This window comes from Artibeus jamaicensis, unplaced genomic scaffold (genome assembly GCF_021234435.1).
Source record: "Artibeus jamaicensis isolate MK-2021 breed Jamaican fruit bat unplaced genomic scaffold, CSHL_Jam_final contig_3243, whole genome shotgun sequence".
Classification (NCBI taxonomy): domain Eukaryota; kingdom Metazoa; phylum Chordata; class Mammalia; order Chiroptera; family Phyllostomidae; genus Artibeus; species Artibeus jamaicensis.
This window is the reverse complement of record NW_026521766.1, coordinates 1,240,739-1,814,520: the sequence shown is the minus strand read 5'-3', so window position 1 is coordinate 1,814,520 and position 573,782 is coordinate 1,240,739. Positions and strand designations below refer to the sequence as shown.

Sequence of the window (573,782 nt, the reverse complement as noted above, 5' to 3'; positions counted from 1 at the left end):
TATTACACAAATGTTTAAAAGAATTTGATGCTGCTTTTTATGCTGTGGCATAAAACTGCAGTCTACTTTTCATTAAACAAATGCAGAGAATAATCAGTCTCTAACAATATTTCTTTTAAATCATGAATTTTAAATAACAAACGCTATATAACTCTCTTTGAGTTATAGCTATCATGTATATTTTTTTTACTTACTTGCATATTTTAAAAAGCTAACAGCCAAATGTACATAGTTCATCTGAATCTTTTAACAAATAAACAGTTTCCTAAGAACTTTATTTAAGGAAGACTATAGGAATCATTAAGTTAATTAAGAGCTAGAAGTCAGTGGAGATAATTATATTGGCTCTTTCATAGTAAACCTTGAGATGAAAAATGACTTGATAAGGCCTTGTCAAATTTTCAACAATAAAATCAAAGACAGGGAATGAGCTACTCACCAAGTTCAGCAAGTGAACAGATATTAGTACACTGCAATTAAGCCTCAGTCCATAAATTGTCTTTGTAAGGAAATTATAATTTGCAAATTGCAGATCAACTTAGCAGTCTTAGCAGTATTTGCTAAGCATTGAAGAATGAGATTAAACCCTTAGAAGAGGTAGAAAAATATCCCTGTGCTTGGAATGTATGCTCCCCTGCCTGACCTGAGCTAGAAGCTGCCAAAGACACAGCCTCGAGATAGAAATATGGTGACGAGACCATCTGCACTAGGTACACAACTAAACTCTACTTAAGGCCTCTGTATAAACTTTAATATTTGGAGGTGGTTGCGGAAATTGTCATACAACCTGTACTTATCTTACTGCCATCTACCAAACTGAAGTGATCTGCCCTTTGGCTGACTTCCAGTTACACCCAGGAAACTCCTAGGCAAGGTTGTGACCCAACAGAGTCTTCAAGGCAATTTGCACCACTTTTATGTAATAGTACTAAGTATCAGATCCTTGCTATGAAATATATACTCTTTCCATGATCAACAACTGGTCCAAAATGACCCACAGAGCAAGTGATGGAGACTGGATTCCAATCCAGTTTGGTCTGTCACAACAATGTTCCAGTTTGCCTAGCCCAGATGCCCAGTCTCACTTTCCTCAGGCCTCACCTTTGATTCTAGCCTGGGCTGTGGCACTCAGTTAAGAGCTCACCTCCCCTCACCTAGTGCTGACAGTGTCTTGCCCAAAGTGGCTGCACAGGGCTCTTGCAATTCTGTGCCCTGCTATTTCTGCAGGATCCCATTTGGCAGACACACAAGGGCGGCTGAGAAGTAATAACACTGGGCGACCCTCAGTCAGTGGAGGATGAGAGCTAAGGGCAAATGCTTCCTCTTGTGCACCCTCAGGTGGACAGTCCTGAGAAACCCTTTATTCTCCTCGAAACGATGGAGCTCTGTGACCTGCAGCAATGACCATTTCAGTAACCTACCTTTGTTTGACTTCTCCTGCCTCCCCCTTTGACTTTCCTCGCTGCTGCTATGGAATCTGCCTCCCAAAAGGTGACTGCACACAAATCCTTTTTCTAGGCTCTGCTTTCCAGAATAATTCGGGTTAAGATTTGGACTAATTTAAGAATTATAGAAGACCAAGTTTCAACTAAATTAGGGACATGATATCAAGCACTAATAAAGGAAAGAGCCTCATTTTAGATGCGTGGATAAAACAAAAAAGACAAATGGTAGGAAGTACTCACAGTCGTGGTCACTGGAGACTGAATTTCACTATCTGGATGTTATTCCTCAGGATAGACAGGATAGTGATAAATATTGTGTTTATGAGCCTCAGGCAAAAACCAGTCCCCAATGGGCTTCCACATTAATAATTTATCTTGTGTTTACAGAAAATAATCCATGGCCACATAAGGAAGGCCTCACGGCACTATTACATCGGGAACCTTTTGACTCACATGGTGCTTTCCCTGCACGTACTCAGATGCCCAGCTCCTGTTAATTACAATAAGTTGATTTGTGATGGATCTTCTCCCTCGGGGTAGACAGAGTAGGAGGGGAGAAAAGGAGCCAGGGTGCAAAAAACTATCATTTCTCTTTGTTCATTTAAGATACAGTTCAGGGACCAAGCAGGTCTAACTATCTAATTACCTAAGTAATCTGTTTGGAGTACTTTTCTTAGGGAAAAAGTTTACTAAGATTTGAAATCGAACTATTTAATTAGGCCATTCTAACTAATACAGAGTTACTCAGGTGCATTATAAGTTTGGGGTCCCTTCTCTGAACTCTGAACACCTCCACATCACTCCCTCTTCTATTTTTCCAAAGGAAAACAACAACGAAACATATTCCGCTCATGCATATATTACCACATTTGCTGGATTCCTGTCCCAGGTTCCAAGATTAAATGATCACCAAGAGAACCATAAGAAATGCCAGCTTACATGAGTTGGTGGCCTGTAAATGTTGGCTGAATTTTGGCACAGAGACCTTTTGTCTGACTTCATGTGTCATCACACAGTACTTGGTCAGTACCAAGATCCATGCCAAATAACAGCAAGGGGAAAAGTTCAAGGTTACAGGCGTATCTCCTTATTACTATGCTTTGCTTTATTGCATTTTGTGGGTACTATGTTTTTCATAGATTTCAGATTTGTGGCAACCTGGCATCAAACAAGTTTATGGGCATCATTTTTTCCATAGCATTTGTTCACTTCCTTCCTCTGTGTCACATTTTGGTAATTCTCACAATATTTCACACTTCATTATTATTATTATTGTTGTTGTTATTATCATCATTATTATTATTATATTTGCTATGGTGATCTATGATCAGTGATCTCTGATGTTATAAAGGCAAAAAAACCCTACACAAACAAAAAGATTATGACTCACTGAAGGCCCAGATGATGGCTAGCATTTTTAAGAAATAAAGCATTTTCAAATGAAGGTCATTACATTTTTTAGACATAATGCTATTGTACACTTAGTAGACCGCAGTACAGTGCAAACATAAATTGTATGTGCACTGGGAAGCCAAAAAGTTCACATGACTCACATAGTTGTGATATGCACTTGAATGTGGTGGTCTGGAACTGAATACACAAAACTGCATTCGAGGTATGCTTGTATTTTAAGGTCTGGAGCGTAATAGACCAAATTTAATCACAGTGTCGCACTTATAATAGTTACATGGCTTTGAAGTAGTAATCCCTCAATTACTCTTTATAATCAAATCTTTAAAAATGAGAGAGAAATATTAAAAGGCACTTTCAGTAATTAGACCAAGGACCCCCATAAAATGACTGCATGTGTTGTAAGTCTAGAATTATCTTGCTCAACCCACTTAGGATGGTGCCCTTCTGCTGTCACAGGCAGGAGCAAGCAGATGATGATTTTGATGACCAAGCAGACACACACAGGAGGAAAAGTCAAATGGAGCAAGATATACTTAAACATAGAGTTTTACAAGAACACCGATTACCTCCAAAACACTGCACTATAAAGCAGGTGCAGAAAACTCATTCTCTTAAACAGCATTATCTTTATTGCACATTGACTTGTAGAATTTAAATAACCAGAAACTCCAGGGAAGCAAAGCAGATTACGGGTCTATATGTGTGAAAAATGCAGTCTGAGTGAGTGCAAAGGAAATGGGGCTAAGAGAGTCCCATTTCCTGCTTGAGTCCCAAACTCAAGCAGACCTCCTGAGTGGCTTCTGTTAAACCACTTAATGTACATGAGTTTCCTCACTTTTACATTGTGGAAAGCAAGTTTTGTCTCTTATATCACCAGAATGTTGTAAGGATGTGGTAATAAAACACACATTGATTTCCTTTGGGGGAGGAAACCTGTAAAACATAAATTTATTAGGTTGCAAACTCCTTTCCTCTAGAAGAGTTGAAGCAGAATATAACCCTGTCTAAGCCCCAGTTCCTAAGAACAGATACAACCAAAGCAGCCACACAAGATGCGTGGTTCTACAGCTTATTGGAAGCCATTTACTGTTTTGATATAGAATTTTTACCACAATAGGGTATAGGTTATATACGATAGGGTAAAGTTTTATGGTTAAAATCTCCTGTAATTTATAGTTAACCATGCTTAATAAACAATGAAACTTTCTTCTATTAATAGATTAGGTAAATTATTCTCTAAAAAGCTTAGAATTGCATCTTTTTATTTAGCTGTTTAAGAGTTGAATCAAAACTGCAGACTAGTTTGTTATGTCCACTAACATATTACAGAAAAGACACATTCTATACATTGATAAAATTAAAAAGTTAATATGCTCTAGGTACCTAGTATAGTGTATAAAGTTAAACACAGGCAATATATTCAATAATTTAAACAGAATATTTTCAAATAAGACGAGAAACAAGTTCATCCTCGAATTCTCATGGCCACCATAGGAGTGATATCATGCTCTTGGCCGGGTCTGCCCTTCAAGCGCCCATGCTGCTAGGGGACATGAGCGACACGAACCTTTCCATTTGTTTGGGATAGCCATTCTAAATCTGAGAATGAAAACGGTGCCCCGTTAGAGCAAGCCTCAGGAAACCGCAGAACAGCTGGCCACTGAGGAGCCCACGCCCAACCCAAGAATGGCATCCCAAAGACTCATGTTCATGAAACCCAGTATTCTCTGAGGGAATTTTGTGCCCTGTTTCTCTTGGAAAGTATTTAATTCAATTTATAAAACCTATCGAATATTTTAAATATCTTCTGCTATAGAATAGAGGGAATAATAAATATACTGATTCTTTAAAAGATAGATACCATCTGAAATGTACTTTTCATAACACAAATGTAAGAAAATAGCACTCCAAATGAATGAATTCCCTGATGTTTTCTGCTACCCAAATATTTCTGTCTTATACATATAATTGAATATATCTAGTAATTTAAGAAAATATTCTCTGCCCATTGACTTAATAGGTTTCTATTAGATAAATCGAAAAAGTACCTGAAATAATATATTTCTAGTTCTTAAGATTGCTAGTTTAGAGTAATTTAAAGCCTTTTAAAATAATTTTTAAAACATTTTTGTACACTCAAGTTGCATTTAGCTTCTTATAGTAAGTATTAAAACTACTTATACCTTGCATGCTATAGTAAATGTTTTCATTAAATCTAGTTCTATTAAATTAATTGAAAGTAATGGGTTGTCAAAGTAATTTAAGAATCCTTTTAGTAATAATGCAAAAAAAAACCCTTTATCCCTCTTAAAGTAGTGTAGGCTTTCTTATAATTACCCACTTGCGTTCCAACATAAACTTCATGTAAATAAATGAAATTTTATCAGGACTTTTAAAAAAGATTTTATTTATTTATTTTTAGAGAGAGGAAGGGAAGGAGAAAGAGTGGGAGAGAAACATCAATGTGTGGTTGCCTCTCATGTGCCCCCCACTGGGAACCTAGCCCCACAACCCAGACATGTGCCCTGACTGGGAATCGAACTGGCAACCCTTTGGTTTAAAGGCCTGGCACTCAATTGAGCCATGCCAGCCAGGGCAGTAAATTGTTTTCTGGGAATAAGTGTGTCTACAATTACCCCACTGTTTATAGAATGCAATTTTAACTTTCTAGCTTTTTATTCAGTTGTTTTTATTTTTATGTGTTGCTACTGTCAGTCCCAGAATACATGAACTTTCAGAAGATACAAGCTATTCCTTGTATTTATCTTTGCATTTGCTGGGCCTAGCAGTGTGCCTGGCATGTGTTAAATTCAGGATTAAAATCTAAATGATAAGTGAAAAGATCATGATCTAGTAAAATCAGAAAGCTACCTAACTTTCCCCCACATATTTATTTTATATACTAACACTGCTACTCACATAAAAATAATTTTTTTAATTTAGAAGCATAGTAGTTTCTTGCTCTCCCAGTATTTTATTCCAACTTATCAGTTTTCCTTTAGAAAGCAAGTTATTTGTTTTAATTTATTCTGTGTCTGAGATTTACCCAAGATTATATAGCCCTTTCTTCCCTTATTCCTTATTCTACTAAGAAAATACTGTGTGGCATAAGAAAGAAATGGTTCTGTGATATGATGAAGGTGTTACCTGATGTTATTGTGGTAATTACTTTGCAATATATAAGTGAATAAATCAGCATATTGTATACCTTAAACTTACATAATATTGTATGCCAATTGTATAATAAAGCTGGAAAATGTTTTTCAGATTCACATAGACAGAAAGTAAATTAGAGGTAACCAGGGACTGGGAGTTAATGTTTAGTGGCTACTGGTTTCAGCTGGAAATGCTTTAAAGTTCTGGGAATGGACAGTGAGGATGACTGCACACCAGTGTGAGTGCACCTAATACTGCACTTGAAAATGGCCAAAATGGCAAATGCCATGTTACATATACTGTGCCATAATAAAAATGCATTTGTGTAATATTTATTTTTAAAAAGGAAAGGAAATATTATGTGCCAAGATTTTATTTATACATCTGAATATTCTTTGGATAATTTTTACCTTAAAACTCAAACTGCCACACAGAAATAAAATTTTAAATAAAATGTGAATGTCTAAATAAAGATAAAAATGGACATGCTACAATTCTTCCAAATCAAATGTAAATTTTATAGGCATTTGTTTCTATATATACACTAGATGGAGCCATTTGCTTAATTTAACTGTAGAAAGTTGGGAGTATTCAAAAAGGGAACCAACTATATGAAAGAACATATTTGGCAGTGATAAATCAAACAAAGGTTTAATCTCCAAAATATATAAAGAACTCATAGGGCTCAACACCAGGAAGACAAACAATCCAATTAAAAATTGGGCAAAGGACCTGAATAGACACTTCTCCAAAGAAGGCATACAGAGGGCCTACGGACATATGAAAGGATGCTCAGCATCTATAGCCATCAGAGATGCAAATTAAACCCCCAATGAGATATCATTTTCTCACATGTTAGGATGGCCATCATTAATAGATCAACAAGTAATGAGTGCTGGCAAGGGTGTGGAGGAAAGAGAAACCTAATACACTGTTGCTGGGAATCCAGACTGGTGCAGCCATGTGGCAAACAGTTTGGAATTTCCTCAAAAAATTAAAAATGGAACTGCCCATTGACCTAATGATTCCATTGCTGGGAATATACTTCAAGAATCCAGAAACACCAGTTCAAAAAAACTTAACTACTACTATTTTCACTGCAGCACTATATACAATAGCTAAGTGTTGGAAACAGCCTAAGTGTCCACGAGTGGATTAAAGAACTGTGGTGCATTTACACAATGGAATACTACACAGCAGAAAGAAAGAAGGAACTCCTATCTTCTGTGACAGCATTAATGGAACTGGAGAGCATTATGGTAAGTGAAATAAGCCAACTGGTAAAAGACAAATACCATATGATCTCACTTACAAAAGGAATCTAATAAACAAAATAAACTAATGAGCAAAATGGTTACTAGAGTCATGGAAACATGGAACACACTGACAGTGGCCAGAGGGGAGGAGGGGGGAGATACTGGTGGAAAGAATGGGAAGAGGCAAGAACATATATGAATGACCATGAACATGGACATTGACGTAGAGATTGGCTATGGGAGCAAGCAGTGGGTTGGGTGGAAAAGGGCAAAGGGGAAAAATTGGGACAACTGTGATAGAATAAGCAAGATAAATACATACATACATACATACATATATACATACAGTCTGATGATAAAAGAAAAAAGAAATGAACAAACTAGTTTTCAAATTAGCTATACAATTTTGCATTCCCTCCAGCAACATGTGAAAGTGTCTTTTGTTCTGTATCTGTATTAGTAGTTGATCACTCTTACTTTAGCCACTCTAGTGCTACCTAGTGGTATCTCATTGTAGTTTCAATTTGCATTTCTTAATGGCTAATGATATCGAGCATATTTCATGTGCTCATTTCTGTATATCTTTGCTAAAATGTCTTTTCACATCTTTTGTCCAATGCTCAGTGGGTTGTTTGCTTTCTTAATGTTGAGTTGTTAGAGTACTTTACATCACCACCCAGCAGCCTCACACCTTTCAATTCATCCAAGACAAATGAAAATGTGTCATCACGAAAGTCGGCATATAGATATTCATAACACCTGTATTTATATTGACCAAAAATGAAAACAACCCTTTAGCTGGTGAATGGATGAATAATCTATGGCACATCAATACAGTGGAAGAGTACTTAGCAGTGAAAAGTAATGAACTACTGATAACATGCAAAAATGTAGATGAATCTTATAAGAAGATGAGTGAGATAATCCAGATGCAAAAAGCTATATTCCATTTATATGATATTCTTGACAGGGAAAAAGTACAAAAACTGAAATTGGATCAGTAATTGCTAAGGTTCAGGAGTGGGGGAAGAGACTAAATACAAAGCAGTATTGGTAAACCTTTTATAGAGAAGGAATTATTTCATATCTGAGTTGTACTAGTAGTTATAATGCTATCAACATTTGTCAAAATTCATTGAATATACACTTAAAATGCTGACATTACTAGTCAAATCCTTTGTTCAAGTATTATTTTTCCTTGATATTGAACATTTTAATATTCAATTAACATGATATATAAAAATATTGCCTATAAGAAAGTAATTATGATTATGAACATGAGGAATTTGGGCAGGTTTTGTAAAAGTCCATTAACACACAAATCTTAACTTTTTTTTTTTTTTTTGCAAATCTTAAGTTTTGCTTCTCTGTCACTACCATATTTTAAGGATGGGAATTGATGCTTTCTTTTTTTTAAATTTTTTAAATTGTTGTTCAAGTGAATTGATGCTTTATAATAAAAAAATATGTTTATTTTAGAGGCTCGGAGATACTAATTTTGTAGAAATGATCTTTGTTTTACAATGAATAGCCCACAAGTAATCTTAGATATAACATAATACAACATCCTGGTGATCTATACAAATCAATTATCACCACATACTATTCTTTCATAATTATATGCTTTCATATATATGTGAAAATTATTTTACTATCAAATATTAGAAATTAAATTAGTATTATTTTATCAGACAGAAGAATATTCTGAGATATATACATACATATACAGATTATATATTTCTTTTAAGTCAGATAAAAGTATCATATTTTTGGGGAGTTACATAATAACTATATTTAGTTTTAAATTTATTATTATAGCCTAATATTTATAAGTAGAATAAATCTCATTTTTAAATATATTTTTTAGAAATCTCCATCTGTATTTCAAATAGAGTAATCGGACTTCAGTTTCCTAGAGAAATGACATCCAGGATATCCGAAAAAAATCATGCTTTTCTGACACTTTAAAAAATATATTCAATAAATCTTATATTTAGCTTATATCAGAGAAAATTTTAAATTTGTAGCCTATGAAGTAGCCAAGAAGAGAGGTTGGCTGAAAACCTTCTAATGTGGGAAGCTTTGGAAAACCTTTGCTTACCTAAGACCCCAGGCGCCATAGGAGAACAATAAGGCTGTCTGAGAAAGCAAATAGCCGGATAGTCAGTAGGACTGGAACTAGCACCCCCGCTGATAGAACCAATTATCACATTCTGCTTCTGTATCCCGCTTTTGTCACATAGACAGGAAGACCCCTAAGCTATATAACCGCCCAAGAATCCTTTGTTCGGGGCTCAGAATTTGGATACTGACTCCTCTGGGCCCATGCACGTTAATAAAACCTCGTACTCCAGAAACCCCCAATGTCTGGTTGCTTCGTTTTTCCTATAACACTTCCACAACATGATAGAATATGAAAATATCTTTGAGTGACTTCGCCCATGGGAATTATAATAGAGTGGTAGCCTTTAGCTTCATAGAGAAATAAAACTGGATTATAAAGTCGGCCCGTAGCTCTAACATAACAATACTAACATGTCTATGAGTTTCTCCGATCATCTGATTAGGCTACTCTGTCTTCCTCTTGGCTCTATATTTTGAGAAGAATGCCTAGAGCATCAAGGACATCAGATTCACATATAAGCCTTCAAAGAAGCCATTACAAATGTGTTCAGAGAACTAAAGGAAAGCATAATTAAAGAAGTAAAGGAAGGTATGATGACAAGTTTTGCTCAAATAGAAAATGTCAATAGGGAGATAAAAATCACTTAAAAAGTACCAAATGGAAATTGTGGGACTGAAAAGTGTACGTGAAATCTGATATCTGGACACTCTCACAGTTTCTGTTGTTTGTGCTTGTCTTTTTCTGGTTTCTATGTATGCCTTGTAAATTTTTTGGAAACTGGAAATTTTAGATAATTTAGTTACCCTCCCTCCAGGGCCTGTTATTGTCATTTTTTAATTTGTTCAATGACTGGATTTTGTTAGTGTGGTCTGTTCCCCTTGCACCCCCTCCCAAACATAACATTAACCTCTGCTGTTGCACTTCAGGAAGTCAGAGTGCAGGGAATGTCCACACTCACCCTGGATGACAGTAGTATCAGTAAGACTCTCTTCCTCTTTCGACCACCACAAGAGCTGTTAAACCCCGTTAATTACCCGCTGACTGCTCTATTGTTTTCAACAATGCTTGGGGGCATATTACCAGCACTATCTTTGAGATATTGCAGGTCAGCTTTCAGACTACCACATAAAGCTGAGTATTGCAATAAAAAGAGTCATAATCTTTTTGCTAGTGGAAGATCTTGTCTTCAGTTTGTAAAAAATGCAATACCTATGAAGCACAATAAAACAGAATATCCCTATATTGTTCTACAAACTGGTCCAATCAAATGGTAGCTCCTCTGAAGAAACAGATTCTGTGGTCAGTGTTTGATAACTGTTCTTTCTAACCCCAGGAAGACTTCCCCCAGTTATCTTATTCTCTAGTTCTCTCATGCAAACTTGTCAACCAACCATCTAAACTACATCTTCATTAAATCCAAGAATCTCTTCCCCGTAGCCCTTCACCACAATCTCCACTATTCCTTAGATTGCTTTGACTTGAACTTCTTGCTGTTGAAAATGAAGTCACTTCTTTTGAGGGGAGATTAGAAGCTGTCTAATGGCCTCATTCTCTCTCTAGAGGAGCTCTGTTCACCAGGGTTCTGGATCTGGGGGTGGTGACAATGGCAAGCTTCTCACTGTATGACCACACCACTCAAAAAGCTGAACAGTCAGTAGAGTACACAGTCTATGTCTTGATCAATGGTTTTATTGATATGACTATGGCTGCTCTAACTGAGTGCATATCTCCTGTCCTTTCCTCTGTAATTTTGGCCAAAGAATAGTACAGGCATTTAAAATTAGCCTTACCCAGCCCCACTAGAGCCCAGACTTGGTGCCCTGCAACTTCTGGCTTTTTCCAAAACTAAAATCACCTTTGAAAGGGGAGCAATTTCAGACTGTCAACCAGATTCAGGAAAATATCACAGGGCAGTTGATGGTGATCGAGAGAATTGAGTGAGGTCCCAAGGTGCCTACCTTGAAGGGGACTGAGGTGTCATTGTCCTATATACAATGTTTTTTGTTTCTTGCATCTTCAATAAATGTTTCTTTTTCATAATACATGGCTGGATACCTTCTAGACAGACTTTGTATGATGCTGATAAAAGGGGAAACTGCTGAATATTACAGGGGGAATTTGTAATATTTTTGCAATTTTTCTGCAAATATAAAATTCTGCTAAAAAATTAAAATAAAAATAAATCAGCCTTAATTGATCCAGACAATATTACACATACTGTTGTATTTAGACACTTGATCTTTGACACAGGTGTCTCATGTGGTAATAATGAGACAGGGCAAGAATAAATGATGGATTTTCTTCATAATATGTACGTATTTGAATACAGGCTGACTGAAATAAGTCAGAACAATGGACAAGAATGATGCAAAGTTTTCATAGCATATTAATTTTATTTTCCTACTGAGATCTCATCGTAGATCATAATTCCCTTGAGATTAAGATACTAAGTCTACATAGTCTTCTTGTCAGAAATAACTAAACAAATGTTAGCCTCTTTTCTAGTCAAGTCTCTCTTTGTCTCTCAGGACTCACAGTGATGCTATTGTGGTAGTATCTTTCTGGAATTATGTCAGAGCCACTGAAATCTTCCAGCAGCAAGTTTTGTAAAAGACAGCATGCTGAATGGTGAGAAATGGAGGTTAGTGTGATTAATTGTCAAAGAAGGGAGGCACAGGAGCATAATCTACCTCCTGACAGATGCTCCAGCAGATGATACAGAGTCAAGCAATAGCATTGTTATAGAAATTTCGCTGGATGCTTCAGGTACCATCTGCTCATTTTCCCCCAGAAGAATACTCCCTTTCAAAGGCCGAAGAAGAAGTTAAAAAGGCTGCTCAGGCACTTTGCAAAATTCCATAGATTTCCAGAATTGTGAATCTCTCAAATTGTAACCCAAAGAAGAGTGAACTTCAAACAGGGTGAGAGCCACGAGAGCTGAACTAGACTAGGAAAAAATTAATTCTAAATGAAATATGTCATCATATTCCTTGTACTTTTTTTCTGAGTGTGGAGAGCAGTCTGAAAAGCAAATTGACTGAATCAACCCGAATCCATATCTTAAACTGAACAATTAACTTACCCAAATGAGCTTTTCTTATATCTCCTCTTAGGACTGAAATATAAAAAGGGAATGGATGGAGCAAATTTGGGAGGGAATGATGGACAGGAAAAGGGGTATTTGCAGATAGTCTATAGGGGATCATCCTACAGAGAACTCAACAGAGATGGCACTGCATTTTTTTCTACAAAACCACTCACAACCAGAAAGACACCTTTTCTCTTTGCTAAGGATTTGAAGCCTGAAAGTAATTGAGGTAGATTAGTACAATGGTTTAGAGCATGAAGTTCTGTTATTGTTGTTGTTGTTATTATTGTTATTTTCTGTTTTTCTAAAATAAAGCCATTTGTTTTTAAAATAACTGGTTTGTCAAGTCACATATATGAGCAACGAAAGAACATGCAGGTTTTTTTTTTTTACGACTTTGCTTAGTTGTTTTTAGAGAGAGGGAAAGCAGAGGGAGAGGGAGAGAAACATTGATGTGAGAGAGAAAGTGGGCCCTGACCAGGAATTAAACCAGCAACTTTTCAATTTGCAGGATGACACCCAGCCAACTGAGCCACAGCAGTCAGGGCAAGAGAATGAGGATTTGATGTCAGGTAGATTAGTGTTTAATTCCCAATGCTACCTTTTACTAGTATTGTGTGTAATCTTGGGGATATCACAGATCTAAACCTCATTTCTTTGTGAGTTACTGAAAGGTGCTTCACAGTGTAACCACATCACATAACTCTAGACGTGATTCATTCAGAGAATTTTATATTACTTGTGCATCCTGCAGTCATTCAGTGTGACTGGTCCTGTGCTTAGCGTATAATGAGCATTAGAAAGGCAGTTGTTAAATATCCAGTATTTAATTCAGTCCTATCTGGTACACAAGAATGAGGAAGCTCTACAAATGTCAGTGGAGCATAATGGATAAAAACATGAACGCTAGCGTCAGACCGTCAGTACTCTAGTATTGGGTTATGCTGTTTAACAGCCAGGTGCCCTTGGGAGGTTTATTTAAATCCTTGGTGCCTCTATGTAAAGGGGGAATTTTTCTTTAATAAAGGGAGAATAATAGTATCTACCTTTTAAGATTACTGTAATAATTAAATAAGTTAATACATATAAAATACTGAGAACAAAATCTGGTACATAGCAAACACTAAATAAACATTAGCTATAATTATTTACATGCTTATGGAAAATTTTCCTATATATGTTGTTAAAAGCATACTGCTGAATTCCTTTAAAAAATAGGGGAATTATACACACGTTTTAACTTATATACATAGTGGGCAAAAGTAGACTTATAGTTGTAATACAAATAATGCAATAATTAACAAATAATAATACAAGAAAAATTGTTTTGGGAACTCACAGCTGTAAACCTCCTTTTGCCTACTTCTGTATGCATAAAATTTCTCTGCAAGAATAGCTGAAAAATTAATAACATTTATTACCTATCTGAATGGGAGTTGTGTAGGAAGAGGAAGAAGAGTTTTCATCATATAGCTTTTTATGCTAATGAATTTTGAACCCTCTGAATATATGAGCCATTGAGAAATTAAAATTTTAAATAGAGTTAATAGTATCACTCCATTATTACTTGCCTTATGACTATTACTATTATCATAATCAAATATTAATTGGTACGATTGTATAATATAATACATTGTGTATTACGCAAAGGAGATATTAACTTTCTCCTCCAAGAGCATTTAATTGGACACATATACAAGCTTACAGCATGAAGAAAAGTACCATAAAAGAAGTGTGCAGACCACACTTGAGGATGAAGGAGAGGTCAAAGGACTGAGACACTGCTTCCTGCATGCACCCTCAGTGAAGCCTTTTGGATATACTGGCTTTTAAAGGCATTGCAGGTAGAAGAAATGGCATGATTTGATGACAATAGATGGTACATGATTGAGAAACACCAAGAACTCTAAGGTGTAAAAGTACATAGAATATGGCTGATGCTGAAATTTGGAAAGGAAACAACTTCATTCACATTTTAACAGAATATTTTCTACCTGGAATAAATGAGAGTGTGGTGTGTCTGTGTGTTTATTTAGGCATATCTAAGTAAAAGACAAAATAACTCAGCAGAAGGGAGAGACCTTGTCAAAAATAACACCAACTAATTGATTGATCAACCTTATAATTATAACTTTCAAACAGGTATGTCAGTGATTTTCAACCTTTTTCATCTTGTGGCACACGTTAATTAATTACTAAAATTCTGCCACACAGCAAAAAAAATATGTTTTGCCTATCTGACAAAAATAGGTATAATTTTGCTTCATTTATACCAGATAACTACTGTTACATTGGGTGTTATCATTTTTTATTTGACAATAAGGAAGAAGAGGTCAATGTTCCTGACTAAACAGTCCGGTGAAACCTGTGTTGAACATTCTCCCAGCACACTGCTGTCTTGCGGTGCACGCTGGTTGAAAACCACTCATCTCTGTAAATAGAATAGCAATTATTGTTATCTTCTCATAAAAGTTTGAGGCCTTTATGAAATGAGTTTGTGATTTCAATCAGATTACAAAGCCTAAATTAATCTAATTGTAAACCATGGATATTTTCCTGAAAATGCTTTTGTTAGGATTTTCTATGGTTTCCTCCAAGTTTATAGAAGCTAAAATCAGCTCTAATTCTTCTTGTTTACACACTATTGCTGAACAATAGTCTTTGAGTTAAACATTACAAAGGATTTGAATTTGATGCTATTGCTAAAAACAATAAATAATGTAACAATAATTAATACATTAATATATTTTGATGCCATTGTGGAAAATCCCCTTTGGTATAGACTGAATGTTCATTCCCTACCCCCAAATTCTTACGTTGCAATTCTAACCCCTAATGTGATGATATTTTGAGGTTGAGCCTTTGGGAGTTTGTCAGGTTTACATTTAATTCTCACTAAAGTAATTTTTAAATTACTTTATTGTTGTTCAATTACAACAAGTTGTGGGCTTTTTCTCCTCACCCCTCCCCCCTCCCCAGCCAAACCCACCTCCCTCCCTTGATGGATTTAATGCCTTTAGAAGAGGAGCAGACAGCAAAGCTTCCTTTCTCTGCCATATGAAGATAAAATGACAAGGCCAGGAAGAAGGTCCTTGCTAAGAATAAAATTTGCTGGCATGTTAATCTTAGATTTCCTACCCTCGAGAGCTGTGAAAAACAAATGTCTATTGTTTAAGCCACACAGTCTATTGTATTTAGTTATAGAAGCCTGAGCTAACACTCCATTCTTAACAAAATGCAATTGGTGACATAGTTACTTAGAAGTACTGTCACTTCTCAGAATGGACCACATTCTCTCATCCCCAGGCCTTTGCATATTCTGGTCTTTTTACCTGAGACACCCATCCCATCAACATCCCCACTCCTTTTCTGCAAAATCACTACTCATCATTCAGATCTCAAACTTGGTATTCTTTTCCTTCAGGAAACCTTCCTTCTGAATGTAGCACACACACACATACAAGGTTGGCTGCACTGGATTTTCCTTTTAAATGCTCCAATCCCCCAGTACATAATAAACCACTTGAGGGCAGGAATATTATCTTGTTGATTACGCCTAACAATAGGAAATCAACAAATATTCTTCAACAGCTTGTATCTTCCCTGAATAAATCTATATCTAGGGCCTCAGCCAACTGTTTTCACATAAAGTTGCTGTTAACAATAAAGAAAGTTAGCAGAGTTCTGAGAAAGGTAATGAAGTGTTTGGGAAAGAGAAGCACTTGTCAAATCACAGCTATGAGTGCTGATCTCAAAAGTTAAATAAAAATTCTCTCAAAGACAATTTTGGATCCTTCACAGATAATCATCTTGAAAGCACTTTCCTTCCTTCTGTGCAGAGGAGGAAAGGAAATTTTACAAATGAGACATCTGACAGAGCCAGACTCTGAGTGTTTACATTTGTGCTAAAATGCTTAAGAGAAAACTGACTTAACATTATCGCCCTTGTAAAACTTTACATTTTCTTGAGCCAATATTTACCTTCCAGCAGCCAAGAATGAGAGATCCAATTTTTAATACTTGTCAATTCTTGAATGATATTGATGTACTGGGAATTTTATGAAAGCCTCATTAAATGTTTTATCTAGAATGTGACATTCCTTTCAAATATTCTAATTTCACTTATCTATTTAATTGTTCCATTATCAGTACAAATTTATCTATTTTGTCAGCTGAGAGGAAGAAGAATTATCACAGGCTTAAAAACATGATGATGAAAATAGCTCATATGGGCCTCTCTGTGTGGGAGAGTTTGTTATTTTGCAATAACAACAAAGGTTATAAAATATGCAAGCAGGAATAAAATGGTGCCCTTTGGAGTGATATTTGAATAGTCTAGAACCAATATAAATGAGTTAATCAAGCCAATTGTTTTCAAAGTGTTCTAAATGGCTGCCAAATTATGAATAAGTATATCAAACTGTGTGGAAGAGGCCCAGAAACTAGTCATCAAATCATTTAAAAATATTTTTCTAAGCCAAACCACAAATACATGGACACAAAAATGTGTTCCATTTCCTCCATTCATAGTTGTTCTAGGAAAAAATACTTTCTCAATATAGAACCATTTACAGCTGGTTTTCAGTATGAGCTGCAGTGTAATTAGCTTCTTCATACTCAACATTATGGCAGCAAAATGAAGGGTAGTTAGAGCTTAACTTTTTAGTTCTTTAGAAGCTAAAAACTGCAAATGAGCGTGTGTAATATGCATAGAAACTAGCCAGTTGTGCACTTACAGTTCAAGAGCCAAACTCTGACGATAGGTTAAAGAACTGGTGTCACCCAACACAAACCTTTCAACCCAGCAGGAGAGGTGATTAGGAAAGCAAGTATCGGTAAGTACACAGCTGCCCGATGCACACCACCTTTTGGCAGGTGCAATTTAGCTGAGAAGTGATTGAGAAAGATAGATATGTAAGTGCGTTCATCCGGTCACCACGTTTCCAGACATTCAAAAATAGATGTATATTAACAATGCAAGAAAATGCAACCCTAAGAAGAAAATGGCATCCATAATTCACATGTGGAACAGTCAAAGCTTCACACTAACATGTCCTAAAAATAGTGTTTTCTAAATTGTACAATTGAGGAGCATCTTGAAAGATTTCAAAGCCTGATGTGATCTAGCTCCTGCTTTTGCCACTTGCCTCACACTGCTCTACCCAGCCCCACTCACCTTTTCCTCTCTCCTTCTTTTTGCTTGGAGACTGGGATGGAATTGTTGTTTCTGGAACACACCTGCTTTGGTGGGCTTTGTGCTGGCTGTTCCATCATCTCACCTCACAGCCCTGGCTTCTTGTCATTTATATTTGACCTTAACTTTCACCTCCTCAACCAGTGTTTACCTTCTAACAAAGTTACTTTGCTGCATCACTTTATTTTATTTTGTTTTGCAGTCCTTATTACCACGGTAAATATCTTATTTGTTCACGTGCTTGCTTACTTGAGTGCTTTTCCTTTTCCATCTCCTGCCAACAGAAAGTGAGCTGCAAAAGAGCAAAAATCTTGTCTCGTTTGTTGCTAACTTCCTAGTATATAAAGCAGTTGCTAACACAGTAGGCACTCAGTAAATCCTAGTAGAATTAATGCATTTTGTTCATGTATGCCTTCATGGGAAAGAATAAAGACTAATGACAAGCTCATTTCTTTCAAAAAGCAGTATTTAACATGCTCATTCCTCCAATCCTTTGGGACATAGATGAAATGTATAGAGATAAATATATTCTAGGAAATTTTTACCTGCAGCAGGCCCACCAGATTATCATAATCAGAACATATGGAAATACATACTTTTAAAGAATTAACTCCATTAAAGGAAAACAATTAGTAATTCACTTATTTATTTTGGGGGGAAATAATTGGCTGCTCCATTGCACATGCAAACATACACATTAGCAATAAAAAAAGAGAAATGGAGCTAAACATTTTAACACGTGAACTAACTAAAAATACCCATGATTTTGGTCATTTAATATAATATTCTAAAAGAGTGTGTATTATGAACTAGGGGCTGGAGGAGTATCTAAAAACACTAAGTAGGCAGAAAATTACCTGCACATCCAATCTGATTTTATCAATCCCATTAATGATTGATTAGAATACATCAACACCAATTGGCCATAATGACTGCTACTGCGGTATGTGAATCGAGCAAAATCTCTATTCTGGAAGCTGAAATTGTGTGTATTTATTGTTACTTGTACCATAGTACCTATGAGAAGCCTGTCTCAAATTGATAATTATTGTATTTTTGAGGAAGGGTCTCGATTATCCATAAATATATTTCTTAGAAAATAATCAGGAAGAAAAGGATTAAAAACTAATTTGTAAAAAATGAAACACTAAGAATATGTTGGAAAGGGAGTTTATAAGAAGGGCTTAAACAGACAAATCTCTTATATACAGGATTTTTATTTAGTATGTACAAGACTGTTGGCTAAAGCATAATAGTTGACTGCTCATAGAGACAAAGAAATATTATCTTTTTTAAGATGTAAGCATGAAAAAGTTATTTAGCCTCTTCAATAAATGGTGCTGGGAAAGCTGGAAAGCCACACGCAAAAGGATGAAACTAGACTATAGTTTGTCCATATGTACAAAATTTACCAAAGACCTTAAATATAAGAATTGAAACAGTAAATTACATAGGAAAAACATAGATACTAAACTTATGGGTTTTGGCCTTAGAGAGGATTTCATGAATTTGACACCAAAGGCAAGGGAAATAAAGGCAAAAATAAATTAATGGGACTATACTAAACTCAAGCTTATGCACAGAGAAAGAAATTGCCAGCAAAACCAAAAGGCAAACAACCCATGAGAGAAGATATTTGCAAACAGAGCTCTGACAAGGAGTTAATATCCAAAATATATAAAGAACTGAACACTAAACAAACAATTCAATGTAAATAATGTGCAGAAGGACCTGAACAGATACTCCTCCCAAGATAACATACAAATGGCCAACAATGTATGAAAAGATGCTCAACTTCACTAGCTATTAGGGAAATGCAAATAAAAACTGCAATGGCATACCACCTCATACCTGTTAGAATGGCCATTATCAACAAAACAGACAACAACCAGTATTGGAGAGGCTGTGGAGAAAAAATGATCCCACGTTCACTGCTGGTGGGAATGTAAACTGGTACAGCAACTATGGAAATAGTATGGAGGTTCCTCAAAAAATTAAGGATAAAGTTACCATATGACCAGGCAACTCCTATCCTGGGCATCTGCTGAAAAAATAATCAAAACCATTTACTCACGAAGCTATATGCACCCCTATGCTTATTGCAGCATTATTTATGGTGTCAAAGACATGGAAACAACTGAAGTGTCCTTTGATACATGATTGAATAAAGACGTGGTACATGTACCCATGAAATACTACTCAGCCATGTGAAAGAATGAAAAACTGCCATTTGAAACAACATGGATGACTCTTGAGAATATTATGATAAATGAAATAAGTTACAGAAAAAGTCAAGAATTATGATTCCACTCATCTGTGGAATATAACACTGAAAGCAACAAATGAAAAAGAAAAATAATCAAACAAAAACCCATAGACACAGACAACAGTGTGGTGGTTACCAGAGGAAAGGGAGCGGGGTATTAAAGAGTAAAGGGGGTCAAATATATGGTAACGAAAGAGTTGATTTCGGATGGTGGGTATACAATGCAATAGACAGATGATATAGAATGGCACACTTGAAACCTATACAGTTTTATTAATCAATATCACCTGAATAAGTTTAACTTAAAAAGACTTTTTAAAATAAATCTATTTTAGATAATGGCACAAGAATACTGAATTATGATATCCTCTTCTGGCCATGATGAAGTAACAGCATGGGCTCCCTAGACCCATTCAAAAAAAGTCTGAAAACAAGCCACAAATGGACCAAATTAAAATGTAATGAGATTAACTACCTATCAAAATATAATTCAACTTTCTTTAAAGGAAGAAAACAATGTAGCATTTAAGATGTCCTGCATCTAGTTAAAAATGACTGGGTATTCCAAGAAGTAAGAAAATGTAACCCAACATAAAATGGAGTAAAGATAGCCTCTTCAGCAAATGGTGTTGGGAGAACTGGACAGCTACGTGCAAAAAAATGAAACTTGAGCACCAACTTACACCATACACCAAAATAAATTCAAGGTGGATAAAAGACTTAAATATAAGCCATGACACCATTAAAGTCCTAGAGGAGAACATTGGCAAGAAAATCTCAGATATTCCACGCAGCAACATTTTTACGGATATGTGCCCTAGAGCAAGGAATATAAAGGAAAGAATAAACAAATGGGATCTCATCAAAATAAAAAGCTTCTGCATGGCTAAAGAAAACAGTATTAAATTAAAAAGACAACCAACTGTATGGGAAAACATATTTGCCAATGATACCTCAGACAAAGGTTTAATCTCCAAAATATACAAAGAACTTACACGACTCCACTCTAGGAAGACATCGAACCCAATTAAAAAATGGGAAAAGGACTTGAACAGACACTTCTCTAAAGAGGACATACAGAATATCCAGAGACACATGAAGAGATGCTCAATATCGTTAGCTATCAGAGAGATGCAAATTAAAACCACAATGAGATACCACTTTACACCAGTCAGGATGGCTATAATAGACAAAGCAACAAACAACAAATGTTGGAGAGGGTGTGGGGAAAAGGGGACCTTAGTTCACTGTTGGTGGGATTGTAGACTGGTACAACCATTATGGAAAACAGTATGGAATTTTCTCAGAAAAATAAAAATTGACCTGCCTTTTGACCCAGCAATTCCACTGCTAGGATTATACCCCAAGAATCCTAAAACATCAATTTCAAAGAACCTATGCACCACAATGTTCATAGCAGCACAATTTACAATAGCCAAGACTTGGAAGCAACCTAGGTGCCCATCAGTAAATGAATGGATCCAAAAATTGTGGTACATATACACCATGGAATTTTATGCAGCAGAGAGAAAGAAGGAGCTACTACCTTTTGCAACAACATGGATGGAACTGGAAAGCATTATGCTGAGTGAAATAGGCCAGGCATTGAAGGACAAATACCATATGATCTCACCTTTGACAGGAAGCTAAAGAATAAAACAAACAAGCAAACAGAATAAAAACAAAGACGCTGAAATAGAGAACAAGTGGGCAGCGACCAGAGGGGAGAGGGAAGGGAACTTAAGGGGAAAAAGGGGGAGGGATTTTGAGGAACAAGTATGAAAGACACAGAGATGAGGACTGGGGGGGGGGGGGGAATGGGAGGGAGGGGGGAGATGGGGGGGGAATGGGAGGGAGGGGGGAGATCCGGCGGGGGGGGGGGGAAGAGAAAAAAAATGTACTTGAAAAGTAACTAAATAAAAAAAAAAAAAGAAAATGTAACCCAATCCAGGAGAAAAAAAATTGTCAATAGAAACAGTTCTACAAATGATAAAATTTGAAGGCAAAGAGGTTGAAGGCCAAAAATACCTGTTATAACTATCTTGAAGTGTTTAAAGATCATCAGTATATGAGACAGAAAACATTTTAAAGAACTAAATAGAATTTTTCAGGTCCAATGTTTAATAAAGGATTAAGAGCAGTTTAGACACTTCAGAATGAAGACAGGTGAAGCAGAATACACAGCAATAGAGACTACCCAAAATGAAGGGGAAAAATACTGGAAGCAAGCAGAGTATCCATGACCTATAGAGCAATAGCAAGCAATCTAACGCACTTATGATTGTAGTCCAAGAAGGAAAGGGAAATTGTTTGAAATAGTGATGACCAAAAATGCACAAAAAATGCACAAATCTATATAGACAAGAAGTTCAACAATCTCCGAAGAGGATGAAACAAGTAAAATAATACCATGACACATCATAATCAAACTCTTGAAACCAGTTACGTAACAAAAACCTTTAGACTATGCTAGACAGATGGCATTAAGTACAGAGAAACAAAGATATGAATAACAAGAAAGGCAACCTGCACTCATCACCTGTCACTGTGATTATAGGCTACAGTACCTATTTTAAAAAATTAATCTCTGTGAAAATCTAAAGTGGTTTAAATGAATTAGTGTAGATTACTTAGATCAGTTAATTTGGCTTGGGTCACTTAGGTCGGTGAACAGAGACAGGCTAGAGAGCCATCAAAATTGTTTCTTCTTTTTTATCAATCACACAGCTAGCCTGTTTGCCTGTGTGACCATACTACCAAAGTTTGGCTGATGGAAGGAACATTGCTGCTGTGATTCCTGCAAAATCCAGACCTGACCCACTGACACTTCCCCTTTGATTCTTCATTCTCTCTCTGGTTCTGTCTCCCAGCTAGCAGACAACTAGGGGGTTGGCAGAGCCCAAAATGTCCCCAACCCAGTGATTATGTCTCTGACAGAAGCAAGAAATAGGTTTGCGTCGTTGAAATTTTAGGATTTTCTATTCATATCAGTCACTCTACCTTAAATAGTATTGCCAGTTTTACAATATACTCATAATCATACATCCTTCATTTATAAACAAATCTTGGTAAGATAATAGGTATTAATGAGCTCTTTTATAATACCTATGAGATTGACCAAATTCACACAGTTGACAGATTTCAGCTTCAAACTGAATCCCAGGCTTTCTGATTCCAAACCCCTGTGTTCTTTTTACTGCCTCACATCACACAATTACCATATTTACTTCAATGAAATAAGAATTGGAAAGTGGGGTAGTACTGATTTGTGTCAAATTAACATAACTACTATATTCTGGGAAAGTAAACAAAACTAAAATTAACACGTGGTCTATAACAGAGATTCAAATCTGAAGATTAAACACACTAATTTTGCTATTCTCTTCACAGTAACGCAATTCGGTATTTATAGTTTTGTATCTAATTTATTTCCTTCATATAGAACCAGGTACTAACCACTGAAAAAGTTTCTTCATTTTCATAGCTCTGAAGTAAACAACAAATATCTTTTTTCAATATATTATGCTTACAATGTTTAGCAGAATTTATTTAATCCATTAAATGGTACTTGTGTACCAACATGAAACAAATCAAGGGGTACTGCTATCTTCTGCTTACAGATGTAATATAATACAAATCTATTTAAATGTGTTTCCTCCCCTTCTACTTCATATAAATTCCTTATAGTCATTAGTGTATCCTCTGAAGCCACTGTATAATCTTCAAAGATATGATTTTTCTCAAAGTGTAATATATTATTAATAATATAAATATAATTTATCTCCTTTAGACTCTATTACTTATCTTTTTATATATTATCCAAGTACAAATAAGTATATCAAAATGCCCACCCTTTGTCTAGGGAAATAGTTATCTCACACAATAAAGAGAAATGATAAAATGACTTAATTTTCAGGTGCACACTTAATCCATATGTATTCATTGATTAAAATATCCTTAATTATGCTTCTTAAATTTAGTATAAAAAATTATTATGAATATGCCCAAAGATTTAGCCTTAACTTTATTTATTGTAGCAATTATATTTTACTGTATGGAACTCTTATCATTCAAAAAATTAATTGAGAACTAAATAATAACTAAAAATATCTACACTTTTTATGTGTAGGAGGAAGAGTGCTATATATAAGTCCTACCTTCTTCATGGGGACAGGACTTGAATTTTGACACAGTCCAGACATTCTAGGGTTACTTAAATGAAACAAGAACTGCTTGATTTTCCTCTGTGTCTTAATACCCTGGTCAATTAAAAATAGCAGAAAAACACATTTTTCAAAGTCACACCCTAAAATGTATTCTAGATTAGAAAAATGTCATCAAGATTATAGATTGTACCTAATTGACTAAATGTATATATACACAGTGAAAATTTGTCAAAGTAATAGTAGTCATAGTTGCTGAAAATTCTTTATAAAATATCAGTTATTCTAAGTAATTTCTTGACTCATAATTACTTTTATTCTAAATGTCATGTTTTAATATTAACTCTTTAAATATGACAATTATTTCACTTCCCCAACTATGTGCCTCATAAATGTGTTAATAGGCCAAAAAGAAAAAAACCTTGAAAGCATCAATACCCTGTAATGAAGTAATTTTAACCTTTTCTTCTAGAAAAACCAATTACATATATTGTTAAAATATTATTATCTTATTATCTTCAATCATAAGATAATTATTATCATAAAACAGGCTTTTAAATATACTATTTGCTAACTGAAATGGCCTTGTCTCTTTTTCTCAAACATAGTTATTTGGATGGATGGGAACCAGAGGAAAAATGGTATGTCTGTAGGGCCCTTATTCAGGTATATCGAAGAATCAGATTTTCCTGAAGATTTTCAAGAGGTACTGAAGTAAAAGAAAACACAGTGCTCAAATCACATGGTTTGGGAGGCCGAGGCCAGCCTGAGGAATTCAGTGTGAAAGAAGAAGGGGGGACAAACTGAGATGAGAGTCCACACCCAGGGCGAGAGCTCTCAGAAGGAGCAGAGCAGAGGGTCTTCGTAGAAGAATGACTGTACATCATACATTTAGAGAGTGAACGAAGTAATATTCCGCTCCTTTCAAGCATGTCAAGTATATTATTCTAAGTTCACTGCTTCAGCAACTAAATGCAGGAGACTGGGCCTTTCACCCAGATTCCAAGTAAGGAGCAGAAATGAAGAGGAATCATGGGTCCTGGCTTGATGCTGAAGAACATGCAAAGGACCACCAATGGGTTTCACAGTGCAAAGGGCCTCAGGTGGAGCCTTCTACTATTTATCACCAAAGAAGTTTTTATATAATTAATTAGAAAACTATATCTCTGTTAAAAGTCGGCATTTCATCAGTATAAGCCTGTAAATTATATCACTATGTTATTAGTTCCTCTGGTTTGGTAGCTCCTTATTTTTAAGAAATGAGGAGTTTCAAAAAATGGACATATCCCAAATATTTCAGGAATTCTCAGTCAACGTGTTTATTATTTTATTTAACAAATCTTGATCATATTTCAGTTTATGTTCTAGATTCCTTTCCCAAAATATTGAGAACTCTACTAGTTCTGAAATTTTAGAGAATTTATCCAGCTCATGACAATCTTCTTATGGTTATTAAAGGCTGACATTAGCATTTAAATAATTGTATATCCTTGAGTTAATTCCCTCTCCATTGCTAAAGAGTTTAGGTAAATAGCTGTCTAGCTGGCATTTTACAGTGATGGTCCCCAAATAGGCCTGCTACTTCTGCAAAATGCTCTAGCACCACCTGGGGGGTGCTTGTTCTGGTATTACATTATTCATATTATATTATATTCAACATTATATTCATGCAGAAAGACATTAAGAGTTCTGTGAGCCTGTCTTGCATGGCTCTGCAGATTTACATTAACAAACAATGCAAGCACACTGAATGAAGAAAGATAGAGATTACAAGATGTTATATAAAAAGCAGTTTGATTGTGGCCGAAGGACAACTGCAGGTTACAGATGACTGAAAGAAATTATTAAATATTTATCTTCTCACTAAGAAGCATGTGGTAGTCTTCAATTAAAATTAGGACAATTTAAGTGTTGTGAAAGATACAGAAACATTGTGGAATGCACTTAATGGTATTTCCTAACTGGCTGGAAAATTGTCACTGTAGGCAAGTGGCTGAGTAATATATTAACTAATAACATATTAATCAATAATATATAAATATATATCGAATGTGTTTCAATTCATTTTTGTGCCTTCTTTGACCAGTGGAAATCTATTCAGATCATCTCTTTAGTTCTTTAGACATGATCAGATTAGTCTTTTATATACTTTTTGGTTTGTAGTAATGGGTAGTTATAAAATCAATTTGTATATTTTCTAATTTAGACTTGGAATCTACCATCTATCCCAGGAATTCTGTTTCATTTCGGTGGAAAATTGTATTTAAAAACCACAATCTGCGTGCTAGAAAAATTTATTGTTATTGAGCTGGCCATTGTTTCCACAAGTTTGTAGTGGACATAGCTAAAAATATTTTTAAAAAAAATCTTAGCATGTTGTACTGATACTTCCAGCTCAAAATTCTAGATTCATTGACTTTAAATCTAGATATACTTTCTCTCATGCCAAAAATCTCAGTACTTAAAACTGTTTTATAGTTATCTTTATTTCATAGAGATAATTTCATAAGCTTATTTATATTTGTTGATATAATCAATGTTTTAGCCTTCTATTACATTACTTTACAGATTCACAGTTACTTATATTTACATTTGCCTTTCAGAGTGTGGTTTATTTATTCTTTCTTTCAGTATGCCTTTGGTGTGTAGGAAGTTTTTAATTTTTTCTAACCATTTATTATTTGGGATTTTTAAATTAGAATTATATTGAATTCATAACTTCATTTGAAGAGTACTGATTTGTTTATAATAATCTTCCAGTCTTTTGATTACCATACACCCATTTATTCATATTTTCTCTTAATACTTTCAACAGTTTTATATTCTCCTAAAGTTCTTAATATGAAACAGCATTTATTATGTTTCTTCTATATCATTTTACTATTGCTGATGCCATTATAATTAGGATATTTCTCTCTTTTATTTTCTAATTGGATATATCTGGGATAGATAAGCTATTGGGTTTTTCTTTGTCAATTTTGTATTTTATCTTACTGAGCTCTTAGCGTTAAATTTAATTAAAATTTTCATTGAGATAATTTTAAATTTACATGCAATTTTAAGAAATAATACTCAATTTCTCAAAATGAAAACACCTAAAATTCTAAAAATAATTTGTTTGCAATGTAATTACAACTTTGTAAAAGTTATTCTTGTAAATCTTTGTCAGTGTGTATATATATATATAATGATCTAAAATAAATCAATGTAATTTATTATTAAATAGTTTTTAGTAAAGTCTCTGTGATCATTGACTAAAAATATAAAATTTTAATTATAAAAAATAAAATATTATAAGAATTATTGCATAATACACATGTAGTTCTTTTAAAATAACAAATTCAAAACAAAGCATTTGACAGTAAGCCAGGACCTATTAATGTCTCAAGTATACAAAATGTGTTATGAGTCTGTTGTTCAATTCTTAAATAAAATACATGGCATGATCCACATGTTATCTATCTAATGAAGGTCACAGTGCAAAGAAATGACTGAAAAAGTGTCCGATGGTGGTTAGATCTCTGTTCATCTATAATGGATGAATACCTTTGTGACCACAAAAGTTCAATAGGAAGCTAAAAATACCGCTTTAATATTCGCTTAGTAAGCTGAGGTATTACGGAGTTTGGGCTCATATTCTATGGAGTTCACTTTTACATCCTAACAGTTACCTTTCTTTTTCAAAAATGACATACTAACGACACCTAGGCTAAGTTCACTGAGATGTGGATGAAATATATAAACTATACAAAATTTGCTATTCTCTCTAGAACCTTGCTTTTACCTTGGAAGGAAAAATATAAATGCATTACTACTCATTTTAGGCACTTATTAGTTCATTTAAATTAAACATAAAAATTAGCCTTAACTGGTGTGGCTCAGTGGGTTGGGCGTCATCCCACAGACCAAAAGGTCACCAGTTCAGTTCCCAGTAGGGATACATGCTTGGGTTATGGACCAGGTCTCTGGTTGTGGGCATTTGAGAGACAACCAATCAATGCTTCTCTCCCCCTCTTTCAAACCCTCTTCCCCTCTCTCTAATAAGTAAGTAAATAGATAAATAAATAAATTTAACACAAATGAAATAATCAAATCAAGAATAATACCATTTGGTTGTAACCCTTAAACAGGTTAATTTTGACTGTCATTCCAAATTTCATGATATCAATTTTGATATGATGATATACCAAATGAAGAGGAAGAAAAATTCTTTTTACTTTACCACCATTAGAGATTTCACAGGATACAACCTTTGAACATAGATACAATAAAAATTTTATTGCAATTATACCTACAATGTTCATGTGTTTGTATATATTTAAACTTACTTGAGTTAAAACATAATAAGATTTTTAAAAAAGAATTCTATACATTGCTTTGGGTAGTATGGATACTTTAATAATGTTAATTCTTCCTATCTATAAATACAGTATATACTTCCACTTATTTGTATCTCCTTCAATTTTTCTTTAGTGTCCTATAATTTTCCAAGTACAGTTCTTTTTAACTGCCTTATGACCCAGCATTTCCACTTCTGAAACATTAATTGAAAGAATACAGACACCGCTATGTTTATTGCAGTGTTATTTACAATCACCAAGATTTGGAAGCAGCCCAAGTGTCCATCAGTGAACGAGTGGATAAAAAAGCTATGGTACATTTATACAGTGGAATACTACCCTGCAGTATAAAGAAGGAAATCTTATCTTTTGTGACAGAATGGATGGAGCTAGAGAGTACAGGTGAAATAAGCCAGTCAGAGAAAGACAAATACCACGTGATTTCATTTATATGTGGAATCTAATGAACAAAATAAAACAAATCATAGATACAGAGAACAGACTGACAGCTGTCAGAGGGGAGGGCATGAGGACAGGTTAAAAAAAAGGTGAGGGAATTAAGCAAAAAAAATAAAATCCTCCTACACAGACAATAGCATGGTGATTACCAGAGGAAAAGAGTGTGGGGGGAGGTAGGAGAAGGTAAAGGGGGTGCGGAAGGAGACTTGACTTGGGTGGTGAATACACAATAAAATATACAAATGATGTATTATATAATTGTACCCCTGAAACCTATATATATATTGTCATTTATCACTGTCACCCCGATAAATTCAATTTAAAAAAATCTAACCAACTTTCTTTGTGTTTTTCTAAGCTCTGCTTAGATTTATAATAACAATGAAGTATGGAGAATAATAAGCTATTAGTATCTAATAGTTAATCCTACACATGCAATAATTCTTTGTGAACTCACATTTTATCAACAAAAATGCAAACTATATATTTGTCCAACAGTATGTGCCTGTTTATAATTTGTATACATTATTCTCTATTCTCCAGATAATAGAAAATAGTAATATAAGGATAGCTTTGCCTATCCCACAAAATAATAGATAAGAGTTTATTTTAATTTTAAGTCATCCTAAGTTTTTCTGTAATTTCTGGGTCAGTATTGTTTACTATAATATGAAACACATGTAAATTTAATTTTTAGTACCCATTTTTTTAAGTTTGAAAGAAATAAGTAAAACATAATTTTAGTACTATATTTTAAAATTCAAGCCCTGGCTGGCATAGCTCAGTGGATTGAGCGCGGGCCTGCGAACCAGAGTATCGCGGTTCGATTCCCAGTCAGGGCACATGCCTGGGTTGCAGGCCAGTTCCCAGCAGGGGACTCATGAGAGGCAACCATACATTGATATTTCTCTCCCACTCTTTCTCCTTCCCTTCCCCTCTCTCGAAAAATAAATAAATAAAATATTTTAAAAAATAAATAAATAAAATAAAATTCATCATATCCAAAATATTATGATTTCATCATTTGATAAGTAGTAAAATACTTATCACTGAGCTATTTTACATTCTTTTTTATAATATTATTTAATTGATATGTCAAGAAGAAGTAGTTAAAATTACTTAATCACAGGGCATTGATGCTTTAAAAGTGTTTTTTAAACATTTTTAAAATTGTTGTTCAAGTACAGTTCTCTGCCTTTTCCCCCCAGCCCTCCCCACCACCTCAGTCCTTCCCACCTCCCTCCCCTGTTTCCAACCCCACTTGTTATTGTCTATGTGTCCCCTATAATAAAAGTTTTTTCTTATAAATTCATTTATGAGCTAAATAATTATTATACTTTAAAAGTTAATATTAAAACATGACATTTAGAATAAAAGTAATTATGAATCTACAAATTAGCCAGAATAATTGACATTTTAGAAAGAATTTTCAGCAGCCATGACTATTATTACTTTGAAAAATTTCCACTGTGTTGAAATGGCTTAGAATTACACAAGCAACCCTCAGTGAGTTCAAGAAAATTGAAGTCATATTAAGCATTTTCTCAGACCACAAAGGCTTGCAACTAGAAACCAACCTCAAGGAAAAAACTCCAAAACACCCAAAATCATGGAGATTGAATAGCATAATATTAAACAATGAATGGGTTAATAATGAGATCTATGAAGAAATTTTTTAAAAGTTTCTGGAAACAAATGAAAATAAATGCACAATAGTCCAAAACTTATGACACACAGCGAAGGCAGTCCTGAGAGGGAAGTTCATAGCGATATAGCCCTACCTAAAAAAGGTAGAAAGATTTTAAATAAACAATCTAGCCCTGCATCTACAAGAACTGGAGGAACAACAACAAACAAAGCCCAAAGTGAGTAGGAGGAAGGAAATAACCAAGATCAGAGCAGAATTAAATGGCATAGAAACTAAAAGAACAATTCAAAGGATCCATAAATCCAGGAGCTGGCTCATTGAAAAAAAAACAAACAAAATTGGCAAGCCTTTAACCTGGCTCATCAAGAAAAAAAGGGAGAGGACCCAAATAAACACAATCAGAAATGAAAGAGGACAGGTTACAAATGATTATAAAAAGTTACTACAAACAATTATATGCTAAGAAGTTTGAAAATCTAGGTGGGATGGACAAATTTCTAGGAAAATATAATAATCCAAAACTGAATGAAGAAGAAGCAGAAATCCTGAACAGACTGATAAAAGCCAGCAAAATCGAAGCAGTAATCTAAAAACTCCCAGCACACAAAAGCCCTGGACTGGACAGTTTCACGGGAGACTTACAAAATATTTTAAGGAAGAGTTAATTCTTATCCTTCACAGACTATCCCAAAAAATCAAGAAGACAGAAAACTCGCAAAACTCTTTTTATGAAGCCAGCATTATCCTAAACCCAAAACCAGATAAAGAGACAACAAAGAAAGAAAACTTCAGGCCAATATTGCTGATGAACATAGACACTAAAATCCTCAAAAAAATATTGGCAAACCGCATCTAACAATGCATTAAAAATATCATACACCATGATCAAGTGGGATTCATCCCAGGGATGCAAGGATGGTACGATATTTGCAAATCAATAAACATAATACATCACACAAACAAAAGCAAAGACAAAAATCACATGATCATATCAAAAGATGAGGAAAAGGCATTTGATAAGGTACAGCATCCATAACACTCAGCAAAGTGGGACTAGAGGAAGCATTCCTCAACATAATAAAGGCCATGTATGAGAGATCTACAGCCAACATCATACTCAATGGGGAAAATCTAAAAACTTTCCCACTAAAATCAGGAACAAGACAAGGATGTTCACTTTCCCCAGTTCTATTCAATATATTATTGGAAGTCCTAGCCACAGTGATCAGCAAGAAAAAGAAATAAAAGGCATCCAAATTGGAAAGGAGGAAGTAAAGCTATCACTGTTTGCAGATGACATGATGATGTACATAGAAAACCCTATAGACTCCACCATAAAACTATTCAATCTAATAAGTAGGGAATTTGGCAACACAGCGGAATACAAAGTCAATATTCAGAAACTGAAGGCGTTTTTGTATACCAACAATTAAATATCAGAAATAGTAATTCGGAAAAAAATCCCATTTGACATAGCAACAAGAAAATTAAAGTACCTGAAAATAAACCTAACCAAGGACATAAAAGACCTGTACTTAGAAAACTACACAACACTGAAGAAAGTAATTAAGGAAGAAACAAATAAAGGGAAGCACATTTCATGTTCATGGATTGGAATAATTAACATCATCAAAATGTCCATATTATCAAGGCAATTTATGGATTGAATACAATCCTTATTAAAATACTGATGAGATATTCCACAGACATGGAAAAAGCATTTCAAAAATCTATATGGAACCATAAATAACCACAAATAGTTGCAGCAATTTTGAGAAAGAAGAACAAAGTAGGAGGGATCACGAAATCTGACATCAAAGTATATTACAAGGCCACTGTAATGAAAATAGTCTGGTACTGAAATAAGAACAGACACATACATCAATGCAACACAACAGAGAGCCCAGAAATAAATCCATGTCTCTATGGTCAATTAATATTCAATAAAGGAGGCAGAAGCATAATATCGAGTATAAATAGCCTCTTCAATAAATGGTGTTGGGAGATCTGGACAGCTACATGGAAAAAATGAAACTTGACCACCAACTTACACTATACACAAAAATAAACTCAAAGTGGATAAAAGGCTTAAATATAAGTTGCAACAGAATAAAGTACTAGAGGAGCATATAGGCAGGAAAATCTCAGATATTTCATGCAGCAATATTATCACCAATATGTCCCCTAGAACAAAGGACATATAGAAAAGAATAAGCAAATTGGACTTCATCAAAATAAAAAGCTTCTGGGTAACAAAAGAGAACATCAGCAAAATAAAAAGGGAAGCAATCATATGAGAAAACATATTCTCCAGTGGTACCTTGGACAAGGGTATGATCTCCAAAATATCACTAGCATGATTCCACTCCAGATGCATGTGCACACACGGGCACATTTGTGTTGGGGCGTACAAGTGAAGTGTAGGAGTGACGAGAGGAAATGAAGGAAGAGATGGGATCATTTTTCCTTTCTACCATTATCTCCCCCTCCCCCTCTCCTCTGGTCATTGTCAGTTTGTTCTGAATTTCAGTGTCTATGGTTATATTTTGCTTGCTGGTTTGTTTTGTTGATTAGGTTCCACTCATAGATGAGGTCATATGGTATTTGTCTTTCACCACCTGGCTTATTTCATTTAGCAAAATACTCTCCAATTCCATTCATGCTGTTACAAAGCATAGAAGCTCCTTTTTTTCTTTCTGCTGCTTAGGTATTCCATCCTGTAAATGTACCACAATTTTTTGATCCACTCATTTATTGATAGGCACTTAAGCTGTTTCCAGCATTTGGCTATTTTAAATAACACTGTTATGAAAATTGGGGTACATAGCTTCTTTTGGATTGGTGTTTCAGGGTTCTTAGGGTATAATCCCAGCAGTGGAATCACTGGATCAAAAGGCAGTTTCATCTTTAGTTTTCTGTGGAAATTCTACAGGTTTTCACAGTGACTGCACCATCTGCAATCCCACCAAAAGTGCACTAGGGTTCCCTTTTCTCCACATCCTAACCAGCACTTGTTTGTTGATTTGTTTATGAGGTCAAGTTCAGGAGCATGAATAAAGGACCCATGGACGAAGACAATGTGAGAGGAGGATTGAATGTGGAAGGTAGGGGTGGGGTATGGCAGGGGAGAGTAGTGTAGGGGAAATGGGGACAACTGTAATTGAATAATAATAAGAAGAATAGGATGAGGAAGAGGAGGAGGACAATGAGGAAGGGGAAAGGAAAGGAAAGAAAAGAAATGAGACCAAATTCTGAATTACCCTGTAAGGAGTTGGACTTGATTATAAAGCCATTGAAAGACATTTAAGCATGAGAGTGATGTTACTGTATAGTTGGATCTGACTACATATATTCCAAACTATTTATTTTTATCTGATGTATAAAGTCTCCATGTTTACTTCCAATTGATCTCAGTCAACTCATTAAAATCTATTACAGTAATAAAGCGATTACAGTACAAATTTTAAAAATTTAGAAATATCATTATTAATGTATTTATTTTCACCACCAGATGGCATTGTTTAGTTTTTTAAAAGTTAAAACCCTTCTAACATACTAGCAGCAAATTATCCAAAATAGTTTAATGTGAGAGTGAACAATCTTTTCTCAAACAAAAGAATCATCCAAGAAATGGATTAATATTTTTCCTTTGTTCCAGGGCCATCTATCTGTACAAGATGTTTTTTCTTTTGAAATTAGCCAAAGATTAAATACAATACATACAAGGGACCCTGGGGGGGGGGCACTGAGAGAGGAGAATTGGGCCACAAGTGCTCAAGTTTGGGAAACAGATGGCTTAAAATGAATAAAGAGAATTAATAATGATGATGTTTTGATTTCGTGGAGCTGTCCTGCTCAGAGATCAAAGAGCTTCTTTCATCAACTCGTTTATCCTCCCTATGTCTAATCATGGCATTAAGAATAGAACGGACACACTTTTTTGTTTTGTTTTCTATTTTGTTTTCTGGGACTTCAGACAGTAATATGTTCTCCTGATGCAACACATCTGTGTTCACAATTGTAATTGCGATATCCGTAAATACCCTTCAGGACTTTTTTAAAAAAAAATTTTATTGTTCTTCTATTAAAATTGTCCCAATTTTCCCTCTTTTTCCCTCCTCCATCCAGCCCATCCCCCACTCCCACAGTCAATCACCACCCTGCTGTCCATGTCCATGGTCATTCATACATATTCTTTGACTAGTCCCTTCCCCTTCTTTCCACCATTATCCACCCCCTCTCCTTCTCTGGCCACTGTCTGTCTGTCCCATGTTTCCATGACTCTGGTTCCATTTTACTCATTAGTTTATTTTGTTCATTAGATGCCTCTTATATGTGAGATCATATGGTATTTGTCTTTTATTTTACTTAGCATAATAGTCTCCAGTTCCATCCATGCTGTTGCAAAACGTAGGAGTTCCTTCTTCCTGCATGCCATTGTGTAAATATACCACAGTTGTTTGATCCACACATTTACTGTTGGGCACTTATGTTGCTTCCAGCACTTGGCTTATTGTAAATTGTGCTGCTATGAACACTGAGGTGCATAACTTCTTTTGAATTGGTGTTTTGGGATTCTTAGGGTCTGTTCCCAGCAGTGGAATCACTGGATCAAAAGGCAGTTCTTTTTTTAATTTTCTGAAGAAATTCCATACTGTTTTCTACAGTGGCTGCACCAGTCCGCATTCCCACCAACAGTGCACTGGGGTTTCCTTTTCTCCACAACCTGGCCAGTACTTATTGTTTGTTGATTTATTATTGATGACAATTCTAACAGGTGTGAGGTAATATCATTGTAGTTTTAAATGAAAAAATGATTTTAAAGATTTTATTTTATTATTTATATATTTGTTTGTTTGAAAGAGGAGAGGAATACTGATCAGCTGCCTCTCATACATGCCCCTACTGGGGACTGAACCAGCTACCAAGGCATATGACCTGACTGAGAACCAGCTACCCTTCACCTTGCAGGATGGTGCTCAACCAACTGAGCCACACTGGTCAGGGTGGGAACAAAAACTTGACTATCACAAACATGTAAAACTACTTGAGCTGGTGGTAAAGGAAGATAGAGGAACTTAGAAACAGTTGTTATATACATTCAGACCTAAGGATACTTTCCTATGAGTCATAGGAAATCACAGGTATCTGATTATTCAATTAGAGAATGTTGGGGTTTTTTTCCCCACTGACTCTATTCCACGCTCTTTCTAGAATTCTAAACCTTGTGAATATTAAAAATAACTAAAGTACACTTGCTTTCTAAGAAACCCTAGAACTTAAAAGCATAATTTGCTAACATGTTAACCTAAGGAGAGATCTAACTTTTGAAAACCTATTTACTGAGAAATTATAATCTAATAAGAGCACGCCACTTTGGAAAGTGGTATTTTTTAAATTAAGTATAAAGTGTAAGTATTTTAGAAGAAATTAGCTATATTTCAAAAAGGCAAAAACTATGAATTTTAGGAGCCTACCAGAAAATAATGGATTAGATTTGAAAACCATTTGTTTATTGATCGAATGATTGATTGATTGAATTATGGGTGGAACCCTTAATCCATATTCTCTTTCTCTTTCACCATCTGGCAGACTGCTTCCAGCACTTCATGTCAGCCCTTTTTCTTTTCCTTTTTCCAAATCAGCCCATCAGGTATGTCTCCAGCTGCAGAGAACAGCCCCCCTCTATGTGTTTTTTTCTCCTTTATTGGATAGAGATCATAAATGCCTCAAAAAGAGAGGAGATAAAATTTTCAGAATCAATATCTAAGAGAAATACCTTCTTCTCTTAGACAAAGTCCTTGATAAAGTTCCCATGAGGGTTTCTTTCAGCATTTTGAAATGTTATCATGATTTCTTTTCCTAGTTCTACAGATCCCTTTGTGTAATGGAATTTCAACAGAAAAATCACGTTATCTATTACTTCCCTTTAACTTTGACACAGCTCCAATTCTGAGGGCATCTCCACAGCATGTACATGGCCTTATAGGCATGGGACTGATGTGCACCATGGACACCTGAAGAGACACTAGCATCATGAAATCAGGGCCAGTTTGACTGAGAATGTCACAGAAACCCAAATTATTACAAGGTCTGCTTCAGATTTGGGCTAGTTTCCAGGCTAATTCCCAGTTTAAGAAATCTTTGTATGACCTAGCAGTCTGGAACCCTCTTATAAATTCTTACCAATTCAGGGACAGTCATGTTGGAACCCACAGTCATGCTTCATTCTTCGTCACTTGGGCAGTTGTGGGCCCTTTCTCTCCATACAATTCCCAATTCTTTACCCTGGCCACACCCAAAATTTTTGTTTTAAAACATTTTATGGAAGTTCTACTATATTCCAGGCACTGTGTTTAATCCACTAAAAAATAATAATAATAATAAAGAATTTAAAAAATCCTCCAGAAGCTTATATTCTAATGACTCTTGGGGAACTGCAAGGTAACAAATGTCAAGTAAGAGAAGTGTCAAGTAACCTGGATATAAGGACAGGAGTCCAGTAGAGCTCCAATCTATTCTTCTTTTTTTTTCCTGGATCTTTAACTTTGTGCTTCAAATTCAAAGTCAATATGTGCTAAAGAAAAGAGTGTATTGTCAGATGAATTCAAATCTCAGGATTTGTACTTACTGTTGGGTAACTTGGGCAAGTTATCTGATTCTTTCAGCTTTCATTTCCTCATCATATTTATGGGGATAGACAATGTCCCCCGCACCAGATGGCTCAGGGACTGAATGAGATGGTATCTGGAAGCACTTAGCACAATGCCTGTCCTCTACCATGTGCTCACTATGAACATGCCAGGATTAACATTTATTGAGCAGCCTTTGGGGGACTAGGATCTTTGCTCATATACCATCTCATTATTTTTCCACAGCAGCCTGGGGAAAATATTATTATTCTCATTTTATGAGGAGATTCAGAAAAGAGACTTGTCAAATTTTGTACAGCTAGCAAGTTTTGGGATTAGATTCAAAATCATGTCTTTTTTTTTCAAGCCCAAAGTTTTTCTTTATATATATTTTAAGGAACACATATTGTCTTGAAAGAGACTTCCCAGAGGACTTTCACAAGGTGCAGTGAGTTATTTCATCCAGTTCTGCAACCCGTGGGTCAAAGCTGTGCTGCAGAAGCACACTCTTGTCAGGCTCGTGAAGGGAAGGGAGAATAAAGCCTCCTCCTGCAGGATGAGACAGAGAGCTTTTATGCTTTTCCCACAGAGGACATGTGGCAGCAGTCTGCAGAATGAGAAGGGAACAATTGAGCAGATTGTTCTTTGTGCAGTAACAAGATGGGTGGATTCCCAAAGTTAGTGGTACCCCAAATGTGATGGAGCAATTGGCAGGGAAAGAGATATGGAAATGTCTCTGTGTCTGCTCCTTAGAAGCAGACACAGACCTTCACACACCTTCAAGGAACCTTCACACACCACAAACCTTCAAAGAAGATAAAAGCTTCGGCATGAAAGGTGAGAGAGTGAGAAGTAAATGCCAGGAGCCTATCAAAGGACTCAGAAGGCTTAGAGATCAGTGCTTGGCTCTCCTTTGTAAGTTGTTTGAATGGCCAAGGTTCTACCTGCATTTGCCTTTGGAGTCATTCAGTGATGAAAGGCAGATGAATTCAGAGTCTGGCGCTTGTATTATTGTTCTTGGGAACTCTTTTAGCAAAGATTTAAAATTTTTAAAATATTTTGTATGCATAGATTGTTTGAAATCAATGTCCTTAAACATTTGCAATTAAACAATGAAATGTTCTACTGTTCTTTAGAATTTTAACTTTAATCCTAATTCTCTTAGTAGAATCTGAAGCATTGATAATTAGTATGTGTGTTTGCATGTATGTGTGTGTGCGTGTGTGTGTGTGTGTGTGTATAACAAAATTCAAAAAGCATGGGATCTCCCAGCTTTTCTAGGATACTGTGTCTTTAATACATGACTTTTTCTTGCCCAGTCCATAGTTTCTTCAGTGCTGTTCTCCAAAGCAACTATTTTTGAGGAAGACATTTTATCTCAGTTGCCTCCCCTGAATACTACTCACCCAGGTCAATCCACACACATTTTGCCTTAATCCTATTTTTTTCTAAACCAGCCCTTGAACTGATACAATTCTCCCTTTGCAGTGCCATTTAAGTGTTGTGAAGAACACGTTCTCTGCGCTTGTCATTATTGAAAGCCTTAATGCCTTCCAAAAGCGTTGCTTTTGTCTATCACCTTCATAAATGTCTGTCAATCATTAATAACTACAATGCTGCCTTCACATAGAACTTCCATAAAATTTCTCTGACCTTTCTAGATAACATGATATTTTGCTCCCATTTTTCCTGCCAACCAATACCCTTCGCAATCATCCTAAGTAACAAATAATGCATGCATGGATTATGGGTCACTTCAAATCACAATATTCTTGCCCTTCCTCACATTGATGGCATGCATCTACCTCTAACTTAGGAAGTTTACATTTTAAGGGAACATTATCAAAAAACACCGCTCTATGACCAAGGAATCCAGGTCACTGCGTTCTTTTTCAACAACAGCCTCCTTCCCAAACATCCCTTGTTCCCTCACCACTCAAAATACCTGATCTCTTTCCTCACTAGCTCTACAGTCATTCAATCCCTTGTACTCTTTCCTGCCTTTGATGCCCTTTTGGGTGTACTCGATCTCTTTGTTTGCTGAATCTCTGAATTAACTTTGTCAGAGATTCTCTTCCATTTCAACTATCTAACAATATGCTAAGATCTATGTGTTGCAGAAGAAACATGATATGTAGTCTCTGTCCATAAATAGTTTATAACCTAATATGAGAGGCAAGAAATTCATTTGTGGATGCTTCTCTTTATTCAGCTCAGAGATGACACAGTCTTCTTTCTAGTCATCTAGCTTCTTAATGTCAAACTCCTTCTTCATATGAGAAAACACCTGTACCTAAAGTGGAAGGACTGGAAAAAGATGACCTCAGTTTTGTCTCTTATATGGAATCTTATAACAATTCCTTGCACTCATTCTGGAGAGTTCTTCTTGCTTTAATTGTTTTTTAATACTGTACTCTCTTTAAATTTTGTTGTTAATTTAGAAATGATTAAGGATGGGTTAAAAACATAACTATATGTGATGGTTAATTTTGTGTGTTAGTTAACTGAACAATGGTGCTACTGTTTGTACACACACCAATCCGGGTGTCGCTATGAAAGTATGTTTTAAATGTGGTTAACATTTAAATTAGTAGGCATTGATTAATGCATATTATTGTTTATAATGTGGGTGCGCCTCATCTGATCAACTGAAGGTCTTAAGAGAAAAAACTGAGGTCTCCTGAGAAAAAAATGTCGACTGCCTTTGGACTGAAGTTATAACATCAACCTTCCCCTGAGTCTCCAGCCTGCCAGACTCCTTGCAGAACTGAGATTTGCCAGCCTCCACAACCATGTGAGCCAATTACTTAAAGTAAATTTCTTTTTATATATGCATACATCCTATTGGTTCTCTTTCTCTGGAGAACTCTGGCTAATGCACCACACTGAATTGTATGAGTAAACCAACATGATAAAATAAAGATGTCTGATGCAGAAATCTCTCTTGTTATGAAATCCTTAAGAAATATCCTGCTGCTTTGTTTACTTCAGATATCGACTGCTAATTACAGCATTAATAATCAAATGTTTAGCAAAATTCAATGTGTTGTTTCATTTAAATAAAGTGAATTGATTGTCATTTCTCTGGGCACTGGAATTATTAAGACAACTAGATAGTTTCAAATGTTGCAGAAAGTAATTTAAATAAAAATAAAACAAAAATTCACATCAATCATTGACCTATATATTCATTCACTAGTAAGTTACTAGCCTGTGATATTTTCATTTTGTTTTTATGGGGGAAAGCATCATAACAGCATTAACACATAAAGTAGAAAAGACATTTTCCACCCTAGTCAATGCCAGTCACTTGCAGAATAAGAAAGGTTTTGCTACTTTTTGGAAAACATGACTCTGGCTCAATATGACTCATTTCTCACTTTAGGAAAGACAGAGGGGCACATTGCTTTTTTTCTTTGTCATGGTGCAATGGTGATTTGATCACAGGCACACTATAAAATCATGTTAGTAAAATGAACTGTGACTGGCAACAAAACAAACCTCATAGAAGTTGGAAGGGCAAGGAATCAAGCCACGATAGTAGAATGGCTGAGAATAAATTAAATTGGGTTCGAGTCTGAAGTGTCTGATTATTTTCATAATGAGGTGTTTATGAAATTAAGAGAGTCATTATGGGCCAACTGGCTGTTGTTTTTAAGAATTCAAGATCATACAGTTTTTGAAAGATAACAATGATTATTTTATTTTAGAAAGGAGAAATTGGATAATTGAAACAAAAACATATCAGCTTAGTTGGAAAGAATACTGAGAAGAAATCAACACCCAAATGATTTGCAAGATTCTGATAGAGGACCCGGCAACGGGTATTAACTTGCTTGTTTTCTTAAATAATTAATTTTTAAAATAATAATTTAACCTATCTTAAGGTAATAGCCTCAGTATGTTAGGGCAGAGCTATAAATTTTAATCTCTTACTAATTCACTTAAGATTATGCAGGATGTCCTCTATCAGTATTACAGGAAACTAAGTCCACACATGACAGCTATAGTACCTACCATTGTATCACAAAAGTGAAGTCTACTATTCTCCCCCCACACAGACTTTCCAGATAAGATTGGGAAGGAGCTGAGGAAGGGACCCAAATGTCCACAGAGACATTGTGGCACAGGGACCTTTGCAGGCTTGTTATTGAAACTCCTTAACTTTACACCTTCATTCTGCTTCTTACAAGTAATGAGATCTTGGAAAATCTACACAATGTCCCCAAGACTCACTCTCTTTATCTGCGAAAGTGGAATAATAATAGTATCATCTAAAGAAAAGTAAATGAGATTAGAAAAGCAAAAGTCTTAGCAGAGAGACTTCAATTAATGATGGCTCAAGGTCATTTAATAATTTATTAACTAATCTGTTTTCCCCACTAAATTGTGAGTTCCTCAAGAACAAGGATTAGCCTAATGCAAAGTATGGTCTTGCTAGAAATTTACTATTTCATACTTAGTATCCATATTTCATACTTGACCATTAACATGGGGCAGACTTCCCGAGTCAGGGTAAAGGAGAGGAAACAGACAGTGCACGCTGGACATGAGCAGGTCTGGAGCAGGTCGGAAGGGAGAGGATGTGCCCCATCTCACTGGAGGGAAGGGCCAATTCGCTGTCCACTGGCCAAGCTGGGAAATCAGACTTTGCAGCAGGTAGATTAATAAAACAGCACCAGAGACGGGAGCATAGCCATGAGTTCAATTCTTGACACAAGTACCTTCTACTTCAGCCTCTTTTATACTTCCTATTGGAATCATAGATGTTTGTAACAAGAAACTGTAACCTGCTGGTAGCTAGAAGCACTATGGTTGTATATGCCTTTTATGCCTAAGGGAAAATAAGGTAGCCGGGATGCATGCGTATTTTACACTTCAAAAAAATTGAAAGCAAAATCTTCCTCAATACTGTGGAATGATTGTTATTTGCAAGGTGCTAACACAGATGTACATACAACACAGTCCTTACTGTCCAACTGTTCATTGAAAAGGGCTGACAGGCAGATGTGTAAACAAAAAAGTACATGTTTTACAGGAGTCATAGAAATACATACAAGCCCCTGCCAGTGCACTGAGAAGGAAGGTCTCAGAGTACACGTGACAGAAATGGCATCCGAGGGTGGATGTACAGGGTGAGCAGGCTACTCAGCGCAAAGAAAAGCAAGCTACTAACCCGAGTCTGCACACAGCACTATGACTTTACACTCCAAGTATTAAAACCATGTGCAGCTTCTAAGTTGGCTGTCCTTTTATTCACTGCTCACAGAGGTTCTTCTGCACTGTCAGGTTTGAGCTGTGTCAGGTAGTGGAGGTTCCCGGGATCCTGCCTTTATTTCATTATATGGGTTAATAAACGGTTGGAGTATCTGAGGGGGTAGTTATCAGCAGGTCGTTACCAACTCCGGAGGAACTATTCAGGAATATTCCACTGTGACTGATACTGTATGCAACAGCCTTGCATTTCCTGACTTGGATAATGAAGACAATTATGCTTACTGAATCCGGGGGTGAAAGAAAGCCCAGAGGACTAAATTAGACCTTTAACAATCATGATGAATTTAATTAGTGATGAGAATAAACTTGACTAGGTAAGTCGTGGCAGATACTACCATACTCGGGGAGAAAATTCAAATTGAGGAAAAGGAAGGTGGACATGAATGTGTATGAAAAAGCATTGTGATAACATGTATTAGAGTCACAGTATATAATGATTATCCTATGAGCTATGAATTTTTAAAAGATTTCTTGACTATGGCCAAAAAATCACATTTGTAAAAGAAATTCAGAAACTGGAAGATGATTAGGACAGTGCCATGAAAACGTGTCATAACATATTGTTTAGCTTTTCCACTACTCAGAGTATCCAGGTCCCACCACAAGAAAAATCTTAAAGTCAATTACTTGTATAAGTTATAAGCATTCTGGTCTATTCATGTCTTGCCAAGTGTTATAAAAACTCAGTGCCCCACTTAGACTAATTACTTCTTAGTTCATTTATGGTAACAAATTGCTTTTTACTTCTAATTCATTAAAGCCTGATGGTCATATACATAAAAATTAATTACTAGGTAAATGAAAGTATACCAGACGTGAAAAACACAAATCCAAATTATTGCTTATCATTACATTCAACAGACATATACCCTGTCAAACTGTTTATAAAAGTTTCTAAATGCTTACTTTCAATTTCTCTACTTATCTCATCATGAGCCAGTGATAGACATTCATGGACCAACACATGTCCATGACCCACACTGAGAGAGACACGACCTTGGACCCTGGTGTACTGATGTGGTATTAGAAGCCAGGGCTGGAGGTCAGGAGCCTTATGTTCTATACTAGCTCTTTTACTAACTAAAACTCTCTAGTTGTCCAGCTTGCTCCCCTGGAATTATGATATATGTCTAGGTTATTTTAGCATTCCTGCCCAGCTCTAAAATCTCATATTTCTATGAGTAAAGATTTTAAAAGGAAGATTTGTGAAGAAGAAATGGGCTAGACTATTTGCCTGGGGAAGAGAATGTGGAAAAATTTGTTACTATGTTGTTAATGTATTTGCATGGATGCAGTTCATCCCCATGACCTACACAAAACTACACGTGGGTGTAGACTTATGATCCTGCCACCCACATGACCACTTTAACCACCTGAAAGTAATTGGGAAGACTGAAATCAGTTTTAGGTACATTTATATCTTCTACTGGTATCTCTGAAAATTGTAGCTCTGGTGCTGGTACCAGTTGTCACGTATATGAAGTTTTATAATACTGAGAACCAGGACCACTAGCCCTGTATCTAGTGAGCATTGAATAAAAGGGCAAAATCTTCTATTTTATTGTCAGATATTTATATATGTAATTTCCTTCTCTGTTTAAAGCATGTGTTACTCAACTTTGGAATAGTTTAATGACAAAGGTTATTTACTTTCCCTTTTTTAAAAGAACTAACCATTAAAACAAAGGGACTTTTTCTTTCCTGAAAAGATTTGGTAATAACCAATAGAAAAGCAAAATAATAACAAGATGGATTCTAGCATTATAATTTGTTATTGTTGTTTAAGGCTGAAATTAAGAAAAAATAGCTGATAATAATATTTTGTTCAGTTCCCTGGAAACAATGGTGTTTCTGTTCTTTAGCTCCACTGCTTTTTTCCTGGTCCACATTAGCTTCTCAAGTTCTCCGTCTGTTTCATTATCTAGGTCCCAGAAGTTTCTCTCTCCCCCTCCACTTCTGATCCTGACTTTAGATTACTTCTTCTTCCATGTGCCTTCTACAGAAATTAGTCCTGAAGGTACAGACAAAGGCATCAATCAGAGCAAGGAACTGCTTTTCTGGGTCACTGAGTATTCTGACCTGTGGAGAAATTATTTCAGCTTGGCCTTTTTAAACAATAGCACGATAGACTTCAAGGTTTAGAGGTGAAAACAGTATAACTCTGCTGTCTTCAATAACCTCTGAAAAATGAACTGGTCCTCAGCTTAATACAGAAAACTGGGAAATTATCACCTGAATATTCATCCTCCCAAGTTCCGCACTTGGTAGGAAAATATCTGCCTCTGTTTGCCCACAGTGATGCTGCTGCAGGGGAAAAACTTGACAGGGGACTCAGTCAGTTCGCCGAGCCTGACAGCCCAGGTTCTTTTCTTTTAAACTTCCATAGCCACTTGGAAGCAGTTTCTAATTACTGACTCTGTACTTGAGCTTAGGGTGTATGAAGTTATTGCTACCTGACTTACATGAAAATGTGTTCCAAAAGTTAGTTCCATTCGAGTCAACAAAATGCATCCTAGCACCTATTGAAAGCAATCCATTCGTGTTGAGTATTGTGAGCCACTACACTCCAGAGCCTCCAGTCTAGGCGAGGAGAAAGACACACATACACACACACACACAGATTAGCAAACGTCAGACTCCGATAAATGGGATGAAAGAGGCTCAGACATCTAAAGGGGTCCAGGGAAAAATTGATTTAATATGAGGAAGGATTCTTAAATGCTACTGTGAGGGTCACTTTCCTTGCAAGTCCCCCCAGCTGCCATGGATGAGAGTAAACATAACTGAGACATGATGTCATCTGCTTGAGGAGGAGAGGGGCCATTTTCCCAGAGGAAAAAGGCCATGAGCAGTAGTCAGTTTCTCCTAGGAGAAAAAGGCCTCGGGCCCCTTCCTCCAGGGCCTTTTATTGGGTTGTAATACACAGGAATACAGGGCGGCAAGGATCAAACAGTAGATAACATTTCAAAGAAATCTGAGGGCTTAGTTTGAGTCAGAGTCTGTCAGGAACAGAGTTTTAGGGTTTCCTGCTCGAACCCTTAACATATGAATGAAAGCACTCTTAGCAGAGCAGATTTCACAGGTTTATCAGGAAGTCTTTGTGATGCCAGATTGTTCCCCAGGACATGCTCTAGCAAGGCAAGGAGCTGCATCCCTCCCCATCAGGTATTCAGGCTTAAGGGGATTAGAGCCAGGAAGCACTTCTCCCAGAGAGCATGGGGACTCGAGCTATGTCAAAGCCTGGGGGCAAGAGTCCATTGCTCTTTGTTGCAGCCCCCAGTCCTTCCATGAAGGCCTCCCAAGTGATCGAGTCTGGCTTAGGTTGCCCCCCTGCTGTGAGGGGTCTTACCCATCATTGACTTCTGACCGATCTCTGGGGACAAGGAGAGGAAACTGAGGCAGCGTGTGCTACCAGAGACAAGCTTTGTCTCCTTCTGCTGGCATTCTGGAGGTCGTCCCTCGCCCTTAGCCACCAGGGGTGGAGATATAATTCCTAGAACCAGGCAGAGCCGTCTACAACATGCTAGGGCTTAAAGAAGCTGAGTAAAAATCTTTTTAATTGTTTTAAAGTAATATTCCCTCACAGCGGGAAATAAAAGTAAGAAGACAAAAATCAAATACAACCCTATCACCTGAAAACAATTTAACATTCGACATTTTTATCTATACATATGTAAGCATGAATACTCTTTAAAGACAATATAATCATCAGGGTATTCTCAATAATCTTCATTTTTTCCCTTAAAAAATACATTATGAACTTTTTTCTATGTCATTAGGCATTCCTCTACAATAGGTATGGCTCACAAATTTCATGTTTTATTTTAGTACTGATCCTGATTATGAGCACTGAGAGCTTGATATTAAGAAGATTCTGAAACCATGTTCTAAGTGGGAAGAAATGCTTCGATCCATTTAAAAATGTCTCCATGAGCCCTGGCTGGTATGGTTCCGTGGTTGAGTGCTGGCCTGTGAATCAAAGGGTCCCAGGTTCCATTCCCAGTCAGAGCACATGCCTGGGTTTCAGGCCAGGTCCCCAGTAGGGGGCACACAAGAGGCAACCACACCTTGATGTTTCTCTCCCTCTCTTTCTCCCTTCCTTCCCTTCTCTAAGTAATAAATAAATAAAACCGTTTGAAAAAATGAAAATGTCTCCATGAATACCTGGAACAGACTGACAGGTCTCAGAGGAGAGGGAGGTGGGGGGGCCTGGAAGAGGTTGGCTGAAGAACATTTATGCCTATATGCATGCCCCATGGATGCAGACAACAGTGTGGTGAAGGCAGGGGTGGGGCTGGGTGGAGAAAGCGGGGAAAATGGGGGGCATCTGTAATAGTGTTAAGAATTTTAAAAAGCATGAAGAGTTGACATTAGAGATAAAATTCTGAGGTTTCACTATTTGCCCAGCCTCACATTTGGTATAAACAGTGTGATTAAAGTTTGACAAAATAAATAAATAAATAAATCTCCACAAGTCCAATTTACAGAAGCTGTGCTATAAATACTAAATATTTGCTGGCTCATTTCCATATCTCTTTTAATATCATATTTTACTCTGTCATATAATTGCATATATGTTTTATTCTAACTAATTCTATATGTTTGGACACTTAGGCTATTTTCAATTTCTCCAGGTTACATATAACACCCTGATATATAACATTCTTATGCATATATACTTGCCCATTTGTGTAACTATATTCTTAACAAAACTTTCTAGAATTGTCATTGCTGAATCAAAATATATGCAAAATACCAAGTATTTTAAAAAGCATTGCCAAATTATAGTGCAGAGAGTTTATAGCAATTTAAAAGCCTTGAATTATGTGTATGAATGTACTAATTTTCTGGCTCTATTCCCCATGCTAGATACTGCATTTTCTTTTTAATCTTTGCTCACAGGTTTGAACTGGTATATGATCAGTTTTATAAATATTTTAGATAGCTCAAAAATGCAGGAAGTGAATGGCTGTTCCAGGTGCCCCAGGCACACCCAGCAATCACAAAAGTGAGCAAGTCAGTATTTTAGCTCACCTGTACTTTGCAGGGCACCCAGAAGTTCTGCTGTGCACCACTGTTAATTTTCAGTCTGTTACATTAGAAGTTGCCCACTTCTCATAAGATCTATTTAAATCTCTCATTATGATTGTGGACCTATCTAGCTGTCTTTCCAGTTCTATTTGTGTTTTATATATCCTGAGGCTATGATGTAATGAAAAAACACTTAATGATTATTATGTCTTCTTGATGGACAGTTCATCATATTATTACTATCTCTGTTCATGCTTTTTGTTTTTAATTATATTTGCATATTGCTACATGGCTTTTTATTTATAAGATGCAATTAGCTGGATTCTAAAAACATCTAGTCTGACCACCCTTCTTTAATAGATGAGCCTCATCCATTATGTTATTGTGACTTGAGATATATTTGGATTTATTTCTGACATCTTTACTTTATGCTGTTTTGTTGCTCTCCTGTCTCTTTTTAATCCTTTGCTTTTGGTTGATTTGATAAAGTATTCTGTCCTACACAAATTTCTGCTTGTTTTTAATCTTAGATCTTAATCTTAAATTTCAACACAGGTAATTAACCATAAGTTGTACTAACAAACACTACAGTTATTCAATATTTTGATTCTGCCCCTGGTAATGACAAGGACCTTGGTGATCTTCCACATCACCACCCTTATCTTATTATTTTGTTAAAAATTTTAGAATCAACAATTTTTAAAACAAAACTGTAGCTATTATTTAAAGTACGTAATTAAATATACCAGCATATATTATCAATATTTGTGCTTTTATTGTTTCTTGCATTTTTTACTTTCAGTTCATTTTTTTGTCTTGCAGAGTTAATTGGAATCTGTGAATCAAAAACTATTTAAGGCTCACAATGACTAAAAATGTCGTATATGTCTTCTGATTTATAAGTTAGTTAGATATAAATTTTAGATTGAAGAGTATTTTCTCTTGATACCTTGAAAATATTCCATTACATTCTGGAATTTATTAGTCTAAATTAACTTCTCATTCCATTGTACAGTAACTCCCCAATAAATTTAAATATTTTTTCTTTGACATTTTGCAGTTTGATTATAATATTTTTAAGTTTAGATACATTACTTTTTATTTTTCTTGTTATCCAGAGTTACTTTGACCTTACAACTCAGTAATTCTTTAGTTTTGGAAAATTCTTAGCAGCTATCTCGCCAAATATTGCTTCTTTGTCATTCACTCAATTCTATGCTTTCTTCAACCTATTCTCTTAACTGCTCTTTCATTTTGTTTATATCTATTTTTTCATGCTATTTCCTGGGTTAATTCCTTAGTACCATTTTCTAATTCACTCTTTGTTATGAAGTTTGTTCAGTACTATTGCAGAAGATTGTGTTTCTGCAGATGTCTAAACACCATCTATCACCCATCCTACATGCTTCTTGCAATGAGATTTTGCTATTCCTGTCAGGAAGAGATTGAGTCTATGTTTCTTCTCTGTGAATCAAGGGTCAACCCTATGACTTGTTTGACCAATAAACTGTAGCAGAAGTGACACTATGCCAGTTTTAGCCCTTTAAGAGGCCTGGCATCTCTGCTTTCATACTCTCTCAAAGAAATCAGCCACCATGTTTTAAAGAAACATGGGCTAGACTAATGAATGATCAGACACCATGTGGGAAAAAAAAAAGCCACATGGTAAAACCCTGGGCTTGTGAATGAAGGCTTTGGGAGCCCTTTAGCCCACTGACTACAGACAAGTAAAGGACCCTTGTGGAAGCTTTTGATTGGGCACTTCCCAAGGTTCTGACCCAGAAAGATGAGAAGACTATTGTTTTAAGCCACTAAGTTTTGGTGTAGTTCCTTACACTGTAATAGAACTAAAGTAAGTACTTTTTTATTTTGATAACTGTATTTTCACTCCTAAGATTTATAATCAAGTATATTTTATAGCTACCTGTTTTTTATTTCATTTTTATGTTGATTAATAATTTTTTTGCCTTTAAAAAATGGAAACCATGCCTCATTCATCTCTTTGAACATGTTAAACATAGTTATATTAAATCGGTTTTAGCTGCAGTAAATGCTTGCTTTGACCATTGATTTTGTTGTCTGTTCTGCCATTACATTTCACCATGCGTATGGGACACAAAGATTGGCAAATTACAAACACATCATAAGAAGCTTTCTGTCTTTTCATTTTTTCAACACCCCCTCTCATATATCCCTGCCAGTCTGCCGAGTTTGCAGCTACCTATGCAGCCCTCCAGAACCCCAGACCAGAAGTGTATCATAGTGATCGGACGTCTTGTTTATGGACATATTCTCACTTCTGTAGATTTGGTCACAGAACAAGGGGTACAGTGGCTTCATTTCAGGTTCCGTGGCTGGCCCTGTTCCCCTCTGCTGTCCTCAGCCCAGAGCCTTCTCCAACACCAAAGCAGAGGTGAGGTACACGGTGTCTGTTTTTAAATGTGAGTGTCCTTTCACAAGTGAGGCAGTCCCCCCACCCCAACCTCTGCCTTTTGATTCTCCTTCCCCCAAAGATCTCAAATCTCAAGTGCAATGATTTAGAGACCAATAATCTGGAGATTCAGACCTGTTCACTGTGCTGTGTTTCTATTGCTTTCTCGATTCATCAAGATGACTACTTTTTTTTTGAAATTGGCTCTTTCCCCTCCTTTTTATATTCTATTGTTGCTACGTGTTCAGGCCACAGGGAGTGAGCAAATCATACATTGACTATGCTACCTGGGCTACAGGTCCAACATGTCATTGAAATGCCTTCCTCACACACTTGGATCTTAGCAAGACTTTCCATTCTATTGACTTTCCATTCTAGCTTTTCAGAGAGCTCACACAATTAGATTGGACTCATTTGGATAATCCGGTATAATCTCCCTGTTTTAAGGTTAATAACTTTAATTACATCTACAAAATTCTTTCCCAGGAATACTTACATAAGTTTTTAACTGAATAACCAGATGACAGAAATTTTGAGGGGACATCTTCAGAACTCTGCCTATAGCATTAACTGATGACCAAAGCATATGTGTTAGGATGAAAAAAATGTCATTTAAAATTAGAAATGAATTAAGAACAAACTGACAGGAACCAGAGAGGAGGTAGGGGGGAGAGAATGGAGAGAAAGGAGAGAAGGATTGTCAAGGAACATGTATAGACACACGGACAAAACCAAAGCTGGCAGGATGAAGGGTGGGAAGTACGGATGGGTGGGGTGAGGGGGAGTAGGGGGAAAATGGAGACAACTGTACCTGGACATCAGTAAAAAAAAGAAAATCAGAAGTGAATGTAGAGATTTCTGTCTCCTATGGTGGGTAGGGATAAGGGAAGAAGAAGAGATGTAATTCATATTAGAAGAAAAATTAATCTCCATACTACCCCAATTCCATTTTAAAACACTGGTAAGAAAAGACTGCTGCTTGGAGGTGCCAAAAGGGATAAAAATCTAAATTATTTAGCATAATATGAGGATAACTGAAGCATGAGAAAAGTTTCTCAAGAAAAGAAGAATCCAGCATCTTTCCAGAACTTAGAGTCTATGTAGAAATTGCCCAAGTCACCCTGGTCATGTGGCTCAATCGGTTGGAGTATCATCCCATACCCCACAGGGCCATGGGTTCAATGACAGTCAGGGCACATGCCTAGGTTGCAGGTTCCATCTCTGGTCAGGGCACATATGAGAGGCAACCAATGTTTCTCTTTCTCATTCATCAATAAACATAGTTTTGGATGAAGATTACATTTTTTTTAATTTAAAAATTTGAAAAACAAACTGCCCGTGTCTACTTGCTTTAGAAACCCTTACACTGACTCCAAATCCATACTGTAGCCCAAATCTCCAGTGATATCTGCCATCATAAGGCCATCCTCAGTGTATGGTTCAGGGAGATGGCAAAGCACAGAGGCTGAGTTCTACGTCTGGACTTGAGTAGAGCAGAGGCAAGAAGGCCAGTTGGTTAAGGAAGTGAGATGCGAGTGTTCAGGAGATTCGAAACTTGGAACAAGAAGGAATTGTGAGAATATCAGCCCTCGGGATTCACAGTTAACTTAAAAACCAGCTGGGCCTTCCCATGGGATGGGAGCTTGAGCCAATTTGGGGTCTCAAAGAAAACAGTAGCCTCCCAGAAATGTGATTTACAGTTTAAGGCAGTTCTCAATTCTCATAGAGTATTAGGATTCCCTGGGGAACTCTTAATAAAAACTCCCAGTGTGCAGGCTGCCGTCCAGGAAGATCACATTAGCACCTCTGGGAGTGGGGTGTGGGCTCCGTTAGAATTTAAGGCTTTCCCTGGTGATTTTACTGTACGGCCAAGGCTGAGAACCACTGGTTTAAGCTTTGGAAGAACCTTGAAGAAACTTTTACTCTGTTTAGAAAAGAAGAGAGTAAATCATGTGTTCTAAAAGATGAAAAACAAACTAAATCGAAAGTGTGAGAAGATGATTCAATTCTGCAGTGAAATTGAGTAAATGACAACATGGAGGAGGCCTTCCAATTGGACGCATTGGGAGGAAGGTTTTTGCTTTGAGAAGTACATTAGTAAAATGGTCGGGACAAAATTTGAATTAGAGATTTAAATGTGAATGTGGAGAGGAAGTAGAAGTAAATGTGGACTAATTTTTCAGGGTTTTAAAAGGGATGATGAGACAAAAACTGAAAACTGTGATGGGGAAAGAGCATCAAAATAACTAGGAAGTACAACTGCCAGGAAGTGGATATTTATAAATCAAAGACAAATTTGAATAGTGAGATTCTGACTATTCCTGACTCCACACATATTTCTTTATAGTCATAAATGAAAGGAGTGGGTCTCATGTTTATACAAGAATGAAAAATGCTCTTTCACTTTTCTCCATAGGAGAAATAGAGAATGAAAATTAATTATGGCACAAAGTATATTTAGCTATAATTTCATTAACCATTATTTATAGGTGTCAATGCTTAACTCTTTTATTCAATCTATCACACATCATGATAGGTTTCATAATGTAGGCTACCAGACAGTAATAACTTATTGAACTCACATAAGTAATTTATGTCCCTATGTGAATGACTTGAGTTTCTAGACCCCCTAGAGAGATTTGCCTTTAACTTTTCCTTTCTTCTCTTTGTTGTTCAATTACAGTTGTCCCTATTTTCTCCCATTATTCTCCCCTGACTTCCCCACCTCCCACCTTCAGTCTTCCTCTCCCTGTTGTCCACGTCCATGGGTCCTTTATACATGGTCCTTGACCCTTCTCCATTTCCCCCCATTGTCCCCCTCCCCCTCCCCTATGGTCACTGTCTGTTTGTTCTTTATTTCCATGTATCCAGTTCTATTTTGCTTGCTTTTTTGTTTTGTTGATTAGGTTCCACTTAAAGGTGAGATCAGATGGTATTTGTCTTTCACTGCCTGGCTTATTTCACTTAACATAATAGTATCCAGTCCCACCTACACTGTCACAAAGGGTAGAAATTCCTTCTTTCTTTCTGTTGCATAGTGCTACATTGTATAAATGTACCATAGTTTTTTTAAATCCACTCATTCACTGATGGGCACTTAGGCTGTTTTTAGCACTTGGCTATTGTAAATGATGCTGCTACTAACATTGTAATGCACAGGTTCTTTTGAATTGGTGTTTCAGGATTCTTAGGATATAATCCCAGCAGTGGAATTGCCAGGTCAAAAGGCAGTTCCATCATTAGTTTTCTGAGGAAATTCCACACTGTTTTCCACAGTGGCTGCCCCAGTCTGCATTCCCACCAACAGTGCACTAGGGTTCCCTTTTCTCCATATCCTCACCAGCCCTTGTTTGTTGGTTTGGTTATGATGGCCATTCTGACAGGTGTGAAGTAGTATCTCATTGTGATTTTAATTTGCATCTCTCTGATGGCTAGTGATGCTGAGCATCCTTTCATATGTCTCTGAGCCTCTGTACGTCCTCCTTGAAGAAGCATCTGTTCAAGTCCTTTGCCCATCTGTCTTCCTGGAGTGGAGTTGTGTAAGTTCTTTATATATTTTGGAGATCAAATCCTTGTCCAAAGTATTATTGGCAAATATATTTTCCAGTATGCTTGGTTCCCCTTTCACTTTACTGATGTTTTCTTTAGCCATGTAGAAGCTTTTTATTTTGATGAAGTCCCATTTGTTTATTCTTTCCTTTATGTCCCTTGCTCTAGGGGACATATCGGTGAAAATATTGCTGTGGGGAATGTCTGAGATTTTCCTGCCTATGTTCTCCTCTAGGACTTTTATGGTATTGTGACTCATATTTAAGTCTTTTATCCATCTTGAGTTTATTTTTGTGTATGGTGTGAGTTGGTGGTTGAATTTCATTTTCTTGCATAGAGCTGTCCAGATCTCCCAACACCATTTATTGAAGAGCCTGAACAAAGTAGGATGGATCACAATTCCTGATATCAAACTGTACTACAAGGCCACTGCAATCAGAACAGTCTGGTGCTGGCATAAGAACAGACACATAGATCAGTGGAACAGAATATAGAGCCCAGAAATAAACCTATGTCTCTGTGGTCAATTAATATTCAACAAAATGGGCAGAAACATAAAATTGAGAGATTTGCCTTTTAAAATACAGAAGCTTATTAATATAAATAAAAATCTATTTGGCAATGCAAATAAGAAATGTGAAGGCCTACAGCCAGCTCTGCCCCCTGACTAGACACGAGACCTTCGTTGAAGTCAAGTTCTATAAACCTGCCCTAGCTCTTCTGTGACTCTACTTCTAAACCATCTCCCCCATGACGGGTTCCAAGGTAGCCCCAAGCCCTGCAGGAGATGTTGGGGGAGGGTAAGAGTGGTAGCAGCTACTCTCATGTGTGAGTGAGTCAGTGGTAATTACAACTGGATTCAGAACATTCATGGGGAATGTTATTGCAGATACTTTGTAGGAAAAAATAATATCCTTATAAACAACATGATGTTTGAATTTCACTATATTCTCATCTACAAACAGTGCTTCAGAAGTCTCTCCACCACCCAGGACCACTTGACTTAAATCTTGCCTAAAGAGAGGATTTTTTGTTTCCTTCTTGAATGCATATGCATCCTTCTGAAGAGGAAGAAGAAAAAACTTGCCATTGGATTATTAGTGTCTCACTGCCCCACTAGCATTTTATAAATAAAATTGGAAGAGCCCTTTGGGAGAACAACTCTTTCTAACAGTCTCTGGAGGAAAAACACACAAGGTCTCCTAGAGGGGTGCGTAGATGGGCTCAGTGAATAGTCTGTCAGCTGCAGCCAGCCTTTGCATGTGGGTCAAGAAAATTCCTCCTCCACCAAATCACAGGTAACCGGAAAACAGAGACTCAAGGGGAGAAGTATGGCAGGTTTCCACCGTATAGGAGAGCCCCTTCAGATACACAGTTTATTAGGAGATCTCATTGGAAAAGAAGCTATAAAAAGTAAAGTGACTTGAGATTTGCTGGGGCCATTCTTGAACAGATTTAAATAGAATTTCAGAATAGAAGTAATGTCCACAATACCAGAGATCATATTTTATAGATAATGACAAGTGTGGACTCCGAGTACCCTCTGTTTCTGATACACTGCTTTTCTCTCTTTCTTTGTTTTGTAATAATGTCCACCATTTCATTGAATACCTTCTTTTTTGCTGGGTAGAATACGTAACTTGTTTTACTTAATCTCCTCACATAACACTACAAGGTAAATATTTATGTCCCTGCTTATAGATGAGTAAATAGACTCAAACGTGTTGAGTAGTTTACTCAAGGCTGTGCAATAAATTAGCAACAGAACTGAAATATTTATCTCAGGTCTATTTGCCTGCAAAGTTTGCCCCTTTTTATTGTATGCATTATACTTTTCTCTAAATGTTTCTAGGGGTTTCATACCTACGTATATAAGAAAGGACATTTTCTATTTTTCATGGCAGCAGAATCTCAACTCAGTGCTACACAAAGCAGTGACTTATCGAAAGGTTAAAGGAAAGCTGAAGGAAGCTGCTGGTAAAAGTAAGGCTACATAAAGGATAAGTAACATAATATCTTAGCCTTAAAGGATGTATTTCTAGAGAGACAGAGATAAAACACCATTATTCTGGTTTAAGAGTAATAGGTTATTCATAACACCCTAGCTTTCACTCAAGAAATAATCTCAGGAATATCAGGCTGAATTTATTAGGTTGACATGGAGAATCAAAATAGTAAGAGCCATCTGACTGGATGACATCAGAAATAAGAAAAGAACTCAGTTCTTTTCTTCTTGTTTCCCTGGGGAGAAATGGGTAGTAGAGGTGTAAGATTTTGAAATTGTTATAAGGGAGGGAGGGATAAGACATTATGAAAACTAAAAAAAAAAGAAAAAGAAATTGCAAAAATTTAATAGGGTAAATGGATTTGAGATCCCCCCAAAGTTTTTTATTTGGCACAGATTATTATTGAATTACTTTTATGCTGTCACCGCTGTACCAGAGGGACAAGATAAGTGAGGTGCAACAGTTCCCCTCCAAGAGCTTAGAATATAATCAGGAAGCAAGGCATAAACACAACAATGGGTAATTTAGTGCTCAAATAAAAGGTAGTGATAGTAAAAGCTATAGACATCAGAGAAGAAGTAAGGAAATGAGAACTAGAGTGTGCATTTACTCAAATAATAAATTTATCAAATACCTCCTGTGGGCCAAGCAATGTAAGATAATTAATACTATGGCTAACCTATAAAAGCTTCGATAGGTGAGAGGTTTGAGCTGAACTTGAAAAGTAGAAAATACTTAGGCAGATAAAAGGGCAGTGACTCTCTAAAGAAGTAAAGATATTTTTAAGTAGCAAACTACTACAATTTAAGCATTTTATATATTTTACATATATTTTATGTATACTTTACATATACATTATATATCTAATATATACTGTATATTATAAAACATATATAAGCTCTTTTAACATACACATATATAGTATATATATAGTGTATACATATATATATATTATATATATGCTCTTTTAATCATCACTCAATGAGATAGGTAGTATCAGTATTTCTATTTTACAGATTAGGAACCTAGGCTCAGAAAAGTTAAACAATTGATTCCCTAAGGTATAAAAGCAGAAAGTGGTTTAGCCACATGCAGATGCAGTGAGTAAGAGGTTTTGTTGCTTTGCTCCACATCTTCTCAGGCCACCATGTTAGAGAGGACCTGCCTCTCTAACAAAGAACAAAAGATTAGCATGCCTCAGCAAGTGTGTCAACAGAAGTTTGGGTAACATTTTGTCTTAGACCTTGGAAGTTGTGATTAATCTCTATGGCAAAGGTTCTGAAATACTATGGTGCATCAGAGCATCTGAAAGACTCATTAAAACCTAGATAGCTGAGCCCCATTCATAGAATTTTTAATACAGTATGTCTGATATGGAACCTACAAATTTGCATTTCCAAACAAGTTTCTAGGTGATGTTGATGCTGCTGGTCTGAAGACCACCTTTTGAGAACCACTGATTTAAAAAGGCAAGTTTTCATACTCCCTGAAAAATCTTGTATCTGGGGTCTTCCATCACTGATCACAGAATTGGATATCTCTTTCCACATTCCAGGAATTTCAAACTCAACATGTCTAGAATTGAAATCACTATCTTTTTACCGAAAATCTGCTCTTGTGGTTTTGTCATTTTTAAGTGATGGCACAAATTAACACTTACTGGTTTAGAAGCATCCCTGATTCTTTTCTCATCTGCTCCATCTAATCAAAGCAACATTTCATATTGATTTTCTCTCTTAAGTACCACTTTTGACAAATATTTATTGAGCATGACTACATGCTAGTCTTGACTACATTAAGACTGAAAGATGTTGAATTCCCAAAAATATCACCACCAGATATCTTTCCTGTAGTAAGGGAGAATATCACCTTGACAGAGTCTTAGCAATGTCACAAAAGATGGAGTATTTATATTGGTTGGGGGGCTAGCCTGAAGTGTTTTAAGAAAGGTCTTTAAAGCAGAAAATGGGTTGGAACTAAGCAATGGTCATGACATATAAGTTTAGGATTGGTCATCATGGTAAGATGAGGGTCAGGACCAGCAAAGTGCTATGTGGTAAGTGAGCTGTTTGCCTGGTGAGCAGACTGCTGTCTCAGATAAATTGATTTGCAGGAACTACCTGACACAAATAATGAAACTATTTATTGGTTTACAGTCTTATCTTTTTTGAACAAATGTTTCCTGGAACAAAATACTAACTCATGTTGACACAGGGGGTCTTTGTTCTTGGTCCTAATAACTATGACTCATTGATATAGGTGATTGAAGTTCTCAAAGACACAGTGCCTTAGATTTAAGAAACCTACAGTCTGGTGAGCAGTCAGACAGGGTATTAACAAAACACCTCTTTGCTCACATTAAGTTACCTATAAGGTAGAAAATATACATATAAGAAGAAATATCTGCATCTTCTTATGGAAGTTTCACAGTGGAGGCAGCACTGACTTTGAATGGATAGAGGAATGAGGACATTAAAGTCCAGGTGGAGTAAGAGGAAGAGAAGCCCCAGAGACATGAGATCTCATGAATCTGTCTCCTTTTTACTCATACTCCCAAGCTCTAATTGAGGCCCTCCTCTTCAAACTACTCCATAAATCTTCCATCTGATTTCACCTCTCCCCCATTCCCAATTTTGTACATGCATATCCCAATTCACTTTGTACCCAGAAACCCAGATGGCTTTGTCTTTAGCCCATGGAGAGGCTCAGGTGAGGGTAGATAGTCATGCAGCAATCTGCCTCCTTCTCTGGTTGTGTGCAATCTATAAGTGGCTCCCTTTGCTGCCTGGTCTCTCACTGAAAAGGTGAAGGTGCCTGCCATTTCACGGGTGGAGGGAGGGTTCTGACCAGTGAACCCAAATGCACAGGACCCCAAAGAAGATCCAAACAGGTCTTTACTTAAAGTTTCAGAAGATAAAATACAATTTGTATAGAGCAATAGGGTGCAGTCAGGGTGGACTTGGATGGCTTTGCCTCCTGTTTTATCTAACCCTCATCCTTGAACATCCCTTGCTAGATCTTCAGCATGTCTCCATATGGATGTTCCCTCCAAAGGCAGTGTCTCCCCATGGATCTCATACGCTCCCTTCCTCATACTACCCTCTTCTCACCTCCCCTGGGCTTAGAGCTTTTACTTCCTTTTTCTCTTCTTGGTCAGTGGACCTTCCCCCAGCAATTCTCAGGCCTCTGACCTCTTGTGAGGTCTTAGAAGTCTTTATGGTCTCCAAGTTGTATGCTGAGGGTTGCTGGGTTTGAGTTAGGAGTTGGTCATAGTCTTTCTCTCCCTGTCTACTTCTACTGATGGTTATGGGGAGAATGGGAATTTCTAGTTCTGAGAAGAGGAGAGAAAAGACAGTGAGATTAACTGGCTACCTTGTGATGCAGTATAATTTCATTTTTCTGTTTTACTTAAGAGGTTCTTTTTTAAAAAAAATAAAATAGCATTCTTATCATGCAGTGGTTATTCTCCAACCAGTAATAGTCCCTAAGTCTAAATGGAACAATCATATCCCCTCTCCTAGAGTAAGGTTTAACCCCATTTTGCTTTTTTTTTTTTTTAACCTTACCGGTCTGAATGACTTTACAATTCTATTAACTTAGCCTTGGATGCTGTCATGTCCAACCTTTTCTCAGTTCCTGACCTCTTCTCCCTCAACTGCAGCAGCAGAGCCAGGGAGAGCCCCATGATAAACCTCACCACATAACCAATCTACTTAATAATACACATGAATAGCTATGTTTTTCTCCTAGTAATTCTAGAACAATTCAGCGTCTCTGACTGAACAAAGTAAAACCTTCCAGAGCTTCCTTATTGCCTGTCAAGAAAATACACAGCTCCGAGGGCAGCAGATTCTACTCAGCTCCACCCAGTTGTTGCCAGGAACAAATGCACATTTACTGCAGCAAATTTCCTAGAGAGTCAGAAAAATATCTGGGTTTTAAGTGAAATATTCTTGTTTTTAAACTTTGGGTGACATGAACAAAATAAAACAAAACTGAAACAGAAAACTCATTAACAAAAAAGAACATCTTCACTCTGACTTAAAATATCAAGTCCAAACTTGTCAGAACACATCAAGTCCAAATTAATCCAGCACAGGCTATGATGAGGAACTGGCCACTCTTCTCTCTAGCCCCACCTCCAATTACTTTCCACAAATAATGAAGGTGACAGGAATCATAAACTTGTATCAATTTTTACAGATCTCACCTTGTATGACTTTGAAATGCTACTTCCTGCACCTGAAGCCCTTTCCCAGTATTGTCTACCTGGCAAAGTCCTATTTATGTATCAAAACAACCCTTTGAAGGCACAACTTTCTCTTTGAAGCATTCCCTGATCACTCCCTCAAAATCATTCTCTGTATTACTTTTGTACCTTACATGTAGTCATCAATATTAGCTCCCATGTGTTGAATACATGTTTTGTTCCAGAGGTGATAAAATAAAGGTTATTTAGGAAAAGTCAATGAGCTTACTTAAAACTACAAAAGTAAAACAAGACTTGGGACTGTAATCAAGGCTTATCTGGTTTCAAAGTCCATACTTGCCTGCTACCACATTCTCCCTCTTATTTCTGCATTTATTATTTTTTATATCAGCTGCTCCATCACTTAACTGGGATACCTGAAAACAGGAACAACATTTTACTCATCTTTTTATAACCAGTACCTGGAATACAACACAACAGTACCTGGAATACAGCATTTAATAAACGTTTGTTGAACTGAACCAAGCTGTGTTTTAAATGCAAGTTGTATCAATTTTATTCAGTACCAATCTATCATCTTTTCTTTGGTTAATTCTTGAAATTTATCTTCTTCATTTTGGATCATTAAAAAGAGGTCCAATGTGATGTTTTTCAAATTCATTACCTTACAAAAAGCTAATGAACCAAAAGGCAGGACTGTCGTCACTTTAATAGCAATGTCCTTGATTCAAGTGATCATTTGTCAGGCATGCTTTAAGAAGCAGAATATTAGTTTTCAATTATTTTGCAGAAAAATCTTGACTTAGGCCTAATTTGGAAAAAATTTTAATCACTGACTCATGCAAATATACTTAAGCTACAGTTGCCATATTCTCTCTGTATCTCGAAAGATGATAAAGTATTAATGATGATATGTGTGTTCTTCATAAGTCTGTTCAGAAAAAGTCCAACTTTAGTTACCATGAGAATGGTTTGCATGACATCAATGTGACTTGGCAGTCAATGGGAGTGGACTGGAATGCACATGAGTGAACAATGACAATTTCACTGTACTAGTCAGTAGGGGCAGAAGATGCCCTTGACTGAGCATGTGTACTGTGTGGCTGTCGCATTCAAAATGACTGAGCAAATAGAGCAATCAATCTGCATCAAATTTTGCATTAAGCTTGAACATTACTCTGCAGAAATTATTCAGATGATTCAGAAGGCCACAGCTTTGGGCAACGAATTATTAGCAGCCTTATCTTGACAACACACCTGTTCATGCATCACATTTCATGCAGAGCTTTTTGTGAAACATCAAATCACCCAGATGAGTCAACCCCCTACAGCCCAGATTTGGTGTCCTGCAACTTCTTGCTTTTCCCCCAAATAAAATCACCTTTGAAAGGGAAGAGATTTCAGATGTCAAGGATAGGAAAATATGAGAGGGTTAGAATATTGAGGTCCCAATTTTGAAGGGAACTAGGCATCATTTCCTATTGTGACATTTTTTGTATTTTGTATCTTCTTTTTAAATTCTCTTTTTTCATTTACATGCTGAGACCTTCTGGACAAGACCTCTGTATGAGAAATGACCCTCTTAATGATGATAAGACTATATAAAGTTACGGAGGAACCATTTAACCATTTCCCCAAGTTCCCAAGAGGAAACTATATGACCTAAAAGAAAGACTTAATGAAACTCTCAGTGGATGGAATCTATAAACATAGTCTTAATACACTAGTCTTAACTTCAGTATTTAATTATCTTTTTAATGTCCCCAAATCTCCAAGGAATCTTACACAATATTATCTATAAGGTTGGCTAGAATTCTCAAGTTGGGAGGAAAGGGAGTTGGAGAAGGAGAAAGACTCTCACCTAAGAAGCCATATCAGACTATCAGAAGAATATGTGGCATTTTCCCCCCATGTGATTCTGATCAACCATCTGCATTATGGGCAAATCCTTGGCATCCTGCTGAGAATATTCCTGTCACAGAGAGAGGTTTTATTTCAGTGGAGGATTTTGGTAGAGGTCCCTTAGGGACACTGGTTTCTCAGATTGAACTGAGATATGTGTGAATAGATTACTACTGAGAGATTTACTTTGAAGTATTCTGAGAGTAACTCTCTTGAGATGCTGAAAACATTTCAGCTTTGATATTTTTGTAAAAAGAATTAAGTATTCCACTTGAGAAATGAAAAATGGGGTTCTTTGTAGATGTTTTAAGTATATCTATTCTCCTTTAAAAATCACAGCCAAATGCCTTTCTTCTTTGCCTTTACTCATAAGGCGTAAGTAAAGTATTCGTCCTCCCATCCCAACCGTTCAGTCACTCACACTGATGAAGAGAGCACCTCATTCAACCTTTTACCTTCTTATGCTTTTTGGGGCATCCCCAAAAGGGAGAGTTGTGCATAGAACACTATATTTTTATGAATTTTATAAACCGAATGTCCGGTGACATTACCTTCTTCTTTGCTATCTGAATAAAATTTGATTTGAACAAAATGCAACATGTCCCCAAGTGTCTGCAGTAATCCTGTGGACTGCTAGAGTATTAATTTTTATTGGGGGTTAGAGTACCCCAGGCTGTCTACAGATTGACTATGTCCCAAAGCCCCTACTCACAGATGCCTTGAACTGCCCATACAGTGTTGGTGACTCTCCCTTTACCTCCATGGTTTTAAGCAGTGGCTCTCAAAGTGTGGTCTTGGGAACAGCACCAGCATGGTCTGGGGACATTTTAGAAATAAATGCAAATTATCAGGCTCCCACCCAGACCTACTGAGTAAGAATCCCTGGGGATGGAGCCCAGTAATATGTGTTTTAACAAACACTAATTGATGCTGATGCTCACAGAAATTTTAGTCACTGCTTTAGAGCAAACCTGCTGAAAGTTTGGTCCATAGATCTGTGGCATGGGATGAACAGGGAGCTTATTAAATTTCATAATCTCTGGCCACATTCTAAACTCTAAACTTGCCAATCAGAATTTCAGAATTCTGTTTTAAGATACTCTTCGGGTGATTCTCATGATAGCTAAAGTGTGGGGAGTATAACTTTAGAAGCATTTTTTTTACTATTTCTCACTCCCATGGCTCCTCATCTGGTCTCTTTGTAGTGCAGGAGCACAGGGGCTGGAGAGCCTATTCACCCAGTTCTTCCACATTCATCCCCTTCTCTCTCCTTCCCTAGGTGTAGAAGTGCTGCTAAGATCCTTGATGTGGTGGGTCACCAGGGCCTGCTGCAAAGTCTAGCCTACCCTGACAGAGCATTTCTGTCAAGAGGCCAATAGCATCCCCAAGGATTATATATGACAGCTAAAAAGGCTTTTCTTGCACAGAGCATCAAGAAAGAAAAAACAAAAATTACCTCTAGCATGGGAGACAGAGTTTGTTGAATCTCACACGAATAGCACCGACGAGTCTCAGAACTGACTTGACCAGAACACCCTTTTACAAACTAAAGGGTAGGAGCTATCATCAGAAAGGAATTATCACATGTGAATATGCTGGGTTTGGTTCGACTTTGTACACGGTATTACTGCATTCTATTTGCTCATGTGGCAGATTTTCTACAGAAAGACAAAATATAAAAACAATAAGATGCAAAGAATTTGCTGTGTCTTCAATTTTTCTTTCCATAAAGGCACAAAGTGATAGCAATGTATTCACAATAACCAGGAGGCCTTGCACACATCAGGAATGTACAATATTGACTTGGAAGGCTGGAAGAGCTGCTTTGAGAGCAGGTATCAGATAATCTTGGAAAAGATGAAGCAAGAAGACAATCTATTCTAAGTAAAGAAAAGGCCACACAAAGACTGGGATTGGGTCAGCATGGAGAATTTCGGTTCTCCTGTGCTGTTAATGGCAAGGTTATGACAAGTCATTTCCTAGTAGTTAACTTTCATTACAGTAACCTCATAGTCAGTATCATAGACAGCTAACAGATATATTCCATCATTTAACTACTATGAATGTTCTAAGATAACTTGCAGGAAATCTGCCACATCAATATTTTGCATATCCAGTCACTGTGACAATACACTGCAAATGTAAATTTGGGCACTGGCTTGAATGTTGCATTACAAATTCTAGCTTTAACTGTGTGTTAAAGCTAGCAGAATTCCAGCAAAACTCTGTGCATATTTTGGGGGTATAATAAATTACCAGATTGTAAACTACTATTATTTGATGTTTATTGAAATGTTTATATATATTCAACTAAAAGAGAGGGGAAAGTGTTCTGTTTATTCCTATTAGGTATCTTACCAAACCTATTTCTTTCATTCCTTGCCCCAGGCTTGTCCATATGCATAATGATTCTCAAAAATTTTTCAGGGCCTATTTCCTTCTTCATGAAAAAAATTATTTATTGTATTTAATCTGATTTAGAAAAGCAAGAGTGTTTTTTTGTAGGGCACGATAGCAGAGTCTGTGGTTTAAGTACATGTACTCTGTTTTTATTAGCACAGTAATTTGATTATTTGGCAGTATAAGAATGACTAAAACTTGCACAATTCAAAGAAATAAGGTCAATTAGGATGCTTGAATTACTTTCCTAGAACTCAAAAGAGACTGCGATTATTAAAACAACCATAACATCTAAATCAACTGCTAATGACTAGATGATGGAATGATAGACCATTAATATGTCTGGGTATTACTACAGGCTTCAAAATATGTCTTCATCCCCCTTTTCTTTCTTTCTTTCTTTCTTTTAGATGGTATATCCAGGTAGGCCTTTACAAATATTTCTTTTAAAATATACATCAGTTAGCTATCAGAGAGATGCAAATTAAAACCACAATGAGATACCACTTTACACCAGTCAGGATGGCTATCATAAATAAAGCAACAAACAACAAATGTTGGAGAGGGTGTGGAGAAAAGGGGTCCTTAGTTCACTGTTGGTGGGATTGTAGACTGGTACAGCCATTATGGAAAACAGTATGGAATTTTCTCAGAAAAATAAAAATCGACCTGCCTTTTGACCCAGCAATTCCACTGCTAGGATTATATCCTAAGAATCCTAAAACATCAATTTCAAAGAACCTATGCACCACAATGTTCATAGCAGCACAATTTACAATAGCCAAGAGCTGGAAGCAACCTAGGTGCCCATCAGTAAATGAATGGATCAAAAAATTGTGGTACATATACACAATGGAATTCTATGCAGCAGAGAGAAAGAAAGAGCTACTACCCTTTGCAAAGACATGGATGGAACTGGAAAGCATTATGCTGAGTGAAATAGGCCAGGTGTTGAAAGACAAATACCATATGATCTCACCTTTAACAGGAAGCTAAACAACAAAATAAACAAGCAAGCAGAATAAAAACAAAGACACTGAAATAGAGAACAAGGGGACAGTGACCAGAGGGGAGAGGGAAGGAAATTTAAGGGGGAAGTGGGGAGGGACTTGGGGGAACAAATGTGAGGGACACAGGGACGAGGGCTGGGGGGCGTGAGGGGGAGGTGGGGAGTGCGGTACCTGGGGGGGGGGGGGGCTTGGATGGGAGAAATAGACAAAAAACTGTACTTAAAAAATAACTAAATTAAAAAATGAGAAAATATATATATATACATCAGTTCTAGTAATTCAGTTTTCCTTGAACCTCAGATTTATTTAATGGGAGCAGTGAGTTCCTGTGCCATTAATAACAGGAAACTGGAAAGAGGAACATCAGAAGAGGGGTTAAGTCAGAAGTATCTTAAAATTTGTCAAGAAATGAGTGTGACTTTTTAATCCTATTAATGCTTTCTAAAAATTACTGCATAAAAGCCTATGATTAACATCTGTCACTATACTCGGGGCTTTATGATCTAATCCAGGGGTGGATAAATGTGGGTTTACAGTTGTGAATACATGAAACAGAGTTTATTCTCATATTATTTACTAATTATTTTATTAGTAGTACAATACAACTGTAAGCCTACTTTTTCCCATCCTATATTTGCAAAGCTCTTATTTGTCAGAGATGGTGAGACATTTATTGTGACATATTAAAGCTCGGAATTCACTGGGAAGCATTTTCCACTTACAGACATATTTCTTGTTGAAGAAAAAAATCCTCCAATGAAAGTTTAAAAGAAAACACAGATGAATATTTGCTCTAGGTGGGCCACAAATAAGCCCTGATTTCAACAGGTCCCATAACCCTCTAGAGCCTGAGAAGCTAAAGACAGTGCTCCCATGTATCTCAAAAACAGCACAAGGCTTAACTGCTAAAATGATAAGGTGGTTTTTATCTCAGAAACATTCCACCGTGAACTGTGAGGCACCACTCGGGGATGTAACTGAGCAGGCTGGCATTGTTGTGAATCGTGAATGCGCTCCTGCCCATGCCACTCCAGTGGACATTTTGGATAGGCCACGAGAAATGTGTAGTAAGAGATCAATAGGAAGTAATTAAAAGTAAAAGGTTCTTAATGACTGTAAATGAGACTGTAAAAGGCTAAGAACACAAACTCGGATCTCAGGAACCTAGAGTTACTACTCTAGGGCACCGGCCTGTTAACATCTGCTTCCTGGGTAGGAATGTTTTTCTTTCAGAATGACAGCGCTACATGAAGGAACAGTCTCCAAAGGAACTATTTCATGCTCTCCGACCTTAGGTCTCAGACTTGAAAAATCTCACTGATCTTGGTGAAATCTCAGTTATATAACCAAGAGGTTATTTTTAAAGGCATACCAGATGTCATAGTTCCTCATTGCTCCCACATGGATATACACTATTTATTCAGAATTGAGCCAAAAGCCCTGAAATGCAAAAGTTAAGTAGGATTCCCCAACAAACCAGAAAATAGATTTGCATGTGATGGATCTGTAAATACTCCTTTTAGCTATATCATTGGCTGCTGGCTTTTGAGTTACCGTACTCACGCACACAAAACCTCCGAGATTTTCCTCAAGAGGAACATGGCTTTCATTCTGGAACCAACAGCAAGATTTCTTCTTCATTTAAATCATTTCCACAATTTCCTTAGTGAGACTAAAACATTAACAGATAAACTACAACCCTACTTCCTTGTTTTGCCAGAAAAAAATGTGAAGTAGTCCATGCTGTCAGAAATAATCTTTGGTAACGTAAGAATGGTAATTAATTTAGCCAAATTGGAATTCAAATTAAAAAAAAATATTATCGTACTGTATTTGTACTTTGAAGGGTTCTTTCCACTATGTGTTTTTCCTGTAATTTAGGGTTAGAATTTCTTTCTTGTAAAGAAAGTTAAAGTTCAATTATTAGTTCTCATTGAGAAAGTCTCTGACTTTATTTGGGGTATGTCAGAGATAAAATGTCACAACCAAATAGACAGCTTATGTTCCTCCAAATAATGTGTTAATTAAGAGTCACATCCCTCGCACCTAGAACAATAGCTAGGAAGTGATCAATAAAGGGATGAGTAAGGCAGCGTACTTCAGATATCAGAGGAATTTCAGTTTTTAAAGCCATAACTTTCTCTGTTTTATTTTCTAATAAGCCAATTGGTAAGCATCCTTACTTGTTGAGTAAGTCATTAGTGCTATTCTATACCATGAAGTTTTGTGTTATCACCCATTACTACCCTAGACATATATTTCATGATGAATAAAACTATACCCTATGCTGGTTACCATCTATTACCATGTAGAACTAAGAATACTAGTATTTACCATATGTCTACGTAGACTTCCATTGTATATTTAAATAAGATTGAATAACTTCTTAAAATTCTCTGATGCCTACATAATGAATAAACCTCAACTTTCTTGCCAAGGCCTATGAAGCCAGGCGTGATTAAGCTTTTGGTTATATTTCCATACTCTTTGGCCTCCATACGCAACTCAGTCCAACTTTAGGAATTCTGGCTTTCAATAATGGTAAAGTAGCTTGTATTGTCCTAGCCTTTCTGGTAGGCCAATAGCCTTTCTTTCTAATTGCTGGTAACAATGAGAAACTCTGGGGAAAAGAATTATGGATTGAAGACATGGAAGAGTGACAAAATCAACATGAACTACAGGAGATTTGATCTTTGAAAGAAGGGAAGCACACTGGTAGAAATCCACATGTATATGCTTTTCATCCCTAATGCTGCTTCCCAGTCAGTATATAGTCCCGAGTAGATAGAACTGAAGTAAAACATTAATCGCTTGAGGCATCAGAGGAAATTGGGGCTGTCTGAATGGCTAGAAATTGAGATGGGGAAGTTCAGGAAAGAAGAGAGTTACAGAAGAAAAAACCCACAAATATATGTGTAAGTTATCCAAATCTTTGGCTCCTAAACTGCAGATTTGTAGGGCTTTGGGAGAAGGCAACAGTTAGTAGAGAATTCAATGGATGCACACGGCAAGGGTCAAATTTTGGAGTTAGAACTTTGCCAACTTAGAGTGGCTTGATTCAGCATTTTCATTAAAAGCCCAGAAAAAAAACATGCTTTAGAATTAAAAACTACCAAACAGGACTAAATGACTTACCAACACTTTTACTGGCTAATAGCAATGAAAAAAGGCCCTTAAGAGCAAGATTATTGAATATGGAGTCTCTGTAGCATATCAGCACAATATCCAGTATGCAATCAATGTGAACAGATATATAAAGAAATTGAAAATTATGACCCATAATCAAGCAGAAAGATTTACTATACAAAGACAAACCAGATGTTAGAATTAATAGACAACTTCAAAATAACCCTAATTAATGTTAAAGAAATTATAGAAAAATGGAGATAATATATGAAGAGGTAGGAAAATTCAGAATAATGTGGAAACTGTTAAGTACATACATGTACACACATTAAAAATTTAAGTGAAAAAATTCAATGGATGAAACTCATAGTAGACTATATATAAGAGAAGAAAGATCAGTGAACTTCAAGAGAGTCAGGAGACATCATCCATACTTAAGCACAGAGGACAGCATGATTGAAAAAATAATGAATAAAGCCTCCATGAAGCTGAGACACATAGTAACTGTAGTCCTAGATGGAGAAAGATGAGGGATAATGGGTTAAACAGACAGAAGGATGAAAAGAGGGATGGGAAGAGAGGAAATAGAAAGAAAGGGAGATACTTTAATTTAGTATTAAACTCAGTGCTATCTGAAAATCTAAGTAGTTTCTATAAGCAGCAATGCTCAATCTTTTCTGGACAAAAATACTCCATTTAACATCCTCCATTTCCCCAGGTTCTTTTCCAAAGGTAATGCCCAAATGCAACTTAGGAGCAATTGGCTGACTTTATGGCAAAGAAGGAGGATCAGGTTCCTCAGGCCCAAGGTCCTCTCCTCTCTGGACGATGTCCCTGTCCCCCTAATGCAGCTGCCCTTCCTGGCCCTCACAACTAAAGCTTCGGTTAGTAGAACTCGGATCTGCCACAGGTGGGACAGAGGCTGACTGGGCCTTGCTCATCTCCCATTCCTACCTGCTCTAAAGTATCTGCCACACTCTTCTTTCAGCCTCTAGTTCCATTGGTTCCACGCCCCAGCTTCTGCTGCTATAGTAGACTTGCTGGCTTAATTCTGCATTAATGCCACATTGGAATCCTGAGCCTTGTGCCTCCTATCTGACCACCGATCAGTCTCACTGAAGTGGCTTAACCTTCAAGATGGTACAGGTACAACTAGAGAGGTGACCACTTTCTGAGCCCTAAATTGGGAACAAGATCCCTGTCCCCAATCTTTTTTCTACCCTCTCTATTCCCAAACCTGCTGGTACCCTCTGACTTATCTCACACCCTCTGGACTTTAGCTCAGAGAGAAGAAATACTTTTTGCTTTGCCTGCAACTTATAACAAAGTCCCCAGGCCATAAAAAAAGGTATCTTTAATCCCTGTAGTCTATATCCTTCTCACTCTGTCATTAAGAATTATCTGGTGGCTTCATTGTCAAAGGCAATGGAGGAACTTCTTTATTCTACAAAGGAATGTTATAAGCCGAGTCCTACAACCTTAATACCCAAGCTGTTCAGAAATCTTGTCTTAAGACAATTGCCTGGCTATTGTGTTACTTTATAATCTTCTTTGGCAAAACAGAAGCTATTTCTTCTGTCTTTGCATTCCTTTTTCCAGCAAACTCTGATCTCTCCCCAGACATCTGGGCTGCTGAACTGGAGAGTGAGGAAGATACAGAAGAGAGAGATGAAGTAATATTTTTCAAACTATGACTATTGCCCAGTAATTTATTTAACTTATGACTCTGCAGTATAGACAAAGCTATAAGATATCAATCCATTTCAGGATAACTTTAATAGTCACATGAATCCTGTAGTCCCTTGCATTTCAGACAGAGTTTGTTAGCACAGGATGCTCAGATTAGGGGATGGTATAGCTCTGATCAAAAGCCTTGGGATAATACTTTATGAAAGTGACTGCTGTTCTCCCCATCCCTCTGAATCTGTCACACTATCAAATTTAAGCTTCTCAGGATGGTAGTAATAGTATGGGGAACATAGTATCTCCATCCAGAAAGTTCCTAGTATACTCTTCCATGCATTGATTATTACCTCTTCTGGGTTATTATAAACTATATCATAAAACATTCATATCAAGCCTTGAATTGTGAGTCAAGTTATGACACATTATTGTTGTTTTTCTAATTCCCAAGAATGTGTTTATTATTTAAGGAAGTCTCACCCTGGTAATTAACAAAGTCTATGGAAGGCTTAGCATAATGATTGATGGCATAGTTATCTAGAGACAGGTTTTCATGGGATTCAATTCAAACAGGAAAGTTTTCAGTCTTCCACGTTTTGATTTTACATCTCTCTCTCTCTCCCAGAGTAAATCCCCTCAGGAGCAGTGAATTTCGGATGTGTTGTCTCTGCTGGTTTATTAATGACACTGTCTGGTGGATATCGATGAGTCACTGAAGGGCTGTAACAGATTCCTATCTTTCCTTAAATGTCTTGTTCTAGTTTATGCCAATATAGCCAGGGTAGAAAGCAATTCCCGCATATAAACCTCAGCTTGGTGTGGCAGCTGAGTTTTATGTGCATAACTAAAATTCTAAATATTTAATGTACAGGGTTCTTTCTAATTTCAGAAGAAATATGATGGTAGTGCCCCTGAAATCCCAGAAGCGACTTTATCATTTGAAATCTAAAAGTGAAGGATTATGGTTCAAATGACTTCACACTGGCATTAGTTGGTTCAGAAGAAATGAAAACATTTCAGGGAAAACCACACTTTCCTCTGAAAGGAAAAGAAAAAAAATTCCTTAACTGCGTGTTTTAATTTTTACATAGTAGCCATGATATTTCTGGTGATCAGAAAAGCATAATATAAATCTAAGTAGCATTATGAAAAAGTTATTCTTCAGAAATGGGTGTCATACCTTCTACTGGACAAATTAGAACTATTAGGAAATACTGGCGATCTTTTCCTATAGTACATGAGTACCGTGGTTCTGCGCAAAGCATCGCAGATTCTCTCTCCCTTAAGCTTTAACACATCACAACGTATAGTCCACTTCCATGTTTGTTTTTATATTAACAGCAAGAAAAAAATAATCGCTGAACAAATCCATAGGTGTAGGTATCAAAACTTTCTACAGAAAAAAAAGAAAGGACAGTTTGAGCTTTACTGGAATAAATACATATATATATATACTTTTTCCTTTGGTCTCTTAACTGTATCTACTTGAAAAACCAAATGTCCCAAAGGTTATATCAAAATGTGTGTGTGTGTGTGTGTGTGTGTGTGTGTGTGTGTGTGTGTGCATTTAAAGCTGGTTAGAAAATTCATGTCTCAAGTTAATAGGAACTGATTAGGCATAAAAAGTGGCCAAGTATCGCCAGCTTTTCTTCTGCCCAGAAGACTGTCAGAGTACAGGACCTGAGGGCTCTTTGATGAAAGCCTGAGAAATGAGGGTTTACTAAGGTAACACCACATCAAGCCTATGGATTTGGATAATGCCAGGATGTTTGGGTAGGACAAGTAGTAACATTCGAGTGCTCTAAAAAAATAAAACAGTCTTTACATTATTAGATGCTTACATCTTTAAAAAAATCTTAAAAAGAAGCAAGAACTAGTTTTCCAGCATTTTTCTTAAATCACATTTAAGGTACTAAATCCTATAAATAAGTCTAATTAGCATAAAAGGAACATATTTTAATAACATTTTTAATATAAAACAGCATTGAAGCCTGATGCCTGGCCAGGCACAAACTTAAAACTGACTAAACTGTTTCAAATGCTATGTCTTTAAATTAATTTATGTTGAACACATTGGGTACCAGAGTCAATTCTGGTTGCTATGACAACAAACACTGAAAATTTAAAAATCCAGTAGCAGGCTCAATTCCCTGCATAGATGGCTATTTTACATTAAAATTATATACCACTGCAACCGTTTTGATGAAACATATTAAACAGACACACATACAAGCCATCTATTATAAGACAATTTAATTAGTGTACGTGAGATGCCATGTTTATCATTTAACTTAAATTTTCTCTTAACTAGATTTAAAGAGTTAATTAGAAAATCTAAATGTCAGAAAGCAAGCAACTAATTATCAAAATGCTACACTAGGGAAAGGAAATATACCTAGCCCATGCAATAAAAATGCCGTAGAGTATCAGTCTATAACATTTGCTTTACAAATGTACACTTGGCTGGTGGGCCATTCTCCTAAGATGGAACATAATAGACCAAAAGAGGGATATACTTTCATCTGAATCATTGAATTTTTTAGTTTGATTAAATGCATTGCATTTTCTCTAAAGAATCTTTGAATTGGTTATAAAATTACTAGATTTGAAAGTGATAGTGTTTGTATCATTCCAATACAGTTTTTATGGGGTCAATACTCATCAGTTCTACCAAACAAACATACCCAGTCTTTTAGCCCGAAACACAGTCATCTTGTGTATACAAACCAAATGGAGGGAAATGAGATGTGAGGGGCTGTCGATCAATCTGTGCGAAAGAGGAGAGTAATATAGCAGCCTCAGGAAAGGATATTTCTCCCTCGGTCCTCTTCCACTGGAGCGCAAAAGGCAGGAGAAGTGACTCCAGGGTTACAGCTAAATGCTCATCATGATAGGCCAGTTTCCCAATCTTTTCTTAAAAGCACACACTTTTTTTTTAGGACAGGCTATTTTCTTGTTGTTTAGTCTGCTGAAGTGTAGTGCTATTCTTGAATTGGCTCATCTTGAAACATTGATTAAAATTGGCTCCTTTCAGGGGTGTCCCTGTTGCCAAGAATATAGTTGAAATAATTTATTTTATAATTTTCAAATTAGATTACTTAATCAAGTTGTATGTTTTCAAATCTTGCTTGAAAAAGCAGGAGATGTTGAAGGTTATAGAATATAAATAATTTTTTTCTTTTCCTTAAGTAGCTCCCTATATTAAAGATTTCCCTAACACACAAGAATTCTAAGTCTATAAAAGATCTCAAGGGTCTAAAGGATATTTATTCAGTTCGATGACCTTATTTTTTACAGTTTAAGGACATGTCTAAAAATTCCATTTTATTTGCCTTCCAAACTTTTTTTTTTTTTGAAAAGAAAGAAAACACCCTTTGGATCCAAAATATGCACTGTTCTTTGAAAAATAGACTGTGGAGACAAAAATCGATGAGAATGTCTACATTTCAAATAAATTTTAAAGAGATGGAAAATCAAACGATTTTAATATGTGAAATCCAATATTGCTTCTCCACTCTGAAATTATAGGATATTAATTATGTTGAAAACAGGTTCATCATCAGAATAAATATTACCCATGATGATTCAAAGGAAGAAATTTTTTCTATTAAAAAGATACATGGGATTAAAAATATTAAAACTGAATCATATTATATACTTTTATTTGTTGCCTTTCAAGTGGTTTGAACATAAAGATCTTCCAATGGGTAGAGAACTACAAACAAGATTTTAATTTTGTACTTTTAAAACCACATGCTGACATAATCTGCATGGGACAGTGTGTACTATTAAAACCATTCTTCTGTCTTCAGCCGTCCTCTTCAGGTATTTATAGGCCTCGAGATAAGCTCCAACTGCTGGAGTTTGCAGTGACTTTTCACACATTCCTGTTTAATTTGTCAGCAACAACACTCATAGATGTGCTGCATGGCAAAGTACATTATTTTTATGCAACTTGTCCCTCTTAAAAATCATCAGTGTTCATGTATAAATAATACAAAGATGTTCAACATTACTGATTTGGTGTAGAGTTAAACAGATGTGTTCCCTCCCTTCCATCACTGGAAACAATAGACGTATTGTGAACGCCTGTCATGAAGAAGGCACGTAAAGGATTCAGTCTAATGGGGGGACACGACTAACACACTGACACTGATCACGCCCATGAGGATGAGACAAGGTAGTAAAAATGAGATTTGCCTGAACATGTCAGGAGAGACTTTCTGACAGAAGATGGCATTTGTGCTAAAGCTTGAATTTGCAGAGCACAGAGGTTTGCAGATGAAAAGGAAAGACTTTCTGGGAAGCAGGGCCAGTATAAATGAAGACGTAATGGGGGAACATGTGGAGTGTTGCCTCTGTGTTTGTAGCTGGTGCTGAGATGTGTTAATACCATATTCCCTCAGCACTCACTTCTCTACACCAGAGGTTGCTCAGTGAAAACACCCACGACTCTCTGGCCGTAAAGGAAAGCTTGGTCCACTCCGGGCAAGCTGGAAGTGCCGATTATCCATCTCAGAGGTAGCCATCAACCAATGACAAAAAAGACTGGTAAACAGAACACCCCAGCTTCCTTGCTCTTTAGGTAGAATAATTGGAGGTGCAGTTATACAGGACTGCCCACAGGTTCCCAGTTCCCCCAGGAAACAAGGCCAATTTAACCTCGGCAATCAGTTACTGGATAACAGACCACTGTTTCATTTCCTTTACCATCTAACTTGCCCACTTTCCTGCTGCTATTTCCTGGGATGACCTTGAATACACCACTTGCACTTGAATGCCTATCTCACAGTATGCTTAAAAGGAAAAACAAACAAAGGCAGCATTTATTCCCACTTTGACCAGGCCTTGCCATCTCTGTCTGCCTCAGATAAATCTCTAAAGCTTGGGAGCCTATATCACATAGGAATTCAAGTCTGAAGAATTTTTATTTTGCCCTTTCAATCCTCAATTAAAACTAGAATTACAAAATTTCCATTAATAAAATACAGTGGGTGATGTTTTTCCCCTGGATGATTCATCCTGCAGTCTAATGTTCCCAGACCATTTTGGAAAGGTCAGGGGAGCTCTGACTCACTCATCCTTCCAGCCTCATACTTTATTTTATTGATTTTTATTGATGTTCAAGTACAGTTGTAGCCTCATGCTTTAAATCAGCAGGTTCTTCTGCCCAAACCTGTTTTATATAGAACAGTAACCTCAACTAAGAAACTAAATATGTACAATATTTAAAGGCCATGGGATTTTAAAAGTGCCAAGCTCCCAAGAGCCATTAGTCCAAATTTCATGTTGGCTTTGCATTTGTACAAAAAGTAATATTACTAAGTTTTTCTTTGGATTAATAAAACACAAATACTCTCTCAAATATGTTTTATTAAGTTTATTTCAACTGAAAATCTCAGCTCTAGTTAAGAAGTCAAGAAGACCTGCATTCAAATCCTGACTGAAACTCTCGCTGGTTATAATAGTAGAAAAATTACTTACCCCCTGGACCTCCTTTTCTTCTGTCCTTAAATTAGAAATAATAAAAGTACCTAGATTTATAATATCCATTAGGCACAGATGAAAGAAAGTTTGTAAAGCCTAACATATAGCAAGTATTCATGTTCATATATTTAAAAAGGGATCTGGTAATGCTTCATCTGTTTATTGCTAGACCCTGTGATGAAAAAAATAAACTCTCCTCCCCTCCAGGAACTTATGATCTATTATTACAGAGATGTCAAACTCATTTCCACCAAGGACCACATCAGCTCCGAGGTTGCCTTCAAAGGGCTGAATGTAATTTTAGGACTGTATAAATGTAACTTCTCCTTAACTAGGGGCAAGGGTCTTGGCACTGCTGCCAGGTAGAAAGAAGGTACCAGAATGGGTATAATAAGGTGGAGGGCTGGATTCAGCCTGCGGGCCTTGTGTTTGCCACCTGTGATCTATTGGGAAGGCAGATATACTTTTTTAAGTGAATAAACAATTAAACCACACAGAATACATTATATCATATTCAATATACTATCATATATTAGCATTGAATTGGATGGTTATAATGGACACTCTATTTTCCTTGGATATAGCAACAGTAAAAATGCTATGCATAATTTCTATGCTTTATAGACCATCACAGTGTGGTACTTGTATTTACTTATCCTCAGCAGGTGAAATTTCATGACTTTGTAATTCTTAATAACTATTCTCCTTCTGTTACCAGAGTGTTAATGTTTGGATGGTTGATACTTAAGAAAGTGAGGGTGAGAGTGCTGTTAAACTCCAGATCATGATAAATGTAAAGAGAAAATCATAACCATGTAGGGCTTTGTTGTGGTCCAAGAGAAGGGTGTTGCTGGTCTGCCTAACTCACCATGTCACTCTACTAAATTTACCAACAGTGTCATAAACTCATATCAATTGGCTAAGTGTTAGGAGTCTGGGAAGTTTAATATTCTCCTGCCTAAAATACCTAGTAATATGTTGTGTTCATCACTATTGCAAAAGCTCACCCCACTTCCTGTTCTCCACATTTACAGCGTGTTGCATTCTTATCTAAGAATGTGTTTTGTGTATGTATTGCCTGCTCTTGACCCAGCATAACCAAAATCTGCTCATTTCCGTAGCTGACACTCACATGCCATTCCTCAAATGGGGAGCTCACAGCATGGGTGCCCTCTCGGACCTCTCTCACACCTCTTGAGGATAAGCAGGGTGTCATTTTCTGGGATTGCTCAGGAGAAGAAGAGTCTGCTGATGAAGTGGCTCAAGATCTGCCTGCAGGCTTAGTGAGGTGTTTAACTGAGCCATAAAGAGCTGTAGCTGACACTCTCAACTCAACCACAGAGTGTTCATCTTATAACACCTGGCTCTCAGACCTAAGTTTTAAACCGTGAGAATATCTTCAATTTTCTTTTTAAAAAAATCACAAAGGGATGTCTCTTAGCACTTGCAAGATGGAGCAAGCCTTCATCTTAACCTTGTCTTCTCATCTTTGCAAAACTGAATGTTTAATTTTGCATGAACCATTTGCCTATAAGACATGCACTTCAATAACTATTTATTTCTACTTTGAAAACAACTACAACCTCCCTAATCTTGAAACCAAGAACTTTTATAGTGACAAACATCACTTTATTTCTGCTCTTGAATAAGCATGACATTTTCTTTTTATGAAGGGAAAAAGCATCGACTCTGCAATTAAACATCAAGCTAATCATCTCATTTTAATTCCTGAAGGAGCATCTCCTGAATTTTTCTTAAATAAAATTCTTATGTTTGGAAAAACCTTAGAAATAAACTTTTCCAGCATATCTGACCCTTTCGTATTATATATGCAATCAATCATTTGTTGGAATAGGGAATAAAAGGAAGATGTGGCAAGAAGTCAAGGAACCAATACCACTGTTTTTCACTTTTAAACCAAAGGGAGTCAGAGAAATAGAGGGCCAGAAGCAAGTAAAGGCCAGGAAGCACTAATACTACTAGTACCAGTGCAAATGCCTGGAGAAGAACCAATGACTAATAAAACTCAGACAAGGACCATATAGGAGCAAAAGTCATGGGATAATCTCATTTCTAATCATGGGTATTAAAAATTAGCAACCAACATAAAAAATACTTGTGACTACATTAAGTTTATCCCATGCATGCCAGCATGATTTGAATTAGAAAACCTAGTATTATAATTGGACATATTAACAGATTAAAGAGGAAAAACGCTATTTTGAGAAAGAAGAACAAAGTAGGAGGAATCACAATACCTGATATCAAACTGTATTACAAGGCCACTGTAATCAAAACAGCCTGGTACTGGCATAAAAACAAGCACATAGACCAATGGAACAGAACAGAGAGCCCAGAAATAAACACAACTCTCTATAGTCAATTAATATTCGACAAAGGGGGCAGTAACATAAAATGGAGTAAAGATAGCCTCTTCAACAAATGATGTTGGGAGAACTGGACAGATATGTGCAAAAAAATGAAACAAACACAAACTTATACCATACACCAAAATAAATTCAAGATGGGTAAAAGACTTAAATATAAGACTTGAAACCATTAAAGTCCTAGAGGAGAACATTGGCAGGAAAATCTCAGATATTTCACGCAGCAACATTTTTACTGATGTGTCCCCTAGAGCAAAGAATATAAAGGAAACAATAAACAAATGGGATCTCATCAAAATAAAAACTTTCTGCATGGCTAAAGAAAACAGTATTAAATCAAAAAGACAACCAACTGTATGGGAAAACATATTTGCCTATGATACCTCAGACAAAGGTTTAATCTCCAAAATATACAAAGACACTCTAAGAAGACATCTAACCCAATTAAAAAATGGGAAAAGGACTTGAACAGACACTTCCCCAAGGAGGACATACAGAAGATCCAGAGACACATGAAGAGATGCTAAATATTGCTAGCTATCAGAGAGATGCAAATTAAAACCACAGTGAGATACCACTTTACACCAGTCAGAATGGCTATCATAAACAAAGCAACCAACAACAAATGTTGGAGAGGTTGTGGGGAAAAAGGGGTCCTTAGGTCACTGTTGGTGGGACTGCAGACTGGTACAACCATTATGGAAAACAGTATGGAATTTTCTCAGAAAAATCAAAATTGACCTGCCTTTTGATCCAGCAATTACACTGCTAGGATTATATCCTAAGAACCCCAAAACATCAATTTCAAAGAACCTATGCACCACAATGTTCATAGCAGCACAATTTACAATAGCCAAGAGCTGGAAGCAACCTAGGTGCCCATCAGTAAATGAATGGATCAAAAAATTGTGGTACATATACACCATGGAATTCTATGCAGCAGAGAGAAAGAAGGAGCTACTACCCTTTGCAACAACATGGATGAAACTGGAAAGCATTATGCTGAGTGAAATAAGCCAGGGGTTGAAAGACAAATACCATATGATCTCACCTTTAACAGGAAGCTAAACAACAAAACAGACAAGCAAGCAAAATAAAAACAAAGACACTGAAATCGAGAACAGGGGGACAGCGACCAGAGGGGAGAAGGGAGGGAATTTAAGGGAAAAAATGGGAGGGATTTAGAGGAACAAGTGTAAAGGACACAGGGACAATAACTAAAGGGGGTGGAAATGGCAGGGAGGTGGGGTGCATGGGGGAGGGGTGGACTGGGATGGGAGAAATAAACAGAAAACTGTACTTGAAAAATAACTAAATAAGAATTTTTTAAAAATAAATTAATTAAAAAATAAAGAGGAAAAACCATATGGTCATTGCAATAAATGGAGAAATGTTTTCTGAAATTCAACACCTGATTATATTTTTGAGCAAATTTGAAATTATACAGGGTTAATAACAAGGGTTTAATCCTAAAAACCTGACTAAATAAATGAGTAGTAACTACATTATTAGGTAAATGTCTATAAGTAATTATGCACTGAGTATTTCTGTAATACTGTAAGCAACCTGTAGAAACCACCACTTTTAAATGAAGTTTTTTTAACTTAATCCCAGTAACTAGATATTAAGAAGGAGGTGAAACGTTTTTACATTTTCAAATCATCTCCCACAGTAAACAAATTGTTAAACACTATCATGGAGTATTCATTACTCTGTGAAGCTACAGAGTCAAAAGAGCTTTACTGCCCATTGTTCAGTTTTAAGGGGTTCCAGGTGAAGGCCAAAGCAATGAGAGGAGGATAACCTGGTAGGTATATAAATACTTATCATCATACTGAATACTCTCAATGGAACAGAGTTGCACAAATTACTTTTTATCACTTCCTACTCATTTTTCCAATAATAACAACAAATCATATAATTTAATCTTTATTTTTCCCTTTGTGTAATAAATTCCAACCTAAAGACCACATCAAAAATTTAAGAAATGTAATCCTGTATAAGAAGAAAGCAAAAAAACCCACCTATTTATAGGTACAAGGTCATACACCTAATTGCTAAAAACAACTTAGGAAGTTGTATGATAGTGTTGATTTAATATGGGAGATGAAATGTTCATTCTAGTTTTATCATTTGGGGGAGTCTTTATGTTGCCTTGTCATATGATTTTTAATAGCCAGTAGTGGCAATATATTTATTCCTGATATAATATAAATTATATATATGAATGAAATAAATTTGTAAATATATATACTTTTATATATAATGGTCTGTCCAGAAAATGTCTGGTAGCCATTGTTTATGTAACAAGAATGGTTTGTGCGACATCAGTGCAACCTGGCAGGCAAGGAGAGTGGACTGGAACGCACATGCATTAGCAATGATGACTTCGCTGTACTAGTCAGTGGAGGTGATAGATGCCTGTTGAGTGAGCATGTGCACTGTGTGGCCCTCACACTCAAAATGACTGAGCAAGTAGAGAAACGAATCTGCATCAAATCAAGTTCGAGCATTCCTCAGCAGAAACTATTTGGATGATTCAGAAGGCTGCAGCTATGGCAGCTGGTGATTGGCAGCTTCATCACCACAACACACCTGTTCATACATTATGTCTTGCACAGAGCTTTTTGGCAAAACATCAAATCACCCAGGTGACTCAGTCCCCCTACAGCCCAGATTTGGCACCCTGCAACTTCTTGCTTTTCCTAAAACTAAAATTACCTTTGAAAGGGAAGAGATTTCAGACCATTGAAGAGATTCAGTAAAATACTATGGGGCAGCTGACAGCAATTGGGAGAACTGTGTGAGGTCCCAAGGTGCCAACTTCGAAAGGGACTGAGGCACTATTGTCCTATGTACAATGTTTCTTGTATTTTGTATCTTCTTCAATAAAAGTCTCTATTTTTCATATTACTGGGTGGATACCTTCTGGACAGGCCAAACATATACATATGTTTATGAGCTTATCTTTTTATATGGGAGAGGGTATTACATGCAGAGACCAGGTATATACAAGGTTAGAGGTAGCAGTATATTTTCAGAATGAATAAAACATTTTGGCTGCAGCAAGAAATTAGTGCATGGAATAGTTAGGAAGTAAATAATGTCAGTGCTATGGACTGAGTGTTTATGTCTCCCCACGATTTATATGTTGAGTCTTAACCCCCGATGTGATGGCAATAGGAAGTGGGTCCTTTGGGAGGTGATTAAGTCATCAGGATGGACCCTTTATGAATGGGATTAGCATGGTATAAAAAGGCACACGAGAACTTTTTCTGTCTTCTCTCTCTCTCCCTCTCTCCTTCTCTCTTTCTCTGACTCTATCTCTCTGTCCCTCTCTCCTCCACCCCATCTGACCCCACCCTGTAAGGATACAAACAGAGAAGGATAGTCATTTTCAAACCAAGAAGGCTCTCACCAAACCCAGAATCATTAGCACCTTGATCTTGGACTTCCCAGCCTCCAGAACTGTAAGGAATAATGTGTGTTAAGTCACCAAGTTTATGGTGTTTGCTTTTGTAAACCAAACTGATTGAGAGGTTCAAGAAGAACTCACTATGCAGCCCAAAAAGAAAATATTTTGAAAAGTTTGCAAATAAAAATGTTACAATATATGTAATTTTAGCTCTTTTGTTTTGCCCTTTTCCAGGAAAGACATTCCCTGTTGTGCAATATAAGGAAGTTTTGCTTCTGCTTCCTACTATTTTGAGGTTCCCTGAAACCAGACAAAATAAAGCTGTTATTGAAAACCTGGGAGCTCTGTAAGGACGTGTGTGGGCAGAGCTTTGGGAGATTCCGGGAACAATTGTACCTGAAAAGACAGAGTCATTTAGGGACTTAGAATCAGGTTGATTTCTGTTGTCTTAGTTTTATGTTACTAGCACTCCCTCTTGCTACCAAAAAATGTCCCAGTTTGGACAATAAATCATATGGCTGTCCTATTTATTGGCTGCCCACAGAGCACCTACAGCTTAGCCCCTGGGCAAGGATGCAATACTAGAACTAGTTCAGGCTCAATTATCTTAAGTACAAATCTATCTAGATTACCCTCTAAATTATTTTGTAGATATATTTTTAAAGAACTGACTAGTATGGCTCAGTGGATTGAGTGTCAGCCTGCAAACCAAAGTGTTGCCAGTTTGTTTCCCAGTGGGGCACATGCCTGGGTTGCAGGCCAGGTCCCCAGTAGGGGGCACACGAAAGGCAAACACACATTGATATTTCTTTCCCTCTCTCTCCCTTTCCCTCTCTCTAAAAAAATTAATAAAATATTTTAAAAATATTTAAAAAAATAAAAGAACAAAAATATCTATGAAGACAGGGCAGGAGCAGTAATCTATAAAAGCATTCATTGAGCCCTGGCTGGTGTGGCTCAGTGGATTGACCATGGGCCTGCTAACCAAAGGACTGCTGGTTCAATTCCCAGTCAGGGCACATGCCTGGGTTGCAGGCCAGGTCCCCTCCACCCCCAGCAGGGGGCACATAAGAGGCAGCCACACATTGATGTTTCTCTTCCTCTCTTTCTCACTCCCTTCCCCTCTGTCTAAAAATAAATAAATAAATAAAATCTTTTTAAAATGTTCTGGATTTTTTAAAAAAGCATTCTTTGAGCTCAAGGCAAAAATGCAAGAAAATCACTCCAATAAAAATATTCTTGGCATGATTTTTAAATTTTCCATTTATGGCCTCCAAAATTCTGTACAGAAAATCTGAGAGAATGAATGAAATAGTATCTCACATTGTCAGGCATTCTTCATGCAACAGGCACCATGTTTAGAAACAACTGTCTTTTATGAAGACCCTTCCTCGTGAAAATCCTGGGACATAGGTATTATTCTGCTCACCTTGCATGTGAGGAACAAGGTACAAAGAGACAAGTTCATCAAGGACTCATAGCTGAAAAGTGATCAAGTAAAAACTCGAGCATTTTAACCTCATAATATATATTTTTAAACTACTATGCTATAGTGACTCATCGTGTGAACACAAGCCAAAAATGCATCCATTTCAAATGCATTAGAACTACTTTTGCTAGAAATAGTCTTTCTTGGTGTCAGATCCAACCTACTATTTTCTGACTCAGAGTGGGTGCTAAACGGGTTCCCTATGCAAACACTGGCCCATACATCTCTGATGTGTATTCTTAGATAGCACTAAGGAAATTTTGTCTCTCAACATATGTCCCTGAGATAGCGATACATCCAAGAAAAGAATTGCCGTCATTCCCTAATAGGTTTCTAATCTGGGACTAAAGATTTCATTTGATATATTTCTTCTTGGACCCACAAGAAACTTGATTCTAATCCCTAAAGATACTGACACTGGGCTTCTGTCTAGTAGTATTGTCCAAGAAGATGTTAGAAATGGCTTTGACATTGTGTCAGGAAGGAGAGCTTTCTGCTACCAGTAACAGAAATCCCAACTGACAATGGCTAACACAAACTGAAGTTATTTTCCCACAGCCAGAGCACCAAGAGTTTTGTGGTTCTGTCATTGCTGCTACAGCTCAAAAATGCTGGCAGGGGTCCAGGCCTTTCCTGTCTTTTTCTGATCCATTAAGCTGTGTTTAAGGGTAGGAAGAAGAGGGAAAGCAGTTCGTACAAACTTCATTTAACCTTTTCATCAGCAGACTTTGAAAGACATCTTTCTGGTCACCTCTAGCCAAAAGAAGTATACAGGTTTGTAGCCTCTGGAAGGTGCATAATAGGGGTGGAGCCTGGGAACATGTATGAGGTAAGCCAACCGAAATGCTGCCGCAGGAACTGACTCCACTCGGGATCTACAGATGGGTGTGAACTCTCCCCTTTCACCCAACACTGAAGGATGGCAATGTAGATGATGGAGAAGTTCTCTTCATTCTCATATTCTTAGAGAAACTTTTCTTACTCTACCCAAAACTGTGTTTGGTTATGAAGAAATATATTCATCAAGTATTTTATTATTTTCTCCAGCTCTGGAGTGATTGTAACACCTTTCTTTTCCTCACTTGCCAATTTGAGAAGTTTTGGACTTGAATGTCATTATTAAAATGAAAAATATTATTAATATATTGATATATTCATGAGGAAACTTATGGATATATATATATATATATGTGCTGGGGGAAAGACAATGATCCTTTACTCTGTGCATATATATTTCTTCTCACTTTAATTTCTTACTATAAGAATATATTGTTCTTTTAAGCAGTAAAAGCAATGAAGATAAAAACAGATAGTTATTAAAGTTCCCACTAGTTTTTTATGCTTCAGGCAGAATAGCCCCAGTTCAATTAATCCTCCTGGGGGTATTATTTTTTCATCAATTCTGTGGTTTGTCCCTGAACCTTCAACAAGTTCTTCAGCTATTCTCTAATAATGACCAAATTTACATGACTTAGACCACTCAAGTCAGTTTACTAAAGTGCTAAAACATTCATAAGACTTCCTTCCTCTTGCAAATGAAACTTGTGCTTTGATGAAGTGCCCATACTGTAGCCCCAGAACATGCTGACCTTGTACATTTTTTGCTTGCCTTCCAGCGGGCAGGTTGCCACACCTGTTGGTTTGTGAAAAGTGACTTTATCAGGCTTCAGTACAAAACTAGTGCCTTCTATAGAAAACATCCTAAACTCTTGCCTCAACTTGGATACATTTCTTTTGATGGATAAGCCTAGTAATTTGCCCTAGAGCTTTTCATTTCAGTGAATTACATAATAGCATGTTCACTAGCCTTTGTCTTAATGTGATAGAAGAAACTGCTAATTTTGTCTAATTTTCTCTTCCTAGAGACATGAAGTGACAAGCTCACAAAGTCTCAGAGTGACTAAAAGGTGAGGATAGGGAAGAGGAATGCTGTCTACCTCAATATTGAGTTGTAGTTTATGTGTTCATCTGTGACTTCAAAAGGTTCCCACAGGCCATGACCAAGAATGATGCCATCATTTTGCTCAGGAGGCTGTTCTCAAATTCTCAGACTTTTTTTCTTGACTACCCATACAAGGATGAGTCTATATTTCCTTGCTTGTATGCCTAAGAGAATTATGGATCAAAATTTACTTACCAATATGGTAAATACAGAAGAAAAGGAATATTGGTAGTAAAGGGGAATATTTCCCTCATTGCCAAGAAAAAGAAATTAAACAATTTCCATTTTCCATTTTCCTTTTCACTCTGTATAAAGATAATAATTTCCTGCCTTTAATAGAGATACTTGTCCTGTGATAGTCTATAGTAATTTTTTGCCTTTTTTGCCCAATATTTGACATTCTGTTTTTACAACATCCATATAAGCAAGGTATATAGATACAAGTATTGCAATAATATATTCCCAGTTATTTTTAACTATCCTAAAGTAGTTGAAATATAGTAATGAGCAAAAAAAAAAAAGCTTTCTGAGTACTCCAAATGGATACTCCAATATTGAAATACCAAGACCCACAAGTTTCTTCTGGACAGTATCTTTGTCTTCACTTAGAGGCACTGTTCTGTCTTGTCACTTAGTTCTAATAACATCAATTAATTAGTAGTGACAATAATGATAAAGAAGATACTGATGATAGCTATATATATTCTAGGCGCTGGCATAGTCATGTTACATTATTTTTAGTTATTCTGGTGACCATTTTAAACATCATAACGGTAGACATTATTTGCTTTCATTTCATAGTTGAGAAACCAAAACTGAGTGATTAAGAAACTCACTGAAACTAGAAGGGGGAAAGCTAGGTTCCAACAGACCTACCTCTTCTATACCATGTGGCCTTCTTGAACAAGATGATCATCCACATTTCTCCATGTTGCATCACTGGTCTTCTGTGTTTCTCATGCACCCTCATAAGAGAAGCGATATCCAAATTTATGGCTGCAACCATCACTAGAAGATAACGGCTCCTAGAATTACCTTTCTGTTTACCTTTCTCTCCTGAGTTCTATATCTGTGTGGCATACTCCCCCTAGGGTATCCTTACTTCAATGTCCAACAGTTACCTCCAACTCAGTATATTCTGAATTCATCTCTCATTATCTCTATCCCTCCCAAATAATTGTCTTCTTCTCGTCCCACTCTTATCTTCCTAATGGGCAATACCTAGTTGCTCAAGCCAGGAGGTATCCTTGACATTATCCTTGACATTATCAGGAGGCTGTTCTCAAATTCTCAGACTTTTTTCTTGACTACCCATACAAGGATGAGTCTATATTTCCTTCAACCCTCATATTCAATTGAAAACTAAAAACTATTGACTCTACTGCTTGAGTGGTCCTGAACCCCCCAATCCATTCTCTCCTTTCCACCTCCACTTCCAGTGCCTTACTAACCTCTTTGTAATCTTTTGCGTGATGTACTGCTGGAGTCCAAGATTCTAATGCCACTCCAGACTCATTCTGTGTTTTATGATAATTTGCCTAACTTCTCATGTAAACATCTCCATTTCTTAAATCCTGAAAAGCAGAGTAAGACTAATCAATTTTGTAACATAATCTTTTAAGCAGGATATAATGAATATAACTATTACTAAATGGCTTCAGGTGTTTCATAACACCCGAATAATTGAAATGTTTCAGTTATTTCCTTTTACCTGTTATTCTTGAACTGCATACATTATATACAGTGCATACATGTATACGATATGGACTTCAAAGTATCTTAATGTTTTATTTCTTACAATATCTGGTTTCTTATCTCACTCCCTAAAAGCCCATGCCCTAATAACCTTTTCTAAATTGTAAATCTGATTCTGTCATGGTTCTGCTTAAAATTTTTAATGGTTTCTCACTTACTACCTCCAAAAAAAATAATCCAAGACTTTATTTGATATAAAAGAAGAAATCTGAGGCCATTTTCTGTGAAGACAACTGACAACTGGCCCTACATAACAGCCCCTGAAGACATTACTAGATTATGTTCAAAATGATGATATAAAATAAAATCATACAGTACAGTTCTATCCATCATACCAAACTTTAGAAGTTAAGATTCCTTTTAAAGAGATTTCCTGAGGAAATGTTTACATGTGAATGCCTAAATGAATATCAATAAGTTAAAATGTTATGTCACTGAACTTTCAAATTTTACAAAAAGGGAAAATTTATGTGAGAAGTTAAATGAATTATTTAAAAATACAGCATTAGTCTGGAGTGGCATGAGAGGTTGAATCTGGGTCATAAGGGAAATTAAACCTTAAAAAATTTCGACCAGGCCTACCCAGTGCAGCAAAAACTGAGAAAATGATAAAATGTAAGAAAGTAAAAGTTCCCGGTCATTACCTACTCCAGAGGTCACAACTACAGGTCAGATTTTTCCTGAAGGTAGATTTTATCTCATCTTTTCATATGTTTAAAATGTCTGAATTTTAATATCCTTAGCCCTCTCTAAATTTCAATCACAAACCAGTGTCAGTCCATGAAATGCTATTGGTCTGCAACTAGTGAACTACAGAAATTTAGCTTCATTTTTAAGACACTGTTATGGCCATTTGGTGAACTAATCATATGTCTATTGAATCCAAGTAGATTTTTTGAGATGGCGGTGTTCTGGTTTACCACAACCCCATCATCTCCTATTCTTATTTTAAACAACCATCTCTCAAATGTCAGGCATTTTACTTGAAGCTTCCTCTCCCACTCAGTTAAATGAGGCTGGGGATCTACAGCAGTTATGGCAAGTGTCTTGCCAAAGTCTCAGCCTCACATACCCTCCACATATTGGATCAACTCAGTGACATTTGCCTGGGGACTTAAAATTGCTAAGTGCCTCAGAAGATCTGCAGCAAAACAGATGTATACATATTTGAAAGCTGTTATTAGTACATCATGCTACACTTACATACACATCATGTGCTACCCTTTTCTCAGTAGACTGTGAGACCAAAATTGATGAAGGGGCAAGAGCATGTAGTGGGTGCAAGAAGCAAGCTCAAACAGTTGAATGATCTGCAGACAGCAAGTGTAAGTTTTAAACCATTCTAATTCTTCTTAATTTTTCCATCTTCAAACCAGTGTGAATATCTTATTCTAGGTGCCAAGGATTTGGTTCCCTGTAACCATTTTCTTAACAATTCCGGCTTACTGAAGTGTATATCTCTGAATGCTACAATGCACAGAGCAATGCCATGATCTTCTGAAGCAATAACCTCACCTATACCCAAGACACATCCAGTTCCTACCTAGAAGGAAAGCTGAGAGCAGAAATCTTCCCTAGTAATATCCAAGTCTTTTCAACTTAATTGTTTGACTTTTTTCCAGTACCTTTCATCATTGTCATTTTTATACACCTTCCCTCGGCCGCACACACACAGACACACACAGTCATCTCTAGCTCACTGCAAGCAATGAGAATGTAGAGTTGAAATTTACGATCATCCTTATGTTAGTTGGAAGAAGAGAATCAAGACTAAGAAAGGGTGGAAGCATAGCTGACAGGCTAATCCTTCAAGCTTAATTCCAGATTTAAATCTATGAGTGTTTTGAAGATGGATTATAAATTTGAATCCAGAACAGTGTTATGGAAAAGGTGGGTTCTCAATTCAGAATGAAGTCACAAAAGGGTGAGTGTTCATACTTAACACTTCTCAAGAGGCTAATACATAGGGGGCACAGAAGAAATATTTATTTGGTGAATAAATGGATGAATGAGTCAATCAATCAATCAATGAACTTCCTGTAAGACTCATTGAAAAATTCCCCCTGCTGTACTTTCCATCCCAAACTATCCCTCTTCTTCCACCCCCAGACCCTGAAATTGCTGCCTCATTTCTACAACATCACCTTTGCTGTCAATCCTCCATCAGTTACTGGAGTGCTCACAAGCCAAGGTAAATGGGACCTGGTTGTGCCTGGCAGAAAGCCCTGCCTGGGAACTGACAACTCTGTGGAATTGACTGACAAGCTACTGTGAGTAGATATAGAGCTAATGAGCCAATATTACACAATCTTGCCAAGGTGGTATAGAGAAGGGACATACGGTCAGTTCAAAAAACAACAAATAAAGAAATATTCCATATCTGGCTGGTTCAAGTCCTTTTATGTTCTTTTCCACACAAAGGTCTTCCTCCAAAAAGCCATTATGTAGGGAAAATTAATTACATTTTCATTGATCATGAAACCCACAACTTGAAGTAATTGTAGGATAAATTTAGGAAGAGTTACCGAAACTAAAATTGGTTAAATCAATCTTGGCCATGAAAGGAGTAACAGATGTGTGGCCAAGCTGCCCTCACATTTTGGCACAAAACTGTCATAATTTTAGACAGATTGCCACATTTTATACAATATTCCAAATGGAGTCATTCTTAGCAACTAACACTGCAGGGTTGCTGGAAAAAAAGAGATTGTTTTACAGATAAAATGTTTTACAGGCTAGGTATCCTGAAAGACTAGGAATTTACTGGTGGACCCAAAGTACAAGACCACCATGTATTCTGAGCCATAGGTGATTTTCACAATATGAATATATGTCTATCGTTTGGTACCAAATAGCCACAGGGAAGAAGGTAAAGTATTTGTTTCTAGCTTGCTACATGGTGTTTTCATTATAAAGTCACTGGTAACTGGTGAGATTTTTACTCAATAATATCATCTGCAACCAGCATGGAATGCCTGATGAAGGCAGGAGGTAGACTCTCCATCTTCCTTCATGCTTCATGCAGTGTCTATGAAATTCTCACCTACACAGGCTACTGCCCTGGGCACTGAGCAACAAAGTGCTTCACATGCTTTGGGGCATCGGCAGCCAGTTACTCCACCCTTCAACCTTGCCCAGAGCTGAGGAGACTTCTATGAATTGAAACAAAGCTTCCACAACTCCCCTTACACAACAGTTGCAAATGTATAAAATCCTAAAACTTGTTATTACATGTATTACATGTAAATTTCAAAATAATCAAGGGTTTTAAGGCATGGTTTACTGCAAAAAACTCTGAAGAAGAAATAAATGGTCTTATCAATTAAAACTCAGTGTTCCTACATTACCAGATTCTTATCTAAAAGTTGATCTTAATGATCTGAGAAGCAGAGACCCTTAGAATGTTAGTCACAAAACTGGATATTAGCCACAAAAAAGAGGAGGCCAAGGCTAACACAATATACCTGCCTTGGATTAGCTGTGTCTCTTTTTAAAGAGAGGGGATATATAGCCAGAATCCCCTTGTCTCAAATCCTGCTGCCATGGGTAGCTGAGAAGTCTGCATAAAAATACTTTAGACAAATTAATTCTTAAATCCCAACTAAGACTATAGCCCCAAACCCCTGATTTATATGTTGGCAAGCTCAGGTAAACTTTGACGTCCCTTTAGATACACAATGCGCTCCAAGCTAACACTCCCTGGTTCTACCAAGGGACCCAATCGGTGGCCTGCCAAGGCTGTGGGAAGGGAAGTCCCAAAGCAGAGTAGCACTGCATCATGAGACTGCACTTCATGGGAAGTAATAGAAAGAATAAGGTCCAAAGAAGTGGTCCTTGAAGAGACCCAGATGAAAAGGGGACCTGCAGAAGAGGGAGTGTTTAACGTCTTTCTTCCTGTTCAATGAATAAATGTACTTGACTCACATTAGGTTGGGAGAATTCTGGTGAGCAGTAGTAAAAGTGGAAAGAATATAGGCTACAGCCTAGATCTCCTAGTAAAGGTCTGAATGCATCAATGACACTTTGCATTTTAACTTGATTATAGATAAGTGCTTAGGAAGTCAGGGGCAGAACTCTGGTTTACTTTTTTCCTTGCTGTTTCAATTTTCTCTTTGCCATTCCACTTATACAGACTTCAAAGCAAACATTCTATACTTGGCTTCACTATTGAACAAAACTAGTGTGTTTTCTTCAATAATAATATTAGACACAGCAGAACTGGTTTAAAACAGGCTAATCATAACATTTGTTAGATTAATCTATTAGTTAATAAAGCAGTACCCAAAGAACTCTAAGCATGGTTTCTTGATCTGTAAAATGAGAATGAGTTGAATATATTCCTAAAAGCACTTTTTCTTCATTCATAATTTATAAACTATCAGCTTATTTAAAAAATTTTAAATTTATAATGATATATAAATTAATTTTAATAACAACTTGATAACCATACATTTATTTTTTATTGAATTTATTGGGGTGACACTGATTTACAAAATTACATAGGTTTTAGATACACATTCAACAACACATCTTCCATATACTGCATTGTGCATTCACCAGCCCAGGTCAAATCTCCTTCCATCACCATTTATCCTTCCTATGCTCTTCTCCACCTCCCTCCCCCTCCTCCCCCCCAGAAATCATCACACTGTCATCCATGTCCATGATTCTTTGTCTTTTTCTTCATTTTTGATCAATTCCTCCACTACCACTTCTGACAACTTAATTTTATAATTCATAGATTTCTTAAGTGTGATTCTGGAGTATCATGCAACTATACTTTAGTTTTGTATTACTTAACCTACACATAAATTTTTACAGGTAGTTCTGTTTTACCTACCTCTCAATTATAACTTGATTAATGTCTCTTTTGTGATTGGATTGCATTAAAAAAAGATCTTCAATAAATGTAAGACTTTTAAAAAATCATGATATATATTTACAAAGTTTTCAATGGATATCTGAACCATTATTTTATAGTTTAAAGTATGGGAAATAGGTAGCAGGTTGAATGAGGAAGACACTGTTTTTCTTTTTCTTATCACATTTTTGATCTCTGAACAGCTGTGAAGTCTTTCTAAATCAGTCTTTGCTATATGATCCTACCACAGAAAGAGCTCTAACAAGAAGAAATTTTACATGAATTATTTCACCAGTGTCCCTTAGAAAGCTGTTTGGAAGAACCAGGAAGAAAAAGGAGCTAACATTCCTACCCTTACATTCGAAGTTTGCTTCTACAAGAATTGTTATGCTGTAAAGTAAGTAATATGTGGGTAGGGGCAAAATGGTAGGGCAAGCAGTAGCTACGTATGTATCGGCCCTCTCCTGAGGCAGGAGCTTAATTCAAATCTACCAACCGTTAACACCAGCCACTCTGCAGATTCCAGGGGCGTGCTCCTACCTAGATATGATAAAGTTTAATTTATGAGTTAGGCACACTAAGAGATTAACAGTAACAACCAACAATAAAACAAAACAAGTATAACAGTGTATTATAATAAAAGTTATGTGATTGTGGCTTCTCTCTTTTGAAATATCTTCTTGTACTCACCTTTTCACTTAAAGGAAGCACTTTATGACCACTCTTTGGCATATCCTAATTGCCAGCATCATATTTACTCTTGGGCGTTGGTGCCATTACTTGGTGAAATAAGAGCTACTTGAACACAGCACTGCGATCCCCTGACAGTGGATCTGATAACCAAGATGGGTGCTAAGTGACATATGAGTGGGCAGCGTATACCATGCGGATATGCTGAACAAAGTGACAGTTCATGTATCAGGCGGGACAGAGCGAGGTGGCACAAGAGTGCATCACACTAGTCAAAACAGCCGGCAATTTAAATTGTATAAAGTGTTTATTTTGGGAATTTTGCATCAATATATTCAAACCACAGGCTACGGAAACCACAGACTATATATTAATAATCTTATTACGGCATGATCCTAACGAACGGGTCAATAGGTAGATGTAAAACCTCTTTAAACTGCACCCTCAAATGAGTTTATGTCTTATGCATTAAAAAACAATACAAAAGATTTTGTGTTGTTGAATTTTTATCATACGTAGCTATTATTAAAAGGGAGGGGTTTTCCATATATTTTTTCCTCTGCTTTTATATCCTTTGGTCAATTTTGCTTTTATTTTCAGTCACTCATCTCTTTCCAGACTTTGCTCTAATGCAGTGTCTGAGCTGCAGAGCTAAGACCACGAAGTAGTGCTTTCCCTCCATGGGGTCCAGGGAGTATGAAAGGGGAGCAGTGCGCAACTGTGCAACTGAATGCTGTACCCATTTGTGATTCAAACTTGAAATCCAAAGCAGGAAGTTTACCCAATACCTTCCACAGCAGCAGCACAATTTCCTATGAGCGCATTCAATCTATCACCATAAATAGCCTCTGATAACAAGGCGTGGGCTCTAAAGGTTGTGCAAGATTTTGGTGATGTCATTATTGAGCATACCACAAGATTTTATTGCTACGAACCACAATCACGCTTTTATTAAATGAGTACTCTCATCAAAAGTACAATGGCTATTATATAAACTGAAAATGTGGCAGTGTGAACAGGCCTTTGTTCTGACTCTCGTTTATTTCATTAGTACTTATTGGGTGCCTAACATGTGCCAGGGACAATGCTAAACATTTAACATGCAATACTTTTTAAAATCCTTACAACCACCATATGAGCTCAGTAGTGTTATCTTATTATATAGATGAGGACACTGAGGCCCAAGGCTGAGCAACAAGACATCAGTGGTGCACAGTCGGCCTCCACCAGCATTCTCTTAATGTTATTACATGCTTCCAGCTTCCAGGTATCCCCTGTTGCTTCCCAAAGAAGAGCTTCGTGTGGTGTCTGGCACTGGGCTTTCAATGGGCCTGTTTAACCCATTTCAGCCCTAAAGAGCTGTAAAAGGATTCATTCAAATTGAACTGTTCCCATTTCTCACAACCTGAGAAAACTGGGATGTTCAGATGCAAACTGCAGATTTCAACTGCTCCAGCAAGAGCCTAAGCCGTCTGTTTTTCCTACAATAGAAAGACAGGAAGATTTTGTGAAGCTACTAAAGATGAACCCCTTCAGAACTCTTCCCTTCTGTGGGCCTGAGAGGTTTTAAAGAGGAATTTGTGTATTTCTTCATATTTGAAAAGTTGCAAAGTTTTTTTTAACTGCAACCAATTAACCAATGTCCCTTTCTACTGCAATTTCCTTTCCATCATACTGTCCTATACATTTGGTGGCACTGAAGTAGCCGTGAGCATTTTGAATCCAGCCAAGGTACATTCGAGATGAATATTCATTTAATATAGGTTCGGTGTGGCTCCCAGTGACTTCTGTATGCACATAGGTTTGTGCATCATTAATCATCGTGACGCAGGAAGCCTTCCAGGAATGGCTGAAGGATTATTCCACTGGCAGAAGGTACAGGGCCAAAGGTTTTGTGATTTAAGTATATGAGTAATGAAGAAGCAAGGTTTGAAAATCCAGAACCAGAAACTAGTCTACAGGAAATTCTTCTAATCATCAGACATATAAAATTCTCATCGATGACTGACCAAAACTGAAGTTTTCTCCTGCCAGAAATATGATCAATCATATACCACATACAATTATAAGTGTACATTCTTATAAAGTGGTCCAAAAAAGAATTTATCAGAATTTCTGAGTTTGTAGGGCACAAACCTGAAGCACCACCACAAAAAAAAACAAGCATAGCTATATGTAAAGTCGCATATTTTATTAATTCCAGTGGACTAGAGCATATCCTAGTATATGGAATGTACTGGTCTGATGAAGAACTGACCAGCAGTTCCAGATGAAATGACAGGTAAAAATACTACCAAGGCAACAAAACACCCTGAGGAAACAAGCATTTCTATTACCAAGTCCCTACATGTATGTTTTCAATACATATTGTACAAGTAATTTGATTACACAGTTATGTAGCCCACTATAACACAGCACCAATTATTAGTGCATTTGACTTGCTCTTGTGTACTCTTCAATTTCAAATCATTTTACTATTTTATTCAGAATCATTGAGCACATCAAAAGTCAAATGTATCAAGAGGAAACTATCCAAGTAGAAGGCAAAATCATAAACCAAAAGAAAATATTTATGATATCTGTTAGCTCTGTTTTATTGTAACTTTTTGTGATTTATTATTCTGAATAAATGTTTGCTTTCATAATTTTCTATTGGATCTTCAGTTTGGGAAGATGGAAAACGTCTTGAAATGGGGGGGTAACGATGGCTCCACAGTAGCCTGAATGTCTTTGATGCCACTGACCTATACACTTAAAATTGGCTAAAATAGTAGATTCTATATTGTGCATTTTTATCACAATAATAGAAAGAAAGAGAACAAATAAATGTAGGCTTGGCCCTCTGTTCTACCTGTCTGTGAAGCCCTCCAACCCTCTGATAATCTACCTCTATTCACTCCTGGGTCATGAGGAGTTTCTCAGGTGTGTTCAAGGATAAGTCTGTTGAGCTGTAGCAGAGTGCACATAAATTATTTCTGTCCTACTCCATCCATTTTTCACTGAGAACCAACAACCCCTATTAGAACCTGAAGTAATAGATCCAAGATATCAAGACAAAATTGGGAAGAAATCATCTCCTTTTGGTTTTGCCGATTATAAAGGGTATATCGAAATTAAAATTATCCTTCCTCAATGCCTCAGAGAGATTTTAGTAAAATATTTCTTTTTGTTTTTGTTTTTTATTCTAATCCCTCAGTCTTTGCCCCAAACCTCTCTATCCTGTATTCAGACATACTGAACTAATCTCTATGCTATAACCAAAATTACTTCTCCCTTCATCCTCTATGTGATGAGTCTTATAAGCCTGATTCTCCCCTCCCTTAGAATGAGATCTGGCTGATATTCAACTAGTATATACCACTGTGGTCATGCAATTAATCAAATTCTGACACAATCTGCATGAGTTGCATATAGCCTCTGTACTGTGTGCCCGAGTGTGGGCTCTCAGCTCTGTAGCCTACCTAGGCCCTCCTGCAGGGTCCCTCAAACCTGATGCTACTCCACCAATGAGGAGTTAGTGTATGGCACAGTCAGGGTTTGCAGAACTTTATTTTCCCTCTTCCAGGCCAAAGTTCTGATTGGTGAATGCACTGTCTTACTAGTTGTTAAATATTTTGAATTTATTCCTGGATGGGATATTCCCCCAGCTGGTTCCTTGGTCCCTTAGTGAATGCCCTGTTAATTCACCAGACATGTCTTGCTTCATTAGTCATCAGGGGGAAGCAAATTAAAACTACAATGAGATATCACCATGAATCCTACAGAAGGACTAAAATGAAAAAGAAAATACCAAAAGCTGACAAGAATATAGAGCTATTGCAATTCTCATAAAGGGCTGGTGAGGTACAACTGTCTTTAGAAAACTGGTTGGTGATATTTACTACTTCTGAACATGTATGCATAGGCATAGCCCATGCCCCAGATTTTCTATTCTAGGTGGTAAACCTATCTGTCTCCCCACACTTCTCTTCCTCACATTTTGATAGGCATTTACCCAGGCTCACTATTTACCTACAAGGAAACTACAGCTGCTGGTTGCCTTCTCTTAGAAGATTGACAGTAAGAAAGTGCTTTGATGTGCACAGTGGTAGCTCAATCCCAGTGCCTCATAAGCATTCCTGTAATGCAGATCTCCTATAGCAAGAGGAATTTTCCACCACCTCCCCTGACTGGTTTTCGGGTTTAATAAACTTTACAAAAATGCAAGCATCCAGTATGGCTTGCTGCCAAGGCTTTTTCTTTCTATACTCCACTTCCCTTTACCAGCCAGGATCCAATGTATAGTCCTGGCTCCTCTGTCTCTTTCTGGAAGAAAAAACAAAACAGGGAAAAGCATTTGAGTGACCTTAACAAGCAGAATTCACATATTAGATGGGTACCTGAACATGTTTTTGGATGATAAAACCAGAATAAATGTGTGACCCCGCTATTTTTTCTCCATCCAGCTCTAGCTTCCTCATATCTGGTAAAAACACATCCCAGATTTTCACATTAACTTTTCTGAAAATCACAGCTTTCAGTAGTAGAATACGGGGAAGCTGCATCAAGTGCTCCAAGCCAGACAGTATTTGAAACCAGAGATCTTTCCTTTTTAAAACTACACTGCCAAAGGTCACAAATTTCCATCTTATAAATTTATATATTCCCTGGTAATGTTTGATCTAGCTATTCTATTTTTGCTTCATTATATTTCATATTGTTAATGCTGAAAATTCTTATGGAATCCCTAGGGTTTTCTAGAATCTGACTCATATTTTCTTCTAGGAAAAAAACCTTTAATTTATTCCATCTGCCTTTATGATATACTAGCATGTATTATTCTTGTTCTTGCTCTTCACACATTTGTGATAAAGCATTTTTCCAGGTGAGGCTCAAAGAGTTCTTTCCCTGCCAACTTTCCCAAAACATATTTGCAAGCTGGCTATCTACTAAAATTTAGCCTACTTTTTGCAAAGAGTTGAGTTATTACTGGGCAATATTTTCCTTTTTCTTCACCTACTGAGGCTGTGTAACTACTTCCTGCCAACAGAATGTGAACAGAAGATGTGAGTATGACTTCTGGGCCAAAGAGCTTAAAATGTAGGTGTACCTTCTCCGTGATATTTTAAAAATCTTCTTTGCTAACTGAGTCAGAAAACTCTGAAGTCCTTACTAGTGATATAGCCATGAGGTAAAAGGAGCCCGAGTCTCTGAATTATTATATTGAGGAAACACTTGCCTACCTGAAACACCAGCATTGGATTATTATGAAAAGGAGAAGTAAAATTCTATTGTGTTAAGCATTGAAATTTTGGGCTTCATTTGTTAGAGTTCCTAACTTGGCTCTAACTAAATTAGGTTTGGAGACTCATTCTACCCTTCACCTTTTGTTCTCGCCCATATCTGGCATGGTCCCATTAGGGTGCTTGTGTCAGAGATACAAGACACAGGTTTCTCAACAGCCTCACATCCAGCACTGGACATTTTCTATCTCTTCTTTTCAAGCCAGCACTCTGATGATCTGACTTGAAGCACTATTTCCAATGTGACATTATTTTCAAAATAGAAGCAACTGGCCCCCCAAAGACTAAATGCTGACCAAATCCTTTCTGATTTAGATTTTTTATTTCCCCATTCTGCCTTCATTGCTCAAGGGATGCCTTCCCTCAACCACAGCAAGCCAGGAGGATAATCTCTTAATCAGATTAAAGCACCTTCAAACCATACTAGCAACTACAGACTTAATTTCCACTGAGAGCCAAATAAGAGTCTCTCCCTTGCCTTTAGTAATTTGAATATTTGGCAGTAACCCAGCTGTTTAGATATTCAGGTGAGCCCTTTGGACTTATGATGGTTAGAAGGAACTATAATTAATGCCCCAAAGGCATTAACACCAAACCAATCCCTTTCTGCAAACAGTCAAACCCAGACACGTCGGGGAGGAGAAATCTGCCTGGACATGTCAGCCATGACAAAAACTACTTTCCATACATAACTTGCAGAGTGAAGTGTGATATTGGCTTCAACTCTCAGGCCTGACTGTGTTCCAATACCTCACTTTGAGAAATCTGATCTCACTCTTTGATATCAGAGTTGGTATGCTGGTAATGCCAATGGAAATTTCCCACCAGCCAACTGTGCCTGTAAAGGACATGGGGGTTCAAATCAAATCTTACAAGCTCTGATTATCACCCTGTGCTTGTCCCCCACCGCTGCCCTCCCCTGCTGGTCAGTCCTCCAAAGAGACACAGTGGCCTCCATTAGGCAAAAGCAACACCACATCAGTATGACAGGAAGGAAGAGACATTCATCATCAGAATAATTTAACAAATGATTCACAGCAGACTGATGGCATAACTCATGTTCTCAGGCCAAGAACAAGAATTGCATGGTTTGTTTTAAGACAGCAGAAGAGTAAAAAACAGATTGAAAAACATATGATACCTCCTCCAGCTCAAAGCTCTGCAAATGGCAATGGCATTTTCGAAGTTCTGCCTGCCTCCTTAAATGTGGTTTCAGTTTTAATGTGTGTTGACATCTTTCTCTGTGTGCAGAATTAATTGGAAGAACAACAAGTTTGTGCTTTTTTTAAAATTTTGCTACAGGATGAGAAGAATAGGAAAAGAACCCAGCAACCTGTATTGATTTTGAACAGCTATACACTGTGAAAGGACGCTAAGATGCGGTTTCTTTCAGTGATTCCAAATTAGCATAATGAAAATATGCTTATCCCCAGAGCCATTAAGTCAGTATAAGGCAGAAGAGGGGCAGTAGCCACAGTGTCTCCTTGTGTTCTACTCTGAAGCACAGGCAAATGAAGTAAACAAATGAGATGTCTGGAAAGAATTTTCTTTTCCCAAACAAACGGTACAAGACCTGATGGAGTGCCAAACTTCACAGAACTGCACAAAGAACTGGAGCTTCAAACTGTAGTCTTCAAAATGGTGGAATAAAAAACTGAGGGGCTCTAACGTGAAACAAGTTTAGGAAGAAAGAGAAAGAAAAGTCATGCCAAAAACTGTACTGATGAGGAAGTGGGCAATTTAATTTCTTCAGGAGAATAAACCTCCAACATGAATTAATTTGCTTCATGCTGAGTCCTGCTGGTTTTTCTTCTTTCCTCAATCACTGTTTATTTCACAAAACTAGCACTCACCTATCTTCTTTGATTATTTAATTTCAGGAGGATTTTCCTTTCACAAAGCAGTTAGCACAGCTAAGCTCTGCTCTGCATGGAATGTGTAAACACATCATAATGGCCTGCCTAGGTGTGAGGATTATTTCATCTTGGAGACATTGTTTAAATGTCCCACTTCCCCTCAAGTGAAATCTCTCTGTGACATTCCTGAATCTACTTCCCACCATGTGCATCTTTCATTGACATTTACCAATGCACAGGTTCTGATATGAAATCAGGACAGCACCATTCAAACTGTGACATACAGATATTCTTATTTCTAAAGGAGCAGTGAGTCACAAAATATAGCTAATGGAACCCGTAAATAACACACCAAATGGCATTTTAAAATGAAAACTGGCTTTGGTTTCTTTGTCACTAGCATCTCTGTGGATATCTAAACCTTTCTGAGCTCCCATTTTATGCACAAAGGTCAGTATAATAGCGAGGCTTATCAGGATTCAAGGCTATGACATTTTTAAAAAACAAGGCTAGTATCTCAATGGATTTTTAGCAGAATATTTAAATAGATATCACTTGAAAATATGGCACAAGTATTTAGAAACAAACAACTGAAGATCCCCTAAGGACTGCCACATAGTTTGTTTTCCACTTTGCTTCAAGGACAAGTGTGACGCATACAGCCGTTCCCTTTTATCTTTATTTCGGCTCCTTTACTGCTCTGATTAGTAACCTCAATTGAGACTCATTGCTCATCATGGAGACTGCTAATGTCGTGAGCCCGAATGTGTTAGGATGGAATATTCCTTCTTCCGAGGCCCAAGGCCAGGGATTTTCCATCCCCTAGTCCATTTCACCCAGAGTCTAGATAATGATGGGCACGTTTTTTGAACTGATCATTGTGTTTTCCATTTTTTAGAATATTCTTTTATTGTGTTCTATATAATGATTATGTAGTTTTAAATTCAATAGCAAGTGATCGAACTGCCTCAATTTGAGCCAAGGCACTTTCTTATCAAAACCCATTATCACGAGAGAGATGGAATCATCAAACCAAAGATTAATATAGATCTTCGCAGTGAACTTTAACCATGAGATAACCTCTCAGATTACTAGTCTATTGTGATTACATTTATATTTTGCACTCACATGCTTTGTCACTTTAGAGACATGAAAATGCTGTTCATTGTTGCTAGGAGATGGGTGACTATGGCAACAGCGTGGGACAAAGCCAGATGGAGTGCTTTAGGCACAGTCAGGTTTAGGCTCTGTTTTGATCTCCAAATGACTCCATGGCAGTCCTGAGCAAGGAAGCCCCAAATCACTGCCTGTTCGCCGTGTTTCAAAAGATATGCCACATGGTTTCTCCTTGCATGTTGGCTCTCAGATTTAACAAGTGTCTTTTTGGTACTTAACTGTACACCATGAGGTTGTCTAAAAAGAAAAAACCTGGATAACAAGGCAGATTATCACTATTTAACTGTGTTTTCATACTGTTATTAATTTAGTTCAGATCCAGTGCCATATGCTTCCCTTCATCATTCCACTGAACTCCTAGTGACTTTCGTGGAAGTTCCATGCAAAGAATGAGGGCACCATATGGTTTTAATAGTGGTTTCTTCATTCCTCAAAGATTTATGGCATTTTAAAGGCATTAATCATTATTGATAAGACACCCTTTAATGTCTTCAGAAGGGAGTACATTCACTGATTTAAAGGAATTTTCAGCAGACAGCTACATCTAGTATAAAAAATGCCTAAAGCATTTTTTTCTTTAAAAACTTGGGAGTAAAGAGAAATGTATTGAAGGCAGCAAGTTACAGCCATTAATGGTCATAGAGATAAAACTACTATTCTAAAAATAATTTGCTTATTGGACCATGAATGTCTTAATTGATTTACCCATCATTTTTGTCATATCACTTCTCCCAGAAAACTATGACTCCCTGTTACCCACCACATCGAATCCAAACTCCTGGGTCTGGACCTCCTCTACTCCACCAGTCCACCCAGCAGAGTTCATCCCCCTACACACATCTTTCTTCTGGTCAGATTAGAGGAATAACATTGCTATTTCTCCTTCTCCACTCCCACACCTGTGACTATTTACACAGATTGTCTGTATTCCTATTTCCACGTCTTTGCTGCTGCCATTTCCTGAAATGTCTTCTCCATCTTGAATATGCATTGTGGTTCCAACATTTATTTGGTGCCTACTATACGTCAGCCCCATGCTAGCTGCTAGCATCTAAAGAAAAGTAGAATGAGAACCCCACACCATCAAAAGAGAGCAACGAATCGTTAAAAACTAACAATAGATGTAATTTTTGAAGTGTTCACTATATGCAGGACTCATTGGGACACCATTCCTTATTTAATGCTCAGAATACTGTTATTACCATTTCCAGCTAACAGATGAAAGGCCTCCGGCTTTGCTCAAATGGTAAAGGGTAAAAGATATGCCCAAAGTCAGAGAGCCAGTTAGCAGTAAAACAGACCATAACCTAGGTCTGCCCCTTTCAAAAATGATACGCACACTATTGTTTTGACGCAATGAGATACTTAAACATATAAATGTGTCTTTTTCAAGGATAGGAACAACTAGGGAAGAGAGAGATCAGCTGCATTAGGGAGGCTCAAATAAGACTTCCTAGGATTCAGGAAGGGGTTAACTTAATAAGAAGTCTGACAGTGAATGTAGGAGGTGAAGAACATTTTTGGAAAGGGGTGGAAATAAAAATTTTAAATCCTTTCAGCTCCTTTTAATATCAATCTACTCAAGTACCCCATTTCCTTTTTTTCACATCTTAACTACTTTGCAATAGTGCCTCCATTTCCATTCTTCAAACTGCATGCCCAATGCCTGTCTTCTCTCAAGTCAGCCTGTACTTTCATCCTCACTCATGTCATTCTCCTTTAAATTCTGATGGTACTTTTGTGGCAGTCCCCTCAGGTCTTGATTTGCTCTGTTGTGCTGCTCTCAATTTTCTGGATCATCCAAAGGTGGAGGGCAGGGGTCACAGCATTTATCTATTTTGTATCTTCCAAAGCACCTAGAGCTGTCAGGACCACAGCAGATGACCTGGCGATAAGTCTATAAACTGTATTGGTTTATAGTCCATGAATTCTTTCATATGCTGTCTTCTTAGATCCTTACAATAACCCAGGAAAGTAGGCTGGCTTGCTGTTTTTAATTCTTATTTTGCAGATTAAAGGAAACTATAATTCAGACTAGTTCATTGTAAAACATGGAATCGCCCTGGTAGTAAATTAATGATAGGTCCAGGAAAAGAATGTAAGAACTCTCTCCTATCCAATTCTTAATTCAGAGAATGGTTGATAAAGTTTCATGCTTAACAGATGTACCAAATCTCACATCCATGTTATCGCTACTAAGCCTATGATATAATTCTGTCTTTATATAAATGTCCAGTTTTATCCCAGAGAGGGGAGCTGCAAAATATTTTATTTAAGCCATTCAACCATTTGATAGTTGAACCAAGAGCAGAGGGATTTTGAAAATGTGCATAAAGAAGCATGGTGGCTACTCCTGTCCACATGAGATTCCTGGAAATACCAGCTTAACAAGCCTCATACTGCTGTCAACAGCAGGTGGGTATTTCCCAGCCATCTGCTGACTTCCCCTGTTGAGAGCCCTTGAGAAAGTCACTAATGTGGTGGTGAACGGGATGAACGGTCTCGCGCATCAATCAAAGACTGCGGGAAAGCAACCCAACTTGACTGTCCCTGCTGATGGCTGGGCACACTGTCAAAGCTCAGAGGGAGAGTAAAATGTCTCCTGTACTCAGTACAAGCTTATTTTCCCTAAAATGGGAAGATCCTCAGCCAGTGGCCCTAGGACTGTGAACACATATCCCAAATGAAGGAGCCCTGAGTAAGAAGTGAGTCCTTGACAGGGTCTCCAGGGCAGAGCAAAGTTTTGTCTCATCAAAAGTCAACCCTAAAAAACTTCTACCCATTTTTAATTCATGTGCCAGCAGGTAAACATGTTACAAAGCATTTACTAAGTCTCAGAAGGCTTCTTGGATCTTCTATGTGGTCTGCTTTCCTGTCCCCTTAGTTAATTCTCCAACAACGACCACTGGGACCAAATTCAAAGGAGGTGTGTGAGCTCCACTCACCAGTGGTTCTATTTAGAACCTTAAGGCTAGCAGCTTCTAAGTGAGTCTGCTTTCAACAGCTCCTGATTCTTTTCCTCCTCTACATTATTCTCCACGTGCTCTTCTTCCTATCGCAGGTCATGGCTTTAAAAGAAGGGGCTTGTCATTTTACAAAAATTTACTCCACCGCCCCCTCCACAGATCATGGCACAGTATTTTACATATAATAGGTGATCAATAAAAGGGAGGTAAATAATATTTATTGAAGACAAAGTACTATGATCAATTGAAGGAAAAAAATAAAATTAGTAAAAAAAAAGTATGGAAATATTAAATCTCACTAGCAAACAAACAAAAAAGCTATACATCACTAACTCCTTTATATCTGACAAAGGTCTTTAAAATATCTTTTCCTTTTTAAAAACATTTCTTTGTATGATGTAAAGATGAACTTCTCAGCAGTACACACAAGAGTGCTGTGACCTGGGGCACCCAGAGTCCCTTTGTAAGTAAATTGCCAGAAGTTATTCAATTCTCATCAAATTCTTAACATGCTGTTCTCTGCTTTATGACCAAATACTCTCCCTGGGGATCTGGATTCTCATTCTTGACTTTGTCACAACAGTTTTCCAACTTCCCCCTGTTCTGATTTCTTACTTTAAAATCTATTTATTTATTTTAATTTACGTTTATTGTTTATGCTACCACAGTTGTCCCAAATTTCCCCCTTTGCCCTGCTCCACTCAGGCCCCCACACACTCCCTCAGACAATCCACATACTGCTGTCCACATCCATGGGTCACCCATGTATATTCGCTGGTTACTATATTCCCTACACTGTCCTTTACAACCCCATGACTATTCTGTAACAACCAATTTGTACCTCTAAATCTCTTCACCTTTCTGCCCCTCCCCTCAATCCCCTGCTATCTGGCAACCATCTAAATGTTCTCTGTATCTATTATTCTGTCTCAGTTCTGCTTGTTTACCTATTTTGGTTTTTTTAGATTCAATTATTGATATATATGTAGTTATTGCCATCTTATTATTTATATTTTTTCTTCTTCTTGAAGAAGTTCCTTTTGAGAAAGTTTCTTTTGAGAAATCATCTGACAATCTTATGAGAGTTCCCTTGTAAGTAACTAGCAGCTTTTCTCTTGCTGCTTTTAAGATTTCCTCTTTGCCTTTAACATTTGGCATCATAATTATGACATGTCTTGGTGTGGGCTTCTTTGGATTCATCTTGTTTGAGACTTTCAGCAATTCCTGGATTTGTGTGTCTATTTTCTTCACCAAGTTAAGGAAGTTACCTGTCATTACTCTTTCAAATAGGTTTTCAATTTCTTACTCCTCTCTCTTTCCTTCTGGCACCCCCATGAAGCAAATGTTGGTATGCTTCAACTTGTCCCTGTGGCTCCCTACACGATCCTCATTTTTTTCCCTTCTTGCTATTCTGCTGGGTGTTTTTTGTTGTTGTTGTTGTTATTTGTTTATTTGCTTGCTTGTTTGCTTCCTTATACTCCAAATCACTGATTTGATTCTTGGCTTCATCTGCTGTACTGTTGTTTCCCTGTAAATTGTTCTTCGTTTCTCTTAGTGTATCATTCATTTCTGACTAGTTCTTTTTTATGGTTCCCATGTCCTTTTTTATGCTGTTGAAGTTCTCTCTGAATTCATCTGTTCCTCCCCTAAGTTCACTGAGCATCCTCATAACTGGTGTTTTGAACTCTGCATCTACTAGATTGCTCATCTCCTTTTTCTTCAGGTTTTTTTCTGGAGTTTTGTTCTGTTCTTATGTTTGGGCCATGTTTCATTGTCTCCTCTGTGTCTGTTTCTATGTATTAGGTAGAAGGCTTAGTAGAGTGGCCTAATGTGATAGGTGTATTGTAGGGTCCTGTGGTACAACCTCCCCTATCAGCCAAGATGGATATTTGAGGTGTGCCCACCATGTGAGCTGTGTATACCCTCCTCCTGTAGTGAGCTTTAATGGCTATTAGCAGGTCAATGCGAGGAATTTACCCAAGCCAATCAACTGCAAGAACTGGTTATGATCGTTGACCACCAACCTCCAACTACCATGGAGGATCAGCTGTGCATGGGCCCAGTTCACAGAGCAGGACTTACTTCAGCAAGGCTTTGATGCCCACTGAGTCCGCCCCTTGAGTGTGTTGCTTGTGGAAGTAGTTGGGCGGTGGTGCTCTAAGATGGTCTGTGGCTGTCCCTGGGGAACACAGGCTCTGGAGCTTCCTGGGAGGTGCCAGCCAAGGTCAGACACTGCCTATGTTCTGTCCAGAATCACCCAGCATAAGCTACAAAGTGATGTGCAGATGGCTGTTCCTTGTGCTCGCTCGAAGGTGCCCAAGCAAGGCTAAGCTGTGAGTCAAGGCCAGCTGTGTTAGTGCCAGGCCTGTGGCCACTTTTAAAGAGGTATAGGGGTTCCCTGAGGCCAGATGTTGGTCATTTGAAAAGGTTTAGGAAAATCTGAAGCATGAGCCAAGACAAGCCTTTATAAGGAAAAAGTCACTGGAAAAAGCTTTGGTGAGTCCAAAAGTTGGGTGGGGACAGAGCCTCAGGGAATCACTAGGGTGGGGCAAACAACAGGGTCCAGGTTGATGGAGTCTCAGATACAGTGCCTGCCTGCCTGCCAGCTCTGTGCAGGGAAGGGATCAGAAAAGGAAAAATGACTTCTGCCAGAGCTTTCATCCAGGAGGAAGCTGTTCCCCAGCTCTTACCCTTCACTCCTCCCTATATGCCTCTGGTGCCTTTCAAGCTGCTACCCCAGTGCTGGAGCTCAGAGGGAGTGGATCTGAGTAAGTCTGTGTGTGGGCCCTTTGAATGGAACTGCCTGTAAATCCAGCCATTTTTGTTTCCCACAGTCTCAGTTTCCACTGATCACAACCAGAAGTTATGGGGACTTATCTTGCTGTCACTGGAATCCGGGGCTGGGAGTACAGGTGTGGGGCTAGGACTCCTCACTCCTGAGCTATCCTTCCTGATTTTTATCCAGCCCGTTCTCTGTCCTACGAGTCTCAGTGTGGCTTCTTCTTTAGTTCAGTAGTTGTGGGACTTCTATTCTGCTTGATTTCTGGTGGTACTGAATGATGGTTGTTCCGTAGTTTAGTTGAAATTTTGATGTGGTGTTGTGAGGAGGCAGGCTATGTTCACCGAGGCCACCATCTTAACTTCTGCTCTGATTCTTTTAATCCTGGTGATGATTTCTTACTCTGTGTTGGATTTCTCTACCATCCAGTCCACACCAACTGCACCACAGCACAAGAGAGTTTAGAGCCAGTCTTTGCCCACACCCTGCTCCATCCTGTTGCAGTTTCTGACCCTCCATCAGCCATCACAGCCATCTCAGTGCTCTCATCACACCCAGCTTTTAGTATGATTGCATACTGATTGACCATCTTGATTTTTGTCTGCTGTACGAAGAAAAAAATTAACTTGGCTATAATTTTTTTAATGTTTTTAAAAAGCCAGAACAATTCTGGGTTTTTTGTGGTTTTGGTTTTGGTTTCTTTTTTTAGTCAGTGTTTCCCAGTTTTTGGAGAAGCTTTGGAGGAGAGACTGAAAATCCATTCTCTATCTGCACATCCGTTATTAGCAGAGATGCATTATCCTGCCTCATGAGCACTTCAGTTAGTTTTCAAAGTACGTCTTTTTCACACTGCCTTCTCTGCATTTCTTTTCCATGAAGAATACATTATTTCTTCCCTGTTAGGCCATGGCAGTAAGAAATGAGATGAAAGAAGCATACACAGTATGCATCTACATTACTTTGCAAATTATTGAACATTCTTCCCCCCGAGTTCTCTTTCTTGGGTTTTCAAGCTGTTATAAATGTTACTTTCCATAGACTACTAGAGATTCTTTTCTTTTTAAAGGGACCTGGACACTTCTAGTTCAGTTGAAGTCTATTTTTTAAAAGATAGCAGAATATTTTGTCATAACATTTTAAAATACACTTTACTGGAACCAATTGTTAGAGTGGCATGAATCAATTTTATAAATTACATTGTCAGAGCCTCAATTTTATCTACACCAAATTGAACATATAAATAATACATATAGGTGAACACTTAGAATACCCAAGAGCACGCACCACCATTATATGCAAAGATGAATTAAGCCCTGAGAAAATTCCTATATATTTTCAATTTTCTGGTCATTGTAGGCAGAGAGAATTCTTCAAGGCAAGTAACCAAGAAGAAAATAGGCAAATACAAAGCAAAGCATCTGTATTATCTTCATGTTAGATAGAATAATTGAGTTAAAATAAACTTCTTACTGTTTTTGTAGATTAGTGTTTCTGAGAAAAAAATTAATCAGTAATGCCCCTATAGCACATCCCCAAAGAAAACATATTTTAAAATTTGCAGTATTATTATTATTATTATTATTATTGATTTAATGGAAATTCTTAAAGAATTTGGAAAGATAAACTTTTTAAACTTTTTTGAAACTGATATAGAAAATAGACTTTCTAACACACAAAAAAATGGAGTTTCAAATAGGCCTGGTTTTATACAGATGACTTGGATTTAAAAAACAGTCAGTATATTAGTTGACCTCAGTGAGATTTGGTTTTTAATTCTCTTTGGCATAGTGCTTAGGCATTCTTACTATTGAGAGTTCCAAAATGATCATTTCCTGAGAAGATGAGCTTGGCGAATAAGCAACTAAGTCAGTTTTTATTCTTCAAATTGATAGTAAAGTAATAGTTTCTATTTACCACATGATTATCTCTTTATTTCTCAATAAAATTTAAAAGTGGACAGATTCATTCAGTAAAGCGTTAAAATGCATTCTCAAATGAAGCTGCAGTTACAGTTAATTGAGAAGAAACACAAAAATAGTTGTTTTAATATAATATTCTAACCCTAATGTTCTAAACATAATGGGACAGCCATAATTTCAAATGGTTGATACTTCTAAATTTTTGGTTCAAGATATATGATTACTACACCCATATGATAGTGTGGGTTGGCTTTGGCTGGCTTACTCTCAATTGTTGCAGGAATACTCATGTGCAGAGGTTAGTTGGAGATAACATATACCAATATGTATGAGGTCATTCTTGAATATCTTTGTAATTTGAGGCTATTCTTTAATAGCCTCACCCTCTGCTTGTTTTGACAGTTTACAAAGATGACTTTGATCTCAGAAATCAATTGAATTTTTTTTCTGAAGGCAATTTATCTTGACTCTGAATACTAAAAACTAGCAAAGTGATATGGTGCAAAGTACACACCATTCTGTGACTAAAGGAGTTTAATTCAAAACATTTGAAGCACATGTTTAATAGAGCAAACTAAATCACACACTGAACTGTTATGCACTATGACAAGATAGTGCATAACACTATCCCCTGAACCAAGATAATGAAATTCAAAGCCAGAGAGACATGGTTTCATCATTTGCTGGCTGCAAGATATTTGTGAAACTGAACCCAGAATTTGTTTCCCCAGTGGTGAGATGGGGTGAAGAGTTTACAGAATTATCAACAGCTTTAAAAGAGCTAAAGAAATGTGAAGGCCCCTGGCACATTGCCTGACATGTTACAGACACCCAATAAATGTTTGTTTCATTTCCCCATCACCAAAATGCTTCAGTAATATGGTCCCTAATTGTAACTGTGGCCTTGCATTTTACATAAATCACTAACTTTGAAATACTCTTACAATTTAGATGCCAATCTTCTCAATAAAGTTGACTGACAGCTCTTCTCTGTGATTTCAACAGCAACAGAAAGTCCCCGTAACTCCCAAAACACTTCTCTTTGCTATGCTCATGCCTAAAAGAGATGAAGGCTTATTCCAGAATTATAGAGAAATACAAAAATATAAATCCCCCAGAGAGAGAGAGAACACCGTGACACCGTGACTTAAATTCATACCAGGTTTTCCATGACTGATAAAAGATACTTTCCTTCAGTGAGGGGTGGGGAGCTGGAGTGAGAGCCTAAGGAAATGCAGTGACCTCGGCTGGGAAGAGGGCCCACAAAGGTTGAAATGATTTTCAAATAAGAGACAAATCAAAGACAAATTGCAGCCACACAACTTTTCCCTCAGACGAGATCCTGCAAAAGGAGATGTGATTTAGTCACAACTTTAATAAAAAGAAAAAACCTTTTTGCCTCATGGTGATAGGGAGGGTATCCAGTTTAAATTATAAACTTATGTGGATCATGGTGATATTCTCTGTTATTTCTGACCACCAGCCCAAAACGTTTATATGATCAGAGATGGTAGAATTAGAAGTATGTCAGTGTTCATGGTGTGATATGTTCTGTCCACAGATGTTGCTGGTAGGTAGAGCTGTGTGTGGCAGTGCCATAAATTAGCATTTTCAGGCCTGGTTTCCCCATGGTTGGAAGAGTGAATAAATGAACTGCTGAATGGAACTTATAGAGAAGACACAAAAAGTATTAGACATCAAGGTCTTTTAAAGCAAGCAGTGTTTCCAGCTCCTTGCCCTCTGGGATAACAAGGGGCCCAACCAGGGCTCTGAAATTATTCTGGACCCACCAGGCAGTCAACCAAAAACAAACAAAAGGAGGGAGTGTTTTGTTTTATTTTAAAGCCAAACATCAAGACCCTTTGTGTCAATACTTCAGCCCAAGACACATAACCCACTGCTTTGGTTAGGAGCAGCAGCCTGGTGGGAAAATACCAGGTAATTCAACAAATTCTGAAAGTGCCAAGCTGTCAGGCTGAGTATTTACAGTCTTTGATTGCAAACTTCCAAAGAACAAAGACCTTGTCATGTATATTCTGAACCAGCACTCTGTAGAACTCAGAGAATATTAAACAATAGCATTTTAGTGCAGAAGGCCTTTAAATGTCCTCCCAGTCAGGTCAGGCTCCTTAAATAGTATCGCATATTCTGTATCATTCTGTAGCCGAGGCCTTCCTTGAAGTAAAATATTCTTCCTCTTACTCCTGCCCTGAAGTGAAGAAAACCCTAATCATTATTATTCTAATATTAATCCCATTCTAATATATTCTTAATCCATGATATACAATTTTTTTTAAATTTTGATTTCTTACTTGAAAATCAGTTGGGTTGTTAAAACCCACAGATCAGCATTTATTTGCCATGTGTGTGTCCCCTGCAAAAAAATTATATGTTGAAGCCCTAACCCCCTCCCTGTGTTACTGCCTGTGGAGATGGGGCCTGTGAGGAGATGATAGAAGTTAAACGAGCTCATAAGGGTGGGGTCCCAACCCAGCGGAGCCGATGCCCTTACTAAAAGAGAAGGGGACACCAGACCACATGTTCTTGTGCTCTCATGCTCGCTCTCCCGCCCCCCCACCAGGAGGACACAGAGCAGGTAGCCTTCTCAAAGCCAGGAAGAGAATCATTACCAGAAAACCACCATGACAGCATGGCTCTGGGACTTCCAGCCTCCAGAACTGAGAGAATAAATTTCTGTGCTTAAACAGCCCATCCATGGTATTTGTAAAAGCGGTTTTCAAACAGACTAATACAATATTAAACCAAAAAAGTAAATAAATGAAAATAAAATAATTTTAAGGAAGCCATATGCAAATCCAATCTATATATATTTGAGAAAGAACTACATTCAAAGCCATTAGAAATAAATTCTTTGGTTTGAGTGTTCAAAGAAAGTCTTCACACAATTCCAGTAGAAAACTTTGTTTTGAATTTCCAGTATGTAATGCTAATTTTAGAAAAAGACCATCAAAAGAACATAAGAAATCCCTTATAAATTTATAAAGGAAAATAGTAAAAATGAACATTTAAAAAACAAAACCACTAATTTTACAGTAATAACAATCACTATATAATATTTATATAACTTAAAAAACTTTATCAAAAATTCCCATAAGAAGTACCTCTCAAATAAAGAAGGAGGAGGAGGAGAAGGAGAAGAAGAACCTGTCAAATATTAACATTATTTTTTTTTTAATCTGATTGTCTTGATGACCCAACAGCTCTCGATTACCAGTAGGGGGCAGCAAGGCACACCATATCCCTCATCTGAAATGAATGAACCTTGCCAAGAGAGCTAAAGCAAGGCAGAGTCAGATGTACCGGAAAAAGAAACCCACCGGTCACAACAAGGATCTAGAAGCAAAGGATGGCAGGAATACACAGGTCAAAATTGTATGCACAACAATGGAAAGTTTTGGATTTGAACTGAGAATGTTTATGCTTCTAGAAATCAGTATGTCATCAATTTCTTATTTCTCCTACCAAAATCACTAAAACAGTGCAAAATGTTTGGCATTATCCTGCCCTCATTCCTCATAGTTAAATCTGAGTATTTTTCCTCTCTCTGTCTCTACTCATGGCCTTTAGTCTGTCTGGAAAGTAGCCCTACAACATCCTGAATAGTTTGGTGGTCTACAGTAGATGGTAGATTGACTGTTTTTCCCCCCAGGAAAAGAAAAGAGGAACTTTCAGTAGTATGTAACTATAGAAAAATTAGTTTGGTCCAAAAGAAGACTAGCCTTTGCCTTTCAGAATATGCCCATAGAGTTAAGCCCTGCCAGAAATTAGGTTAGATCTAAAGAATCTCAAGCAATGAGACAATTTAATATTGTTTAATATTGATACAGTGAGACTAGCAAAGTCTCACTGTATCAACACGGCACTCTTTTGTAGTTACTATGCATTTCATAAATTTAGGAAACATTGATAAATATTTTGCTGGTTTGTCAAAAAGTGGTGAGATGATCATCAGTTTTCTCACTTAGCCACAAAGTAAGAGTTTACAGCTTTCCTAACTTACCAAAGGAAGTTTAAAATGCTTCTGTGCAGAACATTTCAGTGCTGAAAATATTATAAGGATCTAGAAAGAAAAGGATACCGAACTTATTTTCTGATGAATGTAGGTACAATTCTGACTTCCTTGCTGTATTTCCACTGAGCAAAGTCTATGTGTTGATTGCAGAAGGATCAACTTCCATGATACAAAAAGAAAGTTGGGGGGATGAGGAAGAGGAGGAGGAGGAGAGGAGGGGGAGGAGGGAGAAGGAAAGTCAAGCCAACAAACAAAACACTAGTATCTATCACCACATCTGACAGCTTTAAGACTGATACTAAATTTTCAGAAATAGATGTTTATACACATTTTACTTGTTCTGGTTTTCTGAATCATGAGCAAACTCTTCTGTTGAAATTAAGAAAAGAGATTTCCCTTCAAGATTTGTTTTCAGCCTGCAGTGAATGTTTATGACCAAGTGATTAACCCTTGAAAAATAAAACTTATTGTGGAAATACTGATCGATTCTTAATGGTACCTGTGCTAGCAGACATCTGTGAATTCGCCTTAATAGTGTCAAATTGTGAAGGTAATGTGATTGGAAACTTACTGACTTACACATAAGGAATCTCTGCTTCAGTAGATATTTAAAATATTTTATTTGTTTATTTTTAGAGAGAGGGGAAGGGAAGGAGAAAGAGTGGGAGAGAAACATCAATATATGGTTGCCTTTCACGTGTCCTTTAATGGGGACCTGGCCTGCAACCCAGGCATGTGACCTGACTGGGAATGGAACCAGTGACCCTTTGCTTCACAGGCCCATGCTCAGTCCACTGAGCTACACCAGTCAGGGAAGATTTTTTATATCTCCTTCACTGGAGTGATTTTTCAGGCTGTTCTAAATACCTAGTATCTTATTTTTGTGAGAATGAGAGTTACAAGATGATAGGGCTTTGTGAACATCACAAACTTAGAACTGCATATTGATTTCTGAGACTCTCAAGACTCTGTGGTCCTTTTCTCTTTAGGAAATTTACCTGCACAAAAATCTTGAATTCTCCAGCCATAAATTTTACAGCCTGAGATCCTTCTTTTCCTTCCATTTTTTATGCATTTTATTCTTCTCTCTGTTGGCTCATTGAACAGCTGAAGGGGATAACAATGTAATTTCATGAACAGTGACCAAAGAGAAAAAAACATATTCTTGACTTGGTTGGCTAAGCAGACTCTCCACATTGTTAGTAAAATTACAGCTGGATGCCAGACTTTCATAGGCTTGATCTCATTACATAACTGATTCTCTGCAACTGTCTCCTGTTAGGGCCTGTTTTATGCGACCTGACAGCCCGCATACAGATGTAGCAGTAAATACATGCTGCCAATGCTTAAACAAGAATTTTCCCTATCATCATGTTTAGCAGGATGAATGTGTTGCCAGATACACTCTTCTTCCTGAGTTGATTTTAGCAGAGCATGGCAAATGTCATCTCTGCTTCCTCCAAGGGCCCTTCTGACGCTCGTTTGGCATTTAAAAACATTGACCATGGTTGAGTGGATCCAGATGCATTCTCTAACAGAAGTTATAGGAACATGGAGAACAGCTTCATTCCATCAAGTATTATATTATTTCAGCACTACTTGGACATGGAGCAGGAAATGTCAAATATTTTGGTCCCGAACCAGTAATAGCATACAGCACAAGAAGGACAATCAAATCTGTTCTTAGAGAAAATGTTGCAACTCCATAATGCTTAAAAGCTTTCAGTTGTGGGAAGCCATTTCCTATTGTTTGCATATTTCTCAAAAACAATTAGAACAAAATCATGTAAACATCACAGATTGAGAAACCGAATTCTGGCTCTGATTTCAGAGGTATGTGTTTAAATTTCAAACACAGGACACACATAGGAAAGAGGCATAGTGCCAGGGCACAAGCTGTATACCTGTAGTGCTCCATTGCAAGTATTAATCTAGGTGGAATTTGCATGAATGAAATTTTCCCTGAGCCTTTATAAACAAACCTCTAAGAATAGTGCAAGAATTTCGAGTAACCACCCCGCTTTCCATTTTCCGTCACTGAAAGGCTTACTTGCCCTTTGCGTGCAAAGCTCTAGCTGTGGCTGACGGCTGTAAGCCCGTTATATTTCAACCGCCATCTGGCAGCCGAGATTCAATCCATCGCTTCAATCACAGTGGCCTGTCTTCTCTAGCTCTGGGAATTGCACTAAAGTGCATGATTTACATGTCTTCACTGTCTAATTATTGTTGTTTAGTTCATCAAGATAAATTGAAAAAAATAAGTGGGGAAAAATATTCCCTAAAGGGTATTATTTGTTGTGGGGAAGACAAGTATTTGAAAAGCAACAGTTGCTTTAGAGACCTCAAATTAGTTTTGTTCGTAATGCGGGGTTTTCTAAATGTGAGGTATCAGAATAATATTTACCAAATAAGCCCAATGCTTAATGTATGAAAGGCCCAACTCAAATATTTTGGTAGGAAAATGCAGTGTTTTAAGTGATTAGAAGCCTATTAAAACCTTTGTTTTTTTGTTTCAACCCTTCCAAGATCATTTCTCATTCACTTTGCAGTACATTTATTGGGCAGTTGTTCTATACCAGGCACTATGCAAGGCAATGGGCATATAGAAGATAAATAAGATGTAGACCTTGCCTTCTAGACACCAGTTGAAGAGAAGAGCCTTTGATTTATGACATACTACTTCTTTGTCACAGAAAAAACCTCCACAACTGACAGTGGGGAACTGGGAAAAACACGACTGCTAGCTTTGCAAAGTCATGCCCAGTTTCTGGTACACTCCCTCCACACCGCAGCATGCACCAGAGGATGTCCGCAGTAGTTCTCTTCTTTTTATTGACCCAGATGCACCTGAGGGATGTGACGCAACCCCATCAGCGAATATAACTCACTTGGGAAGTAGCCTTCAATAGGGCGAGGGTTGGGAGGTGGGTGAGCAGTTGGAGAGTGTTCACAAAACTGTGTTTGAACAGGCCCAGAGCTGGTTTTGATGGCACCTTTTATCCCTCTTAAGCACTACTGCTCCACCTTGCAGAAATGAACTGTGCAAGGGGAATGAGTTTTCACGTGTGCCCCTTGTGTAATTAAGAAAGACAATCCAGTAGCTAAATCTGAGCTTTACTCCCTATGAGCTTTATGTATAAATCAGCCCACTTTACCCTCTCCCCTCCAGGGAATAGAGCTTTCTGTTTATGAAGAGCAGTTCCTCTTTCTTATCTCCACACATTACTCTCCTAAGTTCTTTGGCTCTAATATCTTTCTTGGCTTTATTGCAAACAATACAGACAATTTTCAGATTTGGGATTTAGGGATTCTTATTCCACTTCTGGGAGAATTCCAACAGACTATTGGTGAAGCCCAGGGCCCCTGTGTTTACATAAGCCAGATCTCCAGGGCTAGTCAGAGAATGAGGCTCACTCAGGTATGACTACAAAATGCAAGTTTGGCTAAATCAGATCAAACACATGGAAGGAGAGTTGAAAAAAGAATAGGCGGGCAGGAGCTATCATAAGTTACTATATTTAGTTATTAAATTCTGATCTCCCCATTGGGTTATAGAAAAAAAGGCAGGGGGAGACAAGAAAGAAAATAACTGATAAGTTAATGAAAGGCTTCTGCAAAGGATATTGGTTGATAAAGGGTATCTGGATGACAAATCCTGTCCCTGTCTCTCTCCATTTTCCACAGTGGAGTAGAGGGAGATCTGAGCATTTCTTTCCTTCCTAGCCCATCCAGAGTTCCTATAGTCTGCTCAGTGAGAGCCAGTTATCCAGAATTTCGGTGTGGAAGCATGAGGCAGTCTGTGCCCTGAGCCCTACCTGCTTGTCTGGCACAGCTCTGACCCACGTCCATCTAAGGTTGCCAAAGCCCGATGGCTTGGAATTCTGTGTACCAACCCCTCCCTTCTCCAGCCCCACAGTAGATTTTACCTCAAATGATCCCTGACTGGGGGGCCCATGAGGCTGAAGCAAAGGTTTTATGGTAGAGACCAATATGGGAAAAAAGAAGGATTAAAAAATCTTAAGGAGGCCAATTTAAGCTGTTTTTATTGCTCATAAACTTATCTCCACTGATACAGACTCTTTTTCTACCAACTTTGAAGTGCCCCAGACTTTTCCACATTATCCTTGGGTTAAGCACTAATGAGTTGAAACACGAAAGAGTGTAAATCTCCCACAATTCAACACTCATTTCATTATGCTCTAAAATGTGGGATCAATTTTGTTCCAAACAAGGCTTTCTTGATCAAACGCAACACATTCCAATGAAGCTAAAGAAAGGGAATATAGCATGGATTTGAGTATTATAAGAATATTAACTGTCTTGAAACTATAAGAGAATCATGAGGGTTTCCTCTGTTAGGTGCAATGGAGCTCGCTTTTTCTTCTCATGAGCCCTTTTATCCTTTTTCTCCCACTCCAGTCCAGATGCAGTCTGCACCTGTGACTGTACTGCCATCCATGAGCAACCAGTGACTCATTCTTTTGCACTTGTCTGTGCTCTGTGAATTCTGAGAAAGATCTACATTTTTCCACTTATCCCACTGCACAAACTAAACTCATATGCCATTAGGAATTGCTGCTAACTTCTTTTCATATGGTCTTCCTTAGAAACTTCAAACTGAATAGATTGAGAGAGAACATTCAACCTTTGCATGTCAGGTCACGGTGCTTGTCTTGCAAGCAGCACTGAGGGTTATGATGAAGCCACTGATTCCAAATATATTATTTTTCATGTGGCTCTCACACAAAGCCTTAACTTAGCCATCAAGAACTGTGTCATAGGCTGTCCGGGCCATGATTACCACAGGCCAGGCTGTAAGAAACAGAATGCTGACCATGTGGTGACTCTGGTTGTGGTACGATTTTACAGTCTTGAAATTATAATAAATAGGATGGTTCCATTTTTATTAAGCACACTTGACTTTGCTCTGAACCACAAGACAGATAAGCAGGAATGTAAGAAACAGTGTAGCCTTTTAGTAAGTGAAACGCCATCAAAATGTACCAGGATTTTGCTTCTGAAAAACATTTAGATGAAGTACTTACAATGACAAAAAAACAATACCCCCAGTATTTTTTTTAAATATCACAGTTCAAAATGCTATAGCAGTCTGTCAATGAAAGACACATCAAGCAGATGTTTCCCTCATTTCCAAATATATTTAGAGTTCTGCGGGGAAAATCTCAAAGGGTATTTTTATTATGCACCTCTTGTGGTCAACATCTGGCACCAGCTCTTGCCAATCTATCAACCCCACAATATTCTGTCCCCTTCCAGCTAAGAGACTGTAAATAAACTCACAATGCAGAGCACAGCTCTTCATCTTTCTTTTTTCTTCTTGCTTTTCTTTTTTGTTTTTGTTTGCTTGTTTTTTATAGCAAGAAGAAAGCAGCACATAAAACAGAAAGTGTCCACTTGTCGCATTTATAAACTGTGTAATAAATATGCTTCCTAAAGAAGAAATTACAAATGCAGTGAGAGGCAGGAGGAGGAGAGAATTCAAATTCTGTTTTAACGGAAAATGAGTATCTGACATCTGCCAGTCTTCCGTTCATTCATTCATTTAAAAAACATTTTTCACCAATTACTCATACATAGTACATAACATAGTGTGTTCGGGCCTATGGTGACACAAATTAAAATACACATTCTTGCTCTCATGCATGACAAGGCATGCACTCAAAGAGCTGTTATGAAAGGCTGTAAGTAAAAGGTCAAGACCTCCTTCACATCTTATTTATGAGACTTTCACTTATGTGAACTAGAAGGAACATTTTCAGTCACCAGCCCAGGAAAAAAAGGAAAAATTTCTACCAATTATTTCACGGAAAGAGAGATAGTTCAAATTCCATCATAAAAAATATAGTTATCTTCCAAATTGTCTTGTTATTTTTAGACATTGGATAAGTGGGTCATTGACTAAAGACAGGAACTCTGTTTTTGTAAGAGAAAAATATTTTGTTATCATATGTCTGACACTGGATTTCCTTACACAACAGATTTTTTTAAGGCACTTTCTTAATTGCTTAAAATATTCTTGAAAATTTTAAGTAGAGACTAGAGCTGCATCAATCAACCATTCTTCATTTGGGAGAACTTAGTTGTATACACACACACTCTCATACCTTTCTCATTAAAAGTTCAGAATGTGTATTATGTCTCTTGATTTCAAGTGAAGAAACTCTTTTTGCATTCACTTGGGCAGAAACAGGGAAATATTAACAAAGGAAAGAACAAGGGCAGCTGACACAAAGGACACACATTTTGGGGACATTTTTTCTCTCTTTCTTATCTTTGTTTTTGTTTTTCCTGTAAGTTAGCCACTGCTTAATTTCTCCTAGAGCGGAAAGATCTTGTCATGCTAAACAATTTAAATATTGGCAGCAAGTTCTGGGGTCAGATCATCCCGGATTCATCATAAAAATTATTTTTCATCCTTCTTGACTCTTTCTCACCCCAATCTTAGTATGAGTCTCTCAGATTGACAATTGAAGTACTGGCCTCAGATTCGTCATGAAAGCCAGAGAGGCAATGTCAGGTAGGGAAAAAGAAAGCTCCAATTCAGCCCTTGGGGTGATAGCTGGGATAAGAGCATGGGAAAGAAGGAGAGAAGTTCCACAAGGAAGAAAGAGCTGGTCCTCCAAAAGGAGGGATGCTAGACAGACAAGTAAGGAATGGCTTAAACTGTGGTTTCACTATCTTAAAATATTTTATGCTATTGTGATTGTTTTTATCAGAGCTTTATAGTTTCTGTGTAGAGTATATGGTCATTGTTACTGATAAGAAGATCTAATTTTCTTTCGTTTTGCTGTTCTAACACAAAATACATTACTTGTGATTGGAAATAATGGAATCTCGTCTGGAGCTCCTATTTAACTCTTTGTATTTTATAACATTTCATTTATACTTATTTAACTTCAATGGCAGTATTAAAATACTTCTTAAATACTTAGCTATTGCAATGATAGTTGTATAATCACTCAAAAATATGTGTTTATAAGGGTAGTAAGTGAAAGCAACATATTAGAGATTTAGCCCATACCTACTACAGCCTATATCTTTAAACATGTATAGAGATTCTATATTTTTTTAAAAAGTGCTTCTAATAAATTTAGACAGACCTCTTTTATAATGAAATTTCTTTCTATATTGATACAATCAAAATGTCTTGCTCTAACTACACTTACTACCATGATTTATGGGGGGAAATGTACTTGCAGATAATTTTAGCTTTCTAAATGGAAATTTCAGTTTAAGTTAATATTGGAATTGACTCAAATGAGTGAAATCAGTTCCATTATTTTCCTTTTCTACAATGTGCTTCAGTCTCATTTTTAATGTCATGAGCTATTCATTCTCTATTTTCTTCATTTTTATTCCAAGTGGATTCTTCTACATTGCTTCTAAATTCCCAAGTCTACGATTTTTAATTTCTTAGGGTCCAGTTAGATTCCTAGTTTTGAACGTTGTAACATAAAACCTAGCCCAAGTCAGCTGAATGTAATTAAGATTGACTGGTCAATTCAACAATAAAAACAAGTCAGATAAAGGATTAATTATTGTTCCAAACAAGTAAGAGGATCAAATTACCTAGTTGTTGGAATGAAACCCTTGAATTTTGAAAGATTGGAGACAATGATATAATAAACTTGCAATTGAGATGTCAATATCTATTAAGATGTATGCAATGCACTCTTTTGGGGCCTAATAAGACATAATGTGCCTGCTAGGAAAATCTGGGGAAACATGTTTCACTAAAAATAATAAACTGGCAGTAGATGAAAATTCAGGTGACAAGAACATATGACTCAATCTGGAAAGCACTGTTCCAGTACGTGTGACACTCACTGTTAATAACCTTGACCCAGGATAATTCCGTTTGGTCCCTGGAATGAGCAATGCCAAGATAGACATATAGAGTTTGTTCCACACCCAAGAGAATATCATTACCTTCTCAAGCATTGGACTAGGTACTGTGAATATAAAACTTAAAACCATACAACACCTAAACTCAAAAAAGTTGACTTGGGAGACAGAACATATATTTAAGGGCTACATAATGAACTCTCAAAGATTATAATTTAAGAATTCTAATAGCATGGTCAGTTATTCATCTCCTGAAATTAGAGGAGGAAGAAGAAAGGTCATCTGGGCACACACTAGCTGGTGAATTGTTTCAAACAACTGATAACAACTGATACACTGTTTCTCTTAAGCTTGAAAAGGCTTCTTGGGTGATTCTAATATTAACTCTTAGGTTGAGAACCTCTCACTATAGTGACAGCACATTGAATTATAGGATATTCTTTTGGGATTTGTGTTGCTCATTTCAGAATTAAAAATTAGTGTACAATTACATCTCACTATGAGCTGCTCAATATAGAAACACTGGGAAGAGAATAGGCAAAGAAAATGAGTTGAGTATAAGACAATGTGACAAGTTGGATAGATAGAGATAGATAATTAGTCCTCTTGGGCTGCCATAACAAGATACCACAGACTGGGTGGCTAAAACAACATTTATTTATTTTTAATTATTTTATTGATTATGCCATTACAGTTGTTCTATTCCCCTCTTCATTTCCTCTCCACCCTGCACACCCCCACCCCCACCATTCCTCCCCTTTAGTTTATGACCACGTGTCTCAAGTTCTTTGAATTCTATATCTCCCCTACTATTCTTGCCCTCCCCCATCTATTTTCTACCTACCGTCTATGCTACTTATTTTCTGTACCTTCTCCCCCCTTCTCCTCCTTTTCACAGTTCTGGGGGCCAGATATATGAGATCAAGGTGTTTTCAGGGCTGGTTTCTGATGAGAGCTCTCTCCCTGTTTTGCATGCGGCTGCTTTCTCACTGTGTCCTCCCATGGCGTCTGATCCGTATGTACACTGAGAGAGAGTGAGAGAGATCTTCTTCTCTTCATAAGGACAGTAGTCGTTCAGATCAGAACCCCACCCTTATCCTTATTTAACCTTCATTACCCTGCCCAAAGTCCCTATCTCCAAACATAGTCATAACGGTGCTTAGAACTTTAACACATAAATTTTCAAGGGACCCAATTTAGCTCATAGCAGTACATATCTATAAACATCTATACATTTATGCCTATAGGCAGCTATTTATAAAAATCTAAATCTATCTATCCATCTACTAAACTGCTGGCTGAAGGTAACCCAGTGGGGGAAAGTGTTTTAATTAATTGTTGCAGCTCTTTTGATAGGCAGCAAGCTTGTCACTTTGAGAGGGAATTGATTTCACTTTGACTTCATTTAATTAACATGGACCCCAAAGAAATAAATCTTTCGCGTGTGTTTGTCCAAGTGCTAATTTGGGGAGAAGAGCTCTGATTCTGAAAGTCTGCCAAGTTATACAGCCTGGGTGTACCTCAGGAGGGCAAGTCAAGCCAAAATCCTCATCTATCTCAGAGCCCTTACCAGCTCTGGAAACATGTGTGGTACCTAACAAATGCACCAGTAGTGATTCTTGGTAGAAGTCAATGTGCCTCTCCTCACCTTCCTCTGGCACGTGATGATGATTTCAGTGACCTCTGTCCTGTTCACCAAACCCTTTTCCTAATCACTGAGTTGTAGGATTGTAAAGTTCATCACATTTTTTTCCAATTTGGGTCTTAGCTCTCACTTTAATTAGCATTGTTACTAGAATGAACTGAACCTGCCACCTGTAAGCTCTCATTTTAAATTGACCTAAACTCTTTTGCATTATACTCACCATCTAGTTTATTTCTTCCAACTGAATCTTACAAACTGAATATCAACTCCATACCTGAAGGAGGAATTTTAATGCCTCTCTACAGTCTTTTTTCTTGTGAATAACAGTGAGTCTAAAATGTGTTCATGATAAATCTTAATTTGAAAGGAATTTAGAGGATTTTAAAATTGAAATGCACATTGAATGTAGAGTGCATGATTCATTTTACAGATGAGGAAACTGGTCGATAGAGATTTCATGACTGTTCAGGATTACTCAATTAATTAATATCAGAAAACATACTAGGACACAGGGAACTTAATGCTATATCAAAAACAACGCTGAGCTAGAAAGAAGATCATACTGAAATGTCTGAAGAGACGATTACCCATTTCTTGGATTAAAAGTCTAGAAGCCAATGTTTTGTCCCCATTAATAGATTACCACTGAGAAATTACTTGTTTTTTGTTATGCCTTCTTTTATCTGAAAAATGAAAGAAATAATCTTTTCAACCACCTTAAAGGAATATACAAATTCACAGTACAAATATCTCAGGCCAATGATAGCTACAAATGGAATTCTGTGGTGTGATAATTTTTGGTATGATCTCCCAAGAACAGAGTGGAGAGGCACAATCTTTATATTATATTTTTTAAGTGAAATACTCTGCAAAACATATAGAAAGTTGTTCAGAAAAATAACAACATAGAAAATGCCAAGAAGTCATATCTGGGCCAAATAAGGCAATTAATAAATCAATGTTTCTAGAAATAAAGTTTCAGAGGGTTTAAGTCTCCAATTACATGATATAATCATTATGAGTAACATGAAAATGATGATGAAGAATAATAAGAAGAATACAGTAACATTTAATACTAATAACAACATGATACAATATGTGAGGTATTATTTCAAGCATTTTACATTTATTTGACCCTCAGAAAAGCCATATAATATGGATATAATTATTATCCTTTTTAAAACATCTTTCATAAAGGCTTGGGCGCAGGGAGAGTAGAATTTTATAAGATTGTATGAGAGAGAGACTGAGAGGAATAGACTTAGAGAGGAAGCCTATCTACGGTGCATGTAAGAGTGGGTACTATTGGCTACATGGGAAGAAAATCTAGCTCAAATAAGCTTAATTAAAATGGAAATTTATTGTCTTGTATACATTGAAATCAAGATCTTAGGGCTCAAGCCGTCCTCAGCATTTGGTCTCTCTCCATCTTTTGGGTCTGCATTCCTCCTGATGGTTTCATTCAGGGTAGTTCTTAGAACTAAAGAGAGTCAACCGCAGCCCCAGGCTTAGATCGCATCACTTTAGCAATCCCATTAAAAAGAGAACTTTCTTCCAGCCAAGATAGAAGCAGAGGCAGAAACACTTTGTCTTCTCATGCAACCGAAAGAAGGATAACAACCAATTAAAAAAAAGAACAACCAGAATTGCCAGAAAAATCATTTGCATGGAAGTCCAACAACCAAGGAGTTCAAGAAACACTCATGCAGATGGTAGGATGGACGAAAACGGGAAGCTGGGTCAGAGAGAATGAGCAGCAAGGCAGCAGCCAGAGGACCAGATGGGCAATCCCACCTCCTCACATAAATACTACAGGGGAAGCAACGGGAGCTAGACACACCAGGAAACCCAGGGTTTGAACACAGGGAAAGAAAGCCTCAAAACCTGTGGCTGTAAAAAATCTGTGGGTGTTGTGGTGGCAGGGAAAACTCCACGTCATACACGAGAGTCCATAGGAGAGGCCCACAAAATCCTAAAATGTACACAAACCCACCTACCTGTGAATCAGCACCTGAAAGGACACAATCCGCTTGTGGGAAGCCAAGGAAGTGATGGAAAGTGGGAAGAGAGCCGAGCAAGTGGCATGGTTCCCTCTTTGACCCTCTTCCACAGGAAGCACCACAAAGTAGCAAAGAGAGTTGCCCCGCCTTGGAAAATACCCAAGGCTCCACCCCTTAACACATAACAGGTGTGCTGAGACAAAGACATGGGGCTCAAATGAAAGAAGAGATCAAAACTCCAGAAAAAGAACTAAGTGATAAGGAAGTAAACAACCTATCTGATGCAGAGTTCAAAACACTGATAGTCAGGGTGTTCACAGAAATGGTTGAGTATCGTCACAAAATGAAGGAAGAAATGAAGGCTATACAAAATGAAATAAAGGAAAATATACAGAGAACCAACAGTGAAGGGAAGGAAACCAGAACTCAAATCAATGATCTGGAACAGAATGTTTAACAAAAATGAACATTCAACCAGCACAGAATGAAGAAACAAGAATTCAAAAAATAGAGGAGAGGCTTAGGAACCTCTGGGATAACTTCAAACACTCCAATATCCAAATCACAGGGGTGTCAGAAGAAGAAGACAAAGAGCAAGAAATTGAAAACTTATTTGAACAAATAATGAAAGAAAATGTTCCCAATCTGGCAAAGGAAATGGACTTCCAGGAAATACAGAAAACCCAGAGAGTCCCAAAGAATGGGCCCACGGAGGAACATAGCAAGACAAATCATAATTAAGTTACCCAAGATTAAACATAAGGAAAAAAATCTCAAAAGCAGCGAGAGAAAAGGAGACAGTTACCTACAGAGGAGTGCTTGTAAGACCATCAGCTGATTCTCAAAAGACACCTTGCAGACAAGAAGGGGCTGGGAAAAAAGTATTTGAAATCATGAAAATTGAGAACCTACATCCAAATTACTCTATCCAGCAAAGCTAGCATTTAGAATGGAAGGGCAGATAAAGTGCTTCCCACATAAGATAAAGTTAAAGGAGTTCATCATCACCAAACCCTTATTATATGAAAAGTTTAAGGGACTTACCTAAGAAATAGAAGAAGATAGAAAAAACTATGAACAGTAAAATGACAACAAACTCAAAATTATCAACAATTGAACCTAAAAACAAAAACAAGCTAAGCAAATAACGAGAACAGGACCAGAATCACAGAAATGGAGATCACATGGAGGGTTATCAGTGGGGTGGGGGAGGAGGGAGAATGGGGAAAAAAGGTACAGGGAATAAGAAGCATAATAGGTAGTCACAAAATAGACAGGGGGAGGTTAAAAATAGTATAGGAAATGGAGAAGCCAAAGAAGTCAATGTACAACTCATGGACATGAACTAATTGCAGGGTAGATGACGGAGGGCAGAGGGTTGCAGGGAGGTAGGGGAGAAAGGAGAGGGAAAAAATGGGGCAACTATAATAGCATAATGAATAAAATATACTTAAAATTTATAAACTAATCCATAAAAATTTTTAAGAGAACTTTCTTATTCCAATCATCAAAGTCATATTACCATGTTGGAGTTTTATTGAACTGGGCCCAAGACTACCACTGTAGCCATGGAGCTAGAATGTGATTCTAGGCCATGTGCCGACTCCCAATGCTAATCATCCTCCTAGAAAAACCAGTTTTTATTACTAGATGAAGGGAGAGTGATACTGGGAAAGCAAAAGTCAAATTTGTTCATGCCAGCATAGAAATAGGTGCATAAATAAGCAGAGAAAAATAGAAATCATAAAATACTGGTGAAGGGAGCTCAGGAAATGCAAAAAGCACGTAGGAGGGGAAAGAAAAAATTAGAGTAGGGTATAAAAGATGTTCTTGTCATTATGCATATAAGAAAATCACAGTGGGGTTTAAGAGAAATGTTGTGATTTTTATTCTGCATTGGGCTTTGCCCTAGTCCTTGGGACCTATGGAAATTCAGACTACACTCTGTTGGATTCTGCATTAAATAAACTAACAGAATGTTGTGTGAGTTCCCAAACTCAACCCAATGCAGCAACCAAGCTATTTGTGAAGCACTGTTAGGCAGTAACTGATTGATGAAAAAAATTCATAAACAAGTACAACTCAAAATAGATCATGATAAACACTCTAATAAGAATGCTGATAAAGTTATTGCGGGAGAATCTGTAGAAGTATTAAAGAGGGCAGAAAGGTCACAGGAAGAGGCATCATGGAAGAAGTGGCACCTGAACTAGACCTTGAAACATGGGAAGTGGCTTGACATGAGGAATCATGGAAACAAGTGCTTATAGTAACAGAAGGAAGGCAAAGACGGTGAAAGTAGTGGCTAGTGGCTTGACACTTGAATGTTTGAAAGAATTGTGACAGAAGATGAGGTTGTAAATGTAGTTTGTGAACAGAGTATGTATGCCACACTGGGGGTTTAAAATTACTGAAGCAAAGAAGGGCAGTTGAAGAAATCTTCAAGTACACAGTTGCTCTCTAGAAAGTACGGTCTGGCAGTAGCTGTGAAAGATAGATTGGAGGAAATAAACCAGACGCAGGGAATCCCACTGGGAGTTTATGGCAAAAAATTTGAGTGTAATAGTAGTGGAAATGAAGGAAGTAATAAAGGAAAAAGATGAGAAATTGAAGCCAAAAATTTTTTGGAGTAGAATCCATAAGACTTGTCAGTAATAACGAGGTGTGAAAATTGAAAGAGAAAGAAATAAAAAACCTTTTCAAAACTGGGCGCTAAGTAAGAATACTGACACTATTAATGGACCACAGGAGGGGAACAGGTTTGTGCTTGTGTACCACTCTGTGTGTCTAAGTGGAGGGTTGGGGGCTTGGACAAAGAGTGAAGAATGAGCTCATAAAGAAAGAAAATAAATGCATGATGGGAAAGTATTGCACAACGAGGTTAAATTGACAACCTTCTGAAAGGTGTGAATGTTAAGATACAATTTACAATATATTTAGATTTTTTAAATGTTACTTTTGTTACTCACAAACTCTGAATCAGACATATAAAATGACAGTTTAGAAAGATACCAACCCTATCTACCTTTATTTTCCTGACTGCACCTTAATAATAATCCTTCTTAATAATCCCTGAACCCGTGCCAACTAGACCTGCTGCTTTTTTGCATTACATGATCCTAAACTTTTAAAAACCAATTCTATAATCTGTACAAAGATTAGTTCATCTTCGGTCATTTCTACAAAACCCATTCTTGTGCCCTCTCACTGTCTTTTTTCTAAAGACATCGGAAAAGTAAACATTTAGTGAATCTGCCCTTATCTTCTGGCACAAGCTCTCTAGTCCGATTTTAAAACACACTGCAATTTCTTTTACCTTAAAACAAGCTATGGGGAGAGGAACAAGTTGGAGGCGATTGTCTGAAATCAAACATTTTTTTGAAAAACTGTCAGAGCACTTGTTTGGAGTGAGGTTCTGATGAGACAGTGAAGAGAGGGAAATGACCAGCCAACGGCATTCTTCGGGGATGCTTCCAAGTGATTATCATGCCCTGGCAAGTCTTTCTTCTTTGGCCTCTATGTTCTCAAATCAGGAACATTCTCTAAAGAATTCATATCAAATTTAACATGATAAACAGCACGCACGAAGATGGAAATGCATGAGGGGGCCAGCAGTGACTCTGGGTTAACTGTCAAAGCTAGAAATGCTCTTTAAGGCTGTAACTTTCTTCCCCTAATTCAAGATGTTGGGGTATTAACTGAAGACTCAGTGAATGGAACTATGGCAATAGCAAAGACAAATCAGTCAGGAAAGGAACAAAGAAGGCTGGAACTAAGTGAGAAAATGAAATAAAGAGTCAAATAAAGATGAACACTGCTCTTAAAGATTCTAAAAAAAAAGATTCCCTGCCCAGGAGTGGTCAGTGAAGGTGGCAAATAATAATTCAGGAGTGAGCTGCTCCCATTCCCATCAGGAAGGCTATACCGCAGAAGGGCTATTACAAACACTGCTATTACCTGTATCTTACTCACTCAGCTACACTTTCCTAATTAGCATACTAAATGTCAGGAAAGATCTTTTAGTGATAAAAATAGCAGCCTGTTGACTAGAGTGATGAATGTTAAAATTGGGCTCTCACTGGTGAAATGAAAGGTATGCAAGCTATGCAGATTAGCTAAAACTATTTTACAGACATGTCCTACTCTTGTGTGAATAGAGAATAGGAATCCAGCAAGGTCAGAGCCTGTATTGCTTGGTACTTTGCCTCAGGCTAAAGTCCTAAACAAGATAGCTGTTCGTCGTGGAATCTAGAATTCTGGTTTTCTTTAACCAGCTGTAAAATGACAGAATCTTGAATCGGAAATTTTGGTAATTACTTTCAGTGACTATTCCACACAAGGTGGTGTGATCTGAAATGTTAAAAGGGGAGGGACTTGGGACTCCCTGAAGCCTAGACCACAGGTTATATGAACTCTTTTTATTCACCTGCTTACTAATAAATGTTCAGTGTGTAAAAATAAGAGTGTTAGTATACTCAGATTATTTTGCAATGCCACCAAAGTTGGGCTGCTTCTTTTGAGACTAATAGATTTTATGTATTGTTTAAGCCAACTGATTCAGGATTTCTAATTACTTGCTGGTGTGTAATTACTTACACATCACAATATCAACACTAGTTCACCAGTTACCTCTGTGATTTTGGTTGTAGTGTGAAAGGTATGTGTTACAAAAAAGGTTTTTTACTAAAAAAAGTGTGATAGCAGATAAATCAGTGAGATAGGAAATTATGAGATGAAGTTTGAGACCCCATCCTGTGATAACCTTGGATATATCACTCGACCTCTTTGAGTTTGAGCAACAGCCAAAGTAGCAAATGAGGAAAACAGTTAGAAGATCTGGGTTTAATCCTGGCTTTGTCACTTACTAGCTGAATGACCTTTCTTTGCCTCAGTTTCCATATCTGTAAGATGGGCTAGCACCTATGTATAGTAGTTGTGAGTAATAGTTGTGAGTAGTTAAATGAGAAATGCCCTTAAACACAATGTGTGACAGGATAAATATCATTACAATTTCTAAAACGAGATAATCAGTTTGGATGGTCCTCTCATTCCTCCTCATCCTAAAATTTTGCAATTTACATTCACTGTTGTATACTCAAAGAGAATACTAGGGCAGAGAGGTAAAATGCATGCATTCTAAATTCAGCATCAATCCCTGTGCTATGCAATGCCCTTCACTCCTTTATTTATACAGTCAAATATCTTTTCCACACCTGCTATAAGTGAGGCACTGTGCTAAACATAAGGAATATATCTGAGGAGCTCTTAGTCTTACAGAGAAACCAAGAATATTTATTTTTCCCCCAACCTGAAATGTCTGCCTGCCCAGACATCCTCAAAATTCATGATAGTCCTTTCGCGAAACAAGTTTTGATACAAATTGTGTTCCATGTCATATAAACTTGTATTCCTACTTTGAGACCCTCACTGAACAGATTTGTCCTTTGCAGGTGATGAGACAACGCTGACTGTGACTAATGAGCAGCCTGCCGCGAATTAGTTAGGAAACAGAGAAATGTTGCAATTAAAAAGGCCTTTGTTGCCATTGTCCACATTCGCAGTTATGTGTGAGCTGACACAGCCACACCAGCTGGCTCACCTATGTGATGAAATAAACTGTCAAAAGTGGGGATCTGGGACAAGCTGCTTCTTTAAAATTAGGAATTCTTTCTTCCTCCGTTCTCCATAGGGCTCAGTTTAAATTCGCACCTTATCCAAGAAAGACAATATTTCCCCCCTCTCATCATAAAACATTGCTTAAAAATTGGTCTCTTTTTATCAGATGCATTCTACTATGTGTGAGAGCACAGTGAGTTTTGGCAACCTCAACAAAGCCTCCATGTGTTTGGAACCCACCGCATTGTACACACTTGAAACACCATCTGCAGGCAGCCTTTTCCTCTCCAATGTGTCAGTGTGAGTGGTAGGAGAGATTCATGAGCTAAGACACTTCGTTAACTGGTGGTAGCGCTGCCAATACAAGGGAAACATCTGTACCAGCCAAACGTGGTGAAAATTAAACAGTTAACTGAGTCTGAACACATACGCAAGTGAGAATCCCAATGTCCTTAAAACAACACCTATGCCTCTAAAACCCCTAATTGTTGTCTCCACAGCTCAGAGTGCACTTCAAGCACTGGAGTCACTTCAGAGTGACAGGTTAAATCTATGGCTGCATCTTGAAGATGATTCTTAGACCTTTAGATTGTTGGTGTCTTCAGGGGTGAGTGGGAGGAAGCTGAGAGTCGGGGAGGCTTGTCCTTGTCCTGATCTTTCTTCACTGTTCTCCGTGGTAAAAAATAAATAAATGATCTCAGTATGGACAGTATTTTTTTAATCTTCCCCTGAAATAATCTCTTTTTAAAAAGTGTTTATGATGGAAGGTTTTGTGAACAGCAAATATTTTTTTAATTGACACTTTCTACTTCTGCACAAACTGAAACAGGTTGATTCTATCAGTGTGTTTCCTGAATTTAGGTTTGTTTACAAGGCTGGCTGAAGAATTCTGAAGAAAATTTGTATGTGTAGCCAGGACAAATTGAACACGTAGAATCGTAAGTAGCCAGACAGTGAATCATGGGGACATGGTTATTGTGGGCTTAGCCAAGGGGCATGCTAAAACTCCAATCAATAATGGCTCTGAGAGGGGACGTCAAGAGGTGAGTGCAGGAAAGACAAGGGCCCATGCCTCAAACAGTGACCAGTGCTCTGAACCATGGTTTCCAAATCGTCAGAGTGAACTCTGGCTTCAACCAGACCAGAACTAGTGTGTATCAGGCAAGTGACGTAGAAGACAGGAGTTTCTAGGCTGTGGGCAGCAATTCCAGTTGAGAGAAGGATCTGAACCGGTAACAAAATATGCAGGAAGCAAGAATATTAGGAGACAATCAAGACATTCAGGCCTCATATAAGGGACCTGGTGTTAGACCTGGATTCCAGTTTGATATTTGTAATGTAAACAGAGCATCTGATGAGCTAAGTATATCATAGTGTAGTTTGAGAAGAAAGCTGCAGTATGGTAATCAGACAGATACCTAATAGTTCATCTTAAGGATCTCCAACGTACAAAAACAAGATAAACTCTAAACTCCCACTTTTGGGAGGCAGAAACATCCTATTTTATACATTGGCAGACTTAGAAAGTATTAGCCCAGAAACTAAGTGGTTTGAAGCTGTCTGCAGGCCTCTATAAATGCAGCTGAACAAGATCCAGAAGGGCGAGACTGGCATCTGGAACAGATTTGTTCTTAGACCTCTCCACACCCACGAGATTGTTTTCCTTGGCCTTGGTCTTTTTTGTCTTCTTGTTCTTGGGTCTTGGCCACCACTCCACAAACTGAAATGTATTATATATTTCAATTTGAGGGTCCTGGCTGTATCTACACACATACTTGAGTAAGACTGTCCTTGTAAAGTTATCTGTCATCTCAATCCCAGCTATTATCCCATAATTATAATGCCCCACTCTCAGCATGAATATAATTATATATCTAGTACACCCACTAAACTGAGACAATTATCAGTAAATAAGAATAAATGAGGGCAAGGCCTTGCTTTAAGATGTCATAATAGGCATTTTCTTAACAAGTAATAGAAGAGTAGAAAAATCTGGAGATAAAAAGAGTGGACTAAATATTTCAATGAGTCATTGACATACCTCTAAAAATGACTTATGATAGTAAGTTTTAAACTCTAGAAATACACATCTATTTAGCAAATGCTGGAAAACATTAGGAACACTATAGAGATGAGGTCAACCCTGTAAGTATGTCATTCCTGCTCCACTTCATCTATTAATGATTGAACATATGTAACAGGGTGAGCTAGTAAGAAAAACTTACTGGTTTTCACTTATAGCTCATTCACAGCGACTCCTGAAAAGGAGAGAAAGGTGCTTCTAAAATCATTTTCAGGAATGATTATGTTGATTAACTCATGAAGAGAGAAAAGCCGGGAGGAAGTTGCAAAAGAGAAAGATGTAGGAGAAATGTTTTGGTGGGCTTAGGGAAATAGCTAAGATTGCACTCGGGTAGTTGGCGGGTCCCTGAAGAATGGTTGAATATCCACCTCAACCCCCAGAGATGCTGCAAACTAGGCTAAAACTGACGACCTCATCACAGATCCCATGTACATGTAGGGCAGGTGAAGAACCAAATACTTGCCATGGAGACATTGATAGTGAGGGTATACACACTGACCACTGGAGAGCAAAGCTGAGAATATCCTCTGTCATCTTGGGGAGTGCTTCAAACCCAATTAAAAATCCAGTTGCCACCAAGTTGGGTTATTGACAATAGTTCTAAGGCCTTCTTTAAGTAGATTAAGAAATTAGAAAATATCCCTGGAAAGTTGAACACTTAAGTCTAGCCAAGTTATGAGAAAATTACTGTGGTTCTAAAAGAAAAACTTCATTTATTATGTTCTTTTAAAATGTTTTACTGTATTTTCTATTATCATTTAACCTCCTTATACCTCCGTCCCTCCTGTAATATTTTTTTGCTTCACCCCTCCAACCCCTAATCTCCCCACTAACAACTGTTAGCCTGCCCTGTATCTATGAGTCTGTCCCTATTTTGCTTGCTAGTTCTTTGTTCATCAGATTCCACATATGAGTGAAATCATATGGCATTTGTCTTTCTCCAACTGACCTATTTTACTTAGCATAATGTTCTCCAGGTCCATCCATGCTGTTACAAAGGGTAAAAATTTTTCCTTTTTATGTCCAAGTAGGGTTCTACTGTGTAATGCCCCATAGTTATTTTATCTGTTCGTCTGCTAATAGGCACTTGGGCTACTACCATACCTTGGCAATTGTAAATGACGCTTCGATGAACATAGGGGTGTCTGTGTTCTTTCCAATTAGTATTTGGGTGTCTTCAGATGTATTCACTGAGTCAAAAGGCAGATTCATTTTTAATTGTTTGATGTACCGCCATACTCCTTTCCACAGTGGTTGTTGCACCAATCTGCATTCCCACTAACAATGCAAAAGGGTTCACAAATCCTCTCCAGTAGGAGAGGATTTATTGATTTATTGATGATGGCTATTCTGACAGGTATGAGGTGATATCTCATTATGGTTTTAATTAGCATTTCTCTGCAGATTAGTGACATTGAGCATCTCTTCATGTGTCTATTTGGCATCTGCATGTCTTTTTTTGGAGAAGTGTCTACTCAGGTCCTTTGTCCATGCTTTAATTGAATTGTTTTGAGAGTTTATTGGTGTTAAGTTTTGTAAGCTCTCTATAAATTTTGGATATTAACCCCTTATTCGATTTATTGGAGAATATGTTCTCCCATTCTGTGGGTTCTTTTTGTTTTGTTGATGGCCTCCTTTACTGTGGAAAAAAACATTTTATAAAATCTAGTACCTGTTTATAATAAAATCTCTCAGCAAAGTGAAAATAAAAGAAATATACCTAAACATAATAAAGGCCAGATATATATGACAAACCCACTGCCAGCATCATTCTCAATGTGCAAAAACTACAAACAAGCATTCCCCTTAAAATCAGGAACAAGACAGGGATGTTCACTTTCACCTCTCTTATTCAACATAGTACTGGAAGTCCTAACCTTAGCAATCAGACAAGAAGGCATCCAAATTGAAAAGGCAGAAGTACAACTATTTTTATTTGCAGGTGACATGATAAAAAAACATAGAAAACTGCAAAAACTCCACCAAGAAAGTACTAGAACTGATAAGTGAATTCAGGGAAGTAGCTGGATGCAAAATTAATATCCAGAAATCAGCTGCATTTTATATGCCAACAATGAACCAACAGAAATGGAAATTAAGAAAGCAACCCCATTCACAATTGCTTAAAAATAATAAAATACCTAGGAATAAATCCAACCAAGGTTGTAAAGGACCTATACTCAGAAAATTACAAGACAGTGAAGAAAGAAATTGAAGAGTATACAAATAACCAAAAGCATGTATCGGGTTTATGGATAGGAAGAATTAACATCATTAAAATGTCCATGCTACCCAAGGTAATCTATAGATTCAGTGCAATTCCTATCAAGATTCCAATGACATATTTCACAGAACTAGAACAAATATTTCAAAAAAGTATATAGAACCACAAAAGGCCCTGCATAGCAACATCAATCCTGAGAAAAAGAACAAAGTTGGAGGAATCATGCTACCTAATATGAAACTATACTATAAGGCCATAGTAATCAAAACAGCATGGTACTGGCATAAAAACAGACACATAGATCAGTGGAACAGAATAGAGAGCCAAGAAATAAACCTACACCTTTATTAGTCTATTAATATGCAACAGAAAAAGCAAGCACATACCATGGGCTAAAGGTTGTTTATTCAATATATGGTGTTGGGAAAATTGGACAGATATGTGCAGAAAAATGAAACTAGACCAATTTATTCCACACACAAGAATAAATTCAAAATGGATAAAGGTTTAAATATTAGACCCCAAACCATAAAAATCCCAGAAGATAACATAGGCAGTAAAATCTTGGACACTGTTTGTACCAAAATTTTGTCTATCTCCCCAAGCAAGGAGAACAAAGGAAAAAAATAAACAAGTGGCACTGCATTTATTATGTTCTCAATGAAATTTCCTCCATCTTCTATTCGTCACTGGGTGGAGGAAAAGTAACTTATTAACTTCATTAGTGAGTCAGCTGGTTACAATACTTAAGCGTTCTCTGATAGGCCAAAGGACATCTGACAAGAACATGACTGCTGTTCCAGATAATTGCCAAGTGTAATAATACTCTAGATTTTATAGGTGAAGAGAATGTACAGTTGTATTATTTATTAATAATGAAAGTGCAACAACACAGTAGCTGTAATTTATTAGCGTTTCTTTATGTGCAAGTTATTATGATACTTTGCTGAGAGTCTGAATCTTGTGTAAACCAAGAAAGGTTTTCCTGACACTACCCAATATATACACAGCGCATTTTTACTAAGAGACTATATTGCTATATCTGTATCTTTCTTGGGATGCATTGGCAACCCTACGAAGATGTATGAGACCAGAATTATCTTACATACAGAATTAAAGAAATATAGGCCTATGATGAGGGAACCTACATATTTGGCAAAAAAAAACATTCAAAATATAAATTATCATCAAACCAATCCATTAGAGCAATAGTTCTCAACTGGGGGTAATTTTACCTTCAGTGTACAACTGGCAATGTCTGGAGACATTTTTGATTACTACAATTGAAATGGTTTTGCTGGTACCCATTGGGTAAAGGCCAAGGATACTGCTAAACATATGCACAAAACATTTCTCCACAGCAAAGAATTATGTGGGCCCAATTGTCAATAGTTCCAGGATTGAGCTATCTGAGTTACATAAATAGCACCATGAATATGGGGAATACCAAGTCTCCACTGATTATGCCAATGCAGGCTGCCATGAGTGTAAGGAGTGTAAGGAAAAGTTATACTCAGAACAATTATTTAATGTTTCCACTACTGAACATGTAAGCATAGCTTTAGTGATCACAAATAGAAAACTTGCAAAAATCCCTTAGAAAAAAAGAAGAAAAGATAGGCTTTATGAGGATATCCCATAGCCTCTCATTTTTATAGTAATATTTAATTATAGGAAACAGAGAGACTTCCAGTGAAGATGAAGGCATAGGTAGATAAGCTTTGCCTGCTTGCACAACCAAAAGAAAAACAACAATACATTTAAAAACAAACAAAAATCAGAATTGCCAGAAATTCGAACTGTATGGAAGTCTGACAACCAAGGAGTTAAACATTCATCTAGACTGGTAGGGGGGACAGAGAAGGGAAGCAGGGTCAGAGAGGACATGCACCAAGATGGTGGACCAAGTGGGCCAGGCGGCAGCTAATAGAGCAGGCAGTCCCACATTCACATGTGGATAAACCAGGAGGAACAGCTGGGAAGAGAGATAGGCCTCACAATCCAGGGTCCCAGCACGGGAAACTAAAGCCTCAAAAACCTCTGGCTTTAAAAACCTGTGGGGGTTGCAGCAGCTGAACAAACTCCCAGCCTCACAGCAGAGTTCATTAGAAAAATCCATAGGGTCCTAGAATGTGTACAAGCCCAACCCTAGGGAATCAGCACTAGAAGGGCACAATCTGCTTGTGGGTGGTGGGGGAAGTGACGGAAATTAGGCCAAGAGCTGATCAAGCAGCATTGTTCCCTCTCTGACTCCTCCCCCTCAGACAGTACCACAATGCAGCGACATGGGTTGCCTGCCATGACAAATACCTGAGGCTCCACCCCTTACAATGTAACAGCTGCACAGAGACAAAGAAATATGACCCAAATGAAAGAACGGATCAAAACTCCAGAGAAAGAACTAAGCAATGAGGAGATAGCCAACCTATCAGATGCAGAGTTCAAAACACTGGTAATCCAAGTTGCTTACAGAAATGATTGAGTACAGACACAAAATAGAGGAAGAAGTGATGGTTATACAAAGTGAAATTAAAAAATATATACAGAGAACCAATGGTGAAGGGAAGGAAACTGGGACTCAAATCAATAATTTGGAACAAAAGGAGGAAATAAACATTCTACCAGCATAGAATGAAGAAACAAGAATTCAAAAAATGGAGGAGAGGCTTAGGAACCTCTGGGATAACTTTCAACATCTGAATCATAGGGGTGCCAGAAGAAGAGGAAGAGCAAGAAATTGAAAACTTATTTGAACAAATAATGAAGGAAAACTTCCCCATTCTGGCAAAGGAAATGGACTTCCAGGAAATACAGGAAGCCCAGAGAGTACCAAAGAATGGGCTCAAGGAGGAACACACCAAGACAAATCATAATTAAGTTACCCAAGATTAAACATAAGGAGAGAATCTTAAAAGCAGCAAGAGGAAAGGAGACAGTTACCTACAGGGGAGTGCTTGTAAGACCATCAGCTGATTCTCAAAAGACCATTGCAGGCAAGAAGGGGCTGAAAAAAAGTATTTGAAATCATGAAAATCAAGAACCTACATCCAAGGTTGCTCTATCCAGCAAAGCTAGCATTTAGAATGGAAGGGCAGATAAAGTGCTTCCCACATAAGATAAAGTTAAAGGAGTTCATCATCACCAAGCCCTTATTATATGAAAAGTTTAAGGGACTTACCTAAGAAATAGAAGAAGATAGAAAAAACTATGAACAGTAAAGTGACAACAAACTCAAAACTATCAACAACTGAACCTAAAAAACAAAAGCAAGCTAAGCAAAAAACAAGAACAGGAACAGAATTACAGAAATGGAGATCACATGGAGGGTTATCAGTGGGGAGGGGGAGGAGCAAGAATGGGGGAAAAGGTACAGGGAATAAGCAGCATAAATGGTAGTCACAAAATAGACAGGGGGAGGTTAAGAATAGTATAGGAAATGGAGAAGTCAAAGAACTTATACGTACAACTCATGGACATGAGCTAGGGGAGAGGAATGCTGGTGAGTGGGGTGGTGCAGAATGGAGGGGAATAAAGGGAACAAAAAAATGAGACAACTGTAATAGCATCATCAATAAAATACACTTTAAAAATAAACAGATTCTATATTTTTATCTTCTGTGCTCATGTCAACTACATCCAAGCTATTTATTGAATGTGCATGATGTACAGAGCACTAGAGAAATATGGCAGAAACCATAACGTTTAACTTCCAAAAGAAAGGGAAACATATTCCTGCCATTGAAGAGCCTTTTGCTATATATAGTGTTCTCTTCTTTAATATACTGTTGTGAAAAAAAGCTCAAATTCTGCCAAATAGCTTCACTGAAAGGTGACATCTGGGCTATCAGTTAATTAGATAATGATTATTGTAAACTCTAAGCAACATAACTATATCATAAGCTTTGGGATTACTAAAGATCTGAGTTATGACACCACCTAATTCCATTTTATTTTTAAGTTTGAATATTCCTTAACAAAATGAAAATAATTTGTTAAGCTATTTGAAAAAAAAGTTAAGAGAGAGCCCACTTTTCTTAGAATATTGGTCTCCTCAACTTGAACAGGTTATATGATTGTTCATGGTAAGTCTCAGAAAGAAAAGTCCAACATGAACTTCAATCCAAGACTTTAATTTGTTTCTGAACTGTAGCCCAGCAATAAAAATGATACAGTGCTAGGTGTCATGTTTGATTTTAGTTCTAGGTCAAGATATTTAATGGAATCTTAGAAATTAAGGTGGACAGGACTTGCTTCATGTATACCAGAAGCTGGAGATGTAGTGACTTATTACAGAAATACAATTGCTTTAATTTTTCTTTCAGACAGATATCACTATAAACAAATTATATAATATTTAATGAAGGTTTAAACAAATATTTAGCCATTATTAACAAATATTTGCTAAAAGGATTGTCATTATTGCTAAATCTGCTAAACAATCCAGCTAACTAAATGGATAAATTCTCAGAATATTTATCATGTCAAGCTGAGTATATAATATATGCAGTACAGTACATTAATTTTCTGAAGTGTCTCTATAGGTCAATGGAATAATAAACCCCAGCCATTCATTATAAAGATGAAATGCTGATGCGATTTTCTTGTTACTCTAAACCATATGATGTCTACACTGAAAATATTGAGTGATTTATACTTAAAAGATAAACACATAGATTATGCTTCTTAGTGTTGATAAATGTGAAACAACAATAAGGCAATGGTCAGAAAACCCTATTTTTTCTCTTTGTGTTATTTTATACACATGAAAATAAACCCTAGGACTTAAAGAGAAATCGAGACAGCTTTCAAGCATTTATATGTCTGCCTCTTCTCTGCTCCGGTGTGTTTGCTTTTCATGAGCTATTCTGAGAGACTTCGCTGCAGACCGCCTTTTGTGCTCTTGATCTAGTGACTTGAAAAGTAGGCGAATACAAAGGCTCTGAGGCGGGGGAGAAGAAATGCCATTCACTCAGGATAATATAAAATTTCTTCCTCTAGCAAATTGCAGAACTAATGATTTTGACACTAATTCCTGAGCTAAAGAAACTCTTTAACATTGATGTAAAAAAAGTTCTTGTCATCATTTATTACAAACCCAAATGTTCTAACCATAGTGAATAGAATTATTTAACTCTATAAAGAGATAAATACTAGCTTAAACTACCTCCAACATATTCCTGCACAAACACCAGAATGAAACAAAGTAATTAAGCCCAACATTAGCCCATCTCACTATCATGGAATTTAAGTAGATTTCCAATTCACTTCACATAATTTTAAGTATATTATATTGTTTTGACATGTATTATTACAGTAGTTACCAGCTTATAAACACTCCTTCCATGGATATATCTTGAACACCTCCTACGTACCAAACATACTGCTAGCCTCAGCAATGTATGGCTTACGTCTAAAATAGTCCTTTTTGCACATTAAAAGAATGATTCTTTCTCCTATATCTGATTTTTTTGGCTAGATTTATATTCCCTGAAAACAAAATCACTGTCAGCAGAGTCCTGGTGAGAAACAATAAAGATGCTTGAATAAAATTTTGAAAAACCACTAATGGTAATTGTAATATTAATAATAATTAGAGTGCTAAGAAAGAAGAGGAAAAGAAAAAGGAGAAACATAGGGATTGCTGATTGCCAGTGTTCTGTGCTTATTTTTCCACTTAATTTTTTTATTGTTGTTCAAGTACAGTTGTCTCCATTTTTCCCCTACAACTCCTCACCCCAAAGCCACCCGTCCCCACCTGCCACCCTTGATCCTTCCCTCCTTTGGTTTGTCCATGGGTCCTTTATACATGTTCCTTGATGAACCTTCGCCTTAATCCCCATTATCTCCCCCACCTCCATTTGGATTACTTTCAGTTTGTTCTTTATTTCAATGTCTCTGATCATATTTTGCTTGCTTGTTTGTTTTGCTGATGAGGTTCTACTTTATAGGTGAGATCATATGGCTCTTGTCATAATTCTATGAGGTAGGTAACAATACAGACCCCATTTCACATATTAGTATATCAAGATGCAAAGATGTGCTAGTGCCGAGGTGCTGATTTGATCAAAGTCATCAGAGAAATAGAAGTGTGTGCAGCGAGATGGAGGAGAGAGAGATGTCTGTGGCCCACCCATTATGAGGTATTTGGATGTGAATATCGAGACCTTGGAAGCCAGGGGTTTGGGTTATAGACATAGATTTAGGAGTATTTGCTTTAATTAGCAGTCAAATGCTTCAACATGTATAAAGGGGACAACAAAGAACATTAAGATGGGCTGAATGGAATAGTTAAAGAATGTAAAAGAGAAATTATCATGAAAACAGCCAAAAACAAAAATGGTGTCAAGAAAAAGGACTGAAATGTTAGATTCTGCAGGAGAGATGAAGAAGGGTGAGAGAGGAAATACACAATCTTTTGAAAACTCGGGGCTATTTTATAAGGTCAGAGATGGGTCAAAGCCAAAGCCCAGAGCTGTGGAAAGAAACAAAGGAGAAACAAATAGAAAATTCTTTTCTTAAGAAATTTGGCTCTAAAGCCCTGGTTGGTGTAGCTCAATGGATTGAGCGTGGGCCATTTGGTTCTCAATGGATTGAGAACCAAAGGGTTGAGGTTTGATTCCCAGTCAGGGCACATGCCTGGGTTGTAGGCCAGTTCTCAGCAAGGGACGCATGAGACGCAACCATACATTGATACTTCTCTCCCTCTCTCCTTCCCTTCTCTTCTAAAGATAAATAAATTAAAAATCTTTTTTTAAAAAAAGAAATTTGGCTCTAAAGAAAAAAGTGTAGAAGTAAGGGCAATGTAAGATAAATGAAACATATAGTATTATTTTTAAGATAGTAGATATATAAATATGTTTATACTGAGGGTAACTCAGTAACTTCCAGTAACAAGGGAGAGATTTGAGGTGGAGAAGCTCGGGGATCAAGGGGTCCAGAGTGTAGGTAGAGAAACTAGCAATAGCTGCAGTCCCTGCAAAGGGTCTCTGAATTAAATGTGAATAAGTTATTTCATTAGCTACATAATTAAACAAACAAAAATACTAGAAAAGAATATTTACACTTCGTGTTACAAATGGCTAGTCTCCCAATATATATGGGGCTTCTGGAACTCCATAAAAACTTGACCGACAATCTATAAAAATAGGCACATGATATTAGTAGACAGTTCACAGGAAAACAAATATAACTGGCTCTTAAACCAACATATAAGAAGATCCTTAACCTCACTCACAATAAGAGATATGCAAATGAGAAGTATACAGAGATATCGTTTTTCACTCATCAGACTGGCAAAAAATGCAAAAGTTTGACAAACTTGAACTCTTATATTACTGTCACAACCCTAAGGAAAGAAATTTTGTAATAATACAAGTGACAAATTTATTTACCCTTTAACCAGAAATCTTACTTTTTTTTTCAGATCCCAAACTTCTTGGACTCAAAATCCTGTATCATTTAAAATGCTTCTTGTTTTCTAATGAGAAGATATTTATATCACTCATACAAAATTATACCCATGCAAGGTTATTGTTGCAGAATTTTTATAATGGCAAAAGATTAAAACTATCTCAAGTGTCCATCAATATCGGACTGATTGAATAGTTCATATATATATATGTATATATATACATATGTATATACATGTCTATAGGGTGATGCAAAGTAAGTTTACAGTTGTTTATATGAGAAATAATATAATAATCAATAAATAAGAATATAGGAATGAACTGTTTCATGTACTCACAACTGTAAACCTACTTTTTGCCCTACCCTGTATATTTTTTGTAGTGATATATTATCACAGCATACGATATAGAGTATGTGAGGTTAGATTGTTAAAGTTTTAAAACCTTATGCAGAACAATATAGTACCTTTCATTTATGAAAGGAAAGGTATAAAGTAAAAAATGTTTATTTGTGAATGTTTGTATGTAAGTGAAGAAGCACAGGTAAGTACCTACCAAAAGGGACAAGAAAGGGAAAGGATTAATGAGAACAAATGAAAGATCAAGACTTCTCGGTGTGTATCCTCTTATATAATTTTGATTTTAAATAGTATAACCATGTGAGCTATTTAGAAAATAGGACCACTAAAGGAAAAAGGAAACAAAATCTATTTTTGCACTCTTAACTTTTTTCATGATCAAATCAAGTGAATGCTGCCCAAAAGCTATTCTCAGCCATAATGCCCTGAAACATTTTGTCTCTATCAGATACAAATTATTCTGTATAATAAAATATCAAAACTTAGGAGTGGTATTTAAAGATAAACTATAGAAGAGCCAATGTTCATGCACTTGATATTCAGTGTGATTTCTTGACTAGGAGAGAATGACAAGAAATCAACCGCCTGTTAGGAATTTGGAGGTGCCGCATTTTGGGGCCTCTGCCAGCTACACAGCAGCCTATAAACTTTGGAAATGTGACTCAAATGCAAAGATTATTGTCCCGTTCATTGCAGGGGGCAAGAGGTTTAGCAAATGCTTCTCTAGGGTTCAAAATGTAAAAAGATGTTCAATCTGCAAGTCTTAAATTGTTTATGTCACACATTTACAATGTGAGAGAAAATTCCTGGGAATCCTACCACCATCCTGGGAAAAGAAGCACAAGGGTTTACCAACACATTACCCGGAACCCAAAAAGAACCCCATCTGCCCAGGTTCCTTTTGCTCAGGTCCTGGACTTCTTGGACCCAAAAGTCAAAGTCCTTGGAAATAGATTTTGATTTTTAGAAAGAAGAAGGATATTTACTTTTGAAACCATAAAGTTCTACAGACCAAATAATTATTTTAGTCTCATGTCCAAATAAATTGAGGGAGAGAGAAAAATATTTTTTCCATAGGGGTTATTTGTACATCAATCCCAAAGAATAAGTGCCCTCAACTCTGCTGCATGGAGCTCTCACCTAGTGAACTTTCTGCAGCCCACATGTCCTCTAAAAAGAGCTAAATAAATAAACAAACCCCACCTCAGTGTGTCTGGTAGCCTGAATTCCAGGTAGTAGTCTTAATTTAGAGTTACAAATTAGGTGGCTGTGTATATTCAAAACCTAAAAGAAACTGTACAGTAAATAAATGAGAATGTACTCCCCTGCCCCATGGAAAAAATATCTATAACCCCACTTCTGATACAAATTCCTAATCTGTAAAATAAAGAATTTGGAGCTAGATTTAGTCTGTAGCTCTCACTTGCATAAACATTCTCTGACTCCTCCTCCTCTTGGTTGGGTTAGGTAACACAGAGATAGTTTCTCCTCGTAAGAGCATCATCTCAACCATGCTATCCACTGCAATAGGCAAGGAAGTTTAAGGCTTACATTGTACTTTCTGACAAAAAGAATTTTGAGAAACAACGTCCTGAACACAGGCAAGCCCTCCACAGTTGCAGAGCTCTGAGAAAGGAGAGTCTTCTTTTTGTTCCAAGTTTTTCTGGAATTCAGACACACTATCATCATTTCATAGCCTCCTTGAACAATATAGAGTTTTATAATCCAAGTTGAAAAATACCATTGTAAGGGGAAAACATCAGAGTAATCTAACAGTGTTCTTTTAAGGTGGTCGGCAACTTTTGCCCTACTGTAATTGAATATTGAAAAATCTGAGAAAACACAGCTGGAGGGAAATAGGTTTTATCTCTTTATTAACTTTAGATGTTTCTCCCAGGAAAGAGAGGGAGATTGTTGGCAAAAAATAATGAAAACACCAGGGCTTGGGCTGCGTGCTGGAAGAATTGCTCCCCAGACGGTGAAGGTAGAATGCAGATAAGGACCGTGAAGATGCAGCCTGTTTGCTTTTTGTTTGATTTAAAGAAAAACTGTTTCTGTTCCATTTTTATCTACCCTGGCTATGAAGTAGCTGTCAACTCAGAGATCTGGAAACCCCAGTAAAATAATGTAGACTTAATTACCATAGTGCCCTTCAGGTGTTCGTGCTTCAGATGGTTGCACTGTCACTCGGTCACTGGGCGGTACAAAATAATAGGTCCATCTGCAAAAGATGCGGTCTTAGCAGGACTAGTATTTTTTAAAGATTGTATTTACTTTATTTTTAGAGAGAAGGGAAGGAGAAAGAGAGGGAGAGAAACATTAAGTGTGGTTGCCTCTCATGCACCCCCTACTGGGGATCTGGTCTGCACCCCAGGCATGTGCCCTGACTGGGAATCGAACTGGTGACCCTTTGGTTCCCAGCCCAAGCTCAATCAACTGAGCTACACCAGCCAGGGCAGGACAAGCATTTTTATTTTTGGTATCCAGAGTACTAGAATAAAGGAAATTGCTACATATAACTTAAGATGGAAATGTGTATACATTTAGTCATTGCAAGCACTAAATCACTTGGGGTGTTTCCTTCAATGCTGCATTTTAACAGAACCAGATTTTCTTACCTGAAATGGGAACTTCGTAATGGTCATATTGTTAATGGGGAAAAAAGGAACTTCTAGGGCCATTTCTGTGGCATATATGTTATGCAATGAAAGCACGATATTGAATGTTTTATCTGTTTTAAGGCACATTTTAACATGTATCAGATCAGAATGCATCTTACATTAGGTGGGGGATCAGTTTACCTGGAAGTGCTCCCTTTTTCATTGGTGCATAAAATAACAGCTTGTCTTGAGGATCCTGAAGAACAGTAGATTGCTGATGCTTTTGTTGCCTCATGTGATAAGAGCCCTTTACAGGAGAGCATTACTTATTCCATGGAATGTGCCAAACAGGTAAAGAATTAAATCCAGCTTGTATTTTTCTGAGTGTTAAAGGATGCTAATAGCAAAACACATGCAAGACCACAAGACAGTATCCTGTAATAAACTAAATAATGGCTTCCTAAAGATGTCCATATCTGATCCCTAGAATCTGTGACTGTGTTGGTTTACTTGACAAAAGGGATTTTGCAGGAGTGATCAGTTAAGGACCTTGGTCCAAATAGGGAAATTATCCTGGATTATCTCCTTGGGGCTAGTGTAATCACAGGGGTCCTTATAACAGGAAGGCAGGAGAATTAGAGGTAGAGGAGATTCGAGGATAGAAGAAAAGGCTGAGTGATGTACTATATTTAGTGGGCAGAGGAAGGGGCCCTGGGCCAAGGAATGAAGTTGTCCTTTTAGAAGATGGAAAAAGCAAGGGAAGCAATTTTCAAGCTTTCATATGGAATGTAGTTCTGCTGACACCTTGATTTTTACCTGTAAGACCTACTTCAGATTTCTGATCTCCAGAACTATAAGGTAAATAAATTCGTGTTGTTTAAACCTGTCGGTTTAGGTAATTTTTTTATAGAAGTAATAGGAAACTAATACAGTCCTCTCTAATATCCTCTGAAAAATACAAAATATTTTTTATGATTCTGCTGGTTGGTCTCAAAATAAATGCACACACTATAATTCTGTCCAATTTTTTATCAAGATGCAGACCTCAAAAAATGGAGTGATGGATGGATAGGTCAAGTATATGAGTAGGTATATAATACAGCAAAAATCATGACGTGTCAATTATAGAATATAGAAAGTAAATATTGGTGTTTACTGGATACTTGTTTCAACTTTCCTATATTTTAAAAAATATTTTATAATAAAATGTTGGGAAATGGAATGACGAATATTTTGACAACGTTAAAATAGAGACAATCTATGCTTTTAACAAATCAGGTTTCAGCCCACTGACTCTCAAAGTACAAGATTCTGCATGAGTATTACTGTGGAATTGGGCTAAATCGTAACTTTTGTGTTAGTCCTAATTTTCAGTTATGATGTTTCCTTGTATATAAAGTAGAAAACCTGAATGAAAAATGATGGGGTTTTTTCCTTCATTAAGTATAATTTTTCTACTAAAGAATGACTTTTAAGATGCAAAAATAAATCACATGAAAAATTTAACAGTGTGTACTGAAAGAAATGCATGCTGACATTCTTAAATCAGCAAAAGAATTTTAAGACAATGTTAATATTTCCCAACCCTAAAAAAAAATGTGAAGAAGAAATTCGCCTTTGATTCTCTTCTACTCCACACCAGCACCCACCTTCCTCTCACTCTCTTTCCCTACAAAGTGCTGGACTCTATGTTGGAGTTGGAAAATGAACATGTAGTTCTTCCTCACACCCAGGATGTTCTTTACCAAGATTTCATTTTAACAAACTTTTCTTAAAATTTTTTGTGCCTTCAGAACCTATAGTGAATGAGTAAATAATGGCAGAGTGTCCAGTCCTACAAAGTGCAACAGGTATCTCTGAATCTCTGATCATCGAAGTCAGGCTTGCTTCCAAAATCTGTCCATAAGGTTAGCACACTGCAGCCTGTGTGTGGTTAACAGCTCCTGCTCTCTGGTTAGCAAGCGGAATCACACAGGAAATACAAAGTAGCTGTTGTTTTCTGATTATTTCTATGTCGTTGTATTCCCAGTTATGCTCACAGTCCACAGCACTGGAAATTTTATGAAAAGTAAAACACATAATAGAAAGTATAAATATAAAACCTTTATCCCACCTTTAAATTTAGTGACTGATTTTAACTATCACACTTATATCTCCGTTGGTTCATTGTGTTTAATTTTCATTCATATTCCTGCTACTTGTTTTATTATATCTATTATCCTCTTAAAATTGCCTACAAGCTACAGTAGAGTATCTTCCAAAATTAGCAAATTAAACAAAGGCACAGATCATTAAATAACTTAATTGCTTGTTCACTGGACTTTGATAGTTTACTTTAGATTATTGTATTTTAAAAACTTAGTTATATGACCCACATGTAAACTCCTCTGCTTGATCTCATCCAGAAACCACACCCTGCTATTATACCCCTTCTACAACATCCTTAATTATTGATAATAGCATCATTTTCCTTTTTTTAGGCTTCAAACTGAGCTCTTCCAGAAAAGCCTCCCTTATATCTTTACCTCCTTTATTAGTAATGTAAATAATAAGAGTTCTCTCTCTCTCTCTCTCATTGCATTGAATTAGATTTTTCAGCTGGGCCCCAGGTGCTACTCGGAAATTCTTTTCTTTAACTCTAATTGATTCCCTATTGCACTTGCCACAGCTGTTTGCAAATGCATCTCAATGTCCCTAACCTGTCATCCTTATTCTCCATATATAACTTTCCAATCCACCTAAATGACAAAGAAGAACAAAGCCCTCTGAAGCAAATACCTATTCTGGTATTTGCCTATCATTTAAAATTTTCTCAGAAACTTATTCTCTTTAATACTTTTGTGAACTTAAAGCAGGAATGTCATTCCCTTCCAAGACTAATTCTTCCACTACGTTGGAAGAAGCACGGCTTCACCTGCAAAATGTATCTTGCACAAACAAGTAGATCCCCCTTTACACCCCATAGCCACACCAGAAACAAGGCTGAAATATTTAAACTTGACTTTATGCAAGGTGAGGGGATAGTAATAGAGAAAATCACATATAATTCTAATGGACTATATGTAATTGGAGGGTCTAATTTGCAATATAGTTGATTCACCTTCAGTTTATGACCCACTACAGTGCTCTGTATCCCTAGCTTTCTACACCACCTACCCAGAGAACAAAAGCATGCAAGAGCACACAGGTGCACAGGTGTCCTCTTCAAGAAGAGGCCAAGGCTATGGGATCCAGAGAGAGATTAAATGTCCCCTCTTACCTTCTCAGGGACCAACTTCTCGGTATTCTTTTCCTTTCTTCTCAGGATTGACACTAAAGATGTCCACTCTACCATGACAATCGCTGTGTGTCCTAGTCATGAGTTTTTTCCCACAAGTTCTATAAATGCCTTCCTTATTCTGATTTATAGTCTTTCCTCCTAGAATACATTTCCTCCACTCCTTCTTCTGTCACTGATCTACCCATTAATTCAGCACATTTTCAACTTTCCTCCACATAACCTTCCTGGGATCTCCCTGTCCTCTAATCGCACCTATTTGTACTTCTCCTAATGCAAGGGGATTATTGGTTTATATGATATTGGTTAGTGGTATATTGGGTTGCCCCTCTCGTTGGATTGAAGTCTTGGAAGGTGAGAACTCTTTCTCAACTCTGACTGGTGTGGCTCAGTGGATTGAGTGCCAACCTGTGAAAGAAAGGATTGCCAGTTTGATTCCCAGTCAGGGCACACACCTGGGTTGTGGGTCAGGACCCCAGTAGGGGGCATGCAAGAGGCAACCACACATGGATGTTTCTCTCCCTCTCTTTCTCCCTCCTTTCCCCCTTCTTTAAAAATAAATAAAATATTTTTAAAAGAACTCACAATAATACTAACAATTCTGTATAACATTATCCTTTACACTTTCTGCTTTAACAAAAATACCATAAGTTGGGTGGGTTGTAAATAAAAAAATATGTTTACAGATCTGGAAGTTAAGAAGTCAAAGACTAAGAAGCCAGCAAATTCAGTGTCTGCCTGGAGAAAGGAGCAATGGAGTTCTCTCTGGGTCTTTTTGTGCGTGTGGTGGGGGGTGTGGTTTACAAGGGCACCAATCCCATTAGTGCCCACGTGACCTAGTCACTTACCAAAGGCCCTTCCAGATAATATTACATTGAGGATTAGATCTCAGCATTTGAATTTTGGGAAGACAGAAACATTTAGTCTATGGCACACTGAACTCCTATGTGCCAAATAGTCTGCTAAACACTTTAAATGCATTATTTCATTTAATCTTTACCATGACCTTGAGCAGGTTCTATTATTAGCTCCGAGAAAATAGTGAAACAAAAAGATTCAATAACTTGCCCAAATTTACACATATAATAAGGATGGAGGCTTTATGTAGACATCTAACTCCAGCACTCTTGCTGTGTTCTCTACATAAGCCCCATTTATAAGAAGTCCATAAATGTTGGTTGATACTGGAGTTGACTTGGCTCTTCCATTTACACCAAGATAAGTTTTATCTTTCAATATATTTCAAAAGGAAGAAAAGTTGTATTTTAAATACAAAGTATATCAAAAACCTCACTATAAATCTGAGACTACAACCAATACAATTTGCAGGAAAAAGCATAATTTTAAATATTTAAGATATTAGGATATGGATTATTGACTCCTGATATTAAAAATGTGTAAAAAATAATTAATGAATAAAAACTTAGAGACCATAAAAGACCATTTACATTTTCATTACACACACAACTAAGTTAGTGTTAATATCTCTCTAATTAAAAAGAGTATGTTACCACAAGTCACCATTATATTTAATGTTATCGGTAAACAATAGTGCTTTTTATAGTACTTTATTTTCAAATTCTTAAGTTAGTTTAGAGCTATGTCTATGAAATTAATCATCTCTTGTGTAGCATTCTTGATGAATACCTCATAATGTTGTCTAATATAAGATAAATTTCGATGCTGTCTAATACAAGGAAAGTAAAAAATTATCTATATTTTTGATGGACAATATGTGAGAAAATTGGACCCAAGCAGGAACGAGCTGCTGATGAAGCTTTCCATGATCTTTGAACACAAAGATTCCAAAGCAATTGATCTTATTGTCTAAATGAAAGCAGTTTTCTTTTCTGAAATAATTAGGGAAGAGATAATATCGAGACAATAGTTATCAATCACTTAAATTGAGATAATGAGATTAGAATCTAAAAATACATATAAACAACAGGCAGAAAGCAATGCATTTTATTGGATAAGCAATTATAATTCAATATAAATGTTTTTAAATATTCCTCATTTCCCAGATTGTTTCAAAAAATTGTGTTTTTTTCCTTTGAATGCATTTTAAAGCAAAACTGGAATTGTGAATACTACCATATTAGCTGCTTCACATGGAAAAAAAAGTGTTCCAATTGTTTTGGTAGATTAAAGAGATGAGAGGTATTGCATCCCTAGCTCATTCCAAAATCACTCAGTTACAAAAGTGCAATAGAATATAAAAATTATAATCTCTGCTTTTGAATTTATACTCTATTGACTTTTTAAAACAATTTGTTTCTCTTCTTAATATTAGTGGTTCAGCACATCAATTTAAGAGGACTATGCCCTGGTGGATAGAGAGTTTGGATCTCAACAGGATTTTCTTCATTAGAACCAATGAAATGTAAGATGAGGCATAAGAATGGGGCAGGGGTTGGGGGCACTGTTGAAAGCCAGAGTGAAGAATAGCCAGAGAAAATATCATGAAAGACTCTTAATCTTGCAAGAATTTAGGGAATAATTTCCATCTTTAAAAGAGACCTTTAAAGATTTTCATGCTCTTGTTGTTGGCGGCAGTGTTTTCTGTTGAAATGACATAATTTCTATAATTGCTTACCTCGGAAAAGCAAGAGAAAACAACAACGACGTTGGTACACTCTCTCTAAGATGACAAACTAAACAGAACGACAGCCTGAGTTAAGGACAGAGACAAGTGGCAAGCTTGCACAAGCCATGGCCTCAGATATCCTGTCATATGTTCACGTTATGTGAGTGATATTTATATGCTTAAAATAAACAAATATCTTTGTGAGACGATGACGTAAAACATGAGAAAGGTGACCAAGTACGTAAAGGAGAAGGATTTTTTTTAAAAAGCAACTTCTGAGTTAAAAGTAATTTGTCAGTTACATGAAGAATGGTGCATTGGTCTAGAAATATTCCAAGTCTTCTTAAGATAAAGAGCGCCTGTCATTTTTGAGGAAACAACAAGGCTGAGGAACCAGGAAACTGAGCATGGACTGATGATGTCGCTAACTAGTTTCATGAAGTAAAAAGCTTACAGCTAAATAAATATAGAAGATGTAGGTATAGATATAGATGATATAGATATCTGTCCAGAAGGTATCCAGCCATGTAATATGAAAAATAGACATTTACTGAAGAAGATACAAGATACAAGAAACATTGCACACAGGACAATGACACCTCAGTCCCCTTCAAAGTAGGCACCTTGGGACCTCACACAGTTCTCCCAGTCACCATTGGCTTCCTCATTATATTTTCCTGAACCTCATTGACAGTCTGAAATTTCTTCCGTTTCAAAGGTGATTTTAATTTGGGGAAAAGCCAGAAATCACAGGGAACCCAATCTGGGCTGTAAGGGAGCTGAGTCACCTGGTGATTTGATGTTTCACCAAAACACTTTGCAGGAAAGGTGATGCATGAGCGGGCGGGGCACATTGTCCTGATGGAGCTACCAATCACTAGTTGCTCATAGATGTGGACTTCTGAATCATCCAAATAGTTTCTGGGGAGGAATGTTCAAGCTTAAATTGCAATGCAAAATTTAATGCAGATTCATTGCTCTACTCGCTCAGGCATTTTGAATGTGATGGCCAAAGAGTACACATGTTCACTCAACACTGTCTACCACCCCCACTGACTAGTATAGTGAAGTTGTCATTGTTCACACATGTGCATTCCAGTCCACTCCCCTTGGCTGCCAGTTTACATAAATGTCATGCAAACTGTTCTCATTATATTAACAATGGCTGGAGATTTTCCAGACAGACTTCATATTTATATATTTCCCATACTTATATATTTATACATATACATATATTTCACAGGTTTCATTATCCAATCTTTCACACATGGTACAATTTCTTCAAAATTATGTTTCTTGTTGAGTTTATTATTCAGATTTATATCTCAATGGTATTTAAGCAAAGAATGAAAAACTTCTATTAATATCAAAATATTGCCCTTCTCACTGAAATGAAAAAACAAAACAAACAAACAGATAATGCATTTCTCATCAAATATTGAAAGAGAGATTATCTAGTAACTGCAGGTTTTTCTAGAGCTTATGGGAAGTGGTTTGTATGTATCTGACATAGATCTGGACATTCTTCATTCTGTGTGTGTGTGTGTGTGTGTGTGTGTGTATAGACTTTCACATATTTTAACAAAAATGTCATCCTGCTTTCAATGCCTTGGACCTCCAAGCAAGCTGACCAGAGCCCCTCCACCAGACATCATTCCGTGGGCCATGTCAGGCCACATAAAAAGTGGCGACTTGCCAAATGAAGGGCAGAGGCACATGACCGCATCTTCTGGTTCCCCACACCCCTGGTATCTTTGGTGTTTTTTTTAATCATTCAAGTGAAAATTATAAGCTTATTCTTCCAGAAATCCCACAGAGTTTAGCCGTGCAACTTTCCAATAGTGTACACCTGCTCACCTACTTCCTTTCATTCAAGAGCCTGCCTTATAGTCCTCTCATGAGCCTGTCACCTTGACAACCTTCTCTGCTCACCCTGTTTCCTTGTAGTTATGTACAAACTCCCAGCTGCTCAATAATGTATAAGACATGAGTGTTTTATGTCTTTTGAATTCCAGGGTAGTCATAGTTAGAATATAAAATTAAGATAAGATAGGTTAAAGCAGCAGTTTTGTTGGTTTTGGTGTCTGCATCCTTTAATAATCTTAAAAATTATTGGGACCCTAAAGAGCTCTTATTTATGTAAATCATATCTATTGATATTTATTTTATTAAAACTGATCATTTTAAAAATATTTATTAAACTCATTTTAAAAAGCATCATAAACTTATTACATGAATTTATGAAAATGCATTTATGAAAAAGATTACCCTGTTTTCTACAGTGAAAGAAATTTAGGGAGAAGAATGTCATTATTTACACATTAGCAAATCTCTTTAATGTCTGACTTAATTGCCAGAATTAAACATAGAGTCTGGCCTTTTTTTTCTTCTTCTACAGTTAATTTCTTGTGATATTATTCATTATAGAGATTCTGGAAAATTCCACTCTACACTTGTGAGTGAGAGTAAGGAGGGCAAATAACTGTGTTTTAATGTTTCATCTCACTGGTGGTAGAGTCTTTTATATTTTGGGTGGTACAGCCCTGAGAGCATCTCAGTATCCCTCAGCCACCCCTGGATTTCATTTAGAGCACCTCTGAAATAAAGGAGTTTGACACAGAAACCACTGAGAGTACAGCGTATTGTCTCCAAAAGAACAGGGTCCTTCTAAAGTAAAAGTGATCTCATGAATTCTCCAATGATCAAATTATATCCAAAATAATGTTAAGTCTAAACTAAAAGCAAGGTGGAAATGCCATTGCATAAGTACCTAGACAACTATTAAATTTAAATTTTAAATTATAAAGTAAAAATGAACACAAAATAAAATTCATATTCTTAATGATTTTTGCTAAGATTAAATCATCCTCTCTAACACGAACACAATACTCATTGCTCTAGTAGCAAGGCTCACCAGCATGCTTGTACTATCACGTGCCACGTGTAACACCTCTCTCTCCCTCACTGCAACTCAGGTGCACCTAGTGGAATAAATCATAATCTTTAGATCAGCACACATTCTCATCATTGATCCATTCATGATCCCCTTTTATTTATTTAGTTAATCTTCATAATGTTATAAACACTAGTAAACCCAACATTCAAAATAAAACTGAGGAGTCTTGGCTGGTGTAGCTCAGTGGATTGAGCGTGGACCTGTGAACTAAAGGATCAGGATTCATTCCCAATCAGGACACACACCTGGAATACAGGCCAGTTCCCAGCAGGGGACGCACGAGAAGCAACCATACATAGATATTTCTCTCCCTCTCTCCTTCCCTTCTCCTCTAAAGATAAATAAATAAAATTAAAAAAAACTTAGGATCTTAACAATAATTTACTATAATACAGCCCTCCAGTTCCCTAGGCTTTTCCCACTGATGGCACTCATTATTTTAAAAAAATTATTGTATTTTTCCATTACCATTTAGTCCCCTTTTACCTCCCTTCTCCCCAATCGCCACACTGTTGTCCATGTCCATGAATCCTTTTGCTTTTTGCTCAATCCCTACACTCTGTCACCTACCCCCCCACCCTGCTGCCAGCCTGCTATATATTATTAGTCTGTTTCTATTTTGCTTATTAGATCACTTTGTTCAATAAAATCAACATATGAATGAAATCATAGAGTACTTGTCTTTCTCTGACTGGTTTATTTCACTTAGTGTAATGTTATCCAGGACCATCCATACTGTGGCAAAAGGTAAAACTTTCTTTTTATGGCCAAGTAGTAGTCCATTGTGTAAATGTTCCATAGTTGTTTCATCCACTCATCTACTGATGGATACTTGGGCTGTTTCCATATCTTGTTGATTATAAATAACACTGGGTCAAAAGGCAGGTCAATTTTTTATTTTTTGAGGTATTTTCATAGTGCTTTCCATAGTGGCTACACCAATCTGCATTTTCACCAACAGTACACAAGAGATTCCCTTTCTCCGCAACCTCACTAGCACTTGTTTGTTGATTTATTGATGATAGCCATTCTGATAGGTGTGAGATGGTGTCTCATTGTAGTTTTAATTTGCATTTCTCTGATTAATGATGTTGCCCATCTTTTCATATGTCTATTGGCCATCTGTCTGTCCTCTTTAGAGAAGTGTCTATTCAGGTCTTTTGCCCATTTTGTAATTGGGTTGTTTATTGTTTTGGTGTTGAGTTTGGTAAACTCTTCAATGCCCAAGATTTTGCTGCCTATGTTTTCTACTACCATTTTTAAGGTTTTTGATCTAACACTTAAATCTTTAATCCATTTTGAATTTATTCTCATGTGTGGTATAAGAAGGTGGTCTAGTTTCATTTTTCTGCATGTACCTGTCCAATTTTCCCAACACCATTTATTGAATAAACTATCTTTAGCTCATTGTATGTGCTTTGCTTCCTCTGTTAAATATTAATTGGCTGTAAGGTATGGATTTATTTCTGGGCTCTCTGTTCTGTTCCATTGATCTGTATGTCTATTGTTATGCCAGTACCATGCTGTTTTGATAACTATGGCCTTATAGTATAGTTTCATATTAGGTAGCATGATCCCTCCAACTTTTTTGTAACCATCACTCTTAAATTCTGTACTTACCATCCCTTTTCCTTTTTAAAATATAGTTTCATTTCATATGCATATTTTTATATATGCCTCAGCAGGTTTACATATTTCTAAAAAGTGGATTTTATATTTTATTGTTAACTTCATAAAAAAGAAATATGATATACAATATTTGGAAACATTTTCCTTTAATGTTACATCACTAATATGCATTCATGTTTTTAAATTATTTTATTGTTGTGCAATTGCAGTTGTCTGCATTTACCCTCCACCACTCCCCCATATTCATTCATATTATATTGCTTCATGGTACAGTACTTAATTTAACTACCATATAATATTCTATTGTGTGAATGTGTCAAACAGCACTGCTTTGAATATTCTTATATGCATCTCCTATTGTGCATGTGTAAAATAAGTCAGTTCTTCTATCATTTTCCTCTAATCAAATCACAGCAAAACATATAGTATATTTGACATTACATACCTTTCACTTGGCTCAAAAATATTTATGTGCCCTGGCTGGCATGGCTCAGTGGATTGAGCTTGGGCTGTGAGCCAGGGGGTCACAGGTTCAATTCTCAGTCAGGACACATACCTGAGTTGTGGGTCAGGTCCCCAGTAGGGGGTGGGGTACGTGGGAGTTAGCTGCACAATATGATGTTTCTCTCCCTCTCTTTCTCCCCCCTCCCCCCTTTCTAAAAATAAATAAAATATCTTTAAAAATATGTATGTAATAAAAAGAAGAGAGCATTATTAATCATTTACTTTATAGCAGACAATTTTCTAAGATCTCAACATGTATCATATTCTTTAATATATGTACCAAACTTATGAGACTGGTACTACCATTTTCTCATTTCACAGGCAAGAACACTGGCGAGCAAAAACTATAATAAGCTAAAGAGATATTTGCAGGATCAAACCCAGGTAGTCAGTTCCCAGATCTTGCTCTCTAATTGCAACAACCATTATTTCTTTCTCTTTAGCTCAACAAAAATGACTTATAACAAAGAAAAGCAATAAAATCACATGGCAGTTTTCAATTCATAAGGGAATCATTCAGACAAACCAGATTATTTTTACATTAATTATTTTAAGTTAGAATTGAAATAAAAATGAATAGTTCAAAATCTATATTTACTCTTCTGGACATTCTGAAAATATGTCTGTAGACCCTAGTTTGAGAAACAGTACTATCATGCAATGACCAATTGGACCTTCTCCACAATCTAGGACTTAAAATCAAATTCATTGTTAAGTAGTGGAAATGCAACTGAAGCTGGCATAAAATAAGATAACTTACTGATTTACAGATGTGGGAATGACATAAAGTAGTCAGAAAAAAATAAATGTTGCAGAAGATATAGATAAAATGACAGGTGGAGACTCCAACACCCCTCTTTCAACAATCACTAGAACAACTAGACAAAAAGAAAATAATGTGAGTGGAAAAAAATTAAACAACATAATTAATCAGGATCTAATCAATATTTATAAAACACTCCATACAACTCTTTACATTAAAATCAACTGATCATTTGTGTATTACAAATGTATCTTTTACTCAGGAACAATCTAGTATCATCGGGAGAGATCATTTGAAAATTATTGTTTCATTGAATTATGCAAATCATTCAAATGATGGCACATTTCATTATACAATATGAAAAAAATCACATTTGTTAATGTCATCATTGATCTTTATAAAAAGTCTTTTGACTATTGGCAAGTATAAGTTTTCCAAAATTCTAATTTTTGTTTCAAATTTTGGTATTTGTCACTGGCAACAAATAGTGTTATTTTCCTTGAAATTACACGTCCACATTGTTCATTTTCTAGAAAAGACCTCCCAAATGTCTGTCCAAGTAACTACATTTTTCTCTGCCAGTAAGTTTTTTCAAGTAAAAACTGCATTGTGTGGGGAAAAGCAGTTGTACCAGCTAACAACTCCAACAATTGCACAAGTGCCATTCCTCATGACAATAGTACTTGAGTTTGCAGAAGAAATACTTCATTTGGTAGAAGTACTTTGTATTTGGTCATAAAGTGTGAACATTAAAAAAAGCTATTCAAGTATCAGTGTAATCAAGTTATTTTCACTGCCAGCCACATCCATGACATTCTTAAGTAAAATTGGCATTACAGGTTTTTTTTTTAAATGTGAGTGTGTCGCTATGAAAAAGACCATGATTATTGAAACAATTTGGTGCCATTGACCTGACTCATGTTCAGGCATCAAAGTAGTTTTGACTTCATGGGCCCCTTGAAAGGGAAGGGAAGACCAAGGGTTTCAGGGACCACATTTTTACCAGTAACTGCTCTGTTAGAACAGAACTTTTTCTTCTTTATTAAACCAGTATTTTAAGGCTACTAGGTTAGTAACTAGCACATAATGGGTTTTCAGTAGATAATTTTTGGATAAAGGTTGAAATGGTTGGGTAAATTAGCCTTGTGAACTAATTGGTTAAAATTTCTTTACCAGTCCAGAAATGTACAAAGACAAAAATTTATCCACAAATTAGTTAATTCACCTTATTTAATAGCAACTAACCCATGAAAAATAGTACTAGTTTAAGATCTAGTAGAGGAAGTTAGATGCCAATAAAGAAATATGCATAATATGGATACAAAATAGATACACTCAGGCACACAAATTGGAAAGGAGAAAGTATAACTGTAATTATTTGCAGATAATGTGATACTACATAGAAAAAAACCCTAAAGATTACACCAAAAACTATTAGAACTGTTCCATAAATTCAGTAAAGTGGCAGGACACCAAATTAATATTTAGAAATTGATTGTACTTTTACATACACTAATAACAAACTATCAGAAAGAGAAATTTTTTAAAAATTCCCTTTACAATTACATCAAAAATATCCAGAAATAACTTTAACCAAGGAGTTAAAACCTTCACTCAGAAAAATATAAGACATAATAAAAAGCTTCTGCATGGCTAAAGAAAACAGTATTAAATTAAAAAGACAACCAACTGTATGGGAAAACATATTTGCCAATGATACCTCAGACAAAGGTTTAATCTCCAAAATATACAAAGAACTTACACGACTCCACTCTAGGAAGACACCGAACCCAATTAAAAAATGGGAAAAGGACTTGAACAGACACTTCTCTAAAGAGGACATACAGAATATCCAGAGACACATGAAGAGATGCTCAATATCGTTAGCTATCAGAGAGATGCAAATTAAAACCACAATGAGATACCACTTTACACCAGTCAGGATGGCTATAATAGACAAAGCAACAAACAACAAATGTTGGAGAGGTTGTGGGGAAAAGGGGACCTTAGTTCACTGTTGGTGGGATTGCAGACTGGTACAACCATTATGGAAAACAGTATGAAATTTTCTCAGAAAAATAAAAATGGACCTGCCTTTTGACCCAGCAATTCCACTGCTAGGATTATACCCCAAGAATCCTAAAACATCAATTTCAAAGAACCTATGCACCACAATGTTCATAGCAGCACAATTTACAATAGCCAAGACTTGGAAGCAACCTAGGTGCCCATCAGTAAATGAATGGGTCAAAAAATTGTGGTACATATACACAATGGAATTCTATGCAGCAGAGAGAAAGAAGGAGCTACTACCTTTTGCAACAACATGGATGGAACTGGAAAGCATTATGCTGAGTGAAATAGGCCAGGCATTGAAGGACAAATACCATATGATCTCACCTTTGACAGGAAGCTAAAGAATAAAACAAACAAGCAAACAGAATAAAAACAAAGACACTGAAATAGAGAACAAGTGGGCAGCGACCAGAGGGGAGAGGGAAGGGAACTTAAGGGGAAAAACGGGGAGGGATTTTGAGGAACAAGTATGAAAGACACAGAGATGAGGACTGGGGGGAGGAAATGGGAGGGAGATGGGGAGACGGGGCGGGGGGGTGCTGGGATAGGAGAAATAGACAAAAAACTATACTTGAAAAATAATTAAATAAAAAAAGGAAAAAAATATAAGACACAGAAGGAAAAAGCAGAAAATTGTACACAAATAAGTGGGAGGGTATATCATTCTTATGGGCAGGATGAATTAAAATTGTTAAAATGTTAATACTACCTACAGTAATCTATAGATTCATTGCAACTCCTATCAAAATACTAATGGCGATTTTCAGAGAACTAGAAAAAAATCATCCTAAAATTTATTTAAGAAACACAAAAACCCAAATAGTTACAATCTTGAGAAAGAAGAACAAGGTGTAGGATACCACACTATACTACAATGCTGTGATAATCAAAACAGCTTAAAAGAAAATTTGTGTATTAAAAAATACTAACATTTGAAAACTAAGATACAATCACATATATAAACATGCTACTTCACCTAAAACACAGGGAAAGACAGTGTTGTAGTTACACAAATTGCTATTAGAATAAATAGCAAGATTCAACACCTCCTTTGAATGGTCCATCAACCATTCACAGGTAGTCAGTAGTGTATATATAGTCAAGAGTTTGGGGTTTGAAGGAACAAAATCATTTTTGGAATTCCAGCTTCCTTCCACTCCAGCTCTGTAAGTCCCTAGATGAGTTTTTGATTTATCTAGCCCTGAATTCCCTCATGTATAAAAGGGAGATCATAAAATTAGTTTTATTTCAACAAAATTTTGTAAGCTTCCAATAAAGTAATGGATGTAAAATTTGCTTATGAATTTTAAAGAAAATCAGCTGGTAGTAATATTAATTACTATTTCCAATTTGACTTGGTTATACCTAAATAATCTTCTTAAGTTGTATCACTATCAAAAAGAAATTCTTAATTATGAATGTTAAACTAATGGAAAATGCCTCCTAATTTTGAGAATAAAGAATATCAGCAATTTGCCCTGGCTGGTGTAGCTCAGTGGATTGAGCGCAGGCTGCAAACCAAAGGGTCACTGTTTCGATTCCCAGTCAGGGCACTGTTTCGATTGCAGGCCAGGTCCCCAGTGGGGGACAAGGGAGAGGCAACCACACATTGCTGTTTCTCTAACTCTCTTTCTCCTTCCCTTCCCCTCTTTCTAAAAATAAATAAATAAATAAAATCTAAAAAAAAAAAGAATATCAGCAATTTAAATAATCATCTTAGACTTCTGCCAAGATGGAGGTGTAGGTGGAAGCACTTCACCTTCTGGCACAACCAAGTTTAAAAACAACAAAGTTTTAGCAACAAAAATGCAGCCAAACCACAGAAAATTGAACTACATGGAAGTCTGACAACAACGAACTCTTCAGCCAATCCGGCAAGAGGGGCAGAGCCAGCAGCAGAGCAGGGTCCAGCAGGAAAGATCTACCAGACCAACCTGGGCCTCCGACCCAGGTGCCAGCAGCCGTGGGCAGATCCCAGGTGTGGAGAAGTGGGCGGACCCACTGAGGACAGACCGTGGTCACACATTCGTGTGCAGATAAACCTGTGGAGCGAGCAGTGAGATGGACCACGCAGGCCCCAGCGGCAGAAGCGGCAGAGGGGCCACCATTGTGTCTCTCTGACCCCACCCCCATACACAGCTTCACAAACCAGGGACCTGGGTGGCCCCACCCTAGTGAACAACTAAGGCTCCTCTCCTCATACGTAACAGGCACAAACAGATCAAAACATGGCTCAAGAACAACTCAGAGCCCCAGAGCCGATAAATCTAAGCAATGAACAAATAGCCAAACTTGCAGATGCACAGTTCAAAACACTGGTGATCAGGATCCTCACAGAACTGGTGGATTTTACTTACAAATTAGAGGAACATATGGAAGCTAAACTAATTAAAATGAATGGAAATGCACAGGAAACCAATAGTAATGGAAAGGAAACTGGGACTCAAATCAAAGGAATGGACCAGAAGAAGGGAAAAATGACCAAACAGAAAAGAATGAAGAAACAAGAATTCAAAAAAATGAGGAGAGGCTTAGGAACCTTCAGGACATCTTTAAACATTCCAACATCTGAATTATAGGGGTACCAGAAGGGGAAGAGGAACAGCCATGAGTGGAAAACTTATTTGAACAAATAATAAAGGAGAACTTCCCCAATCTGGCAAAGGAAATAGACTTCCAGGAAATCCAGGAAGCCCAGAGAGTCCCAAAGAAGTTGGACCCAAGAAGGAACACACCAAGGCACATCATCATTACATTAGCCAAGATTAAAATGAAGGAGAGAATCCTAGAAGCAGCAAGAGATAAGGAGACAGTCACCTACAAAGGAATTCCCATCAGACTGTCAGCAGATTTCTCAAAAGAGACCTTACAGGCAAGAAGGGGCTAGAAAGAGGTATTCCAAGTCATGAAATCCAAAGACCTGCAACCAAGATTGCTCTATCCAGCAAAGCTTTCATTTAGATTGGAAGAGCAGATAAAGTGCTTCTCAGATAAGATCAAATTCAAGGAGTTCATCATCACCAAGCCCTTATTATATGAAATGTTAAAGGGACTTACTTAAGAAAAGGAAGATAAAAAAGATGAACAGTGAAAGGACAGCAAACTCACAGTTATTAACAACCATACCTAAAACAAAAGCAAACTAAGAGGACACCTAAATCAGGAGCAGAACCATAGAAATGAAGATCACATGGAGAGTTAGCAACAGGGGAGTGGGAGAAGGAAAAGTGGGGGAAGGTACAGAAAATAAGTAGCATAGATGGTAGGTAGAAAATAGAGAGGGGGGAGGGCAAGAATAGTATGGGAAATATAGAATCTAAAGAACTTGAGACACATGGTCATAAACTAAAGGGGGGAATGGTGGGGGAGGGGTGTGCAGGGTGGAGGGTGGAGGGGAATGAAGAGGGAAATAGAACAACTGTAATGGCATAATCAATAAAATATATTTTTAAAAAAAGAAAGAAAAAAGAAATAATCATCTTATTTTCAAACTGATGAACTCTAAATTATGCATGTTCTAAGGCTAACCCCCAAAAATAAAACAAGGGGAATAATAATTTTAAGATCTAAGATATTAGATGAAAAAATGATTCATTTCAATATACAAACCACTGAAAGAACACCTATTAGACACTTAATAGCTAGCTACTCTGTGTGACCACATTAAGGTGATAATATTTTGCTGTGCCTTTAAAATATTTTTATTCATAAACTAGGTCTATCTGTCATGTAGTCGATTATTTCCCACAGCATGAGACCATTCCCTACATATGCACATGAGAGTAATAACATAGTATATTGTTTGTTTGAAAGTAATAGGTATACTAATACATTCTACCATTCTGACAGATCTTTAATGGACCAGTGTTGAAAAGTCTCTTTAAGACAGAACAAGCAATGGTGTATGAATGCTCCAGTATGCAGTACTGATTCAATTACTTATTGTAGAATAAATGCATTGGGAAATGTTATTTTATTTTCCTTACCAATGGGGGAGGGGGGCTATAGGAATCCTTTACTGTCTTAATCTGAGCACCCCTGTGGAGAGGATCCAACCATAAAGTTTCTTTTGAAGTGAATGGAATCTCCACACTCAGATCAGCTGAGAATATATGAAGTAGAACAAGAAAGTGGCCACATAAAAAAGACATTCACATTTAAATGAGACTAGACTTAAAAGAAAATTTGTGTGTTAAAAAAAGACTAAGATTTGAAAACAAAAATACAATCTTTTCAGTATTTTAAATCTAACCACCTTAAATCAGAAGCAGATCTTTCTTCAATCTAACACACACACACACACACACACACACACAAGGGCAATAGAAAATGTTCAAAAAGCTTAAAGATTAGGTCAGTATAGGAGTCTTACACAATATTGAAGACATCACATAACATCACAGATGCCAAGTACCCCTACTGTGAATACACATATAAGTCTGGGAACATTAATCAGTTATCTGTGTCCCAAATTCCAATTTCTACCCTGCATTTAATACTAGTTTACCGAACAAGAGGTCCAGGGGGGTCAATATTTGGCCCACCTAGGGATGCCAAAAACTGCTACAGAACAACAGGGGCCCCTCCCAAGGACAGAATACTAATATCTACTGGGCTCTTCTGTCCACCGCCAATAGGAAAGATATCTCTCAATGCCAGAGATTTGTGAAAAGGAAACGAAATGTTTATTTAATGCTATTCAAGCCTAATGCCTCCATTAAAATATCAAGTCCTTTAGGGTATACACCTACGCATACACACACACACACACACACACACACACACACACACACACACCTCTCCCTTCTCCCACTGTCCCAACTTCGGGTACCGTAAATCAGGAAAAGAGCACACGTCTGTGTTTGAGGCCGCTGGCACCGTCAGCTGTGTCGCTGTGCAGCATCTCTAGTTAATCCAAAATCATGTGGCACATTCTCACGGTCCACTGGCAAAAGTTCTTTGTACCAAGTTCCAGTCAAAGTCTCTCCTGTTTCCCAGGCCATGCAACCAAAGGGGGCACCCCAAAGCCACGTGGGCCTCTTCTACCAAAACTGCAGGGGTCAGCACTCTGATCGAAAACGTGTGGCTTTCCTCTTCACCTGGCTGCAGAGGTCCCCGTTCTGGCAAAACTGCATGGTTTTCCCTTTCACCTGGGAAAGAGGGGGTCTGCACTCTGCCAAAACCACATGGCTCCCTCTTCCACCTCGCCAAGAGGGGGTCCTTACTTTGCCCAAAACCACATGGCTCTCCCCACTTCAGGAAGAGGGAATCCTTACTCTGCTGAAACCTCGTGACTCTCCTCAATGGCTGCAGGGGTCTGCACTCTGGCCAAAACCGCATGGTTCTCTCTCAATGGCTGCCGCCTCTGGGTTTAAATCTCTGCACCCATCCTCCTTTGCAGCCCCATTTCCAACTCCTCCTACATCAGTTACACCTGCCAGAACTCCCATATTATTGCAAGTTTACTGGGCTGCCATCATTAGCCTGGGCAGGTATGGCCCCATGGCGTGGAGCCAATCAACTTCGAGCTCTCACGCAGGCACTGTAACTCCGGGGACCCGCCCCCAGGTACATCCTGGGTAGAAGCCACTCCCTTTTTCCTGGCTCAAAGCATGGCCACAGCTATTTAACATATCCATGGAACCAGTTAAAGGTTATAGATATGTTAAATAATCATTCTAGAGGTTAGCTGCAAAACTTGCTATGCAAAACAGCTCTCAATGGCCCTGTTCCATTTGTCCCTTCCCCCTGGGGGTGGGGGTTGAGGACATTTTAATATTTCCTGGACACCCTGGGCTCTGGACCCCATCCCAAATCCTTTTCTGGGGCCCCCCTCTTGGCTGCGCTCTGTTACACTAGTAAAGTGGCAAACAAAACAAAAATAGCCATCACAAAACAATATTCCAGCTAAGAATTCAAGCATAAATCTTGCTATGTAAGTAAACCCAGCATATGAAATACAATCTTTGAATGCAAAATGTGCCTGCCATCTATAAAACCAAAATAGAAACCAGACTCAAAGTTATTTCAGTAGTATCCATCATCTGTCAATCAAGAGCTAGTCTTTGAATAACACCGCTGTTCAAGACACAGTGCTTAGCTGAGTTTAATTCACAGTTCATGATTTGGATGTTTATACATAAAAATAAAGCTAAGTTTATAAGGCAATACATGTGAGTAGCAAGAATTCTTTGAGAGAAGAAGGTCATAGCAAGCCAAGACAGTTTTTGAACAATGGAGGGAGAATTTAGCTCAATAAATAGCCAAGAAATAAATGTAAGTAACCAGGGAAGTTATCATAGAAAAGGAAGACATCAATAGACTGAAGAATGGGTAGCACTTAGGAAACAGAGAGGAAAGAGATAGATTCTGGGCAGGAAAATTTTAGGAGCTAAGCTCAAAGCCAAAAAGAACATGCATTCAGTGGGGCAAGACTATAAAAATCAGCCTATTTAGTACAAAACGTTTTCACTGAGCAATGATAAATATGAAAATCCTTGAGAAGAGGTCAAAAGAGTTTGGATTCGTTGATGTAAATAAGAAGTTGCTATTGTGGGGGGAGAAAATTAACTCTTTCTACCCTTCTAAGTTCTTCTGGTTGATCTAATCATCAAATGGACATGAGATAGATTAACAGGAGACAATAACCAAATTGATTGCATATGTACATATGGAGGTTCTGTAGGAGTGTGGGACCTGAGGACAAATCAGGGAGTTGAGGTACATATACCATTCTGGACTAAGGAGAAGGAGGTAAGTGTCTGAGAATTCAAAGGGAAAGGAGGCAATTCACAGGTAGATGAAAGTAAACATACATTTGGTAAACAAATTATTGCCAGGCCACCAAGAAACAACGGGACACAAAGGGGAGTCTAACAAACAGACTTTGCTGGGTTCCTCCCTGTCTACCACACCTACTTCATATTATGCTGAAGTGATAGCACCATTTTAAGCAGGATTTTCTATTTGAATTCTCTCAGGCAGTTTAGGAAAAAGTAAAAGGTTCTTCTTGAATATTTTGTTTTCTTAAAAATAACCAACTTAGCCCTGGCTGGTGTAGCTCAGTGGATTGAGCACGGGCCTGCAAAACAGAGTATCATGGTTCGATTCCCAGTCAGGGCACATGCCTGGGTTGCAGGCCAGTTCCCAGCAGGAGACTCACGAGAGGCAACCATACATTGATGTTTCTCTCCTTCTCTCCTTCCCTTTCTTTCTAAAAATAAATAAATAAATCTTTTAAAAATAACCAACTTAAAATAATCAATAGCTCCAAAATGGCATATTTTGAAGGGTAAAACTCTCTTCCCCCACAGATAAAATAGATTCTTGAGTAAAAGTAGTGATACAGGGTGCAGACAGGGGGGCCCCCAAAAAAGATTTAGAAAAGTGTCCAGAATTCAAAGTGTATAGAAATATTGGAGAGACATATAAGATGTCCTCACCCCCCCCCCCACAGGGGGAAGAAAGAATGGAGCCAGGCCATTGAGAGCTATTTTGCATAGCAACAGTTTTGCAGCTAACCTCTGGAATGGTTATTTAACATATCTATAACCTTTAACTGGTTTCATAGATATGTTAAATAGCAGTGGCCAAGTGTGGAGCCAAGCAGAAGGGAGACGGGAGTAGCAGGGACGGAGGATGGAACTAGGGGGACTCAGGATGGAACTGGGGGGACTCAAGATGGAACTGGAGGCTGCTCTCTGGAGTGAGAAGGGCTTGGACTCAGAATGTAACTAGGGTCTGGGCTCCGGAGTGAGAAGGCCTGTGTGGGAGCTTGGAAAAGACTGGCTCCAGGACATGAAGGGTCCCCGCTTGGCCAGATGGGGAGAGAGCCACGCGGTTTCAGCAGAGTGAGGACCCCCTGTTGGTGAGGTGATAGAGAGAGCCACGTGGTTTTGGCGGGGTGTGGACCCCCTCTTTCCCAGGTAAAAGGGAAAAACCACGCAGCTTTGCCAGGATGGAGATCCCTGCAGCCAGGTGAAGAAGACAGCCACATGCTTTTGGTGGAGTGCGGACTCCTGCAGCTTTGGTAGAAGAGGCCCACGCGGCTTTGGGGTGCCCCCCTTTGGCCGCGGGGCCTGAAAAGCAACAGAGACTTTGACTGGAACTGGGTACAAAGGACTCTTGCCAGTGGACCATGAGAGGGTACCACAGTACTTTGGATTAACTCGAGATCCTGCACAGTGACCCAGCTGACGGTGCCAGCAGCCTGCAACACAGACGTGTGCTCTTTTCCTGATTTACGGTACCCGGAATTGGGACAGTGGGGGAAGGGAGCGCTGTGTGGGTGTAGGTGTACAACCTAAAGGACTTTGATATTTTAGTGGTGGCATTAGGCCTGAATAGCATTAAATAAACATTTTGTTTCCTTTTCACAAATCTCTGGCATTAAGAGATGTGTTTCCAATTGGCGGCGGACAGAAGGGCCCAGTAGATTTTAGTATTTTGGTTTTTGGGAGGGGCCCCTGTTGTACAGCAGTTTTGGGCATCCCTAGGTGGGCCAAATATTGTATTGCCCCTCCCTCGGACCACCTCCTCTTGTTCGGTAACAGTAGCATTTCAGGAAAACCAGACTAATGGTAGTGGACGGAATAGATTAATTTAGAGAAAAACTGGAGGAAACACCACCTTGGAGTCTTTTTAATTAGAAAAAGTAATAAGGATGAAACTATTGCAACCGTCTTGGAAAACAATGGCGTCGCTTCATAAAGCTCCGCAGGCACCCACTCCATGGCCCAGCAATTCTGCTCCTTCATATAGTCCCTAAAGGAACTCTTTACACAGCATGGGAAACATATATGAATGTTTGCTCAGTATTACTTGTACCAGTAAATCCTGGAAAGCTCTCAAATATTCATTAAGAACCTGATACATTGTAGCATATTCACAGAGCAGTGAAAATGAGCAAACTACAGCCCCACCAACAGGTAGGAACCCCCAAAACATAATGTTGATTAGGAAAAAACCTCACAAGAGAATTTTGTATCTTACCTTGTTATATATACAGACATGCACATTTAAGTATGTTTTATGTGTATACATATATAAATCTGCTTGTGAATTGGTTTGACAAGATGTCATTTACCTCCAGGGAAAGGAGGAGTGACGGCGGCTGAAGAAGGACACACAGCACCTTCCTGAAATTCTACCAGTATTCTACTTCTTCTTTGTTTAGATTTTTGTTTGTTTGTTTGTTTGTTTCTGTTTAGAGAGAGAGAGGGAGGGAGGGAGGAAGAGAAGGAGAGAGACATCAATGTGAAGAAGAAACACTGATGGCTGCCCTTCATAAGTGCCTCCACTGGGGACCTAACCTGCAACCCAGGCATGTGCCCCAACCCAGAATCAAAGTGGCGACCCTTAGCCCGGCAGGACAATGCCCCAGCCATATGGGTCAGGGCAATATTATATTTCTTAAAATGAGTGTGTATGTATGAGATTAATTTGTTATTATTTAACTGTATTGGCACGTTTTTACAGCCTTTGGTAGTTATGATGTATTTCACAAATTGAAAACTTGAAAACAAATAAAAGGACTTGACCTAGGATGATCATAATGGCCATGTAAGAAAATATATGTGTGGTGAGATTCATGATTCATTTGGGTAAGATTACAACAAGAGTTAATCTTGTACTAGCAATACTAGGGTAGAGGGTAAGTTGCGCAAATCAATAGTGCTCTAAAACTATTACTTGGATTTGGAATGCAAGATTAATAACTCTAAAAGTCTATTGCCAAAAGGCTTTTTTACAAAGGGTAGCTTGATAAATGGTACAGGAGGCATGAACTGTTGAGACATGCTAGAATGTTTTCATCCACTTAGAAGTATAATGCAATAGGCTCCCAAACATTAGCTGCAACAGGTTGACCTTCCATTCCACTCCTCTTCCACTGATTCCCTATTTATAAAATTTATCTTTCACCTTTCCAAAAATATGTATGAAGAATAGAGACTATGATGTCTTCCTGTGATACTGTAATCTATAATAAGAAATGTGTATGTGGTTATTCAGATTACCGAAATGTATTTCTCATATATATTGGATCTTTACCCACAGCGCCAAGATTACAGCTCCCCAAACCCTTGGAATTTCCTGAGCAATAAGAACAATGAGAGAATTGTTTGCTATACTATTTGGTCTCCGGCTGTCATTTCCTGAAAACAAATGCTTTGGAACCACAAAGGTGAAATGGGTGTCTTGTCATTCACAACAGGCTCCTTTGTATCACAACAGGGTGTCTGTTATCAAAGTCGATTTGGGGAAAGTACCTAAGGAAAGGGCTGGTTGTCAGGGAAAACAACCATGGGACAGAGTTTGGGACTTTCTGACCCACTCTTTAATTTCTGGGGAAGGGACAAGGGCCAAAAGTTGAATCAATCACCAGTGGTCAATGAGTTAATCGATCATGCCTATGTAATGAAGCCTCCATAAAATCCCAAAAGGAGGGGGTTCAGAGGGCTTCCAGGTTGGGGGACCCAAAAGCCCCCATGTTCGACTTTGCCAGGCCCCAAGCTCCATGAGGAGAGAAGCTCCTTTGTTGGGGACTTCTCGCTGTATATCTCTTTTTCTAAAGATATTTTATTATGTTTTTAATTATTAAATATATTTTACTATTTTACTTTTTTCTATTACAGTTGATGTTTAATATTCTATTAGTTTCAGATATACAGTATAATGATTAGATGTTTATTACAAAAGTGATTCTGTCAATTAGTCTAATACCCACCTGGCACCATACAGAGTTATTACAGTATTATTGACTTTATTCTCTCTGCTGTACTTTACATCCATAGCTATTTTATAACTGCCAATTTGTACTTATTTCCTACACCTTTTTCATCCAGCCTCCCAACATCCCTCCCATCTGTCGACTATCACTTTGTTCTCTATATCTATCAGTCTCTAACGAAGTAAACAAGCCCTATATATGTCTTCATCTTTTTTATTTGTATCCTTTGTAATAAATCAGTAATCTAGTGAGTACGAGGGTTTTCTGAGTTCTGTAAGATGTTCTAACAAACTAATTAAACCCAAGGAAAGGATGATGGGAACCTGTAGTTTAAAGCCAGTCAGTCAGAAGTAGTTGTAACCACCTGAACTTGAACTAGCATCCCGAGTTGGAGGTGGTTGTTGAAACTTCCAATTAGCCAGTTGGCAAGAAGCACAAGTAACAACCTGGACTTTCAATTGGCATCTGTTTAGGACCAAGCACTTTGCTGGTGGTATCTGATACTATCTTTGAGTAGATGGTATCCGAACTGAGCTGAATTTTGCCGAATTTTCAGACACCTTGCTGGTGAATCGCTTGTTGGTCTGGGGAAGATTTTACATAACACACACACACACACACACACTGGAATTGGGATCCAGGAACGTAAAGTAGGAAAGCATTTCCTCTCTCCCTCCTTTCATTTTCATCTTCCTTTCTTCTTTAATGTATATTCAAACTGGATTGATAGGAAAGGCTGCCTTTTATCATGTTCCACTTTCCAGGCAATTCAGAGATTACTATGTGTCCCACAAATCTGTGACTCTCCCTTGCCTCACCCTCAGGTCTGCTGCCGGGGGCTGCTCTGCGGGTCTCAGCATCACTCCTCCACTGCTGCAGAGGTTACAAGTGTCTCTCTCAGCTCTTCCCAAAGCACTGACCCCTCCTTCCCTTATGCCCACAACTCAGCAAAGTCAGTACATGAGGTTGAGAAAGTGGATACAATGCAGATAGGGAAATTTAAACTTATATTTGTTACTGCTGTTCACAGAGTCCATTACTCATATCACTACACAACCATCTTCCTACTGATCCTCTCTCTCTGATTGTTCTGCTGCTGGGACCAATGTGACTGTCACTGACCAGAGCACACTTCGACCAATCCCTCCATTCCTGCTTCAGGTATTCAGGCATTCAATGTCTCACATGTCTTTTCCTGGGGAGGTTCAGGCTTTTATCTCTAGAGAGTGAAAATGCCCACTGGCGCATTCGTCTAGCACAACACCCTCTTGCAAAAGGCCACAGCACAGTGCTTGACTGCTCAAGCATCAAGAAAATGCTGGCATTTTAAAATAGTGTTTTTCCCGTCACCATCAATATTTCAGAAACATTGAAGTCTAATCTCAAAGCACTCCCTTGCATTAATTTTTGCATTTTTTCATAGAATCACCTCACATCATTTTTCAAGGAAATTTTCAGTCCTCTAGGCCGATCCCTCACTGTGTAATGGGAAACCTAAGACCTGGAGAAAGGAAGTGATATGCATGTCACACAATTCATTAACAATAAATGCGTGATAATAAGAATCAAGTATTCTCGCTCCCCCTATGCTACTTTGAAAAGATGTTTTTCTATTCATGATAAAAACAAAAACTTTCAATATCTTTATGTGGATTTCTTTGGCTGCTAAATACTGGAAAATCTATGTCATTTTTTATATATCTCGGGATTTCTCTTATTGAAACCAAATCTCCAATACCACCCCACTAAGAACCTAAAATAGACACTGAAATCTACAGCTGCAAAATGAAAAGAAAATACAAATATGATGAGAAAGAAAACTATCTGTGAGGAAATATACTTCATTTTCTGTTTTCAAGTCACTGAAAAGAAACAGAATGCTGTAACAAAGGATGCAGATTACACCTTTTGAAAATAACATCAATCATTTTTCCAACAGTAATGTATTACATGCTTATTTTGGAAAATCCAAAAGGAATATGTTCAAAGACTTCCAGTGGATTCCTGAGACCCCAGATAGGACTGAACCCTAGACATACTATGTGTTTTCCTGTATATACACACCTATAATGTAGTTTAGTTAAAAACTTAGTCATAGTATTAGATCAACAAGAATAATAATGAAATGAAACAATTCTAGCATTATACTGTGTTAAAGGTTACGTGAATGTGGTCTCTCTTTCCCTCAAAATATCTTAGGGTACTATACTCACCTTTCTTCTTCTTGTGAACCATTGATGACACCATTCCATAAACACAACGGCCATCATTATTGCTTTCTGATTATGTTGCCAGAACATGGGCAGGTAAGTTTTGGGGTCTTTTTTTTAAAGAGCCTCTGGGTTGTTTGCTCTGTACACTCCCTTGGCTTTAGCAAATGTCCTGTGGCTTTGCCACACAGTTCCGGAGTTAATCTGTCCTTCCATGTTTTATACCCTGTTGCCTCCTTTGCATTTTATGCATGTAGGTGCCACTGGGCATCTCATCCCAGAAGAGGCCAGTTTTGTGGCCATTGAAGACTCACTTTGGATGGTATCTTTCATCTTAATCAACTTCTTCTGCTCTGCTGGGAATGTGGCAGTAGCCTCTTCATCAGCAGGTACAGCTCCTCTGGTAATCACCATGTTGTTCGGTTCAAAACTTTTCCTGAGCCTGTGTAACCATCCATTACCCACAGTGAATGGCTTGGTGTCACTCATTTCAGGACCCCTGGCTGAAGTCTCCATATCATCTCAATGCTTTTTAGAGCAAAACATTGTTATCAATGAGAAAATGCTTTCTGTAATTTCTCCCAACCACAAATATAACATCTCCATCTTAACTAAGCCCTCATCACACACTGTGAAAGTAACTTTTGAAGTATGAGTTGTGGCAGTAAAACTAGTAGATACAAATAAACTATGTTTTTTCCCATAATTTCACAAACAGAAAATTCATTCTTCCCATAGATCTTAGCAGCCTCAGCATACAAATTTTCTTTCCTAATCAAGTGGAGAACTTTCAGCTTTTCACTTAAAAGAAGCACTTCACAGCTTTGCTTTGGTACATCTGAATTTTCAGCATCACTATTCTTGTATTTGGGGGCCAATATTATGTAAAGCAAGGGCTGCTTGAACCGAAGCACTGTGGTACCTACACTGGATCTGATCACGAAGATGCCTGCTAGGTGACTAACTGTCAAAATGTGTATAGAGCCTGGATGTGCTGGGTTTCTATCCGGGACAGAACAGCACCAGACATCGCGAGAATTCATCATGCTACTCAGAACAGTATGCAAGTGAAAACTTAGGAGTTTTCATTTCTGAAATGTTCCAAAGGTAACTGAAATCATAAATAATAGGAGGGACTACTGTATAATTTATCTTTTAAAAAATCCAACACAATTGGGGTCATATGCTCAAATATTTTCAGACTGCATCAGTCCTTCTAATGTCATTTACATGTACTGATAAGTCTGTACATTTTTCTTTTAAAAATGTGAGGTTCCCACTATTTATTAGGAAATTAGCCCATTTGGCAAGAAATTCACTGAATTTCTTATTTAAAAAAATAAAGCTTGCGAAGTAGGGTTGGAGACATTGGTTTCCACATTCAGCAGCTACGCCAGCTTTCATCTCTGCCATACCAACTTCTTACACTGCAAGTAACCCTTCAATAAGGTGGAAGGACAGCAATATTGGCTTAGGCTTACTTGACCTTGTAATCTCTACTGTCCAGTCAAATACTATTAAGCTATTCGGCTTCTCCAATATATCCGTTTCCCATCCATCCATTTCCTTCTGACATCCCTCTGTCTCACTCACTGCAGCTCATCATACTACATTGTGCATGGGGGAAGTAACTGTGATACTATATTGAAAAACCATCAGGTATTCTTTCTGGGATTAGATTATTTTCATTCCACCAGCATATTCAGTCTGCCAGCAGCATTTACAACTCCTTTTTCCAGAATCAAATGTTTAGTCCTTCATCAACACTGAATCTACCTAAAATTGATAATCCTGGTTGTCCTTGTAATTATTTTGTTTCTAAGCCTTGGACTTTATAGAATGAATTAATTATAGGATATATCTGTTTTTTAACCATTAAATTGGATAATGGTTTAATAGGTCAAGAGTAATATTTTTGGGATTTTAAGACTTATAAGATTCAATATTCCCCAAGTCTGTTTCTTTTGCAGTGATCTATGGCTTTGATTTTAGTAACAAATTAACCAAAATGAGGGCAGGTCGTGGACTTTCCTTGTGAGCCAGCTTTGCTATCTCAGCCAGAAAGCTAGGTAGAGAAAACATAATTTGGTGTGGAAAACTTACCTTATTAAACCAAATTATAAACTTTCTTGATTAAAAAAAAGTAAAAAACTGTACCTATTAGGTATATCAGTTCACATTAAACAGTGTATTAAAACTTTTTAAAAGATTTTATTTACCTATCTTTAGAGGGAAAGGGAAGGAGAGAGGGAGAGAAATATCAATGTATGGTTGCCTCTCATGCGTCCCCTGCTGGGAACTGGCCTGCAACCCAGGCATGTGCCCTGACTGGGAATCGAACCACGATACTCTGTTTTGCAGGCCCACGCTCAATCCACTGAGCTACACCAGACAGGGCCTAAAACCTTTCTTAAGCTAGGTATTTATACTCTAACAAAGGCTGCCCTGGCTGCACATGAAAACACTTAGGGAATTAAATGAACACCTATCTCCAGGTCCCATGCCCAGAGAGTCTTTTTATTTGGTCCGAGGCAGGATTGAGGCATCAGGATTTTTAAAGCTCCTTGGATTACTCAAATCCTGCCTCCGGGATTGAGAATTGCCATGTCTAGCCACCAGGACTGAAGTGTACTTTTCTCCTCTGAGTAAAGGGATTGTGTGAAATTAGAAGGACCAATTCCTGGGAAATGTGGGATGCATGAATCATAATTAGGCCCTCTAAGTGTCAGCCACAGTCTGGGCAGGGAACACCTGTGGAGCCAAGAATTAAAAATGAATGACGCCCTTTGCACCGTTATGATAATGCATTCTACTCTCTGGGAAGCTATTAAAATATTCCTCTCAAGACTTTTTTCAAGCCCATTTTTAAGTGTCACAAGAGAAAGTAATATGAGGTTTTCAAGAAGGCTCTGTGAACTTAATCTGGCAGAGCTTTCTGGAAAATATTTGGGTATTTTATTTATGTGTGCCGTATGCTGTGAAAGAGAGGAGAAGGGGAGTTTGCCTGAGAAAAGAGAGAGTTTTTGCATTTGCATTACATCAAGGAAGTTTGACTTGGCCTACCTCTTACGGTACTTTCCAGTTCTTGAGGTCTGTTTGATGCATAAGTTTCCTAAGAGTCTAGCCTCATTTAAATGATAATTTGTGTCTTTAGAATGCCATCTCTGGTCTTGTCCTTCTGCATACCTGTGGAGCTGATTAGAGTGCGGTGATCCGTTTGTTTTCAAAGGAAATTTCGTGTTCACATTCCCTTTACAGGGGTCAGTAGAGGAAGACAAGGAAATAGTCCCGTAGTGTTTCTGACCGTTGCTGGGGAAAAATTCCCCTCCCATATTATAAATCATGGTAGGCAATTGAATTAGTACTACAGTAGGAAAGAGTTTGCTATTTCATACTCCTATAGTTTTTTCTTAACACCATGAAATTAAAGATATGCCAGCATGGAGCTGAGTATTTCTGATTACTTTCTAATAAGCAATGTAGTATATTATTTTCTTTATGTGCTTTTATAGCACATGCTGTGCAAGATAATTCGCCCCATGACAGATGTCTATATTCCAGAGGAAAATTTATTTGTGAAAGAACAAACAGATATTAGAATGCACATATAAGGGGCTATTCATTATGTGGCCCACAAGGTGCTTTTTGACGATCTGTAAATTGGAATCAATATTTTCTCGCTCTGCATATGCATAGGCAAATCTGAGTGTCTGATATAACCAATTTGAAACATGTTCAACTATTTGAATGTAATCTATTTTCAATCCACGTTGGGAGCTCTCAGAGCTCACTTGAAGTGGTGAAGAATGAGGAAGGGTGCACTTTTAGTTCTTTTCAGAGAAGCCTATGAGCCTGTTCATTCTGCAAGTTGGCCAGGATAAGCTGTGTCCACCAGGCCCCTCTTCACAAGGAAATGTCCACTAAAATGGTCAAAAAATAAGCATAGGAAAGATTCTCCATGGATCTTCCTTTACTGCTGCTCAATATGTCACTCTTTTCCAAGACAAGCACCAGTAGGCAACAGTATCAGAAGTCCCTAACACTTCTGCGTGAGGCGGCTTGGCTTGGCGAACTGGCAATTGTAGGTGTCCAGGCTGCTGCAAGGCAAACTGAAAAAAAGAGGAGGATGTGGAGAAATGTCCATCTCCACCTACTTTGTAACATGGCCTGGGGCCAATTCTGCTGCCTGTAAGTAAATTCCCCCATTCTTTTTTGGCTATAAGAATTTTTCCCTGGGGGGCGAAAAACAGACCCTCTTTATCTCCATCAGCTGACTGATCAGTTTTCACACTATGATTGTACTATTAACATAAATTTAAAATAACTAATAGATACAGAGAGATTGCCATATCCATAAAGAATTTAACAAGGTTCTGTTTCAGACATGATTTTTCTTTTAATGAGAAGAAAAGGAGACACTTTTTATTCAGGCAGGTCTCTTCCAGCCTCTTGAACTTGTGGTAGCTTTGCCTTTTGTGCACTAGAGGAAATAAGGGAACAAAAGGAGATTTTATAATTAAATTGAAGGTAGCCTTTACAAAGGTAAAACTGGGGCACTGAGGACTGGTTTTGTAATGCCAGTTCTAGAGTGGGGAGCCAACCTCAAGTGAAGTGGAGCCTTGAGGCCAAGAGAAAGGATTCTTCTCCTCCCCCAGGAAGTGGGGGTGGTTGGCTCCATTCCATAAGTACATGCTACGTTTGTGTGCTGAGTGGCTGGACTACACACAGCCTGGAACACCCGGAGGCTGTAAGGTCTGACTTCAGCCTGGCGGTGGCTTTCTCAAACACACTTCTCTCTGTCAGTGCAGATGAAGCTGGGACTGTGCCCATCAGGATCCTGACGGTGTGAGAGAAGGTTGCCATCAGGTAACATGGAAAGCTTTGTCCCAGCCATCCGCCCACAGTTTAAGGTAAACATGTAATCACTCACTGAAAAGAAAAATTATCTTGACATAAATATGCACCAAATAGAGCTGAAAAATAGCAACCACCGCAGTCTTGACACTCCTGTCCCTCTCCATTTCCTTGGCCTCTCATCAAAAGTGCCTTCTTATTTATAGGAGGGTCCCAAGTGTTTGCTTCAGTTGATAACCCAACTTGGTAGGGAGGGATAAATGACTTAGAGGAACAGCCCAGAGAGATGTAAAATCGCCCCAGCAATGTTTTCTTGCATCTTGTCCGTGACCATCACTTTCCAGGATGAACTTCTCACCACTGGCCAAGAGAGCCTGAGGTTGTCAGCTTCTCTTGGAATTTTGGCCGGGAGGTGGGACGAATGAAGACCTGCTCTAGGTCCTGAAGTTTATCACTGTGCACTGTTTGCTGAGAATTTTGTTGGGAGGAGGTCCAGATTTTACAGACCATCCACTGCAAACACGGGTGGTTTCCTTGCAGAGGAGTTTTTCTTTCTGAGAGTTCCTTTATGGCTGGAGGGCTTTGCCTCCTGTGTTACAGCCTGTGCCCTTCGAACTCCTTAGGTTCCACTTTCCTTCCTTGCCTTCAGTCCACTCGCTTCTCCTTCCTCATCTTCTCCAGTGTCCCTCCTCCCAGCCTGCTTTCCAGCCCCATGCCCCAGTTGAAGACGTCTGGGAGGAAGAGGTGCTCAGGCACTTCGCAGGGCACTCTTGCCAGAAGTTGGGATGGGAAAGGTTTGGGGGAGGGAGGACGGGATTTTTGGGACAGGAAATGCAGCTTGACCACACCCAAGTAGAGGGGTACAGGCAGGGACAAACACCTGCCCTCGAATTGAACTGTCTATATCAATTTGTGTGTGGGGTCGGTGACACAGCATTTAGCCACTTGGCTATGAAATCTGCGTAGAAGTCTCCAGACACCTGGCCCCCTGTGTTCTCCTGCTTCGGGGTGAGGCGGAGAAGGGGTTGTCTCCTGGGTTCCTCGTTTGCAGTTTAGGGGCGCAGTGGTTCAGTATGTGCCCTGGGCTTACTACGGATTTAAAAGGGTTTTGACAGAAAGGGCTGTTGCCAACAAAGGTGGGAATGCAAGCTAGGACAGGGAGGGCGCCTCCAGGCCAGGGGTACCAGCTGGGAAGCACTGAGAAGACCTCTGCCAAGTAGCCTGAATCCTGAGACCGGTCGGGGTTGTATATGGGAATAGAAATTGCACCTTTTTCTCGGATCAAAATCCCGGTGCCCCGTCTGCCAGTTCTGCACACGCTCTTTGCCGGAGTCCTCAAAGCCGAGCGGGAGGAGAGGGAAGGGTTCTCTGGTCCTCAAGGGAAATGTCTTTCCAACCCCGCGCTGGGAAGAGGGACAGTCGGCATTTTTCTCAGCCCCTCACAGGCCAGACGGCTTGGCCACCTCGCAGGGCTGCTTTTCGGGACGCGGGGCTGGGGCGGAGCAAAGGAAGACAGACTTTCGAGCCGGCCTTCACCCCCTTCCCCAGGGCTCACAGGACAGAGTTCCAGCTCCTGGCCACCTCCTGCCCGCACGTTGAGTGCAAACAGCCGGGACACGCAGTCCCCGCAGGGACACCCCGGGAAGCTCCAAGCGACTAAGAGGTGGCTCTGCGGGGACCTGGCTCCCAACCCCCCCAGGCCTCCGCGTCCAGGGGCAGGGGCGGGGCCGCCCCGGAGGAGGGCCCGGGAGCTGTCCCGGGAGGCGAGCGCCGGCGGCGGACGGGGTTGGGCCCCGAGCGCGCGCCGGGCGGAGGGAGCGGGGGCCGCGTGCTCACTCTGTCCCCGCCCCGGGAGCCGGAGCCTCCCAACTATCTCCGTCCGCCGCGTCCGCCGAGCCAGCCGCGCCCGCCCGTCGCTCCGCCGCCCGCCCGCAGGCTCGGGCTGCCGCCCCAGGCTGTGCCCGCGGTCGCGCAGGTTGGTGTCGCCGCCTCCGCCGCGGCGGGGCGGGCAGGGGAAGGGCGGGGGTGGGAGTGCGGGAGGGGGCGCAGCAAGTTGGGCAGACGCCGGGCCGGGACGGGGTCCTGCTGCCTCCGCGCTCAGGGTTCCAGGCGCCCGAGGCGGTGGTCGATTTCCTCCGCGGCGGCTCGGGTCCTGGGGAACCGCGCGCCGCGGCCGGGGAGGATCGCGGGACTCAGCCCTCGTCCTGCTCCAGCCGCTCCGCGACGCCCCGCCACCCTCCGCCTTGCCCGGTTTGTGAGCGGCGGCGACCGCTCCCCTCCGTCCTTCTCACCTCTGCTCCTGGCCGGCTCCGTCCTCCCACCTGCCGTGTCCCCAGCCACGGGGCGTAATGCGCCGGCAAAGGCTGCTCGCAGAGGCGGGATGGAAAGTATCCACCACTTGGAGTTAAATCGGGATCTCTGCCCTGTTTCAGTCACCTTGCCATTAAGATGGCCTTTTGGCCCCTCTCTGTTCCCTGATGCAAAATGTGCTCGTACTCTGCCCGTCTCTGAGGATCGTTGTAACCATTCATTGGGATGACTTAGGTGTATCATTACTTGATTTTGTTTTGACCACGATCCCCGGTCTCCTCAGGCTGCTTGATGGCCAGTCCTGTGTTCTAATCATCTGAGTTCAGATCCTTCCCTTAGATAGGATTATGTGTCTAGCTGATTTGGTCAGTAGATGGGTTGGGATAAAAGATTCGTGTTTCTGGAACCGGTCGTGTTGAAATTGTCTGTTCCCCACCTGACCCTATGCAGAAAGCTGGACCTTACATCTTTTTATGGTCACAGGAATGCAAATAGCAGAAGATTAATATTGGCCTCCTGTCTTTGGAAATGAGCAAACTGTATTTGCTTCCGGTGTTTTCCAATCTTTACAATCTCTTACCCATTTTAAGTGCAAGTTTGAATTTGCTTTCACTTTTTAACAACTCAGGAAGCAGACCTTCATTTTAGTAAACTTAAGACATTTAGCTCAAACAACACGTGCCCTATGATTTGTGAATTTTCAGGTTAAAATCACAGGCACAAGCATTGTTAGCACTATCCTGATTATTTTATGAAGAGAGCAAGTTAAGTGGCCTAATAAGACCAGCTTTAGACCTGATATTAAATAGTTAAGTTCTTTCATTCGTGATTTTCTGATTTAATAGAGAGTTCATGAGATTCTGTGTTGTGAGTATATTGTGCTTTGTGCCTTTAAAGATGAATCTAGAATATGTTCTTCGCTCTAAAGAGGTTTCCAATCTAATGTAGAGACTAATATTTTTATTTCACATTTTTATGAAAATTAAAAATATTCTAATGATTACATATGACAAATAGAATATGTCAGGAATACATTACTGAAGGCCCTTTCAGATCAATATTTAGTGAACCTGCTTAATAGAGTGGAAAAATAATAAATTTAGTTAAACTAGTGTTTTTTGAAATAAAATTTCAAATGCTTCTACTTCACCAAATGGGAGACATACTTGGAAATAAAATGAATTCTTTGTTTTTAGAATGAAAGTTCAGAAAAACACTCATATGTGTATGATGTGGCAACAAATTTTAAAAGCTTTAAAAATTTCAATTCTAACTTAATAAGTCAATTTATGGTGCCCATATGCAATTTCTTCTCTACTTCTTGAGAAATGAAGTTTATAATGCCTAGAAGGAAATACAGAGATTGAATATAATGTTTTTAATAAGTGTTTTAAACTCAAACACTTAATGGTCCTCAATTGATTCTAGAAATTTGACTTTAAAAAGTTATGAGATCCTTAGTGAGAGTTTTTTGTTTCATTTTGTTTTTAACCATTAAAAATAAAATCTGGCTTGGCACAAAGGACACGCAAGACTTCCACCTGCAGAAGATCGACCAGATGAGGTTGCATTTGGTATGACTCAGTGACATCTCTAATCCTTTCCCTGCTCCCGGAAAGAATTCATCCATCTGCTACGTAACAATGCATAGAGTTTCTTATTCTTTACGTACCACTACTAGGCTTTGAGAACTTTGATTCAGCTAACACAGTGAGACTGGGCAAGTCGAGGGGCAGCTTGAGGGGTGTGAAGTTAACTTTACACTTGGCCTATTGTTCCCTGTCTTTGTTTTCCTATTTGTGAAGTGAGATTAAAGGTCCTGCCACTGCCCTGGAAAGCATGTGGTTTGGTATAATAGTCCAGAATATTGAGCCAGAAAGCTTTTATGTGTAAGAACTTTCTTCACCCCTATAACTCCTTTAGCCAGTAAAAGCTAATTGTTTAAAGCACATAAAAATAGCTTTTTAAAAAGGGCTCTGAATAAAGTTGGTGGTGGTGTCATGTACTCTGAAGTCTCCGGAGAGAAGTTTCAAGTATCTTTATCTTCTACAAGTTACTGTACTGATTTGAGCATAAGACCTTCCTCTTATCCAAGGTTGAACTTCCAGCTGGTTAGTAGCAGGAAGGCAACTGTAATTTTGATTGCCTGATAGGTAGTTCTATGTTTCTCCTCGTTCAGTATGGTCTCTTATCCAGGGCACATTTAAAATCTCACATTTATAAATGTGTATAGCTAAAAATTTTGGCTTCAGGTTCTGATGGGCCTGGGCTGGAGTCCTGCCCAGGCATTTGCTAGTCATATAGCCTCGGGTAAGTTAAGTCCTCAGTTTTCATAGTTCCAAAGTGGGAATAATGGAAGTACCTACCTCAAAGGACTGTTGTAATGCTTAAATGAGCTAACCGGTATGAAGTACTTAGGTCATTGCTAGTTATTTACTATATATTTACTACTCAAGTATTTTAGTTTCTTAAGGGTGAGGGAATTACATTTTAAAGGTCCGATTTAAAAAATATATATAGATATATAAACATGAACTGACACCCTAAATATTTTGAATTAGCAGTACCTCAATCAACTTTTGTGCCCTTTATTTATTCAAGAAGTGTTTATTGAGCTCCTACTATGTGTTGCTGGGCCTTTTTCTATGAACTTGCAAACAATGGTGTGCAAGACAGTTGTAGTCACTCTCTTCTGACCTACAAGTCTGGGGACGAGTCAGAAAATTTCAATCTTACGTGATTCACACCGTGATAGGGGTGAAGCAGAGAACCACAGAAGACAGCTGGGGTGGGATGGGATGGGAGGCCCCTGGGTGGGTGGCTGTCATCTAGTGCTTCCCCTGAAGAATAAGCAATGGCTCATGAAGAGGTTGGGGACTGAAGAGTGTTCCAGAACAAGGAGAGTGGAGCATGGTGCATTAGGATGGAAGTCAGGTAGATGACGTGAAGGAATAAGTAAATGAGAGCAGGAGCGAGCCACATGGCGCCCTGGAGAGCCCAGGCTTTCTGTAAAGGAACAGGAGATACTCAGTCCCAGCCAAGTGTTGCCAGATGCCGTGATGTTTAAGAGGAGCTTAAGATTTATGTTTAATACATGTGAAATCTCCCCAAATGTGAAATGACTCAAATGCTTTCTAAACGATTATGTGAGCCAAACCAGACACATTTGTAGCTGGAATTCAGCTCAGGGCCACCACTTTATGACCTCTGCCTTTAAAGAAATGAAAAAGGTTTGGTGTGGCTAAAGGAATGCATCCTAGAAGGGGAGGCAAGGGAATGCCCACAGGCGTGGGCAGAGCTGTCTCAGGGCCTGTGGAACTTGCTAAGGAGGGTCGGCTTAACCCTAAAAACAGCAGGTGACCTCAAAGACTGAAACAAGAGTGACGTGATTAGATTTGTGTTTACAGGGTGCCTTCTGGCCACTGTATGGTAAATGCCTGGGAACAGACCGTAGCGATATCTGCTTAGGAAGCTATTGTAATGGCCTCAGCAAGAAATAAATATGGCTAAAAGCTGGGTGTTGGAGCAGCACGGGGAGAGATGGTTAGATTGCAGAGATATATGTGATGCCTTCACTGTTGGAGATAATCCTCCATTATTCACTCAGGTTTCTATGAGCAGAGGCACTGACTGCTTTTATTCAAAACTGTCTATTCAAGGACACTTATATAACAGATAGTCTTGGAAAATAGAGGTAGTCTTTTCCTCAGGAACAAAGGGGAGGAAGATAGGCTTCGTGTCTGGTGTATAAGATGTGGGTACTCTAAGCTTGGGTACTCTAGTGTATAAGATTGGGTACTCTAACCTTCTGTAATGCAAATCAGTTAGTGTATAGGAATTACCTTCCTTTCTTCACTTCATACAGTGGGAATTAGGTTTCAGAGAATTGGCACAACTGAGCGAAATGGCATAACTCTGCTACTGTTTCTGTGAGTATTGTAGACCTTCATCTCTGGCCTCAAAATCTCATGTCTTCTCCCAGAATCCACAGATCTGTGGCATTCTATTTGTTCACTAGCTGGGAGGGTAAAGGCTAATATCTTTTACAATTTTTAAAGCCACTAGCGACAATGTCTAAGTGTAGATTAATTAGAATAAAAAATGTTGATTCCTCAGTCACCCTAATCACACTGCATGTATGTATGACAGCCACATGTGCCTCGTGGCTACTGTAGTGGAAAAGCGAGTGTAGAACATTTCCATAATTGCAGAAACTCCTATCAGATTTTGCTGAACAAAGGTTTAGAATATTTTTGTATGTTCTTGGTAAGTACAGGTGCTGGAAGTTGTTGGTTCTAACACCATAAAAATGATTCTTGTATTCGTGTTAGGTTCACAAGAGTTCTTTTGTATAAAGGAAATATTTCAGTTTGGATAATCAGTATAGTATTTAGTTCAGGCCTGTTGGGGGAAAAAAGTAGAAAATTATCTACAGTGTCAGTTTGGAGACTAAGCAGACAGGGGCCATATGGCAACAGAAGTTCTACATATACATGGCTTTCCTCAAAATCATGTGTGACTGTGAGATTCGGATCTGTGCCCAAACGAGCTTGAACTTCCGAACACTGTCTTCAGCTCATCTACGAGCCAGACTTAACATAAAAGGACAAGAGCGACACATTCACAGCGAGGCCCTGGAACAGGCCCATTCCGGCAGCACCCACACCACCGGGCCTGCTGCAGCCCAGCTGCGCTGCCTGAGCCCACAGAAAGGAGGGAGGACAGGGACAGGATTTCCAAATGGTTTGTTCAGGGCGTTTAAGAGGACAGCCTCCAGAAAAAGCACAATTTTCAATGACACAGCAGAGCTGGGGGACGATGCCAAGGACAATAAAAGCAGTGAATCTGCTCCCCTGTAAGAGGGGGAAGCTCATTTTGAGGAGGGCATTCCCTGCAAGTACCGGGAAGTGAACCTGTGCTGTTGTTACCATGATTTCCGTTGTTTTTTAGGCCCAACCAAAGGCAGCATCAGCCAGAGAACAGTCTTTTCCCCGGCGTTGAATGTGCAGTTGACTGCTTAGTCACATAGTTTTAACATAACAAAGGACAGTAGTAGAGATTTTAAAAAGTGAAGGCGGATACCCTTAGGGAAGAGTTGTAGTACAGCCTGCTATTTCCATAGCTAAAAATACCTTGTTGAAAATTTCAGACGTTAAGAATTTTATTTAAGTATGATGAAGAAATTTGCTTTAACATAGGACTTATTTGTAGTGCAGTAAAAATTTATTTCTGAAGATTATTTAGAAGTTTCAAAAAATCTGACTTTTAGAATATTTTTGAAGTTGAATTTATAATTTTTAAGTGCTAACATACATAACCTGGACCTGGCTAAGGATGTTACCTTTTAGAACTCTGCTGAGAAAAATTTGTAAAGAGATGTGTTAATTTTGAAGTAGCATGATGGTTGTTTGCATGTCACTGGAGTGTTTTAAAAAGAAAACTTGTGTAGGTTAAACATGTACTTCTTATTTGCACTTCTAATTGCATCAACAAAACACTATTTACACAGATACTTTTTAAAGTTCAGTAAATTCTGGGAGAACCAAGCTCATGTGCTGTTAGGGTTTGGACCAACGTAGAGTCCCTTGCATGAATTTCTCAATTAGTGAGGTTTTACTCCATTTAGTGCTTCGACGTTATTTGGCTAAATGTCTTTTTTTTATTTTTTAATTTTTATTTATTTATTAATTTTTAATTATTAATTTTTTAAATTTTATTTATTTATTTTTAGAGAGAGGGGATGGGAAGGAGAAAGACAAGGAGAAAAACATCAATATGGGGTTGCCTCTTGAGTGCCCCCTACTGGAGAAGTGGCCTGCAACCCAGGCATGTGCCCTGACTGGGAATTGAACGGGCAACCCTTTGGTTCACAGGCCCACGCTCAATCCACTGAACTACATCAGGCAGGACAAATGTTTTTTTTTTTTAATTATGGATTTTAAAATCTTGTTTCTGTGGCGATGAAAAAGGTTGGTTAACCCCCTACGTTGTCACCTCCACCCCCCAAAACTGGTAACATCAGTTGTTCAGCCTGCTTTCACTTTTCTCTTTCAATTTTGTGTGGCCCAGTTCTTTTCTTGTGCCTGCCTCCATTCTCGTCGTACAAACAGCATGAAATTGGAAACAATCATTGTCTGTTGTATTTTTGAAGATCCGAATTTTCACCAGTTTCATGCAGCCCTTTCTCAGGCAGCGTGTAGTAAATCATCTTTGGAAAACCATCTCTGGTACAAGAATATGCAGTTGGAATTGTTGGTGTGGCCTTGGAAACAAACCCAGGAGACTCGCTGCTTATTGCTTGAGTCACCAATGGGTTCAAATGAAAGCAAATGATACTCAATTGCTTTTCATGCATGTCAGTGCTCTGTCTTATTTTAAAAGAATCCTGAGATGTGGAAATAAAAATAAACTAATAAGTTCTTCCTCCCAGAGAATTTAGAATCACATGGATTTTAGTGTTAGGTGATTAAAACAATAACAATGAGGGCTGCAAATTACGCCTTGTCCTTTAACACCCGATTTCCTGTGGTGCTCAAAATTTTTCAGTGAGTAGATTTCCTCAAGTTGCACATGAGTGACTTTAATCAGGAGCAAAGCGGGTTCTTTCTATTATACGCCATTTCCTCCATGGCCCTTGCCTCACTTCGCTATTACTGTATGCCTAATTGACCACAGTGAAATGTCTTTAAAACATTTTCCAGGGGACTAAGGACTTTTTGGAGAATTGTTATAAAGTAAAATGCCAAGAAGGAAAGTTTGAATGGTTTCCTTACGTAGATAAATGTTTCTCCAGAGACTGATGAGTCAAGGAGCTGTTAATAGGATATGTAAATGTGACCTTTCACCTAGTTACTGCCAATACCTAACATAATTATATAGTTTTAGTAAATTCTTTGAACTGGTTCTTCTCTAATTCTTTAATGAAACAGACTGTCTTGGTCCCATTCTTTTCCAGTCTATCTTCAGTGCTGTTTCAAGTTTGCATTGCCCTCATCTTCCTCTCTCTCCCTTGGTTTTAATAGCAGCTCATCATCATATTATAGATTTTTCCTAATATCTTTGTCTTAGGCTTTACTTCTGTATTTATGGGAAATTTTTATACCCTGGTATTTGACATTGTCTTCTAGCTCTTTGGTTTCTAACAGGGGGCCTTCTCTTTCACTTACTCAACAAATATTTCTTATTTTTTAAAATATTTTATTTATTTATCTTTGGAAGGAGAGAGGGAGAGAAACATCAATGTATGGTTGCCTTTCGTTCGTCCCCTGCTGGGAACTGGTCTGCAACCCAGGCATGTGCCCTGACTGGGAATCGAACCACGATTGTCTGGTTCGCAGGCCCGTGCTCAATCCACTGAGCTACACCAGCCAGGGCTTTCAACAAATATTTCTTCATTTCCAGCCATGTACTAGGCATTCTTCCTGACACTAGAGATTGAGTAGTGAACAAAAAATTTCATCGTCTGTGCTGTCATATAGGGAGAAGTCCAGGATTAAGGCAATCACTATTTTTTTAAACCCAGCAATTAATAATAACATAATGACAAACAAAAGTAAATGCTCTGGATAGAGCAGTATGGTTTTGGGGGCTTGTGTAACAGGAACCCGAGGGAGCCACACTTGACTGATATCCGAAGGGTAAGCAGGAGGACCTGAGAGAGGGTGGGAAGAGGACTGCTCCAGACAGTAGGGGGCGCTCTCCACAGAGGCCCTGCAACAGAAGGGAACAGAGGGAAATCAGTACTTAAGGGGCTTAAGGGGAGAGGGAGTGAGATGAGGCCGGACACCTAGGCTGGGGCCAGTCCATGTAGGGTTGTACAGACCACATTAAGAATTTGGTCTTTATCCTCAGGGCCATGGAGAATGATTTAAGTAGGAGCTCGTGACTCCAGGAAATGTGTGTTTTGATGGGATCATCTGTAGAGAGAGATGAATTGATGGGTGGGGGCAGGGGGTGGTGGGGGTGGCAGTGGCAAGATGATGAGTGGTTGCTGCTTTAAACCAAATAGACATGACAGAATGTGGGAAGCCTGTTGTACATGCAGAAAGGTGGCAGTGAAGATGGACTGGAAAGTGTTTAGGGCATAACATCAGTTGTACTTGTGAATGAGATGGGAGTTTCTTTTATTCATTCAACCAATATTTTGTGATTAGGAACTTTATGCACAGCTCTGTTCCAGGCTCTGGAAATACAGCCGTGAGCAAGATGTACAAGATCCCTGTGTACGTGGAGCTTACCTAGTAATGAAAGTAACTAATAATTAATGAGTAAAGAAAGAAATATGGGTTCAGATAAAAATAAGTCCTATAAAGAAAAATGAAGCCATAGGAGGGCATGGAGAATGACAAAGGAGTGTCCTTTCATGTACGGTAGTCAAGAAAAACCTTTCTTAAGAGTTGGCGTTTGGGCAAAGACCTAAATGCAGAAGGGGGAGAGGGGACAATACAAGGTCTTGAGGCTGGAACAAGCACACCTCGCCCTCAGAGAATACCAGAATCCATTATGCCTAAAAACATGGAAAGGATGGAGGAAAGACAGGTGTCAAGGATGCCTGGCCAGTAGTTGAAGCTTAAAGCATATAAATAGATTTATTATATTCTTTTAAACTCTAACCAGTTTTTTTAAAGCCACGCTTTGCACCAACCACAATCTCAGGTTGCTCTGCCACTAAACTGTTCCTAACACGGTAACTAGAACAGCTTCCTTCATCACATCACACTCTGCTGACGAGCTGACAGTGGTAACTGCAGGCCGGTCTGAGGACGACGCTTTGATTAGCTCCATGGAAGCGTCCTTCCTTTATTTTAATGACTTTCCCATTGCTGTTCTCACTGGACTTCTCCAATCAGTCAGCTGACGGCTCTCTTCCAATGTTTGTATAGGCCTTCCACATAATTCATTGTTGTTCTCCTTGGTGTTACATTTATTCGCCATGGCACCTCTTTTCCTCCTATTATTCTACTTTCATCTCTTCCTTCAGGGCCAGATTCACAAGTTATGTGTTATCTTGTCTACTAGTGTTTTGATGAGTTACTCCATCTTACCTGGATCACTAATCCTGTCTCACTGGTCCAGTTTGTGGGATGTTATTTTTTTCTTCTTGAGTCTCTTGAAGAGACACTACTTTAAATGTTCACTGTTGTTGCCAGTTAAAATATTTATGATCAGATTCTTTCTTCCTAAGAGATATTTGGCACCCACATTAGGCCTGCCCTCTGTATACATTGGCCCAAACTTCCCACTCTCTGTGGTTCAGATTCCTTGTCAGTAGGATGAATATAAGTTTCCCCTATTTCATTTACGGTGTGGTTGTGAGAAGTAAATGAAGTGAAACACAGAAAACACATCTTCAGCAAATTCAAGACATTGATCGTATTTCATACTTTAGATGGGCATGTGTGATATCTTCATGTAAACTGCAGGTTTTTCACTCTTTTTTATACAGCATGGAATCACATGTGTGCTGCAGGAATTCTGTGCGGCTTCTCGAGCTTTTAGCCCTACCATGTGAGCTTGGGACAACTCCATCCATGGCATGTGTATCATCTCCTGGGGCTGCTGTAACAAAATACCACAACCTGGTGGCTTAAACAACAGAGATTTATTTTTGTCTTAGTTCTGGAGGCTCTGAGATCAAAGCTTCCCTCTGAGGGCTGTGAAGGCCAATTTGTTTCATTCCTTTTTCTTGGCCCCAGCTGTTCCTTGGCTTGTAGATGGCGTGCTTCCGGGATCTTCACATTGCCTTTCCTCTATGCCTCCGTGTCCAAGTTTCCCCTTTTTGTAAGAACACAGTCATTGGATTATGGCCCATCCTAATGGCCTGATCTTAATTTGATCATATGCAAAGATTCCATTTCCAAATAAGGTCACATTCACAGGTACTAGAAGTTAAGCCTTAAAAAAATTGATTATGCTATTATAGTTGCCCAATTTTTCCTCCCTTTGCCACCCCCACCCAGCACCCCCCCACTCCCTCTGGGGTCTCCCCTCCTTTGTTCATGTCCATGAGTCATACATATAAGTTCTTTGGCTTCTCCATTTCCTATACTTACTCTTAAAGTCTCACTGCCTATTCTGCAAATACCGATTTTTACTTCTTAATCCCTTTACCTTTTCCCCCATTTCCCCAGGTCCCATCCCACTGGCCCCCATCCCAGTGATCTCCTTATCTATGATTCTGTTTCTGTTCTGCTTGTTTGCTTAGTTTTTAGATTCAGTTGTTGATGGTTACATATTTATTTCCACTTTAATGTTCATAGTTCTGATCTTTTTTCTTAAATTATTCTCTTTAACATTCATATAATAATGGTTTGGTGATGGTGAACTCCTTTAGCTTTATCTTGTTTGGGAAGCACTTTATCTGCCCTTTGATTCTAAATGATAGCCTTGCTGGAAAGGGTAATCTAGGTTGTGGGGCCTTGCTTTTCATCACTTTGAATACTTCTTGCCAATCCCTTTTAGTCTGTAGAGTTTCTTTTGAGAATCAGCTCATAGTCTTCTACAAACTCCTTTGTGCATAATTATCTGCTTTTCTCTAGCTCCTTTTAAGATTCTCTCTTTATCTTTAACCTTTGGCATTTTATATTATGATGTGTCTTGGGGTGGGCCTCTTTCTGTCCATCTTGTTTGGGACTCTCTCTGCTTCCTGGACTTGCATGTCTATTTCCTACACCAAATTAAGGATGTTTTCTTTTATTATTTTTTTCAAATAGATTTCCAATTTCTTGCTCTTTATTTTCTCCTCTGGCATCTCTATTATGTGAATGTTGGAATGATTGAAATTACATTATTCTCAAATTTGGGGATTCTTTTTTTTACTTCTTGCTGCTCTGGTTGGATGTCTTTTTCTTAGGTCCCAACTCGTTGATTTGGTTCTCAGCTTCATTCACTTCATTGTTGATACCTTGTAAATTGTTCTTTATTTCAATTAGTGTCTCCTTTACTTCTGATTGGATCATTTTATGTTGGTGAAGTACATACTAAGTTCCTTGAGCATCCTTAAAACCAGTGTTTTGAACTCTGCATTTGATAGATTGCTTAGCTCCGTTTTGTTTAGTTCTCTCTCTTGAGTTCTATTCTTTCATTTGGCCGTATTTCCTTTTCTGTTCACTTTGGCAGCCTCCCCGTGTTTGTTTCTATGTATTAGGTAGAGCTGCTTTGACTCCCTGTCTTGGTAGTGTGGACTTATGTAGCAGATGTCCTGTTGGGTCCAGTGGCATAGCCTCCCCATACCCTCAAGCTGCGTACTTGAGGTTTATCCTACATGTAGGCTGAGTACTCCCTCCTCTTGTAGATGAGTCTTGGTTGCTTCAGCAGATCAATGGGAGGGACTTACCCAGGCCAGTCATGTGGTAGGATTGGCTGTTACCCCTGGCCAGCAATCACCACCTCACTCCATGGCTTGTGGAGGTGATTGGGTAGTGCTCCAACATGGTCTGTAACTGCCCACTGGGTGCACAGACTCTGGGGTTTCCTGGGTGGCGCAGGCCAAGGTCAGCCTCCACATGTGTTCTGTCAGGGCCCCTTGGCGTGACCTATAAATAATATGTAGATGGCTGCTGCTGTTAGTGCTGGGCCTGGGGCCACTCAGGGAGAGATACGGGGGCTGGGCTCAGCTGTTGCTTGCTTGAGTGGATTTAGGAAGATCTGAAGCCTGCACCCAGCCCTTCGTATGGAAAAGCCACTGTTACCAACTTGGGGGATCCTGTATGTTGGATGGGGTGGACCCTTAGATAAGCGGGGCTTACCTAAGGGTGGGGCTTACTCTGTGAGGCAGGCAGGTGAAGACTCAGATGTGGTGCATGCGTGGAGGGTTCAGGAAAGGAACAATAGCCACCGTCTGCCTTCTGTCTGGGAGAAAGCTGTCCCCAGTTCTCATCCTGACACCAGACACTTCAGTTCCTCCCCACATGCCACTGGTGCCGTTCCAGGTGCTGCCTCAGTGCTGGAGCCCATAGGGAGTGAGTCCCAGTAAGTCCATGTGCAGGGCCCAGCAAGAAGAAGCACTTGAGAATCCTGTAGTTTTTCTCCTAACCCAGCCCTAGCTGGTTTTTACGTCCAGAAGTTATGGGACTTTTCTTCCTGGCACTGGAACCCTAGGCTGGTGCTGTGGTGGGGGGCTGGGATCCTTTGCTCCCAAAATATCTCTCCATTTTATATCCACCACGTGTGGGTTTGGCGCCAGCCCATTCCGTGGCTCTGTCCTCCCACCCTTCCCTCCTACCTATATGGATGAGCGTGGAGTCTTTCATTCCTTATTCGTTGGACTTCCATACAGCTCAATTTTCTGACAGTTCTGAGTGATATTTGTTCTGTAGTTTAGCTATAATTTTGCTGCGATCATGGGAAGAGGTGAGCCTCATTTATCTATGCCTCCATCTTGACTGGAAGTAGAAGTTAAGACTTTAACATCTTTTTAAAGTACAAAATTCAACCCATATCACTATGATTCAATTCACATACAAGGAAGGATACTCACAAATATGGTGAATTAGTGCTGTATTACTAGAATAGTTCAGAAAGATGAATTGTGATGCAGCCCCTGGCCCATGGGGTCTGTGCATTGTGGCTGTGGTGGACAAATTCACACAGACTGCAGAAGTCCTGTGGAGAAAAGGGACAGCACAGCCACTCTCCAAGTGAGAGAGGGCCCACCCTTGGCTGGACAGGCTTTTACTGCTTTTCTGGGCACATTACATGGAGGATGGTCCTCATTTACTATGCACAGGTTTGCTTTAAATGATTAACTTTTACAGACAACAAAGGAAAGAATGTTGCTAATTACTTCAAAGAAAAGGATATTTGCAAATGCAAGGGGAAAAGTGGTTGAACTGGTTACACTCCATCTTTGGGAGGTTTAGCACAGACTTTAGGAAATTACTTTAAAGATATGCAGTAAATTTTCTGCCTCAATTCAAGGTGAGGGAGTTTTAGCGAAAAGCAAGCCTTATAGCGACCTAGGTACAATGCAGGCCTGGTTCCCTGTGGGAAAACTGATCCATGGGCCCAGTTCCTGTGTGCTGACTCGCTCCCCATTGGTTTTCCGAATCAGGGGCTGGGCTACATTTGCTATGCCACATGGATAAGTTCCCTGAAGAATTGGGTACGTAAGAGTAAGTTTCCTGTATGATACAGGGCAAAATAAGTGAAATACTTTGTAAAAATTTATGCGTGAAATTCTGATTGTTGATACATGTTGTAGAGTTTTGTAAGCCCTGTTCATTTAAAATTGATATACATCAGAGCAGAGAGGGCCAGCCATGATAAGCAACAAAACCCAATGACTTTTCTTCCAAATTTTAATAGTTCGTTCAGTTATTGTACTGACACGAATGGAAAGAATATGCAACTCCTGTGCTTATTCATGTAATTTTACGTGGACTTTTTCTTCTGTGAAAAATTTCCCTGCTTCAGTGGGTTTTTTGGTCCTGCATGCTTCCCTTTGACTTTGTCGAAGGATGCACGTGGTCCTATGACACAGACGGACCCCTCTCTGCCAAACACCCAGAAGGGTCTTATTAGATACCCCAGCCTCGGTTGACCCCAACCCCACTCTTCTCTTAGACTTAAAAATCTCATTGATGTGTTTTTTCCTCATCAGTTTCCTTGTTTATATTTTGTTTCATTACGTTTTGATTGCATAGGGAAGTGTTAGGTACACTTTTACCTATTGATATTAGAGAAGACCTAAGTGTATCTCTTACGGGGTGTTATCAGATTTGCCATTAAAATATTCCATTTTTATCTTGCGAGTGTGTGTTCATCTTCGTATGGCTCTCCTTGTGGTATTTCCGATGTCCTTTGCTTTAGGGACATTGAGGAAGTTGCCTGAAGCTAGTGTGGTGGCATTTTCCTGGGTATTTAGCTGACCAGTTTAAAAGTTGAACCATTTTTTACTTTCAAAGAGTTTGGCACATAGATCACATCTGATAAGCCTGTTGTAGGAAGTCATTCAAATTTTATGAATAGAAATGGAATACTTGACCTTTTCCTAGTAAAGTGGGCATTTTGTTGTTGTGGTTGTTGTTGCTGACTGGAAGAGCTTTCTTAGCACAGCTTCTACTTTCCAAATAGTTATGGGTTAGAGATAGTTTTTGATTGTTACGTTTTGATTAATTTGCTTCATTATTATTGCTGCATCAAGATTTCTACTAAAGGAAAAACATTTATAGATTGTTTATTCCTGCTTATAGATTAAAAAAAACTTCTAAAGGAAAGGACAATCAATGAATTTCAGATTTCACTGTTATTGTACAAATACATTTGTTCTTGGTATTCTGTGAAGTAGATGTTACCTAGGGAAAAAAGGTTTTGGTCTTAATCTTCCACATTGAATAGAATAGCTTCCTTCTGAAACTATAAAAATTGAGATTGAAAATGATAGAATGATAGACAGGAGTTTACATTTTTTTCTACCTTAATCTTCATTATCTGCAAATTTTGATTCTTCTTTTTTTAAGTAAAGTTTTTATGAATATTTCTCTTCTAAAAGTAAATACCAGAAAGTCAAAACAGTTACTGAAGTGATAACATCATCCAACAACTATGTCGTATAGAAGATCTCATGTGCTCAGGGCGGAGCTGTGGGGAAGTGGAGGGGGTGTCGATTAAGCAGGGCGTTAAAGAAGTTATTTGTTACTGAAGTCAGGGAAGACTTGCTTCTGGACGTTTAAAATGTTCTTTTTGCCCTTTTTGTTTCAATCTTCCATTGTTGTTCCAGGTTAAAAGAATATACATACAATTTCTTTTCCTTTCTCCATAAAATAAGACTCTCAGGCCACAGTGGGGACCATCTGGCATTGTACGCATCCAGCATCTCCTCTCAGCATCCAGTCAAGGCATTTGACCCAGGGTTCCAGGGTCACTGGGTTCCAGGACTATCAGAACCTCATTGACACCAGTTGTCTTGTTGGATGCATTCTTCTGAGAGAGAAATGTAAAAATACATAGACTTGAAAACCGCAGGGGCTTTTTTTGAGCTGCTTAATGGAATGGACTTGAGAGTCAGACAGCATTGGGTCAAACCTCAAGTCTGACTTTTACCAGCTGTGTCACTTGAGAGAAATGACTTACCCTCTTTATGCCTTAATTTCCTCATCTCTGAAATCAAACAAAAATAACAACTAATAACAACCGGCCCTTATAGTATTATTATGTATCCGACACTTTTATAAGCATGTCACATACCTTAAACATTTTTAATCTTCAAAACAACCCTGTGAGGTAGTTACTGTTATCTCTGTTTACAAATAAGGAAAATTAGGTCCACAGAAGGTAACGGAATTTGCCCAAAGTCATGTAGGCATTACATGGTGGGCCAGTTTTTGAATCCGCCGAGTTTGGCTTGGGGGCCTGTCCCACACTTGGGGTAGATGAGACGGTCATGTAATGAACTTAGAATAGACACATAGCAAGCCCTCAGTGGGCGGCTTCTCCTCCCCACGACCACTGTTACAACTGCGTGAGGGTGACGTCTACTAGTACTGCTATTAAGGTTGTCTACTCCGATTCATACCCAGCGATATTTAACAGTAGTCAATAATTTTCTGAGAACATTTCTGACCCCTTTGAGAACATTCTCTATAGACTCTGAAAAATGGCTTTAATAGTGTCTCTCTTGTTTATTTTTTCCCAAGGCATTAACATTGCTTTGGTCCTCAAAGGGGTCTATATTGGTTTTTAAGCTTAATATTTTAGCATGTTAAAGTACTTTGTACAGTAGAACAATTTGAAGGTTGCAGTTATGCAGAAAAAATAAATCCACAGGGTTTCTGTTAAGTCTTTTGTAGAGTTATAAACTCCTGGTGGCATTTTACATTCTCTCCAAAAAAGTTAGGGCCTGTAGCAATTAAAAACTTTTATTTTTCAGTACAGTGTATACAATAGTCCCCCCGTTTTCATGGTTTTGCTTCCCATGATATCAGTTAACTACAGTCAACTTCAGTCTGAAATATTGAATGGAAAATTACAGAAATAAGCAATTCATAAGCTGTAAATTACCTGCTGTACTGAGCAGTGCGATGAATCTCGCAATGTCCAGCCCTGGATGTGAATCGACCCTGTGCCAGACACGTCATTCTATATACGCTCCTGACCCTCAGTCACGGGGTCACTGGGCTGTCGGATGGACCCTCGAGGTGTGGCAGTGCTGTGTGCAGGTTACCCTCCTGGTGGCCATCCTTGGGTCGCAGTGCCCACATCTGGTGAGATGTGATGAGATGAGTGTCACTGCATCTCATCACGCGGGCGCTGTGTCTCTCCCATCTCAACAAGAAGGGTGAGTGCAGGACAGTGAGAGACCTTGTGAAAGGGAGAGGGAGACCACAGTCATGTAACTTTCATTACAGTGTATTGTCACAGTTGTTCTATTTCATTATTAGTTACTGTTGTTAAACTCTTACTGTGCCTACTTTAAACTTCATCGTAGGTATGTATGTATAGGACAAAACGAAGTATATGAAGGGTTCATATTTTTCTCAGTTTTATGCATCCACGAGGGCCTTGGAATGTGTCGCCCACAGATAAGAGGGAACGACTGCTAGAATTTTGAAGCCTTTCAAAGATGGAGGCACCGATGCCCCACATTTCACTGACAGGAGCCTGATGCCCATTGAGAAACAGGACTGAGATTACAGGGGCATCAGTTTTGAGGCTGGTTGGGAACTGTGTAACCCAATAATCTTTTTTTCCATTTCTACATATTAGAATTCTGTTATAATGATCATTTAGGATGCTTTTTAAAAATGAAAATAAATCCATTTGCCAGGTGAGAGTGAAATAGAAAATCTTTGCCATTAGTGCTACACAGCAGGGGAAACATAGATGATGGAAAGAAAGTCGTTTTTTCAGAAACATACATTTTCTGGGTTTTAAACTTGCCAGCTTTGTAATGTTAACGAAGCCGTTTTGTCGTCAGTACGACATGCTTGGTGGTGACGATGATCTTGGCTCCTTCCCTTAGGCCCTGGTGTCCGCAGGCCTGGTTTCAACTCAGAAACCCAAAGGGAGGAAAGCCGGGGGGAGGGACCCTGTACCATCCCGAGAAGAAGAGGCGATTGATGTTTACATGGCTGACAGCTAGAATTTTAAAGCCTTTCAAAAATAGGTACCCTGTATGCCCCCCTTCTTACAGAGAGAAGCCTCATGCTCACTGCAAAGTAGAATTCCGGAAGGGCGTGTGACCCACGTGGCTCAGAGGCCCTCGTGGAGGCCGTGGCGCACTGGAAGGTCCGTGGCTGGGTTTAGGGGAAGAAACGGTTGTGTGTCCTCATTCAGGTGAATACGGACATCAGTAGCATAACAACTGCTTCCATTTATTGAGGCAGTTTTGTATAGAGGAGAAGAAAACCAGCTTCCTGGCATTTGACATTTGGCTCAATTCTTGGCTCTGCCTCCTAGTACCTACGGGACCCTGAGCAAATCACTGAACCTCTCAGGGCCTCAGCTTCATCCGCTTTACAACAGGGATGTGCTGGTACCCATTTTGTATGCCGTGGTGGGTGTAATTCTTCTCTGAGGTGTGCATATAAAATGCATACAAAATGCCTGGCACATGGGTAACAGCTTAGTGCCAAGACGTTAGGCATTCTTATATGTTGTATACCTTACCTAGCATATTTCTAATGCTTTTACAGCTCTACAGTGTAAACCATTAGCCCTATTTTACAGAAGGTGGAGGCCCGCAGAAGTGGAGCATTGTGTTTTGAGTGTGAAGGCCTGTAGTGATGCTCCTTCCTTTGCTGTCCTCCTCAGGGTGATGGTGGCATCTGCTGTTGCCCCTCAGTAACCAGGCCGGTGAGACAGAGCAGAAGGGGACTGTGACCGTTGGTTTTCTTCAAATTCATGCATTAGCATTCTTAGGCAACTCACAATTACAGAGAGTGTTCCTAAAGTTGTGAAATTCTTATCGGCCCCTTTCAAAGGAAAATATCCTCACTTCCACTTTGACTATGTAACATTATGTTTGACACATTGGAATATATTTACGTAACATTATGTTTGACATAATGTTACGTAAATATATTTCAATGTGTAGTAAATGTCTTGGTTTATAGCAGTTATGTAGTTACAAATAAGACACATTAACAAATTAAATGCCAACAAAACCAACAAAATTCAAGTCATTACATGAATTCAAGTAATTACATGAATGTGATAGATGTGTTATTTTGCTGAGAGTTAACTTTCAGTTTTGGGTTTATCTGTACTCAGGATGGGTTTTATGTAATCTGTGTCTACCTTTTGATTTCATGATACTAATGTATCATAAACATTTGAGTATCTATAGGTTAATATGGCTCAACCAAAAAGAAGTCTTCTTAAAAAACTGTTACTTGGTAACATTACTACTTGGTACCAATATTAATTGGTAGTAATAATGTCAAGGTGTTGTTTGATAGTTCCAAATAATAGGTCTTCAGGAATAGCAGTTTTAGTGGGTATCACTTGATAAACTTGAAAAGCTGTTTTTCCTTCAGAGTTAATATTTAAGTGCACTCTCAGCCCAGATCTGCCCCTGACCTGCAGTCAGATTTCCTGAGTTCACACTGCCCCCAAAACATGTTCCATATAAACATCTCTGTGAATTTTCACATTTCTTTGCAATAAACTAAACTCACTGGGTGGACACGTACGAAGACATACAATTCCTGCTGTATGTTGCATTTGCCGCTGGCAGTCACAGTGCAGGAGAGAGCCCAGCTCACCACACCCCCCACCGGGAGTCAGCAACCGTTTTCCTTGGAGGGCTGAATGGCGCAAACTGTTTAGGTTCCGCGGGCCTCATGCAGTGTCTGTTGCAACTGTTCGCCTCTGCTGTTACAGCATGAAAACAGCCACAGACGAGACATAAAACTTTATTTAATTTAAACTTAATATAATTTTCACATGACAGTATTCTTTTATTTTTTCCCAACTGTTGACAAATGTAAAAACCATTTACTCTTAGTTTTCAGACCATGCAAAAACCGGGTGGTGGGTGTTTGACCTGGGGGCCTGGTTTGAGGAGGCCCGCCCTACGCCGCAGGATAGTGTAGTGACTAGGACAGTTGCTCTGAAGTGAGACCGCCTACCCTTGGAATATGACCTGTTTGCGACTCAGTTCTCTCATGGGGAAAGTAGGGGAAGACTTTTCTCTGTCTCTCAAATAGTCGTGGGAGATAAAATAAGAGACTGGATGTATAACATGTAGCACTGAGGAGTAGTTTGTGGCTTCAGCTCTTGTTATTTCTTCAATTGTTATTGAGGTTGTACAGTTTATCATGTGATTGGCCATTTTAAATTTTCATTTATTCTTTTGTGACTTTTACACTTACATCTGTTATTTGTTCTTTACAATACCTACTTATTTATTGAGGTTATCAACTCATGGGCAGATGTTTTCCAAATCACTTTTCTCTGTTTGCTTTCTGTGGTTGTTTCTGTGTTTTAAAGGCATATTTTCTTCTATTTTTGTATTTCATTATGGAAGGTAATTAATACATTTATCTTCTCCACTGTTTTTATTTTTGTAAAAATATTCTTAGTCTAAGGTGAGATGATGACTCATGTTTTTATTCTAGCTGTTTTATAATTTCACATTTTATACTTAACTAACTGTTTAACTCTGGAATTTAATTTTATGTATGTCATAAATATCTGAATGTATGTTTTCATATATATTATACAAATGAATTTAGCGTCATTAATTGAATGATTATTTTTTCCCCACTGATATGAATGCTACTTCATCAGACTACATTATTTAGTTGAATGGAATTTGGCCTTAAGAAAATAATTTAAAACAGGGCTGTCATTTGACACTATTTTCTGGTCTTTGGAATTGTTAATTTGGTGTAATATGAGGCACATTGTGTTATTTAAAATTTTTTAATCTATCTTTTAATTTTTGTAAAAATGTCACACAATGTATCATCTTAACTATTTTTAAGTGTACAGGTCAGTAATATTAAGTACATTTATATTGTGCAACAGATCTCCAGAACTTTTTCATCTTGCAAAACCGAAACTCTATACCCATTAGATAACAACTTCCCACTTCCTCATTTCCCCAGTTCTGATATCCACCTTTCTGCCTTGTTTCTTTGAATTTTGTTATGTTAGATGCTTCATAGAATTGGGTTATTTGTCTTTGTTTCGGGCTTATTTCACTTAATATAATGTACTCCTATCCTTAGAACTTTTTAAAAAAGCTTATTTTTCTTTTTCTTTTTTTTTGGATATCTTACTAATCCTGGGTGAAATGGATGTTTTTAAATCTACTGTCTCTGATCAGATAGGATATTAATGTCTTTTATGTGTTTCAGCTTTCAGATTTATCTTAAAAGAGGATGCATACATTTTATAGGAAAAAAATGCTTCAAGAATTCTGTTTTGGACATTCAGATTGTTTATGCTGCTCTTTTTTAAATGTATTTAATTATCGTTTAAGTATAGTTTTCTGTTTTTTACTCCCATCGCAGCCCACTCTCCTGTATCCCCCACTCCCTCCCATTTCCACCGCCCTTAGTTATTGTCCATGTGTCCTTCATACTAGTTCCTGTAATATGCTGCTCTTTTATGATAGGACCTTTGGCTGCTCAGCAGCCCTCCCCTGGCTCACTTACTGAACAGTTACCGAGCCCCCTCTGTGTATCAGGCAGATGCCGAATCTCGTCATCCCCTGGTAGCAAACTTGGGTGATTAAAACAAGGGTTAATATATCCCTTTCATTGAATACTTAATTGTCACAACTTTTGCTATGATTTGACATTTGTCATTGGACATGGTTATTCCAGCTTTATAAAAAATAATTATGATCTGCCAGAGCAGTAGTTTTCAGTAGCTAAAATTAATAAGAAACAGTGTTAGGGAAAAACATTTTTTAAGATGAACAAAACACTTAAAAACACACAAAGAGTTTTAAACTAATTCCATTATGTGCCCAAATTGTTGTCATATGTAAAAAAAAATCAGTGAGCAAATTAGTTAGCTTTGAAAAATAGATATTAAAATTTTTTAATGTGATAGAAATTCATTAATATAACATCAAGAAACTAAACACAAACTAAGAGAAAAAATACCAGTCATAATCACCTACTGTTAATGTTTGATTCTATTTCCTTATAAATATGAATGTGTTGATAAATGTAGAATAAAGTCATACTCTACTTACTATTTTGTAACTTTCATCTGTTTACTCACTGTTTGTATTCTAATTTAGTTTGTGGATCCAGGTCTGTTGCTCCTTTTTTATTCCACTTAAATGACCTGGTAAAAATGACCTAAATTTTCTTTTTCAGTCTTTTTTTTCCAACTGTTTCTTTGTACACGCTCCCTCTTTAGTTTTTAATCCACCTGGTATGTGTGTGTGTGTGTGAAGTGTGAGGCATAATTAAAATCTGATCCTTTCCTCACTTAAAACAATTTAGACAACAGTCTATTTCTTCTCCATTGGTTTGTGATTTTTCTTTTATCATATATGAACCCAGGGCATCAATTCCTGTGACATTTATAAAAGTTTGTTCTTCATTAATGTGTCTGTCTATTCTCCTTCCAGTACCACATTGATCTCATTTTTGTAGCTTGGAAGGAGCTACAATAACCGATAATTGTACACTCCAATCATTTTCTTTTTTCTTTTCCTTAGTTTTCTTTTTCCTTCCTCCCTTCCTTCCTTCCTTCCTTCCTTCCTTCCTTCCTTCCTTCCTTCCTTCCTTCCTTCCTTCCTTCCTTCCTTCCTTCCATCCTCCCTTCCTCCCTCCCTCCCTTCCTTTTTTCTCTCTTTTATCCATGAGCTTTTTCTCTCATTTGTTATTCCAGATCATTGATTCTTAAATAGCATTTTTCATTTGGGAAGTTTTGTCAACATATACATAATTTGTGTGAATTATTTTTGGTAAACCAAGGTGGGACACAGCTATGTATTCTGGGAAAACTCCCTGGCAGATTCTGATAAGCATCATGTTAAGAACCACTGTTCAGAGACATTGGCATTGTTCTGTTTCAGTTCTGTGCTGCCTTGAGATTATTAATGGAATTGCATAAAACTTACCAATTAATTTTGGGAAAAATAGCACCTTTACAGTATTTAGTCTTAAACTGGGTAACAATATGTATTTTCCATTGTTGCATAAAAGCATTAATAGCTCTCAGTAAAATTTTGTTGTTTCTCTTTGTGTGTATCTCACATATATCTTGTTAGGGATATTCATTCTTACATATTTAGGGTTTTTTAAATTGTGAATGGGCACTTTTTGCCTCTTACTCTCATATTTTCTAATTTGTTTGTGTGGGTATGCAGAAAAATCTGGGAGGGGAGGAGTGTATATATTACAGGGCAATTTTCTTACATTGAACTTCATGTTAGTTAAAATGGATCATTTTTCAAATCACCATGTGCCAATTAAAATAGTAATATAGAAATGGGAAAAGTGAAGCAATGTAAGAATTGGCATGATCTAGAGAGAAAAGGGGATTTCTTTTAATGAATTGAAGACTATTCATTCCACTTTCTAATCAAGACCTAACTTCTCTCTTTATATTGCAAATCTTCACCTCTAATTCTTGATCCTTTTGCCCAATTATCTTTTCCCCCATATATAGGATGCTATTATCTAACATCCTATATAATTTGCATAATTTTCCCCCCTTACTGTCTATTTCCATTAGCACTGAAGATTCATTGGGCTGGGCTTTTTAGAATATAAACATAACAGTTTATATCAAGTGTTCTATAAATTTTAATGGAATGAATAATATTTTGTACTTGATTGGAATGAATAAAATTTTATGTAGGGAAAAAATCAAGTTTGTTAAGTGTGGATTTTTAAAAATAGTGACATAATTGAGTAAGGTTGAGAAATCTGATTCTACTAGAAAATTTGAAAACTAACCCAAAGGAGAACTTTTCTTCCTAGAAGGAATCTGTGGGCAAAGTGCACATTATGAAAACCACCTTTCCTCTAAGAGTTAAGTGACTTATACTTGAATATGTGAGGAACAGGGTCTGTTGCCACTCATTCCCAGGGCTCTGTTTTCTATGAGGAGGTCTTTTATTGTTCCTTAGAAATAGAAAGTGTATTGGTTACACCAGTTTTTAAATTTACCTGACAAAACAGAGGTCATTATAGTCCTCTCTCCTTGTTAACAGATACAATTAACAACAGAGAGAAAAGCTGTCTCTCTAGGTTAGAGATTAACGAGGGATAGTTTTGTTCAGTTCTTCAGTGGTGCTGAAAATGGAAGGTCCTCTGCCACATTTCTGTCTGCCTCTTGAGAGAACTGTGGTCATTTCTTCTGCGGACAGATCTGTGTTAATTGCGACTTAAGGCTTGAATGGTATGGTGCCACTTGGGGGTAAGCAGCCTAGACATCCTGAAGCACTTCTTGGACCGTGCCCTCCCCTCCCCCCATATAGAAATAGTTCAAAGAAGGAAGCCTTCATCGCAGGAAATTTAAAAAGGAGACGTGGGAGGACTGCCTTTCATCTGCTCAGCTCCCCACATGTTCTTTGTTTTTTAGGATTTGATTTGTCTTCCCCTTTAATACTTGCATATTGCTCTCTTGCAGTCTCCTTGATTTTGCCCTGTATTTGTGTTTCTATGTTTATATTCTGTCTCCTCTTTTAGGTGGTAAGATAGTGAGAGGCAGACAGTTGGTCTCCTGTCTCATAATTCCCCAGAACATCGTGTTCAGTGTTTTAAACAGGAAGCACTCAATTAATGTTTGCCTCACGGGTAAACAAGAGGGAAAATTAGGGTTTCAGGAAGGAGATTGTAATACTACCCAAAATCATATTAAGGAATCAGGGTAATCAAAACAGGTATTTGGTCTTCCTGGCATTTAGAGTGAAATGAAAACTGGACCCCATATGAATGGACAAAATGAGTTGTGGGACTGGTCAAATAGATTATTGTTATCATTTCCTTCCAAAGCCTGGTCTGTGGCATTATGTTGCACAGGAAATTCTAGACCTCTGGTGATTTAATCTTGCCAAATTAGAAGCCTACAAAATGAGTCATTCTCATTTTCATCCACTTTGTTTATGGAAGATTGCATAGACAACCAAATGAATGAAGCTTAGTATTCTGATGGGTTGGCAGTCTTCTCAGTTTGTCCTTGTCATGGTTCCCATGTAGTATTACATATGTTGATTTTGTACAGATAGGTTTACATTGTGTGTTTGGAGGGAACTCTGTGTGTGAATTTGAATCAGGCATTCCCTAGTCTTCAGAGATCTGCTGGTAGCACAGACCTAAAGTCAAAATAGAAGAGAAAGACCTGTTGTGGAAACTTCTTGGACTTGCCATCTGAGACCCTTGGCTCCCACAAAATGAAGCAGTTGGATGAGGTAATCTGTGTAAAGCACCGATTCTCAACCGTATTGGATCCAATGCCTCTTTTTAAAAAATTTATTGTTCAGTGACAGTTGTCCCCCATTTTCTCCCATTACCCTCCTCTGCCCTGCACATCCCCCATAACAGTGCCTCTTTTTTATAGTATATGTTTTGTGTGCTTTTTTTACTGCCATGCAATGAAATTCATGTGTAATATAACCTGCTTACATGTATAATTTTAAAATATATATATAATCCTTAACTGTAACATAAAAGAGCAATACAAATCAAGTAGTTTATAGTAAAATGATATGTTTGTTAATTTGTAAGTGCTTAGTTATGATCGCTGTGATGAAGTGTATTGAGAAGTGTAAGTGATGTCAGCGAGCGCAGGTGCTGTGCTGTCTGTTCCATTGGCCACTCAGACACTACGAATGGCGTTGTTGTTGGTAGTGTTATTCTTCCAGAATCATGAGTGAATCTTGGCGAAGTTTTGCTCAAAATGAAACAAAATACCATATTCCTTTGGTTTACACAGTTTCATTTTCTAAACATAGAAGTTTTGAAACCATGCAAAAATTTCTTTGTGTGTGAAATGGAATTAGGGTCCAGGCTTAGATCATCGTGAACAGGTTTATGACCTGTGTGGTTCATGGAATGTCTGAATGACTAGAATGTGGTACAGTACGTTAATAAGAAGGATTGGTTGCATTGCACATTGCCTCATGTCTCTGAAACCCTGCCTGCTAATGCCAGTCCAGGGGCCTTCTCCCCACACCAACCCTCATGACCAGTGCCCTGATCACCCTCTAGGGGGCAATACTGCCCCCATAGAAAGCCATTGCTCTAGAGCACGGTTTCTCAACCTCAGCACTTTTAACATTTTGGGTCAGGGAATTGTTTGCTGGGCAGTGCTGTCCTGTGCATTGCAGGATCTTTAACAGCACCTCTGGTTTCTGTCCACTTCATGCAAGTGCACTCCCCTAGTTGCGATGACCTAAAATGACTCCAGACATTGACACATGTGCCCTGGGGAGTAAGTAAAATTGCCCCAGGTTGAGAAGCACTACTTTGAGAAGCACTACTTTGAGAAGCACTAATCTGTCATAACAAAATACTTGTTAATATGGATAAAAACATTGCATACAACTCTAATATGTATTGTTAATTTTTCTGCCAGGTCAGCTAGTAATGGGAGCTTTTACTGTTGGCATTATTTAGTTGTCTGGCTTTGAGAGGTGGGGAGTATATACAGCACAGGAAGACAAATTTTCTAGTATGGGAGCATAGAATATGAGAACTTAAAGAAAAGCTGCCACATGAAGGCCCTTCAGTATGTAGGAGTTCACCGAATTACTTTTTGACAAGTTTGACATGAATGTTAAAGGTTACAAAATCAGAATTTTAGTTCTGCAAGAAATATTAGAAATTCAGTGGGTGCCTGCTTGTTTTACAGATGAGAAAAGAACTAAATGCTAAGGTGCAGTCACAGCTGAGCTGTGAACCAGGGCGGTAATCCACGTCTCGGGTGTCCCCCACATGGCTCTTCGTACGTTCCAGTGCCTGTCAACCAGGCTCTATTTTTAAAATAGTTTTAGCTTTCTGGGAGCTCTGGCTCTTGATAAGAAATAAAAGACAAAAATAACACTTCTCTTTAAAACCTTGTCTCCACTATGCATGCCAGGAAAAATAAGTGAGGTTAACTATTATATATAGGGACTTGCTTTCATGGATTAAACCCAGGAATATTTTAATGCTAATGTCATAACATTTTTATGGTGCTTCTGTGGACTAGGCATTGTTTTAACAACTGTACCTTTTACAACTTACAACAACCCTATAGAATAGGTACTGTTATTATCATTCATACCCCTTATGTAGGCGAGGTACTGAGAACTGAAGAAATTTGCCCCAGGTCATAGGGTTCCTCAATGGCCGAGCTGGGATCGGAAGACAGGCCTTCTGCTGCCTTTGTCCATGCTCTTGCCCACCAGCTACTTGCAGTCTCCCCACTTTGAGACTTTGGATAGATTGAAGTTACACCCTGCTTGTGAAATTGATATTCCTAGGGGCTAGATGTTTGGAGAATTTCAAACCTGCACATTTTCAAAGCACATTATATTTTCTTCAGAGATTAAACAATTCTTTACCCTTCTCCAACATTTACACCAAAGGTGAACTTGCTCTTTACAGAATATAAGTGCTTCTTTCATCTTGTCTGTGTTTGAAGCTAAGTAAAGCAGTACTAAGTAAAGCCTGAAGTTCAGAACAGGAAGGAACCAGGATCTTCGATGAAGGGACTATATAAAGTCATCTTCCTTGTTTGTTTCACCCATTGTTATTCCCCCTGAAGAAGCACAGAAGATTTTGAAATCCTTTATTGCAAAATGAGTTTGAAGTAGACACAAAGTATGTTGGATTGACAGGTACAATAAAGAAGAAAGAGTCCAACCTGTACTTCAGAAAGACACTTGAAGGAAAAACATCCATGTTTATTGAGAAATGTATGCAAACCTTGCAGACATAATATTTTAAAAGTAAAATAGCGTCAAGGTTTAGAAATATTTCCAAAGTCAGTGTTAGGTTTTAAGTTCCAGGTAGTAGAAAAGGCAGAATCAGTTAAGTTCTGTGTTCCCAGCACTCACTCTTTTTCTCTCTCTTATTCCCTCTCATTTTATTTATTACTAGTGATATTGGTACAGGCAACATGTTAGTTTCTTTTTCCGCTTAGTTTTTTTTAAAAGAAATTGTGCTTTTGTGAGAAATTTGTTTTAAGTTTTCTTTCTTGCTGTTATATTCTCTGTATTGTTGGTTGTAATGATTCTCTAGTGGGTGTCAGTTTCCATGTTTTTATTTCCTAATCGGCAGCACCACTTTTACACCTTCTTGTAGCTGGAAACTTGCAGGAAAGTTGGACATCAGGGTGTGTTTATGTGGGGAGTGCGAGGGCAGGAAAGGAAGATGCTGAAGTGCAAAGTAAGAAAGTTTTCATTCATTCCATATGAGCTTAGCTGGTGCTTTAAATTATTCAGTTCATTTGCCTTATGAAATGAATATTTAACTTTGTTTTCATGATCAAAATTGGTTACATATTTATAAGGCCTAGTTTGAAATGAAATGTGGATAAGGTTGCCAAATTTTGCAAATAAAATAAAGAGCATCTGGCTAAATTTGTTGTTTTTGGGGGGGGGACATCTGGCTCAATTTTTTTTGACATCTGGCTAAAATTTTTTTTGCCTTATTGAGTTATAATGACAAATAAAAATGTATATATTTAAGTTGTACAATGTGATGTTTTACTGTATATGTATTGTAAAATGATCACCAAAATCAAGCAAATTAACGTATCCATTCCCTCATATTGTTACCATGTAGAGTGTGTGCGTGGTGAGAACACTTAAGATCGACCTTCTTAGCAACTTTCAAGTATATAATATGCCCACAAATTAGAATAATCTCTAAAAGTAAAAAAAAAAAAAATCAGTGCCTGCATGTAATTGGCTCGGTTCAGCGGAGCGTTTTATAAGCCTGTCCGGGGATCTGTCATGCACTGGTAGAGAAACAAAAGGGTGGTCTCCGGCCCAGCAGCACCAAGAACTGGTAGGAAAGGCAGATGCTTGGGCCCCACCCCAATCCTGCTGATTGGAATGTTGGGGACATCCTCCCAGAAATTGGTGTTTGTATTAACAAGCCCCCTGAGTGAATCTAATGTACTTTACATTTTGGAACCTCTGCTATAAACAACTGGAAACTATTAAAAGCTTTTAAAACTTCGTGTTTCAGAGGAGAACTGGTAGATATGTGAGGGACTGATTAAATAAGGAAGAGACTGGAGATGAAGCAGCCTGTTAGACACTGTTACCTTTACAGGATCTTGAGGGTAAGAAGGTTGGGCAAAGAAGGAGAGCAATGTATATAGGAGTCAAGAGAGAGGACAGATTCGGGAGAGGTTTCTGAAACAATTGGTGGGATTTTGAGTCTGATTGATTGGATTGAAAGGGTTGAAGGAGAGTTGGGTCAAAGAAAATGTGAAATTTCTTTCTGGGTGATTAAAGGATGTCGTCATTCAAGAAGACAGAAATGTCCCTAGAAAGTGTAAGCTTGGGGAAATGACAAAGGTATTAAATATTTGGTACCCTTAAGCATCCAAGAGATGTCTTGCCTGGTTAAGAATTTGGCTCTAGAACTTTGAAAGCAATGGGGCTTGGGGTATAGCACAGGGAGTTCTCATCATGATATTTACATTTAAAAAAATAACTTATTCAAATTATTTATTTTTAAATGTGCATCTTCTTTCATATTAAAATAAAGATGATGAGCTTTAAGCAAATCTGTAATCTTTTTTATTTGGATCATTTACACCAAGTTATTTTTAGTAATTAATAGGATCTATAGAATGTGTTAGCAAAATTGTAGTAGAACAAAAGTTACTTTTTGTAAATGTACTATCCTTTCTTGGGTCAAATGTACGCCAAACACATTCGTTTTCAGAAAAAGAAACTGGGATGAGGAAAACAAGAATAAATTTCTCATTGCAGCTGATCAAAGAGGCAGTTTTGTGCCGTGATCAAATATCCAGCTTCCTGGAGCCAGACGGGGTCCACCCGCTGAAGCAGATGTGACGTTGGACATGCTACTCACAACTCTCTGTGCTTCATTTCCTTGTGTGTGAAATGGCTAAATTGATGTTACCCGTTTTACAGGGTTTTTGTAATAATTAAATGAGTTAATGTGTCAAAGCACTTTGAAAAGTGCTCAGCTTTTAGTTAGCAATTATTAAATGTAAGCTTTTATTAATACAGAAAACCATTTATCTTACTCTCCACTTAGTCTGATTTTCTAAATTGTTGCTATCAACAGTTTCTCAGTCTTTATATTATTTACGTCTATTTATGAACGTTGAAGGGGATGATTATAAACCAGAAAATTTTTAAGAGAAAATGTAGAAATGTACCAAAAACATAGTATAATTTCTGAATATTTAGAAATTAAAACTTACCTTTCAGTGTAGACACATTCACATTTTTAGCTGAAAGTTAGGGGTCAGGAGGAACTAGGCTCCAAATTCTTTACAATTTTGAATCTTATTTCATTAACCCTCATTCTGAGCATAGTTGCTAGCAAATCACAATTTAATCTGAACAGGAATAAGTAAATTACTAGCCTTTCGATCTGTAGTTTAAAGGTCGAGAATATATTATAACAATTTCTAAGTCAAAGGTTATGTAAAAGAACACTACCAAGCAAAGTGTAATTATAATTAGTAATAATAACGATAATCCGCAGCTGTTCGATTTGACCCTCACAGGGCAATGAGAAGGAGGTTGCACCTCTGGAGGCAGAAAATTACCTTATTCTTCCATCTGAGATTTGTAAGTTCAGGCTGTTCATCACCACTCTTCAGTTATTATGATTTGAATGAATTTCATTTGAGGTCTTCCTTTAGTTTGGAAATCATTATGTTGGTGTAAAGGTCAGGGAGAAATGCTTCGTCTTTCACATTTTGCTTATCTTCCTCAAAATAGTTTTACAGTCTACGTTTTTCAGCTGATTTCCGTTGTGGTGGGGCACTGGCAAGTGAGGAATACATGTAACAGTTCTGGGTTCTGCATGTCTAGGGCCTGTGGGACGCACAGCTCTCTTGCAGCTTGGGCTTGTGTCCAGGCAGGTTCCAAACACAGCTAACTCTAGCCTAGCCTGCCTGGAGTTCTTGTGTTCTGGGGATGACCCGTGTTTGGGACAAACTTCCTGGGCTCAGCAAAAGGTATTGGGAATATGCCACTGTCTGGTCTAAGTGCTTAAGCTCAGCCTGCATGCGGCCCCAGCCAGCTTCAGTCCTGGAAGGGAGTGAGGAAATCCGTATTCATGGTACTCCCCCAGGCACAGCGACTCTTTAGAGGGGCATTTGCGGGCGAGTGAATGGAAATCGGGCTTTACAGAGATAGAAACTAAGGTTGGATATTCTCAAGAAATACTGGGTATTTCCAGTATTTATTTTTAGCTCCCTATTTAAAGAACTGGAGTTCTCTAAGGCATGATTTAGCACGGAGAGTGAGTGCCTGAGTTGGGATTCATTAAATGATACATATATTACAGAAATTTCAAGGATGCTGCTGTCATTGTTGACAGATTTGACACAATAGATTAATTAGCTTTAGATTTAAGAAATACAATTCTTTCACATCTGTGAAATATCTTTTGCTCTTCTGCCTTACAAAAAATACTGGAGGAAGGTCATATTTCAGTTAACTTGTACTTCCCCAGCTCTGATTGACTTCAGTAGCAATCACTGGACCCTAGCTAACAGAAATGACATTTGGCCAAGATATGAACAGTTATGAAGTCAGTTTCTTTTATAATTTAATCACATAATTCAGCCTGTTTTGAATTGTTTGTTAACAAAGTGTGCCAATTTATGTATTAAAGATAAAAATTTATAATAAGAGACTGCCCACATACTTTATTTGAAGGGTAATTGCCCTTCATGTACTCTGTAACTCACCAGCTTTGATGAAGGTGGCAGTGAATTATTATGGTCTTTACTTTGTCAGAAAGACTTTAATAACTTCATCATGCCACCCATGTCTCGAAGTTATGGATCGTATGCAAGGCATAATAACTCCGTTTCTCTTTTGATAGAAACTCCATTTCTCTTCTCCAGTGGTCAGTAATTCACAGTTAGCAATTCAAAATGGTGACTTGTTTCTCTAGATTATATTTCTACCGACAACAGCCATGAAATACCTTACTGAAATGTACATAATTTAAAACATTACTCATATCAATATAAGTAGAATCTTCACATACTAATTTTTAAAAATATAGTGGAAGTTTTTGGTAACACCACCGAGTAACGTCATTACAGTAATGGTAATGTCTGTATTATGGGCCAACGGTGTTACAGCTGATTTTTATGGTGGTATGAAATTAAATCTTGTGACGAGGGAGGGTTATAATGTCATTTGAAGCATACTACTTTGTTCTCATTCCATTTGGCTGGAACTCTCCCCATTAAGTCACTATTAAACAGCAGACTCATTGGGTTGTTATTATTAAAGTATGTGTGTGTTATCTAGAAGTGAGAAATAAGAATGTGTTAATAGTTGGAGGGGAACATATCAGTTCCACGAACAGGATGGTTTGGTGGTTAAGTGACCTGATTGTTGACACTCAAGGGCAATAGCTAGGAGGTGTGGGAAAACAGGAAGATTATTTATAGATGATATTACCAAAGAGCCATGCACTTTGCTAGGGGAAAGTTGGCTAACACGGGCATTATTGGGAGACATGCTTTTAAGTCCTAGGTATGAAAAGTACTTTTATTTTAACTTGTTTTTTTAAAGCATACAGTGAAATAAGATTAAAAGTAGCTGTTTTGCTATTAAAAATTATCTGGAGACTGAATTTAGTGATACCGATTTTTAAAATAATCATAAGATATGTTTATTGAAAGTTGGAAGTTTTAAATTTATTGGGGTCTTACATTGCTTAATAAGATTATATAGGTTTCAAGTGCACATTTCTATGACCCATGATCTGTACATTGCACTGTGTGCCCACCACCCACAGTCAGATTATCCATCACCCTGTACTTGACCTCGCATACCCTTCACTACACCCACAACCCCCTTCGCTATGGTAATCACCATGATGCTGTCTGTATCTGAGTTTTGGCTTGTTTGTTTTTCTGTTTCTTCATTTTTTTGCTTTCAGTTTTATATCCCACCTATGAGTAAAATCATATGGTTCTTATCATGGCCCATCCATGTTGTTGCAAATGGCAGTATTTCATTGTTTCTTATGGCTGAGTCGTATTTCATGGTATATATGTACCACATCTTCTTTATCAGGTCACCTGTGAAGGGGTTCTTTGGTTCTTCCTATCTCTTGGCCACCGTGAATAATGCTACAATGAACAGAGGGGTGCATACAACTTTGTAAATGCATGTTTTGTGGTCATTATTAGACTAAATTTTGGGAAAATACAGTTTCCTTTTCTTAACATGACCTTGAGAATTGTTTGCCCATATTTAAGTATATTTTCTTTTAGTACCTGATATAATTCTTAGAACATTGAAGATGCTCAGTAAATACTTGTTTATTGATAATTGTGTATTCAGGAAATTATAGGCATGGTTTCATATACAAAATAATAACCTAAACTGCAACTCATTAAGCCTACTTAAATGCTCAGATAATAGGTAGAAAATAAACCTTTAAAATACAAACAATAAAAATGTAGTGTACAGTATATTAGATTATGGGAACTGATGTATCTTAGTTATTACAAAACATGCCATGAATTTTCATTGCTTATATAGAACAATAATATTATTTTGAGAAATAGTTAGACATTTAATAACTTAGGAAGTGATCACCTTCAGACCTGGCATTGTACATAATTGTTACGGTATTAGTGACTGTATTCCCTAAGGCTGTACTTTATATCCCTGTGACTTTTTTTTATAATGGACAATTTGTTCATTTTAATCCCCCTTTTTTTACCCAGCCCCCCCTACCCCCTCTCATCTGGCTCTGTAACTATGAATTTGTTTCTGTTTTGTTTGTTTATTTTGTTTTTTAGCTTCCACATATAAGTGAAATCACATGGTTTTGTCTTTCTCTGTTTGACTTATTTTACTTAGCAAAATATTCTCTAGGTTTATTGAAGTTGTTCAAAACAGCAATATTTCATTTTTCTGGCTAATATTCCATTGTATGTATGTATGACAGCTTTATCTATTCATCTATCAATATAGACACTTGATTTGCTTCCATATCTTATATATTATAAATAATGCTGCAGTGAGCATAGGGGTACGTATATCTTTTCAAACCAGTGTTTTGGATTTTTTTTAAATAAATGCCCAGGAATGTTTTTTTGGATAAACACCCAGGATTGCTGGGCCATATGGTAGCTCTATTTTTATTGTTTACATCCTCTCTTTTTTCTTGATGAGTCCGGTTAAAGTTTATCAATTTTGTTTATCTTTTCAAAGAAGTAGCTCTTGGTTTCACTGATCTTTCCTACTTTTTTTTAGAATACATTTTTGCTTTGATTTTTATTGTTTCCTTTCTTCTGCTCACTTTTGGCTCTGTGTTTTCTTCTTTTTCTGGTTCCTTTAGGTGTGAGTTGGATTGTTTATTTGATATTGTTCTCATTATTTTAGGTAACCTGTATTATTATGCATTTCCCTCTTAGAACTGATTTGACTGTGTCCCATAGATTTGGGGTTGTTGTATTTTCATTTTTATTTGTCTCAAGGTGTTTTTTGATTTCTTCCTTGATATTTCTTTCAACCCATTTATTGTTTAGTGACATGTTATTTGGCTTTCATGTGCTTGTGTGTTTTTCAGTTTTCCTCTTGTGATTGATTTTTGGCTTCATACCTTTGTGATCGGAGGAGATGCTTGATATGATGTCAGTCTTTTTAAATGTGTAGAAGCTTGTTTTGTGGCCTAACATGTAGTCTGTCCTGGAAAATATTCTATGTACCTAACCCTCTGATTCTCATTAGGGCCATTTGACTATTCTGGGAATGGATCTGAGGGGTGGAGTGGGGAACTTATTAAACTTTGCAATATTAGGGTACAGATTGCTGCTTCTAATGGCTAGTTTTGCCAGGTGGAAAAGTGAAGCCATTCTCTTCATTTCTGTGGGCAAAGAGTCAATTTCAGCCTCTTAAAGGAACACTAGTTCATTATTCTCAGCAATGTTATTTTAGTTACCAGAAACTGAGATCAGCTGTATGAGGAGTTACACACTTTCATTTTTCTGAGTAATTATGTTTTCCCTGCACTGTTTCTTGAATTATATCAGTTCATTATGGAATATTGGCAAATGCTAAAAAAGCATAAAAATGACTATTTTTTAAATTACCCATTATTTTACTACTCAGAGATGAACACTGACATCATTTGTTTGCATGTCAGAAACTGTACTGTTCTTTCTGTCATGTATGCACACACATGAACAAACAGAGACACACAGCTGGGATACCTAAGATTAGGACTGTAATGATTATTTTGTCTTACAGCCTGCGAGTGTTTTCACTGAGCCTTAAATAGTAAGCATTTTCTCATGACACCAAATATTCTTTTTACAGTTGCTTTCTAAGGAGCTGCATTGCAGTTTATTTTGTGCCTATGCCTGTACTGATCTTCCATTACTGGGATTTTAGATTTCTTCTTTTGCTTTTATAAAGGGTTCTATGATGAAAATACTTTTAGATTAATTTCATGCTTGTCTGTATTTTTTTCTTAAAAGAAATCCCCAGAAGTAAAATTAAATAAAAGGGGTATAAATTTTAAAAGCATTTGATACATATGTGCCAAATTGTCCTTCAGAAAGACCGGGCAGGTTCATAATTTTATAACAGTCTGTATGAGAACACCCACTGTCCCTCCTAGAATTAGGCTTCTGTTTTCTTTTCTTTTTTAAAAAAATACATTTATTTATTTTTAGAGAGAAGGGAAGGGAAGGAGAAAGAGAGGGAGAGAAACATCAATGTGTGGTTGCCTCTCATGTGTCCCCTGCTGGGAACTGGCCTGCAACCCAGGCATGTGCCCTGACTGGGAATTGAACCTGAGACCCTTTGCTTCACAGGCCCATGTTCAATCCACTGAGCTATACCAGCCAGGGCTTGTTTTCTTTTAACAGCCAGTTGAGTAAGTGAAGAATCCTAATCATTTATTTTAATTTGTATTGGTGTCTTGAGCATTTTATATAATTGTTGAGCACTTGTATTTCTATATGTCATGGTTATTTATTTATTTATTGTTCATATTATAGGATTTCTATTAGAATTAGAATATGGAACAAGTCAATATCAACATCTACTTAAAAGTGGCCATTTCTGATTCAGTTTTTTATTTTATTTTGTATTTTTTGTTTATGTCATTACAATTGTCCTACATTTTCCTCCTTTACCCACCTCCGCCCAGCCCACCCCTCACTTCCGTAATCAGTCCCCTCACCGTTGTCCACGTCCATGGGTCTTTCATGTATGTTCTTTGATGAATCCCTTCACCTTTCAGTCAGTCCCTGCCTCACCTTCCCCTCATAGACCTGTAGTCTGTTCTGTGATCCCATACCTCTGGTTCTGTTTTGCTTTTTACTCTATTCTGTTTATTAGATGCCTTTTATAGGTGAGATCATATGGTATTTGTCTTTCACCAACTGGCTTATTACATTAAACACAATAATTCAGTTTCAGCTATGCCAATGCAGAAGGTAGGAATTCCTTTTTCATTTTTGCTGCATAGTATTCCATTATGTAGATATATCACAGTTTTTTGTTTTTGTGTTTTTGTCCACTCATCTACTTATGGGCATGAAGGCTGTTCCAGAACTTGGCTATTGTGAATAACACTGCTATGAACATAGGGGTGCATAAATTCTTTTGAATTGGTGTTTCCGTATTCTTCAGATATTTCCCCAGCAGTGGAATCACTGGGTTAAGGTTGATTTGACATGTTCCTCTTTTCTATTTGGAAGACCGAGTTATATGTTAAAGATATTAATCTGGTTGTGTGTTGGGTTTTTTTGCCACTACAGCAAGTCCTTACTTACTGTTGTCGGTAGCCCTTGGACACTGCACCTTTAGGTGAAACATGGGGAAAGCAGCTTTGCCACAGGCTAATTGATATAAAAAAGAGTTAAGCAGGTGGCACATATCTGGTCACAAAAACATCACTAAACTTCTAAATAAAGACCCCAGACCCTTCTGATATTAAACTTTGGAATAATTGTGAGCTATACAGACATTTAAGAAAGGTGAATAAAAATAAGTGAGAGAATTCTTTATCAACCTGTTTGTTCCAGTATAGGGTCACAGTGGCCACAGCTTATCCCAGCTCCTCAGGGCACAAGGAAGGCACCCACCCTGGGCAGGCTGACCCCGTTCCATCGCCGGGCGTTCTCATGCCGTAGCCACACTCCTACTGGGACACTGTGGACACGCCCCTTTACCTAACAGCCACGTCTCTGATGTGGGAGGAGCCCCGACGACCCAGAGAAAACCCGTGCAGACCTGTGCGGAACATGCAAATACCACCAAGACAGCAGTAGCCCCAGCTGGGAATCATTTTTTTCCTATTGATATTGTAACAAAGCAACTTTATTCAAGGACTTACACTTTTTCTCCAATAGATTTTCTGTTTTCAATGTTTTGCCAAATGTTACCAAAGAAAGTAATAAAGAGAATTTAAAAACAAATGAAGAACCATTTGGATAGATTACTTAAATTTATATGGGGTTTGTTTCTGAATACAAGACAGATCTGGTGGTGAATTCCCTTTCTTTAATACTGGCTGAGAAAAACTCACCCTGCTGTTGAGTTGAAAAGCATTCGGCACTCAGCCTTAGGATATACAGGGTCCGTCAGATAATGCCATTGAGTGCGGTTGGTAGCGAACATGAATGTCTCGCATGAGAGGGACAGCAACTTGAACATGTCACCTAAAATGTCATATGGTGTGCTGGAGTGTGATATTGTTATGTTACAGAATTACATGCTTATGATTTTGTAATAAAAGATTTGGTATAGATAACTGGTACATTAAAAAAGGAGTTATTTGTGCCAGACCCTGTATGTATTGAAAATATATATATTCTTTTCTCCAGATAACTTCACATTGCTTGTTTCTAGGGTTTTATTTACAACATGGTAGGAGTTTCTTGAAGGATATTATAGCTATAATGAACACATTCATTTCGGTCTGCTCCAAGTATTTTTAAAACAGTACAGCAATTGACATTTTTACTGGAGCAGTATGCAAGCATTGAGAAGCTGTACCCATGCTAATAAGAAAGACAATAATAAATTGACTGTTGAGTCGAGTTGTGTTTCTTACAGCAGAGTGAGTATTTGAGCAACTCTCCAATCCTTTTTGCCATGAATAGAAATTAGAGCCATTTTGTTTTGAAATTACCATTTATATTTAAACATAGTATGATGAGAATTTAGGAAATTCACTTCAGGCATATGAAACTTAACACTGAGTTAAGTTTCATACACATGTGTGTGTATACATGGTTTTATGTGTATGTTGGAGGGTATGGGAGTGACAAAGATAATGCCAAACTCATAATGCTGAGAAAAATGTTAAAGATGTATAAAATATTTGTTGTTGTAAATTGCTCTCCAATCCAGTGATGATAAAAGACATGTGAAAAGACTATAAGGTTACTTTCAAAACAAATACTTACCAAGCTCCAGGAAATGAATGTATTTCTGTAAGAGACATTTGGCAATTGCACAAGCCTTTTTCTTCATCTGGTTATCAAGCAGTTGGCTGTTGAGGTGTCTTGGGCCACATTAGGGACACTGGGTGTGCAGTTTCCTTAAGTTTTCAAAGACATGCTGTGTGGTCCCCATTTGCCACTAACTGGCTTTGTGAAGAATTGGAGTTTGGGCCGTATACTAATGTGAGAGGTTGATGGTGAATTTAATTCTTGTAATCTGAAATCCCTTCTAAACACAGGGGGTGAGCAAAAGTAGGTTTCCAGTTGGAATACAAATAAGTGATAAGATAATTAATAAGTAATAATATAAGAATAAACTCTGTCTCAGGTCCTCATAACTATAAACATACTTTTGCCCACCCCCTATACATTAAAGGTGCTCCCTATTTAAAGGAACCCTACCAGCCATAACTTCTTATTTAAATGGTTATTTAAACATGAATTACTGTCATTGATTGTCTTCTATTTCTGTCAGGCTGAAGCCAGCGTAATGCAGCACTGGCTGTGAAGACCGGGTCCCCCTCAGAGGATGGAGGGGGGGCAGCACGCTATTCTCAGCAGAGCCCGGGAATGGTCCCTGCCTACAGTAGAGCAAAGCTGTGATTTCAGCAGGTGGAAAGAACTTTCCTGGAATGAATTGGCAGAAGTGTAGAGAAGATATTAGTATTACTCAATTAGCAGATTCTTCCTAATTTGTATGATTTTTTAATATAGCCTTCTAAGACAAATTTCTGGAGAAAACTGAAGACACTTTGGTTAAATATGAAGTTTAGTGAAATTTACACTCCAAAAATTATGGGAATAAATTAAATATTATCAGCTGTAAAAATATGTATCTGTCGAACATGTAAAATGTAACAGAAAATTCTGATATTAACTCTTTGCTTGATAGCTGTGTGCTTCAAAATCATCGTTCAGGAGATTCAAAAGTCCTTTTTCCACTGTGTTAATTTCTAGGTTATGAGGCTTTTCACAAAGTTGGATGAGTGTCAGATGTTTCCTCCAGGCAGTGAGGAGTGAAAGATACAGGAAAGTGACCGAACAGAGAGACAGTTACCCTGTCTCTGGCCAGACACTTTTTTGTTTCCTCTTTCTGCCACTGTCTTTCTCTCTGCATATCTTTAGATAAAACTCAAAACTTATTATGGAGATTTTTGAGGGAACCAAGTGAGACGAGAATAATGCTCTGAAACTGTTGTCTGGCCCCTGACACACTGTACAGATGCTTGGAGTCTGAGGACAGGAACAGTGTGAAAGTGCTTATCGGAGCAACTCTTTATGGCCTTAATTTGTGTGTACAGATTGCCATTAGCGTTGTTGCTGTCTGTTTTGTATCAGACTTGCTAGCTAATTTCCTTGTTTATTAGCTAAGTGATTTTCGTAATGGCTACCATTTTGACAAACAAAGAAATCTTAGCTGCTCTAAGAGGAAAAAACACATTTTAAAAATCGCAGTGAAACAGATAAGGAGCATCTGTAACCGTGCTGCTGCTGTGTTGGTATGGGAGAAAATCTGGCGATTGACCTTGATTCTTCACTGAAATCACACAAATATGCACAATTTGGCCTTTATCCATTAAGCAAATAGCAACAGTCTCCAGTTAAAGCAGGAATTCAATTTCCTTTGTTTTGGGTGTGCAAAAAGGAATCTTTTTCAACCTCATTATCAGATGGTTTTGTGAATTTTTTTCTTGAAATATTCTAGGATCTTTATTTTGACAGGAGCGTTTTGTTTGCATTCATATTTTATGAACCAAGTGTTATTTAGTTTACATTGTACTTGAAGATTTAGAAGCCAGCAAAACTGTTTAAAGGAGAAATGTCTTTTTAAAAATAATCAAAGAAAATCCAAATATCCGTTGGCATCCACACAATCCTCCCGGCCACCCTGCCATGATCTGATGATAGATTTTAGATTAGGGGCCCTGGAAGGGACGCTGAGCATGTATATTGGGGAACCAGTTTGAGGTGTTTTTTTTCTTCCAAACAAGTTTAGATTGGAAAGCTGGAAGCCTATAGCTAACAGTCTGAGAACCTCACTGAGTCCATGAAGTCTGCCTCTCTGGGTGTCCCCCATCTATCTGTGTTGGACCTGGGTTTGTGGGTGAATAGTCTAACAGGGGTGTCTGACCCGTGGCCTAAGGGCAGCATGGGGCCCAGGATGGCCATGAATGTGGCCCAACACAAAATTGTAAATTTACTTAAAATCTCCTTTTTTTTGCTCCCCAGTTTTCATGAGTGTTTGCGTATGTAATGTGTGGTCCAAGACAACTCTTCTTCCACTGTGGCCCAGGGACACCAAAAGGTTGGACATCCCTGCTAGGACTTACATATACCCATTTATGCCTCCGCAGACCATGAATCTGACAGGGCACCCAAATGTGTCTTTATTCATCACTTGTTGTCTCAGCAGCAGGTATTCCACACAGCAGGTATTCATCTTGTTTTATTTTTTTTATTCTCACTTGAGGACATCTTTACATTGCTTTTAGAGAGAGGAAGGGAGAGAGGGAAAGGAAGAGTGAGAGAGAGAGAGAGAGAGAGAGAGAGAGATTGACTGAGGCCACCGTCTTATACATGCCCCAACTGGGGATTAAACCCACAATCTGTGTATGTGCCCCGACCCAGAATCCAGTTCCTGACCCTGGGACAGTGCTGCAACCAGTGGAGCCACTTTGGCCAGGGATTCATCTTTTAAGTAAGGCAAGAAAATGTGAGTTGCCTAGAGTTTAAGTAGGAATCATCTTTGCTCTTGCAAACCTGGCTACTATTGTTACCTTGTTTTGTTTATTTAAGCAGGCCACAGTCAACCAGATGAGAATAGAGAAAATAGTTCAAGAGAAAGCATTTGTCTCTATTTAATCCTTTTATTTGACTCTTTGTACTTTTGCCCTTTTCATTTTCTTCCCTGTGGTTGCCCATCCCATTCTGTAAACTCTAAGTTTCCCTCGTTGAAATGCAGCTACCTGCTTTCTGTATAACTATGAACAAGTTATTTAACATTTTTGTGCCTTGATTTCCTTCCCTGTAAAATGGCAGTGGGCTATTACCCACTTCATAAAGTTGTTATGAGGAATTAAATGCATTAGGACGTGTCAAACACTTAGCTCAGTACCTAGTTGTACAAAGTGCTGAGTGACCAGTTATCTTATAATTACTAATAGAACCTGCTGATGGGAGAGTGAGTGAGAGCCGTATTTATATGCTGCGTTGCCAGATGTCAAAATGGTAACAAGGCCGAATTGTGGATTCACTGGGTTCAATAGCACCGGGGCTGATGTTCTGTTTTTTGTACATGAACGCACTTGTGGAATGTCCTAAAGATACAAAAGCACTGCTGAGTCAGTCCCCAGAAGACTATAGAATGGAAAGAGAGACTGTCCTAAGACTCCTCGGAATCATACTGAATTTGTTACTTTTATTAGAAAAGGAGACAGTATCCATATAGTGTTGAGTGGGTTGGTTCTTTTATGTATTAATTTCACTCATAGTTGACATAGTGCTTTCTTTATCCAGTGTGAATGTTCTTAATTATATGATCATCATTAAATCTTATTTCTAAATTGATTTCTGGCCTAGGGATATACTTCTTTTTGAGGCACCACACTTTTTAAACATTTAGAATATAACCTCGGTCATTTTGAGAATACTACACACAGAGTGAATCTGAAGGACATTTTATTTTCTAGTATGTATTTTCAGCAGGTGGCTAATGGCTTTTGACCTGCCGTACGAGCACACAGAACTGAATGTCAGACCCAGAATATTTTTTAAAAAACTGCATTTTCATCATGTATAATGAAGCACAATAATTCTTTTTGATATTGCCTTGCATATTTTTCCAGGTAGTTATTGATAGAGATGTGTCAGTTTGGTAGAAGGGAAAATTGTAATGTTAAGCATTTAGGTCTTGAGAATTTTTAAATATATTCAGATAGATAAATACAAGTATTTTAACAAATGTTGCATATCTGATAATTTACATGTTAAAAGCCATTTTTAGTACATGGTATCGGTCTTCCATCTTTCCTGTCATTGGGCCATTGTTATGAAAAATCATATATTTTAATCCACTCACTTTTCTTCTAAGTAATTTTCATTTTCTCTTGAAATTTGTACAGTATATTCCATGGCCTATTTTTATATAACCTGTAAGAATTATACATACTAAATGATAGTTGTCAGTTTTTGTGCAAAAATAGAACATGGCATAGAATCTATGAATGATAGAGATTGCTTAGGGGGCCAAGGTCAGCAATTTTGGATCTTTGTCAGTGTTTATATCAAGCGAAGTGTTGGCACAAGCAGTTACACAACTGTAGTCTTTGCAATCACGTGCCGAATAGTTTATATATCTAATAATACTCCGAGTAAGCTTACTTGAGTTTTTGAGGTAAAGATGCGTATGCAGCTTGATTAATTTCCAAGTACCTTAGGGAGTGGGCAACTTTGAAAAAAATGCCAATTTAAAGAGTTATATTTCCTGCACTGAACATATTATTACTGGCATTTTGCCACTGAACTGTGTGGTGAGGGAGAAATATTGTTTGGATACTTTGCATTTAAGGCTTAATTTCTGAGGCTGAGTCTCAGTTTTGTTTATTCCCTCAGGTAATTACTGGTTTTCAAGATGCAAAAGAAGTGTATCATTGGATTTTTTTTAATAGTTAAACTTCTATTGTAGATGTCCTTTCTTTAAATGTGGGCGCTAACACATCTTACACATCAAAGTAGTGTGGGATTCTCATTTGTGGTTAAAGAGTTAATCATCTCTCAGTAATGCTTTGAAGTTAGCTTTTTTCCTCATTTTTTTCTCCCTAACCCAGCATGGGTTCATGAATAAAACTAACCACTCTGATAGATATAGTGTATTATTGCTTTTGCCTATGGCTCTTGCTAATAAAAATTCAAATTCTGGTTAGTTTGCTGGAATCAAATCAATGTAGTGTATGGCATATTTTTTTTCCTGTTACGAAGCCCTCTCACAGAAAACAGGTGGGAAAAAATAACATGGGGATGGGGAGAAAGGACAGGGCCATGCAGGGTTCAGCATCAAGGGGCTTTTTCGCTTGTGCTGTGGTTAGCGTGTAACCTGTACAAGAGTTTTTACTTCTCACTGCCCTAGAATCCTTAAAATTTCTGCCCTGGTCTGTGTGGCTCAGTTGGTTGGAGTGTTGTCCTGTAACCAAAGGGTTGCAGGTTTGATTCTTCTTCAGGGCACATGCCTGGGTTGTGGGTTCGAGTCCCCTTCTGGGTGCTCACCCCTGGTCTGGACACGTAACAAAAACAACCAATTGTTGCTTCTCTCTCATTGATGTTTCTCTCTCTCCCTTCCTCTGTCTCTAAAAGGCAATGAAAAAAAATGGCCTTGGGTGAGGATAAAAACATCCTTAATATTCCTATTCCTTAGGACTAAGTCCCTAAAAATTCCTATTCTTTAGTCAAAGTATATGAATCTTTAGTTTTGTAGATGAACTAACAATAACAACAGTGGCAGTGATTTAACATAATAAAAGTGTATGTGTGTATGTGCGTTTTAAAAGGCAGCTACGTGTGAATTTATCAGCTGAAGAATATGTAGGCAATGACTAAAACAAGGGAATTCGGGCAGTTGCTAAAATTGTCATCTGCTTGCAAGATTACCTGATCACTAAATCAAATAGGAGTTGTCATTTTAAGGACCAGGATATTTTCCACTAATGTCAACACAGAAAAGAATTGAGCTTAGATGCTTTCTTCAGTGAGTTTAGGAACCTGTGAACATGCCAGAATTAGACTGATGGTTGTATATGAAATTCTATTCTAGAACCAGACACTAAACTCATACTTGGTTCAGCTAGAAAGATTCTTGAAGTATAGTTCGGGGGATCAAATAAGGAGTTAACTGAGTTACTTACACATACATATCACATTGGGTAGGATCAGAGTTTCCAGAGTTAGAGACATCCAGATTTTAAGTATTTAAAGGCTGGTCACTTTGACCAAGTAAATTATTCTTTCTGAGCCTCAAATTTTTAAATTATAAAGTAGGGATAGTGATGTTATTTAATTAATATTATTATGAGAAATAATTACCAAATATAAAATAAATAAAACAGTGAACAAAACTGCCAATGCCAAAGCCTTGGAAATCTGTCACCATTTATGTATTTTGCATATAATGCAACACATCATTACGCAGGCTCGTGTTTGGCCCCAGGGTCCTGCTCAACACGGAACACCAGGGTGTTCCCACTATTCTGCCAAGTTGGCAGTCAACGTGAAACATGTCTGTTCTTCCTCAGCTAACCCAGCTCTACCCATCTTCTGTCTGTTATGCTGACAACCTCCCTAGTGCAAATGTCAACTCGGTTACTTGGAAAAATGGGAAGGGAGAGATCGGTTATCAATAATCACAGTGTTCAGGCACCGTGCTGGGTGCTTTACAGAGATTTGTGTTGAGTAGGTGATTCCCAAATTTACATTTTCAAGTTTATCCTCTAACTCCAGGCTCCATTCACACATTCATTTGTTACTTAGCTCCTTCACTTAGTTGTCTGATAGGTGTCTCTACTTGTTGCTCACTCTTCACTATCCTTGGGCCACACTGGGCTTTTTTATGTTTCTTGAGCATTCTGAGTTCATTTCTGTCTTGGACTTCTGTTCTTGCTGATCTCTATGCCTAGAAGGCTGTGTTCTTTTGTTTTGCTTCTTGCTTCTCATTCAAATGTCATTTCTTCTGAGACTGAGATTTCTCTCTGACAACTGTATTAAGTTATTCTGGTGTCTGGACAGTTTCTTATCTCATCATCCTATGATATGTTTCTAAAGATACATGTAAAATTTTATATGTTTCTTTCTTATATATAAAATTGTTACTTAATTGTTTATTGTTTTGTCTCCCAACCCAGAATGCGTGCTCCCTGATTGCAGTGGCCCTGTGTGGCTTGTTCAGCCCTGCACTGCAAACACCTGAAACTGTGTCTGGCTCAGCTACCTTCAGAGGTATGATTATGATTTCCATACTTTAATGGGTGATAAAAGTGAGGCCCAGGAAAGTGTGGGAGCTTGCCCAAGATCACAGGGATTGGAGGTGGCAGAGCTGGGATGCAGACCAAACGCTGGGCTCTGAAAACCCGTGCGACAGTGCAGTCCGGGGTCAGAGACGGTAAAGGACGGAGGGGGCTGCGGTGAGTGCATGGAACTTCCTCTGAGTCCCTGTTTCTCCAGCGTTGTCAGACAGGAGCTGGTCCTGGTCATGTTAGGCTCTAATATACCTGGTTTATCTCTCTTCCCTTTCCTTTTGACTCGGTGCCCAGGAGATGCATGGTTAATGATTTACAAAAATGCGTTCAGTCCCTTACTGCTTGGGAAAAACAAACACTGGATTTTTAAAGAAGCTCCCAAAGGTCTAGAGTGCATGGTTTGGAACCCAGATGGAATTTTCCACCTGGCTTGGGTTCATCCTTTTTGTATCCATGCTGTTTTCTGAGCATTTGTTACCTGACAGTGGCATTTATCATAGCCATATCTTTCTTTTTTTGTGTGAGTTTGTGTTAATAACACAGATGATGCTTTGCTTGTACTTGCCCCCTTTTGACTACAATAGTTCCACTCCATGCCTTTTTGTACCGTCCCCCACTCCCAGTGCCAAATGCGGTGCTGCAGCTGGGCTATCCATATTGTTGTCAGCCCGACATACTGTAGAACAAAGCAAACAGTCTGGTCATGTACGTTATTAAAATGTGTAACTATGTTTTAACTTTTGGGAGAAAAAATGAAAAGAAGAAAACCAGGGCAGTTGATTAAAATGGGATAATCCACCGCATAATAAGTCCTACCCAGTAGATTACAGAGGGAGAAGTTATTGATGCTTTTTACGCTAGGACATTGGGTGTGCTTTGCTGCGTTTGACCTTTTAGAAGCTATTGATATCATTTGGGAACTGCCTGCAAACCTGCCGTAACCAGTTAAACAGAAGGAACCTCAGCATTGTGGAACTGACTTGATTAATTTAAATCCAGACACACACAGCCCTGCCTGGATGCCCTGTGTGAGACCCTCGCACAAAAGGATTTCACTCAGAAGCATTACAGCCCAGATCCTGCTGTGAGCCCCTTTCAGCTCTGCTGGTCCTCCCAGGCTGCAGGCAGCGTCTTTAGCCCCTCCGATGCTTCCTTTTATTTCACGAGTGCAGTGTCTGTGCTGAGATCCAGACAAACGCTCTGCATTTCCCTCCAAGTTCTTTCTTTGTATCCTAGGGAAAAGGTATTTTAAAGTTCCACTAATTGAGGGACTAAAATGGGAACTTATCTAAAACTGGCTTCTTTAGAAAAGTATATTAGAACTTAATCCAGCGCCTCCTCAGGGAATTATAATCAGAATTAGAATCATGAAATGTTGAAATAAGTTTTTGGTATTAGTGTAAGCCATCATCTATAATACCTTTGACTTTTAGAATAAAAACACGGAAGATTTTATAATCTGTGTTCAGTTTTGGGAAAATGTTCAAGTTAATTGACTTGTGGGTGAGTTCAGAGCAGTATAGGTAGGGATCTAGTCCTGGGTTTTTAAATGAAAGCGAAATTACGATTCTTTAAGGGTAAAACTTTGAATAATTTCAGTCTATTATGGTCTGAACTGAGTGAAGTACCCACACATAGGACACTCTGCTGGGCTTAGGCGCAGCAGAAGGCAAATATTTGTGTGGGGACAGTTTAGAAAATTGCTACAGACTGCTTCGGAACACATGGAAATGTCAGACTGGAAAAGACCAACACCCTCATTTTAAGCAGCAAAACACCTACGGTCCCCCGCACTTGATTATTCGAGCTCTTAAAGGCCCCTGCTCGACAACTTCTGCTTCTTCATTACCCAATTACAGCACTCGTCCAGAACACAAATGCAGCCTTTCGAGAAGGTGCTGTCGTCCTGTTCCCCATGGTTTCGTTCATTATCATTAATTTTAATAACTACCATTTTAAGGGCTTGTGATGTGCAAGCACTTTGTGCACTATCTTTGTTTTCATAACTACGATAGCAGGCATAGTTCTCCTTTTGAGAATTAGGAACTGATGTTTAGAAAATACAGGGGTTTGCCAACAGTGCTAGTTACTCTGAATTGGTAAATGGAGCAGAGGAAGCTGCTTCTGTAAGATGTTATTAGCTAATACAGGGAAGAGAAATGGGTAACAGGAGATGTTTCTCCCAGGCCTTGTAAGTGGGCTTGAGAATGTTATGGCGAATGAGTATGAGATGATGGGTCATCGGTGAGAAAGGAAAATTAAGGCCACTTTGGTCTTAATTCCTCAGAAACAGTGGATGTCCTGTCCTGTAAGGGACTAGGACGCCACCCCCTTTCTGGCTGCCATTTGAAGCAGTAGACCTCTGGGTGAGTAATGTATGGGGGAATCAGGGGACCTGGAAGCCATGTGACACAAGAGAAGTGACAGCGTTATTTTGAGCCTCTGTTTATTCTCATTTCAAAAAGGAGAAATTCCAATTTCTCCTTCATCCTACCTCCTTTGGTTGTTTCAGAGATTACGTGACGTAATTTAATCTTAAATACTTTGGAAAATGAAAATAACTAGGGCATAAAATTTTTGCTCATTTATTCAATAAGTGTTTATCAAGTGAATGACAAGTGTAAGGTATGGTGCTATATGGAGCATAAGAAGCAAATAAAAACTTTGTCTCTGCCTCTCAGAAGATTGAGATGAGTAGGAAAACAAGATACATGATAATAACTCAGCAATAGAGTGTTTTGCATGCAGTCTGTAAGGCAGAGAGAGAAGACTGGAATTTCTGAGGAAAAACCCATCTGTGACCGCAGGTGGGCATGTGTGGGGTTACGGGAGGAGGAAGCTGTAAGAGCAGAAGTCTGGAGGAGGGAAAGTGCTGAGAGCTTCTAGTGTGTCAGATAGTCTAACTGCTGTAGCTCAAAACGCCCAGAAGCAGTCTGACAAAGAGGGGCTTATGCTGAAGCTGTGAGACCTGCACTTGATTCCGTGACCCATGGGGGGAGCCGTTTAGGATTGTGGGGTTTTGTGGTAAGGCAATGTTTGTGAAGCCTCATCAAGGACAAAGACACACAGAACAATTCCAGGGGTGAGACACCGAAGTCAAGGGGACCAGAGCGTTCTGGGATGACTGTTAGAGGGGATCCATGCTGGGGGGAAACTGTGAGACTGCCACAAGGAGGAGAAGGATCAGTGAAGTCTGGCCACTGGCAGGACTTAAGGCTGATGGAGAATTAGAACTTTTTTGCCATTGGAAGTTCTGTGGTACCTTTTCGTTAAGTCAGTATGCATTTGTTTTAATTAACAAATTTAAACCCAAATGCTAATCAAAAAATTCTATATACCACTGTTGTTGTTTTCTTATAAGTCAGTCCTTATCATATATTTAACTGGAACTAGGAAAAGTATATAGGGGAGCCAAGAAGGTTGCTCATCTGAGCTAGGAGGAAGTTTGAGATAAAGTATGAGGCGAAGCTAGTCTAAGGTGAAGGGTGTTTGCCTTATCTTCAGAACAGTGATGTGGGCGAGGAGGCAGGCTGGCCACTGCAGCTGCCTGGTCTAAGCTGGGCTTTGAGTAGCCCAGCCAAGTTCCCCTCAGAAGTAGCACTTTAATCCCCATTGCTTCTGAATTGGCCTACCGCTCTGATTTCACTGTAGTTTAGGAAACTGGTTAAGCTCACGGCCTTGTTGACCCCCAGGCTTCAATTGAAGGATTGAGGTGGCTGCGGGGGAGTTGATGAGATTTATAATACTTTGCCAGTCAGGGGGTTACTGCTTTGGGAAATGTGCTATATCTTTTTTCCCCCTCTGCCTTCTGGTCTTTGTTTCCTTTCAGTTTGATAAATTATAAAATTGTTTGGATGTCTCTGAAGCCTTGGGCTCCACTGAGAAATAAGTAGATTTCCTAAAGTTTTGGGCAGATAAAAGGAGGTATACAGTTATCCAGGAAAAAAAGTCAGGGCTTGGTGAAGCTCGTGCTGGTACTGGGTAGATTTTGTGCCTGCCCCCGGCTCTGTGCTGTGAGTGGCCTGATGTGGGTGTGTACCTCACAGGGCCTCTCGGTGCTACACGTGGGGAAGGAGGTGGTGATTTTTGTAGAGTTAGTTATCAACGTAAGAAAGAGTTTGTGATCTCTGAGAAGGTGGTGAGGCTGCGCTGACCAGAACATTTCGTGGAGTGTCTGGAGGAGACAGAACACCGACCTGAGCGTGACACCTGGAGCTGTGTTTGCAGATTCAGAGGAGAAGGAAAACTCAATGAAGCCTGGAGTTAGGAAGTGGGGGTTGGGGAAATGTGGCCCCCTTTGTTTCCTAAAGCAACCGTCTTTAACCGGACGCTTAATCTGGCCCCCTGGGGCCATTTGTCTCACTGATCCTCGGTTGTTATTCCTGTTGGCAATCTTTCACATTCCTTTTAGCCTTGGTAGTGGCCAGAGACCTTTCGGTTTGGTCTTATTTTTGGATAGGCTCTTTTTAAAATGGTATCTTTAAGAGAAAATCTAACAAACTAGTTTTACTGTTGGACTATTTCTTTATGACCATCACACCTCTGGAAAAGTCGATAAACCCGCGCTCTTTTGTGTGTGTGTTGTATAGATAACCTTTATTTCTTTACCCATCTTAATTCTGTTTGGACAGGTGGGTCATCTCCCTAGTAAGTTGTTTGAAACAACCTTGAAATCGTCAGCTAGTACTTTAGGATCTAGTCCTCTGGAACTGTCATTGGTCTTCCCTGAGAGCAGGTACACCAGGATTGCAAGTTCAGAACACATTTAGATGGATTTCTATTTTTCAAATTCAATAGTAATTCATATCCATGGTTAAAAAAACCTTTAAAAATTTAAAAGTATACAACATAAAAATTGGAAGACTCTCCCAATCTGTAATTGAAACTCCCCAGAAGTAAACACTCCTAGCAACTGGGTCTGTATCTTCTTGACAGTTTCAATATATATTTAAATAAACAAATACATTTACTTTAAAATTTAACTTATGTATGATGCATATGTATAGATGTGTGTATATAGATGCTATTTTCACTTAAATCATGGCAAATTTTGCATGTATATTATTTTCACTTATATCATGATAAAATTTGCATATTTGGCTTCGGGAAGATCAGGTGAAAGGACGGAAGTAAGTTGACTTTTGTAGTAAAGCTTCCTCACTTTACCTAAGTTTGGGGAAACCGAATTACTGTGGTTTTTGAGAGGGAAGACTTTATCATTCTTTCAGAATTCTCCCTCTCTTCCGCAGTAGTGAAAAGTTCAAATTGCTCAATAGGTTTAAATTCTGTATAGTTTTCTGAATTGTATAGTATGGCTGTTTTATTCTATTTTACTATTTTTGCAAGCAGTATTATTGCAGTTCATTTGTATGCTTTTTTCCTCACAAGGGAAACATTAAAAGCAGGCTTAGCTTCATCTAAATAGAAGTAGAGATAATAATAGTTTCTTTGAAATAGCTTAGATCTAAGTACACAGTACTGAAGGACAACCTTCATTTTTTATTGTTAGGACTATCTTAAAGAGGACCTGCCGAGTTATTTGCTTATCTTTACAATTACAGTATTTGCAGTAGAAAAATTAGACCATGGTATTGTTTAAAAACATGTCAATCCAATATTCATGGAGAAGAAAACAATAGTTTTTGTAGTACAGATGATAAGTTATATACATATTAAAGCATTGCATCTGATCAAATAAGCATGATATATCATTATGGACTCAGTTTGATGTTGAAACATTGTTATTTTAAGCAATTACTTTAAACGTGATATTTTTAAGAGGGGTTATATTCCTGTGAATGTGGATGACAGATGCAGGGCAGGACAGACACTTCAAAGGGAAGACTGAAATTATCTGTAGCTTTGAGGGCTGTTAGAAGTTAAGTAATTCTGCCTGTGGTGGAAGAGACTTAATCAAGAAGACTGTGTAGCCGTGAGATGGCAGATTTCTTCTGATTTTATCTACGAGTCATAATTAGGCATTTCACTGGAGGTGGTTTCTGGATAAGCGATGTGTTGGCGAGGCTTTGCTGGAGCCTGGAAATAAATGGAATGGACAGCTGCCGCCTCCTGGAGAAGTAAATAGAGAATCAGTTTTCATTGTTATCAGTACGCTGACCTCCGGAGGCACATATGTGAGCTTTCTTTTCAGAGGGAATCAAGTATTCACCCTCAAGGAAAAGGGTGTTTTTGATGCAATAATATTAATGTTTGTTCAGTAAGAAAACCATTTATGAATACTTATACTCTTGCTACCTGTGAGCTTTATTTATTGACCTGTGACTTCGTCAGAACTTCAGCTGTGAGAGGACTGTTGCTAATGGAATCATGTAATGACATTTGTCATTAAAAAGTCACATCGCAATGAATAGATTCAGAATTCATTGAGTCCCCTTGCTCTGTGTCACACTCACCGTGTCTGTGACAACCTTCATTTCCTACTTAGCAAATCCAAACCTGGTAGCTCCAGCCCCAGGAAGTTGTTAAAGCAATTAAAGGCTTCTGTCTCCCAGCACATTGCTTGGTTACCATAGTATCCTCTGCCTCCAAGTCTCTCCTGATGATGTCAGTATGCATACAGGGGTTGTTCAGAGCATCTACGTGGGGATGATTCACTCTGCAATAAAGCCCCTCTCTCGCTTGCTGGGTTTCCAGTGTGATTTCAGACGTCCCTAGAAAAGGAAGGTAAGTGCCTTCTTTTGCATGTCAGAGAATTACTAAATGCCTCTATTATCCTGTTTCAGGTGTGTGAATGGTTCTGTGCTTTCCAAGATACACTACCGACTGAAATCATAATGTATTGGAGTATTTCGAGCCAATTACCTAGAACAGGCACAGTTTGTAGCCAGGGTCTGTGTGTGCCTGAGCACCTGGGGCAGCCTTACAGATGACTGTGAATGCACAGTGCGGTGCCTGCTACTCGCCCTGGTTAGCGGCAACTGCTAACACAGCAGAGCCTTTTATTTCGAACTATTAGAATGACATAAATTTCTTAAAGTTCTTTGACAGCTGTTATAATACAAATGGGGCTATATTTCAAGTGTGCAGATTACATATATTTTGTTGATATTTTATATGTTTTATCCAGCTTAAACATTAACATTTGAATGGTCTAATTAGGATGATACTGAAAGATACTATGAGAAAGAAGGGCTGAGTTAGGTTGTGAATTTTTATTTTAAGGAAATTAAAACATATTGCAGGACAGGGATTTAGTAATGGGGCAATATATTAAGTTTAAAGTATAATGATAATCATTATTGCATATTTATTTCATACTTTTAATGCTCCTCACTATGTTATAGTAAAAATAATGCTCCTGTTTTGCAATAAATGAAATTAGTGCTTCAGAAAAGTTTACCACAGAACATAGGCTTCCTAAGGATAAGCCAGTTGTGTTCAGCTTGATGAAAGAATGTGTAAATCACCGACAACAATCAAATGAACGGGTATTTCCCCTGAAAATTTAGTTTTCAGTTTCCGTATTTTTACTCACAGCACCTCAGGAAGAAACAATGAGTGAGACGCACAAGACTGGTTTCTTCCTACCAGCCCACTTCTGAGTCTCTAGGTTCTGAGAGTCCTGCTCCTAGGAGAGTGCTCGTCATACACTGTTTCTTCTTGATTCCGGAGGAACTATTTTGGCATATTCTGTGGGGACTGTAATGCTGTGTTTACATGGAGGTGGCAGGTAAAGGCAGCTTCTAATTAATTGATGGGTGGGTAGCTTTGCAAGAGGAAAAAGAATGGGAATGGAGTGGATGCGGTGGGGAGCGCCCCCATTCCTTTCTGTAGCTGAACCTCTATTCCGTGTAGGAGGTGGACAGATGGCTCTTTTGAGATGTCGGTGAATGGTTTAGACTGCCCCTTTCTAGAGAGACGCTGACTAACATTGGCATTTGGTTTCGTGTGTTTTCGGAGCCTTCTGGAATGTGCCCTGCTGTCCAGCTCTGCTTTGCTTTGTGTGAGATTGTATTTATCTAGTGGACTGCTGACGTCCTTCACTCACCTCGCTACAGTCAGTGGGAAGTGCAGTTGTGAAAGAGCACACAGGGAAGGTTAACATTTTAAATTTAGCTACTTATATGTGAGGATATCCGTCTTATCTTAAATATCATAAACACTTCTTTTGTAAATTTCTCTCTACCCTGAAAACATGCTAAAATCCTTTGTTTTTAATTTATTTTATATAATCATAGTTAATCCTGTTTTTGTGTTTGAAAACTTGCTAGGTAATTGCTATTAAAAAATTCCTGAAAAGTAGAGATAACTTATGATTCTACCTATTTTACGTTATGGCAGGTTAAATAGTAAAAAAAAAAATGAATCTCTATAAACCGTTTCCACACTTTCCAAAACCCCTTCAGTGAAACACTTTCATAAGGCTTCTGTTGAAAAGAAGACTATATTACATTTCAGAATATGTTATATCAGGGCTTTCTCTTTGTCGTATTAATGTTTTGGGTGATATAATTTAGTCTATTGAGTAGCTAACTCTGCAATAAAAGAAAATACTTATAAAGCTTTGAACCCTTAAGATAACCATGAAAATATTCTCCTGCTGACTTAACCGATACAAGTAGCAGTTTATGTAGAATGTTCTAGAAAGATTACAGTTTCCTTCACGCTTCAGTCAGAAAGTGTTTCCAAGCAGTTTTAGGCAGGGCGATTTTAAAAATTGGTTTAGCAGTGTTTTCATGTCATAGTAAGAATGTCTTAAGTTTTACAGGTATTTAAACTTATTCCTGTTGTTAGATGGGAATGCCAGGTCTGCAGACTTGGTGAAGCATGAGGCGATGAAATATGACAGCAAAGGGATCCCTTTGGCTTACAGCACCCAACAGATTAGAGGAAGTGGTATGGGCAATGTGGACCTGGAAGGAGACACTTTGTCCAGCCATAGGAAAGAACCTCACGCTCCAGGGACCTGGCGATGTGCTTTGCCCAGTGTCCGTGTTCATTTCACGGCAGACCTGGGGCTGGAGCCTGCACTCCCACACTCACCAATGGGTTTCGTTTGCAGGACAGCACACTCTCCAGTCCAGTAATTTTTTTCCTCGGCAACTTTTCTCCCACAAAAGAAGTGGTTAGAACAATATAATAGCTAGGAAAGTGTAATAGTTTTCTTTTGTTGCTATAACAAATTACTTGTGAACTTGGTAGTTGAAGGGATACAAATTTATTATCTTACAGCTCTGTAGGTTAGAAGCCTGACACAGGTCTCAGTGGACTATAAAACCGAGGTATCAGCAGGACTACAGTCCTCTCTGGAGGCCCTTGGGGAGAATCCATTTCCTTGTCTTTTCCCACTTTTATGGGCCACCTGCATTCCTTGGCTCCTGGCCACCCTCCTTAATCTTTACAGTAAGGAAGTGCAGGCTGCATCCTTACACAACCATCTCCCTGACTGCACAGCTGGGGAAGGTTCTCCGCATTAGAGGACTTGGGGGAGTCCACTGGGCCCTTCTGGGTAACCCAGAATAATGTTCCCATTTTAAGGTCTTTAAGGACATCTACAAAGTTCTTTCTGTCATATAAAGTAACATATTCACAGGTTCTGGGTGTTAAGACACAAACATCTTTGGGGACCATTATTCTGCGCACCACAGAAAGATTACAAAATGTATGGCTGATTCCATCAATACTAAATTTGCAAATGGTATATTTTTACTGACAACTATAACTTAAACTGGTGATTGCCAATAGAGACCATGAAATTTTGACCCAGTTGGGTGGATGCAACCTTCCCCATGGATATTAAGATACTTCAAGATAGTTGCTTTGGCTGGTGTAGCTCAGTGGATTGAGTGGGGACCTGAGAACCAAAAGATTGAGGTTTGATTCCCAGTCGGGGAACATGCCTGGGTTGCAGGCCAGTTCCCAAGCGTGGGATGCACGAGAGGCAACCCTACATTGATATTTCTCTCCTTCACTTCCCCTCTAAAGATAAATAAATAAAATCACTTAAAAAAGATAGTTAATGAGGTAAAATCAAATTAGAAAGAAATGTTTCAGCAACTCGAACATTCAGAACTCAGGTACAGATGTGAGCCTTATAAAGTGACACTATTCTCAGTTTAATATTTTTAGTGAGACACGCACATCAGATGAAGTTAATTAAACAAAACTGACTTGGGATTGTGAAAATTCCATTAGTTAACTCCTCTGTGAATGAGCCTGGGCTTCTTTAGAAACTGAAGGGCAATGGCTGGGCCACTGGAGACCCAAATGCAAGCTCCAGTCACCCTGAGTTTTGAATAGCACCGCTGTGCACTGCTCTGGCGTTGAGCCATGTGACTCACAAGACCCAGCAGATGAATGTGGCAGGTATGCCCTACACAATTTCCTAGGGAAGGCACAATATATTATCGTTATAAATAATGTAGACTTGCGGCCAACAGCTGCAAAAATAGTTTCTTTTATTGTTCACATCCTGTGTTTATCATAAATTTGAGCCACTTCATGGCACAGGGGTCCAGCCGTAGGAAGCATGAGATAATTTATGTGTAGTAGTAGTTCTTAAACCTTCTTTGCTAAACACCAGTGGTGAGAGGAGATGCAGAAGAGAAACTGATTTAGCATATTACGTTTGGACAGAAAGCCTAGAATTACATCTTGCTGTGGCTCTCTCAAGGAAAGGAAATGGAAAGAAAACCAGCTGTTTTTCTGCTTGTACTTGTTTTTATTTTTAGAATCGTTTTGCGGAGGACAACTGAACAGTACTGTAGGACCTTTACTTAGAAGACAAGGGCTTGTGGAAGGCTCCTTTCTTTGCAAGAAGTAATTATTTTCATATTGATTTTTTTGGTACTAAAGAAGTGCAACAACCTTAGGATTCTTTACGAAAGCAAAATCTGATTTTATGCCATGATGGGGTTTATTTGTCAGTCAGAATATCATCATTAAAACAAAAGATGTTTTTTGGCAAGTTAAAAATTAAGCAGTTAGTTACACAATTTGACAAATGACGAAATAGCTGTGCATCTATAGAAACTATGTAAGTAAAAATGCATTTAGGTGAAACCTTTTCTTCCTTTATACGTACATTAAACTTACTTTAGCATTTAGTTTCTTGTGTCTATCAATAGTAGATGTTATTTCAAGTGCTAATATAAATTAATAGAACCCAAACACCTTTCACCATTTTTAAAAACGTTCACAGAATTTTCAGTTTAATACTGAATTTCCCCAGTCAAGGTAAATTGGAGTGAATAGAGGTCAAATCTCTGTTTCAAAAAAAGAAAAGAAAAGAGAGAATGAGAAAGAAAAAAAAAAAAGAAACTTCACCAAGCAGCTGCCTTTTCTGTAATAGAAGAGACTCTTTAATCTTTAAATCATTTTGAGCTGGCTCAGTTGCTTTCCTGATCTTTAACTTTGTTAAAAAGTATCTTAAAAGTTTATCTTTGAGAGAATTATAGAGAAAGGAACTAATGGAGAGGGAGCGTTTTGAGGGTCTTAATGGTAGTTTGTCTGTGGTAGTTCATAAGATAGAAAGAGACTTCAAAAATGAAAAACTTCAAAGACTGTTATAATTTCTAATTGACTGTTTTGGACATTAGCTCAGAGATTTTAGGTCGAGAGGGCTTTCCCACAATGGAAGTAAAGGTCATCAGCGAGTCCACGGAGCATCCGGGGCGTAATCCTGACGTCCCGCACCAAAGGCTCTGCAGTCCAGAGAACCACCAAAAAGCTCTACTCATTTTCCTCATGGACCTTGCATTCAGTCGATTTCCTTTAACTTATTGTTGCTTTAATTTGCATCAATAATTGCAAAAAGAGCAATTATTGAAATTATTTATGAATAAAGTGTTGTTATTTTAATTTGTGGAATCCCCCTATTTCTTCAAGTTTCTGATATTAAAGTGAGATTTTTTTTTTAAGTGGACCATTTTTTCCCCACAAATTCACTTAAGAGAGCCTACATGGTTTTGAGGATCAACAGAAATAAAGGGTACCAGTTCTGCGAGCAAAATCTGGGGCCTGGAGCCGTTAGGTAGAGAAAGCTCAAGCAGCCACACCCTGAGGAACAGGAAGGCATGGGTGCAGATGCTTCTCTACTGAGGGGTGTTTGCTATGACTACTGTTCTGGAGGCCGATCCAGGAGATGGGAAGGAGTAGACAGAACTGTGCCCTGTGCCTCTCCTAGATGACTTTGCGAAACATGAAAGCCCACGCTGGGAGCTGGAGGTCGGTTCCTGGCTTTCAGCCATAGCCGTGCTGGAAAATAGATGCTTTTTTCTCCATGACAGGGTACAGGAGAGCGGAGGCAATTAGAGACCATCAGGCAGCTTTCAATATTCTTAAGCAAGTGAATGAGCTCACCAACCAAAAGATTTTTATACATTCAAACCTCCCAATAACCAATACCACTAAATTAAGCTAAAAAATTTCCCAGGAGTTTTAGGAGAGAAAGTGATAGAGAAATGTGACTCACCGGTTGGAGCATTACAGTGTGACGGGAGTCCTGTGGCATTGTTTTCCTTGCTGCCAGAGGTCAGTCTTGTCCTCTTCAATCAAAATGCAATCTCAGTAATTACTATTGAATGCCCTCGTGTGCATGACATACACTAAGCACAATGCAGAATTAATCAAAGGACAGTGTAACCTCAGCTTCTAAAGAGTTTCAGAAGCTAGGAGCAGAAGTACACATGGAGAAGAACTTCCTTATTGTTGGATGACTATTATTTTTTTAATACTTATGGTAATTTTAGCCAAGAGGCAAATTCTAGTTGGAATTTTATAAATCACTTTATTTGCATTCAACCAAAAAGTAAATTTATCCTAAAATTCTAAATGAACTGATATGTTTTCTTCCCCTTCTTATTTTTCTTTGATTAGGTCACTTACCATGTTTTTCTTTCTTTTTTAGAAAATTTTATTTATTTAATTGTTGTTCAAGTACAGTTTTCTGTCTTTTACTCCCATCCCAGCCCCCCCCCCCACCGAGTGCTCCCCACCTCCCTCCCATTTCCACCCCTCTTAGTTGTTGTCCATGTGTCCTTTATACTTGCTCCTGTAAACCTTTCCCCTGAAATTCCCTTCCCTTTCACCTCTGGTCACTATTAGCCTGTTCTCTATTTCAGTGACTTTGGTATATTTTGCTTGCTTGTTTGTTTTGTTGTTTAGGTTCCTCTTAAAGGTGAGATTATATGGTATTTGTCTTTCACTGCCTGGCTTATTTCACTCAGCATAATGCTTTCCAGTTCCATCCATGCTGTTGCAAAGGGTAGTAGCTCCTTCTTTCTTTCTGCTGCACAGAATTCCATTGTGTAAATGTACCATAGTTTTTGGATCTATTCATTTCCTGATGGGCACCTAGGTTGCTTCCAAGTCTTGGCTATTGTAAATTGTACTGCTATGAACATTGGGGTGCATAGGTTCTTTTGGATTGGTCTTTCAGGGTCTTAGGATATAATCCTAGCCGTGGAATTGCTGGGTCAAAGGGCAGATTTATTTTTAGCTTTTAGAAAATTCCATACTGTTTTCCATAGTGGTTGTACCAATCTTCAATCCCACCAACAGTGAACTAGGGCTCCCTTTTCCCCACAACCTCTCCAACACTTGTTTGTTGCTTTGTTTATTATGGCTATTCTGGCCAGTGTAAAATGGTATCTCATTGTGGTTTTAATTTGCATCTCTCTGATAGCTAGCGATATTGAGCATCTTTTCATGTGTCTCTGGATCCTCTGTATGTCCAACATTACATTAAAATGATGTGTTTTCTTGATGGCAGGCCTGCTGTTACCCTGTTACGCTTTTTATCTCCCCACTTCTTAATCCCTTTGGCTTGACTTTGAAATTCACATTTCTTTCTCTTGTGGGTTGTCATAAGTGCCTTTTTCTTTCTCATACACACAAAACTGCAGCACATGCAAGCACATTGACAGAGTTAGAGTTACTTTACAACAAATGATTCCTAGCCTGGTCCTCTTTACTCTTGCTTCCATCTTCCTTTAGACTCCCTGTAACATTTATTTTAAGCAGCCAGCTCCTGTTTATGGAACACCCACTAAGTGTAAAGCATCATGCTACACACTAAGGCCTCTGCCCCTCATTTTCTCCCACTGTAGACCCTCATTTATGCAGTTATCAGTATTTCCTTCTGATGGGTAGAAGGGAGGTCAAATTAAGGGAGTGAGTGGGCAGAGTTTGGAAAGGGCACGGTTGGTTATAGAGAGAAGAAACTGAACTGAACAGTTTGCAAACCAGGAAAAGAGGAATGGAAACTGCACTGAGACTGTGCTGGCAAAGTGGAGTCTCGTTAACTAAACAGGACGAGGTAAAGAAGCAGTGCCAGCTGAATTATTGTATTTTATGTGTTTTATCGGGCATTTTGTAGTGAGCAAAGTGGATTGCCATGTTTAAACATTGAAACTTCCGCACTAAATTAACCAGTGTATAGTTTTCATCTAGTTAATACTCAGGTTTTAAAACTCCAAAACCTTACATTTCTTTAACATCATTGCAACTGTTTCTCCATCCTGCACATTCTCTAGTCACCATTTCTCATTCTTGGCTGTTAAACTTTTAAAGTGAAATCCCTATATTCTGTTTAAAAACAGCTTGTGTTTTATGAGTGGAAATTAAAGAGGAAGGCATTCTTAGGCCAAGAATCAACATATATTAGACTTGATAATTATCCAGAATTACCTCCTGACATGTTAGCTCTATGAGGACTTTTAAATTAGGTTTAACCATTGCTGCAAGCTTGATTGTGCAGAAACAGTAGCTTGAAATTTGTCCAGAGTTAGTAGAATGTTGAAAATTTGAAGAATAATTGATTTTTCTGGTCAGTGTATTTTTTATTGTAACATCTCCTGTATTGATTTGGTTTTCAGTCTGTGGTTTTTAAGGGTTATAGCAGACATCTTGCTGGTTATCTGAGTGAAGACTTTTTATAACTTTGCAGTAGTGTCACAGGAATGCAGGAGTTTTTGGCAAAAAGAAGATCATTCTTGATAAAAGCATTCACTAAGTTATCCAGAAATTTATACTTAAGCTTCCTGACAGCCAGTAATTATCAGATTGCAGTTACTTCTCAGAGGTGTTTACCTTGAGTTGAGGTTTTTTTTCTTATTGATCTGAATCATGAATTAACTCTCATGTTAATCCAGTAGTTTACCACAGAAGTCAGTCTGCCAGCCTGTGTAAAATCACTGTATTGCTGTTAGACACACATTTTTAATTCTTTGCCACAAAAACAATATTGGGCTTAGAGAAGGAAGGCATTCCTTGCTGCAAGGAGCTTACATTACAGTGGGAATGGTGAGATGAGAACTCAAGGAATATGATACCACACTGATACCAACACACCTATGTCTTTGTCCCCCTTTACAGCAAAAAAGGCTCACGTGGTCCATGCATTTGCCTGTGGTGCAATTCCTCCTGGTCTCTCTCGAACCCATTACTTTCAGAACCCACCTGTCCACCAAAACTGCTCCTGTTAGGATCAGGAGTGACCGTTGGGTCATTGCCGTGGTCAATTCTCAGTCCTCCTCAGAGTTGATTTGGAGTATCATTTGAAGCAGCTGATCATTTTCTACCCCTACAAGTACCACGCTCTTGTGCTTTTACTTCAGCTTAACTCGCTCTTCTTCCCCATCTTGTCTGCGAGGTCTTCGTCATCTTCCTGATTCTAAAGGTTGGAAGATCTGAGGACCCAGTCCTTACTCCTGGTTTCTCCTCTGTTGAAACTCACTCTCTTTGTGATCTCATGTAGACTCTTGGCTTTACGTTCCATCTATACACCGACAGTTTCCAAATTCCTATTATTAATCTGATCTCTGTCTTGAAATCTAAGCAACTTGAGATGTATTTGATAGGCATTCTAAACACAGTATGTCCCAAACTCCTGGTCATCCCTCTGTGCCGAACCTCCTCTTTCTACAATCTTTCCCCAATCAGTTATCCCAGAAATAATTCATGAAAAACCTTTTCATATGCGTCCTTCCAGGCTCATGTGGGAATATGTTTATTTTTCACAACCACTCATGATGATAGTTTCCATATATTATTGTCTTTTCTTTCATATACCATATTCTTCCAAAGAATATTTAAGGGTATACATACACATGTTCTAAAGCCCTCCTAGACTTGTTAGTCTCCAGAACTCTTCAAAGTCTTCTTATCTCATTCAGAGTAAAATTCAGGCCCTAAAACAGCTGGTGCCCATCCATCCCTTGGACTTTATGTCTACAATGTCCCTGTGCTAAGCCAAATACATTTCCCACTTTGGGTCCTAATATATGCTCTTCCCCAGCCTGGACTCCCTGCCTCCAGGTGTCTGCAGGGTCGGTGCCTTCAGCTCCTTCAGGTCTTTGGGTCTTTGTGAAACCTGTGCTGTGTATGCTGTTTAGTCATGAGCTTACCCCCCCAGCGGTACCCCAACGATCCAACCCTCTTTCTTGCCTTTTTTCTTCTTCTTAATACTTATCAACATATAACATAATATACATTTTTTTCTGGAAGACTAGCTTGGTTTAGTATTAGAAAAAAATTAGTGCAAGTTGTTACATTAACGAATTAAAGGAGAAAAGTTTGGGATTATTATTTCAAAAGATGGAGAAAAAGCATTTGATTAAATTCAGTGTTCATTTATGATAAAAATTCACAGCCAAGTAGAAATAGAAGGAAACTGTTTTAACCTTGTAATAGATAGCTACAAAATAAAACACAACTGAACAAAAAAAAAACCAAAGCTCTGATGAACAACACACTTAATGAAATTTAATTTTCTTTCTGTGTGTGTGTGTGTACACACACACACACACACACACACAATTGATTGAATTTATTTTGTCTTTCCCTACCAGAATATAAGTTTCATGAAGGCAGGAACCTTTGTTTTAGTCACTACTACATCACCAGCGGAGAACAATGTCAGCACATATTAGGTGATAGGTAACTATTTGTTGAATGGATGAGGAAATGAGTTTATTAGTACCACAAGTGCTCCCTGGATTGAAGAGAATGGCTACAGGTGTTTCCGGAGATAAGAGGATTGCCGCTTCCTCCACTGAAATTAACTAGGAGATAAGACTGGGTGGTCAGGGTGGGGTGTTGTTAGTGAGGGCCTGAAATCCTAGGCTAAGGGCTGTATATTTAATTCAGGGGAAGATAAGGAGCCATGGAAATTCTTTAAGCAGAAGCACAGTGGATCAAGGTTTACTTTAATCGAGTAGCTGAGAGAATAGACAGGTGGAGAGACAGTTGATTATCTCTGCATAAAAGAATAATTGCTCAGATCATGGGGAGACCATAGATAAGAAGAGCAGTTGAATGGATACTAATGTATTCATGCAGTTGAAATCTAAGGACTTGCTAGTTGTGAACGTGGAAGAAGCATGGAAATCATCCTGTGTTAGAACCTGTAGGGTTTGGTAGTTGATTGCATGTGGGTATGGAGGAATAGGTAATTCAACATGAGTTTGCTAATCCTCAGTGACAGAGTTGATAGGGAGATGAAAAGAAAGAAAGAAACCTGAATGAGACAAGTATTAAGGGAAGTTGATGATTTCAGTCTTGGGAAGTGTTTAGCTTGAAGAGAGATGTCCCCTGAATCCTGTAACGTTTCATGTGCACTTCAAGTCTCTTCAATAGTAAGTGCACATTGGACCCAACTTGGGAGTTTGCTGCCTCTGAATTCATGCTGTGAAGGTATCTGGGAAAGGTAATAGAAGGGGGGCACTGCTTTTATTTGCCAGTGGAAATCTAGTGAACTTGACTTTAGATTTGCATACTGCAGAAACATTAATCACCCCAAAGAAGAGCAGGCCTAGCAATAACGTGGCCCACTGCTGAAAGAGCTATGTCTAGTGTAGAGAACTTCCTCGTTGCTAATTGGGAAAGCTGTGATTGGCATGGTTGGAGCAGTCGATAGACTGAATTATTTTAGTCATGTTTGCAAAGAAACACAGAGAATGCTAATATAAGTTATTCTGATTATGAAAGTATACTTTCTAATTCATGCAGTCTTTAAAAACTAAAGTGTGCATGCTGTTGCCCATTCAAAAGCTCTCTGTGCTGGCATCAAGGAGCCTTAAGCGAAGGTGGTTTAAATGCTTGGCCAGTGTTTGTGGGCATCAGGGATAATCTAATCAATTTCTACCAGTGATTCAAGGATAGACTCTAATTATTGACATTACCACTGACTTCATGTCTTATGTTTCATTATTAGTGCCAGTTCTTCATTTAAAGTTATGACTGGTCCTTATAGATAGCTAGTTATGGGATTTTTCACCTAAAACATAAGTTGTAGACAAAACTTGTGAGACTTATACCAGACTAAGTTTTAACCACTGTATAGGAACTAAAGAGTTTTATGGTACTGTTACCAGCCAGCTGTTCCCTGAACTGTCTGATTTGATTCACTCATTAGATGTTTATTGTAAACCAACTTTGTGTCAAGTGCTATTTATCTACAAACAAAAATTCATGTCTTCGTGGAGTTTACATTTTGATGGGAGAAGACTGACACCAAATAAACAAATTAAATACATTGACTATTAGAGAGGATGGTTAGCACGAAGTACAAAAATAAAAGCAGGAAGTAAAAGTTGGGAGGGGTGGGGGTTTGTGTTTGCAGCTTTAGTTGGGGTGGTCAGATGAATCGCTGAAGGTTACAGTTGGACAAAGACCTAAAGGAGGTGACAGATGAAAGAGCGGCCACACTGAGGGCTTCGGGGAGAGTGTTTCAGCCGCAGGGAAGAGCCAGGGAACAGGCCTCGGGCGGGGCAGGTGTGTGTCAGATGTGTCTGAGAAACAACCAGGAGGTCAGTGTGGGGTGAACGAGGGTGAGAGTAGCCAGAGACAGGGTCGACAGGTAACGGGAAGCAGGTTGCGCGGGATCAGGGGTGTCCAACCTTTTGGCATCTCTGGGCCACACATTAAATACATTGTGACACATAATCACAAAAAAAATCTCATAATGTTTTAAGGAAATTTATGATTTTGTGTTGGGCCGCATTTACAGCCACCCTGGACTGCATGCACTTGTGGGCCACAGGTTGGACTCCCCTGGTAGGTCCTGGTAAAAGCAGAAACTGCTGGAAGGTTTGAGCACAGGAGTAATGTGGTCCGATTTGCCTTTCACAAGGCTCTCCTTGTCTGCTTTTTTGAAAGTATACTTTAAGGGGCCAAGGATGGAAGTAGGGAGATCAGCCAGGAGGAACTGATGATCTTGGCTGGAGATGACAGGAACCAGGGAGCAAAGGAGACACAAGATCAGATTCTGAATATGCTTAAAGGTAGAGTGGAGCTCTGCTGAAGGCCCGGGGTACGAGAGAGAGGACTTAGGGTAGATGTGAAGGTTTGGGGTCCGAACGTTGACAGGATAGGGTGTCTGTATAGTAGATTATGAAACCACATGTGAAATGTCTTGACTGCTGTCACTGAAATGCGAGGCAGTTAAACTTGGTTGGCTTCTAATGCCCTTGAGTCACTTTTTCGTTGCCAAGGGTTATAAATGTCAAAGAATTTACTTTCATTCACCTGTCACTCACCTGGATTCTTTTCTTTTTATTCCTAATTTAAAATCCCTCTCTCTCTTATGTAAAGAATCTCTGATTTTCTGAAAGTTTTATCCATTGCTGTAGTGGATTATTTTTTATTTAATTGAATAATTGGCTGCAACTATAAATCTATAGAGTCACCTATATATTACTTGAATGGGGAAATAAACCTTTAATATAACAATATAAAAATACAATGTATTGCATTCTACTCTAGCTTTAACAATTGGGTCTATTAAATTTTTTGTATGGAAAACACATTTTCTTTATAAAAACAATTACAATTTGTTGGCATAGGAAAAAGGAAAAGGGTGTTGTGACTCCTAGTCTTGTAAAAATTTAAAGTAAAAGGCAAAAAAGGAAAAGAAAGCATACCTGCCATTGAGAAGTTTCATTGTCAGTATGAGATTGGTTAGTCACCCTGGTAGCAGGTAACATTTAATTGACTATCAAGATTCTTGTGATTATAAAGTGGTGGTGATTTTAGGGTTATAATTGTGATCTTTGAGACCCATTTCAGAAGTTTTGTGTTTTTATAACATTTTGAAAGTGTTTCTTTAAATACACTCAGTTCTGAATTATCCATGCTGATGGAAGTTTGATACTGAATTGACACCTGAATCCCACAGTGAATCTGAAAATTGACTGAAGGGAAGACAGAGTCTTCACCAGTGTGACAAACAAGGCAACACACACCGACTGTCTTGTCACTACTTGTTCTGGGGATACAAGTGAGAAATAAAACTATGGGGAAGTAGGAAGCGGCACGTGTGGGGGGTAATTTGCATAAGAAAAAAATAAACAGGGTTATTTCAGCTGGAGGTATTTTTTGCATGAATATATAAACTTTATTATTATTCAGTATAAAAAGAAACATAATTCTTACATTAATTGTAAAAATAAACCAAACTTCTACAGCCTCACTAAGAGCTGCCATTTCGGTCACATTTTAACACACTCAGATCTTAAACATCTTTCTGCCCTGTCTTCTCTGTTTTTTAAAGATTTTATTTATTTGTTTTTAGACAGAGGGGAAGGCAGTGAGAGAAACATCAGTGTGTGGTTGCCTCTCATGCACTCCCCACTTGGGACTTGGCCTGAAACTCAGGCATGTGCCCTGACTGGGAATTGAACTGGCGACCCTTCAGTTTGCAGGCTGGCACTCAGTCCATGAGCCACATCAGCCGGGGTCACCCTCTCCCCTCTTGAGGATACTCACCCATCTCCCTCTCCCTCTTCTCCTTCTCTCCCCTGTCTTCTTCTCCCTCTCTCCTCTTTCCTTTCATTGCCAAACTGCTACGTAATTTGGTTCTCATTCATTCAAACTGCCTCCCACTTCTTCACTGCTCATTAATTCATTTCAACCTTCTTTCAATCTGGAACTGATCTGTAAAAGTGACCAAGAGCTATTAAATGGCTAAATGGAATGTGCGCTATTCAGACTGTATTCCGAATAATCTCTTGGTAGCATTTGACCCCGTAGCTCACCATTCCCCAGAGGTAAGTGGGCATGAGGAAACATTACGAGCTGCCAGTGTCCCAGCCTCTCTCGCATGCTGCTTTCAATCAGCTGTGTCCTTCCCCCTCTGTCTTACTTGTTCCAAGGAAAGCCTACTTACCTCTCTGAAAGTTCCCCTGAATCTCAAGGGGAAGATTAATTCTTCCTCCCTCTCTGCCACCAGTCATGTACCTTGTTCACACGCCTCCTTATATGTGTGTCTTTGTTTTGCATTTGGTTATTCATGCCATTGGCCACTTAGCTAGACTCCGAGATCATTCGGGCAAAGGCCATCTTTATTCATGTTCATGTTTCAACTCTCAACACATGATAGGCACTCGCAATGCTTCTTGGATGAATGAATTTACCTTGTTATGGGGTCCGTTAAGAGTTTAAAGTATTTTCACTGTCAAATATACAAAGAACTTACATGACTCCACTCTAGGAAGACATCGAACCCAATTAAAAAATGGGAAAAGGACTTGAACAGACACTTCTCTAAAGAGGACATACAGAATATCCAGAGACACATGAAGAGATGCTCAATATCGTTAGCTATCAGAGAGATGCAAATTAAAACCACAATGAGATACCACTTTACACCAGTCAGGATGGCTATAATAGACAAAGCAACAAACAACAAATGTTGGAGAGGGTGTGGGGAAAAGGGGACCTTAGTTCACTGTTGGTGGGATTGCAGACTGGTACAACCATTATGGAAAACAGTATGGAATTTTCTCAGAAAACTAAAAATTGACCTGCCTTTTGACCCAGCAATTCCACTGCTAGGATTATACCCCAAGAATCCTAAAACATCAATTTCAAAGAACCTATGCACCACAATGTTCATAGCAGCACAATTTACAATAGCCAAGAGTTGGAAGCAACCTAGGTGCCCATCAGTAAATGAATGGATCCAAAAATTGTGGTACATATACACCATGGAATTTTATGCAGCAGAGAGAAAGAAGGAACTACTACCTTTTGCAACAACATGGATGGAACTGGAAAGCATTATGCTGAGTGAAATAGGCCAGGCATTGAAGGACAAATACCATATGATCTCACCTTTGACAGGAAGCTAAAGAATAAAACAAACAAGCAAACAGAATAAAAACAAAGACGCTGAAATAGAGAACAAGTGGGCAGCGACCAGAGGGGGAGAGGGAAGGGAACTTAAGGGGAAAAAGGGGGAGGGATTTTGAGGAACAAGTATGAAAGACACAGAGATGAGGACTGGGGGGGAATGGGAGGGAGGGGGGAGACCGGGCCAGGGGGGGGGGGAAGAGAAAAAAAAAATGTACTTGAAAAGTAACTAAATAAAATTAAAAAAAAAAAAAAGAAAAAAAAAACAAAAAACTAAAAAAAAAAAAAGTATTTTCACTGTCAATATTTATGTGCGCTCATACCCCCTGTCAAATTTCAAAATATAACAGAAACTCCGAGAGTGCTGTGAATCTCTGAGTTTACCCTCTCTGATCCTTGAGGCCAAATATTTAGTGCTTTTGAGGGTCGAAGACAAGACTGGTGGGAGGATACAAGATGGAAAGACAAAGGAAAGCTCTCTCCCTCCCCCCCTTCCATCCCTTCCTGTGTTTGCTTCTGCTTGTTTGCACTTCCCAGCTGTGGAGGCTCCTGAAACCCAGAGTAAAAGTGCCAACTGTGAGGCCTATCAGTGCTCTCACGGTTCCTGTTCACACAGTAATGAGAAAAGGCAAGTCCCAGAGTAAATGCATTTATGAAAATAATTGCAAACAGAAAGCAAAATAGAACAGCAGAGAAACAACCTAGTATCAGTCGGGAGAAAACGAAGTGTGTCATCTGTTAGAAAAGTCCTGAAAGTTCTGGTATTTCTTTTAATAAAATAAAATTTTATAATAATAGCAATATAAGAATGCATTAAAAATGTAGTAATATAAGAATATAAATAGGTTCTTAGTGAATTTCCTCATTTTATTGAATTTTAGTAGGATTGCTCTTAGGTGTTCAAAATATTTGGATAATAATTTGCTTTTCGGGTCTTACCTCTTTACTTTTACATATATAATTCTTTGATATACACTAGAATAACCTTAAACAAAGTGTATAGCACACGGAGCTGCAGTAAAATAGAAATAAATAGGAATATTTTTGAAAGGATATTCGTACTGCCACTGGATTTTGTTCTTAATTGACTGCTATTTTTTAAGCCAGCACTGTATATGGCAACTTTTACTTACATTTATGGAAGTGAGTACATGTTATATCTCTTGTACGCTATGAAAATGTGCAGCTCTGGCAGTTACACTGGGTGGTTTTGCTGTAGTAATTAAAACACAGATGGAGCTCATCTCTTTCCCAAGTGTTTGATTGGCAGATACTCTGTGATCAACACTTCCCTCAGCTGAACACGTCCGCACCATCTGCCTCCAGGCGGCACGGAGGGGATGGTTGCAGTGGAATTTCCTCGTCATTGCGTGAGTCAGTTTAAATGCAGTACATTCCTTTTGCTGAAGCTGTGAAATGACTTATGGAAAATTACATATAACGCACAAGGTTTTTCACGACAGTCAGTTTGCAACCTACTGAAGTATTCATTAATAAGTTTTTGAAATCTACCACTTCTTTTCTTTAATGATGATATTTACAGCATAACAAAATCACTACACCTTAAAAAGTTAAAGTTTCTAAATAAGTTGAGTGGATGGAGCATTTTGTTTTTAGTGGGGTTGTTCGAGATGATTTCAAATCAGGGTCTTGTGTTTTGAATCATGAGTGTCGGCACCAGTTACAAGGTAAAATACTTGAGTTTGCTATCTCCTACATGCAGTACTAAAACACTATAGAACAATATGCCTAATTAAAAAATTTTTATATTTATAACTGTATTGAAATTATGATTATGGTAGATGGTACTCTTTATTTAAAGATTAGGATAGGAAATGGGTAGAAATTTATGTTCATCCAGTTTCAACGCAGATGAGTGAATATGGGTTAATTATTATGTCAAAAAACATATAGTTAAGACATTGGAAGCACAGAAAAAATGACATTTTTTAAAAGCAGGGGGAATTCTCCTAGGACTGTATTTTGAAATGTATACCTGTACAAACATACAGTCCAGGTTGGTAAGGAATACACATGTATTATACACAATCACTTGAATTCTATACTTAATTTAATAATGCAAAACGGATTTGAGTTTCCTTTTTCCTGTCCAAATGGGTAAATAATTATGATCTCTAAGATGAAAAACATGCTAAGTAGTACTTACAAGGAAACTGAATGAATTAGATCATTGCTCACAGAATGTTAGAGCAAAGAATAATGCACTCAGATTGAAAAACATTCTGAAAGACCCTCAAATACATTCATTACTTACAGTTCCTGTGGAATCCCACTTATAGTAAAGGGGCAGGGGTGACTTTGGGACTTGGGCAAGAATTTGAAGTTTAAATTTGTGAAGCTAACCACTTAACGGTTGGAGTGGAAAAGACACTGAGTTTGGGAGGTGAACAATAGAAGAGAAGGAAACTAATTATGGCTTTGTAAAAATGTATCATCTTCAATTACCTGAAGCCTTTAAAGATAAGCATTGAATTAGCCTCTCATTGTGTTTGAATATATAATCACCTCTATTCAAGTGTGGAATTTTTCAGGGTGAGGAGTGGGAGTAGGTAAGAAGAAAAGAGTTAACTTTAGTTATTGAAAAATGCATTTTAGTTTATGTAGCAAACATCTATCCTGAGGAGCCTACATTCTCATAAGGGGGAGGCTGCAAATAATTTCAATGAAACAGACCAGGATGAGTACCATACACAAAGTGCTGTGGAAATTCAGAGGAGGGGGTTCCCCAATATTAAGAGGAGCGCAGACCACATGACCATACGTAGGCTCATTCATTCAGGTTCCTCTAATGTGCGCTGTCTTCTTTCCCAACTTTTCTTTTGTTGTATCAACATTTCCCACATAGTTTACTTTTGCATACACTCATCATATATGCAATCTCCAGAGAACTTTATCCAATGTCGTTTGGTTAATGATAGCCAGTATTTATTGAGTGCCTACTGTATGCTAGACACTTTTTTCACTTTATCCTCACAGCAACCCTATGAGCAAAGTACTATTATTATTACCCTATTTTGCAAATGAGGAAACTGCCTAAAATGAACCAGCTAATCCAGGAGTGGGATTGGGGTTACTCCACGCAGAATGGATCCAGACTCCTGTTTTGTAGCACCGTTGAAGCCCACCCAGCTCTCAGAACTACCTTGAGTGTGAAGAGTAAATGTCCCCTCATCCCCACCCGCACTGGATTAAACCCAAGGGAAGGGCAGCAGAGGAGACTGAGAGGACAGCCTCGCGATGAGAAGTTAAACTAAAAAGAGGGAGGAGGAGCTGGGAAGGGCAGGTACAGCCATGAGAGACCAGGTGGGGAGTGGCTGCTTGCGCACAGGCACCCGCCTGGCACGCAACCTCCTTGCCGTGCTTCCCCGCTCGGGTCCCTCCGCCACATGCCTGACTGTGCGCCCTCACCCACGTCCAGCCTAAAGGCGGATGGGCACCTGAGAGACAATGTGAAGGAAATACTTTCTAACTGAAGGGAAGTTTCATTTTATTAATTGTTTTTTTCCAGTTAAAAGGGACTTTAGAGCACCAGGACTAAGGATTGAATGAGATATGAAAATGCGAATCTCTCACTTAAAACATGATAGAAAGCGTGCAGTCCTGAGGGAGCCTGAGTTTCACGCTAACCTGCTGTGATTCTTTGTTTCCTTCTGAGTAATATGAGGGATCTGAGCTGAAATTTCTAGAGTTCGAGCTCTGAAACCAGTTTGTGGTATAAGGAGCTTACAGTTTATCTGAGCAGGCATGAAAAATGTATGTAAAAGTGTATCTAAAAAGTTAAAGACAGGGAAAACGTATTTAATGAAAGAAATAAGAATAGAGGTTGTCCATGGGGGTGTGGGGATTGATTGGAGGAAGGTGCCTACTGATACAGTGTTTACACAGGTACATAACTTGTTAAAATTCACTGAATTATATATACATTTAAGATGTGCATTTCATTCAAAAGCACAACAAAGGAAAAATTTTAAATAATGTAATGATGCATATAAAAAATGTATCCCAATCAGTGTAGAGTGTTATATTCCAAATAACAAACTCCAAGTAAGGACCGTAGATTCCAGAGAGGTGCGCTACACCGGGCAGGTGGTCTAGGAGAGCCCGATAGCAGACCCTACTTTTTGTGTTTATGATAAACCATTATTTTGCTTCCCTTCACTCTTTCTGCTTCTTGAAATATTTATGAGACTATTCATTTTTTTCTGGTCTTTTAAAAATTGCATTTTATATTTTTGATGTTTTAAAAAATTAGCTGCTACTATTTCTTCAAATGACCCTCCTTAGTTTCTTTTTTAAATCTGGCAGTTACTGTATGAGGCTCACACATCTGGACGGTTCTTGGCACATAGTTAACACTCCATAAATATGAGTTATATAGACTGTTGAGTTTAAGTCACTGTTACGCTACAGGTTTTTCTGTGCAACCAATGAAACACACTTCCATCTACTCCCACCCTTGTTTTTTACAGACAGATGATGTGTCTGTGTAGTTTTGATTGTTCCTTTAAATTTTTTTCTTTGTATTTTTAGTCTAAGTTCTTACATTTGGTTAAAATCTTAAACTATTATTCCACTGCCTCCTTTCACTCTGGTGGTCAACTAACTTTATCCATATGTGACAAAAGTATATTATTACAATAGTGATGTTAAATAAAATTGGTTCTTTTGTTATATCTATTCCAAAGATAAAAAACCAAAAAGTTGTTGGCAGTGCATTACCTGCTGAGTTAGATGATACCAGTGTTGGGTGCTAATATGATTTAAAATGCATTACACTTATATGTCTTCCATTAAACGAAGTGGGAAGATCGAAGGAGGGGGTAGATGAAAGAACCTGGAACGATGCTCAGCTTAAAAAATAAAGCACCAAGCCTGGAAAGAAGCACAGATAAGGGAGGGCAGCAGTGTCTGTCATGCTCGTGCTGTTTCTTATGTTCTGCATTCTCCCGAAGTCATTCACAAAGTCAGGCAACCTAGATTTTTTGCTGGTCTGAATTCTGGGCTATGCGAGTTTAGTATTGGTTATTTTGGGGTCTTCTTTTACCTCAGTTTTCTGAGCTCTTAAAGTCTGTGCTCAATGTTCCTTGTTTCCAGAACCTAAAAGGCAAAACTGACCCTAGAAAGTGAAGGTGACAGCAGAAGGTGGAATAGTGGTGTGGGCATCAGTAATTAGAGTGTGGCAGATACAACTGAGGTGGACAAGAGACGTAAGCCAAGAGTGTGACCAAGGTTGGGTTCAGGGAAGCTGCTCCTCACTCCCCATCCCCAGCGGATAAATGCGTGCTGGACCACATGCTCAGGCAGGTGGGAAGGGGAGAGGATTTGGGCACAGCAACTTACATGACCACAGCCCTGGCTCCCAGGAGAGCTGCCTAGCTCCAAACTGCCCAAGACGTTTACTTTGACTTGGTTTGATGTCTAAAGGTGTCCAATCCAAGAGTTTCCTTAGAGCAAGAATAGGCTATGGGCAGTGGCAGTGTCTGAAGTCACAGGGATATGAGGACAGGATCTAGACAAATGTATGAAGAGATAAACATGTTTCTAAGGTACTTCATACAGATTTCAAATTTTTGATTCTTTATGGTATCTTTATGATTCTTTCAGTGGGGATCTAAACCCTCAAATTAATGAATGCCTGTTTGGGCATGACCAGCAGACAGGGCTTCTCTGAAGTGAGGTCCAGCATCGCTTCCTTTTTTAGGGTTCCTGGATTATTAAAATCTAAATGCCACCCGGGCCAGTGTGACTCACTTGGCTGGGCACTGTCCAGCAAACCAAAAGGTCATGGGTTTGATTCCCAGTCAGGGGACGTGCCTGTGTTGGAGGTTCGGTGCATGGTTGGGGTACACGCAGGAGGCAGTGATTGATGTTTCTCTCTCAGGTCAGTGTTTCTCTCTCTGTTTTTCCCTCTCTTCCCCCCTTCCTAAAATCAATAAAAGAAAAAAATTAAATCTAAATGCCAAAATCAGGGAACAAAACTGTAGCATACTATAAGGGCTTACATTTAATTGGTTGAACTCCTCTTAACATAGTCACAAAAAACAGTGGCTGGATATGCAATGTAATTTGAGGATAACATTAGAAGTTTCAAATTTAAGGTTCTCCTGCGAGCTAAGTCTCTGTTTTCCCACTGCCAGCCTCCCATAATTTTTGAATTATGAATATTTAAACTTTTCCAAATGGATATGACAGAAGTTATATTACAGAATTAATTGTACAATATTTATAAACAAAAAAATTCTCAAAAGTTATTTCTTTGAAATAGAAAATTTGATGGGGAAAAATGATTAGAGAAGCATTAGCTACTTCAGAATTAAATCTCTTAAATTTTTAGATTTAAAACATATATATATTTAGACAAGGGAAAGGGAAGGAGAAAGAGAAGGCATGAAACATCAATACATGGTTGCTTCTCACACGCCCCCTACTGGAGACCTGGCCGGTAACCCAGGCATGTGCCTGACTGGAAATCCAACCAGCAACCCCTTGGTTCACAGGCCAGTGCTCAGTCCACTGAGCCACACCAGCCAGGGCTCTTACATTTATAAATTTTATCACTACAGAATAGAGTTTTAAAAATATCTGAAGTTGTTACAGAATACAATAAAATAACAACGTATATTTTACAACATTGAGTTGAAATAGCCCTAAATTGCTGCAAAATCTTACTAAACTTTAGGGAATAAAGTTACAAAACAATTAAAAATATTTTTTAAAAAAATTTAGGTCAAAACAAAGCAATTTTTTCTCTTAAGAACTTTTAAGTATGTGGCGGGCCTGTAGATCTTGGTGTGGGAAAGAATTAGACTGAAGAACTGAACCAGTGGGGGCGTCAGGCTTTCTCACATTGTGCTTTGATTCCTGGGAGGAGCACTGGAGCAGACGTCAAAGTACTGTGAGCAGTTAAGACCAAGTAATCTAACATACCTAAGAGTTTGGGTCCTCTCTTTTCCCGTGGGCATTTTTCCCCAAGAATGAACATAAAGAAAGAAACTGAAAGAGTCCCCAAATCAAGCCCTAACCTCAGTGGTCCTGAATTTAAATTTACTATAAAATCTTACATCCCATGACTGGGTGAACTTATTCAAAGACCTAATCTCGTGTACACTTTAGAAATCAGAGTCCGAACTCGTGATGATCCAGTCAGAGAAAAAGAACCGAGTATCTCAGATAGACTCTGAAAAAGGTAGCAGTTTTGCCCCTTTCTCTATTTCAAAAACAAAACTTACGCTTCCATTATTTTATCTTTTCTTTGTGTTTTTCTAGTTTACTAAGCAGTAAGTTAACTTAACATTTTGATTTCATTGTTGTCAGGAGCGTTGGAAATAGAAACATTTAAGATGACGTTTGGTTTGTTAAAACCCCACGAAACTAGCAGATGGTTTCGGGAAGCAACATTAAGGATGCTACTCGATCCTTAATTCAAGACCATACTTGATTCTGCATCTGGAAGAAGAACTATGCCAAGAAAAGTGCTGTTGAGTTAGAGAAGATGTTATTCATGAATATGCAGGAGCGTAAGAGACAAGTGTTCCTGAGTGCTATAGTTACATGAAACCAAGCACGCATTCCAGGGCCCCACAAGCCTTGCTAAATCGGCAATGTTTATTCATGTAACATTTTAATAAACCTATGGAGAATAGAATTTTATAATGAACCCAGCCAAAACTTTATGGCTACATTGTTTCATCTTATGTGTTCTCTGTATAAGTGGAAGTTGTCATTTATAATAGTCACTGGGATAGTCATTGTGTATTTCAGCTGACTCACCCCAAATATAGACTCTCCAAATTTTTGACTTTAAATATTTTCCAACACTTACAACACTAAAATCTGAGTATAATTAATCAGTACTGTGAAAAACTGTAAGCTGGCATCTGCTTACTTTCCCTTATTTAGTCTACTGTTTTTGCTATAGCCACTGTCTTTGAGTTTTTGTGCTTTCTGCTTAATACAAGTTATTTTTTTTCCAGTGAAGAAAAGGCTACAAAGCAGTGTTAAATACAGGTGACAGGTTTCCTGATTAGTTTTATGAGAGTAGAAATAAATCACTTAAAAATTCATGAGCTCTATTGACCTCTGTTTTTTTTTAATTAAGAAATGTAAACTCTATGGAATAAAGACTCACTCTAAATCAACATTTGTGTTATAATCCAGGTAGTTAGCATATTGTTGCTAAATCTAGAAGCGTGTGTCCAGGTGCCAAATTAGACTTGTCAGGAAATAAGTAATTATGCACTATTGAGATAGGTACTGATTTGATGAGAGACCTGCGTGGGCTTCGTAGCATCCCAGAGACTCAGCAGCTGGAGAGGAAGTGCCTTTTCCACAGTCCCTCAGCCCTGGTGCTCTGTGAGGGCCCCACAGGGCCTGGCCTGTAACATATCAGCCTGTCGTGTAAGTTAACAAAAAAAGAATGAATCTAATTTAAGCCATTTCCTAATATACAAATTAAATGGCTAATAGTTCTATTTTGAAAATCAAACATTTCTTTAGGGAACTTCTGAGAAGAGACCTTGGATAGCAGATTTCCCTAGATAGAGCTGATTTTAGATTATATAATACTATTATCTTTCAACATTGCAAATTTTAGATCTAAGCTTTGGATGAGAGATTAAATATTACTCAAATCACGTATACTCATAACGGTTCAGGAGGATAGACTCAGAATTCTGAGAATCATGGACAATCTTAACAGGGACCCAGCCATTTACTGTTTGTGTATGAGATCTAATATTGACTGCCAGAGTTCAATGTCAGCATGCTATGCAGCGAAGACTGTGTAATGTGGAGTCATCAGTCTGCGTGGATTTAGCCAAGTCTTGGGGCCTCTCTGAGTCTCAATTTCCCCACAGCTAATAAGAGTATATATGAGAAATATTATTGCTTTGTAGAGTTAGAGTATTGTGAGAAATAAATGAGATTGTTATAAAAATGATTGGTGCATTGGAAAACCTGGGTTTGAATTATGACTCTACCATCTTTTTGGCATTGTAATTTTGGATAAATTACTTAATCCAATAAATTCCTCTCTCTCACAATTTAAAATAAGGACAAGAATACAGTGTTTGCACACTGTTGCAGATTAAGAGCTCAAATATGTTGGTTACAATTAGCACTATTTTTACTAAATGTCTACAAGTATATTGTCATCTGGACATTTAAAATAATGTCATAAAATTTAATTGTGTGTGAATATATTTAGTGCCCATTCCAATATGTATTTATGTTTACTCGAAAACTCGTTACTCCACACACTTTCTTATAAATAAGAAAAACTTGTTAACTCAGTATTTATGTAAAGTGAAGTTTTCTTCCTAAACAGATAATGTCCCTTTATCTGTAATGTTTAGCTTTCTGAAGCCAGGGATTTGAGGAAGAATGAATCTCTGGAATTCTTACATTGTTTAGAGTTTGCTATAATTAATAACAATTCAAATTATTGTTGGATTTGGTATAAAACAAGAGAAGCTGATATGAGTCTATATATCTAGGTGTTTTTTTTTTTTATTCGAGAGGAAAAACATTTGAGCACACTATGATCTGTTGATGTCCTCTCCAGAGAATGCATTTGAGATGCACCAGGAATTTCCTACTTCTTGCAATCCATTTAGAGAGTCAAGATCAAACCTTTTGGGAGGTAATGGGATTAACACCCTGTTGAGACTGCAGTCCTTAAGGATACAAATTTGTTTCTAAATGTCCTAGCTGGTAATACTGTGCTCTTTGACAGGTTTTACAATGTAACTGACACTCTTGGAATGGAAAATACAGACCTCAGACCTCTTTCTGTCTGCTGTATCAGGAAACTCAAAGACTTTAACAGAAAGCAGTCTAAAAGAAAGTAAAGATCAGTTGCTGATCATCTTTGTTCTTCAGTGAGGGCATCATTGAAGGAATGTGTGAGCAATCCTAATTTAGAATATAGTGATACATAGATGCTTTTATAAGCCAGTCAACCATATGTGGACATTTTTCCTTTTAATTTTTATTACTTAAAAAAACTATAATAAGAAATATTTTCAGTTTAAGCATATTGCTTGATAATTAAAAACATTCTGAGTCAGTTTGGTTGGAATTCAATATATAAAAAGAATAAAAGTCAAGCAACTGGTTCTTCCCTTTTCTCTTTCAATGAGCCGTCTGTTACTTTCTTGGAGGAACAACATAGGTATTTGACATATTACGATCCTTGAAAAATGAAACAGGATGAAAATCTTGGTAAATATGGTTTTTGCCGGATTCCTGAGCATATGCTAATATTTTATTCTTTTTAATTTTTAATTACATACTAAATGAATGACTAAATATTATAAACTAATGTTACTTTTAGAGAACGTCTACACATTTGAAATCTGCCAATTCTCTTTTCATGAAGCATATTTTTAATAGCTAGTATTCCGATGGAATGTAAAATATAAATTACAATATCGTTTGAAGATCACTAAGGGTTTAATATAAAAACTACTTCTGCACTACACTGAATAATATAGATGAAAATAAATATTGCATGGTGAAACATGTTTGTTATAATTTTTTCCTTGTGAAACTTTTTGCAATAAAAAAATGTTCTCTTCATTTTTCGTTCTTCTTAGAAGTCTTATATTGTCTGTATATACATTACCTCATCATGATGGCTTCTGGTCAAAACTTTGAAAACTGGTTGTGTCTGGTCTGTGGAAATCATGGAGAACCCTAGGGAACATGGAGCTTCGCTTCAGAGCTCCAATCTACTACTCATTCTCTGACTGTTTAGTGTAAGTTACGTTAGCCTCTCCAAGCTTCATTTTCTCATCTGTAAAATGAGCTAGTAACACACATCTAGGCCAGTGGTGAGGGTTACATGAGATCGAATTGCATCTGACAATGTCTGGCATATAAAAGATGCTCAGTAAATTTAGTTCCCTAGTTCATGTCCGATGGGAATGGAAATGAAAATGTTTGGGTTTGGTTGGAAACTGAATACATGCTGATAGCAGTTATGGCCTTGATCATTTGTTTCATCATTGGTCATTGTTTTTTGTTGAAAAGAAAACAAACAAAAAGGAATAAAGCTATGTAATCTCCAAGGTAGTGGCTCTCTGAGCAATGATATGGCTCTCTGCCAACGCTAAAAATATACCACCTAACCACATTTGCAGATAAGAAATTCCTACCTTAGCCCTGGTTGGTGTGGCCCAGTGGACTGAGCTCTGGCCTGCAGAGCAAAAGGTTGCCAGTTCTGTTCCCAGTGAGGGCACATGCCTGGGCTGCAGGCCAGATCCCCCAGTGGGGGACATGTGAGAGGTGACCAGTCAGTGTCTCTCTCCTTCACTGATGTTTCCCTCTCTCTCTCTCCCTCCCCCTCTTTAAAAATAAATAAATAAAAGTGTGTATCTTTAAAAACAAAAGTTTCTATCTCATAGGATTTTTTTAAAGATATATAACAATTTAAAAATTTAGCACATGCCAAGTGCTCAGTAAAAGTAAGCTAATATAAAGAAAAACCCTTGTGACAGAGGTTGCAAAGTTCTGTGTTTTGCCAAGTATAATGTGCACCCACGTTTTTGGCCCAAACTTCAGGGAAAAAATCTTTCATTTTAATTAATTAATTAATTAATATTTAGCAACAAAACTGATGATCATTTTCCAGGGTATTATTTCACATACAGATATCATTAGTGCTTTCTAGAGTTATACTTTTAACATAATAAATAAAAGAATTAAAAACATTTATATAGATATGGAATTAGTACTCCCCATGTATAATGCTCATCCTTATTTCTGCCTCAAAAATTTAGGCAAAAAAGTACACATTATACATGGCAAAATATGCTAAGTAAGAAGCCAATGCTCTAAATTTGTATTGGATTAGCCAAAAAATCTGTTTAGTTTTTTTCTGTAAAATAAAAGACGCATTTTTCGTTTTCACCAATAACTTGATTGATCTGGATAGTTTGAGTATGTCACCTACCTCCCGCTATTGGCTTCCAGTGGGCGGAGGCCAGGGGTGCTGCTCAGCATCTTCTAGTGTGTGCGGGAGCAGCACAGCAAAGAATCGTGGGGCCAAAATGGCAGTAGTACCAAGGAACTTCGCACACCACTTCTGACACGTTCGATCAGTCACAGCACCTTCTTCATACACTGCACTGATCTCTTTTTGCATTTCACCTGTGTTTTTACTTTTCTTGAAATAATAAAGCATAATATGCTGGAAATGTTGCTAATTTTCTTCCATCTTCAATATTAAAATGGCTGCACAAAAATTCACCAACTTTGATAAGTTTTCTTTAGATGCACACTGACATGACAGCTGTCACAATACAATCTAACAAAATCATTTTGAATGAAGTGAAAAACAACTAAGCACTACTAGCACCATCCTATGGAAAAAACTAGGTGAACTTTTTGACTAACCCAGTAGTTCAGAATACAAAGTTCAGAGAAGTAAAGCTACTAGCTCAGGGATGGATAATATTCAATTTCTGTGTCAGCTCTGGTATGCTGAACTTTTTGCTACTGGAAAGCATATCTTTGACATTTTTTCAAGATCATTAGATCAAGGTCACTCAGCTAGTTTATGGCAGAATCTGGATTAGAACCCAGTTCTTCGCATTTCTAATCTCATTTTCATTTATCCTGGTCACTTGATTATAAACATCATGGAAACATTTTAATTGAATACTTTTTATTTAGAGATTTTATTTATTTATTTTTAGAGAGAGCAGAAAGGAGAGAGTAAGAAAGGGAGAGAAATATTCATTAGTAGCCTCTTGCTTGCCCCCAGCCAGGGACCCAGCTACAACTCGGGCGTGTGCCCCAACCAGGAATCGAACTGGAGACCCCCTGGTTCACAGGCCAGCACTCAATCGCCGGCATTCAATCCACTGAGCCACACCAGCCAGGCTTGAATACTTTTAAAACTCAGTATTCCATTGCCTAAACATGCAAAGTTAAGGTTTTGATGTTTTTATTAATATGCAAAAAAGTGAAAATTACCTTGTTAAAATACCATGCTTATTATTCCAGTTTGAAAATGCAGAAAAGGTGTGTGAAAGAGAAATGTACCTTCCTATGCATATTTTTAAAGTATGACCCTTCATTCCTGAGCTCTTTGTCAAGTGTGCCATCAACCTTTTAAAGGACAAGTTTCAACATGGATTAAACCTTTGGGGAAGTAGCTTGAATTACTTACAGGTAATTGTCAAAACGTGGGTGGAATAGAAACAGATTTATCCATAGCTAAGAGTAATTGTTTTTATTAGGCTGTTATGTGCAATGCAACTATATTTCATACAGATTTTAAGCCCAGCTGGCGTGGTTGGTGTGTTTCCCTGGGTAACCTTGCGGCACACAGTAAACATCTGACAGTGATGATAATCCTTTCCCCGTACAGTACAGTAGTCAGTTTAACCAGGAAAAGCTTAACTGCTGTTACAGCGTGATGCAACTTTTAAAGATAGGTTGAGATGCCAAATGAATTCTGTGGTGCTCTGTTACAGCAGTGTCGTTTTTGTAGGAACACGTCTTCCCTTTTCCCCCCCCTCTCCCTCCAGTCCCCCTCTCCCTCCAGTCCTGTGCCCTAGGGAAACGCGGAGGCCCTGGCTGCTTTGTCCTGGCAGCTCTGCTTCCCCTTGTTTATAAACCTTCTTCCCAGGTTTTCTTTGATGATATTATAAACAGGGATTTGTCCTCATGAAATTGACTACTTATTAATTGAGGATTTCTGTCTTCTGGGAACTCTAAGGTAGGACAATGTGGATATGCAAGAAAGAGTTAAAGTAGCAAACTGGTTACGTAAAGGTTAGCAGTGCTGCAGGGTACTAGGGAAGGGAAGGACCGCCTGGTGGAGATCAAACACTGTGCAGGTGACAACTGCACTCTTCTGTTTTTGACGTGGCCATTGAGATAAAATGACATAAAAGTATGTTTGATACCAGGTCTCAATAACCTTCATCCTGAAACAGCTACTGTAAAAATCATAATTTTGCCAGATCTTGTTTGCAAGATTTTTATTTCTTAGGAAAAATTGTATGTGTGTGTGTGCATGTGTGTTTAAATAGTAGATTCATTTGCCACAAATACTTGAAAAGAAGCTAGAGACTTGGTTTCTTCACATTCCAATACATGGAGCCCAGAACTGCCCAAGTAAAGGAAGCTGGGTCCACCACCCTGTTACCAGGAGCCTACATCTTCTAAGGAAAGATCATACATTGAGCTGTTTGTGATTGTTTGCTAAACTATTAGAGTTCATAAAAACTCTAAAAAAATACAGACTTTATTTTTATGTGTCTGTGGGAGCAAAATGCAGAGGTACTGGAATCTACTATTTGTTTTTGTGGACTCGTGATACCATATAGAGCAGAGTCAAGAGTGTATGTAATTGATTTAATGAATGTGTTTGACATTAAATGGTTCCCATAATTTGTTTTTTAAAGTTTTAGTCAAAGATGGATTTGAAATGTGTTCTTTAATGCTTATTGATATTTGGTTAAACAAAGAGTTCTATGAACATGTGCCCTGGCTGATGTGGCTCAGTTGGTTGGAGCACTGTCCCACAAGCCAAAAACGTTGCTGGGTCAGTTTCTGGTCAGGGCGCATGCCTAGGTGCTGGGCCAGATTCCTGGTTGGGGGCACGCGAGAGACAACCAATGGATGTTTCTCTCCCTTTCTTTCTTCCTCTCTCTAAAAATAAATAAATACAATCTTTTTTAAAAGTTCTGTGAATATGTTGGAACTCTCCTCAATGCATGCCAGTTTATTGATACACCAAGCATAATTCAGATAATTTTGTTTTGTGATAAATTTTAAAAAGAGAAAAAAGCCCTCACTTTTGTTCTTCACTATTTGTGTCATCTTTTTCCCTTCTTTTAGCTTTAACTGAGTTCTACAGAGTTTGTTATAATACAGGGTGGAGCAAAAGTAGGTTTGCAATTGTTCGTATGGAAAATAATATAATTATAAATTAAATACTAATACAAGAATACGCTGTTTTACATACTCACAACTGTAAACCCACTTTCGCGCCACCTTTTGTGGTAGTTTTCAGGTAGCTCACACATGTATATGAAGTGATATCCACTTCTCTGTTAATTTAACAAACATTTACTGATGTTCCGCTGTGCGCCGGGCACTGTACTAGATTACTGGGGGTTACAGTAGGGAGCAAAGCATACCAAAATCCCCACTTTCATGGAGCTCACCGTCAGACATTAAACAAAGTACTAAGAAAAGTAGGTCATACTGCAATGAAACTGTGTATGTTAGAGTAGGAAAAGGGGGTGCCAGGACCATGGGTGGGGTTCCAATTTTAGATTCAACAAAAAAGTGACAGTTGAGCGAAGACATGAAGGTGAGTGAGAGAGGAAACCACATGGGTGAGAATATTCCAGGCAGAGGAAACAGCAGGTGCAAAGACTTGGGATTGGGGTGTCCTGTGTCAAGAAGAGCCAGGGGGCACATGTGCCTGGAGGGCACATCGGCAGGGGAGAGGGCGGGGCGGCGGACCAGGAGCTTGCTTTTGCAAGACCTTCCTTGCATGCCAGTTTAAGAACTCTGGCGTTTATTCTGACAGAGGTGAGAAGTCCAGGAGGGGTGTTAAGCAGAGGAGTGATACGGCCTGCTTTATTTTTAAAGCATATAGGCTCCTTATGATTGCTGTGTACTGAGAGAGGATTGTGAGGCAGTAAGGGCAAAAGCAGGGAGGTGAATTAGGAGGCAGTTCCCACAATCCAGGTGTGAGAAGACGGTGTCTGTCTACTGACTGTGAATTCAGTGCTGTGTAGATTGTAGGTGGAGAACAGTGCAAAGGAGCCGTTTTGGTTTATTTTTAGTCTCTGAACCTTTTCCCCCTTGTGGTTCAGATCTTAGGTGGAAGGGAAAAAGTCATTGCTGGTAATAATGGGAATCTTGCATATTATGTGACTTGCATATATATGACTTTTTATAGTTTTCAGAGCTTTCTTATATGTATCACTGCATCTGACCCTGACACAGCCTGCTTCACAGATGTAGTTTCCAGGTTTACAGGACATGCCCAGAGTCGTGTAGCTGTTCGATTCTCATTTCAGGAGTCTATATATATATGTTGGCTTCACCGCATCTGTACAAACTGAGCAATAACCAATAACCATCTATTCTGGAGAATGGAATTTGGGTTCATTTAAAGAAATATACTCAGTTGCCAGCTCATTAAAGGGCATATCCGTCATTGGTGGTGGCCGGGTTGTCAAGCTGAAAAAAACTTTATTGTTATTGGAATTGAATCTGTAAATTGTTCAGAGGAAATTCTTCATAAGCAAGAACATTTATGTTTTTCTCCTTATAAGTTCATCTTTTCTCTTTGCTGGATTTATATGTCTGAAGATGAAATAGAAGAAAATGTATTAAAACTGGAAGAACTCCCCCTAATGTGGGAGGAATTGTGATGCCAAAACATATTTAATTTTTGTGGAGCAGTAATACTAGGTACAGTGTTGCCTTGTATCTGTCAAAATATTTCAGGCAAAGATGGTTTTCAAATATGAAATTTAAATAATGAGGCTCATGACATTTTGCTTTTAACCTACAAGATGTATTGAAGAAATTAAAATATTCAAGTTATGCCAAAGGAAATAGCATAAATAACTTTTCTGCATGATTTAATTTAAATTTAAAATATGTTTTAAGTGTTTCAGAGAAAGGATGAGGGATTGTAGCGATTGCTGTATGTTACTGTAGTTGAGAAGGCAGACGGTGTACTTCGCATTCATAAATATATCATGGAACAGCTGTTGCAAAATTTAAGTGAAAAAATACCTGAATGGGCATATACACCATTGTAGTCAAAGGGAATAACATATTACTGGGATTTGAATGTGTTCTTGAATTGCCATTTGTCTAGGAGATTGAATTTTTGAACAGAAACAGCAGTAAAATACAAAAAAGGTAGATTAATATAGTGATGTTTGTAAAAAAATTAAGTACTGAGGATAGGAATTTGAACCTATGGCTTACATGGTAATACTCCATTTTTTTCTTACAACTATGATTATTGAATAGATTAATATTATATGTTGAAAAACCTACTTATTTAAATAAACCCTCAATTATAATATCCCCATTAAAAGTGTATCTCTTTTCACTTTTTGGCTGAGATAACAATATGTGTAAAATGCAATTGATGTTCCGCCTTTTAGTCTGACACCTTTTGCAATATGTAGACTATGTGGTAAGCACAGCCTTTTAAAGATGTTCTTTTTGAACTTTTTTGGCAGGGAATGGTTTCTGGGGTGGCCTAGGGACTGGTCCCTGGCTGACCTCTAATTTAAGACAATGCTTTCCTGTCTTTTTTAAAAATATGAACTACTCTTTACATCCTCCTCTCTTTTTCCTTTTTTTTCTTGTTGATTTAATTTCCCCATTGAGCAATATTGTCAAGTGCCTACTATATGCCAGGTATTGTTCTGTGGGCTAGAAATGCACTTCCTCACTCTCTTGAAACTTACCATCTGGGGAGGAAGGTGAACGATAAACAACTTAAAACAAATGAAAACATTCACTATGAATAGGCCAAGGCAAAGAGTAGTGAGAGCCGGTGAAATATTGTGTTGGTGGTTGAAGAAGGCGCTCACCTTGAGGGAAGCTGCAACCTGGATGGTAAGAGGGAGCCCTTTTCCCTTCTCGTGCCCTTTTGCCTTCTGTTTACCCAGAGTTGAAGCCAATGGCACAGCATAGCCTTCTCTGTCCTCAGGGATGTGCCGGACAGCACGTGGACTGACATTCCTTAACGTGCCTTTGCTTTCTTACTTCCAGTTGAGAATTCACTAGTTATTATGTATGTTAGAAGATGTTCTTGAGCCTTTGCTATCTCTTGCTTCATCCTCTTTGTACCCCACAGCATGTGGTACTTGCTTCTCTTATAGGCCTTGTAATATTGCCTTACAATGCTTGTTTTCTACCCCTCTCCAAAACACCACCTCCACCTGCCTCAATAAAAGCCAGGTAATCATCATTTATATTCATCTTTGGTTTTCCAGAGACTAATACAGTGTTGGAAGCAAATAAGTTTCACTAACTCTGCAGTGCTCTTGTGCTAACTTCGATCCACAGATAATACTCTCTTTTCTAATTCCTAAGTGATTACATGAAAGCATGAAATGTAATAGGAAGGGTTAATTTAAGTAACTTAGTGCATTGTCAAATAAAATGTGAAATTATATTAATGATGTTTCTTGTCTTTTACTATTTATATGTTTTTCTCAACCAAAGAAAGCAGGATGCTGAATGACATTTAGACTTAATCAGAAGAAGCCTAGGAGACATGTAGAGAAACAACATAATTATACGTGTGCTTTTAGACTGTAAAGTGAAATTAGATAAGCCATTTGCAGATCTATGTGATTCACTATAACGCATTTTGTGGCTGATCTTAAATTACAGTGTCACACTGGGGACATGCCGTGGCCTGAAAAAACACTTCATGTGGGTGGTGTCATCACACATTTATACAAATCAGTGTATTTCTAATTTTTCATCAGAAAAATTTTTAACATTTTAAAGCAACATTTAAAAACAAAATTACATTTTGAATATTTAGCTACACATGCCTTTAGTTCTTTGCCCACCTCTAGGACAAAAAGAAATTGATTATAGTGAGTCTATTCTCACAGTTTTAAAACAATTTGCCATTTTTTCCCATTTTTTAAAGCAAGTAAGTATTACTGATTCACAGATTAGTGGTCATTGCCTTTACACATCGTGGCATTTTTCACTGTTTCTGGTAAAATCTTTTAAGGGGTACATATGATTTCACTCTTGTTAATTATCCCAGTCTTACACAGTGGCCATTATGTTCTTGGGACATGAATTACTCCCCCCGAAAGGAAAGAGTTATAAACAACACAAATACTTAAGTTTATTTTTTTGTGTGTGAAAAGAGCCACATTTAAGACCACTTTTAATTGTTCCTTCTGAAATGCTAATTACTAGACAGCAAGAAGATAAATTCAGCTGAATATAATAGAAAGAAGGAAGGAGAAGATATGGACATGATTTGATATTTTTTTAAACTTTTGCTTTGTTCACGAGTAGCAGAGAAACTTATTTCAACTCTTAAGGTTTGACTTGAATGATAATTCTTATTATTTTAAAGAGAAATGTAGCATTATTATAATTATACTCTAAAGGTAGCTGTCTGCTTTCATTTTTAGTTTATTGTGAGTTCAAAGGGGTTCTTTCATAATGAGTTTCTGTTCATCATCAGTAAATAAATATAAGGAGAAAATAGTGCAGAGAGGGCAGATTTGCAGCTTCTGTATCATAGTGCAAAAATATCAAATCATGTTTGTATCTTTCCTTCTTTCTATTATATTTTTGTTAGTGATGATACATATATCATGAATGTTCCTTAATTCTTGATTGAAAATCTTGATTAAGATGAGTTTCTGGTTTTTCACCTTGAAAAGTTTTCTAAAATGGAGAGTTGACAGTGATGGATTGACCGACATGTAATCAATATGGAAGCGGAGGTCTGAAATATACCTCCAACCCCTGAATTTCAGGAGAAATACACTGAAGTATTTGAATTCCTATGATCTTTAAAGAAAATTTTATTACATTTTAAACATGATACACAGTCATGCCTTGGTCCCAGATGGTGGGTCTCAGGACCCCTGTGGATACCAAAATTTGTATGTAAGGACTGTATGTAAGGACAAATTTTGGTGTCCATAGGTGTCCGCTTGAATGTTCAAGTCCTTACATCAAATGGAGTGGTACCTGCACATAACCTATATTTGCATACAGGCTACAGCAGGGTGTCCCTGACGTCCTTTCATTCCTGTGGGTGCCGGGTAGTGCTTGGCACATGGCAAAATCAATTTTTGTATTTTGGAGGTTTGAGGGATTTTTTCCCTCCTGACATTTTTTACCTGCAGTTGATTGGATCTGTGGATATGGACAGCTAACTAGGTACCATGTATAAGCATGTCTAGAGCTTAGATGGTTTAAAGAATGGCTATAAACTCCTGTGGAACCCACCACCCAAGTCGAGAGGTAGAACCCTGCTGGAATCCCAGAAGTCCTCTGCGTGGGAAATCGCATTTACTTTTTATGAAAATGAGTTTCAATTATTTTCAAAGTTTATATTCAAGGATTCTGTATAGGATCATTGTTTCTCTTCCCCCAAATTTCAGAGATTTATTATTGGAAAGAGTTAAATTCCATACAAGCCCTCTCTATGTGAGAGGTATTTCCATTCCTGGTACATTCGAAATACATTTAGTGGCTGAAAGTAAAAGTGTATATTTAGGTAGTTGTGCCAGCTGATGCATTTGTTGAATGGGCTGTGGGAAGCATTCTTCTTTCTGCCTTTGAACTGCAGAAGCTTAAGGCGAAAAGTCATGGAGGTTTGGTTGCATGGCCTGGAGAAGAGGTTCTCGGATTAACACCAATTAAATCCACCTTCTGTGATGATGTAGCAGATCCAGCAGAACTTCAGTCAGTTGTTGAGACAGAGTAGAAGGTGGTACTGGGAGGCAACTTTGGATTAACAAGACATCAGACAAATGATTTAACAGTAACATAACCAGATTTTTTCAGAAGAAAAAATGTCCTCTGCCATCCTTCACTAGACACTAGATCTTTACATATACACCCCAGTGCTCTGCCCATTAAAACGCATCACTTTTCTTCATTTTGACAAATACTGCATTGTGTCCAAACTTATTTTTTATCCTGATTTCTTACGTTGGGGCCATTTGTTTGGTTTTGTTTTACTGTACTTTGAGTTATTAACTGCTGAGCAGATAGTTCATTACTGTAAATTATAAACACCACTGAAATGGTGCCGGTGATAAAGGAGCACACGGGTGCTGGTTTCTGCAGTTTTGTTTTCTCCTTCCCCTGGGAGAGCTGTTGGCACAATAGAACAGTCGACAATTAGATTACTGGAACAGAGAGGGAGAAGGAAGGGAAATTAAATTAGCCACGCAGAAGTCAACACACATTTTTTCTATAAGGAAGAGAAAAAAGCCTGTCACCTTTAAATATAGACATTTATTATAATTAAAGAGTGTAATACATATTTCCCCCATCAGATTTAATATTGGCTCTCCCACTTCATTCTGTATTTTCATTCTCCTGCTCCCTCCTCGTTCACTTTTATGCTGTGTAGCAGATCTGCTTAAGAATCACTGCTGCCAGCGCAAAGCTGCCATTAGCAGAGATGTGACAGTTCACAGAGAGAGATGTTGGTTGTTCCAAGGCACAGGGGACATTAAATATGGGATAAGACAGAGCAGGTCTTCTCTACTTTGACCTATAAAACATAGATGCTATTGTAAAAAAATTGCTATATGAAATATTTTCAGCCAGTAGTTTTGGATGATAGCAATCCTAAAGGTTTGCACTGTATTTTTTTTAACCGTATTTGTTTTTGCCTCTTCTTCTTTACATTTTGGAAAGAAAACCAAGGGGATTCACTGCATGACGTACCAATTGTGGAACACCTTACCTGGCTCCAGAGGCATCTCCGAGTGTTCTTTTTTCTTATTGGAGCATATTCTTCAATGTATTAAAGGATCACAGTTTTTATTATCACTACTGGAGTGAAGAACGAGAACTAATCAGTATTTCCTCCATATCTTTTACTGGGTGTTTTAAAACCTCATCTACATGTTTCTTGTCTCTCTTTTACTTTTCCTGGTTGAGATATTTTCTAGTTTAAGTTTCTCACGTCTCATACACAGCCCATTAGGATATTCTATTTTTCTCTACCTTCAAAATACATCTGGGGTCTGACCACAGTAGCCCCTTTCCTCCCCTTATCCATGGTTTCAGTTACCCACTGACAACCCAATCCAAAAATATTAAATGGAGAATTCCAGAAATAAAACATTTTATAGTTTTAAACTGCGTGCCGTTCTGAGTAGCATAGTGAACTGTCGAGCTGTCCTGTCCTGTCCTGTCCCGCCTGGGATGCGCGTCATCTCTTTTCCAGCACATCCACCGTGTATCTGCTGCCTGCCTCCTACTCACCTAGTAGCCATCTGGGTTATCATATCAGTTATTAAACAGAGAGAGACCACATTCACATAACTTTTATTATGATATACTATTACAATTGTTCTATTTCATTGGTAGTTATTGTTGTTAATTTCTTACTTTGCCTAATGTATAAGTTAAACTTTTTGCATAGGAAAAAAACATTATATGTAGGGTTTGGTGCTATTCACAGTTTCAGGCACTCACTGGGGGTCTTTGAATGTGTCCCCTGTGGATGAAGAGTGACTGCCACACTTACTATTTCAATCACCCTGGGCAGAACCATCTGGACTGTAGCAGAAAATAATAATACAATTATTTTGCTTATACACTTGCTGCTCTGTTCTCCTCAGTTCATTCTCAGTAGAAGAGCCCACGTGATCACTTTCAATCCAGACATGTCATTCCTCTCCCTGACTCTTCATTTGACACAGAGCACAGCCACTGTTCTTGCAGTGACCCCTTCGGGCGCACTTTCCACTACCTGCCTGACCTGCTCCCCCAACCTGCTTCTACAACGTTTGCCCCCTGGCGGCCGCTTAGCCCAGCTCCTTCATCCACCCGGAACATCTACAGATACCCACTGTCCTCACTGCCTGACCACTGATGGGTCTTGGGCCAGTGTTTCCTGTATAGTCTTAACGTCTCCCATTTTTTATCTAGATTTGGTATCCTTGGTTTCTGTGTGAATTGAAATGTAATTCAGTTCTTCATTAATTTGTATAATGAGAATAGCAGAATAAATGCAAAATAGTATCAGGTAAGAAAATAGATTATGATCCTCTTGTCTGAGTCCAACTGGGCTGCTGTAACAGAAGACCTGTGATTGGGTAGCTTATCAAGAACAGAACTTTATTTCTCCCAGTTCTGAAAGCAGGGAAATCCAAGATTAAGCACCAGCAGATTTGGTTTCCGGTGAAAACCCACTTCCTGATTCATCTTCACCTTGCACCCTCACGTGGAAAAAGGGTGGGAGAGCGCTCCAGGGTCTCTTCTGTAAAAACACTAATCCTCACATAGCAAAGCCACCTGTCATAGTTCCAAACCCATATTCTTTTCATTATTGGCAAGAAGATTGCAGTTGACTTTAAATATTTTCATGTTGTCATAGCAAAGACTTGATTTTTCTCCAAGAAAAAGAAAAGTCAACCAAATTACAGTGTTGGGAGTAGGTCTTATGGCTCAGCATAAAGAACGTTTAAGTGGTACAGCTGTGAAGACAGAGGGGCTGCCTCATGGTGCAGTGGATTTTTGGACTTTTAGATGTTCTGTACAGGCAGATAATGATGGGTTCTTAAACTGTTTGACCTTCCGTCTCTTAGAGTCTACAGTTTGGATTCCTGCCCTCTAACGCCATTACCAAAAGCTATAGTAATGTAATATTGTAATTATTTTATTTTTTACTTGTGTTTTAGAGTACTTATAATAAGAGTATAATGTCATATAGCCTGTAGACTTTGCAATACACTATCAAACAATTAAATATACTAACCCAAACTCTTTGAGCTAAGGATTCTGATACCTGGTTTATGTATAAATGAACAAGCAGATTCAGAGTATGTGTTGACTTTTCTGGAACAAAATGCCTGGTAAGTGATGGAACTTGGAGTTGAAACAGGCCCTTTAAATTCACTGCTCTTTTTACTATTAGTACATGGAAATAATCAGTAAAACTGTCAAAATGTACAGTATTGGGAAAATATTTCAACTCAAGAAGAACTAGGAAATCAAAAACGTCTATAACCTTTAAAGAGATTCAGTTGGTCATTAGAAACTTATTTACCAAAAATCCAAAAGTCCTGAAGATTTTTTCTAGAATGTTCTATGAACAATTCTAATCTTGTGTAAACTGAATCTAGAGATTAAAACAATGCATGCTTCCCAAGGCATTTTATAAGGCTCAGATAACCTTCATGTCAAAACCAGTGCAGGGAGTATGGTAAGAGAAAGTTAAAGGCAAATTAATTTGCAAAATTTGATGCAAAAGTCCTAAATAAAATAATGAAAACTGAATCTAGTCATGTATTTAAAACATGTGTCATGTCCAGAGAAGTTTTATCCAGCCAGTTAGTTAAAGAGTGGACTCAACATCAGAAACTGTGTAGGGCAGGTCAAAACAAATGAACGGTATCTTCCATACATAAGATAGAAGTTAATTTCTATCACAAATTAAAGAGATTTATTTACTTTGGAGATAAGATGGTTTGGCTTATCCATATATTTGCCAGGGTCCCAGGCTCCTTCCAGCTCAACACTCTTCCATCTTTACAACATAAACCCTGTCCTCGCGGTCCAACAACTGTTAAATCTCCAGCATCGCATGTCACATGCCCCCATGGTGAGCAGGACAGAAGGGGCAGAGAAGGGCCTACAAACGAGGCTTTCCTACACGGCTTTACCTATGTGGCACTAAAGCTGGGTCATATCGCTGTTTAACTGAGCAGCAATATGGCCAGCTAAAAATTATGTTCTTGTTACGAAGGTGAAACAGGAAAAGGGACATTGTAAGGCTAGCGATCTCTGTTACAGGTGGGCATTTTCACTTAATGACTAAGCCAGTTTAATTGTCGGAAGGTTAGAAGAAACATACTCTCTATCTGATTTTACCTTGTTCCTTTCAGTGTAGGAATAGGGTGTCATTAAGCTGTTTTTAAAGGCAGTTTGTCATTGTGGATAGTAAACACCCATAATAAGCTTCATTAAAGTTCAGTTATTTAGAGTAAAATTTCCTAATTCTTTCAGGCAACTCATGCTAACATATTATACTTAGCATAATTGCTGGGTTAATACTATCTCTTTTTCCAGATTAAACTTTGTTTGACTTGCATTTCTGATGGCAGTTGTCCTCTGCCCTTGGAGTAATAGCACACTATTTCTGTATGCTATTTAGATATTCCAGTACCTAGAATATCAAGCCTTGCTTTTTCTACCATCTCTGCCTGCTTCACGCTCAAATCCCTACAAGCATACAAACAGAGAGACTGTTGCTTTTCTACTTTGTAGCATAAGGGCAATTATTTTCTTATTATTTAAAAAAATAATCAGGCTAAGTACACACCAGAGCATGTGCAGTCTGTGGTTTCTCTGTCCTTGAGAGTTGGGGTGGTTTCATTGTGTGTACATAAAGACCTAAAGAGCTTTAAAGGTGAAAAGAGAGAGGTGTGAAATTTAGAGGTGTGACAAAGACACAGAAGGGTACATGCAAAATTCTTAACAGAAGTTAACTTTACTTAAATGTAGTTGATATGGGGCACTGTGTGAGGTGGTATTCTACAATTCATTCTGAGTATTGCTGTGTTGCTTTAAGTCTTAAACAACAAAAAACATAACAAATCAATGCATTTTTATTAAATCAGTATAATTATGAATGCACAAATAGCAAAAAATTAATGTACAGGCTGTTTTGAGTGAGTTTTGTGAGCAGACTTTGAGCCAGACATAACGTCTCCATTGGATATGCAAAATGATATTAGAATCTGGGTAGTTCCAAAATCTAGAAACATTCTTATTATACCATCAGGGGCTATTCTAAGGGAGGAGGAGGCAGGTAAAAACTTCATCAACATACTACCAAGAAGCAAGTCAGTGCAAACACCATGTCAAAACAAAGAGTCTTTCATCTTGGTCAGTGGTATTGTTGAACAGCGTTCTGCCTTCAGGCCTGGTGTTTTAAAGCAACCACGACATCTCAGGGGCTTGCTCATCTGTGAGTGGATGCATCACCAGGTGTGAAATGGTACATGGTAAAACATTTCAGTGTTTCTAGAAATTTGGTTTCTTACAGTTAATATTTACATTTAGTGTAATAACTCTTGATATTTTTTCTCCTTGCAAAATTCTAATAAGTTGAGGATGTGGGTCAAAATGGATGCCACAAGGAAATGAACATTCAAAGGTAAAACAAAGAACTTCAATGTAAAACCTCACAGTTTATGCAAAAGTCTACCTCAAAATATACCGCAGAGTTAAATGTAAAACAAAAGATTATGAAACTTTTAGAAAAAAAGCACAGGAGAAAATCTTCACCACCCATGGCTAGGTGAAACGTTCTTAGACTTGATACTAAAAGCACAATCTATAACAGAAAAATTGATAAATTGCACCTCATTAAAACGAAACACTTTTGCTCCACAAAAGACCCTGTGAAGAGGATATAAAGACAACCAATGAATTGAAAAAATATTTTCAAGTCACATATCTGACAATGGCTTTGTATCTAGACTGTATAACACTCAAAATTCAACAGTGGACAAAGAGATAATGGACAAAAGACACAAATAGACATTTCACTGTAAAAGATATATGGATGGCAAAAAAGCACATGAAAAGATGCTTAGCATCATTACCTACTAGGGAAATTCAAATTAAAGCACAGTGAGATTTCACTACATATCTATTGTAAAATCAAAAGTTATAAAATAGCGACAGCCTATGCATTCCTTATTTGCTTGTTCTCAGGTTGGAGAACATGGTTTTGATCTGATAGATATTAACAACCAGTGATATAAAGAATCTGGAGAACCCCATTGCTCATACATTGCTAGTGGGAATCTCAATGGCAGCCCACTCTGGAAAAGAGCGTGACAGTCTCACAAAATGACCATAACCCAGAAATTGAGTTCTTGAGCATTTATCCCATAGAACTAAGAATTTATGTTTGCACAGAATCTTGTATATGCCTGTTCATAGCAGCGTTATTTGTAGAAGCCAAATACTGGAAATAACCTAAATGTCCTTCAAAAGGTGGACAGTTGAGCTGTGATACATCCCTACCAAGAAATGGGACCCAACAGTGAAAAGGAATGAACCGTTGATACATGCAGCAACTTGGATGGATCTCAAGGGAATTATGCTGAGTGAAAAAGCCAATCTCAGAAGAATGCCGACTGCATAATTCTGCTTATATGACATTCTTGAAATGACACTCTTGTAAGAGATGAAGAATGGATTTCCTCCTTGTGCTATTGTACTAGTGCAAGGTGTTACCATGGAGGGAAACTAATGGAAGGGTATGTGGGATCTCTCTGTATTATTTCTTCTAACTGTATCTGAGTCTACAGTGATCTAAAAAAAACCTAAATAAGAACAAACACACCAAAAAACTAATGGTTTCTTCAACTCAAGGGAAAAGGGACTAAAGTCTCTACAGTGTGGTGAAGTAGTTCACCCGGAGTACCACCGCATATGAGTAGCAGTGCTCAGATTTGAACTTCGATCGCTCTGGCTTCAAGGTGTGTGTGCATCTGCACAGCACATGTCATCTTCCTGGGAAGTCCCACTCAAGTAAATAGCAGTAGTTTTCACATGCAGACTTGGAAGCCATTTCTCCAGACTGGCAAAGAAAATCGAGATTGGATTCTGCATTTTAGTCAAACTCTCCTCAACTCTGTTTTCCAAAAATGGCAGGCAGCGCTTCTTAAACATCGTGAGATTGCCTGGGGATCTTGATAAGGTACAGGTTGTGGGCAGTCTTGAGTGGGGCCTGTGACTCTGTTTCTAATTAGCTCCCAGGTGACGCTAACGCTGTTACTGGTGGGTTACTCACTGTGCGGTGAGAATAAAAGGAATCTCTATTATGGCTGTTTGTAATTAAGGGGACTTAAAAGAATGCCTTACAATGAATTCTGGGGTGTTTTTTCCTCTCAAGGTTTCCTTTCCAAGTAAGAGGAACAAGTTCACTTTTTTGACTAGACATGCTCTCACTGGGATTATTATAAACAAAAAATTTTTTGGATTGGTGCAGGGGACTCAACTCTATCTGGGAAGAAAAAAATTGAATGTGGTTAGGAAACTACAGTCCAGTGGCACATGGAATGAGAGGGGAAGGGACCAGTGTCGGGGTGTAGGTTCAGCACTAAGCATGGGAGGAGGCCGTTGACAGACGTTTTGAGCAGGGAAAGAGACAAACTCGAGTCAAAGCATAGTGTTAAAGTGGTGCTTTGCGGTCAGCTGCTTATTATAAATGTAATGTTGTCTACTTTCTACACTTGTGTGTAAGAGAAATCACTGATAAGGAAGGAAGTTTATTGTGTTCACAGCCTAGACTGTCATTGAAACTGACAGCTCTATTTCCACCCATTTACTAAGTATTTGGGGATTTGATTCGTCCTGTTATCTAAACCAGTTAGGATCAGAACATTCATAACTTCCATTTGTTCAGGGGTATTCATGTGTTCCTTTTGTACTACTGCATAGCACAAAAATGTTGTGCCGAAGAATTTTAGGTGCCCTTCTTTCAAAGTCAGTCTTTAATTTTTAATGCTTTTATCAGGCTTTATGAAAGGGGCCATGTTTCCTGAGGTAACTAAAGCTCCATGTGGCTTTATGTTATGACGGGAAATTAATAAGTGACTATGAGAACTGGGGAAATGAAGTGTGAAATTGTTTGGTATTTCCAAGTATGTTTCTTTTGTGATCTATATTTTATCATGTACTAGGTCACATTTGGTGGTGCTCATGGGTCACTACGCTGTTAGCTGTAGTAGTTTCCTTAAAACATCAGGCCCAAAGGGCATAAGCCTGTGTAACTTATACCACCGGCCATGCTACAAGATGTATTTCACAGGATGTTGTGCTGGCTTTCTTCTTAGGACCAAGATACTGCTTTTTTATTTTTCCTCATCCCTTAGGGATAGTCCCTGATGGTGGATGTGATAATGACACCCAAAGGTGCCCCTGAGAAACTCCTGTTTCTCATTGGTCTTCTGTCTCCAATCTTGGAATGGAGGCTCAACTGCCTCCACTTCAGCCTCCACTTCATGGCCAAAATGACCTTCTCCAGCACACCTCTGATCCCATCAATTTTAGGACAAAGACTAAATAGCTGGGCCTGTGTCACAAGATCCTTCCTGTAGTGTCTGCTGCCCCTCTGTTCAGCCTCTTTTCCCCACCCCTTCACCCGTCCAGGGTTCCTCCGGCTCTGCACTTAACTACCTGTAGTTCTTAGAACTCAACTCGCTCCCTGCCTCAACGCTGACCTATATCCTGTTTCCTCTATTGGAGCTGCTCTTTCTCCACCTGGTGAACACCAGCCACTCAGCTCAGATAATTATTTCCTCTGTGAAGCTGCCTGTCTTAGTCAAGGGAGTTTGGTTTCAAGGAATAGAAACCCACTTAGATTATCACAAATGAAAATTTTGTATAAATAAAAAAGCCACTTCATGGACATTACCAAATGGAACAGGAGATATACCAGGACACTGGGGGTAGAACAGTCAGGAACCCCGGTCGCTCCCATGATGTCGCCTGGTTTCTAGCACTCCTTTCTGTGTCTGCTCCATTCTTCTCTTTTGTTAAGCAGTGTTCTGGCTTCTCTATGCTTTGTCACTTCCACTTGCTCTTGGCTTTACCTTGACTTACCCTGATACCAGTTTGGCCTTGGTTTTGCATAACATTTCAACTCAACTAACATTTCATTTTTCCCAATTTCAAATTCTCAGGGAAAAACAGGGGTTGGCCCAGTTAGGTCAAGTGGTTAGTTAGCCCCGTTGGGGAGGGAGGTCTTACCTTACAATGGGGTACCGCTCTGATTTTATCACTTAGAGATAGCGACCCTTCCACTTTCTCCCAAGTCCCTTTTTACTGGGTTCCTAAACACACACTTTAACTTACCTTTCACTCAAAAGTTATAAGGTACTCAGATTTGAAGGTCATAGAATCTCACTTCTTATTAAGAAGTTCTTCTCCAGATTCTGGGGTTGTTTTTCTTCTCCAGGTTTCCTTGCCAGGTAAGCAAAGCAAGTTCACTTTTTCGACTAGATATGCTCTCACTGGGATTACTATAATTTTGGGGGGGGCATGGTACAGAGGTCTCAACTTTTTTTTTATTTGGGAAGAAATTGCAATAAAAAGTAAGGGAAAGTTAGATTTTTTTCATCCCTTCTGCTGTGAAAATTTATCTACCCGAGTGAGCTAAAGATAGTACAATTACATTTAGGTTAATATCATCCAGCTCTCTAAACTGCTTCCTAAGACAATTCCAGTGAGAGCCCTTGAGATGATAAGGTGCAAAATTTTTCTAGGAAAACTTATTTAAGTGGATATATCCTAAAGAAACTCAATTAAAGTTGAAATTGGTCAGAGAATCATAGAGTTTTTTTCTTTAAATATGGCATATCTATAAATTTTTCCATGATGCCCTATTTTGAGAATTTATCTTACAGAACCAGTTCCGTAATAGGGAGAATAAAAACATGGTCATGATTTTTTTGACTACTACCAATGAAAAGTACTATTTTTTGAGAGGCCTAATCCAAATATCTTGCACGATACTCTTCTTGCTCCATCCTGGAATTTGCAGAATATAAGCATGATTTCCTACCATGGGTGTCAGAAGGAGGGTATACCTGAAGAGAAGAATCAGGTATATATTTTAAAGATTTTACTTACTTATCTTTAGAGGGGAAGGGAAGGAGAGAGGGAGAGAAATATCAATGTATGGTTGCCTCTCATGCACACCTTGCTGGCAACTGGCCTATACAACCCAGGTATGTGCCCTGACTGGGAATTGAACTGCACATCTCTGGTTCACAGGCCCGCGCTCAATCCACTGAGCTACACCAGCCAGGGAAGGTTTTTTTTTTTTTTTGAATTTTCAAGTATGATCTCTTTCTCTCTTACCACTACCCTCTTTCTCTCCCACTTCCGCCCCCTGCCTCTTTAACCAGGAGCCACAGAATTTATTTGGGCATAACTTTTCTTATCTGGAAGAGACTAGTGATCCTTCTTATGCTTGTTGCTTATGATTATTTTGGGGAATAATGCGAATGTACCTTATAAACTGTTGTGCTTTTGAGAAATGAGACACAGTTGGGGCCTCGTATTTTCAGTGAAGGAAAAAAGATGCTGACATGGGATCGCTGCCCTGTTTGCACTTAGCTTGGGAGTCAGGCAAATCTCGGCTCTTTGCCTCAACGTTCAGAGTCAAAAGATCTGGAGTACGGCCTGCTGCACTATTTTAGGCAACCCTTCCCTATTCTTGTTATTGGGTCAGGTTGGGAAATACTGACAAAAGATTTCACTCTCATTGCTCCCCTTCACTGGTGGAGGAGATAGTAAGACAAAATGCCTACGTAGATTGTGAGGAAGTATGATATGAATAAGGGAACATCCCTGAAAGTACCTACATGATGCTGGGAACATGATAGGTGCTGAATAAATAGTTGTGCCTATTAATTTCAATAAAATGAAGAAGTATAGTTGATTAGAATCTTAAAGGAAGTCTAAATCAAGTGTCCTGGAACTTCAGAGCAGTAGGAGGAAGACCTTATTTCCATCTGGGAAGGAGAGGATAGGTGTTAACCTGTGCTGGCTCATCACTGAGAGGCAGGGTGTGCAGGCATGGGGGGGAGTAGAAGGCAGGTTATAGTGTCTTATAGAACTTGGTTTCAAATCCTAGCTTTTCTAGTTAATCGCCCAGTAACCTGGAACATTTCACTTACCTCATATGTGTCAGTTTTGTCAGTTAGATGGTGAGGGTAATAGGAAAACCTAACTCAGGCTTGCTGGGAGGCACTAAAGCACTCGTCATTCATTCATTCAACAAGTGTGGAATGGGCACTTGCCAGCTGTCAGGCATTGTTCTGTATGCTCAAGATACAGCGTTGAAAAGGAAGAAGCAGAACACCATCATGTAGTCAGTGCTCAAAAAATGAGAGTCGTTGTTGTTGTTCCGCTGTAATAAAAAGCCCTCCAGCCCTGTTGTCTAATTTGTATCTTGTTACCATGACACAGATACAAATTGCTAAGGCTTTAATTGTTTGGCTGGAGCCACGGGATCAAAATTGTAGGCCTCAGCTAGAAGGGGCGCCAGAGCACCCGTGGGATGTTGTTGGCGTCCACTGTGTACACAGTTGGCAGCTGTTGGTGCACCGTGAGTTGCACCACGGTGTTTTTCTAGAAGTGGTGACTGAGTGATCAGTGCCCACTCCAGGCACTATTAAATTTCTCATGTGAGCCAGGGCTTGTGGGCTCGTGTTTTGGTGGTGCTTAGACTTATAGCCACTGGCCACGGGATATAATAAATTTAACAGGTCCACATTATGTGCTATGCATGTTTTTAAGGCAGGACATTGACTCAGAAGGTGAAGGAGAGGACAGGAGCAAGGATATACCCTTTTGACTGCATTGTCATGAAGGATGTAATTAAATTAGTCAGCCACAGTTGGCCAACAAACAGTTTATTACAATCCAGATGAACATGTTAGTAGATTATTGTACTGATTGTTTTCTTCCTAGTCTGTTGCTTATTTATTTGTCATACATGGCATTTGCAGTACACCAAATCCATGTAAAAGGACTTTGGCAGTGTACCAAGAAGCCAGTTACTCCTTGTGGAAGTGTGTAGTAACTGAAATACTCAAGCAAACCAGGCCTAGTAATAGCTAGCAACAGGAATTTTAAGAGGGCATAAAGACAAAGGCCATCATTACATTTAGAGGGATTGTTCTTGAGCACAACTGTATGTCTTCCAAAATCCCAAAGCTGAGAATTAGCACTGGAGACTTTTGTGAAAATTAGTGCTTGTTTGTGCAATTTATTGATGGTGTAAATGCTACACTAAAGACGTTTAGCACTTTTCTGAATGAGAATTCTCTTCTTGGTTTTATTTTTAGCCATTTAGTTTAGGAAACAGTTTTCTTCACCTGAAAATAGTTTTGGTGTTGGACAGACATTTAAGCACATTTTTATCAAATAAAAGATATTAACATACACGATATTTTCCAGAAAGCAATGACTGCCTTCTGCGTTGGCATATGTAAATTAGCTTCTAATTAATAAGTTCTTCATCAGTTTCTGTCCCTTCTGTATTTATCAGCTATCACAAGTTATAGCTGGATTTACAATGATTTGTTTTTTTATGTTTTAGACAGATAAATACCTAAGTTTACCTTATTGGCATTCAATTAATAGAATAGTCTCCTACCTCCTGGAGATAAACATATTGTATGGAAGATGAATAAAGCTGTGAAAAACAGTCGCTTCTTTGTAATTCTGCAAGGTGGCGTGCTGCAGGACTCCCCATCGTCCTCCGGTCCATGTGAAGCCTTTGCTCCTGCCAAGGCCAGGAGGCGGCTGTGAAGGCTCCCCCAGCCCTCGAGTCTGCTGTGGGGCACTGAGTGCACTCCGGGGGAACTGACACCCTCGCGCCGTGTGCTCATGGACCTTGTCTTGCCGTCTCTCTCTGCCAGGACTGGTCCACTGACTTTCAGATTTCAGTGTATCAGCACTGGAAGAGGGTGGGGTGCGGCGGGTGGGGGACTGTGCCTAGGAGACTATCTGCCTGAGTCTGGTTTCCCTCATGTATGAAAGCCTCCTGTACCTTCATGACCTCCGAGCATTTTATTCTCACCAGATGCCACATTTAGAAACAACATGTAGAATCTTGGATTAGTGCCAGTAGAATGGCTTCTCAGTGCACCCTGCATTGTAGACCAGTTCAGGTGTGATTAACCCAAGGAAGTGAAGACCCAAGGAAGGAAAGTCAAGCAGGGACAGATTTATGGGAATACGAGTCAGACTTTGGTCTTAAATGGCCCTGAGGAGATCCTGTTGTTCTGGGGATCTTAACAGTAGGATGAATTACTGTGTATCACATTTAAGGTGATGGGCAGACTTCTCCAAGAACTGGGAATGCCCTGCCTGTTACAAAGTGATCAAAACTCCTAGGCCATGGTTTTCAAAATTGATATTCATCCCATCTGCATCAGCAAATATATATTCCAGGGCCTTACTAAATCTCAATCAGTAAATGTGGACTCTGGAATCTTCATTTTAAGTTCCCTGGGTGATTCTGGAGTTTGAACATTGAAATATGGGTTGGAGGAGTCAAATTTAGGTTTCAGAAGACCCAAACATGACCTGAGACCCAAAGGCTTCCTAGACTTCCTGCTGGAAACAGCTTTCTGATTTTACCTCTGACCCGGCCCATCTAGACCTGATCAGAGAGGCTTTAGTGCACGGGTGTCAAACTCATTTTCACTGGGGGCCACATCAGCCTTGAGGTTGCCTTTAAAGGGCCGAAACCATTTTAGGACTGTATAAGTGTAACTACTCCTTAACTGTTAAGGAGTTGAAATTACATTCAGCCCTTTGAAGGCAACTGTGAGACTGATGTGGCCCCCATTGAAAATAAGTTTTACACACCTGCTTTAGTGAGAATAGCATTAACCTGTAGAGCAGAATTTCTGTGTGTAAAGACCTTAAAAAATTTTTTTTAAGTTTCAGAGATCCTGGAGTCAGAGAATTCTCGGGCCAAGCAAACTTATGACTTCACTTATCTACTCTACTTGCTTCAAAAACAGGCTTCAAGATATTCCCATCTCCTGCTTTGCTTTTTGACCTTTCAAAAGTGCTTTGAGTAGCTCAGCAGGTGGACAGAGACCAGATTTTGATACTGCAAGATTGACACTAGAATATATTGGACTTTCTGGAGCAGCTTCTGTTTTCCTGACTGATCCTCTGAGGAGGAAACTTTTTTAAAGTAAAGTATACAGAGCCTTTCCATGGTCATTGTCTTTCTTTGTGTTCCCAGAATCCCTATGAAGTACATAAGACAAAAATAGCTTTTGTTGTTCTCCTTTAAATACTTGTAATTAGAGTGAGTGCTGGGAAATTCTGTGGCAAAGCAAGCTTGGACATGGACGTGACTTAGCTTGCTTCTAGAGAAAGTTCAGGTTTGCTTCTTGACCATTAATAAAAATCCACAGTTATGGAATACTTGGGTCTGTTTCTATCACTAACTATAAAGGGATTTGAATAATCTACCTCTTTACCTTCTTCTCTCAATTCAGTTATAGTTTCATCAGAATAGATTCTAATTGCATTCTGGGTAGAGGGATCCCCACCACAACCCTGAACAAATAGCTAAAACACACATATTTTAAATCTTTAAATATTTCTACAATTTCAGTGAAATTAGGTAAGCAAAAAAATTAAGAAGCAGCATATGGAAATGTTTTTGCCAAAAATTAAATGCTTTTGTTTATGCCTTATTAATTGAAAGCATTTGTTTTATTTTGAAATATTCATTTATACTTTTAGACTTACATTGACAAAGTTAAGTAGAAAGTAGCCTTTTTCCTTTGAAAGAGACAATGTGTATGCTAAGGTCATAGAATAGTGGCGGTTTGGTGATATTTTAGCAATAAAAACTGCCTTAAAATACCAACAGAAACTAGAGTAATTGCTGCTGCATGTTTGGAGTTAAACATTTGATTGTCTTCCAAAGAAAGATAAGTATTGAAATACAGGGTGGGGCAAAAGTAGGTTTACAATCGTGAGTATGGGAAACACAGTTTATTCTTGTATTATTATTTGTTAATTATTGTATTGTTTTCCATATGAACAACTGTAAACCTACTTTTGCTCTATCTTGTACATTATTTTAAGCTTTTATTGGTTATTGAGAAGCGTCTCATTATGCTTTCATATTTCTTTTGAAATATGATATAAGAAGAAAGATAAGTCAAAATTTTTGGATTTTTGGGTGTTATTTGGTTGAATTTTTAAAAAGATTTTATTTATTCATTTTTAGAGAGAGAAGGGATGGAGAAAGAGAGGGAGAGAAACATAATGTGTGGTTGCCTCTCATGCACCCCCTCCTGGGGACCTGGCCTGCAACCTAGGCATGTGCCCTGACTGGGAATCAAACCAGCAACTCTTTGGTTTACAGGCTGGCCCTCAATCCACTGAGCCACAGCAGTCAGTGCATTTTTTAAGATCCTACCTCACTTAGCCATATTTTTGTCCTATGATTACTGTTTTGAGTCTTCGAACACAGTCTTACATAGAAGTATTGAACCTGTGTCAGGATGTGTAGTTTGAAAGTGGCCATGAGATATATAACAATAATAAAACATGAAAAAATACCAATTGATTCCCCAACAGAAACTACACAGAGTAAGAGTCAACAAAATCCTATTGTCATGTACAGATGGACAGAGCCCAGAAAGCAAGTGGTGATTCGGTGGTGTGTGTGCCCTGGGCACTTCTCAGGATACGGGAAGGGAAAGGGACACGTCGTAGGAGTGAATTCTACCTTCCATGAAAGTGGCCTTGACGAGTCTGTGAAGCACCCATCCCTCCCTGCTCGCGACACAGACCCTCTGCCGACACTGCTCTTGTGCACCCCTTACCTGGTTCCTGTCACCAGACCTAATGCAAATCGCAGCTGCACCACTGAGCCTTTTAAAACTGTCCCGGCCCTCAGGGATCTCCCCCTTCTGTCAACATCTTTGTCCTTACTATTTTTGACATACTGTATCTGGTGTATGCTCCCCTTGTTACTAGTTTTTTTTTTAATTATGTAATTAATGAATGGTTCAGTGGTATATTTTTTATCCCTTACCCAGAAGGCCAACCAAATGCTTTTCTTATAAAGACGCTAGGTTGGAAGTTGAAGAGACTCTGGACTGAGAGACAGGAGACGTTGTGTCTCTGGCTCTGTTCTGAACTCTGAGGAGGGCCTTTAAGCAGAACCTGGAACCTACCTTTGTTTCTTTCCTCAGCCTATTAAACGAGGAAATGAACTATACAGTCTTCGATAATCTACTCTAAAATTGTGTTTCTGGGACTTCATGTTCAACGTGGCATATTGCATGCATGATTTTTATCTCCTTTACCTCCCCAAATCCCTCTAAAATGGATGGAAAAGGAGTTTTAAAGGTTACAAACCTGCAAAGAGAAAGCGAGTAGGATTGATTCCACCACAACTAAGAAATTAATATGTATTTGGAAAGTAGAGGATTGATAACAGATTTAATATAATAGTAGCTTTTTCAGCTGGCTGCCCCTGAGAGGCAAGACCCATGAGAAACAGGCTGATTGGCCTCAAAGACCACGTGAAAGCTCTGAGCCTTGCATGGTACCAGTACCAGGGGAAGCAGGGATGCTTTGTGGGGCTAAAACCCGGGATTAATGTGAGAGTCTGCACCAGCCTCCTCTCTCTTCCTTGCTCTCTAAACATCAGCTGCATGTTTCACCCTTTCAGGAGATGGGTAGATTCTTCTTTAGTGAATTGAAAAGTCCTTAGGGTGTCAGGGGTATCTGACTTAAAAGGGAGAATTCAAAAAGAAAGGAAAAGAAAAAGGAACAAACAATAAAAAGGAATAGAAAGAGCTGAAACTAGAAAATAAGAAAAATGTTGAAAGGTAAGTTTGAGGTAATCTCTAAAAAAGGATGAAAACAAAACAGAGGCAACAGAAAGGAATGCTAGGAAAATTTGAGGATCTTCCAGCAGATCCAACATGCAAATATAGGAATTCTTAAAGAGATAACAGCTAACTGGAGAAAAGAATTATCAAAGAAAGATATAAGAATATTTATCGATAGAGTAGTTCATAAGTCTTCACATTAAAACAGCATAGCAAGATAAATGAGAAGTGTCTAGGAGAATGAATAAGAAAAGAGTCATTTCAGTGCACATCAGTAAAAATTCAGAACAGGAGGCTAAAGAGAAACCTTTAAAAGTTTCCAGAGGGTGGAAGTGAAGAGATAACAAGAGAGATCACAGATAAATTGTGAAAAATCAGAATGGCCACTGATTCCTCTACAACAGAATTATAAGAAAGAAGATAAAGGAGTGATACCTTTAAAATTCTTAGGAGAAATGATTGTCATCTTGTAGATCTAGATACAGATAAATGCAATGCAGGATGAAGCTAAAATAAGGTTATTCTGAATATGGTTCAGGAATCATGCTGAACTCCAGTAAAACAAACAGGTGTACAAGAAATGTAACAATCATAGGACAATTAATTGGCTCAATGGAAAACAACAATTATCTAACTTTAACAATTTAATTATTGATGTCATTAAAAATTGTGATATGTCTGTTGGAAAGCTGGTAGGATGGGAAGAAGGGTGCATAAGAGACTTAAATCCTTTTCTTCCAAATTAAGACGTTAATAAGTAATAACTAGAAATGTGAATCTGTAGGTTAAAACACCAACATGTTTGGAAAAATTGAGTTAAATACCAGAATAATCTGCTAAAAGAGTGGCAAAGAGTTGCCTCTCAGGAATAGAAATTTGGGTAGTTGGGCAGAGGACTGCTGTTTTCTTTGTAAGAGTTTAGTACTGTTTGACTTTTAACTATGAGTACACACTACTTTGATTTTAAAAATCATTTTTAAAAGTCTATTTCCTATTTCTAAAACTTGATATATATTCAAAGTTGGTATGTATAATTTTTCTCCAATGGTATTATGAGACTGGAGAATTGTGTGACGTAGGTTCTTTTTCCCATTCATCCTTGTTTTGATTCGTTTGCTTAACATTTATTGAATATATTAATGTTGGAACTGGTGTGATGAAGCTCTAGTCCAGCAATTTCAATCAGAGTGCCACAAGGATTTTTAAAACATGCAACACCTGACTGTTTAGTCAGGGCACTGGCCTCTTTTCCCTGAGACTGTCAAATAAAAAAATGACAACAGCCAACACAATAACAGCTGTCTGGTATGAATGAATAAAAAGTATACATATTTTTTAGTTAGACCTGCAAAATATTTTTTGGGGGGCTTCTTAATTTTTTTCAGTGTTCTTTTTAAAAAATTTTATTTAATTATCTTTCAAGTACAGTTTTTTTGTCTATTTCTCCCATCCCAGCCTCCCCCGCCTCTTGCTCCCACCTCCCTCCCATTTCCACCCCACTTAGTTCTCGTCCCTGTGTCCTTCATATTTGTTCCTCCAAATCCCTCCCCCTTTTTCCCCTTAACTTCCCTTCCCTCTCCCCTCTGGTCACTGTCCCCTTGTTCTCTATTTCAGTGTCTTTGTTTTTTTTTTTTTTGTTCATAGCAGCACAATTTACAATAGCCAAGAGTTGGAAGCAGCCTAGGTGCCCATCAGTAAATGAATGGATCAAAAAATTGTGGTACATATACACAATGGAATTCTATGCAGCAGAGAGAAAGAAGGAGCTACTACTCTTTGCAACAACATGGATGGAACTGGAAAGCATTATGCTGAGTGAAATAGGCCAGGTGTTGAAAGACAAATACCATATGATCTCACCTTTAACAGGAAGCTAAACAACAAAACAGGCATGCAAAATATTTTATAGGAGGTCTATTCAAAAAGTATCCAGCCTTGTAATATGACAAAATAGAGATATTTATTAAAGAAGATACAAGAAACATTGTACACAGGACAATGATACCTCAGTCTTTTCAAAGTACTCACCCTTGAACCTCACACAGGTCTCTCAGTGTCATTTCCACTGTTCAAAACACTCTGAAAAATCCATTGTTGGAATAGCCATCAGCTGCCCCATTGTATTTTCCTGAATCTCATTGACAGTCTGAAATCTCTTCCCTTTCAAAGGTGATTTTAGTTTTTGAAGAAAACAGAAGTCGCAAGGCATCAAATCTGGGCTGTAGAGGGGCTGAGTCACCTGAGTGATTTAATGTTTCACCAAAAAATTCTGCGTAAGAAGTGATGCATGAATAGGCGTATTGTCCTGATGAAGCTCCCGATCACCAGTTACCCGTAGATGTGGCCTTCTAAATAATCTCCATAGTTTCTGTGGAGGAATGTTCAAGCTTAATACAAAATTTGATGCGGATTCATTGCTCTACTCGCTCAGTCATTTTGAATGCAACAGCCACACAGCACACATGCTCACTCAGTGACATCTACTGCTCCCACTGACTAGTAAAGTGAAGTCATCATTGTTCATGCATTCACATTCCAGTTCACTCATCTTGGCTGCCAGGTTACGTGGATGTTGTACAAACCATTCTCATTATATTAGCAATGGCTGGACTTTTTCCGGACAGACCTTTTAAATATATTTTTATTATTTATTTATTTTTTATTGTAGTTTTTTCATTATCATTTATCTCCCTTCCGCCTTCTTCCATCCCCTCTCCCTGCAATCACCACACATTTCTGGTGGCTGCAGAATTCTGATAATTAGGTTATGTGTGCCACAAGATAATAAAGTTTGAAAACTGCTGTTCTAGTCTCATTGGATTAAAAAAGAGAGAGGGCAAGAGAGCCTTTTTCTGACTGGAGATGAATTTGAGGCCTTAGCAAACACAGTGTATTGGGGAGGACTAGGCATGGAATGTGTATGGACAGTCACAGCCTTTCGTTATAACCACCCCTACCTGCTGGGTAGTTGGAGAGCAATTAAATTTGCCCATGAGAGTTATGTGGTACTTCTGTTTTAACTTTCTCTTTTCATGTAAATTGTGGGCGATTTATTTATTTATCTATTTATTTATATTTTAGAGAGATACAGAAGGGAGGGAGCAAGGAAGGGAGAGACAGAGTGAAACATCAATTTGTTATTTCATTTATATATGCATTTATGAGTTTCTTCTTGTATGTGCCCTGACCAGGGACCCAGCATGCAACCTTGGTATATTGGGACCATGCTCTAACCAACTGAGTTGCCTGGCCAGGGCCTTGGGTAATTTCTAAATTCAAATGCCTGTAAGGGGGCTGTGTTACCAGACTGAAGGGGTCCAGTTTGCCTGCCCCCATCAAAGCCCATTTACAAGAAAAGAGGCTTGCAGCGAAGAAAGTAAGGGTTTACTTTTAGGAAGTGGTCCACTCCCAGAGTCACAGCTAATAATCCTCAAAAACTTGGCTCCCTGATGGCTTCCAGGGGCTGAGTTACAGAGGGGAAAAACCTTTAACCTTGGTGACTAAGAGTTAGGGTCATGGTCAGGGTCGTGGTCCATACTGATTGGTCAGAGCTAGGGAAGGGGTAGGTGATCAGTGCATCTGGTCCTAATGCCAGCCATGGTGTTGTTTCATCCGGTTTCACAGCTTTTCTCGCCCTGGAGCTGAAAGAAAACTGTGGCCTAGATGTTCTCTCTAGTTTGATTAAAACTCTGTCTCTGTGGTCCACAGACCTGAGGCTTTGCTCCTAAGTTTATTGGATGCTGAACCTTACTGTCCTGAAGGCGTAATGATTGAGGAAGTGGGAAGAGGGAAGGAGGCAGGTGAGTCTGGGTGCTGAATGAAGTCAGTTTGCATCAAATGGAAAGAAAGTATAAAAGTTGTACGAAAGAAATGAAGCTTCTCCGTGGTTACAGCTATTTCTTCTCTTGCTCTCTACCTTCCTCAGAGAGTGTCTGGGCTCAGACTAATGAACGGAGCAGCCTTCCCCTGAGTGTCACTGGTCACTGAGTAGAAGAGGTTGGGAGTATCTCTCCAGGTAACACAGAAGGAAAAGAGAGAACCAGCGTGTTGAATTATGGCAGTGGCTTTTAAAACTTCAGCAGGTATTGACACATTTCACTTCCGTTCCCCTTTCACTGGTTAAAGGAAGTCACATGCCCATTTGGGAGACAATACTCCTGACTTCCCTCCCACCTGGGTCAAAGGCTACCCAGCTGTAGGGAACTAAGATGTGTTTCCTTTATAGCAGAGATGGTGCTGTACAAAAACCAGACTCTTGGAAAATTTTCATATGAAGAATAGAGATAAAAGAAATAAATGTAGGGGTAGAAAGAAAAGCAGCAGTAGTCACTGAGTATTGTTGACATAAGAAATGTCCAACCCGTCAAGAAATTTTATGATTTTAGTCAAACGGATGACAATTATTGGGAGGCACAGTCTGAAAGGATGGGGAAAATGCTCCACAGAATGGCAGCTTTATAGCTTATTCTGTACATTAGAAATCAAAAGAGACCCTGGAAGGGCAGGTTTCATAAAATTCATCGGTGGTAGATTAGGGAGGCAGGAGAAAGCAAAGCGGGGAAATCTCTGATATTGTACAGAGTAACACAGAAAGATGCACACTTACCTCATGTCGGTGGGTATGAGACAGCTAACAACATTTACGGCACATAGAGATGGTATTCGGGGGACCAGATAACAATGCGGGGCTCTGGGGTCTCCTGCTCTCGTGTGGTGGGTGTCCCCTGAGGGGTCCAGAAAGGATTACTCTGACATTACATTACCAGTGAAAAGGAGTATTTTTGCAGTGTCAAGAGAAAGGAATTTGAAATGACAAAGCATGGGGAAGTTCCAGTGTGGTGGCCAGATTTTGTTGGGGTTAAGGGATATAATACACCATCAGAGACGTGGAGGGCTGACAGGCTGCAGCAGCAACTGCCCTGGAGCTTCCGTTAATCCTCCATGAAAGTCATTTCCTTGGTTTTTAGTAGTGATCAAGGTGCCATGCAAGCCATCCAACCCAGCTTGCTGATTCTTCCTGGAATTGAGTCACACCCTCCCCCTGACCAGTCCCTTTCTGGGACTGACTGATCTTCTGCACCTTTTATCCAATTTGATTGCTTTTCCACTTTTCCCCAGGCTAGGCTCTGCCCCTTTAGGTCCCCATATTGGCTCTTACTGCACATGCCTCAAAAATAGAAGCATTTCCCCTGGCACGATCTTGACTTTTTTAAAAAATCCTCACTGAGGACACTTTTTTAATTGCTTTTAGAGAGAGAGGAAGGAAGAGAGGAAAGAAGAGAGAGAAACATTGATGCAAGTGAGAAGCATTGATTCATTGCCCCAATATGTGCATGTACTGGGGATCACGCATGTTGTACTGAGATGGAACTTGCAACCTAGGTATGTGACCTGACCTGGAATCAAACCCACAACCTTTCGGTAATGGGATAATGTTCCAGACAACTGAGTCACACCAGCAGGGCCCATCTTGACTTCTGTTATGCATATCAAAAAGTTCTGTTACATCATCTGGTTTCTCTGCACATGTGCCCAGAAGATAAATTTTCCTCTCTACCTCCCTCCAATAATCTATTACTGGGCTGGCAGCATCCCCAGGGTGGCTGTCTGCCTGCTAGGAGTATTAAGTCTCCTTTCCGATAGTCTCCTCAAGTCTGTAAATGCTATACCTTCCTAGTAAGCTTAATGGAATACTGTCCTAATATCTGATTCAGCTTCCCAGTTTATTAAGCTTAATATTGGATTCCCTTTGCTTCCTTCATTATTAATAACTAGCTAACAACCTGTGTTAGCAATCCCAAGGGTATGTTATCTTAGACACAAAAGGACAATAAACAGGCTTATTTAAGGTAAAGATTGACCTTTGTCAAAAAAGGTACAGGCCTAGGATGTGACCACCAGCTGTGACTTGCTTTTAGTTAGGAATTTTTTATGGTCAGGCCATCCTGCGTGGTTGCTTTTGGTCTCTGGGTTTGTAAGCCTGCCAAGCAGTTCTCCCCTGAGCTTGTGAGGTCCACTGTGTGCCCCCTCTTTTGTTCACACTACCATTCAATCTCAACTTCAAATAAGTCATTTTGTGGGGTAAATATAAAGGGACAGGAAACTCATATTAGCAGGTTCCATTTTGGAAAAGCAAAAAGCAAACTAATGCACTAACTGAACCAACGCGGACGAGTAGGAAAGTAGGATGAAGAGAATCTTAAACTCATTGTATGGGGAGAACTTTGTTCAGTAGTCAGGTGGACTCTCCACTTAGTTGAGAAACAATATTTTATGTGCATAAAAGTGTGATTACTTCATCTTAGAGTTTTTCTATAATTTTGTTTATGTTCTTAGAAGAAAATTCAGAAAGTTTCAGGAGTGGATGAAATACTTAGGTATGTGCATATGTAATTTGATTATAGATGTGACCATGTTGCATAATTAATCTTAAATATTTTAATGATATCTCATTTGTTGTACCTTTGGAGGGTAACTGTAACTCAGTAAAGAGTTTCCTCTCTAGTGTGTCTTGTTTTTACATAACAATGCCTGTTTTAATGAACCTTTATCTCATTACAGTGTAATACCAATAGTGATTTAAGTATCCAAATGAAGGGAAAACTTATCATGGTTCTCTTTTAGGTAAATTAATACTGCTTAATCCATTTATTTTTTATTTTAAAATGAACATTTCGTTAAGATAGAACTTAGTGATAAAAGACATTGGCATCTTTAATAGCAAGAAAAATTTTGATATTTTATAAAAAGATAATGAGACAACTACCAAGTCTCAGGAACAAGGAATGAAGGAGGCCATCTAAAGTATTAATTTGGTTTAATCAGAATGAAACAATTAATAGTATCTTTTAGTATTTCAAAACGACTCTGTGACCTTCAATGCAAGTCAAAGACAGCATGTTAGTACTATGTTATTATCAGTGGAAGAATAAGTTTCACTTCTTTTCTTAACTTCAACATAATTCACAGAATAATTGAAAGTATATTATATTTGAATGAACTCCACCCACATTTAACAATATTATTTTTCCATTTTTTTCATTCCATTTATTTTTCTTTAATCAGAGAGGAAGATATCATGAAATAAAAGACAAATTCCACGGTGTCGAAAGAGCAGTGATTGGTCAGTACTGCCCTAGATGTGTACCAGCATGACCAGTCTCGAAACTGCCTTCCTGGTTGGTGTCCATCCCTGAATTAACCAAGTGGTCATGTGCTGCCATTATGATAGTGGAAATGACCTGCTCGTCAAGCAGGGCCATTAATTTTGAATGCATTGATAAAGACATAAATTTTTCTGAATATCATAATGAAAGATAACATGTTCAGCTTCTTTTAAGTGCATTCTGCTATACCTAAGGGCTGAATATTTTATAGGTCTTTTTTTTCTCAATGGAATTTTAAAAGATTTGATGATGACCTTAATGCATTTTAAATAACAATAAATATGCCCACTCTAAATCTATAACTACTGTAACTTTATTAATAGTATATGTAGTAACTTAAGGTCCTATTTTTCTATTTGTTTTGTATTTTTATGCAGTCTTTAGGAATATGTCATTTGAAAAGAGATAAGTCTTTCAGTGACATTACTGGACTAGAAGGAAATTGTTTGCTTTATCAGGAGTTTTACGTATTGTCATGAATAGTTGTTTCATGGTTCAAGTGTTTTTATCTTCATAATTTCTTCACCATTTAAAAGAGTGTTAACCTTATGATAATAGAAATTCATTATATTGAAAGACAAATTTTTAGAAGATAAATTTTGTGTGTGTGTGTGTGTGTATATATATATATTTCATTTTAAAATTTCATTTAAAACCTGAGCAAAAATTTCATTTCAAAAGATGTATCTTCTAGCAAAGCAATTCATGAAATTCCTCTATTTAGGAATATTCAATAGAATCAAGTAAATAGTTGTAAACTTAATTACTCATATAGCATTTAGTCTTATTTAAATACCAAGCACCTAGCTGGGTCTACCATTTTATATTTATTTTTCCCTGGGAAACATCAAGCTGCTTTGGGAACATACATGCACATCATTTTCTCCAGTACTGATTTCTGTGGGCAGCTGGTTCTGCAGGCCACAGCCTCTGTGTGGTTTCTTTAAGTTATGCAAACAAATCTGAGGCCAGGAGATGCAGTGCCTCTCAGTGCCAGTATCCAATAATGTTGCCTTATAATCTTGACGTAATCTTGGTAATTTCCTTGAAATATAAATCATTACTCACTATTTCTAGAACACATTTCAAATGATTTAGGTAAAGATTTTAGTTACATTTTTGCTGAATGATGAAATTCATTTACTGTTTTTTCCTCTTTTAATATTAGGAAGAATGTTTAAATTTGGATCTTTTAGCTCTGTTTCCCCTCCCCCTCCCTCTTCAGTTATCATTGTTCAGTGTCTGCCATCTGAAGATGTGGTGGTGCTCTGCAACTTTACTCAAGGATGAGGTATAGTTAGATTCAGAATGAGCAGTGCAAACTTAGAAAGATAAAAGCAAGGCTTTAAAATTTAGCCGTTGATGGTGTTACCATACTAAAGGAGTCTGTTTGCCTGCGTGCATCAAAGCCCAATAAGATGTGAACAGGAATTTGAAGCAAAGAAAGTAAGGGTTTATTTTCAGGAGGTGACTCACTCCTGCAGTTACAGGTGAATAGTGCTCAAAGACATGGCTCCTGGTGACTTCCAGGGGATGGGGTTAAACGGGGAAATCACTAATCCTGGTGATTGCGGGAGTTAGGGTCAGGAGCCTTACTGGTTGATGCTGGGGTAGGAGCAGCTGATCAGCGCAGCTGCTCCTGGTGTTAGCTGTGGTGTCACTTCGTCTGGTTTCACAGCTTGTCAGGGCCAGAATCTGATACACAGCTGAGGCCCAGATGTTCTCTTTAGTTTGATCAAAACTCAGCCTCTGGGGTCAGTGGACCCAGACTGGGAGGCTTTCTTCCCTAGGTTATTTGATGCTGATCAGTACCTCATTGTCCTGAGGACTTAATGCTTAAGGAAGTGGTCATGCAGGTAGAAGGACGCAGGTGAGTCAGGGTGCTGGAAGAGGCCAGTTTGAATTAAAAGGAAAGAAAGGAGAAAAGGTCATGTTAAAGAAATGAAGTTTCCGTGCTGTCATCATAAAGCTGAACTTGAAACCCTAACAAGAACTTATGTCTCTTTGACTCTTTCCTGATTTCAGAATTTGCTCAGATTATTGTGTTTCTCACAGTAGTCCTTTGGTAGTGCATTTATCATAATCTCTTATTTATACAGGGAGAAACCAAACTCAGAAATGTGAAGTGAATGCCTAAATTGGGACTTAGAACCATGATTTCTGACTTCAAGTGCAAGTCTGCACTCTCTCTTTTACACCAGGGTTTCTGCTTGTTGGCTCAGAATCCCCTGGGGGAGGGAGATTTGATGTGGATCGAGTCACCCCCAAGAAGCCAGCGCTGTGTGATTTGAAGCATGTCTTACACTTATGTGAACTATTGATTTTAGTTACATGTGGAATAAAATACAGATTCATTTTAAAGTGTTACTGTAGTAATAATCATTTATTTATCCTTTACATATTTTCTTAATAAACAGATGTATAGCCTCTGTGGAGTGTAACCTGAAGGTTAATAGCTTCTACCTTTAATATCAGCCAATGTCAATGTCAAGCAGGTTTCTTTTCCTTATTTTTCTTTCTCCCCCACCCCTCACCTGAGGACATTTCTTTTTGCTTTCAGAGAGTGAAAGGAAAGGAGAGACAGAAACATCAAAGCTAGAGAGAAAAGCACCATTTGGTTCTCTCTCATTTGAATCCAGACCAGGCATCTAATCTGCAACTCAGGTGTGTGCTCTGACTGGGAATTAAACCCTTAACCTTTCAGGTACAGAATTATGCTCCAACAAACTGAGCCACACCAGCCAGGGCTCAAGCCAGTTTCTTAATCTCTTTGGTGTCTCTATTTCTCAATTAAAAAATGGAAATATTTCTGCTTATAGGATGCTGTGAAAATTAAATGAAGTAATACATGAAAAGTCATTAAAGTAGCTTCCTGGCATATAGCAAATACTCAGTAGTTGTTATATATTATTTTCATTATTAGTAGTGTCAGTATTGTAGTATACAAGTCCATTTAATGTTGTGATTTTAAAAAGCAATTTTTATACTTCCACATGTGAATAAATTCTTAATACTATATTGCCTGTGGACCTCTTTATTTTGGTTAAAATTGGCAAAACAGTTGGGCTATTTCACATTTTTCTGTGACTTAAAAACTCAGCTTTTAGTTATGACTCAAAGTTAGGACATGTAGCTGCAGAAAAATGTAGCGATCAGGCAAATAGGGTCAATCCGGCGTTCTTGGCCCTCACTTCCCTGGAGTGATGCCCCAGGGACTGAGCCCAGTGTGTTCTGTCCAGACCACAGGATCGTGGGTCTCATCCTTTTTTCCAGCTTTCAGTTCCAGGGTGTAGAGCAAATCGCTACAGGAACCCGTGTAAAGAAAATTTAAAATTGGGGAAGAGCGAACCAGTAAGCACCTTGTTAAAAGAAACCACCTCTTCTTAAACTCAAGACAGGAAGAAATAGTTTAATAGTAATGAAATAAACTCACTGACCTGTCTGTGCAGCAGTATCAAAGAGTTCTAGCACACATAAGAATGCTTTGATCTTCTTCAGCCAGAAGAAAATTATGAAGCTCTTCATTGACAGTTCATGGGGAGTTTGGGGACATTGATCAAAGCAAACTATTATTACTGTAGACTAGAAATTAAAATATCTGAACACAAACTACTTCAGCACATTGTACTTCTTTTAATGGTGAATTGCATATTTTAAAATTCAAATAGTCTTTTTATGATTAAGTTAAATTTTATTATATCTTCTGTACTCTAAAATAAAAGGCATTAAAATGTTTTTAAGTAACTTTGTTGCCTTTGCTAATGGCTTTGGCATTACATGGTTGAGATGAAATGAGGGGACAATGTGTAGTGTGTATTTTATGGGATACCTGTAGGTCACCGTAAACTCAATTGAGCAGAATTATATAAATTAGAGACTGCTTTGACATTTTTTCATGATCTTAAAGAAAAATTCTCATAAGTTCTTCCATAATGTAATAGTAATAGTGTTATGTGATTATAGATTCTACTTTAACTACTATAATTATACAGCAGAGAGACTTAAAGGAAAGGATTAAAAACTTTTACAATAGAAAGGGGTATGTTTGTGGGCATTTTATTGTAAGGATTTGAACATTTGAAATGAGAAACATGAATGTCACTTGAAAATATGCTACTGCTATGGGAGAAAATGCTTCTCTGTGAGTAGCACAAGAGAAAAATAAGTTCAGTGTTATTTTTGAGTGAAAATGTAGATATTTCCTGTAGATTTTTTTAGTTATCAAGACACAGAACCCTTATTTTTGTTAATTGCATGTTCTGGATCTGAGCCGGGTGTCTGTGTAGTTGATAGCTCCTGCCTCTGAAGTCATCAGGAGTCATTTAACAAAATATGTATTAAAATGCTTTGGGAATAACTATGCCTAAGGGTGTGGAATCATAAACAGGAAAAAAATTCCTGCAAAAGAGGACAGCTCATTAAAAATGTGCTGATTAACTGCAAAAAAGAAGGAAAGGCATGTCCCCACCTCTGGACAACATCCATCTAAGCCCAGTGCCTGGCACTAAGTTACCCTTCAATGCAGTATGCTCCCATCCTCCATTCTACACTCACTTCCTCGGAAAAGTAGAAGAAAATAATAATGCAAAGATCCACAAAGGAAACACTACAAAGGTTGTGCAAAAGATCTTTCCGTACCTAAATCAGTGGGTCATTTCATGATTCAGACTTACTGATAAAAATAACCCATGCCTTTGAACGTTAGCCAGGTCTTGGATATTAGTTTCAAACTAATTTCTCTAAAACCTGACTGTAAAGGAGGAACAGAGCTTCTTAATTTTTGAAGAGGCACAGCAAGGTTGATGCCCTACACACTCCCCTCCCCACACACACTCAACAAGAATTGTTAAAGGAGAAAAGAAAGTGATAGCTGCAGGAGTGCTTTGTGCTCTTCTGAAACTCACGTCTATGTGACATTCTTGGCTTATAAATACACAAGACATGCCGGACAAATGAGTAGCATAGAGAGGAGCCATTCTCCCTCTCTGATGTCATCAGGAATGGCTAATGGATTCCAGGGCAGTGCACTAGTCTCCTGAGGACTTCCCAGTGCAGTCTTTACAACCGAAAGAGATGTGCTGATTGGAACACAGGGATCTGTTCTATCTTACATTAAAATATGCCAGCACTGGATTTAGACGCATGTGTTATGCAGCAACATTTGTATTAGTCAGGGTTGAGAAATTTAATTAAGAGTAATGTTTTTTTTCTCCATGGAAGTATTTACAGGACTGAGTGATTTGATGACTAATGGACATATTTAAAGGGCATCTGCTACTTACTGACCATAGTAAATAAATAAATAAATAAATTTGTTCCTGCTGGCAAGTCTGTTTTGTTTGTTTGTCTATTCATTTATTTTTTTTGACAGTAGAATCATATGATGAATGTTAACCCTGAGACTTTTTTAACATATATATTCTCATAGGTACCTAGTCAATTTTAACTTGCAAGGAAAAGGTACTTTAAGTTGGCGACATGTTAGAAGATGAGTCTGAACTAGTGCTTTTCAACAAGTATGCTGAAAGAATTTCTAAAACATGCAACACCTAACTCTTTAGTCAGGGCACGGACCTCTTTTCCCTGAGACTGTCAAATGAAAAAATGACAATGGCCAACACAACAATAGCTGTCCAATGTGAACGAATCAAAATTATAGCTATTGTTTTGTCAGACTGGCAAAAAAATACAATTTTGCTTTTTGTGCACTGCAGAATTTTAGTAATTAGTTTGTGTGCCATGAGATGAAAAAGTTGAAAATTGCTGATCTAAACAAATCTATGTGCAGAAAGTGCTGGTCAATTTGGTGTGCCTTGCGAATGAAGATGAACAGAACCTTAACAGAAAAGAAAAAAGAACAGCAAAGAAGCAGCAACTTAGGATATCTAAGGGTGGCAAGCCCTATGCTACATAAAGGGTGAAGTTTACCTTCTCCCATAAAGAAGGGCATACCTCCGGGATCATAACACAAAGGATTTTAAGATACAGCTACTGATGTTAATGAGAAAAGATGGCCAAGTATATAAAAACAAAGACAAATGAACAGACTGACAACTGCACCCCAGTGCTGAGTGGCTGTTCAAATAACTACTCTGGGCTTCAGGGCCTGGGAGCAGATAGGGAGTGGTGGGGACTGTGGCTCTCTGCAGACTGCTGGCCCTGTCTCTATAGGAAAGCACTTGGTTCCGCTGATTGTTGCCATGTGAAAATGTGGGGCCAGTGAGGCCAGATTTTACAGCTGTTCAAGAGACACTAGACATCTGGGTTTTATGTGAAATCTCTATTTTGAAATGTTTGCTCAGAATTCAAATTCAGGGGAGAAACTGGGAACAATTCTTGCAACCAGTCCAGAGCTACTTTTTGATCAGACTTAGACCCTTGTCATAGATCTGTAATTTGTTCTTTCTGAGATACTTAAATGAGTAATGTTGGTAAGGTTGTAGAGGAAATGTTAATGCTTCCTAATACATGAATAAAAAAAACCAGACAGTTACATTTATGGCTGAATAGTTGAGGGGTTTAACTGCGGCATCAGATTGCCTGTGTTTATATCCTGGTTATGTGCTCTGGGAAAGTCACCAAGTCTCTCTGTGTCCAGTTTCCACTTCAGCAAAATGGGAATGACGATGGTACAAATGTCATACAGGTTGGTCAAGATTCCAGTCACTGAGTTTGTACACAGCACTTGATCGTAATTGCTTGACAAACATTGTCAATTATTATTTTACAGTAAAATCATATTTGGAGGGTTTGCCTTTGGTTGTACAGTACTGGAAGGAAATAGCCATTGTCAATGTAGTAAGTCTGTGCTGTGTTGAAGGACATGAGTTAAGAGGGAAGATTCTGGAGTCTGCAAGGCAGGATTTGAATCCTTGCTTTACTGCAACATAACCAGAGAAAGTTACCTGGTTTTTCTAAACCAGAAACCCCTCCTCTTTAAAATGGGAGTAATAACCTGTACTTCAAAGTCATAAGAACTCAGTGACATAATATGCATAAAGTCAATGCCTGGCATCTAGTCAATACATGTTACTTGCTGTAATGATTTTCCCCCCAATCTTTAGAAGTTCCATATTTGCAAACCCTCTTTAAGGAGATTTATGTATCATTACATGTATTTGAAGGGAATTATATCACATTTGACTTACAAATTAAGCTTCATCTTAATGAACAGTGTTATAACAGTGACACTCAACCATGGTGACTTCACCTTCCAGAAGACATTTGGCAATGTCTGGAGTCATGTTTGGTTGTTACAGTTGATGGGACAGCAACTGGAGTCTAGTGAGTAGCATCTAGAGGTACTGCTAAATTCTGTGACTCACAGGACAGTCCCCTAGATGAAAGAAATATTCAGCCCAAAATGTTGCTAGTGCTGAGTTTGAAAGACCCTTCATTACAGCTATTCAACTATCATAAAATTTAGTTTGTAAATTTGTTGCCAAGGAAAAAAAAAGGAGAGTTATTTTTTTTCAAAACATCATCTAACTCAGAAATTAACATGTAAACTAAAATCTATAGAATCACATTCAATAAAATATTTTGTACACACATAATTGTATATATGCAAAATCCTATTTTCTTCTGGTTTTAAAAGTAATATAAGCTTGTGAAGATTAAAAGACTGCAAAGGCACATAAAAAGGAAGTAAAAATCCCCCCCATTTTTGCAATTGTTCCCATAGAAAATCATTGGAAATATAATCAGGTTACAGTACTTCAGTTTTTTAAATATATGTGTATACTGTTCTCTAATTTCATTTCTTAAAATGAATGTTTTCCTTTTGTCTTTCTAAACAATTCAGTCCTAAAGCTGTTTTGTAGGCTGGAGCAAAGCAGGCCTTTAGGAGCAATGACCTGGCCTTGGGTAAGGAGGGCGTTGGAGGCCTGGCATGGGTGCCTCAGCCCAAACAAGGTACAGGGGGCACCTGTGTGGGGGGCAGCCCAGGGTAGGGTGTCAGCCAAGGCCAACTGGGGTGAAGAGCAGGACAGAAAGAGCTACTGCGTGGTGTTTTGAGGCCAAATAGGAGAGAAGTCAGAAAGCAAGCAAGTGCTCAAAGGATGATGGGATGTGTGAAAAGGAACAAGAGCTAGCTAAAAGGAACCACAACTGAGACCATTTGAGTACTGAAGTAAGTAACGTAGACAAAGTTGGTTAACAGCTTAAGACACTTTGAATAAAATAAGAAACATCAGTCCATTAGGATGGAATAAATAAATGAATAAAATGAAAGTTTGATGAGGAGTACTTATAATGTCAAAAAACCCTCTCCACCAAAATATATTAATTAGAAAGGGACAAGTGGTAACTTTACAGTGGAAATGCCTGGCTTACGCTGCCTTTTAGTCAAATGACCAAAGTAGCATGGTCAGTAATGAGACAAATCACATTGTGCGCCTCCTACCACTTACTGTGCTAGTCAGCTTCCAAGAAGAGGATCTTCATGTCCTAGTATTTATGCCCTTGGTAAATCTTTGTTCACATTGAGAGGGGTTAACCTGGGTAACCAATGCGATATTACAGAAATTATGGTATGTGATTTCTAATATTAGTCCTAAAAAACAATGCTTGCTCTTGAGGGAGCCAGCTGCCATACTGTAAGGATGCTCGGTCTGTCCTAGAGAGCATGCCACGTAGTGAGGAGATGTTGTTTCTGCCAGTCACCCCCACTAACTTGCCAGCCACACGAGTAAATCACCTTGCAAGCAAATCCTCCAGTGCCAGTCAAGCCTTCAGATGATTATAGCCCTCGCCAACATCTTGATCACACCCTCATTAGACCTCCCAGCTATGCAGCTTCTTTTTTAATACACATAAACTGTGCAAAATAATGTTTATTACTTTCAACTAGTACGTTTTTAAGGGTAATTTAATATGCAAGAATGGACACTAATACAGATGCATTGAGCGCACAGCATCGCTTCTGTGATATTCCTACCAGAGTTGCACAGCCTGAATCTAGTCCTGATGTAACAGTACACAAACATTAACTAAAAGGCATTCTGGAAAATAACTGACCGGCAGTCTTCAGTAGAGTCAAGATCATAAATGTGAAAGACAGACTGAGAAACTGTCCTGGAGTGAAGGAGACTAGAGATATGACAACTTTACATACAATACTTAATTCTGAACTGGGTTCTTTTGATTGTTCAGAGATATTACTGGGATGATTGGCAAAGTTTGGAGACTGAGGATGAGATGATAGTAATATGTCAATGTGAGTATCTTTGATTAATTGTGGCTATGTAGTGGGATGTACTTTAGAAAATATATACTAAGGTATTCAGAGGTGATGAGGCATCATCAAGTCTGCAAATTACTCTTGAATAATTAAAGAAAAAAGTTTTTTGTGCTGTTCTTGCATCATTTCTGTAAGTTTGAGATTATTGAAACATCTTTAAAAGTATGCAAAAAATATAGAATATGACCTTGCCTATAAAAGTAGACCCATCTAATCCTTTTTTAAAGAGATGTATAGTATTCAGGTTTTGTATAAAAAAATCTTTTACCAATTTTTTTGATGAGCATTTAAATTGATTCCAGTTTTTTTTTCTATTATAAACATCCAGTTCTTTGCTCCTATACACTTGTTAGTAAATATCCTTATCAACATGTTTTGTGCCCTTGTTCAATTTTTGCCCAAGAATAAATCCCTGGAGTCAAATTGCTATGTGAATGGATATGTACTGTTTAATCAGTTTAATCATAGTCATTGTAGGAAACCACATAAAATCCCCTTAAAATTAAATTTATCATTTGGTAGTTATTTTCACTTGTTTTCCCCCCACTGGAAATTAAGCTTTTTAAGAGTAGAGACTTCATCTGTCTCAATTATTACTGTTAAGATAGCCCAAGGCACTCAATAATTATTTATTGCAATAACAGTATTAGCATACATTTATTATATGTCTAGAACTCTTCTAAGAATACAAATTTATTCCTTGTAACAACTCTATGAGGTAGGTAGTGGGATTATTTCCATTTTGCAGATGAGGAAACTGAGTCAAACAAAGGCTAGACACTTGCTCATTTTTACAAGGCAAGGACATTGGGGAGCCAGGAGTACAGGTAGTTTTTCTGCAATTTATGAGCTCATAGGTACTATGCTACCCTGGTTCTCTTTTATTGAGTAAATAAAGCAATGAATGAATAATCAATATATTTATTTGGTTCTTTGACCAATTATAAATTTCAACTTTTTTTCTTTTTTTCAAATGAAAATTGGAAGGAATGGACTACTCATTTTGTTAAAGCCAAATTAGTTGTATGGTCCTCTTGTATCAGGCTGGACTAGGCAATTTAATAGTACTGCTCTTGGAATAGTAATCATACTGGTATAGACTTCTGGCCAAGATGGAGGTGTAGGTAGACACACTGTGCCTCCTCGCACAACCAAAATTAAGGACAACGAAGATTTAGAAACAAAAAAGCACCCACAACCGACAGAAAATTGAACTGTATGGAAGTCCGACAACCATTCATCCAGACCAGTAAGAGGGGTAGAGTCGGCAGCCAGCGGAGAGGGGTTTGCAGGAAACAGCGGTGGTTGGCAGACCTGGGACGTGGGGTGGCAATGAGCAGACCCAGTGAGGTGTGCAAGGCAGTCAGCTGACCAAGGTCACACATTCGTGTGCAGATAAACCAGGCAAAAACAGGGAGCAAGACAGACTCCGCAACCCAGGGTCCCAGCAGCAGGAAATAAAGCCTAAAAGCACTGATTGAAAAACACTTGTGGGGGTTGAGGTGCTGGGAGAGACTCCCAGTCTCACAGGAGAGTTTGCTGGAGAGAGACCCACAGGGTCCTAGAACGTACACAGACCCACCCACCTTGGAACCAGTGCCAGAAGGGCCCAATTTGCTTGTGGGATTCAGCAGAAGGGACTGAAATCTGAGAAAGAGCCAAGCAAAACGCCATTTCTCTCACTCTGACCCCGCCCCCACATACAGTGTCAAAACCCAGCAACTGGGTGGCCCTGCCCTGGTGAACACCTAAGGTTCTGCCCCTTATATGTAACAGGCATGACCAGACTAAAAAAAAAATGACTCAAACAGAAGAACAGATCAAATACATCTAAGTGACCAAGAGATAGCCACCCTACCAGATGCACAGTTCAAAGGACTGGTGATGAGGATACTCACAGAATTGGTTGATTTGGGGTGCAAATTAGATGAAAAAATGAAGGCTACACTAAGTGAAATGAAGGAAAATGCACAGGGAACCAATAGTGATGGGAAGGAAACTGGGACTCAAATCAATGGAGTGGATCAGAAGGAAGAAAGAAACAACCAAACAGAAAAGAATGAAGAGACAAGAACTTGAAAAAATGAGGAGAGGCTTAGGAATCTCCAGGACATCTTTAAACGTTCCAACTTCTGAATTATAGGAGTACCAGAAGGGGAAGAGGAAGAGCAACAAGTGGAAAACTTATGTGAACAAATAATAAAGGAGAACTTCCCCAATCTGGCAAAGGAAATAGACTTCCAGAAAGTCCAGGAAGCTCAGAGAGTCCCAAAGAAGGTGGACCCAAGAAGGAACTCACCAAGGCACATCATAATTATATTAGCCAAGATTAAAACAAAGGAGAGAATTCTAGAAGCATCAAGAGATAAGGGGATAGTCACCAACAAAGAAATTCCCATCAGACTGTCAGCTGATTTCCCCATCAGGCAAGAAGGGGCTGGAAAGAAGTATTGTAAGTCATGAAAGGCAAGGACCTACATCCAAGATTGCTCTATCCAGTAAAACTTTCATTTTGAATGGAAGGGCAGATAAAGTCCTTCTCAGATAAGGTCAAGTTTAAGGAGTTCATGATCACCAAGCCCTTATTATATGAAATGTTAAAGGCACTTATATAAGAAAAAGAAGATAAAAAATATGAACAGTAAAAAGACAGCAAACTCACAGGTACTAACAACCACACCTAAAACAAAAGCAAACTAAGCAAATAACCAGAACAGGAACAGAACCACAGAAATGGAGATCACATGGAGGGTTAGCAACAGGGGAGCAGGAGGAGGAGAGGGGGGAAAAGGTACACAGAATAAGAAGCATAGATGGTAGGTAGAAAATGGACAGGGGGAGGGCAAGAATAGTATGGGAAATGTAGAAGCTTAAGAACTTACGACACATGGACATTGAACTAAAGGGGGGGAATGTGGGCAGGAGGTGGTGTGCAGGGTGGAGGGGAATAAAGGGGGGCAATGGGACAACTGTAATGGAATAATCAATAAAATATACTTAAAAATAATCATACAGGTATAAACTATAAATTATTCTCACTAAGAATGTGTGGATGTGTAAACAGAGTATTTGCTTTGTATTACAAATAAAATAGTAAATCTGGATCTACAGCTGGAGTCTAGGAGGCAGAACCTATATTACTTTGTTAATTTTTTTAAACACATCCCTTGCTCCCCACCAGGACTCCTACGCTCCTGCCCCTTTCTGCACCGGGAACACCCAGGTGCGACTCCCAGTCAGAAATCCAGCCACCCTCCAAGCTCCTCTCAGTAGTCACCTCTTCCATTGAAGACTGTTTTACCTTTCTGTTCTTTCTTTATTTTTCTTTTTTGCTCTCTCATATGGGCTTTATTAAACACTTTACCATAGATCTCCATAACTCATATAAAAACATAATCTTTTTCTATTATTGTCAAATCATTTTAAGATTCCCCAAAGAAATACATATGCAAGGCTCAAGACCAAGGCTACCTTTCTGCTCTTTCTTACCCTCCTTTTGAATGTTGAAATGATCTTTCCTACCTCAAAACTTCCTGAGTCCCTTTTACAGTCCTCTCTTTATACCACATTGTAAACACACCTTATATTAATTGTGCCAAGTCCTCATCTCCCATAATAGGCTACACTGTCTTTTAGTTTTATTCATTTAATAAAACCAACATGTTACAATATTTTGTGCAGACTATGGGATTAAATATATGTTTTAATGAGGGAATAAATTATGTCAGAGAAACATATTTGAGTTCTCAAAATCCTAAATCAGAAGACAACTAAAAATCTTTAATATTATGTATACCAAAATTATCAGGAATTGTAAAATAACAAATGAATTGGTTAGATATGGCTTTTTTTCATCTGATAGTTTGTATTTTGTCCCTAGTTTACAAGGCATCAAGAACCAAGAAGTGTAATTAGCTTTCATTCCTGTTAGACCTCCTGCTTTGTTTATGGCTGCAAATACCCGCTTTGCTTCCACCTACAACTTCAGTTCTCTTTTCTTTTAGTGGGTGGTTTAGGTACATCAAAGGTAATAAAATCAATCAAAGAGATAAGTGGATGTTTTTTCAAAGGCTAGTACTTAGGGATGTGTTCTTGTTAAAGAATTTTAACAATAAATTTGTGTTCAAGTGTTTGTGTAATACCAAATCTTTCTGCCAAATGGAAGAAGGATTGACTTTGAATCCTGTTCTGCATAAAATAATAAAATATTTTATTTCTCCACATATATATTTTTTAAAGACCATCAGGGAATGTTAAGTATTGTCATTAGACAGGATTATACTTGGTTGCTGGTAAAGGCAATAGCATAGCCTTCAGGCCAATTGTTTGTATTCCCTGCTAGTTCTTTCTCTTACCCAGGGACTGGGACAAAGCTAAAGGCTTTTTGTTGCTGAAAGCTCAAACAGCAAGTCAAAGAGAAAGTTCAAACAGATATCATGCTTTTAAAAATGCCATTGCTTATGTAAATTAGCTGTGGTCCTTGGGTGCTGGTGAGCCCCAAGCATTTTTGGATTGCTTAGGTAGTCTACCACGTTTTATTTATATTGGTGGTCTTCTAGAAAGCTTTGACCGTGAAGCCCTCCCGTTTAATTTTAATTTGTGCTTTTTTGTTTTAATTTGGATTTATTTTGTTTATTTTTAGATTAGCTTCACTATCTTGTGATTTCCAGAAGATAATTAGGAACACTTCTAGAAGATTTTATTGGTTTTTTTGTTTTTTACTGTTACTCATCTGGCCATTGGATTTGAGGTTTCCTTATGTTTAGAAATTAAAATGAAACTTTAAGAAATCTTTTTCTTTGGAAGTATTTTTATGTTGTGAAAGATTTGAAAATAATGCCTTCCGACTACAATGGACAAATTGACACATAGTCTAAAATACGTCCAGGACAACAATAAAGTCAAAACATGCATATTTTAAAACGTAGCCTAGCTGAGTTTCTTCATAAAATGCTGAGATGTTGCAGTAGTTCTGCAGGGCCTCTCTTTTATATTGATGTTAAGTTCTTGATCATACCCTTTGTAGATGAATTCATTTAGGGGCCAGCTAAGATTCTCCCTGTTGTATCTAAGTGCATCGCATTGTAAATTAACAAACTTTATTCAGGAAAGAATATGTTTTGGAAAGCATACATTAAAAGTAAGTCATTATTACTTTGTGTATTAGCCACAGAAATTTTAAACAGGCTTACATTTCAAAGACCATGACAACTGTAGCTTTTTGGCTGGTTTTGAAATAATCCTGAGAACTTCAGCAATTGCTCCGGTGGTGATTGTTCTTGGCAGGGGTATTCTTTCTCCTTAGATCTGTAGCTCTGTGATGCATATACATAAAACATGCCTTTGTTCTCAAAATCTCTTTTCTATCTGATTAGTGTTGTATCCGAGTGATTTGTCTCCGCTTCTCTTAGGGTTTTTCCCTTTTCTTTTGCCCTTAGCCTGTCATTTGTGTGAATAACTTCGTTTACATTCAACAGAGGTATTAAGTGCATTTTTGATGATAGAAGAGAGTAAAATAGTAAGTCAGGAGAAGAGTGGGGTGGATGAGAGGGAAAGAAGGGTAGAAAAAGGAGACAGTGGATCTAGCGAGAAAGAGCGAGCAGAACAGGGGCTATGGAGGTTTGTGACATCCTGGGGGCTGGGCGGGGGTCGTGCAGGGAGATCAACAGACCAGCATTTTCCCCAGGCTTGGGCTCAAGCTTGTGAAACTACGAATGTATTAAAGAACCTCAGCTGGGATTTGCTGAGGACAAATGCTGTAATGTGTTAGTCATCCATTATCTGCTTCTATTTTTGCAGGTTCTGAAGGATGACTGACGCGCGTTTGTGTGATATCCTTCACAGTCCCTGTCATTGTCGGGTGATAAGGAACCTGCACGTCTAGCCCCAGCACCAGGGGGGGAAAAAAAAAACCCAGCGGCTCTGGAAGAAGGAAAGCTTCCGCTTGCGGACCGGACAAAAGTACCGCCTTCCCAGGGGTTTCCGCGTGAGACTAGGGATAAAGACTCCTCGCCCCGTCCAGCTCGTCGCTCTCGCAGCCGGATGGTGTGTGGCCGCTGCGGGACGCCCGCCGCGCCCCGGCCATGAAGTAGCGGCTGCCGCTGCGCCGCTGCCCGAGCTCCGGCCGAAGCCCAGCGCTGCGCTGCCCGGTCCTCTCCCGGCGGGGCCGGAGCTGCGTGGACATGGCTGGCGTCTGTAGCCTGCTAGTTCTCCTCCTCGCTTTTAGTAGCGGCTGTTTGTGTTTCAGAAGCCCGCTTCCTGTCTTTAAGAGGTGAGTGTGAGTGTGAGTGTGTGAGTGTGTGTGTGTGTGTGTGTGTGTGTGTGTGTGGAAACCAGCGGAACGTTGTTTGCGTGGGTGCTGTGCATGCTGTTGATAATTGTAATCACTTTTATGGACTAGAGCGTGGAGAAGTAAATGCGCAAGGCTGATTTACTTTGGTGAACCGACTTGGAATTTTAGCACAGCAACTTCTCGTGAAGTCCCTCTTGCAGGCACACCTCACCGTGGTGTAGCCAAGCTGCCCTTGGCTTTCAAAACTTCAATTAGAAGTTGTGATTTCCAGTACAAAATCGCTCCCTCTTGGGGAGATATTTCAGAAACTACATATCAGCGTTTAGACTCGACTGGCTTATTTTATAGTAACTGGAAGAATAAAATATCAGTGTACGTAAGTGGTGGGGAGCAGCAGATCACGGACTGGAATAGCTCACGAGAAAACACTGAGCTGTATACATAGTCCTCATAATTACCATATTAAATATTTATGTACTTGCACATTTGTAATTCACCTCGCAGTCTTCTACGTCCCTCCTCCCCACCCCACCCTCATTTCAACTCTGCTTTCTAGCATTATTATTGTCCGATTTTGTTTTTGACTAGTAATACTGGGCACTCATAAAATAGTTACAAAAATTTTACTGGGTTATAGTTAATATTTTTTCCATTAGAAAATTGTCAGTCCTGTGATAATTTCTAATTTATTAATCCTGTATTTTCATTAACTAGAAAAAATATTTTGACAACTTGTTATTGAATTGAGTTTTAAATGTAAGCTGCTTATTTGTTTTGATTATATTTAGTTTACAAGTGGGGCATATATTGCTCATGGACTATAAAGTGCAATTCTGACAATATTTTAGAATATTATGTAATTATCACATCTTTTCATCAGGTCTAAATCAATAATCTTTCATTTTATATTCATAGAATTCCTTTATATTTTCTTTCTCAAGTTAAGATTCCATTATGTTTTACAATATTCAAATTGTCTTTTTTTTTAAGGTTTAAAGAAACTACCAGATCATTTTCCAATGAATGTCTTGGTCCCAGTAGACCAGTAACTCCTATTGATTCGTCCGATTTTGCATTGGATATTCGGATGCCTGGGGTTACACCTAAACAGGTGAGAGGAAGTCTGCATGTCATTACTCACTTGTTTCTGTACAGTTTATAATTAAAGCAAAGAAACTGCATTTATAGCAGCGGTAACTTCTTTAAAAGTGGGCAGTTGTTTTCAAGACTCCTCAGGGCTAGAATAATTGAATATTATAAAGAGGAGTAAATCTTTCGAGGTAAATCTTTCAGTTAAATTTCTTTTTTAAAATTTTGCTTATATCATTGTTTGAAATGGAACCTTGAGAATTTATGTTTTGAAATTCTCAATGGAATAATAGCTTCTGTAGTGGAACATGTAAGTATGTATTAAAGTATGAAAAATTATTCTAATAAAAGGAAATGATATTGAGCAGCTACATCTAAGAGATTACTTTGTTTAAATACCATTTTAGCACAGCCACACAAGCTAAGAAATATAACCCTGCATTTACTGCCAACAGTTTGAAAAACAACATTTCACACTTATAAAAGTTAAAAGTACTGTTCATACAGGTGGTTAAGACTTTTGTTAGCACACTCTACTTGTAAGAGATATATTTTGAAGAAATATTTGCAGAACTCATACAAACATGACATATGGAGCAGGTCAGTAGCCATGCTAATTTTTCAGTAGAATTAGGTTGATGCTAGGGCTTTCCCTATTTTAGGTACACACAAGGAGCTCGAACCGGTTTCTCTCCTGTGTGTACATGTGGTGTTTCATCAAGCCCCAAAAGGCCAGCATTAATTATGCTTTGCAGCCCAGCAGTACAGGCATTTGTGTGTGTCATTAAAAGATAGCCCTTTCTTTTCTAATGGCTGCAGCAATAGGGGGAGACCTGGGTGTTTTAGAACTGCAGTGGCTGATGATTCGCAGTTGCAGATAACATTCTATTTTTCTTTTCTTTTAAATACTGAGAAAATAATACTATTGTACTTATTGGGGAGATAGCCTTTGCAATTGGTGTGCAGAAACTCTAGAAAATACACATAGTCCTCTCTGGGAGGACAAAGGATCGGCATTCACTTATTTGGATACCTATGCAAAATCTAACCATCTATAATTAACTACTTTCACTACTGTGAAAATTACCCTCACTGCCAACCCCTGCCCATCTTCAAATGACCAGGCAGATGACTCTTCCGTATGTTCAGTTGTTAATGTCCTGGCCTTTAAATTCCATAAGGTCTTTATTTAATATTTAGTCAGAAGACATGTAATGAGATTGGGAATAAGAGAGAATGACAGTTGCTCACTTGTGAAATGTGCTTCTTCTCATCTCTTCTCACCCTTAAAAATGATTTTCCTCCTGTATTTGCTTAAACTGACTTTATATTACTTCTTTAAAAAATAGCCACTAAGTGATCTTTAGCACTTTTTTCCATCAAGAATATCATTATTTTCACAAATAGTCATTTGTTGTGGTTCATTATTGTTTTTTTATCCTTGCTATTTTACAGTAATAACATTTAAATTATTTAACAGTAATAATCAGTAACTGTGTTGGGGTCAGTATTCTCAAAAAGAGTTCCCAGAGGAATTCATTTAAAATAATGTAGAAGAGCTTCATTTTCATAAAATAAAATGTGTTTACTCATTTTTATAATCTTACAATTACTAAAATAACTCCATGGAAACAGAACATATACTTAGTACAGTATTGTTATTTTGTGCCATCTGCATTCAGCTTCGCCTCATGCAGTAGAGATGCGCTGATTCCTTCCATAACATGTAATTCTTTGTTTCTCCTTCTCTTGAGACCATGTGGTTCCCAGGAGGTATCTATCCAGGACCTGGCGGTGGAGCCCATGAACTAGGATTAGCAGATCATTGCATCTTACTTCCCCTTTCACAATGATTGGTTCAGAAGAAGGTGTGTGACCTGGGTCAGTCCGGTCAAATCTTAGGACTTTTGCTGGGAACCCATTTTTCTGTTACATGTGAGCCAAAGGCGTGTAGTCAAAGGATCAGCCCTGTTTAGGAAGGCAGCCGTGCCTGGAGTAAAACTAATACCATAGAAGGCAAAGCAGAGAGACTGAAGAATATAGGTAGCATTTCTACTGTAGGGAGTTTTCAGTTATATTAGCTTTTTTTGTTTCAGCCAAGTTCAGTTGGGTTTTCTCTGACTTGGAACTGAAACTACCTAATTGAATAAGTGATTCATTTGTTTTGCCTGATCAGCTCAGAACAAGTTGTTGAAAGTTTCTGCCACTTTCCCCCCATCACTTTCTATTGACTGAATGCCGCAGACCACATGAGTTGATCTGGCTGATGTACAGTCTGTATACCTTATAACCTTCATGAGAAATGGTAGTTGTACTTCCTAGTGAGTATACTCAGAAAGAATTGGATAAAGAACCCCATGCCCTTTTTCTCCTGAACTTGAGGTTCTTGGTGAGGAAGATGTAGAACTGAAATTCTGTGAGTGCTTTTGATAACGAAAGTATTCTTAAAATGCAAGTGAAATGAAATTTAACACAGATCCTTGAGGAAAGGAGATAGATAGACAAGGAAAGAAAAATTTAAAAGTGTTAGAGGAAATAAATAAAAGATGGAAGAGTAGACCAAAAGAAACGCAAGAAAATAGAATTATCAAGAACAAAAATAAAGGCAAAAAAAGAAATCAATAAATATAATGTGAAGAACAGAACCATTTCTAAAGAATTAGAAAAAGAAGAGTAAAGAAATCATAAAAACAAGGAAGACACTAAGGAGTTAAATTTTTGTTTTGTTTTGTTTTAATGTCAGAAGACCAAGAAGAGCAACAAAATTAAAAGAAAGGCAGGGCTGAGGAGCCAGAACTTGAGTTGGTAGTTGAGGCAGACCAAGTTGATTAAAGAGATATATTCACTCAATAGATTTCTTTTAGAAAGTACACCTTAAGTTTTGGCTTATGAAATAAGCCAAGTGAAAGATACATCAATTAATCTGATGTAAGTCCTTTCCTTGGGAAACTTGAGATTGTTAGGTAGCCTTGGATAGAGAAACAACATGTACAGAGTAGAGGCAGAGAGAACCTTATTTATACTATAGACAGTGCAACTAACGAATTTTGCTGATGAAACACAAGTCTAGATTAGTGTCTTAGCAAATATCAGTTGCCTCAAGCCTTTGAATTGCAGTCCATTCTGCCATTCCCTAGGCTCCAGAGCAGCCTTTAAAAACTGGTCCTGTTAAACCTGCTCTAGAGCATCGGGAATGTAGTTCATTACCTACTGTAATCAATTTTATAATTAAAAAGAGCTCACTCATTTTCTTCTCTGACTTGAAATTTAAAAAAAAATTTTGTCTTTCATAAATTTCACATTAGTTAATTTTTTCAGGCTTTGGGAAGATTAGGGAGAAGAGCGATCAGGTTTTGAGTAGCCTGGGTAGAATTTGGTGTGCAGTGGCCCTGGCCTCAAATTAGCAAAGCCTCGTAGTGGCGGTATCTCCAGACTTTTCTTTTAGTACTGCCCCTCCGCATTTGATTCCCTTTCTCCCCAGGGACCCTGTAGGCTTTTGCTGTCACCAACTCTCATATCAACAAACCTAACAATTTGATACAAGGTCAGTTCATGATCATAGCAAAGTGTTATCAATTTGATGTTAACTATTCTATAGGGGGTTGATTTTTAAATAAAATAAATGAGGCATAGTTACAGTGATTTTTACATAAGGTGTATTGTCTAAATCTAAGCCCAAACTAGTAGGATAGAATGTAGGCTTTAGGGTCAGGCTGGTCACATTCTTGTTTCAGATCTTGCTGTGTCAACTCAGGTACGTTTCTTAACCAGCTAGCCCTGTTCCCTCATTCACAGACAGAATAATAGTAGTATCTATCCAGGATTATTCTGGGTCTAAACAAGGTATGACGAGTGGCATATCCCATTTGCCCGCCACATGGTAAGTTCTCAGAAAATGTGAACTCACTGTTTTTATTATGCATGTTGAGGAAAATGTGAATGAGCCTTAAGATGAGAAAGAAATAGTCAACCCTTATGCTTTCAGTAATGACTTCATGGAGAAAGTATGACATTGTAATAATTTTTGAAAGAGAGGAAAGGTAACTAAATAAAGGAAAAATAAAAAATATGAACCTGGGCAAGAGAAATCTGGAGAAAGTAAGCAAGGAAGTAAATCTTTTAGTGTGCTTATTTTTAGGTAGTTATTTCCATTAAATGTCCCTTATGATAGGAGGATGAAAGGACACTGGGAATGGATACGTTTTTCTCAAAGTTCTTTTATACCTTTTATACTGCTTGGAAAAGAAGTTATCAAAAGCAGTTTCAGCAGTATGAAGCCTTATTTTTTTTTATGTCTGTTTGAAACCAGCATGGATTTCCTCACTTTGCTGAAGACTTGGCACATTGACCTTCTTTAAAAAGTACTCTTTTCTAGTGTAAGTCTCTTCGAATCCCAGGTTCATTTAACATTTTATTTATTTGTTGCTTGTTCAACTTAGATCCTCTGAAGTCTTCACTTACAGACTTACAAATGCAAACTAATATGTAAAAAACACAATTTTACAAAATTTGGTATTTTCTCCAAATGCAATAACTTGAAGCCGTGCCATTGAATTTTTTCCTGCTAGGATGTGCTAGACCGTCATCAGTGTAGGCCTTTTCCTCTCGTGTTTTGGGAGCAGTTTGAAGACTATAGAGGAATACCCATTCTCCTTTCTCAACCTCTTACAAATTCTTGTCTCATTCTTTATTTGTTTTTTGAAGAGGCACAGATCACGCTTTGAAATCAGAAAGTATCCTTTCCCCATGTTCCTGGGTACAAATATCTATCATCAAGAATGCCAGGGAATAGAATACTTTGGAGTTTAAAGATCACAGCAGATAACCCAGAGCAGCAAGTTGAAAAATCTGAAATTATGGTCTTAAGTTATCACTTATTTTGAAATAATACGAAAGAATACAATCACTGAAATAAAGCCAGAATGAACAAAAAACTACAAATTTTTTTCAAAAGCTTTCCACATTGTTTATCTTGGCTCTTTTCTTAAAAATGAATAATAATTATCAAGTGTTTACTAATATATTTTAACCTTTTCATTTTCTTAAGAAGGAAGAGATCCCCCTTGCCTTAATAGTGTGTATATAATTGCATAATAAGAACCTAGAACTTATAGAGTTTTTAACTGTATCCGTTTAAGAAATAAATTTTAAAATATCAAGCCATACTCATAACATCACTTATAAAGAGCATTTGCTGAGGATATGTTTATCAAAGAGGTAATATACAGATTAACTGCAGAATGCTGTGATGCCTAATTTTTCTTAAGTTCAGAATACTGATTCAATTAGACTTTTTCCATGTAAAGTCACTTAGTTGAACAAAAGTTTGGCTTTTGGCTGATTCTGAGGATATTATGATATGTTAAATCTATATATTTTAATTCAGTCAATATGAAAAAAAAAAGTATTTCTGGTTAGTGCTTAAAACTCAGGACTAAATTAGCAAGGACTCCAGAAAAATATTGCCTTACTGGAATAATTTGTAGCTCTTTGAGAGTTCTGATTTACTTGTTTCCTTCTTTTTAGTTATTAGTATGTAATAATATTGCTTTTTCATCATTTTAGTTGTTGATACCATTGCAGATGTCCCCATTCCCTCCACTCCTCCCATTTAACCCTTCTCTCAGCCCCCAATCCCCCTTCCCTCTGGCCATCACCGTGGTGTTGTCTGTGTCCATGTGTTATACATGTATATTCTTTGGATAATCCCAATTTTGTATTTAAAAAAAATAATGTGTTGAGTACGAGAATAAGAAAAAGGACATACCTCACCCTCCCATTTCTCCATTTCCCATTACAGGCTAGTCTGATTCATTACATAAGGGGAAATGATTAACCTGTGGGCATCAGCAGTCTTCTGGGCACCAGCGGTAGGTTCTCTGTTATACTCATTAGAGATACAGCTCTCCCCAAAGCAGCTGGGTGACTGCTGGGAAATGCCCAAAGAAGATCCCCACCTGTTCCAGAGTTTATTACATACCTGGAATCCCTGTGGATTCCCTGACCACTTTTGTGTGGTCAGTGGCCTCATTCCATCCTTTCTTCTCTAGTTGTCTCACCTCTCCCCCAGTATACCCTTACCTTGATGTAATTCAATCTGTACAGTAGGACAAACATGGCAGATGGGTTTGCTTTTGACACAAGTCCATTTGATTGAGAGTAGCTGCTGGAAAATGTTAAGAATTGTAAGGCCAAATGAAAGACAGAAACGGTGGCTCCAGTAGCCAATCCTGAACCAGGACATTTCTGTTGCTTAGATAAAAGACACCATGAATAAAGATTGACTGCATTAAGTCATTGTCTAAAAATGAACATGACTCATGGCTTTTAGTGTTTCTTACCCCTTTATTCTTCGTTTTTTCTCCCTTCACACAAGGGAGCATGGTGATCTTGTTAATGAAGGAGGAAAATCAAGGAATATCCTAACTCTAGACAAGCACTTGTTTTTTATTTAGAAAGATGTAGGCAATGTGTATAAAATTCCATGGTTTGCAAAAAGAGCAATGGAAGAGATTATAATGCTATACCATGGCCTTTCCACAAACTGAGGAAGTAATATTATATTACCAATGGAAAAGCTGATTATTAGAAAGCACAGTCATCAGGCCCTTGTTTTGTTTACTTCTCTGTCTCACATTAAATTGGTTTTTCCACTTTCTAATTTGAAAGCTCAGGATTAGTGTCAGTTAAGATTTTACATATCAAATTCTCAACTTGTATTTATTTGTATAATTTTCTCCTTGCTTCATCAGCGAGGCTCAATGCTACAAATCAAATAGAAACAACAAGCAAAAAGTTAAATGGATCTTATAAACAGCAAATTAAAGTTGCATGTAATTCATTGCTGATTATTTAAATTATGATACTTTATTTTTACTAAAATCTATTTGATGTCCACTTGAGGAAGATAAAGTTGAACCACTAATACTGTTTTACTCTGAGAAAAATGTAAACATGTCATATACCTGTGTTCATAGTTGCAAATATACACTGACCTTTGTTTTGCTTCATTAAAAATAAGGAGCAAAAAGGAAAAGGACTCTTGGACATGGACAACAGTGTGATGATTGCAGAGTGGGAAGAGGGTATAAGGGGACTAAATGGTAATGGAAAAAATACAATAAAGATTAAAAAATAAGAAACATAAAGGAGACTTTTTCTTTACAATTAATTTTTGATTTTTTCAAATTTATACAATACTTAGAGAATATTAGAAGAAGTAACTACAATATAAGGGACTCCCTTATGATAACTAATTTTCTCAGTAAGATCTAGAGTTCTATTTTAGGTTTTTTTTCTAATAAGTTTTTAAAGGAGAAAATATATTTATTGGGTGCTTTTATGCAATAGTGCTATGTTAGGCACTTTGTAAACATTGTCTCATTAATTCTCATAAAAACTGTTCAAAGTACTATTATTCTCATTTATTATAAGATTCTGAAACTCAAGGAGATTGAATAATCTGTCTAGAGCCAAATAGCCAATAAATAGAAGAACAATGACTTAAGTACAGGTTTATTTGAATCTGAAACCCATGCTTGTTTTATAATTCTGTGCTGCCAATCTGTTAATGGCCTACATGTTTCCCAGAGAATGTTACTATATGTATTTTATGGTGCTTTTGGCTTTAAATGTGAGGGGTGTGTACACACACACATATATATCTCTTTTACTATACATATATTGTAAAATAAAAGCTTCCTTTGTTAAACAACCCAAATAAAGATTACTGGCTCCATCCTAAATCCTTGAATAACTTTTTCCTTATATATTTTTTCACGTCCACCCAGAAAGAAATGCTGCTAGTATGAATTCTGGTAAGGTGTTTCTAATTTCCTGGCTTTTAAAAGACACCTTGCAATCAACTTAGTTTAGTTCAACACAATTTTGAATTGTTCCTGTCTAAATCTAAGCCACAGATTAGCAAATTATTTCTGAAAATGTCAGATAGTAAATATTTCTGGCTTGAGAGCCATATGGTCCCTGTTGTAACTGCTGCAGTTAGAAAGCAGTCATGGAGGGTATGTAAATGAATGACTTGGCGGTGTTCCAGTAAAAAACTTCATTTACTAAAACAAGCAGCCGCCCACATGCTGTAGTTTTCCGATCCTTGATCGAAACCATTGCATATGCCATTTAAGCTAATAAATGGATTTAACCTTTGGCCACTCATGACTATGTCTTTTGACTTATAAAACATAGAGAATAAAAATACCAATGAAAGGTTAATAGCACTTTGATCTTTGTTCCTTAGTTACCTATTCAGTTTTCATAAGTAAATGGTCATAAACAAGACTTTTCTTATTTGGAATATTGTATTTCAGACTTCTCCATCTCAGTAAGTGGTAATTCCTATGTTATAGTTCTTCTAGGCCAAATATACTCTAGGGATTCTTGGCTCCTCTTTCTCATGCCCTCTAAATTATATGCTAGCAACTCCTGTTGTTTCTACCTTCCAAATACATCCAGAATTAATCTTTTCTCACTATACCCATCTTTCTGACTCTGGCCCAAGCAACATCCTCTCTTTCTTGGATTATTACAGTAGCTTCCTAACTGGTCTCCCCTGCACCCTTGTATCCCTAGAGCCTGGACTCTGTGCAGCAGCCACAAGGATCTGATAAAAATAGAAGTCAGTCACCCTTCTCAAACACCCACCTTGAACAACAGTTAAATTTTTTTAAGTTTTTAAAAAATAAAAATAATTTTTGGGTGATATTGATTACATGGTTTTTAAGTGTACAGCTCTATCATACATGATCTGTACATTGCACCGTGTGCCCACCACCCACAGTCAGAGCATTTTCCATCACCATGTATTTGGCTCCCTTTACCCTTCACTACCCATAATTCTCTTCCTTCTGGTAACTACCACACTCTTGTCAGTCTGCGTCTGTGCATTCCATTTCTATATTCCACATATGAGTGATATTATACGGTTCTTGGCTTTTTCTGACCGATCTACTTTACTCTGCATAATATTCTCAAGGTTATCCACGTCGTTGCAAATGGCAGTGTTTTGTCTTTCCTGTGTCTGAGCAGTATTCTATCGTATGTATGCACCACATTTCCCTTATCCAGTCCTCTACTGACGGACACTTTGGATGTATCCATGTCTAGGCCACCATGGATAATGCTGCAGAGAATAAATGTTTTCAAGTTTTTTGGGTAGATACTCAGAAGAGAGATTGCTGGGCCATATGGTAACTCTATTCTTAATTTTTTGAGGAACTTCCATACTATTTCCATAGTAGACATACCAGTTTACATTCCCACCAGCAGTGAATGAGGGTTCCTTTTTCTCCAACACCTCTCCAACTCTTGTTTTTGCCTGCCTTGCTGATTATAGCCATTCTAACAGGTATGAGGTGGTATGTCACTGTAGTTGCGTTTTGCATTTACCCAATAGATAGTGAATTTGAGTATCTTTTCATATATCTGATGGCCATTTATATGTCTTCTTGCCCATTTGTATGGGCAAACAACAGTTCTTGACAAGGGGTTCATATCCAATATAAAGAACTCATACAACTCAACACCGAACAAACAATCCAATAAAAAATGGGCAGAAGATGTGTGCAAATGCCCCTTTAAAAGCTTCCTGTTCCCCATTTAACACCCAAAACTTTGTAGCAGTGTTCAGAGCCCTTTTTTCCTGCAATCTTTTCCCACTCTAGTGTCTCTCATCCCTCTTTTATCAGTCATTGTAGGTGCAAAACAATTCAGAACTCTATCCCACCACTTGCTAGCTAGGAAATCTTAGGCAAGATAAGTAAACCTTAGTGAATTTCAGTTTCTTCATCTGTCATACATGTGAGACAAAAATTCAAAGTGAATTGGTTAAAATATAATTATGGATATTTGGTATATTGAATAGACTCCAAAAGGGAAGTATATAAAGCATTTGAATATATCAATCAACACAACAATTTAATATATATTAAACATACAGTAAATATAATTTAACATCTATGTGGATATAAAATTTTACATTTTAGGAAGAGAATATACATTCTTTTCGAATACACATAGGACATTTATAAGAATCACATACCTAGACATTAAGATACTTGAGATTACTACATACCTAGACAGTAAGATACTTGAGATTGTACAGCCATGATCCTTTGATAATAACCCAATAAAACTAGAAATAGACCATGAAATGATATCATGGAAAAAACTTAACTACTCAAAAATTAAGAACAATTCTTCAGTACAACTTCTGAAACAAAAAGAAAGACAAAAATTAAAATTATAAAGTATCTAGTAACGGTAAAAAAATACTTCCTAATAAAACCCATAAGACCCAGCTAGAGTGGTACTCAGAGAAAAAAATGATAGCCTAAGATTTTTTTTAATGAAAAACAGAATCAAAGTATATCCACATCAGCATTCAACTTAGTAAATGAGGAAAAGACCAATCAAGTGAATGAAAAGCAAGAATATGGATAAAAGCTGAAATTAATAAAATAATTTAAAACAAAAATGTATGAACAAAATCAGAAACTTTCTTTGAAACATCTGTTAAAATGGATAAGCTCATGGCAAGCCTACAAAGACAAAAAGTGCAAAAAATATACATTATTAAGTATTATAACATAGAGAGAAAAAATAGACCCTATTATGTGAAAATCTATGTGCATAAACTTTATAATCTTAAGGAATGTGTTGATTATAATAAATTTTATAATCTTGAGGAAAATCTTGAGTGTTTTCTACAAAGTACTTAGCTATTCAAATTGACCTGAGAACTGAACAGACCACTACCTATAGAAGAGATTGGAAAGATAAAAATATTTTAAGTGTATACACATACATGCATGCACATACACAAACTTTTAAAGTTGACAATTATTTAAGCAGGAATACATGACAGAAAAGGCTAATGTACCAAGTATAAAAAGAGGTCCCTCTCACAGACCGAGAAGACAGGCAACCCAAAAGAAAAGCAAATGAAGAATATTAATATTAACAGAATAAATGAAGTCTAAACCTGGTAATAATCATAAAAGTTAAACTGAACTAAGAAGCAAAATAGAGACAGACTTACAGATAAAGAACAGGGATGTTCTTTTTTATATCCCTTTATCATAGATAAAGTCACTTTCCTCAGTGCCTCATAATTTTCTGAGTACAGGTCTTTTATATCTTTGGTTACATTTATTCCCAGGTATTTTATTTTATTTATTTTCTGAAAGTGTATTTTATTGATTATCATATTACAGTTTTCCCAATTTCTCCTTCTTTGCCCCCCTTACCCAGCATCCCCCTTCTTTCCAGCAATCCTTCCCCATTGGTTCATGTCCATGGGTTGTACATATAAGTTCTTTGGCTTCTCCATTTCCTATACTGTTCTTAACATCCCCCTGTCTATTTTGTAGCTACCAATTATGCCTCTTAATCCCTGTATCTTTTCCCCCATTTTTCCCCTTTACCTTCTCACTGATAAGCCTCCAAATTATCTCCCTATCTATGATTCTGTTCCTGTTCTAGTTGTTTGCTTGGTTTGTTTTTGTTTTTTAGATTTAGTTTTGATAGTTGTGTTTGTTGTCATTTTAATGTTCATAGTTTTGATCTTTTTCATTTTTTAAAGATTTTTAATTTATTTTTAGAGAGAGGAAGGGAGGGAGAGAAACATCAATGTGTGGTCACCTCTCACATACCTCCTACTGGAGACCTGGCTTACAATGCAGGCATGAACCCTGGCTAGGAATCAAACCAGCAACCCGGCTGGCACTCAATCCACTCAGCCACACTGTCCAGGGCTGATTGTCTTTTTCTTAAGTAAGTTCCTTTAACATTTCGTATAATAAGGGCTTGGTGATGATGAGCTCTGTTAGCTTGACCTTGTCTGGGAAGCACTTTATCTGCCCTTCCATTCTAAATGATAGCTTTGCTGGATAGACTAATCTTGGTTGTAGGTCCTTGCTTTTCATCACTTTTAATATTTCTTGACTGTCCCTTTTAACCTGCAAAGTCTCTTTTGAGAAATCAGCTGATAGTCTTATGGGAACTCCTTTATAGGTAACTCTCTTGTCTTGTTGCTTTTAAGATTCTTTATCTTTAACCCTTGGCATGTTAATTATGATGGTCTTGGTGTGGTCTTCTTCGGGTCCAACTTGTTTGGGATTCTGTGCCTACTGGACTTGTATGTCTATTTTGTTCACCAAATTAGGGAAGTTTTCTTTCATTATTTTTTTCAAATAAGATTTCAATTTCTTGCTCTTCCTCTTCTCCTTCTGGCATCCCCATCATTCAGATTTTGGCACTTTGGGAGATGTCCTAGAATTTTCTTATTCTCTCCTTTCTTTTTGAATTTTGTTTCATTATTCTGTTCTGATTGACTGTTTTTTTTCTTCCTAATGTTCCAATTCATTGATGGATCCTTTCTTTGTTCCCTTCACTGTTGATTACCTGTGAGTTTTCCTGTATTTTGGTTAGTGTAGCCTTCATTTCTTCCCTTATGCTTTTCCCATATTCAGTGAGTTCATTGAGCATCCTTATCACCAGTGTTTTGAACTCTGCATCTGATAGGTTGACTATCTCTGTTTTGCTTTATTCTTTTTCTGCGGTTTTGTTCTGTTTTGGGGGGGGCACATTTTTTTGTCTCCTTCATTTGGCAACCTCCTTGTGTGTGTCTCTGTGTATTAGGTAGAGCTGGTTTGATTCCATCTTGGTGCACCTGTTAACTTGTATGGGAAGAGCCTTAGATAGTCATCAGGGTGGGGCAACCTACTTCATTGGTTTGTGGCTCTTTGTGTGGGGGAAAGGTCAGAGGGGGGTTGGCTGCTGCCTGGCTGCTGGAGGCTTGCTTGGCACTCATACCACCTCCAGTCAGTTCCCCAACTTCGCATATACAACTGGCGCCCCTCTAGCTGTTGCCCTGGTATTGGTTCTTAGGTGAGTGGCATTGCATACATTCTCAGACTGTGTGGGCCCTTTAAACAGACTCTCCAGAGAGATTGGAAGTCTCTCCCACCACCCCCATCCCCGCTAGTTTTTACAGCCAGAAATTTGAGGCTTTATTTCCCAATGGTGGAGTCCTGGGTTGCATGGTCTAGCCTAGGGCTGGGATCACTCATTTACCAGGTACCCTTCCCAACTTTTATTCACCACACATGAATAAGCGACTACCTGTTCTGCTGGTCACTGTGGCTGCCTTGCCATTGCCACCTCACCACTACACCATGCCCTCTCTACCCCAGCTTCCAGTCTTAGCTCCTCTTACCTGTATGGATGAATATGGCTTTTTAAAAAATATGGCTCCTTGGTTGTCAGACTTCCATACAGTCCAATTATCTGTTAGTTCTGGATATTTTTTGTTTTGAGGTTAGTTGTGATCCTTCTTGTGGTTGTGCAAGGAGGCAAAGTATGTCTACCTATGCCTCCATCTTGACCAGAAGTCCTTTTATTTTATTTTCTGATGTAATAATAAATGGAGTTGTTTTCTCAGTTTTCCTTTTTGATAGTTTATTATTGGTGTATAGAGATGCAATTCACTTCTGGATATTTATTTTGTACCCTGCTATTTTAATGAATTCACTTATTGGTTCTAGTAATTTTATAGTGGAATCTGTAGTTTTCTTTATGTACAGTTTCATGTCATCTGGAAAAAATGACAGTTTTACTTCCTTTCCAGTTTGGATGATTATTATTCATCTTGTCTGATTGCTATGGCTAGGACTTCTAGTACTATGCTGAGTACCATTTATGAAAGCAGACATCCCTATCTCATTCCCAATCTTCAGGGGGAACTTGTGATTTTTACTAATGGATTATGATGTTGGCAATGGGTTTGTCATATATGGACTTTATTGTGTTGAAGTGCATTTGTTTTATTCCCACTTTACTAAGAGCTTTTTTTAAAAATCATAAATGGGGTAGGATTTTATCAAATGCTTTTTTGCATCTATTAATATGATTATGTGGTTTTTATCCTTTATTTTATGTGGTGTATCACATTTATTGATTTGCAGATATTTTACCAACCTTGCATCCCTGGAATAAATCCCACTTGATCATGGTGTGTGATCTTTTTAATGTATTCCTGGTTGCTGTTTGCTAACATTTTCTTGAGGATTTTAGCATCAATGTTCATTAGAGATATTGGCTTATAATTCTCTTTCGTTGTTGTGTCTTTATCTGGTTTTGGAATTAGAATAATTCTGGCCTCATGAAATGAGCTTAGGAGGCCTCCCTCATCTTAAATTCTTTGGAATAGCTTGAAAAGCATAGGTGTTAATTCTTCTCAAAATGTTTGGTAAAATTTACCTGTGAAGTCATCTGGTCCAGAATTTTTTTTTGTTGGTAGTTTTTTGATTGCTTTCATTTCATTAGTGGTAATTGTTCTATTCAGATTTTCTGATTCTTCCTGATTCAGTTTTGGAAGATTATATGTTTCTAAGAATGACATAGTAGATCAGATAGATTATCCTCAGAGCATTTCACCCCAGAGCTACAGAATATACATGCTCTTCAATTGCACGTGGAACATTTTCTAGGATAGACCACATATTAGGACACAGAACAAATCTCAGTCACTTTAAGAAGATTGAAATCATATCAGGGATCTTTTCTGATCACAATAGTATGAATTAGAAACCAATCACAAGAAAAAAACTGAAAGGTACACAAAAACATGTAGGCTAAATAACATGTTACTAAACAATGAAGGGGCTAACAATGAGACCAAAGAAGAAATAGAAAAATGTCCCAAAACAAATGAAAATGAGAACACAGCAACCCAAAATCTGTGGGATATGGCAAAAAAAACCCCAAGAGGGAAATTCATTGCATTACAGGCCTACCTCAAGAAATAAAAAAAAAGTCTCAAATACACGATCTAACTTTACACTTAAAAGAGCTTAAAAATAGCAATGTATAAAGCCCAAAGTGAATAGAAGAGAGGATATAATAAAGACCAGAGTAGAAATCAATGAAATAGTCTTAAAAAAACAGTAAAAAAGATCAATGAAACCAAGAGCTAGTTCTTCAAAAAGGTAAACAAGACGGACAAACCTTTATCCAGACTCGGCAAAAAAAAAAAAGAGAGGGAGGACCTAAGTAAAATCAGAAATGACAGAGGAAAAGTTAAAATTGAAGCCAAAGAAATACAAAGGATTGTAAGAGAATATTGCAAACAAATGTATGCCAACAAATTGGACACCGTGGATGAAAGGGCTGAATCCCTGGACACACACCATCTTCCACAACTGAACTGATATTTTACTAGCCCTACGCAAGAGGAGCATTTGGAACCATGCCACATGCATGCTGCATTCATTAAGCAAAAATGCAGATCCTACTCTTTCAAGGCACAGATTGCTTTTCACAGATAACACATTCCACTTAATCATGTATAAAGGAACCAATCTGATGTGCACATTAAAGGAACAGTTCTACCTTAGCATGCAAAAGCCACCCCACCCAACACACCTGACAGCGTTTTGGAAGAGGGGTGTATAAAACTGGCGAGTGCAGTGCTGCTGCACATTGTGACATCCCTCCCCTCAGCTAACAAAAACCTTTGCCATGGCAACGCCAGTTTACACAGGGAAGGTGATGTGTCTGAGATATCGGAGCGTTTCCTTTCATAGATCTCAGATGTACACACAGTTAACATTTTAACACTCTATGTATAACTGAAAAATGCTTTACTTACTTTTAAATGTTTTCATTTGGAAATAGAATCCAAAACAAAACAACAAACTCTTAAAAAAAACTGACATCGAATTAAGTATAAGCAGAAAAGTACCCCTACAATATTTTACCCTTCACTATTTATGGAAATAAAAGTTGTTTTTTTTCATATGTAAGCTCTACTGAAGTTATGCCATTTGCTTCCAAATGAATGATCCTTTTGCTTTTATAAAGATGCAGATTCTCTGTTTACCTCAGTATTTCTGCAATTGATGTTATTATAATATTTAGCTTTTCTATTTTGGATGTGTTAAAATATTCATTTTTCCTTAATGTATATTTCATAAATACTGAAGCAGTATTCACAGATATTTTACCGCCGTGGTTTCAGCTACTTGCCTTAGACTTTGAAGGCAGACACAATAGATGTAAGAAAGAAAATAGACTGGCAGCCTGATAGATACAAGTATTTAAATGGTGACTGTTATGAGGTCAAACAAGTCTACAAGTTAACTAGTTAACTAATAGTTTCTGTATAGTTTTTCTGCTGTCATAAGCATTCCATAATACAGAATGGAGGAAATTGTGCTCAGGAGTGAGGAAATTAAGTTCCTACCCTAAACAGTTCAGAGTTGAGAGTAGAAAATTTATCTTACTCAACATGAATTCTCAGATTCTGCCAGAGGTTATATATACTTGTCTGTCTTCTACCTACCATGTATTTAATCAGCACCATTAAACTTGTGTCTAGAAACCCATGGCTGTCAGGTGCAAGGGGACTTTGGTCCTTCCATCAATTATGGCAGGAGTCAGTTGAAATAAATAAGGTATTTAATACAGTCACTGCCCACAGTATTCCCTTTTCACTTTGGTTTGTCATGACCAGAAAACCTTCTATAATAACCAAGGAGATTTAAAGTACTACTATAGCAACTAAAAGCCAAATTTAGCAATATTTTAACGCATTCAAGTCAGCTGCTGTCAGGAGTCTCCAAGTTCATTGAAAGATTGTATATCACTTATTTTCCCACTTCCCTTTTTTTCTCAACATGTACATATTTCCCAAAATCCAATAATGTTAGTTGTCCAAAATAAGGTTACACACATATGAATTAAAGATAGTTTCTTTGCATATATTTTAATAAATCTTCCAGAACATCTTTATTGTGGTTAAGAAATTTATAGAGAATAGAAATTTGCATATCTGTGAATCACTCTTTTATGAAGGAAACACAACTAAATGGAGAATGACCTTGTATCCTTGTTGTGGTTGTCAGTTCAGGAAATCATTGACTGACAGTGACTTTTTTCTTTGAGATAAATTCAAATCTAGTGACATTTAAATATATCATCCCATATATATTAATATTAGTAGAGTTCATTTAGGCATATATACATTTTTAAGTAATCTATTGGAGCATTGAAATGTAAACAAGATTGAAATTATTTTTTCAACCCTTGACTTTCTAAATATTAGTCTACCAGAACATTTTCTCCCCTTGGCTTGTATCAAATAACCTTATGTCACCATTGTGACACCAGTATAGTTAGTCACTCTAATGTACATAACCTACTGTGTACTGTAATCAATAAAATAGCCTTGTTAGCTCACTGTTATTTCCAATATTACTTCCATGGCTTGGAGAAAATCTCAATTCCCCCATTTTCTACCACACTTAGCCTGTTATTCCCTGATGCCATTAAATTTCTTGATGTTATTCTGCCTGTTAAAACTGGTTTGCCCTGCATCTTCACCTATTGAAATCAGATCCCATCAAGTCGCAGAATATGTTTCCCTCGCTCTACAAAACAACCAGATTCCCTGAAACTGATCTGATCTGAGGGCCGTGATAATTTGTATCACTTACAGACCTGTTGTATTGTTGCTTACAGTGATTCATCTTCATGTTTTAGATCTTTCACTGAAACCAGTGACTGCATCTTACTCTTTCTTGGGCACATTTTTGTCAGTTTATGCTCATACTGAGCAAACAATCATCTGCATTTAAAAGAAGCCAGCTCATACCTGGGCTGCAGACAATATAGTATTAACACAGGATTTTGCATTGTGTCTTTACATAGACAGTACTCAGTGAATACTCAGTGATTAATTGATCCTCCATGAATCTATGCCTAGCTCTCCCTGGTCTCGGGTATATGTAGGGAAGCAAGTTGGTTGAAGTCCCATATGATGTAATAAAGGTTGTCTGTCTAGTTAAGGCTATATTCCTAGCACCTTGCACAATACCTAAAATATTTCTTTATGTTATATATTTATTAGTTGTATTCTTTGGTCAAGTCACAAGGCACATTACCAAATAAGGTTGATTAGGAAATTAAATGTCTCCTCTCCTTAGTTAAAATGGTTGGGATCACATTAGACTGCTTACCTTCTTTTAAAAAAAAAAAGATTTTATTTATTTATCTTTAGAGGGGAAGGGAAGGAGAGAGGGAAAGAAATATCAATGTATGGTTGCCTCTCCTGCGTCCCCTGCTGGGAACTGGCCTGCAACCCAGGAATCGAACCATGGAAATCGAACCATGACCCTTTGCTTCCCAGGCCTGTGCTCAATCCACTGAGCTACACCAGCCAGGGCTTGTTTACCCTCTCAATGGTCTAAATTCTAGGTGTCTACAACCTTTTTTTACCTTGTCCTTTGAAACGTCTTTCAAATGTGTCCCTTTTCTTCTCTGTCACAGCGACACTGGTTTCCCTCTCCCTGTGCTTCCTACAGTCTCCGGTCAGCCCTTGCCCTCGCCCTGTTCTTGCTCCCCCTCTGTATCTGCACCAGGCAATGCCTTCCCAGCGTCCAGACCTCGACCTAAGCAGCATTTTCTCAGAGAATTTTTTCCCGACCCCTTCTCCTTCCCCCATCCCTCCGGCTCCACCCCACCCCCACCTCTCAGAGAGCTGTCATTGCTCTCATAGCACCACACGCCTCTTTTCAGAGTGCCCTTCGTGACATCAGTTTTACATTTGTTCGTGTCACTACTCAAATCATAGCTGTTTCCTCTCCAGCCTGCAGACTTTGGGAGGGCAGGAAACACATCTGTCTCTGCTCAGCATTGAATGCTCCCTGTCTAGTCCAGGACCTGGCAATAGTAGAATCAGTATATATTTGAGGGATTGTTGGATATATGGGGCATGTGGCTGGGCAAATGGACAGAACTCCACTGTTTACAGACTTAACCCAAACCAATAGGGGTGCCTACTGGTTCGTTCCCGGACTGCTGTTGTATCCCCATTGCTCATTCTCAGTTCCATCAGTGTACTTCCTAAAGGGCGACACTCATGATTTTGTGCCCTGCCCTTCACTCACAGGCCGTGACTCACAGCACATCTAAAAAGATCACATCTGAATTCTCATCTCCCAGCCCCTTTCATTACCTGGTTTTGTTCAGTCTGCCCGGCTTCCTTACTCAGAACTCTCTAAAGTGTCACCTCGGTGCCTATTAGTCCACTGGTTTGTCTCCACTTTCACCATGCTTCCATCTCTGGGTTTTGTCCGAGTGAAGTTTTCAACTCCCAACTCTGGGGATCTCCCTGTTACTTTGTTTATCTGAATTCTGCCGCTTCTACACAGAGACTCAGCTTCTCTGCTCAGGGCTTCTCAGATGCTAAGAGAAGCCTACAGTCACTTCCTATTTTTGAGGCTCCCATTTTATCATTTTCTAAATATTAAGAAATGCTTAGGCAGGCGTAGAAAAACAAGGACGCATTCTGCCTGCCAGACGTTCCCCACTGGACTCTCCCGATGTGCTTCCCACTCTCCTTCAGCCTACTCCTGGCTCCAGGAGACTGACCTTTATGGGCACCTTGCATTGCTCTCATGCTGTCTGGCATCCAGTTGCTGCAGTCAGTGGAAGACTGGAGAGAAAGAGGAAGAGGTCAGGGCATTTATTTCCTTGGCTCCTTCTCTGTTGGTCAGCAGGGACAGGATTTCTCTCCCTATGCCATAGCTACTGTCATCTTTCCTGTGGCTAAAGCAGTTTCTGGTTTTAATAACTTCCTCTTCTTTCTTCATATTTTATTATCTTCGCCTAAGGGTAGAACATTTTTTTCATTAACTTTAAGGGAGAGGAAGGGGGAGAGGGGAGAGAGATGTGAAAGAGAAAAATCAACTTGGCTGCCTCCTTGTATGAGCCCCAAGCCACTACTGGGGATGGAACGTGCAATCCAGGTGCGTATCCTAGCTGGGAATCAAACATTCCAGCCAGCTGAGCCACACCAGCCAGGGCTTGCCTTGTGTGTCTTTGAGTGGTAACAGCTACTACTTTGTAAATTCCTGAAGTGTTTTAAAACCCCATACATGCTTCCCTTAACCTAGCCCACAGCTTTGTCCTTGGTTACTTGGTTAAACTTTCTTCACTTGACTCCTTTATTTGTGCCTTGTTTTCTAAAGTAGCTTTGACTGATATATTTTTAATATTAAATATAACAAATTAATACTTTCATTATAGAAATGGTACAGCATAATATACAGTGCCATTCACAAAAATGCTAAAGGATTTTTAAACTATATGAAAGCTGTGCATTGCAAATGGTGGGTTCTGCACACAAGTTGAAAGTTGTATTATCTTTTTTCAGTCCTGTCTGTATCTCTCACTCTCTATGTTACCTTGTTAGGAGAAAAGTTCCTCTGGGACTCAGACCCAGGCAAACAGCCCTCCTCCCCTTGCCCTAACAGCTCCCGCCTGGACCCAGTCAACCCTTCTGATCTCTCCCTTCTCTGAACTCCCACCGCCCTTCTAGTGCTTAACACGAAGCTTAACACCTCTCTGTTTCCTAACGGGAGCCTTTGCCTCCTCCATTGGATTCTAAAGTTTCTGTAGGAAGATAATTTTTCATACGTATTTTTATGTCCCAGAAACAAACTATAGAGAGAATCAATATATACTTGTCATTTGGCTTCTTGGCTGCTACATTAATTGGTTGTTAGGTTAGTTTCAAAGATTCTTGGAGACAAACTGCACCTTTTTTTATTTGAAACATTTTTTTAAATTGTATTTATTTCTTTTTTAGAGTGAGAGGAAGGGAGACAGAAAGAGAGGGAGAGAAACATGATGCGTGGGAGAAACATCGGTCAGTTGCCTCTTGCACGCCCCCAGCCAGGAACCTAGCTGGCAACCCAGGCATGTGCCCTAAACGGGGATTGACCCTGGGAGCTTTCACTTTGTGGGATGATTCCCAACCCACTGAGCCACACCAGCCAGGGCTATATTTGACACATTTGATATGAAAACTTTAACTATAAAAAAATGGTAAGGCTTCTGTAATGAAACCCCACACACCCATGAAGAATTATTAACTCATGTTTAACTCCTGTTTATCAATTATCTACCTACTTTTTTTCCCCTCCACACATACACGCATTGAGTTATTTGGGGGCATCTACTAGACATCATTTCATTTAATTTCATATTGTAGTATGTCAGTATATGTTTTAAAGGATATATACTTTATTTTTAGAACATAATCACAATCACCATTATTACTATTATATTATCAAACATGTAGTCAGTGTCAAATTTGTCTGATTGTTAGTTACATTTTTAAATGTTGGTTTGTTTGCGTTAGCCTCTGAATGTAGTCTACACGGTAAATCTTATTGATACGTGTTTTTAAGAGTAGTGAGGTTCCCTTTGTCTCTTTTTTTCCTTGTAAGTTATTTGTGAAGACAGTGTATTTGTCCTAAAGAGATTTTTACATTCTAGGCTTTGCCGATTGCATCTAGAGTATCATTTAGTGTGTCCCTCTGCCCCTTGTATTTCCTGTGTTGGTATATCTAAAGGCTGGATTAGATTTAGGCTGGAGTGTTTGTCAAGAAATTTATAGGTGATGTTATGTGATACCAATGAGAAGCATACAATGTTTGAGTGTCTCTCTTCTTACGATGTTAAACACTTATTAAATTAGGAATTGTGAGATGGATTACTCCATTATAAAGATTTTTTAACAGCCTTTCACCTATTGGTTTCTTTTTTTAAAAATTATTTATTTACTTATTTTTAGAGAGAGGGGAAGGGAAGGAGAAAGAGGGAGAGAAACATCAATGTGTGGTTGCCTCTCACGTGGCCCCCACTGGGGACCTGGCCTGCAACCCAGCCTTGTGCCCTGACCGGGAATGGAACTGGCGACCCTTTGGTTCGCAGCCTGCACTCAATCCACTGAGCTACACCAGCCGGGGCTCACCTATTGGTTTCTTGCCTAGATTCATTAGAAGTTGCTTTGGGTGTGTATTCTGTCATTCCATCTGAATTTGACAGTGGAAAACTTTCTATAAAAAATTTTGCCCCCAATAAACTATTTGATCACTCTTAAATTTACTTTATATTATTTATACAGTTTATGTTTTATAACTTCTGGCTATAAAAGGTCGTTTTCTTGTAATGCCTACTAAGGGCCACTGGCTATAGTAACCTTTTATATAATGATAATTTAGGATTACTTAGTTTTATTGTATTTATCATGCTGTGTGTATATGTAAGTTTGAAAAAATAAGAAAATAAAACTTATTTTAAAACATTGAATTTACTTTTCTATTTAGTATTAGAAATTTTACAATCTGGCTTAAAGAAGGATACCATGCGCTGGAGTGCAATATTTACATTTATAATGCAAAATGAACTGATGACAAGTAAAAAAAATGTCTGGAAAATGGGCCTTTGCAGTTTCTACAGCTATTTGGTCCATTAGATTAATAATTCCATTAACTACCGGTATACCCTGGGAGTTTAGATACAAAGAGAAGACAACCTTTGTAGAGTAGTTCCTCTCCTTGAATTATGAATAATATCTTTCAATGGAAGTTGGAAAGTTACAGTGGAATAAATATGGTTTGATAGCCTTAAAAACATAAATAAAATTCATAACGGAAAAAATGACTCACTGCTCTGGAGCTATTTTGGTAGGAATAGGCCCTTTATGAAAGGTTATTAGTCATGCAGCATAAGAGAGTCCAACAAACTGGTTCAACCAGGGTTCGCTGCATACCCAGGTCTTCTTCCAGGCGATCTTTGGGAGCACAGACAAGAATAAATCAGGGCTTCGGTCCCTAAACCACGGTCCAATGGCAGGACACAGACTGGCAAACAGGGAACTGTGGTGCAACGCCTCAGGTTGAGACAGAAATGTCTATGACCTACAAAGAAAAAGCAAAGAGCTGTCCAAAGAATATTTTTATATTTGATTTTATAGTTCCTCTTATAAGTTCAAGGCAAAGGATGCATATCTGTTGAAATATTTCCTTTGTGAGTTACAAATCTAAGGAAGATGCTATTGGTCATGGAATCAGTAAGGGAGTGAAGAGAAGCAAAATGACTTTGCCCTTGATTAGCATAGTTAAATAGGAGACTTCATCATTAAACATAAGTACTCCAGCCTGTTGTGCCTCTTCCTCACTTCTTTTTTTAAAGAAAAAGTGTCATTTTTCAGAAGTTGCAATTGTCTTCATTTAACCTGGAATTGAATTGGCTTTCCATCTCTTACGTCTCTCAAGGTGGTCGGGCTTGCAGAACAGATTGATAAATAGTTGCCAAACAGATTGATACATAGTTTCCAGCCATCTGTGCTCAGGGAGAGGAATGGAGGTGTGACAAGTTACTGTTGACAACAAGGTTCAAAAAACTGCTTTTCATCAAGTGTCCCTGATTATGGGAAACAGTATAGTTTCCCATCACATACTCCCCCTGTAACCAGGAAGCCAGAAAGGATTCCACCACTGTTACCACCTGCTGAGCCTAGGTAATTAATGACACACTGTTATTAGTGCACTCCTTTTTGTTTTGTCTTAAATGTAAGCGTGTGAACGCTGTGAGAAAGAGATGTCCCATCACCAAAATGCTTTCTTTTCTTCATCATTTGCTAGTACACAGTGGTAATTCCCAGAGAAGAGGCCTTGCCAGGAAAGTAGCTCCCATATCAGCTACTTGGCATCGAGAGTCTTGTCATCATCAGCCACAATGTCATTATAGTTTAAAAATGCAAATGGGATTCTGGGATAAAGCAGCCGAAGGATAAAATTCATGTAAAAAGGGATGCTTTTGTATAAAACCCTGATTAGGCAGCACCTGTAGTACAGGTTTCAGTTCAGCCTTTCCTTCTTTCTTTTTTCTGAGATCAGTGGCAGCTGTAGCATCATCTCTGTCAGTTCAGCCCTTCTTAAACTGAGTTTATTGCCACCAAAAAGGAAGCAGGTGGTGCGTACAAGATTCAACAAATATTTATAGAGCACCTACTATGTGCCAGGTTTCATTGTAAATGCATAGGATGCTAGCAGACATTTCTATAACAGGATTACCTTCTGAATTAGGATAAACACCGCAGAAGTTCTTAGGAATGAAGCTTAATGGTAAGGGCAAAAGTGGGGCCTTCTAGGGAATGCCCTTTTAGAGGCATTTAAGAATGTTTTAACATAAAATCTTCACTGTAACTATTTCTTCCAGAGTCTAATAAATATAAACATAAGTGGACAACATAGTTTTTAATGTATATGGTAAGATAAAAAACTTAACAGGGAAAAAAATTAGGGTAGACTCCATATAAAAGTGACAACTTAAGGAATTGTATCTGTAATTAAGGGTCTTATGTTCTGGTTTCAGAGAGATACATTTTTTAAACCTGGGTTTTTTGCTCCAGAAAATCATTGCTTTTCTTTGCTTTTCATTATACACTAGGTTGAAAGTAGACCAGAGTCACTGTAAACGTAAAATTCGTGTATTAAAATGACTTTGGGCCCTAATCAGTGTGACTCAGTTGGAGCATCTTCCCGTAAACCAACAAACTGCAGGTTCATTTCCCAGTCAGGGCACATGCCTGGGCTGTGGGCTGATGCCCAGTAACAATTTAATTCTGTTTTCTATCTGGATCAATTCGAAGAAAACTTTAAAAAATATTTTTTAATTGCTTTCTTCCTCTCAGTGTAGTTCAAAGTCTTGTCAAAGAGGACTGATCACTTTCTGTACTTTTTCTTGTTGGTCTGGCAAAACCACTGCCAGTTCCTGAGATTTCCACCAGTTATGTGCAGAATTTAAATTATTTAAACCCAAAGTGAATATTGTGGGAAAATGTAGGGCTTCATGGATCCTCCACGGTTTTTCTGGATTGGATTTAAAATGTGTATAATCTGGGTTGGTAGAGAGATGGCTGCCTACTTTTCAAACAGGCACAGAGTAATAATTGCCATCCTGAGGTGGTTCCACTGCTCTGGTTATTTAACAAGAGAAAAGTTACCCGAGACTGTACTACACACAATGTAATATTTCTATGGCTTATGGCCATATACAGAGAACAGCAAATTGTGAACAGCCACAGAAATAAGCAAAAGGACCATATCTAAGAGAAACTGGGTCATGTTGCCTATCTGTACACCTATTTGTGGCACCACATTGAACAGTCTCTGTAAGAAAGATAGTCTGCAGGGATTCTTTAAGCCCAGACAATAAAAAGGGCAGTGAGGATATTATCCAGTCTAGCGTTCCACACTAGAATCTGAATGGTACCTCTGGTTTCCCAAAACAAAAATTACTGGTTTCATGTGAACAGTTTTCACATGTAATGGTGTACAGATGGTTTTGTTTGTCCCACATTGATTTAAATGAGCAGTTGATGTTATTAACTACTTGTTCCATAGAAACCACTGTATCTCTGTCTTACAAATGACTAAATCAAAGAACACTTTTCTTCAATAATGTAAACAAGGTTTTACTGTTACTGCCTGCACGAGAACTCAGTTTAAAATGGATAATAATAGAATATAATAGCAGTTCTTTCCTAACAGGCAGTTTTTTTCCATTTCTAGCACACTATCTTCTTTCATCAGGAAAATGTACGTTTTCTGGATAATGCCCAACAGCAGCAGTAGAGAGGCCTGGGCAGTATCTTGCCCCTCTTGATTCAGATTTGGCTGATATGCCATAGCAGGTTGCACTGGGAGATGTGGCTACGTAGGTTCACATTATATGTCTCCCTTTCTGTGCATCCGAGCATTATGTTAGCAGTTTGGATCGGCAGTAGTTTATAGATAGTCCCCGGGCACCAAGCTCAGGTACAGTGTTCTTCCCAGAGAGAGGAAAAAAGCGTTCATGATGATGATATATGGAACATTGCGAAAGGTTGTACAGGTAGTTTGGTTTGAAATATAGAAGCATCCTGTCTAGGACAGTGTGTTTGAAGGAACTGCTATAATGGGCAGTAAGGTGCTGTGTTTGTCTCTTCAGAATGTGTTACAGAGAAACATTGATCTGAGTTATGTATATGTTTTCAAATAGCTTTACTTTGCAGAATCAAAATAGTGACAGAATCAGATACTGTGGCTCTAGTCTAGCTTTCTGCAGTTTGTCAACAAGCTTTCGTGATATGTTTTCAGGTGCTGTTGGAAATTTACAGAGGACTTGAACTAAAACTTCTCGTTAAATTTTGCCTCTTTGACGTCTTTATTTCTCCCATTAATCAAGTAAACAAATAAAATTGTGTCTAAGAACTGATATTTTCTTTTCAAATATTAAAGGGCTTCAAAAAATAGCCTTTTAATACCCATCTGTCAATAGTGGAAAGAGAAGTACTTTAGTGAACTAAATTCAAATTCCATTTCATCAACTTCCAGAAATTTTTAAAAATCACGAACAAGTTATTTGCCTTCTTGAACTTGAGTTTTTCTATCCTAAAAAGAGTGTCTGTAATACCTACCTGGTGGCATTATCATGGGAAATAACTATGATGAAAATCTTTCAGAATAAAGTAGGAGGCACAATCAATGTTATCTCTTTTACAAGGTGTCAAATGCTAAGTACTGATTGCAGTTTAAATTTTTTTTTGTATTGTTGAATGGCAAAGGTTGTGTGGTCATATTTACTTAATTGGGTCATTGTTAAATAGTGTTCCTTGTGTTCATCTTGCAAAAAAGAAAAACACAGTGGGTTATTTATACATATTAGTAATGTAACGATTTCATTACTTTGAGAAATGTATCATTCTAGTTTTCTTCCTATTATTGCCTCAGGAAGATTTTTTAAGTGTTTCTCAAACCCAAGACTGGTTGATGATTGTTAACTATGTGTTTACACATTATTATGGTCTTAAACTCAACTACTTAAACCAACTACTGCTTATAGCATGGAATTTAAGTTATTTATTCACGGTGATGTGCTATAGAAATGAATCTGTATTGATAAGCTTATAACACTTTGGCAAAGGCCATTGTCCTGGCCATTCTTCAAAGGTTATATATCTTATTTTTAACAGTTGTTTATTTACTTATGAGGAATCTTAAATTTTATTTAAAATATAGGATTTAGTCTCATAGGAAAACAAGTATAAATGTGAAAAGACTCCAGAATCATAACTTAGCTAGAATATGAAATCTAAATAAACAATTTAAAAAATGTTTAAGCTAATGGCAAGAAAGTAGCAAGAAAGATACATAATAATCTCTAATAGTCTTTTTTAAAAGAATTTATTTATTTATTTTTAGACAGAGGGGTAGGGAGGGAGAAAGAGACAGAGAGAAACATCAATGTGTGGTTGCCTCTCGCGCACTCCCTACTAGAGACCTGGCCTGCAACCCAGTAATGTGCCCTGACTGGGAATCGAACCAGCAACCCTTTGGTTTTCTGGCTGGCACTCAATCCACTGAGCCACACCAGCCAGGTCAAATAGTCTTGAAGGCATACAATTGGAGACTTTTATTATAACTCTGAGAGTAATTGGGAGAAGAAAACTAACAAGAAAAAGAGTGCTTACTTGCACTCAGCCAGACTGAGAGAGACAAAACTCGGCCCTGCACCATCTTTAAGACTTGGGCTCTCCAGTTGCACCGTGTAAACGACCCTGATGGTGTATCTTCTTTACATGGATCTTGAGTTCTCAGCTTAATTCTAAGTCAAATTCAAACTGTAGTACCAGAATACTCCAGACCAAAATCACTAAAACCTTTTACAGTTGCAGAGAAAAGAATAAGTTACCTTTTAGCTGTTCTCTGTTCTACTGAACTGTGGTCTTCAGAGCTTTCAGTTGAAGGCTTATTATTGATTTGATCCACACTGTATTTTAAGAATGTATTTATTTTGTAAAAAACATTTTTACCTTTTTTGGTAACAGAATTATTCTTTATCTTGAAAAATGGGTCTTAAGTAAAATCCTAAATCAGAGTATGATGGCCCATGGTAGACCATTGCTACAGTGTCTAATAGAAACTTTGTTCTCCCAAAATAATTTTGCAGGATACTAGTTATCCTGCAGAGAGGATCTCCTTTATCCATTCATCTTCTTTGCCTTCTCCTGCTCCTTCTTCTCCTTTTTTAAACTTGCTTTAACATAACAGAAACGAAACCACTGAAATCTGAACACATTTTCGTTAATAGGGAAATTAAACTAATGAATACAAATTCTTAGAAGCATATCAATCCCAAGTTATTCTGCCATTTTAAATTGCTCAACTGATGATATGAGCGAGAATTACAATATGGATCAGATCCAACTTCAGTATAAATAATAGTTTTCTTTATTTTGAATATCTAACCATTCTTGTGCTTAGTTTTTCTTTTTGTCAAAAGAGCCAACTTGCTGAATTTCACATTTCTATTTATACCTATAACTTGTTTATTTCCAAAACAGCTTGAGGTGGCTTATCATAAAATCAGAGCTAAAATAAAACCAAAAACTATTAGTCCAAATTTAAAAGAATTTTTGTTTGGTTTGTCTTTAAGTCATTAATTGTTTGCATTGCTTTGAATGATCTGTAATGCCTTAGTCAGACTGCTGATGTTCCCGTCTCAGCTCCTGCACTTGTTAGTGTCAGAGGTAAACTAGGTGGACACTATTTAAAGTGGTAAGGATAGATTTCTTCAATAGTAACTATCAATAGGGAAGGGGGTCCAATGTGAACTGAACTCAACTTGCTAAAACAAAACACAGACCTTTTAAAGACTGGGCATGTTAAAAGAAAGGCACTGAGGTGTTGGTGGAGCTTCAGGCCATCTGGGTTTGTTGATTGGCACTTACTTGGAAAACAAGCTTCTCAATCTTTATGACAGGAATCAGTGATGGAAGTTAGAGCTAGGCTTTCAGTGGCTAAGAATCCGAGCAGAATTACTCCTTGAATGTGAGAAGAAAGTTCTTGGTGATAAAAGATTTAGATCTCACAGAGACAGAAAAGATTAGTTGCAAGCTTTCTTAAGAAACTGTGATAAGAGGAGGTTCAGAAGTCTGTCTCCCTATTGTGAAGTTTTGACTAGGAGAAACGGTAAAGTTGCTTAACCTTGGTTTGCCTCAGTTTCTTCATCTCTAAAATGGGATGATAAATATTACCGATATCACAGGGATGTGTTTTGAGGATTAAAAGAGTTAATACATGTGAAGGGCTTGGAACGGTGCTAGCACATACTCAGCTCTCAATGTTCTTATTCTTAGTATCTTATATATAACGGAGGTTGTAAGAGCATCTATCTACCTTACTGGATTGTTTAATTTATTAAATGATGTAATACAAGTAGAAGATTGAGAATCATGCCTGGAATATTATAAACATTCAGTAACTGTTGGATAGAAATGGTAATAGTAGCAGCAGCAGCTATAGTAACCATGAAATATCTTTGAGTAGTGATTTACTCATAGCTGAGGATGAACAAATAAAACAATCTTGAGTGTATTATTTTTTCTGTTAGAACAGAGTAGGAATATTTTTTTGAATGAGTAACTCACAGGTTGGAGAAATATTTATGAGCAATTTTGTACATGATTGTGAGAACTTTGAGCATTATTTTGCCAATATATTTCTTGGGTTTTGGATACACAGTTCACATCTCCATCATTTCTGTGGCTTAACCTCCTTACCATGAAACCGTCAACATTTCCCGGTACATTTTCTTCTTAGCAAAGTAAGAAGGAATCGAAATAACTATAAAACCCTTTAAGAAATGAAACAGTGTGCTCAAGTGAGAAAAATGGCATGTACAGAAGGAAAGATGACTGAATCATATTTCTGTAATTTTTCAACTTGTTCTGTAATTATAACAACTTGTTTGATATGTATTTGAACCTCCTTGAATCCCATCACAGAAATAAAATAAGAGATACAAATTCCATAATTTTGGGCATTAACCAGTAGGTTTAGAGAAACCCAATGATCTCTGTTCATAGTTGTGTAGTCTCTGGGTCTAGCCCTGAACAGGAATAATGCATGACTTATGAATTACTGAGTTGTCTCTATTTGCATTAGGTATATTACCAACCATAGCGCACCTCACTGAACATGGATTTCCACTAAGGAAGGGGAACAGGAGCTCAGTCTCTGTAAATGGCAATTTTTATCACTAAAATAATTGATGTTAATATGTTTGATAGCAGAAAAGTAACCATTTAGATAAAGACTGATAACTGGAAAAGATAGAATAATTGAGTTAATGTTAATTTGTTCAATAAACTACACAGAATTTTAAAGTAAGAAAGAGTAACCAAATATAATATTTTAAGGCCAACTTTTACTCATTGTACATCTCTAATTAATATTTGGGGGGATTGTTAAGTGATTCAGGAAATTAAATCCTTAATTATGCAAATAGCAAATATGGTTAAGACAAACTCCTACCATTTTGAAATCGAATGCAATTAATTGTTTCACTCCTTCATATAAGCTTCTAAAATGTTGCCTTTTAACTGACACATTAGAAATATTACTCATGATGTATGGTTTTGTAATAGGATTTGAAGAGTCTTAAAGACTTTTAGAGTACCTAAGTACTAGGGTTAGCTCCTCCACTAACCTGGCGTCCTGCATGCAGCAGGCAACTGTGCCTGACTGATCCACTGGTTCTTTTCCAGTCATATAGCTCATTCTTTTTTTTTTTTTTTAATTTTTTTAAAAGATTTTATTTATTTATCTTTAGAGGGGAAGGGAAGGAGAGAGGGAGAGAAACATCAATGTATGGTTGCCTTTCGTGCATCCTCTGCTGGGAACTGGCCTTCAGAGAACTGGCCTGCAACCTCAGTATGTGCCCTGACTGGGAATCGAACCGCGATTGTCTGGTTCGCAGGCCCACGCTCAATCCACTGAGCTACACTAGCCAGGGCTCATTCTTTGAGTAGTTGTTATTTCTTCTTTACTAGCAGCAGTTTAATTTGTATCTTTATCTCTCTTTCTTTAATAGTCTGATACATACTTCTGCATGTCAGTGCGTTTGCCAACGGATGAGGAAGCCTTCGTGAGTAAGTAATGATTGCATGGGGGGTGTTGGCAGTTGAAGGGAGGGCAAGCTATTTGAAATCAGTGAAAGGTTCTCTTTGATGGGTATGAGCATATTAATCTTTTACTGTCAGTTTCTAAAATGCATCTATCATGCCTAATGCAGAAACAAACTCGAGCCAGCCACCGAGAGATAAGATTACAAACCGTATCTGGAGAGATTCACGCGTAATAGTAGTTAAGAGGTTGCATGCAGACGTCAATGGCTGCCAATACCATGTGGTCCCATTTGTAGAGTATTGGCTTTCTGTCTGTGGCTGGATGCTTAATTCTGCTCCACTCAACAGACTGTTTATTTACTTGCTGGGTCATGCTGTAAATCGAATGCACTTAAAATCTGCTTCAGAGAATGTAATATTTTACCTGTTGGACAGGTAGATGGGAAGGAAGGAAGGAAGGAAGGAAGGAAGGAAGGAAGGAAGGAAGGAAGGAAGGAAGGAAGGAAGGAAGGAAGGAAGGAAGGAAGGAAGGAGAGACTAAGAGAAGAGAAGGAGGGATGGTGGGTGGACAGAAGGAACATTGTTCCTGGTGTCTATATTACAGAATAAGGGGACTCTTAAATGACAGGCCCTCCCCTAACTGAATCTTTGAATCAGTTCGGAAAAAGTGACAGAGCACCATCTGCTTTCATCTAGGTTGTTTTCATTTAAACCTCTCTTATGGCAGACTTTTAACTATTTGGGGAAGAGGTGTGATTGGCAGATCATTCGTGGATCTGTTTTTTTTCCTCCTGCTTCACTTTTCTGGTTTGAAATGTTGATTTTGGAGAGAAAGCGACGATAATGAGAATTGTGCTTTGGTCCCTTGGAACTAGTCTTCAAGTGGGCTGTCTGAAACAGCTATACGGGGGTTACGCAATGTGTATTGTAGCCTCGGGGCTGTGTGAGGATGAATTTCCATGAGGTTCTCCCCATGGGAATGTACATTATAGACCTGTAACCCAGAGCAGTGCACACTTAGTATTTTTTCCACACGCTTTGGTGGTAATCACAACAGAAAATACAGCTATAACAATACTCTCTAAACAAAATTGCCTCGATAGTTTAAATTTCTAAAGATGAAAGTCAGACCTTGGGAAATTGAGCTTTACTGATTTTTGTTACTTTGTGTAATAATTGAACATTACCAAGAAAAAAAGAAGGGCAGTGTTCTCAGATCCTGAACTATGAAGACAAGAAAATCGTATAAATTCCTAACTATAGTATTTTGAGCACTACCAAATGTGATTTAGAATATAAATTTATCGTTAAAATGTCAACATTAAAGATTTCCTCAGTTTCATATCCACATGACTGGAGACCAAGGAGAAAATAATAATTACTCATAAAAGATTTTATATGTTTCTATTTTTTACTAATTTTATGTTTTCTTTGTCCAAGTTCAGAGAGAGTTTTGTTTCCTCCTGTTTCACAGTTGCTTTAAATGGAAGGCCACTCTGTGTCCATGTGAAGGTCGTGTTTCACAATAGCACCACATGTCTCACGTTGACAGGTTACTGGTTTGTTTCTGGACGTTGGTCGTCCTGTACGATTTCAGAGCGGGCGACTGTACAGACTATAAATATATAGTTCTGGAATGTGTTACTGTTCTCAATATAAACATTTACTTTCTCGTAGTTTAAAATTAAAAAGTATGAGTGAATATATTCAGTCAAGAAAAATATTCACAGGAGACACATAAAGGGCTATGTGAGGACCAGACTACTAAACATTTCTGCATTTTGTCAGCTCTCATTCTAAGACTCAACTGTCCCCAGTTCTAAGGTCCTTAGCGGGTCTTATAAGATTAATAACTAATTTCAGTATTTCTTCTCTTTTTTGGGGGAGGATTATATGAATACCAAAGATTCTTTCGTCTTTACAAAACAGTTGTTTCATTTTCCATGTGACTCCTTTACTGTGCTACCCCAAGGCATTTTGCGGTTACCATTATTTGCATAATCCAGCAACCACAGAAATTTAGGTATAGGCTAATTAGAACTGGAAATTTAAAAACCAAAGGGAAGTACCAAAATTATTTACATAAGGAATTAGGTAAGGGAAATTTGGCATGTATCAACACATTAATTGTTAAGACAACCTTGAAGTTAGTCCCATTCTATAGGAGAGAAACAGGAACATCAGTTATTCTGATTTAGTTGGGTGCTAGAACAATAGTTTGTATGGAATTCCTGTTTATATAACCAACCCACCACCAGCCATCATTTATGCAAAGCCTGCCAGACTCCAAGTTGCTGAAAGCTAAGATGTTTAAGCCATTTTACTGAAGAGGAAACTCAGAGTCAGAGAGGTCAGGAACATGCCCAAGCTTTTTACTAGCTGTGTGATACCCTCCTTGTATGCCATTTGAACCCTAAAGATATGGGTGTGGGGATAGTGGAACAAGGAAGAAAGAAAAGCAGTTATCAAGTGGGTAGATGGAGCTGAAATGGAGCAATAGCACATCTCTGTCTTCCCAGTATTCTCATCAAATACTATTATTCTTTCATTCCTTTACCTTCATTCTGTACTGAAAACACTCTGGTCAGTTTTGCCAAAAAGTAAGTAAATCTCAACTCATCTTACAAAAGAAAACCCAGTACACATGAAATTTTAAAAATTTGCAGAAGGAAAAAAGCTTGGGTGTTTAGGTTGTATGTTGGGAGAGTGATTGTACACAGCTTTTCCAGACTCCCAAAGTGAAAGTTCAGTAGGGGTAACCAAAGCTTCTTCACAAAAGGTCTTTTTGTGGGTTATCCCAAATTCTGGGGTGCAGGGTGGCTTATCATAGAATTAGGTATGGTTGGAAATGAAGACTGAAAAGGCCTATAATATTTTGTTTATTCTTTCCTTCAGACACTTTTATTATCTTATACCTTCTTCGTTTATTATCTATGCATTTTAAATGTTTGAATGTCAACAGGGTAGGTGCCTCAGGGTGTATAGGGACTCAACCATTGCTTGTTTAATATGCGAGTGAACACTAAAAGAGTGTCTTGTTTGGCCATTTTCTAAGGTACAATATTGAATAGTAGCCAGTTTACCTTTTTGCCTTAAATTATACTCTCATTTGAATATAAATAAATAAGTGTTTTAAGGAAAAGTCACTATTCATGAATTCAGCAAACTTCTACAATTCTGTGCCACACCAGGTAGTGAGCTAGGTGGTGGTGATGGGAGCCGTGGCACAAGTTCAGGGAAACTCCAGCTTGGCGGAATTCTGGAGACAAGACTCCAAATTCCAGAACATTTGAAAAGGACTTTCTCCTTTTGCTTTTCAGATTTCTGAACAAAATAACAAAGGGAAGAATATAATTCAGATTACATTTTTGGACTACAACACAGTCTCTTAATGGTGTTAAAAGCCAGAGTTGCATTTGAATAAATCATAAGTTGGGCTTTCCACTTGTGTGACTAATTAGGTAACTCATTTTAGACAGACATACTTTTTAATTTTGAGAAAATCCCATCACAATTCTCATGGAATTTGTATGTGCATATGCCTGTTATATTTACAAAGGAGCATACACAACACTTGATGTGTTTATTTGCCTGTATTGAATTATTAAGTGCAAATTAAAGTAGGTGTTTGGGGAAGTACTAAAATTAATATAAATATAATTTTTATATTTTGAACAAAGTCATAGCTCTCCCTAGAGCATTGCTTTTGTTTATTGTTTTAATAAGAAATCCCAGAATTGGAATGGGCGAGGGCACATTGAGATCTGCATTTGACCACTAAACTGTGATGCTGTCTAAAAGGTGTTTTACAGACACTCAGAAAAATTGGCTCTGACAGCAGCCCACTCAGCCAAGAAATTTGACTGTCATCTTCATCCACTTGCTTTCACTCACATGGATGACCAGTAAATAAATGTGTCTTTTCCTGAGTGAGTGATGGCAGGTCCCTATCTGCCAACATGCACTAGACAAATGAGATAGGAGCCATTGAATTTAAAAATAGATGAAATTAATCTAATGATTCATTGCTTTTCATTTTCTTTGGATGCTGCCTTGAATGTAGAACAATTCCTACTGCAGATTGGCACAGACTTGAATATTTCCAAATGTGACCTTTCTTAAACAAAGCATACATTACGATGGTGTTGGGATATTTCAAAACCTAAAGGAACAACCTAATTTGGATCAAGTTCATGAGTTACTACATAGTGGGACTATAAAGATCAAGGCCTGACACAGTTACGGTGCTCATATTACCATGTTTTATGGCTTTGACAACAGTAAATAAAAGTGTGTGTGTGTGTGCGTGTGTACATGTGTGTAAGTCCCCATCCCACCACTTTGTCACCTTTTTCTTCTAATCAGTTGACTGCATATCCTTTCCTTTCTCTCCCACTTAGGATTTTCTCTGACAAGAATAATGTAGTTTCTGTCTTCCACATGACCATCGGGTAACTTCCAGCAGACACCCTAGGAAGGTGGCCTCATTTCTTAGTGACAGCTACTTGGAGAGAGCTAAGATAGTACAAGTAAGATACACTATAGGAGGGTCTCTGATGGTGGACTAAATCTAATTTGCTTGGTCATAACCATGAAGGAGAGGCTGCTGCTACGGGTCCTGTCTCAGAGTGTTTCCTGAATGTCCTCTATCTTTTGGTCCCTAAATAAATACCCATGTTTCCAACATGCCCCGCGATGAACCTCAGGGTTACACAGGTAGTAAAAAAAGGGAGAGGGAGGAGAGGAATCATTTCATTATACTTTATAAAGCTGAGATTTTATTTAGAGGAGTCTACAAATTATCAAATGAAACTGATGGTTGTTCCCTAGACTTATTGTGGTGATGATTCCACAATATATACAAATATCAAAACATTATGTCACACACCTGAAACAATTATAATGTTATATGTCAATTATATCTCAATAAATAAATGAATATACACCAATGACAAAGTAACTGATACACGGACAGTGTTGCTTTAATGCAGTAATGTCAAAATGACACCACACCGTACCCCAGTAAAATGGCCAATTCAGAAAGCCTGGTTTTGAATCGGAATTGAAGTGTAATGTCCTGCAGTGCAAGGGGTTTGTGCCATTTTGAGAGTCATTCTGAAGTAGGCATTTCAGCTATTTCGCTGGAAGTGGCTTCTACAAAGATAAGTGTGAATTTTTCTAGTTAGAGAAAAATTTTTGAGAGAGATAGTCAAGATGTGATCTGCGTCTGGGAAGGGGGTCTGTTTGGATGTGCAGACAGGGTGTGAGGGAGAACATTCCAGCAGCCAGTGGTGTGAGCAGTGAAGGGGTGCCGTGGGCACAAGGCTGAGTCTCACTCCGTGCTGGCTGCATGGCTGAGGACAGGTTGCTCAGCTGCTCCCTCCTCAGGCTCATCTGCGGGAGGGAAAAGGACCAGACTCCTGTGGTCCCCGTGGGAGGTAAAGGAGCCCGGCACAGGGTAAGCCCTCAGTAAATGCGAGTGTCAGGGGAGGTGGGCTGCCTGGTGTGAATGCAGAATGGAGGCTGGGGGCTGTCGTGTTAGAAACATGGTGGGCTAGGAGACTGGTGCGATGTTAGCATGGCCTGAAAACGTCAGGAGGAGTATATGTATTTCATTTGGGAAAAAATTAATAGGGAACTGTTATAGGAATAACATTACAAAACTGAGCTTAATGGAGATGATACTGTTTTATCTTGCATAGCCTGACTGATAAAGTGTATGTGTTGATCGTTTAATTGGTTCTAGCATGCACCAAAAAGTTCGATTTTAAAAGATGTATCATCTAGAAGTTTCATGCTTTTTTGTGCTAACTTCCTTTATTCAGAGGGATCCATCATTGTCTATTCTAGTGAGCATTAATGACAATTTCTCTATTAAATTTTCTGATTAAAATGCTCAAGCAGAAGGACTTCAGTTTCGTGCAGAATTGCTCTTTGGCTATACAGGAAGCGGGCAGAAGATAAGATAATGTGCCATCGCTGTGGGCTTTTAACATGCTGCCCGGTGGATTGTGCCTCTGTGAGCTTTACATTTCTCTGAGCCTCTTGGCTCAACTGCAAGATGATGAACTTTAAGGTTGATCATATCCTATACTTAAATTACAACTTAGAGCATAATCTTCAGTGCCTATGAACAGTTTTTGAAGTGCACTCTTTTATTTATTGGAACAAGAGAAATGTTACTGGGAGATACTAAAATGTAGGGGCCTGCAATTTTTTTAAAATTATGACACCTCGTTTACATCATTGTTTCTTGAACTTCACACCTCTCTATTCTCTCAATATTTAAACAACTCTAAAGGAATAACTAAATTTTACCTTTAGAAACTCTTTATATGTTTTTTAAAAACTTGTTTTTATGATTTGTCCTGTGCATTAAAAACAAACAAGGCAGTCCAAATTAACTAAGGGAATTGACTGAACTCACGATATGCTCACATTATACGATGTATTCAGCCACGGAGTCAGAGACTCCTGTTACCCGTCTGTGAAACTTTTCGAAGATACGCTTGCTAGAATGTCCTCTGGAGAGTTAAATGAAACATTGGGGTGAAGGAAGAGGCAGGACTGATCTAGCATTGGCCCTGGGCACCTGCATTTTGAACAAACTCCACAGATAATACTGATACACAGAACCAAGTGAAAAGTACTTGGTTTATGAAATAACATATTATTTCATAAATAAACTATTTATTGTGTATAATATGATTCCACTTGCGGGAAAAAAGAAACAGAGTTAACAGTAATTATCTCTAGCGATATATCCAGACTGCAATTCTAGAATGCTGAAGTTTTGGAGATTCAAACTTGTGTTTTCAAATCAGTTCTTTTTTATTCAATAGGTCAGTTATCCATAGTATTCCTGTACAGCAATCTTTAGCTAAAGAGGCTGCTCCTCCCGTTCTCAGTGGTAATGCAGAGTGGGCTGTCTGTATGTGGTATCTCCCAATCGGGGTTCCTTCACTTGGCCGCATGTCTTTTCAAAGTCTTTCTCCATCCTGGGTCTGGCAGACAACGTCAAAATTTGACATGCAGACCTGGATTTCCTCTTGGAAAGGAAAAATAGAAGCCAAGGGCTAAATGAAATTCTGTGTTAGGTCATATTCTAAGTGTATGTTATAGCCCTGATTGTAGTCTCGTGTTAGCCAAAAAAAGGCCATAAATCAGCCCAAACCTCTGGCAATTAAAACAAATTTTGCCTGGAATTCCAGAAAATAGACCTGGCCATCTCTTTACTCAATATGTCACCCACACACATACTTTTGAGTCCTTCATTTCAGATGGCATTCTCCTTTGAGGAATCTTTCATCATATTTCCTCTAACTGATGTGCATGAGACATTAGTTCTGGAGTCTTAGTCATTCAGAAGATTTTGGGTCCCAGGACTTATTCACACTTATTTGCCTACAAAATATTCCCTGATCTTATACATCAGGCCACATGAACTGTTAACACCCATCGAGACTCAGGTACCATTTACACTTAAGCAACTGTCACCTTATTATTGAGTTAGAAGAGTTGGTGGCACTATAAGCCTTATCAGATATAACATTCCGTTGCAATTTCACAAGGCTATGTTTTTGCCTGTGTGTGACCACCAAGGCTGCCTTTGTTTATTCTCCTCTCAGAATCCCACGGTGAAATGCAGTCGTTTGCATTATTATCCTCTAGCTCTGTTCCCCTTGGAGCCTTTATTTATTTGGACTGTGATGGGACAAAAAAGAAAGAAGGGGGAGTTTCTTTTAAGATGTGATTTAAAAATAGTTCTCCATATTCTGTTTTTTGTAGTGTTGAAATCTGCAGCCTGCTCCCTGGACCTCATTGTTATTTACTCAGGGTGGGCCTTGTTTTGCACAGCCAGACGCAGTAAGTGGTGAGGGAGGAAACCCTGGAAATGAACTGGTCAGCCAGTCTTTTCCGAGCTGACCCCTCCCACCACTGGCAGCAAGCCCTTCAGTGCAGTTGTCCAACTCCTGCTTTAGTTTATGGTATCTACCGTTTGTTTTACATTTACATTTTGATTCGACATTCTTTTTTGCTGGAGGTATTTCTCATTTCAACTTGCAATGAACTGAACTGTAAGCTATAACAATACAAATACTTCATTATACTCTTTCTTCAGGATATGAAAAAGTTGGTCAGTTGCTTATTTTTACTGTGTGCTAATAATTTACTCTGCATTTAAATGAGACCTTGAGTTTCTGAAAAAATATATGAGTCAGTGAGTGTTTATGAAAGGTAACTCTGAGGAAGTTTTTTTTACTACCACTTAAAGATATTGATTTGTTTCTGTGGGGGAGGAAGAAACTTTCCTTTGCCACGGTGTCCAAGGCCCATGAAGCCCAGGATGCCTGTGCGTGAGGCCCAACACAAAACCATAAATTTACTTAAAACATTATGAGATTTGCATGTGTGTTTTTACATGTCACAGTGTATTTAATGTGTAACCCAGACAACTCTTCTTCTTCCAGTGTGGCCCGAGATGCCAAAAGGTTGGACACCCCTGCTACTATCAAGGCTCAAGGGTTTTTGTTTTTGGTTTTGGTTTTTTTGGTCAAATAATCAAATAGACATGAGACAGATTAACAAGCAAATAACCAAATTTAATTGTATACATATATGTGGGAACCCCATATATGAGAATCAGAGACCTTGCATATATGAGAGATTCAGAGACAGAGAGGGAAATTGGGTATATAAGGCGTTGTGAGCCGGGGATGAGCTAATGCAGCTTGGGGCTTCAGAAGGTAATTGCAGGGAGAGCATGTGTTCAGTAATTACTAGTTTGCCTTGCCATACAGATACGTAAAAGCCATTTCTGGTGATAACTCTCATTGTGGGCCAGACTCCTAATTTAAATTCTTCTATATAGTTAAGGGGAGGGGGGGGGACCAGAAGTTTCTTTGAGCCTGCAGGGCCTCAGTTGCCTTAGCTCAAAATAATTCCCACACCACTGAGGCACATCTCAGAGAAACTCGTTCTGAACCCCTCCCTGCCTATCTCATTACAGAAATTAAATTAAATACATACCTAGTAAGTACTTCCTAAAATAGTACGTCAGAAGGAAAAAAATCAGAAAATGGCTCAAGAAGTTATGCTTTGTGTTTTCTTTTGCAAGTTGCAGTTATTTTTAGTTAAAGAAAAACAGCTTTTTCCAAGGGTGATGAAGTAAACTAAAAAGGTCAGAATGAAGCAGGGTCTTTGCTCCTCACAAGCTCTTGTTCCAAAACTTGAACTTGAGGGAAGCGGGCACTCCTGGGGACTCAGGGGTGACTGAGTGGCAGAGGGGTGACTTCGGTGGGAAGGGGTGGAGCTGAAGCCCACTTGGTCCGCGGGGGCTGTAAGGTCATTTCCACCTGACAGTCAGTTGACATGATTAACCCTATTATTCTTGGGGGGCATTAAATGAAGGAATGAACTGTAAACCCAAGAGAGTGGCTTATTCAGTTAGATTCTGAATCACAATCAGGAAATAATTTTTATCTGGTGCAGCCATGATTTCATTTTTCTTGGAGCGAATTTAAAGGAAGGTGAGGTCATTTTGGGGGTCAGTCCCACGCACGGTGCTCCTGGCCTTCGAGATGAAGGCTGAGGCTGCATGAGGCTGGCAGACTGTGCGGTGGTAGGACTGGCCCTGGTGCTCTTAATAAGGATGGCTTTGTGTTCCCTACAGTAATCCTCACACTCAATTCTGGCTCTAAAGTCACTTCAGGGTCTCCTCCACCTCTGCCCTTTCAGACTGATCCTGTAGCTCCGCGTCACCAGCACCGAGAAACTCCTGAATAATTTTCTCCCTTTAATTAGAAGATCTCCCCGCATAGGCAGGGGCCTCAACAAAACATTTCACTTCCCTTCCCAGTGAACAGTCACAGTGATTGTACAGTTTGTCTCCATGATCTATTCCTCTCTCAACAGGTCTCCTCTCTGTTCTTACCTGAGCCTTTTGCTTTTCAGGATTTTATTTTATAAATTTAATGGTAGCCATCTTTTTCCAAAGTTTTGTCTGCCTTGTTTTCCTGCAGTACACACAGTGCATTAACATGAAACATGCTGTCAGGGTCCCCTGCATAGACCCTGATGGCTCAGGGCTTTCTCCGCACCTTGTCCTGAGCCTCCTCTGTTGTTCATACTTTCATCTTGGGTGCTTTTGTCCACCGTCCTGGCTCTAAGGCTCAGTTTTGGGGTGCTTCCCTAATATGTAATTCTCTGAGCCCTTTCTTGAATAAGAGGCATGTGATTCTAATATTCTGCAGGATATTTCCACCTGGATTTTTAGCTCACACCTCAAACTCACCTTCATTTGTATCTCAGAGGTTTTTTAAAATTAACTCTATTGTGTTAATGTCAGTTAATAACATTACATAGTTTTGGAATACACATAATTATAATTCAACATCTGTGTGCTTCATTACAGGCCCCCCACCTGAAGGCTGGTTTCTTTCTGTTACCTTTATTTGGCCCCTTTACCCACTGCCGTCTTCCCCTCGCTTCCCCTTTGGTAACCATCATTCTGTTGTCTGTACCAGTTAGTGTGCTCTGTTTGTTTGTTACTTTTTGTTTTGTATTCCACAGTAAGTGACGCGATAAAGTTTTTGTCCTTTTTCATTTGACTTACTTTACTTAGCATCCTACTCTCAAGATCTGTCATGTTGTCGTAAATAGCACATTTCATATCTTTATGGCTAAGTAGTGTTCTGATATATATGTATACATTTTCTGATATGTGTGTATGTGTGTGTGTGTATCATGTCTTTTATATCCAGTCATCTGCCAGTGGACACTTAGGCTGTTTCCTGTTCCTGTGTCTTGGCTATTATACATAATGCTGCAGTAAACACAGGGGCACATACGTCTTTATGAGTTTAATTCTTGATGAAATATACTTGGTCATGTTGGTTCAAAACAGGAATTCCCCAGAGTGATTCAATTTTAGGAAATCTATTAATATAATTCACCCGTAATAAAAGTATCTAAGGGAGATAAGAACTTATGATCATTTGCACAGGTTCTGAAAAAACCAAGGGTCCACTTCTCATTTGACAAACCCCTCATAGACTGGCAGAGAGAGATTTTAAAAAGAAAGAGAGAGAGGAAGGGAGGCAGATACAATCAGACCAAAAAGTTATAAATATCCATAGACTTTATAAGCCATCTGATAAGTAAAAGATACATTGAATCATATATCAAAATAACTTTAAGGTAAAAGGTTGCCAGATGGGAGGAGGCAAGGGGAGAATGGGTGAGGAGGTGAGGGGATGAAGAAGTACAAATAAGTAGTCACAGAAGAGCCATGGGGATGTACAGTATTGGAAATGGAGTAGCCAAAGAACTTATACACGTGACCCATGGACATGAACAATAGTGGGGGGACTGCCTGAGGGAGGGGGGTGCTGGGTAGAGGGAGGTGGAGCGGGGCAAAGAGGGAAAATCAGGATAACTGTAATAGCACAATTAATAAAATATAATTTAAACCAATCAAACAAACAAACAGACCAGATACTCCCACCTCAGAGCTTTTCCCATTTTCGTTCTGCCAGCGGATTATGGGAGAGAGGGACAGCCTGCCCTCAGCCTGAGTGTCTGTCGGCACAAAATCCCTCTTCTTCTTCTGCTTCTCTTGCTAACAAACTACGGCAAGGTAGCGATTAGATTTTGTATGATTTGTGAACTGATGTAGCTTCCGCTTGATTCTTCCCTGCAAGTACATTCTTCAGTCTCAGAGGCTTACTGCGTTCTTTCATAGTAGAAAACAAAGCCTCAGGTTGTATCAAGTTTGTTTTCCAGCCATCCTCTGTTAGTTTTTTAAGTGGTGGTACAAAAATCCCAAGATATGGCTTTTTCTGGCTTCAAAATTCTTATTCTCAGTACAGTAAATGACACACTCTTTATTTGCCCTGAAAGTTGTAAGTCAAAATGTCTCGTGGTAGGTGCCCCGTGTTCTTTCATCAGCCACATTTTGCCAGTCATGGTGCTATAGTAGGACGTTTCTTGTTTTATAAATACTCATTTATCAGACACATATTTTAGCAGTAAATGAAGCTTTATTAATTTTATCAAACAGAAAAAAGAGCTAAAAGATGCAGTTTCACACCCACTTGCGACCTAAGACCATTTTGAGCTATTTAGCCTGTTTATGTGTAAGGGGACTGGTAGACTCCCCCTTGGGGCACCGTTTTGAATGCAGACAAAAGGAAAGGAGCCGAACCCAGAGAAGGAAAGGGAGCTCCTGTTCAGTGTTGTTCAGCCATACAGTGTGAAAAAGAGACATGTATTGAAGAGGATACAAGAAACACTGCACACAGGACAATGGTGCCTCAGTCCCCGTCAAAGTAGGCACCCTGGGACCTCACTCAGTTCTCCCAGTCTCCGTCAGCTGCTTGTTATATTTTCCTGAATCTCATCAATGGTCTAAAATTTCTTTCCTTTCAAAGGTGATTTTAGTTTTGGGAAAAAGAGAAAGTCATAGGGCACCAAATCTGGGCTGTAGGGGGGCTGAGTCACCTGGGTGATTTGATGTTTCACAAAAACCCTGCACGAGCTGTAAGGCACGAGCAGGCACGTTGTCTCAGTGAAGCTCCAGTCACCAGTTACCCAGAGCCGTGGACTTCTCAGTCCTCCCAGTAGTTCCTACAGAGGAGTGTTCAAGCTCAATGCAAAATTTCATGCAGATTCATTGCTCTACTAACTCAGTCATTTTGAATGCAATGGCCACACAGTACATATGCTAACTCAGCAGTGTTTACCACCCCTACTGACTAGTACAGTGAAGTCGTCATTGTTCACACATGTGCATACCAGCCCTCTCTCCGTGGCTGCCAGGTTACATCAGTGTCACACAAACCGTTCTCATTATGTTAACAATGCCTGGACTTTTTCCAGACAGACCTCATATGTGTAGTTTTAGCCTACTTATTAATTATTTTCTATTTGTTATGTAATATTTACTATCATACTAAATTAAATTATCAAACCATGCACATCTTAAGGAATAGGACAACTTATACAACCAGGACATTCTGTCCTAAGACCATCAGAACATCTTTGTCACACAGCTAATGAATAGTTACACAACTGTCAAATAGTCTCTTGTGACATTAGTGCACAGAAGTATAACTTGTATTCACATTCATGTGTTGTTTTCTCTTAACAGTCGACTTCAAGCCTCGTGCCAGCATGGATACTGTCCATCATATGTTACTTTTTGGATGCAACATGCCTTCCTCCACTGGAAGTTACTGGTAAGGGATGAAGGGCTCATAGTACAAAAGGATGTAGAAAATGTGTGTTTTTACAAGTACAAAGTGCCTCTCTGCAAGTATTTTACAACTAGTTCACAAGTAGGCAGAATATGTCCTTGTTAGAAAACAACATTGTTCTTTTGTATCAAGTAGTTACCATGTTTCGATTATCAGTTATTTAGTCTGCTGTGGAACACATCCATCAGTCTTCAACACTGACTTAAGAAATACATGTCTGCTGTCTTAGAGAGTGTGTCAAGGTGCATACAGCTTGAAATACAAAGATAATTGACACTCTGATGTTTATTTTTTTTAAGTTCATGATTCAACCCAAAGAGCACTGTGGCTGTATTCAATGAGCCCTCTTTTACCCCAGACACCATGCCAGGTGATCTGTCTATGCCATTTCATTTTATCCTAATGTCCCTGAAAGCAGATATTATTATTACTCTCACTTTACAGGTAAGGAACCTGGAGCTCTGAGATTCGGTAACCTATTCAAGGTAACACGACTGGTTAGAGTCCGACCAGGATTGAACCGTAGTTTGTCTGGTTCCAAATCCAGTTATTTTTATTTCATCTCACTGTGTCTCATTTATTCAAGTAACTGTTGCAGTTTTAGAATTTATTTTAATCACTGTGGTGAGCCATAATATCATGTCATGATCAATCAATAAACCTCTATTAAATGCTTGTTATATGTCAGAACTGCAGCAGATGCTGTGGGAGGTTCTAACATAAATAGATATGTTTTCTACCCCCAGAAGCTTACAACGTAATTAGTGCTTGATATCTTCCCTCTCATTTTCTTCTTTGGTGGTAAGATCAGTGAACCCTGAAAATAGCTGTGCATTTTAAGCCCATTTTGCACCAATAGCCAGAATCAGTGTTACATATTTAACAGCGTAGAATGACTAGTGTGTCTTCCTTTGCATTGGGAAGGGAACTGGTTTGTGCCCTTCTGCATAATCACGTAGACTGATAGGTCTCTCTCCACGCATCCAAATGTTCATTAGGTGGATCCGAGGCACGCAGCAACTGCTCGCTAGTCATTTTTACAATAAACAATTGTTGTATGTATTTGGAACTGTTAAAAGCATAGGGCAATTAGTGGAAATCTCCTTGGACCAAGTAACATCAAAGCATTTGTTAATGGGCTTAAGTTATTTGATGAAAGGGGTGTATCACATAGGAACCCCACTCACATGATTGAATTTATGTAAAAATGGAGCCAATCACAGGTACCCTTTGATATCAACATCCTAGTTTTTGCTCTTCAGTAAATTTTTGTAAATAAAATTTTGGAATTAAAAGATTATTCTCAGACAGCTTTTCTGAATCTGATTCAGCAAATCACATCCTTTGGGTTTTATGTTTTAAAAATATTTATTCTGAAATTAACAAAATTTACCTTTGGATTAAAATGAGTAAAAATAGCTAGAAGAAGTGTGAATTTTAAAAAATGTGCTTTTGATTCACCTTGGTTCAAGGGAATGAATGAAAAAATAAAACATCACTTAAATGTTATTATGATTCTAATTATTAAGAAAAATATGTAAAATGAACTAAGCCTAGTCCATTGTTCCCATGTTAAGGGAATATGAGAGCAAACACAGTATTTTGTTTTTTAAAATATTTGTTTATATTTTTAATATACTATTTTGATATTAAGTCTAGTTAAAGGATTTTCTTAGTTGGGGAAAGAGAATTCAAAGCAAAAATGTAAATAAAAGTGAAAAACAGTAATTTTGAGTAACCCGATGGCTACACATATTATTTTGATAAAATTATTACTGGAAAGGCAACATAGTGGAGAGAAAGAGCAGTAAGTCACTGGCTGGATTCCCTGGGTGTGTTACCTACCCCACGTGACTGGCCATGATTTCCTCATTTTATCAAGAGACTCTCACGAGATCATTTATAGAACTCCCCTGTGCTCTGAAATTCTGTAGCCATATAAATATAAGTTGCATGCAAATACTGAGTCAGATTGGAAAAGCATTCGGAGCTGGAGATATGTACTCTGGTTGAATCACTTCAAGCAGTGAGTCTACTGTGTTCTGCCATTCAGTTGTATCCTTAAGTAATTAGCACTCTTAATGACATTATGCCCGTAATATTTTAAACAGACCTTAAGAATCTGTCTGGCAGCCCACATTTTCACTTAATCTAAAGGCTTGTTATAATTGACTTTAAAACCATGAAACAAAGACAATAGTTGATGCTGTTATTTATCTTTTTTTAACCAAGCCCAAAGGGTTGAACATTTAAAAGTAGGATCTACATGTTAACTGTTCAGTATGAAAACTGGGAGATATGCATTAAGTAAAACTGTTCTAGTGACTCTTACTTCTACAATCCAGCCTTACTTTCCATTTAAAGAGAAGACAGACTTTGTAACCTCTGATATTTAGCAAAATCCATTCATTGGTCTTAAAGAGTTAGAGCTCACAGTCTATTTCGTGGGCTGAACTTTTCAGTTGCATCATAGAAATGTCCTCTGCTTCCTACCCCAGTGCTGCACGGGCTCAGCCCTGACAACAGTCAGCAGATGTTTTCCAGCTGCTTAGCCTCTTATCTGTCCCACCTGAATTATAAGACTAATAACAAATATCTATCAATGTCAAAAGCCCTGTATTCTTAAATATCTGAGTCGTGGAATTTATCACACTCATTTCACAGATGCAAATCTATTCTTCACTTGCTCTAAAATACATACAGTACTTAAAAGATTTCCAGACCTTCACATATGTTTTTGGTTATTATAACTATAATGGTTCTTGATGGTTAAGGATATCAAGAACTTATTCACGCTCTAGGGAAATCTTTACAGGAATATAAAGGTGTTTTAGCGGAAGAAGAAAAAGCTATTACTAGGATATTTTAACGCCAAAACGTCGAGCTAGGGTCTTCCCTGTTTTCATTTGACTGTTCTATTCATCGCCAGTAGATTGGCAAATAGGTCTGTGTTTCTAATAAAGTAAATGTTTTCCCCTGAAATTATGAAGTTATAATTCATCCCCTGTCTTCAGGCAGCACTTTTAATATGAAGGCACAGAGCTATTCTGATGATGTTTCGCCATTGTGCTGCCCTCCTTTGCTCTTTGTGATTGCCTCATTCTACTGTTCATTAAAATATATTTACAGTTATATTACGTTTACATGAAAATAGTAGACACAGCATGAAGCAGTTTTCATTATGGAGTCATTTTAATTTTAAAGTTTTTTTTCCCTCTACACATATCTAGTCTTTTGTGTCTCATTCCAAATTAGCAGCTCACACTGGTAATGTGTCTAGTTAATTATATGCATGTGCATTTAAATCGCATACATTGATGTGAACCTTTTAATATACTGTGGGGTGGTCCCTTTATAGTTAGAGTGGGCCTGGTGCTCAGTTCCGAATTTACATAGCTCTCGAGGATGCCGAGAAGGACCAGCTGTGTCAGAGCAGCGGCTCCGCTGGCCCCCGGAGGGAAGGCGACAGTGCCTGTCAGGGGCCGCCCCCCATGCCTCTTTCCCAGGCTTTTACTGGAAACAGTTGAAACATCCAGGGACCAACGGAGAGATAATAGCACCAAGGTCGGAGCAAGCGTATCGATAGCATGATTTGTTGGACTTTATTTGTGCTTTCAGACTTAACCCAAAGCTTAGCATTTTAAGTTCCTCCGGTTTGTTGCCTAAATAGGAGCTATAAGTGAGCAGATGTTTTGGGGGGCTTTTTTAAAGTCAGTAAGGAAATAAGGTGGTGAAAACTGAGTCATTTAGTTATAAAAATGTTATTACTGCTGCCCACTAAAAATGGCAAATTTTAGGAAGTCCTGGAAATTTAAATGTTGCATTTATCTATTCTATAAATATCTTTTCTACTTTTTTTTACTCTAATGATCACATTTTTAAAAAAATAATGAGTAACAAGGATTGGTACAAAAGGAGAAGGGATTATGTACAATAAACAGGTTGTTACAGAATAGTCATGGGGATGTAAAGTACAGTGTAGGAAATATAGTTAATACTATTTTAATAACAATGTGTGGTGCTACATGGGTATCAGGTTAATTGGGATGATCACTTAGTAAGTTATGAAATGTCTAACCACTAAGGTATATACCTGAAACTAATATAATAATGTGTGTCGACTATAACTGAAAATTTTTTTAAAAATTAAAAATGTTGGGTTGGCCAAAAAGTTCATTTGTCTTTTCCCATAAGATGCCTCTAGTAGCACTTAGTTGTCTTTAACTTCATTCAAAACAATTTTGTTAGATTGTATTGTGACAGCTGTCGTATCAGCACGCATTTTTTTTGAAAAATCACAATTGCTGAATTTTTGTGTAGCCATTGTAATATTGAAAATAGAAAAAAATAAGCAACATTTTCAGCATATTATGATTTATTTTTCAAGACAGGTAAAAATGCAACTGAAATGCAAAAAAAGATTTGCACAGTGTATGGAGAAGGTGCTGTGACTGATTGATCATGTCAAAAGTGGTTTGCGAAGTTTCATGCTGGAGATGTCTTCTTGCTGGATGGTGATGCTCCATGGTTGGGTAGACCAGCGGTCCCCAACCTTCTTAGCACAAGGGACCACTTACATGGAGGACGGTTTTTCCACAGATTCACTTGTCCTCACCAATAGGGTTTTGATATCAGCCTGCAGGCAGTTGATTTATTGTGGTCTCTGTGCAGTCAAACCTCTCTGCTAATGATGACCTGTATTTGCAGCCACTCCCCAGCACTAGCATCACTGCCTCAGCTCCACGTTAGGTCATCAGGTGTAAGATTCTCATAAGGAGGATGCAACCTAGATCCCTCGCTAGCTCAGTTCACAGTAGGATTTGCACTCCTATGAGAAACTAATGACACCACTGATCTGATAGGAGGTGGAGCTCGGGTGGGGAGCAATGGGGATCGGCTGTAAATACAGATGAAGCATTGCTCACCTGCCACTCATCTCCTGCTGTGCAGGCCTGTTCCTAACAGGCAGTGGAGTGGTACCACTCTGTGGCCCCAGGTATCGGGGACTCCTGCTCTAGACCTTTCTTTCCTCCCTCTCAACCTATTGCACTCCGTCCCCACACTATACACATCTCAGACCATACTTCCATCTCCCATCGTTGACCCTCGATGCTGGGCTTCTCACGACTGATCTTACGGCACTGCTGCTGACATAAATCCAAGACCCCCTCTCCTCAGGCAGTGCTCTTATATTGGACTGAGTTCTAGACTGAGTGCTAACTTCCACCTTCCTTCTCTCTCCTCTCTAATGCTGCACTCCTTGAAAAGCAATCCTCACTTCCCCACGTCTCATTTGCTCTTTGGACTACTTTAATTCCTTCTCCTACTACCACTGCTAATGAAACTTCTCAGGAACAGTTTCTAATTACAAGATCCAGGAGGTTCTTGTTAACATTTCATTTATTTGATCTCTATGTGGCATTTGTCATGGTGACTACTTATTTCTCTTAAATTCTGTCCTACCTTGGCTTCCATAACATCACGGTCTCTCTTGGCTTTGCTCCTCTAGCAGTGAAGACCGTGAAGTCTGTAACCAGCACTAAGTTCACTTTCTGTCAGACCACTTACTAGCTGTAGGCAAATGAAGTCTTTGAACCCTAGTTTCTCATTTACAACACAGGCGTAACAGAACCCTACAGAGAGCTGTGAAGAGGATTAATTGAGATAAGTTAAGTAAAGCTCAGTGCTTAGGACATATCTGGTCATACTTATTCTTTCCTGTTCTCTTGTCCTGGCATCCCCTCCACTCCTTATTTCCACTCTTTAATTATTACTGTCTCTCAAGAGTCCAATTCTTAGCAGTCACCATTCTCATTGCCTTTACTCTATGCTGACTTTTCCAAAGTTCTTGTCTCCAGCTCGGGCATCTGCTGTAGCAACTGTGATACTTCATGTCAAGTGACTGTTTACATGTCTGTCTCTTGCTACTAGACTGTGGGCTCGCTGAGGGCAAGGGCCCTGATTTATTTTCTCCTCACCACCTCCCAGCACCTAAAGTAGTGCTCGGCACATGGTAATAAGCCTTCAATAAATTTTTTCTAGATGCCACCTTAACCCTATGCTCACTTCCCTAGACCAGTTGAAGTTGATAGCGATCAAATTGAGACATTAATTGAAAACAATCAAAGTTATACCACCTGGGAGGTAGCCAGCATACTCAAAATATCCAAACCAATAAAGTTAGTGGTGAAAATGAAAAATGTGTCTTTTATTTTTACGGAAAACTAAGTGGATTTTTTGTCCAATCCAATAAAAAAATAATAATGGGTGGTTAGCTACAGAGAGTTCCAGGATTTGAAAGTCATATTTTCTTCATATAAATAGTTTCAGCAACCGGGGTAATTCTGGAACATGGTATTTTTGTAATGTGAGGTTGCACCTTCATTCTGCTGAGCACAGGACTTAAGGCTTACTGCCGAGTATGACTGCCCACCCCAGGACTGTGTTCACAGCATTCTGTGATTAAAGAGAGCAGGCTCGTTATGGATCCTGCCATGTACTTTGGAGTGACCTACGCAGAGCTAAAATTATGTTTAGCCTTAGTAGTTAATATTTGATTTGAAAACTATTTCTAATGATGCTTATTATGACCAACTACTCTTTACAAACCGAATATGGCTTCTGTAGGTTGTTTGATCGTTTTCCGAAAAGACAAATCCCAGCTGATTAAATGAGGCTATTTCTAGCTGTTCTAACTTGGAATTGTTCTCCAGATAAAGCAGTAGTGTTTTATCATTCTATGAAGCTTTAGCTTAAATCCCCTTCAACTGCTTCTATTTATTAACCACCTGCTGTGTCTTTTGAAATGCCACTATCTCCACAGGGTTACAGGTGCTGATGAAGGGAAAGAGAAAATAGCTAAAACATATAAGTAAATGTATAGAGAGAAAAGCCTGTATGTGAAACACCCGGCTTGGTTGCTCATTTAAATGACTTTTTTTTAGGTGATGTTACTAAAGCATCCTTGCCTCCCTCATGATGGTAAGGACCCTTGGGTTGGGAATGCTGTTCGCATTGGCTGCCTTCCTGCAGCCTCTCCACACCCTCCTATCCCCGCCCCCGCCCTCTGTGCACCGTGCAGCAAGATGCACAGCCTGCCTCCGCCATCCCTTCTTCGCTCCTGCCATAACAAACTACTAAAGCCAAACATACATAATATCCTTGTCAGTACAAATAAAAATAATATCGTCTCCCAAATCTCTTTTCCTTGTTCTAAGCACTGTAAAATGTGTCTTTGAGCATGGTAGCAAAGTTTAGACAGAAATATTTGCTAGGCTAAAATTAATTGAATTCATTTCCTTATTCTACTTTAATATTGTAATAGATTAATATTATATTGTATGTCAGGATAATATAGAGGATCATCATTAAAACACACTTGGCATCTTGTTCTAACTTCTAGTCACCAATGATCGTATTTCTTGGCTAATGTTGGGGGGCCTAGGTTAGATATTGATAGGCGTTCCTTAGCAATTGATCAATTCCTTGTACACTCATGTCAACTTTATAGGATGTCATGGTTATAACCATTTTGAGAGTTTCAACAGAAACAAACATTACCTGACTTTGAACATTATTTTTTTCCTTACAAGGCTAGCATTCATGTTAAACAGAATGGCAATATTATAGCACGGTACTCTCATATTTAACATTTAACACAGAGCCAGAACTTTGACATCAGAGTGTCTTTGGTTCAGATCTCAGCTCTGCTACTTGGTAGTTACAATAAATATTATTCATATCATTTAAGTTTGTTTCCTCATCTGTGAAATGGGGATATTAATTCTGCCTAATTGGGCCATTGTGAAGAGTGAAGACACATAAGTAATGTGCTTTGGCACCATGCCAGGCACATAGAAGTACTTAATAACTAATAGCTATTATCCTTGTCCATTTATTAATAAAATATTGATTAACTATCCATTATGTGCAAGCACTATGTTAGGCACTGAGAATTTGGTGTGGACAAAACTTCGCCGCTCCCCTAAATCTCACACTGTGCACTGTCGATCAGGCTGGTGCTTGTAAGTCACGGCTCCTGTTGAGCTGCCCCATTGAGTATCCTGATAATCACCTGTTAATGCAAACCCTTTGCACTGAAACTCACAGAAGGCTGGTCTGAACTGGGAGATATGTTCCATGGGTTTATAGAACAGTTCATGAAATTTGAATACCTGACTCACGGAATGCACATTTGAGAGTTAAGGACATTCCATATATGCCATTGATTTTATGTTGTGTTTCTTAAAGAATGTTCTAACTTCGGATTCATTTTCCTATGGCTCTGTTAAAATTGCAGTTGGAGGCCATACAGACTTGACTTGAGGGCCTGACATTTTTAAAATGTTTTTAGCCAAAAGAAGAAATGAGTTATCAGTTCTGATCTTTCTTGAGTAAACTTGGATTTTAAATAGCCTCTAACAGATACAACCAGAGAATATTTTAACAGTCAATTGGGATTTGTTTGGATAATTCAAAATGACAGGCTAGCACTTTTCAGCTCTTGGCATGGTGTAAAAATATCCATGCCACCTGAATGGTTTCCCCATGGATTAGAGGTGAAAAGGTTCTGCAGCAAAGGCTTAAGAATCCAGAATAGTTCTATTTTCAAATGTTAATTCTCATCATTTTTGCAATGAATACTAAGGAACCACAAGGGACCTATGTGAATTTTTTCACAATTAATTGGCTTAATCTGGAGGAGCCTTTAGGAGAAGCTGCTATAAGAATAAGGAACCTGGTTGATGAGGCCTGAAATTACAACAGCCACTGATCAAGGCTGGTTACACTGCTTCCTAACCTTAAGACGCTTTTTATTAATAAGGACAGTAAAAATCCTATTTTGGTGGGATTCTTTTTGGAAAGCCAAAATACGCCATATCAACTTTATCCTGTTGGTTCTTTTATGTGGAGAAAATATGCTATTTCCATTTAAAATGGAACCGGAAATTTGAAAATGAAGAGGTGCAGGGATTTTATCCCAATGGTCTTTGCCACTCTTTTGTGTTATCATCCATTATACCAGGGGTGTCAAACTCATTTCCACAGGGGGCCACATCAGGCTTGCGGTTGCCTTCAAAGGGCCAAAATCATTTTAGGACTGTATAAGTGTATCTACTCCTTAACTGTTACGGAGTTGAAATTACATTCGACCCTTCGAGGGGCAACCGCCAGGCTGATGTGGCCCCAGTGGAAATGAGTTTGACACTCCTGCCTTATAGGATCCGCTTCTCTGGGCCTCTTGTTTTTTCTCTTCCCTTAGTCCTTTCACTCGTGAGGTTTTAGGATTAGTTTCAATATTCCGGCTCCCTCCAGTGACTCATTTCTTACTCCGTCTTGAGTTTCGCATGTTCTTTAAAAAAATTATAAAACAGGATTTTAAAAATTAAAGTTTTGTTTGTGAAGCTATTCTATTACCAGAACTGTTAAGAGAATTCAATATAAAATCATCGTCTCTCTGCACATAAGTCAGAAGAACTTAGGTAGAATTTGATTTTAGAATTGCATGCACATATTGCAACGCAGTTCACATCTAATAGTAGTCATCAAAGCTTATCTTCACATATCATTCTCTGCCTACAAATCACTCTCACAAATCAAGACAGAAGGAAGCATGACAGCCGGAGTTTTGAATCATAGCTCTGACGTTTGGCAGTTAGACTCTCTGGGCTTATTCAGCTGTAACATGAAATCTACCTGCAGTGTTCTCGTAAGAATGAATATCAACTTGTTTGTACAAAATATCAGGAAAGTAATAAGTCAAACGTGTTGTTATTTAATATTTTAGTTAATACTTCTTAACTAACTTTTAAAAATTATACTTGACAGTACAATTGAATTTAGGCCAACTCAATTCTTTAAAGATTTGTATAGGAAAACTAAAAAAATGGATTTAGCAGCTAACTTCAACAAACAGTTCTTCAATATTTACTAAATGCCAGGTAGGGTTGTAGGTTTTGGGGGTATGGAGTGAAAGATATGACCCCAGACCCCAGTGTGCACAGCCTGGTTGAAGAGGAGGTAATAAGCGGATTCTTGGGATGAATGCTACAGTTAAAGAATGGAAGTTGAATGGGGTGGGGGTCAGAAAAAGCCTCCCTGAGGAGGAAGACTTGAGCAGAATCTTGCAGGAAAAGGTGAGAGGGGTAAATTAGTCAGGTAGAGAGTTGAGGAAGGGGTTCTCAGGGCAAAGGGGACTATGGAGAAGAGTGTATCAGAAACTGGCAGCCACGTGGCATGATTAAAAAGCCTTTTTATTCCCTGGAGATGTAACAAGCTCCCAGATTATGCAAGACCTTATGCTACAATGTTTGGGTTTTATTTTGATGTTATTCTTGGGAAACATTTGAAAGATTTTGTGCCAGCAAGTGACATAATCAAATATGTTGCTTAGAAAAATTTACTAAACCAGTTTTCTCTATTATATATTTCATTCTGGTTCTTACTAGTCACACCCTGAACTGACTTCCATATCAGAGGGAATAATTATCTTGTTTAACCCAAGACTGTCAACACACTGGTGTTAGACACTGTCTATTTATGATCTTTGTTGAAAGCTATGAAAATTGTCATGCAGATCTTTAAATTTTAGGAGCTGACAGCAGTGAGATACAAAGTTCATCACATCTGACAGCCTCATTTTTTAAACCATTGTAGCCTGAGTCCAAGGAGGAAAATTTTACTTTTGGGCACTGTCCAATACCCTGAGCCTTTCAGCACACTTGGCACAAGGGCGTCACAGACATTTGTTCAATGCACAAGTCTCACATGGTAATGATCCGTCACCATAAGTATATTGTTCTTGACAGTGAGCAGTAAGAAACCACTGGCTGATGTGTTTTACATGGCACATTACCCAATTTCTTTCTGCAGACTGATTTATAGAAGCAAGAATACTTGCTGAACATACCTTACGGAGACCGCCTGGTGCCTCTTCCCTCCCCCCTTTACTCAGACAGGTAACAGCTGTCTGTGCTTTACTGTCGGTCCTGGCTACAGGCAGGACACATGTTAGGAGTCCCTTCCTCTGAGTACGAAGGTTCTCCTCACTAGTAGTTTAGTCATTCGTGACCTGACCGCTTTCCAGGTTTCTAGCCTCCGTGTCTAGCTTCTTCAGGAGGCCCCGACAGTCTGCCCTTTGCTTCCCTCCCAGTCAAGGGCACATTTCCTCCTGTGTGAGTCATCCTCCTGTCTAAGAAGGCTGAGCTCAGCCTAGTCCTCGGTAGTCCTCAAACCTTTCAGATCTGCCTGAACTCCTGACTCTGACCTTGGTTGGTGCTAATTACTCAAAACACAAATGTACAAAAGCAGCATAAAAATGTCACTTAATATCATTTTGAACAAACCCAATTCTATAATAGAACAAACTAAGAGATATAGTGTAATGGAGGGAAAAATGCATGTGACTTGGGGTCAGACAACTTAGCGTTTATGAGATTGGATCTACCCATGTGCTGGTTACGGCACCATGGCAGCCCAAGCAGCGTGGCTCCCTTCAGGAAGGGCCTTCCAGGGCCCATGCACATGCTCAGGATACCCAGCTGTTAAGGGGGAAGTTCCGGGACTCAGCTCCAGCCATATCTTTCTGCCTGTGCTCCTTTCACCAAGGCCGGATGGCCAGCCCTGCCTCTCAACAGCGAATCTTTAGCTAATGCGAACATTTTGTTAAATGATGCATTACCTCAGTATGCTTTGAGGTTTATAAAGTGGTTTCACTTATATCTCATTTGACTTACTGAACAACTCTGTGAAGTAAGTATAGCCATCTCCGTTTTACAAGAGAGAAAACTGAAGCTCGTAAGGAACAGTGATTTGCACAACATGAAACAACCTGTAAGTGACACAACCAATATTCATAAACTTTTAAAAAGTCATATGTGTCTATATAACACCGGGAACCCTTTAAGTAGGGGATCTTTGTATTGTTCACCCTGCTGAGTGTAGGGTTCATGTAGTTTGTTGCAACAGCTGGAGACTTGTGAACACTAATCCCCAAAGTGGATGTTTTTTTCAGTCCACTTCTAAATTTCTTCTGCATTAGCTTTGTTTATTCAGACTCTCTATGTGATGCCTATTTTTCTACCTGATTGCATAGTGTACGTTCCACATCTGAACATACCGAATTAGAAGTGGTATATCTACCTCACAGAATTGTTTTACACTAGGCAACAAACAAATAAAATCTCCTTTTATATGTGCTTTTTTTCACATCGAAAATATTCTTTGCTCATTAGATCTTCAAGCTGATATGACTACAGTGATAATATATCCATGCAGTATTTGACTTTGTTGTCATACATTTTCCCCGGTACCCCCACTGTGTGAGTGATTTATACATTTACTACTCACATCTTCATTTATAGCCACTTTTTTTTCTTTTCAGGTTTTGCGATGAAGGAACCTGTGCTGACAAAGTCAATATTCTGTACGCCTGGGCAAGAAACGCTCCCCCTACCAGACTCCCCGAAGGTAAATCCGGAGGCCTCTTGGGTTGTCGTATTAAACTGCTTAACTTCTGATTCCAAAGTACTTTTTACTATATGTCCTTTCCAACAGTGGGTGACAATGGTCTTTTCTGCTGTTTTGCACTAAAAAAGTGCCTGCGTCACCTGCTTTGTCTCAGAAAGGTTCCATTTAGGTAGTTACTCTTTGCTCTACCTCCCTTTGGTAAGTAACTTGCTCACACAGCAGTTTAGACAGAAAACAACCAAGTTGACCTCAAGCCACCTTTGGCCTAAGGCACATTGGTTCTTGACAGCAGTAGCTTTTTATGAGCCAAGAGGGCTAGGAATTAAATAAACTGCTGTTTCAGCAAACAGGTTTTTTTAATAGTCCTGGAACCTGAGTATTTAATGTGATGCCAAACCTCAGCTGGCTTTCTGACTTCACCTCTGAAACTGTTCATAGCCTCCAATGTGTGAGTGAATTACTAGACTCTCTTTTTGTTGCTTAAATGCTTTTTTTTATAGATTTTTATTTATTTATTTTTAGACAGAGGGGAAGGGAGTGAGAAAGAGAGGAAAAGAAACATCAGTGTGTGGCTGCCTCTTACGTGCCCCCTGTAAGGAACCCGTCGGAATCCAAAAATTTATTGGCATACTAGACTTTGTAATCTAGGTGGTAATGGTTTTCTCAATAACATTTTTGTAGATAACCTGTTTTCATATGGAAAGAAAAGTAATTCCTCTGAGATGTTCTTAAGAAGTCTATTTTTTCTATTGAATGAGCAAACAAAAATAGGTGTGAATATATACAAAATGAAATGAGAGAATGGGTTCATGTATGTCTGTTCTATAATCAAGGAGAGAATTTTGTTTTGCTTTAAGTCTGTTACTTTCAAAATGACTGAACTGCCCTCTTACTATGCAAGTAATTACTCCGGCTCCGAAGAGGGAACTATGTATAGAATTCTATCAGAGCTCTGAGAGGGGTTGATATTAGAAGTACTAGAAATACTAAAATTAGATTATATTGGAAATTTTCAGTAAATGCCTAGTTTACTTTCATTTTCATATGCGATATACGATTTTATTTACCTTTTGATTTCACAGATCAGCAATCTGAGATTAGCTCCATTCGAGACCTCCACTTCTAAAATGTTCATTTGTCATCTTTTGTAAATCTAGGTGTTGGATTCAGGGTTGGAGGAGAGACTGGAAGTAAATACTTTGTACTACAAGTACACTATGGGGATATTAGTGCATTTAGAGGTACGTTTTGAAATATTGGAACTAAACACAACTCTCAGTCTTACACTGTTTAAAATATGTGTACTAAAATGAGACTTGACCACACTCTCTGCCCACTGGGATCAACTACTTTTGTTTCTTTTAATTTGGGACTATGGAGAAATTTATTTGAGGGCATCTCTCTTTATGCATCCTACTGAACTTTCTCTTAGGCCGACTTGAGGTTCTTTGGTTTTCCAATGTATTATCTTATCTACCTGCTTCTGCTGGGGGATTCCTTCTAAGCAGAATTGTCAGAAAGTCTAGGCACTAGTAAATCATTGAACTCTCTAAGCAAGCCCTTGGGAGAGTAGGCAAGTGTTACAATACCAGCGAGGTTCTCAGATGTTCTGGCTCACGTCAGCACTTTATCTATAATCCACACTTTCCAATTCATGAACTCATCCATTGTCCACTGCACTAACGCAAAAATCACCCACCCCTTAAGACACCCACTGCTGAGCACCACCCTAGCCACCTATTGCTCACCGTGATCACTATGCACTTCATTTAAATGCTCCTTTCCTTATTATAGAATTATCAACAGGAAGAAGGGGCCCTTTCCCAAGGCAATCTGGACTGGTGCCTGCTGTTCTTCTGCTGTATTCAGTCAAACTCCAGTGGCCTTCCAGGTTCACACTCCTATGTCCATGGGAGTATAAATATTAAGCAGTCTTCTCCTTGGCTTGTCAGCTTCCCAATTGTCTTGCTGACTTATAAATATTCCCCCAAGTTCTCTAACCTATCATTTGTTTGCATTAACTAGCCTGATACATTTCCCTCTCCAGGAAATTATCTGTTCTAAAAATGTGCTTTGTTGGTATCAGTGAAACAGGCAGATTCTAAGACTGCTGACTCTCAGAGCTTTGATGATACTGTGATTTTTCTAAAGAGGCAAAGAAGGCTCTCTGTGAGCACCACCCCTAAGTAGCTGGTCATTCCCACACGCACCCTCCCCTTTCTACTCTTTGTCCCCCTAGAGAACCCCTGGACTTCACTTTTCAACCTAACTCCTCTTGGCTTTGTAGTGTCTCCTAACAGATATTGCAGTGATGCCCTTGGGAAATATAGTTCTTAAAATATATTACTGTAATAATTTCATTTGAGTTAATTTATTACTGATGAAGAATCCGCAATTTGTTTAATCTACAGGTAATTTAAAAAGTTCTGATAGTCAATGCATAAGTATATATATAAAAGATTGATGAGAAAATTTTATAATAATTTTAATTTTATACTTGTTTCAGAATAATTTTTATGAGAGAAAATAGGAATGAGATATGAGATAGAAAGATTACCAGTTCTGCAATTCATAGAGCTTATTGTTATATAATGAAAATATAAATAAAATAATTTGTTCATGTGATTCATTCAGTGGTATTAGATATTATCTTGTGCCTTAAGTTGTACGTGGCTTAGGATAGTAAATAAACACATGGGAAAATATCAAATCTCATTAAAACCATAAGAGATCACTTTACATTTATTAAGTTGGGGGTGAATGGAAATTGGATTATAAAACCCAGGACTGCCGGGGTTGTCATGAGTCTGGTACAGTTTGGGGAGGTTTGTAAATCAGTGCAGTATTTTGAATGCAACTTTATTATATACATTCTATACAGAACATTAGAATCTTGCTGTGCGTTTTTATTCTAAAAAAAGACACTTTTTTATTTTTAAGAGCAGTCAGCCAAACAGCAGTTATTTATGTACCACTGACTATTAATATAAAAAACCAGAAGTTAACAAATATCCCCTAATAGGGGGCTAGTTAATTAATGTTATAACAACAAAAATAGCTAAACATAAAATTTTATAGAGACTACCTAAAACTGTGTGTATGCTTGTATGTTTCTGAGGATTATAAGGAACAAGGACAAGCAGGAGACAGTCAGGAAGCAGGAAAGACAGCACTGGGTGGGTCGTTTCCCTTCAGAACACAAAACACTGTGTGTGTAAATCCCACAAGCAGAAGCACCGAGGCAAGTCCTTCGGTACCTGCCGTCCATCTGCCGCCTTCCCACCCACAGTCTCCTGACAAAGAAGGGTCCACGCAGATCTCTGCGGGCCTGGTTTGAGTTACCGTGAGGGGTGACTTGTACTTTAAAACGTTTCTGTGCTCTGACTGTACATATATCTCCAGGTATGCCTACAAGTGAAAAACAAGGTCATCCTATCTTCTAATGGTTAAAAGTACATTATAGAAGTTATAGACTTATTAAGAATATACACCCATGTATGGTCATACTAGTTTCAGTGAAGATTTGAACTTAATATTATTAAAACTGTTGACGATACCTTAAGCACATACATTGTAAATCAGAAGCAGACTAAGACTACAAAGAAATTACTGTACTCTTCTGAAAAGTGGGAACATGTTTGGCATAAGGGTCTGAGCATCTTCCCACCCAGGGAAGGTTTTAGAGAAGTGAGATGCCTGGGATTTTTCTTTAATGAACAGTGAAGGTGAACCAACAGTGAAGGTAAAATATCTTCTAAAGTCTGTTGGAATGTGACGAAGTGTCGGAGAGAGTATCAGCTAAAGCCAACTGGGTATACATGGATTGTGATTTCTATTAGTAGGGAAAAAATGCATGTGAATTCTGTGGAATAACATGCAATGTTTGTTTTTGTTTGCTTTGGAAATTCTACGGAATGGGAAGTGGTGAAAACATCCTATAGAAACAGCCAACTTTATTAAATTCCATGTCAGTCATGGGGTCACACCTGCACCGAGCACACTTATCATCCTGCCTGTGGGCGTTTAGCATATTCCAGCTGCAGAGACAAGAACAAAACAGGGCATTTCTGGGCAACAATCGAAATGCGATCCAGATACGGAGCCTGTGGAAAGGTGGCGTGGGCAGCTGTGCCCGGAAGGAGGTGGGTGCAGGGGACAGAGTCTGTGAATGGCTCTTAGAAGGTGGAACCAGAGCAGGGATTTGAATGCTGATTAGAAGCCCCAAAGTAGACAGAGGGAAGGGGAAGACATAATCCAGAAGAAGGTGAAACCAAGTACGTGGACACAGGAGAATGAAAAGTCTCATATCCACAGGGAGCCACAAATCATGATATTTGGTGTTACTGGAGTGTGAGATGCAAAGGGAGAGGTAGCAAGAATTGAGAAGAGAGGTGAAAGGTGGGGACCGGACCATAAAGATTCTTGTTAGGACTTTATTCTGAAGGTGCTCATAGTGCTTACTAGCCAAGCAGTAACCTGATCAGATCTCCCCTTCAGCCGGAGGCTTGAGGGCATGGAAATGCCTCTCCTAGCTTGGAGAAGAAAGGACCGGGGCTCTACGAGGCCACAGTGGACCTGGGCTGCGGCTCTGGAAGGCCAGCATGAGTTAGCGTTCTCTCTTTTAATGTAGGCTTTCTATAAATTAGTATCCTTTGTAAGACAGAATGTAGTCTTACTAGAAATGAAAGTCCCAAAGAGGCAATAGTGTAGTGCAGGGGTTGGGTGACCAAACTGGGAGCCGATGGCCTGGCAGTGGCACTGCTGGTTTGTTGCCCCCACCAAGTTCCTAACCCCCTGCCCACCTCACCTATGAAGTGGCCTCATAATGGTTCACATAAATGTGTCTGGTAAGTGCTCAGAAAATACTAACTAGAATCATTCTAGTTAAAATTTAGAATTGAGAATTTAGGATTTAGAATCAATCTAGTTAGAATGATTCTAACTAGAATGAGCCTGTAAAAGGCTTCCAAGGGATATAAATTCCCTAAATGCATAGTTGTCATAGTTGCCCGTAACATGGAGAGTATGTTGGTTACTTCTCAACGGTATTTTATTTCTTGTTATGTTTAGGCTCAGAACTGTGTTCACATCTCTTACATTGCCAACAGAAGTTTCCTACTTGTGGTCTGTGTCCTGTTCTCCCCAGTTTTTGTTATTTGTAGTTCAGTTATACGAAGAAACTACAAGATCAAATCTCTGCACTTAAGGAGATTACAATGGTGGGAACTAGAGATTCCATCTGGTCTTTTTTTTTCCTTCCTGTGTTTTTTTCAACAAAGTCTTTATTTTATTTTATTTTTTTATTGTTTGAGCATTTATTAAATGGTTTTAACACTGCTACTGCATTCAGTTGAAAGAGGGTAGAAGGTCATTCCTTACTCCCTCAAATCTAATAGAAAAAGCATAGCAAAGGATATCTGCTCACCCAACCCAATTAATGGGGCCCTCCCTGGTTAACTGGCTTGGATAAAGGTGGGTCTTATGTCCTTTAAAAAATGTTGTCGTAATATCTTTTTCCGTCTGTTCCAAAGAGAAAAGTCTCCTGAGATTGCTGCAAAAATTTTGCCACATTTCTTAGGTATGTCCGACCCAGGGGACTCAGGAAAACTGGCCTCTCCTTTCCAGAGTGCCTGACATCTAGTCTTCATCCGATTTCTCAAACTGGAAAACCCATGCATCCACCAACTACAGTTGGAACTAATATTCTTAAAACGGAGGTAAGGATCGATCGCTTCCCAAGTGCAGAAGCTCTGACTCCCTTTGGGTTGGCAAAATTTCCAAGCTGCCCAGTATCCTTAAGCTCTTGGTTGCATATAGGAAAATTAGCAGGTATTCTTCACGAAGAATACAGACCCCCCCACACACATATTCTAGAACGTCCTTAGGAGTTTATAGCTACAAGTTTTGTTTTCATTAGATTGGGTCTTTAATACTTATGTTCTAAATAAGATAAATGATATCTGGGGTAGAGAATGAATCCTTTTCAATAGCCAGGTTTTCCAGAAAGCTAAGTTTTTTTTTTTAACTCTTTAAGTACTTCAACTTTAGAGTGTTTGGAGCAGAAATCTTTCCCAATTATGGTATGCGCTTTATGAAATTAGAATAGTTGGTATATGTTAAATGCCTGCATCTGTGCCCAGCATAGAACAGCAATAAATGTTAGCTGTCTTTCTTATCCCAGACCCCTTTCTACCTAATGATGTCCCTTATAATTTTAGGAAAAGAATTTTTCTATTTCACTGGACTTGCTGCCTTTTTCTATCTACTTTTCTATATTTTCTATAGCTTCCTCTGTTGTCAAACTACCACTTCAACTCATTTTAATTCAGAGTGCTGCATGGAGGGAGGCAAAGATGAATAAGAGCAGATTCTGCCTTCTGTAGCTCGCCCAATGGAAACAAATAAAACAGTCACTGTAATCACATGAGCCAGCACACACTCAATGCAGTGAGGGACGGGGCTGAAAATCAGGCAAGACCACCCGGAATTTAGAAAGAGATTTTATGTTGCCCGATTGATTTCCTATAAGCACCCTTCTCCCTTGTTCTGCATTGATGCTTTTGATGTGGAATCTGTGTACCTAGGTTTCTTATCATTGTCTGCAAATTGAAAATAAGAGAGTCTGGATTGAATCCCTTTAAGGGAATTTTTGAATAAAATCTTGGGAATATCAGTGCCTGGACTTGATGACTTTCAGATTTGAATTATCTTTACCCTTTTTGTACTGTTCCATCCTGGCTATGTTCCGTTTAGGGGTGGCTTCTCAATAGCTGTTCTGGGCAGATGAGTAGTATGACTAGACATAGAGATCATTTTCATGCATGCACACTCCCTACTCACACACATACCTACAGCCAGAGTTCCTGCCACACCACAGCTGAGGGAGTGGTAGAGGGAGCCAGGGGAACTGGAAACAATGGCAGGCAGGACAGAAAACAGAGGACTCCAGAGGAATTCTAATTCCACTGCATCTCTGCCTTACAAGAGTACTGCCAGGAAGCTATTGGAAAAAGCTTTGAAATTGCGAGCCCAGGAAAAATCCCTTGCTAATGCATTTTTTGAACAAGATGGAGCATAGATCAGTGGCCGGGCAGCCACATTTAAAGTTATCCATTCCAAGATAAAGCAGACTACTGTGACTTCAGTGTAAGCATTAGAGGGCTCTTGACTCCTCGCTCTCTGATTGTTGAGATAGCTGGAAACTGGCGGGAAGATTGCTCCCTATTGCTTCCTCTGTTCTCGTCCCTAAATCTGTCCTGGACACATGCTCCTGTACGTTTTCCAGTGAGATATACAAGCCTGCTTTTATTCACTCCTCTCCAAAGTGAGGGATACTCTGATCAGAGTATTTGAACCCATTGTTTTCCAGCACTCTGGAGTGCTTTTTATATGAAGAATCTTCTTTGAAATTGCAGATATGGAGGGTGTGGTTCACACCTCCCCACTCCCAAGGAGATGCCTGAAAGCCACTGAGTCTCTACACTGACGGGGAGGCACAGATGGCACCCTCCCAGCCTTCTGCCTGACCCTCCCTGAACAGGACCTGGTCCAGCAAGCCTAATCTCCTTCCCATCCTCCCAGAATATGACAGTTAGTTCTCACCATGAGCTCTTATTTTAGGGTGCATGTAATGTGTCCAAGTTTTCAACACCAGGGACAGCCGCCTGCTTAAACAAGCCTCATCCCCAGTAAATACAGAAATGTCGTTCCAGGAAAGGTGCACTTTACCTGTTGCCCTTTCCTCTCCGCAGGCTGTTCATATGATACCCACGCAATCAGCCAGTCTTCTTTCTTCCCTCCCCAACGTCCACTTCCTGATTCTCTAGTAGTCCTTAATATAGCAGTACAAATTTTATTTAGATACTTTGGGCCAGATATGGTTTAGTATTAAGAACTTAGAATCTTTTTGAAAAGCACTCAAGTGCATAATTTATATATTATATTTTATCACTTTTGGCTGTCTGAGGTACTGTGTATAATCAAATACACTAATACTCCTATAGAAAATGTTCAAATAGTCACACCACAATGGATAAATTAAGACCATGAATAGCTTCACATTCATTCAGATAAGATTTTACTGTCAAAACATTATGGAAAATCTTTAGCCTGTTCAGATTTCAGAATGGAAGACGGTCCCAGTGTTAGAGCAATGAAACCTCTTCCTTAGTACATGAGCTATCAGTTAAAATACTAACCCTGATTGGAGGACTCTGGATAAATATGAATGTTTTCCTATTAAAATAATCTCTCTCAAACTTTGTTTTCCCATTTTTGGAAAGTACAGAAAAACATTAAGAATAAAAGTTAAATAATTGTGATATTTTACCTTTAATAAAAATCTATAATCTGTAGTATGTGGTGATGGTTGCACATGTCTGTGAATATACTAAAACTATTGAACTGTAAGCTTTAAAGAGGGAAGTTGTATGGTATGTGAATTATATCTCAATAAAGGTATTATAGAAAAGGTATATTGCTAAAAAGAATAAAATTTGCCCTGGCTGGTTTGGCTCAATGGATTGCGCATGGGCATGGAAACCCAAAGGTCACCAATTCGATTCCCAGTCAGGGCACAGGCCTGGGTTGCAGGCCAGGTCCCCAGCTGGGGGTGTGTGAGAGGCAACAAAGCAATGTCTCTCTCACACATCAATGTTTCTCCCCCTCTCTTTTTCTCCTCCTTCCCCTCTCCCTAAAAATAAATAAATAAAATCTTAATAAAAAAGAAAAAAATTATACTCCCCTCTTTGATCCCACCTCCCTTTCCCACCCACCATCCCTCCTTTCCAGGTAACTACCATTTATATCTGCCAACTTTTCCTACGCTTATTCCTACATTTCTGTACACACACACACACACATACACATACACACACACACACACACACACACAGAAACCACAGATGTGTACATAGGCACTTTTTTCTTTTGGGGACAAAGATCAGATCACACTCTCACAGATCTGTACCTGCTGCTGTTTTTAACTTAACAATGTACCCTGGGCATATTTCTAAGGCAGTGCATGTAAAGCTCTGCATTATTTATAATGGCTGCCTAGTATGCTGTTGTGCTGATGTGCTATAATTTATATATCCTGTCCCCTGTTAAAGACATTGAACTTATAGGTTTTTGCTGTTACAAGCAGTGCGGTGCTGAATGTCAAAGTTAGAAATGTTTTGGGTGACCACGTATTGACACTGCACAGATTTCTAGAAATGGGATTTTGGGGTCAATGAGTATTTAAACCTTAACCAATTCCAGCAAACTTGACAAAACAGCTTTTCCAGTTAAGGTCCCCTGCACATGAGCGAGGCCTAGGTTCTTACCTGCACTAAATTTTACACTTCAAAATTTTTGCCCAGGGTTTACTAAAACACAGGAACTCCTCTCCTTGCTTCATTAAAGGATTTGAATTAGCTGGAAGGTCTGAGTCGAATTACCTCTAAAGTACATAATCTAGGTCAGGATTTCTCAAAATCTGATCTGAGGACTACCTGCACCAGAATCTCTTTGGGGTGCTTATTAAAATGAAAATTGCTTGTTCCAGCCAGACCTACTGAATTAGGTGCACAGAAAGCAGAGTCTTGGCAGCGGTGTGTGGGGAGCTCATCCTGACTCGCAAGAGTCAATAATTAATTTTTCAGGTCCTTAATGAGCTGATTGTTCATTATAGCCATCATTAAAAATAAAGGCAATGAATACTCAAAATCATCATCTAATTATTTTACTACATTTTACTATTGTCTGTGCTCTGGAGGGCATTTATAGCGATTGTATTAGAATGGTGGAAATACTATAAAATGGTGTTGACTGCTCATCTCTTCCCAACCCAGTGTTCAGTGAAATCCACCATGGTGGGAAAATTGACACCATGGAAATTGATAAATGCTGCAAATCAGTGCTTGATAAATTATTTTGTTGGTCATTTGAATTTAAGGAAATTATGGAAGAGATATTAATATTACAGATTATTGTGAGTAGCCCAAAAATTCAGGGAATATTCTTCAAGTATTGAAAAACTGTTATCCAATACAACAAAGATTCTGCTCACATCAGTGATGAGCAGCTGCAGTTCCAACACATGCCTCTGTTGTGTCACTAAACAGCAGAGAATTATGCAAACCTTCTCATCTTAACCACTCCCTCATAGATTCCAACCACAGCAGAAACTTTTAAAAATGATTCTGTGATATTCAATTGGTTATATGTAATTTACAATGAACAGTATTATGTATTGCATTATTTGTAAATTGTGCACTACACATTTTATATTAAAAATATATAATAAAATTTATATGTATATACACATAGGCATATTTTTTTCAGAAAGCCAGTACACCCTAGTGAGCCCAGGATCTGAAATGTTAACAAGATGCTCAGTTGATTTTTATGCAAATCACAGTTTGACAACTGAGGCTCAGATTGCCCTTAGTAAGGGTTGAAGTTACTTCTATATCTTCCCCCTGTACTACAGGTACATCAAGGCAATTTCCTGGGGTTCGAGACATGCAGAGAATAGTTTGCATTTACCAAAATAAGTACAATTAAATCTTAATTCTCTTAAGAAGTTCTCTTAAGAAAAGGGAAGTTTTCAAAGAAGAAAATGCATTTAATTACTGTCTGGTTATTCTAGCACTTTATTTTACTTAGGAATTTAAAGGAGGGTTTATTTTTATTCTTAACTTTTTCACAAAATTTACTCTTTGTATTTTAAAATGCTGTAATGGTAGAAGACACCTACAATGCATGTATAACTTTCTTGGACACCCCTTCCCTATATATAGGTGGGCAAATGTTCCTTTTTTACATTTAAGCTAAATAAACCTTTTTGAAGAATGAGCAAAAATAGTTAAGTTATACCCCTTCTTTTTTAAATTTAATCTTTATTTTATTTTTTAATTACCATGTAGTCCCCTTATACTCCCCTCCTCCCAGCTGTCGCCACACTGTAGTCTGTGTCCTTGCGTCCTTTTCCTTTTTGCTCAATCCCTCCACCCCTTAAACTACCCCCCACCACTCGCTGTCATCTGCTCTTCATCCAAGAGTCTGCCTGTTTTGCATGTTAGTTCCATCTGTCCATTAGACTCCCCATATGAGTGAAATCTTATGGTATTTGTCTTTCTCTGACTGGCTTATTTCACTTAGCACAGTGTTCCCCAGGTCTCCTTAAGTGGAATGTTTGGGATGACAGGGACTAGACCATTAAAGGCAGAAACCATGAGACCACTCTGAAAATTGGCAAGAAGGTAACATTCAATTTGCATGAAATTCCATAGCCATAGCCTCTTAGGCCTTTCCAGATAGAGGGAAGAGATGGAGACATGGCTGAGAAGGCATGGTTGAAAGGAAACAGTGACATTTATTTTATTTTCTCCTGGGGAAAGAAAGGAATAAAAACCGTAGATCTGAGAAGTTGAAAACTAATTTGTTTTTGAAGTACTTGTTTTGGCAGCAGAGATTGAGTCTCCAGGGTGATTGCAGGAGGACAGTGTGGTGGGAAGGTGTTGTCTAGCCCAGCCCCTCTATTTTACAGAATGAAAATCGATGCTTAGAAAGGTTAAGTGACTTGCCCAAGGTGGTATAACTACTAGACCAATGCTGTTAAAAACTAAAAGAATTTAATGTTTGTTGGATTTCTACTTTGTATCTCTGCCAAAGTTCATGTCCTAACGATATAAAACAAGTAATAGAGTCCGTGTTTCTAAAAGTCCTTTGAACCTCTGGGAGTGGAGAGGAATGAATTTATTCATGCACAATAGAATAAATATGAATAAAGATGGAATCATTTACCTCATCTCATTTAAGCCTTTTCATTCTGATGTATTAAGTAATCCACTCCCCTTGTCTGGTAGGGATAGTTCTAAATCAGGTTGCTTGATAATCCCACTGATTTCAGAAGAATGGTAGTTGGATGTTCTCGTTCTTTTCTAACCTTCATTTTGCACAAGTAGCTTGACGTGAGTCATGGGAATGATTTTAGGACTATTCAGTTCTCTCAAAGGATCCAAAAGGAGCCTGTTATCTTGAAGTATTCTTTTCTCTTGCCAATCTCTTTACATAAATATGAGCGCTCTGATTCCCCAGCTTCTGCATTTCAACTTTGCGAATCATGTTCAGTATGGAAAATTAATGATCCTTATTCTCATTCATTCCATGGACACCTGTTTATTTTAATACCTAAATATAGTTATTAAGTATCAAGAATTACATTTTTGTTCATTTGGTTATGAGAAGATATATAAAGTACTACAGTATTCTTTTTGAAAGAATATGTTAAGAATGTTTTTATCCTTTAAAATGTGTTTTTAAAGCAAGTTAACATTGAACAATATAATATTTAGCTTAAGTAAGAGTTTTCCAGGAAAAAAATTATTCCCTAATTCCAGTTAATTTTTCTCATTTTATGTTTTTTTGAGAAAACCTTATACTTTACCTTCATTTATTTACCCCTTTGCAACTCATGCTTTTGTTGTCATTTATAGTTGACTTCTTTTTTTTTATCCTTACCCGCAGACATGCTTATCTTTTTAGAAAGAGTGGAAGGGAAGGAGGGAGAGAGAGAGAGACATTAATGTGAGAGAGAGACAGCCATCGGTTAGCTCTTGTACACCCTCTGACTAGGATCCAACCTGCAACCCAGGCACGTGCCCTCCCTGGGTATTAAACACTTGACCCTTTAGTCTACAGGATGATGGTCCAACCAACTGAGCCACAACGGGCAGGACTGACTCCTTTTTTGGAGCTGGTCAAGGCTGTACAGTCATCAACTAATTAATGCCATTTGAATTAATAACAAATAGCATTTCATTTTTAATGAAAGGAATTAAGAAAAGAAGAAGAAAAGTTAGTTTCCCATTGCCTCACATAAAAATTAGGAGGCACAATTAAATTTCAGTGTAATCTACCGTTTAGGACACTGGCAATACTATCTGCAGTATGTTTTTTCACGTCTCCACACATGCTCTGTCTGGTTTCCTATCCTTCACCCTGTCCCTCACTGCTTTCCGTCATTGCCTTAGTGTGTTTACGTGTGCGTGCTAGGAACTCCAGTGAAAGATGAACGTCATTAGGGAGAAATGCTAGGATTTCACATTCCACTTCCCATTTACTATTAGTTCCTTTTTATGGTAGCCAACTGCCTTATTTATAAAATGGAAAAGATACCCTAAATAAATACATGACCAAAAAAGTGTTTGATGAAACCTTTGAAATATAACATTTAATTAAATTCATAAAATCATGTGTTAGAAGACAAAATTCAACCCTTCCTAGGCCCAGAAGAGACCGTTCTGCTCTCCCTATTCCCATTACTCCCCTTCCTCTTTTCATCATATACTTGGAAGCCTTTTATCCTGTTCTACATTTTTTCCATATATCTTAATTCTCCTTTTCTCCATCTTTGAAAACTTTTAAGAGTTCTTCTTCTTGTAGGAACATTTCTTCTCCCCTACACTTTTCCAGCCCCGTTTCTTTGTAAGTATTCCTCATCCTTGTTTAATGAAGTTAACTGTAATGCACCACCCACTAATAATTACTCATAACTGAAAGGAGAGAAAAACCTAGTTACTAACTGAAGACCCTTCTACACTGACCCTTTATCGTACAGCACAGGTGGCAAACACAAGGCCCGCAGGCCAAATCCGGCCTCCACCGTGTTTTATCTGGCCTGGCACCTTGTTTCTACTCGGCAGCAGTAACACGCTCTTGCTTAACTGTTACAGAGCAGTTACATTTATACAGTTCTAAAATTACATTCAGCCCTTTGAAGCCAACCGCGTTGCTGATGTGGTCCCCGCATCAGCAATGCAGTTTGACACCTCATTGCTGAAAATTGAGTTTGACACCCGTGTCTTACAGCATAAAGACTAGCTTAAGGTCTGAGGGAATTCTGATAATGTCAGTCACTTGGGGGTTTCAGTGGTTTTTCCATTAATAGAGTAATGATACTTAGCACTTTATACTACTTCTCAACTCAGAAGTTACTTTAGTAATCCTCCTACCACATTACAACATATGGAATGACTACAAATTAATGCTAAATCAAATATATGAGCTATAATGTTCAAAGTGTATTCCCTAAGTAATACCGAAGACTGCGTGCATGCATAATTATATGTAAATTCGATGCCTTGGATTTTTTTCATTGAAAAACCAAACACAATGCACAATAGTATTTTAAGTTGACAAAAATAATTGGGTTGAAAATGTAACCACTGATTTTTAGTTGACTTTCAAAAATCATATTCCAATTAAGTTGCAGTTTTTGCAGAATATAAACTTCCAGTTTTCAAAACAAAATAAATAGGATGGTGTTGCTGCTACATATACTCTTTATCATTTGTGAGCATTTAGAGGTTTAAGTTAAGTAAAAGACTGTGAGCACATTGCACATCATGGCTGAGAATCTGAAAGGGTGTGAAAGGAGGTAGACTGTGTGTGTGTGTATATGTATATACACACATATATATAATGCTCTTACAATAACTAAAAAACTCGTAATAGAGAATTTTATATGAGAAACATTTTAGCCTTCATATTTTAAATTAATTTTAAAACTGTTTATTTGATCAAAACTCTTAAGGTCCTTTTTCACTCCTACACTTTTACAGCTATTACATTCTGCCCTCAGTGGGAAGAACAGACAATAATTGGGAGAATGCAAAAGAAATTTTAGATTATCATTTAAAAAATAAATAAATATATATTAAAATAGAGCTATGGAAGTCAAAGGTGGTTGCTAGAACTTTTCACTGAGAGAAAGGGGAAATTAAAAATTATTTGTTACATATAATATTTAGAATTGTCCAACTGAAGTTCATGAAGGTAGTGGACAAGCTAGCTTCATTAAATGTGTCTGGTTTTAGCCAAAAAACAACTTCTTCAGAAACACAAATAAATCTTTAAATATTGTCTGTCCCTAAACATAAAGATTGAAAATTTAATGCCTCAGGAAAGGAACACAGCCCGAGGGCTTTTACTGTTTGATCTGGGTGCCGCTTACCCAGATGTGTTAGTTTTCTTCAATTCCTGAAGCCATACCCCCTGATTTGTGTGCTTTTCAGTAAATTATGGTTCAACAAAAGTTTAAAGACCTATCAGTAATTTAAAAATTCACAATTCTGAGGGAAAAATAGTGTAAATAGTAAAGTTTTACTGTAGATTTTTTTTTTGCTCTCATAAAAGATGGAGACAGGAGTGTGCTCTGACATTAGTTGTCCGACATCCTCCAGACAGAGTGATTATAAAAGCAGGTTGGTGAGCCTGCCTGCCTTTCATTTGATCTCTTTTGGGAACAGCAGAGATCATCATTTGTGAGAGTCGTCTTCTTGCAGGATAAATAGATGCATTTTTGCTTCCCTGCCACAGGACAAATGGAAGCCAGTAATTTCTAGTCCCAGAGCAGGGAAAACAAAATCAAAAGAGGCTAACTCACTGCAGTGGCAGCTTCAAAAGGAATTCTTTTTTGAAGGTTTTTTCCCCCTTAGTGCTGGTTTATTTAGCACTGAAGCTTGTCTGCTACACCAGCTTTCAACAGCCTCCCACAAACCCGGGCTGTTCATGCCCTGTATTAACAGTGCCCCTATTTCAGTTACATTTGCTAAGCTGATATATATTTGCCATTGCAGCTTAAGCTGTTAGTGCTTTTTTAAATGGAGACTTTTATATCAGTGTATCCATCACTGAAGAATCCTGATATTCTGAGAGTATGCTTTTAGGGATCCATGAATTCCCTAGGAGAAATTTGGTGATTTGGATTTTGTTTTGAAGAAACCCCCATGAAAGACTTTAACGTATGCATTTCTGATTAATTTGGCCGATTATCATTTTACTGAATACTGTCAAGTGAGTTTAAGACCTGCCTTTAAAATTCAGGTGGTACCAAAAAAGCACTGAAGGAGCTGTGTTTTTGCTCCATCAAATCCAGGTTTCCATTTAATGTGCCTGTGCCCGGAGTGAACACAGGGAAAACCGGATCTGCTGTTCCTTCTGCTGTTCCCTTTTTGCCTCCGGTGCTTGTACCCATCTCTCTGCTCTTGCAGGGTTTCACATGTGCAGAAATAACCTTTTTATATACAGTGTCCCACTCTATACAAATCACTTGTTTCTTACAATGTGCCACAGCCAGCGCACCTGACAGCAATCTGTCCCAGTGCTGAGGAAACTGGCTTTGTTTGCTCTGTTTAGAGACCTCACTCTACTCTCTCCTAAGGGATTTTCCAAGTCATTTAGATGATATGAAATTTTCCCTGACTTTAGAAATGAATCCCCAAGTAATCTCCTATTCTTGGTCGCCTTGGGAGCCATGATTTGATATTGGGAAAACATCATCTGTCCCATTAACTTATTGTTGTTAATTTAGAACAAAGAACCGTAAGGTAAATATCAAGCCAACTGAATATTCAAATAGTTATTACAGTATCTATGTACATATAGTATTGCAAAGTTAATTGGTGTGTACTATGATATTCTTGTTCCGTTTGCATTTATTTGTTCAAGACAGGAAGAAAGTGGGGAAGGTCGCCTTTAAATTACATTCAGGCCTCTGAGAAGGTGGAAGGGAATGATCCCGTTTAGAACTACTTGCTTACACATTTTCTGGAATATGTTTTATTATGAAAGATGTTTGCCTCTTTGTTTTTCATAACACTTGGCAGTGGTTCAGGCATACTTTCTCAGGACTTCCGCAAGGAGAAGATCCATTACCCAAAACTGTGGTTGGGATAGTAGGTAATGGGGGCACTTTATCCTTTACCTTTACCTTCCCGGGAAAACGCAGTGAATGGAAATCCACTCTACGACTGTCCTTCTGAAGTACTTTTCCAATTAGTGGAATGTAGTTCATAATGCTCCCTCGGTTCCCTCAGGACCGATGGTGAAGCTGTCCTTTCATCCAAGCAGGAAACAAGGAGGACAAGATGAACTCATGACGTGTAGAGAGCTATCTCTAGAGGGAAAGATTCGGAGACACCAACAGACTTCTAAGGACCTAAGATGTAGTAGGTCATTATCATGCATTACCCCACACACTTACTTTACTACTTAGCTACCAATCCAAGCAGGAACTCTAAGCTATTATTACAAAAGCAAGCTAAATAGTTTGGAATAGATAACCTCATGTTTCCGTGCATTCGCCTTCCATTAGGAAAAATGAACTTCCTGCTTAAATGGATGTCTTTTGGACGGCTGGTTACTTATCATTCTTGCTTAATTCCTACCTTAGCTTCAGGCTATTTCAGAGATTAAAATGCCTTGGAAGTCTCTAATAAATGGAGCACTTTTTTTTTCTTTTTTGAATAAATAATGTTGGCTACATATAAACACAGGAGAATTAATTTTGATACCCTGGCGTGTCACCAGTTAGCTTTGTTACTTTGGCCAACACTCTTAATCTCTGTAACCTGGTACTTTCTAGCTACAAGGCAAAAGAGTTCAGTTCCATGATTGCCAGTGTCCCTTTCAGTTCTGAAATTCTATGAGCCTGTATATTTGATAAAATACGTTGCTCTGGTTATACATCTCTGCCTAAGCAGAGGAGAGCAATTTCTCGAAAAAAAAAAAAGAAAAAAAGACAGCAGAGACCCTTGTGGAACAGCCATCCAGTTTTCATCTTGTGCAAGATTAGGTTCTGATTGAATGCCATTTTCAAGTGTCATCCAGTGTCTGGAAATACTTGATTCTTTCATTATCAGACAACTCCATAGAAGTTTTACCATTCAGCTGCCAGTACAGCGGTGTTGTGTCCTATACTGTCATATGCTTCTAAGGGATGATTAGGTTTTGTTATTTGACATTTCTTAAATTGTTTTCTAACTCTTCCACTGCTAATATCTTCACCATTACAAACACAGCTAATACATGTGTATGCCATTATAATAGAGTATATGACAAATAATGAAATATACCTCCTAATGTCATCTGATATCTATCTTGTGAATGAAAGTTCTTCTCCATATCTTGAAACCCACCAGGCTCAAATTATGTTTTACTGATCAAGAACAGCACTCGTGAAATATTCCTCCAACAGGGATGTCTTTGGTTCAGTTTTTTTTTGTAAATACAGAACATGAACATACAAAAGTCAAGTATTTACCAGTGTACCTTGGAGACACAGTGAATCTGTAGCCCAGCCCAGTGAAGGAGAGAATTATTTTACTTTGGAATAAAATTAAAATCAGATAGATGAAGCTAACTGGGAAGAAGAGCTGTCATGATTTTTGTATGATGACAGTTGTACAGGGTAAGTCAATAAATACAGGTTAAAACAATTTCAATATTAATATAAAAAATGGCCTTGGTCTCTTTCCTACAAACACAGGATCCTGTTGAACTGACTTGTAGCCCTGAACTCAGGAAGGAGCAGATTGGCTTGTGTCTGTCTGGTCAAGGGGAGCTTTATTATTAAAAGTCATGGAAGGACCTGGAAACAGTGCATTATCAACTTCTTCACAGTCCTGTTATCCCTAATCCAAGGGTTTTGATTTAGCCAGACCATGGTGCTTATTTCTTACTGAAATATCTTTATCTCACAGATATGGTGATTCCATTCTGTATCGACCTAGTTCAGACCCTTCTGAATCAGCATTTTTATTCCCATTTTGAGAATATCTACTTTGTGCAATATCTTTAACATACCATTTCAATTCTGATTTCTTTTTTTAACCATCTCTTTACTCATTTAGAATTCCCAGGTTGCTTCCCCCTTTCTTTTGTTCCTGTGCTATAAGTTGGAGAAATTTGATGTGCTTTAGTTTCTTCAATTAAATTCCAGACCTATGACCGAAATACAATTTTTAAAGGAAAATATCCTTGTGTTGAAAAATTTTTTGAATCTACCAATTAGAAGAATAATGATAGTAATGGGTACAATTTATTGGATTTTTTTAGTACTCCAAATAGATTTCTGTATTCTTTACATAGATTATTTCATTTATAGACTAAATTTTTTAAAGATTTTTATTTATTTTTCTTTAGAGGAGAAGGGAAGGAGAGAGGGAGAGAAACCTCAATGTATGGTTGCCTCTCATGCATCTCCTGCTGGGAACTGGCCTGCAACCCAGGCATGTGCCCTGACTGGGAATCTAACCGTGATTTTTTGGTTCGCAGGCCTGCGCTCAATCCACTGAGCTACACCAGCCAGGTCTATAGACTAAATTTTCTGAGTGGTGTCATATTGATCATGAGTACAAATCTATCAATTATCAAATAGGTAACCTTCTAGATTCTACTCATTTTAGAAAAAGGAACTTAATAAGGACCTTGCTGAAAACCGATGGTGATCTTATAAGGCACTATGGTCAAGTAATTGTGTGTGATGAAAATACATAAATTCCAAACTTTCACTGAAAAAAATCTTACATATTGTACAATATTTATATTAAAATATAAATCAGGGAAATAGTCTGCTTCCTAGTCTACCTTTCATTTGGACAAATTCAATTCTGTAGTTTCAGACTATTTTAGTCATTTGACTCATTACTGTTCCCATCTCCCTTAAGCTATGGTGTTCCATCTCTGTGGTCTTCAGCCCTCTGTTGACGTTTCTATTTCCTTTCCTCTGCTCTCTCCCATGTAGTTTCATTCTAGTCACAGAATCAGTCTTTCCAGCTACCTTTTCCAGCCAGCATAGGATTTTTGATATTCTGAGTTTGTTTTCTGTCACTCCTTAACTATGTCATTTCTGATTTTGTTTTTTCTACTTACGTGGTAAAATTAGCAGAAGCACTAATATATTTCTTTAAGATAATAAACCTCCTAAGTGTCATTCATTTTTATGTTGATGCAAGTCAGGCAGGTTTCATATATAGCCCAGTGGATGGAAATGAGTTAATTCTTATGAGGCCTCCTATCTCATGGTTAAAGCACTATTACCATTTAGAAGGGCAGACAAAGTCAGAGCACATTGGAAGTCATTGGTAAAATATGCAAAACTAGCTGAAGTTTCTGAGTTCATCAGAAGTAAGGTCAGTATAGAGGTTATGGAAATAATAATGCACCACTGTGCAAAAGTCACATTAAAGTTAGAAGGTCAGAATCTTCACTCCAAACACTAGGCTGAAATTTGCTTCTCTCCCAAACTGCCACTTGCTGTAGGAGTGGCTATATATCCAGGAGCCCCTGAGGCCCTCAGGGAGGAGTTCCAGTTGCTCCAGCAGGGATTTCTCACCACGTATCTGCCAGCACCTGGGCCGTTTAGGTCAGACTGTAGAAAGTTATACTAGAAAAAGATCGTGACCATTTAGAATAATAAAATTGATTTTGAAATAATGAATATATGAATTACAATTGGTTCTAATAATGTTTAAAATATATATAAATATACTTTATAAGTGTTTACTTTGAGATAACTTCTAGAGTTTTATTCAACTAAAATATCTTTGTTTAAATGTATAAGGACCCATCACTAAATAACAGAATTTCTTAAAGTCACACAGTTAGAATTGTAATTCTATCAGTCCGTGGTTAAATAATCATGATAATCTAAAGTGTTCTCCACGCTTTAAACCATAATGTCTGCATGCTCACATGAATACACACCCGAATACACAGCATAGTTTTTAGAAATGCTTCATTTCCTGCTGATTCACTGCATCAAATTAACCAGATAAATTTCCTATAAACAAATTCCTTCAAAACTCTTAAGGAAAAAGTTAAAAAACTGAAAAACTCTGCATCACTTAAAAACTCTAGTGTGTTTTTAAAGTATATCTCTTCATTCATTTTTCTTGTGTGTATTTTGTTTTCTGGAGCTTTTTGTAAAACATGCCAAATTTTCACTTTGGACCTTTATATTCACCAGCCCACTTATACCCACATAAGATTTACATTCCATAAGACAAAACTTGGAGCCTCTAAAGTCCAGTTTTTCCTGCAGTTCTTTGTTATAGAATATGCAGGTTAGGTGTTCAGTACATTTTTCTAAAAAATGTATCGATCATATTCTTACTTGAGTTTTTAGCTGTTTTCTTATTGCTGTGTGACAGCCTTGGCTTCCTCATAGGACATGGCATGCAGTTGTTAAACACGAAGAATCAAAAGAACACCTGGTACTATGTCTTTGCAGTGGACTGAGTGGTGAGACTATGGCTCACCTTGTGAAAGTCTAGAAGAAAGAAAATAGACACCAATTGTATAGCAATGTCTATTCTCTTTTTTAGAGAAAAAATCTCTCAATTTAGACAATTTAATTCTAATTAAAAACCTTATCTAACAGGAAGATACACCGTTACTGGCAATGGTAACATTCCTGATGCTCTTAATTAGGTGACACATTTCAACTTTAATGATAAACTTGTTTAATAGTACTTGAAATGTGTTAATTTATTTATTAATTTTCCCATTTAATTTTTTAAGTCATTTAAAGAATATCAACCAAGTTGGAAATCAAAATGGGATTCTCTTGATTTGTTCAGTGCAAAGATGGAATGTACAACCAAGTGACAATTCTCTCTGCATACTTACATTTCTACTAGGATGGATGTTGTACAAGGAACAAACTTTCTCCTGGTATTGTTAATTAAAATAAAAATTTACAAAGCCTGACATCCAGGAATCAGTAAGTAATCTTCAGTGCCAGGTACTGTGCTAGGTGAAAACCTTACAGGGATCACGTCACGCCATTGCTTTAAATCTTCCAATGGTTCTTTATAGACAGAGAATAAAACAGACTTTCAACTTACTCTGCATGGCCTGTGTGACAATTTCCAGTCACATGGCCACTCATCCTTCCCAGACAACTGTAGATGAAAGTGCTACCCACTCTCGCTTATCCTGTTCAGTTACCCTGTGACATTATCTTGTTTACATGTTTGATGTTCTGTTTTTCCCTGTTCTTCCTCTCCCAGTTTCCTATATCTCCACTCCCATTAGAGGATAAGTACCATGAGAGCAAAAAACTGGAATGTATATTGTTTTTCACCATTTCCATGGTGTATAGAACAATGCCTGAATATCACAATTGTTCAATCAATATTATTTGAATGAATTGATGACTGACTACCTTTATTCAAAATAACCTTTTAAGATAGGTACAATGTTTTCTTATGCATGAGAAATGTTTCACGAAATCAGCTAAGCTAATTAGGTGAGTCTCTAGAGTTTAGAATTCATTTGATCTAAATGAATGGAATACTTTCTACTATTCTCTTTTGATCAGTGGAGATATTTAAATAATTCTGGGTGAAGTCAATTTTAAAGTAGTACAGACTAGGCAGTTTACTAAATCTTATGCAGTACATTAAGAAAAATTTGTTCTCAGAAACAAAAATGTTCTTTTAATAAATGTAGTGCTTCTGTGTTTGAAAGCATAGGCAAAAATAAAGATAAGATTGCTTGTTATTTTTAAATATTATTTCCCCATATCTTTAAAGTTCATTTGAAACTTTTAAAAAAAGAATTCACCAAAATTATTTTGAAAATGGCACCTCACTAAAATTTAGGAAATAAACAACAACCACCAAAAAAACCCAACTGATTAAATATAACATGTTTGTCACTGAATTTATTTCTGAACTATCTTTGTTACAATCAAGCTTAAGACTACACAATTTCCTTTGTGTTTTATTACCAAACTATTAAATGTCATTTGTTATAAACTTTCTAAACATTGTCAGTGGTAAATCAGAATGCATCTCTTGCTGAGTCACCTGTTACACTTCTCTCTATATGAAGCCACCTTTGCTTTTCTCTTAATAGTTAACAGCTAAAACAAGAAAAAACAACTGCTGTTGTTCTTTGTTAACACGCATCACTAATTAATTTCTGATATAAATCTATCAACCTGGCACATGCACATATACAATAGTTATTTCTATTAAGATTAACTCTCAAAATTGAGATTTAAAGTTTTATATTGCTTAGAATAAAGTGCAAAGTAGGAGGAATCTAACATATACACAAATAGTAGCAGTGAGTGAGTGAGTATGAGATACTGTTCATGGTGTCTGTGGTGAGACATTAGCAAGTTCAACACAGATAAGGGTGTGAACAAGTCATTTTAATTTTTACCTTATTTCTATTTGGAGAAGGCAAAGGAAGACGAGAGAGGGGATTTGTGAGAGGTCTCTGAAATGTCCTAGGCAAAGATAAAGAGGTACTCACAGACTTTCCACTGAAGTTAAGGTGTAAAAAGAATAAATAGGTTTCTATTCAAAATGTGATAAAGGGCAAGTCTGAGGAACCAACAAAGAGATTCCATGTGGTTTCTGCTTTTAAAAAGTAGAAAAGCTAACTGTTCAAAGCCCCATGGAACAACTTCTCTGGATATTTCAGCAATAGAGATAAAACATAAAGAGTAGTAACAATGTCCTCCTGTGCACTTACGGGTAGTGTCCAATGTGTCTGCAGGAAAGCAGACAACTCATCCATTTGGTGAGTCAAGAAAAAAAACCACAAAGTGCTTGAAGTGATAGTCCTCTTGTTGCAGTTGTATACATTGGAGATTAAATACGGCAATGAATGTGGAAGTACTATAAATTAAAAAACACCATTCAAAAGGAACATGTAGTTCTTTTAGCCTTGAATTATAATCATTTAAAATTTATTATATTGAAATCCATTTCGCGTGTTTTCATATTTAAGATGTGTGTTTTGTGTGTGTTTTAGATGATCACAAGGACTGTTCTGGTGTATCCTTACACCTCACCCGCCTGCCGTAAGTACTTCTAGTTATCTTAGCTGAGAGAAAACTTTCGAGATGCTTGAAAACTTAAAAGTGGAAAATCCAGTATATTAGGTACCTATTGTTGTCTAACAAATTACCCTAAACCTAGTGGCTTGTAACAATTACTTATTGTCTCCTGGGGCCAGGAGCTGGGCACAACTTAGCTGTGGCTGGTGGTCTCACTCTTGGCTAGCATTTCAGTCATGGGGGGCTTGACTGGGGAGAAGCCACTTCCAAAATCACACTCAGGGCTATGGACGGGATTCAGTTCCCCTCTGGCTGTTGGCTACAAGACTTCCTTGTGTCCTTCTGTGGGCTCTGAACAGGCCCACCGTGCAGCGGGCTTTCGTCAGAGCCAGCAGGGGAGAAAGCAAGAGAGGGCATGCAAGATGGCAGCCAGAGTTGTCTTCATAGCCTCACCTCTTAAGTTACTAAATAGCATATGCCTGATGGGTAAAGAAAATAGTCCGCCACAAATGTTCACAGTCTGACTCCTGTCAAAAAGTTATTTTTTCTATATTCTGTTTGTTAAAAGTAACAGATTACTTGATCCAGTTACTAGGTCAACCTACACTTAAGGGAAGAGGATCAGATAAGGGCATGAATATCGGGAGCTGGGAATCACTGGGAGGTATATTAGTCAGTGATCTCCAGAGAAAATGAACCAATAGGATACTTATGCATATAGACATACATGATAGAGGTTGGGATTGATTTACTTGAAGGAAACTGTTTTACATGATTGTGGGGGCTGGCAAGTCTGAAACCTGAGAGCCTGGCTGGCAGGCTGGAAGTTCTGGCGGGAGTCAGTCGTGCAGGCTTGGGTCCAAAGGCAACATAGAAGCAGAATTCCTTCCTTTCCATGGGACCTCAATCTTTCCTCCAAAAAGACAGACCTACCCACATGGTGGATGGTAATCTGTTTTGCCCATAGTCGGTGATTTAAATAGTAACTGTATCAAAAAAACCTTCACAGCAACATACAACAAGACTTGTGTTTGATCAGACAAATGGTCCTGTAGCCTCGCCAAGTTGACCCAATTAACCACCCCAGGCCATTTACACAATGACCTCCACATTCGCCATGCCCTAAAAATGTGCGTGAGGCTATTTGCCCAAGAAAATGTTATTTTTAGAAAAAAATTCTACCTCGTTTTCATGTTATTTGGTTTCAGTTTTCATATGAATCATATTTTATAGACCAATCTGTTGAAGTATGTATTATTTTTCCAAGGCAGTAGTTGAGATAAATATTACTGTTTCCTGCAGACAGCCCTTAATTGCTGGCATGTACCTTCTGATGTCTGTTGACACTGTTATACCAGCAGGACAGAAAGGTGAGTAATGATCTTTTAGAATTTACCATCGCCTCATTACCTAATTTATAAGAATGAATTTAGTGTATAGTTATTATAAACATTTGAAATAACCAATATTTTTGAGTCCCTGAAAAATAAACCAATTCTTTATTATCCTTGGACTTAGAAATAGAGTTTTGCATTGTTCTGAGCAAGTACTTTATTACTTTAGAGATTATTTTAGTGAGATGCTAAGAATTGAGGCTCATGGGTAGGTAGTGGGTTCTATAAATTAAAGAATCAACCTTTAGGATTTTACAAATCCATCACCTATTCTTTAGATGCCAAAGACTAACTTCATAACATACTAGGGTGTAAACTACTGCAGGGAGTATAGGGTTCAAAATCAAGAAGCTATCAAGCTTCTTGAACCTAACACGCTGGGTTTATTATAAGAAGCTACTGGAATAAGTAAAATATTTTTATCATTGTATCTGATCTTCTGATTAAAGTTTAATACTGAATGTTTTTTATTTGTGTTACTGGGAATCTCTTAATACTGATGACACATATGGTCTCAATTTAACTGTTGACTGGGATAATATAAAAAATTTATTGAATCACTACTATGTGTTAGACTGTAAGGAAGGAAAAGTATATGAAATGGTCCCTTCTTGATAAGAACTGTGAATCTAGTTATCTTAGGTGTTTTCAATCAACTGTTCAAAAATCCTGTTTTAAAAATAAAAAACAGACCCTGGTTGGGTAGCTCAGCTGGTGGGAGCATCGTAGTGGTTCACCCGAGTTGCTGCTTCCTTCCCCGGTTGGACCAGCTGCTCGAATTAACTAATGAATCCATGGATGGGTGGAACAGGGAATGGATGTCTCTCTCTCTCTCTCTCTCTCTCTCCCCCCTGCCCCTCACCCTACCTTTCTCCTTCTCTAAAATCAATAAATAAGAATTTTTAAAGTATAAAATAACACATTTTTTCAAGTTTTTCAACTGTGTAAATAGCATGACAGAGGTAACGATTTAAGCCACTATGTTCACTGAGAGGGTGTTTTGATCTAGCCCTAGTCATTTTGTCTATGAATGATATAAAACGTGAGGATAAGGGGTTCTTCACTCATGTCAGAAGAGGGGCTGGCACATAGTAAGTGCATAATGTCTATTGCATTTGACTATTGCAGTGTCTATTGCAGTTGACTATTCATGTGCATGTTTGCTTCATAAGAAAACCACCGTGCCTAGCGGCTTGTGCCTAGCAGTGTGTATACCTTATACATACTATTAGACAAGGATAATGTTATTTTCCAGTTCAATAGTGACTTTTTCTGTGTTTTTATTTTTAACAGTGGTGAATTCTGACATTTCATGTCATTATAAAAAATATCCAATGCATGTCTTTGCCTATAGAGTTCACACTCATCATTTAGGTAAGAACTTTAAACTACCCGTTAAATTATAAATATTTACCATTGTGCTTACTTATGCTAAAAATGTAACATGCAAATTATTTGACATTAAATATGTTTCAATGAAAGCAATTTTGCTCAATACATTGAAAGTCAGTATGATTATTTTTGTCATTTGTTTTCATTAAAACACCTAGCATTTGGGTTCAGAAAGTATTTTGATTTCACTTTGAAATAGGAAAGCAAGTAATGCTTTTTACTTTTTGAATACTTTATTTATGATATTATTATAATTTGTGTTCATTTCAGGTAAGGTAGTAAGTGGATACAGAGTGAGAAATGGACAATGGACACTGATTGGACGCCAGAGCCCCCAGCTGCCACAGGTGTGTAGATTCTAGTTTAATTTTGAGAGAAAAAAATTAAGCATTGGGTAGTAACTTTAAAAGCTCTCATCAGGGCGAGACAACTGTAACTGAACAACAATAAAAAAGAGAAAAAGAAAAAAAGAAATAACATTAGAAAAAAATTCTCTAGGATCTAAACATCTCTAAAGCTAACTTTACTGTGCATAACAACTTTTTACAGCTTCCAACTTGGTGTTTTTTTCTTTAATAAGTTCTGTTAATATTTCTAAACATGGTAGTGATGGTGATGGTGGTGATGGTGGTGGTGGTGTTGGTGGTGATGGTGGTGATAATGGTAGTGGCGGTAGTGGCAGTGGTGATGGTGGTGGGTGGTGATGGTATTAATGGCATTGGTGATGGTGGTGGTGATGGTAATGATGGTGGTAGTGGCTGTGGTGGTGGTGGTAGTCATGGTGTGTCTCTTCATACTTTCTACCCAAGGGTGCTCCAAGCCTCATGTTATTAAAGCGTATGATTCTGGACTTTATTGATAATTTTAATGAATCTTTGGTTTGACTTCTTGGCAGGCTTTTTACCCCGTGGAACACCAAATAGATGTTAGTTTTGGTGACATTTTGGCAGCAAGATGTGTATTCACTGGTGAAGGCAGGACAGAAGCCACACACATTGGGTATGAGTCTACAATTTTCACTATTTAAAAAAGCTTTTATTGGGACAAGGCATGATTATAGGTGATGTTTGCTTTGTGAATGAGTTATGCATTTTTCCGTCATGAACAATCACAACAAAGTATAGAGTCATTTTAGGACTGATTGATTTGGATAAACTATAGAATGTGTGCTTACTTTTTTATGCTTCATTTCTTCCTGTTTATTTAAGACTTTCAAAATCATGCCTCTACATATTATGGTTACCACCAGAGTTCATATTACTCATCTTAAAGAAATAAAGGACAAATATAATGGTTATAAATTCTTTTTTCCTCAAGCAGCCTTTTCCCCAGCGTTCAGACTTGGACAAACACATGGTCTCTGCCCTTGGTGCTGCACATTAATTACTTAGACCCATGATTTTTTTCTTCCTGTTAAAACTTCCATATACTCAGTGTTTTTCAGTTTAGACTACCCAATGAAGATAATAATATTCAGCACTTTGCAAAAGAGAGTGTCAGGCTTTTAAATAATTTTTAAAATATTGAGCCTCTTTGAAATAAGTATATTTTATTTCAGATTTTCAAAGCACTGTGAACTCTTTGAAAAAAAGTCTTGCCAAAATTAAAAATGAAGGATAAAGCCTCTTATCATATTTTTTTGTTAGATGGAACCAAGGAACCTTCTTTGCATGCTAAACTAGGTTATAAAATATTTACTGAGGCCTCCTGGAAGTTGGAATTTTAAACCCTTTATCTTTTGATCAGTGAGAAGTTAGAGAAAGTAGGCATTTGAAAATATACATTAAAAGCACTGAAGATGATTCTTAATGTTGACAGCCCTCGGTGTTGGTTGTCAGGAGAAAAGGAAAAGATACTGATACAGGTAAAAGAAAATAAAGACCCTTGAGATGGTAAAATAGGATTTTATGTTACTTTAAAAGTGATTTTATATTAATAGCACCAATTTTAGGGCTAAAGATAAAACATATTTTTAAATTATTAATTTATATTAAAGAAGGAGCTTTCAACACCTTTGCTTTTGGATACATTTGATAAATTTGGGAGGTGCACTTGAGGAAAGCAATAAAATTACTAAATTACCTGAAATGGTAGTAGTAAGAAAAGGGTTGACAAAGCAGACATAATTAGATTTGAAGAGTCTGACAATTCGCTTCTTAACAATCCTTAAGTACCTGAAGTAACACGATTCAGAGGGCACTGATTAGCTGTTCTCCAATTTATATTAATGTAGAGCCCCAGGAACTTAAATGCCATTGGTACAGGTGAGCTAAGTAGTAACAATAGCCGTTTCAGCACATTCTGTGTATTAGGCTGCAAGTTTAAGTGTGGAGGTAATAGAGTGTGTTGCTTAGCTGTTCCATTACAGTTTGGTGGTGGGGTGGGGGTGCTGCAGTTGAGTTCAGATCCTGCCCATTGAGTGCCTTCTGTGAGGCAACACTGACCATAGAAATTAGTGACGTGATAGCGCCAGAACATGAGGCCAGACTGATCCCCGGAGGCCTCTTATGGTTTCATGAGTTCACAATAATTCTGTCTTTTTAAAAATGTGCATCTTGCTTTAAGATAATGCCCTAAAGTGACTATACTTATCTATCTTTTTATAAATCTCATGTGGGCTAAAGAGATGCCATTTTGTAAATAAATGAAACAAAGATATTATAGGAAATTAGGTTACTGCCTAAGTCCAGAGTCTGAATATTTAATTTATGTTAAAGAAGCAGTTTTCTTCCAGTGGAATGATAAACTCGTAAGGCAAGTTGGAGTGAGTGCAAATGTGAATTGGGTTCTCGTAACGATGCCTAACAGTCCTCTAGCACGTAATGTGCTTTTTAGTGTTAGAAAGGTAGTAGCCCCAGCGCACCTGTGTGTGGTAAAGTAATGGATACCACTTCCATAGGGCACTATGGAATCACGGTGGGAATGTTACCAGTTAAAAAGGAAAACTGGTATTTGGTGCTGTCTATTAAATTAAATGATACTCTGTAAATCTCCTCTCCCACTTTCCCCACCTAGTCCCCAAGCTCTGGGCCATGAACCGGCACCAATCCCAGTCCAGGCCTGTTAAGAACCAGGCCGCGTAGCAGGAGGTGAGCTTGTATTTGATGTAATGCACTTCTGTCACCCCCCAAACCATCTCTCCCCCTGTCCCCACCCCCCAAATGTGGAAAAATTGTCTTCCACAAAACTGGTCCCTGGTGTCAAGAATGTTAGGGACTGCTGCCCCAACCCCTCTTTTAGAACCATGAACATGAAGTCAACTCAGGTATAAATCCCACATGTCCAAAGGTCATCTGGGGTCCATTGATTCCCACTCCATGCACTAGGCGAACTATCGGCTTTATGTTTTTAACCTTATTCTGCAGTCACCTGGAAACTAGGTTCTACGAGCAAATTGTATCATCAGTGGCCTACTAGGAAGGTTTTCAGTTGAATGATTTTTCCATTCAGTCCAAGCTAATCTCTGTATTCAACTGGAAATTTAGGATGGGGGAAATGTTGCTTAGTTAAAACAATCAATGTTAACTAGTAAAGAGCAGTTTAAAAAATAGTGACTGACTATCTGATCCAGGGATTAATCTCAAAACACAACCTTAAAAAATAGGTGTGTCTATTAATATTAAGACATATTAATAAATATACTTAGTGGTAACATTTTAAATCTAAATATATTAGAATTCTTTTTAAATAGAAAATATGAATAGTATAACTTAGAAAAAGTTACGCCAACATAGTATTAATTAATCAATGAAGAAGCAATATTTTGTGCCTGGCTGTATTACATGTTTTATATTCAACCCAACACCTAAATTCATTTCAAATGTTTATTTAAATTTAAGCAAACAAATAAATAATTTAATTGTCTGCCAATTAAGCTAATTAGGTGAGCTAATTTGCCTAAAATTTATATGTTAAAATTTAAAATTAAGTCTTGAGAATTGGTTAGTTTTTTTAGTCATGGTGTACATTTGGAACCAGTTATCTCATGTATATATGAGAATATCTAATGAATATTCATAGAAACTAACCACAGCTCTTTAATCAGCATTTAGGTATGCATTATATGCAAAGATAAAATTATATGGTCAGTAACTTCTTAATGTATAAGATTAAAAGCACCATGAAACCTCATAGAAAACAATGGAAAGTTTTGTAAAATATTTTTTAATTTTCATATTTTTGTCCAAAATTAGTAGTACCCATCATTACTTATTTTTAAGCCTCACATCTGTGGAGTATAAGGGCCAGGGGCCAGGGATGGGAGAATCATCAAACTGCAGTATCACTGCCTGAAATGCAGTCACGGTGTGTGCACAGTAATATTTGGTGTTTTTTTAAGAGGTACATTTCAGAATACTGGGTACCTTCTTGAATATCTATTATATATCTTTATAAAATGAAATAATTTATTTTTATAGAAACTCTCATAGAACCTGGGTGGATAGATGGATGGATGAGTCAGATGATAGATAGATAGATCGACTGACAGACAGACAGATGATAGACAGAATGGATAGACAGAAATATTTTTTAGAAATGCTATAGATCAATTAAGTTTTCAAAATTGACCTGACTTGGCAGTGTGATGTATATCAGAGATAACAGTTTATACCATAATAATTTGTGAACATCTATTGAGACAGATTATTCATTCTTTCATCATTCAAAAATTATTTATTGAAAGCTTACTATTTCCAGGCTCACCACACTTTGTCAGATTTAAAGCTAGCTGATCTAAAGGATTAGTTATCTCATAAGCACTTTATTATGCAAGAAGGTGACAGAAAGGCACCCCTGTAATTTTGGGGTATAGTTGATGGCTGCAGATGTCAGAGAGAATTACACAAGCATCCAGGAATGTTAAAGGGCCATTCAATGGCATCAGGGCAAATATGTGAACAGAATCTTCCTCCACATTTTCTTAATAATTATGAAGATTCACAGAGGTGAATTTTACAAGTTGTTCTCTGTAGAAAATAAGAACAGGTGTGTCAGAGTTCTCCCTTAGGGATACGGAAAGCAATTTGTCTGGCTAAAGTCAGGTTTGAGGTGGGTTTTTTTTTTTAGTGAAAGAAGAATATGAAATAAATTAGGCAAAATGCGGCACTAAAAATGATTTGAATCCTAACATGTTTAGAATAAGATGGTTTCTCTGTCAGATAGAAGCTGAGAGTTACCTTGACTACAAGTTTAATTATAGACAGAAAGGAATAAAATGTGACCTTTTTAAGCTCTTTAGTGAAACTTTATTTGTGATAACAAAGATTCTTAAATTATTTGATCAACTCAATTTTGCATCAGAACCAGGACCGTAAGTGAACTACAAAGGTGAGCTGATTAGGCTGCATCACTAAAGCACATGTTCAGAGCGGACATGAGTGCGATGCTCCCAAACAGATGGGGAAGGAGCTATCCATAGATTAATTTCAAGTTTTATTTATTATTATATAAATGTATAAATTTTTCATTAATTTGAGAAGCTAATATGGTTGTTTTGCTTTCCTTCTTTGCCAGATGATTCAAGGTTTGTTTTTCTTTTAAGCTGGAACTGCAACTTAAATTTCTTTTAAGAAATTTCTCTCATCCCTCATTTCTCTCTCTTGATCTGTACATTTCTCCTCATTCTGAACAGTGGAGGGAGGATAATGGGATGGGAAGCTCTGACTTATTACTTGCTCCCAGCCATTCTTTTTATAGCACATAATTTTCTGACCGACTGTGAAAATGTAATTCTTAGGAATGGTGCGTTGACACCCCAGAATAAGTGTAGCGAACAGGTGTTTGTTTGGGATTGCACTTCCCCATTCTCTTACCTTTCACAGGAGAGACCGTCACACGAACAGGTGTCAGAGTTAGAGAGTGAAAAGCCAAATTATTTCTCAAGCATAAACAGAGCTTCCCATGGCAGAAGCTCATTCCTGAAATCTCTCAGGAGCTCTGCATTTTCAGAGCTGAGAGGTACCACGTCTCTGGAAAAGACTTTTATTTTTTCTTCCCTTGCTGATGTCATTACTGTTGCTATGGAGAGGAAGGGAGTGCTGCATGACAGTGCTGGAAAAAATAGTCCACTGCACAACGTGTTTTTTATTAGTGTAGGCTTGCTTAAAATGGTCAGAATTAATACCAAAAATGGAATGTTCCTTTGTCCAACCTGTCTTGACGTATAAAAGTTTGTGGTTGTGTACTTAAATAATTTCTTCCTAATAATAGTGAAGAGCATGAAAAAATATAGTAACCCATGTGAATCAAGGAAGAAAAAATATGTTTTATAAACCACTAGGCATTATTTATATTACTGGGAACATTTTTCTTGGAAATGTCCACCCCACTGTTACAAAATCTATTTTTAATGTTGAGTCATTTAGTCGTACAGCAGGACCCCATTCAGGGCCGAGCCCCTGAAGAGGTTAGGGCCGGTTTCCTTTTGCATCCTCCCTGAGGCCCTCTTTTTTTCTCTGCTGCATAAGCCAATGTGCCAAGCCAGATGTCAGGGATACAGTTATGATGTCTTACTGTCAACACATGATTCATAATTCATCTTACCATGAGGAAGGAGGCAGCAACCAAAAACAACGTCCACACTTTCAGAGTTAAATGGAAAAAGCCATTTTAAAGACTTGTAAATAATATATGACAATTCTGTTGAAGTGTTTGAATTTTAATGTTAGTAAGTAAATAATTGCGAGTTTTCCATGAGAAAAATACTTTGCCCCATCTCCGAGTTTTAGCCAACAGAAGAAAGACTAAGAATAAAAGGATTCTTTAGGAGAGGAAAGACAGTTATTTCACTGCTCCTTCAATGCCATTTCCATCTTCAGTCTTTGGTGATATCCACAGAGTGAATGCAGACGGATACACACTCCATTATTAAGCGAAAGTATGCCTTCGACAATGTGCTTTTGGTATTGAAAACTGTGATGGGTTTTAATGAAAGCCATAAAATAAATGCACAGTATTTCCACCTTTGAATCCATTGCTGGCAGATTTACAGGTGGCATTTTTCTTGCATTAGAATGTGTTTTATGTGACTGGCTGATTTGTTGTGTCTACTCTTTTCTGCCTGCAGTGGCACATCTAATGATGAAATGTGCAACTTATACATTATGTATTACATGGAGGCCAGGCACGCAGTTTCTTTCATGACCTGTACACAGAATGTAGCTCCAGACATGTTCAGAGCCATACCACCAGAGGCCAATATTCCAATTCCCGTGAAGCCAGATATGGTTATGATGCATGGACATCACAAAGGTAAAATTGGTGCAACTTAAAGTAACACATGACTTTGTGTTTTCTATTTCCTTATGTGTCTCACATGGCTATATGATTAATTTTTTAAATTATCTTTCATCTATCAAACAATTTCATGTGCCCCCATAATCCGACTCCCTCTTTACCTTCTGTTATACCCTACCTTCCCTCCTGACATGGCCCCATCAAAAGAGCTAAATTGAAAACTCTCAACTAGTGATGCAAGAGATTAGTTTGGGGACCAATTCCATAAATGTAAGCCTTTCTTCATTTAATGCATCTTTTCTGGTTTCCCCATTTCTTTCCTTCTATAGCCAGTAATGACTTAATGCAATTTTTGAACTTATGCGCCGTATTCTAAAGAGTGCTACAGTTTGCCAGGGAAAATGGTTATCATCTCCTACTGTACCTTAAGTAATCTGTTTAATAGGTCTTGTCAAACACAGAACAATTCTTGGTTTATGAAGAACTACTAGCCTGGCCTTTTTTTATGTCATCCTCAGAATTGTTGCAGGATGGTCATAATGATTGTCATTTGTTTTAGAATTGCAAAAACCCTCACTCTGTTCTGTTGGATAAAGTACATTGACGCTTTAACAAATTTTGCAGTTTTGGTCTTAAAATGCCAGAGCAACTTATTCTTTCTAGTGGAAATTTTATGAAAGAAGTTAGCATAGCAATCAGGTAATTTATTAAGATCCTAATAGAGATCAATTTCCGGTCAAGATGGAGGTGTATGTAGACATGCTTCACCTCCTCCAGGTGTGGCATGGGGAGGTGGCAGCAGTGGTGGGACAGTCCCATGTTCACGCAAGGTGGATAAAAATCACAAGGGATACCTTGGGAGTGAGCAATCCCACCCCCACGCCAAACCTCACAGCCCACAGTTCCAGCACCGGGAAGATAAATCCATGTAACTTTTAGCTGTAAAAACCAGTGGCAGCTGGGGTAGCAGACAAAACTGCTGGATATTTAGAAAACTCTGCTTAAAGGACCTGCATGGTCATAAAACATGCTCAAACCCACCCACTCTGGGATTCAACACCAGGGCAACAGCTGAAATGGCTCCAGCTGCATACAGGACATGGGTGAAGTAACTGCAAACAGGGCAAGTGCTAGGCAAACTCCCAGGCAGTGGCACGTCCCCTCTCAGAGCCCTCCCTCTACACAGAGCCACAAAGCAGTGAGCTAGGTTGCCCCACCCTAGTGATTACCTAAGGCTCCACCCTACACAATTTATAGGTGCCCTTTACAGGGAGTCAAAGCAGCTCTACCTAATACACAGAAACAAACAGAGGGAGGCTGCCAAATTAAGGAGACAAAGGAATATGGCCTAAATGAAAAAATAGAGAAATGAACAGAGAAATGAACAAAACCCTAGAGAAATGAACAAAACCTCGGGAAAAGAACTAAACAAAACAGAGACAGCCAGCCTATCAGATCAGATGCAAAGTTCAAAACGCTGGTTTTCCAAGAACTCATTGAGTACAGCAACAACATAAAAGAAGAAATGAATGTTACACTAAGTAAAATAAAGAAAAATCTACAGGGAACCAACAGTGAATGGAAAGAAGCTGGGAGTCAAATGTGTAACATAAAGAAGAAATAAACAGACGTAGCTGCTGTAGCTCAGTGGATTGAGCACGGGCCTGTGAAGCAAGGAGTCGCTGGATCAATTCCCAGTCAGGGCACATGCTTACATTGCGGGCCAGTTCCCAGTGGGGGACACAGGAGAGGCAGCCACACATTGATGTTTCTTTCCCACTCTTTCTCCATCCCTTCCCCTTCTCTAAAAATAAATAAATAAAATATTTTAGCCCTGGCTGGAGTAGCTAAGTGGATTGAACGTGAGTCTCTGAACCAAAGGATCGTGGTTCGATTCCCAGTCAGGGCACATGCCTGGGTTGCAGGACAGTTCCCAGCAAGGGACATGAGAAAGGCAACCATACATTGATATTTCTCTTGTTCTCTCCCCTTCCCCTCTAAAGATAAATAAATAAAAGTTTTAAAAACTCTTTAAAAAATATTTAAACAAGATAAAAATAAAGAAGAAATAAACAATCAACCAGAACAGAAAGAAGAAACAAAAATTTGAAAAAAACAAACAAACAAGGATAGTAAAAGAATACTCTAGGACATCTTGAGATGTATCAATATCTGAATCATAGGGATGCCATAAGGAAAGGAAAAAGAGCAAGAAATTAAAATTTTATTTGAAAAAATAATGAAAGAAAACTTTCCTATTTTGATAAAGGAAATAGACATACAAATCCAGGAAGCACAGAGAGTCCCAAACAAGTTGGACCCAAAGAGAACCACACCCAGACACATCATAATTAAAATGCCAGTGGTTCAAGGTAAAGAATCTTAAAAGCAGCAAGAGAAAAGCAGAGAGTTACCTACAAAGGAGTAGTCATATGACTGTCAGCTGATTTCTCACAAGAAACTTTTCAGGCAAGAAGGAACTATCAAGAAGTATTCAAAGTGATAAAAAGCAAGGAGCTACGACCTAGATTATTCTATCCATTGATACTATCATTTAGAATGGAAGGGCAGATAAAGTGCTTCCCAGATAAAGTAAAGCTAAAGGAGTTGATCACCACCAAGCCATTATTACATGAAATGTTAAAGGGACTTATTTAAGAAAAAGAAGAAGATCAAAACTATGAACACTAAAAGTGCAACAGATTCACAACTATCAACAACTGAATCTAAAAAATTAAAATAAAATAAGCAAACAAGCAGAATGGGAACAGAACCATAGATATGGAGATCATTTGGAGGGTTATCAGCTGGGAGGGGGAAGAGGAAGAAAGGGGGAAAATGTGCTAGGATCAAAAAGCATAATTGGTAGGTACAAAACAGAGAGGGGGCTGTTAAGAATAGTATAGGAAATGGAGAAGCCAAAGAACTTATATGTATGACCCATGGACATGATCTAATGTAGGGAATTTGCTGGAGAGAGGAAGGGTACCAGGCAGAGGGGTGCAAAGGGGGAACACTTGAGACAACTGTAATAGCATAATCAATTACGTATATTTTTAAAAGATTCTAATATAGTTAAAGAATGTACTTTAAAAGAGTATTAAAGTAGCCTTAAAGTATTACCACATTCATTTTTAGAAACAAATATGAGGAGTTTTATTATCACATGTTTAAAACTACTGAGAGGGTAGTTGATCTAGTTATTAAGTCAGAAGTCTGGTGATTGTTGGCTACACTATAGGTTTTTGTGAATTGCAGCACTTCAACATATAAATTCTTAATACTGTTATTATTATGAAATGTAAGACACTAAATAATATTTTATGTTGATGGCATATTTCCAATAAACTATTTAAAGCATGTAATATAGAATACAAATTTATGCTCAGCTTCTTTGATCCTTTACAGAAACAGAAAACAAAGATAAGACTTCTTTACTCCAGCAGCCAAAACAAGAAGAAATGTTAGAACAGGGTATGTATGCTTACTTATTTTAAAAGGCCTATAAAGATATTCATCATCAAAATGGACAACCACATATTAAAGCTATTAAGGTGTTTTTGGCCTTTATCTGCCTCCAGCTGTATATATTGCTGTTTTTGTATAATGCATAATTCATAAGAAAATTGTCAATTGTTGCACTTTAGCATTGCAAGTACATTTCATTAGTGCAATTTACTTTCATTAGATTCTTCTGTCTTAGTTTTAGTTTATTTAATATTGTGTAACCTTTACATATAGTGCAGCTATAACAATTAGAAATAGTGGTCTGCTTTTCAAATCTAATGACTTTTACCATTTAAATTTCTATGTATTTAGTATTGTGTGCTGATTAATTATAGTTGAAGGTTAAGAAAAAACCAACTAAGAATTAAACCCACATCTTGTCTCTTTTAAGTCATTCTCTGCTTTCAGTAAGGTAGGAAGAATTCTTGTCTCATGAGTTTGTAGTTTTGTGTTAAGTTGCCATCTGATGAGTTAAGAAAGAATCGTTCTTTCTGTGTTTTAGTTATTTGCAGTGGTACTTCCTGATGCTTGGGTGCCAAATACTGCATGTGCTGGCACTGAAAAATTGCTCTGCTGAATCTTCATTTATTGCCATTTGTTTGGAAGATAGTGCTTCGTGTTAGGTGTTGGAGAGTGTTATCAAGTTGTTTTTGGCCTAGATATGATGTATTTTAAAACATTAGTTTAATGTTAATGCAAACACATGTCCAGTGGAAACATAAAATGTACAGGAAATAGACAGGATTTTTCTATTAGCCACACTTAGATATTTCTGACTTCGGATTTTGCAAACCACTATTGAAATTCTTCAAAATGCATTCTATAAAATCAAAGCTATCACTCTTGCACTAATAGTATTTTCAAAATGAAAGAATCCAAACTTTTAAAAGGAAAAAATGCACTTTGAAAGGGGTATAGGGTAAACTGTAATATAAAAGTTTTTTAATTATGTGGAGTATATTCCATAGCATCTAACAAGTGGCCTTTAAAAATATACAACTTAGCTTAAAGTTGTTTCTATGTTTATGTTAAATCAGATAAGGGAGATGATTTTTATAGTGAATAGCATACACTAAATTACTATACTAAACTATTGTGTATGATTTAAATAGCTACATTTATCAAACCTGTGTATATATTTGTAAGATAATCAGTAATTGCAACCCAAATAAAGTAGGATTAACAGTATTTACTATAATTGTACTGAAATTTAATCAGACTTAAAATCAATCACTTTGGCATTGCACAGTCTTGAATGTATGCTTTTGAAATAATTTGAGTCATCTTAGAATATGTTTCCTAATACCAACATTCGTGATACAGTTTGGAATAAGAACATCATTTAGTAGATGCATTTTGTAAAATAGTAATTTGCTATGGAAATTGAAGCTGGATTGTGTTTTCTTTCTGAATTTAGTTGAGTTGATCAAGGAAAACACTGAAACCTCTGAAAGATTAGAAACCCAGGGGTTTTGTAGCAGAGAAAACTTAATTGTTAAATGTAATCTGTTACTTGCAACTAATAGGATTTAGGGTGTGTGATATATGACTGCAAACCAAATCCTTTAAAACACTCTTATATTTTACTATTTATTTATTTACCCTTCTGTGTTTGATAACATTTGGTAGTAAGAAGTTTAAATATACTCAAAGTTTTACTGGTTCTAGAAAAGAATTCTGTGAAAGCATAAGAAATTATTTTCCTTTAGCTACTGGTTTCCTCTTCTTTATGCTGTAAAGTGATTTCACTTGGGAAGTAAAAACATTATTCAAATTCATTTTCATACTTAAGAAAATAGGCTGTTGTATTTATAGGTTGAAATTAATGGGTCCATCAGAGTGTCATCTCCTAGACTATATGAAAACAAATACCTTACCAATGGTCAGTGTAGCCTGTGTATTATTCTACTGGTCTTGAGAGAGCACTGACCTAGAAAGAGAAATGTAGAAGTATACCAAATATGTGTTTCATCCATTTGATCACTAATGAGATCAGTTTGTACCTTTGCAATCAATACACAGAATAAATCTATTTATTACTAAGTATCCTATTCTTCTCAAAGATATTTTTACACAAATATCTATTTGTATTTATTCCCTTGGGAGTTAAATTGACCAAGTAGCTAATATGAGGGCTCTAATTATTTATATAAATTATACCATGTATACAGACTCTTATTTTTTTAATATATTTTACTCATTATGCTATTACAGTTGTCCCATTTTTTCTCCCCTTTATTCCCGTTCACCCTGTACCCCACTCCCACAATCATTTCCCCACCTTAGTTCATGTCCATGGGTCACACATATGTGTTCCTTGGCTTCTCCATTTCCCATACTATTCTTAACCTCCCACTGTCTATTTTGTGCCTGCCATTTATGCTTCTTATTTCCTGCACCCCTTCCCCCATTTACCCCCTCCACCTCCCTGCTGATAACCCTCCATGTGATCTCCATTTCTGTGATTCTGTTCTTGTTCTAGTTGTTTGCTTAGTTCATTTTTGTTTCTGTTTTTGTTTTCTTGGGTTCGGTTGTTGATAGTTGTGAGTTTGTTGTCACTTTAGTGTTTGTATTTTTGACCTTCTTTTTCTTAGATAAGTCCCTTTAACATTTCATATAATAAGAGCTTGGTGATGATGAACTCCTTGAACTTGACCTTGTCTGAAAAGCACTTTATCTGCCCTTCCATTCTAAATGAAAGCTTTGCTGGATATAGCAATCTTGGATGTAGGTCCTTGCCTTTCGTGACTTCACATATTTCTTTCCAGAATATTAATAATTAATTTTCACCAGAATATTAACTTTGATTGGAAATTAACTGTTTAAAAGAAATACATGAGTTGTGCGGATCCACGTAGCTCAGCCTGTGTTTACTCAACACAATAACTGTCTGCAGTGTCCTGTCTTCATCTGCTCCCTCTAGAACAAAATTTGTGTAAGGCGAATGTATCTCAGACTCTGTCTCAAACGATGTATTCATGGGGACACCAGAAGAAGCTCATTATATGGCAGCTTTACCATCTTTCAGGTTGCCTGGATCAAACAACACTTAGAAACATTTTAATGAGCTTTAAATAAGTTTACCGAGATTTTTAAAAATAATGCTTGACTGATTTTCAGAGATATTCATTATAAAAGAAATCAAAATTACAGGAAAGTGTGAAGAAGCAAATAAAAATCATACATAATCTCTAGAAATATAGGTATTTACATACATCTGTGTGTGAAATATATTAGCCCTATATTCACATTATTTTAACAGTATTTAAATTATAATATGTACATGGTTTTATCCTCTTAACAGTATTATTTCTTGAATAGTTCTTCCAACTGTAAAATTATTGGTAAGCACAATTTTTTAAATTTATTTTTATTAATTTTATTTTTCAATTATAGTTTATCTTCAATATTATTTTGTATTAGTTTCAGGTGTATAGCCTAGTGGTTAAATAATCATATATACTTCACAAAGTATTCCCCATGAGATTTATAGTACCCACCTGGCACCAAACATAGTTATTACAATATCATTATATTTTCTATGCTTTCTTTATATCCCCATGACTATTTTGTAACTACCAATTTTTGGTTCTTAATCTCTTCATTTTCTCACCCAGCCCCTTAACTCCCTCCCTTCTGTCAACTGTCAGTTTCTTCTCTGTATCTATTAGTCTATTTGTGTTTTGTTTTTTCATTTACATTGTTCTTTCAATTCCACATGTAAGGGAAATCATATAGTATCTGTCTTTCTCTGACTGACTTATTTTACTTAGAATACTATCCTCTAGGTCCATCCATGCTATTGCAAATGGTAAAGTCACATTCTTTTTTATGGCCAAGTAATAGTCCATTGTGTAAATGTACCACCACTTTTTTATTCATTCATGTACCGAGGGACACTTGGGCTGCTTCCATATCTTGGCTATTGTAAATACATTGTAATGAACGTAGTGGGGAATATATTTTTTGAATTAGTGTTTCAGGTTTCTTGGGACATATACCCCAAAGTGGAATTGCTGGGTCACAAGGCAGTTCATTTTTAATTTTTTGAGGGCCCTTTCTACACCATTTTCCATAGTGGCTGCACCAATCTTCATTGCCACCAAAATGTACAAAGTTTTCCCTTTCTCCACATCCTCACCACATACTCAGCAACACTCGTTGTTGGTAGATTTGTTGATGATGCCCATTCTGACAGGTGTGAGGTGATATCTCATTGTGGTTTAATTTGTACCTCTGAGGATTAGTGACAGTGAGAATCTTTTCATACGTCTCTTGGCCATCTGTATTCCTCTTTGGAGAAGTATCTATTCAGGTCCTCTTGTCCATCTTTTCATTGGATTATTTGTGGGGTTTTTTTTGATATTGAATTGTACGAGTTCTTTATAAATTTTGGATATTAACCCTTTCTCATATATATCAGTGGCAAATATCTTCTCCCATTCAGTAGGTTGTCAAGCACAATTTTTAATCGCTGCCCAAACTCTTTTGAAAATAACCTGTTTGCTTATTGGTGAGCCTATCTGTAAATGACTTGATTATGCCTGCCTGCCTTCCTGCAGAATAACTCTAATGAATATTCAAAACACACTGAAAAGTCCCCATCTCTTATAACACTGTGAGTGAAGACTTACCTATGTATGTAATAAGTAGAGTAAGCTGAACAATGAGCCCCAATTAGACATCAATTCCAGGTGGAGAAAATAAATCCTAGGACACTGTACAGAATGAGGGTGATGGTGTTGCATTTTCCAGTGCAAATGCACACACATATCCCTCACTCCTGTGTAAATTGTTGGCACTTTGAGGGAACTAAAGTATGTTTTATATGTTCCCTTTATTTTTTATTCATTATGACTTCTTATATATGAGCTTTGTATCAGCATTATTTAGGCAAGGAATATGGGCTGCAACTAAGAGACTCGCTTAGCAGCTGCATTTAGGAGCTCTGACTTGGGGAGTTTCTCCCTTTTAAAATTCAGAGTAGAGTTGTAGCATTGAAATTTATGTTAGTTGTGTTGGGAAGATTCGTTGTATTAAAAAAAACAACTCAAGGCAGAATTGAAAGTCAAATTCTATGATACAAGTGTGTCCTTCTTATTGAACATTACACTGTGGAAAGAATCTCTTTCTCTGCGGAAAGGGCCTTTTACATGTTTTATTCAGTTTGCTTCAAACTCCTCTCCTTGTAGCCTTTGTGCTCTCCCACAATCAATCTTTCTACTCAAAGGTCAGCGTGAGCTACTGTATTCCCAAGGCAGGGAAACTATGACAAAAATACAATTTGTTGAGGAAAACCACCTCATGACCCCAGCTAGTTAAAGGTCTTCAGGTACTTTCCGTGGAACAGTTCTTTCACAGGGGTTTTATGCTAATCAGAAATGAATTACCATTGGCATATTTTATCGAGTAAGGTGAATCAAGAAAACAAGTTACAAGGACAGCAGCCTACTGTAGGTATTGTTAAAGTAACAGTTGGTAAAGTATGAGAACCGTGAAACAAAGGCTAGGCTTAGTAGCTACAATTTCTGTTTCTTTGCTTTGTTCCAAACAGGATATGCCCCTTATTTCTTCATAAAGTGCACATGGTTTTAGTAGCATCTTCTTAGCTAATTGTAAGCACTCTTGATGCCACTTTGCTGTTTTGAAGAAAATTCAATTCTTATTTGTATTCCCATTCACTAAAAACTTAGTGGTCGGTATGATTTATGAGCAGCTCGCAAGTCTTTATTTATTGAACTCATCTATCAAACACAACACTACATCCCCCGCTCCCCCCAAGGCTCTGAGAAGCTGAGCGAATGCTGCTTTGGGTTGGTTTCCTAATAACAGAACAGGCGGATGTGGATGACCCTCTGCCTGTTTGTCACGTGATTGGGCTTTCTGGTGTGGATCTGTGTGTTTGGTAGCTACAAAAGCCACCTCTCATTTCTCCTTAAATATTCGTTTCATTTTTCTTTAAAGTAATTTATGATTGTTTTTCAATCAGATGAGTCCTGTAAAAGGAAATAAGTTCACTTTATTTTTGATCCTCCAACTGTTCATCGTGACTGTTTTTCTCTAAGGCTAGGAGGATTATTGTTGTGGGTTAGTAATGAGTAGACAGTCAATAAACCAAGTAGATTTTAACCAGAGGAAAAGTCAGCTGTGACTGAGTCAAAAAACAGAACATTAAAATATAAAAAGAAATGCTTTTATTTTTTATTTCTCATATTCACCTCATTAATCAGTTGTATTTACAAGGTTGGAATCTTATTAGCTTGGCTACTTGGCATATTTTGTCAGTGGTTAAATTGCTGATGAAAATCCTACTTATTCTCCTTGTACCATAGAAATCACGAGGAACATGTAGCACAGGCCGTTTGCTTTAGGTAATGAAGTACTAGTGACATATGTGGGAAATGGGAGTTTATATTCCGAAAGATTACCAAGAGGTTCTTAATCATTTAAAAAATAAAAATACCTGCCACAATTAAGATGTAATGCTGTCTAAAAGTAGTGATATGTATTTTTTCATCCAATAATTTAAAAGTATTTATTTCTTAAAGAACCTCATGGGGCAATTTTTTCAATATATGTTTCTATCTATTTTAGTTTGATTTCAACATATCCTGAGAGTGAACCAGAGAAAGTCCCGTGCTGGTGGCAAGGGAGGGGGAGTGATCCCTGCTAAATAGAAAAAGTGCCCGTTGAGGCAGGAAGAAGTGACTGCAGGCACACAGTTTACAGACTTGGAGTTCAGGTGGTGGTGTTTTAGATTCTCCTGTGTGGTGCTGTGTCCCCTTTCCTGACACATTAGCTGCTACCACAATTGTGTTTTCCAAATACCAAACCCACGCAGTCAAATTCCTTCAAAGACCGGGAGCAGTTCCTCGTTTCATAAGTATACGAGTCAAAATTTGAGTGAGAAAGAGAGACTCACGGCAGCCTAAAATCATCAAGGAAACGTTTTTATCTCTACTGATGCAGAAGCCAAGGGTGCCTTTCTAACAAATTACTGTTTAGTCTAGAATCATTTATTGAGATAGGAACAGTGTGATAGGAACAGTGGTAATCACTGAAAATACGACATTGAATAAGAAATGAGAAGTTTTTATTTTTTATATAAAATCACATTTATTTCTTGCCACTTGTTCCTTCCCAGGTAATTTTAATGTACAAGAAATGTTTGCAGAGCATCTTACAGAACTTTATAATACATGTAAAATATATTGCCAGTGGTAAGTGAAAAGCACTGGTGAAAACAGAAAACTCTTCTACTTTGTCAAACCCAAGAAAATTAATTAGTGTTCGTTAGGCCAGTTTTGTGCAAATCACTATGTTATATATGCATTGACTGGTTTACAACCATGTATGTTATAATAAGGAGAGAACAAGCCAGAATAGGACAAAAAGAAACTGTTCAGTGCAAAAGTAAACCCAGTACCTCAATTCAGAAGACAGTTTCCAAATAAAATAAATAAACAAACAAACAAATAAATAAAGGCTGAGATGAAGTCACAGGAAAGACTTGACTGGCCAGTTGAGGAAAGAGAGGGGAACCTGGATTTCGTGCAATGACCAGTAAGAAGGTAGGCCCCTCACTCGGCCTGTCTCTGTAACAGCTGAGCAGGTTAGTACGGTACAATTAGTTTCCATATTTAAAATGAACACAGTAAGTATTTTATGGACACTGAATATGTTAAACTGTATCAAGCACTCAGCAAAGTGACTGGGTCATACTAAACTCTTGAAAAATATTAGCTGCTTACTACTATTATTGTCATTTTTGGTTTATAAGGTTCTCTTTTACATGTTATCTATCAACAGAGGTCAGACTGTAATACATCCCAGTTTTTTCAAGACTGTCCCAGCTTATGCCTAGGAAAAATATTAACAACACCCCTTTCACTCTCACATGTGTCCCAGTCTGGGAAATACATTACATGGTTACCTTAGCAGTGAGACCCAACATAAAATGGAGAATAGCACCCTGAAATACAAAGGTTGACAGAGCTGAGGAAAATGTGGGATATAACTTAGGGGTGTCCAGGGGAGGCAGGCTACTGTCAATGACAAGTCAGTTTCACAGGGGGAGAGCAGCTTTAATTCCACTCCAGGCAGATTTTTGACATCAAAGGTAGGGCTATGTGTCTGTTCCAAGGCAGGGGAGGAAGAGAGATTTAGTATGCTAATTAGAGGGTGATAAGACTCTCTGATGAGTAAGGGTTGCCTGGTGAGGGGAGATGATATTGACAAATCAGCATGATGAGTCAGTTTACCCTGTGATTCATGGGTGAGAGCTGAAGGAATCTAGTTTTCCGGATTGATTGATCCAAAACCCAGGTTTGTCATTGAGAGAGATACTGTAAAAAAGATAAAGTATGGGGAGAAGATTCAGAGCTCAGTTTTAGACATGTTGAGTTCAAGATTCCTACAAAACCAACACCCAAGTGAATGCTTTCAGAAGGCAGGTGTATACACCACTTTGGTACTAGGAGAGCTCCAGATGTGAGTGTCATTTGTCTGAAGGTAGCACCCTAAGCCTTGTGAGTGACTGAGCCAGGAGGAAAAAAAGTATGCCAGGGCTAGACCATGGAAAACACCAACATTTTCGTGTGTTGAGTGTCAGAATCAGAGAAAGCAAAGATGATAGGTGGAGAAGATCTGAAAAGAACAATGTTATAAGGAGAGACCGACTGCCACTGGTAAGTCAAGATGAGATTACCTGAAGACCATGAGTGCACATAGCCCATGGACACAGACAACAATGTGGCAAAGGTCAGGGGGCAGAGGGAGGAGGAGTAGGGGACATCTGTAATAGTAAAAAATGATGTGGAAAAAAAAGAGGAAGAGTCATCTGGCTGTCACTTAGCTTTGGCAACTAGATGCACTTTAGCAACTCATGCAGAAGTCATACATGGATGAAGTAAAAAGTGAAAAGCGATGCCTTTGATTTAGGCAAGGAAGGATGTAGCAGTGCGTAGCCCAGTACTGTCCAATATGGTAGACACTAGCCACCTGTGGCTATTTAAACTCAACTATAAATTAATCAAAGTAAGTAAAGTTAAACATTAGATTCCTCAGTTACAGTAGGCACATGACAAGTACTCAATAGCCCCATGTGTCTAGGGGGCAGCGCAGGTACAGAACACTCCCATTATCACAAACAGATCTGTTAGACAGTGTTGGCACCTGCTAAAGGTATAGGCAAAATGGAAAAGCTTGAAAGAAACTGTGTCAAAGGAAGGTCTTTCTTTGCCTTGACAGTCATTCAAGATAAGTGCAAAGTAAGTGTGTTGGTAGCCCATGAGTCAAGTCTTTGGCAAAGACATTGTATTAGAAAAGAAAGCAGATAAGAAAGGCACTAGGGGGTGCTGGGAGGGCTAGCATCTGGAACACTGGAGTGGGGATAGTACTTTCTCCAAAAATTAACTAAAAGAAAAGAAGAGAAAGAGAAAGTGCAGATATAACCTCCTTTGGCAAAGCTAAGAAATACATTGCTACAAGCAGCCATGGTGACTTGAGAAAATGAAGGGCTGTAAATTTAAAGGCTTTTTTTCATTATCAAAAATTCCAGTTCTTGAATATGAAAAAAGAACTGATTTTTTTAAATTTCAGGTAAACAATAGATTGAAGCAGATGCATGTTGCAATTACAGTTTCTATCTTTCTTTATAATAGCTGCAATTTAGTAGCATCTACTTTATCCTTTGGACTGGGCATATTGCATTAACAATCTTCTTTAAATCCACAAAACAATTATTAAAGGTAGTTGCCATCTTTTTAAAGTTAAATAACTTGCTTAAAGGCACAAAGTAGGTAGCAAGCATCTGGTTTCAGACATGAGTGTTGTGAAATAAAGACCAGACATTGGGCTGTAACAACACAGGGAAAAACCATGGTGCTGCGGGTGTACAGCCCAGAGATGCTTAACACGAGAGTCACAAAGGTTTCTTGGATATGTGATGCCAGAGGAAAAATATTAACAACACAGTATTCATGTCTGAAGGTTGGGGAGATAGTTGATTACTAGAGAGAGAATGTCCCAGGAAGAAGAAACAACATCTTGGACTTGGCATTCCTTTATGGTAAACAGTAGAACTGAACATCCTTTATGCCTGGAAATTAAACAAAGGAATATTGAGAGTTGAGATTGGGATAGAGACCACAAAACTTCTTCTATTTATATTCTACTCCATCCATTACACTCAAGATTAGATATATGTCCTAAATCAGGATCTTAATATGACTAAGAAAAATGGTTCAGTTTCACGATTCCATGTATTTTGCACATAGAAGAGGAAAAATAAACAAATAAAACCCCTTCTGGCTTGTGCATAAGAATGTAAAAGCTAGCTCTCTAGTGCTCTGTGTCCCGCGTCGCAAACTATTAATAGAGATGTTCTCACAAGGCCGGAGTAGCGTGTCTGTGGGCAAGCCTATCACTTTGTTAAATGTTTGTTTTCCTCACCTAGTGATAATTTCAAAGGAACTGAGTGTTCTGTATTTGGTATTTTATCACGGATTTTAGATTTTTACTGACCTGAATAGTTGTATGCATAGTTCTGAGCCCGTGGTCCTCCCTCGATGTTAGCTTAATGACATTGATTGACATTTTAAAGTTATGCTGTTTCTCTGTCCCTGCAATAAGCTTGTGTTTCATTTTCTACATAAAATGTTTACAACAGCATGTTCAACTATTGATATTGAGTGTATGGGGCAGGAGAATTAGGTAGTAATGGATTAATCTTTCTTTTGTGAGAAAGAATGCCACTGTGGCCTAACATTTGGTTGAGTCGTAATTTGCTTTGTTCATTTTACCAAGATTGGCCCTATTACTTGACAATTATTTTCTGATTAAAGATTTCACCTGGGATAAGCTGCTTTCACGGGCAAGAATCGAAAACCTGCTCTGATTTATTAACCCAAGAATATTTGTAAACATGACAGGGTCTCTTAGCATCATTTTGGAGAGATTTCCTATCTCCTTGCACCAAGTTTTAAATAACATTTTCTTTGATGAAATGTATCACAGCTAAATCAGCTATTATTTTCATTGCCTAGTGATCACAAGAAAGATTTTATAAATGTTATCCAATGTTGTTAATGTAATTAAAACAAGCAATAGGACTCTGTAGTCATAGTAATTTTATTTAGCAGGACTTGGAATAGGGCAGGAAAAAGGAAGAGTTTCGGGTTTGGCCTAGGAAAGCAGATTTGTGTTTCTATTGAGGACATACATGTTTCCCATTCCCATGGGTAATGGAAATGGATTTGAAGCCCTAAGTGTAAATGATGTGGTTTAAGATGCTTCATGAATTTACTATGGTCATATTTTTATCTGTCATAATATATTATAAATCATTTATTTTCATGGAATTAGATTATCCTACCCAAGTTTCCTCCTAAGTATAGGAAGACATGGAATGGTTCATACATTTCTGTGATGAACCATTCCAACTATACTAGTTTGTTAAAACCTCCTTTGTTTGAAACTGATTTAAAAAGGATTCTTTTTCTCACAAAATTATTTTTCTGGAATTTGTTCATTTCTTCTTTAAAATGAACAAATGGAGCTATTTGCAGTAGCACTGCCAACATAATAATAGCAACCGGTTCTCCAGTTGTCAGGCTGACTCATACCTGTTTTGTGTGTCACCTGCTTAGAAATATGCTTTTAATTTTGTGTGGATCGTACTTTAATAGGCTTTTTAATGGTAGCCTCAAAGGGTTTGTCTATGAAGAGAACTCTTTTCTGATGTCGCTGTTGATAATATTTTATTTCAGAAACCTGTTAATTCTATCTTCCAAATGAATCCAGCTGTACTGTGGAAGCCACTCACTGAAAAGTGCCATATAATCGTATATGCATCATCTGGTTTCTACTAAACTGCTCATAGAGGTTCTCCAGTGTGGTTGGCTCCTGGGAAAACAGAAAGAAATAAGTGGTATATGAAATGCAATGTATATTCTGGAAGCATATTATTTTTTCATATTCTGGAAAATCAAGTATTTTCCCCCTTTCAAGCTTGAGAATTTGAGAGTAATCTTCTCTTTCACTTATATTTAAGGCAAAATATTTATAAATTTTGCAATTTGATCAACCCTCCACCCCTTATGTCTTCTTTTTTCCACAGGTGATTTCTATTCACTGCTTTCCAAGCTGCTAGGAGAAAGGGAAGATGTTGTTCATGTGCACAAATATAATCCTACAGAAAAGGCAGACTCAGAGTCAGACCCGGTAGCTGGGATTGCAAATGTAGTCCAAAAGAAGGACCTTGGTCGATCTGATGCAGGAGAGAGTGCAGAACATGAGCAGAGGGGCAATGCTATTCTTGTCAGAGACAGAATTCACAAATTTCACAGACTAGAATCTACTTTGAGGCCAGCAGAGAGCAGAGCGTTCTCATTACCGCAGCCCCTAACTGGTGAAGGCACCTGGGAATCAGAACACACAGGAGGTGCGTTTGGGGCTTTCTGAAGAATAAAATGGGAAATGCTGCAATCCACATTAGCAAAATCTGAAGGGAATAAAAATTCATGGGTGAAAGAGCTCATCAGTAAAAAAGACCATCAGAAAAAGTATTACTCCGATTTGGGTTATCTGAGATAGGACATTGGTTTGAGGAGTATTTCTTTGTGTTTTGATCCAATACGACATAAATTCAGTTTCCATTCAATTGGTGACCCAAATTGTCAGGACCAGAAATACTTGGATCATGTTGGGGATGGTAGCAAATGAAATGCAGAGCAACAAATTCTTATTATATCAACATTATCTATTTTGCTCCATGGAAAGAAACTGAAAATTCAAAATGTGATAAGTAAACTCCCAGTGTATGAAATAATTATATGCTACCTTCTTATTTGCCTTCCTCTCAGATGAGTCTTGCACTTTTCATCCAAATGACTTGTACATTGTGACTATTTTTATGACTTTGATTATTCTTAAGTTCCATCATTAATTACTATCTTAATTGGAAACTTGAGTAGTTACTTTTGAAGGGACCTCCAGCAAGTGAGTAACTATCAGATTTATCTTTATTTCTAACCATTATTGGCTCCCATAATTAGAGGACAATACGTTATTCCCTTCAGGTTTCTGTACCAGCAAGCTGTGGATGCCTCATCTTTGTCTTTAATTATGTTGTGGCCTCTGTGATATTGATTGTGTTTCATATTACTTGCTAATGTGGAAAGCCAGATAATACAGCATGTGGAGACAACCTCCAAAAAAGTAACTGATAGTTGTGCATGGCAGTGGTCCATGCATGGGCCGGAATGGCATGGGCTGCCAGCTGAATGTTTTCAATACAGCTTTGCAGGGAGCTATAAATTATTCAACACCCAGCTGATTTTTACCTATAGTTGAAAAAATTAGCATGCAGTGTCTGTTGCTCACATGGAAATTTTGAGCATTGTCCATTGGGATTGGCCTAATGGTCTCTCTGATATGTTAACTGGATCCCAGACTTTTATCTCTTCATATTTAACCAGCATTACCCTCCTCTAACTCCTTCTAAATTTATCTAATCAAACTGTGTTTCTCAAGACCCCCTTGCATCAATATCTACAGTGCTTATGAAAAACCTAGACTCCAGAATCCTTCCAAAGAACAATGAATTACATCTCTTAAGTATGATGCCTAGAAATCAGCAGTGTATTATAACCCTTTCCATTTTATAAACAGACTGGGGTGTCTGTCTGAACCTGTGTATTAAGAACAGTAAATTATAATGCAAACAACGTGGAAATGAAAGGTAAAAGGGCCTCTTTGGTGAGAATATAATTCTTTTCATGTGTTAAATGTTAGAGTCTCGGCATGCTTTTATTCCATGACTTGTGTTTGTTTGTTACTCTTGGATTCGAAATAATATCATGATCATTTGTAGGCATTGTAAGTGTCGGTGTAAAAGCCATAGTTTGGCTTAAGACATTATCTTCCTGCAACTACTTAGTTTATATAAGAAAGAAGTGCTTAAAATACCCAAAATACATTTACTTTCCAAATTTCTCCATATTTTCCAAGGTGGACAAATGGGAGGACTCAGGGGAAAAATGTTTCTCTATGATCTGGTTCAGGAAGTTTCCTCTCATTTTAAATATGTGGGTGAATATCAGCGAAGTAAATAAAACACTACTTTTACAGAATAGTAACCTACAGCAAAATCCTAACTCTAGAAGGGGAATGTGCATGTGTTTCCTTTGTGAAATGATTTATTTTAGTGTCATTTCACTACTCTGATTCAAAAACTTTTTTCAAATTAATTGCAAAATAGAAAAACTTATGTTTAGGTAACCTATTTTTCTAAAGTCTTTTTCTTTTCAAGTCTCTCTCTGTTTACCGTAACAGAATGTAATACTAACTTTAATTCAAGATGTTCCTTTCGTTGTGTGAGCCAGAAAAATGTCTGTCCTCGGGAAGTTTTCCTTTGCAAAAAAAGAAAGTAGAAACTTATTAGCATTAATGCCCTAATAAAATATATTAGTAGTCTGATTCATGCATATTCCCCAGGGTATGAGCAATGAGGATAAGTAATGGATGATTTTCCATTGTTTTTCTCATATTCTTTCTTTACTCCAGGCAGAGCTGAGAATGGGACCCTAATGGTCCAGAATTAACTGTCTCCCTGAGTGCCCACTTTGCTATAAGGAATTATTTTAGCTGCAAAGAAGAAAGTAGCTTTTTATTTGACAGCATTACTAAGGCAAAAATGTAAAGGCTATTGTGTTACTTGATATTTTGGCTCATATTCATTTCATGTATCTTTGATACCAATTTTCACATGAAGGAATGGAAGCCTAGAGAAGTGAACATATTTGAATGAGGTCACAGAGTCTGAATTTCAAACTTGGACTTTATGACTTCTAACGTGTACCTTCTAGTTCTTTCCGCTTCAGTGCAGTTGAGCTCACTCAAAGCAAGGCTGACTCACTTGCCCAGTTTAGATGCATCTACCTGGGGCTCAGGACTCTCACTGCTCAGAAGCTGAGACTTCCACCCAGGACGCTGCTCTGGTGTCCCCAGTTCATGGCACTAGCACAGCCCATTGCAGTAGCATTTTCATTGACCCGCCTAGATTTTGGAACTGCAATATCTTGATGGATCCCATTAAGCTGATTTGAGGGTTCAAAGATGAAATTATTGGATTTGGCTGTGTATGGTAGGCACAGGACTACCTGGATGTTTCAAAAGCAACAGCATTTTGTGGACCTTTTGATCCACAGTTTCACTTGGTTCCATACCCTGGTGACTACATTGAAAGTTGAGTTTTCTACCTCGTTATTGGTTAAGTATCAATGGGCACCAAGATTCATGAAGAGAACAATAGAGGGACATCTTCCAGCTTTGCAGAGCCGAGAAGGTCCTGGCATTCCTAGGATCAAGATGGCTAAGTCCTATGTTTTCAATGTGTTTCTAAGAGTGCCACCAGCCACAAAGACAGCCCCTTTTTTGAGGTCTTGTCTTTATGACTTTTGGTGAGGTTCAGAGTCTATTCTGAAAACTTTCCTCCTAACAATTGTGAAAACAGTATTAAAAACAGAAATTTCCTGAAGAGGCTCAGGTAGACTAGACGGAGGTTTCCAAGTAGGAGCTGCCGCTTCCCCCGCCACACATGCGCATGAGCACACAGTATAGCTTGCCCTCCCCCCACCCAGTAGTTCTCCGTTTGTCTAAAAAAATTTGAGAACCACCCCGTGGACGTAGTATGAGGCAGAACACATCACACTCAAGCCTGACTGCCTGGCTTTGAATCCGAGCTATGCCATTTATTATGTGGTCTCTAGGCAAATAATACATGCAAAGTGCTTTGAACAGTTTCTGGCACATAGAAAACATTTAATAAATCTTCTAATACTTTAACAATAATTATGATTATTATTGCTACCATTAATGTCATCTTGGACGAAAATTTCAAAAATTTAAACACCAAAGTAGTGGAACTAAATAGTAATTACTTTCACTTAAGTAGCATCTATGAGAGAATTTTCTTGTTATGTGTAGGAAAGCTGCAAAATTTGGCACTCTAATTTGATAAATTATGAAAATGACTTGGCAGGGTTCTATCATAATGGAAGTTTATGGCTCTTCAAATCTCTGATTACTTATATTGATCTGCCTTGGTATTTGCCTGTGATGTATGATGTGCAGTGTGAAAATATTCAACTTGGTAAATTGAGAAGCAAGTGCATTCCATTTTATACCTAATAGAGTTTGGGTTTCCACCATTAGTTTGATATCTATACTGAGACAGCATTAATAGAATAGGAAAAAATGTTAGATGTCTTTATTCTGGTTGCCTTCTGGAAACTAGACTCATTGAATAATACATTAAAAACTACAGTAGCTATTCTCCTGGCAAATTGGATTGAACTACTGATTGCCAGCATATGGAAACCTGATTCAGCATATATGGCATCTCCCACTAGACATCTAAAACTACATTTGTGTTTGTGTGATGCTTCCCAACGGATAAGAAAATCACAGAGTCTTTAAGTGTTCTGTTATACATTTAGGTTTAATTTTATTTCTATGAACAACTTTTAGTTAACTCAGAGTCCATCCTTTTAACATATTTCAGCTATCTGCTTACTTCAAGGTTCAAGTCTGACAGTATTTCCAGGGTAAAATAAGGCATTCAGTTGGCTGATTTATAACCTCTGGAGGAGAGGAGAATAATAAAAACAAGCCCATACATAGCCCTTACTATGAGCCAGGCTAAGTGTTTTAGATGCATTAACTCATTTCATCCTCATAACAAGAACCCTATTTATAAATCCATCCAGAGATGAAGAGACTGAGGCATGCAACGGTTATAGCTCAAGGAACCAAGATTCAAAGTCAAGCAGACTTGCTCCAAGTCTTCGTTTTTTAATCACTTTGTTATGCTGCCTCTCACAATAAAATTAAAATAACAATAGATGGATGATAGATGGATAGCAGGTAGACAGACAGATAGATAGTACATAGATAGGAAGATGACTGCCTTTCCCCAATCATCGCATTATCTCATCTACAGTTGTAATAACTGTAATTGTAGGTTACCTTGGGTCATGCTTTCTCAGTCACTGTCCAAACAAATTGACCAAGGTGATCTCATTTGCAAAAAGATGATCTCATTTTCTCAGTTAAAAAGAAAATAAATTCTGCTAATGCTTTTGAGCCCCTAGTTATATCTCTACTCTCTTCCTCACTTCACTCCTTTTAAATGAAACATTATAATTAGTTCTTGTTTTCTTTCTCATGTGGGTATAAATATTTCTCCTATAATTTTAGTTAATTATAGTTATTGCTGGCACCTCTGATGAATAACAACCCCTGACCAAAATAAGGCATCTTTTCCTCATGAGATGAGAATTCAAAAGTGTAGGAAAAGCTGCAGCTGCCTTTTGTTCATGTTGTTCAGGTCTCCCAGTGATTTCATTGGGGTCTTTTCCTCAAGATTCAGTGTGAAGATCCTCATCATGCTCAGGTTGAGTCATTCTTCCGGGTTTAAAAAAATATTTTTTCTCAACTTTGTCTAATTCTGTTGGTTGTTATGTAACATAGATAAATGAATGCCCTTTTAAATGCTTAATAATAATTTTATATGAAAGCATTTATCATTAACATTAATTTCTTTCTTGGAAAGGTATAATTTATTAATCCTTTTAGTGATTTATTAATGTAATCTTAATAGTAATGTTTAACCTTTTTCTGAAAGTAGTAACTTTTTTTTCAATATATGGTAGAATATGAGGTTTCACATTTACCTTTATTTATAATAAATTTGAGTTCTTCTGAAATATTACTATTCTTTGACATGTGAATTTAGAGCAGCTGACATTTGGGAATAGTGTCCCAAGGTCATATGTAAGAAATTTGTACTTAATTTTCAAATTAAAACTGTAAGTCTACAGAATTAATTAATCATGTACTGAATCACTTCTTAAATAAAGAAAAGCTAGGAGTCTCAACTCAAGATTTTGACTTCTCTGTGATCAGTAATATTGTTTAATTTAGACCCTCAAATATATTTCATCATACAATTTTTCTTTAATAAGGATTTGAATTTTCCTTCATTGGAGAATTTTTATTTTTAATAGATAATTATTGGAAAATAACCATCCTTAATTTTGATGCTTTAAGTCTGGTTTAAACCTTTCCAATGAAATGAGAAAATGACCTTGGATGAGCCAGTATGTTCCAGCCTGTGATTCCCATGTACGAGTGGGCAGGGACTGGGAAAACATCAGAATCAATTCCACCTATACACCACTAGTCCTAAATGACTGCCTTGATTCTTGATCATTTAATCTTGAAGCAAAAAAAAAGCAGCTTTTAACTACCTGATGATAAAAACGCTGGTGACCCTGGAAGTAAAAACACAGATGAACTGAGCTGACGTTCACAGAAGAGAACATGAATTCAGCTCTTCTTTAACCATCATAGAATTTCTCATTAACACAGAGACCTAGATCCTATAGGTTTTGTGGTCTTGGCTAGGTAATCTTAATAAATGTGCAATTATATTTTAATAAAATTAGAAATAATTTAATTTCTCCAAACATTCTTGCCATGCAAGAATGTTTTTCTTTGCATTGACTCAGTACTAAATGGGCCGATTTGCTCAGTGTTAGCCCTGTTAGATATTTCCTCATGTACCATATTTACTGTTTCAAAAATTCACCAAAGTATATGTTTTAATAAGTGTGACATAGTTATACATTTCTTCTTGAAAATTTCCAACCAAAAAGGATTCTTATGTGTGACAAAATAGTTTGTTAACACCCTATCAGACCATGATTTTTATAGACTTTCAAGCACTCATCAGCCTAAGGCCAATGATTATTGGGATCATTCATAACTAGGTTAAAGTTCTTTACACAGTACTTCTAGTATTTTGTTCAAATCCCATTTGATCACAGAACAATGCATTAATTTGGACATTGCATGTTCTCTATCAGAACGAGTATCTCTGCACCTGCATGAGCACCCAGCTTCCAGCACCTGTTGGTGAAACACTGAATAGAAAGGTTCCAGGAACCATGGTATTTGTTTATCGTATTTAATAAAAAATAATTAGCCGATCAGCATTTGTATTGAGTCTTTTCACAGTGCCATTAGTGTAGTGCTAGGGATAAAAAGAGGTAGTGCCACTTAATCATAAAGTTATAAGGCTGTTTAAATGCTAGTTGACAACATAAACAAGAAAGTCTAGAGCATAGAGTTCAGGTTAGAGCATTTATTAAGCTCTTGCTGTGGGCCAGGCCCTGTGCAAGCCATGGTGACAAAACAGTGAATAAGACATGATCCCTGCCCTCAAGAAATTCCATCTAGTCGTCATGCCTCTAGGCTTGACAGCAACTGGATATTTATATTGCCATGAGGTTCAAGGTTCTCTTGGAGTCCATCCAGAATCTTCAGGAGCTGGTGAATGAGTATAGAATGATGACCCCAAACAGACAAGCTGTAACTGAGATGAGAATGAATTAAGTAAACCCCTGAATTCAAGTAACCTTAAAATAACTTTAAACATTTTCTTGGGGAATGATATATCCATCTGTTGATCCATCTAGATATCCCTAATTATTGTGCTTATGCCCCATTTCCATAGTTCACTTTCATAAACACAGTTTTAATTATGTCACACCATGCTTAGAAACCTTCAGTGGTTCCCAGTGGCCTGTAGCAGGCAGCTTTTTTCCTATTATGACAAACATGATAGATGATGAATGCTATTCATCTGAGCAGCCCCTTTCACATCTACTGCTGTGCCCAGAATTGTCTGCAAATTCAGAAACGCCAGCTCTAACCCTGCCCCACTTCTCCCCAAAACAAAAGGCATATCAAAGCATGTATGAGTGAGAATGACTTTCTCATGTGCACTAACATATTCCAAAAGCAAATTATCCCCAAACTCTGTGCTTTACTGCCACTAGTAAGATTCTTGCAGTGTGCCTCAAAATTAATCATAGTGTAGAGCAAGACACCACAGCTCAGAACGACATTCATTCTTTTATAACCCATACTCCTTCATGTTGTATACCTCTGGGTCTCTTAACCCTGCCTCCCATTTCCCTACTCCCACCTGATATGCACAAGTATCCTTTCCCTATTACTTAAAGATCTTGAAGCACACTTATAAACATCCTCTGTTTTGATCTTTCTGATCTAAATATTCTCTGCCCACTACTCAGCGAACCCTCCCCATACCTTCAAGGGTAAATGCAAATGTCTTTCTCTGGGAAGCCTCCCAGGTCTGGCCTTAACCCTACCCTCTCTCCACCGCGCCTCGGGAAGGATTAGAGGACCTTCCCTACATTCCTGCCCTACGTTGTGCCACAAATATTTGTTTTCTGTTTTTTTCTCTCATTTTCTAGTTCCTCAAAGCCAAAAACAAAGTCTTATTTCTTTGTGTTCCCAAAATCTAGCATAATGCCTCACATAGATAATACACTTGGGGAATATTTGTTAAGGATGCTTCAGCAAAGCTTGTAGGCAGAACTGATCTAGCATCCTATTGATTGTGCTGTGTTTTGTTAATTTTTTATGAAAGAAAAAAGGTAAATGTACAAAGGTAAAAATATTTTAAATGAAAAAGTATTACTTTTATATAGTTTAGAGAATTCTTTTAAAGCGTTTATTCTCACACTGGCGTCTTTTCAAGTTTTCAGAAACTTCCTTTTCTTCCTCATCTTTAAAGCTTACCTTTGAGATTTTGCCATGAGCTGCAGCATCCTCCAGAGGGTGGGAAGGATAAATGAGGCTCAAATTGCTTCTTTTCTACTTTTCTGCATCTCTGTTGAAGCATTTGAGAAGGGAAGAAATATTGACACTGATACAACAGATTTCATAAAATGTTCATAACTCTACACCCTAAGTGTAGCTACTCCATACATTACGCCTCTTTATTTATGAACATGTTTATAAAAGGGATTAACACAAATGGCCCCAGGTATTTTCTATAAATGTATTCTGATCAGAAATGACAATGACCTTGGAGGTCGTTCAATCACAGAGTTCCTGTGATTTTTTGTTTATATTGGGTAGCAGAGAAATATAAGCAGTGGAGGAGAATGTCTCCCCACTCCTATTTTTATAGGAGCGCTGAAGTTAGGACAACTAAAATTGGTATCTTAAATAGTTCCTTGTACAATGGATACTCAATGATGGTTTATTGTAGGGTCTAATGTATATTGAACATGCAGAATTTATACAGAAGTTAACTGAGAGAGAAAGAGAGAATATTTATTGTTCATGCCTGCTATTTATTTATAACATTTAAAAGCTTTATATTGAAATGATGCCATCCATGTTGCCGTCTTTCCAAAGATACTAATTTAAAATAGGAATCTCGTTAAGAAGAAGGTAGTCTCACATTTGTTCTTAATGACCTGAAGGTAAGCTGGTTTTACAGGCATCATATCAACAGGAAAAGAGAACATGTAATTCCCACACAAGTTCATAGTCGCTTATGTTATTTCATAGCCGAAGAAGCTACTTGGCATGTGCATGTGGTACATTTAGAGCATGGCTTGATTTTCTTTTCTTTGCATCTAGTGATGTTACTGCCTGAGTATGGGAATGTTCGTGAGGTAATACTAGCTTTCTTGTTTACACTAAATGAATGGATTTATCTTGTAGATTTCCACGTAGAAGAGGCGCTGGATTGGCCTGGAGTGTACTTGCTACCAGGCCAGGTTTCTGGGGTGGCTCTGGACCCTAAGAATAACTTGGTGATTTTCCACAGAGGCAACCATGTCTGGGATATAAAGTAAGTAATATTTTTCCTTGAAAGAGTAAGTAAAAATAAAAAGTGTGTGTCACTTTTCCTTACACTAACAATAGTAGTGAAAAGTTATGATTTGACTGTAATAAAGCACATTGCTGTTTCCAGGTACTAGGTGCAGACTATTCTAAGGCCTTTGGACTTGACCTTTCCTCCGAGTGCTGCACAGCAGTGGTAACAAGGGGCCTTCTGGACACTCTGGTTGCAGCACTTTGCCCACCACATCTGTAGCAGTAATTAGCACCGTAGCCTTTATGTGTTTATGCAGATTAATTTTATTACTCGAGTTTGTTCTTTTCATGAGCACCAAAGACTTAAGAATCACACCAGGACTGTGTAATTCCCTCTATGTTCCTCTTTCCAACCATCTCTAGCGTCCCGTACTTTCCTATAGGGATTTTTGGTTCAAAATGCCTAACATTTACTGAGTGTTTACTGTGGGTCTGCTATTGTTCTCAATTTTTACACAAATTACCTCATAATATTTAGACACTGTTTTTTTTCTTTCTTTTTTTTAAAAAATTAAAATTTTAAATATTTTATTTATATATTTTTAGAGAGGAGAAGGGAGGGAGAAAGAGGGGGAGAAAAGCAGCAATGTGTGGTTGCTTCTCATGCACCCCCAACTGGGGACCTGGCCTGCAACCCAGGCACGTGCCCTGACTGGGAATCGAACTGGTGACCCTTTGGTTCACAGGCCAGCACTCAACCACTGAACCACACCAGCCAGGGTTAGGCATTGTTATTTTCATCATCATTCACATCTCACAGAGGAAGAAGCTGAGAGAAGGTAAGTATTTTGCCCCAAGTCTCACAGGTTTCCATGGGAAAACAGGTTTCTGTGCATTATCATCTGACTCTAGAGGTGGCCCACTCCCTTACTTTGAGACACCACCTTTTATAGGGTCATAAGAACATTGACATGATTATTATTTTTTAACTATTGCTCCCAGATTTAACTGGTTATTTTAATTCTCCTGAGTAATGAATACCCATCTATTCATTTGTTTTATCACAAATTTATATATGAAGGTACATTTTATAATATCAGTTAAGCATGATCAGTCTTCTCCTTTCAAGTGTACGGCTATAGGGTCTGGAGAATTCAGGATCCGCACATACAGTTCCATTGTTTTTTCCCTCTATTTTCAGAGATGTTGATTAAACTTATGCTAAACCTGCACTGTCACATGTGTGTGTAAGTGCAGTTGAAGGTGGAATTCAATCAGCTTTTCAAAACAGACTGGTAGCTTTGTTACTGTTTAATTGTTCTTTCCAGTTGACACACTTGAAAATGGAACTGGAGAAAGAGATCACTTCAGAGTTCAAAGGAAACAATCAAAGTCAATATTCTTATTCATACATCTCTGTTACATTGTCTCAGTCATTATTGAACATCTAATGGTACTTTAACGAGTGCTTTTTAAAAGCAAACTATTACTATTCATTGTAGCATATTCTTCATTTTATGAATATTGCCACATTTTCTGCATGGATTTCTAGCCTCATTTTACCAGACAAGAAAATTGCAGCATCATTTTCTCCCATTGAGGCTGTTTCAGCTGGCTAAGGCTGAATTGGACAAAGTTCAACTCTCCATTTTAATGTCATATTTATTCCAAGTAAACAGCAGAGGCTGGAATAGTTTAATAGCAAAAGGGGTCAGTAAAAGGCAGGTTCAGGTAGAAGATGACACAAGACTCTGAAATGAGAGCCACATAGGAACATTTTCTGTCACTTATGTGGTCCTAACTGAAAAACGGCTTTTCCTGGCATCCAGCTTTCGTCCAGATAACCAGTACCATGTGCAAATAGATTCCAGTTTCGTTGCTGAAGCTCTGGCATGTTCACCCTGATAAATGGCACCAACAAAGGGGCGTTGTTAAAAATGCAAGACTTCTTCAGAGCAGATGTGCTGATTCAACTCATTGAATCTCTGCTTATTTTCTTCTTCATCTTTGTCTTTCAGACGGATGAATATTTGTTACCTCTCTTTTCTTCTGCCTCTCCTGTATTGCCAGTTGGCCTCTAGTACCCTCTGCAGTCTCTGGTTGTGAGGACATTCCCTTCTAGCACCCAGATCTCTTGCTTTCAACACTGTCTGCTCTATTATTTATGAAGAGATTTAGAAATGGGTTACAGTTAGTTATTTTCCTTTTTAGAAAAGTAGTTTCAGATTTGTGGGCTCTGCTTTTGGTACAGTCATGCATGATCAGCCTTCCTACACACATAAGTCACATTATATAAAATAAACAGAGTATGTAGTTTTTCTTCTCCCTCATTAAGTATCTAAGGATTGTATGGAGAAAAAAGCACCTTCCTGTAGAATTGATGATGGGCTGGTGAGAGACCATGGAAAGTAAGGATCGCATGCAAATTGCATTCCTACTGCTACCACTGCTTGGATACAGTAGTGAGAAATCCTGAATTAATTTTTCTTGGAATCCTTCCTCTCCTGATATTTCTTATGTTCCCAAAATCATAGGTTTTATAAGGCGAGGGCTTGATCTAAATCAAACCTAAGCACTCTATATCCCCCAATTTTGGGTAGTTATTCTTTAAGTATTAGTGTTTGGAGTTGTTAATAACCTCTAATTATATACTTAGTACCCACAGCTCCTTTGACATCATCGCATCATCTGACTTTGTAAGTATTATTATTACTCTTCAGTATATGTGATACCCTGCTCAGCCCTGACTCTACTCCATAACCATGCTAATAAGCATGGCATCCAAAATAATCACCATCATCGTCCACTTAACCTCCTGAAAGACGATTGTCACTCCCTTTCTCGATCTCATTTCCATTTTCCTTCCACTCTGTCCCTTACTTCAGCATGGCTACTTTAAGAAGCTTCTTCCAGCTGAAGTAGAAAAGGCCTGTTACCAGCAGGGTCTAATAAAATTTTAAAGAGCCTTTTGTCTGTGCGGTGTTAGGGCAGCATGGAAGCTGGAGCTCTTTAAAGTTTAAATGCATCCCAGCAGGAGCTGGGGAGCTCCTGACTCAGTAACAGCTGTCCCTGGGTCCCTGTCTTAAAACCACCACCCTTGTCAAAGGCTCACTTCTTGGCCTTTCTTTTATTTATCTCAGCTGTAGTCCAGGTTCTACTGTGCAGGACTCCCATCACGTACCCACTAAGCCTAACCATGGGTTTTATCCCTAAATTTTAGGTGTTAAAAGTTGTTTCATTTATGTCTTTTATCATTTCTTCCCAAGGAGTTGAAATAGATCATGGAAGTTCTATCACTTGCATTTCTTTTACCAGTAAGAGGGAACACTCAACGCCCAATAGCTTAGGAAAGGAGGAAATTTATTAGTTTGTATAAATGAGAAGTTCAAGGGTATCATGGGCCAAATGACATCACCGGGATCCATTTTTTTTAATGCACTTTCTCCTGACTGGCTCCACTTTAGGCCCTGATTAATCCCTTCCCCTCTTGCTGTTTAAGAACCCATTATGATACTAGCCTCAAAGAAGACATAGTCTATGTATGTCCCTGTTAAGCCAATAGAAAATCCTAAAGTTGAGTCTTTGGCGTTCTTCATTCTGACGTGGGTCATAGCTCCCCCATTCCTAAACCAGTCATTGTGGGCAGAGGAATGAAGTCTATTCTTTGGCTTAGCCTCAGTTTTTTGTTCTAACCCTGGAATGTGAGAGCAGAGTTGACATCAGGCGGCAGGGGGTGGGAAATAGGCTGAGAGACAGGTTCAAAATGTTGGATCAACTAAAGAAAAACTGAGGTTTCATTGGCACAAAACAGTGCAGTAGACATTGGGCAGAATAACAAATGTTCACCAGACAGTTCATCTCCAGCTCCCCACCTAATGCAGACACCTCTTTACAAAACGTCTACAGTCATCCAGTGCTTGAATTCTTTCAGCACCAAGAAATTCCCTAGATAGGAGACATGTTTTTCAATTATGGGACTCATCTAAATGTTATAAAGTTCTTCATTATATTAATCTCAAACCTGAGTCCATAACTTCACCCCATGACAGCTTGATGCAGAATGAATTTACTCCCATTTATCCATGTCAGTTACTTACGTACTTGAAGAAAGCCTCATCTTCCCCAGACTAAACATTCCCCAGGCCCTGAACCACTCTTGCTGCTAACATGATATTTTCATGTGAAAGAGCTCTGGTTTCTCAGCCCTTTCTGTGTTTGGTTGAGAAGTAGCCACAGTACCTCATGTATTATATTATCTGATGTGTATTCTAGATATTTACTAGTATAAAAAAAACTGTACCCACTTTTCCTCAGCGGTAATATCACTTTGTTGCTTTGTGTTAAATTAGTAATGTACTAAGATCTCCAAATATATTTCATAAAATTGTGCTCAGGCTTTTACCAGAACTTTATACTCATGCAGTGTTTTTAAATTCAGGACTTTATTCCAAGTACATTTCACTTCATTAGATTTCTCATTGCTTCAATTTTCAGATATCATTTTATTCTTAACTAACCAGAGAATGAGCTATCCCTCCTAGCCTTGTTTGTATTAGATCTGTGCAATGAGCCTGCCTTTGATGTCTTCATAAATGGCATTTATAAAATGTGAATAATCGAATGGCTGGATAAACAAGTTCCATTCTTAGAGGTGTAGTCTTCTGAGAATCTTCTTCCACTTGCCCCTCTAATAGCACACAAACCTTCTCTCCACGAGTGCCTTATGGAAGTTTGCCAATAGCTATTGTTTCAGAAATCTATCTGCTTCCTAACTTTCAGAAAAATTAGTTCAAGATTTGCCTCACTAGTTTTCTGGAGCCTCACATAAGACATCCTTTCAAGGTTCTGCTTCTACATCTGAAAATTCTTTCATATCTTAAGAATAAATTGGGCCTGGAAAATAGTACTCAGAGTGACAGAGCAGTACCTCAGTGCCTTCATATCTGGGAGAAAAAGTGTAAGGAATTCTACAAAAACAGTATTTCCGTGTTCTACTCTTCTCTCTCGTATTGCCATGTCCCTTTTTTTTTTCTCGAGCTGCTTTCTTCCAGTTTCACACCACTCTCTCTTATTCTTCTCGGCCATGTGACGATTCTTCTATCTCTTCTATATATGCACATTAAGTTTGTTAACTGCTAGGGAGGCTCTCCAGTCTGGTGAGCACAGTCCCAGTGAGAGAAAAACCACAACTTTCTTGTTGAAAACAGGAGACCTGGGTGTGAATCTTGGTTATCATTTCCTAGCCTCACGACCAGCATAAGACACTTGAACTCCCTAACTCTCAGTTTCCTACTCTGAAAAATGAAGGCTTTAATAAATGTCTTATTCTGCTGAGTAACAAAAACCAGTATTAAGTGATTCATTCCCCAGTGTCCTACCTGACCAAAGAGAGCCTGGCCCCATGGTACCCCGGTCTTTGTTCTCCTCATTTCTGTTGGTCATGTCTCTACTGCTAGATCCTTCAGGGCACTAAATTGTCATATTGGGCTTTTTTGTCCACCTTTGTTCCTCACAGCGATATTTTGTGGAAGTACATGTTTTCAATGTAGTATTAAATTATATTCCATTTAAAGTCTCTGGCCTTTGTAGGGTATGCCTTGGCTTTTCTAACATTGAGGGTATATTTTTATTTATTTTCTCAGTTGAAAATCTATGGCTCTTTCTCCAGCTGCTTAATTTATATAATTACAACATATTTTATTTCTTTCTTCATCTGCAATTATTTGTTTTGTATTCCCTTAATTTTGATTGATGGCACAGAAGTTTATTTTCTCCTACCTCTAGTTCTTTCTGTGACTATAGCAAAGCATTTCTTCCTGGCCTTATCTAAACTATCTGATTAGCTGCTAATGTGCAAGATCATTAATGGGGAATTCAAACTGCTAAAATAAAGAACTGATGAATTGCAGCCCACAGGCCGCAGTTCAGTCTTTTCAGCTGAGTGCTTTTTCAAAGAAGCAAACAAAAATCAGCAGTGCTCCGGGCACTGTGTGAAATGTGCAGGGTATTATTATATCCTGTAAAAAGTTAAATGTGGTTGAAATAAAGACCTCTCTGCGGCACATAATGCGGGTAGCTGCTTTAGAACACTAAATAAGCAGTTTGCTATAGCAACCGTGTATCCCGCTCAAAATCTGACATCCAGTTGTGAAATATCCAAGGGTTACCTTTCTTTAAATTAAAAAACAGTTTATAAACTAGTTTATTTGGCAGATTTTGTGTGTGCGTGTGATTTTTTTCTCATTTAAGAAAATACAAGTTCTTTTCTTACTTGCCTCGTGTAACTACTAGGGCCCAGCTGTTAGTTACAGGGAGCTCCAGGCCTCCCAAGTAGAAGGATTGGGACTGGCCAACCAATCCATTAATGATGAATGTCCCTTGATGCCATAATAACTGTCTGTTAGAGAGTATCACCAAAGACTTTCAATGAAACAGTCAGGCCTATTGTGCTGCGGTTAATTCCTTCAAAGCTATAATCTTTTTTAAAAAATTTTATTTAGTTATTTTTCAAGTACAGTTTTTTTGTCTATTTCTCCCATCCCAGCCTCCCCCACCCCTTGCTCCCCACCTCCCTCCCATTTCCACCCCCCTTAGTTTTCGTCCCTGTGTCCTTCCTATTTGTTCCTCCAAATCCCTCCCCCTTTTCCCCCTTAACTTCCCTTCCTTCTCCCCTCTGGTCACTGTCCCCTTGTTCTCTATTTCAGTGTCTTTGGTTTTTTTTTTTTTCCTGCTCAAAGCTATAATCTTGCTAAGAATTCTAAAATTCTATTTGCTAATGAAGTTTCTAAAGTCAATTGATATATTTAAATGATGCTAATATAAGTAGAGTGTCATCTTTTGTTCTTTCTTTGTTTTGAGAGGTGGTGGTTAAACAAACAAACTCTCTAAGCAGTAACTTCAAGACCTTGTCTAATCACTAGGATCCTTCGTGGATACAGGGAATATAGTAATACTGTGAATAATAATCATAAAGCTAAATGCTCCAGGAAAAGTCTTAAGCACTACACAAAATCCCCTCTCCTGTATACACGAATGACATGAGGGTAATTTGTAGTAGCCAAAAAATCTAAAAAACGAACTAAATTATTTGTTGTTATATTATAATATGACACTGAGAAAGATATCTTGATAAATCTAGAGATCTGATATTTTCTGTGAATCCAATTTTTCTTTGAAAATATCTAATTTACTCTGTAGCCTATTGAGTTTTTTTTTTTTTACTTATTTTTCTTTTGGCTTCCTTATTTGCTATTGCACAACATACTGTAACACCACTAAAAAGTGAATATTAGGGGATGATCTTCATATTAATTAATTTTACTATTTATTAGCACCACTAGAAATATGATATTTCTAGATTATGAGGATCGATGCCTGCACACAAATCGTGTTTGTGACCGCAAAGCATCAACTACTTGGTACGTTTTTTCCCACATCTGTGGGCAGTGTACAATAGAATCATTGTTAAGGATGTTTTTCACTTACCTACTCATTGGCTACTACATTTTCATTCAGTCTGACTGACATAGGACTGTGGGTCTGGGTTATGTATATTTCTTCCTTACCCTAGCTTGTCTTTTTGGAAGCCAAGTTCAATATTTCAGGTTCTTGACTCAGCTTACATGGCTGCCAGTGACTTAGAGTTTACATTTTGAAATATTTGATTGCCTGAGAAATAAGCTGGAACTATTAAAAAAACATGCTTTAAGTTACGATTTCAGAATATGCTCCTGGGAGAGGGGTTCTTCTTTCCACTTGCTCCCCATCTGTAAGTTGTAGGAGTGTTTTTTCCTAAAATAGTAGAACTGTGGGACCAGAGATTTCAGACTGATAGTAAATATTTAAGTGAATGACAAGACAGACCAAATTATGTTCTAGAATTACTGCAACCCATTTCTTGAGGGAATCATGAACAAGTAAATATATCAGACTTCTTGTTTGGTTTCTCATTTTGCAAATAAGAGGTGATCATATGAAATTAGGTATCCTCAGGTCTGGTGTGCTCCAGTGTTATCAGGATTTACAATTGGACTGCCATTGTTGTTAGCTGTCAATAGGGAGTCAGAACTCTGTCTACATATGCAGTAGGTAGCACTGGAATTATGAAGATATGGCAACTTTCCATACAGCTAACTCCTAGGTGGGGGCAGGGTAGAGAAGTAATGTTCTAGTATTTTCCATGCCCAAACAAATAAACTACAAGAATAAAACCAAAAATGTTAGGAAAAACTGTCCAAGGAATTGCTCTGTATTGGTTCATAAAAGGTGAATCTACAATTATCTTAAATTTTCAATTTAAGTAAAAGGAAAAAAACATATTAATTTCTTACATTCAGGGAAAGCATATGAAGTCTTTCTGGAAAAAGTCCAGCCATTGATAACATAATGAGAATGGTTTGCATGACAACAGTGTAACCTGGCAGCCAAGGAGAGTGGACTAGAATGCACATGCATGAACAATGACAACTTCATTGAACTAGTCAGTGGGGTGGTAGATGCCATTGAATGAGCATGTGTACTGTGTGGCTGTCGCATTCAAAATGATTGAGAAAGTAGAGTGATGAATCTGTGTCAAATTTTATGTTAAGCTTGAACATTCCTCTGCAGAAACTATTCAGATGACTCAGAAGGCTTTTGGGAGCAATGCAATGAGTGCAGCACAAATAAAAGTGTGGCACTAATGTTTCAAAGATGGTCGAGAATCTGTTGAAAGTAATGCACAGTCTGGAAGGGCTGGAACAAGTAGAGCACCTGAGAATGTTGAACATGTACAGGCTGCAATCAACAAAGTTGAGAGAACTATGTGAAGTTGCAGGGTGCCTACTTTGAAGGGGACTGAGGCATCATTGTCCTATGTGCCATGTTTCTTGTATCTTGTGCCTTCTGCAAGAAATGTCTCTATTTTTCATATGATGTGGTTGGATACTTTCTGGACAGACTTCATAATTCTCATATAATTTAGATTGCTGTTGTGCCATTACAAAGCATCGAATGAAAGCACTACAATGAAATGTTTCCAAATAATGAGGAATATATGGCTTAAATCATAAAACAGGCAATACCATAAAAGAGAGACTTCTTGCAATTACACATGAATGTGAAAATTAAAGCATACTGTGAGTTTCATATGGACTTATGTTATCCAAAACCACAGTCAAATTGGGAAGAAAACCTCAGTAATGGTTCAGTCTGGTCCCTTTGTTTTCTAGAATATTAATTATGGTACCAAAATTCATATTGAAAATAGTCTCAGGAACAAAACTCTTTGTTGTTTCACAATAGTAAAAAAAGAGTGACTTCATGTTTGCCCTTTACCTGTCTCCCCTGATTTAATGACACCTTGTATACTGTTACATTGATTCTATCTAATAGGATCTCACATTTCAATGTAATAATGATTCCATGAATATGTTATAAAATCTGTTTTGTGGATGATATTTCCATTTCATAAATTCCTGTATGTTTTTTGTAGATGCTGATGTGTGGTTTTAAGTGCACATGATAGTGTATATAAACAGTATTACTTCAGCTTTAGGTTGACAACACTGAATCAATATCTTGTGTTCAATTGAATGGGTCATTAATAAGAACTACCTCAGGGACTTATTGTTATCTTTCAGGAAGAATATACCCAAAAGACTATAACAATTAAGAAGCCCAAATAATTGTTTGATGTTTATTTTTAATGGCAAGAGAATGTATTTTGAAAGTTTTGTCCTTTGGGGACTTCACATAAGTTCCATAAAACATCAACCAACTAATCAATAGGTGTATGACAGACTTGAGCAGTCTGTTGGCTTTCCAAATTACAAATGTTTCTTTATAAATATTTAATGTTACTCAGATTCTGTTTGCTTATACAATTGAACTACAAAATTGTCATGTTTTTTACAGCCCTCTCTGATTATATAAAAGAAATTTTGTATTACAGAAGTAATTCATTGATGATCCGTTGACATTCATCTGGCAAAGTATACATATTTTTTATATGCACACATGTCTTAACTATGTCTGATCCAATTCTTTGTGTTTGAAAATGTAGGTTGGCCTCTTGGTACTTAGTATATCTACCACTGTTATCTAAGCTTATATTAGAAGAGTTTATCTTTGTCCTTTATCCCAAATAATTTCCCAAACAGGAATTGTACATCTGTGATGATTGTCAGCTTAAGGAAAGATATCGCTAAACTAACAACACAGATATAAATATAAATGCAAAAAATATATATAAATATATGAGGTCTGTTCAGAAAGTATCCAACCACGTCATAAGAAAAAGAAATGCTTATTGAAGAAGATACAAGAAACATTGTACACAGGACAATGATGCCTCAATCCCCTTCAAAGTCGGCACCTATATTTTCCTGAATCTCATTGATGGTCTGAAATCTCTTCCCTTTCAAAGGTGATTTTAGTTTGGGGAAAAGCAAAAAGTCACAGGGCACCAAATCTGGGCTGTAAGGGGGCCAAGTCACCTGGGTGATTTGATGTTTTGCCAGAAAACTCTGCATGAGCTGTGAGGTATGAGTGGATATGTCATCATGATGAAGTTGCCAATCATCAGTTGCCCGTGGCTGCAGTCTTCTGAATCACCTGAACAGTTTCTGCAAAAGAATGTTCAAGCTTAATGCAAACTCTGATGCAGATTCATTGCTCTCCTCACTCAGTCATTGTGAGTGCAATGGCCACGCAGTTCACATGCTCACTCAACCGTGTCTACTGCTCCCACTGACTAGTACAGTGAAGTTGTCATTGTTCACACATATGCATTGCAGCCCACTCTCTTTGGCTGCCAGGTTACATCAATGTCACACAAGCCATTCTCATTATGTTAACAGTGGCTGGACTTTTTCCAGGCAGACCTCATATATGTTCATAATATTTTATAATAACCCCAAAGGTACAGAATTTAAAACCAGAAATTATCACATTTGTTTTAGTCTTTCACTAATTAGTACATAGTTTATTTTGTGCTTACAGAAAAGCTGTTATATGGAAAAAGTTTTGTGTCTCTGAGTACCTTTTTGTTTCAAGAATCAATTATGTTTTATATTTTTGAAAAATTCTGGACATCCTGTTCTATATCTTTGTACTATGACTTGTAGGTTGCACCTATGGCTAGTACAATAGTAACACATTTTTTATTACTACCCTTCCTGCTATCATTTATACTTTCATTACAGAGAAAGTTAAAGTAAGCTATGCTTTCTTTTGTAGTTTGAAAGAAAATAACTATTAATATATTTTGAGAACCTTTTAAGAAATATTAATTACTTTAAAAGTTTTAAGTAGTGTTCTTCAAACTCTCGTGAGTATGAGTCACCTGGGGATCTTGTCAAACTACAGATCTGGGAGCAGTTGGATCCGAGACCCTGCATCTCCAGCCATTCCCGTGCTGCTGCTCCACCGACCTTTCTGAGCAGCACAGTCCCGCAGCCTAACTATGTGTATGTAATCCAAGATACTGAAACATCAAGGACAGAGAACAAGGTCAAATACGTGGCTAGTTGGCTAACCAAGCTCTTCTCTTTATTCTGTATTTAGAATTTCAAATAAATAGCCCTGGCCGGGTGGCTCAGTTGGCTAGAGCATCATCCCAGTACACAAGGTTGTGGGTTCCATTCCCCGTCAGGGCACATATGAGAATCAGCCAGTGTGAGTGCATGAGTGAGTGGAGCAAAAGCTCAATGTATCTTTCTCTGTCTCTCTTGCCCTCTCAAATCAATCAATAATTTTTTAAAAACTCAAGTAAATAGTATGCATTTATTAAGTTCATTGACTTGGTTTATTTATTTCTTATTCTAATGCATTTTTTTAGCTCTTTTGACAGCAAGTTTGTTTACCAGCAAAGAGGACTGGGGCCAATTGAAGAAGACACTATTCTTGTCATAGATCCAAATAATGCTACAGTACTCCAGTCCAGTGGGAAAAATCTGTGAGTTACTTAAATGTTGTTGTTAAGGCATGTACTGCATATACTGTTGGGCATAAAGTGTATCACTGGGTCAGGTCTCGGGTAGAGTGTGTTGTATAGCAGTGATGAGAAAGCATAGCTTAAGAAGGCAAGAGACTAATTGGGCCATCTCATCTTTCATTTTCTAAGTAAGTGGTTCTAAACTGTGGCTGAATATTAAAATCACGTGGAAGCTTCAGAAAAATTAGATTCACATTTAGGGTGAAGCCCAGGCATCAGAATACTTTTAAAGCTCCCCATGAGATTCTGAAGGGTAGTCATGCTTTAGAGAGCCATGGATACACAAAGCCAGTGAAATGAGTTGTGGTCAGCTAGATCTGAAGATTAAAAAACAAAGTCTTCAGCAAAAAAGTTATATAAGCAAATTCATCAAGTAATCACTGTCAAGAAAAAAGGCTTTTTTATTCCACCTCAAAGTGAAGACTGAACAAATGTCTTTATCTTTCCTTAGCATGCATAGGTAATTTGGCTTTGAAAGCCACTCATTATTTGATCTTATTCCTAGATGGCATTTGGCAGCCAAAAAAAAAGTTGGCTGACACTTACTGAAAGGGGCACAGTATCTTGAAAGGGACACCTGCTAACAGAGAATCCTCAACCATTTTAACTGGGCATCTTCAGGAACTATACCCTACTCTCTCTGCTTAGGCACAAAGAAAGCCAGCTAATTTGGAAGGCAGGGAGTGTGCACTATGAATGCAGCTGCTATGGAGAGGGTAATAGATTTTTTTATAGGATTCTAAGATAGTGAGTCATGGGGCAAATTCTAATACCAGCTCCACCACTCAGAATGCTTGAGCCCGTCTCTTTGGTGCTTGACCCATTAATCAGAAGCACGCTCATTCCAGGAAGGGAGCAGTGGCTGCTGAATCAAGTTGGCCGGCAGTGGGGTGTCTATATCAAAAGGATGTCTTAACTCTCACATTCAGTCTCCAAAACAGAGATCTAGTTCAGTTCATCAAGATCACAGCCTTCACTTCTGGGGAAAAAAAAACTTTCGTGCCGGCGTGATGCTAATGACAAACAGAGCTTGGAGACTGTCACATGTCTTTTGACCACAACCACATCATGATATTGTCCATGTGTTTGTTAATTCTGTCCAAGTTCCTTAGGCCTGTGAGCTTCTGTCTACATCAGTTACAGTTCTCTTGCCCAGATCATCCCAATTGATTCGTTAAATAGATTAACCTTCTCTAATGATTACCCAGCACAGCTTAGAGGAGCACAGCTCCTATCTGCTGAAAGTTGTTTTTATTGGGTTTCACTGTCTTTAGTAGGCGCTCTTACAGCTTTGAGTCATGTATTTGATGGTTTATATTAATACAAAAGTATATTACCTTACAGTATATTTAAATGATTCAAACTATATAAGTCTATTTATATTTCTGTAGACAACTGTGTTTATATACATTTCTAAGATGTTAATATTTATGGTCTTAGAACTTGGTTTTGAATCAATGTTATGTGCATTATTTAATATATGATACTTTATATAAGTATTTGTAATTTATATGTAGGTTTGATATATAGATTTTTAAATGATTAAGTACTGATTAGTGTTTGTCACAAGAAGTCTTTTTTTATAACAAGTATTTAAATTTAACAATTCATTTTGGGTTTTTTTGTAGTAATGCAGGTATAAATGTATCAATTTTTATTGACAGTTATTTTTATTTTTCAGGTTTTACTTGCCACATGGCTTGAGCATCGATAAAGATGGAAATTACTGGGTCACAGATGTGGCTCTGCATCAGGTAATCTTCCCTGTAGCAGTTATTCAGATATTTCAGAGTTAATGAAGTGTGCTTTCCAAGTGATCTGGCATTATCTGGGTCTTTTTTCTGTGACCCGGTAAGTTTATAACAAGAAAAAAGAACAGCCACATCTCAAATATTTCTCTTTAGAACTCAGTGCTGCGATAAGTTCATACGTAAGTGATAGAGTCACCTTCCTTCTTTGAATTTGCAAGAACCTTAAGGCCAAACTCCTTTGCTTTTCCACATTTGCTTTTCTCTGTCCCAGGTCTTAGTTCTATTTCATCACTTGTGTTTTATGGGGTTTTTGTTTGATCTTCAGTAAATTGAAGGCAGGTTCTCTGGTACATACATGTTTATGTATAAACCATCAAATTTTTGTCCTTTTTAAAAGGAGCTATATTTCAATCACAGAGTAGTCATAAGGTCTTTCTTCAAAGCAAAGCTCACATTTGATACCTGCTTTAAGAGTAGGTGGCAAAGAACTAGGAAAACTGGGGGCAGAAAAGCTAGAACTCAGAAGACATAGCTACAAAAATCATCTCAGTGAACATTTAGTGCTCATGTTTTATCTTGAGAGTGTTATGCTGTTGGCTAAGGAAAGGTAAGGAAGTACAGGTGTGGATGGAAGGGGACATCCATGTACTAGTCATCATTCACCATTAGTCACCTGGATGACCTTGAGTAAATCAGTTAATCTCTGTAGCTCTCATTTATCAAAAGAAGAAACCAGACCAGATGTTTTCCAGTTCTAAAAAAGAGTATATTCTTTTAAATAAGTCTCTGGGAGCTTACACTCTATTTGCCTTTGAAAGTGTTCTTGGTCACGTTGAGTGGGTGCCAATCATAACCATGCAAGTAAGTCTTTTGTTCCTTTTGAAAAAGGTGTTCAAACTGGATCCAAACAGTAAAGAAGGCCCTCTGTTAACCCTGGGAAGGAGCATGCAACCAGGCAGTGACCAGAATCACTTCTGTCAACCCACCGATGTGGCTGTGGATCCAGACACTGGAACCATCTATGTATCAGATGGTTACTGCAACAGTCGGATTGTGCAGTTTTCACCAAGTGGACAGTTCATCACACAGTGGGGAGAAGGTACTCAGTAACACTCTAATTATAATTCTTAGCCAGTATTACTAAGGACAGGAGATTGGTACCCCTCACATCACAGAGGATGTAATTGTCCCTTGTATTGGGGAAAACAGAGCCTCTGTTTGCATCCTGTTGTCTTATTCACACACACACACACACACACACACACACACACACACACACATTTAATAAGAAACTTCTAGCCTGAAATTTTGTCTAAATAGAGAGTAAATACGTAATGTGTCTGTGGTTAAGAGATATTAATAAACTTATGAACTGCTTCAGCTTATTTTTCCCCTGGTTCAGATATTTAATGGTTTACTGCATGAATCTGGAAAAGAAAGCTGTAGGCCAGACTTTGGTGATATTACAGATTATCTATCTGAGGCTTCTCTTTGTTTTTCAGAGTCTTCGGGGAGCAGCCCTGCGCCAGGCCAGTTCAGGGTTCCCCACAGCTTGGCCTTGGTGCCTCCTTGGGGTCAGTTATGTGTGGCAGACAGGGAGAACGGGCGGATCCAGTGTTTTAAAACTGACACCAAGGAATTTGTGCGAGAGATTAAGCATGCATCATTTGGAAGAAATGTATTTGCAATTTCATATATACCAGGTGTTTCATCTTAATTTATTTTTGTGTGTTTTGTCATAAAAATTATTTGTTCTAATGTGCCCTTTTTATAATTTTTTCTTTATAAATGGGAATTGAAGGTGCTTTATATATCAGATCTTAAAATAATTTTAAAACTGTTAGTGCATTGTAAATCTGTTTCAGCTGAAGAATTACTGTTGTTTATATGGAAATAATGAAGAAGTCAAAGATTTAACAACTGTTTTCAATGAGTTAAAAAAATTTTTCCCAAACATTGATTTTTATTTTTCCTTAATTATGATCATCTGCTCTAGTTAGTAAATGATTAATATTATGGCTTCACACATCATCAACAGATGGTGTATGCCTGATGAAATCAGTATTCAAAATACCTCTGCTTGATATTTTTTTAAAAGGCATGGCCAATAGTTTTAAAGGTAAATATATAAAGTAAGTGAGGATTATGTCTAAATGCCAGGAGGAATGACCAATAAAGTCTGAAATATTTTTCTCATTTTAAAATAGATTTTCTTGACTGGAAAAAAACCAAAAATAATCCAAATTCATAAAATAAGATCTATTTAATTTACATTTCAAAATAACTTAGCATAATATTTTTAAAATAATGAATACTCAAAACATTGAAAATTTATTTAATTTCTAAAAAGTATATATAATTTTCACAATAAATTTTATTAACTATATATTTGAAATAGCACTGACTCTTTATAGGCATTACTATAATATTTACATTTCTTATACTTTTAAAGTTGCACATGGCTACTGTCTTCCCAAGCCTCCTCCAATGTATTAGGACATAGAATAAAGGGACTCAGGTGCCTGGTTAAGGAGCAAATTTGGCTTCCTCCAGGAATAAATAGTAAAAAAGTGAGAAAAGACTCTCACTAACATCCTTAAAAGAAATCGTCTCATTTTGATTTTTACCTCATATTTAAAAAATAAATTTGGCAAGATCACTGAGCTAATAAAGAGGGTGATCAAGTTCATAGTGAATAAAGCAAATCAGCCCTGGCTGGTGTGGTTCAGTGGACTGAGCACCCGCCTGTGAACGGAAAGGTTGCCGGTTCCATTCCCTATCAGGGCACATGCCGGGGTTGCAGTCCAGGTCCCTGGATAAGAGTGTGTGAGGGGCAGCTGAGCTGTTTCTCTTGTGCGTCAATGTTTCTCTCCCTCCCTTCCCTTCTCTCTAAAAGTAAATAATAAAATAAAATCTTAAAAAAAACAAATCAAATATGAAGGGAAACACATCAGAAGATGAAATCTGATTAAAAACAGAATCTAAGCAAAATATGATGTGTATTGTAATTGCTGTTCTCTCTACAATACTGCGCAGCAGTAATGGATGTTGACAGTGTTGACTTTTTTTACTGTGAAATACTAAAGAACCCTATTCTGAAATCTTTAAAGAAAGATAGAAATATCTTCAATAGTGACTTAGTATTGTGTATGTTTTGTGTCTTAATTCTTTGAAAATGTAACATTCAATTATCTGAAGTACTTATTTAACCAAAACATCACCATTTTTATTATTTTTGATAAACACTACTATAGTAAAAGATATAATTTTCCTAAAAAGAATATTCATGGAATAAATACAAGATGGTTTAATTTTTTAATTATCAAAAATATATCTTTGTTAATCTGAAATATATCTCACATTTTCAAACTTAAGTTTTTTTAAATCAGATCATTCTTCTACCTATACTATAACTTACTTTCTTAGCACATTTTCTTCTGATTCTTTTCTTAACTATAACAGAACATACACTATTTTTTTTAAGATACGATACTCCAAAGTTATTTGCTTGAATACCTGATTTTCCCAATACCCTTTTAAGCTGCCTGTGATACCTACATGTGTCTGTACCTTTATCGACATCTATTACCAGTGCCGTCCCTGTACCATCCACTTCTGCATCCTCATCTGCATCTACTTCCATGTCTGTATTTGTGTGCTCCTCGTTTCTGCTGACTCCCTCAGTGGAACAGGCCCAGCGTTTTCTGGTTTTTCTATGACAAGGAGGCCAGTTTCCTAACCCGTCTGCTCCTCATCTTGTTACTCAAAGGAAACATTTGCTAAGTGTTTTATTTTCTACTTTGCTTGCCCATCGTAGGGATCAGATTATTATATTATTACTGTTTGTGTAAACATACATGCATACATTTTAAGTCTAGTCTTATCCATATTTTTAAAAAAGATTAACTGAATATCTTGTCACAGGTTTGCTGTTTGCAGTGAATGGGAAGCCCTACTTTGGGGACCAAGAACCTGTACAAGGATTTGTGATGAACTTTTCCAGTGGGGAAATTATAGACACCTTCAAGCCAGTGCGAAAGGTATTCACATATTATACAATGCCTAGGTATCAGTTTTCATGAGGGTAAACTAAAAGACAAATATCGGCATTCAATTTGTACTTGCATAATCTTTTAAAAACTTTAAGGAGATGTGAACAATTTCTTAGGTAGGTTCATGGCCATGTTCTATTATAATGTTTATTGAGAATAAGTGTTCTGTTCCAATCAATTTCTTCAGATGCAAATTAACACTGAACACATTTCTAATGTTCTTAGTAGTAGACTTTGCATACAATGGCAGGTTAAATTCACTGTAGTTAGAATACCAAAAAAATTCATCTTTTCTGGTGTCATCGTAGTAGAGAAGGTAACACAGTATGTTAAACTGTTATTTTACAGTTCTCTTAGATCCAGCGGAACTTTTGTTTGCTTTTTTAATACCATGGCTACACTGAGCCATAAGTCTTAAAAAATAGCACTTCCTGGAATTTATTCAAGTCCTGTATGGTCTAGGTAGGAGAGGAAAGGCTAGTTTTAGCTTCACAAATGGATTGCCGCTGTTCACTCTACAGGGCCCTTTACAGATACGACTGCGGCCCAGTGTGCCCCAGCCCTGTGTCTTCTTGGTTCACTTCCTCTGCGCCGTGATCACCAGAGTGGTCAGGATGTTCACACACACTGCCTGAGTGTGCTTGTGGGACCTCCCTTTTAGAAATCCAGTCTACTAACATACTGCAAAGAAGAGTTATTCTTCAAAACGTGTAAAGATTTATTGGGCTTACTTGAATCAAAGTGCAACTATCATAAGCCACCCGACAAACTGTAATACTCCCAACTCTTACAGTATTCTTTAAGGTACCAAATTTGCTAGATCTCAAAAAGTACTTTAAGATGCCTCAATATTTTAGAAATTTGTATGTTAGAACACTGGCAGCTAGTCTGGGGTTTATCAGAATTCGTTCTTGAGGTATTTGTGAAGTCCGTACTGTGTGCCAGGCATTAGGCGCAGATACTAAAGTTGACGGCGGACACAGCAGGGCATGGCTTCCTCCTTGAGAGGAGTTTTAGTGCGAGTCACAGAATCCGATTTGAAGCAAACTAAATCCGAACTACAGATTCAGTACAAGTTCCCTGTTTGGGATTCTATTTGTATATGAGAAATAAGAGTTTTTCACAGAAGTTTTTCATTTAACCTGAAAAGCAAAAAGCAATCAAATATCAAATCATAGTAGCCCTTCAGAAGGAAAATTACATTGGTAACATATTTTACTGCATTGGTGTTTCAGGTCCCTGTCGATGATCTGGTCATTGTTTTGCCACTTTGAGCTTTCTCTTATCTATTGATAAAGTGAGAAGTTTAACTTCCTTTCAGGTCTTCACTTTGTGTTAGTTTGCCTTGATTCTTCTTTGATGATAATGTGCTGTATCAACCAGGATATTAATTTTTAATTCAAATATGCACCTAGAAATAAAAACTAACTGCTAAGCAAGAGGCTAAATTCTAAGTGAGCCTTACTCTCATAAAAATGTGAATGGCCCTGAATTTAAATTTCACGAAGCATTGTGCCTAAACATCAGCATTCATCAGACACTCAGTAGTGAATGAGTCACAGTGTATGGATTAATACAGCAAACTTGCAAAGAGTCCAGCTCTAAGCTGAAATTTGCTTTTCCTCTCAATCAATAAGACTTGGTATTACACCAGAACATAGAAATTTGTTCTGTGTTCACCCAGCAAACTGAAATCAGTTCACGGATCTCTCATAATTTTCATTTAATTAGGTTACCATCACAAAGGTTAAGTGTGGGTGACAGAAATAAGGTACATTGACTCCTACATAAGAAGACATTCTTCTTCCAAGTTTCCATAACATGTGTGAGCCTCTGTTTGTGCCTATCCACTACTTGTCTCCTTCTGTACTTCACTGCTCCCTCTTCTACTATTACATTCTTTAGACGTGGTTTTATCTTGAATGTATGATCTTCATGTCTGTGCAGGGGAGCTGAGACAGTCGGACAATAAAGAAGATGGTTCTAGCAAAGGCTGTCAGAAAGCTATGAGGGCAAAGGCACATAGCTCCCCCTGAACGCCCCCCCACACTCCCACTCACAGGAAAGACTTTGGGTCTTTATCCTCTGCTTCACACGCAGCCTCCAGGCTGCCATTGTTTTGTCTTCTCTCTTCTGCACAGCAGCTCATGAGGAAAAGGAGAAAGTGACCCCTAACCCTCCATACAAAGCAGCAACGGCAACAAATCTCCCAGTAGGCCCCGATTTGTGCTGTTTCTCCAAGCTTAATGATAGAGAGTAAAATGACAATGTTTATCAATATTGAGCAGAGAGTTTCACATAAATTAAAGTACTTATTCAAAAATCCACAGTAAGTAGCACACCTGGATGTCAGACCTAGGTCTGGGTGACTTAGGTTTTTACCAAGGGGTATTCTCAACCACAATGTAAACTTGCAGCAACCTCTTAGAGAACTATTTTTACTTACCATTAGGTAAGTTTCAGTATTGTTTCATGTTCTAGCAAAGAAGTCATGATACAGAGAACACAAATTCCTTATGAATTCGGAAGCCAAAATAACCGATTTTGAGGGCAAGTTTCCCTGTGCTGTGGCACCAGACAGCCCAGGTGGACACCGTTGTTCTTTTCGCTCATCTAGTTTATTTTGCTGGGGAGGAGTTCCTCAAAGGAAGGGTTTACAAAGCTTGTTTCAGAAGATCTTAAATCTGTTCAACTCTGAAATCCTAAAGCTTGCGACATAGTTTTTTTCTAAGTGACACTGAGCAATAGACTAGTTCGTTAAAAAGATGACCACAGACTCCTTCTGATTGCAGTAGTAATAGAGGCCCATGTTCCATCCACTGAGCCTCCTCTGAGCCCCACTAATGGCCCCAAAGAACAGAACCCTTGTCTCCCTGCACCAGTTTGAGAACCACAGACGGAGGCTATTGCTATTGTAGCCTTGAACTGACGACACACTGCAATCTGCCAATGAACAGTTCACACAGTCCCCCTCACCTTTATTCTCCACACCTATTATAGTATTTTTCCTATCAGAAACTATGAAGCAATTTACAATCATGTATTTTGCAAGGCGGTTCTTAAGAACACATTTTGGTGTGGAAGAGGAACTGCCTGTAATTCGCAAGCCTGTTGCCACCCATTAACTGAACCCAAAGTAAAAATGAGCATTAAATGACAGGCTTGCGAGAGTTCAGCGAGGCAACATTTTGATTTCTGGCTCCCTGTCCTTCTCATGCACAGTTGTCACAGCTCATTTGACAGTGTGAAGGAATGAGCCCCCTCACACTGCTGTCTCATTTGTCTTTGCATCCTGACTGATTTTTAAAGCAGAGTAGTATCTCCAAAGCATGTGTTCTGCCCTCCTAAAGTGAGCTAAGCACTGCAACTTGCCTCCTTGGCATCCTTTGTGCTCAGCACACCAAAGTGGGCAGATGCTGGTTGATAAGCCACAGTCGGGAGAATGCTTTGGTTCATTGTCACTGGTCAATTGTTGAGGACGGTGTCTTCAGATAGGCCTGCTGGCCCCAAAGATAAAAGCGTTATCCATGTCCTGCCAAGTGGCGGACACGTGGCACCTTTGCAGGTTCAGCAGACAGATGGCAATGGCAGCAGCACAACATTTCAAGGCTGTTCTTCAGGCACTAGCGTGGTGACCCTGAGTCCATCTGAAAGTACAGTTTTTAAAAAGTGTTCCTCTGTCTTCCGTGTCCTTGGACTGAGACAGTGACGATAGAAATGGAACTGTGCCGTGAAGAAAGGCATAGTGAAACACCAAATATCTAAGTAGATACCGAAGCTGAGGGAGTACTTGGAGGTAACACTCAGTTTCCTTTGTTAACTGAAAATACTGTAAACTCTGGGCTTCATTGTATAAAACCTCACACCGTTGCCCATCTCGTGGCATGTGTTTCAGAAACGATCTGAATGCCATGAATTTTTTAAATGACTTCTTTTATCAGTGATGTATAAATAGTTTTTAAGGCTGCACATGATACTTCGACTTGCACAGATTGAAACAGGCAGATTTGACAGTGATTAAAAGATAGAAGACACATGAACGTATAAAACAAATATAAATAAATAGGTAGCAATGCAACACCAAGTAATCAATGCTGTAAAAAAATAATCTGCCCTGGCTGGGTGGCTCAGTTGCTTGAAACCTTGTCCTGTAAACCAAAAGGTTGCGGGTTCAAACCCCAGTGGGGGCAGGTATAAGAGGCAACCAATCGATGTTTGTCTCCTACATAGATGGCTCTCTCTCCCATCCTCTCTTCTTAAAAATCAATTAAAAATATCCTCAGGTTAGGCTTATAAAAATTAATAATAATCTACTTGTGCCCTGGCTGGTGTAGCTCAGTGGATTGAGCACAGGCCTGCAAAGCACACGATCACGGTTCGATTCCCAGTCAGGGCACATGCCTGGGTTGCAGGCCAGTTCCCTGCAGGCCAGCTCCCAGCAGGGGACTCACGAGAAGCAACCATACATTGATAGTTCTTTCCTCTCCTTCCCTTCCTCTCTAAAAATAAATAAATAAAAATTAAAAAATAATAATAATCTACTTGTAAATGTTCACTTTTTATTTTTTATTGTTGTTCAATTATCGTTGTCCACATTTCTCATTTTCCCATCCCTTTCCCCTGCCCTACCCGCCCCCACCTCTTATGTTCGATCCTCCTGCCTCCGCCCTGTGTTCACTGTTTTAAAGACTTGAAAGTCAGTGTGGTAAGTGTCTCTTAGCGTTTCCCAACACATAGGATTGTGCAGGGCAGAGTCAGTACCCGGAGAATGAATGAGTCACTCTGCTCGGCCTCGAGTTGCTTTGATGGGTATCTTGGTTGTTGGTTTTTTTTTGGGGGGGGGGGTTGGTTTGGTTTTGTTTGGTTTGAGTAATATGCCTGTTGTTTTGTTGAGTGCTTTGCTTTGTTTTTCTGCCCTTTCGTGGAGAATGTGCGTGTAGGCTCATACCCTAACTTGTGCTTCTCGCTTGGGCAGCACTTCGACATGCCGCACGACATCGCCGCCTCTGAAGACGGGACTGTGTACGTCGGAGACGCTCACACCAACACTGTGTGGAAGTTCACCTCGGCCGAAAGTACGGTTCTGGCTATATAACCTGCATATTTCCCCCGCAGTTTTATTACTCAAAATACATGTGAAAGAATGCATTTTCTTCCCTTTAAATTGATAAGGGCGGGAAATCAAGGTCTAAGTGGTAATTGTCAAAAGACCCATTTGGTATTTATTTCCAGAAATAATTTTTTTAAGTGGGGAAAAACTTTTTTTTGCTGCCAGTTATTCCCTTGTTTCCACAGATATTCCACAGGAAATTCTTGATGCCTGACACAATGTCTGTTATCCTGAAAGCCAATCTTCATTCCAGCTCAGTCCAGAGGGAGGGAGATGGCTTTGGCAAGGCAGGGGGGCAGACTGGTTTCCATGCAGGCATCACTTCCCCAGGGACGCTCCGTAGCTGCCAAGCCTATGAATGCCAGCGTCTCTGTTAGACACACATTATCTCAAATAGAAGGCACCCTTCATTTTCCCTCCAGGCTGCAGCTTACTCAAAATTCTGAGCTGCTGTATTTTTATGTAACTCAAAAGTATGTATGGGGACAGAAGAGTTTCCCTGTCAAGATCAAGCCAGGCAGTATGGGGGGTTTTCTAATCGCAATTTGGACATTATTTCTAACTCTTAAAAAGCATGCTAACCTAGCATCTGATATAAGATGAAAAAATGTAAACTTTATCAATTAAAGAGCACTGTATGCTTCACAAGCCATAAACCTCAATGTCCAGAAATGCTTTTAAAACATGGCAGGGTCCAAACCATAGGGATTAAGGAGAATTGAGAATGATAAATTCGAGGTGTCAGAAGCTGCAACGTGCAGTTTGAGAGAAGTGATAAGGACACGTGGGCTTGATGACGTTAGAAATGCTAAGTAAAATGAGGAAAAATGCAAATTATAAGGAAGAAAAAGTGTAAGTTATAACAAAGAAATCAAATACTATACAGGTCTTGGACCCCACGTACGTTTGGTAACTGCTGTCTTCAGCATTATCCTTTGAGTAACTGTTGCAGTTTTTGTGATGACGACCCGATTAGGTCTAGTGCACAGAGGTGCCCGTGGACCCATTGCAGGGACCCCTCCCCCTTGCAAGGGTGGCTCTCCCACTACCTGCCGGCTCCTCAAAGAGGAGCCAGAAGGTGTAGGCAGACAGGAAAGCACAGAGAGATGGACAATTCCCAACTGCATGACTAAACACAGGTTTTTCAAAATAAAAAGTGAGCAAAAGCCTTTCAAGGTGGAAAAGACTTCCCGAAACCTAGCCAATATCTTCATCTTGCAGATAGGAATGGGATACTTGAACTCATTAAGCTTCCAGTCTTAAGCTCTTATTCCACCCTAGCGGTTGGTACTCTGCAGAGATGCATATCTGAGTCACCTGGGGAGGATTTTCAGCATATGCAGGGCCAGACCCGACTTGAAATTAACAGAGAGGAATGATAATGTATGTACGTTGGAAAAGCTTCCCAAGTGTTTTTGATACAGTCCCTGATTGAGAATCATTGCCATCCAGCTTTCACCTGTGAAAATAGAAAAGCTCTCTGCACAGTCCAGAAAGTAACCAAGCAATAAATCAGGAAAGTGCTACCATTGGAACAGTGCGACCATGGTCAAAGGTTAAACAAGTGTCCTGTGTATTGCATTCTAGTATTTAACTAGTCAAATCCATTTATGTCCTCTAGAAGACGGGTAATCAAATATGGCAGAACTAGTTATCTCTAAGATGTCCCCATGAAAACAGAACTGCTAGGTATTTCAGAAAGAAAACAGTATTGTGAACTCCATAAGGAAAATCTCATTTTGAATATGGAGACCTTAGAAATATTATTTCAGCTTTTCCTAGATTTTATCCAGGATTCATGGACATGGCACCTAATTAGTGATTTGTATTAAACTCCTGTCTAATCTGGTAATGAATTTGATTAATTAAGGAAATAATTTCTACTGCATAAAATTAGTATCGAAATGAAGATTTCAGATGTTCTTTTGGGGGGTTCTGATTCCCTGTGCCTTTGCTGTTGTGTGTTGCAGAAATGGAGCATCGGTCGGTTAAAAAGGCGGGCATTGAGGTCCAGGAAGTCAAAGGTTGGTCAGAGTCCTCATGACTGTGAGGCCCAAGGCTACCGTGTTCAATTATTTTATAGCTCTTGATTGCACTTAAAAGTCATCAAACTAAAAATACCTGGTAAATTATCAATAACGTCTGCTGTGCGCTGAGTCTTTAAAGCTACCTGTTGCCACTGCTTTCCCTGACAAATGGAGTAGTTATCATGATCCCAAAGTCACTGATTTCGGGTGATGAGAAGTGATGGGGGATGTAAGAAATCTGTAACAAATGGGCTAGAAACATTCAGCAAGGAAAAGCAAACAAATTAGTAACTTTTATAAGTATGTTAACCTCAGGCAAGCAGAAAAGTACTGTTCAGCATACTGGAAAAGGCCTTTTCCTAATGGTCTCTAATCTAAAAGAGTGACAAAGGCCTTTGGTGAGTTAGTACTATAAGGTCCTGAAAAGATTAGCTGCTCCCCAAGCTCCCATCTTAATACCATTTAGCCCCCAACATTTCCTGGGGAATGTCAACGTGTAAGGCACTGCAACAGGTGTAATGGAAATGAAACTGTGCCTGATTTGAAGAGACTTACAGCCTGTAAGCAGTGTGTATGTGTGTACATATATATACATATATACAAGTAATTATATCATTGGTGTATATTATTGGGAATGGGTAGATGAGATTAAGCTACTGGTAAGCAACCATGTGGTTCCTCTGGAATTCCTGTCAAATTATTTTCTCTCTTGCTTAGGTCCAGTTTATAGTTATACATTTTCTATGATCTGCAGGGTTTCGTCATCATTATATATACTTACTAGAGATGCTCTTGATGTTCGTGTAGCAAAGTGATTCCATTATTAGTTTGCTTTGCAAATGATTCACCTAGATATTCAGACTTAACCCTAGTCTTACTTGTTTTCCTTTCTCATGAAAGCAGGTGGAAAAGAGATGAAAAGAAGCAAGAACCAAGAGGGAGTTTAGGGAGTTTATGTAGGCAGATAAGAAAATATAGCCGGCACAAGGTTGAAAGGGGTAAGATAACATTATAAAATAAATAAGTAGCAATTATTTGGCATTTGTAGAGATTTCTACCCATGTGATATCACTGAGTAGCATTCATACCACACTCATATAATGAAGAAGTTCCTGATTCCTTATTTTATCATTATATATAGAATTATTATCAGTTTTGTTTGCTCTGGAATAAAGATGTTGGAAAAGATGATTAATAATAGCTATCATTGCCCCGGCTGGTGTGGCTCCATGGATAGAGTGTGCGCCTCCAAACCGAAGGATGGTAGTTCGATTCCCAGTCAGGGCACATGCCTGGGTTGCAGGCCAGTTCCGAGCAGGGGACGCACAAAATGCAACCACACATTGATATTTCTCTCCCTCTCTCCTTCCCTTCCCCTCTAAAAATAAATAAAATCTTAAAAAAAATAGCTATCATTTATAGAGCACAAACTATGGGCTCTACAGAATTATCAAGTTAAATCCTCACACCAACCTTGTGGTAATTACCATTAACCCACTTTACATATGAAGAAATGAGGACAATTACTACTATGATAATAAGTGGTGAAGTCGGCTTTTAAGCAAAGTCTGTTTTGTGCCAAAGTGTGTGCTCTTAATCACTATTACTATACTGCTGAGGAGAGATGACTCCTACCAGTTTTTTACCATAAATTCTTCCAAGAACTATAGACCGGAGAGGGTTGTAGATTACTTCGGATTGTCTGGGATTTCAAAGTGGACTCAAACTATTTTTGTCTAAATAGATCCCACCAAAAAATTCTAGATTGTATTGGTTGGCCTGTTGAGAAGAGCCACCCACACTGACCTCATCTTGGCTGGCGAATGAGAGGTGAACCATGCCCTCCTGTAGCTCATTTCGTCTTTCCTCGGTGCGCACTACTGAGCCCATTTGATTGAAAATCCTTCCAGCCTGTGGCAGAAGGCAGCAGTTCGAATAGCAAATTTTATTGAAGTGTGTTTTCATGATGGTCACGTTTAATCGTTAGGAATATCCAAACTCAAATGAAGTTGTTCTATTCCTTTTGAATCCATATGGCTCTCAATAAAACACTGTCTTTTAACATTACTTTCTTATGTAAAAAAGGAAGATAACCCTGGCTAATGTGGCTCAGTTGGGGCATTGTCTTGTAAACTCTGAGGTCTCCGGTTTGATTCCCAGTCAGGGTACATGCCCAGGTTGCGGGTTTGGTCCCCAGTCGGGGCATGTGCAAAAGGAAACTGATTGATGTTTCTCTCTCACACTGATGTTTCTCTCTACCCCTCTTCCTCCCGTCCCCTCTCTCTAAAATCAATAAGCATGTCCTTGGGTGAGGATTTTAAAGAAAGGAACATAAATCATGCTGGATCTCCAGAGTTTGTCCTTTATCAAAATCTAGAAGTTTAATTTAAACCACCCTTTACAGAAAAGAGAGAAAAACACCATCTTAGATTTAATAGCCCTTTAGATGCGCAGTAATTGTAAATTTCCAAATTTGAGTAACCTTTGATTATCCTCACGCCAGCCGTGAATGGCAGTGTTTCAGAACCAGAGTTGTGTTCTCGGGAATTGCAGGGATAAAAGAATTTGTGACGATAAGAAACCTACAAAAAGACTTTAAATTTCCAAATACAGTTACCAGGGATAAAACCGATATGCCAATATTCCACCAAAAGTATAGCCGTTACACCTCCTCCACCTCACAGTGAAGATGATGGCACTCAAAGCGCCAGAGAGGGTGTGGAAATCGAGGGTTTCTACAGTGCAGTGCGTGTGTCTCCGCAAGTTCATCACACCATTCTCAGCACACTTTCCGTGACTGCTAACCGGACTCTTTTAGGCCGTTGCCTACTTTGTCCATCATGGAGCCCAGTCCCAGCTCTGCCTTATAGAAGAAACTAGATATGTGCCACTACAGCCACAACAAGTAGAAAATGCTAGGTAATTTCTCTGGTTATAGTCACTTTCAAATACAAGTAACCTTTCTCTTTGGCTGGTGTGGCTCAGTGGGTTGAGTGCCGGCCTGTGAACCAAAGGGTCACTGCTTCAATTCCCAGCACATGCCTGGGTTGTAGGCAGACCCCCAGTCAAGGGTATGCAAGAGACAACCACACATTGATGTTTCTCTCCCTTTCTTTCTCCCTCCCTTTACCTCTCTAAAAATAAGTAAATAGCCCTGGGTGGTGTAGCTCAGTGGATTGAGCTTGGGCCTGGGAATCAAGCAACCATGGTTCGATTCCCATTCAGGGCACATGCCTGGGTTGCAGGTCGGTTCCCAGCAGGGGACACACAAGAGGCAACCACACATTGATATTTCTCTCCCTCTCTCCTTCCCTTCCCCTCTAAAGATAAATAAAATCTTTTTAAAAAAATAAATAAAAATAAGTAAATAAAATATTTTAAAAATAAAAATAAAAACAACATCCTTTCTTCCATGACAGCAAGTTCTTAATTGCCAATCTATATCTTTGCCCTTTGTTTTTAAAACCCTATTGTCTATTTTTTATTATTCTCCTACTTAAAATATAGAATAAGCTTAAATATTAGCAACTTGCATATCTCTTCTAGAATAATAAAGAAAAAGACAAAATAGTGGCTAGGAAGAGTAAGAGTCACATTTGTGTTCTTCATGGAAACTGAGGCTTAGGTTAAATTGAGCCCTCTAGATTTGTAAACCAATCCTTTTCCTTCTCTCCCACTGAAGTTTCAAGAGCCACTCCATTTGACAAAAGAGGAGAAATAATGGCATCTCTTTAACCATAGTACAGGGAAGAAAGTGAGAGCTACGACAAGCCATCTGTAAGATGGTGATAATAATACTGCCTACCACATAGGCTTGGTGTGATGAGAGAACAATTTAAGAAATGCTTTCTTGGAAAAGTATCTAGCAAGGTACTAAGCTGTTTTTATGTATATTAAACTTTTTTTTTAAGTTTTCTACTTATTTAACTTTAGAGAGGGGGTAGACAGGGAGAAAGAGAAGGAGAGAAACATGAATGTGTGAGTGATACATCAATCCATTGCCTTTCATGCGCACCCAACTGGGGACCTGGCCCACAACCCAAGCATGTGCCCTCACTGGGAATGGAACCAGTGACCCTTTGGCTTTCAGGCTGGTGTTCATTCCACTGAGCCACACGAGCCAGGGCCATATATTAAATTTTAACCAAAAATTTTCTTCACGAAGTTAAACCACCTGTCCCTGTGGTCTTGTCAAAATTTTTATGAGGCCATATGATTCGCTCTGTATCATAGGGTAGAAAGTCACCCCAAGAAACTGAGGTTCCAGAAATGGAGCGTTTTGGCAAACATGGTTGTGTCTCCTAGCCATTGCACAGTAGGGTTTTTATATCAACACACATCTGTGCTTCTTCAGGGCAAGAATGTCTCAAGGCTCAAGTCATTTTCTTGTTCTTTACTAAGTAATTTATTATGGATGTGTATCAGATTTTGAATCCTGGCCTCTTAACTTTTACAGACTATATAGGTCAGAATATAAAAACAAAAATACAGCACACTTACTCTTTTACATAAGAAGGTGAGAAGAACATTAGGGGACCAGTGCATACTGCTTTTCCAGACAACATCAGGCACATTCAGGGTGGTACAGCTGTAGACTGCACTGGTTTTTCCAATGCCCTAATTCAAATTACTGTCCCTTCACAACTACTCCAAAGTTTGCTTGCCTAAAAATTAATTTAATATGTTCATGGATTTAAATGGTCAGGAATTTGGATAGATCGTAGTAGGAATGTCAAGTCATTTTCAAGTTAACAGTTATTAAGATCCTGCATCGGGTTATGTAGTTTTATTGTATCAATTTCCCAGATAACACTTGAGGTCCGATAGCTACCTAATACCCTCCAGTATCATGGAATGGTTATACAAGTTATTTTCATCAAAAACAAAAGGATGTACGGTGCATCTGTGTGCATTTACCATTTGCTGGGGGCTTTAGGAAAGAAACGGAAAAGGACACTTTCCAGTTTGTGATCCTAGAATTAGCGTGTGCAACTGTGCATGTGATGTGCAAATAACTCATTGCACATGAAAGAGACTCATAAACTAAAGATACAAGAAAACACATACTTATTAAACAGCTTTGTGGTAACATTTACATGCAGCAGTTTTATAAAGGAGGCATGGCATATCACAGTTTTACAGATGAGGTTACTAAAGCCCAGATTATTTAAGTAACTTGCCCAAAGTTACACAACTACATAGGTACCTGGGATTGGAGGTCAGATTCACTTCACTTCAGCCTGCACATTAATTCTGTCCTCTATACCATGCTGGCTAATTTAATCTTTGGAAAAAATGCAAAGGGAGGATACAGATTTTGTGGAATTATGGCTAAGAGGAAATAAAACATAGAGCCAAAAAAAACAATTTAAAGGTAAAAAACATTCAGTGGCAATTATCAGTCATAATACGTGCTGCCAGATTTTTAGGTAAAGACATTGAAACATGAACCCAATGTGCATTGGACTCAATGAGGTCTTTATGAGCAGTTGTTGATTTGCCCGGGGCCTGGGGGAGGGTTTTGGAGTCTCTGAATCAGTTGAACATTGTGAACTCTTCTTTCCCTGAAGAATCCGAGGCAGTTGTTGAAACCAAAATGGAGAACAAACCCGCCTCCTCAGATTTGCAGAAGATGCAAGAGAAACAGAAAGTGATCAAAGAGCCAGACTCCGGAGTACCCGTTGTTCTCATTACAACCCTTCTGGTTATTCCGGTGGTTGTCCTGCTGGCCATTGCCGCATTTATTCGGTGGAAAAAATCAAGGGCCTTTGGAGGCAAGTAAAATGAGTCCCTTGGACTTGGAACCTTTTGTGTGTGTTCTCTGCCATATTCGATGTCATTGTCTATGTTCCAAATATTGTGTATAGTTAGTGTCACAGTAGAAAATATATCTGGAGCCTCAGACATTTGGATAATTAGATTAAAATATAACTTTTAATATTGCCTTTTAGCAACGGGCTTAAGCCTAACTAATATCTCCACACTATACAGATAAGCTCAGGCAGGGTAAATTAGCTGAAGGGGCAGGAAGAAGCTCCCTGCTGTTAGAGAGAGTCCCAGTCCTCAAAGTAGTGGGGGAGTTACTTGGGAGTTGTAATTCTCCCCACCTGCTGGTCCTGGCTCTAGCTCTTAGCTCCTTGACCTTGGGCAAGTTACTTAATTTCTCTAAGCCACAAGTTTCCTCATTTGTAAAGTGAGAATACAAAACTCATTCAGGTTGTGTAAGGATTAGATGAAATAATGTACGTAAAGGATTTATCTCAGTATGTGGTACCTAGCATTTATTATTACAGAATAATCATTGGTAGTAAAGTAATAACCACCATAAAAAGCCAAAAAATATACTTGTGTTAAACATCAGCTTTCTCAGGAAACCACCTGAGAAACAAGCCATTTGGGAGTTTTGAAGTGGTCACAAATCAGGCCATCAGCCTATTTCTGTAACAAACCCTTTGGGAGTTTTGAAGTGGTCACAAATCAGGCCATCAGCCTTTCCTGACCATGCAAGGCAGGGTCCAAAACTGCAGTCCGTCATTTATCAAATCATTATCATAGTTCAGAACCCAGGAGCTGAGTTCCTTTTAGGACATGCAAACAAATAATTCCACCCGTGATTCTCACCTCTCAGGAGTGGTCCCTTGGCTGGGCCCCCAGGTCCTAGGGCAAGAATGTACAGCTACGTCTGGAGGGAACCCATGGGCCAGGGTAAAAGGTGGCATTTGATCAAGAAGCAGCATCTGATTCGATCTCAGGCCAAGGCGGCCGTGGCTGGCGTTCAGTGCCCCTGGCACAGTCCTGACACAGAAAAGGACACAGAAACAGAAATGAGAGGATTCAATTTAATAGGATGTAAAAGAGGGTTTTCCCAGGACTTTCTTTTACTTTTCATCTGCACTCAATAAAGCTCTGCACAAATACAGTTAACTGCTCCTCCGGGAGACTGCTGTTGAGCCTCTGCTATGGGTAGGAACTTGGTAAACAGGGACAAAGATAAAAAAAAAAAACCAACCTCAGTCATTGTTTTCATGGAGTTAGATGGCAGCTTCAAACGAGAGTTTTGTGTGTTTACTGGTTTACTGATATATCTCCAGGACAAATAACAGGTCCTGGCACTAGGGGTCCAATAATAATTGTTGGAAGAATGACCAAAGAAGTAAATGGAGCTCACAAAATAAATGACGTGTAGAAAAGAGATGACACATGAAATTGGTAATCAAGGGTGGTAAGTGCAGTGATAACTACTTACCAGGAGTGTCAGGAACATGAGGGGACTGGGGACAGGTAGCAGAGCAAGAGAGTCGGTGAGCGACCTACCCAGGATGCAGGAACAGCTGTGGAGTCAAGAAAGTCTGGCTTCTCCTGTTTGCTGTTGAACACAGGTGACCCAGCACCATCACAGAGTGCGAGTCCACACAAGTGTGTTGGGAAGGCAGAGACCCAGGTGGGACCATATGAATGCACTATTACGCAGTCACATTTTATTTAGAAAAATTGTAGTTTTATATATTACAATCTGGCACAGTTAATTCTAAAAGGAAATCAGCCTCATACTTTTTCAACATTTGTTCTTGATCTCATCCAATCTATGAGAGCTTTTAGTAACCCTCATAAAGGACTTGCCATTTATCCAGCACATTGCTATTGCATGTGAGCTCCACACTGGAGACTGTGTGGGCTCAGGGGGTGAAAGACCAACTAAGGGCTGTCCTGGACCCTTGCAGAACTTATAGTCCGATGTGTTGGCTTTCTAACAGTCTTAAGTAGACTCCTCTTCCCTTCTTTCCTATTTCCCTCCCAGCCCACTCTGCTGCCTCTCCTTTGTTATCTGCCTGCTAGCTTTCTCGGTAGTGCTGCCTCCCTCCTTGGTTATCGACTTCATAGAAAAGCCTCTCTGAAGGCCTTGCTGCCCCGACACAGCTCTTCAGGAGGCCGGAGGTCAGGCCAGAGAGTGCAGGGAGATACCCAGCAAAGGGAAAAATGAAGTCCAGCTGGAGGTCCACCTCCCCATGAGGAAAGAACGTTGATCTTTCATGGAGATGGGCAGCCCCATGAGGGACATTTGAGTCACCTCGTGCGATTGAAAATACTCAGGGTTTCAGGTCCTTTGCCTTCATGTCAGTCACATGAAGGGGAAATGATGTGCACGAATCACAAGCTTTCTCAAACAGGGTGTTACTGTTCTTCATAGAAAGACAAAAGCCTAAGGCAAAGATTTCTAAATTATAATGATGAAAACTTCCCAAATTTTACAAATCACTGGTATTTTAGTTTTGTCCTAATAAAAATAAGTAATGTTTATTGAGCACCTATTGTCTACTCAGCAGGCGCTGTTCTGCATACATTAGGGGCAGCACCCCTCTGAACTGTAAGACAGGCAGAGAGTGTTACTGCTCTCTCATCCTCAGAGGGGAGAACTGGAGCTCAGAGAAGCAGTTGATTGAGACTGCACAGCCTGGAAGAGACGTGGGCAGGACCCAAACCCAGCTGTGGCCCTTATGTGCATCACGGAAATAGACTACTTTTTTTTTTTCTTGGAATTGAATGCAGACCAGAGCCAGACCTTGTTAATCATGTATGAATTCCTGAATTTGACATGAAAGTTGAGCCCATGGATTGAGGAGGGTGATTGGGACTCACTTTGAAATGTGCCATCTTTTTCTAGCAGATTCTGAACACAAACTCGAGGCAAGTTCAGGAAGAGTGCTGGGAAAATTTAGAGGTATGCCTGTGACCTGTGAGAATCCTTCACATTTGCTTCAAAGTCAGCACACTCATGTCTTTTAAAGAGCAAGGAGATCATTTGTATTTTCTCTCCAAAAGCCTCCCAGCGTTCAATAGAGTGTAAACTATAAGCTAAAGCAAAGTGTGCGGCCCTGGCAGCAAATTTCCCAGTTTCCTTTTCCACCTCGCCATTCTGTATTGCTAATTCTCTCCCCCTGCCTTTCATCTGACTCCATTTGTCTTCCGTGAATTTTCTGTCACTCCTCTCAGCATGTCAGTGCTGCCCATGTCATTGTAAAGATGACCTTTTCATAAAGTCACTGAAATGAAGAGCTGCCTGTGGGTGCCAGTTCCCAGAGCCTAGAAAAAGCAGGAGGTGAGAAGTGAATCTGAAATAACCCTGCAGAATCACACAATCCTGGGGAAGTTTGTGTTTCCTTATGCATTTCAGTTCGTGTGTGGAGTGGTACCTTTCTGACTCTGTAGGTCATTCTTTTCTGTTCATCCCCGCCTTCCCATTTTGTTTACCATATAAGAATTTACAAGAAACAGAGAGTCGTTTGTGTAAATTGCATCTCAATTCTGTTACTTGTTTTGTTCAGGAAAGGGAAGTGGAGGCTTAAACCTCGGAAATTTCTTTGCGAGCCATAAAGGCTACAGTCGAAAAGGGTTTGACCGCCTGAGCACGGAGGGCAGCGACCAGGAGAAAGACGAAGACGACGGCAGTGAATCGGAGGAGGAGTATTCTGCCCCGCTGCCCGCCCCGGCGCTGTCCTCCTCCTGAACACCGGGGTCCGCGAGGCCGATGAGATTGATCAGGAATGCCAGATTCCTTTCTCTTTAGCACGTGTAGAGTTTTGTGTATTTAATTGTAAACTGTACTAGTCTGTGTGGGACTGTACACCTTTTATTCACTTCATTTTTGTTTAGTTGGCTTCTGTTTCCCGTTGAAAAGTATCCTAAAAGTTCACAACAGTGCCATTGTCTATATATGAACATAGACTAGAGAAACAGCTCCCTCCCATCACACTACTAATTTGTGGTGGAAGGTTTACTCATTTACACTTCTGAGACTCTTCTGTAGATGTAAATACCGCCATTCTCTGCTTGAACACAGTATTTTCCCATTAGCGCTTCCATTGCCAATGTCTTTCTTTGGTGCCTTTCCTGCTCAGCGTTCTCAGCCTGATGACAAAGCTGCTAAATATCCTATTTTTTTAAAATCACTAGCATTATATTGCAACAAGGGAGAGAAAAAAGTCTCTATTTAAATTCTTTTTTTTTTATTTTCTTCTTCAGTTGGTGTGTTTTGGGGATGTCTTATTTTTAGATGGTTACACTGTTAGAACACTATTTTCAGAATCTGAATGTAATTTGTGTAATAAAGTGTTTTCAGAGCATCAGTTGTCAGAGTATATTTTGCAATTTCTGCATATTTCAGGGTTTTATATATAAATTTTGTATAAATTACACAAGCCACAGATATAGTGAAACCTACTCAATGTCTTCAACCAATAGAAATGTTGGATTGTATTAAAATTAAAAAGATATTTTGTTATGTATCCAATATAAATTAAAAACCAGCCTAAGAGTTAACATACGTGTGTAAAACCAGGCCCTCTTTTAAAATTCAAAGAGAGATTTTGCCTGTTTATCAATCAGAAGGTAAATATTTTAATAAAACATGATTGGAGCTAAGACGAAAACTGTCTCAAATTACATATGCAAATAAATTAATCTGTGTAGATTACTAATAGTTTTCTTTTTTAAAGAATAATCTTAAACCATCTTTTTCATATTCCAGCAATGCAATTTAGTAAGAAGTTGGTAATTTTTATTTTTAGAAGAGACTCTAGAACTGTTTAATTCAGGTGTTGTAGTAGTTGGAATGCTAGTGGTTTAATTGACGAGACTAATTGTGAAAACAGTGCAGGCTCTTTTGCTAAAAATATAATGTCTTTCAGCTATGTTACATAGAAAATCTAATTTAACATAGCTTATTTTCCTTCATAATTGATACCAAAGAGGATCTGTTTTAAAAAATTGTCACTTCTCATATGTTTACTTCACCTTATTAAAAATGCTTTTGCTCTTATTTTTTATTTTTTTGTTAATAGCAGTAGTTTTGTTATGTATGTTTATTATTATTATTTAACTTAGGCTTTCTCCCCAGTAGAAACTTCATGTGTTTTGATTACTGTGATCTTCATTCCTAAAAGAATAATGTATTTGTCCTCTCTCTGACCACTCCCTTGTTTCTGCCCCTTTCACCACATCAGTGGTAATTATGTAAATAACGATGAATGCCTCCTTCTGTCATTTCACCTTCATTATTAGCTGGTGTCCTATAATGACTGAGAGTCTTACTAATTCTCACCCAACTGGCAGCATCTACTCAAGAACATAAAGTACTCCCCTTGTTTTGAAACCAGAGGGCACTGCTCGGCCAAAAAGCAGAGACAGGGGTTGGATTATAATTGTACTTTTATTAATATCAGAGGTCAGCAATCTGAGAAGGTGGTAGGTAAAAATCCTACCATCCACCTTACCTTGAGCTTTCAGAAGCAAGTTTATATAGGGGAAATGTGGGAATTCAGGAGGAGGAAATTCCTATGGGCTCACTGACTTGCCGTTTCTCTTGGGAGTAAGGGGAGGGAGAGCTGAAATGAGAGTCACTCCCCCCCTTAGTCTCTGTGTTAGGTGTTATCTCTCCTTTGCATTTGTATTCCTCTCTTCCCCAGACACTTGTGGTTTATGTTTGTTCTCTGGTTAGAGAGCAGAGGTATAAACCATTCTCTCTCCAGTGCCTTTGGTTAGGGGAGATAAGGTCTTGGGATTCACCAGCTGGTTGTAAATTGCACAGACTGTTTGGCCTTGTTTAATTTTCTTATCTCAGTTTCCCCATTCCACTCACCAAGGAATTTTCCTATCTTCTCACTATCCTGTCTCAGTTTTATTTGTAACCAATATAACATGCTCCCCAAATTCATGGTGCAAATATGGTCAAATACCTTTTATTTTCCCAGCTATTAATTGCTCAAGTCTTTACCTTTCTTATAGCAGAAGATCAATTACTAGCCTTTCAATGTTTGGAATTCCCCTCCTTTCCTTCTCTGGAATTGTCACAAAAATTCCAGATCTCCAAAGGAGAATATGGAGCATGGAATCAGCAAATCTGCAGACACCACCAGGGCACATTCTAGTCCAATTCATCTGCACTGCCGTTGCACTTGATGCCTCATGATATCACTGTTCACGATTGTTCTGTAAACCACTCCTAAGAAAGCCATTGTTTCCCTGCTGCCTGAAGGGTGCTCCAGCCCAGGTGGCCCTCCCAGAGCGCTACACTTGGCCTCTGAGGCTGGGGTTTTTAGTGCTGGGCACTTAGATCACACACACAGCCACCTTTATGGGGGCTGATCCTCATACCTGTGCTGCGCAGACAGCCGTAGCCTGCCTTCCCTCCCCATAATCCAAACTGGAGTTCAGTTTTTCCCTTAACCTTTAGAACTCATAGTATTGTTATCTTTCCACACAATATTGTATGGAAACGCTCTAGAACTTACCTTGCACAACTGAAAATTTATACCTGTTAAATAGCAACTTCCCATTTACTTGTCCCCCTTATATAAGTGAAGTCAAATGGAATTTGCCCTGTGACTGGCTTACTTCACTCAGCATAATGCACTTCAGGTTCATTCATGTTGTCTTACATGCCAGGACCTCCTTTTTCAAGGCTGAATAGTATTCCATTATCTGTTTATATCACATTTTCTTTATTCCATTTCAGTCAGTGGACATTTAGTTTGTTTCCACTTCTTGGCTATTATGAATAACCCATCAGCCCTTTCTGGTGACCACAGATGACCAGAGATGGGCTGGCTGTTGGTACCCTGTGCCTTGCTAAGAGGGAGTCCCTGGTGAGTCTCAAGTGTTTTAAATTGGCCCAGCCAGGAAAGTTTCCTTCCATGACTCAAAGGTCATTTCTGACACCTGTTTGTCATTTTATAAACACTTCTGAATATGTAACAAACAAAAATCTCTAAATCCTGGGGACACAGGCAATATCCCTGCTTTACTGGGATTTCGATTCTAGTGGTATAGATACTTTTTCTTTTCTTTTCTTTTTTTGTCTTATTAAAGAAGAAAAAACAAATGTAACCCCTGACTGGGTGTCCCATAATATACAGTAATGGACTTTTTAAAATGCTGCCCAAAGAAATGAATTGACTAGTTATACTAATCCCAGTGCCTGCTTACATAGAATAGATTTAGTTTTTGGCCCTTTGATTTCTTTTAGCTTATTTTCTCTTGTATTTTTATATTTCCAAGATGTCAGACAATTGACAGAAATATTTAAGAGTTTCACATTTCTGGAGCCTTATTCTAAGTCTATCTTGGCCTTCATTAAAAAGAAAGTTCTCCTTTCTTAAAAAAAAAAACACAATTCTCACATCTGTAATAAAATATGTCCCCAAGTAATCCAATAAAAATTAAATTGAAAGGCAAAGGATTCATTCAGCAGACATTGATTGAGCTTCATGATGTGCGAAATACAAAGATTAAAAAAAGGTACAGTCTTGCCCTCTGGGGTTTATAATCTAGCAAGACAGCTAAAATAAGCCTGTAATGATTGCAGTGTAAGACAAGAGGAGCTCGTGCCAAAGGCTATCAAATCTCTGATTGAAGATCTCTGAGTTTTCACAAAGGTGGTTTTTGAGTAAGGGAGAAGGGGCTGAGGGACAGTGCTGGTCACATTAGAAGATTAGCAACAGGGCTGAGGTCAGGTAGTTTACAGGCACATTGGTAGATGGGCTAGAGAGCCAGGCTGGTGCAGCGGGCAGTGTTTCAAAACCATGAGGAGGAATTGAAATTTAACTGAATGTGATACATTTAATTTTATCATACATACACACATGCACATACTGCCCCCACACACAAAGTTGTGTTTGGAAAAAGTCCAGCCGTTGTTAACACAACGAGAACGGTTTGCTCAACGTTAATGTAACCTGGCAGGCAAGGAGAGTGGACTGGAATGTACATGCATGAACCTTGACAACTTCACTGCACTAATGGGGGGGGTAGACACCACTGAGTGAGCATTGTGTGCTGTGTAGCTGACACATTCAAAATGACTGAGCAAGTAGAGCAATGAATCTGCATCAAATTTTGCATTAAGCTTGCACATTGCCCGGCAGAAATTATTTGGATGATTCAGAAGGCTTTTGGGGACAATGTTGCAGTTATGGGCAACTGGTGATTGGCAGCTTCAGCCCACCTGTTTACGCATCAAGTCTCATGGAGGGTTTTTTGGCAAAACATCGAATCACTCAGGTGACTCAGCCCCCCTACAGCTCAGATCTGGTGCCCTGCAATTTCTGGCTTTTCTTAAAACTAAAATCACCTTTGAAAGGGAAGAGATTTCAGACCATTAATAGGATTCAGGAAAATACAATGGGGCAGCTGGTGGCATTGAGAGAACTGTGTGAGGTCCCAAGGTACCTACTTTGAAGGGGACTGAGGCATCATTGCCCTACGCACAGTTTCTTGTATCTTCAATAAATGTCTGTATTTTTCATAGTACATGGTGGGGTACCTTCTGGACAGACCACACACATTTACTGAGACCTACTAATAAAAGTAAAAGAATACTGTATCAAATAAGACACAGAAAATAAATTATACTCGTAATATATGTCCTAGCTCAAGGCAGTCCAAATCTTTAGGAAATTGGGTGTTGTACTATATATATATTGGATAAAACTCCTTTATCAGATGTTTGATTTGCAAGTATTTTACCCCAGCATGTATATTATCTTTTCATTCTCTCAACCTTGTTTTTTAAAGGGAAATTTTTGAGTTTTGGTGAAGTGAAAATTTATTATATTCACAAAGGGTCCTGAAAAGTCACAGAAATCTTTAAGGATTTCAGTAAGGCTCTGACTTTTCTGTTTCAATTCAGAAAAGAGAGGTGAGCACCCAGGAGTCTTCATTCCCCAGAAAGCTGTTTACCTCCTCAGACTCATCTCACCCCACCACTCCCACCCTCACCATCCTCGCTCCAAGAAGAACCTGTATCAAATACCTTTCTGAAGTTGCCATGCCCTTACTGGCCCCCAGCTCCCAGACACTTTTCCAACTGCCTAGACAGGCGTCCCCAATCAAAGCACTCATCTCATTTAGTTGAGTTGGGTTGACTCTCTCTCCCTCCTTCCCAAAGCTGTTTTCCTCCATGTTGGTTTCATTCTCTAGAATGTTCTTCCAATGCCATATGAAAGATGCCTCTGGTAGGTGTCTGCAAATCTGAGACTCCCCTACTCCTCCCCATATCGGTATCAAACACCCTAAAGGATTCAGGAACACGAGAATGGTAGTGTTTTCTTTTTCAGAAATAACAATAGATTTGCAAAGATTTATCCACCAGTCTATCTTGCAGTTAACCGTTTCAGACACCGAGGAAAGTTTTCCCTCTTGAACCCTCTAAGGAAATTTCTCTTGCATACGTCACATGGTCATTCCCAAGCTAATCCTTTGCAAAGAGAATGGGGTTATTTTAGACCGCTGAGGTTTATGCCTGAAGCTGAGGTGGCATCAACTTTCCCCTCCTTCCACGGCTGCACGAAAGAAGTGCCAGACTCATCAACAAAATTCAGATGGGAAGGAGAGACAGAAGAAAACGGCTGCTCAGTAGGCAACCAGCGACCCAGGCTGGCTCACTCCCTGTCGAGAGAAAAAAGTCATTTATCGATAGATAGCTGCCAATTTTCCAAATCTCAAGTAGCTTACCATCTAGAGGGAAAAGAAAGCATAAATTCCTTTAGTTCGGTGATGGAAGCACAGCCAGGCACCTGACAAAGTTTGGAGTGAGGAATCATAGAAAGTAAAAGTTAAAGTTCAAGGAGGCATTAAATAAAAAAAAAAAAAAAGAAGTGGTTACTATATGATAATTCTCTTTGCATAGTTCTCTGATGGTTAGCTTTTTAATTACCCCAAAGCCTTTCTAAAAACCAAATATTGCATAGTTTTCTCAATATGCTTTTGATACTCTTCCAATAACAATATAATTCCAGAGCAAAAGAATCTAGTAAAAGTTGCAAAAAGCAAAGGTTCTGGGTGATGGTTGAAAGCGTGCTCTGAAAGCATTATGCTGAGCGAAATGTGTTGAAAGACAAATACCATATGATCTCACCTTTAACAGGAAGCTAAACAACAAAACAAACAAGCAAGCAGAATAAAAACAAAGACACTGAAATAGAGAACAAGGGGACAGTGACGAGGGGGGATAGGGGAGGGAATTTAAGGGGAAAAAAGGGGAGGGATTTGGAAGAACAAGTATGAAGGACACAGGGACAAGAACTAAGGGGGGTGGAAATGGGAGGGAGGTGGGGAGCATGGAGCAGGGTGGGCTGGGATGGGAGAAATAGAAAACTGTACTTGAAAAATAATTAAATAAAATTAAAAAAGAAAGCATGCTGTGAAATGAAGGCTGGATATATCGCATTGATCTCAAATCACTGGACTGAAAAGAGTCTGGATTCCAGATCAGATTTTAGAAAACATTTTAGGATCATTTTCACATTTGTATAGGTAAATGTTTAACTGTGTTATTTTCCTTAAAATACTGTTTCATTATTTAGATAGATTAGAATAGACACGTGCGATACAAGTAAATAAGTAGACGATAGATCAATAGATCACTGATTGGTTAGACAGACAGACATTCATAAAGGGAAGGAGAGAAAGAGGATGGAGGGAAGGAGAGATGAGAGAGACATCCACAGATTCCTCCTGAGGACTTCTTCAGGTTAGTTACTGTCAGTGCAGAGAAGGGCTGACACCTGGTGGTAAAATTCAGTAAAAAATTTGCGTGGATTTGTGCCCTTGTAAACAAGGTTCTGTTCAGTGAGTAATGGCTCTGTTTTCAAGAAGAATAATTTAAAATGCTTCTAGTCATCAAATTTTTGTGTCTACATCATGCCAAGCATCATGAAATTGTTTAGCTATATTTTTTACATGAGCATTTAGAGGCAAAAATAACATATATAATGTCATTCAAAATCATTTGCATATTTTGTTAAACTAGTTCCGATTTAAGAAAGAGGAGTGAATTAAAATTAGGTTCAGCTGTTAAAAAGAAGAAGCAAGAAGAGTTGGGTGAGCACTGTCAGTTGAGGGGGGTCCCCTGTGTGGCCAGGGACACCCACCACTGCCAGGGAAGCTCCGTCCACAGGTGGCGGGCGGCTGTCTCGACTGTCATGCCTGCTGGGAACCATATGGTCTTCAACATGGAAATCAGCTTGATCAAATGCCAAGTGACAAAACCATCAACAGTGGGATGATTCTTTCAACACATTCTTCAGCCAGCCTGGCAAGCATGTGCCCAGAGCAGTGTTTGTGGACTGGGAGCCCCCGTGGTCAGTGAAGTGCACACAGGGACTTACCAGCAGATCTTCCACCTGGAGCAGATGACCCCTGGGAAGAAAGATGCAGCGGATAACAATGTCAGAGACCATTATATTATTTGCAAGGAGATCGCTGACCTGGTCCTGGACCAGGTCCCCTCTGTACACGGGGCTTCTGGAGCAGCACCAGCTTGGGTTTGTGTCTTCACTCACACGGCTGCTCTCGATGGACTTGCCAGTGTCCAAGCTCGAATTCCCCAGCACCCCGGGTTTCCACAGCCATGGCGGAGCCCTGCAGCTCCATTCTGACCACCCACACGACCCTAGAACATTTTGACTGCGCCTTCATGGTGACAATGAAGCCCTTTACGACATATGTTGCTACAACCAGGATGTGGAATAGTCCACATACACCAACTCAGTCATCTAATTGGGCAGATCGAGTCCACCATCACAGGCTCCAGATGATTTGATGGGACTCAGAGCTAATTCCAGACTAATCTGACCCCTAGCTCTGCATCTACTCAGCTCCTGGCCACCTGGGACCCAGCCCCCTCATCTGAGAAGGCCTGCCCTGAGCAGCTGTCCACGGCAGAGATCACCAATACCTACTTCAAACCAACCAGCCAGATGGTGGAGTATGAACTTCTCACATGGGAAGTGCATGGTTTATTGCATGTTGCACAGGAGGGACTTGATCCCAAAAGACACCAATTGGTTGTTGCCACCATCAAGACTGAGCACACCACCAAGTTTGTGGATTGGCGCAGGACTAGATTTAAGAGGGGCGATACCTGGGAGCCCTGCACCATTGTCCCCAGTGGAGATCTGGCCAAGGTGCAGAGGGCTGAGCAACACCACTGCCATTGCTGGAGGAGCTAGCAGCTCTGGAAAAGGACTGCAAAGGGGTTGGCGTGGATGCAGTGGAAACAGCCGGACGAAGGTGAAGAAGACTAAATAGGAGAGTGAGGCTGGCAGCTGCTCCTCTCTCTCACCCTCTCCTGCCACCCCTCAGCACGGCTGGTGTCAAGTTGTTTACAATTAAAGTTCCTACATTAAATGATTAAAGTCACAACTCTGTGAGTACTAAAAACTACTGATCTTTCACCTTGAATGAATAAATTTTATGGTATGTGAATTATGTCTCAATAAAACTATTAAAAAAAAAACTACAATCTTCTTCAAGCCAGGTGAACCACTGTCCATCCCCAAAGCCTGAAAAGTCCCAGTCACAGTTGGGCCATGTAGGTATGCATTCATGGCTTCCAACAATGAGTCATCGCTCCTTCAAATACCGAGTCACTCCATTCCTACCAAGGGCCTCGCTAAGTAATCCCCAGCTTCACACTGAAAACACACTGCAGATGGTCTCCCTAAGCCAGCTCTCTACCTTCCCTCAAGGTGTCCTGCAACACCACCTTCCTTACTCAGGGAGAGGCCCCTGGATATGGGAAATTTCTGATGTGAGTGGAAGTCTGCGTATCCACAACAAAATCTCCCTGCCTGGTGGTGTCCTCTTGCCACGGATAAGCCCCCGACACCATCACCGGGTGGGCCTACTCCCTACTTTAGCTTCTTCAGGAAGGGGGAGACTCAGTCTGTGAGATTTAAAACCTAAAGGACAGAAGGCCTCTCGGGGAAAGATGTTAAGCTAGAACCGTGGGAAAAGCTGAATTTTGTGTGAGACGAGAATAGAAAACATTCAGCTTTCTGCTTCTTTGCTACCCTCTGTGACCACTGTCTTCCTCAATTACATGTGAACTTGCAGTCATTTATCATTGTTGGAATAAAACTCTTTAGCACTGCATTCAAACACAAACTCCTCTGAGAGAACTACAATGGCATATGGCTTCAGCAAAGCCCTGTATCTCGGTGACCTAGATTTTCTAGGTATCTTACTAAAATTATGTACAATGCTAAGATTTTTACATTCTACTATTCACTGACAGGAATTCAAAGGAAAGTTTATAATTAAAGGTTAATGACTTCATGTCTGTGAGGTAGAATAAAAGAAAGATATTCCAAAGGATTTCCCATTCTTATTCTGGAAAAAAGAAATTTTCATCTCTATAGTTTTCAATTGCAAATTGAGGTTAAGATAGGAGAGTGATATTGGGACAACCTCAGAAATTCTACATAAATTACACTGGCTTGTGAATTCTTTAGCAAAACCAAAGTACAATATGATTGAAAATAAGTTACTCATGTTTTTCCTCATTCAGTTTCCACTGGCAAATGAGAATGAGATTCTTGAGAACTTGCCTGCAATATCTGTAGTCCCTTAAATGTTGTGTTAGCATCAGCTATATCCATCAGAAGGGGCAGAGGGGTGGAATACTTGGCTGCCATCATTCATAAAGTGAGGAAAGTTGCTTGAGCATCTGTTTGCTCTGCCAGGTAATATAAATAATGTCCTGGATTACGTATATTCAATCACCAGAAGCTCTGGATCACTGCCTCAGCAATGACTATGAAGAAGTGCGGCAGGTCAACTGCACATGCAGATCTCTGCAGCAAAGAGAATGCCTCTTCTGCCCCAAAGCGACACATGTTCTGGTTTACTTTGGAGAGCTCTGAACCGTGCAAGGGAATTCTGGGTTCCCATCTCCTGAATTACAAACTCATATATCCAAGTGTCTACTCAACAGACCCACTTGAATGTATAAAATGCATCTTCAAATCAGTATGTTCATAACTAAACTTCTCTTTTCTTCAAACCTGCTCCCCCTAGTCTTCCTCATCTCAGTTAGCATCAATTCCAGTTATGTAAGCCTCAAAAATTTGGAGTCATCATAGACTTTTCTCTTCTTCCAAACTCCTACATTCAATGTCAGCAAATTTGATTCATGTAGCTTCAAAATATAACACATCCTAACCATGTTTCACCATCTCCATGCTGCCAGTGCTACTGTCCAGCACCTGAATTATTGCCAACAACCTCCTAACTAGTCCTCCGTTGCTCTTTTTCGAACCGTTCTCATTCCAGGTTCCAGGGTGATCATCACAATTTTGGCAATAGTTGTCACAGTTCTGATTTATTATGGCTCTGGCAGAGGTTGCATTCTTCTATGGCTACAAATACTGATGGTTAAACCCTCTTCCATTACCTATCTCTCACCAGGCATTTCCTCTCCTTGCTTCATTAGGCCTAAAGATTTTTGGCATCTGATGGTCATCGGATGTCCCAACATCCCTTATAGGTTCTATTAATACTTTAAACAGCTCCTTAAATGATCTTCAGTTGAAACCATGTTATGTGTTTCATCTCTTTCTTGCCAGGTCTCTTAGAAATACAGCCACTAATTGTGTGAATTTTTTTTAACGTTAAACCAACTTGCATTTTTGGGATCCACTCAATTTGGTCATAATGCATATTGTTATAGATCACTAGATTGTTTGCTAACTTCTTTCAATGTCTCTAATGACCTGTTTTCTTCAGTTTTCATTCTGTCCTTTTCAGATTTTCATATCAAGATTATGCTACCCTTATACCAAGATTTAAAGATTGGTCCTTCTATTTCTACATTCTGAACAATTTATGTAAAGTTAAAATTATCTATTCCTTAAATTTTATTATAAATATTTGGTAAGATTACTTGGCTTATTATTTCTTCTTGAACCATTTTTGCAGGTTAAATTTCTCTAAAATTTATCTAATTTGTTACATTTGAATTTATTCAAAATATCCCTATCTTTTAAACATCCTCATTATACATAACCATTTTGCATCACAATATTGTTTATTTATAAATGCTCTAGGCTTTTTTAATTATGTGCACTAGATTTGTCTCTACTAGTATTTTCAAAGAAGCCATGTTTGGCTCAGTACATCCTCATATTATATGTACATTTTCTATTTCATTAATTTCTGTTATCTTCATGATTTTTAACTTTCTATTTTCTTTAGGTAATTTACTTGTTCTTTTTATATCACATTAAATTGGATGGTTAGATTATTACTTTTTAACTTTGTTATTATTACTTATTACTTTTTAACTTTTCTAATACAGGGCCCAGTCCTTTTTTAGACCTCTAATAAAACATTGTTACAACTTTCTACACAGTCCAAAAATAAGTGAAACAGAACATTATGCTTTTTAAGACTTAAAGTAGGGATTCCAACAAGATGTCTGTGCAAAAGCTATAAATGGGATTTTAAGATTAGATGGACAAATCCAAGATGTCAGAGGAGTAAGAGGAAGCTATACTAACCTTTTCCCAGAACCAATCTGGAATTACAACTAAATTGTAGATAAATCATCCTGAATAACCAACTGAATGCTAACTGAATAAAAGGCTTATAACCAAGGACAGACAGAAGAGACCCCTTTACTACAACAAAACTTTTAGGGAGTGTGGAGGAGATGCGAGAAGGCTGGCTGGGCTCCCACAGGTGGCAGCTGAAGTTCTGGAGGGATATTTCAGCAGCTAACAGAGGGCTTCCCTCTGAGAACTGCGGGGTCTAAACCCCAAGCTAGACTTCAAAGACTATAGCACCAGAGCCAGAAAGGAACCCAGATAACATCCAGCTGTGAAAAGCAGCAGGATTTCTGTCCACCAGAAAGAGACAGCTGGAGATGCAGAGAGCCTCTTAAAAGGCCAACACACAACACAACAAAACATTCTGTTTGCAGCCACTTAACTCTGAGCTCTGGCTGAGGAAGGGCAGAGTGGACTAGAGATGCATGTGCAGAGTTCAGGGATGGTGGCTCTGGGGAGAGAAATGAGGGAACAGCCACCTGGATCTATGTGCTGGGTCATTCCCCATACTGAAGGAGCCATCTCTTTCAGGCAGAGCACTCTTACCCAAATGGCATCAGCCTGAGGGGAAACAATAGCCTCACCCTGTGATGTTCAGCTAGGCTGCTGATTGCAACTTGATTAGCCTAACAACTGATCAGTTTAACAGATGATTAGTTTAACAACTAAAGCCAGGAAATACAAAGAAGAAGCCAAAATGGGAGGTCAAAGAAACAGACCCCAAATGAAAGAACAAGAGAATTCTCCAGAAGAACTAGATGAAATGGAGACAAGAAATTTATCGGATAGAGAGTTTACAGTAATGATTACAGGGATACTCAACAGCATGAAAAAAAAAACATTTATAGGAACTAGTATAAAGGACACATGGACAACAACTAAGGGGGTTGGAAATGGGAGGGAGGTGGGGGGCATGGGGGTGGGCTGGGATGTGAGTAAAAGGCAGAATACTGTAGTTGAAAAATAATTAAATAAAAAAAGACATAGAAACCATTAAAAAGGACCAATCAGAATAAGGACTGCAATAGCTGGAATAAATAATACACTGGAAGGAATAAACAGTAGGTTAGATGAAGCAGACGACTGAATCAGTGATTTGGAAGACAAGGTAGAATAAAAACACCCAGGCAGAACAGCAAAATGAAAAAAAAAAAGAATAAAAAAAAATGAGAGCTAAAGAAACATTTTGGAAAACATGAAGTGTAACAACATCTGCATCATGAGAATACCAGGAGAGGAGAGTGAGCAAGGGCTTGAGAACCTATTTGAAGAAATAATAACCAAAAACTACCGTAATTTGGTGATGGAAGAAGGTGCACAAGTTCAGGAAGCTCAGAGAATCCCAAACAAGTTGGACCCAGAGACGCCTACATCAAAACACATCATAATTCAAATTACAAGGCTTAAAGACAAGGAGAGAATTTTAAAAGACACGAGAAAAAAGTAGGTAGTTACCTACAAGGGAGCACCAATTAGATTGTCATTTGATTACTCAAAAGAAACATTTTAGGTCAGAAGGGATTGGCATGAAATATTCAAGGTGATGAAAAGCTGAACTTACAACCAAGGCTACTTTACCCAGCAAGGCTATTGTTTAAAAATCAAAGGAAAAATAAGGAGCTTCCCAGACAACAAAAACCTAAGGGGGTTTGTTAACACAAAACCAGTGCTACAACAAATGTTAAAGAACTTGCTTTAAGATGAAAAAGATAAAAAATATAGGAAAACAGTCTAACAACAAAATGGTACTACATACATTATCTATCAATAATCACCTTAAAAGTAAATGGCTTAAATGCTCCAAGCAAAAAAAATAGGGTAGCAGAATGGATAAGAAAACAAGACTCATGTACATCTTGATGCCACACAAACTAAAAGTAAATGGATAGAAAAAGACATTTCATGCATATATAAAAGAAAAAAAAAGGCTGGGGTAGCAGTACTTATATCTGACAAAATATACTTTAAAATCAAGGTTATAGTGAAAGACAAAGAAGGATTCTAGATAATGATGAAGGTAATGCCCAACAAGAGGATATAGTTCTAGTAAACATTTACCCACCCAACACAGGAAACCTATATATGTAATGCAAATCTTGATGCACATAAAGGGAAAGACTGACAAAAACACAGTTAGAGTCAGGGATTTTAACACCTCATTGACTTCAATGGACAGGTCTTCCAGGCAGAAAGTCAACAAGGAGACAGCAGCCTTGAATAACACACTAGATCAAATGGATTTAACTGATACCTCCAGAGCATTTCACCCCAAAACAACAGAATAGACATACTTTCCAAGTTCATGTAGAATGTTTTCTAAGATAGACCATGTTAAAACACAAATCTCAATACATTTAAGAAGACTGAAATCGTATCAAGCATTTTCTTTGACCACAATGCTATGAAACTAGAAATTAATCACAAGAACACTGAAAAACACATGCAAAGACATGGAAGCTAAATAACATGTAATTTAAAAATGAATAGGTCAACAATGAGATCAAGGAAGAAATCAAAAGATACCTTGAAACAAATGAAAATGAGGACACAACAATCCAAACTGTGGGACACTGGGAAAGCAATCCTAAGAGGGAAATTCATAGCATTACAGGCCTATCTCAAAAAATACCCACAAAAAAACCCAAGAAAAAGCTCAAATAAACAATCTAATTTCATACTTAAAGGAACTTATAAAGTAAAACAAACAAAGCATAAAGTGAGTATGAGGAAGGAAATAATAAAGATCACAGTAGGTATCAATGAAATTAGAGTCTAAAAAAAGTACAGAAGGTCAATGAATCCAACAGCTGGTTCTTTGAAAACACAAGCAAGATTGGCAGACCTTTAACCAGATTCATCAAGAAAAAAAGAAAAAGAACACAAATAAATAAAATCAGAAATAAAAGAAGAGAAATTACACTAGACACCAAAGAAAAACATAAGAAAATATTATGAACTATATGCCAACAAACTGGACAACCAGGATGAAATGGATAAATTCCTAGAAACATATAATCTTCCAAAACTAAATCAGGAAGAATCAGAGAATCTTTCCTGATTTAGTAATCTTCCTGAAGCAGTAATCAAAAAACTCCCAATAAACAAAAGCCCTAGACCGGATGGCTTCACAGGTGAATTTCCCCCCAACTTTCTTCAAACTATTTCATAAAATTCAAGAGGAAGGAAGGCTCCCAAACATTTTATGAGATTAGCATTATCCTAATTCCAAAACCAGATAGACACTACAAAGAAAGAAAATTACAGGCCAATATCCCTGATGAATATAGATACTAAAATCCTCAACAAATTACATAGCAACACATCAAGATCATACACCATGATCAAATGGGATTTATTCCAGGAATGCAAAGTTGATACAACACTCGCAAATCAAAAAGTGTAATTCACCACATAAACAAAATGAAGGATACAAACCACATGATCGTATCTATAGATGCAGAAAAAGCATTTGATATAATCCAGTACCCATTTATGATAAAAACTCTTAGCAAAGTTGGAATATACATGAACATAATAAAGGTCATATATGACAAACCCAATGCCACATCATACTCAATAGGCAAAAACTACAAGCATTTCTCTTAAGATCAGGAACAAGACTAGTATGTCTGCTTTCACCTCTCTTATTCAACATAATGCTAGAAGTCCTACCCACAGTGACTGGACAAAAAGAATAAATAAAAGGCATCTAAATAGTAAAGGAGGAAGTAACACTATCATTTTTTTGCAGATGACATGACACTGTACATAGAGAATCCCAAAGATTCCACCAAAAACTACTAGAACTTGATAAATGAATTCAGAAAAGTAGAAGGATACAAAATTAATATATAGAAATCAGCTGTGTTTTTATATATCAATAATGAACTAACTGAAAGGGAAGTTAAAAAAGAAAGCAATTCCATTCACAATTGTTCCAAAAAATCAACTCAGGAATAAACCTAACCAAGAATGTAAAATACCTGTGCATGGAAAATTATAAGACACTGAAAAAAGAAATTGAAAAAGATACAAATAAATGGAAGCACATATTGTGTTCATAGATAGGAAGATTAACATCATTAAAGTGCTCATACTGCCCAAAGCAATCTATAGATTCAACACAATTCCTATCAAGATTCCAATGGCGTATTTCACAGAACTAGGGCCAATATTTTAAAAATGTATATGGAACCACAAAAAGCCCCACATAGAACAGCAATTATGAAAAAAGAACAAAGTTGGAAGAATCACGCTACCTAATATCAAACTATACAAGGCCACAGCAATCAAAACAGCATGGTACTGGCATAAAAGCAGACATATAGATCAATGGAACAGAATAGAGAGTCCAGAAATAAACCCACATCTTTATAATCAATTAATATTTGACTGAGGAAGCAAGCACATACAGTGGGCTAAAGATAGTTTATTCAATAAACTGTGTTGGGAAAATTGGACAGATACATGCAAAAAAATGAAAGTATACCACCTTATTATACCACACAAGAATAAATTCAAAATAGATCAAAGACTTAAATATCAGACCCAAAACATAAGTATCCTAGAAGAAAGCATAGGCAGCAAAATCTTGGACATTGCTCATAGCAATTTTTTTCAGATATATCTCCCAAGGTAAGAGAAAGAAAAGAAAAAAATAAACAATTGGGACTACATCAAACTAAAAAGGTTTTGCACAGCAAAGGAAATCATCAACAAAATAAAAAGACAACACAGAGAATGGGAGACCATATTTGCCAATACATCTGTTAAGGGGTTAACAACCAAAATTTATTAAAAAAAAAACATCAAATTCAGCACCAAAAAAACAAAAAACCCTATTAAAAAATAGGCAAAGGACCTGAATAGACAATTCTCCAAAGAGAACATATAGATGATCAGTAGACATATGAAAAGATGCTCAGCACTACTAATCATCAGAGAATTAAAAATTAAAACCACAATGAGATATCAACTCACATCTGTCAGAATGGCTGTGATCAATAAATTGACAAACAAGTGCTGGTGAGGATGCGGAGAAAGGGGAACCCTTTTTCACTGTTGGTGGGAATGCAGACTGGTGTAGCTACCATGGAAAGCAGCATGGAGACACCTCAAAATATAGATCTGCCCTTTGACCCAGCAAACCCACTTCTTGGAATATACATGAAGAAACCCAAAACACTAATATGAAAGAACATAAGCAGTGCTCTGCTGTTTGCAGCATTATTTACAATCACCAAGATATGGAAGCAGCCCCAGCATCCATCAGTAGATGAGTGGATAAAACAACTATGGGACACTTAATCAAAGGTATACTACTCAGCCCTAAAAAAGGAGAAAGTTTTGCCTTTACAACAGTATGGATGGACCTAAAGAACATTATGCTAAGTGAAATAAGCCAGTCAGAGAAAGACAAATAGCATATGATTTCACTTATATGTAAAATCTACTGAACAAAATGATCTAAAAAGAAAAATGGGGAAAGACCCATAGCTGGAGAGCAGATGACAGCTAGTGGCGGGAGGGGGTTAGGGGATGGAAGAATTGAGCAAAAAGGAAAAAGGACTCATTGACATGAACAACAGTGTGGTGATTGCTAGGAGGAGGGAAGTCCAAATAGTAATGAAAAAATACAACAAAGATTAAATGAAGAAGAAAGACTAGATATAAGTGAACAAATACATTAAGAATTGCTAGTCACTATTCTACTGGAATGTAAACTTTAGGAGGGCAGGGATTTTTGCTTCTTACTGATATAAACTTAGTGGCAAAACAGTACCTAAAACATAGTAGGCATTTAATACATACCTTTTTTCAGTCTATAAATGAGTTGAGGGTAAATGTGTCTTTTAAGTCTTAGTTATTTTTTTAGATAGCAGTATCAGAAAATTTCACACTTTAAATGTCAATCATTCTTTTAAAACTTTTCAAACCAATTATTCTCATTCAGAATATATTTTTCCTTTACTGTAGCTCAGCATCTTCATTTTATTCTATATGGTGTAAATTTTAAGTGTTCATAAAAATACCACAAGGTGGCATACAAAACCTTATAAAAACTCTTCTTAAAAAAAAACAACAAACTCTTCTTGTTTAGGGGAGCCTTTTTTGGTCGAAATTTTACCATATACTCATCCTATAGAAAACTTCCTTAAATCCCAGCAAAAAGCCCCCACTCTGGACCCTTTGCTTGAGAGCTAGGTTCTGCCCTGCTGTAGTCCATGCAGTTCCCTGCAGGGTCAGAGTCCAGAGCCTAGAGACACACCCTTCTATTCCTGGGGAGCTTTCTGGTCTGTTCCAGGAGGTTGGCTAGAGAGCTGGAGAACACATTCCAAGGCCTGGGCTGGGGAGGGTGCTGGTATGGTTTTCCTTGGGAGGGGACAGGGTTGAAACAAAAAGGAGGCTTCCCTGAAACCAGCTCTCTCTGCTTTGACACTGATTAGTGCAGCGCTTGAGTCCAAGAACTCTAGGAACAGTAGGAAGGCGTATGTAGGAAGGCGTATTTGTCAAGGTAGAAACAGTTTATTAGCTGAGTTTATAACTTCTAAACATTTAGGTATATGTACATGGACCTCCAGCTTCACCCCTGATGGGGCCCTGCAAACGTCAATGACAAGACTGAGTATGTACATAATTTGTGGGTATTTTTGTGTGTATTTGCTTACTTAAAATCTGTATTTGGAATTTCTACATTAGAATACTGGGGATTTCAATAATAAAATTAGCATTTTATTTAAATAGCTTGTATTGGCTATTTATCAGGAAAAGTAACTGTCATCATAAATGGCCTATAATAGAATCTGCAAGCGCAGTGCACAAGTCAGTGTAGTATTTTCAGGTATACAACCATCACCACAAAAAGAAACCCACGCCATTAGCAGGGTGTGACTGAGTCTGACCACTGTAATATGAGTAGGAAGGACGTGCATAATTCCACAGCAAATCTTTGCAGAGCGACTGTTTGTGCCGTACGTGGCTCATCTGGTCTGTATTCCTTACCAGACTCTAAGCCCCTTATGAGGATAAGGCACATGCCTGACACATATTTTAATTTTTCTACAGTATTGCAAAGGCTTTATAAGAAATATTTGTTGAATAGTTATAAACATAGAAATTAATTTTTTAAATCCTTGATATTGGTTATTTTATCATTACTTATTTAAGATTGTGGGAAAAATCTTATTAATGAATAATTTTAGCTTTAATATGTATTATGAAAATGCACAAATGTTTCCAAACCAATATTTAGTTTCAGAGCCTGATCCTGAGTCTAACAAGGTAACATTACTAATATTCTGTAAGAGCCTATTAAATAACTAAGTATTTTCCCACAATATTGTTTTTAGAAGTTCCAGGAACACAGAAATTTCACTTAATTCACTATTATGATTGAATAGATATTTATTAGTCACACTGAAGGTAGTTAAAACTCATTTTTAAAAGATTTTAATTACTTATTTTTAGAGAGAGGAAGGGAGGGAGAAAGAGAGGGAAACATGGACATGAGTGAGAAGCACCAATTAGTTGCCACCAGTACTGCCCCCACCAGAGACCAAGCCCCCAACCCAGTTATGTGCCCTGACTGGGAACCGGATGGGTGACCTTTCAGTTTATGGGACAACACCCAACCCACTGAGCCACACCAGTGAGGGCCAACCTAATTTTTTAAAGAACAAATGTTTCTAAAACATTAAAACTGAAAACATGGTTCTGCACAAAATTTTGCAAATTTTGAGCTGAAATTTACTTCATTTTCTAAGAAACAAGAGAGAATTTTCTAAAGAGAGAACTATTTTCTCTTTAGGAAAAAAAAAGTGAATTCTATATATGAGGGGAGACCCCCCCCCACCAAAAATAACCAGAGTTATCTTCTGGAGGGCAGGACCTTTGTAGTACAGGCTTCCCCTGCTAGATGAGTATTCCAGGAATCCATCTCTATCAGTGTACCAGTGGGCATTGTTGTGAGAGGCTGTGTTCAGCTTCAGTGATTTTTTTTTTAAGACTCTTTCAGGGAGTTTGCCCATGTCCTGATGGGTCATTTATAAGCGCACCTGTTCATACTGCCTGAGTGTTCAGCAGTTTTTCTCCAAAAATGGCATGACCCCCAGGCCCCACCCTCCCTATTCACCTGATCTTGTCCCAAGTAACTTTGTTTGTTTCCTTGGATAAAAAAAGTCCTCAAAGGGAAATGTTTGCCCATGTGGAAGAGAAGAAACAAAAAACATCAGAAGCACTAAAAGGCATCAAAACTGCTGAGTGCAAAAACCGTTTTGAGCGGTGGAAAAAATGTCTTGACAGGCGTATTGCGTCTGATGCAGAGCACTGTGAAGGTGACTGAGGTTTAAACACGTGAGAGTAAACACACAATTTTTTATAAATAAATTCCAGTTTTTGGGGGTCCCCCCTTATATTATATGCTTCCCCCTTATATTATATGCTTCCTTTGCCTTATATATACATATAAGGCATATATATATATATATATATATATATATATATATATGCATGCACTGACATTTAAACATGGTATAACTTTTGATCAATAAATAGTTATAAAATAAACCTTCAGAATTTAGTCATTAAAAAGTGTGTCCAGACACTTCTCTTATACAACCTTTTTTGATGGGAATAAATATCAAGATTCAAGGAGATACACATTTTAAACAAGCAGTGTAAATGAATTTTAGTATTTACTAACTTAAATACTCAAGGACTTGGTTTGAGGAGTCCAACAGACTGAAAGTCTGCTTTTCAAGACTACTATTATCTTCCATCAGAGGAGAGATTTTGGCATTTCTGTATTCTAATAGTTCACCATCCTTGCTTGATGTCAGTAATTCATTATCAAGGACACCAACAGTTGCGTCTTCTACCAAAATATTTGCTTGGTATGCTCCAACTGGAATTTCAGGCAATCCAATGTAGTCATGATCTGCCACCACTGAGCCTTGTAAGAGATAAAGACTGTCTGAAAGAAGAACATCATAAGTTTACCTTTTAGAATGGTAATTAAATGTCATTTTAAAATTAAACAATGTTGAATGAGGAATAAAACCCCAAATAATAAAAATTAGCTAGATTAACTTCTGGTGGGTTCTTCTGTCTACTAAGTAAATAAACATTTCAAAGAATGAATAAAATGATATATAAAACTGAGAGCTCATAGAGATAGGACTCAGGAAAGACCAAGGATTTTAAAAGAGCCAAGTGTGCCTGTCCTCTTGACGTGTCTTTGGTGAATGTGGGAGAGGGCGTGGAAAGGTCTGGGGATTATGGTGTAGATTAAAAACAGTTACAAACTGTATTTTTGATACTGGTGATATCCTTAACATGCTTCTATAAAACACTGTGCGTGAATTAATGGAGTCTTGAAAGATATTTTTAAAAGTAAAATTGTTAAATGCTTACATTTGCAAATTTGGATAATTCTTTAATCTTTATAGAACTCATATTAGGACAATAATCAATGAGAAGGGCTTTGTCCAATAGCAACAAGCAAGAAAAAAATCAATGAAATAGAACATTTTTAGATTCTGTTGATAGAGGTTCAGCATCAAAGTTCAGTATTAGCATATTTATACTGAAGAAGGCAACAGAGTGATTTATAAGAAAACTTAAAAAAGGACAAGTATGGTAAAAATGTTGTTGATGAAAATTTTCTAATAACCATAATGAATTCCATAGGTTCAAGGCAATGTACAATGTTGCAAACTATCAATTTCAGCAGATACCACAGAGTTTAAGGTATCTCCAAAGTTTCTTGCACACATCTTTGATGAGGAAAGTTTTCTATCTCAAAACTTTTTTCCCCACACAGTTGAAGCAGGTCTATTTAGAAAAATATATCCAGTAAGCATCTATCAAAAAAGAAATGCATAGATGTAAAACTTCAAGTCAATATTCAGAACTCAAAGGCATTTTTCTATACCAACAATGAAATATCATAAACAGAAACCAAGAAAAAAATCCCATTTGATATACAACAAGAAAAATAAAGTACCTAGGAATAAACCTAACCAAGGAAGTAAAAGACCTGTACTCATAAAACTATACAACAATGAAAAAAGAAATTAAGGAAGACACAAACCAATGGAAGCATGTACCATGTTCACTGATTGGAAGAATTAATATCATCAAAATGTCCATACTACCCAAAGCAATTTATAGATTCAACATAATCCCTATTAAAATAGCAATGACATATTTTACAGATATAGAACAAACATTTCAAAAATTTATATGGAACCATAAATGACCTCAAATAGCCATAGCAATTTTGAGAAAGAGGAACAAAGTAGGAAGGATCACAATACTGATATCAAACTGTAATACAAGGCCACTGTAATCAAAACCTGGTACTAGCATGAGAACAGACACATAGACCAATGGAACAGAATAGAGAGCCAAGAAATAAACCCAAGTCTCTATGGTCAATTAATATTTAACAAAGGGGGCAGAAGCACAAAATGAAGTAAAACTAGATTCTTTAACAAATGGTGTTGAGAGAACAGCTACATGCAAAAAAATGAAACTCAACTACCAGCTTATACCATACACAAAAATAAACTCAAGATGGATAAAGACTTAAATATAAGTCACGGCACCATAAAACTACTAGAGGAGCACATATGAAGGAAAATCTCAGATATTCCATGCAGCAACATTTTTACTGATTTGTCCTGTACAGCAAGGGACATAAAGGAAAGAATAAACAAATGGGACTTCATCAAATAAAAAGCTTCTGAACAGCTAAAGAAATCAGCAAAATGAAAAGGAAACCAAACATATAGGAAAATATATTTGCAAATGATACCTCGGACAAGGGTTTGATCTCCAAAATATATAAAGAACTCACACAACTCCACTCCAAGGAGACAAACCAATTAAAAAATGGGCAAAGGACCTGAACAGACATTTCTCCAAGGACGACATACAGAGGACCCAGAGATATATGAAAGGATGCTTAGCATCACTAGCCATCAGAGAGATGCAATTATTCTTCATTAACATTAGATGTCTAGTAGTTTGCTGCACACATCATGCTGTTTTATAATTCCATTTATTAGCACATGTAATTCTAAAAATCAAAATTGATTTTATAAGTGAATGAGATTTTATGATGTGTCAACTAAGTCCTGTGAAAAATAACTTGAAAAAGTACTTCTGATTTTTTTCCTTTAGTTTACACAACAGTTTTTCTTTTAAAGCAATGTACTTTTCTGCTTTAGTTGGTAATTCTGGAGTTCTGGTAAAACAACAGATAAAACAATAAAGACAATTCGAGAATCTTAATAAATAAATAAATAAATAAATAAAACCACAATTAAGATACCACTTCACATCAATCAGAATGACCATTATAATAACCAAATTAACAAACAATAAGTACTGGTGAGGTTGTGGAGAAAAGAGAACCCTAGTGCGCTATTGGTGGGAATGCAGACTGGTATAGCCACTGTGGAAAACAGTATGGAATTTCCTCAGAAAACTAAAAATGGAACTGCCTTTTGACCTGGCAATTCTGCTGCTGGAATTGTACCCCAAGAATCCTGAAACACCAATTCAAAAGAACCTATGCACTCCAGTGTTCATAGCAGCACAATTTATAATAGTCAAGTGCTAGAAGCAACCTAAGTGCCCATCAATAGAACAGTGGATCAAAAAACTGTGGTACATTTACAGGATGGAATACTACACAGCAGAAAGAAAGAATGAGCTCCTACCCTTTGTGACAGCATGGATGGAAATGGAGAGCATTATGGTTAGTGAAATAAACCAGGTGGTGAAAGGCAAATACCATATGATCTCAACTATAAGTGGAACCTAATCAACAAAACAAACAAGCAAACAAAATATAACCAGAGACACTGAAATTAAGAACAAACTGACAGTAACCAGAGGGGATGTGGGATGGAATAATGGGGGAAATGGGGGAAGAGCTGTTGAGAACATGTGTAAAGGACACATGGACACAGCCAAAGTGGGGTAGGATCAAGGGTGGGAAGTGAGATGGTTGGAGTAGGGGAAATGGTGGAGAGAAATGAAGACAACTGTACTTGAACAACAATAAAAATATAAAAAATAAATACATAAAATTTAAATAAAAAAGCAAAAAAATTAATAGAAATTTTGAAATTTTATTATAGGAAAAAAGTTACCACTGTGGTTTGCTAGTAATGCACTTATAGACCTTGAGCTTAAGTACTTCCTAGTTTACTGGACTTAGAAGCAAATAGACTTTACAAAACCCATCTTTTTGTCAGAAGAGAGAGGTTCTGTATGTAAGTGATGCACACACACATAGACACTTTCTTTTAAATAAGTGATAAACTTTAAAGTACCTTATTATACTAAGGATTATACTCAGCAAATTCTATACAAATCACTTTGTATGCAACAGAAAACTACTCTGGAGATTTCAAGCTTTGTTGGTACAGAAAAAAAAATTCTCATTCATTCAGAAAGGTCAAATATGTTTCAACTCCTACTGTGGTCTAAATCTACTGGAGCCAACAGAAATGTTCTTTAAGTTAAAAAAGATTACAAAAACTACCAGAAAAGAGACTCTCAAGACCTTATGTACATGTGAAAAAATATTTTAGATATACTGGGTTATATGAAATATATTATTAAAATTATTTTCATCTATTTGTACTGTTTTAATGTGACTAATAGAAAATTTGAAATTGCATATTGCATAATTTTTATATTACATATTTTTGGACAATACTGACTTGCAATAATCCTAAATTAGCAATATAGAAAAGAAGAAAAGTTATCGCTTACAAACATTTTTAATGGACTTGTACTCAGTCACATTATACAAGAGACTTTAAATATTTTTTCTCAATCTATTGATTTAGTTATGATTATGACACCTGTCTGATGAAATATTTCAGTTTTTTAAAAAAGATTTTATTTAATTATTTTTAGAGAGAGGGGAAGGGAGAGAGAAAAGGGGAGTAATTTCAATCAACTGCCTCTTGCCCAACTGGGGACCTGGCCCATAATCCAGCCATGTGCCCTGACTGGAAATCGAACCGGCAACTTTTCAGTTCACAGGCCGGCGCTCAGTTGACTGAACAACACCAGCAAGGGCAGCAATATTTCAGTTCTGACCAGACTGAATAATTACATCTTTGGTTTCTTAGAAATAGAAGCATTTTTAAGACATTTCAGTCAGGAAAGTGGTATCAGCACTTCTGACATACTTTTCCTTATGCAGTTTTAAGGAGTAAAAAATGAGATTAAGAAACAAAGTTGCCCTGGCTGGTATCTAAGTTGGTTAGAATCTTGTCCTGATGTGCCAACGTTGTGACTTTGATCCCCACTTAGGGCACATACGAGAATCAATCTATGAATGCAGAAATAAGTGGAGCAACAAATCAATGTCTCTCTCCTTTCCTCTCTCTCAAAAAATGAATAAATAAAATTAAAATTTTTTAAAAGAAAAAATTTTAAACTTTTTCAGATTTATTTATGTTCACACTATCCTTTTAAAGTTATTTATTTATAATCATTTATTTTGCAATTACAGTTGACATACAGTATTATTATTATTAGATGCATACCTCAGTGATTAGACATCATATAACTTACTAAAATGATCCTAATAAATTCTGTACCAATCTGAGACTACACATACTTACTATTATCAACTATATCCCTATACTGTACTTTACATCCTCATGATTATTCTGCAAAAAGAAAAAAAAAATTTTTGTGTTCTTAAGGAGGAAAAAAAATAAGTTAAAATTAAAACCTCAGATCAGAGAAGTCTGAGTGACCTGGATTAATTTATTTCTCTAACTATTAAGAAAAGGATAAGGTTTTATAAAACTTAATTTTCTTATCCCGAAGAGAGGTGACTAGACTATTCCTATACACTCAGAGGGCCTGATAATCCTAAAGGCACTAGAATGTGCTGCCATACTAGTATATCTTTTCATGATAAAATAACAATAACTATAATTTGATACTACATAATTGTTATTATAATAACCAATACTAACAACTGAGAATTGACTGACTCAGAGTTTACAGATTATGTAAGAGGCCAAAGGGAGGCTCTTGGCATAAACTGTATTAAATAATAAAGTCAAGGTCATGGGCTTGACAATATAGGGACTAAACTTTGTTTTGTTTAATAAAAACAGATTATATTGTGGTGGACAGAATTATGGACCACTAAAGACCGCCATATACAAATCTGTGGAACCTGTGAATATATTACCTTACATGGCAAAGATGAATTAAGATTGTGATGGAATTAAAGTTATTAACCAGCTTACCTTAAGATAAGGAGTTCATCCTAAATTATCCTGGTGGGCCCAAAGACTAGGGCCCTTCATTGTGGAAGAATAGGAGGTTGGAGTGATGTGATGTAAATGGGACTACCTGCCACTGCTGGCTGTGAAGACAGGGGAAGAGGGCCACCAGCCAAGCCATACAGGCAGCCTCTAGAAGGTGAAGAAGGCAAGGAAACAGTCCAGAGCCCACAGAAGGGAACGAAGCCCTGATAATGACTTGATTTTAGCCTAGTCTCAAAAGCCTTGATTTTGAGACCTTTTTTGGACCTTAAGCTACTGAACTGAAAGATAATAAACGTTTGTTTCAAGCCACTAAATTTGTGGTAATTAGTTATGGCAGCAAAAGGAAACTTACAATACATTGAAAACTACTGTACAAACTGTAAAAGGCAATCACACTAAATCTTCTGGGGGACACAGACACAAATCTATCACAATAATTCCTACCCCCCCCCAAAAAAAACAAAAGAAAGTAAACAAAACTACTTAAACGCTATGACATATAAAATAATGGTTCAACAACATTTTTCACTTCAAAAGGGAACATTGTGATTACGACGAGACACTATGGTATATCATAAAATGTCTTAAAACAATTAGTCTTGAAAAGGTGTCTAGCACTGAACTAGACAAAATGACAACTAAGAATGCTTAAAATAACAATGAGATATTGTAGACATAGTACAGAATGTGCTCCCTCTACATTATGTTCTAGATAAGAAGTTGGAAACAGAAGCATATCTGCTTTGGACAGCGAGTCTTAATACAACCATGAGATCTTGGGGCTGGTCAAAGTAACAATGACAAGTACAGACAGACAAGTTCATAGTTCTCTTGGCTATAGCTCATCCAAATTTATGTCAAATAAACAAATGGGGTACTTATTTGAAGATATTTTGCTTGCTTTAAATTCAGTTCAAGACTCTTTACAATCAGCTTCTGAAGTGAAGACTTTCAGGAAAACATGCAATAATGAAGAAAATATTGCAGAAATCATATTATTGTGAATTTCTACAAGTCAGAAAAACATAAAAAAGGACCAAGTAGTAACCAAGAACCAGATTCCAGGAGGACCGATCAACACTTTCTTGGGTAAAAAAAAAAGTTCACCCATCGATCTCAGGTTCCTTATGTGTAGTGTAGTACTAAATTGCAATTTCCTCTATATTATTGCAGAGTTCAAGCAGGATGCAAAAATTATACTGCCTTTGTTTAGATACTGTTCTACACAACTGTATTCTGAAATATTCAGCAGTAGCAAACTGCAAATTGTTGATACAGATCTTGAAACAGAAATACTTTAAACATAAATTTTGTATTAATAAAGGAAAGTTAACACATTAGAAGGCAGCTGAATGCCGAAGATTAAGAAGAAAATCATGGTAAAGAAGAAAGGACAACATGTACCTGCGTAAACTGCAGAAAGGAGAAATCAAAAAGGATAGCTCAGAATCAAGAGGCACAAGAAATAAAGTGCTTATCTTCTGACAGAGAATGAAAGTACTGTGAGCTTTCAGAATTAGAACAGTCCAAGATAAGAAGTCCAAGGTAAGATTACTATTGGAGCAACTGGGTCTGTCACAAGCAGATGGAAAGGTACTAAGAGGTTCTAACATGGGCTTTGTGACCTGACCAAAACCAGAAGCACAGCTGAGTTATTACTGAGCAGACGCCCAGGGGCTTCAGATCATATGAAGTGCAGATTATCTGCTGCGCCTCTAATTACTATTTGTTGGGGATGGCCCTGCTTGGTTTCAGGAGCTGAAACCCCCCCATGGCGAAGGCTGAGTGAGCAACCTTCGAGGACCATAAGCCACTAAGGAGACAAAGCTTATCTCCCTGGCAGGGGCGCCGCTTCTGCTCCTTTTTCCATAACTGGGCCCCAATGCTTGATCAGTTAGCCAATGACAGGTAAGATTCCCAAAGAGGGGAACTGCCTAAGACAGGCATTATTACATGGAGGCCCCAGGGAAGGACTTTGGGGGCTATGGAGAAAGGGGGTGATGGACCCTCGCCCCTTGGCTTTGACAAAACCTGAGTCCTCAGTCTGTCTGTGAGACATCTGTTAGAATTTCTCGGCTAGTTGCCTCCACTGTCTGACTAAATGAAAGCCTGAAAACAATGACAAAGGGTGGTGCACCCTTGTGCTTGGAATGGCAGTTCCTCGCGGTAATCAGGCATAAGAAAGAGTTCCTAAAAGTCCTGTGACGCCTGCTTTGCTAAGAGTGCTTTCATTCATATGTTAAGGGTCCGAACAGGAAATAAGTATGTCTCCCAAAGTTTCTGAAACTTTGTCTATCTCTTTCCTGATAGACAATGACTCAGACTAAACCCTCAGATTTCTTTGAAATGTTATCTACTGTTTGATCCTTGCCGCCCTGTATTCCTGTGTATTACAACCCAATAAAAGCCCCTGGAGGAAGGGGCTCCAGGCCCTTCTCCTTTGAGGGACAGGCCACCTTTCCTCCCCAAGCAGATCATGTCTTGGTAGTGTGTTACTTTCATCCGCAGATGGGGGTACTTGTGGAAAAAGTCGCCCCCACAATTATTTACATAAGCCTGTCGCTTAAGCCAGTTATTCATACTGTTTAAAACTATACTATGTTGTATCTTTCATTAATTTGTTATTCACATTCATGATACTGATACTCGATCTTTCTTTATATAAAATGCAACATTAACTGGTTAAGGTTCCAATGAACTGCCTCTCAGTTATCGAACCCTGGAGAAACTCCAGGGAGCAGATACATGGGACAAAGTAAGTCTCAGTGAAAGCGGGATTTAATGTAAAAGCCCTAGTAAAATGTCGTTCAGCTCTAGACTACGAAAAAAAGGGTTAGAGAAATCAGGATATCTTGACTGCTCAGAACCATATTTGGGGCCAAGTATAACCTTGTTTAGGGTGCTATCACCCTTTTAACATTTTGAGTATACCCCACTATGCCCCTCCCCTCCACCCACCATGATCTATCATGCAATGTTAAAAAACTAATCAGTTTTTAAAAGTTCCCTATTATATTTCTCTCACAACAGAATTCTGGACAGAATGTCTGCTTTGGCATTAATTATCTGAGTTGCTGTTTTGTTCATGGTAAAATGAGGCACAAAGCTGCTCACAAAATACCATGAATGTGAAAATAGAGGACACATAATTGCTTCTGTGAAACAGGTTCAGTATCCCCCACATGAACCGCAGGAAAGTATGTTAAAAGCACACTAGATATCAGAATAAAATCTCTCACAAGCCTGACAGTTTCAGAAAAGACTTTCTAATGAGACAGATCACCTGGGATCCAAAACTGTATGAAATTTTATAAAAATGAGAAGGGAAAAGGAAACTTAACCAAAGCAGGAGTTGTAGGGATTATATTTTGAACTTCTCTCCTCATTCAAATAAAATAAAAATGTAGAGAAATGTAGAGATATTTACCTTGATCACTGGATTCTCTTACATAGGGCTTAAGGTGAGCTATTTTGATAGGTCTTTTAAGCCTAGTCCCAGTGTTGTCTCTCAGAACAGCACACCCACTTTCTGTAATATAGTCTATGACACAAGGACCAACCCATTCGGACCGGAAACGACCATCCTTCCACCAATTTTTCCTTTGTCTTAAAACTTCATGACCCACTTTTAGATGAAATGGATTTAATTGCTTTGGTTTCTTTTTAACAATGATTTTGCTTTTATTTATTTTATCAATATCCGTATTCTCCATCTACAATTGCAAAAAAAGGGAGAATAAAGTGATGAATGAGCTACAGTTTCTTGAAGGTAAATGTAGGTAACATTTAATATAACAGAATGGTTATTTATTGAGATGCTACTTGAAAAGAAGGCATGGATACTATTTAATTCTTAAAAAATTTCAAAGTCAGCATTTCTCAAAATATACCAAAAAAGGTAAAATGAAATAAATTTAGTAATTTGCCCAAGTCAAACAACTAAAAAGCAATACGATCAGGGATTTGAATTCTGCTCTACTTGACTCCATAATGCACAGTTTTCCCATAACTGCCTCTCATAGCTAGAGAGTACACAGTTTAATGAAGACAAGAAAAATTTGATAGAAAAAGAATTGCTTTAAGGGTATATCATATGTATGCACGTATGTATGTATTTGTATTTGTGTATATATATGCTGCAGTATTTTTAAAAATCACTTTATAAATTATACATTTTCTATTATAGAGTTTTCTATTAAATAGAATCACCTTGCCCACAGAAGTTGTCTTATTCTCCATTATTTTATCAGCTTCTTTAATAGCACCTATAATTTTGGCAAACATACTATTATTATCACTATCCATTTCACGGTGAACATCTGAAGTCTCAGGCATATAAGGATTTCGATGAAACATCTGAAAGTATGGTGTATTTTTGGTAGGCTCCTATTTTAAGGAAAATAAACAACAATTTATAATAAAACATTTATCTAGGCAAGAAATAGTGTTAACTTGAAAGTACAGAATTACAAAAAGGCACATACCAAGTGAGTTATGTTGAAGGCAAATGAAACAGCTGATAGGTGATCATCCCAGTTGTTCGGGTGGTCAGCGCAGTGTTTGGAAAGAAACGTTTTGATGGTGTTAGGTATACCTTCAGTTTGGTTAACAGTTTGAGAGGCATGAGAAATTACAATTTGCTTTGTGCCAAACAATCTATACAGTTCGACATTGATCTGAAAAATATTTTAAAAAGCTGACTTTAAATTTTATTTTATTTTTCCTTTAGTTAAAAGATTTTAAAAGAATTTGAATTTTGCCTTTTTCATTGACCACAACCACTCTATGTAGAAACATATATATTTTGTTTAAAACAGTAATTATAATTTATTGCACAGGGTCCTACTAGGTGCTGGTCAATGCACTACATGGTTTACATTGTTGTCATTATACATTATAATTATATAATGTATTATTAACCCCAGTGCAAAAATAAGAAGCTGAAGCTATGGGAGGGTAGGTGCCTTGTCAAAGACACACACACATCAAGGAAGTGGAAGAACAGAATTTAACAACAACTCTGAATTCAAGTAACATTTTAATTCAGTAGACAGTTTCTAAAAAAATACTAAGTCATGTAACCAATTAACGGCTATATGACCTTGGCCAAGTCACCACACCCTTGCGTACTCAGTTTCCTCATTTGTAAAATCAGTAAAATCCTACCCAGGACTCTTTTGAGGATTAAAGATGGTGAACAGTTAGCTAGAAGCATCAGTTCCCAATGACATTCAAAGTTACCCTTTCAACCCCAGAGAGTCTGGCCTCCCTTTACTTAAGTTTATATGCTAGGGGAAACAGAGGTGTTCTACGTTACTTGCAGCCAAACACAATTCCTATTTGATATACTACGTACTAGTACGCTATATCCTTTTAACTCAAAAGTAATTAAACAGAAATCCCAGAGAACAGGTGTATTTGGGTCAGTCTCAATCTGAGGTCATAATCAATGGTTTTAAATGACTGACCTTTGCAAAAGGCTTCAACTTCTCTTTCAAGAGACTGTCTAGGAATGATCTTGTGAATCCATTTGTGAGATGCTATCTTGATATCCTTACCCCAATAGCCTTTTTTCTCTTCATCAAACCAGACATTCCACTAGTGGTCACAATTTTGGTTTTCCATAAAACATATTTTTAAAGTTTATCAGAGATTTTAAAAAATTATTTGTATATTTTTCTAAACAATTTAGCAAATACTCTAAGCCATGTTAAAAACATGTTTCTTCATCCAATTATATAATAAACCTCCCTCCTACTATGTATATAGTGTTCTAATCTTATTACAGCACTTTAGCAGGGTTTTCTGTTAATATTTCCTGATAAAACATTTTGTTTGGTGACTATTATGCTTTCTGTGTAATATTTAAGCCATTTAGATAACAGCAAACAGAGTGCATTTTACCAGTCATATGATTTTTAGTTTTTTACATTATTATTAAATCTCATAAAAGAGGCTTATAAACAGTTACTGTTATGTTTAATAAAATTTTCAAAGTCTTGGGTTATCACATGATTTTTTAAATATGACTGAGAAAACTGCTAGTGATTCATACTGGCTTTATACCATCATTATTTAATATCTTGAAGCACTAGATGCACTTACAGTGAGATTCCTCATTAATAAACATGGAAGTGAATCAATATTTCAAATAATGTTTTTTGAATTGTGGTGGTCATTTGCCTATCAGATTAGATTAGTTAATATTTTCATTTCATTAATGTGTCAGTGAAAGGGCTGATACCACAAGTTAATTATTGATAGAAGTGCCAGCTCTATCAATTTCTTGTGCTTGGTAGATGACTGTCTTTTTCATATTATTATGTTTTATTGCAAGAAATTTTGAGATACCTAGCTGTTCTGTGAGGTGTAGTTTAGTGAAAACCAGACAACAGCCACGAATTAAATTACTCCTGAAAGCAAAAGAAGAGTTGAGGCACAACTAGAGATTTCCACATAGTGTGGATTCTCACTTTTCTCTTAGGATCTCTTTGCATGCCATGTGTGACACACTATCATTTGCCTTATTGACTCAGGATGCTATTATTACACTGTCCACATTATTAGTAAAGCTTTCTTTTGTATTAGATAAAAAAGAAATATAAACAGAAATTCTAATAATACTGCCATCCAACAAAACAGATAGTCTCACATACCCTATTTTGCAGACCCACTACTGGGCCTGTCAAGGTAGGCAAGATTATGCTGCAGCTACAAGACGCATTCAAGTCTCAGTGGGTTAACTCAACAGTTTTACTGCTCACCCATTCAAAGTCAGCTGTAGGTCAGAATGTTCTCAAAGGAACTATTCTCCACTAGGTGCCTCAGCACTTCTGGATGAGATATATTCCACCACCCTAAAGTATAGTATCTGGAATATTCTGTCCATTCTCCAGAAAAAAGAGTAAGATTGGGAGACTGAAGAATAGGGAATCTCACTACCTCAGGCTGAAAGTGGCCACACATCTATCTACTCAATGTCTTTGGCCAGATCTAGTTACTTGGGCTTGCCTATCTGCAAGAGACCAGAAGGAGCCAAGTATATTTGAAAGACTAGGAGAACTACTTATTGCTGAGCACTAGAAATTTGTATCACAAAAGCAATTAATGATTATGTGTATTTTATCACTAAAAATTATAAAAGCAATATAACACATAAAAACTGAAAAAAATTAACAAAAAAATCTATATTCTCATCCCTCTTAAAAAATTCTATGGTTAACCTTATGGGTTTTTACTTTAGTCTTTTGTATGTAACTTTACATAATTATGTCAATATATAAATATATAATACATATGTAATAAAATTCTTTACTCAGATTAATTTAACATGTTGTAAACATTGTTCCAGTCATTTCCTTTTCTTTCTTTGTAAACATCATTTATAATGGCTATAAAATATTTCATCATGTGACTAGATATATTTTTCTGAAACATTTCCTTTTCTTTTTGGCTATTTCTCATCTTTTGCTAAAACAGCGTTGTGGTATTTATAATAAATAAATAGTAAGAGCTATTTCCATACTTTAGACTATTGTCTTATAACAAATTCTTAGAAACAGGATTGTTAATGGAAAGAAAAAATACATGGCTCTTACTGGACCTCCAGCAAACTACTTTACAAATAAGTGAGCTTCAAGTTGCAGTGCTACCAGTAATGTAAAGCTGTATCATTCTACCTGTAGTCTATTTAGTATCAATACTATTTTTATTGATTAGACAAGCAAAAAATGGTCTTTTTTCTCATTACTCATAACTACTGAGTTTGAACACTTTCCATATTTACTATTGTTCCCTCTTGTGAATTGTTTTTGCTATTGACTAGATGATTAAATTTAATTTTTTAATAATAAACACATTAGCCCTTTCCTGCATGGATTTGCTTTATTTTTGTTGGCCTATTTCTTGGCCTTTATGTTTTGTTTACTTACTACACATAAGTTCCTAATTTTTTTGTAGTTAAATTTGGTGATGTTTTCTACTGAACTGTGTGACACTGTCTCTAAGCTTAAGAAGTTACCTCCATCTAAAGATTAAAAAAGTCAGTTGCATTTGGTATATGGGTGTATAAAATCATATTATGTGAATTAGGACAGTGTAGCTTTCTCTAACTTTTTTCTTGTATCACTTCCTGTCAATTATACACATTTGTAATTATGCCTTAAGTGCAGTAATTATATTCCTTTAAAAATTTTTCATATATTCTTGCCTGCTTATTCGTTCAAGTAAACTTTAATCTAGAAAAAGGCCAGGGTCAGAAGAAAAGTTCCCTCCTTTTACTTACTCATTAGTTTAAGGCATAAAAGTTCCCTTCTTTTAATGCTGATTAGAAACTCATTAATTACATAAATTATTTTGTGAAAAATTGATATGCTTTGATATTGAATGTTCTCATTCATGAACATGATGCATTTTCTCCTTTAGTGAATCCTCCCTCTACATATCAATCAGAATTTTTACAAAAATTAAAAAAATTTTTTGGTCCAACCACATCATTTTAGCTTGAGGAAACCTAAAGACAGGTTTACAATTACTAAGTGGCATAACTACTAAAATCCTGGTCTCTTAATTTCCAGCCCAACTACCTCTGTACTATAGAATACTAAAACTCTACATCTGCAGCAATTTATCTAAACTAAGCATTCTATAATTTACAGCAGAGGTATCAAACTCATTTTCACTGGGGGCCACATCAGCCTCGTGGTTGCCTTCAAAAGGCCGAATGTAACTTTAGGACTATATAAATGGAACTACTCCTTAACTAGGAGCAAGGAGCTCAGCACTGCCCCAAGGCAGAAACAAGGTGCTGGGCCAGATAAAAAAAGGCGGAGGGCGGAATTTGGTCCTTGGGGCTAGTGTTTGCCACCTGTGATTTATAGGTATGTGAGCAGTAAAAGGTGAACAAAATATGTTCCTAGACCTAAGTCGTTTGTCTACTTACCTGATGAATGAACTCATCTCTTTGGTCCATTATTATTTTCTGAGGAGGTCCATATAAGCAAAATATATTTATAATAGCTTTAGAAATTTCTGATGCTGAAACATCACATAGAGGCAAAATCACAACCCACTTTGTGAACAAATCTGTCATAATTATAGCATATACATGACTTCTGTTGCTTGTATGAAATGGGCCCATTAGATCAACAGTAACTATACTCCATGGATTTTCCACCTTGAGAAAATGCTGTTTAGGTGCTAGAATAACTGTATTTTTTGCCACTTGACAATGATGACAAGCATATACCTACAAAACAGGCACACAATAAAGAAAAGACATGCAAATGTTAATATATTCAACATAATAAAAGCAGTATTATAAATCTGAACTTTAATAGTTAATAGGTACTTTGTGTTTTGAAGACAACACTTTTGGACTATTCTAGAATAGAATAAAAGTTCTATTCAGGATAATAAGCAAATATTCATTGCCACTACTATTAAATGATCATCTTTAGGAGTCTTATTCACATGGAATATAATTCTGGTTTATATTCAATAAACATTTATGAAATGAATAGATCTTGAAACAAGTTTGCTATAATTTTATTTTATTATTAATTTAGAGAGAATGGAAAGGAGGGAGAAAGAGTGGGAGGGAAATACTGATGGGCAAGAGAAACATCTATTGGTTGCCTCGTGCACACCCCTAACCAGGGACAGAGTCCACAGCCCGGGTGTGTGCCCTGACCAAGAACTGAACCAGCTTCCTTTTGCTTTGTGGGACAGTGCCCAACAGACTGAGCATCACTGGTCAGGGCAAGTTTGGTATAATTGTAAATCAGTATATAAATATATAGTAATTTCTATGGGCAAACATTTTGTAAATTTTCACTCCAGTAAATTCATTCATTCATTCATCTACTTGAAGAAATATTTATTAACACATAATTTTATTCCAACAATATTTATAGATGACAGACATTTCTTTAGGCCTGGGGAAAAGAGGATGAACAAAAACAAAACCCATGCTTCCATGCAGCTTTCACGTGAATGAGATGAAAAAAGATCAACTGATCGACTCTGGGATGGTGCCATTGGGTAACACAGTTCTTAAATTCCACTTTGGAAACTACTTTCAAACTAACTCCTGAACAAAACTGAAAAACATCCTTACTGCATTATAGTTACTTTTGATCAAAGTTTTTATTTCTAATTTATATACAAATAACCTCCAGTTATTTTCAAAAATTATATCCATTCTCAAATTAGGAAAATTAAAGGATTTAATAAAATGTTTGTAAAGGAATTGTGGCAGGTTCTTTAGGCAAATACAAATGTTGAGGTCTTTGGAATACCTGCATAGATTCATAAACTGATAACTCATAAATGATACTTTTTAAATGTTGGTTCCATTCTTCATGCCTGAAGTAACAGTCTTTTTGATGCACTATTACAATTATTAAAGGGATCTCTCATATATATTAAGGAATTCCTACCATTTGCAAATTGAGTATACTAGAAGAAGTAGAAATCAAATGATATACCAGCAAGAATCTCAGAATCTGTGGGTAAATTTTCCATCATAAGAACTTGAAGGCTGGCCCTGGCAGATGTGCTCATTTACAGTTTGAGTGTCACCCCATAAACTGAAAGGTCACAGGTTTGATTCCTAGTCAAAGCACATGCCTGGGTTGCAAGTTTGATCCCACATCCAGGTGCAAGAGAAACAACCAATCACTGTTTCTTTAACACTGGTATTTCTCTCCCTCTTTTTACCTCCCTCCCCCTCTAAGCATGTCCTCAAGTGAGGATTTAAAAAAATTTTTTTTGAAAGAAAAAAAAATGTTGAAGGTCCTAGTACATTAATACAGTTACAAAACCCAGACTAATTTCATTATTTTCACAAGTTGATTATACATTTCGTTGGTTTTAGGTTGCTGCCATATTTGACATTACCTATGGCACAAAGATGAAAAAGGCACAAAGATGGGAGCACACACAGGGCCTGACTTATGATGAACATATTCACCTCTCAAGAATTCACACCAAGATCGGATGACTGCCATTGAAAAGGTAATAATTTAGTTAAAGGAATATCTACCCCATTTATATTTTGCCTATACAAAACAGTTCAACGATGACAATTTGGTTCTAAAAATATTACCTAAATATACTGTTTAAATAATATATTTGTTCTAGGTCAAATTATACTTTAGTGATTAAAAATTTTTTGAAAAAACTGGACCACTGTAATAATCTTTAAAATAGAACAAGTGGTTCTCTAGATGACTGCAGACATGTCAGTTGTGTGATACTACTCGGAAACATTTCAGAGAAGGGCTCTTCCTGATTGGTGCATGGTCGTCAATAATTACAGGGAGTTACTTGTATAAAACTGCTGTCAAACCAGTAAGACTGCATTTATGCATCCATCATTTTCAGGATTGTTGGTACTTGGACATATTTTCCCCAAATGACCTTGCCTCCTTATGTCACAGGCCAAACTTGTTCATGTTCACCTCGATAACAGTACCTTTGGCAATAACACCCAAATTAGATCTTTACACCAGCGGCTCCCAATGTTTTTGGCAGCAGTGACTAGTTTTCAGGAAGACAAATTTTCCACAGATCAGGATTGGGGGTGGCAGAGAGACAGGAGGTGGAGTTTAGACAGTACTGCCAGCCAGGGGAGGAGGGAGGTTGGGGACCCCTGCTTTACAGGAAGTAATAGTAGGCATAAGGTGTCTTTATTTCAGGATGTGTTACATGGGCCTTCTTGTAACATAAGCCCACCGGTTTAATGAATCTTTCATATTTAGGTGTTTTTTGAGTAAAGCAATCTCCAACAAAGCAGACTTCAGTAACCATCCTCTTCCATGCTTTTTTCTTTCTCTTTCCTATGTGAACAACTTTTAATATCTCTGTTTCTCCCTGGGCACAGACTTTGGGCAGGGAAACTTCCCATTTTCCTGCTTTCTCTTTTTGTTTTTGTTTAATCATGTTGGAAAGTACTTTAGCTAGAGACTTTCCCTCTCTGTCCAGTAGATAGGCAGGTTACTGCCTCTGGTGGAGTCTTTTCATCATTCTTTTGTTTGGTGTCTCTTTTTTCATGCATATTGGTAGTCTTTTTAATTTGAACTTTCTCAGCATGGCATTGTTTATTGTTTTTGCGCTCTTGAACGATCATGAGCCAGCTGGCCTTTCCTTCTTACTCTTTATCTCAGGTTAATCCAAATGATACCCATAGCACTTAAGGTGTAACTCAACATACTCCTTTTGTGGCATGGTTTCAGCCAGCTGTGAGGTGCAGACCCTCAGATGTAGTCCCCCAGGCATGAAGAAACACTTAACTTTTGGGTCTCAGTTACCCATGAGCCAATTCCATGCAACTTGCCACAGGAAAGGGACACTTCTCTAAAGAAGAATTTTGAAGGCAATTAAAACTGCCTTTAAATGTTTCTGCACAAAAACTACTCATACAAAAAAAACCATAATGAGAACTACCATCAAGAGTAAATCTGGAACAATAATAAATTTTGGGCATCTACTACAAAGACAGTATTCAAAATATTCTAAACAGTAGCCATACCCACTGTTTGACATCGTTGGTCACAGAAGTCCAATAGTAATTGGATTCCACTAGAGTAAGGGTTCTGGATATGCCATGGTGGGCTCCAGTGTCGTTTTCATGGCATTCTCTCAGGACTTTCCTTTTTTCTTCTTCTGAAACAATTACCAAACGGTTTTGTTTTCTGTCTTTTCCAACATAAAACAACTTTTTTTCTGGAATAAATGAAACAAAAATATATATAATTGCAATTTTTAGAGATACGGTTTTATAATCATCACCTTATTTTTTAAACCACAGGTGGCAAACACAAGGCCCGTGGGCCAAATCCGGCCCTCCACCTTGTTTCTACCCGGCAGCAGTGCTGAGCTCCTTGCCCCTTGTTAAGGAGTAGTTACATTTCTACAGTCCTAAAATTACATTTGGCCCGTTGAAGGCAACCATCAGGCTGATGTGGCCCCCAGTGAAAATGAGTCTGATACCCGTTTTAAACCACGAGGTTTTTTAAAAATTAAAAATCTTCCTCTCTTTAAGACAGAATATTCATTTGTAATGATGCTACCATACAAGCTGAAAGGTCCTCGGCTACAACACTTACTAGATATGTAAGAGAAGTACTAGCTGCTATAATTTTGTATATACAAGTAGAGCTATCTTTGCTCACCAAAGTACATGATAACTATGGGAGTATAAAATTATCTTTCTCTATAGGTTACTCAAACTAGAATTAGCAAATGAATTATGTACAGGTGAGCCACTTCAGGAACAGAACTTTCTGAAACAGTGTTTCATCATAACTTCATTTTTGTAAGCAACCGCCTCTCTTAAGTCTTTCTGGATGTGAGTAGGAGATAGGGCTGGTAAACCCAGAAAGTGAGAGAACCTTAATTATCAAGATAGTTCTCAGTTTTCCTTGGAGAAGAGTCTATAGGGAGCAACCAGGGCAGGGAAAGAACTATCACCTCTCCAGTGTGAAGAAAATAACTGTTTGAACTCCAGAATACACCATTAAGCTACTAATATGCTTAATCAAGCACGAGCTGTAAGGGACAGTCATTATTTGAATTCGAAGGTAAGCAAATTGAGGGCTGCAATCTTATCTTATTCATTGACGTACCCCCCAAGGCCTAAAATGTGATCTAACACAGTAGGAACCTGGTAACATTTTTTTACATAAATGATTAAATCAATCAATCAATAAATCCTCACTTTAATCTAAGAGGTATCCCTGTTCTTAACCTTAAAGAGTCATTAGAAGGGGTGCATGTACATGTGGAGGAATGAGCAGGTATTTATTTATTATCTCAGCATTTTTTGACACGCTTTGAAGAAAGCCTGATTCTGTACCTATACATAAAAATCTGACTAATAGCACCAACATTCCTTTAGTTATCTGGTGACTATACATCTTATCTCATTCCAAACCTTCCTTCCCCTTTGGAACAGGAAATAGGTAAAAATTATCATAATCGTTCAAGATATATATTATCCTTTCTAGAGTTTAGTCCATTCAGAGGAACTGGAGGGTCCAAAATTAAATGTAACCTGAGATTATTTAATGGCAGTGGGAGGGGAGAATCACAGAAATAAATATAGTAAGCAAACAAGTTAACTTTGTCAGCATTTTCATATTAAGCATCCTGTAAGTTCTTCACTGATAATGACATGAGTGCTTAAAATGTACCAAGAGAGTAGGAATTACCTGAGGGAAAAGTAGGACAGGTTAATTTAGGTGAGAGTTTTGTTTTCATGGTATCCTCTCCTGACTATAATTTTAAATGTCCCTTCATGCTTAATTAAGAGCCTTCAGTTAACTTCAGTGTAATTTTTATTTTGATTTAGGCTGAATGGCATCATCAATTCACCCGGTCATTGTTTGACAACAACCAATTACTACAGAAATCCCCAGGATTCCACAGAGAACACAGATAGAGAAGCATCTATATTAAGTCAATATTCAAGATTTGGGGCCTTAATTTTACCTTTGAAGACAAATTTTTTTGCCGCTCTTCTTATTCCACTTCTCTCACTTGGCAGTGTAGTTGGATGATATTCACCAGTTCGTTTATAATATGCAATCTGTTTAAGATGAAGGTCACCATTTTTCCCACTACGGACCATTGTGAAACTAGATAAAAGATATTTAAAGGTATAATTTAAGTGATAAGCTAATTCAGTTACTGTTTCAGTTCAGGTTCTGCCATACTTCAGCTTACATGTGAATTGAACATTCCTGGAATATCATCTATGACAGAGATAACTGGAGTACAGAAAAGAATGGTATGATGTATGTGAACTAAAATATTCAAATGTTATTTTTGAGATACATCATCACAAATTATCTTTGTCTCTTTCCAAGTGGTAAGAAATGTTGAAACTTTTCCACATCCTTGGAAAAAAGGAAATGAACAAGTACACTTCAAAAAGTTTTACTTAAAGTTTCAGGCTACCATTAATTAAAATGTTATTTATACCAGATGATTCTGAGACATTTAATTAAATGATAGGTTATAAGGACAGAAATGCAGTTTTACATTACTTCTAAATATGTTTATGGCCACTACAAAATGCAAAAAACAAACCCTCAAATAATTTACGAGAGATGTATTTTAGAAATATTCAAATAATAAATAAGAAAACAGATATTTAGCTATACCAGATCTCACACACTCTTCTGAACTATATGTAAGTTGCTTTTTTGAACAGAAATAATTTTTGTTCCTGTGCATACTTCTCTAGGTTATAAAGAACAATCTGGCTGCATTGGCTGAAACAAAGCAAAACTTCTCTATTTTAGATCCTAAATATTATGAGAAATCACTACCTTAAAAAGACAATTTTTTTCATATTTTCAGTTGAAAGAAACTACCCTGTGCTGGTTTTCTGTTTGCTACCACCCCCACTTCATCCAGAAGCATTTTTTGCCCTTTCTCTGCTGCTGTGCCCTAGGAGACTGACCTTTACCAACTGCATTTATCGTTTTCTATTCCAAAAGGCCATTCTGAAAGACACACTGGGGTGGAAAAATAGGGAGATCAGTAAAAGTCAGTTAACGGACTACTACATAATAAGGCAAGAAATGATAAAATTCTGAGTCCAAGTGGTATCAGTGGAAATAGATAAATTTTGTAAGAACTGTGATTGACTAGATGTGTATAGTGAATAAAATGCAAAGTCTGGGATCACTTCTGAAGTTCTGGTTTAGGGAGGAGAAAAACAGTACTGAACACACATTCAGCTCATGGGCGACCTAAACATGTGGATGGTAGATGAAGTTAAAGCAGTGGAAGAAGGATTTCATGGAAAGTGCACCTAGTAAGAAGAACAGTAGACATATCCTTATCCTAAACATGCACATTAATGAGTACACTCATCTATGCATCCTTCCTGACCACATCTATTTCCTCTAGGTAGAACTGTGTACACCTTTCTTAGTACATCCACAGTGCATGTACCACTTTTATATAATCTTCAACACTTTATTAAACTAATTAGTTTAAATGTTTCTGTCCCAAATATATTGTAAATCCCTTGGAGGCATGAGATTAGCCAAAGAAATAGGAGAAAGGCCAGAAGAGGTTCTGGTCATAGAAACCTAGGGAATAAAGAGCTCTTCAACACAAAATGGATGAGAGGTTATGTGATACCAGAACTAAAGTCTGTCTAGTTTTGACAATAGTTACAGTAGAACAGGGATGGTACCTAGATACCGAATTGCATTGAGGTATGGAATAAATGGGCATTGAGAAAGTGGATTTAATAAGCTTAAGTTTAGTTATGAAGGCAAGGAATTACAAGACAGTTGCTAGAGTCAAATGCAAGATTCGGTCACTGATCTTAAAAAATATCATTGGGTTCCTGCTATGTGTCAGACACACACACTGGAGATACAATAATGAATAAGACATATATCCTCTTGACCTTTATGAAATTTAGATTCTATTAGGGTTAAGAGATTGTTTTGACATCCAAGTTCAAAGAAGCTTTGTTCACAATAGGCAAAAAGTGGCCCCAAACCAAATTTCGATCAGTGGATGAATGTGTAAACAAAACAGGAACGTATGTATACAATGGAATAATTATTCAGTTTAAAAAGGAAAAAATTATGACACATACTACATGGACAAACCTTACTGACATATGCTAATGTAAAATAAGCCAGTCACAAAAACACAAATACTGTATGATTCCACATATATGAGGTACCCAGAGTAGTTAAGTTTGTAGAAAGCAAAAATTAGAATGGTAGTTGTCGGGGTGTGGGGGTTTGGAGTAATGGGGAAGTCACTGTTTAAAGAGTACAGAGTTTCAGTTATCCAAGAAAAAAAGAGTCCTAACAATGAATAGATGGCAGTGATAGTTACAATGTAAATGTACTTAATCCCACTAAACTGTACACTTTAAAACAGTTGAGATGGTTGTGGCTGGTGTGGCTCAATGGACTGAGTGCTGGCCTGCTGACCAAAGGGTTGTTAGTTCAATTCCGTCAGGGCACATGCCTGGGTTGAGGGCCAGGTCCTCAGTAAGGGACACACAAGAGACAACCACACACTGATGTCTCTCTCTTCTCTTTCTCCCTCCCTTCTCCTCTAAAAGTAAACAAAGAAAATCTTTTAAAAATTAAATAAATAAATAAATAAATAAATAAATAAATAAATAAAATAGTTGAGATGCTGAAAATGTCATTTAGAGACTTTCATAGCTCGAGAGAAGTCAATGCCCAGCTCAGAGCTTCAAAGGACAGGCTGGCTCTCTTGCTAGATACTACCTTAATGAAACCAGTGGCATTTACCTTTTCGAAAATCACAGGCCCTTACGAATTATGCTAAAAAGCCTCGATGACAGCACATCTGTTTATAACATGGGCTTACTGAATGTTTTAAAGCCACTATTGAGACCTGCTGCTCCAAAAAAAATCCTTTCAAAATACAACTGCTTACTGACAACACACCTGATTACACCTAAGATCTCTGATGAAGATGTACAATGAGATTAATTTTGTTTTCATGCCTGCTAACACAATAGCCATTTTGCAGGTCATGGATCAAGGAGAATTTGACCTTCAAGTCTTATTACAGTCATGTACCACTTAATAATGGACCTAGTTCTGAGAAAAAAACATCTTTAAGCAAGTTCATCATTGTGGTAATGCCATAAATTGATACAAAATTGGATGTATAGCCTTCTATTACCTAGGCCATATGGTAGAGCTTCTTGCTCCTAGGCCACAAGCCTGTACGGCATGTTACTGTACAAAGCAACACAAGATTAAATTGAGCACAAGAGAAAATGATACAATCAAGAAATGAAGTAAACACAAGACATATGAGGCTGCTGCTGGTGTAACACTGTGTATTGTCTAACAGCAAACTTTTTACATAAGTAGAAAAGCACACTCTCAAATAGCAATAAAAAGTACAATACGGTAAATACACAGAACACCAGTAACATATGAGTAATGCATATTAGGATGTTAGGATCACTAAAATGTTATTTGGAACAGGAATTTTTTAGCTCCATTATAATCCTATGGGACCACTGTCATATAGCATTATGTGTCTGTCATCAACTAAACAGTCATTTTGTGCATGACTGTTTTTAAAAAATATATTTCATATGGCTATAGCTGCCACAGTGATTCTTCTGATGGATATGGGTAAAGTGAAAACCTTCTTGAAAGGGTTTACCATTCTAAATGCCATTTGAAACACGTGTAATTCGTGGGAAGAGGTCAAAATATCAACATCAACAGGAGTTGAGAAGTTTGATTCCAACCCTCAGGAATGTCATTCAGGGATTCAAGACTTTAGTGGGGGAAGTAACTGCATATATGCTGGGAACAGCAAAAGAAGGAGAATTACCAGTGCAGCCTGAAGATGTGATTGAATTGCTGCAATCTCATGATAAAACTTTAACAAATGAGGAGTTGCTTCTCATGGATGAGCAAAGAAAGTGGTTTCTTGAGATGGAATCTACTCCTGGTGAAGATGCTTTAAGACTGTTGCAATGACACCGAAGAATTTAAAGTATTATGTAAACCAGTGGATAAAGTGGTGGCAGATTTTGAGAAACCTGTCCAATTTTGAAAGTTCTACTGTGGGTAAAATGCTATCAAACAGCACTGTATGCCACAGAGGACTCATTCAAGAAAGGAAGAATCATTCAGTGCAGAAAACTACTGCTATCTTTTTAAAGAAATTGCCACAGCCACTACCAACCTTCAACAACCAGCACCCAAACTAATCAGCAGCCATCAACACGGAGGCAAGACCCTCCACGGACAAAAAGATAATGACTCACGGAAGGATCAGATCTTGGTTAGCATTTTTTAGCAAAAAAGTATTTTTAACTAAGTAATACACATTTTTAGACATCATACTACTGTATACTTTATAAGAGACTGCAGTATAGTATAACATAACTTTTATAAGCACTGGGAAAACAAAAACTTTGTGTGACTTGCTGTATTGTGATATTCACTTTATTGTGGTGGTCTGAAACTGAACCTGCAATATCTCCAAGGTATACCTGTAGTAATCACAACTAGGTGGTATTGGCAGAATGATAGCCATTAGCCTGCTGAACAGAATACAATGTCTAGAAATAGAGCCACACAGAAATGATAAACTGATTTTTGAGAAAAGTGCCAAGGTAATTCAATAGAGAATAAATATTTCCAAGAAATGACACTGGAACTAAACATCCATATGAGAAAAAGATGAACCTCAACTCCTATTTTGCATCATCTGTAAAAATTAATTCATGATGGGTCATAGACCTAAAGGTAAAACCTGAAATACAGAACTTCTGTAAGATAAAAAAGAAAATCTTTGTGAACTTAGGTTCACAGACAGCAAACAAAAAGACCATTCATAAAAGAAAAAGTTAAAATTTTTTAAAAATATTTTATTTATTTATTTTTAGAGAGAGGGGAAGGGAAGGAGAAAGAGTGGGAGAGAAACATCAATGTGTGGTTGCTCTCTTGAGTCCCCTGCTGGGAACTGGCCTGCAACCCAGGCATGTGCCCTGACTGGGAATCGAACCGCGATACTCTGGTTCGCAGGCCCGCGCTCAATCCACTGAGCTACGCCAGCCAGGAGAAAAAGTTAAAATTTTTATTTTAACAATACTGTTAAGAAAATAAAAAGCAAAATTACAGTTGGGATAAAACATTTACAGTACATATGTTAGGCAGGATAGATAGTAAAATAAGGCAGGGAGGGGGAGGGAGACATATCTCACCAATTAACTCAACAGTCCTAGGCAGGGTCTCGTAAGATTGCCAGGTGTTCCAAAAATCATGAGAAAAACCATGACAGCACAGGCAGAGCGGAAGCCCTTGAAGTTCTGTATGAATTGTTTCCACTATCTGGGCAAGAAAGCCTTTGAAATTGTGTATTTATCTCAAGGTCTGATAGGGGAGGAGGAGGTGGAACCCAGTCACTGGCCACAAGCACAAAACCCCTAAAATCCCAATAGTCAGTGTACTCAGACTAGCTGGGTGCCCACTTGCAGCTTTGTGCTCAAGTGTACTTCATAATAAACGTATATCTCATTTTCACTATAGGTTTGGTCTTACACCTTAATTCTTCTCTTGCAAGCAGAAAAGAACTGAAGAGGGGGAGCCCCCTAATTCAGGTCTCCCCAGTAATACATATACATAATCAAGAACTTGTGTCTAGAACTTACAAAGAATTCTCAAAACTCAATAATAAGAAGAACCCGCTTTAAAAAATGGACAAAGAATGTAAACAAACACTTCATCATAGAAGATATGGGTGACAAACACATGAAAACATACTCAACACCATAAGACAATGAAAAAAGCAAATAAAAGTACAGCAAGATACCAGAACATATCATCAAAATGGCAAAAACAACAACAAAACAAAACAAATCTAACAATCCTAAGTACTACCAAGGATGCGAAGAACTGCTGGTGTAATACGAATTGTTCACATGCAGGAAACCAGTTTTAACCCAAGAGAAATGAAAGTATATGTCCACAAAGAAATCTGTGAATGTTTCTAGAAGATTTATTCAAAACAGCCAAAACCTGAAAATAATCCAAATGTTCAACTGATGAATGAATACAAAAATATGTGGCACATCCACACAATGAAATACTATCCAGAATTGATGAGAAACAACTACAAATATGCCTAGAATATGGATGAGTCTCAAAATCATTAGGCTAAGTGAAAGGAGCCATAAACAAAAGACTATATTCTCTATGTGCTACTACTTTATTCATCTGACAACTGGAAAGCCAAAGTTATAGGCAGAACAAGTGTTTAAAAACAAACAAACAAAAAAAGTAAAATACATAAGCAATGAAAAAAATAACTGCAAACATTCTATTTTACAACCACCTTATAGATAAGAAAATGGAGGTTCAGAGAGATTATCCAGTTTACACAAGGCAACACAGTTAGTGAGTTCATGCACTGACATTTGAACCTTGGTCTTTGTTGCTTCAAATTTCATGTTAGTTTTTTTCCCCTCTGCTATACTAGGAATTAATTATTTGTCATCCTCAGCTTTCATAATATTTGGTTCAGGCCTCTGCTAGGAAAGTTATAAAGTGATTTTGTAATAAATAATTTAAATTATAAATAAAGAATAAGGCCTTACCAATTCTTAATGTTTATACTGTTTCATACAGTGTTTGGGACACAATGGACATTAAATTATATGCCAATAAATAAGTAATTTCTTCCATCTCCTAATGGAAGAGGTAGCACTGAATTAAAACAGGGTACATGTTCCAAAGTTCCCTTTTGGAAAATACTGCCTGCATATGTGTGGAACTACAAGTACATTGTGTTCAAGAAGGTAAGGCTTTTACAAGTCAGAATTTCCAGTGTGTGAGCTGCTTAAATCTTAGTATCCACATCTGGAAAAAGGACATAATACTTATCCCTCATTTCCCACAATTATGTGGATCAGTGAAATAATAAATTTGAAAAGTCTTTTACAAATAGTAAATCAACATATTATCATTCTTAAAACATTTAAGTATTATTATCCATATCAAGCTGTTCAAAGAGTATCAGAGAACCATTTTCTTCAAAATCTTTACAGGGAAAAATATTTTAAAACTTCATTCCTTTCACTAATAGTTCATTGTTTTCTGGCAATGTTGATAATGTTCTTACTAACAACGAAATCCAAAAGATCCAACAGCTGCATACTTTATAATGAGATTATAGTCTAATAGGGTTCACAAGCTCTAGTTCTGCAGTAAAGACAGATGACAAGGACAAATAGAGAAAAATCAATTCACAAAAGTAGTGTAGATACTTAAGTAGATAGTTAAAAATTAGCTGCTAATATCTGGCATTTACATACAGGGATAACTTAAAGAAATAGAAGATTTTTTTTCTTTTCAAAGTATATTCATCATTTGGTCCCTAGAAAGCATCCATTTGCATAGATAATAATAAGATGGCTTTAGGACTTCCAGTCAAGATGGAGGCGTAAGTAAACATGCTTCACCTTTTGCAACCAAAGAGAGAATTACAACTATATCTCAAAACAAGTAACAACCAGAACTGTAAAAAAATCAAGTTGTATGGAAGTCTGACAACCAAGGATTTAAGGAAGCCACATTCATCCAAATGGGTAAGGAGAGATGGAATCAAGGTTATGGGAAGAGAGCCATGGAGACACAGTGTGGCACAGAGTGGTAGCGGCAGAATGGGTGGTCCCACACTCATGCATGGTGGATAAAAATTAGGAGAGAGACCCTAGGAGCAAGCAATCCCAGCCCCAGGCCAGACCACACAGTCCGGGGTCCCAGCAAAGGAAAGACAGGTCCCCATAACTCCTGGCTGAAACCAGTGGGGGTTGGGGTGGCAGAAGAAACTGCTGGATTTTCAAGAGAGTCCATTTAAAGGGCCAGAATGAACTGAGAAAGTAAGCAATCCAACCCACTCTGGAATTCATCACCAGGGCAATAGCTGGATGGGCACCAGTCACGTAGGGGAAGTGACTGAAAATGGGATAAGTGCTGGACAAACCTTCTGGAGCCAGGCAGTGACACTGTTCCCTCTCTGAGCAATGCCCCCATACAAAGTAGTGAAGTGAGTTGCCAGATCTGGTCATCACCTAAGACTCTGTCCCTCACAATTTACAGGTGCCCCTTCTACAATAGACAATGCCACTAAGACAGGGAGTTAAGGCAGCTCTACCTAACACACAGAAACAAACACAGGGAGGCTGCCAAATTGAGGAGACAAGGAAATATGACACAAATGAAAGAACAGAACATAACCCCAGAAAAAGAACTAAGCAATGTGAAAATAGTTAACCTATCAGATGCAGAGTTCAAAACACTGGTGGTCAGAATGCTCAAAGATCTCACTGAGTATGGCAAAAACATAAGGGAAGAAATACAGTTTACACTAAGCGAAATAAAGAAAAATCTACAGGGAACCAACAGTTGAAAGGATGAACCTGAGAATCAAATCAATGATTTGGAACACAAGGAAGGAAAAAACATTCAATCAGAACTGCAGGAGGAAAAAAGAATTTAAAAATTGAGGACAAGATTAGGAACCTCTGGGACAACTTTAAACATACCAATATCCAAATCATAGGGGTGCCACAAGGAGAAGAGAAAGAGTGAGAAATTGAAAACTTATATGAAAAAATAACGAAAGAACACTCTCCTAATTTGGTGAAAGAAATATACATACAAATCCAGGAAGCACACACAGTCCTAAACAAAGTGGACCCAAAGAGGTCCGCACCAAGACACATCTTAATTAAAATGTCAAAGGTTAAAGATATAGAGAAAATCTTAATTAAAAGCAGCAAGAGAAAAGCAGAAAGTTACCTACAAAGGAGTTCCCATAAGACTATCACTTGATTTCTCAAAAGAAACCTTGCAGGCAAGAAGGGGCTAGAAAGAAGTATTCAAAGTAATGAAGGGCAAGCACCTACATCCAAGATTACTCTATCTAGGAAAGCTATCATTTAGAATGGAAGGGCACATAAAGTGCTTCTCAGAGAAGGAAAAAACTAAAGGAGTTCATCATCACCAAGCCATTATTACATGAAATGTTAAAGGGACTTATTTAGGAAAAAGATCAAAACTATGAATGTTAAAAAGGCAAAAAAAATTACAACAATTACCAACTGAATCTAAAAAGGAAAACTAAGCAAATATTCAGAACAGAAACAGAATCATAGATATGGAGATCATTTAGAGGGTTATCAGCCGGGATGGGGAAAGAGGAAAATGGGAGAAAGGTACAGGGTTTAAGAAGCAAAATTGGTAGGTATAAAATAGGTGGGTATCAGGAACAGTATAGGAAATGGAGAAGCCAAAGAATTTATATACATGATGCAAGGACATGAACTAAGGTTGGGGGGAACTGCTGGAGGGAAGGGAAAAGGAGGAAAAATTTGGGACAACAGTAATAGCACAATCAATAAAATATAAAAAAGAAAATACCTTTAAGCGATCTTCCTGCGCCCAAATATTATTAAATGAAGGTATCATTTACATGAACAATTAAGTGGTTTGAGCAGTAAATAAGATTGTTTTAGGATTTTTTGGATATGTTTTAGGAATTTTTGTTAAAATAATTGCTTGTGCATTAAAACAAAAAGGAATAAGAAAAGAGTGAAGGTGGCTCGTTACAATTTCTAGTGTTGCAAGAGAAAAATATCAGGGTCATATTTGAACTTTTTACACTATATCCCTCGTACAACATCAAATAAAATCAATGAGTACCTGAGTAAATATTTATTACTTAATTCCTTTAATAATTTTATCTTGTCCTGGCTGGCGTAGCTCAGTGGATTGAGCGCGGGTTTTCGAACCAAAGGATGGAAGTTCTATTCCCAGTCAGGGCACATGCCTGGGTTGCAGGCCAGTTCCCAGCATGAGGCAATGGGAGGCAACCATACATTGATATTTCTCTCCCACTCTCCTTCCCTTCCCCTCTAAAGATAAATAAATAAAATCTTAAAAAAAATAATTTTATCTTGTGTATGCAACAAAGGCAGTGAAGTGTCACTTTAAATCAAACCAGTATTTAACTGTAGGTACCAATTTAAGCCTCTAAAGGGTATATACATGTGTTTCAACTCAAAATTTTAAAATCAGTAATATTTCAATACACATGTCAGAATTTTACTTCTCAATTATTCTATTTTCATCTCTGAAAAATTAAATGTACAATTTTACATGTCAGACTGGGAAATTTAAATACATCACACATTTTAGAATCTGCTTCACTTCGGCGTACAAATTCGTTTAATAAAATGTCTTCATCTCCAAATGCATAAAAATGAATCCACGTGTGATAAATTTCCATTGAATAATTTTTTCTATTTTAGCTCGGAAACGTCCATTTAAGAACCCAGAGATAAAATGGGTACTTTTCTTTTTAAAACAACGGGACAAGATTCTCTCTTGGGCTAGCTTTCTCCCCGCAGATTTTAATTTGCGACAAAAGGGTAATATTTCAGATTAAAAGACAACTATGCTTAAGAAAGGAGAAGAATGCTTTAACGTCAATTAAGTGCCGCACTCAACTTTTGAATTTGCGCGGAGTCTTGGAGGCTACTTGAATTGTGAAGAATCATTTCCAGAGCGTCTAAGCTGCTCATTAACTAAAACTTAAAGGCAAGATCCGGCTGAATTTAGCGCAAACAGAAAAACGACCATTAGGCAAAACTCGAATAACAACCACTAGGCACCTCCCCAGGCCCGAAAACGGAAACCGCCCGATTTCTGCAAGGCAGGCGGGGGCGACCGCTACGCCCCAGCAAGGCCCTCCCGCCTCAAGGGCGCCTGCGCATTATCCACGTAGTCACTTTAAACCTTTCCCAGGCTAGCCGAAGCGAATGGGTTTGAAATTACTGTCAGGTCACACCTCACTTTAAATTTATTAAGCATGACAAAACACACTAGAACGACCACTCACCGAAGTGGTCCTATACGGAAACGACAGGATTTAAGCTCCCTCTCGCGACTTATCTGGTGCTGCCGGAAGCGAAGCTACCCGTGTCGTTAAGAAGGGGTGCTTACCCGGAGGACGGAGCTCGGGTCCGGGAAGTTTAGGTCGGAACCTTTGGCTCTTGCCGGAAATTGTTCTGCCCGGTGAGGAATTTGAGTGAGACCCGAAGCGGGCGAGGAGGAGGCGTGGCGGAAATTCGCTAGTGTAGTAGTGCCATGCGCTACCTCTATGTGGCACATCTACTCTTAACTGAAGAAAGGAGACCCACGATCACGCTTATAGCTGGAGTGTGTTGACCAACACCTCACCCCTGCCCTCGGGATTAAATAGGGGAAGCCGAGACCTGTATGGATCGGCCATCTCCAGCCGATCGCGTGACTACCGCAGCGAAGGTGAGGGCCCCAAGACCGAGGAAAAGCCGAGATGCGGAACCTGGTCACCCAAGGTTTGCAGCCGCTGCTGGGCAGTTGCTTTGTCTCCTGCTGAGCTCTGCGGAGCCTTAGACACGCGATCCTCTAAGGGGCAGGTGCCTGACGAAAGGCAGCGTGGAAGAGTAACTACAGCCCCGCGGGTCGTCTGGCTTCTTAATTTCTCTTCCTCAGTTGCTTCCCTTTTCCATTTCTTGGTTAAGATATCAGAGGTGTCTGCTCAGCAGGGAACAGATGAGCTTCTAGCTGATACTCTGGGCTACAGTCTCGCTCCACCAAAGTAGGCAGCCTCGAGTTTGGGGACTGCTGTGGGTAGACATGACTTTTTATTTTCATTTCGTAGTCTTTATCCCTTTGCCCCTCGCGCCTCCACCCACACTTCAAAAGAAGAAAACCCCCCATTCGTGGCAGGTTTCCGGAGTGAAGACCGAGTAGGTCACTGCCGCACCTATTCAGTTGGAGAGTGGTGCATCCTTTCGCGCTTTGAGAAAGGGCGATGGTGGTGACCACTGGATCTCATTTATTAGGTTTTCAACGACTTCCTGGGAGTTTGCGATCTTTGGAGTCCTGCTGGTAACACCTTGCCTTGTTTAGCGTGCTGAAAGGCTTAAATGGGAGTAAGAAGCATGGCCGACGTTAGCACCTACCATCATTGTTCTACACTGGGATAGGCTTTTGTTTTACTGTTGAACATTCTCCAGTGAAAAATAAAGTTTTTGTTTTAGGCAGATAATAAGGATAGCTGACATTAACTGAGTTCTTCTATGTGCCAAGTGCTTTACATATTTTCTTGTACTCCTCTCTCAATTCCATGAGTTATACTAGATGGTTATTTTCTAGAGGTAGGAACTGAGGCTCAGAGAGGTCACCTAACTCGCCTTAGTAAACTGCTGTTCCTATTAACCATGTGAACCTGTACTAGGAACCAGCTTTTTCAGATTCTGTAATCTGCATTAACTGTTATACTACTATTGGCTTGCTATTATACTTCATCACGTCCAATTTCTCTACTTACATTTGCAGTGGCTGAAAGTATTCATTAAAATTTGGGGGTGGGGAGGTATGCCTACTCATGTGTCTAACAAAAGACAGACATAGTCTCTGTCTTTACAGAGCTTTAGTATTGTGATGTGGAATTAAGTAGTTCAGAAACCAATATACTATATTATTGTAGCATAGGCTTGTTTAAAGAAAGTAATTAAATGATTAATTTTCAACTGGTGTGCCCCAAGAATTTTTAAAACATGCAGTGCCTGACTGTTTAGTGAGGAGCACTGACCGCTTTCCCCTTAGATTGTCAAAAAAAGAAATGACAACCAAACACAACAATAGTTATCTGGTGTGAAAGAGTCAAAATTACACCTATTTTTGTCAGATTGGCAAGAAATATATTTTTGGTATGACATAGAATTCTAGTAGTTAGTTTGTGAGCCATGAAATGAAAATAGCTGGATTAAACTGATAATGCAAGAAGTTCAGCGTTGTGCATTCAAAGCTTACTCTTAAAGTGTTAAACTCCTACGACTTAGATGGTAGTTGGTGGGAGGGTATTAAACTGAACAATTGTCAGAACATTTATTGATCACTCAAATAAGTTCTGGGCACCAATTAAGTACTGGTAGTATAGAGGAAGTCCTTGTTCTCCAAAAACTCCTATGCAACTACATATAAATAGTATCATGGAACAATTAATTTTCTTAAGTGGAAATGATGTTGTGGTTAAGTAGGAAGATGCCCTTATTTTTAGGAGATGCATACTAAAATATTTCGAGATGAAGTGTATTGATATATACAACTTACTTTGAAATGGTACAGCAAATATATATATGTATATAAATAGAAAATAAATACAGCACAATGTTAGCAATTGTTGAGTCTAGTGGTGGGTATATGTTTATGGTGAATTTTTTTTTACCTTTTCTCAGAATATGAAATTTTTCATTAATATAAAGTTAGTGAATAAAAACCATAACTCCAATGAAAACAGATAATCATAAAGATAGATCCAAAACGTTGTGGAGCGTGGAGGATGGGAAAAGAAGATGACACGTATTTGAGGCTAGCAGAGCCTTCATCATTGTCAGAAAGGCATTTATTGAGGACTCTCCATTTGGTTATTGAAGGAGAAATAGGAACTTTTAAGGAGAGTAGAGAATTCTAGGCAGGAGGAAAGGCAGGCTCAGCAAAAAGGTATTGAATGAATGTGTGAAGAAGTAAAAAAATCAGTGTGAAGATTGCACAGAACTTGGCATGTTACTTGTATAAGGAGTCTTATAAATGATGCTAGCCTGCTGGAGCCTATTTAATAACCTACTAGGTAACTGTAGTAATAGTGCTCTGAAACGTGCCACCATTTGTAGCAGTGTTTCCACTGATAAATGCTTTCAGGATTTCAGGAAATCTGGTTATGCATCTGTGTTCAAGCGGAGCACCGAGAGCTAGAGCTCCTATTTTCTCTGATTTTGGCAACTGAGATTTACTAGTTCAGAGTTAGGCTCCCAAGTTAGGCTCCCGGGGAACTTACAGAAAGGGTTAAGGTGATGGCTTAGAAATATTTTAAGTTCAGGTAAGGGAGGATTTTGAATACTACAAGGGAGTGATGGATGATCCAAGGTGTCATTTTAAGGATTGGTAGAATCATAAGAAGATTCATAAACAGCTAACATTTACTTGGTGCTTACCGTATGCCAAGTGCTGTGGTGTCTGCCTTGTCATTTGTCTTCAAGACCATCTCGAATTTATAATCCCATTTGACTGGAATTAGTTCTTTGGGAATAGGACTTCTGGAGTCATGCTGTGCAATTCTATCTAGCATATTATTCAACTCTTAAGAATATTTCATCTAGTAATTTGTTATATTACCAGTGATCAAATGAAACATTTGATCTGTAGTTTCATCTTGAGAGGCGATTATTTTTAATATGACCAAGGAACAAGTACATGTAAACAGCTTTGAGTTGTTATCCCTGCTGTATGACAGATCTTAAACCTGACGGTCATAGGCTTCTGTATGTGGGGGAGTTTGCATGTCAGTCAGTCATGTACAGTTGCCTATAGGATGCAGTGCACATGCACAGTTTTCTTCCTGAGGAGAGAATTCACAGATTTTTTTCCAAAACATTTTATTTATTTATTTTTAGAGAGAGGGGAAGGGAAGGAGAAAGAGTGGAAGAGAAACATCAATGTGTGGTTGCCTCTCATGTGTCCCCTACGGGGGACCTGGCCTGCAACCCAGGCATGTGCCCTGACTGGGAATCAAACCAGCAACCCTTTGCTTCACAGGCCTGTGCTCAATCCACTGAGCTATACCAGCCAGGGTAGAATTCATAGATTTTTATCAGATTTGCCAGTTTTGACTTCTAAAAGTTTAAGGCTTGCTATTATAATCAAATACTGGCTTCACTGTAATCTTGTTTTGTTGATTTATATGTGAGTCCAGGATGAAGAATAGTTATATTCTCTAAAAAAAACCTCTTTACACACTGAACTTTTACAAATTGAAGCCTTTTAAAAACTGCTTTGGCTTCCACAGTATGGCCAGCAACATTAATGAGCGCTGGCTCTGGTCTCTCAGCTGGGGGAAGGCAGGCCACGGGAGATGGAAATGTGTCTGCCTCTATTTCCAACAGACTTAGGATCAACTTTTGCTCACACAACACTCTCTCTCTCTCTCACTCTCTCTCTCTCTCTTTCTCTCTTTCTCTCATACACACACACACACACACACACACACACACAAAAGGTGGGAAAATTTTATTAATCCTTTTTCCCAAAAAATGTTTATATAAAATAGCCACAAAAAAAGGCAACCTGAACTTTAGTAATAACAGCTACAATAATCTGTAGCAGCGGCAGGAGAAGAGATTTATGTAATGTACTTGATTTTTCCGTGGTTGGTTGTTGTTTGCTAGTCTCATGGTGATGGAAGCTGCATACTTTTTTGAAGGGACGGAAAAGCTACTGGAGGTGTGGTTCTCCAGGCAGCAACCTGACACAAATCAAAGATCCAGGGATCTTCACACTTTTGCAAATCTGAGTAGAACATCCTTTTGAAGGATGTGCAATGTTCAATCTCAAGTGTGAGAAAAACTGACAAGCAGGAAACTATGTAGTCAGTAAGAGTAACATGTTTGTCTGCAAGAGACGTTTCATTTTGAAGACATGTGGTACTTCCCTCTTATTGAAAGCGCTGGTTTCCTCTGTTTAAACTTGCTGGGGATTACAGTGTCTTTGACTTAATTTAAAGTTTCTTTTATTCTTATAAGAATTTCATGAAGCCTTATCACCAAGTGTACCCACAGCGGAATTTCCAGGAAGAAACAGTTTTATTAATGTAATTTTCCCCAGTGGAGCAGCATATTGTATGGGGCATGTAAATTCTGATTGTTGGTACTTGTATACTTTGGATTTCCCAGAGAATAGCGTAATCAGTCAGCCAGGTCAAACCCTGGAGATTCTGATGAGTGAACTTGACCCAGCAGTTAGGAATCAGTTTTCCATGAAAGATGGTGTTGCTGCAAAGGATTTCGCTTGTGAGTATGGAATTCATGACCTGACACCAGGTTTTGTCATTGATGCCACAGTGTTCAGTCCTTGTGGGCATTTGGTGAATGGCATGAGACTGGATAGAGCTTAAAGGACTATTCACACCACTCCAGAACCAGAATTTTCTTATGTTAGCTTTCAAACAAACTTCAGTCAGACCTCCTATGATGACCTGATCAGGAAAGTTGTGGAAATCTCCAAGCTAGCAAAATTTGTGACCACCTTTTTTGTAAATCAGTTGTAAATGAGGCAGAGTGCTTTCCTTTTCCCAGGAGATTAAAGGTTTTAAATGCCTCAATTGCCAGGGTTCTATGTTCAATGATTACAACTTTGTTTTTACCAGTTTTGCTAAGAAGCAGCAACAACAGTAGAGTTGATCAAGAAAAATGAAGAAAAAACACAAAAAGAGAACACGCATAGAAGAAGGTGGTGGCTGCTTTTTAGATACTGGTACCTGGAGCCATGTTTTCCATAACTGCCACCTTGTAGTTGTGGAAAGCCCTAGATGTAATGACTGTAATCATTTTGAATTATATGCATTATTATATCCAGGAGTTAGATATCTTGCATGAATGTTCTCTTCTATGTTTTGGTGTCCTGTGGGACTCTTGCAGTGAAATTGAAGTGCCTACAGAAAAAAAACTTTCACTATATAAAACTTTATGATATTTGTGACAACAATTCAGTTTGGTTATACACAGTTTAATATTTTTCCATGTATCTTCCAAAATTGTCCACAGACAAGTCTTTCTTCCTCCATAAGGGTTGGCCTCAGTCTTATCTACCTGTTCTATTAAATTGCTGCCAGGATATTTCATTCAGTTATCTCCAGTCTCTAGAATGCATTCTCAACTAATGTTATTGAACCAATTTGAACTTCACACAGATGTTTTTTGCAACAGCAATTAAAGTTTTTCTTCCACAAGTCAAGTCCTTTTAAGAAAGTGATTGCAGTTACCCATTTTGGGGGTTACTATTTTAACATTATTGTTTTCTGCACATGTATTCCTTTAATTGATTTTGTTCCTCAGTATGGTATGTTCTCTTCTAGTCCCGCCCCAATAAATCAGTACACTGTTCAAAAATGTTTTCATGTAATTTCAGACTGATATATAGTGGTCAATGGTTTTTAAACCCCATTACATGTGATCTATTGTTTTCCATGCAGATATTTCTGAACTATGTGCAGAGGGAGTTAGCTTTTGATATAATTTTGTTATAATTTAAATAATTTCCCCTAATGTTAGATAATTTTGGCCTTGAGAACTTTAGTGTGTAATTTTTGTGTTATTTTGTATCAGTTTGTCAAGTTCAAAGATGTATATTTTCGAAGATCAGTCTTAATTTCTTAATTTTATGGAAGAAATATCTCTTTATTTTGAAGTTATGTATCAGGTTATTGATACAGATTTTATAAGTGTCATTTAAATTAATTCTTCATTGCATTTTAGGTAAAAGGATTGCTGAATCATCTGACTGAAGCAATAGCCTCACTATCTTTGTTTTTTACACTGTATCAACAATGAAGCAATGATATCTGAGCACAAAAGAACATGTGCCAACTAACTGTCCTCACAATTGAAGTGACTGTGTAAGCAGAAACATGCTGCAGCAGACCTGTGTCAGCTGGTAGACAGAGAATGCATTCTTCTGATTCTGGTATTTAAAAGAAATTTTAGCATAATACATCTAAATTATAACCTACATCAAATGAAATAAAAATGAGTGAAGCTCCCAGATTCTTTGTTGGGCCTGAAGATACAGAAATCAACCCTGGTAATTATCGCCATTTCTTCCACCATGCGGATGAAGATGAGGAGGAGGAGGATGAATCTGTAAGTTGGTGTTTTTTATTGTTTTTGTTTTGGGTGAGAGAAGACCAATACAGGATAGGTGTTTTACTGATCAGTGTTAAGGTGAATTAATATTATCGTCTGAGATTGTGAAGACATTTTTTCATATAGAAATTTGCTTGAAATATTTTAAACTGGAAAAACATACTTTGTTCCATAAGTGACACTGATTTATGGTATATCAAGAAATACAATTAGGGGTCAGACATTTAGATTGTTTAATGATGCCCATTATAGTGTCTTTTATTGATATGCCTTGTAAAACACAGGACTGGCTAGAAAATGTGGCCATAATTCAAAAGGATTTCTGGTATATGTAGAAGTACATAGCAATTATATCAAGCTAAAGTAGAAGGAAATAATTTCAAAGGTACCAAAGTAGGACTACTTTACCAGCTTTATTAAGTTTGTCATGTTGTCAACACAGGTGGCGGTAGACCAGAAGATAATCCATATTTATTAGAAATATATAAATTGTGTGGCAGAAAGTAGAGGCTGTTTCACATACCTACTGATTGTGTGTGTGTGTGTGTGTGTGTATGAGTTCTGTTCTCTTCCTGATCTGATTTATTAGATTGTATATCCATGTTGGATCTTTAGGAATGACACCTTTATCATGTTAATTTAGTTATAATTATATTAGTTTAATATTATTCTTAGTTGTCTTTGTTTTCCCTTTACAAGTAGAGATTGCTTTACCCAACTAATTTGTACTATTTGTGTTTCTTATATTTTTAATTGGAAAGGTAATTTTGTTTTAAAACAAAACCCTATTATACTTTGTAAAAAGTAGTGAAGACAAACCAAAGATACCTGTTAGATGACTAATTTTTTGTAGTCATTTAGCAACGACTTCTACAGTGCAATTATAGATATCTGAGGTGCAAGTCACACTGTCACTAGTATAAAACCTACCCCATCACCCACTTCACTCCACAAAAAAATAATGACTTTTAAGGTTCTCTTGCCAGCCAAACCTTTTCTTTATCTCAAGTCTTATCTAGAAGACCAGTAGGTAAAACATAATGACAGAGCTTTTCTGGCTGACTTAGACTGGAAAGTACTGTTGACACAGATTCTACTACACTTACCCTTTTTCTTTATAGCGTTTTGAACACATTTTGAACACGACTTGATAGATCAAGTCCAGTTTTACATGTAAGGACTTTCTCTCACCTACATCTAGAACCATACCCTTTCTCATACCTTTTACCTTTTATGTTTTAGCAACATCAAAATATTATTTCCTGCTTAGTCCATGTTTTATCATGCCTCTTTGCTGTTTTAAGCACTCCTTTATCTCTATGAAATGCTCTTGTTTTGGGGTACCTAATGAAGTGTTTTTCATTCTTCAAAACCATGATCAGATGTGCTGTTACGCACTCTTCTCCCTCTCCTTGCTCTTTTTCCTTTGGGACTTGAACACTTGTTCCTTGGTACTATTTCTGTACCTTGACATATATATTTCATTGATGATAGTATACCGTATGATTACTCTGTCCCTCAAACTGTTTTGAGGGCAGGTAGTTTCTGTAGATCTTAACTCTTCAGTGCATAATATAGTTCTTACTATATTGGTACCAGTTAAATTGAGTTTACATTCAGGATGTGTAGTTAATCACTTTGGAGGAGCTTGAAAGGGCTCGTTTGACCTACAGATTGATAAAACAATTGGTTCCAGATCATTCTTCTGTTTTTAATATTTCAAAGAATTTTATTTAGACATTATATCTAACAAAATAACTTAGATCTGTTTTAAAAATAATTCTCATTCTTATAAGGCTTTACCTAAGTAGGAAAATTCTGTAGTTTTTTTCTTTTCTTTTAAAGATTTTATTTATTTATTTTTAGAGAGAGGAGAAGGGAAGGAGAACAAGAAGGAGAGAAACATACATATGTGGTTGTCTCTCGTGCACCCCCCCAGAGGGGACCTGAGCCACAACCCAGGAATGTGCCCTGATCAGGAATCAAACCAGTGACCCTTTGGTTCACAGGCCAACACTCAATCCACTGAGCCACACCAGCCAGGGCTCTTATTTTTTTTTTCAGATTTAACATTTCATCTGTTCTATTTTTCTTTACTTTAAAGTATATTTTAGATAAAGAATCATCTTGAAACTGCCAGACAAGATGGAGGCATAGGTAGCTACACTTTGCCTCCTTGGACAACCAGAAGGACAACGACAAATTTAAAAACAGAAAATTGAACTGTATAGAAGTCTGACAACTAAGGAGTTAAAGAAGAAACATTCATCCAGACTGGTAGGAGGGGCAGAGACAAGCAGCCCTGGCAGAGAGGATGCACAGCAAGGCAGTGGCTGGAGGACCAGATGGTCCCACATTTGCATGTGGATAAATGGGGAGGAACAACTGGGGAGTGAGACAGACCACGTGACCCAGGGTTCTAGCACAGGAAAATAAAGCCTCAAAACCTCTGGTGATAAAAAGGTGTGGGGGTTGTGGTGGCTGGAGAAACTTTAAGCCTCACAGGAGAGTTCATTGGAGAGACCCACAGGATCCTAGAATGTTAACAAATCCACCCACCCAGGTATCAGCACCAGAAGTTGCTTGTGGGTAGCAGAGGAAGTAACTGAAAGCCAGCAGAGAGCAGAGCAAGCGGCACTGTTCCCTCTGGGATCCCTACCCCACAAAAAGTGCCACAGCAGAGACACATGTGTTGCTCCTCCATGGCAAATACCTAAGGCTTTTCCCCTTACTATGTAACAAGTGCACTGAGACAAAAAAAAAAAAAGTCCTAATGAAAGAACAGATCTAAGCTCCACAAATAGAAGTAAGAGATGAAGAGGTAGCCTATCAGATGCAGAGTTCAAAACGCTGGTAATAAGGATGCTCACAGAAATGGTTGAGTATGGTGGCAAAATAGAGGAAAGAGTGAAGGTTATGGAAAGTGAAGTAAGTGAAAATGCACAGGGAACCAACAGTGATGGGAAGGAAATGAGGACTCAAATCAATGATTTGGAGCTGAAGGAAAAAATAAACATTCAGTTAGAACACAGTGAAGAAATAAGAGTTCAAAAAAAAAAGAGGTGAGGCTTAGGAACCTCTGGGATAACTTTAAATGTTCCAATATCCAAATCAAGGGTGCCAGAAGGAGAAGAGGAAGAGCAAGAAATGGAAAAGTTTTTGAAAAAAATAATGGGGAACTTCCCTAAAGCTGGCAAAGGAAGTAGACATCCAGGAAGCTCAGAGAGTCCCCACACAGTTGGACCCAAGGAAGCACACACCAAGGCACATCATAATTACATTAGTCAAGATTAAAGAGGAGAGGATCTTAAAAGCAGCAAGAGAAAAGGAGACAGTTACCTACAAAGGAGTTCCCATAAAACAATTGGCTGATTTCTCAAAAGAAACCTTATAGGCAATAAGGGGCTGGAAAGAAGTATTCAAAGTCAGGAAAGGCAAGGACCTACATCCAAGATTGCCCAGCAAAGCTATTTAGAATGGGAGGGCAGATAAAGTGCTTCCTAGATAAGGCCAAGTTAAAGGAGTGCTTCATCACAAAGCCCTTATTATATGCAACATTGCAGGGCCTTACCTAAGAAAAAGATGGTGAAAACTATGAACAGTAAAATGACAACAAACTCACAACTATCAACAACCAAACCCCCCCAAAAAGAAAAAGACAATCTAAGCAAACAACTAGAACAGATTCACAGAAATAGAGATATAGAGGGTTATCAGCAGGTAGGGGGAGGGGAGAGAATGGGCAAAAAGGTACTGGGAATAAGAAGCATAAATGGTAGGTACAAAATAGATGGGGAGGTTAAGAATAGTATGGGAAATGGGGAAGCCAAAGAACTGTTGTAAAATCCATGGACTTGAAGTAAGGAATGCTGGTGGGAGGGGGGTTACAGGGTGGAGGGCAATAAAGGGGGGGAATGGGACAACTGTAATAGCATAATCAATAAAATATATTTAAAAATAAAGTATAATTTATTGATTATCCTGTTACGGTTGTCCCCATTTTTCACCCTCTGCTCCCCCTCTGCTAGCTTTCCCCCTTCCTTGTAGCAATTCCCCACCTTACTTCCATGTCCATGGGTTACGTACGTAAGTTCTTTGGCTTCTCCCTTGCCAATTCTTGTCTATTTGCACCTACCCGATTATGCTTCTAAATATCTTTTCCCTCAATCTCCCCCCTTTCCTTCCCAGCTGATGACCTTCCACATAAGCTCCATATCTATGATTCTATTCCTGTTCTTGTTTGCTTAGTTTGTTTTTGTTTCTTAGATTCAGTTGTTGATAGGTGTGAATTTGTTGTCATTTTAATGTTCTTGGTTTTGATCTTTTTCCTAAATAAATCCCTTTAACATTTCATATAAGAGCTTGGTGATGATGAACTTCTTTAGCTTCACCTTGTCTATGAAGCACTTTATCTGCCCTTCCATTCTAAATAATAGCTTTGCTGGGTAGAGCAATCTAGGTTGTAGGTCCAGGCTTTTCATGACTTTGAATACTCCTTTCCAGCCCCTTGCCTGCAAAGTTTCTTTTGATAAATCAGCTTATAGTCTCATGGGAACTTCTTTGTAGGTTACTCTCTGCTTTTCTTTTGCTGTTTTTAAGATTCTCTCTCTGTCTTTAACCTTTTAAAGTATGATGTGTCTTGGTGTGGACCTCTTTGGGTCCTACTTGTTTGGGACTCTGCTTCCTGGACTTGTATGTCTGGTTCCTTCACCAAATTAGGCAACTTTTCTTTCATTATTTTTTCAAATAAGTTTTCAGTTGTTGCTCTTCCTCTTCTGGCATCCATATGGTTTGGATGTCGGCCCTTTTGGAGATGTCCCAGAGTTGTCTTAAACACTCCTTATTTTTTTGTTTTGGTTATGTTCTGGTCGAATGGTACTTCATTATGTTCTAGTTGAATGTTTATTTTTTCCTTCTGTTCTAAATCATTGATTAGAATCCCAGCTTCCTTCCCTTCACTGTTGGTTTCCTGTGGAGTTTTTATTATTTCTAAAGTATAGCATTCATTTCTTCCCTTACACTTTTGCCATGTTCAATGAGATCTTTGAATATTCTGACAACTATTGTTTCGAACTCTGCATCTGATAGGTTGGCTGTCTCCTCATTGCTTACTTTTTTTCTGGGTTTCTGTTCCATTCCTTCATTTGGGCCATATTTCTTTGTCTCCTGATTTTGGCAGCCTTTCTCTGTCTGTGTACTAGGTAGAGCCACTTCGATTCCATTTTAGCGCACCTGTTAAGTTGTATGGGCCAAAGCCTTGGGTTTTTGCCAGGGCAGGCAACTGTGGTCTGTGTGTAAGAGAAGTGTTGAAGAGGGGACAGTGGCACTGCTGGATGACTTCTGGAGGTTTGCCTGGCTCTCACCCTATTTCCAGTCACTTCACCTACTTCCCATGTGAGACTGGACCCCTTCCGCTGCTGTCCTGGCTGTGGTTCCCAGGGTGGGTGGCTTTCCCAACATTCAGGGCTCTGTGGCAGTGTCTTCCTGCCACCCCCACTTTCACTGGGTTTGCAGGCAGAAGTTATGAGGCTTTCTTTTTCTCAGCACTGGAACTGAGTACTGTTCAGTCTGGCCTGAGGCTGGGCTCACTCACTCACAAGGTATCTCCCTGATTTTTATTTACCACATGTGAGTGTCGGGCTGCCAGTTCCCCTGGCTGCTGTCACTTTGCCACCTCTTCACCTCTGGATCACCTCCACCACTTCAAAACCTGTCTGCCTAGACTCCCCATCTCCTGACCTCCTACCCATATGGATGAATATAGCTTCTTTACATTCTTGGTTGTCAGACTTCTATACAGTTCTGGGTTTTTTTCTAGGTAATTTCAGGCAATTTCAGGTGTTTTTTGTTTTTAAGTTGTGTTCTGTCTTATGGTCATACAGTGAGGCGATGCATGTCTACCTACATCTGCATCTTAACTGGAAGCCCCTGTAACTTTTTTCCTTAATGTAGGTTTATTTGTACATTTTAAATATGAATGTTTTCTGCTCATCCTAGCCAATGATCAGATATATTCATTAAACAGATCTATAATGAAACAAAATTCAACATATTTAGCTTTTATTTTAACTGTAAAGCAGAATCAAATACTAGGTAGGGTACTTTTGTTGTCTAAGATATCCACTTTGGGAACATCATAAGGAGCTATGTTGAGGCTTTTTAGCAGGAAAGAACTGAGTAAGGGAACATCCCAGGGAGGTTAGGGTTTATAGTCAAATCCAGAACCAATTTGAATTTTATATGCTTAGAGCAATGAAGAAATACAATTCTAGACTAAAGGGGAATAACAACTTTATTCTGATGTTATCCAGTTTTATTTTTAGGATTATAATAAGTCTAGTAAAACTTTGTAACTAATATAATTTGAGCCCAGTGGGGCGCTGCTTTATATATTTGATACAAACTAAGCACATGAAGCAAAGACTTTAATAAATCTTGAGTAATTTTATAAATTACTGAGTCCTGTGGCCTACTCATAGTTATTAATTATTTCCATTTTCTGCTCTGTTAGTTCAGGCCGAATTTTGGGTGCCAGAGATGAATGCTACCATTGAACAGGACTGTTAGAGAATGAAGTTGGGGTGGCAGAGCGTCCACACCCCTGCTGCCAGTGTGTCTTCCAAATTTCCTTCCGTATTGTCGTAGTTGACCAACTAATAGTGAAACTCAGTCTACAGAAATAGTTTAAGGCTGCATAGCTCTAGTCGGAACAGTATCTTATTTCAGTCAAGAGAATTCTTTGTCCCGCTCCCACTGGCCTTTGTGCTTGGATTAGAGTTTGGCTTTCATTTACGCCTTTCTGGTATGAGGAAGGTAAATAAATATACTAGGGACAGTTAAAAGCATATATACATTTAAAATTTGAAAGAAAATAGTAAAAATGTTCTGAAAAATTTTTGTTTAAAACTTAAAATAACTGTAGAAAACTTTTTAAGTATGTTATGATAATGATACAATTTTAAAAAATGACTTTTTTGGTTATTGTGTCACTTTTATCAATTCATCACATGTCTCAATTACTTCTGAAAAAGATTTAAGACAGCTGTATTTTGGATTCCTATTAAGTCAACCTGATTTTTTGTTTGTTTTTTGTTTTAGCCACCGGAAAGGCAGATTGTGGTTGGAATATGTTCCATGGCAAAGAAATCCAAATCCAAACCCATGAAGGAAATTCTCGAACGGATCTCCTTATTTAAATATATTACAGTAGTAGTATTTGAAGAGGATGTTATTTTGAATGAACCAGTGGAAAACTGGCCTTTATGTGATTGTCTTATTTCTTTCCATTCTAAAGGTATTAAAGAATGGGAAGGGAAACTTTTACATTCTCTCCAATTGTAAAACTAATACATATTAATTGTAGAATATTAGGTAAATTAGAAAAATAAAATTCTACTTACCTACTCTCTCAGATAAGTGATATTAATATTAACATTTGATATATTTCTTGCCAACCTTTTTTGTATATATTTTTAGAAACATTTAGTATTACAGTATATATGTAACATATATACATATAATTGTAATTTTATACAATTATATATACATATATAATTTACATTATATACATATAGTCATAATTTTATATTTATACATGTAATTTTATATTTATATATACACACAATTTATATATACCTATAATTGTAATTTTATATCTAATTTTTTTTACTAATTAGATCAGAAGTTTTTTTCTCCATATCATTCTTCAAAAACCTGATTTTTGAAAGGTGTTATAGTGTGTCATTGTGTGGGTGTACTATAGCATATGTATCTAATATTCTAACAATTACATGGTTTCCAGGCTTCACTATTAAAAATATGATTTTAATGAACTCCTCAAATGTATTTTTGGTTGCAACTCAAGGATTTTTAGGGTAAATTCTTAAATTACTGAGTATCTTTATCCCTTATGCTTTTGCCAAATAGGAAATGATCTTTTATTTCTCCTATACATATTTATACTTTATTTCTTTCTTAAGAACTTAATATTTGAATTTAGATTTTACTGGCTATTTTCTATAATCAAACTGAAATATCAGTTAAGCTTTAGTATTATGTCATAGTAAAGTAGTATTTCATGGTATATATACTAATCAAAATTATCTGAAATTTTATAATCTAAGATCTGTAAATGAAGTGAATTTCTCACTAAGAATTACAGAGATTTGCACTCATTTATAAATGTGTTCATATTATATCATTCCTATTACCAAAATATGTAGTCTCCAGTAATGTTCAAGTCTGAGTTTAGTTAGGTATTCAAGAAGCATCTCCTTCAGCAAGAAGGATTGAGACCCTTTTTGCTCCTGCAGCCTATATTGATTTTTATTATTTCATAGAGAAGCCAAGGCCCTGGTCTTCCTTATAGACTGAAGCTCATCATTTCAAAGAATCTTAAAATTTGCTTGTCCTTGAGGATAATGTTCTTCCCTAACTACCACATGGTTCTCTCTACAAAACCCACTTGCCTATTAAAATCAGACTATCTAAAGTTATATCTCATGTGCTGTCTTTTGATAAGGGAAGAAGTTCCTCTTTAACAACAAAGCAGTGAACTGTTGCTGAATTATTTTAGGAGGCCTCAGATCAGGCATTGAGACATCTTTACAAGTGAAGAATGCTTCTGAGAGTTCATAAAACTGGAAGGATTTATAATTTGTGGTCAAGTGATTGTTGGTATTGGGTATTTCTATTTAAATTTTTGAAACTAAGGAATATTAGAATGAGTCTTTAATTGACTAGATTTTTAAAATTTTAGTATGCTTTAATACTTCTAACTATTCTGGTAATGCTATAAAATACAGGTCTTCACAGATACTGTCGTATACTGTAGTTAAATGCTAAAATTACGCATGCATGCTGATTTTTATGCATTTACTTAGATAAAATATTTATTAAAATATTGTCATTTAAGGAATAATAGTTAACATCTATTGAACATTTTTTTTGTAGCAGGTATTGTGTTAAGTGTTTTATATACACTTTTAATTTAGTTCCTCAAAAACCCTACTAGGTAAGACTGACATAATACCCATTTACAGCCAGGAATCGGGCTTAGAGGTTTTAAATAAATTTGTTCCAGATCACATAGCAGATAAAAGATGGAACCAGGATTTAAACCCTGGTTTTTGCTCATAATCTCTGGTTTACTGCCTCTCTGAATAATATGAATTGATGGATAAAATTGTAGATTTCTATCAGCGCAGAGAGTGACATATAATCATTAATTTTTTTTAGATTTTTTAAAACCGTATTAACCATTTGGTTTGTTTTCATTATACTTAGTAATTTTAGCAAAGTCTAGAAATTTTAGGTGGTTAATATCTGACATTTTAACATTGACCTAATAGCAGCAAGCGTTATTCTGCTCATGTATTTTATGTTTTGAGCATATATCTGTTGGATGTGAATTTGAACTATCAGCTAACTTATAGATATAAGTACCAAAATATTTTAAGTGAGAGGGGGAGTTGTGAATATTTTTTAAAAATCACCAGGTGATTGTGATACTTTATTTATGTGGAGATTTCTATTTGTTTATGAGGCAGTTGTGCCCTTTATCAGGTGACTGAATAGTTAAACAGTACCTAACATGCCAGTGCTCTAAATTTGGTTATATATGGCTTGCTGTGCCTTATCAATCAAGGTAATTGGGAGGAAATAAGGATTATTTAACAGTATACATTAAATCAGGTTTTATGTGTTAAATTAGTCCATGCCTTTATAGAAAGGAGTTATATGCCTAGTGAAATTCAACTTTTGTGGGAGATGGTTTAAATTCAACTCGATAAAGTTATAGATGTCAACTTATCTTGAGATTGTTCAGAATATGTTAATGATATATGTTCTTAGGATTTCCACTGGACAAAGCAGTTGCCTATGCAAAACTCAGGAATCCATTTGTAATCAATGACTTGAATATGCAGTATCTCATACAAGATAGGTGAGTGAGTGATGAAGTTGGCTGGATTGAGGGAAGGAAAATTAACTTTGATTTAGTATCAGCTCTAAGCAGATATGGTATTGGGTGTTTTCATATACATTAATTTGTGGTATCCTTGAAATAATTCTTAGAGGTAGATATTCAGACCCAATTTTACAGATGAAGAGACTTGAGAACTAGAGATACTAGTTCTCAAGTAGTGGGACTAGAGACTTGAGTAGTGGGACTACTCAAGTAGTGGGATTAACTAGAGTTAATCCGCCCAGAGTCACAAGTAGTTCTACAAGTAGTGGGACAAGGACTTTACACCAAGATGGTTTAATTTCCAAATCCTGCCCAAATCATGGAAATTATCAATAATTTATCATGTGACTGATGAAGAAATTAGGCCTTAATTCATTATCACTAGGTGATTTTTAATGGTGAAGTGTAACTGTTTTTTTAAATATTTCACTATTTATCTTAGCATTCATTTAATAGGCATACCACTTCTCTTAGAAATGCAAAAGCATGGATTTCTAAGAGAAATGGTAAATATAAATGTATTTATGCATTGCATTTAATTAATGTTTCACTCTCATGACTAGTCTTATAATTTCACTAGCATTCTGTTTTTTGTTAGTATTACAATATGAGATTATATATATTAAAGTACTTTATAAAATATATGGCCCTATAGTTATTTTGTTTTTCACTATTCTTTAGATGGTAACACTGTTAATATCTAAAATTTTTAAACATTTTTAGGTTTGCATATTAATGCATGTTTATGCATTATAAATATAAATACATGTATATATGCAAATATTTATTCATTTTAAGAAAATAAAAGCATAAAGAAAGACATTTAACGCTGCCACTACATTACCATATTTGTTCATACAGAAAGCAATACATTCATGCACTCATATTTTACAAAATGAAGACAACTCTTATACTGTCAGTATTTTCCCATGTTATTAAATTTATATAGAGTATTAATGGTTAGGTAATATTCTGTAATTGCAATATAGCAACTTTATGTAATCACTCCTTTATATACATTCACATTCTCAATTTCAAAAATTAGTATTTTAATATGCCACCTAATATATTATACATACGTTTTTGTTCTAATTGCTGAATATTTGTGATATATTTATTCAATATTTTAAGTGACATATTTGTTTATATAAAAATCTTAATTTACATTCCTTTTTTAGTGGTAAAACAGAAATATATATCTTACGAACCATACAATGATATACTTGTGAAGCAGCGATAAAACAATCAAGATGTTCACTTTTCTTTTTCTGCAGGAGGGAAGTATATAGTATCCTTCAAGCTGAAGGTATTTTACTTCCTCGTTATGCAATTTTGAACCGTGACCCAAATAATCCCAAAGGTAAGTGTAAGAGATTTTAAGCAAGCTGTTTCTGTCATTCAACATACTTTTGAGCCACTTCCCTTCTATAATTAAGTAGAAGGAATATAAAGAATTCAAAGTACTCTATTCATTTTTTTTAATGATCTAAATAAACAAGCATTGTATTCAGTTAAAAATGTGATACTGAGCTAAAAGGCTAACTAATAATTTAGGAGTTACAGATCCTGTTTTTCTCTGGTTTATGTATGACATATCTCCGAGAATCATAAACAAATTTTAAATCATGTGCTTTCATAAATTTGTATTGATTTGGGGTAAACAAGTCATCTGTCTATGACTATTGAATTAAGGATTAGAAACTTAATGCTGAGATGGCACAATTAAATTTCTGATGACTAGGAATTTTGAAATATTACCATTTATTAGTACTTTAAAATACCCTTTGCTTCATTTTCCTGGTTACCTAAAACAGCATGTAAGCTATATATAACTTTGTCTAAAAAGGCAAGATAACTGTGTGTCTGTATTAAGATTTAATATTCTGATAACAGTGTCTGGGTGAATTTTTATAACTTCATTGTACCTTAAAGTAGCTTCTATTAATGCACAGGCATAGCATTTATTATCTATAACGGAACTTTCTTGTTTGTCTAGAGGTGAAAATTTTACTTTCTGAATGGATTGCTTGCTTACTCTGCGAATGAGTTACTTTTTAAATTAAATAATTTTGTGTTTTGTGGTATTTGTGATATGGGTGATCCCATACGTTTTTCAGGAAATGATAGCATTCTGAAGTTATTTTTCAGTCTTTCTTGTAAGCATTATTTCATATCTAGCTTTGATGTCTATGGGATGGTTAATGGCGGGTCCATAAGGTTTTGAAGAACAACTGTATTTCCTAATGCCATATATCATAAATATTGGTATATATTATTTACATAAGCATTTTTAATTAAAACCAAATCGGTACTTTATCGAAGGTTACTTTTCTTTGTAATTTTTGTTTAAATAAGTAATAGTTCTCAATAATGATAATATATCTAGATAATATACAATATGTCATTTTCCTTGCTATTATGTTTGATTTATAGAATGCAGTCTAATTGAAGGGGAAGATCATGTAGAAGTAAATGGGGAAGTTTTCCAAAAGCCATTTGTAGAAAAGCCAGTCAGTGCAGAAGATCACAATGTTTACATTTATTATCCAACATCTGCTGGTGGTGGAAGTCAAAGACTTTTTCGAAAGGTAAACCTTCGTTATCCTAGTGAATGCTGTTCTTTATGCATTGTTGTATAAATTTTACTAAAAGCAATCAAATATGTATTCAAACTGTGATTAAGTAAGAATGTATCATTTAGATATGTTATTAAAACTGATATATATTTTATTAGAAAAGCAAGCCATCGTTTTAGTTACTTAATGTTGTTTATGCAAAATTTCTGCCTACAAAATACCAGGAAGTTGATTTTTCTTCTACCTTCCATTTACATACCTGTCATATAAAATATTAGGTAAAGATCAGCAGTCTTCTATAAAAATTGTACCCAAAATGGATAGTTCATAGAAAAAGTAATACCAATAACTTTTACATACATTCATGTATGCTCAAAATTGCCCCCTAGTCAAATAAGTGCAAATCAGACATAGAAGATAATAACATTGAACTACTTTTTGTATTGGCAAAGATTAAAAAGACAGAGGTAGTTGGGAAACAAACACAAGCCCATATGTTGTTGGCAGGAAATGTCAGGATGAAAAATTGACATATACTCTTAAAAATTTCTTTATGGAAATGCATAGTAAGAACATGATGAGATACTGTTTTATATCCACTAGAGAGGCATATATTAGAAAGTCTGGTAATACCAAATATAGACAAGGATGTACAGCAGTGGGAACTCTCATACATTGCTGGAGAGACTAAATTGTTAAAACAGTTTATAAATGATTTTGCCATTATCTTTGTAAATTGAATGAAGGCATATTCTATCACCTAGCATTTCCATTGCTAATATATACCATAAAAACACTGTAGCACACATGTACCACAAGGACACTTTTAAGAATGTTCAAAGCAATGTTGTTCTACTAGCTAAAGCTTTGAAAACAACCCAGATATACATTGATAGGAGAGTGAATGAATTATGGTATGTTTATACAGTGGAAAATTCTGTAGTGTTAAAAATGAATGAATTGAAAGTTACTTGCAATATGGTTGAATCTTGGAAACATTATTCTTAACATTCATTGTATTTTAATGCAATTTAACTTATATGTAAGTTGAAATTACAACAGAAAATACAGTTTCAACTACATAGTGTTGTTAAACATTTGTGGATTAAAAATTTTTTGTCTAAGATGGAAATAGATGCCAAAGGGTGGTATTAAGAAAATGAAGGGAATACTTTAGTTTTTGTGTTGATGGGCATCTTTTGTTTTCAGATTGGCAGTAGAAGCAGTGTTTATTCCCCAGAAAGCAGTGTACGAAAAACAGGCTCGTATATATATGAAGAGTTCATGCCTACAGATGGTACTGACGTTAAGGTAGGGTTGATTAAAGTATACTTTCATTTCGTATTTAGAATTTACCAGTGATATCAGAAAATAGGTTACCCTTTATTTAGCTATGTCTAACCTGTGATCTATTTCTTTTTGACAAGGGATTCTTCATCTGTTTTGTACTACAAATGCCTTTGGCAGTCTGAGGTCTATAGACCCTTTTTAAAGTAATTCTTTCTTAGAATAATGTTTTTAAATGATTAAAATAAATCATACAAGATTAAAAAGGAGATAAGTTTTATTGAAACAGGGTTATCAAAATATTGAAAACCAACTTGTGATACAATAATGTGTATGCTTCTTTAAAAGAACATTAGGTAATGAAATACAGTGGCTGAGGGCCTATAGCCATCTCAGTTTCCAGACACTGATTAGCATAGATGATGATGTGAGCTATGCAACAACTGTAATGGGTTGTCAAAACTCTCTTGGTGACAAATAAGGTCTTCATTGCTTTACCTTTTTCCAGTCTGTCTAACCAGAGTGTTTCTTCTTAAACCTGATCATGAACCTCTTCTTAAAAATTTTCTTGTGGATCCTCTCTGACCACAGGATAATAATCAGATTCATAAAGCTGGCATGCACAATACTTATTTTACACTCTCCCTCTGTTTGTCCTACGAATCTTATTTCTTACAGTGTAAGCCATCCCAAATAACTTACTCTTACCTGAATAGCTCATGCTGTTTTCAAGCTTTTGCCCTGTCTGTGTTTACCGCTTTTGCTTAGAGCACCTTTTCCTCTCTTGTCCGCCTTCAGATTTATGCTATCCTCACCACCCCCCTTTTTTAATCTTCTTTTAGCAGTTACTTCCTTCCATAATGTTTTTGTAGTTATTTGTTACTCTCCTTTGTTAAACTAAAACAATTTGAGAGAAGTCACATCATATACACCCTTGTTCCCTTGTAATGCTCAGTGCAATCTTTTGCCATAGAGAATAGAACTTCACCCTATCATTTCTGCCATATAGTTAATTGTTTATCACCTCTTCTAAAATATAAAAAGCTTTTGGCATCTAAATAGAAAGATGTGTAAAAGCATAGTCTGGAGACTGAAGTATTTTTTTTTGTTTGTTTTTTTTAATTTGTTGTCTGCTGTTACATGTTTTAATGAAATATATACTTTAACATTTTTTAAAGGTTTATACAGTGGGTCCAGATTATGCCCATGCTGAAGCTCGAAAATCGCCAGCACTGGATGGCAAAGTGGAACGAGATAGTGAAGGAAAAGAGGTGAGATACCCTGTTATTCTCAACGCACGAGAGAAATTAATCGCTTGGAAAGTCTGCCTTGCATTTAAGGTAAGATGTTATTTATATAGCCCATATAGACCCTTGTTAAGGGAATCCTAATTTTCTTTATTGAGTAAAATAATTGTTATTTGTGCTGGTAATAGGAGAAGTAAGCTGAGAAAATAAAAGTGATGGGTGAAGAGTATATGTACTCTTCAAGGGATTCTTTGCCAGTAATACAAATATATAATAAATGAAGGCCTTTGTGTTTCTGTGTTCAATCTGTATTATATAAAAGGGAACTATGTCAATTTATTCAGAAATTAAAGTTACAGAGGAAAACTTAACTAACAGTAGAGTTACCTAGTGTTTAGGGGTATTATTTCACATATTAAAACTAAAACTGGTTCCAAATATTATTTACCCATAGAATTGATTAACTTTTGTTTTTGAGCAACAAGGGTCCTCAGTATTATAGCCGTGATAACCAGTTTTTCTGGCCCTATTGTAGATGATGAAATATGTTCATGAAAGCAATGTGAATTTATTTCTTAAAACTTTACTTCTGAAATTCGATTAATTCCCTCAGTTAATTTATATCATTAGGCTTTTACTACTGTAAATATTTAAATACAAGTTGTGCAGCTTGTGTCTGATAAAGGATAAACTTCACCTTTTTGAAGTTTTGCCTTGAAAATATAATTTAAAGATGAGTATATATTATTGGTTAGTAAAAAATAAATAAATTCTTTGTGCCTTAATAATTTTAGGTCTCATTTATGGCAGGAATATTAGCCCGTAAATATGTTTTACTAATTTCATATACATCTTTTTAACTTATATTTCCAAGATTCCAAAAGCCATGACTTAAAATCACATTGTACTAACAATGTGATGATTTGAATATAAAATAGAAGATAAGAAAATTTTGGGAGCTTGAACAGGAAATTTATTCCTTTCAAACTGTTTTGTTCTCCCAAATTTATTTCAGATGTGCGCAAGTATGTCATTGTCAGGTTTTAAAAGATTCAGAGGGATAATTGGATATTTCCTCAGGATATATCTTTAAAATTGATTTTCCTTTATGGGTTTTTTTTATTAAAGTGATATAATTCCTGCTAGTACAAAATTTATCAAAGACTTTTAAAAATTAAATTGAAGAACTAGGTAAAATATGTAATATTTTCAGCCTCCCTTATCCCCTAAACATTATTGTTCCACATCGGCTTTGTGGTAGTGATTATATAGCATGAGTTATATGTGTATATTTTCAGAGTACTCAAGTTACAAATAAGTAATTTCTTTTATTTATTATGAAGTAAACTAGTAAACAGTAATTAATGTACTTTTAAGCATTTATAAAATTTGATATGTTCTAATAAGACTAGAAAATTGTGAATCTTAATTCAAATGGAACTTTGAAGTTTGTCATTTATTTTAAATAGCAAACAGTTTGTGGCTTTGATTTGTTACGGGCCAATGGACAGTCCTATGTCTGTGATGTCAATGGCTTCAGCTTTGTGAAAAATTCCATGAAATACTATGATGATTGTGCAAAAATACTTGGGTAAGAATATTTTCTTTATCTTTGTTACAGCTAATGCATACTAGTTATTTGGAAAATAAATAATTGTAAACATCAAATGATTAGGATTTTGTTAGCACTCTGCAGTAAAAATCATTGTTCATAAAATGACATCTCCAAAAACATGTGAAATCATGAACTTTACTTTGTGTTAATCAAAGGTAGATTTACGACCAGAATAGATAACAGCTTAAAGGTATTTTAACTTTATAGATTTAAACATGCTATAGTTTCATTTTCTTTACATGGCACAAAATTAACATTCGTGAAATAAATAACCACAGTGAAATAGAAATATTTAGAATTCAGGATTCTTTTGAATGATGATTCTTTCTAAAAGCATGTTACTTAAAGCTCTGTCTCATGAAATTATCATGTGAATATAAAAGAAATTATTGCTGATAGAAATGCCAGTTTTTATTCTTTGACCTGTTTTCTTATAACTTGATGTAGAAGACTTGTGAAGCAAGAACTATTTTTAAAACATTTCAAAGTACATATGACAAAGCCATAAAAACTTACTCTTTAAAATGTGGAGCCAGCTTTTATTACATGTTTCAAAGATTTGTGAACTTACATTTAAAATACTGGAGACTGAAGTATTTTTTATTGATTTTTTTTTAAATTTGTTGTCTGCTGTTATATGTTTTAATGAAATATATACTTTAACATTTTTTAAAGGTTTATACAGTGGGTCCAGATTATGCCCATGCTGAAGCTTGAAATTTCACTATAAAGTGAAATTTGGGGCAGCCTACTAAATTTTAGCATTAATAAATATTAAATTAAACAAAAATAATTTATAATTACTTAAACCCATTTCCCTGTGTTTCCATTGTTAACCCTATTAGTAAAATATGTTAGAAACTTGTTAAAAATGGGCATTGGTATCTAGAATAGTTTTATAGGTGATCAATAAATTGGTAAGAAATGATTAGTGGCCACAGAGAGGAGATAATCTTAGATTTCAGAACCTTTATAAAGTAGATTGATTCAGTTACAATTAGTTATTTGAATCCACTGTGACTTAATCTTTAAACTAAAGTATGTAAATAAGTACTTCCAAATTTATGGCATCCCATTTGTGTATTCTGATACACTAGTTTAGAACTGCTGATCTAATATTTCTTGATTAGCATTGGTTATTTGGGTTACTTTTTATGTGCTTTTGTCGCATAATCACTAGATGGTTTGACTTCAACTCCTATAATTCTCTACTATTTGTCATTGAGTACCTAATTTTGTCTAAAAAGGAACTACTTTTTGATTTTGTTTCTTTTTCTTAAAGCAATATTGTGATGAGAGAGCTTGCTCCACAATTTCATATCCCCTGGTCAATACCCTTAGAAGCTGAAGATATCCCCATTGTACCAACTACATCGGGAACTATGTAAGTTTGAACATTTTCACTTAGAAACTCCTTGGGTTTTCTCCATTAGTCTGTGCTATTGCAATAAAGATTAAATTTCTGAGTGATTATTAGATACTTTAGTGGGTGTGCTTTCATATGATTTACCTTGCAAATGGAGCAATATAGTATATGCTTTTACAAGGGTTCCCCTGGACTAAAAATCTTTGATATTGTTACAGATGCAATCCTGGAAAATGCTTAGATAATTATAGAACTGTTGCGTTAAACTGTAAAAATAAAGGAGGTCACAAGAGGTGCATTACTTAAAGCTTTACAGTCAGTGGCCATACAACTTTCATACTCTTAGCATGTGAAGAAAATATTTACAGTTATATTTTGAGGTAAATTTAACTATACCAATATTGCCAAAGTGTTTCATAACATTCCAGTGAAAGATACTGCTTGAAATTCACCTGTTATTCAGGTGAGTCGGTGATCTTCACATTTACTGGTTAGAGACTTATATATTAGCATATTAAATATTCCAAGAAGTCCTGAGGGGGGCAAAAATATTTAATTTTGTTTTTAAACCCATATTTTTAAACTTATTTAACACAAATATTTTTAGGTAACTTTTAATATCCTGCAGGATTGTGTTCTGTGGTCCACAGTTTGGCAAACACTAAATTATACCTTAGCATTCCGTTTTATCTTCCAGTAATTTGATTTGGAAACACTTGTTCTTCTTGCATGGGCAAAATAAACACAGTAAAGCTTTATTTTGTTTTAATGGAATGAAATTTCAATATATAATAGCTATTGTTATAGAGCAGGTATTTAATGAGGCCTACAATTGCTGTTTATCATCTCTGGAGGTATTTCATAGTTTAGTGTTACTCCATCTTCAGCTTTGTAGCCTTTTTAGGGTTTAATTTGATAAAATTAAAATCGGTTGTTACAAGTACTTTTCTTTGTAGGGAGGATCTTGAAATGGTAAGAGATGGCTCTAAATAAATAATCAGATGTTGTATTATTCTGAATTATACAACATAAATCTTTGGCAAAAATTGAGTGAGTTTTGTGTTTTAATGTCAGGATGGAACTTCGATGTGTCATAGCTGTCATACGTCATGGGGATCGAACACCAAAGCAAAAAATGAAGATGGAAGTGAGGCATCAAAAGTATGTCTTAAGGAATAATTTAACACTCAGGAGATAATTTATCATTTTTGATAGATGATTGGCTATTTTGATTAATGCATCATATAGAAAATACGTTTGTCACCATTTCTTGGCCATTAATATTTAAACCACTGGATGCAAACCAAATTCACTTAAAATACTTATACATATCGGCATCTGAAAATTATTTTGGCAGTGTCCATGAATGACCATCAGTCTGTCCTGACTTTCATTTACTGTTGTAAAGGCGTTCTACTTCATTTTGGTTCATTATTCTCTCATAGCACTTTTTGACAGTCATTAACCTCCCACCCGTCTAGAATATTAGAATGAAAATTTATGTTTTTTCTTTTTAATATTCGACATGGAAATGATAAAATTTGAGCCATTAAATATGTGTTGAAACATATTTTAAAATATGGATGTGGCCTTGGCTGGTGGAACTCAGTGGATTGAGCATGGGCTTCAGACCAAAGGGTCGCCAGTTCCATTCTCAGTCAGTGCACATGCCTTTGTTACACTCTAGGTTCCAGGTGGGGCCCATGTGAGAGGCAAACACACAATGACATTTCTCTCTCTCCCTCCCTCTCTTTCCCCCTCCCTTCCCCTCTCTAAAAATAAAATAAATAAAATCTTCTTAAAAATTTAAAAATATATGTTAATGTATGTTGTGACTTAAGGAACACATACTTTGTATTATATGTTGTTTCCATCATGAGAAAACTTCAAAAAATAATCTAGTGACTATTGGTTTGATATGATTTAGGAAAATGCAGAAGTTTATCAATAAAAGTAAAGAAGCAACATGATATAGTGAAGGGAGGTAAGAAGACACACAGTGTAGTATTTGAAAGCCAAAGACTCCAAGTCCCATATCTACCATTTATTATCATTTACAGTTCTATGCCTGTTATTTATTATAATTGATTTAAGTATGTAGTGGTAATATTAATCATTGCAAATGACTAATCGTGCTCTTGTCTTTTTTTGTAAGATTTTTTGATCTTTTTGAAAAGTGTGATGGATATAAATCTGGGAAGTTAAAACTTAAAAAGCCAAAACAATTACAGGCAAGTGCATTTGATTTCATGTTGAGTTTTAAATTGCTAATGGCAAAGTTACACAAAAATTTAATTGTTTCTTAATTTATTTTATAGGAAGTGTTGGATATTGCACGGCAGCTTCTTATGGAGCTGGGACAGAATAATGATTCTGACATTGAAGAAAACAAGTCAAAACTTGAACAACTTAAGACAGTGTTAGAGATGTGAGCATCTTTTTGAAACTTCTAATTTTGATAACGACTTGTAATGCTTTTTAAAAATGCCTTGGCTGGTGTGGCTCAGTGGATTGAACACCAGCCTGCGAACCAAAGGGTCGCTGATTCTATTCCCAGGCAGGGCACATGCCTGGTTGCGGACCAGGTCCCCAGTTGTGGGCACATGAAAGGCAACCACACACTGATGTTTCTCTTCCTCTCTTTTTCCTACTCTCCCCCTCTCTAAAAATAAATAAATAAAATATTTTAAAATAATAAAAGAAAAAAATATGTGTGACCTTTCATGTTCATTTCCTTCACAGTTTGATCTTTTTGTTTTTATCATTGTAGCTGAGGAGACATTAGTGAAAGGCTAATGAGATTTTTATTTTCACCAGTGAGAAAACATATTATATTGGTAGTTATTGTTTTAGTTTTACTCTTAATTTTAATGAGATGAAAAAAATGACATCAAATTTGGATGTTCCCTGAGGTACTACTTAAGATGAAGTACACATTGCCCACTTGACCACAGATTCAACGCTGTTTTAAAAAATAATAATTTCAAGCCCTGGCTGGTGTAGCTCAGTGAATTGAGTGCGGGCCTGTGAACTAGACAATCGCAGTTCGATTCCCAGTCAGGGCACATACCAGGGTTGCAGGCTGGTTCCCTGCAGGCTGGTTCCCAGCAGGGGACGCACGAAAGGTTGATGCTTCTCACCCTCTCTCCTTCCCTTCCCCTCTAAAGATAAATAAATAAAATCTAAATAATAATAATAATAATTTTGAACTATGTCTTAATCAGGTCAAGTAGGTACCACCAGTATTCCTATTAAAAGCTACACAATTTTGACCACTTAAATTCTTATTTTCTTTATCTTTTTAAGACACATAGTTCATATTTTTATATATTTCTTCACTTTTGTTATCCAAAGCTAACTTTTGTAGAGAAACTTTTTTTGTATTTTCATTTTTATGGTGGTTAGAATGACTGCCTATGGTACAGCTATTTTCCTAGGGTATTCTGAAGAATTCAACAACGTAATTACAAAAAGCAGGAGGCATTAATATGTAAGATTTAGTTTTTTCTCTGAATGGATTTTAGTTTTTCTCTAGGAAGTCATATTGAATACTTCCTGAATATTGTTCATTCTGTTTGCCATTTTATTTTACAGGTATGGCCATTTTTCTGGAATAAATCGTAAGGTACAATTAACCTATCTCCCTCATGGTTGTCCTAAAACATCTAGTGAGGAGGAAGGTATGTCATTAATACTTACTGTGTTTTAATTACATGTAGGAACTTCCTACTCATTGTTGATTACATTTGGACCCTTTCTGTCTAGTAGTTCTGTCTATAGTTAAGGACTGGCATGCTATTTAGTGGAGTTCAGTTAATTGCTTTCTATCTAAAGTATAGATTTTATTCTTGATTCTTTAAGTAAAGTGTAGATTTCCTTATTTTGATAACTGATAGGACTTTCCTATTACTCAGGGGTTGTTTCAGAAAGCTTATTTATTTATAACTAAATGTTATTTAATGAGCCTTTTCCTCTTTTGCTAGAAGAAGATGAAAGCTCAAAAAGTATGAAAAGACTATTTGAAAAAATACAGAATCAACATGTAGTAAAATAGATATTTTCTCCCACCCAGTAAATTAGAATAAGTATTAAATACAATTAAACTTCTAAGAGCAGTCAGCAGAAGTCCATGAATGCATTTACCTTTTAAAAGAAAAAGGGCTGGAGGTTAGAGAAGCTATTTCATGGAGAAATGCATATCCCCAATAACTTCATATAGTTATAACAATAACCACTTGTCTGTCACACTGGCAAGGTTGTTTTATTCTTTTCAAACTGGTGATAACAAGTGCTGATGAGAATATAATGTGGCAGGATTTTAGTCTATTTGTAGGAGGATAAATTGACATAACTCTTTGAACAGTGATTTGTCAATATCCGTATATCAGAAACTTCAAAAAATGTTTATATGCTTTGACCTTAATTTTGCTTATATGAATCTATCCTAAGGGAGTAATCAGATATTAGAGTAAGATTGATCTATTGGGATATTCAAAGTGGTATTATTTATACTAACAAAAGTTGAAGAAATGATTATCTTACACAGAAACTGAAGTCGAACTATTTTGATCTTTATATATTTTAAAATTTGATGTTCTTCTCTTAGCATACTTGGTAACTAATAACAATAAGCTTAATTTCCTATATTGTAATATTTATGATTAAAAAACATTCCGTAAATTAAAGAGTCATAAATTCATACTGTTTTTCATGGTAAAGCACATGTAACTGTTAAGTAGCCCCAGGGGAAAGAGTGATGTTATATCCCTTGTAGTGCATCATCGTGAAGTTGTTTAGCACTTGTATTGTTTATTTTTAAATTACCTTTGTTTCTGTAAAAGAACACAGATATTAGGCATGATAAAGGGCAAGTCAAAATTAAATATAAACTCACTGTCTTATGTTACCTCCTCTAAAATCTAAGAAAATACTCGGTCTGGGAAATACAGAGATTTTACAATTCCAAGTTTTATTTTTATTTGTTTTTAAACTACAGTTGACCTACAATATTATATTAGTTTTAGATGTACAGAAGTTATTAAACATTTCACAAGTCAATTTTAAAATCTGCTCTTGGCTATATTTTTTGTTTATCACACCCATAAATGTAAATTACAATAAATATTAAGTTCTATGATCTTACGTCTTCCTAAGGGTTATGCATCACAAAAAAGGAATACACCGTCTTCACTTCACCTCTTGACATAAAGAGTTCCCTGGACATCAGGAACTCTTAATCTAGCAAATGCTGCACAGTTCAATGCTTTGAGCAAGTACCATTGTCGCCATACCACTGTGAGAGCAGTGAAGGAAGAAGCAATACTTCCTTTCAGAAAACTGGGGGTTTTATTCCTACAGTGGGGAGGACATTTTGAAATTTTAGGAAGATTTTAACTGGTGGAACAATTCGGTATTTCCGACAGAAGCAACAGCCTACAAAGAGAGGTACATTTAAGGAACAATATAATACATAAGGACCATATTCCACCGCAGAAGAGACCACAAAGAAAAAAAAATCTTGAAATATGTTTGTTTAAAAGAAACAAATTTGACATTTGCTTTATCCATTCACATGTACCTTAGACAGCCGAAGAGAAGAACCATCCTTACTTTTGGTTCTAAAATGGGGAGGAGAACTAACCCCTGCAGGCAGGGTCCAGGCCGAAGAACTTGGAAGAGCTTTCAGGTGTATGTATCCTGGCGGTCAAGGTAAATCTTGGAGTTTCTCTAATTTGGTTAAATTTATACATTGCATTTTCAAGTCTTTCACTTATCTTGAGATTTATTAAATATTTATAGAAATACAGTGAAACGAAAATATAGCTTAAGTGATTTGAGGATTTATTTTCAGGAGATTATGCAGGATTTCCTGGTTGTGGTTTACTTAGATTACATAGTACCTACCGGCATGACCTCAAAATATATGCCTCTGATGAAGGACGAGTGCAGATGACTGCAGCTGCTTTTGCAAAGGTACACATCTCTGTTTTTAGAACTAGTAGAATTTTCATCTAATACTGCATTTTCTCATATTTTTACTAAGGCAATATTTTAAGTTTCCAAATCTGAAATTTCCAACTAAAGCCCTGAAATGGCAGTGATAAACTGTATTATTAATAAAGTTATGATATTTTCTGTTTCACATACTAACTTTAAATCTGTGCTGGCTGTATTTAATGTGTTTAGGGGCTCTTGGCACTCGAAGGAGAGCTTACCCCCATTCTTGTTCAGATGGTAAAAAGCGCAAACATGAATGGTCTTCTGGACAGCGACAGCGACTCCCTGAGCAGTTGTCAGCAGCGTGTGAAAGCAAGACTTCATGAAATACTGCAGAAAGATAGAGATTTCACTGCAGAAGATTATGAAAAGGTGGGTCTTAGCAAACTCTTTTACGTGTAAAATATTATACACACCAAAGAAAAGTACGAAAACATAAACTTAGCCTTTATTGTATTATAAAGCAAATACTCATGTAAGTCTCACCATCCAGGTAGAGAAATAGAACATTGGAACAACTCTAGCACCTATGCACTCCTATGCAATGCCCTCTCTTAGGAATCGCTGCTAGCCTGACTTTTTATGTTGCTCTTTCTCATATTCTGATGACATCCAGAATACTTACCTGTTGCAATAATATTGTTTATTTTCATTCTGTGTGTGTTAAGCTTCACAATGTCACTGTTGTTATTCTTTTATTCAAGCAATATTTATTTAGATTTACCTATGAATGTGCCCTTTATATAATTACCTTTTACTCTTTTCTGAATTTCAGAGTTTCCATTTAACATAATTTTCTTTCTGTTAGTACCAGTCTACTGGTGGTAAATTCCTTTTTTTATTGTTTTGTTTTATGGGTGTTTTTTTTTGGTGCAAAGATGTTTTTAGTTCAACTTTACTCTTTACTCTTAGGATTTTTTTTTTTACTAGGTATAGAATTCTAGAATGGCAGTTTCTTTCATTGCATCAAGATGTTGCTTTAGCACCTGCCTGGTGTAGCTCAGTGGATTGAGTGCAGGCCGGGAACCAAAGGGTCGCCAGTTCGATTTCCAGTCAGGGCACGTGCCTGGGTTGCAGGCCAAGTGCCCCAGTGGGGGGCCACATGAGAGGCAACCACACACATTGATGTTTCTCTCCCTTTCTCCCTCCCTTCCTCTCTCTCTCTAAAAATAAATAAATGAAATTTTTAAAAAATATGTTGCTTTACTAGCTTCCAATGTTTACTTTGGGAAGTTATCTCTTGATCTTGTGCACTATTTATAATTTCTTTGTCTTTGTAAATAACTCCTTCTGGCTACTTAACATTTTATTTTATCTTTGGTTTTTAGCAGTTTTTCTCTTTTATGCTTAGAAGTAAACTGCTTTTTAATTTATTCTGCTAATAGTTTAATAGGATTATAGGATCTTTGGTTTCAGTTTTGGAAAGGGTTATTTATTTATTTACTTAAAAGTTTAAAAAAATTATTCAGTGTGTTTAATTATAGTTGTCTGCATTTTCCCCCCACAACTCCTCCCCACCCCAGCCAGACCCACCTCCCTCCCTTGTTCCCACCCTCCTCCTTGGTTTTGTCCATGTGTCCTTTGCAGTTATTTTTTATTTTTTTAAGTATTGCTTCTGTTACTTTCTTCTGGATCTCTGCACATGTATGTTTGCTGGAACTTTCTTCTCTCTTATCTTAAAAAAATCTTTTTTATTCTTTTGTCTCTATGCATTTATTCTTTTGGGGGCATGGTGCCTTCCCTGACCCGGGCTGGTTTTGGCGCGCCGTTTTTATCAATGAAATCTTGGAACTACTGTAAATCTATCTATCTCTGGCTGTATCTGATGTGCAATAAATTCAGCCAGTGTATTTTCCAATTTCAGTATTTCTGTTGGCTTCTTTTTATATATAATATTGTGATTTTTGATGATTTCCAATATTTTCTTTTATCCCCTTGAACATGGGAAGTTTCTTTTTTAGTTTTTGATAATTACTTAGCATCTCTTTGGTTCCTTTTCTTTTGTCTGTTCTACTGATTGAGATTCATGATGTTCAGTTTTCTTGTGCGCCTGGATGTCTTTAATTACAGTTGGACATTATGTTTGTTTGTGGAAATAAATAAAGTATTACTACCTTCCAATAAGATGTTTTTATTTGTTCCTGTTATGTGCCATGGACATAGCAATCTAGAATTGCTTTAATCTAGTTTCAGAACAGATTTTTCAGGGTGAACAATGGACCTGAACCTGACCTGCCATTCGTTGGTGGGCTGGTTTGCTTCTGATTTACCCTCACTTTTTTGAACCTTAAATGTAGAGAGTTTACCACCATTCCACCTTGGGGAATGCTGGACTTTACTTTTGTTCCCTTAATCTAACAATACTATGAAAGCTGTACTCCTCTGCTGTCTGTTCTAGATCAACAAATGTCTCCAGTGCAGAAATAGCCTTAAACCAGAATCACTCTCTGTATGGGTTCTGGTTCTATTGCTCTTTATTATATTATTTCTCACATACCCTAAAGCAGAAATATAGAAGTTTTTTGCCCAGGATTTTTACTTATTTACAATGATTTCTTTATGGTTAAACTACCTAGTTCACCATAAAGAAAAGCGAAATTCTATTTTAATTTTTTTAATTATTTGTAGAAACTTATTTGATGGGGTTAAATAACTTCCCAAGCCAAGCATCAAAACTAGAATTTAAAACTATGTTGTCATTAATGACTTTTGTTGACTTGTAAAAATCTTATCATAAGAGGGTTAGCATGGTGTTTAAGAGCACTAGCTTCATATCCACTTTTTATCCCACTCTTCACATGCTAGTGGTTTGATCTTGGGCTTAAACTGTAGGTACCTCAACTGGAAAAAGATGATAATAGAGTCTTAGCATTATTGCATGTAAATATATCTCAAATGGTTAGAGCCATATTTGTTCATATTATGTCACCAATTTGTTGATGTAAGTTAGAATAAAATGTCATTGTATGTTATAGTACTTCTGCTCTATTATTCTCTGTAGATAATCTCATGATAGCTAAGATTTTATTTTTTTAACATGAAATTCCAAGGTTTTTATTTCCTCCTTTATCTTATTACTGTATTCTGTGGGCCATCTTAATTTGTGGTATGAAATTATTCTGCAGCTATTGGGAAATTCTGTTTATTGTTCTCTTGGGCAATTGTGCATAAATAGATGTAAAATACATACTTTACTCATTTGTAGCTTACTCCATCTGGAAGCATTTCTCTTATTAAATCAATGCATTTAATTAAAAATCCTGTGAAGACCTGTGACAAAGTTTATTCCTTGATACAAAGTTTGACTTCACAAATCAGACATCGCATGGAAGATCCCAAATCATCAGGTAAATATTATGGTTTTCTTAGAGCATAAGAGAAATAAAAATTACTACTCAGGTACTGCAAACATTTAAAAATAAGATGCACTAATTTAAGAAATAAAGCCTTACATATAGGTATGAATTATATATATCCAACAAAATAATAATAGTTAAGTTATAGTTGCTTTTTTTTCTATTATAGCATGAAAGAGAAAAACATTCTTGCTTGGTTAGTTCTGTAGCATTGCCATATAGCTAGTGGAACGTCACACAGGCAGCGTAATAATGTACAAGTAACAGGACGGCGATGTGGGCTCTGGCTCTGAGACTGGCTTCATTAATAACTTGGGCAACTTAAGAATCTGGGGTTGCTTGCTAGCAAAAGTGGATCCTTTGAATCGTTTCATTTTTAAGGTTTCTTTCTGGTAATGACTGTCTATTCTGTTAGTTATGTGAATGTAATAAAAATAGTTAATAATCTAAAGTAACTTAAAATTCAGAATTGAAAATGTATTGGTTTAAAAGAGTTGTGTTATAGTTGTTGTTGTTGTTATTGAAGTGTATGACATACGGAAGTCTTTTATAAACCCAGTTTTTAACCGATGTATTGATACCTTTATTCACATCTACAAAATCTGTGGTTGTTAATTGTATATACCTATGGAACATTTCCTAGCTTCTTAACAATTGTATCTTTGACTTTCAAAAAAGTTTCTGATTATCAACTTTTAGCATATATTCATCATGATTTTTTTATTTTAATTGACTAAAACATTTTATGTTGTTTTAGATATTCAGCTTTACCATAGTGAAACATTAGAGCTTATGCTACGTAGATGGTCCAAGTTGGAGAAAGACTTTAAAACAAAGAATGGAAGATATGACATTAGTAAGATCCCTGACATATATGACTGCATAAAGTATGACGTCCAGCATAACGGTTCCTTGAAATTAGAAAATACAATGGAATTATATAGGCTTTCGAAGGCATTAGCAGATATTGTTATCCCTCAGGTAGGTAGCTCCTAGCAGTCAGTTTTCTTTCAGTGACCAGTAGACACTTTGTAAATGTCTGTCAGGTGAGCATTACAAACTTGTGGGATTTTAGATAATTTCTTCCAATTTGTGTGTATGTATTTCCAGTATATTGCTTAGATAGCTAAAGAAATTTCTCACAACCTCCTTGTAACTTTAATATTTATAATGAAAATTTTAAAGAATCGTAATCTGAAAAACACTAAAGATTAAAATAGTTAGGAAGGATTTGAAACATAATATGTATCTTTTAAAGTTAATTTGTAATTCTCACCTGTTCTGCATCTGTATTACAACAATTATCCTTTAATGCTATTACACTAAATTTTACAGTAGTCTGATAACTTATTTGAAGACATCTCCAAAATTATTTTTCTTTGATAAACTATTTAACTTTGAAATCTTGGGAATCTTCAGACAATATTATGCTTAAGCTTCCAGGAATCAAAATCTTATTTTGAGTAAATTCATAATTTGGTACATTAATAACTTTAAAAGTAGAGGTCTCTTTATACGCTTTCTTGAAGTTCAGAGATTATGAATTGAAGAGTAGACAACTTGGGATTTACCTTCCTAACTTTTGGGTTTGATACTCCTAATTGTGGCAGAAACTTGAGATTTCTACTTTTTAAATGGAACCTTGAATTCAGTTCAGTAATATTATTTTGTGTTGTCTTCAGACTTCATAAATCCAAAGCCATGGACAAAAATGCAGGTATTTTCAATCCCTGAACAAATAATTTAGAACTATAAACACATTTATAGTAATTATAATGACACTATAGTTTAAAGTAGAAGAAAATGAAAATTTTACATGCAATAGTCCCCCCTTCCCCTTATCTGCGGTGGTTCACTTTCTGTGCCTTTAGTCATCCATGGTCAGCTATGGTCCAGAAATATTAAATGGACAATTTCAGATATGAACATTTCATGTGTTTTAAATTGTATACTATTGTGAGTAGCATGCCGAAATCTCATGCTGTCCCACCCACTTCTGCCCAGGATGTGAATTATCCCTTTGTCCAGCATATCCACACTGTATCTGCTGCCTACCCATTAGTCACTTAGTAGATACCTCAGTTATCCGCTGTCACTGTATTGCAGTGTTTGTGTTCATGCAATCCTTATTTTACTTACTAATGGTCCGAAAGTACAAGGGTAGTGATGCTGGCAGTTCAGGTATACCAAAGAGAAGTGTGTAGTGCTTCCTTTACGTGAAAAGGCAAGCACAGTACAATAAGGTATTTTGACAGACCACATTCACGTAACATTTATTACAGTATATTTTTATAATTGTTCTATTTTATTATTAGTTATTGTTAATTTCTCATTGTGCCTGATGTATAAATTAGACTTTATTATCATAGGTATGTACGTATAGGGGATATACAAAGAGTTTGGTACTGTTTTCAGGCATCCACTTGGGGTCTTGGAGTGTGTCCCCAGTGGATAAAGGGATAATTTTCATGCAAATAAAGAATATTTCAAGTCTAGAGACTTGATGGCTGGGTCAGTAATGTGAAATTTTGACTTGGTTAGAATATATTAATTTAGATTAAGAGACTGTCACTGTCTCTGCAAGAGAAGTGTATATACATGTGTTCCGGTGTACAAAGTGCTGCTCTGCATCTGTAGAAGTTTGTTTCCATCTTTGGCTGGGTGGTCAGTTGGTGGGAATGTTGTACCATGTGCCAAGAGGTTGCGGGTTCAGTCCCTGATCAGAGTACCTAGATTGCAGGTTTGATTTTTGGTTGGGGTGCATTTTTGAGACAACCAATCAGTGTTTCTCATATCGATGAATATCTGTATGTCTCTCTGACTCTCTCTCTCTCTCTCTCCTCTCTCCCCCTCCCCTTTTCTCTGTCTCTAAAACCATTAAACATGTTCTTGGGTGAGGATTAAAAAGTATATTTCCATTCTTATATTGAATTAATTCATATATCTATGCAATGCAAATTAGGTAAATCTAATCGTATCTAAGCTTATTTTTGACAATCAAGGCTTATTATTTTTAGTTATTTTAAGTTAAACTGTATTTAATTGTGATAGGTTTTTTTGCTTTTTATTTTTTAACCAGTCTCAATGCTTAGAAAATATAAGCCATTGTTTAAAAATGATGCTTTAAAATAATCGTGATGGTATGACAATAGATAAGAACATCTAAAGACTAAATTTGGTGTTAAGATTCTCTTTTCTGAGATAGCACATACTTACTGAAATTCAAAGACGAGTTCTTTAGTTATTTGTAGATTATGAAATACAAAGGCTTTATAATAGTATTGCCATATAAATTCCAATGATACTTTCATTAAATATCATCATATAATAAGCTTTCAGATAGTCTCATCTGTTATTTTTATCATTCTATTTATGGCAGAAACATTGTTAATAACATATGAGAACTTGAATGTATAACAATTTTTGGTCCTAGTTGGTGGTGGCAGATGAACATGTCACTGTTGAAATGATAAGTTACTTTTATTATAGAAGTAATATAAGAAAAGTTAGAAAATGTAGATAAAGGAAAAAATAGTTACTATGACATTACCAACTAGAGAAAAGCATTTTAATGTTTTGGAAATTTTTTAAAGGCCTTTGCCCTTAAATTCATGCAGATACAGTTTTTCTCTTAAATTTATATATATACACATATATATGTCTACTTAAATATATATATAAATTTTATATAAATATACACATACACCTATGTGTGTGTATTTAAACAAATGTATTCTTTGTAAAAATAGAACCAGGAAAAGCATAATGTTTTACGACCTGATTTTTTTTCTTTACTTAGGATCGAGAACTTTTCATATCAGTAAAGCTATAAATATATCATTATTCCTAATGACAGAGTGGTGTGATGTAATAATAACTTATTTACCATGTTTTATATTTGGAAATCTGGATTTTTAAAATTTCTTTCATTCTTCTTAACAGTTAAACCCTTATACATACTCAAGACTACTTCTGTACCTTCAGAAATACTTTACCATTTTTTTTCCGGATAAGCAGTGTTTGAGAGTATCTATTTCCTCATGCCTTGCCAGCAACAACAAAGATTTTTTTCTGATGATTTTTAATTCCAGCATTTTCCTTTGTTAACTTATACATACACTATTACTTTTATATACCTTTTGCATACCTAACTGGCAGTCACCTGTGTTGGCTAGATTATTGAACCAACAAAGCATTATTTTAAGGGAAAAGACCCCAAGAAGTTGTGTTTTCATAGGTCTTCCATCTGTAATCAGTCAGCGTTTTCTTTATTAGGCAGTCTTGAGGTCTGGTACTCATATTTATGTTCAGCCTTCTAGGAGGTAGCTGATAGCAGGAAGTAGTCTTTAAATTAAGGTGTCCCAGATCGTCCTTGGAGAGAGAGTACACCGATTTCATTCTCCTTCTCTCTGCTTTCTCTTCTTTCCCTCTCTGTCCTCCCCCCCTCACTTTCTGCCTCTTCCTTTCTCCCATCATTCCATCTACACACTCATTACAGATTTTTCTTTTCTCCTATCTGATCATCTTTTCCGTCCATCCTTTTGAATTGTAATTTTTATCACAATTATGATTACAGTTAATATGTCTTCTTGATACTTCACATTATAATTTCTCATTATAAATTTAATTAACCTATAGTAATTATAGACATCGTGAAATTTGACAATTTCATGGCATTTTTTGCTCACCGCTAATTAAAACTTTAAAATCATTGGCCAATTATTTTAAATAATTTGTTAGCCATCTTAATTTCTGACATTTAAATAGACAGAAATCTCACTTTTTATTTATATTTCTTCATATGTTTATTGACTATTTGTTCTGTGCTTTAATGTTTATGTCCTTAATCCACCTTTCTTTTAGGGTTGTTTCTATATTTGAAACTTGCCAATTGAGTTGAACTACACCCCATAAAGATTACATTAATCTTTTCATTCTCCCTCTTCAGAAATTACTTGTTTTTTTATTTCCACCAAAAATTCTTTCAATTACACTCAATAGCTTTGGGTATAGCACACTTAAACAATAGCAGACAGGTAAACTTGGAGTTGTATAGTGTTCAGAAAAGGCTTATTAGAGTTCTTTAATTTAGCAGTGCATTTGTTAAAGCTCTTTGGCATTATACCCTTTTGTCTAACATTGTGTATTTTCTGCTCAGGAATATGGAATAACCAAAGCTGAAAAGCTGGAGATTGCCAAAGGCTACTGTACCCCTCTAGTTAGAAAAATTCGCTCAGACCTTCAGAGGACACAAGATGATGACACTGTGAATAAACTCCATCCTGTGTAAGAAATTCTACTGGTATTTAAATTTATAGGCATCTATTTTTGCATACTTCAAATCTAATCACTTTTTAACGTTCCTGTGAAATCAGGAGTGTGTCACTTGGCACACTGGAAATAAGGATTGCCTAGCTGTTCCCAGTAGTTAACTTCCCATCAGGGCTCTTTTTCTCTCCAAATCAGGGGGAACTGAAGTGAAAGAGAAAGGGAATGTATTTCATTATTCACATTATTCAGCATGTATCTCATTCAGCAGCGTGAATATCTGTGAGCTTCTTTAGGACTCTGACCTCTGTCATTATTAGTAAAGGAGCTACAATGATGTATTGACAGTGAACTTGACTAATATTAACTCTCTGGCTAATCTTAGAGGTCCCAATTAGTTCCAATTATTTTCATGATAAAGGAATATCTACTAAGGTAATTCCTCAATTCTAGTGGGAAGACTGATAGATTTACTTATTATGGTTTTTTACCTATAGTAAGATTAATCCCATTTTACATAATAATTTTAATACTTGATAAGTTTTGACTGTATGGTTATGTTTTAACATTGTCTGCTTTTAACTTTAGGTATTCCAGGGGTGTTCTGTCCCCTGAACGTCACGTCCGTACCAGATTATATTTCACTAGTGAAAGTCATGTACATTCTCTACTATCCATTCTTCGTTATGGTGCCTTATGCAACGTAAGTAGAATGGGTTATTCCAATCTGCTTAACAAATATGTTTCCTTGATTTTGTAGTTAGATTTAACACTGCTTTCACTGTGTAATTTTAATAATTTATTATTTACTATCATTTGTCAAGGGCCTACTATATACTAAGGACTGTGCTAGAGGTTGGGGATAGAGACATTTTCTTTTACATTGGAGAATACCCATTTAACAACAATCATATAAAATATTTTAAGTGGTGTTATAGGCTGGTGGCAGTCAGATAAAAAGAAGCTGAAGAATAGACCTGCGAACTAAAGAGACCAATGATCTGTCCTTCAAACACCCAACCTACAATGGTGGGACAGGCATAGCATTACTGCTGTGGATAACCTTCCCAGAAGAGGGGAAAACAGACGGTGCACTATAGTCCCTGGTCCATCGCAAATGTGAGGTGTACATTGGTACATGTTCCCATTCCTTAATCAGGGCTCTGACTTGCCACCAGGGAGTTGTGTACAGTAGCTTGTGGCTACGTGCTTTGGGTTTTTGATTGCTCCATCTGGGCCATCCCTTTTTCATAAAAAGTAGTTCATATTTGCAGCTCAGTAATTTTCTTCAACCTGCTTCCTGCCCAAGGAAGTTTGGGATCCAAAGTTTTATTTATTTCCAGTTCAAGACAGTGTAAACGTGCATAGATACTGCATAAATAAGACAAAACAGTAACTAATTCATTAAACAAGTCCCACAGATTCCTTAAGGATGAGCGCTCTTCTGTGTTGGGCTCTCAGTGTGGTTACTGAGGGACAGCACTCCGCAATCCTTACTGCTTCATAGTGAGCATCTGAGAAACATGCTCATTAGATCCTGGAAAAGTCTTTTGTGTCTTTGAAACATCCGTGAAGCATCTTTTCAAATCTTTCTGAGGTCTTAGAAAATCTTTTTAATATCACATCCATGTTTCCGAGACAGATTCTTATGTTTCCTTTTTTCCTAGAAATTACTGCTACTTTTAATTATAGCATTGTTTGCTCTCTGGAGAGGCAGGGAATGAGAAGGAGGCAAGGAATGAGAACCAGTTGTATGTTTTTAACCCAGGAACTCTCGGCTCCTTTATAGTTAACAATTTCCCTGTAGCTTATCTCTCTTCTCTCATAGTTTATGACAGGCAGAAGGAGATCCCTTAACTTTCACACACATTCTCCTCAAGGCCCTACTAGGGATTACAGGTACTGAAGATGGGAAAGAAAAGAGCCAGGAAAGGTTCCCATATGTGTAATGTGGGTAACTTGGTAGACGATCTTATCATTCACTGACATAAGGCACATGTGGGGGGAAGATCAGATATTAGAAGGAGGGTGATGAGTTTAGTTTTAGGTTGAGTTTGAGGGACTAGTAGGCTAGTCAAGTGAAGATAACCAGTACTATGTTCCTATGTGAGGGCAGAGTTGGAGGTTGAATATATGGAGTTGGGATGCAAATATATTAATGATAGTGATGTAATGGCTGTTGACAAGACAACAAGGGAGTGTTTGAGCAAATAAAGAAAATGACATTTTGGGGATTGGCAATGGAACTGATCTGTATTAAAGAGACATAAGTTTTAATATCCCCTTTCTCAGCATAGTCAAACCATAGATTATCTAGAATATAATGTCAGTTCTTCTACTATGTATCAAAAATATCTTTTCAACCATATCTAAACTAGCAAAATATAAGAATTTTTCATTAATTTTCTATGTATATACCAGTATACACACATATGTACATCTATTTTCAAAAAGTAATCTTTAAAAGAAAATTCAGTTTTGTTTTCTTTTGTACTTTTTAAATAAAAGGCTGTAAAATATGTAAAGATTTGGTATATGTCTCTCGATTCTTAGTTTATCTTATTGGGCCTTGATGAATAGTGATTATCCAAGTTATCCAAAGACTATTTCAGAGTTCTCTTCCTGTAGATTTCCCATTCATATGTTCTTTCTTCTTGTTTTCTTTTTTCTTTGTCACAACAAGGAGTGTAAAGTGACGTCCCTTTTAACATATGTAGATTAGTGGAGCTTTAATAAAACAAATAGTGGGTGAAGAAAAATGACCTGTAATTAGCAAGGCAAGGGATTATATATTCAGTAGTAATGATGGAATTGTTTTTGAAAGGAGGGATATATCCCTTACATGGTGCCATTTTGACCCTTTTGCACTTACTTAGAAGGTGAAAAGAATGTGCAGGGTATAGGAACCAATTGAAAGCCTGCGGTTGGAACATAATGATGAGTGATGGATAAATGGCAGCAGGTAAGTTTGGAAAGCCAGTGCCTTGAGCATCCTAAGGGGATGGAAGCCAATGAAAAGCTTTAAGCAGGGAAGTAAGTGTGTTTGGTTACTGTGTGAACAATAGTACATGGGAATGGATATAAGCTAGGAAGTTAGCACAGTGATCTAAAGACCGGTGCTATAGTTTGAACTAAGGTGGTGGCAGTTAGAACCAGGGCTTGTTGAGTATACATTGTTTTTGGCTGTGTTTCTAAAAAACAAAAGTGAATTAACTCCATTCTTGTACAAATCACTGCTTCCAAAATTAAAAAGTTACATGCATTTACTAAAGTAGAAATTAAACTGTATACCAAAATGATGTCCTGTTTTCTATTTTTTTAATTTATTTAAACTGTAATCACCCCAACCCATATTGCCCTTATAAGACCCTATAACTAATAGACTTAAAACCTTGTTCAGTATCTTCCCAGTTGAAAAGTTTTGATTTTTCAGTGTGGACTAAATAAAATCTATCACTCCATAATAGATTTTTTTTTAAGTTTTGTTAAGGAAACAAGATTGTAAGCAGTATTTCAGGGAATATATAGTATTTAGTGAGCCTTAATTTAAAAATATTTTTATGAATTCTTTAATATTAATTGTATTCAGGAGGATGTTACTAAATATTATTTAATTTTATCTGTTCATTAAAACAAACCCAACAAAATAACTGTAACACTAAATTAGATAATAGATGGTGTTTTTATTAATGTAGTATCACAAAGTCTAATAGATCTTTTCAACTACTGAAAATGTTTAGTACTTAATTTAAATCATTTACAGTGATTCATCGTCTAGTGAAACTTAGTAATGCTGTGCTAATTTATGTTTTTCTCATCAATTTTGGAAAAACACATTTGTATACCTTTGCACATGTCTCCACCCCAACCACGGGCAACACACGCACATGCAGCTTTTGCTCTGGAGTGTTGCTTAGGTTGACATTAGAGCACTTAGAAATGTGAATAGCCATTTGTTGAAATGAGGCTAAGAATACATATAATTACACAAATTACATGATGTTGGTTTAATTTTGCCCTTTAAAAATTTCAAAAGGGGAATGCTTCCTTAGGAATGTATAACATCTGAATTTAAAAAGGAAATATATGCTAAAATTCTAAAAAATAAGCAATCAGCATGTGGTCCTGTACATTTGGGTTTTGGGATATCCAATTTTGTTTCTTAAAAAAAGACACATTCCATACTAAAGTAAAAATATATATTTACTGTATACAAAAAGTGTTGGATACTTTTACATATTTGTGATGTTTATGACAGATGAAGACAAGTTGTCTGTGATGTACATGAGGTCTGAGTAGACCCTGTTGACTATTAACTATAGACTCTGGACTTTGAGTAGTTTTATCTTTTCAGGTAGAATTTTCTACTTGGAATGTGTGTAGTACATGTTATCTAAGATCCCTTTTAATTCTGCTGCTTTATGATTACATGTTTAAAGATAAGGGATTATCTAAATGAAGATTGAGAAGTGGTGGGTATGGTAATAATAATAGAATCTACATAGGCTTCCTTCTACTGATGTCCCCTTGGCTGTTCCAAAACTACCAATTTGTACTTCTTAATCTCTTCACCTTTTTCACCCAGCCCCTCCAAACCCTCTCCCAAGTGGCAACCATCAAACAGTTCGCTGTATCTATGAGTCTGTTTCTATTCAATTTGTTCATTTATTCTAGTTTTTTGTTGTTGTTGTTGTTTTTAGATTGGACATGTAAGTGAAATCATAGGGCATTTGTCTTTCTTTGTTGGATTTATTTCACACAGCACGATACCCTTTAGGTCTCTCCATATTGTTGCAGATGGCAAGATTTCACTTTTTTATGTGGGAATTATATTTTATTGTACATATGCACCACTTTATCCATTCATCTGTTGATGGACACTTAGGTTGTTTCCACATCTTGGCTATTGTAAATAATGCTGCAATAAACGTGTGGATGCATATGTCTTTTTGATTTAGTGTTTTGGGTTTTTGTGGGTAAATACCCAGAAGTGGAATTGCTGGGTTCTTCTTTGTTTCTTGTTATAGCCCTTTTATTAAGTCTGTTTTGATACATACCAGGTACATATGATCATGACTATGATCATGAAGGTGGTTTTCCCAGGCTGAAGTTTATCCATTGCTCTCGATATGGTAACCCTGGCAATTTTCCCAATGTGGGAAACACAACTGCATAATTTGTGGGTAGTAGGCGACTGTGCTGATGCTTAAAAAAAAGTCTGTTTTAAGCCCTGGCTGGAGTAGCTCAGTGGATTGAACACGGGCTGAGAACCAAAGTGTCCCTGGTTCAATTCCCAGTCAGGGTACATGCCTGGGTTGCAGGTCAAGTCCCCACTAGGGTGTACATGAGAGGCAACCACACATTGATGTTTCTCTCTTTCCCTTCCTCTCTCTCTAAATATAAACTTAAAAAATAAAATCTTTTTTAAAAGTTTGTGTTATCTGGTGTAAGCATTGCTACCCCACCTTTTTAAAAAATTTCCATTTTCATGAAATATCTTTTTTCATCCCTTACTTTAAGTCTCTGTGTGTCTTTTGATCTGAAGTGGGTCTTTTACAGACAGAATATGTAATGGTCTTGTTTTCTTAACATTCAGCCACCCTGTGTCTTTTATCGGAATATGCAATCCATTTGCATTTAAAGTAATTGCTGACAGATATGTCTTTATTGGCATCTTATTGTGCATACTTCTTTTCCATTTTTCTTTTTAAAGAAGACCTTTTAACATTTTCTTAATACAGTTCGGTGGTAATGGAACTCCTTTAGCTCTTTCTTGTCTCGGAAGCTCTTTATCTGCCCTTTACTTCTAAATGATAGGTTTGGTGGGTAGAATAATCTTGGTTTAGGTCCATGTTTTCATCACTTTGAATATATCCTGTCAATCCCATCTGGCTTACAAAGTTTCTTTTGAGAAATCAGCCAACAGTCTTATGGGAACTCCCCTGTAGGTAACTAACTACTTTTCACTTGCTGCTCTTAAATTCTCTACCTTTAACCTTTGGGATTTTAGTTATGATTTGTCTTGGTGTGGGCCTCTGTGTTCACCGTGTTTGGGACTCCCTGTGCTTCCTGATTTGTGTGTTCTTTTCCTTTAGAAAAGTTTTCAATCATTGTTTCTTTAAATAGCTTTTCAATCCCTTTCTCTCTTCTCTTTCTGGTGCCCATATAATGTCAATGTTGTTATGCCTGATGTTGTTCCAGAGGTTCCTTAAACTTAAAAAAATGTTTTTTCTTCACATTTAATTTTTTTTTCCTTTTGCTGCTGTGATTGGGTGTCTCTGCTACCTTGTCTTCCAAATCAGTGATTTGGTCCTCTTCATCTAATTTGATATTGATTCCTTCTAGTATAGTCTTCATTTCTGTTATTGTGCTCTTCATTTCTGACTGTTTTCTTTTAATGGTTTATATGTCCTTAATGCTGTTGAAGTTCTCACTAAGTTCTTTGAACATACCTATAACCATTGTTTTGAACTCTGTATCTGGTAGTTTGCTTGCCTCCATTTTATTTAGTTCTTTTTCTGGAGATTTCTCCTGTCCCTTCATTTTGGACATGTTTCTTATCTCGCCATTTGGGTTACCTACAGAGGAGGAGCTGCTATGCAGAGACCTGTTACTCAGGGCAGAACTCACTTTAGCAGGGCTCTGGTGCCTGCCGAGTCTGCTCCTTGACTCAACTGTCATTTATGGTGGTGGTTGGGTGGTGTTTTGGTATGGTCTGAAGCTGGCCACCTAGTCAGTTGGCTTTGGGGCTTCCCCAAAGGTGCAGGCCAAGATGGCTGCTTATGTGCGGGTTTGGAGGTACCTGGGAAAGGCCATACTGCCACTGAGTCCTGCTGTTACTAGTGCCAACCCTGGGGCTACTTAGCAAGAGGCACAGGGAATGCCTATGCCAGACGCTGCTTCTTTCAGGTTTGTGAGCCTTTGAGAGCATCTGGGAAAGTCAGCAGTATGAGCCAAGACAGGCCATTTTTATAGAAAAGCTACTGGAAACAGCTTGGGTGGGCCCGAAAGTTGGATGGGATGGGGTCTCAGGGAATCAGCAGAGCTGAGCAGTGTTGATGGGGTCTCAGGTATGGCACCTGTCTGCCAGCTGTGGTGGGAAGACTAAGGAAAAGAACAATGGCCTCTGTCAACTTGTCTATCCAGCAGAAAGCTGCCCCTCCAGCCCTCACCCCAAAGCCAGACAATTTTCCCCCTGTATGTCCATAGTGACTTTCAAGCTGCTGCCCCAGTGCTGGAGCTCAGGGGGACTAATTCTGAGTAAGTCCAGGTACAGGCCTTTGAAGAGGAATGCTCAGGACTCCAGAAGCCCTCAGTTGTACTCAGCTATAGTCCTTTCTGGTTTTCACAGGTAGAAATTTTGGGGACTCGTCTTCCAGGCATGGAAACCGTTGGCTCTGGGGCTTGGTGTGGGGCTGGGACCTCAGGCTCCTTAGGGGTGAACCTCTGCAGCTGAGATACCCCTAGTGGTTTTTAACCACCACATGTGGGTGCGGAGCCAGCCCTTTCTGTGTTTCCACCCCTCATACCAGTCTCAATGTGGCTTCTTCTGTATATCCTTAGTGATAGGATTTCTGTCCAGCTGGATTTCAGGTGATTCTCAGTGATGGTTGTTCGGTAGTTGACTTGTAATTTTGATGTGGTTGTGGGAGGATGCCAGTACCGTGTGTTTATGTACACAGCCATAATGACTGGACGTCCTTTTTAAGTTACCACAATAGTTTCTAGTACTTCTAATGAGAATTTAAAAAAATAATTTACTTAAGCTTAGGTAATTTATTCAGACTTAAATGTAGTAATTATTTTGAAAGATTTGTGCATGCTAGTATATACTTCCTTTACTCAGGTCTGAGCAAACTACCATAATGAAAGTTAAGTGACTTTCATGTAATGCAATATGAGAAAATGTTTTCCATGTATATTTTGTTCAGGAATCAAAAGATGAACAGTGGAAACGAGCTATGGATTATTTAAATGTTGTCAATGAACTGAACTACATGACTCAGATTGTTATCATGCTTTATGAGGATCCTAACAAGGTAACAGAGTTCTTGATTTTCATGTGTTACCTGAGGTAAATAAATAGCTTGAAGTTTCTCATTTTCAAAATGTTCCGTGATATTGTTTAGGATCTTTCTTCAGAGGAACGCTTTCATGTTGAATTACACTTTAGTCCAGGAGCCAAAGGGTGTGAAGAAGATAAAAATCTACCATCCGGCTATGGATATAGACCAGCTTCAAGAGAGGTAATAAAGATGAAACACTCAGTGCTTGGTTACTACAGTTTTAGCTTTTCATGAAGTTTTTATAAGAATTTTCTATCGTGTACTATAATTCTTATCTCAAGTACTAAGTGGCAAGATGGTTTACATTTTTAAAGTATGATTTGGGTGGACATTTTATGTATTTTAGAGTTTTATCTTCTATATAGATTATTTTGGACTTTTATTATCATTTAGAATGGATAAAAAAAACTAGCTTTGGTTCTTTTACTTGAGGATTAATTCATGCTAAACACTGTAGTAAGCATTTCGCATGGATTATTGCATTTAATATTTATAATAACCTTACAAAGTTAAACATGTACTCAGTTTAAACTTTTTTACTAAGTAATATTACATATTCATAAAACTGCATAAAGAAGTATGTATGCTAATGATATATGTGAAATCAACACAACTGTAAAACAGCCAGCCAAGTCATAAATAGAACAGTCTCATTATTCCAGAAGACCCAATTATGCCCTTTTCTTATTACAACTCCCTGTCTTCTCCCCAAATGTACCTATTATCATACATTAATTTTGCTTATTTTTTAATGTTATACATATGTAATCACAAAATAAATGCTTTTGGGGCGTGGAGAGTGGGTTTGGCTTTTTTCTTTCATTATGTTTGTGAGATTCATCTATTCTGTTCTTCATTTCTGTTTCCATCTAAGAGTCTATTAAATATAAATGGAATGTGTTACTCCATTCCACTTTGGTAATGGAGTAACTTGATAAATGTTGATTTTTTTCAGGTTTTTCAATATCCCTTAGTTAAAGACATTCCCTTCCTCTTTATTTTCTGTACCACTTAGTTTAATGAGGGATTTACTTATTTCTGCTTGGCTTCTTTTGTCTGTGTTTATGATATTCATTGATATAATTGTATTTAGTTTTAGTTTGTCCATTCTTACTACTTTAAAGTATGTGTTTTATTGTGTGACTGTGCCCCAATTTACCCATTCTATTATAGATGGATATTTGGTATAATTTTTTTTAACTTATCTGTCTCCTGTACTATATAATGTGAGATTCTTGCAATGTGGGGCTATATCTTACTCATCTGTGTCCTGGCACGTGGGACCACTTAGTAAATATTTAGTAAGCGATCAAATAATTGTTACTTATATATGCAGTCATCACATTTGTTTGAAATATTTCAAGTAGAATTCAAGTATTCTAAAATGTGGTGGGGTGAAAATGGAGACAACTATACTTGAACAACAATAAAAAATTAAAAATAAGTAAAAATAATTTAAAAAATAAATAAAGTGTATAAATTCAGACGCAATTTAGATTGTACTTCGGTTGATGCCATTCCTGTATAATGAAACTGATCTCTACGCTTTTTTACTTTATTTATTATTATTGTTTATTTATTTGGGAATTTGATGGAATTTAATTAGTCAACTTGTTTTATATAGCTTTGTTGTTGTATTCTTGTTTAATTTCTCCATTGAGTATGTGTGTTTCTTTTAAAAAATTTTGTATTGTATTTCTTCCATTACCATTTATCCCCATTATGCCCTCCCTCCCCGCCCCTCCCCCCCGCCCCGCTGCGATCACCACACTGATGTCCACATCTCTGAGTCCTTGTTCCTTTTTGCTCTATCTCTGCACCCCCTAACCCCTGTCCCTCCCCCTGGGCTGTCATCTGCTCTCTCTGTATGAGTCTGTCTTCATTTTGCTTGTTAGTTCATTTTGTTCATTAATTTCACTCCACAAATGAGTGAAATCATGTGATACTTGTTTCTGTGTCTTATTTCACTTAGCATAATGTTCTCTAGACCCATCCATGATGTTGCAAAGGGTAAAATTTTCTTCTTTTTTTATGGCCAAGCTGTATTCTATTGTGTAAATATCCCATATTTGTTTTATTCACTTATCTACTTATGGACACTTAGGCCTCTTCCATATTTTGGTGATTGTAAATAACACTGCAGTGATCATAGGGGTGCTTATGTTCTTTTGAATTAGTGTTTCCAGTTTCTTCAGATAAATTCCTATAGAGTATATGTATTTTTTAACATCAGAAACTCTGTTTCTGTCTCACAATACCTAGAATAATACTAGGCTGTTGTAAGAGTTTAATTCCTATTAATTCATTTGAAGAAACAAATTTGTTTCTTCAAATGTATTTTAAGTGACTATACTAATTGGTGGTTCAATTTGTTCATCAGAAGAGATTGTTCTTTTATCTGAATTTTTAATCTTGTGTTCTTTTTCCACAGAATGAAGGCAGGCGGTCTTTTAAAGTTGATAACGATGATGAACCACATACTTCTAGAAAAGATGAGGTTGATCGAGGTGTACTATTATTCAAACCTATGGTATCAGAACCAATTCATATACACAGGAAGTCGCCCCTGCCAAGATCCAGGAAGATGGCTACAAACGAAGTAAGTGCATGTGTCAGAGCATGTTTTTCACAAAGTAAACTAACTATTTTAATAAAACAGAAAAGAAAATACAGATTTAATCATGGAGCAAGTCATAATTTTTGAATAGTGGATCAGGAATAATTTTGGTTAAAAGTAAAGAGGAATGGCCAGGGATGATTCAGTAACAACTGATTCCAGTGACACTGTAGATTGAGATAGGAAATTCTAAGTTGTTAGCCTGATCGGAAAAAATCAATATAGGAATTTGAAAATTTGATGAGATACTTAAAAAATTTACCTTTGTATTAAGATCTACAGTTAACTAAAGCTAGTGGTCATGCTAACTAATAAAATAGTATTTAAATAGATAATAAAATAACAATTAAAATGAAAGTTGAATAGTTGGAATGAAGCTTTTAAGTAAATCTTTAATATCTGTGTATATTTTATACTTTAAATACCTTTAGTTTGTATTATTTATATTCTTTGTGAGATAATTTGCCAAGAACTTAATTGAGATCCATGCTTACAAATGTTTTCTAAATGCTTGAGTAAAAGTATAAAGCAAGAATTTAAAACAGAAGAAGCATCAACTTCTTGATTAGAAAATACTTTTGTTGCTAATTATATATACCAAGTTTTAAGAGTATAACATTACCTAATAGTTGGTAAGAATATAAACAACAAAAAAGGATTATGTGTATTTCTATAGCCCTGAATTATACATACATAAATGCTTTATGATTCTTCAATTTTAAATATTTGTGCCCTAATATGACAATTATTAATAAAAGAAATATCCATGAATATAATAGATTGCTGCAATTTTAAAATGGAAATTGTATGCTGGTAGGGTTTCCACTAATGTGATATTTTATGTTAATTATAATAGAGGATGATTAAAATTGTATAACATGGATTATTAGTTCTATTATAGCTTAAAAACTATGAAGCCTGGGGTTATGTTTAGGTTTTTTAATTTTAGAAAATAACCTAAATTACCATTTATATGAGAGCAGTGATTTTGATGATGTTGAACAAAGCAATCTGCAGTTAATCAGATTGTTCAGTTTCACCATTAAATCTTCTCCTGCACTCCGCAGAAAGCCTGTAACACTAATATAGTTATCATTTTGCAACTAATCTGTATTTTTAAAATCTTCAACAAAATCACTGCCCTTAGTTAACTATTAAGACATAGAACACATTTATAAACTTTTTTCTCATAAATACTTAAAAAGTTGCTTTCAAGAGATTATTTCTATGCCATGCTAAACTTTTACTTCCATAAGGTAAATTATTCAAGTAAAACCTTGAAGACTCTTTCCAGCGTCTGCCATCTCCATGGATATCAGAAGTTTGTACTTCCAAAAGACACACAGAGAAAAAGACTATTCTCTTCATTTTGTGCAAGTAGATTTTACTCTGTCCTCACTGTCTGAAACCTGAACATGCAAACATGTAAAATGAAGATGTTTGCTGCATGTTTTGCCTACTGGACCCTATCAATAATCTTTGGAAGGTGTAAACAGATAGCTTAAAAGTGTAAAGAAGTGCCATTCAACTCCATCTTATGGCTAATTTTTGTTGTAGTGTTTAGCAGACAGATTTTCTTTTCTACATGTTATACATTGAAATTTCTTTTCACCCTTTGCATGATTCTTTTATGCTTTGGGTTGAAAACTGTACCCAGTATAGCATAGACTTCTTGAATATCTAAAATAAAGAATTCTTTTCTATTCTGAAGTTTACTAAGATAAAAAATTATTAAAATCTCTTCAATTTTAAGAGGGAAAGGACAACTATTAAGCAATATAAATATATTTTATATATCTAAGACAGTAAGGTAATTTTTATAATTGTTATGTACAATTAGATTTATGTCATTCCTATCAGTTTCTCAAATATTGAAATATTTGGCTCCCAAATTACTCTTTAATGGTTTTTTAAAAATTGATAAGCAAAAGCAAACAAACTGTATTTTTTTTTCTTTCTGATCATTGGCTCTGTTGTATCTAACTTTGCATGCTCTGCTTTTTTTTTTCTTTTTTTTGCCCCCTTTCTCACTTCCAGGAAGAGAGCCCCCTGAGTGTGTCTAGCCCAGAGGGTACTGGTACCTGGCTGCATTATACCAGTGGTGTGGGTACTGGGCGTCGAAGACGCAGATCAGGGGAACAAATCACTTCTTCCCCTGTCTCCCCCAAATCATTGGCTTTCACATCCAGTATTTTTGGCTCATGGCAACAGGTTTTTAAACTTTACTTCATTAAACATTTTTCCTCCCTGCATTCAGAGCAACAAACAGCTATCTTTGAGGACATCTAATCCCTTATATTTTACATCAGAGTAAATCCTTCTGTTTTTTTTTTTTTTAATTTTGAGTTTATTTAAAACTGCTTGTAATGTCTAATAATATTTGAGGGAAAGAAGTCACAATGCATGTGTTTATCATTTTTACTGCAAGGGTTTTAAATATCCATGATTTAAAAATTAATAATTTATACTCCAGGTACTTTTGTTAGTAATTTCTTAAAATAAAATCTATCTTTGAGTTAATTACCCTATAAAACATTCAGAATCAATATTATATACTTCAGTAGTAAGAAAAATACCTTTTCCCCCATAATTGAAAAATCAGATTTCACTTGGAATTCGCTGAGAATGTGAACACTTTTTTAAATACCAGAATTTATGAGGCCCTGTGTTAATTAGCAGGATGCATCTAATACTGATTAGTCCATGATCTGAAAGTATCAAATGGAGGGATACATGCATTGCTTTTTTTTTTTTAGTCCTTTTAATATTCTTTTTAAGATAAGAGGGGGCAATGTATATCTACCCATCAACAATATGGGTCAGATAAAATGACTTCAGAAGGACTTTCTGTGATGACATTTGGAAACTTAAAGTTGTTTTTTTGTCATTTTTTGTTTGTTTGTTTACTTACAATGAAAGGTCTGCTGTTACACATGACTTTTCTGAGAATTTCAGCAATTTCCTTTTTGGAAATATAATGCTTTTGATGATAGGAAAAGGGATTATGGTATCCATTAAGGCTGTGAATATTTAAAGGTTACTCTGATAAGCCCATGCATGGATCAGTAATTGTATGGTGACCTGAACAGTCTCTGTCTGTCTTTTCTTTTGTATGTGATTGTTTTTTCCCCCTTCAAATACAGGAGCTGTTTAAGAGTGGGCATTTGGCTTCTTTTAAGAGAGAGTGAAATTATATCAATCTATTAATTATTTCTTTTCATCTGTCTTGCTTCATACATGCTATTTCATTCTTGAATGCCTGCTTCGAACCACTTCATTGCAAGGACCTCATATGAAATGGACTCCCTTCAGAAGGGGATCTTGCATGATCTTTCATGTTTTATGTATTTCTACTAATATTTACCATACAGCTTATTAACCTTTGTCTGTCTGGAACAGGCTGCAAATGAAATATGGACTTTTTAATTTATTTTACGGTTTTACCTCATTTCTTCTGCTCTCCTTGTGCAGGTTGTATCTGAAAATGCTAATTACCTGCGAACACCAAGAACTCTTGTGGAACAGAAGCAGAACCCTACTGTAGGTACGTGGTCTGAAAAATTTGAATTCCGGGCCTTAATACTCACAATTTTGCACACAAGTAAAACCGTTCAGTGATGAAAGCATGACCAAATGCTATGCTTTAGTTTTTATTTATCGTATTCTAATTCAGAAGTGTCAAGTTGTACAGCTCAGAATATACAACGTTTTAATTACATGAGTAAGAAATAGCCTTTGATTTTGTTTTATAACCCTTCTGAATGCCCACAGTATAAACTACTTAGTCTAATTGCCAATGCTAATTTTTAATCTTGTGTTTTGTAAGTTAAAAATCCCAACATGTTTCAATTTAGGAAGGAACCTTATGTTTGCCCAGTCAATAAAGATGAAAATACGCTATTACATATAAAAAAAAGAACCTTTTCTGAATGAAAAACAATTAAATGGGGAGTGTTTCAGAGCCTATCCAGGATTACTAATTTTCCTTTTTATTATCTGTTTTGGAAAACCAAAGCAAAACTCATGCACAGTGGCAGTGTTACTCATTGACCTATAGAACACAATTGGTATTTGCTGGCACTCAAGCAAAGCAACGTTGAAAAAGACCTCTCTAAACTTTATTTGGTTTTAAAGCTCATTGTTGATAAATTATATGAAGTTATGCCATATTATTTTCTGTAAGTAGTTGTCTAAATAGGTTTAATAAAAGCATAAATAAATTGTTTTAACTATGTATGTACTATGATCTCTATACTAAATATATGAACTGTCTGTTGATGCCTACCTACTTGAAGATCTTTAATTAATTACATATAGCTAATGTTGATAGTTTTAATGTTCCCATAGTACCTTGTCAGAAATATATATATATATGTGTGTACACGTATGTATATATATATTTCTTATTTCTTTATGTATTATAATGTATTAGGAATTATTTAATCCATATCCAGTGAAAGTTTTGCTTGGGTATGAAGACTTTTGCTAAAAATTATTAGTTTTTACTCTATTTTATTTACTAATAATGCATTTCATTGGGGTCTTATTAAGATCTGAGTCATTTAAGTATTGGAGTTTAAACTGATTTAGGCCTGGATGACCTAAAAGGAATTGTTTTCACCTGGTCTTCTCTCAAATAAGTAAGCTTTCATCTGTGTTATTTCATAACAAATATTAATATTAAATTCAGGGGCATTAGCAAAGGTTATTTAAAGACATACATCCAAAAACATTGATTTAATATGTGTTAGGTGAGATTTTTTTCTTATGGCCTGTTCATACAAGTGATTGACAAAATCCTTTATCATCCTAAATTAATGTTATGGTAGTATTTTTAATACTTTTAATATGTATAAACCTAACTATTATATGGGCATATTATTTTCCTCAAAGACAAAATTTTGTCCATAGTTAAATATCTACCCTCATTTGTACATATGATAAATAATAGTAGCTGATTGGACTAAAGTTGACATTACAAGTGATTGTAAGCCTGTTCAAGGCACAGCCAAATCTGCGTGGTAAGAGCCATGTTATTGCATGCTGCATGAATTCCCAATGTGAATGGAAGAACACCCGTTGTTGTATGTATTTTCTCTAACTCCCATCAGGGTCACACTGTGCGGGCCTGTTTAGCACCTCGGTGCTCGGGGGTTCTTCAAGCGCACCTAACCTACAGGATTATGCTCGTACTCATCGTAAAAAGCTGACCTCTTCTGGCTGCATAGATGGTATGTGCACACATGCACACAGATTCGTACCCACACCCACGCATACACCCACAAGGATACAATATTTAACAAAGGACATTGACTGAATCCAGTGGAATCCTAGCACCCTTTGCCTAAATGACTGTCAATGCTGTCTGTTATCCACAGTTCGGATCCATGTTTCATCAAACAGTACATTGTAGTTAGACTTGCAGTACGTATTCAATAAGTGGTTCATTGACTGAAATTTAGAACCGTATCATGGGTATTACTCTTTTAGATAATTGATAAGCTGTATTATAAGAAGTAAATCTTTCTCTGATCTTCTAAATTTTGTTCACTGCTAGTTCGTATTTTACTTATTGATATTGATATAATAAATAGAAGAAAATATGATATTGGCAATATTTGTAAAAATAGTCTCAAATCGGGTGAGACTATTTTAGAACCCCTATTTGAAGCAGATCCTCTCACTACCATTAATATACCTTAAGCTTTGGTATTTTGAATTTTTTAAATTTTATTTTTTAATTACATGAGCTCATATAAGCTTATCCCTTTTGTAAATAGGAATGTTTGTTAGCCTTTTCAGGATTAAATTTATTTAAAATATTTTCTCATGTATCCACAAATTTAGTCAGTAAAACATGGATTTATCAGAATTACCCACTCATCCTGCTTTTTCTTTCTTTTGTATTTTTCATTAAATACTTTGCCTCTATCATCAAGCCATTTTACTTCTTTTAACTAGTATTTGGCTTATTACCTCTCTCATTGTCCCTTCTGCATGTCACTTAATACTAACGTCCTTATATATTTGTTTTCCCCCTTTTTTTAAGTGTCCTTCTTTTGGTAGCTGTTATGAATTTCAGGTACCTGTTTTTCTCTTTCTCAGACGCCACACGCGGTTCTGCTGTTAAAAGGTTTTCTATCTCATTTGCTCGACACCCAACCAATGGTACGTTTTGCTTTTATTTTAAAAGATACTCCCCTGCTTCATCCTTTTTTATTTTTCTTTTATTTCAAAATTTGGGGTATACAGTATCATTCATTTCTCAATCCTTAATTTCAGTTGACATACAATTCCAGTTTATAATTTACCCAAATTACTGATACTGTTTAACTCCCTTTTTCAGCTATAATTTACATAATCACACTAGTCATCAAATTTTTTAATGAACACAAGTTATCATGAGTTTTAATACCAAATCAGCACCTGAAAATTCCTTTTAATTTATGAAGTGATCAGTCTATCCAAATTAAGAAAAAAAACTAGTATTCTTTATTTTCTTAATTCATATAATTTTAATGGGGTTTTCTTTATTTGTTTGTTCTTAGTTTCTTTTCTGATTATTTGGTTGTTTTATTGAGTTATTTAACAGAAATGCAGAGCTACACTCATCAAATAGCCAAATGAGATGTTGTCTTTGAAAAGTTCTGGGGAGCCAGGGGACGCAGATTTCACTGTGTAGCACCATTTCCCCTGGCTCTTTGTCTAAAGCAAAACTCAGCTGGGTCTGGAACACTCGGAAAACTTCATCCAGCACGCACTTTGTCTTCATGTAGCACTGTGGTGTGCTGTTGTCAAGCAGCCAATTCTGTTTGGTACCTCAGATTTGTGTTAAAATTTGGAGAAATTCTTATAGGAAGAAGACTAAGCTAAAAATCTAGAAAGCCAAATCAATTAAATTGAGTTATTGAGGCCAAACAAGAAGGTGTTTTGTGGCCATTACTTATCAACTGAATTGTTGCACTCTCAAGAGCCTTTTACACAGAGCCTGCCCGTTCTTGTGGGGCAAGAGGGAGTATTTACTGATCATTATGAAATAAGTCAGGATTAAAGAATTTAAAAGAAGACATACAGGTTTTTGCTGTTATCCAGAATAAAGGTATTATTTTTGTTTCTGGAACTTTTTTTTTCTTTTTGAATGCAAGTAAGTCTTTCAAAAACTCAAATCAGGTCTTTTAAACACTTCCATGAAGCTAAAGAACTGAGCACAAGTTTGTGGTCATTCTCCCCGTCCAGACTCTGCAACAGGAGTGGCGGCACACCTCAGCTAACAGGGCACTGACTCTCCTCGACCGTGGTGTGAGGTGTCATCCTCAGCAAGTGGAAATTTAGCCTTAAAGCTTAATGTATTTTCCCTCCATTATAGCTGTTCTAGTGCTACTTTTTGAAGAAAAAGGTCCTTATTTGGTACAACTGCAGCTTCTAAAGAACCCGCATGTATAGAAACTGAAGTCTCCAGAAAAAGAAGTCCCAGAATTCTAAGAAGAGACATTACAGGTTCATGACTGAGTATAGTTTTTGTGCAGAATGCTTGTGTTTATAGCCAGTGTTTCAAGTTTTATATGGGAGAAATCTGTGTTAACTGAAACTAAAAAAAAAAAGTGCTTTTGTTAAATTCAACAGAAAGTAGAATAATTTTATATTTCTTTTGTTTAGGCTTTTAAAAGAGTTGTGGATAGTCCACACATTGCGAGACTTTAATGCAGATAAAACATTCCGCTCAACTCTAGAAATATTTCTTTTTTTTTTTTACTTTTTTATATTGTGTTGTCTTATCTGTCCTATGAATTGTCATTTGACTCTTTCACTTTTTATTTTCCCTAACTTTCATGTAATTTTCATCTTAACACATATCATGTACTTACTCCTGCCTTCATCTTTAGTTCAAGGAACGTGGTGAAACAAGTTACCTTCTGACAGTGCTTTACCTTATTTTCTGGGCCTCTGTGCAGAACACCTACACCTCTATAGGTGGCGGTTCGTTTCTGTGGAATTTCTAGGCTTCAGTGGTATGTTTTTATAGCTTCTAAACATGACAGCAGGGTTGCTTTTTAAATTGCCGCGCTAACCCTTTCATTGTTCATTAAAGGAAATGCTTACTGAAGACAAGTGGGAAAAAATGCAGTCCAGAAGAACTTGATTATATTGCCATTTCCCTGTTATAAAGTCTAACAGGCAAATGAGGAAAATAGTTGTGATGAAGGCTTACAAACATTCTAAGGAAAGGATTAAAAATTACATTGTTAATTTTAGTGTATTGCAAAGAAAGGGTTTGCGCTTACTTGCATGAATCTTGTACTTAAAAAATGTAATACTTGTGGAAACTTGATTTCCTTAGTGCTTAATTTAAATGCTTTAGCTGCCATTATGGTGTTGTACTTGGGGTTTTTTTTTTAGGTATGTGGTCATGTTCTGTCACGCTTTGGTTTGCACCTGAAAGTCAAACATATCAGTCTTGTAAGTCCTTTGGTTGTTTTCATAGGAAGATTAGAATCTCTTTTAGCCAAAGTTTTCCTATTCTAGCTAAGAATTAGTTCTTGGGTCAATATTTTCTCTCAAAATTAGATAAATATCAGTCAGTGTTAAAATGAGCACATACCTATTGAAGCAGACAGTTTCACAGTCTTTTTGAGTTTAATGTTTACTTTTTAATTAATAATACTAGACTTTATGTAAATTTTTAAAATATTAAAACTCTTTTCTTTGGAGAAAATTTATTTGCATTTTTGAAAGAGTAGATGCAGAAAGACTTGTTATTTTGGTTGTATATGAAAGCAATTTTAAAAGCCACTTTTATAAAAACGAAATAACCTATATCCTATTTGTTTTTTTAAAAAACTATATTTAGATGCTTTTGTTTCGCTGATGGTATTAATGTGTATCTGCATGGTTTGTTTCATTGAAGGTTTGTATTTCTGTGCCATTGTATGCAAACGTACATGTATTTTGTATTACTTTTTACTTGACCTAACTACTCAGCTAGCAATGTCCAATAATAGAATTATTGTCAATACAATAAAGGTAGGTGAAATATATTTTGGGATTTTAATCTCAGCATAAACAAATGAGTGTTCTTTTGGGGTCACATTAAGAGAGCATTGTTGGTCCTGGTAAGACTAGAAAAGTATTAATTGTTTTTCAATGGCATCCACTATTCACCTATCAAATAGACCTGATTTTGAAAAGTACAGAACTGAAAAATTCTTAAGTACTATTTTTAGATTTTATGAAAATATAAAATGAAGCTGTGCATGCCGTACTGTGTGATTACATGGAAAAGGAAATCTTTGTCACATCTTGTTCCAAGCACATGTTGCATAGCATCTGCTGTCATGACTTTAGAGACCGTGTGCGTTTGCATGGGATAGACCGAAAAAGCCTGAGATGCCCAGCTCTGAACAGTGGTCTGCTGCTGCCTTTTTAATTTCTGCTTTTCTTCAGTATCCAACTTCTGTTTTTGTGTTTGTTTTTGTTTTCCAGGCTTTGAATTGTATTCCATGGTGCCATCTATTTGTCCTCTAGAAACTCTTCACAATGCCCTGTCTTTAAAGCAGGTGGACGAATTTCTTGCTTCCATTGCTTCTCCATCAAGTGAAGTTCCACAGACGACCCCTGAACTTTGTAGGAAAATTATTATTATTATTTAATTTGGGGGATGTAGATGTTATCGGAATATAAAAAGAATTATAAAAGCATAAACTCAAGTAGTGGTAGAATTGAATTTTAGGGCAGGAAAGGTTGTAAAGGCACATTATTTGGAATTCTTTTTTGGAATATGTAATGTACCCCCTTTTCCGACTCCTCTCAAAACTTATTTTTACAAAAAGGAGAAACAAAATCTAAGACACAGCAATAGAAGTCAGGTAACGTAGGGTCATCATTACAGAGCCATGGTCCTCTTTTCACATTTCCATTATATGTCATTGTATAATGACCTTGAAAATTGTAAAATATCGGTCTGTATCGACTCACACATGTGCACGTGCCGTCACCTCTCCACTTTGGCAAGTTCTCATACTGATTCAGAAAGAGCTTTTGACTGAAGAGAGAAAACTAGGACATTTTTCTAAATTGTGTTCTTTGGAACATATTCTGAAGAAGTTAGTTTGTGTGTGTGATATATAAGGGCTCATGACTAAGTAAGTTCCTCCCTCCCTTGAAAGAGATATAGTTACAAAGGCTAAGTTTCTTATGTACCCAGATTTTCCAAAACTCATTTTTGAGAAAACAGTTTTTTGGTAATACATTTAAACATCATGTAGTACTATTCTGAGGGAAATATTAAGACTACCTTTTTAGGTATAAGAAGTCAGGTGGCTGTTGTCATTTTCAGCTCTGTGAGATTCTTTGGCACATTGGAGTTTTCAGTGTAGGAAGCATTAATTTTGGGAGACAGTGCTCTGCTTCGAGTTAAGAACCTTGAGAGTTCTAATCATATCTTTAAAAAGTTCCAGACATTCTGTGTATACTGTTCTCCTTTTTGTAAGGAGAATGCTGTAAATATGTTTCTCCAGAGAATAAAACTGGAGGTCTTGAAGTGAAAGCCACTCTTGCTGTTATTCTCCTTCTTTTCCTTGGCCACCACATGTACTGTTTGAGAGAATTCTGTTCACATTCTATCTAAACAGTGATAGAATTTATCACCTTGTATTTCTGCAGTAAAGTGGCCTTTCCCTTGTCTTCTACATCTGGTTATAGGAGTCAACTTTCAGTCATTAACTGAAACAGAGGTATCTTAGTATGAATGTTCTAAAATACTGCACTTGAAGAGTGGTTTTGTTATGTAGGCTTTCATTTCAAAATGTGCATATGAAATGTAAGAACTTTGGTGGATATCTGTGCTATTGCAAACTTAGAAGATTTTCAGAGGATGATTTAGAGATTATAGCAGCAGTAATTTGTGTTTGTTTTAAAGAGAATTTTGCTGGAATATTTATAAAAAAGATCATCTTTGAAAGTTTATTGTATAGCACTGTTAATGTATGATGGCTTTATATCAGTGGTTAGTGAATTCAATTAATCAGTATATATTGAGCTATATTAGTGAAATAAAGAATATTAAATTCCTTTCTGTGTTCTAATAAGCTCTCCTCTATATCACGGATATAAGTTGTATTCTAATTCATCTGACTCTCTTAAAATTTTATGCCATTACTTACTAAAGGAACTACATAAGAAAGTAATTATTGTTAATGTATTTCATAGAATTGGGTGGACCTTAGAACCCATGTGGTTTATTGGCCTCAGGCTGTATCCCCAAGAGCTTTTGGAAGTTCCAGAGAAAGAGAAAGGTGCTGCATTTTGTGTTTCAGGCCTGCTTCAACCAGAGTATTTGCTTTGCTCCGTTTTATTTAACATTTTATTTGAGAAAAGTTTACTGTTTAAAGGAAAAAACAGAATGACACTGCTGAGGAAATCAACTGGTTGATGATAGAGCAAGACTAAAACCTAGGTCTTCAAAAATCTGTGGAGTTTTAAATTCTTTTTGAATGTTAAAATAGGGTACCGATTATGAAAAAAGTTATCTGAATCCTTTATTTTATAGTGTAACTCCAGAATTAATATTTAGTAATTATGATATACAGGGTGGGGCAAAAGCAGGTTTACAGTTGTTCATATGGAAAATAATACAATAAGTAATAATATAAGGATAAATTTTCGTGTACTCACAACTGTAAACCTGTTTTTGCCCCACCTGTATTTATATTATTTATACTTATTTCCCTAACTTGTCCAAGAAGTAGCATCATAATATAGAACTATATTGATTCTGTGGTGTTACAAGGGGGGAAAATATTATTAATCCTCTCCTTACAAAAGTGTTTTCTCCTCACCTAGGACAAAATTAACTTTGTGGTCACTAGTAGGTGGCTTATAATGGGGCACTGACAGTGAGGGACTGAGGGAAAGGGTGTAGGAACACTAGCTGGGTGAGTTAGGGGTGGAAGTTAGGGGTAGTAGGATAAAAAATGCAAGCAGAAAAATACTAAGCGATGGTGTAGTGCTTTATGTGATGTTTAGGGACTTTCCTGTCACTTTTAGTGAGTACTTTGAGCTTCTGCCAGTAGAATTTATATTCATCATATTCATTCAGTGTAGGACTAGGTATCAACCACCTAAGGCACATTTACCATAATTGGCCCATATTTTAGAGACATATGAATTTTTAGAGACACATTGTTTATTGTATCAGGTCCTCTCCAAAAACATGAAAAATAAGGTTTTTTTTTAAGTTTTATTTTTCAGTTACAGTTTACATTTAATCTTATTTTGTACTAGCTTTAGGTGTACAGCATAGTGGTTAGACAGTCATGCACTTTACAGAGTGTTCCCCTGCTAGTCCCAGCACCCACCTGGCACCATACAGAGTCATAGGCAAATCTTTTTAAAATTTATCTCCTCACCTCCCTTTCTTTACAAACCCACAAGTTCATGCCAGTAGCTCCCACCTCTGGCCTGTTTTTCTCCAAAGGATTTCATGCTTAGGAATTATCTCTACTTTTTTGCACTTTTCAATCTTCCCACCTTGATTAGAGAAAATAAATCTTTTAAAATTCTATTGCATGAAGATAAATCTAGCTGGGTAATACAGGAAAACAATCTGATTTATTTAATTACTTATAGTTAGTTTATTCTTAAATATGCTAATTTAGACCATTCTGCTATAGGACAACTATCCCTGAATCTCTACTTGATCTTTTTGAGAGAAAAACAATTTGGGACCCCGTCTTCTGTTCTTCTGTTACTAGGCAATAAAACTGTGCTCTCAGCTCTCTGCCATTCCTTAGGGAGCTGAGTTTCTATCAGGGCAGGATAAAATTAAGTCTGTCACTGTATTCTTGTAGCATTCTTTAAAGAATAGTAAAACGTTTATTGTTCAGAATATAAAAAGAACATGTATTTGGCTAAGAGTAAATGAGAGAACTTTTTTACCGGAAGAATAGATTTGCTGAACTTACCTGAAAGCCTTATCTGTTTTGCCCTGATATTATGTGTATTCACAGGGCCACTAAATATGTCATAAGAAATTTTCTAAAATGTAAAGATAGAATTGGCAGGAAATTATTGAATTACCACATTTCAGTACCACATTTCAGTGTTTGTTGTTTTCTTTTCAGCTTCTACAGTTTCACGTTCCAGTCCAGTAATGAGAAGAAAAGTGTCTCTAAATACATACACACCTGCAAAGATCCTCCCGACACCACCCACCACCTTAAAGAGTACTAAAGCGATCAGCAAGCCAGGTTAGGCACGTGTGTGAATGTATGGATTCTGTAGAGCAATTAGCTTGCTTTCAAACTGTGTAATCTATTTTTAAGTAAGAGCACTACAGTCTAGGAAGTTATTTGATCCGAATGGTTAAAAATCTTACTGGATCCTATTGATATATTTGCATTTTTTCTGTTGTCTTCTCTAGAAGGCCCCCACATCTGTTAATAAAATATATTTCATACTCATTCTTTTCGCAAAACTAACTTCTGGACTGCCTTCTTTCGCTTTTCTGTTGAGCTTAGGCATCGTTTTATATGAAGGTTTTTTTTTAGGGGGTAGTAACCCTTGTTGATTTTACCTGTCATTTCCGTTCTACCATTAAACCCCTCCAGTTCATTTTTATTTCAGATATTTATTCTTTAGTTTTAGACATTTTTTTGGACTCTTCTTTATAGTTTTTCTTCAGAGATTTTCTGTATTTTTATTCACTGTAAGCATATTTTCCTTTATTCTTTAGTTAAACTGATTGCTTTAAAGTTGCTTATCTGTTCATCTGGCTGACCTCAAGATTAGTTTCTATGAATTTACCCATTGTCAGAAAGAAAGATGTTTTCCTGTTTTTTCATCTATTGAGTGATTCTGGATTGTATCCTAGACATTATGAATGATATGTTGTAGAAAACTTGGACTCTTGTTTCTATTATGTTCCTCAAAAAAATATTGGGTTGTTTTGCTTTTTTTTTAAGCAAAGCATTAACCTTGACTGAACTCAGATTGCAAAACTGTGTCCCTCGAAGTGGTTGGCAGTTCTACTGTCACTTCACTTTTTTTGGCCTTAGCTCAAATTCTTGGAGTTTACTCTGCTCAGTCCATACATTTGATGAGAGTTTATACAAAAATTGGGGGCTCTTGGATTTCCCACCTGTATTTCCAGCGGCTGTAGTTGTCCTGGTACTGGTCGTCTGGTTCTTCATGCTGGTGGGACAGAGTTGTATGGGGAGTTTTTGCCATTTCACATGGTGCATAGTAGATCCAGTTCATAGGCCAAAACCTTTTTTAAAAGGTCAACAGGATGGTATACACCCATCTCTTAATGTTTACTTCTTTCAAGCGTTGATTTTTTCCAGTATATGTCCCCCTTGTTCACTTTCGTACTTTACCCAGGGTTAATACTTGTTACGTGTGGGAGAATTGGTCTGACATGAGCTTATGCACTTGTACAGAAGTGTAACTCGGCTTAGAATTGCTTTTCTATAACTATTAGGGTTTGATGTTGGTTTGCATGTAGAAGGATGAGTCTAAGCCAAGAAATGTTCTAGTTTTCTAACATTTTAGCTTTTTAGATAAGGATGAGGTAGGAGATATAGGAGAAAATAGATGTTGATGAGGAAAATAGTGAGTTCAGTTTTAAATATGTTAAGTTGATGTTTCCTGTCTGATACTTAGGTTTCTAGTAGGATAGACTGATCTTGACATAAGGGAAAGGCCCAAGACAGAAAAGTAAATTTAAAGCTTGTTAGCACACTAGCTGATGGTTTAAAATGATGCAGTAAATTAGTTTCCCAGGAAGAATGTAGAGTAAAAAGAGAAATTTGTTTTGTAAACATAGACCATTGATGTTAATTTTCTGTATTGGTTGAATTCTAAAAAGTAAAAGGTTAAAAATGCTATGTTAAATGTTTACAGTGTTTCATTTGCATTAAGTTATAACATAAAAAGTATTATTTTGTTGCTCAGCAGTATTATTTAAACTTGGATTACTTATGAAAATCTAAGCAATGGTTTTTCTTTTTTCTTCTTTTTTAGCCACCAGTGGACCCTCTAATGCAGTTGTGCCCAGTACCTCATCCCGGAGAAAGAGTGTAACTAACAAAACAGAAATGCATGAACACAAAAAAAACACTGGGAAGAAGAAATGAAATCTAGCAGGAGCCCAAACTCCTTATACTTAAAAAGAATCACATGTTTATTAGAAAACGTCATGTAGTAAGTCTTGGCTCAAAGCTGTCAAAGCAAATAGTTTATGTTTCTTCTTATATCTCTCTGTATTCATTTAAAACTATGTGACCTCTGGAGAGTTCTTTGTGTATATTCAGGTAGGAAACTGTTGTCATGATCTGGAAGTGTTTAAAACAATGTTTATTAGCATTTTATGAGTAGCAAAACTTACGGTGATAAAGGTCTGTCGTTCTTACTGTGATGTTTACAGGTACGTAAAGACACGTAAATACCCTGCTGGCTGGTACCAGTGTGGAGCCAGTAGCACTGCCCCACGGAGAATCCGAGAAGTGGATTCTGCACACATTTCATTATCATGGATAGCATCTTGGCTTTAAAAACCTGTAGCTCTGAAATTAATTTTAAAAAAAAAGAAAAACCTGTAGCTTTGGTTGAAATTTGGTGGTCCATATTACATCTTGGGGACTTTTAAAAAGTACATTTCCAAAGAGAGATCATTGACCATTTAATTACAAATATTTCCCCTGCAGTTGTTAACAACTACATATATGCTGCAATATTTAATAATTGGAGTTACAGTCCATGGGTTATTTTTTCAATCTGTGCTTTGAATTTTTTTACTGTGTGTTATTTAAAATATTGCATATACAGCTGGGATATCTACAGCTTTATGCACATAAATTTATATATTCATTTGTAGAAGATATTTTCATTATATATTTACTTACCATTATGTTCTTTTGTTCATCAGGAAAATTTTGCTTCATATATTGGCGAGAAAGACATCTTTAGAGTTTCTTTTTAAGAGATATAATTGACAACTTTATAAAATGTAACACTTTTGGAGCTCTTTTTAGATTTAAGGAAAAGTTCAAAAATAGAAAAACCATCAGTGTGAGAAGAATATCTGAATTCCACAGCACCTGTTTTCACTTTTTATGTCTGGTGTATCCCTTGATCTCACTAAGAAAGCTTCAATATTGACCATCCGAATAAATATTTTTTTCACATGATTAGATTTCAAAGGGAAATTGAGATCATTGTGTTGTGATTTCATGTGTGATGTGAAAAAATATTACCTTTGGTGCTTTTTTACCTCTGCACAAATAGTTAATTATTTAAAACTTGAAATGACTTAAACTGTAAACCAAACAGTACAACCTGGTAAGAAACCCATGCATTGCCAGTCAGGTAACTTATATTGCGAAAGCTTTAGCGTGAAGCTTCTTGTTATAAAATTATTGAATTCTCGTATGAATACAACTATTAAAATTCTTCAGAAGAGACTCTCCTAACCTTAAATTAGCATATATGAACTAACTTTTAGAAAATAGTCATATTACATGTTAGTTTTAAAAGGTACCAGATGTGAAAGTCATGAATATATACAATTATGTAAGTTCGTATTCTTCACATGAATGTAAATGTATTATGTGGAGACCTGTCTTATAAACAGTTGAATGTACCTAAGCTTTTTGTATGTAAAAATGTAGCTACTGTGCTCATAGCGGGGGTAAGGAAACTACTTTTATTTTTTAAGTGGAACTGAATTAAAATATTTTATTTCCAGAATCAACAAGTGACTGACAAATTTTTTTTCATTTCTAAATAATTCTTTATCTTTCTCTCCTTTTAGCTTTCAAAGTAGATTATTTAAATATTAATCAGTACTTATGTTACATATCAAATAAAATTCCTTATTATTGGCTATACACATCACAATATATTAACTTTCTAGAAACTTCCATAGAAATCACTTTTTCTATGATTATAT

The 573,782-nt window shown here is 37.5% G+C and overlaps 4 protein-coding genes and 3 pseudogenes across 35 annotated transcripts; 3 read left to right on the top strand and 4 right to left on the bottom strand.

Moving 5' to 3' along the window:
* Nucleotides 1-174,508: 174,508 nt before the first annotated feature.
* On the bottom strand, nt 174,509-177,787 carry LOC128627147 (translation initiation factor IF-2-like). The gene is made up of 3 exons (XM_053663663.1): nt 177,560-177,787; nt 176,504-177,476; nt 174,509-174,860 (listed from the first exon to the last, which is right to left on the bottom strand). Exons 1-2 carry the CDS (start codon nt 177,785-177,787, stop codon nt 176,610-176,612), a joined length of 1,095 nt encoding a protein of 364 aa, XP_053519638.1. The 3' UTR covers nt 174,509-174,860; nt 176,504-176,609.
* Nucleotides 177,119-455,602, top strand: PAM (peptidylglycine alpha-amidating monooxygenase). Of its 15 annotated transcripts, XM_053663655.1 has the most exons (28): nt 177,119-177,209; nt 221,995-222,088; nt 291,102-291,205; nt 303,582-304,053; nt 305,065-305,185; nt 335,950-336,007; nt 349,134-349,221; nt 361,622-361,707; nt 362,865-362,948; nt 385,309-385,357; nt 386,636-386,703; nt 388,021-388,101; nt 388,390-388,466; nt 389,015-389,118; nt 395,186-395,370; nt 398,764-398,829; nt 410,981-411,304; nt 420,472-420,601; nt 432,386-432,502; nt 434,223-434,295; nt 435,181-435,391; nt 435,795-435,995; nt 438,217-438,332; nt 443,320-443,419; nt 445,425-445,478; nt 451,052-451,255; nt 454,144-454,200; nt 454,805-455,602. In XM_053663655.1, the coding sequence occupies exons 4-28, from the start codon at nt 303,965-303,967 to the stop codon at nt 454,984-454,986; spliced, it is 2,925 nt and encodes a 974-aa protein (XP_053519630.1). In that variant the 5' UTR covers nt 177,119-177,209; nt 221,995-222,088; nt 291,102-291,205; nt 303,582-303,964; the 3' UTR covers nt 454,987-455,602. The 15 variants fall into 15 exon arrangements, with proteins under 15 accessions (XP_053519630.1, XP_036998544.2, XP_036998540.2 ...); XM_037142649.2 differs by lacking the exon at nt 291,102-291,205 and having other exon boundaries at nt 454,147-454,200; XM_037142645.2 differs by lacking the exon at nt 291,102-291,205.
* Nucleotides 345,423-346,631, bottom strand: LOC119047258 (dynein light chain roadblock-type 1-like; annotated as a pseudogene).
* Nucleotides 455,603-474,250: 18,648 nt separating the features above from the next.
* Nucleotides 474,251-506,759, bottom strand: GIN1 (gypsy retrotransposon integrase 1). Of its 2 annotated transcripts, XM_037142676.2 has the most exons (8): nt 506,632-506,759; nt 495,673-495,818; nt 493,712-493,905; nt 490,121-490,426; nt 485,664-485,855; nt 485,389-485,565; nt 484,607-484,892; nt 474,251-475,835 (listed from the first exon to the last, which is right to left on the bottom strand). In XM_037142676.2, the coding sequence occupies exons 2-8, from the start codon at nt 495,809-495,811 to the stop codon at nt 475,561-475,563; spliced, it is 1,569 nt and encodes a 522-aa protein (XP_036998571.2). In that variant the 5' UTR covers nt 495,812-495,818; nt 506,632-506,759; the 3' UTR covers nt 474,251-475,560. The 2 variants fall into 2 exon arrangements, with proteins under 2 accessions (XP_036998571.2, XP_036998572.2); XM_037142677.2 differs by lacking the exons at nt 495,673-495,818; nt 506,632-506,759 and having other exon boundaries at nt 493,716-493,784.
* Nucleotides 490,747-493,714, bottom strand: LOC119047254 (ribosome biogenesis protein NSA2 homolog; annotated as a pseudogene).
* Nucleotides 506,760-506,831: 72 nt separating the features above from the next.
* PPIP5K2 (diphosphoinositol pentakisphosphate kinase 2) lies at nt 506,832-573,580 on the top strand. Of its 17 annotated transcripts, none has more exons than XM_037142662.2 (32): nt 506,832-507,056; nt 513,089-513,472; nt 520,574-520,769; nt 523,328-523,418; nt 524,717-524,802; nt 525,876-526,030; nt 527,228-527,329; nt 528,484-528,645; nt 530,022-530,143; nt 531,450-531,551; nt 532,608-532,694; nt 533,689-533,764; nt 533,852-533,961; nt 535,128-535,213; nt 537,117-537,242; nt 537,388-537,506; nt 537,720-537,902; nt 540,736-540,877; nt 541,644-541,867; nt 546,045-546,172; nt 546,743-546,857; nt 554,086-554,193; nt 554,284-554,400; nt 556,652-556,819; nt 558,094-558,210; nt 558,875-559,048; nt 560,309-560,381; nt 561,949-562,068; nt 562,943-563,005; nt 566,318-566,458; nt 569,956-570,081; nt 571,856-573,580. In XM_037142662.2, the coding sequence occupies exons 2-32, from the start codon at nt 513,359-513,361 to the stop codon at nt 571,966-571,968; spliced, it is 3,846 nt and encodes a 1,281-aa protein (XP_036998557.2). In that variant the 5' UTR covers nt 506,832-507,056; nt 513,089-513,358; the 3' UTR covers nt 571,969-573,580. The 17 variants fall into 17 exon arrangements, with proteins under 17 accessions (XP_036998557.2, XP_053519628.1, XP_036998556.2 ...); XM_053663653.1 differs by lacking the exon at nt 558,094-558,210 and adding an exon at nt 564,790-564,846 and having other exon boundaries at nt 537,385-537,506; XM_037142661.2 differs by having other exon boundaries at nt 537,385-537,506.
* On the top strand, nt 511,014-512,041 carry LOC119047255 (S-adenosylmethionine decarboxylase proenzyme-like; annotated as a pseudogene).
* Nucleotides 573,581-573,782: the final 202 nt, after the last annotated feature.

Bases quoted from the DNA above. Each gene is read 5' to 3' on its own strand.
- LOC128627147 (XM_053663663.1), bottom strand. From the start codon at position 177,787: ATGATACACCTAAGTCATCCCAATGAATGGTTACAACGATCCTCAGAG. The intron at 177,477-177,559 runs GCAGGTGGGAGG...AAACCGGGCAAG, and splicing joins GCCCCGTGGCTGGGGACACG to GCGGAGGGTGGCGGGGCGTC.
- PAM (XM_037142645.2), top strand. From the start codon at position 303,965: ATGGCTGGCGTCTGTAGCCTGCTAGTTCTCCTCCTCGCTTTTAGTAGC. The intron at 361,708-362,864 runs GTAAATCCGGAG...TTGTAAATCTAG, and splicing joins CCCTACCAGACTCCCCGAAG to GTGTTGGATTCAGGGTTGGA. The intron at 388,467-389,014 runs GTGTGTAGATTC...ACTTCTTGGCAG, and splicing joins AGAGCCCCCAGCTGCCACAG to GCTTTTTACCCCGTGGAACA.
- GIN1 (XM_037142676.2), bottom strand. From the start codon at position 495,811: ATGGTCCGTAGTGGGAAAAATGGTGACCTTCATCTTAAACAGATTGCA. The intron at 490,427-493,711 runs GTATGGCTACTG...CCTGTTTTGTAG, and splicing joins CCAACGATGTCAAACAGTGG to GTATATGCTTGTCATCATTG. The intron at 475,836-484,606 runs GTAAATATCTCT...TTCTTCTTTCAG, and splicing joins AAGAGAATCCAGTGATCAAG to ACAGTCTTTATCTCTTACAA.
- PPIP5K2 (XM_037142661.2), top strand. From the start codon at position 513,359: ATGAGTGAAGCTCCCAGATTCTTTGTTGGGCCTGAAGATACAGAAATC. The intron at 513,473-520,573 runs GTAAGTTGGTGT...TTTTTGTTTTAG, and splicing joins AGGAGGAGGAGGATGAATCT to CCACCGGAAAGGCAGATTGT. The intron at 523,419-524,716 runs GTGAGTGAGTGA...CTTTTTCTGCAG, and splicing joins CAGTATCTCATACAAGATAG to GAGGGAAGTATATAGTATCC.